At 48.9% G+C, this 420,000-nt stretch overlaps 4 protein-coding genes, 1 long non-coding RNA gene, 2 other non-coding genes and 1 pseudogene across 32 annotated transcripts in view; 3 read left to right on the top strand and 5 right to left on the bottom strand.

The window, feature by feature from the left end:
- Positions 1-45,987: 45,987 nt before the first annotated feature.
- Positions 45,988-46,068, bottom strand: Trnas-aga12 (transfer RNA serine (anticodon AGA) 12). The gene has a single exon. It is a non-coding gene; the product is annotated as a tRNA-Ser (tRNA).
- Positions 46,069-169,155: 123,087 nt separating this feature from the next.
- Positions 169,156-194,943, bottom strand: Tmem130 (transmembrane protein 130). The gene is made up of 8 exons (NM_001170399.1): positions 194,740-194,943; positions 188,881-189,186; positions 185,247-185,406; positions 183,905-184,071; positions 182,305-182,389; positions 179,254-179,456; positions 170,982-171,094; positions 169,156-170,675 (listed from the first exon to the last, which is right to left on the bottom strand). The coding sequence occupies exons 1-8, from the start codon at positions 194,828-194,830 to the stop codon at positions 170,526-170,528; spliced, it is 1,275 nt and encodes a 424-aa protein (NP_001163870.1). The 5' UTR covers positions 194,831-194,943; the 3' UTR covers positions 169,156-170,525.
- A 9,339-nt stretch (positions 194,944-204,282) lies between these two features.
- Positions 204,283-293,969, top strand: Trrap (transformation/transcription domain-associated protein). 21 transcript variants are annotated; one of them, XM_063271127.1, is made up of 74 exons: positions 204,283-204,422; positions 207,363-207,523; positions 207,877-207,926; positions 213,027-213,137; positions 213,799-213,903; positions 215,793-215,876; positions 217,692-217,748; positions 217,910-218,035; positions 219,583-219,660; positions 219,999-220,087; positions 221,191-221,287; positions 222,910-223,048; positions 223,930-224,008; positions 225,212-225,446; positions 226,305-226,671; positions 226,756-226,853; positions 227,283-227,477; positions 228,088-228,279; positions 228,815-228,980; positions 229,526-229,782; positions 231,280-231,480; positions 232,320-232,471; positions 234,983-235,182; positions 236,718-236,935; positions 237,014-237,211; positions 238,037-238,297; positions 238,588-238,749; positions 239,856-239,952; positions 240,651-240,772; positions 241,025-241,195; positions 242,216-242,284; positions 245,072-245,125; positions 245,252-245,272; positions 246,757-246,876; positions 247,777-247,896; positions 248,824-248,988; positions 249,068-249,249; positions 249,746-249,944; positions 250,296-250,424; positions 250,707-250,973; positions 252,000-252,206; positions 252,318-252,476; positions 252,568-252,696; positions 253,986-254,096; positions 255,451-255,597; positions 257,032-257,245; positions 257,793-257,918; positions 259,515-259,661; positions 260,194-260,396; positions 260,954-261,075; positions 261,623-261,836; positions 263,426-263,605; positions 265,822-265,968; positions 267,107-267,226; positions 267,558-267,845; positions 267,950-268,087; positions 268,867-268,979; positions 270,163-270,298; positions 271,313-271,504; positions 273,668-273,863; positions 274,637-274,902; positions 275,247-275,347; positions 276,955-277,156; positions 277,930-278,094; positions 279,190-279,280; positions 280,314-280,513; positions 281,259-281,520; positions 284,168-284,393; positions 285,193-285,410; positions 287,648-287,832; positions 288,263-288,340; positions 291,056-291,259; positions 291,346-291,540; positions 292,870-293,969. In XM_063271127.1, exons 2-74 carry the CDS (start codon positions 207,424-207,426, stop codon positions 293,152-293,154), a joined length of 11,700 nt encoding a protein of 3,899 aa, XP_063127197.1. In that variant the 5' UTR covers positions 204,283-204,422; positions 207,363-207,423; the 3' UTR covers positions 293,155-293,969. The 21 variants fall into 21 exon arrangements, with proteins under 21 accessions (XP_063127197.1, XP_038945090.1, XP_038945087.1 ...); XM_039089162.2 differs by having other exon boundaries at positions 273,668-273,896; XM_039089159.2 differs by having other exon boundaries at positions 273,668-273,896; positions 279,187-279,280.
- Positions 207,597-207,799, top strand: LOC134481436 (small nucleolar RNA ZL1). The gene has a single exon (XR_010056873.1). It is a non-coding gene; the product is annotated as a small nucleolar RNA ZL1 (small nucleolar RNA).
- LOC120096103 (small nucleolar RNA SNORA70) lies at positions 209,706-209,835 on the top strand (annotated as a pseudogene).
- LOC134481264 (uncharacterized) lies at positions 234,653-298,574 on the bottom strand. Its single transcript, XR_010056710.1, has 2 exons — positions 297,404-298,574; positions 234,653-234,786 (listed from the first exon to the last, which is right to left on the bottom strand). It is a non-coding gene; the product is annotated as an uncharacterized LOC134481264 (long non-coding RNA).
- Positions 298,575-305,453: 6,879 nt separating this feature from the next.
- On the bottom strand, positions 305,454-397,010 carry Smurf1 (SMAD specific E3 ubiquitin protein ligase 1). 6 transcript variants are annotated; one of them, XM_006248882.3, is made up of 19 exons: positions 396,608-397,010; positions 331,404-331,442; positions 330,070-330,178; positions 328,067-328,200; positions 327,848-327,913; positions 326,639-326,714; positions 324,773-325,014; positions 322,859-322,943; positions 322,443-322,520; positions 321,496-321,642; positions 319,959-320,157; positions 318,172-318,275; positions 314,988-315,102; positions 313,455-313,633; positions 312,482-312,619; positions 311,389-311,509; positions 310,464-310,665; positions 309,621-309,705; positions 305,454-308,445 (listed from the first exon to the last, which is right to left on the bottom strand). In XM_006248882.3, exons 1-19 carry the CDS (start codon positions 396,660-396,662, stop codon positions 308,346-308,348), a joined length of 2,274 nt encoding a protein of 757 aa, XP_006248944.1. In that variant the 5' UTR covers positions 396,663-397,010; the 3' UTR covers positions 305,454-308,345. The 6 variants fall into 6 exon arrangements, 5 of the variants coding, with proteins under 5 accessions (XP_006248944.1, XP_017453951.1, XP_008767224.1 ...); XM_017598462.3 differs by having other exon boundaries at positions 309,621-309,696; positions 396,608-396,979; XM_008769002.3 differs by lacking the exon at positions 322,443-322,520 and having other exon boundaries at positions 396,608-396,976.
- A 20,238-nt stretch (positions 397,011-417,248) lies between these two features.
- Kpna7 (karyopherin subunit alpha 7) overlaps positions 417,249-420,000 on the bottom strand; it is a 38,355-nt gene continuing 35,603 nt past the window's right edge. Inside the window, exons 10-11 of the mRNA XM_063271923.1 lie at positions 419,123-419,203; positions 417,249-417,746 (exon numbers count right to left, since the gene is read on the bottom strand). Coding sequence (XP_063127993.1) covers positions 419,159-419,203 — 45 coding nt within the window. The 3' untranslated portion in view covers positions 417,249-417,746; positions 419,123-419,158. The remainder of the gene's footprint in view (positions 417,747-419,122; positions 419,204-420,000) is intronic.

Here is a 420,000-nt window from a genome sequence, read left to right as displayed (position 1 = left end):
CACACCTTTAATCCCAGTATTTGGGAGGCAGAGGCAGGAAGGTCTCTCTGAGTTTGAAGCCAACCAGAAAAGACAGCGGGACCCCATCTGAGAAAAAAATTAAGAAGTTAAAAAACATGAAGAGACACACGTGTAATCTCAGCTACCTGGCCACCCAGTCTAGCCTAAGAGAGCTCTGAGCGAATGTGAGGCCTTTGTTTCAAAAAGGAAGACTGGGCGGTTCAGGGAACCTTGCTGAAGAAGAGGGTGGAGGAATGTAAGAGCTGTGGGATCAGGAGAGGTTCGTGGAATGCTGTCTTCTGGACCAGACATGGGTTTGGCCGTAGTGAACTTACAGCAGCTGTCCTTCCTGTTTTAGGATTACTATGGCTCTTAGAAGATACCATGGCCAAGGCAACTTACAGGACTAAAGCATTTCACTGTGTGCTTGCTTACAGTTTCAGAGGATCGACCCATGAACCCATGATCATCACGGGAGGAAGCATGGTGGCAAGCATGTAGGCATGACGTTGGAGCAGTAGCTGAGAGCTTACATCTGATCCGAGAGAGAGAGAGAGAGAGAGAGAGAGAGAGAGAGAGAGAGAGAGAGATCTCAAAGCCCACTCCCATCGACACACATCCTAATCCTTCCTAAATACAACTGGGGACCAAGTATTCAAAGGTGAGCTTATGGGGTCCGTTCTCATTCAAACCACCAGTTACCTACACAAGACCTGCACAGGATCAATCCAGGAAGGTAAGTCAACACTCCAACAGGCAGCAACAGTTGGATCCAGAATCGACATGAAGGGGCCTGGGGAATGTGTTGAGGGTAACCAGTGGGTGGGGTTGGGGGTGGGGTGGGTATGACCAAGACACACTGTCTACTTATATGAAGTGAGAGAGTAAATAAAAGATGTTCTATTAAAAACAAAAACAAACAAACAAACAAATAAAAAAAAACAAGTTGGGCTGCTCTTGAGGAATACCACCCAGAGTTGACCTCTGACCGACACATACACTTTCACACTCACGCATATAATCAGCTGTAGAATCCAGTGAGTCCCTCGGGTCTTGAGCTTCCCATCTGAAGATGGACTCAGTCAGTTTGCCAACTGAAAATACTTACTTTTGCTTGCCGCTGAAGAGCGTCTGTCTCCACAGGGAGCTTGCTCCTCCCTTAATTGGGGTGGAGTAGGACCCCTTGAATTGTCTTATTGGTTAAGGGTCACTATGGAAACCAGATGATCAATGACTCATTATTCAGAAAGTGATAAAACAGCAGCTAAAACCGAGGTAGACTGGCACCAGGTGAGAAGAGGCTGCTGCTGGTTCTTTCAGATCCAGGAAGCCAGTGCCAGCTCTCGCTGTATGGGAGGTCTTGACGAGAACAGATGGCAACCGCCTTTCTGAGCCCAGGTATTATTCATTTTATCAGTGTGTGTGTGTCTGTGTCTGTGTGTGTGTTTGTGGTTGTGTGGTTGTGTGGTTGTGTGGTTGTGTGGTTGTGTGGTTGTGTGGTTGTGTGTGTGGTTGTGTGTGTGGTTGTGTGTGTGGTTGTGTGTGTGGTTGTATGTGTGGTTGTGTGGCTGTGTGTGTGGTTGTGTGTGTGGTTGTATGTGTGGTTGTGTGGTTGTGTGTGTATGTGGTGTGTGTGTGGTTGTGTGTGGTTGTATGGTTGTGTGTGTGGTTGTGTGTGGTTGTGTGGTTGTGTGTGTGTATGTGGTTGTGTGTGTATGTGGTTGTGTGTGTAGTTGTGTGTGTGGTTGTGTGGTATGTGGTTGTGTGGTTGTGTGTGTATGTGTGTGTGTGTGGTTGTATGTGGTTGTGTGGTTGTGTGGTGTGTGGTTGTGTGGTGTGTGGTTGTGTGTGTGTGTGTGTGTGTGTGTGTGTGTACGCGTGCACACTCGTGGGCATGTATGCTCCATGGCACTCATGTGGAAAGCAGAGGAAAACTTATGGGAGTTGGTTGGTTCCCTCCTCCTAACTGTGTGGGTCCCTGGGATGTAACTCAAGCTGTCAGTCTCGGCTGACACCTTCCCTTGCTGAGCACTCTCATGGGCCGTGTTTGATGGTATTACTGGGAGCTGGTAGACTATAGGAAGTAGAGCCAAGTTCCAGCAGATAGATTCATCATTCTCTCTCTCTCTCTCTCTCTCTCTCTCTCTCTCTCTCTCTCTCTCAATAGATGCTTTGCTCCCACACACTATCTTTGATGTGATATCCTTCCCATGCCCGATGCTCACTGGGGCTGGACTGGCAGGAGGGAAGCCTAGCCAGATGGGTATGGATGGGTGCAGGCAGGATCTTGGTCCACAGCGAGTGCAAGGGCAAAGAACTCACATCGAGAAACAGCTTCAGAGAATGGTTCAATTTAGTGGGAAGAACAAAGATTATTTAAACCTTTGGGGTATAAGTAGGGGCTATTGGAGTGAGTGTACACCACTGACTGCAGCCAGGGTGCTGGGGATGTCTCATGAGGAGGCCTTATATGGGGAAAGGAAGCCTAACCTGGCTACCTGCCTACCTGCCCCATGACCTTCCTCCCTTCCTCCTCTAGTGAGGCAAAGATGGGGGGGCCACAGGACTAAGTGTGCTTGGAAATGCAGGCCTGCAGCGTGGGGTTTGGGAGAGCAATCTCAGGATAAGATTTCTGGGCTTTGGACACACTTCGACCCCACTCTTGTTCCAGGCCTGCTCTTCCTGGTCCCATGGTTCTCAGGCCCGACCTCTACCCCTTTTGTTTTATAAAGGAGAAGGATCATAGTCATCAGCCTCTAGGTTGGGAATGGTTTGGTACTGAATCAGAACCTGGATTGGTAGTGGCTTTGGCAATGTTGCTTTACTTGTTTCTTTAGAAACTGGATGGAACAGGAGCCCGGAGGAGGAAAGTCCCAATGTCCTGTATGGGGCCAAGGAAGGGAAGAAACCAAGCCACCAGAGGGTTTGGGTACCAAGGTACCTGGGACATAGTGAGCTCAGAGATCTCAGCAGAGATCTGTAAGCACCTGTGTGCTCTGTTCATCAAGTCCATATTCATTAACACAGAAACAACCCACCCCGTGTCCAATCCCCACTTCCTGTCCAATGTAAGTCCCTTCCTGTTCAGCAGTTAGTAAGTCCAGAGCTCTCCCATTTTGTAGAGCTACTCCCGAGAGGGAGACGATCTGTTGCGGGAGGGACTCAAGATTGTCCATGGTAGAAGACGTGACCTGGTGACACTTGTCCTGGAAGACGCCAGTGTTTGCATGAGGGCTGTTCCAGCAGCTCCTGTGGTGGCCAGCTAGAAAGTGAGAGCCAGACTGATGAGGGATGAAGATTTCCCTTTTTTTTTTTTTTGGTTCCCTCCCAGCTGTAAGGCAAGTTCTTCAGGGTCATAGCGATAAGCCTGGGGTACAATCATTATGGGAGTACAGAAACCTTGAAAAGAGGGTTTAACTCAGGAACTGGTAATGCTATCACACCAGAGAAGGGGAGGAAGGCTAACTTGTATCGGATTGATGACCTTGATGTTGTGGGAACATGAAGGATGGAACCTCGATGAGGGCCCTACACGGCAAAGGGGAAGGATAGATTAAAAGGAGGAATGTCTGAGCCCTCAGAAACCAAGAACTGAAGGAAGCCTTCCTCCTTTGTAGTGATTTTCCTTAGGTATTCTTGTCACAGTTGGTGTAAAGCAGGCTGCCCCAGCCAGAGAAGTGGCCACAGAACTAGAAGTCGGAGGAGGGGATGAAACAGGGCCACACTGTAAAGAGACCAAGCTCAGAGCTTACTCAAAGTGAGGTTAAAAAAAAAAAAGGTGGAGTTAAACTGGGAAGTGTGGGGATGGGACAGGGTGGAATATATTTGTGGGGTGTGTGTGTGTGTGTGTGTGTGTGTGTGTGTGTGTGTGTGTTATCTGTATGCACATGCACGCAGGCCCATTGCCTGTGCACACTGAGGCCAGAGGAGGCATCCGGTGTTCTATCATTCTCTACCTTAGTCTCTTGAGGCAGAGTCTCTCACTGAACCCAGAGTTATCAGTTATTCCCCTTGCTCTACTCCCTGTAGCGTTGAGGTTACGGAGCACACACACACCTAGATTTTTAGATGGGTGTTGGGATTCTAAGTCAGGTGTTGTGCTTGTACTGGAAATACCCATTGAGCCATCTCTCCAGCCTGGTCATTTGATTAATGCTTTAAGAAACCCCCCTCCGGGGTTGGGGATTTAGCTCAGTGGTAGAGCGCTTGCCTAGGAAGCGCAAGGCCCTGGGTTCGGTCCCCAGCTCCGAAAAAAAGAAGCAAAAAAAAAAAAAAAAAAAAGAAACCCCCCTCCGCATCCCCCTGGTAGTTGGAAAATGGACTGAAGTGGATACTAGAAACAGGAAGAGTGGCGAGGAACAGCAGCATTTGTCAAGCTCAAGGTCATGGTGAGCAGAGCGGGCAGGACAGTGGAGGAGTTTAGCATCCATTTGGAAACAGAGTTCTCAAGATTTGCTGCTATTTGGTGCTTGGGAGAGATAATCAAATAGGAAGTTTTAAAACACTTAAATCCTGAATACAATAAACTCAGAGAGAGAGAGAGAGAGAGAGAGAGAGAGAGAGAGAGAGAGAGAAAGGGGTGAGAGCTCAATTGGCAAAGTGCTCACGATACAAGCAGAAGGCCCTGAGTTTAATCTCTCACACTCATGTGGAAAAATGCGAAAGCTGGGTATAATAGATTACACTTGTAATCCCAGCGTGGGATTCTAGGGGCTTCCTGGCCAGCAAGCCTAGCCTAGTTAGTGAATTCCAGGTCAATGAGAGACCCCATTTCAAAAACAAAACAAGGGGGCTGGAGAGATGGCTCAGCGGTTAAGAGCACTGACTGCTCTTTCAGAGGTCCTGAGTTCAAATCCCAGCAACCACATGGTGCCTCACAACCATCTGTAATGAGACCTGATGCCCTCTTCTGGTGTGTCTGAAGACAGCTACAGTGTACTTACATATAATAAATATTTAAAAACAAAACAAAACAAAACAAGGCCTGGTCCTCAAGGTTGTCCTCTGGCCTTCACACGCACATCCCCCACAAACGTATGTAAACATCGCACATACACATGGGGGGAAGCCCTCAGAGACCCATCATAAAAACAAGGGAGAAAAGGGTCACCAGAGACAATCCTCCCTAATCAGTGGTTCAGCCGAATTCTCCTCAGAATCTCTAAAGGCAAGCCAGGGGGATACCATATTCAAAGTGCTAAAACCGGTTGTCAATCAAGAATCTGACATCCACCAACCTAGTCCTTCAAAGCTGAAGGCGAATTAAGACAATCACAAGTACACAGAGACCTGACAAAATCTAGCACTGGCAGGCCCGTTCCGTGATGGACAGGGGACGGGAGTCCTGCAGGACGGGACTCAGCCCTGCGGTAGAAAATACACAGCACCCAGATGTGGGCCAGACCTGTAATTGGGACATTGAGAAGCCGAGGCAGGAGAATTTAAGTTTAAGGGCAACCTGGTATGCTGAGAACCAGAAGGAGAAAAAGAAAGAGAAGGAGGAGGAGAGGGAGTGAGGAGGAAGAAGAGGAGGCCGAGGAGGTGGGGGAGGAGGAAAAGAAAACAGAAACAAAATACACTTGGGTAAGTGTGGCTGTGTGGGAAACTGAAAGGCAGTATAAATACAATTCGTGTGTGTGTGTGTGTGTGTGTGTGTGTGTGTGTGTGTGTGTGTGTGTTCTATGTGATTTAAAAGACAATTACACAAAACAATAACCATAAATTTGCATCCACAGCCATGGTATACAAAGTTGTCGTTTGCGTAACAGTAACAGACCAATGGGAAAAGCGAGGAGTTACTGTGAAAGCCAAATTTGGGGTACTATTATAATTAAATTAATGCTAATCTGAACTAGACTGCTATAAATTAAGATGCTAATTACAGGGCGGAGGAAACCGCTTCAGAGAGTGGCTCAAAGAATGGCTTCAAAGAAAAGGGCCTGGAAGCTGGGAGCGGCCATGCACACCTTTCATTCCAGCCCCTGGGAAGCAAAGGCAAGTGGATCTTAGAGTTCGAGGCCAACCTGGTATGAAACAGCCAGAGCTACATAGTGAAACCCTTAAAACATAATGGGGGGGGGAGGAAGAAAGGGAGCGGGGGACCGGGGAGATGGCTAAGCAGTTAAAAGTACTGGCTGCTCTTTTGGTGATGGTTCCCAGGCCCAGTGTTGGGTAGTGGTGTCAGCAGTGAAGCTGGGGGTGGCAGTGGTGATAGAGGCTCTGAGCAGACACTCTGCACGGGCACATGTTTCTCCCCACAGCATCCTTAACACAGTATCATAAAGAGGTTAAGATGTAACCAGTGAGTATGGAGGAGGAGGAAAGGCCGTTCTTCCAATCATGTTGTCAGCCATAGCTTAAGCTGAAGTTGAAGTCAAGACCCAGGCCTAGCATCCTCCGTAGATACACAGATCCCACCAGGTCAGGTGGCACAGAACGACTTTAAGGCTAGCCCAATCCCATATGCCTACCTAAAATGCCAGCTGGGGAGACGGCTCAGCAGTTAAGAACTCTTGCTGCTCTTGCAGACGACTTAGATTTGGTTCCTAGCACCCACATGGTAGCTTACAACCATCCATAGCTCCAGTTCTGGGGGGGGTTCCCAATGCAAAGCCTTCTTCTGACTTTCAGGGACCTCAGGTATGCACATGACCCACACACATACACACACACACACACACACACACACACACACACACACACACACATACACACACAAACACACACACATGCACACACACATACATACACACAAACATACATACACACATACACACATGCACACACATACACACACATACACACACATGCACACACATACATACACACAAACATACATGCACACACATACACACATGCACACACATACACACACATACACACATGCACACACACACACACACATACACACATGCACACACATACATACACACACAAACACACGCACACACACATGCACACACACATACATACACACACATACACACATGCACACACACATACATACACACACAAACACACATGCACACACACATACATACACACACAAGCACACACATACACACATGCACACACGCATACATACACACATGCACACACATACATACACACATACACACACATGCACACACACATACATACACACATACATACACACACATACACACACACACATACACACACACATACACACACACGGATACATAGTCAAAACATTCATATGCATAAAGTAAAATAAATAAATACATCTGAAAAAAATAAAATGCCAATCTCTCTCTCTCTCTCTCTCTCTCTCTCTCTCTCTCTCTCTCTCTCTCTCTCTCTCTCTCTCATGGCAGGAGTTGACTTCAGCTGCAGTTCCTCCAATGAGGTTCGCCTTGTGTTTTGCTTTAAGATAAACTACATAAAACCAAACTGACCAACTGAACAAAGAAACCCAAAGCCAGGCAAAACCCCTTCTGTGCTCCGGCACCTCCCGACTTCTAAAAGCAAATGTGAAAAACCGGAATCCAGTCTGTCCTCACACATGCGATCATGCTCTAACCGGTTCTAATGGCTTTACCCAGATTCACGCAGGAGCCAGTTAATTCCGTATGGATTTCCAGGCCCTGTTTGTGTGCAGCGATCCCAGGACTCACATCACAGACTAGCGAGAGAGAGATGGTTTAAACCAAAGATCGTGGAGGTTATCATCTCAGAAAGACTTTATCTGAGCAGCGACTGGGACATTTTCCATAGTGTGTGTGTGCGTGTGTGTGTGCGCGTGTGTGTGTGTTCACATACATTTGAGTAGAGTGCAGAGTGACATCTGGTGTCTTCTTCAATCATACTCCACCTTATTTTCCGAGACAGAGTCTCTCATTGAACCGGGAGCTTGATTATTTGATTAGACTGACTCCCCAGCAAGCCCCAGGAAATCCTCCTGTCTCCACCTCGCCAGTTCTGTGATTAAAAGCATGTATCACAGTGCCCCACTTTTTTGAGTATGCCAGGGGATTCGAACTTAGGTCCTCATCTTTGTGCAGCAAGTGCTTCGCTTACTAAACCATTTTCCCAATGCTCACAATGACCTTTCTTTCTTTCTTTCTTTCTTTCTTTCTTTCTTTCTTTCTTTCCTTCCTTCCTTCCTTCCTTCCTTCTTTCTTTCTTTCTTTCTTTCTTTAAACAGAGGGTTTTTCTCTGTAGCCCAGGCTGGTTTTTTTTTTTTTATTACTTTTTTTTATTAACTTAAGTATTTCTTATTTACATTTCAAGTGTTATTCCCTTTCCCGGTTTCCGGACCAACATCCCCCTAACCCCTCCCCCTCCCCTTCTTTATGGGTGTTCCCCTCCCCATCCTCCCCCCATTACCACCCTCCCCCCAACAATCACCTTCACTGGGGATTCAGTCTTGGCAGGACCCAGGGCTTCCCCTTCCACTGGTGCTCTTACTAGGATATTCATTGCTACATATGCAGTTGGAGCCCAGGGTCAGTCCATTTATAGTCTTTAGGTAATGGCTTAGTCTCCAGGCTGGTTTTGAACTCATCAAATAGCCCAAGCTGATCTTCAACCTGACATCTTCCATCCTCTGTCTCCAGAGGGCTGGGTGACAGCTTTGAGCATCCACACTTCGAGCATAGAGACTTCTTTATTGCTCCCTGGGTCCGTGTGATCCAACCAAGATGAGCCCTTGAACTAAGCTGCCAGGGCTCAAAGCAGCCCCTCGACTCTGCGGGGTGTGGTAGAGGATTTGACAGTCAGCAGAGAGCTCAATGCCTAGGGAAGCTTATCAAGGCCAGGGCTGCGCACACTTCTATCACTTAGGCCTTGACGGGCTGCTGGTTTTCCCTTTGTTTTCTCAAAGAAACACAAAGCAAATTTACCCGCTCTGCAGAGCACTCCTGTTCGCTGCTGTTGTCAGTGCAAATATTCTCAAGCACTTTTAAAAACCCGTTCAAGCAGAAGTAATCAGAGAGGCTTGCAGCTTGGGGGTACACTGACATTTCCCTGTCACCCGTTGTCACACACAAGTGACTAGCCCTGAGGGAACAACAAAGTCAACCCCTGAACTTCTGTGCTTAAGGGGATGTCATAGATATGAAGGGGCCATATCTTGGCTCAAAACTCAGGTCTTGCAAAAGTGTGTGTGTGTGTGTGTGTGTGTGTGTGTGTGTGTGTGTGTGTGTGTGTGTTTATGACACCTAGGATACTGAATTAGAACTCAGTTTAAGGGGGTTGGGGATTTAGCTCAGTGGTAGAGCGCTTGCCTAGCAAGCCCGAGGCCCTGGGTTCGGTCCCCAGCTCCTAAAAAAAAGAAAAGAAAAGAAAAAAAAAAAGAACTCAGTTTAAATCCCCAGCATCTACATTAAAAAATCCAACATGGCTTCCCATGTGTGATGCTATCACTGGAGAGACAGAGACAGGAGGATCCCTGGTTCTTGCTGGCCAGTGGGTTTCAGGTTTAGTGAGAGACCCTGCTTCAAAAACTACAGTGGAGAGACGCTGGGCAGATAGCTCAGTGGTGAAGAGCACTTATTGCTCTTGCAAAGGACCCCCAGTTCAGTTCCCAGCACTCACAGCAGTTTGTAACTCCTGCTCCAGGGGATCTGACGAATTCTTCTAGCCTTCAAGAGCATCCACACACCAGTGGCATCCCTCTACCCACAAATAAAAATAAAGTAAATCTTCAAGAAATAGTAATTACGTGATGAGTGACTGAAGAAGACACTTGGCATCAACACACACACACATAACACACAATACACATTACACACATATACATACACATATACACACAATACACATATACACACATATACATACACATGCATACATATACACACACATAGACATACATATACAAACACACATATACACACATACACACACTTACACAGATACATACACACATATATATACACACAGACATACATATTATATAAACACACATATATACACATACATATATAACACACATATACATATATACAAACACACATATACACACATATACATACACATACACACACATACACAGATACATACATATATATACACATATACACATATATAAACACATATACACATATACGAACACACATATATACACATATACAGATACAGATATATACATATACAGATACATATATACACACGTAGACATACACACATACATATATAAACACACATATACACATATACAAACACAAAAACATACATATACATATATGCACACTGTGATTGTTTGTATATGCTTGGCCCGGGGAGTGGCACTATTTGGAGATGTGGCCTTGTTGAAACAGGTGTGTCACTGTAGCTGTGGGCTTTAATACTCTACTCCTAGCTGCCTGGAAGTCAATCTTCTCTTAGCGGCCTTCAGATGAAGATGTAGAACTCTCAGCTCCTCCTGCACCATGCCTGCCTGGATGCTGCCATGCTTCCCGCCTTGATGATAATGGACTGAACCTCTGAACGTGTAAGCCAGCTCCAGTGAAATGTTCTTTATGAGTTGCCTTGGTCACGGTGTCTCTTCACAGCAGTAAAACCCTAACTAAGACACACACACACACACACACACACACACACACACACACACACACACTTGCACAGCAAGCATTTATTTTATCCACCAAGTCGTCTGCCCGACTTATTTTTTCAGTCAGGGTCTCTCATTGAACCTGGACCTCACTAATCGAGCCAGACTGGTTCACTGCTTCTGTCTTCACTTCCCTGTGCTGGGACCACAGGCATCTTTGCGCCTTCCGGAGGAGCCTCACGACTCTCAGGCAGCAGCGCTTTGCTAAATGAGTTATCTCTCAGCCCCTCTTGGCTGAATTTTGTCACTGGATCAGAAACCTCGTCCTGCACGAAGTCCATGCTTCTGCACAGCCCAGTGGGTGAACGGATGTGCCCAAGTCATATCACAATGCTCCTCCAGCCCGGGTCCCCCTCCTGAGACCCCTCCTCACAGCCTTCTCTCCTGTTCTATTTCAGGGGCACTCAGTGTGACCAACACAGAATAAATAAATACAGAAGTCACAAGAGGAATCAAACAAACAAAAAAAATTACATGAGCTTCTGCCGAGAGCACGGAAGTGGCTCCCAGGAGAGCTTCCAGAAAACACCCCATGGGGCACAGTCAGACTCACTTTGAAGGCTGGAACCCAGAGACCATCTGTTTAAAGAATGGGAAACTGAGGCCCAGACCCCAAAAAAACAAAAGCCAAGACCCAACCACATTTGTCTAGGCACTGTATTCTGCAGGCCTACCTCATTCTCTTGCTAATAAGACACACGATATCTGCCGCACCCCTTGAGATATAATTTAAAAATAAATGCACCATTTGACCTATTTACACAACAAGGTGTGTATGGGGATCAGTTAACCTGGAAACCTGTGGTGCTGGAGACTGTCTCATTGGGGAAGTTCAGGGTCAAGGTCCCCTTAGCACTAGGGACACTGGGATGACTGCCAGCCCCTGAGAGACACAGGACTCTGAATCCCTGCCTTGCCTCTGCTGAGACTTGCTCTACACACACTGTCCCTGGGCCTGATGCACTCAGAGCCCTGACCTAGATTGTGGTTAAGCCTGAGTCCATCTGCAGGGAAGCGTGCTCTGCCATCTGCACAACTACACAGTTGGCCACAGCGGCACAAGGGTGAGCCCCCAAGGTCTGAGGTGATGGTTGCACTACACAGCTGGAGTCTGTTTCAGTTGTGTGTATGTGCACCTGTGTGGGCACCTGTGCATGTGTGCATGTGAGTGTGTGCACGCAAGTGCCTGTGTGTGCCTGTGCATACGTATATGCATGTGCGTGTGAGTGTGTGTGTGTGAGTGCCTGTGTATGCCTGTGCGTGTGTGTATGTGTGTGTGCCTGTGCCTGTGTGTACATGTGCGTGTGTGTTTGCATGTATGTGAGTGTGTGCTCTCAAGTGTCTATGCATGTGCATGTGCATGTGTGTGCATATGCATGTGTGTGTGCATACATGTGCATGTGTATGTGTGTGCGCATGTGAGTACCTGTGTATGCCTGTGCGTGTGTGTATGTATGTGCCTGTGCCTATGTGTACATGTGCATGCACGCATGTGTGTGTGTATACATGTGCGTGTGTGTTTGCATGTATGTGAGTGTGTGCTCTCAAGTGTCTATGCATGTGCATGTGCATGTGTGTGCATATGCATGTGTGTGTGCATACATGTGCATGTGTATGTGTGTGTGCATGTGAGTACCTGTGTATGCCTGTGCGTGTGTGTATGTATGTGCCTGTGCCTATGTGTACATGTGCATGCACGCATGTGTGTGTGTGTGTGTGTGTGTGTGTGTGTGTGTGTGTTCTAGAGACAGGGTCTCTCACCAACCTGGAGTTTGCCAATTTGACCAGGCTGGTTAGCTAATGAATCCCAGAGATCCACCTGTCTCTGTCTCACTAATACTGGGATCTCAAGCATGTGCCACCATGTGCTCTTCTTTTTTTTGGTTCTTTTTTTTTTTTTTCAGAGCTGGGGACCGAACCCAGGGCCTTGTGCTTCCTAGGCAAGCGCTCTACCACTGAGCTAAATCCCCAACCCCATCCATGTGCTCTTCTTAAGGGGGTTTAGAGGCTTGGACTCAGGCTCTCAGGCTTGTCCAGCAAGCAGTTTACTGACTGAGTCATCGCACTGGCTCCAACCTGAAGCTCTCAATAACCGTTTGCTCTGGAACTCTGGGGTTCTCACAGCTCCAGAAGGATGCTGTAGAGGGCTGGAATTCCTTTAGCCACACAACATCCCCACCAAAACAAACAGTCTTTTATCACCATTACAAAGATGCGGTGGCTGAGGCTCAAGAAACTGGACTGGGGAGGCAGCAAGATGGCTCTATGGGTAAATGGGCTTGCCCCCAAGTCATCAACCCAAATTCCATCCCTGGCATCCACATATGGAAGGACAGAGCTGACTGTAGCAACCAGTTGTTCTCTGACCTCCACATGCACACTGTAGCATACACCCACATGATTATATATATATATATATATATATATATATATATGTATATATATACATATATATTATGACAGAAAGGATGTGTCAAAGTATGCATACACAGTGAGAAAGAGGAAGCTTATCCTGGAGTCTAGCCTTGAATTCCTATCATAAGAACACCTGTCCTGGAGACCTGGAAGAATAGAGCTGAAATGAGGCACCTGTTCACCCAGCCCTGCCCCTAGCAGTTATTACTGCAAGCCTCTGAGTGACCCCTGGGAGGCCAGGAACAGCCTCCGGTCATCTGCAAGTGCCCAGAGCAAAGTTCTGTTCCCAAAGCCCTGGCTATCTTCCTTCTTCTCCTCTTCTCTCTCTCTCTTGCAAATATTTACTGTTGCTTGGAGAACTGTTGCCATAGTTACAGCATCCTCAGAAGCTGAGGGTCCAAGTTGGACTTTCAACTTCAAAATTCAAGAGCAGAGTAAGTGGGTTGCTTCTTAAGACTAAATCCACACGTAATGGATCCCATTGCTACAACTCTGCCGTGGGCTGGGAAGTTGGAAAAAAGAGAAGTAGGGTTCTAGAAAGCCCTATCCTACACCCCCAGGAGCTGTAGAGAGAAGAGGGGTCACATAAGCCTCCCTTGAGAAAGGGACTCTTCTGGGAGGTCCCAGCCTCTAATGACAGTGAGTTGAGCTGGGACTCAATAGTGGATTGGTCAGCCACTCCGGTAGTGAGAAAGGATTGGTGGCTGGTAAATGAATTCACCTCATCTTAGTTCTTTTTCTATTGCTGTGATAAAACAACAACAACAACCACACACACAGACACACAGACACACAGACATACATATACACACACAGATACACACACATACACAAACATACACACACATACACATACACACACATACACACACCCATATACATACACACATAGATACACACACATACACATAGACACATACACACACAGAGATACGCACACGCATATACACACACACATGCACACACATAGATAGATACACACACATACACACACATACACACAGAGATACATACACACACATAGAGATACACACACATATACACACAGACACATACACAAAGATACACACACACATGCACACACATAGATACACACATATACACACAGACACATACACACACAAAGATACACATACACACACATGCACACACATAGATACACACACATACACACAGAGATACACACAAACACATACACACACAGATACACACACACATACACACACACATACACACAGAGATACACACACACACACATAAACATCTAGACACAGAGATACACACACACACACACACACACACACACACACGGCCTGGTTTGTTTAGGTTCACACACTGTTCAAGGGTACAGTCCATCATGGCGGAGAAGACAAGACAGCAGGAACTGGAAGCAGAGGTGAATGCACGCTGCTGCTCAGCTTTCCCCCTCCACTTACATAGTCCAGGAACTTAATTAATATAATCGTTGGGCTATTGGGAGCCTAAAGATAGCCTAAGATAAATTGTAATCAGACTGTAGGCCTGCAACATTACAACCTTTCCACACACTTCTTCCCATGAATCCTGGTTCACAACCTATAGCACAGGATATCCTTGAACTCCCCACTGTTCCCTGGCAGGCAGGGACCTTGGATTGTATAAGTGTGGACAAACGAAGCTAAGCACTGGCGTGCACACATGTATTGCTGTCTGCTCTTGGTTATGGATGTGACATGGCCGGTTCCTTCAACTTTCTGATGTGATGACTTCCACAGTAACAGACTGTGCCCCTAAACCATGAGCCACAACAAACCCCTTCTCTCATAAGTTGCCTCTGTCCAGGTATTTTATCACAGCAAGGAGAAAAGAAAGCAAGAAAATATAGAATCCTTTTTTTTTCTATAAATATGAGTCAGTGCAGGTTCTCTGAGGAAAACATACACCAACGTAAGCTTTTACAGGATCCAATGTGCAAGCACATTCCTTGCAGAACACAGAAAGGCAAATAAAGAAGGAACTGCCTGCAGCCAAGCCCTGACCCTGCTGTGGCTGGTGCAACCTTATTCGGAAACAAGTTCTTTGCAGACGTAAACTGTGGAGGCTCTCAAGATGAGGTCATCACCAGTGTAGGGTAACCCCTGAGAAAAAGGAAGGGGTGTTCAAGGCACATAGAGGAGAGAGGAGAAGGCGGAGTGTGTGTGAAGATGAACCTAGAATCAGCAACCGCTGGAGCAGGAGAGGCAGGAAGGCTCCTCCTACGCAGAACTCAGGGGAAACAAAGCAGGCAGCAACTTGGTTTCAGCTTCCCATCCTCCTGGCTGTCATAGAATGAATGGCGTCTAAGCGTGCATTACAACAGTCCAGAGAGTTCACGGTGGGCAAGAGAAGTGATCTAACGAAGACAGAGGAGGCGAACTTGTTCACCAGAAGACTCTAGCATCTCACAGGGCAGCACAGGCTGCCTCAGTGTTCCCCAGTATGTTTGTCCTTGGGTTAGCAGCAGGTTTTCAGAAGTGTACCCTTTGGGGAGCTAGGAAGGTGGCCCCCATAACACACTTGCCTTGCAAGATTTAGGACCTGCGTTTGATTCCCAGAACCCATATCAAAAGCCGCTTGTGGTAATCCACGCATGGACTACCAGTTGCTGGCTGGTGAGGGCAGGTGGATTCCTGGGTCTCAGTGGCCAGTTAGCCGTGCCCAACCAGAGAACTCCAGATCTCAAAAACAAGCTGGAAAGCAATGAATGAGAACACACACCTCACATACATAAACACTGAAATGTGACTTTGAGCCAGCTATGATGACACCCACTAGCTCTCTGAAAGCAGAGGATTGCCCACAAGTTTGGGGTTAGCCTGGGCTATATGTGAGTTCCCAACTAGCCAGTGCTACCTAGCAAGACCCTGCCTCAATTCACCTGCTCCCCTACCAAAATACAAAGTGAACGAATGAATGAAGTATAACCTTCATGTAGAAATAGTGATGGGTGTCAGAGGGGGCAGCTCCAGTTGTTGGGTGGGTGCCAGCCCCATGAGAGGAGAACAAGCAGAAATGTTTTCATGGTCACTCTGGTGTACACATGAATGCTGACCCTGGAAAAGGAGATCAAACTACTTTGCAAAAAAATTAGAGATAACTTTGTGGCCAAGGAAATTAAAATTTCATGTCACAGTTCTTTATTGAAAGCAGTCACCACGGCAGGAACCTGGAGGCAGGAGCTTATGTAGAGGCCGTGGAGGGATGCTGCTTACTGACTTGCTCCTCGAGGCTTGCTCAGCCTCCTTCTTTATAGAACCCAGTACCACAAGCCCAGGGATGGCACCACGTACCATGGGCTAGGCCCTCCCCCATTGATCACTAATTAAGAAAATGCCCTATAGACTTGCCTACAGTCCAATCTTATGAAAGCATTTTCTCAGTTGAGGCACGCTTCTCGGATGACTCCAGCTTGGGTCAAGTTGACATAAAGACTAGCCAGTAGAGCCTATTACCACAATTGTTGGTCTTGCCTGTGGTACCCTTAGTAATGGTCCTGAGAATTCCCAGGCATCTTATGCAGTCTCTAAATACACCATTCAGATTTCTCTATGTCACTGAGTATATGCTATATGCCCAAGTGTGAGAGGTTACTAACAGACTGCCAACCTGGTGTCTTAGCTCTCCATTGCTGTGAGCAGACACCATGACCAAGGCAACTCTTATAAGGACAACATTTAATTGGGGCTGGCTTACAGGTTCAGAGGTTCAGTCCATCATCATCAAGGTGGGAGCATGGCAGCATCCAGGAAGACGTGGCTCTGGAAAAGGAGGTGATTGTTCTACATCTTGTTCCAAAGGGAACCAGAAGACTGACTTCCAGGCATCTAGGAGAAGGGTCTCAATGCCCACCCCCACAGTGACACACTTTCTCTAACGAGGCCACATCTACTCCCATAAGGCCACACCTCTTAATAGGGCCAAGCACATTTAAGCCACCATACCTGGTGTCATGGAGCATTCTGTTGCGACACGATTCTTGAGTTGATCAATTCATTAAGAAGAAAATGTTTCTTTTGGCTTACAGTTTCTCAAGTTTTGGTCTATGGTAGGTTTAGATGCTGTATTATTACATGACTATAAGCACTCTGGAGGTAGAGGCAGGAGGATGCGTCGTTTAAAGTCATCCTCAGTCCTAGGGAGTGTTTGAAGTCAGCTTGTAAGATAGGGTAACCTTGTCTTTTTTTTTTTTTTTTAAAGATGCTAAATACTCCTGTCACTGTGACAAAGCACCAGAGGAAGAGAGTGTTTGGATAGAAGGGTGTGTCTTCAATTTTTTTTCAAATCCTATTTTTAATGACTGTTCTTAAATGCTTTAACCTCCTTTATAGCCCACACCCACTAGACGTAGTAGAAAAGAAAGGATACGGGGGAAGTGGACCTGTTTAGAAAGGTTCTTTGGAGCAAACTACGTTGTCTGGAAATCGGCAGTTCAGTTCACAGGTTAGCAGCAGCAACTTGATCCACTCACAAACACTTCACAGATACACCAGCAGTCCAATTTGGTTGAGCTGGGATAGCAACAGGGGTGACATGACATAGCAGACACAGCAGGAGGGCCAGGAGGAACGCCAAGAGTTCTCGTCTGTGCCTCTCTCGGGGAAGCAAAGATCAGTGAAGATGTGAGACCAACAAGCACTGCACAGCTAGTTCTACAAACAAGTCAAGCTCAGCCCCTGTCACTGCCCATCAAGTCCTTTTTATACCCTCTCCAAACATCACACGTTCTCTATGGGTCTTGCCTGAGCATGCATCTTGCTTCAACACATGCGTCTGTCTCAGCTGACATCACTCTGCCAGTCAGCCTGAGTCCACAGAAGCAATAAGGAACTGCAACACACCACCAGAAGTTTTTTTTTGGAGACTTTTTTCTCTATGGAGTCCCAACAAATGGAGCTCAACTATACAGTGTAAGGCAGACCAATACATGCATGTTGTTAGCAAAGAATTTTTCGTTACATGCCCTTTCACGTGCTTGCTTTAGTAGAACATCCTTTCTCTTGTGTCCGCTTCAGCACAGCATTCCTTCACAAGTCGGCCTTAGTCTTTCATTTTAATTAAACATTTCTTCACAGTGTGTTTGCCCCAGCGAAACATCATCCAACATAACTAACTTTCCAAAGAACCCTTAAGGTTCCACTTCAGAAGGGCTTCTTTGCCTCATGGGTCAAGGGCTCAGTCCATCCAGGTGTGGAAGATGGGGAAGCCAGAGTGGAGCCGGCTGTAACAGTAGGACTGGGAGGCAGCTGGTCAGCAAGAGCAAGAGGAATGCTGGTGCTCAGCTCTCCTGACTCAGTCTAATATCCCAGCCCATGGATACTTGTTGCCCACATTTAAGATAGATCTTCCCGTCTTAGACCACTCTGGAAATATCCTCACAGGTGCACTGGGGGGTGTGTCCACAGGTGATTCTAAATTCCATTAACTTGACAAAGATTAACTATCATACATTCTTGGGGTGGTTTGTTTTGGTTTTGTTTTGAGACAGGTTCTATGGTAGCCCAGGCTGGCCTCCAACTCACCGTCTCAGTTAAGCTTCTAATGCCAAGATAAAAACGACATGACCAAAAGCAACCTGGAGAGGCAAGGGTTTATTCAGCTTATGCTTCCACATCACAGCCTATCATGAAGGGAGTTAAGGCAGGAACTTAAGCAGGAGTCACAGAGGAATGCATTACTCTTCATGACTTGCTCAGTGGTCTTCCTTATACACCTAGGACCACCTGCCTAGGGCTAACACCACCCACAGTGGGCTGGGCACTCCCAGATCAATCACTAAGCAAGAAAATGCCTTACAGACTTCCTTCCCTACAGGCCACTTTTATGGAGGCATTTTCTCAATTGAGGTTCCCCTTTCCAGAAAACTGGAGCTTCTGTTAAACTGAACAGAATCTCATCAGAACACTCATTACCTAGTCTAGGGTAGCCTTGAACTTCTGACCACTCTGTCTCCACCTCTCAAGGGCTGGAATTCCAGGCCTATGCCCCCAGACCCAGTTTATACAGTGGTTGGGATTGAATTTAAAGCCTCATGCGTGCTATATCCCCGCCCCCATGACAGATGTTTTGGGGCCTGCGGTGAAGAGCACGTGTTAGGGAAAGTCTGTTCACCTTGCGGCTGTCAGCAGGGAGTCATTGAAGCCAAGTGCTGAACACAAGGCATCTTGGAGCTGCAGCTTCCGATCCCACACGCCAGTGTCAGGATTCTAGTCTCATAGAAACTGCTGGAAACCCCACAGTGGCAATTACATCATCGGATTTGGGTGCTAATACGAGAGTCCTGGCTGCTGTGGGAACAGACTGTGGGGGGCCTGGGAAAAAAATCAGGGGACCAAGAAGCCTATTTTAGTAATTCAAGAGGCACATGGTGGGGGCAGAGCTAGGGCGATGGTGATGGAGGTGGTGAGAAGGGATTGAAGCTAGATTTCTTCTGAAAACAGATCTGACAGGGGTTCCCGGCAGATTGGCTGTGGGTGCAGGTGGGGGAGAGGCCAGAGATGACTCACAGCCTGGGCTGCTGACAGTGCTCACTAACATAGAATGCTGGGGTACAGGGCAGGGGTGGGGCTTAGGCATTGGTGCCGGAGGTGTGTGTAGATCCTATGCCAGTATGTCTGAGGTTAGAGAAAGCCTCCAGCGGTGGGAACAGGAATATAGCAGATCAGGAATAGGTTGAAGTTAAGTTGGAAGAGAACAGGGAAGATGGCCCAGGCAGTCCTGGACTAGAGATCAAGGTGGGAGCAAGTCCTATACAGCAAAGGCCAGCAGCAGGAAAGCAAGGCCTAAAGGCCTGGGGTATGTCTTTCCATAATCCCCCAGTGAGGGGCTGGGGCGTGGCTCAGTGGTAGAGCCCCTGCCTAGAATCCCCTAGTGAGGGGCTGGGGGCGTGGCTCAGTGGTAGAGCCCCTGCCTAGAATCCCCCAGTGAGGGGCTGGGGCGTGGCTCAGTGGTAGAGCCCCTGCCTAGAATCCCCTAGTGAGGGGCTGGGGTGTGGCTCAGTGGTAGAGCCCCTGCCTAGAATCCCCCAGTGAGGGGCTGGGGGCGTGGCTCAGTGGTAGAGCCCCTGCCTAGAATCCCCTAGTGAGGGGCTGGGGTGTGGCTTAGTGGTAGAGCATCTGCCTAGAATTCCCCAGTGAGGGGCTGGGGGCGTGGCTCAGTGGTAGAGCCCCTGCCTAGAATCCAGCATGGGGGGGGGGGGCTAAGAGTGTGGTTCAGAGGTAAAACAATTACCCAGAATTAATTGGGCCTGGCTACCATTTCTAACACTGCAGGAGTGCGGGTGGAGGTGGGGTGGGAGTGAGGTGGGGGGCTGAAGTAAATAGAGACCCAGTAAACAAACCTCAGAAAGCATTTCAAGAGAGGGAAATTTGGTCTTTCCCACCAGTGCAATTGGATGATATAGTGAATAGAACAGGATCCATTCCTACCTTCTACCCCTCCCAACTCCCCTATTCACAACTACTGGAACCTCAAAGTGAGAACTGCTCAGAAATGGGCAATTTTCAGATCTCATTAGATGAGATGAGGGCTATGCCAGGTTAGGGTGAGTCTTAAAGCACGGCAGGTATGATTGTAGCCCTCCTTATCCACCTGACTGGACTGAGAAGCACCTGAGGGATTGGTGGTGCCCATCTTTGGGTGTGTCAGGGAACATGATCCTCCCAGCAAGAGCGTCAGACCAGCTGTCCCTACTGTTTGCAGGAGTCCATCACTCATGGGCCTGGTGACTGCTAACATTCCCTCCGGGAAGGAAGGGATGGGAGGGTCCTTGAACCCTCACCCAAGCTTCCAGCTGTTTCTCCCAGTCATGTGTATGCAATCCTGTCCAAATTGCATGGGAGTCCTGAAGTTAAAGAGAATATTGGCTGGGGGTGGAGGGTGATTAGAAGAGAGCTCTGGGGAAGCCGTTGTCCATGCTGGGGGGAAGACTTTGCAGGGTGTCTGCTTCAGGTTCACCCACACTCCTATCAATAACCTTTTACCTATTCCAGCAAATAAGCCCAACAAACTCATTGGGTCCCCTGGGTAAACTTTGGTGGAATTGTACTCTGGTTTATCAGCGGGACATTAGGAGGAGGGAGGAGACATTGCTTGTATTTCTCCAGAGAATGAATTCTAGAAACAATGTATTCATGATGTGTTTCCTGCGATGACTGGAGCCTGAGGTCTCTGGCCTCATGGATGGATTAATCCCTCGATGGCTTCATGGTATGGTGGTGCTATTTGGAAGTGGTAAAGTTGAAAGGTGGAGCCTAACTGACCGATGTCTGTCACTGGGCTGTTCTTGGAGGCTGTCTGTCCTTGGGAGCTATTCAATACACTCCCTTCTCTTGCCCCCTGAGATGGAGGCTAGTCCACCACGTCTTCCCCCCCATGCAGGGCTGGGTCCTCTGAAACAAGGAACGGAAAGGGATCTTTCTTCCTCTTTATCCAGGTGAGTTTGTTTCTGGTGCATTTTGGTCATATGATACAAAAGTATCAGACACAGGACTGGAGCCATTGTTCAGCAGTTAAAAGACTCAGTGCTCTTCAGAGGACCGAACCAAATCCTAGCGTTCAGGTTGGGCTGCTAACCGCCCCAGCTCCAGGAACTCTAACAGCGCCATCTAACCTCTGCCAGCCCTGGCACACACATGGGTACATAAACACACAATGAATCTTCTTTAATGTAGCTAATGTGTAAATAAATTATAAATTCTTGCTAGCCACATAGAAGACATACAATCCAGGTAGCTTATTTACAAGCTGTAAACCTAGATCGGGTAGACTTAGAGCTTTTTTTGTTTTGTTTTGTTTGTTTGTTTGTTTGTTTGTTTGTTTGTTTTTGGTTCTTTTTTTGGAGCTGGGGACTGAACCCAGGGCCTTGCGCTTCCTAGGCAAGCGCTCTACCACTGAGCTAAATCCCCAACCCCAGCTTGGAGCTGTTTTAACTTACATCCCAGGCATATATCCCTTGTTACTTGCTGTTTCTCCTGGCCATGTGCTCATGTTGATCTCTTCTCAGGCAGCCTCCTCCTCTCTCTCTCTCTCTCTATTTCCTTTCTTCTTCTTCTTCTTCTTCCTCCTCCTCTTCTTCCTCCTCCTCTTCCTCCTCCTCTTCTTCCTCCTCCTCCTCCTCTTTCTTCTTCCTCTCTCTCTCTCTCTCTCTCTCTCTCTCTCTCTCTCTCTCTCTCTCTCTGTCTGACTCCCCTCACCCCCAGGTAACTGAAAACCTATCTACCTCCATCTACCGGCCAAACACAGACTTTAACCTTTTATTGACCGATTAATTTGGGGAACACGGTTACATAGCCTCATTTGGTGTATGTGAAGATCTCCTCTCTGGAGAGGGGCAACCAGATCTTGGGGTACAGAATTAGCAGCATTGGACCAACTTCCTACACTAATACAGCTACTTAAACAACAATGTTCACACCCCTTAATTTATAGTTCAAAGATGAGGCCCCAGGAGGCCAGCGAGATCGCTCAGAAGAGAAGGCACTGCCCGACTAGGTTCTGTTGCTGTGATATACAATGCGGTCAAATGAAACTGGGAGGAGGAAAGAGGTTACTTGGCTCACAGCTGATAGCCCATCATGAAGGGAAGCCAGGACAGGAATCAGAAGGACTGAGAAGCCATGTGACACAAATAATGGAGTGTGGGGTTGGGGATTTAGCTCAGTGGTAGAGCGCTTGCCTAGGAAGCGCAAGGACCTCGGTTCGGTCCCCAGCTCCGAAAAAAAGAACCAAAACAAATAATGGAGTGGTACTTTCATGAGACAAGGGATGTCTGGGACCACCAGAAGCAATAAAAGGCCAGGAAGGATTTTTCTCTTGAGGCTTCAGAGGGACTGTGGCCCCAGAAACATGGTAAGTTCCCACTTTCCATGTTGCTGTACACGAGACCACCCAGTTTTGTTTTGTTTGGTGTGTGTGTGTGTGTGTGTGTGTGTGTGTGTGTGTGTGTGTGTGTGTGTTACTGGACTGAAGCGGAGACAATGGAAGAACCCCGCTCACTGGCTTGCTTTTCTCTCACTCATGTTCAGCTATCCATCTTTCTTACACAGCCCAGGGCCACCTGCCCCAGGATGACACTGCCCTCAGTGAGCTGGATTTTCCTATATCAATTATTAACTAAGACAATGTCCACAGTCACGCCCACAGGTCAATTCTGAGGGATGTGATTTCTCAATTGAGATTCTCTCTTCCCCAGTGTATCAAACTGACAGCCAAGCTATCATAGGGACCTACTGCTGAGCCTAAAGACCTGAGTTCAATTCCTAAGAACCCACATGACCAAAGGAGAGAACTGATGCTTGCAAGCTGCCCTCTGACCTCCACCCGTGTGTACCATGGCATGCATGTTCGTTCACACATATACACATGTAAACGCAAAGTCAATAACTACAGTGTGGTAAAGAATGTTGAAACATGAGTCCCTAAAGAAGGATTTGATTTGTGGAACTCACCAGAAAATCAGAGCTGTGACCCTTAGCTGAAAGTGTGAGGGGATGGAACAGCCATTGCAAGGTGCATGCGATGTCTCGTAGCCCACCTCTCTGCTTGAGACTGATGTGATCAGTGTGCTTCTGGGCATGGCTGACTTTGGAAACCAAGGGCCATGGTATACTACACAGCCCTAAAACTGACCGCTAGAATAAGATGTTAGGGGGTTGGGGATTTAGCTCAGTGGTAGAGCGCTTGCCTAGCAAGCGCAAGGCCCTGGGTTCGGTCCCCAGCTCCGAAAAAAAGAAAAAAGAAAAAAAAAAAAAGAATAAGATGTTAGAAAACAAAATGGTTTTTCAGGATGAGCAACAATTCATTTTTAGCATAAGAATGCCCCCCAAATGTGATATGAGACATACGTGTACTGGAAAACATCACTCGCTGAGCTGAATTTGTTTTTAACCAGGCACTCTCCTGTTCTGTTTGCTACATCTGGACCCCCTTCCCACCCTTCAGCAACTTGCTTCTCCACCAAGAACTGATGACTGGAATAAAGCAGATAAAGAAGAGCTCTTTGTCTGCTGGGAGTAAATTCCTCAGAGTACCCATGTGGCGAGCCCCCTGTGGATACTGAGCGTGCTCTCTGGCCCTGGCATCACGTGCTCCAGGAAGCACGAGACTCTGGTAAAGCAAGGCAAGGCGCGCAGTACCTCATCAGCTCCATAGATGAGGGGCGGTCTGCCTGGAGAGAAACGTCCGGTTCTCTTGGGGATGCAGACATTGTTCAGTGGTTAAGAACACTCACTAGGGGGCTGGGGATTTAGCGCAAGGCCCTGGGTTCGGTCCCCAGCTCCGAAAAAAAGAACAAAAAAAAAAAAAAAAAAAAAAACACTCACTAGATCAGGAGGTCCAGGCTTGGTTCCCAGCACCCACAGAGCAGCTCACAAACATCTGGAACTCCAGTTCCAGGGGGAGCCAGCGCCCTCTTCTGGCCTCTATGGGCACTGCATGCACAGTGCACAGCTATGGGTGCAGGCAAAATACCCAAACGCATAAAATAAAATGAAATGCGTTGCTTTGAAAAAGCAAGTCGCCTCTTCATATCTGATCCTTTCTCTTTCAGCCCTTGCAGTTGCTCTCAGGCCTTCTGTGTATGCAAAACACTCTGCTCGCACGAAGAATCAGGAACAATTTTAGAGAGAAAATGCTGTTGCCGTGGGGTGGAGGAGAATGGAGTTATTTTAGAGTTCATTAGGCAAGTTAATCCAGGTTTCCAGCCAGGACCTGATGCTTCAGAGAGCCACTGTCTAGCCACTCTGCCCCATGCTGTCCCAGGCTGGAAGTAGGGTACAGGGAGGAAAGGGATGGGGATATAGTTCAGTAGGCAAAGTGTTTGCTACACAAACATAAAGACCTGAGTTTGAGCCCCCAGAACCCACGGGAAACGGTTGAGTGCAAGGCCAGCAAGATGACCCCGTTGGTAAAGGCATGTGCCACCAAGCTTAACAACCAGGGATCGGTTCCTGAGGCCCACATAGTTGAAGGAGAGAGCCAACCAAATTATCCTGGACTTCCACATGCTTGCCATGCATGTGCACACGTCCATGCTGCATGCAAGCAAACATGAACACACACACACACACACACACACACACACACACACGCAAACACTAACATGAAATAAATATCTTTAAAAAACAAACGCTGAGCAGACTAACACACATTCACACTCAGCACGAAGAAGGCAGACACAGGAAGAACCCCGGGCTTGCTTGTTGGCCAGTCTAGCCTAACTGGTGAGGTCCAGGTCCAGTGGGAGAGCCTGTCTCAAAAAGTAGAATGAAAGGTGATCAAAGATGCAGACAGTGACCTGATTTTCACGCACATGCATATGCACGCGTAAACAAACACGCACTAAAAGAAATTGGGCAGAGGCGGCTCCCCCCAAGTGCATCTGAAATACCGGGCATCCCAGAGAATTCTGGACATTGTCATTCACACTGGGAGGAGGTGACGTTTGTGAGCACCACTTACCAGCAACTTTAGATCCATAACTCGTATAAAGAGAAACCGGGGGGTTGTCATTGGATGCACGTGTCTGCTCTGATCTCTGGTTTTGAGAGCCAGTGGGTCAGGGCTAGGTGACATCTTATAGGCTGATAGTCTAGGCAGGCAGAGGCAGGTGACAGAGCAAGGGTTAGCACATTTCCCTCCTGAACAACTGCCTGGGACTCCAGGCTCCTACGCAACTCAGGGCAACTCAGTGAGCCATCTAAGGGAGTGATAGCGTCTCAATAAACAGAGTATTGAGAAATACACACTTTCCCTTGTTTCAGTGTCAAAGGATCATGCTCCCTGGATCATCTGATGCCAGAGCCAGTGATGAACCAGCTCACCTCCGTTTTGGGGCCTAAAAGCCACCTTATATAGTAAAGGCAAACTAGGTTCATTCTGTTTGTGGTTAAATCTGTTTGGCAAGGATTGGACTATGCCCCACCTGTAACCTTAACTACACAATGGTTCTGTACTGCCCGTTCCAGAAGATGGCAACCATGTGTTTGTTTAAAAGGTTGTTATGACCGCCTTATGACCACCTTGAAGCCATGCCTTTATTTCTGGAGGCCATTAGGACCAGCTTGTTCTGCTTCTGTAACCCCGCCTTTTTGCCTGCCCCATTTGGAGCTCCCCATTTGGAAGCTCCCTACCCCTGAGCTATAAAAGCCCTTATTGTACTGGTTTGAACATGCTTGGACCATGGGAGGTGACACTATTAGGAAGTGTGACCTTGTTGGGGTAGGTGTGGCCTTGTCGGAGGAGGTGTGTCACTGGGTGAGGGGGCTTTGAGGTCTCCTAGTGCTCAAGTCCTACCCATGCAGAAGGGAGCTTCCTCCGGCTGCCTTCAGATCAAGATGTAGAACTCTCAGCTCTTTCTCCAGCCCTGTCTCTATCTTCAGGCTGCCGTGCTTCCTGACATGATTACGGACTCAACCTCTGAATCTGTAAGCCAGCCCCAGTCCAATGCTTTCCTTTGTGAGTTGCCTTGGTCTTGGTGTCTCTTCACAGCAGTAAACTCAAACTAAGATACTTATCTTCCCCATGTCCAAGGCTGACCTTTTAACCCTGCCGGTTGGGGAGTGGGGAGTAGCTCATGCACTCGAATAAAAAAGCTTGCTTTACTTAATCGGCCATGATGATTTGGGTTGGTGGTCCTTGCATCTTTGGGATCAACAGCAGAAAGCAGGCTCCTGCACCCACCTGGGGCTCACCACGTCGGCACTCTTGGGATTCACTCCTAGCAGACAGAGATGGCTCAGGTATCAGTGCTGTGGAGTTGGCAGAGGGGACCAACCATTCCTTTGTGCTTGCCCTGTTTCCTCTCATCTATGAGTGTAGTTTCCCTGGACAGAGGTGGAAAGGCCCATGGTTCACAGAATGATACCCGGGACTCACATCGTATGTAAATGCAAAGTGTTTTATTCTTCAGAAGTCCAGCACGCTGGGGTCTCCCATTACCAATATAGAGAGGCAGGCCTGATTTAAAGCACCTTAGGGGAATCTCGGGGTAAGTGGGCTTTGTCTTACTCTATCTCTAGGAGTTCCAGAACCATTACCCAGATGTGGTGGTTGGAAACTGTTGCTGAGGAATCCTGGAGTTTGTTTTTTTATTTGTTTGTTTTTTTTTTTTTTTTTTTTTTTTTTTGGTTGGTTGGTTGGGCTTTTTTGTTTGTTCGTTTTGTTTTGTTTTGTTTTGTTTTGTTTTGTAACTGACTTGGCTGGGCTTGCCTGGACTTGCCCAATTTTTAGGCCTAGTCTCCTAAACTGCCAGTTTGAAGCCTGTCATGGAGTCAGCCTAGACTTCTCAAAGGGCCATGGTACAGGCCTCCCAAGGAAGACAGCAAGGAGCCAACAAAGAGGGAAGGATGAACTAGGGAGGCATGGATTGGTAAACAGGATCCCCTTGGAGACGGAGCTTCAAGACTGACTCACCAGGACACCAGTAACCCAAACCAATTAATTTTCTCTCCCATGTCACCATGGATGAAGTGACTAAGAATGTTAGGTTGCCGACTACCTGAGTTGCACAGGCTAAGCAGACTCCATGGTACCAAGAAAGGCAAGAGATATAAGGCTTGGGAGGGAGCTGTGAGTGAGGTTAGGCTCTTCCTGTGTAACAGTAACACCACCAGCAGGTTACTGTTACTACAACCTACCATTACCCGGGAAGAGAATCTCACCGAGGCATTGTCTAGTCAGGATGACCTGGTGGTGTGTCCATTGGGGGTTGTCTTCATTATACTTTGTAAGAGTAACGACAGCTAGGTGAGCAGGAAGCAAGCATGCATTCATTGGTTACTTTTCTGTTGCTGGGAGAAAATACCATGAACCCATAAGGGTCCATGATTCACCAAAGAATGACACCCTGGACTCAAATCGTATGTAAACGCAAAGTGCTTTATTCTGCAGAAGTCCAGCGTGCTGGGGTCTCCCATTACTAATATAGAGAGACACCCAAGTGAGCTCGCAGACTCAATTTAAAGCACATTAGGGGAATTCCTGGGTAGGTAGCCTTATCTTGCTCTATCTCTTACGGACATTCCGGAACCATTACCAGGGTGTGAGGGTTGGAAACTGTTGCTGGCCCATTGTCCTTGCTTCAGGCCAGTTGGTGGGACAGTTTCTGCCTGGAGTCTAGGTTTTTAGGCCCGGTCTCCTGAACTGCCCATTTAAAGCTTGTCATGGAGTCTGCCTGTCTCATCAAACTGTGATAATTTATGGACGAAAGAGTTTATTTGGACTTATGGTTCCAGAGGGGGAGTCCATGGTGGCAGAGTGAAGGCATGGTGGCCAGAACAGGAAGCTGAGGGCTCACATCTCGAACCACAAGCAGGACGCAGAATAATCAAATTAAGAATAATATGAGGCTTTTTAAGTTATACGCCCACCTCCTTCCAAATGTCACCACCAACTGGGGACAAAAGACTGAAATATCTGAGCTCAAGGGAACCTTTCTCATTCAGAGCACTGCACCCACCATAATGGACAATAACCTGAAACTGGGGTTAAAACAAGCTTTCTCCCAGACCTTGCTTTTTGTCAGGGCATTTTATCACAGGAACAGAAATGACATTAGTTCTCAGCCTACGATTTCTGGGTAGCCTGGGGCATCACAGTCTGAAGGACACTTCACTTGGTCCCTTTCTGTTCTGACCCCGCATCTGTTACTTTTGCCTCTCTGTGGCCACACTACCCATGAGATATACAGGGCGAAAGACTTACTTCAGCTCATTGTTTCAGATAGTTTTAGTCCGCCATGGTGGAGGAAGGGAGCTTGGCTGATGGCTGCAAGAGTGTAGCGGCAGAGGGTTGGGGATTTAGCTCAGTGGTAGAGTGCTTGCCTAGCGAGCGCAAGGCCCTGGGTTCGGTTCCCAGCTCCGAAAAAAAGAAAAAGAAAAAAAAAAAAAAAGAGTGTAGCGGCAGGAGCTCATTCACATCATGGTGGCCAGGGAGCAGAAAGGGAGCTAGCAACCTTCAAGTTCTCACCCCTAGTGACTCATTTCCTCCAGTCAGGTCCCACCTCCTGAAGGGTCCGCATCCTTCCAGAATAGTGCCAACTGCAAGGGAACAAATATTCGAAACACCAGCCTTCAAATACTTCAAATCCCAACAGATTGAGATTCAAATCCTAACAGGTCCTAAAGGCCCTCCTCATGCGGGTGCTTGCTGAGGGGAGGGGACTGCGATGGTTAGGGTTGATTGTCAGCTCAACAGGATATAAAATCATTAGGAGACAAGCCTCTGGGCACGCCACAGAGGGACTGCCTAGACTAAGTTAATCAAGCTCCCTCCCCCTCCCTCTCCCTCCCCTCCTTCCCCTCCCTCCCCTTCCCCCTCCCTGCTTCCGTACTGACCAAGCCACCTCCCACTCCTGCGGCCACGCCTTCTCCGTGAGCCAAAACAAACCCTTCATTCTCCAAGCTACTTGTCTGATTTTGTTTTTGTTTTTGTTTGTTTGTTTGTTTGTTTGTTTGGTGGTTTATCACAGCATCAGGGAAATACAGAGGTAGAGGAACTCACACCCCGTGGGTCGCTTGAGGCCTCACAACAAAGAGGACAAAGTTCCGATCTTCTGCAGGTAGTCTCTGCAAACACAAGAAAGGTTGGGGCCTCGAGGGACAAGTCACCAGGAAATGTAAGGGTCCCTGGACCTGTGCGCCCTCCCTGATCTACTTCCAGATGAGTTCTCATCAACCCCTCTCCTGCTCCAGGCCCATGCTCTCTGTAGATGACTTGGCAAAGAACGATCTGGGTAGCCCCCCTGGTCAGAGGCCGGGAAAGGGTTAACAGGAGCAGCACAGGAATCAGAGTCAGAGAGAGACACATTTTCAAAGACTTGATAAATAAATTAGCGCTCATGTTTAATTCAAAGCCACCCTGCTGCCTTCAGAGAACACCAAGAAGAGGTGATCTTTCAATTAAAACAGCTCCAAGGGGCTTCTGCCCCCTCCCCTGGGGCTTTCCGGACTCTCCCCAAGACCCCCACCCCCTCCATTCACCCCCTCCACTACCCCCAACCCCACCCCCACCCCCAGACCTGCGTGAACCTCCTGTGTTCCTGGAAGACAGGCTGCTTGTGGGAGGTGGTGTTTAGGTTCAGTCCCTGAGTGACCCTCTTCCTCAGTCTCACCAAGGATCTTCTAGGAGCCTGGGGAGGTGGCTCAGTAGTTAAGAACACGTGCTGCTTTCCCAAGAGGACCCAGGCTTGGTTCCTAGCACCTGTATCAGGTAGTGATGCATGCCACACGCACGTGCATCACACACACACACACACACACACACACACACACACACACACCAGTTGTTTCTAGTTTTTCCTTTTTTTAGTATTTGCCATTGGTAACAGTCCCACACTTTATTTCTTGAGTATATCTCTCCCCATAGTAGAAAGGTCTCACATGTGTGACTAGAACCCAGACTCCTCTGGTCCCTGCTGTATCTCAAGCTCCCGAAACAAAGCAGGGGTACAATAAATACTTGTGGGGCTAGGGAGTAGCCTCAGTTGAATCCCAAAGCTCATTAAAGTAAAATGAATAAGCTTTTCAAAAAAAAATTAAAAAATGGGCATAGTGGTCATGAGGGAGGGGACACAGGAATGGGCACACACACACACACACACACACACACACACACAACACAGGCTGGGCAGACAGGAGGATCCCTGGGGTTCACCGGTCAACAAATCCAACTATCTGGTGAGTGCTGGGCCAGTGATAGACCTTGTCCCAAAGGTAGATGGCATCTGAGGAATAACAGCTGAGATGGCCCTTGACCTCCTATGTGCACATGCACCCAGTACACACACACGTGAACATGCACACATCCTCATGTGTACACACACAAATACTTGTGGGTTGAGGTCGGAAGACAATGTATTAGTCGGCTTGCTCTTGCTATAACAAAATACCCAAGGCTGGCTGGGCATTTTGTAAAGAAAAGCTGTTTGCCTTGTTCAAGGTTCTGGAGGTTTGAGAGTATGGCCGTGTTTCTGCTCTGCTCTAGCAATATCTGTCTCTCGTGACAGCAACATGGTGGAAAACTTAACGGAAAGGATGCAGAGGAGACGTTCAGGGGTCAGAAGGTGAGAACTCATCCCTAAGAGACTAACCAGAGTCCTGTGAGAACCACGTGAACCCCTGCAGAGGCTGCTGCTGTCCGCAGAAACCCCCTAGAGCTGGGCCATAGGTGAAGACTGGACTCTTGGCTTCAACGCAGAAAAGAGTTTCACGGTGAGCCAGTACAAAGCAGAGAGAAAGGGAAATCTTAATATAGAATTAATCACTGGGTTAATAGGAAGAAGGACACTCAGAGAAAGAAAGCAACACGAATGTGTACCAGAGACACATGATTTCCTGCGACTCACTGGCTGGCCAGTCTAATCAGGTAAGGTCTAGACCAGTGAGAAATCCTGTCTCAAAGAGCAAGGTAGGTGGCTTTATAGGAATAGCACCAGAAGTTGGCCTCTGGCCTCTGGCATGCACTCAAACACACATGCACATGCGTGGTCCTTCACATACATGAGCATTCACACATGCACACATCAAAAGGTTAATCAAGGGACAGCTGGTTCAGTGGCTATGAGTATTAGCTGCTCTTCCAGAGGACCCAAGTTCCGTTCCCAGCAACTCACTGCGTGGCTCACAACCACCCCCTACTCCAGCTCCAGGGAGTCTGACACCCTCTCTCTGGCCTCCATGTGTCATACGTACTCACATAAATAAAAGTGACTTTTTTTTTTTTTGGTTCTTTTTTTCGGAGCTGGGGACCGAACCCAGGGCCTTGCGCTTCCTAGGTAAGCGCTCTACCACTGAGCTAAATCCCCAGCCCCATAAAAGTGACTTTTAAAGATGATTAAGACACTGGGAAGATGGCCTCATGGCTAAGCGTGCTGGCTCTGCAAGCAGAAGAACCTACGGTCAAATCTTCAGCATCCGTCTGAAAAAGCCAGGCACAGCTTCCGGTGCTTGTATCCCCAGCCTACGTTGGACAGAGACAGGTGCACCTCAGGAGTTCACTAGGACAGCCAGCCTAGCCAAATGGGGGGACTTCCGGTTCAGTGAGAGACCCTGTCTCAAAGCAGTAAGGTGGAGAATAATAGAAGGCACCCTAATGTCTTCCTCGGGCCTCCGTATGAGTATAAACACCTACATAACTATATGCATATGATATGTTTATAAAAAGTTAAAGAGAGAGGGGATATGTTTGGTGGTTGTGCAGTGAAGTGGGGGAGGAAGGGGGTGCCTCCGGGGCCCATGCTGAGACAACCCCCTATGTAGCCAAGGTTTGAACTTGCCATCCTCCTGCCTCAACTTCCCCAGTAATCTGAATACAAGCAAACACCATCACTCTTAACCCAAGTCCGTCTTTCTGAAGGGAGACGGTGCCGTGTGATTCGTTACCATGTACGTTAGCAGCCCTGTTTTTGCACTCAGGTGGCAAAAAAAAAAAAAAAATCAAACCCAGTAATTTAAAAAGGGAGGGAGGGAGGGAGGAAAGAGGGAGGGAGGGAGGAAGGAAGGAAAGAGGGAGGGAGGGATGGAAGGAGGAAGGAAAAAGAAAGAAAAAGAAAAGAAAAAAGAAAGAGGAGAAAGGAAGGAAGGGGAAGGAGGAAGGAAAGAGAGAAAGAAAGAAAGAAAGAAAGAAAGAAAGAAAGAAAGAAAGAAAGAAAGAAAGAGAGGAGAGAGGGAGGGAGGGAGGGAGAGAGAGAGAGAGAGAGAGAGAGAGAGAGAGGGAGAGGGAGAGGGAGAGGGAGAGGGAGAGAGACAGGAAGGGTGGTGCTCCTTGTGGGCTGAGATCAAAATAAGTTCTGAATCAATATTTTCAGTTTGAAACCTGTTCCTCTGTGTTTGCCAAAAACAGATCCTAGTTCCCAGGGGAGATCTCCTCAACGAGTGGGTCCCAGTGCCAACATTTAGCAGACTTGAAGTGACTTAATCCCCTGAGCAATCATGACATTTTTAATCCCGATTTTCTCTTTTACAAAAGGGAGGATCCTTAAGGTTGAGCAATCCAGTCATCTTGCCAGCGAGCACTGGTGTCAGGAATACACCCCCAGCCTTAGACGCATGCTCTTTCTGCTGTCATCCACTGACTAGGACATTAGTCATCATTCCTGTGGGCTAATCCTAACTGTCAGCCTGACAGCACTTAGAATCACCTAGGAGACACACCTCTGTGCTATCTGTGGGCGAGTTTCCAGAGAGGTCTAACTGGAGAGGGAACACCTACCTGAAGGTGAGCGGCCCCAGCTCCCATGGGCTGGGATGCTGGGCTGAGTAAAAAGGAGAAAGTGTACTGAGTACCAGTACTGAGTTCTCTCTCTCTCTCTCTCTCTCTCTCTCTCTCTCTCTCTCTCTCTCTCTCTCTCTCTCCTTCCTGACTGTGGACGCCATGACTGCAGGCTCCTGCTGCCCTGCCCTCCCCACCATGATGGACTGTACCTTCAGGGCATGAGCCAAATGAAACCTTTCCTTCCTTAAGTCGATCTCAATTTTTTTAATGTTTTAAATATATATTTTCATTATTTGTCTCTTGTTTCCCTGTGTGTGGAGGTTTCAGTAGGCTTGGCCCAGGGAATGGCACTTTTAGGAGGTGTGGCCTTGTTGGAGTAGGTGTGGCCTCAATGGAGAAAGTGTGTCACTGTGGAGGTGGGCTTTGAGGTCTCCAAGTGTTCAAACTCCACCCAGGGAGGAAGAGTCAGTCTCTTCCTGCCTGCCCTTGGATCAAAATGTAGAACTCCTCAGCTCTCTCTTCTCCAGTACCATGTCTGCCTACACATTGCCCGTTTCCCCGCCATGATGAAAATGGACTGAACCTCTGAAGGTGTAAGCCAGCCCCAGTTATATGTTGTTCTTTATAAGAGTTGACTGGTCATGGTGGTGTCTCTTTACAGCAACGGAAACCCTAACTAAGGCATTTGGGGGAGGGAGGGGGAGGGGGAGGGAGAGAGGGAGAAGAATGGGGAGGGGAAAATGGAGAAGTAGGGGGAGAGAAGGGGAGAAGGAGGAGGAAGGGGAGGAGGAGAGGGAGGGGGAGGAGGGAGGGAGAGGAGAGGAGGGAGAGGAAGGGGAGGGGGAGAGGGGAAGCAGGAGGAGGAGAGGGAGAGTGAGGGGGAGAGGGAGGGGAAGAGGGAAGGGGAGGGGAGGGAGATACTGCAGAAGTCTAAAGGGGGAGTCAGATCTGGAGCCGGAGTTGCCGGTGATTGTGATCCACCTGAGGTAGGTGCTGGGAACCGAACTCAGGTCCTCTGGAAGAGCAGCAAGCGCTCCTCACAACCAAACCATTTCCCACCTAAGTTGCCTTTGCCAGATTTTCATCCCAACAAGAAATATGAGCAGCGTAACCACATCATCATCGGTGGTACAATCAATAGGCATTTGATGTGCACTGTGCAGTTACAGGTCTCACTCTGATCCCAATTAAAGTGTCAGGAGATAAATAGTCTCTTTATCACCATTTTAAAGGTGAATGCTACGGAACCGGCAAGATGGCTCGGGAGAAAAGGTTCTCGCCACCAAGTCTGACAGCCTAAGTTCGATCCCTGGAACATACGAAGGAAGAAAGAGGATTTCCTCTCACAAATTGTCCTCTGACTTACACAGGCACGAACGCGCGCGCACGCGCGCACACACACACACACACACACACACACATCATGGCACAGTTACATGCATGCACATACACAAACAAATAAACAGATGCGATAAAGTATTTTTAATGACAAACACTGCAGTTTGCCGAGGGTCTATTTAATATCGCTGGTGTTATTTTCGCACCCACTGGGTTTAATTGGGGTTGCCTGTGAGCGTCTGGGTGGGGGTTCTTCACAGAAGCACACACATTGCCCCAGTAGCTACCGCACGGAAGGAACTAACTCCCCTTCTGTCCTAGCTCAGTCTCTCTGTTCTGTGATTAACATTAACCAAAGGCAACTCGGGAGGAGAGAGTGAATCGGTAACTCAGTGGATCTTGGAAGGTAGTTTCAGTGCTAACCAGGAAAACCAGCCAACAGTAATTGCTATATTAAACAGGTTACTTACATCATAACATAGTCATCCTGGGGCGAGTAGCTCATGATGTCATTTAAAAATCCAGATTGCTTCTACTTCCTGCTCTGCCGTCCTTGGCATTATGGTGTTAAGTTCCTGCCCACAATATGGCTTCTATGATTCTGGTATCGGGCCAATGTTCCAGGCAGAGTACAGAGAAAAATGTGAGCGGTAGAATCTGTCTGTAAGTATCTTCTCAGTCCTTTGTGCTTATCTCCAATGGTCAAAACTGGTCACTTGGCCACACCCATCTAAAAAAGATGTCAATAAATGATTTAGCTTTCCACACTCTTTGGAAAGGAACACAAAGGCTTGGGAGACAACTCGGGAAGGTTTTTCTCGTGCAAGCAAGCAAGAGGATCTGAGTTTGAATCCCCAGCACCCACAGAATAAGCCAGGTATGGTGCCATTTACCTCATCCCAGTACTAGGGAGGCAGAGGCAGCTAGCTGGGTCACTCACCTGCAGCATGCTGGCCGGCCAACAGGGTGAGCGATGAGCTCTGAGTTCACCAGGAACTTTGTCTCAAAAGATAAAGTGGAAAACAATTACAGAATAGATCTGATATTGACTTGTGGCATGCACATGCAAACACACACACAACACAATACACATCCACATGCACACACACTACACACACATAAACACAGTACACACACATATACAATGCAACACACACATATATGCACATACATGGGCACACGCACACACACACTCACACATAGACACACATACAGGCACATACACACACATTCACACATATACACAACACACACATGTGTGCATGCACTTGCAACACACATACATGCACATACACATACACACATTCGTGCATGCACTTGCAACATACACGCACATGTACACACACATACACAATGCACATACAGACACGCACATACACATTTACACACATACCCATACACACACAATATGCACATACACACACATGCACACACATATACACATGCACATATACATACACATACACACATGCACATATACATACACATACACACATGCACATATACATACACGCACATACACACACATTTACACACATACCCATACACATACAACATGCACATACACACACATTTCCACACACACACACACACACACACACACTCATGCACCAGGCAACTGGGGCTGGGAATGGCTCCATACATCTAATTCTCTCCCAGAGATAGACGGATTTGACAGCGTCAATTCAAAAGTGACCTTGCACGAGATATTTATTTGAATTTCGGTTTATTCATCTGAAAAATGAGGACAATGACAGCATTCATCCTCCCCAGGTTGCAGCGCCTGGCACACGGCGTGTATTTAATAAACGGCAAATAGTGTTATCGTTATTATAATGGGGAAACAATATTTACATAAAAGGCAGGAGCCATTAATGCATTTCTGAAAAATTACCGAAGGATCCCAAATCACATAGAAATATATTTCCCCCAGCCTAAAATAAATAAAGAAGTAAATCCCCACAGAGGTGGCTTAGGATAAGTTGAAGAGGCTGAGGAGAGGGGCAGAATGTGATAATGTGGCTTTCTTCTGAGCTTGTCAGGGAGCACCGTGGAGAATGAACGGTATAGGGGTGGGGTTGAGCCCTGAGTCCCAGAGGCCACAGTCAGCAGCCTATCTGGCCCAGGCTTCACAGAACGGTGATCTCTCAGACCCGCCCTGGTGTCTCTTCTCCGCTGTGGGGCTGGGACCCTGCAACATCCACATTCACGTGCTGGGACCGTTTTTCTGTTATTGAGACAGAATCTTGTCATGTAGCCTAGGTGGCTTTAGCCACTTGAGTGCTGGGATGACAGACCTGTGTGTGTGTGTGTGTGTGTGTGTGTGTGTGTGTGTGTGTGTGTGTGTGTGTGAGAGAGAGAGAGAGAGAGAGAGAGAGAGAGAGAGAGAGAGAGAGAGCGCTCCAGGAATGTCAGAGGAAAGCGTTGGGGGTCTTTCCTTGGGGGCTCTCCTGCTTTTTATTTTTTGGTGTGTGTGATGGTGTTTGTGAGTGTGGTTGTGTGGTTTTGTGAGTGTAAGTAGGTACACTGGTACCACAACCTATATGAAGGCTGTCAGAGGATTGAGTCCTAATCAGGGTTCTCCAGAGTCTCCCAGCTCTGGAATTAAAATGAGCACCACTACGGTGAACTTTTTATGTGGAATCTGGGGATCAAACTCAGGTCCTCGTGATTGTGTGGCAAGCACTTTACCAATTAAACTATCTCCTGGGGCCCTGAAAACCTGGCTTCTGCCACTGATTTAGCAGGAGGAGTGTGGAAATAAAACTGGAGCCTATTGACAACTGGTGCCCCTGTGTCCTGGTCTGCCCTTATATGCTGAGCCTCCATTGCCTCCTCCTGATGCCAGCCATGCTTCTCCCACCATGACGGACTGTGTGCTCTGAAACCATGGACCAAAATAAACCTCCACCCTCATGAGTCGCTTCTGTCAGTTATCTGAGCACGTCCATGAGACAAACTAATAGTATACTGTGATGGATGATGCTGGTTGTCAAGGTGACAGGGTCTAGAATCACCTAGGAGACACACCTCTGGGCATGCCTATGAGCGAGATTCTAGATTAGGTTCATGGAGGTATAAATGTGGTTGACACCGTCCCTGGGGTCCTGAACTCAATAAAAAAGAGAAAGTGAGGGGCTGGGGATTTAGCTCAGTGGTATAGCGCTTACCTAGGAAGCGCAAGGCCCTGGGTTCGGTCCCCAGCTCCGAAAAAAAGAACCAAAAAAAAAAAAAAAAAAAAAAAAGAGAAAGTGAGCTGAGTACCAGCATGCACCACTCCACTTCCTGTCTGCAGGTGTCATATGACCTGCCTCACATTCTGGCTGCTATGCCTTCCCTTCCATCATGCACCATGGACCCAAACCAACTCTTCCTCTATTAAATTGATTTTGTCAGGTACTTTTGCCACAGTGTTATGGTTTGTATATGCGTGGCCCAGGGAGTGGCACTTTTAGAAGGTGTGGCACTGTTGGAATAGGTGTGACCTTGTTGGAGTAGGTGTGTCACTGTGGGTGTGGGCTTTAAGACCCTTATCCTAGCTGCCTGGAAGCCAGTGTTCTCCTAGCAGCCTTCGGACGAAGATGTAGACCTCTCAGCTCCTCCTGCCCCATGCCTGCCTGGATGCTGCCATGCTCCCACCTTGATGATAATGGACTGAACCTCTGAGCCTGTAAGCCAGCCCCAATTAAATGTTGTCCTTATAAGAGTTGCCTTGGTCATGGTGTCTGTTCACAGCAGTAAAACCCTAAGTAAGACGCATGACCACGAGAAGTGATGAATCTGTCACGTGTTGACTTCCACCCCTTAGATCCACCAACCATCTCAAGTTCTTAGCCTGGGGTTGGTTTTTTCGGAGGTCCTGGCCAGAGAGATGTGAGAAGTGCCTCTGGATTCTGAGCTTCTCTCTGCTGTCCTGTTCAGGACCTTCAGGGTCTGGCTGTGGTTCGTGCATGGGGGATATGGGTTGTGTGGCTCTTCCTGGGGAGACATAAACAAACATCTACTCATCCCGGATATGAAACCGATGACAGATCAAAATTGCAATGCCACCGAAGTCCAATTTGGTGAACCAATGAATTTATTGGGTGACTTATAGAAATATGGGTGCACTCCCCCCACCCCAGATCCCTGCAGATCCAAAGCTGCAGGATCTCCACCCCACAGGGCAACAGTAGGATATCCCAGAGTAATCCTGGTGAGGATTCAGCACTGATAGTGCGGCAGAAGCCAGAAGTCTCAAAACACAGCAATGACCCAGTGCAATGAACGTCTGCAGGTAAAGATGTGTGTACCAAAGGGTAGACTGTGGGGTGGACTACAGCTTCCACAGCAAGATGGTGTTGTTGTGTTTGTGTGTTTCTTTGTGGTGTTTTGTTTTTTATTTTTCTATCTTATTTTCTTTTGCAGGGGAAGGTTGCAGGAGTGGCAGGAGGATATGAAGAAACAGGGAGACGAGTGAATTGGGGTGCTTGCGGTGAAATTCACAAAAGAATCCCCCTCCCATAGGCTCATATATTTGAATGCTTAGTCATCCTGGGTGTGGCACTGCTTCCTTAGGCTGGCCTGGTGGGGGTAGGGTAGGTGTGGCCTTGCTAGAGGAAAAGTCTCACAGTGGGGGACGGGAGGGCTTTGAGGTTTCAGAAGCCCAAGTCAAGCAAGCCTTCCCTCCTCTATCCCTCCATCCCTCTCTCCATCTCCCTCTCCCTCCCTCCCTCTCTCCCTTTCTTCCCCTCCCCTCCCTTCCCCCTCCCCTCTTCTCTTCCTGCTGCCTGCAGATCCAGAAGAAGAACTGCTCCAGCCCCATGTTCTGCCCACATGCCTCCAAGAACCCCACCATGACAATAATGGACTAAACCTGTGAACGGTAAGCCAGCCCCAGTTAAATGTTTTCTTTTATAAGAGTTGCTATGGTTGTGGTTGTTAAAGGCATGCAGGGTTTATTGCTCTGGTTGATACCATTGATGTCCTTGTGGCCTCCACAGGTCTCAGAACTATGCAAACTAGCCTTGGCCTGCTTTTGAGACTCCGCTGAAACCAAGTGATATGTCCAAGCCCCTTGTAAAGCAAAGTATGGACGAAGAGAGTTTACTCGTTGAAGTATGAGATTTTACTCATTGAATTACTTCTATACTCTCCAGTTCTTTTTCCTTCCCCAAGCACAAGACAACCTTCCACTTAGGCCTTCCCATCTTCTACACTCTTGTGCCAACTCTCTTCAGAACCCAACGCAGGGCCTGCCTGCTGTCAGATGAGTAAATGATTGACGGGCTGTTCACCAGAATCCCAGGGACAAGATAGATTGGCCGGCCCGAGTTATGTAAGAAAGATGGCTGAGAAAGCCAGAGGGAGCAAGCAAGTAAGAAGCATTGATCCATGGCTCTACATCAGTTTCTGCCTCTCTCAGTTATGGTCTGCCGCCTGCCAGTCTGGGTACCATGCACTATCTGTGGAGATATGTGGGGCTCTGACTTGACCAGAATGAAGGGGTGATCAATCTTCCATGGTGCTACTGCTCTAGAATTCATGCAGTATGGGAGGCAGGCACCAGCCAGGAAGGGGAGTCAGCTCTAGGTGAGGTGTCAGGTCTCTCTTGCAGCCACTGCCGCTCCAGAGTCGGTGCTGCATGGTGGCTAGGAGCCAAGGTCAGGGCCACTGAGCAGGAAGTGACCACAGTAGGCTCGAGCAGCTTCCAGTGAGGAAAGCTTTGGGAGAGAACTTCTCTTCCCCAAAGTGTTACAACTCTATATGACAGACGCTCTCAGACAATCTTTGATGAAATAACTCTTATGCTTTATTCCTTGTGGACAGGGTCTTACAGACATTTTGGGGGTGGGTTGAGGTCTAAAAGCAGTTGCTTTCTATTGTCTGAGATTTCTATTGGTCTGAGATGTTAGGGATGTCTCATCTGCATGTAGAGGGGTTTCGATTGCCGGACCCTACATGACTGATTTGTCACAATCCCCTCCACGGGGTGTCGCGGTACATGTTCTAGGACAGGAACATGGTTGGGAGTAAATGAAACACCTACCATCCTCAGGTCTGAGGAACTTGGGGTTCTCTTATATATTTGGTTGTGAGCCTAGCCTTTAATGGCTGAGCCATCTCTCCAGCCTGGGGTTCACAATCTACTCAACTTTACCAAGTTTTCTGGCATGGTCCCCTGCCCCATAATGGCCTGTAAGCTAAAATAAACTCTTTTGTCCTCAAGTCAGTTTTGGTCATGGCGTTTGTCATAGCAACGGAAACCAAACGAGAAGAGTGTCTCAGCGCCCAAGAAAAGAGGCAGATAGAAGGAAGACTCTCACCTGTCTGAGGACTCCAGGTTTCATGAGCTGTCTCCTACGCTGGGGTGGGCTTCAGTGAGGGAGCCGCCTCTGAGTCCTCCCTGCTCCTCTAAGTCCCCCTTCACTCATCGTCTTACTCAGCGTTCTGTTGCTGCTTACATGGACCAGTGCAGCTTTTGTCACAGATGGCTGTAAGTTGCCCGGCATGGTTGCTGGGAACAGAACTCGGGTCCTCTGCAAGAGAATACAGATGTTTTGACTGCTGAACCATCTCCAGCCCGAGGAGATATAATTTTTATGAGTCATCCGTCACCCACACTGAGATGAGCTTTCTGCAATGCAGCTGCCTTTGAATCATCCAGGCTCGTTGTAAGTAAACCCAAAGAAGTCACTGATCAAGTTGGACTTTAGTAGAATCTCTGTTTTGGTCTGTCGTCGACTCTCTATCCGGGGTGAGTAGATATTTGTTCCCATCTCCCACAGAGAAGTGACAGGACAGGAGGACATGTCACTCTCAAAACAGAAGAGAAATGATAGCAGCTAATGAATGTGCTTCCTTTTCAAACAAAGGGGTAGAAAGTCGGTTCCCAAGGAGCCCTAAGTGTATTTAATAATTAAGCTAACGCTCCAGAAGGCAGATGCGTGCTCACTGGATTCTTAGAGAACAAACCATGTCTTTGTCAGGTTAATCCTGGGAAGGGATTTTCCCAAACTGAAAACTGATGAGATCTGAGGTAGCCAGGTTTTAAGTGCAAGCGTATAATACCAGCATGATTATACGTGCACACCCATAATTTGCACGCAGAGCTGAGAGCGGGCTTTCAGAAACAAAGGCGAAACATAAACAGAGCCGAGGGGGGATGGCACAGTAAGTAAGAGCTGTTGCTCTGCAAACACGACCACCTGAGTTTGAATCCCCAGTGTCCAGGTAAAAAGTTAGACATGGTAATGTGCACATGTTACCTATGCAAGTGGAGCCTTGAGCGGTGGAGACAGGCTGATTCCAGGAAGTTACAGGCTGGCCAGCCTAGCTATGAAAGCAACTCCCCATTCAGTGAGAGGCAGTGTCTGAAAGATATAAAGTGGGGAACCACAGAGAAAAACATCCAAAGTCCTGCTCTGGCCTCTGCACAAATGTATACACCTGCATATTCATATGCATGAGCCATACACATACATCAGGCATCAATATAATATTTTAATATTTTTTTTATTTTTTAAAAAATGTAACCTAGGGGTTGGGGATTTAGCTCAGTGGTAGAGCACTTGCCTAGGAAGCGCAAGGCCCTGTGTTCGGTCCCCAGCTCCGAAAAAAAAAATGTAACCTAAACATGTGAAAGTCACATTGTTGAAGATGATCCTGGGCTACAAACAGGGATCTGGGAACTACTCTTTGGTTTCACCCTGTATTATTATTCTTTTTAAAACCATCATGTGTGTGCACGTGTGCATGTGTGTATGCAAGTATACATGTGTGTACTGTGTGCATATGCATGTGTTTGTGTAAGTGTGTGCATGTGTGTCTTCACATGTGTATTGTCATGTGTATATGTGTATGTATGTATGTGCATATATGTGTGTATGCAAGCATGTGCATGTGTGTATTGTGTGCATATGCATGTGTATGTGTAAGTGTGTGCATGTGTGTCTTCGCATGTGTATTGTCATGTGTATATGTGTATGTATGTGCATATCTGTGTGTATGCAAGCATGTGCATGTGTGTATTGTGTGCATGTGTATGTGTAAGTGTGTGCATGTGTGTATGTGCATGTGTCATGTGTATATGTGTATGTATGTATGTGCATATCTGTATGTGTTTGCAAGCATGTACATGTGTGTATTGTGTGCATATACATGTGTATGTGTAAGTGTGTGCATGTGTGTATGTGTATGTGTCATGTGTATATGTGCATGTCTATGTGCACATATCTCTGTGTGTGTGCGCAAGCTCATGTGAGCTTGCAAGTGCACACATGCTGCAGCGTGCGTGTGGCAGTCGGAGGACAACATTTGGTGCATGACCTCATCTTCATCCTGTCTGAGACAGGGTCTCTTAAATTCCATATACCATGCTAGCTGTCCTGAGGGCTCCCGGGATTTTCCTTCTCCACTCTCATCTGGCTTTAGGAGTGCTGAGATTATACACACACTATAAGCCCAGCTTTACGTGGGTTCTAGGAATTCAAACTCAGGTCTTCGGGCTTGCAAGGCAAGCGCTCTAACCACTGAGCCACCTCCCTGTACTCTTGTCCTGTCCTCTTTAAAGCCATGCAGGCAGCAGCCACCTCTCGACTCTTCCCACATCCCACTGCAGATGCCAGTGAGTCTTCCAGGCTGCTGCCAGAGAGCATTTCCAAACCTTTTAATTTTTTTATTTTTTATGACTTCAAGTCATGTAGTTGGTTAATCACAGAGCTTAAAATGTGAGCTGACAAGATCTCACTTTAGCCTTCCTAAGCTGGCAATTTTGCAGGGTGCCCACGGAATGGCATTCATTACACTAATTGTAAACCCTTAGCCACCTCATGCTACCTGCCAACAGGAGCTCTGTAGCAGAGAGGGGTTGGCAGGGAGCCTGTCCCCACCCCGTTGTCAGAGTCTTTCTCCATAAACGAGGGGTTTGGTCCACCATGTTCTCTTGGTAAGCCCCCCAAATCCAAAAACATTAATTTACTTCCAAAGATATGGCTTCTGTGGCCAACTCAGATTCAGTTGGAGGGAACGAAACCAGGATCCAAAAAGAGGAAAAGACAGGGCAAATATTTTGGATTCTCTGTGTGTGTTCTCTGGACTTGGGAAAGGAGTTCTTTGTTACCCATTTGCTACAGCGGCACCAAGAAGTGTGTGTGTGTGTGTGAGTGTGTGTGTGTGTGTGTGTGTGTGTGTGTGTGTGTGGTGTGAGAAAGAGAGACACACAGAGAGAAAAGTTAGTGTGTATGTTTGTGTTACTGCGTTACTGCATTGTGTAGCGATACTTGATACCCTCCAGGTTGATAAGAGTCAGAATGCTCCGAGACTGGAGAGATAGCTCAGCAGGCAAGAGTAGCTTCTGCCCTCACAGAGGATCCCAGCCTCAACATGGCAACTCCTAGGCATTCCAGCAGACCTGACACCCTCTTCTGGACTCCAAAGGCTTCTGCACACATGTGGCATGTATAAAAATTCATGCAGGCACATACCTATGCACACCAATGAAGATAAATGCATCTTTTTTAGGACTCAGGAAATGCTAAAGGAAGGTTTGTAGAGACTCAGCAGCAAATGAGCAACTCACGGCTCTCGGGGATTTGACCAGATGCACAAAGCTGTCTCTGGGCTTAGGTCAGCAGGAAAGTGAGGGGCCAGCATGCCTGCAAGAGCATCTTCGACTTGTACAGCTGCCTGCAAGCCCATGGTCTCCAGGGGTTGCACCTTTCACGAGTCTGTACTGGGGTGGGCTTTTGTGATACAGCTCTCTTTAAGCATCCCTGCTCCTATGAGTAATCCTTCCATACTTCTGTAAGACATTCCAAAAAACTCATTGGGTCACCAAGTTGGACTTTGAGCTCATCATTACTTTGGTCTGCCATTGGTACCCTTTCTGGGGTGACTAGGTGTTTGTGGTAATGGCTCCGTTAAAGAAGTATCACACAACACAATGTGTGTGTGTGGAGGGGGGTACATGTGATTGAGTCGGGATAGAGAGCAAGGAATGGTCCATACAGAGTTTCATCTTGTAGGGATTTAAACTAGCCATGAAAACAAACCTCTGGGCATGTCTGTGAGGGAGTTTCTAGATTGGGTTAACCAAGGTGAGAAGATCCACCCTAAAATGAGTGGCATTTTTCTCTTGGGTTGGGATCTCACACTGAATAAAAGGCAGAAGTCAAGCCCCTGCATCCATCTCTGCTTCCTGGCTGAGGATGCAAGGTGAGCAGCTGCCTTACACTCCTGCCACCATGTGTTTCCCGCCATGATGGTCTGTGTAACCTCAAACTGTAAGCCAACGCAAACCCTTCCTTCCCCAAGTGGCTTCTGCCAGATGGTTTGCCATAGCAACCAGGCGAGTAGCCAACAGAAGTTGAGTTTGGTTTGTCAGAAGGAGACCTCATCTACGTATCTGGTCCCAGGAGCCAACTATAGTGGACGAACATAAAAACAAGCTGCTCTTATGGCTCTTAGTACCTGTAACCCTCTTGCACATGGATGCCAGATCTGTTCCAGCACAGGAGTTCACTTCTTCAAAACCTGTTACTTGTCCCAACTCACTACAAAGTACTGCTCCAGACAGCTTCCAAAAAGTCAATAAAAACAACCACCTCTGAAAGCAGCCAGTGGCTGTTAAACTCCATCCTGTCTACTGACCCAGAATGTTCTTTCAGCAAATGGGAGCAGGGGGAACTGTGTACAGACATCACACTCTAATGAAACACACATTCTCAAGAGCTTTATCATAACTACCCCATGCTGCAGTGACCTCAAATGCCTATCATGAGGTCAGTGGGTGATGTACAACGTGGTTAGGTCATGTGGACAGCTGCTCAGCAATAAAATGTAAGTAGAGCTGGACACATGGCTCAGTGGTAGAGCCCCTGCCTAGAATCCCCTAGTGAGGGTTGGGGTGTGACTCAGTGGTAGAGCCCCTGCCTAGAATCCCCCAGTGAGGCACTTGGGTGTGGCTCAGTGGTAGAGCCCCTGCCTAGAATCCCCCAGTGAGGGGTTGGGGATTTAGCTCAGCGGTAGAGCGCTTGCCTAGAGAGCGCAAGGCCCTGGGTTCGGTCCCCAGCTCCGGGGGGGGGGGGGGGATAGAAAAGAGAATCCCCCAGTGAGGCACTTGGGTGTGGCTCAGTGGTAGAGCCCCTGCCTAGAATCCCCCAGTGAGGGGTTGGGGATTTAGCTCAGCGGTAGAGCGCTTGCCTAGAGAGCGCAAGGCCCTGGGTTTGGTCCCCAGCTCCGGGGGTGGGGGGGGAAGAAAAGAGAATCCCCCAGTGAGGCGCTTGGGTGTGGCTCAGTGGTAGAGCCCCTGCCTAGGCCTCGAACTCAGAGATCTGCCTGACTCTGCCTCCTTAGTGCTGGGATTAAAGGTGTAAGCTACCACTTTGTGGCAGTGGTTCTCATTTTTTAAAGATGAAAATAAAACTTTTTTTTCTTTTCTTGTTTTTTCTTTTTTTCGGAGCTGGGGACCGAACCCAGGGCCTTGCGCTTTCTAGGCAAGCGCTCTACCACTGAGCTAAATCCCCAACCCCGAAAATAAAACTTTTTAAATCATTTTTCTGTGTGTTCCTTCCTGTGTGTGGGTATGTACACATAAGTGCAGGTGCCTGTGGAGGCCAAAAGAGGGCGCCAGATCTCCCGGAGCTGGCGTTATGGAGAGTTGTGAGTTCCTTACTGGCTAAACCATCTCTTAATCTCTAGTTTGTTTGTTGTTTTATTTATTTTGGCTTGTTTGTTTGTTTGCTTGAGATAGGGTCTCCTTGTGAAGCGATGATCAAACTAATAATCTTCCTGGTTCACCTCCCAAAGGCTGAGGTTAAAGTGTGTACCATCACGGTCAGATCGAAATCAATCTCCTAGTCTTCAAAAATGTACACCCAAGCACATGTGTGTAAACGGTATATGATACACACATGTGCACATGTGTATGTAGGCCAGAGGACAAACAGCCTAGGGTATCTTCAGCAAGGCCGCTACTTCCTCTTAGAAGGCTCTCTCATTGGCTGAAGATGACCAGTTAGGCTAGGCTGGCAGGCCTGTGAGTTTGCCTGTTTCTGCCTCCCCAGGATCAAGTATGCTGTCTTTTTTATATCTCTGAGGATCTGACTCAGGCCTTGATGTTTGCAGGGCAATATACGTTATCAAGTGGGTCTTCTCTCTTGCCCCCAGGTGTCTATTTTGGTGACATTTCTTTTTAATTTTTTTATTATATTGATTTACTTCTGTCTGCTTATGTGTTTGTATGTGCCACTCTGTGTTTGTGTGGGAAGGGGGCAGGGTGTCAGTGGTCAACTTCGTGGGGTCAATTCCCCCTTCTACCATGTAAGTTCTGGGGGTCAAACTCAGGTTGTCCAGCTTGGTACCTGGCCTCTTTCCATGCTGTTGGGGACCACTATTGGGGTCCCCATGTTGTCTATTGGGGACCACTCCCAGTTGTAGCTGTGTGAGTTTGAGTGTCTTCAGAACATAGCCTTCCAAGCCTTGCTGTTCTGTTCTCCCTCCCCATGTCTCCCTCCCGGACTCTCAGGAGCAGAACGAGCATTGTCAAGGTACTTTTGAACGTCTGAAGTCCCTTTCTTTAGATCTCATCAGACAGCCATTCTCTGGTCCCTAGAAAATCCAAGACAAAAGCCAGCAGGGGCGGAGCTCGTTCCGTGGGAACGCAGCAGCTAGAAAAACACGAGGTGCATCTGTTGGTTTGTTTTTCCACATCTGGTCACCAGGCCAAGGAAACATAATTAATTTTTTGGTTCCGAAGAGGCCATCCCACCAGTGATACACATCTTTAATTAGCCTGACTCAACAATCGTGCTTGGGTACTTTCTTCCAGGGAGCTGGATTGCTGACACATTAAAGATGGAGCCAAGCTCGGGGGCAAGAAGATAGATCGTTGTAAAGGCTGCCGGGGAAGATAAGGGCTAGATTTTCATTCTAGGAGTGGTTCCTTCCATTGCGAATCAAAACGAGAAATGCTAATGAGTAAACCGGAAGGGGTGGGGGAAGGGAGCCGCTGTCTTTAATAAGTCTCCCAAGGCCTACTTTGCAAAGGGCTGGAAGGCCAAAGTGAATGAAGTGTGAGGGGCATTTGCCACTTTAAGATACTGAGAAGAGTCTGACTCGGTTTCCCTGCTTGTTCCTCGTGTCTCCTCTTTCTGTTTGCCGGCTTTCTCCTTATGCTGGTTTCCCTTGTGGTCACAAGATGGCTGCCAGGAGACCTAATACCAAGAGCATCCTTCTTCTCATTGGGGTAGACAGGAGAAATAAAACCTGATGGTTCGGTTGTTTTGTTTGTTGTTGTTGTTGTTGTTTTTCTTAAAGGCACCTGGAGCCAAATTAGCTCCAGTTACAAAGAAACAGAGAACAATAGACCCTCCTATGCCCTCCCAGCTAGTTAACGCCCAAACCAAGCTCTGTGAAGCTGTGCACAAACACCTTAAACTGGTAGTTTAGAGTAATAAACGACTAACAGCAAAGCTGGCTTGTGAGGTCACATGTCTGAAAAGCCTTAGAATAATCAGGATGTAAAATGGAAAAATGAAACCGCACATGGCCTTTGTTTAGAAGAAGACAAACAAAAGCAACAGAGGGGGTAGATAATGAAGGAGATGGCAATTAAGATTGTCTCCTCCCATTACTCCACAACAAAGGGGACGGAGGGTGGGAGGGGGAAAACGGGGGTCATTCGTTAGGGTTTAAAGACTGTCCTCTGTACTCAATCAGTGGCTGCCATTCTAGCCTGAAAACCACATTTGCAAAGTCATAAAACATGGGCTCCTCTAGTGCCCTTATTATGAAGTGGAGATCTTTGCTTACCCCGGGCCCTTATCATGAAGTGGAGGTCTTTGCTTCTCACAGTGAATGAACAGTGAGCAGAATAGCTTCCCACTAAGGGTCATGTTCTTTTACCTGGGTTGGACCAACCTGAAGAAGTTCTGATTGGTCTAGGCGAGTGGCCCATCTTGGTACCAGATGGCTGAAACTTCAGGTGCCACGTGGGGAGAAAGGTAAAGATGAGAGTGATGTGGTGGTTTGAACATGGTTGGCCCAGGGAGTGGCATTATTTGGAGGAGCGGCCATGTTGGAGGAGGTGTGTCACTGTGGATGTTGGTTTTAAGACCCTCACCCTAGCTGCCTGGATGCCAATATTCCACTAGCAGCCTTCAGATGAGGATATAGAACTCTCGGCTCCTCCTGCACCATGCCTGCCTGGATGCTGCCATGTTCCCGCCTTGATGACGATGGACTGAACCTCTGAACCTATAAGCCAGCCCCACTAAACGTTGTCCTTCTAAGAGCTGCCTTGGTCATGGTGTCTGTTCACAGCACTAAGACCCTAAGACAGGTGCTAAGATCAAAATGCTGTTGTGATCATTCAGGGGGAGTTTAACAGAGATCTATGGATAGTATGGGCCAGATAATGAAAACATGAGCCTGGGCTAAGGCCTGATGCCCTGCAGAGACAAGAGAAAGGACAAGGAGCCACCACTGCTGTGACTCTACCCTTAGAAAATGAGGAGCCAGCATGTGGTAGTAGCACATGCCTTAAATCCCTGGACTTGGGAAGCAGAGGGAGACAGATCTCTGAGTTCAAGGCCAGCCTGGTCTACAGAGTGAGTTTCAGGACAGCCAGGGCTACACTGGGGAAAAGAAAGGAAGGAGAGAGAGACAGAGACAGAGACAGAGCAGAGACAGAGCAGAGAGAGAGAGAGAGAGAGAGACAGAGAGAGTTGATTATCTTCGATCCCCTATGATGCAATTACCTCTCAGTGATTGGATCCACCAACTGGGAGCTAAGCCTTCACATCTGAGCCTTTCGAGAGACACCTCCTAGTCAAACCGCTGTGGCTAGTCATTCCACGTTTAGCGAATGGAGTAAGAGTAAAACTGCATTATCTCTTAATGCGGTTTTAACTTTCAGTTCTCTGATGACAACGAATGATGTCTACTATCTGCTCATCTGCCATCATCATGGGCACCTGAAGGGTCTAGCCAAATTTATTCACCCTTGGTGCTGGTGGTGGTAGTGGTGTGTGTGTGTGTATGTGCGAGCACGTGTGTGTGCATGAGCGTGCATAGGGCAGTGATCAACTTGGGCCACCTTCCTTCAGTCACTGTCCACCGTGTGTATCAAGGTAAGGCCTTTCATTGGCCCGCCACACACCCATTAGGCTAAACTGAGAGCGAGCCGCTGAGTTCCTGTTGTCTCTATTCCTGAGTGCCGGGATTACAAGTGTGAGCTACCACACCTGACTTTTTATGTGTTCTGGGGATCAAACAGCAAGCACTTTGCCATCTGAGCCATCTCCTGTTTTCTTTTCGTAATTATTATTTTTATATTTGCTTATTTGAGATGGTGTGTGCTGCAGTCAGTACTCTCCTTCTGCCGTGTGGGCCCTCGGGACCGAACTCAGGTCGCCAGGGTTGGCCGTAGATGCCGCTCTCCGATGAACCGTCTCTCCTGCCCTTCCTAGAGTTTTTGAAGCCCACTTTCTATATTAAGAACCAATTAAAAATAAGTAGATAAGAGCCTGACAGTCACTCAGCTTCCCTTGCTGCTACACTGAAGTCACGTGGTCTAAATTTGGCCAATCGGATAGAGTCAACTAGACTTAAATTGGAAGCTAGTAACTCAAACCAGTAGAACCAGGAGAGGCCATTTGGCTGTGGAGGGCAGGTGCAGCAGCTGCTGTAACACCCATTAGCCACTTATCTGTGCCAAGTGTTGCTGTGAAGGCTTCGGACATGGGGGCAGGGTCGTTACAGCAGCTATGAAGGTGAAGGAGCGTTCTCCGTAAGCAATGTGTTGCCCTGCTAATCTCAATGAAATCTGAGGACCCAGTCCCAATCCTCGGGGTCAAGGCATTACCACTGAGCCTACGCAGCATAGCTTAGATAGCAACATAGATCCACACATGAATTTATCAAATTGCTCGTGTTCTGGGGATGTCCATGGCTTTGACTTTCTCAGTGACAAAGTGTACCTTCTTATGAATGAGAACCGACGGACTGGCAAGAGGGTTAAGCAGGGGGAGGATGCCTGTCACCAAACCTGAAGACCTAAGTTCAATCCCTGGAACCCACAGAGGGGAAGGAAGAGAACTGTCTCCCACGGGTTGGCTTCTGACCAACAACTGAGCGACTAGGGCACCATGTATCCTCCTTCCCCCACATAAGTAAATAGAAAACACACTTCTAAAGGAGAGAGCCCGTAAACTAGCCGTCTTCCGGGCATCACCTCCATCACAAACCCAGCTCCCTTTCAACATCCGCCCCAAAGGGCTGGACAATACGGGACGCTGTGGAAAATGAAATCTTATATAGTAATTGCCTTTCATACCTCATTTCCCAGCTTGGATCTCCGTCCTAATTTGCATTTGGGTTGGGAAAATCAATACCGGATGATAAGTATTTGTTTTCAAAGATCTGATAGCATGCAAATTTGCTCTCCCATTTCCCAACTGCTCTCTCTGTCCCTAACCTTTTCGACCTCAACAAAGTAAAAATAAACAAACGAAAACTAAAATATAGCCATGGATTTCTCAAAGTCATGTCCTTCAGGATCTGCTAGGAGTATTTCTGAAATTATAGATGCTGTGTTTGCCATTTTGCCTTGAACATGTTTTAGAGAGAAGGGAAGTTCAGGTGTGTTGAGGGACTCTCCTTGAGAAGGGAAGGCCAAACCAAGCACAGTGGTGCACGCCTGTGATCCCAGCACTCAGGAGGTAGAGACAGGAGAGTCTTGAGATTGAAGCCGGTTTGAGTTACACAGCAAGAACCGAGCCACATTTGAGCACACACCTGAATGGCCCATAGCCACCCCCAATTAACTCTCAGCCCAGAGCTACATGTCCTGCATCTTCAATAACTCTAGAGATGACAGATGGCCTCAAGGGAAGCTATACAACACAACCTTTTATTTAGAATATATGAGTGTGGCCATAGATGCAGTTCCAGGGGGGGGCTATGTTAGTTAATTTTTTGAGTATGTATGTGTGTGTTTGTACATGCACATGTGCTCCTATGTTTACATGTGCATGGGTGCTTGTGTGGGTGTGGGTGTGGGCAGGTGTGCATATATGGAAACAAGAGGTCCATGTTTAATGTCTTTCACAATTACTCTTTCATGTGCTAGAATGGCAGGCAGCCTACCATGTCCACCCTGTACTTACATGGGTGTGTTGACTGAGGATCTGAACTCAGTTCCTCATTCTTACACATCAAGAACTTTCCCTACTGACCCATTTCCCCACCCCAGTGATAGTTAATCTTGCCTATTGACCTGAAATAGATTGAGACTCACCTAGGAGATCCATAAAGCACATTTCTGGGTCTGTCCATATTACTTTCAAAGGCACTTAAATTTGAGGAGCTAAAGTGGAAGTTTCTGGTTGTGTCATGTGATGTAGACCCATGCGGCATTTTGCTAAGGCAAGTTGGGAGGACACATGATATTTGGGGAGGGTATAAATAGGACTCAACAGACAGCGATATCCTGCTGACGTAGTTAGCTTTGCAATGCTTCGTTGGTCTCACATTTTCACTGAGAGAGGCTTGTCAGAGAACTTCTCCTGGTGTCCCGGCTGGTTCTGGTCATTCTCGCTGACTCATGCTGATTTAATGGAGGCCTTGCAGTTTCTGCTGGATCCTACCAATGATGATGATCATGACACTACTGAACTGGACTGCTGGTTTCCTAACAAAGATTGGAACTGCCCCAAAGAACTACCTCTAAACAGGGCCATATCCCCTTGTCCCATTTACCATCTCTCCTCCCCTACCTTTGGATGGTGGGCTTAAAGGAAGGTCAAAGCATTAGAGAAGCCTTATTAAAAGTAAGTTTTGAAAAATCTAAGCCTATTGGGGCTTTCATCTAACCAGTGGCTTCCTTCATTGGTCATTCAAACTTTGGACAGACTATTGGGAGACTGTGAAACTGTTAGAGAGATAGGCACTGGTTGGAGGAAGTCAGTCACTGGACACAAGTCTAGACCCTTCCTGGTATTTCACCCAGCTTCCTGTCAGCCAAGCCATGAGCAGCTCTCTCAGTTTCCCTTCAACCAAGAGGTAAGACCTCCTCTGTGACACCCACCACGGTGATGTCCCACCTCACCATGGCCCATCTCGAAGGCTATGGACTGAGATTTCTACAAAAATGTTAAGTCAAAATGAATCTCTCCCAAGTTGTTCATGCCACACATTCTGTCAGAGTGATGAGAAAAACTGATCCTGAGTTAGTCTCTAGGATCCAAAGATGGTTACTGTACTCTTCTCTTTACTTCAGCGTCTTCTGTAGTGCCAATGAATGGTAGGGTGAAGTGGGAACTTCTGGTTTCTTTGGAAAGTCAGTTCTGTCAACTGTTGTTTTGCTGGGATGCACAGGTGAAAGGATGTCTTGCTAAAGCAGACATATGAAAGGACGCTTGATGTTCAGAATGCATATAAATATGACCCCACAGACAGTGGGAGCGCTAGCATTGGCTTGCTTTGCTCTGCCTTGCTAGTCTTCACTAATGACATGCATGCATTGGGTTCACCTTACACTGTGTTGATGTGCTTCATTTGTGGGGACTTCATAGACAGAAACTTGCTGCTTCTGCGGCCTTGGGCTGGTTTGGGAGCCTTGCAGTTTCTTCTGGATTGAGCCACCCTTGCTGGTTCATGTGTGGTGACTGCCACGTATACTGGACTGCAGCTGCTGATTCGTATTTGGTGTTTGCTACTGGACAGAACTGCTGGTATCCCGACAACGAAAACTGCACTCATCCCCAAAGAACTATTTCTAAACGGGTCTACTCCCCTGTGTCCTAATAACTTTTTTTTTTTCGGAGCTGGGAACCGAACCCAGGGCCTTGCGCTTGCTAGGCAAGCCCTCTACCACTGAGCTAAATCCACAACCCCAACTTTCCTTTTCTAATACCTCTGGCAGGTGGTAGGCTAGAGGGGAGGTTGAATGCTTACTAAAGTGAATTGAGAAAAATGTATGCCTATAGTGGGTTGTCTCAATTATGTCTTCATAAAATTGCTTTCTTTCTGTATATAGGTGAGAGTATATCTATGTGTTCTATATATTTGTGCGTGCATGTGTATGTGTGCGTGTACATGTGTGTACACGTGTGTGTACGTGTGTGTGTGTGTGTGTGTGTTTACACAGAAGCCAAAGAAGGATGTTTGGTATCTTTCTCTGTCCTGCTCTACCCTATTCCCTTGAGACAGAGTCTCTCACTGAACCTGGGGCTAGGCTGGTTACCAGTAAGCCCCAGTCATCTTCTTGTCTCTGCCCCACCTCCGTGGCGCTGGGATTACAGAAACACATGACCATGTGCAGGTTTTATTTTTACTGTTTTGCACTTTAGGAATATCTTGGGGAGGGGGTCGCTGAAGAGATGGCTCAGCAACTTAGAGCACTTGTCGTTCTTGCAGAGAACCTAGGTTTTATTCACAGCACCACATGGGAGCTTGCAACCGTCCATAACTCTGGTCCCAGAGCTCTGATGTCCTCTTCTGGCCTCCATCGGCCACTATGGGTGCACACAGTACACATACGTACAAGCAGACAAAACCCTCATGCATATACAATAAATAAATCTAAGATAATAGCTTTGGTTTATTCTTTAACAATCCCATGCAAGTATACAGTGTATCTTGGCCATATCCTCCTTTAACTCCCCCTCCCTCTCCTCTCAGCCACCCATCCCCTCCCCTCCCACCTTCAGGTCTTCTCCCACTAGGTCTGATTTGCTTGCCTGCCAGAAGTATGGCTGAAACAGTTGGCTTCCTTTTGTGCAGGTGTCCGCAGCAGGGCCGTTAGGTCGGGAGAGCAATAGCCAGGGTGTGTCAGGAGACAGCACTCCTCCCCAATCTCTGGGTCGTGTTTCTTTCACCTCTCTTCTAGATATTTCTTGAGCCTAGGGGTGTTGCTATGGCTGTCCCATTGAAGCTGAGCACTCAGCTGTCGATATTCTCAGCACTGTGGCCTGTTAAGAGTCTCTCCATTAACTGCTGCGTGCCCCGAGGACAGATGTCTCTCCCAAGGTTGAGGGCAGCACTAATCTATGGGCATAAACATAAGTATTCAGAAGCAATTAGACAACATAACCATCTAGAAAAACAAGCAGAAGAGGGCATTCTGCTCCCAGAACCTATGACTTCCCTAGCCATGGGCATTTTGACCCAGATTACAGTACCAGGACAATGGCCTTTCTTTCTTCCTTCCTTCCTTCCTTCCTTTCTTTCTTTCTTTCTTTCTTTATTTATTTATTTATTTATTTTACATGGGTTCAAGGGATTTGTACTCAGATCTTTGTGCTTTTACAGTAAGCACCCTCCTACCGAGCCATCTCCCAAGCCAAATAGTATTTTTTTAAATAAAGAAGTGGCCAGACCAAGCATGATGGTATATCCCTTTAATCCCAGAACTCTGGAGGCCTTAGGCAGGTGGATCTCTGTAGGTTGAAGGCCAGTCTGGACCATGTAGTGAGTTCCAGGCCTGTCATGGCTACAGAGTGAGACTCTGGCTCAAGACTGAAGAAAGAAAAAAGGTGGGCAGACCTGATGATGTTCATAGTTAATCTCAGCATTTGGGAGGCTGAGACAGGGAGATCGAGAAATCAAGAGAGCACAGGCACATCATGTAACTCGGCCTCAAACATGCAATACCAGTAAGGCCGGTGACAGGCCGGCCTCTGCCGCATCTTTCTCGTTTCTGAAAGGGAATAGATCTGGAGGCGTGTGATGGGATCTCCACACTCAATGGTTTCTTAATTTTTAATTAATTTTCGTTAGAAAAATGTTAATGTAGTGAAATGAATAAAATATCAACTTTGCCATGTTAACTGCTTTGAGGGCAAAATTCATTGGCATTAAAAGCATTCATGACATTGTACAAATGGCAGCTCCATCTGTTTCCAAAAAAATCTATTTCCCTACAAAGAATCTGTTGACAAGGGGCTGGAGACGAGGTTGGTAGAAGGTTCACCTAGCAACCCAGTGAAGCCTTGGATTCCATCCCCAGCACCACAGACAGTGGGTGTGGTGGAAACATCTGACTCGGGGACTAGGAGGTAGAGGCAGGAGGACCAGGAGTTTAAGGTCATACTTGGTGACATAAGAAGTTTCGGACTAGCCTGGGCTACGTGAAGTCCTGTCTCAAAACAAACATACACGCGCCCCTTCCGCTAGGCAAGAACTCACTTCCTAGCTCTTCTGTAAGCTTTTGGTAGCCGGCAATCTGCCTTACTTTGCCAAGATTCTGTTTGCTGTGGATATTCGGTATAAGCAAAATCATACCTTCTATGGCCCGTACGCCTGCCTGCTCACCTGTGGCATGTCTTCAAGGCTGACACCCAGGGCAGCATCAACCAGTCGCTTGTTCCTTTTTACGGGTGAATAATATCTCATCATATGTGCGGAAGTGAAGCAATTCCTTCCCTTTCCCCACAGAAGCCTCCAGTCTTTGAATCCACTGGAAGAAGCCAGTAACAGTCAGATCGCAAACAAAATGTCGCGTGAATTCATTTCAGGACGGCGACTGTTCCATAACCCAGTAAAAATTCAGACACACATGTTCTTATAAGGCACCAGGAGAGAGAGGCTGTGAGTAGTTTAAGAGGGAACGGATTGAACTTCAAGAATAAACAATGAAATGAGGAGTGGGAGAAGGGAAGTTCTCAGGGTTTCTATTGCTGTGAAAAGATGCCGTGACCATGGTAACTCTTATTAAACACACACACACACACACACACACACATACACACACACACACACACCCCACTGGAGAGATGGCTCAGTGGTTAAGAGCACTGATTGTTCTTCCAGAGGTCTGGTGTTCAATTCCCAGCACCCACATGGTGGCTCACAACCATCTGTAATGAGATCTGATGCCCTCTTCTGGTGTGTCTGAGGACAGTGATACTGTAAAACAAATAAATCTTTAACAAACAACAACAACAAAAACGTTCAATCAGATTCGCAGGCAGCGGGAGAATTGCTTGAGCTTCTGAGACCTCAAAGGCCACCTCCAGTATTACATTTCCTTCAGCAAAACCACACATTCTCCAACAAGCCACAACTCCTAATAGTGCCACTCTCTAAGACCAAGTATTCAAACACATGAGTCTATGGGGGCCACACTTATTCAAACCACCACAGGGAGCACTGTGGAAGAGATGAAAAGAGAACTGTGAGTTCAAAGCCAGCCTGGGCTACATTAGACCCTATCTCAAAAAGACAAAAGCGTGTGTGTGTGTGTGTGTGTGTGTCTTTGTCATTGTATTAGAGTTCTCTAGAAGAGCAGTTCTCTCTCTCTCTCTCTCTCAACACACACACAGAAGCACACACATATACACAAAAATACACACATACATACAGAAGCATACACATACACACAGAAACACACACACATATACACACAAAAACACACACACTCAGAATTTATTAGAGTGACTTACAGCCTGTGGCCCAACTAGCCCAACAACGGCTATCTACCAATAGAAGGTCTAAGAATCCAGTAGTTGTTCAGTCCGCAAGCCTCAGCTGGTCTTCAGTCTAGGCTGGAATCCTGAAGAAACAGACTTGTTAGTGTGAACAAGAATCAGCAGGCAGAGAGAGAGCAAGCTTCCTTCTTCTACGTCCTTTATCTAGGCTGCCATCAGAAGGTGTGGTCCAGATTAAAGGTGGGTCTTCCCACCTCTAAAGATCTGGATAAAGACTTTTAAGTTATTTTCATTAAGAAAAAATCCCCTCACAGGTGTACTCACGCGCGTGGGTTTTAGTCAATCCCAGATGTAGTGAGGTTGAAAACCAATCATAACCATCACAGTGGGAAAATACCAGCTTGGATTGTGCCAGCTAAGAGTTAGAGGCACAGTTCAACCAGAGTGTCTGCCCAGAATTCCCCAGGCATGGGCTTTGGGGGTGTGGCTCAGTGGCACCCGCCTAGCTTGCAAAGGACCCTGGATTTGATCGTCAGCACAGCCAAAACATAAACACACACATATGTAGGGTTAGTTGGGGACCCGTGTCTGCTCCACTACAGGGCTCGGGCGGCTTGGGGAGGCAGGGTTAAGTTTGGCTGAGCTTACCGCATGCCTCCTCAGGGCAGGTGTCAGGCTGTGGGAAGCCTCAGGACACCGCTCCTGGGGTGGGAAAGCACAGTCTGAGCACGGGACACAGCCAGAGCTGACTAGGGGATCCCCAGGCCTGCAAGGAGGCCAGGGCCTTCTGATTCTCAGGCTCTTGGGCATCCAAGTGCCACTGGGATAACTTGGAAGAGCTGAGAATGGAGTGGGGGCCCTCAGGGCTGGATCCAGCCGGAAACACAGGGAGGCTTTCTTCCGGAGATTAGACAGTGGCTGCTCTGTAGGAGAAGGCCTTCTCTGTAGCTCCTCACGGCGGATCCCAATGAAAAGAGGCAGTCCATGGTTTTAGGACATTTATTGTCGGCAGAAAGTAGATGAGTAAAACCGTACCCCACTTCTCAGGTGAACCTGAGATTGAATACCTTTTGCAGGGAGGAGTGTCTGGGAACAAGAGTTTCATTGGCTAAGCCTCCAGGCCTTTAGGTACCTTGCTATAAAGGAGATCTGTCTTGAGCACAAGTCCTCTACCTGTGGAGTGGCTTGGGGCATTGCCCTTACGTAACAGACAGCCAGAAATCTATGGAGGGCTGAGGCTAGTGACAGGGGCCCGGTTTCCTGGGAGTCAGGCAAAACTCCCACCATCCTTTTAGGGTCTCTGGGATTCAAGCCTCCTCAACAGGGAACCAGGGTGCCTTTCAGTGTCCCGCACACATAAACACAGATACATCATGCATGTGTTGTCATGAGACGAAGTTCTCCAGATGTGGGATGTGGCATTTCGTTTTTGCTTCATCTGTAATGTAAGATTATTCTTCCTTGGTTAGGAATGTTCAATCAGAATCCTAATTGCCATGTGGTCTTCTTTGGCAAATGTAGACTTTAGTAATTTAGGAACTTCGAAGAAAGTTCTTATTCTGCACCTGCTGGTCAGCACACCAGAACACAGAATACCATGTCTTAGATGGGCTCTCTCTCTGTCTCTCTCTGTCTCCCTGTCTCTTTCTCTCTCTCTCGCTCCCTCCAACCCTCCACGCCCCCCTCCCTCCATCCCTCTCTCTCTTCCTGAGCCCAGACTTGTGAATACCCTGCTCTGTTTTTATCCATTCATTCAATGATTGACATGCAGTCTGGTCCAGCCTTTTCTGCTCCTGGCCTTCTCAAGTTTAATGGCTGTGTCTGTCCTTTCTCAAAGAAAGTGTCCAGTTTCCCCATTTAGGACTTAAAAATCTGTTGGAGACTTCTCAGGAGGTCTATCTAAGGGAGAGGCTCAGGAGGAAGGAGAGTGTGTTGGAGGATGGTGATGGAGGATGGAGGGAGGATGGTGATGGAGGATGGATAGAGCATGGTGATGGAGGATGAAAGGAGGATGGTGATGGAGGATGGAGGGAGGATAGTGAGGGAGGATGGTGAGGAAGGATGGTGAGGGAGATTGGTGTTGGAGGATGTTGAGGGAGGATGGTGAGGGAGGATGGTGAGGGAGGATGGTGATGGAGGATGGTGAAGGAGGATGGTGATGAGGATGGTGAGGGAGGATGGTGATGGAGGATGGAGGGAGGATGGTGAGGGAGGATGGTGAGGGAGGATGGTGAGGGAGGATGGTGATGGAGGATGGTGAAGGAGGATGGTGAGGGAGGATGGTGAGGGAGGATGGTGAGGGAGGATGGTGATGGAGGATGGTGAGGGAGGATGGTGATGGAGGATGGAGGGAGGATGGTGAGGGAGGATGGTGATGGAGGATGGTGAGGGAGGATGGTGAGGGAGATTGGTGTTGGAGGATGGTGAAGGAGGATGGTGATGGAGGATGGTGAGGGGAGGATGGTGAGGGAGGATGGAGGGAGGATGGTGAGGGAGGACGGTGATGAGGATGGTGATGGAGGATGGTGAGGGAGGATGATGTTGGAGGATGGTGAGGGAGGATGGTGAGGGAGGATGGTGATGGAGGATGGTGAGGGAGGATGGTGATGGAGGATGATGTTGGAGGATGGTGATGAGGATGAGAAGAGGCGTCTTCACCTGGCAGTCCTTCCACGCTGGCACAAGGACTTCACTGATCTCACTCTCCTTCATGGTAAAGAGCCTCAGTTTGCTCATGTGTTGCTTCCAGGTTCGGTGCCCTCAGGTGTCCTGAGAAGCATAGGCAAAGAGCTGAGTCCAGCTGGGTGCCAGCCATTGGTGCAAGACCATCTCCATGCCTCTGCCTGGCACCATCTACATCTCTCTATCTGGCTTTTGTTTTGAGACAAAAATCTCTCTCTGTGGCCCTAGCTGGCTGGAAACTCACTGTATAGACCAAACTGGTCTCAAACTCAGAGAGATCCCTCTGCCTCTGCCTCTGCTTCTGCCTCTGCCTCCTGCCTCCTGCCTCCTGCCTCCTGCCTCCTGCCCCTGCCCCTATCCCCTGCCCCTGCCCCTGCCCCATCCCCTGCCCCTATCCCCTGCCCCTATCCCCTGCCCCTGCCCCTATCCCCTGCCCCTGCCCCTGCCCCTATCCCCTGCCCCTGCCCCTGCCCCTGCCTCTGCCTCTGCCTCTGCTGCCCTGGGGTGGGCTTGCGCCACCCCTACCCAACTTGTTTCAGTTTTTTTTTAAATAACATTTATTAGTCAGGTGCACACCTTTAATCCCACCAATCCAGAGGCAAAGGCAGGTGGATCTCTGCTTGCCCAAACCTGGTCTACAGAGCAAGTTCCAGGCCAGCCAGGGCTACACAGTGAGCTCTTGCCTAAAAGAGAGAGGGGGGGGTGGGGAGAGGGAGGGGGAGGGGAGAGGGAGAGAGAAAGAGTGAGAAAGAAGGATTACATGTATTGTGGTTCGTGTCCATGCACACGTGCAAGCATGGGTGTCGTGGTGTACAAAAGTCAGCAAACAGGCTTAACACCAATTACCCCTAACCACTGAGCCAGCTTGCTGGCCTTTTATCCAGCTCTTCCTTGACAGCTGGGGCATGCAGGGGGCGATGTCCTTTGGCAGGACTGGAGTGAAAGGAAGAAAGTAACCCCAAGCTGGGTATGTAGCTCTCTTGGTAAAGTGCTTGCTTCCCATACACGAAGCCCTGGACTCAAGGACTCTCCATTGAGGAATCACCCCATCAGAGTGGCCTGTCTGTGGGACATTGATACAGGAGGGCTCAGCCCACTGTGGCAGTGCCACCCCTGGGTAGGTTAGAAAGGTAGCCGAATGAGTCACGGAAAGCAAGCTGGTGTGCAGGCTTCCTCCACTGTTGCTGCCTCAGTTTCTGCCGCTCATGGTCTGCAAGCTGTGAGATGAAATACCACCATTACCACCCATCCCCCCCCCACCTCCCCACCTCCCCACCCTGGTTTCGGTGGATGTTTAATCACAGCAACAGAAAAACTAGGACAGCTACATAGTGAGTGAGTTTGCCACCCGCCTGAGATACATTGTCTCAAAATGAAAGAAAGAAAGAAAAAACACCCAAGAAAACAAACCAAACCCTAAAATGCTTGACCAACAGTCTAGTAATGCCTAGTTTGCTCACATGCTCACAGACGCAGGGCTTGCTCATGCTTGGATGAAGTGATTGAGCGCTCTCAGGTTTCCTGGCTGCCCCATAGGAGGGAAACCCCCATTGTCCACACTAGAGGCTGGTTTGCGTAGGCATAAATTTTTTTTGCAACCTACTTTCAGTAAGAGTTCAACCTCTCCTCTAGCCCACCACCCAGCAGCGGTAGTGGAAAAGAAGTTATTAGGATATGGGGAAAGTGGAACTGTTCAGCCATAGTTCTTTGTGGGCCGGGCTTGATCTTCTCAGGCAACAGTTCAGTCCCGTAAGCAAACACCAAATGCAACTCAGCAGCTGCAGATCAGTCCTTTCAGCAGGCGAACACCAGGCAACTGTAGTTCACTCTTGACAAAAACACCAGGCTGGCCAACTGGCCTGAGGTGAGGCCACAGAAATGGCAGGTTTCTCTCCATCGATAACAACCTGTAAATACACAGAGCAGAATCTTAACGTCAGCCTCCATCATCCTGCACAGCTACTCTACTCAGCCTCTCCTCCTCCTCTCTTCCTCTCTCTTCATTCCAGTCTCCTCCTCTTCCTTTTTTTCCCCGCCCATCCTTCCTTCTCATCCAATGACAGGCCTCCTTCTATCTTGTACCTGCCTCACCTGTGACATCATCCCACACATCCTTTCCCCTGTGTGCCCCAGCAAAACAACATTTGACCTAACTTTCCAAAGAACTAGGAGTTTCCACTTCAGGCTTGTCACCAACCTATCTTATTGGACACCCTTCCTGTCTCATTTCCCTCTCACCGCTATTGGCATTCTCTGAGGCACTGCAGTAAACAACACACCCTCACAGAAGGGCTGATTCTAGCCAGAGGCTGAATGAAGACATTGGGTTACTCCTTGCTGTGACCCAATACCTGACAAGGAGCAACTTAAGGGAAGAGGGGTTTGTTCTGGTTCACAGTCTGCGGGGATACAAACCACCGTGGCTGCAGGAGCCAGAAGCTGATTGCTAACCCATGGGCTGATCAGGAAGCCGGGAGCTGATAGAAAACGGGGCCCAAGTTTTTAAAACTCAAAGCCTAGGGTTGGAAAGACAGCTCACTCACTTGTGGAGAGTCAGATGACTTTTGCAGAGGGCTAGAACTCTGTTCCCAGCACCCGCACTGGGTGGCTCACCTGTAACTTCAGCTCCCGGGGTCCATATTTCCCTTGCACCCATTGCGCATACCCATGCAGAGATACGGACGCATACATACGGTTAAAAATAAGCCTCTTCTTTAAAAGGTCACTCCTGACACTCAAGACACAATCCTAACACTGGGGAAGCAGAGGCAGGGGAACCTCTGTGAATTTGAGGCCAGCCTGGTCTACAAATTAAGTTCCAGGACCATCAGAGCCATTACACAGAGAAACCCTGTCTTGGAAACCCCTTCCCCACAAAGTCACTCCCAGTGACCTCTTTTGCTTCCATGTTTCATCCGCTAAAGATTCCACAACCTCCCATAACAGCGCCACCAGCTGGCGACTAAATGTTTAAACACATCAGCCAGAGGGGGACGCTCCACACTGAGCCCCCCCGCACCAGACCCCATCGCCGTATTAACGACGGTTCTTAAATGGGGTCAGTCCTCCACTTCCTCCCGGAAGCCCATCCTGGTTCCAGCCACAGCGTGGATCTCCTGCTTGCCTGCTCTAGCTGCGTGTTCTGCCTCCATCGTGCCTGCCTTATTTTTATCCTACATTTTCATCGGTTGCGTGATAAAAATGTTAATTCCTCTAGCTGTCCCCCAGGAGGCCCGCAACACGCACCCTCTGAATCTGTGATGAAGCCATCAGCCTTTGATGGAGGCGTGAGATGAAGTGCGGCGGGCTGTGATTCCTAAGGAGAGGGGTCCCGGCATGCAATATTTAAGCAGCCCCTTCATGAAAGGGGAGCGTTCGGGCTCTTAACATCAGTTTCAAGGAAGTCAGGCTTGATTCTCAGCCTCAGACTGATGTTTGGGCACACTTCGTGCTTTAAATACTCATTCCTGCCGCCTTGATATTTTAATTTCTTCCCTTTTAAGTTTGACAAGCCCAAAGCGCTTTCAGGGGTTCTTGTCCCAAACAAGGCAAAGATGTTGAGGTGGGGACCTTACAGTCCAGGGGGGAATTGTAGCGACCCTAGTTATTTTTCAAAAGTACAAAGATGAAATGGGGATTGGTTAGACAAGCCTGGAATCCCAGAACTGAAGAGGCTGAGGCAGGGGGATTACAAGATCGAGGCTAGCCTGGTCTACCTGGTGGGAGGTTATCTCAAAAAACAAAAACTCTTTAGATTCAGTGCAAGATTACTCACCTCTCTCTATGTCTTTTCTCTCTTTATTTCTGTGTCTCTCCCCTCTCTTTTTAAGCCTGTGTGTGTGTGTGTGTGTGTGTGTGTGTGTGTGTGTGTGTGTGTGTGTGTGTGTACACAGTCATCCCACAAGCCACAGCTCAAGTGTGGAGGTTAGAGTCAAATCCCTCCTTCCACCGCTTGAGTAGGACTGGATTTAGGTTTTCCGGTTCACATGCTCTACAAGAATTTTCACCTGCTGAGCCATCCTGACACCTCCCTTACCTTCTTCTTTCTCTCCCCTAACCCCCTTTTCCTAATCCCCCCCTTTTCCTGTTTCTGGTGTTACTTGTTTTGAGACAAGGCCTCATGTGCTCCAGGCCTTAAACTCACAGTGTAGCCAAGGATGACTTTGAACTCCATTCCTGTTGCCCCCACTTGCTGAGGTGCTAGAATGACAGGCATGTCCCGTGCTCTGATGATGTTTGCAAGCCTCTCACATTCCAGGCAAGCATTCCACTGTTAAGCCATGCTCTGAGCCCCTCGCTCCACACTGAGGTATTCTAGGAGAACACTTCCACTGAGCTCTTTCCCCTCAGGACTCCCTGGGCTGAGGAGATTGCTCTAAGCAGGCCCCCAGTCCCCTTTACTGTTTAGATCCGTTGCTCATTGGCTGCAGAACTGATGATCCACGAGTTCAGCTTGAGCTGCATAAACGGTTTGCAAGACAGGAAGCCCCATCTCGGAGCTCAGAATCAACAGAAGTTGACTTCCTTTCAAAACAAAAGTCATGCATATGACCCGCCACTTACCGACCACACACTTGAGAATCAACCACGATGGAGGAATTTTTAGCAATCCGCTGCCGCCAGAGCCTCCCACGTTTTCTGGAAGTGGCTTCGCACGCCTGAAGCGTCAGCCGAGGAATGTAAGCGGCTCTTTGTTTGGCTAACTGCTATCACAGTTACAGAATCATAAACCTTCATAGGTGGGGGCTTCTCCTTCGAATGTATTTTTGAAGCATCATGCCAGACAATATTTTAAGTGAAAAAAAAAAGACTAATTTTCATACAGCTCCGTGATTATACGTCTTGATGGCTCAGAGCATCCTTTAGCTAGTTCATAATAAATTGAAACAGAACTCTCTCACTTACATTAAGTATTGGAAATTAAAGGAAAAGGCTAATTCCCTTCTAATGGAATATTCCAGATGCCGCTTGAAAACTGCTGAAAATGATTTTCGGTGAGAACTAATGTTTAATGATGAGTGTTTTCCGTGGCACAAAGTGAAATATTTGTGGACTGGAGATATGACTCGGTTGGGAGAAGTCTGGCCTGACACGCATGTGTAGGCCTAGGTTTCCTCCGAAGCGTGAAACCCAGTGTGTATGTCTGTAATCTCAGAACTCAGGGAATGGAGGCAGAGTTCAAGGTCGTGCTGGGCCACATAGTGAATATGAGGGCCTGGCCCATGAGACCCTGTTTTAAGAAAGCAAGCAAACGGGCCAGAAGGAAAGGGAAGTGGGGAGGGGGAAGGGAGGGAGGAAGGGAGCCGGAATAACAACAACAACAACAACAAAATACTTGTATCTGGGTGTGTTCAGAGGCTCAAGCTGGCCCTTTGACACCCGAAGGAGAGCCCTCTCATAATTCCACAGCCATCTCACTTCTAGCACCGTGGAGTCGTTCCGAGGTGAGATCTGTATTTCCTGTGGAAGTGGGAAATTAGTCAGAACATGCACGAAGAAACTCTCTGTGCAGGCCCCTCTCCTTCAGAATGGAAAACATACTTAAGGATCTCAAGGAAATACTCTGATGGATGCTGTAATTACCGAGGCATGATCTCTGTCGCGTAGCAAAGAGAATTCATTAAAGATACGAACAGCTGTTTCTCAGCGTTTCAAAATTCAGAGCTGCCTTCTGTGTTCTGAGGGGATCGGAATCACAGAAGACTCGGCCCACTACACCTCGTTCCGCATTATGGAGACATTTGGATACTTATAAAGGAACATATAGTCTAGGCAAAATGATCCCGTTCTAACAAGTTTCTTATTGTTCTATCATATAGAAACAACAAAAAAAAAATCTCCATTAAAAGGAAAGCTCTGAGAAGCTCTTGAAGGATGGTGTTTCCCAATTTCTTCAGTACTGAGTAAACAACCAAATTCCAGCCCCTCACTGGGGGATTCTAGGCAGGGGCTCTACCACTGAGTCACACCCTAGCCCCTCACTGGGGGATTCTAGGCAGGGGCTCTACCATTGAGCCACACCCCAGCCCCTCACTGGAGGATTCTAGGGAGGGGCTGATTTGGATCCAGGTTCTCCTAAAATGTCCAGTAGCCTGGAAGGTGCCGTTTCCAGGCAGACCGTTCCTTGCGATCTTGCCCCACCCCCAGCTTCCTGAGCACCACCAGGCCCAGTCTATTCACAGCAGGCACTCTTACTCCTCCACCACAAAGAATTTCAATACTTAACATCCCCTCGGCTTTAATTGGCACCCAGAGTTTTTCCTTAGTCTAAATCCTTGCAAAGGACGATAGCGCTGATCTATTGTAAACATTGTCGTTTAGGAAAAAATGAAGCTGTCATATCACTCTTCCAAATACAGTCAATAAAATCCACACACGAGAGCAATGCAGTATCCGTCATTCCTTACTTAAAGGGTACACACCAGCTCTTTTTTTAATAGTCAAAAAAATTTTTTAATTTTCTTTTCTTCCCTTGAACTCATATTTCCATCCCATTTCCCCTACAGAATGGCCTCCTAATGCAATATATTTTTATGCTTGCTAATATTTTATTAATCACCCCCTCATAATTCTCTCAACAATAAAAAGTATATAAGTTAAAATTACATTTTTTAATTACCTGTGAGTATAAAGCTCTAGAATTAAACTTTTTTCCTGGCTTGAGCTAACAGCACATTTATGGGTGTCCCATTTATCAAAGCCTACTCATTATACATTTTTGTAAATAGTTATTGAGCATAAAAGCAAAATTTGTCTTACAGTTGCATCTCCGTGAGACGAATGGGGTTGTCTTTTCTTCCCTGTATGCTTTTGTGAGCGTTGCTAAGGACCATGGCTGCTGCACTGAGACAGAATTCAGAGTCACACGTCTTCCCATCTCTATGTTATGTGTGCATGGGTGTACACCTGTGCGTGGGTGCCCAAGCATGTGTGTACAGAGATCAGAGGTTAACACTGGGTGTCTTCCTCAGTCCCTCCCCATCTTATTGTTTGGGGCAGGGTCTTCTCACTCAACCTGGAGTTCACAAATCCAGTTAGGCTAGCTGTCCAGTGAGCACCAGGCACTCATCTGTCTGCCTCCCAGTGCTGAGATTTCTAAGCACAGCATGCTGCATGGTACTGTGGGTCAAGCTCAGGCCCTCGTGCTCGCCCAGAAAGCTCTTTTCTGACCAAGCCATCTCCCCAGCCCCTTTTTATGTTTAGATAAAAGAAAAAAAGAAACAGTGGTTCATAGTTGGCCACGGTGGCACAAACCTATAAATCCCATCATTCAGGAGGCTGAGGCAAGAGGATTAAATGTTTGAGGCTAGCCTGGGCTACACGTACAGATCCACAACGCAACAGAAACAAACACAAACTGGTTCAGGAATTGAATAGGCAGAGATGAAAGACGTGGCAGTAACAGTCCAATGCAGCAGTCTGATGCATTCAAATTCACTTTCTGACCCACGGACCTAGTTTTCTTGTAGCTGTGATAAAATGCTCTGACAACAGGAACCTAGGAAAGGCTGAGTTCAAGGGTAAGACACGACACAGGAGAAGTCAAGGCAGCAGAAGCTCCAAGGTCACAGCACGTTCGTAGGCTGGAAGCATACAGTGCGCACTAGCACTCCATTCCCTTTCTTCCTTCTATACAGTACAGGATTCCCAGCCTAGGGAATGGTGCCACCCACAGTGGTGTGTCTTCTCCCGTCAAGTAACACAAGTGTGCCAGAGTTCAACCTAACCTACACCTTCCCTCACCAGTATGCCTGAAAGCTTGTCTCCTTGGCTGTCTTTTTCCTGTCTGAGGATGGGAACCCAAGGCTCTATACGTGCTAGTCAAGGCTCTACCAACTGAACTCTACCCTCAACATTACCATTTTGTTTTTTAATGAAACAATGTCTGTGTGCTCCTTGATGAATGCTGCCCTACTTAGCTCAGGGGGAGACTTTGAGGGCAGACATTGCTTTTCCTGACCAGAACTTATGTGCAGCTCTGGGGTGGGGTAGGAGGAAGGTCCCATTATTATTTTGACAGATCTAAGAATTGTTCTGATGACAAATAGATCCCTGCTAGAGCAGACACGCAATCTTAAAGCAGGAACAGACGGGCGAGGTTAGTGGAAGCCAGGATATGCTGGGCTGCAAGCGAATACCTCAATTCCTGCTTTTCTTACAAATGCCAGCTCTTGGCTCTGTTTCCTTGTCTGTGCCTTAATAATCGCAACCTGCATCCCAAAGAGGCCTTCATTCTTTCCTAAATGAGCAACTCAAAAACCCAGCTTCCAAATGCATGCAGCGGGAGACCCATAGGAATCGGAGACCCAGGGCAAGCATCGGAATATCATCAAGAGAAAGACAGAAAGACAGACAGACAGGCAGAAAGAGGCAGAGAAATAGAGTCCGATTCCCATCGAGGAGCAACTGATTGATTCAGCCTCAACAAATTCACCAACCAGGTGCAAGGGGGTGGGGTCTGTCCCTGAAATGTCTACCACCCCTGTGGTGTGAACCGCCCTGATCCCTGAGAAGGAATCAGGAATGCAAAGGTGCAAGCTCTGAGTATCCGGGCAAGTCAGTCGGGGTAGCATTTCAACCCTCCCCACTGGACACAATGTCTTCTCAAGTGTAACATATTCTTTTCTTTTTTTTTTCTTTTTTCTTTTTTTCGGAGCTGGGGACTGAACTCAGGGCCTTGCGTTTGTTAGGCAAGCGCTCTACCACTGAGCTAAATCCCCAACCCCAAGTGTGCACATTTTCTGATGTGTGTGTATGTGTGCACACGTGCATGTGTGTGTGTCTGCGCATGTGTGTGTCTGTCTCTGTATGTGTGTTTGTGTGTGTGTGTGCATATGAATGCGCTCACCCGCACATCGTGGCAACAGTTGATACCACGTGTCTTCCCCCACCATTCCCCACCTTACTTTTGGAGATAAGGTCTCTCATTGAGCCTTATTGTTCTATTGGCTAGGTTGCCTGGCCGGCTCCCGGGAGCCTCTTGTCCCTATCCCCCAGCACATGGCTTATAGGGACACACTAGCACGCCCAGCTCTTGCACAGCTGCTGGGATTTGAACTCAGTTCCTCATGCTCACACAAGCGTTTACCTCCTGAGACATCTCCCCAGCCCCCGCTTCTGACTCCAGGCTCTACATGATGTCTTTCCTCCAGGCCAGTCCTCCACTTTCGCCAAACTCACCTGTCCCTTCTATCCTAGGTGACGCTAACTCCTTCACCCATTACATCGTCAGTCTCTCGAGATAAATCCTACTTCAAGTATCGGCAGAAACTCTCGCGAGATAAATCCTACTTCAAGTATCGGCCGAAAGCCCCGCTTTCCAACTAACAGGCTGTGCGTTTGCAGGTTTCTGTGAGTCAATCTGCAACCTCACTTGAATGACTTAGGGAATCAAGAAAATGGGGGGGGCCCCACAGGGGTATCTGGGGAAATGCATGGTACACTTGGAGGTAAATAGCCTATTCGCCAAAATCATGATGCTGAAAACATCCCAATAGGTCCTCACTCACTCCGTTCAGGGGTTAACAACCCCAGGGTGTCCAGCTAGCCTGCTGGTGAAGCAGTGGATGGGACCCAGTCAGCTCTTTAGAAGCTGCCCCTGAAACTGCTCCGAGTCCCTCCCCACGCCCCACGCCCCACCCCCAACTCTCTGGGCTCCCAGGGAGCCAGAGCCTGGTGATACCGTGACTCATTAGCTTTTATTTTTAATTTCATGCCGCAGAAGATGTGCAGTAGTGAGACTGCAAATGTCTCTCTATAAAAGGAGAGTGGATGGGGGTGGGGAGAAGAGGAAGACAAGATAGGCAGATAAGAGATCAAAGGGGGCTGGGCATGTAGTTCAATCGACAGAGCGCTCACCTAAGCACGAAGGCTTGGTTTGCCCCCTGGCACCACGGTGTCAGATGTGGTGGTGACATCTGGGATCTCAGCTCTTGGGAAGTTGAGATAGGAGGGTGAAGAGTTCAAGGTCATTGTCAACCACATACCAAGTTTAAGGCCACCCCGGGATATATGGAACCCTACTGGGAGAGGGAGATGAGGAGAAAGAGGAGGGGGAGAGGAAGAATACCCCCACGACAAGGACTGCACAAGCTAGGCATTTTGTAAAGAATATACAACGTTCATGAGGCTGAGGAGATGAATCATCAGGTAAAAGCACTTGCTCTGCAAGCATAAGGATCTGAGTTCAAATCCCCGGGGCTCATATAAAAGCCAGACATGGGTTAGCATGTTAGCCTGCAACTATAACACCAGGAGCCTTATGGGAAGCCAGAGCCAGAGACAGGAGACTCCCTAGTAGCACACTCAATGGTAAAACAACAAAGAGATCCTTCCTCAAACAGAGTAAAAGATGAGGGTTATGGCCGAGGTTACCCATTAATCCAAACAGTTCACCTGTAACATACGTACTACACACAGGGGAGTCTGACCCGGACTAGGGGGCACCTAGTGTCCTTGTTTTTATACGATTACAACTTTAAGGTTTTGTTTTATGATACAGTCTCATGTAGCTCAGGCTGGCCTAGAACTCACTACACAGCCAAAGATGACCTTGAACTCCTGATCTTTCTCTCTCTCTCTCCTTCACCATAGTCAGAACTGGGTATGTATCATCAGGAAACAATAAGGACTGAGGAGATGCCTCGGGCAATAAAGCGTTTGCTGTGCAAGCGTGAGACCATACGTCTGACCCCCAGACCCATGTACTCTGCAGAGAACCGGCTAGGGTAGTGGTGACATTTCTAGCGTCTGACGGGGTGTCATGTAGTTTACCACTGGACCAGGAAGTCAGAGAGATTTGCTCAGGGTCCTTGTGTGTTGGCCACAACTCAGTCCTCCCTGCTCCCTTCCCTACCCAGCAAGACTCTAACCAACAGTCTCCCTCCATCTGGTGTAAGCCTCCCTATCTCCCGGAGCCTCCTCTATGTATTCTCTTCTGCCATTTCACTAAGGGAGATTGAGCCTCTCTTGAAAGGGCCTGACAAAACAGCTCACAAAAGTGTTTTTTATTTTAATAATAATCGGCAGCAGATGCCTCCCCAGCGAGACTCCGTGCTCGAGCTGTGATAAACACAGAAACTGGAAAGTCACTTTATTAAACCATAAATGTTCGTCACAAATCACAGCTAAATTAGCCCGTGGCAGAAGCTGTGCAGATACAGAACCCGGGTGCTTTAACTCCAGGGTGGAGGGAGAAGGTAATGACGGACTTTGAATGTCTTCACATCGGGCTTTAAAAGCCTCCCACGTCATCCCATCCTGGGTGGTTGGAGGTGCTTAGCATAAACGTGGCCATAAATGTTTGGAACACGTTGAGGATGCTAAGAATGGAGGGAAGGAAACGTTGCCTTTTTTTTTTTTCTACCAGCCCTAGAGGGAGACTATGTCCACTTAGCAGAATAACATCAGATTCTCTCCTAGGGTCTCTGAACTGTCTAGTCATAGGTTCCTGGCCCGATTATGGTAATAGGTATGAGCTTTATCTTGTAGAACAGGCCTCAAACCCAGTCAGAAAATGGTTGGTTACTACATGTCATTTGTGCCACGGTTGCACTAACAGGCACGGTTTTGCTAGGCCTGTTTGCTGGTCATTACTGAAGCACATAAAGATTCATATCTGGGTGAAGCCGATGGTTACTTATCTCCTCAGCTAGTATCTTCCTGCACTATGAAAGTTAGCCAGTACTTCCAGGTCAGCACCATAGTACTTCCAGGTCAGTACCAAAGTACTTCCAGGTCAGCACCACAGTACTTCCAGGTCAGCACCAAAGTACTTCCGGGTCAGCACCACAGTACTTCCAGGTCAGCACCAGCTTGATTTCTCCATGTCCCATGATTCAAGTGTGCGGTATCTTGAGCAACATAATCTTACCACATCAAATTCTGGAGAGTAACCAAGAACATTGGCAATAGACTATAAATGTTTGTGGATCTTTGTGACCTCACTGGCCAACAGCTCTAGGAGAGTTAAGCCATTTCTGAGACTTAGCTGTTTGTTTTTCTGTTTGTTTGTTAGCCTCTGGTGTCTAGTAGCCATATTGCTGTTTCTGGGGAACCCCGCTTTAACTCTTTTTAAGCGTATGTATAGATATATTTTAAGAATCTTCCACGGGGGCTGGGGATTTAGCTCAGTGGTAGAGCACTTACCTAGGAAGCGCAAGGCCCTGGGTTCGGTCCCCAGCTCCGAAAAAAAGAACCAAAAAAAAAAAAAAAAAAAAAGAATCTTCCACGGGGTTAGGGATTTAGCTCAGTGGTAGAGCGCTTGACTAGCAAGCGCAAGGCCCTGGGTTCGGGCCCCAGCTCCGAAAAAAAGAAAATTAAAAAAAAAAAAAAAAAAAGAAGCTTCCGCACTAGTCCACTTCCATCCGACTTTTTAGTTCTTTGCTATTCCATGATTCCCTTTCAACCCTTTATGCCAGGGTACCCTATCTCCCCAACCTCGGACAGCCTCTCCCCTGGGCCTTGCATGTGATTCAAAGCTAACATCCACAAATGAGAGAATACATGCCATATGTGTCTTTCTGGGCCTGGGTTATATCTCTCAGGATGATTGTTCCCAGTTCCACTCGTTTACCTGTGAAATTTATAATTGTGTTTTTCTTAATGGCTGAGTGACTGTCTCGTTGCTTGAATATAGAACATATTTATTCTCATTCCATAGCAAAAGCTATGGTGTAGAACCTGTTCCCTTTCTTCTCTCTTTCCCCTGTTAACAACAATATGGGGTGTTGGAGAGAAGGTTTTGTGGTAACATGACACAATGTTCCTCAGAGTATTTTCTTTTCAGTTCAGGGAGAGCTGAGGGAAGATATTTTGTATCCATAGTGATCAGTTTCCAAGCTGGTGCCAGTGAACTCCCCCCACCCACCCCACCCAGGATCCATCCTGTGGTAGCCTCTCCACAATGAACAGAACTGTGTGGACAACAGAACAAGGCAGAAGTGACAGCAAATGCTAGTCACGGAAGGCATGATGGCATCCACATTGGATCATTCATCTGAAGCCGGCTGCCATACTGTGACGGTGCTCCACTTGATACAAAGAGGTCTCCACAGTGAGACATTGAGGCCTCTCCTTCTTGTGAGCATCTATTGCTAAGCCTGCTGAGAAGCCAACTTGAAGCAAAATTTCCAGTTCTGGTCAAGCCTTTGTATGACACCAGCCTCAACTGACACCTTTGTGAGATGGCTCACATCTGCCTATAAGACCAGCTCCAGAGCATCCAATACCCTCTTCTGGTTTCTGTGGGTACCCGTACACACGTGCACATGCACACAGAGAAGCACACATGTGCATAAATAAAATGAATGTATCATTTAACGTTGTTAGCCTAAAACCTAATGGTACGGTTGCTTTGGTTTCAAATTCCGTATTTTGCTTGTTCCCACAACTTAAGAAGCGAGAGGATTAAAAAGAAATTTTTAAAAATGTAGAAAAAAAATGTGATCATTGTTTCTGATCATTGTTTAGATGCAGGTTGAAACAAAAACCGAGGGTATGGGTCAGGGAGCGTCCACTGTAATCTGTTATTCCACTCCATGCAAATGCGTTGGTTCATGGACCTAAAACTCCCAGGGAGAGCCCAGCACAGAGGCAGCATCAAGGCAGCACTCTGGCTAATCCTGAACCAGCTTGGTTCTCTCCTGCGTGGAGGCTAACACGGCCAGAAACAAGGTGGGTGTGTAGTGAAAAGAAGCTGTAGGAGGTCTTCTCCGTGCCATGACTCATGTCCACGCAGCGCCTGCTTTCTCCCTCCTGCTGGTATTTATCTCCCTTCTCCTTATGCCCCTACAAGTACATTCCCTGGCCATATTTTCTCATCAACACCAAGATGCCTCCAGTACTCTTGCACCCTAAGAGTACTAATCATGGGGGGGAAATCACGAGGCCCAAATAAAAAAAGAAAGAAAAGAAAAGAAAAACCTACTTTGGTTTCTCATCACCTTCTGCCTTTTTTATTAAAATACTTGTCCATCATGATTATGAATCCTGAACTCTAATGAGTTGTCAGTGTTACTGTTGTTTATTACTTCAATGTGAGGGATTTTTTTTATTATTATTATTTGTTTGGGCTGAGGCTCAGGAGTGCATTTTACTGCCTTCCTCATGACTGGCGTTAAAATATTTGATTTAAGCTGTCAGAATGCAAATAACTCCAGACGCGTTCATACATAGAGGCTCCAGGGAGGGTTTTACAGTTGGAAGGGGGTGGGGGTGGGGCGAATAGACATAGTGCTGCTGACATAGGAAAACGGTCTCTGTATTTAAAAAATAAAAGTAAATATTTTGAAGCTGTAAAAATGGGAGAAAAGGGAGCCAGATAAAAGTCTAACGACAGAACTGTTTCTCCGTGTATACGTGTGTGCATGTGCACATGCACGTCACATATGTGTAGGTAGCACTGAAGAGGGCGTTGGATCCCTGGAACTGGAATAAGAGGCTGTTGTAAACTGCCCAGTGTGGGTGCTGAGAACAAAACTCCGCTCCTTTGCAAGAGTATCAAGCACTCTTAATCACTGAGCCATTTCTCTAGCCTCCTGCCCCTCTTTGAGAAAGAGTCTCAGCCTATCCAAAAGAGTGTGCTAGCCTGCACTTCCTTTCCTTGGCCAGACAAGGTTACTTCTGGATCCCTCCCCAGGAGGCAGGGTGTACCTACAAGTGCCGGTTTGGTTTAGGCATATGGAGGGCCCTGCTGCCAGGAGACAGGTATGATTTTTCATAAGAGCCAAGTCGCAAAGTGGCCCTGCTGAACTTTCCAACGGTGTCCTTTGTAATGACAAAGGACAGTGAAAGCTAATGACTGCTATTCAAGACTAACCAGCCCCAGTCAGCTAGAGTCAGCCATTACTCTCTGTTAATGGGGTAAGAGGCTCCAGGGAGCTGTCAGGCTCATGGTTAGGAATGTGTATGTTTGCCAGTCCTGAGAAGCTAGTGTGTCATTGCTAAGATTACGGCCGCCCAGTTGGGGACTTTACCAGCTCTTCTAGATGAGCCAAAATTGACCCCACATTAGAGAAAATCATCCCCCACTGCTGATTGGCCGTCCACTGCTAGAACAAAATCCCTGAGAGAATTAGCTTGAAAGAAGAAAGTTTTATTTTGACTCACAGTTTGAAGGGTTTAAGTCCTTGGTCACTGGGCTCCGTTGCTTCTGTTACTGTCATGGAGAGAAGCATTGCGGTGGTACAAAACTGCTCACGTCATGGTTGACAGGAAGCCGGGAGAAGGGAGACAGAAAGGAAGGATCAAGGGAAGATCTAGACTCTCAAGAGTCTACTCCTTTCAACTGGGTCTCAGCTCCTAGATGTCCGTCACCACCTAACAGTCCTTTCAGCTGTGACCCATCAAGGGATGACTCCATCAATGAAGTCAGATGATGCCAGAGCCTTCGAGACCCAACCAATGCCCCACCCCTGAGCACTAATGTGCCGGGGACCAAGACTTTAATACATGACTCTTTGGGCGGGGGGGACACACCCACTAAACCAAAGTCTAAAATCAGAACAAGGTATTTTCAGAGACCTGAAGCAATATCATTAGCATAACCAATCAGTAGTTGTGTGTGTGTGTGTCTGTGTGTCTGTCTGTCTGTACATGCTCTTGTACAAATATGCATGTGTGCATGTTTGTGCTCATGCACACGTTTGTGTGTGCATGTGGAGGCCAGAAGTCAATGTAAGGCTCTTCCTTAGTCACTCTTCACCCAATTTTTCTTTTTGAGATGATACATTAGTTACTTTTCTATTGCTGTGATCCAACATGGCAACCAAGGCAACTTTTAGAAGGAAGAGTTTGTTTGGGGACTTACGGTTCAAAAAGGATGAATGTTCATCACCACCGTGGTGGGTAGAATGACAGCAGGCAGGCATGGTGCTGGAGCAGCTGCCGAGAGCTCAGATCCCAACCCACAAATAGGAAACAGAGAGCACACTGGAAATGGCATTGGGCTTTGGAAACCTCAGAGCCCCCCACCCTGCCCCCAGCGGAAACCTCCTCCAACAAGGCCACACCTCCTAATCCTTCCCAAACAGTTCCACCAACTAGGCCACACCTCCTAATCCTTCCCAAACAGTTCCACCAACTAGGCCACACCTCCTAATCCTTCCCAAACAGTTCCACCAACTAGGCCACACCTCCTAATCCTTCCCAAACAGTTCCACCAACTAGGCCACACCTCCTAATCCTTCCCAAACAGTTCCACTAACTAGGCCACACCTCCTAATCCTTCCCAAACAGTTCCACCAACTAGGCCACACCTCCTAATCCTTCCCAAACAGTTCCACCAACTAGGCCACACCTCCTAATCCTTCCCAAACAGTTCCACCAACTGGAGGTCCAGTACTCAAACATGTATGCCTATGGGGGCCAGTCTTATTCAAACCAACACAGAATAGGACTTCCAGCTGATCCTGGAGCTCACTGGTGACCTGATGGAGCTCACTGGTTTAGATGACCCAGGAATCCACCTACCCACACTTGGGTTATAGACACTTGATGACACACTCAACATTTTATTATTATGTGGGTGCTAGAGATGTGAACTGAGGTCCTCATGCTCACCCAGAGAATACTTTTCTGACTAAGCCATCTCCCCAGCTTCTATTAATGAATATTCCTAATCTCTTACTGGGTCTCATTGATGACAGGTCTGTCCTCATTGTCATTATGACTCCAACTTTCTCTCTCTCTCTCTCTCTCTCTCTCTCTCTCTCTCTTTACTTTTTACTTAATGTTCTCTGTTTTGATCAGCTTTGTTAGGGTATTTCATGAACATGAAAGTTTGCTAATTTTAAGTGTATTATTGCCCTGCCACCTCTAAGCATAAACACACCCCGGGGTTCGGAAAATATGAATGAATGAGATTAGAGAGGTGGGTCATCAATTAAGAGCATTTGCTGCTCTTGCGAAGGACCTGAGTTTGGCTCCCCAGCACCCATGTTGAGCTCCTAAGAGCCTGTCACTCCAGATTTGACGCCCTCTTCTGGCCTTGTCCGGTACCTGCACTCATATGCACAAAACGCACATAATTTTAAAACAAAAGGAAAGTACTTTTTAAAAAAGAAAATATTAATTCAGGCAAACAGGAGGGAAGGAACAAATCAGTAGATGGAGGAAGGCAAGTTTCATTTTAAAAACATAAAACTTAGGATACTGACTATACCCAGAGATGCCAATGAAACACAGATCTGTGTATCAACCAGTCAATCAAAATGATCCTCACTGCTGTAAGAGACCCCTGACCTTCGTTCATCAAAGATCGTTCCAGAGGGGTTGGGGATTTAGCTCAGTGGTAGAGTGCTTGCCTAGGAAGCACAAGGCCCTGGGTTCGGTCCCCAGCTCCGAAAAAAAGAACCAAAAAAAAAAAAAAAAAAAAAAAAAAAAAAAAGATCGTTCCAGAGAGCAAATAGTTGGCACAAACAGATGCATTTTCTATGGTCTACCACATTTTTTAAAAAAAAATTTATTAGTCGGTATAAGAGAGGATTTGAGCATTAACACATAACTCTATCGGCTAAGTGACTTGATGCAGTAATGATTTCTCTGAAGCTCACAGATCCAGTTCGTGCAGGAAGAGCCTAGGGGAGGTACTGTCACACATTCATACACATGGGCAGCCAGTAGGTCAGAGTGCCTGAAGATCATCAATCATCAAGACAGGGGAGGAGCAGGAGACTGCTAGTGGCTTCTAAGTTCTACCACTGAGCCCCACCTCAGCCCCTCACTGGGGGATTCTAGGCAGAGGCTCTACCACTGAGCCACACCCCAGCCCCTCACTGGGGGATTCTAGGCAGGGGCTCTACCACTGAGCCACACCCCAGCCCCTCACTGGGGGATTCTAGGCAGGGGCTCTACCACTGAGCCACACCCCCAGCCCCTCACTGGGGGATTCTAGGCAGGGCCTCTACCACTAAGCCATGTCCCAGTCCCTCACTGGGGGATTATGGAAAGACATACCCCAGGCCTTTTGGCAGGATCACATACTAGGCAGGAGCTCTACCACTGAGCCACACCCTAGCCCCTCACTGGGGATTTCTAGGCAAGGGCTCCACCACTGAGCCACACCCCAGCCCCTCACGGGGATTCTGGGCAAATGCTCTACCAGTGAGCCATGTCTCCAGCACCGTTTTTATATTTAATTATTTATCTATTTATTTATTTAATAAATATATATGTGCATTCTATCTGCATGTACACCTGCATGCCAGAAGAGGGCATCAGTTCCCAGTATAGGTGGTTGTAAGCCACTGGATTACTGGAAATTTAACCCAGGACCTTGGAAGAGCAGATTTAAGTCTTAACGGCTGAGCCATCTCTCTTTCTCCTTGTTTTCTGACTTTTTATTTTGAGACCTGGTCTCACTAAGCTGCCTGGCTAGCCTTGAATTCACTTTGTGCCCCAAACAAGACTAAAACTTATGATCCTACATCAGCCTCTGAGTCTCTGTGATGAGAATCATGGAGCTGCCAGTCCTGACCTCTGCTGGAATATTTACAGAGAGAATGCTTCACTTCCCTCCCCCACCTCCTCAGTTCCTTCACCTAAAAGTGATACAAGCCACTACTTTATGTCACACTCTGAGAGTCTGACCACAAAGGCATAAGGGCAGGGATGCAGCTTTCGTGAATTAGGAAGGAGGGTACAACAAGATATTGGTGACCAGTTGTTAAGTTCCAGTCACTTTCCTAGAGAAAAACAAAAACAAAAACTAAAAGCCAGAATACATAACTGACCCATGCACCTCATTCTAAATATCTCCTGCAGCGGTGGCTCAGGGCTGGAGCTCCTCTCTGAACCTTTCTGCTCCTCTGTCTTTCCTTCAGCAAGGCACTACTTATTATTTTATTCCTGCTTTTTCCTTAGTGGCCTCTCTGTGGCTGCGTGAGTTACGCTGTGATTTTACACGAATGCCTCTGTGAATTGGGAAGCAGGGACTTCCTTAGTTAACTAGTTTTAAGTTTGCACGCCCACCTTTCAATGGGAATCGGAGGGCTCAATTACCTGGTGATAACATCTTTGTTCTGGAATAACGGTGTTGGTTTTGACATCCGTGGGTTTGATTGAACAAACCTCATAATGAATTCGGAGGTTGATGGCTTGAGCCTAATTGGACACGAATTGATAATGCCATATACCGTGTTGTAATTAAGTTGCGGTAAAATTATCCCATCAAATACTGTATACGCGCACGCACTCGCTCACAAAGCCATCAGCGGCCTTTGTTTTGTGTATGGTCAATTACATTTTCAAAATGGAATTCTCAGAAGACTCCAACGGATGAATCAAGATGGAAACAAAACAAAACAAAACAAAAACAAAATAACAATTCAGGCCTTTACCCTCCTCAGCACTGACACAGAACCACTCAGAAAATGGTTGTTTCCCAACAACGAGGAAAATTAATTTTCCAAGGAGGTAGTTGGGGGGTGCGTTTCGTCTTCCACGTTTATTTCAGTGATCATAGGGTTCATAGGAGCCCTGGGCTGGCTTTGGCGCAATGAGAAGAAGTCGTTCATACATCACCATGAGACATCCAGGCCACGCGGGAAGGAGCAGACAGGATGTCCTAAAACCCACGCTTTAATGATGCCACACAGCGGTAAGCGTGCTTGGCAATGGAGTGTGAGGTAGCGCTCATCATCTCTGATTACTTTTTTTTTTTTTTTTTTCGGAGCTGGGGACCGAACCCAGGGCCTTGCGCTTCCTAGGCAAGCGCTCTACCACTGAGCTAAATCCCCAACCCCCTCTGATTACTTTTTGCTATGTGGTGAATTACTGAACCACGAAGGCGTCTTTGGGTCTCAGATTTCATCTGGGGTCTGTAACACTCCTAATTCTAAGGAAATAAGCTCTAATAATGCCATCCCTTCTACTCAGGAGACTGAGACAGGATGATGCCAAAGTTAAGACTAGCCTGGGCTAATGAGTGAATTCGAAATCAGTATGGACAAATTAAGGAGTCTCTGTTTTAAAATTAAAAGTAAAAAGAGGGCTGGGGTTATAGCTCAGCAGTAGAGCCCCTGCCTAGAATCCCCAGGGAGAGGCTGGGGGCGTGGCTCAGTGGTAGAGCCCCTGCCTAGAATCCCCCTGAGAGGGACTGGGGTGTGGCTCAGTGGTAGAGCCCCTGCCTAGAATCCCCCTGTGAGGGGCTGGGGTGTGGCTCAGTGGTAGAGCCCCTGCTTAGAATCCCCCTGTGAGGGGCTGGGGTGTGGCTCAGTGGTAGAGCCCCTGCCTAGAATCCCCAGGGAGGGGCTGGGGTGTGGTTCAGTAGTAGAGCCCCTGCCTAGAATCCCCAGGGAGGGGCTGGGGCGTGGCTCAGTGGTAGAGCCCCTGCCTAAAATCCCCCAGTGAGGGGCTGGCTGGGGCGTGGCTCAGTGGTAGAGCCCCTGCCTAGTATGTGAAAGGCCCTAATATCAGTCCCAGGGGCTTCAGTAAACAAATAAGCCAATAAATAAATTATAGAAGAAGAATTAAGAAGAATATGGGAAATGGAGAGACTCCCCCTCACCCACAGGGGTTTGCGCTGCCTTTTTATCAGCTTTTTGCTGTGCTTGAGTGGAAGTTGTCCAACTCTGAAAAAGCAGAGGAGAGCAATGCCCTAATAATGAGCTGTCTGGAGTGTTCCCTCTCATTTGAGTTATGAGCACTGATTAGTTCCAGGGGGACTCTTCCACCTGAGCTGGCCCCCATGCGCTCCCTACTGCCCCCTGGTGGTGAAGAGGCATGTCGTCAGTTAACTGAACTCCATCTAAGACATCCGCTCACAGTGGCATAGATAGGCCAGCACTCCTGAGACCGAAGCCAGGGTCCAGTCTGGGCTTCCTAGCTTCTTTCGGACAAAATAGAAGTAAAAATAAAGAATTAAAATAGACCAACAAGATGGCTTAGCAGCTAAAGGCACTTGCAGCCCAACCAGACAGATTCGATTGCCAATCCCACGTGGTGGAAGAAAAGAGCTGACTTCTATGAGTTGTCCTCTGATCTCTACCCCTGCGACATGGCACATGTGGGCCCTCCCCACATACACCCACATACCCGCAGAACAAATGAATAAAAATGTATCAGAACAATTTTTAAAGGGCTTGGAAGAATAGCATCAAAAAAAAGTAAAATATATGTACATGTCTACCTAGATGCAGTTGCATAGATTGGAGATGCAGATCCGTGTCAGACTCTTGCCTACAATTACAAGGTCCTGGGTTCCAATCCCAGCACTAAAATATAAAAATCAAGGGGTTGGGGATTTAGCTCAGTGGTAGAGCGCTTGCCTAGCAAGCGCAAGGCCCTGGGTTTGGTCCCCAGCTCCGAAAAAAAAGAAAAGAAAAAAAAAAAAAAAGCGAGGGTGGGAAGATGGCTCAGGGGTAAGAGTATTTCCTGCTCTTTTAATGGGCCTAAGTTCCTAGCACCCCGTTGTCAGGTGGCTCCCAACCATTTGTAACTCGGGTCTAGGGGATCTCTCCTGACCTCTGACGGTATAGACACACAGAAAGACAAAGACGGACACACAGAGAGAGGAAGAGACGCAGAAGAGAGACAGAGACACAGAGAGAGGCACACACAGAGAAGTAAAAATAAACCTTTTAAAGCAAATCTAATAAGACCCCCTCCAGTGGTGAGGCCAGGGGCTCCCCAGTCCTCCTGCCGTTTCTGTTAGTCACTTGAATGACTCACAAGCTCCAGAGATTGCGCAACACCAGTGTATGTCAGCTCGATGTAGAGTCACCCATCACTTCTGTGGTTAACACAGGCAGAAATAGTATCACCGTGTCATGGGGCCAGGGCTCCTGTGGGGTGGGCCTAAGTGCTCTGGCCAGGCAGTCCCCGGACACTGGAAACAGCAAGGTCAAGATTCTTACCCCTAAGAGTATCTGTGCCTTCCCGGAGAGTGGTTCTTTTTTTTTTTTTTTTTTTAAATTTAGAGAATACTTTATTAGTTTTTGTAATCAAACCCACGTTGATAAGACCTTACATATTTAATACAGTGTGTTACCCCTGTACAAATGGAAAAAACTTAAGTTCAACATTTCTAGACCAATATGGCTGTTAATTTCTGTACAGTGCCAACTCAACACAGTAAACGGGGATACTTTTTTCCAAAGTTGACAGCACAGCTAAAGTTTCAAAAAATTCAAATTATATATCTGTATATATATATTTATATTTATATGGTGGCTGGAGAGACAGCCGTGGGTGCTGGGAACCGAACTCTTATATTTTTGGTTGTGAGCCTAGCCTTTAACGGCTGAGCCATCTCTCCAGCCCCGGAGAGTGGTTCTTAATTAGTTAACTGTCTTTCCTTTGGCTTTTGTGGTGGTTTGCTTGTGGGGTTTGTTTTTGTTTTTAATTATGTGTGCTCGCACATGACTGTCTGTGTAGGGTGTGTGCATGGGAGTGCAGGGGCTCCTGGAGGCCAGAAGAGGGCGTTAGAGTTCTTGGAGCTGAACTTATAAGAGGTCGTGAGCTGCTTAATGTGGGTACTGGAAGCTGAACGGGATCCTCTGCGAGAGTAGTAACAAATGCTCTTAATCGCCCAGTCCTTGTTCTGGCTCCCTTGCTGTCTTGTTTTGAGACTATGTCTCGTGTAACCCAGTTGGCCTTGAACTCATGCTATGTAGTATGTAGTCGAGAATGATTCCATCCTGATTCCATCTGGTTGGCATGAACTATCATGCCTGGCTTTCTTTTTTTTTTTCCTTTTTTGTAGCTTTTACTTTACACTGGCAACACACACACACACACACACACACACACACACACACACACATCTAGAAGTGGGTGAGGAGACAGAAAGTCAAAAGGAAACATCACCCACTACTATCTTAGCTGGAAATCAATCCCAGGATCCTCCCTGCATTATCCCGTCTCTCCCCGTTGATTCAGCATGCATCCATTCGTTAGGGCTGCTGGAGCAGAAACAGTACAAGCTTAGGAGTAGGTAGGACTGAAACAACAGAGATCCATCATCTCCCGGCCCTGAGGAACTGAAGTTCAAGAGCGATATGTCAGCCAGGCTGTTGCCTTCAGGGGCCTTGAAGGACGGATCCTACACCAAGCCTTGGTCCCAGATGTACCTGTGATCAAGTAACTTCAAGATTCCTAGCATTCTCTCTGTGGACATCAGCCTTTTAAAATTTGTTGTGTGCTCTTCCAGAGGTCCTGAGTTCAAATCCCAGCAAACACATGGTGGCTCAAAAATTTGTTGGGGAGGAGAGAGAGAGAGAGAGAGAGAGAGAGAGAGAGAGAGAGAGAGACAGAGACAGAGACAGAGACAGATTCTCATACATCCGTGGGTGCCTTCAGAGGCTAGAGGAGGACATGTGATCCCTTGGAATTGGAGTTACAGGTGGGCTGTGTGAAATGGGTGCTGGGAACTGAACCCAGGTCCTCTGCAAAAGCAGCAATAAGTCTTCATAGCTCTGCCATGTTTCCCAGCCCAGACAGCATGCCTATTACATCCAAATGCCTACCTTAATTTTACTGCCTCTGTTGTTGAAAAGCCAACCAATTCACCTTTTCTTTGTGTGTACATATGCGCTTGTGTCTGTGTGCTTCTGAAGGCCAGAGGTCAACCTTGGGCCGTGTTCCTCAGAACATGGTCCACCTTGCTTCTTTCAGACAGGGTCTCTCATTGGCCTGGGTCATGTCAGGTGGGCTGAGGCCAACCGACACAGTGCCAGGGAGCCTCTTGCCTCTGTCTCTGCATGCTGAGATCCCAAGTGTGCAGTCTGGCTTTTTATATAGGTCCTCCTACTTAGGGCCTCCTGCCTGCACGGCAAGCATTTTTACTGTCCAAACTATCTCTCCAGCCTGTGTTGTCTGTTTTTTGTTTGTTTGTTTGTTTGTTTGTTTGTTTTACTCTTTCTGGAGACACAGTCTCACGATGTAGCCCAGGTTCAGCTCAGAACCCCACTCCCCTTGCCTCAGCCATTCACATATTGGGATGACTGGCGTGCGTCATTGTGCTTAGTCCGATGTCCCCTTTTAATGAGGACCTCAATCAGATTGGACTGGCACTGCCTGAATGACTTCATTATAAATATCTAAAGGCTCTCCAGATGAGGTCACACAGCAAGGTGCTGGGATATGAATTATAATGAGGACGGATCCCCACTCACAGCCATGTCTAGGCATGGAAACATCCTTCCCTAGTGGAAACTCTAATCCTTCCATGGAACTGTGTCAGCTCAGGGCCACTGTGTCCCTTTGAGGGAATCCTGAGGCTGGGATGGTGGCTCAGTCTGTAAAGTGTTTCCTATGCAAACATGAAGACCTGAGTTCAAGACCTGGAAACTATTTTAAAACAAGATACAGGTGTAGGGATATACATGCTTGGAAACCCAGTTCTGGGGAGGTGGACACAAGCAGATCCCCGGGACTCACAGGTCACACACACATACACACACATATGCATACATATACACACACATATACACACATACATATATACACATACATGCACATATATATACACATATGCACATACATATACACATACACACATACATGCACATACACATATACACATACACACATACATGCAAATACATATATACACACACATACATGCACATACATATATACACACACATACATGCACATAAATATATACACACACATACACATATACACACATACATACACATACACACACATACACACACACATTCTGATCTGGCTATGGCATGCCCCCTCTGAGACTCCCACAAGGGCTTTATCTAGGCCATTGTCATAGATAGTGCTTCTCCAGGCTACATTTTAATACCTTCTAAGGAGCCCAATTCCTTGCCTCTCCCCAGCTCAAAGTCTCGTGTAACCCGAGGTTTCATCGGCCACTATCTGGGAGGAGGAGGGAATCTCTTTAATCTCTGAGCTCTGGATCTAGGGGTTGGTTATTGGGGGTTTGTGGGTGGGGCAAGGACAAAAGTCCAGGTGGCAAGCATCCAATCTGGGCTGGGACAAATCTGGACACACAGCCATAGGTGTTCCAGTGCAACCAGCAAAATCAAGTCCTCTCGGCTGGTGGGGTAGTTGTATGTGTTCTATGAGCCTGTAAGTGTTCAATTGTGTGTATGTATGTGTCTCTGAGCGTGTGTGTCAAGTGTGTGTGCTTGCATGTGTATGAGTGCATATATGCATGTGTGTTGTGCATGTGTGTGTGGATGTACTCACACTCATGTAGATCACGGAATGGTACCAGCATCTTCAGTTATCTTCCACTTCACTTTTCCGAGACGGAGGGCTCTCTCACTAAAGCTGGGGCTCGTACCAGCGGCTAACCAGCAAACCTCAGGGCTCTCCTTGGCCCTGGCCCCTCCTCCAGTGCTGTGGTTCAGATGGATGCTGCCACATGGGTTCGAGTATCAAACCTAGGTCTTCGTGACTCTTTAAGAAAAGCTACGGGGGTTGGGGATTTAGCTCAGTGGTAGAGCGCTTGCCTAGCAAGCGCAAGGCCCTGGGTTCGGTCCCCAGCTCCGGAAAAAAAAAGAAAAGAAAAAAAAAAACTTAAAGTGACAAGATGCTAATTTTGGGGCTGGGGATTTAGCTCAGTGGTAGAGCGCTTACCTAGGAAGCGCAAGGCCCTGGGTTCGATCCCCAGCTCCGAAAAAAAGAACCAAAAAAAAAAAAAAAAGAAAAGAAAAGCTACCTACTGAGCCATCTCTCCAGCCCCACTGCTGTCTTTAGGCAGGACCTTTCCCCGAAGTGACTTAGAGTGTCCAGCTGACACAGCCCCAGAGGTAGCCTCCCCTCCCTCCCTTCCCACCATGCAGAGTGGGTAACCCATAGCTCGCCCTCACTTGCACAGGGAACAGCTTGGAAGGGCTAGGAACTACGCATCTGTTCCCAGCAGAAAGCTAAAGAGCATTTAATTGTGTTCCCCTAACGCCCCGTGTTCATTTATCTCCTGACAAATTGTGGACTCATATCTAAATTAAGTTAGAGAAAACCAGACTGTTGATTTTTCAATCAAAGGCAAACACGTACTCTGCTCTGGGAGCTGGGCTGCTGTGGTACAAACCAAGGCTCCTTTGAGGCTGTGGGTCGGTGTACGTGTAACAGTAGGGATTGGTTCGAGTAGCAGGTTGTGTCTGGCAGAGATAGAGCGGTGTGAGGATCACTGATGAAGTCAGTCTGTCGGGCTTGGCCCTGTTTTGTTTTGCTTTTAAAAAGCAGCTGCCAGTACCGGTCAAAGGCAGATGTGGTCCCAAGGGGCCCCAGACTAACAGCTGGTCTTCACTTAACAAGAGAAAGGAGGATGCACAGTAAACAGTGACATGCCCAAAAGGATCTTTCAAATGTAATTAGGGGTTGGAGAGATGTCTCATTGGTAAAGTGCCTGCCAAGCAGGATTGGGGACCTGAGTTTGGATCCCAGTAAAATCGGGTGTGTTGGCAAGTGTCTATAACCCCGCACTGGGAGACAAGAGACAAGCAGATGCCTGGGGTTTACTGGCCAGGCAGGCTGCTTAGGCTGATCACCGAGCGGGGGTTTCAATGAGAAACCCCTGTCTCAAAAGGGCGGTTAGGAACAAATGCTGCTCTTGCAAAAGACCTGAGTTTGGTTCCCAGAACCTGCGTCAGGGGGCTCCAGTTCCAGGAGATCCAATACCGTCTTCTGACCTCCGCAGTCATACGCACACACATACATATAATTTAAAATAAAGATAAAATCTTTAAAGACGTAAGATGAGGAGTGAACGATAGAGGAATATATCCAACGTCAACCTCTGGCCCCAGACACACATAGCCATGGGCATACATTCACAAGCACACGCATGCACACACAAAACTACAAGTATCGCATAGCTGTGAGGCAGAGAGGGTTTGCACTTGACCTGGCTGTGTCCCCATTCTCTCCTTCCTTTTGCACAAAAGTCCCCACACGGAGTACATTGTGACCAGCACATTACAAAGGAGGGAACAGAGCCTCTCAGCGAACACAAGTAGCTTGTCCTAATGTCAAGAAAAGAAGTTGCAGTCCACACACTATTTTGCCAGTCCCACCCTGGTCCTGAAGTGCTCACAGTTTCTGGTATGACTGTGTTCTTTCTCTACAGATCTGGAGTAGAGGTGGGGGTGGATTTGCCCTGCAGTCTCAGTTCCCTGGGCTATGGGAATTACAGAGACTGAGAAGCCCTGAACAGGTCAATGAGGACACTCTTTGATAATTCTGACTCATTCTCCACTGGGACTCTTGATAGCAACCATACAAATTCTCCAACAAAGAGGTTATGTGGCTCGGTGACAGAACACTAACGAGAATCCATCGGCACTTACCTAGAATCCCCCAGTGAGGGGCTGGGGGCGTGGCTCAGTGGTGGAGTCCCTGCCTAGAATCCCCAGTGAAGGGCTGGGGGTGTGGCTCAGTGGTAGAGCCCCTGCCTAGAATCCCCCAGTGAGGGACTGGGGTGTGGCTCAGTGGTGGAGCCCCTGCCTAGAATCCCCCAGTGAGGGGCTGGGTGTGGCTCAGTGGTAGAGCCCCTGCCTATAATTTGAGAGTACCTGAGTTCCATCCCTAGTACTGGGAAGAATCTATCCCCAAATACATCACATTCTAAAGTAACAGGAATTGGGACTTGAACATACAAGTTCTAGAAGTCCTCTTGACAGGAAGATTTTCCGTGCTACTCTTCTACCCTTGTCTTAAAATGGCACGGGGTACCACCTGGAACACCCTGGTTCCTCCTTCCAGACCCTTCCCAACCCTACCTATGAGGTTGCAAGTCACCCTGAAGGGAGCAGGGACCCCATGTTCCCATGTTTTCCACACTATCACTTGTGGTACACAGGACAGCATCAGGCATACAAAGGGCACTTAGCAGTTGCTGGAGGAAGAACTTTGAGCCTGCTCTAAACAGGCTCCACACTGAGGGGGGCTATCATCTTCTGGGGAGAGAAAGCAACCTCCCAGGTTGCAAAGTGTCCAGGCAAGGACATGGGGAAGGCAACAGGTAGCGGCTTCCTCTGCCCTCTGTAGAGCTGCAAAGAACAAGGACAGAGCTGAGAGACAGACATAGCCCAAGGAACAATCAAGGTCAAAGGCCGAAGGGTGGAAGCCATTGGGATACAGCAATTCTAAAGACTGTGGCAGGGGGGCTGGGGATTTAGCTCAGTGGTAGAGCGCTTACCTAGGAAGCGCAAGGCCCTGGGTTCGGTCCCCAGCTCCAAAAAAAGAACCAAAAAAAAAAAAAAAAAAAAAAAAGACTGTGGCTGCTGTCCGGACCTGCCTGTCCCATTTAAGTCTTCGGAAGGCCTCTGTTGGCCTCTGACGGGGTAGGGGAGCCCTCTGGAAAAGAGCCTCTCATTAGGAGGTCTGTGGCAGAGTTGAGAACCTTCTTCCTTTCCCACAGAAAGCTCGCCGCCCCACACCACCACCACCACCACCACCACCACCACCACCACCACTACCCCCATCCCTGTGCTTTGAGGACAAGAAGAGATGCCCCGGCATTCCAGCAAACTCTAATGCTGTACGCGCAAAACAGCCCATCAGCAAATAGGTGCTGTGGTTCCTTTCCCACCCCATCCCCCACCCCAAATAGATGAGGCATCCTCCATCCATGGGGAGACGGAGTTTCTCACACATACCCCCCACCTGCATCCAGGGACACCCGCCCCCAGCCCTCCCCGGTGCTCACGGAGGCCTTTACTCCCAGGGTACACAGCTTCCTCAGCCTGCTTTTTAATTAATCTTCTCTCGCCCGTGCTGTGCAGCTTCCACAGAGCCCTAGACCCTTTCAGTGGTGGATGTCACTGCTCCCCAGGAGCACCCCAGTAGGAGCCCTGTGCCTGCACGCCTTAATTAGGCAAGTTAATTACTTACCAACTTGAAGGGCTGATCAGGCCTCTGCAGGAAGCACACCTCCCAGGGCTGTTCTGGATTCTCTCAGACCCCGGATATTCCTGTCTCCCACAGGGCACGCAGCTGAGGAAGGGTATCTGAACACCCCATAAATCCCACACTCAATGTCTAGTCAAGAAATCCCGTTGAACACGTGAGAGCACACGCCTGTGATCCCAGCATCCAGGAGGCTGAGACAAAGGAGCGTGGGTTCAAGGTCAGTCTGGGCTGTGTGGCGGAGCCTTGACTTCAACATAATAACTTTAAATAGACAAAGAAAGTCAGGCATAGTGTAGCAAAAGTTTTTGAGGTGAGAATGTAGCTCAGTGGTAGAGCCCCTGCCTAGAATCCCCCAGTGAGGGGCTGGGGGCGTGGCTCAGTGGTAGAGCCCCTGCCTAGAATCCTCCAGTGAGGGGCTGGGGGCGTGGCTCAGTGGTACAGCCCCTGCCTAGAATCCCCCAGTGAGGGGCTGGGGCCGTGGCTCAGTGGTAGAGCCCCTGCCTAGAATCCCCCAGGGAGGGGCTGGGGGCGTGGCTCAGTGGTAGAGCCCCTGCCTAGAATCCCCCAGGGAGGGGCTGGGGGCGTGGCTCAGTGGTAGAGCCCCTGCCTAGAATCCCCCAGTGAGGGGCTGGGGGCGTGGCTCAGTGGGAGAGCCCCTGCCTAGAATCCCCCAGTGAGGGGCTGGGGGCGTGGCTCAGTGGTAGAGCCCCTGCCTAGAATCCCCCAGTGAGGGGCTGGGGCGTGGCTCAGTGGTAGAGCCCCGCCTAGAATCCCCCAGTGATACCCTGGAAGTCGGGTAGAGTACTTCCCCAACATGTGCATGATCTTGGGTTCAGTTCCCAGCATGGCAAATGAAAAAGTCTTTAATCCAAGCGGGGACTTCAGACACAAAATGGGAAGTTGGTGTGTTCTGGAACTATATCCTCATCAAACACCTCATTTGCCTGCTAGAACAGCTCTTATTCTCTCTGTGCTCACTGTGTAAGGCCCGATGGTGGAGGCAGTGGTCACGGAGCTCACCCACAAAGTACAGGTACTGCTCTGTCTTGGCCGGGATCCTAGACTATTCCTGTTATTTCTGCTTCCACAGCAGGTTTGGTTCCAGCTCAGGACAGAACCTGAGGGCATCCTAGAATCAGGACCAGCGTGCTCACCGTCCATTAGGCTTAGGAACGTCTAATTCTCTTTCATACCAGCTTACCAGAGTTCTCTTGGAGACATGGTACCCACTTCAGGTATGAATACACTGACATAGAAGGAAGCATGAAGCTACAGAGATGGCTTGGTGATTAAAAGGACTTGCTGCGGGGTTGGGGATTTAGCTCAGCGGTAGAGCGCTTGCCTAGCGAGCACAAAGCCCTGGGTTCAGTCCCCAGCTCCGGGGGTGCGGGGGGGGGAGGACTTGCTGCTCTTCCAGAGAACCAGAGTTTGGTACCCAACATTCACACTGGGCAGCTCACAACTGCTTGAAACTCCAGCTCCAAGGGATCTGAAACCTCTGTAGGCACCTGGAACTAACACGCACAGACCCACACGCACAGACGCACACGCACATGCACACGTGCACACACACGCGCGCAAAAAATTTTTTTTTCCAAGACACGGATTTTGTGTGTATCCCTGGCTGCTGTAGACAAGGCTAGCCCAGAACTCAGAGATCTACCTACATCTGCCTCCTGAGTGCTCAGATTAAAGGTGTGCACCACCACCACATGACTTCTTTTTTTCTTTTTTTTTTTTTAAAGGAAAATGTATCGGTTATTCTCCTGCCTCAGCTTTGGGATGCTAGAAATACATTTTGCTAGAAATCATTTTCAGATGTCTATCTGAACGTCGAAGTAGAAAAATCCAGAAGGCGATTGTGCATGTGAATCTGCGGTTTAAGGAGGGTCCTAGCCTAGAGACAGAAATCCTGGGGTTATTGATAAAGTGATAATTTGAAAGCTAGTAGACCAGAGAATTAGCACAGAGGTCCAAGGTCTGAGCTGTGAGACCCAACCACAGGAGACTGTCAGGGAGATGGCAGAAGATCTTGATGGACCAACCAGTGGGGTAGGAGGCTAAGCAGATATGGGATCCACCCAGCCAAAGTAAGAAAGATCTTGCGAAAAGACAGGAGTAAGGAATTGTGTGCCTAGCTGTGCTGTGCTGGCTGAGGGCTGGAAGTGACTCTGTAGGCCGGGTGCGTAGCTAGTGTGGGATCAGTCAGGGAAGCCTCCCAGAGAGGCAAGCTGGGCTGCGGGGGATAGGAGTGTGGAGTTTTGTCAGAGCATAGCAACAAAGCTAACAGTGGCTGGAGTAAAATGGGGGTTGAGGGAAAAGATTTTTTTTGTTTTGTTTTGCTTTATTTTTGAGACTTGGTTTCACTATGGAGTCCAGGCTAGTCTCCAACTCACGATCCTCCCGCCTCAGCCTTCTGAGTGCTGGGATTACAGGATTGTACCATCACACCCCGTTAGAGAGATTTTTTTTTTAAGATGAGAGAACAGTGACATCATTTCTCGAACCGGGACAGAGTAGAAGGCATGGGTGTGTTGCTGATGCGAAATCGTGCTTCTTAAGTCTCACATCCCAGGGGGCTTTTACCAAATCCAGAAGGTCTCGGGCAGCCCACCAGCTCCCGAGGCCACCCCCAGACAGATGTCACTGCTCTCCTAATAGTGACAGTGTGAGGTGGATGCCAGGCCTGGAACTGGCTCCTGCCCCCTCCCTCCCCCTCCCTAGCTGAATAATTTAGGTTCTATTCTAAGTTAAAACCAAATAAAGCAATTTAGAATGACTAATTCCTAGTGGAATTTATGTTCCCCAAATGCCTTGCTGGTAACAATGCTAGAAGCCATTTGTCCCTTTTATTTTAGCTGTGTGACTTGTGCAAGGAGCTCCTCGCTCCGGGTGGCCTTGTTTCTAGCCCCAGAAACAAGACAGCCAGGAGTCTCTCAACGTTTTTGCCCCACCTCTTTTTTTTTTTTTTTTTTTTAGACAGCATCAGCCTGGCCTTGAATTATTATGAGCCCAGGGATGACTTTGAACTCCTGACCCTCCTGTATGAGTCTCCTTTCTGTTGCCATGATAAAACATTCTTACCAGAAGCAACTTAGCTTGTATTTCCAGGTCACAGTCTGCTGTGGACTTGGTTTAACGCCTGTATCCTGTTAATTGGGTTCCCAAAATTGCAGGAGAATCCCACCCCTGCCCCTGGTTGGTTTCAGTTGGTAAATCAAGTTGCCAGCAGCCAATGGCTGGGCAGAGAGACAGAGGCGAAACTTTATTATCCGAGGGCAAGGGAACGGAGAGAGAAAAGGAGGATTTAGAACCACTATGCCTGGAAAACAGAAAGATCAGGCCTGAGAAGTAAGATACAGTCTTCAGAGCTGCAGAAGACAGAGTATCAGTCATGTAAAAGCCAGAAAAGAGCAGCCCCCGGGGTCCTTCCCTGACTGGGTCTAGGGTAGCAAGGATGAAATATATAGATTTTAGTAAGTAATAACTCAGGAGTATCAGAGGCGAGGTGTTAACAACATGGAGGTTTGGGAGTCCAACCATTGAGCTCATTAAGGCAAACTAAATAAAAGGTTGTGCATGTGCGTGTACATGTGTGTGTGTGTTTGTGTGAGTGTGTGTCTGTGTGTGTGTGTGTTTGTGCCTGTGCGTGTTTGTGTGTGTGTGTGCATGTACGTGCCTCTGTGTGTGTGTTTGTGCCTGTGCGTGTGTGTCTGAGTGTGTGTGTGTGTGTCTGTGCTTGTATGTGTTTGTGTGAGTGCGTGGGTGTCTGAGTGTGTGTGTGCACTCACGTGTCTGTGTCTTTCATTCTGGAATCCAGAACGTTGGGGTGGGTAGGGAGGACTCTCACAGCCCATGGGCCAATCAACTAGCCATCACAACAATCCCCTACAGACATGCCCACAGGCCAATCTAATCTGAGCAGTCCCCCAATTATGATTCCTTGGTGAGGTGACTCCAAGTGTCAAATTGACGGTTTGAACTAAGTAGGAAGCCTCTGGAACTGGGATTTCAGGGATATACCATCACACCAGGCTTGCTGCTTTGTCTTCGATGACTACCTCAGCCTCAGCCTCAGCCTCAGCCTCAGCCTCAGCCTCAGCCTCAGCCTCAGCCTCAGCCTCAGCCTCAAGTGGTGCACACAGTAATGTCGCTCCCTGCAGGACTGACTGTGGGCAAGGTCGCCTCAGCACTTAACAGTTGAGGAGATGGAGAAAAACTCTGAGTCAAAACAGCAACCTCTCACTAGAGGCAGTGGTTCACACACAGGTCCACCCGGGGCTTCAGGCATGAAGCAGCAAGGTGCCCCCGCTGCGGGCGACTGACACAGCAAATGCATGAAATCATTGCTCCTGGGAGAAAACATGTGAGGAGAGTAGAAGAATGGGGTGAGGAGATTCGTCATTCCTCTGTATACCCATCTCCTCCAGCTTATAGAACCCAGCCACAGGTCGGTGCCCCCTCTCTCCCTAACCCCAGACCTGCCACTCCAGACTGGGGCCATCCGTGCTCAGACTGGCCTTCTATCCACAGACCTTCCCGTAGACTGGACACTCCCAACGTGATCTTGTCTAGGAGCAAAGCTGTCTTGTGAGCCCAAAGGTCCTGAGGTCAACACGCTGTATGTGCTCAAAGAAGCAAGGAGCTGTTTAATCCCAGCGCTTGGCAGGCAGAGTTCTGGGCTAGCCTGGTCTCCACAGAAAGTTCCAGGACATCCTGGGTTACATGGAAAGACCCGAACTCAAAAAAGAGCTAGAACAAAACAAACCTTACAAACAAACAAACAAACAAACAAAAAACAAAACAAAACAAAACAAAACCAAAAAAACCCAAGAAGACCAGAAGCAGGTAATTGGATTGAGGGAGTGGAAGGCAGAGCTCAGGTCAAGCATGTCACCCTCTGCCCAGTATCTAGCTAGAAGGTGGAGGATGGTGAAGGAGCTGGAGGAGAGTGTGTGTGTGTGAGAGATGACCGCGGTGCAGGTTTTCCTGGGTCATGCTGCGGTTCTGATACCATGTTCTGCTGCAGTGCTGACTCTCTGAGATTGTCTTAGTTAAGTTCCAATTCCGGCAATAAAACACCGTGACCAAAAGTAACTTGGGGAGGAGATGCTTACAGGTTGCAGTCCACCGAGGAGGGAAGTCAAAGAAGGAACTCAAGGCGGAAGCCTGGGGTCAGGAACTAAGCAGGCCATGGAGGAGCATGCTAGTTCCCTGTGGCTTATTCAGCTACCTTTTTATATAATCCAGGACCACCTGCCCAGGGGTGACACCTCCCAGAGTGGGCTGGGCCCTTCCTTCCACATCAGCATTAAACAAGGAAAATCTTCCACAGTCTTGCCTACAGGCAATGTGATATAGACATTGTCTCAGTTGGGGTTCCTCTCATACAGGGTTGCCAAAAAAAAATTTTAAATAAGAAGAGGAGAAAGAGAAGGAGGGAGGAGGAGTAGAAGAGGAGGAAGAGGAAGGAGAAAGGAGAGGAAGTAGAGGAGGAAGAAGATGAGGAAGAGGAGGAGGTAGAGAAGGAGGATGAGGAAGGAGAAGGTAGAGGGGAAATAGGAAGGAGAAGGTAGGGGCTGGGGATTTAGCTCAGTGGTAGAGCGCTTACCTAGGAAGCACAAGGCCCTGGGTTCCGTCCCCAGCTCCGAAAAAAGGAACAAAAAAAAAAAAGGAAGGAGAAGGTAGAGGAGGAGGAAGAGGAAGGAGTAGGATGAGGAGGGGGGAGGAGGAGGAAAAGGAAGGAGGAGGTAGAGTCAGGGAGGGAGGAGGAGGAGGTTGGCTGGATAAGGATGACTGTGTTGCCTTCCTGCTGGATCCCCCCCTTGAGGCTGTTAGGAGTTTTGTGTCAAGACAAATGCAAGCTGGTTGATGTCTGTCTGTCTTGCCCACCTCCCCCATACTTACAGCTTGGGGCCTCGTTGTCCTGCCCTGCAATACAGGATTCTAGCTGAGAGGCTGGGTAGAACGCTCTGGGTCAGAAGAAGCAACCAAAGAGTCTGTAGCAAAAAATGGGAGAAAAACGGAAGCTGGTGGGAGAAGACTGAAACTAGAGTGGGAGGAACCGGAAACTGAAGCAGAAGAAACCGGAAGGTCAAGCAGGAGAAGTGGGGGAAATAGCTATGAGGAAAGTACTCAAGGGAAGTGGTTCTTTCCGGTGCCTGTGGGGTGCGTGTTTCCTTACAAATGAGGCTGAAGAAGGGGCTCTTTCCTGAGGGAATGGCATGAGGCTGAAATGATGGGTTATAGCCCTGCTAATGTCAGGAGTGGGCTCGGTGGTCAGCTGGACCCGCCTCCATATTGTGGGGCAAGCAAGAACTTAACACATGGATCCTGGATGCTTCCAGCAGACCTCTATACTGGTCTGATCATTCCTCCATGGGAGAAGCAGAGTCCCAAGGTCACACATATGTTAAGCACCTACTAACGTATACCAGAAATACCACACAGGCCGCCTCATTCGTTTGTACCATAGGTTTGCAAAGTGGCATCCCATTTCCAGTTTACACATGAAGTCCATTCAGAGAAGATCATGGCTCGCACAAGGTCACACAGCATATGAATCAGTTGGAATTCAAAAGGGGATTCATGTGGATTCTAGTGCGTTCTACCAGCTCGCATAGTTCCTGACTTCCGTGCATCGGCAGTCTTAAAACTTGCCTCCATGAAGAAGACACTTTGAACAGCTAATTCTCCCAGTCCCCAGAGATCAAAGGGGCCTCAGTCACTCTTCTCACCGTTGGATTTCCCAGAATGGATCCGAAATACTAAATTTATTGCGTTGTAAGCGTCTCTTGCAGTATCCCAATAAAGGGCTTTGATTTATAGCTCAACACATTATTTTAAATACATTGGCAAATGATAAAAATCAGTCCCGAAAATGCACCTCAGGAGAAGCTGTATTACCAGAAGAAAAGAACCAGCGAGATTAGATATCGCATTAAAAGATAGAGTGATGGATTAAGCCCCAAAGCGCAAATTTAGTGTGACTTACCAGGAAAAAAAGTTGGGGGGCAGTAAATCCAGAGTGACAATGTGTGTACCGTGTACCGGTATTTGTCACTTTTATTACAGTTTGTTCAGAAGTTGTAGATGGGTCATTATTTTAAAAAGGAGAAAGAAGACACATACAATACTCAATAAAACTTAGAAATGAAAGTCCTTTGTGTGAGGATTCAGGCTGAAACTCTAAATCCGAGTTGCTGTGTCAGATCACAGGACATTACGTAATGGAAGATCCTTCCCCTTATGTCCATAAAACACTCCGAGGCCAGAAAATGGAAGACCCTGCCTAGGAAGGCAGGTGTCCCATCCATCAATCCAGTGGCTTCTACAGACAAAGGCAGGTGGAGCCAAGCCGTCTGATTCTCTCCCTCCAGAGGTGAGAAATCCCTTATCTTGCTCAAACATCCTGGAGTAAATTGGATTGTAGTTACCAATTGTCCTTTGTGTAACGAGGTACCTTGTGTACTTTGTTTGCCCTGTGCCTTGCAACGCTTTCTTACCTGGGGTGCAGACAAATCCCAGCACTGTTGACGGTATCCATGGCCCCATGACTTGGTCTGGCAGATGAGCTGCTGTGAGCACAAACTGGAAGGATATCTGTAGCTACAGAAGAGTGGAGAAACCGGGTGTCACCCATGCTACAGACTCCAACCCAGAAAAGCTGAGCCCAGAAATGTCCCAGCTGGACCACGAGCTCACGGTATCCATCATCCATTCATCCATCCATCCACCCACCCACCCATCAACCTATCCATCCACCTACCCACCCAACCATCCATCCATCCATCCACCTACCCACCCACCCAACCATCCATCCATCCACCTACCCACCCACCCAACCATCCATCCATCCACCTACCCACCCACCCAACCATCTATTCACCTACCCACCCAACCATCCATCCATCCATCCACCTACCCACCCACCCAACCATCCATCCACCCATCTATTCACCTACCCACCCAACCATCCATCCATCCATCCACCTACCCACCCACCCAACCATCCATCCACCCATCTATTCACCTACCCACCCAACCATCCATCCACCTACCCACCCATCCACCTACCCACCCACCCACACAACCATCCATACACCCAACCATACACCCACCCCACCCACCTACCCAACCATCCATCCACCTACCCACCCAACCATCCATCCATCCACCTACCCACCCAACCATCCATCCATCCATCCACCTACCCACCCACCCAACCATCCATCCACCCATCTATTCACCTACCCACCCAACCATCCACCCATCCATCCACCTACCCACCCAACCATCCATCCATCCACCCATCTATTCACCCACCCACCCAACCATCCATCCACCCACCCACCCATCCACCTACCCACCCACCCACACAACCATCCATCCACCCAACCATACACCCACCCCACCCACCTACCCAACCATCCATCCACCTACCCACCCAACCATCCATCCATCCATCCACCCACCCACCCATCTATTCATCCATCCACCCACCCAACCATCCATCCACCCAACCATCCACCCACCCCACCCATCCACCCAACCATCCATCCACCTACCCACCTACCCATCCATCCACCCATCATCATCATGCCCATGAACATGAGATAAATGAATGCTGCTGTGAGTCACTCTGGCCTCTGAATATCTTGTTATACAGAGTGACTGCAAGAAAACTTGACCTGGGATCATAAGACAAAGCATAGGTGTTCCATGGAGTTTAGATCAGAAATCTGGATGGAGAGAAAGATGGGCAGATGGATTCATGTATGAACTCATGGGTGGATGCATGGGTGGGTGGATGGATACATGTATATATGAGCAGATGGATGGATGATAGATGTATGAGTGGATGGATGATGGATGGATGGATGGATACATGAGTGGATGGATGGATGGATAGATGGAAGGAAGATGGATGAATGGGTGGGTGGATTGATGGATAAACGGATGGATAGATGATTGATGGATGGGTGGATGATGGATGGATGGATGGATGGATAGATGGATGGATGAGTGTATGAATGGATGGATGAAGGGATAGATAGATGATACCATGAGGTCCAAAGGAAAATACATGTCCCCATATTCTAGCAGTTAGACAAAAAACCAGCATTCCTTAAGAACTCATGAAGCCAGTTCCCTCTATCAAAGGAGCCATTTCTCTTATTCCTGGCAGAAGAAACACATGGCTATCTGTGGTACCTATCAGCATACCAAAGCCTCCAGCCTCCTCCCTCAGTGTCACCAATCCCTACTACACATTTCAGGGTCCACGCTGGCATCCTGGCTCTTCTCAGCTCTTCTTGCTTCTCCCCTACCCTAAACCTCCTCCAACTCAGGAGCTTGCTTTCCTCCCTGGCCCAGCCCAGCTACTCATTCTCATAACCCTGCTATTTCAGCTCTTGGTCTTCTCTTCCGCCCACACTTGGTCTGTCTTCACCTCTTGCTCTCCCCCCACCCAGCTCTGTTCCGGATCCCCCGTGGCCAGTTCCAGTGTGGTCATGTTCGGTCTACTGCTTTCTCTTTCTGCTCCAGACTCTTCCAGATGCCTCTCTCTCATATCTACAATAAAAACCTTCCCCTTAACCATACCATGGGATGATCATGTCATCAGTTTACACAGATAAATGAGAAGGTGGACAGGTGGACGGACAGACGGATGGACACATGAGTGGATGGATAGGTGGAGAGATAAAGAATACATGAGTAGGTGGATGGACAGATAGATACGTACATGGATGAATTAATGGAAACATGGCTGTGGAGATGCATGGATGAACTCACCCTTTGACCCCGTCTCCTCAAGAGGGGATCGTATTGCACACAGTGAGTTATCTGACAGAGGATGGTTTCCTAGAGTAGGGTCTCCTGAGCATGGGGTGCATGTGCTGCTGACCTAACCTCTCCTTACTTCTGTCTCTGGTCTCATCACTAGCTGGGATCGCCCTCTAGAGAGCTGTCTATTCGAGACTTGGTTTTCAGTCTGTGACACCATGGGGAGGTGGTAGAACATTTAAGAAATGGAACCTAATGATAGGAAGTTGAGGTTTTGTTTTGTTTTGTTTTATTTTGTTTTGTTTTGTTTTGTTTTCCCCAGACAAGGTTTCTCTGTGTAGCCCTGGCTGTCCTGGAACTCACTCTATAGACCAGGCCGACCTTGAACTCAGAAATCTACCTGCCTCTGCCTCCCAAGTGTGGAAGATAAGTTACTAAGGGCAAGCCTTGTAAGGAGCTTCTGGCGTCTCGGGGTCTTCCTCTTCCCACAGGTCTTGAGGAGGAGTGGAGCTGTGCTGTCACTGTGGTACGATGCACAACCACAGGCACAAAGCAAGAGAGCCAAGCAACCACTGACGCAAACCTCTGAACGGAACCGTGAGCCAAAGTAAACCCTTTTCCATACAAATTGATTGCCTCGTGATATTTTGTCACAGTCATGGAAATCCAGGTTTCACCCTTTCCTTTCACAAATTTCCCATCAGTGGAGTGAGGGTCTCTGTTGACCAACTTACCAGTCTCTGCCCTACTACCCTACCCCTAGTAATAGGCTCTTCCCTATATTGCTGATGTACGGATAGGATGACATAACCTTATGGAGGAAAATTTGATCTCATCTATTGACGCTAAGTGCATTTCCCCATAGTCCAGCAGCCCAAAGTCTGAGACTCCATCCTGAAGGCTCAGTCCCTGGTCAGACGCACACAGGACAAGCAGGAATCCCTAGGAAAAGGGTTGGGGATTTGGCTCAGTGGTAGAGCGCTTGCCTAGCAAACGCAAGGCCCTGGGATCGGTCCCCAGCTCCAAAAAAAAGAGTCCCTAGGAAGGGGGTCGAATGGATGATGCTGAGCCCACACCATGGACCCTGGTGGGCACCCAAAATCCCAGCACTCTGGAGGCTGAGACAAGCTTTAAGCTGGAATGGTGTATGTATGAGCTCTGGGATAGCAAGCACATAACAAAATAAGAGAAAAAAAGAAAGACAAATGGAGGGAGGGGAGAGGAGAAGAGGGAGGGGTGAGGAAGGGAAGGAGAGAGGAGAGCAGAGATTTAATACATACCTGCTGGATTTTTACAAACAAATAGTAGAAGACAAACACAGAAATTAATGAAGTCAGCTGGGTGTGGTGGTCCCCAGCACTTGGGAGGCAGAGGCAGTCAGTTCTCAGTGAGTTTGAGGCCAGCCTGGGCTACACAGTGAGTTGCAGGACAGCCACAGCTATGTAGAGAGACCCTGTCTCCAAAAAGAAACAAACAAACAAAATAGTAAGGTAAAATAATGAAATCAGAACTAGTAGGGATTGGGAAGGTATCAGGTACACAGTGTGTGCATCTGTGTGTGTGTGTCTGTATGTCTGTCTGTGTGTCTGCATATCTGTGTGTGACTGTCTTTGTGTTTGCCTATCTGTCTGTGTGTCTCCATGTGTCCCTGTCTATCTGCCTCAGTGCTTGTCTGTGTGTGCATGTCTGTCTGTCTGTCTGTCTCTCTCTCTCTCTCTCTCTGTGATTGTGTGTGTGTGTGTGTGTGTGTGTGTGTGTGTGTGTTTGTCTGTGTCTGTATGGCTATCGGTGTGGCTGTCTTGATGCTTGTCTGTCTGTGTGTCTGTGTATATGTCTCTGTGTGTGTGCGTGTGTGTCTGTCTTAGTGTGTATCTCTGGGTGTGTATCTGAGTGTGTGTGTCTTTGTGTATAGGTACATATGTGCTTGCAAGTGCGGGTACACATATATGCACTTGTGTGTGGAGGCCAGACCTCTATCCCAGGCGTCATTCCTCAGGGACCACCCAGGGACCACCCATTTGTGTTTTGAGAAGCTGTCCCTCTCTGGCCTGACCCAGGGGCTCTCCCATCTCTGCTCTCCAGGACTGTGATTACAAGCACACGCTAACCACTTCTGGTTTTCTTTTATTTTCAGTTCTGGAGTTCATGCTCAGGTCCTGGGACCAGCACAGCAAAGTCTTTGCCAACTGAGTTATCTCCACGTTCCAGAATCGGGTGCTTCTTCTGCTTTACCTTTTCACTTTCCTGTCAGAAAAATGAATTCCATGGGTCTGGAGCCAACCCCAAGGCTTAGCAGTTACCCACACATCCTTCTCTTACAGAGGATCTGAGTTTGGTTCTCAGTACTTATACAAGACAGCTCACAACCATCTGTAACTCTAATTCCAGGAGATCCAATTCTCTTTTCTGGCCTCATAAATTCTCACAGAGACAGACATATATGCAAATAATAAAAAGTAAAAATAAATTTCCTTTTTTAAAATTAACGCTATAGAGTTACAGTGCAAGTGCCTAAAAATTACTAGGAGAATGAATAAACAAACCTAAATACATATGAGTTGATACCATAATCACCCAGAAGGCAATTTTAAGCAATTATTTAAAGTTTGAAAAAATACATTTCTCTCAAGTTTCATGACTCGGCATACCTATAAGACACTCAATGAATGTTTCTTTGCATGAATGAGTGAATTACCCAAGATCAGCGCCAGGAAGCTGAGGGTTTATTCCAGGTTTACTTCTGTTACTGCGGTAAAACACATGGACCAAAAGCTACCTGGGAGAAGAGAAGGTTTCCTTGGCCTACGATTCCAGGTTCATTCAGGTACTGGTGAATGCAGTAATCATGACCCTTGGGAAGCAGGGGCAAGAGGCTTTCTGAGTTCAAAGCCAGTTTGGTCTACATAGCAAATTCCAGACCAGCTAGGACTATGTTGTGAGATTTTTTTTTCACAATTTTTTTAAATTACAGGTTTCAGTTCTTCATTGAGGACGCAGGCACGTCACATCTGCAGTCACGAGCAGGGAGAAACCAATGCATCCAAGCTGTCAGCTCATTTGCTAGCTTTCATCTTGCTTCCTCCTGTCTTATGTAGTACAGGACTACCTTTCTAGGGAGTGATGCCGCCCACAGTGGGCTGGGTCCTCCTGCAACAGTTAGCAATCCGGACAATCCCCAACAGACATTCCACGGGCCAATCTGACCTTGGCTCTCCTGACAGATGAACTCTAAGCTGCACCAAGCTGACAGTTAATGTAGATCAGGACAGGGGCCCAGTGTCCCCTCGACTCAGGGGACTCTACTCCGGTAACAATTTATAAGTCCTGGGAATGTTTTTGTTATTGCTGCTGTGGTCAGTTTTGGTTAGTCGCCTGGTTGACTGGTTCACTCCAAGAATAGTGACTTCAAAGTCTTAATCCTCCTGCCTCAACCTCCTCCATGCTGATACTACAGGTGAACACCACCATGACTGGTCCAATGTAAGTTCTGCTTCATATCAAAACTGAGCTAGCTGTTGGTTCTGCAGCCCAAACTCACAACCCTCCCCCAAAATACACCTCACTAACGTTCCTGCTCTTCCCTTACCTCCATGGGACCCATTCCTTAGAACACTTTCTGATCCATTTGTTGCCACCATTTGTTGGTCTGCTTGTTGTCAGAACCATTTATCCTAGACAGCAGAAATGTTATTCCAGGGGACTCAATGGTAGAGCCTGGCATATGTAACACCTGGCTTCGATTCCTAGTATAAAAAGAAAGCTTAATTATTAATAAATATGAAACATTAATGCACGTTTAGGTCTTCGTTATTATTATACACTGTGGCTTTAAGTGCCCAACTCTCATGAATACCAACTGGACTGATGTTATTTCCAGTGGGTCACCTACGGGGCATCTTCCACCCCAGATTTCCCCAGCTAGCTGAAGCATGGCCCCAGGGGACAGATCTGACACTGCACCTTCCAATCTCGGAGGAAGGACAAACCACTTAGGGGAGAAAAGAAGAAAGACAATGAAGCCGAGGAGGAAAAAATATCCATCCGCACAAGGACACAACAAATTTAGTTCTTAAAGTGCCAGCGGCTTAACACTTTCTCATCAAGGTGATCGTTAAAGTTACAGCCCCCCTGAGCCACTCAATAATGTTCCCCAACTGTTCAACCCTTCATGGGCTTTTGCTTCTATACCGTTACTGGGGAAACATCAATCTGTGCGCTGAACCAGGAAATGTCCTCTCTGCTTTGAAATGGCCCTCACGGGCTCATAAACACTTGCCCCCAGCAGGTGGCGCTGTTTGAGGAAACGTTTAAGATGTGTGGTCTATCCAGTAGTAGTAGACCACAGGGAGTGAACCTCGTAGGTTGTATCCACTACCAGTACTAGTTTGAGTTCTTTGCTTGCTGTGTAGATGAACTTGGCCACAAGCGACCACGATCACCGATCCAGCTGCCCCGGAAGCCATGACTGTGATAGACTGGGTAACCTCCAAAATGTGAGCCAAAGTGAACCCTTCATCCCTTAAGTGGTTTCTGTCGGGTACTAGTTAGTATGTTTTTAATGCCGCAACAAAATACTTGACAATTGCAACTTAAGGAAGGACAGGTTTATTTGACATCGGTTTACAGATAATATAGCCATACCAGGAAGGAGGAAGGAATGAATGCTGGTGCTCTGTCCATTTTCTCCTTTCTACTCAGTCCTAGACCCCAGCTCATGGAAGGGAATCACTCACAGTTAGGGTGGCTCTTCTCGGCTCAGGTAACCTAATCAACAGTCCCTCACAGACAAGCACAGAGACCTGTTTCCATGGTGACTCTAAATCCCATAAATTGACAAATAATATTAACCACCACGGACAGATTGCCAAGCAACAAGGAAAACAGTTTGGGCCAGTGAGATGGCTCAGCAGGTAAAGGTGCTTGTTGCACAAGTCTAGGGTCCTGAGTTCAATTCTTTTCTTTTTTCTTTTCTTTTCTTTTTTTCGGAGCTGGGGACCGAACCCAGGGCCTTGTGCTTGCTAGGCAAGTGCTCTACCACTGAGCTAAATCCCCAACCCCCTGAGTTCAATTCTTAATATGAACATAAAAGTAGAAGGAACCTGTCCTTTGACCACCACACACACACGGTGTCACACTTACATATACCACACACAAGCACACACACAAACACACACACACACAGAACATACATATATATATATATATACACACACATATACACATATATATATGGAGCTAAAGAAGATTCATGCCATTCAAGACAAGGAACCCCTTTCCAGTCCAAGAAGCCCACTCAGGATTACTTTTGCAGAGAGCTTGGGGTCTAGGGCAGACTTAGAAAGAGAAAGTGCCACGGATTCCCCAACCTCACCAGGACTAGGGAACGTTGAACGATGCCCCTCTTCTCTATGAATCAAATGGTAAGCAATTTTATTTCCAAAGGGATGATAAAATAGGAGGCAGCTGTGCGGGGAGGGGAGCAGGACCGACACTCAGCTCTTCTATTCCAGGTACCTAGGTTGGGAGCGCCAGCAGATGAAATAACACATTTGTGTATGAAAAGAAGAGACTCAGAACAAAGGGCAGCGAACAGCGTATCCCACTCTCTCTATGGCCTTGGTGATACTTGACATTTCTGGGAAATGAATTTAGCACAAAAAACAAAAAAACAAAAAACAAAAAAAAACCCAACAATTCAATGCCTCGTGCCAAACAACCCATCTGAGAGGGGTAACCACGTGAAGATGAGGCACTTCCGGAATAGTCATCCTTTGCCACTGTTCCCCGGCGTGGAGAGGGAGGACAAGTTGCCAAGGGGTGAGGAGTAGGATGGGGCTTGCCTGTTGAGCAAAGGTAGGTCGGAGGGACAGTTGTCTGTTTGGTTTATTATGATTCTCAGTCCACAAGCTTGCAGAGCTGGCCCAGTCCTGCCTATAATGTCATAAGGATTAGGCCGAGGATTAAGAAGCAGTAACTCTAGTGTCCAAATGACACTCCACCATCTTCTCCTATTCAGCAGGTCCAGAATTGACTTGTCCTTTCATCAATGCTTTCAACTGTCCGAAACCAGTCACCCAAGCCATTCCCCATCTGAGAAGCACCTTTCTATTATAGGGACCCTTGCCCTCAACCCACTCTCACCTGCCATCTCCTTGGTACTGCCTTGGTAAAGTGAGGCAAAAGCTAAAGTTAGTTGTCAAACTGACAGGATCTAGAATGTTCCAGCAGACAGTCCTGTGCGCATGCCTGTGGGGGGCAGCACTCTACGCATGTGTCGGGGTTGGTCGGGGGTTGGGGGGGAAGGAGAACAGATGGGTCTTTGCGCATGCCTATGGAGGCAGATGGGTCTCTGCGCATGCCTGTGGGGGGGAGATGGGTCTCTGCGCATGTCTGTGGGCGAGATGGATCTCTGAGGGGGCGCAGATAGACCTCTGCGCACGCCTTTGGAGGCTAATGGGTCTCTGCACATTCCTGTGGGGGTCAGATGGGCATCTGTGTGTGCTCGAAGGGATTATTTTGCCATTCTATTGTATTAATTCTAGAGGGAAGACCCATCTCATCTGTGGACAGGGCCATTTTCAGAACAGAGATCCTGGGCTGTATAAGACGGAAAAAAGGGAGCCGAGCAGCCGCAGCCTGTGTTCATCCCTCTCTCCTACCTGTTTGTAGGTCCCACATGTCCAGCAGCTTCAAGTTCCTGCTTGCTACTTGGACTTCTCCACTGTGACGAATTGTCCCCTCAAACTGTGAGCCAAAGTCAACCCTTCCTCCCTTAGAGTTGCTTTGGCCACAGGGATGGGAGTAGGAACCAGTGAAGATCAGATCTCAGCCCATCCTCTCTCTGACTCATCACATGACCTTAAGCAAATTCATTTTCCTGAGTCTTGACCAGAAAAAGCAACTTGGGGGGGGGGTGTTTATTTTGGCCCACAAGTCCAGGTTATGGTCCATCGCTGTGAGAAAGTCAAGGAGGCAGGAGCTTGACGCAGTTGTTCCCATCCACAGTCAAGAGTAGAGAGAGATGAATCGAAGCCCAGCACTCAGCTAGCCTTTACTCATACGAATCCTAGGGCAAAACCAGGGAATGGTGCCAGCCACTTTCAAGTTGGATCTTTCCACATCCATTGAGACAAGATCGCCCCCTACAAAGGGGAAGCTGAGCTAGGCAACTGCTCACTGAGACTTCCTTCCCAGGGTTTTCTTTGGAGGATGGAGAACTCTGGGTCCTAAAACGCATCATGTTTAAAGACATGGCTGGACCCAGTGAATCCCTGTACACCTGTAATCCCACCACGGGGAGGGCAGAGGGAGAAGACTCTGTAGTTAAAGGCTAGCCTAGGTTACACAGTAAACTTACAGCCTCAGCTACATAGTAAGACCCTGTCTCAAAAAAAAAAAGTTATTTATTTACAAATCAGGAGAGAAAAGAGAAAAAAGAGAAGGAAATAAAAACTGAAAGGTGAGGAAAAGAAATAAAAAGGAAAGAGGAGCAGGGAGGTGGCTCAGTGGGTAAGAATGTCTCTGGTATCCATGTTAAAAAGCCAAGTATAGCTGCATACACAGCGGTAACTCCAGTCCGTGCTGATGCTACATTGTGTCAAGTTGCCATCAATCTCTCAAGAATTCCTTAGGAGTAGAACTATCCCATCTCTCCTAGAGGTCTTCCGTGACCCCACTGACTTCCAATCTCCAGACCAGTGAGAGATTACATTTCTGTCGTTTATGCCCCCCGACTTGTGATAGTTTGTGACAGTAACCCCAGGAAATGCATTAGGAGACTATTTCCATCTTGCCCTCAGCACCCATAGTTCCCTGGGTCCTTCATTAGCATTGACAGTGAACAATAGCGGTTGGCACATATGACTGGTGGCCAGTCATCATAGCAGGACCTTTGAAGATGTTTAATTAAACTCGCATCTGTTGCCTTTCTGCATGTTTTTTTCCCCACATGCCACAGCCAACGGTCACTTTTTTGAGGCCACTAACTGTTTGGCTTCAGCCTTAGAAACACAGCTGTCCAGTGGACATGGCGGCACATGTCTGCTATCACAGCACACGGGAGGCTAAGCACTCGGCCGGTGAGAGAGCTCAAAGGAGAAAGTAGCTTGCTGACGCAGAGCTTGATGACCTGAGTTTGATTCCCAGGACCACATAAGCCAGGCATGGTGTTGTGTGTGCACCCGCAATCCTAGTACTCGGACATAGAAGGATGAGGAAGACTTCGGTCTCATAGTAAGCCTGGATACTGGAGACTCTGCCTTGGAGGGGAGGGAGAGGGAGAGAGGAAGAGGGGGGCGGGAGCGCTCTCTGGCCATTGCCCAACACTCTGAGAGTAACCCGGCTTCCTGTCTCATCTGACTGTATCCAGTGGAGATCGTAAGTGCATGCGACCAACCCGGAAAGGGCTAAAATATTCTAAAAAGAGAAGGGGTTGGGGATTTAGCTCAGCGGTAGAGCGCTTGCCTAGGAAGCGCAAGGCCCTGGGTTTGGTCCCCAGCTCCGAAAAAAAGAACCAAAAAAAAAAAAAAAAAAAGAGAAACATGTGCCCATCAAGGGATCGGGATTTCCCAGGGAAATATTATACTGGGAGAAGAACAAGGGTCAAAGCCCAGTGCCAGTCAGGGGAGGAATTTGTCTCCTAGGAAGACGATTCACATGGATTCTGACAACACAGAGGTGGGTCATTGATGGCCCGGACGGACCACACAGTGAACAGAACTGCGTAATTATGGCACCTCTTACCGTGAATTTAAACCTAAACTTTATTCAGGGCCGCAAAGATGTACTTGGGGGACAGACACTGGACCCCCTTACTGTTCCTCCTCCCAATATGTGCACATTGAATAAACTCCTTCCCTCTGCTTGTCACAAGGGCTTATCTCTTGGCTTAGCCTCTTGAGAGCGGTGGCTCAGTCCAGCTTGCTAAGGCTTCTGGAGCCCACGTGTTGACCCTAAAGGCTCTTGTAAAACCCACATTCCAAGGAGCCAAGGGGAGAGCAGGGCGAGATCCAGGCCCTGGATAGAGCAAGCAAGACCAGTCTCCCATCCATCTGTGGGGACTCAGCTTTTTAGTTTGTCAATGAAAAAAACTCCACAGTTCTCACCTCAAAGGGGCTAACGGTTTACTCTGGACCCAAATGAGTGACCACAAGAACACATACTCAGGTTGCCCCAAAGTTCACGTTCCAACATGGTAGCATTTTATATTAACAGCCCAAAGGAGGTCATAGGTCGGGCTACTTTCTTTTTGTTGTTTTGATTTGAGAACAGGGTCTCACTCTGTATCCCGGCTGTCCCGGAATTCACCCTGTAGACCAGGCTGGACTCGAACTCACAAAGATCTGCCTGCCTCTGCATTCCTAGTGCTGGGATTAAAGGCAAGCATCTCTACGACTGGCTTATCAAAGCACTTCCTTTTTTTTTTTTTTTTTTTTTTTTTGGTTCTTTTTTTCGGAGCTGGGGACCGAACCCAGGGCCTTGCGCTTCCTAGGCAAGCGCTCCACCACTGAGCTAAATCCCCAACCCCTTCAAAGCACTTTCAAATACACTGGTAGGCACACAAGGTTAGGTGGGTTACAGCCAGGTATGTAAACTCCTGAGCCCCAAATCAGTCTTCAGGGGTTTGCGTGTTTGGTTTTGCCGTGCTGGGGACAGAACACAGGGCCTTGGACATGTGAGGCAAGGTGTCTACCATTGTTCTGGACTCTAGCCCTTTGCGTAACTTCTCCTTTTTTTTTTTTTTTCCGGAGCTGGGGACCGAACCCAGGGCCTTGCGCTTGCCTGGCAAGCGCTCTACCACTGAGCTAAATCCCCAACCTGTAACTTCTCCTTTTTAACTAAGAATTATCTTGGAGGTAAGAGCTTACATCACTTTGATGAAAATCGATAGAGAGTAAATTAAACATAAAGCTGAATTCATCCCTGTTGTGTTCTTCGCTGCCTTTGGCTAACTTGATGACAGAGCAACTATTTTAATCTTCTAGGCTTAGAGTTTTTGTGGCTGGACCCGTTGAGAGGAGGGGGTAATTATGCAGCCCATTCATCAAAAAAGATTAAGGAAACAGGAAGGTGGGAATTGGTTTACAAGCAGTCTAGGAATTACAGCAAGGCGACACCCGAGGTATCTAGAGAGTTTCTCAAATTACATCGTTCCTCCTCCTAGTTTCCTCAAATCAATAGATACCACTAAAGCTGGTTAGGAGGTGGCCAGGGGTCAAGAGTCCACTTGTCCTCTGTCCTGAGATGGAAGCCTCCTTATCTTCATAAGGGACTGGCCAGTTTGGGGGGGGAGGGGGAGCACTTGTTTTTCTGCAACTGTGTTACCATGGATACAGCATCTGGTCCTCAGCATCTCAATGAAAGAGCCCAGCTTCCCAGGATTTTTTTTTTGCATATCGTAATTTAGAATGTGTTTGGTTTTCATTTGCAGCCCAGCCTGCCAGCCCCATCTTCCCCCCAGATTCTGCAAAGTTCAACCCGTAACCAACATGAATAAATCGTCTTCTCAGCTCCAGCCGCACCTTGGGAAGATGTATTTCAGGGTGTTGGGAGGATTAAAGGATTCCCGGGTTGGGGGTCCTCAAGATTCACCCTTAGAGTCGAGCAGACCTGGTGTGACAGATGGTGACCTTCCGAACCAAATGGTCACCATCCTCATCAAGTCCTTCCTTGCACGAATCCATCTTGTCTGTGGACTTTTAACTTCCCCTCAGAGAAGATGGAGGTGGGGAGGGTTGTTGGGACCTCACTTAGTTTCCAGGTGCACACAGCCATTTGTATCCAATTCTGTTCCTACTTGCCTTAGGGTTTTGTGGTCTCAGGCAGGGCAAGCGTATAAACCCGGGAAGGCTGAGTAAAGGGAGGTCTCTGAAGCCATAGGGCAAGCATTATGGATGCTGGGTGAAGACGTTCCAGTGTGGCTGCTTTGGAGTCACCATACTCCTGTCAGCAACCCTCTGTGGAGCAGTGGACCGTGCCAGGAAACTTGGTAAGGTTGAGTGGATTCAGAGACCCCCCAGCACCCAGGCACCTACATGAGACGGTAGGTGTCTCCCTGTTCCCTACTGGATCCTGGCGTGACCATACTCCTCATGTTGGTCACATAGCCCAGAACAGTCCTCCATGCTAATGGGGTACCTAGAGGCCCTGAGGGCTTAACCAATAAGTTTCCCTTCCCAGACATTCCTTCCTGCGAAAAGTATTTAATCTCTAGTCCACCCTGAGGAGGTAGTATGCACCCATTTTCCTCTATAAACAACCAATAAACAGTTTGGAACCAAGGACTGTCTCTCTCATCAAGAACCACCCAGGGGAGGATGGAGCCATGCCTATAAGCCTCCTGCAGAAGGCCCCTCAGCACCCCAGTCGATTGCAGTTACGCTAAGAACAATCACTGATGAGCTAAGCCAGAGATCCCCATCCTCCCCAGTCCCAGGCTCCTCAGCCGATGGACCCAACCCCCACCACCCAGTGGCATCTGGATGTCCAGGAATTTGGGAGTCCCCTGACCCCAGGCTCCTCATCAGAGGCCCCTGGACCCCTGACCCTCCACAAGGCAACTGGATTCCCAGGAGTCAGGGAATCCCAGCTTCAGCCTCTCACATCTTAAGCTGCGGTTTCCCACCCCCTGAGGTATGTACTGGTCCTTCCCTGGGATCCAGCAGGCATAGGGTAAATACAGTCTAGCATCTCTGTATTTAGTCTGCCCAGTGGTATTCCCACAGCCCAGCGGCTGAGGGAAGCAGGGACCCTCCACCCACGCTCTCAAGGGCAACTCTGGCGGGATAAACCTTGTTGTTTAAGTTTCCCCAGGGACAGAGTCCTTAAAATACCAGGGTTATCTTGGAGACTTCTAGAAAATGCCCACTTATGGTCCTCCATATATAGGCTAAGACTGAGGTGGGTTTTATAGACATCCCCCATAGTGCACACCTTGCTGGTTGGTGAGCCTGCTCAGAGGCCAGAGCCTGTGTGCAGTTCCAGGGTGAAGTCCTCAGAGGCAGATGACAATTGGCTGCTGCTTCCACAGTTACACCTTGTGATGGCCAGAGATGAACGCCTCTGCCAGTCACGTGTTTGTTCTTGGACCAGGTTTAGTTAAACAGATCAGTTTGCATAAACCAAAGTCAGGGAGAGATTTGATGAGGCCCTGGAGGGAAGGAGAGGCTTACTTGAGGGGGGACGGTGGGGGAAGGGAGCGGCTTCCCTTTAAAGCTGAGAAAGGAGCTTTATTAAGGGTGAGAATGAGAGGGTTAGGGAGAGAGACAGAGAGAGACATGTCATGAAAGACATGATGAGGAGGAAGGCAGGTCAGAGGAGCCTCTTTAGACAGCAGCCTGCAGAACATTCTCCCCACCACTTCTTCTGAGGAGTCCTGGACCAAACTGTAGAACAAAGAAAGAACTGACCTTTTACAATCCTTCAGGGATAGCAGGAAGTTTCACATCATGTGATCCAGTGCAACATAGTTTATACAACCAAAAGCACAGAGAAACCAGGTGCTGGTTAGGACCGTAAATGTTGGGAGGTCTCCCGTAGCCATTGAATAGTTGGCCACTTAACTCTGGCCCAGAAAGAGCTTCAGGCAGGCATGGACTGATCTTCTTAGGCTACTGGTTTGAGCTTAAAGATGCAGGCTGATGATCTAACCACTACAAAGGACATCGGTTTCCATGCTGCTGCGTGAACCTCGGCCTCCAGCAACTGAGCAGAGAGAAAGCCTGCCATTCACAGCAAAGCCAGGACTTAGATCCAGATGGGCCTGACCCATCGGTGAGCGAGTTCCAGAATCTTCTTGACCCTCAACCACCTTAACTCTCAGGTCAGCGGGATAACTATGGAAAGCCAAATAGACAGAGTCAGCTTTGAGGACAAGTGGCTGGATCCTCAGGTTTGGAGGGAGCTCGAGAGAGGGAGCATGACCAGAACGGCAGGTCGAGATGCCCGGACAGACAGTTGATATACAAATGTCTAAACAGAGAAGACCTTGGAGCTGGAAGTGCAGCTTCCCTGGTAGAGCGCTCGCCTAGCTCATGTTTGGCCTTGGTTTCCATCCCTAAGATTGCATAATTGGGTGCATGCATCCCATCACTCCGGAAAGGGAGGAAGGAAGATGGGATGTTATGGCAATCCCTGTCCATGAGAGAATGTCCGAGATCGACCCAGAGTACGGGAAACCCAGTCTCAAAAGAAAAAAGTCCCATACCAAGAGTGGTGGTACATGCTTGCACTCTTAGCACTTAATACTTGAGAGGCTGAGGAAGGAGGGTTGAAGGAAAGAGGGTTGGAAGGAAGGAAGGAGGGAAGGAAGGAAGGAAGGAAGGGAAGAAGGGAGGGAGGGAGGGAGGAAGGGAGGGAGGAAGGAAAGAAGGGAGGGAGGAAGGGAGAGAAGAAGGAAAGAAGGGGGAGGAAGAAAGAAGGAAGGAAGGAGGGAAGGAAGGAAGGAAGGGAAGAAGGGAGGGAGGAAAGAAGGAAAGTAGGAAGGGAGGAAAGAAAGGAGGGAGGAAGGAAGGAAGGAAGGAAAGAAGGAAAGAAGAGAGGGAGAAAGGAAAAAAGGGAGGGAGGGAGGAAGGAAGGAAGGGAAGAAGGGAGGGAGGAAGGGAGGGAGGAAGGAAAGAAAGGAGGGAGGAAGGAAGGGAGGGAGGAAAGAAAGGAGGGAGGAAGGAAGGAAGGAAAGAAGGAAAGAAGAGAGGGAGAAAGGAAAGAAGGGAGGGAGGAAGGAAGGAAAGAAGGGAGGGAGAAAGGAAAGAAGGAAGGAAGGAAGAAGGGAAGGAAGGAAGGAAGGGAAGAAGGGAGGAAGGGAGGGAGGAAGGGAGGGAGGAAGGAAAGAAGGGAGGGAGGAAGGAAGGGAGGGAGGAAAGAAGGGAGAGAAGAAGGAAAGAAGGGGGAGGAAGAAAGAAGGAAGGGAGGGAGAAAGGAAAGAAGGAAGGGAGAGAGGTAGGAAGGGAGGGAGGAAGGGAGGGAGAAAGGAAAGAAGGGAGTAAAGAAGAAAGGGAGGAAGGATGGGAGGGAGGGGAGAAAGGAAGAGGTAAGCAAGACAGGCCAGCCAACTTATTTTTAACAGATGTTTCAAGGCCCCTTGCCTTTGCAGAATCCAAAGTCCCCAGCTATAAATAATGTCGGTGCCTTTTACAGCTGGGCCTTAGTGTTTTCTTGATCAGGGCATTTGGAATTTTTTTTTAAAAATAGCAGAATTCTGAAGCTAATTAGGCCATTATTCTTCAAAGATTTAATTTGCTTTGATGGGCTAATCTATAATCATATTTCCAAACAGCTTCTATTTAATTACTGCACAAAATGAATGAGGTTCTGGGGCAATTTGTGTCTGATAAACTCACTGCTGTAGTCTGAAGGTTTGTGTCTGCCCCCAGAGTCACACACAGGCTGAACTCCACCCCAAGGCGGTGGGATGGAGAAGAAAGATCTATGCCAGAGCACTCAGGAGGTTAAGGCAGGGAGAGCCAGAGTTCAAGGCCAACCTGGACTATAGGTGAAGCTGGGAGGGGATGGGGAGGGAATCTGGTTTAGTGGATAAGGTGCTTGCTGTGCAAGCTTAGGCCCCTGACTTTGGATCATTAGCAACCCTGTTAAAAAAAAAACAGGAGTCCTAATACATGCCTGGAACCCCAAAACTGGGGAAACAGACAGGGGGATCCTATGAGCTCACTAATAGAATAGAATAGCAACTCCAAGTGAGAGTATCTCAGAAAATAAGGGAGGAAGCACCAGAGGATAGTTGACATTGGCCTTGGACACACACACACACACACACACACACACACACACACACACACACACACACGGAGAGAGATAAGGAAAAAGAAGAAAGGATAGGGGAAGGGAAGGAGAGGAGAGGAGAAGAAGAGAAGGTTAGGGAAGAGAAAGAACCTGTTTTTGGGAAGTTACTAGGTTGTGAGGGCAGAGCCTCATGAACAGGATTACAAAAGAGGCCTTCAGCACCTCAGCCAGCGTAGGTGGATATAATGCTGTCTGACAGATACAGCTTCACACAGCCAGCAGCCCTGGAGGGCCCCTCCCCCAACAGGGATCTCCCCTTGGGTAAAGCCAGGGTCTCGATTAGGATTTCTATTTCTATGATAAAACACCACTACCAGAAGCAACTGGGAAAGGAGTCTATTTCAGCTTTCAATGCTCAGGACTCTCCACCACTGAGGGAAGTCGGGACAGGAACTCAAGGCAGGAACCTGGAGGTAGGAGCTAAAGCAGAGGCCACAGCTGGCTTGCTCTACATGGTTCGCTCAGCCTGTTTCCTTACACCATCCAGGACCACCTACGTAGGAGTGGCATCACGCCACGTGAACTGTGCCAGCCCACACCAATCATTAATCATGAAAATGCACTACGGACATGCTGACAGGCAAATCTTATGGGAGCATTTTCTTCCCGGTGACTCCCGTCTGTGTCAAACTGACATGAAGCTACCCATCACGGCTGGATCCTTCACTGTGTTTCAGAAACGAATTTTCAGAGAGAGCCAGAGAGATGCTCATGGGTTTATTAAGGTGAAGGATGAGTCTGAACTTTAATGGGGTCCTTTTTTAAAGACTTATTTTTCATTTTCAACCGCGTGTATGTGTGAGGGTGGTGTATGTGCACGTGAATGTGGAGACCTGGATAGGTCATCAGATATCCTGGAGCTGGAGTTACCGGTGGTTGTAAGCCACCAGAAATGAATGCTAGAAATCAAACTCGGGTGATCTTAACCACCGAACCATATCTTCACACCACCCATGCATACACACACACACACACACACACACACACACACACACACACACACACACACCAAACTCTAAATGCAAGTGCAAACATGAGAGAAAGGAGCTCTCGGGAAAATGAGACTACCCCAGGCAAAGCACGGGCGCAGGCATCTCAGAGAAGTAGCTGCCTGTAGCTGTCGACATAGCTGATCCTGAGCCCCTCTGAGTTAAGGACCAGAGAGGATGTCATTTACAACAAGGCCTAAAGATTAAGCAGAGCCTCACGTGTAAGTAAAAAAATGTTTAAATGAAGTAAAAATATTAAGACATAACTCAGTTTATTAATTTCTGCTCGGGAACCTCTCTTTCGGAATGAAATGAAAAGGCGGTTTGACAAGCTATCTTGTTTAGACGCAGGCACGAGAAAAGTGTGTTAACATTAGACTCTAATGCTAGCATGGTGTGTTTTTCAAAGATCCTTTCCTGTGGTGCCTTTAGGAAGACACGTGTTATCTCTGTAGACTACTTAGACTTCATTGGTCAAGTTTCCTCATTGTTGGTCTCTCTCTCTCTCTTTTTTTTTTTCTTTTCTTTTATTTGGAGCTGGGGACCAAACCCAGGGCCTTGCGCTTGCTAGGCAAGCGCTCTACCACTGAGCTAAATCCCCAACCCCTGTTGGTCTCTTAATATCTGAAGGTCTGTCTGCCTGTCTGTCTGTCATCTACCGATGGTGAGGGCTAGTGATCAGAGAACAACTTTTGGGAGTCCCCTGTGTGGGTCCTGGGAATCAAACCCAGGCTATTGGGCTTAATGGCAATATCTTTACCCACTGAGCCATCTCACCAGCCTGTCCTTATTTTCTGAGACAAGGTGTCTCACTGAAGCTCAGCATTTGCCAGAAAGTTCCAGGGATCCACGTACTTCCGCCCGCCGAGTGCCGAGAGGTCACTGATATGCAGTCATTCAGTGTTTTCGTTTTGACAGATGTAGCCCCACTTGACCTAGAAGTTACCATGAAGACCAGGCTGGCCTCCAACTTACAGAAATCCACCTGATGCCTTTCTGTCTCTTGAGTACTAAAATAAGAGAGGCACGGCCAAAAGACAGTAAATGTTTTTGCATGTTTTGTTTCGTTAAGACAGAGTCTCACTGTGTAGCCCTGGGATTTGCTACGTGGACCAGACGAGCCTCCAACTCACAGAGATCCGCCTGATGACTCCCATGCCTGGCTTTTATGTGGATGCTAAAGATTGAGTTCAACTCCTCAAGCTTATGTGGCAAGCAGTCCACTCACTAAGCTACTCCCCAGCCTCTGTTAGTTTGCTTTTTAAAGACAAGGTCTCGCTCTACAGCCCAGTCTGCTCACAAACTGTGATCTCCTTGCCCTGTGCTGTGCTAGGACGTCAGGCAGGTGACACCGCAGGCTAGATACTAGGTCTGATGCCGTGAACCAAGCAACAAATAAAACTCACTAGACAAGCAACATCAGCACATAGGAGCCTTGGGCTGGATTTTTTTTTCCTCCTCTCTCTGACGAGGCAGAAGTTATGACCTGAAGTATGAGCTCTGCTCAAGCAGTTGGGAGCACTTATTAATCAGAAGGGTGGGTCAGGAGGAGACGTGCTCCCGGATGGCAGGAAAGCCTAGAGGATGGAGCGGGGTGCCCAGTAGTCCCAGGACTGGGACTGTCCCAGTTTTACCGTTGAAAAAGACCTCGGCTGAGAGGCTGGAGTATAGCTCTGTGGGTAAGGGCATGTGTTGTGCAAACATGAGGACCTGAGTTTGGTTCCCCAGCACCGTGTATAAAAGATGAAATTAGTCTCAGGAAGCAGAGGCAGGGGGATCTCACTCAGTAAGCTTGAGGCCAGCCTGGTCTACATAGCAAATTCTAGGCCAGCCAAAACTACATATTGAATAACCCTATCAAGGAAAGAAAGAAAGAAAGAAAGAAAGAAAGAAAGAAAGAAAGAAAGAAAGAAAGAAAGAAAGAAAGAAAGAAGGGAGGGAGGGAGGGAGGGAGGGAGGGAGGGAGGGAGGGAGGGAGGGAAAGAAAGGAGAAAGGAAAGAGAGAGGGAGGGAGGAAGGAAGAAGGAGGAAGGGAGGAGGGAGGGAGGGAGGGAGGAAGAAAGAAAAAGAAAGGAGGAAGGAAAGAGAGAGGGAGGGAGGAAGGAAGAAGGAGGGAGGGAGGGAGAGAGAGAGAGAGAGAGAGAGAGAGAGAGAGAGAGAGAGAGAGAGAGAGAGAGAGAGAGAAACGTTTTTAAGTCCCAGGGTGGGGCTGGGAAACCACCCGTAGTGCCGGGCAAGAGAAAAAGAAGATTCTCCAAGATGGGTTTTTTTTTTTAAATGGAACTCCCCAAGCCCTCATTTACAGCTGTAGCAGAAAATGTAGGGGAAGTGTGCGGAGGCACTGAAGTGCATCAGGAAGGTAGGGTGAGGTCTTGCCACCTTTGGTGGGAGGGGATGGAGGCTCTGGTGGACTAGATCTGAGAAGCAGAGTGTGCGTGGGAGGGAGCCACGCAGGAGCACGCAGAGCTGGATGGCTTCTCAAGGACTTCTGGGATTGCAGTGAGAAGAGGTACGTGGGAGCAGAGAGACCAGGCAGGAGGCTGCCGCCCACACACACAGGGACCCTTCCTGAGGCTGGAGGAAGCGGAAGCTTGAGCTTCTGCCAGGGTGGAGGGGTGGCAGCAGACACACTCTGAGACCGGACAGGTTTTAGCAATAAGCAGCACAAGTATCTGCCTTTCCTGCTCCCGCTTCCCACTTCAGTGGCTGATGGAACTAGGTCCCCCTTCCTCTCGTGACTGTATGGAAACACTGGGTACTGCTCCTCTGCCCTGCCCCTGTGTCTCAGCAAAAGCTCTAGAAGAATCAGTCCCTCAAACAGACACACAGTGACCAACCCATTCCCGAAGCCACGGTCATACTTCCTGGTCATTTCCAGCCTAGCTCGTGTGGTAACCTGTACACTGAGTGGATGCTGGTGTGTCTTTCCAATAAACCCCCACCCCCGGGAAGGTGTCTCATGCTCAAGTAAGGGAAGGTTAGAACCCTGGTGCCAGCCATAGCGCGAACTTGTCTCCTGAGTAGAGTTCACAGCCCTGAGAACTTGTGGAGCATCTTGTGAGAGAAGCTGGAGCTGAGGCAGTGATGAACAGGACAACACCTTGACCAGGACTGCTTAGCAACGCCTACCTCTTGCCTTTTATTTAAACCTAAACCTTGTGTCAGGACCCATTTGGAGAGGGAGTCGCTGAGTCTCTTTATTTGCTCACCTTCTCAATGTGGCTACATTAAATAACTTTTATTCATATGTATGTATGTATGTATGTATGTATATGTATGTATGAATATATATGTATGAATATATGTGTATGTATTATATGTATTCTGCATATGTATGCATATGTATGTATGCATGTTTATGTATGTGTATGTATGTATGCATATGTATGTATGCATATATATGTATTACGTGTACATATTTTTTCAATGTCACTTATTTGTTTAATTGGTTTATTGAGGACAGGTGGCTGATCTGAGCGTCTTAGGGCTACCAGGGCCGAGGCTTTGGCCCTAAGAACTCTGGAACACTGTAGGGAAAGAGACAGCTAACAGTGAATCAAGGGGTGAGGAGGGGTGCAGAAATACATCAGCCTTTATTTCTTTGGTGCAGCTTTAGAATGGGGGAAGCGTGCTTATGAGCCTGTGTTTTAGTCACGTGTGGGCTGCACCTTTAACTGTATTGTTATATTAAATTAAGAGGAGTGTTGGAGCTGGGGAGACGGCTCAGCCGGTAAACTGCCCGCCCCAGACAAGCACTGGGATCTGAATCACAGGCAAGGTGACATGGGCTCCTAATTCCAACTCTGGAGAGCTAAAAACTGGTGGTCAGTGGCCAGCAGGTCTGGCCAAAGCAGTGAGCTCCAGGCTCAGTATAAACACTGCCTCAGAACATCAGGTGGGGTCAATAAAGAAAAGTACCCCATGTTCACCTCTGGCATGCACACATGCACACACACAGCAGACATGGAGAGATTTAGAAAGCTCAATACACTGGACATGGATTGCTAATGGAAAGAAGATACAGATATTTGGGACTACTGAGGACATGGGTTCCTTTGGTTGGTTGGTTGATTTTGTCTTTGTTTTTAGACAACTTCTTGCATGGTAGCATAGTCTGTCACGCACCCTTCTGCCTCTGCCTTCCAAGGGCTGGGATTATAGGTGTGCACCACCAAACCTGGTAGGAAGTAGGTTTTGTGGAGATGCTGACTCGGGCTAAGAATGTTGGATGCTAGTCAGGAACAATGACCAAAGTTCCTAAAACTTCCTTCACGTGCCTGGGGCAGGGTTGAAAAACTTCCTGAGGAGCCAGGTGTGGTAGTGCACAGTCATAGCCCCACACTCAGGAGACTGAGGCAGGATGGTGTGTAGGAGGCCATCTGGGGCTTCCATGTAAGTTCAAGACCAGCCTGGAGGCACACGAAACGGTTCTGTTGGTTAAAAGGTGCTTCAGTCCCTGGAGACCACATCATGAAAGAAAGAACTGATTCCCACAAGTCATCGCCCTGGATACACACACACACCACACACACACACACACACATACACCACACCACACACCATACACACACACACACCACACACACACACACACACACCATACACACCATACACACCACACACACAACACACACACAACACATAACATACACACACACATTCACACACCACACACCACACACACACCACACACACACCATATACACACACCATACACACCACACACCACACACACACCACACACACACACACATACACACACACCACACACCACACACACACCACACACACACCACACACACACATACACACACACCACACACCACACACAGACACACACACACACACACCACATACCACATACACATACTCACACACCGCACACACACCACACACACACCACACACACACCACACACACACACACACATACACCACACACACCACACACAGACACACACACACTGATAACATAGCAAAGGCCAGACTATTCTGAGCTACATAGCAAGATACCATGGGGTGGGGGGAGTGGATAGGAAATGCAGTACAATTCAGAGGCAGTAGAGAATTTTGCCTGGTATGTGGAAAGATCTGGGTTCAAAACTGAACAAACAGACGAACAACCAAGAACCCCACCTCCTTAGGTAGAGCCTTCGTGTACTCAGATCGTTACGATGCGAAACAGAGTAGAAAAAAGATCATTTGCTTGTTTACACGCGCGTGTGCCTGTGCACATGCCGTACAGGTGGAGGCCAGGGATTAGAATCCAGTGCCTTGGTCCGGTGCTCGCTCCCTTGTTTTCTGCAAGGCAGAGTCTCTCACTGAACCGAAAGCGACCTATTGCACTGGGTGGGCTGGCCAGCCAGGACATCATGCTGCCTCCACACCCCAGGACTGAGATCCACACAGGTATGCCTGTCTTTTACTTGAGTGCCGGAAGTCCAAAATCTGAGACTGCTCATGGAGTTGCTGGCTCTTTACACCCCAGTCATCTGGTCGACCTGAGCCAAAAAAAAAAAAAAAAAAAAAAAAAAAAAAAAAGATTATTTTGCATACAGCTAGATGTCTGGAATCTTAGGAGAGCGCCTAGCCTGTCTGGGGTTGGTCCCTATTCATTCTGTGGTGGTACTGAATCTGCTGTATAAAGCACTCATAGAAATGAGATGCACCTAGGCAGACATTGACCCTCAGGTCCTAATCCAAGCCACTGACCTCTGCCAAGAGACCAAGACTCTGCAGGGACCTTGGCTTTGCCTTAACAAAGCTATTCACTCCTCGATGCCTGCCATCCACCCATAGGATGGCAAGCGGACCTGGCAAAATACTGACCAAGAATACAGATGGCCTCTCGGCAGAGCTACAGGAAAATAGGACCAGTTTAGATACCAGTCATGTAAGAGTTCTGGCAAGCATCTGCATGTTCTGAAGAGAAACGTGTGTCTTCCCCCTTGGCCATCAGACTGTTGAAACAATGGTCCCCAGAGAATTAGATTTCTTCCAGGATCCCCATGCTGGGGGAAGGAAAAGGAGGGAGCCCAGTGCCAGCCAGGGGGGAGGGGGAGGGAGTTGTCTCTCAGGAAGAGATTTCATACAATTTTAACCACTTTGCAGGAGACACTGGGGCTGACACAATGGTGAGCCAGTGATGGGCTAGACCATACTTCAACAGGCCAGCGTAGCTGTGCATATGTCTTTGTGTGTGTACATGTGCATGTGCTTGTGTGTGTGTGTGCATGTGTGCATGTGTGTATGTATGTATGTGCATGTATATGGTACTTGGTATGGAGGGTGTGTGTGTGTGTGTGTGTGTGTGTGGTGTGTGTGTGTGTATGCGTGCATGTGTGTATGTATGTATGTGCATATATATGGTACTTAGTATGGAGGGTGTATGTGTGTGTGTGTGGTGTGTGTGTATGATGTGTGTGGTATGTATTGTGCTGTGTGTGTACATGTGCATGTGTACACACACGTGCACATATATATGTGAGTGTGTGCATGTGTGCATGTGTGAACACAAGCGTGTGCAGTATGTGTATACAAAGGTCAAAGGACAACTTGGTTCTCTCCTACCATGTTAATCATTAGGCTGGCAGCAAGCTATCTATGAAGCCAGGTCAGGGGAGAGGGAGGTGGTGCTACTAAGGAGACAACCTCGATGAGACAACTCATTTAATTGAGGGAACAAAGGCTACATAAACCTCTAGGGGTGAGTAGGGGTTTGCTGGGGGTGTGCGTGGGTCAAGGGTACATTCCATAAAGAGGAATCCCAGGTGCTGCCGGACATGACCTTATAAGGGGAGAGGACGTTTACCCTGGCTACCAACTACATGACCTCCTTGAGGGGGTTGCAAAGGTAGGGATGCAGGGCTACATGCATCAGAACACACAGGCCCCAGGGCAGCGAGAGTGGGAGGAGGGGCGGTCCTACACCTGCCTACCTCAGGACCAGATTTCTAGGGTTTAGACACACCTCAACCCCATTCTTGCTCTGGGCCAGCACCCCCCACTCCAAGCTGAACTATTAATCCTCATGCGCTCACTTCCCAAAGGCTGGGTTTGCAGGCACGTACCTAACATCTGGTTTATGTAATGCTGGGAACCAAAGCCAGTGCTAGGCAGGCACTCCATTGAGTAAGTTACATCCCAGCCCCCTCCTTCCTAACCTCCCGCCCTGGGCTTCATGAAGATCTTCAGAGGCTGCGCCAAAAACCACAGATAACAGGAATTCAACAATGTATCACCCCCTAGTCTAGAGACTAGAAGTCTGAGACCGACGGGTCAGGAAGGTCAGTGCCTTCCCATAGCTGGTCTCCTTCACCCCTCAGTGACTGTTTGTCCTCTGGGGCTTTGCCTAATGGACTGGTTAGTTTTTGTCACCTTGACACTAGCTCAGGTCATCTGGGCAGAGGGAACCTCAATTGACCAAGAAAAAGACGCCCCATCAGATTGGCCTGCAGGCAGGTCTATGGGACAGTCTTGATTAATGGTTGATATGGGAGGGCCCAGTCCACTGTGGGTGGTGCCATTCCCTGGGCACTTGTTCCTGGAAGATAAGGGAAAGGAAGCCAAGCGTGAGCCAGGAGAGCAAGCCAGGAACCTGCTTCAGTTCTTCCCTCCAGGTTCCTACCTCCAGTTCTCACCTTGGCTTCCTTCAGCGATGGACTGTGATCAGAACATGTAAGCCAAACAAACCCTTTCCTCCCCAGTTGCATTTGGTCACGGTGTTTATCACAGCAGCAGAAAGCAAGCTAACACACCTGATCATTCCTCTTCATACGCATGGGTCCTTTCCCCTTCTTATAAAGGCACCGATCCTGTCGATAGGTACACATTCTAAGGTAACTGACCTAACAAAGGCAAATACAGTTTAAAGAGATACCTGTGTCCCTCAGGTTGGCTATCAGACTACTAAAAGACTGCCCTCCCAAAACTAAAATTCTCCCCAAGAATCTCATGCTGAGAAGACCCTAAATAAAGCCTGGGCTAGCCAGAGGGGTAAACTTTCTCCCAGAAAGAAAGTTAGACCAACTTGTTAGACCACCTTACAGAAGAGGCAAGGATGTGTCAGTGCAGGCCAAACCACACCTTGGCCATTGAGATTTGCAAAACAAAGGCCTTCTTCTTGAACCTTGGCCTCAGTTCAGGACTCAGAACCCTGGAGAGTTGGGGGTCATGATCTCTGTGTCCCTCTTCCCAATGTGGCCCACAGAGTAAATCTCCCTTTTCTGCTTTTCACTTTTAATTTGGCTGCTTTAATTGGCTGATGGAGGATCGTGACTGAACCTGGCTTGTTCGGGCACAGGCTTTAACCCCCAAGTCCAGTAACAACTAATGACTTCGTTTTAGCCTTAAAGACTCCATCTCTAAAAAACAGTCACATTGTAGGGGTACTGGAGACATCGTTGCAAGAATGATGCTCCCAGGAAAACTGAGTTTCCATTTAGGGGTCCTTAATATCACCAACAAATGAATTTACATACACAGACAGAAGAAAGCTGGAAAACAAATCAGCTATTTAAAGGAAAAAAGAGTACAGATTAGGTTTAAAAAAAAAAAGAAAGAAAACAAAACAAAACAAAACAAAACAGCAGCCTCCAGGAGAAAGTTAGGTGTGGAATAGAAATAGAGACAGCTTCTTAAGAAATGAGAAAACACACACCCAAGATTGGAAGCAGGCTAGCGAGCTGAAGAGAGAGCCCAAAAGCACTGGACCACTGGGGTATCTGGTCTTTCCTAACTCCTGTTCCCAAGTGTTATCTCAAAAGGTTTTGTTTGGAGCATGCTCTGTTCCCTAGATGATGCTGAGACAAGGAAGGGCTTCCAGTCTCTCCCTCCCCCTCCCCCTCTCCTCCCCCTCCCCCTCCCCTCCCTAAAGCTCAGTTTCTACTCTGTGATCACAGAGGCTGGTGAGACCACCAAGAGGCCCTGAGGGTGACTGACAAGCAGCAGGAAGTAGGCATCCTTGCGTTGGACAGCTGGGACAAAGAAAAGCCAGAGTCTGGGAAACCACTCTGGAGTTCCTGCCTCCTTCCCTGGTCAGCCATGCTCCGCTCTGAGAAGCCAGCCTGGCCTTCTGCTGGTGGCTCATCCCATTATACGTGCAAGCCTAGCCTTCCGGCCCAGCTTCACTGAACTGATGGTTCTCTCACCGTGGGCTCACTGGACCTTGAAGCAGGAATCCCAGGGCTGCTGTACCCACAGTCAGAGCTGACTGTTCCCAGGAATGACACTGGATCCTGCTATCCTCATAACCTCCCTAGGGGTAGCTGCCAAGCCTCTCCACACTGCCCCATAAAGACGTCATCGTTGAGGGACGGGACCAGGATGCCAAAGGCATCTGTTCAACCTCAATTCTTTGATGTGCATGCATGTGTGTGCCTGCAGGCCTGTGACTGTGCCACAGGCCAGAGGTCAGCCTTTGGATCTCTCACTAGCCTGGAGCTCACCAAGGAGGCCAGACTGGCTGGCCAGCAGGTCCAAGGACCCACTGCTGCCTTCCCGGAACTGCAGACTTCCACACTTAGCTTGCTTTTTCAAAGACGTGTGTGTGTGTGTGTGTGTGTGTGTGTGTGTGTGTGTGTGTGTGTGTGTGTATGTGAGAGAGAGAGAGAGAGAGAGAGAGAGAGAGAGAGAATGAATGTACAAATATGGAAGTCAGAGGAAACATTCAGCAGTGTCTCCTTCCCTCATCTAAGCTCCAGAGACGGAATTCAACTCATCAGACTTGGCAGCAAACACCCTTTCCTTCTGAGCCATCTTGCCTGCCCAGTGCACACTAGCTTTTCTTACAGAGGTCCTGGGGGTTGAACTCCGTTCCTCAACCTTGTGGGGCAAGCACTTTATTAACTGAGCCATCTCCACAGCCCCAGATAGGCCTTTTCTACACCCCAAGTCTTTCTGACTTGTATAGAGGGTCTATCTCGGACTTGGCCGGGATATGACTAGTAACACAGAGACTTTTTAATATTTCAAAGCTTAGCCCTTTTGCTGGGAAGTCTCCCGTCTACTCTAACCCAACCAATCCTGGCACTGTGTGCTACCACACGGCCAGCTCTACCTCTCTGCTCTGCTCTAGCCTGCCCATTCACCTTCATGTCTGCTGGTTGAATCTCCCACCTCAGGTTCTTCTCCTAGTGTCTCTTCCTCTGCCCAGAATATGAGCCCATCACCTCCCACCCACCACCTCCCCACCCAGCTCTTTATCACAGCCAATCAGATACTAGATTCTAGATCACCTTAGGCAGATGAGGGAGAAGGAATATTTACAAACATTTGACCGCTGACAGGCCATAGAAATAACAGTGCCAAGATCCTGCCAGTATTTAGTTCTTGCCCTACACAGTTAACAACTGGATACACAGAGACACGCCTTCACACCGTATCCCAACAGATTTGAATCTGTCAGTGAGATTTCCCAGTAGGAAACCCCTCCACACTCTGATCTACACCAAAGGTAGGGTTCTCTGTGTCCCTGTTTTCATAGTGAAAATTTTCTTACGTTTTAAAAATATTTCTAGTTTTTTTTTTATTTTATGCATGTAACTGTTTTGCCTGCATGTATGTAAACCGTCCATAACTGCAGCTCCTGGGAAGCCGTTGCCCCGACTGACCTCCGCAGGGCGCTGTGCACATGAGGTGCACATACATACACTTAGGCACACACACATACACATCCAGTTAAGTAAGCGTGAGAGGACTTGGAGCATATAATGCTGAGAGAAATCAGTAGGATGAGAGAGGTAGGATGTGGGATTCCCTCTTGTCCCCAGCCTCCTGTGCTGGGATTACAAGAGCGCATGACACTGCCCGGCCGGCCACTCTTCCTAAGGCTAAGCCTCATGTGACTGACTTTAATGAACACACGTGCACACAGGCTTGGCTCACATCAAGTTTCTCTTAGCCTGGCCAAATTTAGTTTGACCTGAATAATATCCTGAACCTCCTCCCTCCTTTTTAAATGCTAGGGTTACAGGCGTGAGTCAAGATGCCGGGTTTTTGTGAAGGCTGTGGATTGCACTTGGCGCATGCTAGGAGAAGTAGAGACAGAACATCTGGTGTAGCGTGTGGAAGCATCACCTGTCAATAAAGAGCTGACAGCCAATAATCTGAAGGCAGGATTAGAAGGCGGGACATCCAGCAGAGCGAGTGGAACTCTGGGAAGCAGTCAGGCCGTCTGATCTCTGAGGAAGTGAGACACATGAAAGTGGGGAGAAGAACCAGCCGTGTATGTGGCTGAACTCAGGTTAGAATAAACGGATCGATAAGTCGGGAAACCAGCCTAGCTCGTGGCCTGGGCACTTATTCCTAATTAAATAGGCCTCTGAGTCGTTATCTGGGGACTGGGGCACAGGTGGAAAAGCCCACAGTTAAGGAGCGTGCTACCAACTGAGTACCAGTTGAGCCAGTCTCAACCCTCTGATGCGAGCAGTCCAGGGCGCTGTGCATCCTCACTTGATTGTGGACCAGAGTCCCCAAAACCTTTTCTGATTTGCTAAAGTGAGACTCAACCTGTTAAAACGCTAACTTGCTTTTCCCTCCACAGGCCCTGGAACCCCTGATTCTTTGCGTCTCTATGACTCTCACCACTCTGGGGACTTTATAGTGTTAGAGTAGCGTTGAGAACTCACCCAGAGAACGCCGATGGCTCTCAGCCTCTGGGTGCAGGCATGACAGGTCTCCTCCCTTAAGAGTTAATCAGATGAGGGGCTGGAGAGATGGTTTCGCAGTTAAAAGCACTTTCTGCTCTAGCCCAGGAATCTGGTTTGGTTTCCACGCCCACATGGGAGTCCACAACCGTCTGTAGCTTCAGTTGCAGGGGATCTGGCGCCCTCTTCTGGCCTACTTGGACACCAGATACACATATGGTGCACAGACACCATGAAGGCAAGACTCATATAAAGATTTTAAAGTGAATCCAGTTAACTGGATTAACCAGCCAATCACTGGTCACAGGACTACCTCTCAGGAAGGGTAGGAGGAATAATTAGCCTTTTACTGACATAATGTACTTTTCCTGGGAAGAATCCCCACCCTGAAGCGGAGTGCCTTACAGAACACAGCCATGCAGCTTCCTACGTCTGCCTGCTTCTCTACTCGCTCAGAAACACATACTTTCCCCTTTCCTCCCTCTTTGTATCTCTCCCTTTTCCTAACCCTTTGGACTTCGCTCTTTCATGAAGCTCTCCTCTCCACCACGTGTGCTCTTGTAGTCCCAGCACTGGTGGTGAAGACAAGTGGTTCCTTGGGACTTGCTGGCCAGCCAGCCTAGCTTACTGGACAAGTTCCAGGCCAGTGAGAGACTTTCCGCACCAAAAAAAGAAAACAATTGTGGTGTCCAGCACTGCAGGAACACTGGCCTTCACACGCACACCACATACCACGCGCACACACACATGCACACCTCACTCGCACACACATGCTCGCACACGCACATGTATACATCACACATGCACATGCACACACACACCACACACACCACACCCCACTCATACACAGGTTCAACCACATGTGCACACACACATATGCACACACACCCACACACACTTGCATGCACACACTCGCACACACAATGCACACGTCACACACACGTGCGCACATGCACACACCCACATATACTTGCATGCACACACTCATGTGCACACACACACGCACACACAGAGAAAGCCATGTCTGTGCTATATTCCCCACGGCAACTCGGCCTTTTAGTTTGAGTACACAGTACATTAGGTTAGTTGGCAGGAAAGACCTCTCAGTTCTTATGATCTGGGCCTGGCATCCCCAAAAGCCATCCCCAAAGCCGTGTCGTTAGTTATTTATCTTCCTCCTCCCCTTCGTGCACCCCTCCCCCGTTCCTGCCATTGCACTACACTAATGAGTCCCAAGGAGATGTTGCTGTGCCAGGAGCTGTCCTTCCCATTGGCAGACTAGAAGCCCTTAGAGCCTCTGGCACACTTGGCTCTGCTAAGTATGGCCCTGACTTGGAGTTTCCATGGTGATAGCACCTGTAGTCCCAGCCCTGGCTTGTTGCCAGAGCAGATAACAATCAGTCCCCATCCAGCCGCACCTGCAACAGGAGGGGACTCTATTCTTCTTCTCTCCCCCTGTCAGCCAGGAGTCCCTCAGGAGGCCACCCCACATGCCTAGACAACCTGCTGTGACCTTCTAGGCCTGCCTTCCACCTGCTGTGTGACCCTGAGCCAATCCCAACCACACTGAGCCTTCGTAACCCAGGCATGGTACCAAGTTGGTCATGAAGGATTCAAACGCCTGTACCTGGGATACAGCTGGTCTTGTGTTGTCATGGTGATGAAGAAGCTGCAGTGTGTGATGATGGTGCACCCCTCCTCCACTTTCCACCTGTTCTACCCAGCTGGACCATAACACAGGCATGTAGGGCTAGGGAACCGATTGATTGTGTGCCTTGCAAACATAGGACCTAAGTTCATGCCCAGATGCCATGTTAAGGGAGTTGGCCATGGGGGCATGTTCCTGTGATCTCAACCCAGGGGAGGGGGGGGACAGGCATATCCCTGCTACTCACTGATGGGACTGCCTAGCCTACTTAGTGAGTTCTAGGCCTGTGAGAGATACTGCCTCAAAACAAACATGGCCACGGAGACAGAGGGCTCAGTAGCTTACCTGATGGTCTGAGTTTGATCCCTGAAACTCAAGGTGGCCAAAACAACTCCTGGGGTTGGGGATTTAGCTCAGTGGTAGAGCGCTTGCCTAGAAAGCACAAGGCCCTGGGTTCAGTCCTCAGCTCCAGAAAAAAAAGAAAAAAAACCCAAAAACTCCCAAAAGTTGTCCACAACCTCCACACCTGTATCATGACAATGGTGTACACACACACACACACACACACACACACACACACACCACCCATACACATACAAACATCACACGTACATATATAGATACCACATACACATGCTCACACATGTACCATACACATGCACACATCACAAACACATATACCACACACATACACACACCATACACACATACACACCATATATATATACACACACCACAAACACATACACACACATACACCACACACATATACACACACATACACACCATATACATAACACCTACCACACATACACATGCACACATATACATGTACACATATACACCCACACACATACACCACACACATACATACACATACACCACATACACACACATGCATAAACACACATACCATATACATGCAAACACCACACACACACATACACACAAACCATACACACATACACACCACACATACCACGTACAAATGATCACACACATATACACCACACAACACACATACACACACATGTGCATGTGCATGTGTGCATACATACACACAGTTCCATGAACCTAAAAATGAATCTTGTCTATTCCTCTGGCCACATCTGGTCCCCAGAGCTCTCTACCCAGACCTAGTGTCCCCTACTCTGACCACTCTGTCTCCAGTTGAGCAGAGTGAGGTCTGTGGGCTTCACATTGCCTGTCAGCCTCTAGCATGATAAGACACAAAAGCACTGAGTCCCTTGGCTTGTTTATGTGACCTCAGCCCCATGTCTGCCTAGGACTCTGGACTGAGAATTTAATCTCATATGACAGGTGCCTGGGGCTGTTTTGCCTGGTGATTTAGTGAGAAAAAGTGGGTGCTCTGTCAGACCCAGAGCAGGCCCACACAATACCAGGTTCTGGGCATAGCTACATGTGGGTAGACCCAGGCACATGAAGGAAGGGACAGCCACTTAGGGTCCTAACTGTCATCACTTCTGAGCTGCTTTTTCTTTAGATTTGTATGTATCAATATGCAATAAACTTAACAAGAGTTATCGTTTACAGTGAAGGAGATTCCTGGAGATGGTACTGAGGGTCTTGTGCTTACTAAGCCCTGTACTGCTGAGCCACACCCCAGCCCCTCACTGGGGGATTCTAGGCAGGGGCTCTACCACTGAGCTACATCCTCCCCTATATCCCCCACACACACACACACCAAATGTTGCTGTTGGTTCCACTTTTTACTGCACAGCTTAGCCATGATAGATACACTCACACTTTGATGAACCCATCGCCTCTGTCCATCTCCTAAATGTTCCCATCCTCCCTAACCGAAACTCTGCCCATTCAACATTAACTCTCCATTTCTCTCCTCAGCCTGGCTCCCAGCACTCTGCCCTGTGTTCTAAGCCCTCCTCATAGGTGGAATATTCTAGCATTCATCTTTTATTTTTCTCTTGAGAGAGAGCCCTGGCTATCCTGGGGCTTACTGTATAAATATTCCCATCTGACCTGGAATTCACAAAGATATCTCTCTGCCTCTGCCTCTGCCTCTGCCTCTGCCTCTGCCCCTCTGCCCCTCTGCCCCTCTGCCCCTGCCCCTGCCCCTCTACCCCTCTGCCCCTGCCCCTGCCCCTGCTTCTGCCCCTGCCTCTGCCTCTGCCTCTGCTTCTCTGCCTCTGCCTCAAATGCCAAGAGGAAAGACATGTATCACCATGCCTGGCCTTCCACCCCGTTAGAGACCAGAAATCCTTTGCCACTAAGTTTGCTGACAGCTATTTCTTCTGCATGTAGCTTTTTTTAAAGATTTTTTTTTCAATTAAAACAATTTCCTCTTTATTTTTATGTATATGGGTATTTTGTCTGTACCACGTGTATTCCATATTCTCAGAAGCCAGGAGGGGGCATCAGATCCCCTAGACCAGTGGTTCTCAACCTTTCTAATGCTGCCACCCTCTAATACAGGTCTTCGTGTTGTGGCGACCCCACCATAAAATTATGTTGTTGCTACTTCAAGACTGTAATTTTTCTGTGGTTGTGAATCATAATGTACATTATGCAAGTCCTGTGAAAAGGTCACTCGACCCCCACATATTAAGAACCACCGCCTTAGAACTTACAGACGGCTATGAGCTGCCCTGTCGATGCTGGGAATGGAACCTGGGCCCTCTGCAAGAGCAGCGACTGCTCTTAACCACTGATCCACCTCTGCCGTCCCCAGCGTGGAGCCTCTTAGCAGCAGCAGGAGGTTAAATCAGTTCTAAGTCACGGGCTACAGAGCCAATTTGCCCTAGGGTTCTGTGACAATATGGGGACTTGCCCAGAGTGGCACAGTAGGGCCACACAGGACTGGGAAGGTAGAGAGTGAAGAACCTTCCTTTCCATAATCCTTTCCCCCCCGCCCCCCGCTCAGCAGGGGGATGGGTGGGAAGAGTCACTCATAGGGCCCATGCCGAGCAAAGACCACATCACCCGGGTCACCTTGGGTGGGAAAGTCAGCTGCCAAGGCAGGCTCACTGGCCACAGCATTGTTTCCTACCCAGGTCATAACCCTTTCCTGGTCGGGGTGATGGCTTACTGGGTAGAGCACTCGCTGTGCGAGCATAAGAACCCGGGTGGAGATCCCTATAACCCACATACAGCCAGATGTGGGAGAGCACATCTCAGTGCTCCTGTGTGCTGGGAGGCAGACACGGGGGAGTCCCTGAAAACTCACAGGCCAGCTAGCCTGGCATATGCAGAACATCAGCAAACAGTGGAAGGAAGACTGTGTTCCCCCCCCCAAAAAAAAAAGAAAAAAGAAGCAGAAGGCAAAGAGTGACATCTGAACTGTCCTCTGACCTCCACACATGTGCCATGGTACACGCACCACACACACTCTCACATACATACCACACCAAACACACATATACCACAACAGACAACACACACATGTAGCACACATACAACACAACACACACAACACCACACACACATACGCATACCACAATAGACACACACACATGCACTACACACACACACCACACCACACACACATATGCATACCACAACAGACACATACACACATGCACCATACACACGCAACACACCATACACACATATGCATACCACAACAAACACACACATGTAGCACACATACAACACAACACACACAACAACACACACATATGCATCCCACAACAGACACACACATGTAGCACACATACAACACAATACAACACACACAACACACACACATATGTATCTGACAACAGATACACACACACATGTACCACACACACACAATACACCACACACACATATGCATACCACAACAGACACACATACACATGTAGCACACACAACATACCACACCACACACGCATACCACAACAGACACACACACACAACACAACACACACACATATGCATACCACAACATACATACACATGTAGCACACATACAACACACAACAACACACACATATGCATCCCACAACAGACACATACACATGCACCACACACACAACACAACAGACACACAGAGAGAGACGAGAGACAGAGAGAGAGAGAGAGAGAGAGAGAGAGAGAGAGAGAGAGAGGAGGGAGATATTAAAAGGCAGATTCATCTTTTCCAAACCACCAGGTACTGCCATGCCAGCCAGGTTCTCAGAGGAGGGACATGTCACCCAGATGACTTGTTGAGCTACAATCTAAGTGCCAGGCCCCATACAGTAAGCATTCCTCCCACAGTCCTTTGGGATAGGAATCTTGCTATCAGCAACCGCAGTCCACCCAAAAGGAAACTAGCTTGTCTGGAGAGGACATGCTCTGCCAAAGGCTACTGCTGCAGTCACAAGTGTGTTGCTTTTCCCCCAAAGGCTAGTGTGCTACAGACAGAGTCATCAAGTTGGCATCATTGGGAGATAGTGGAAATTTCTAGAAGGAGGGGTGCTGGCTGGGCAGCCTCAGATCATTGAAGATTTTGAAGCCCAGCATGTTGTATGCACATCATTCAAGTATTCAGAAGACTGGAGCATGGGAAGTTCAAGTTTGGGGCCAGCTTGGGCTACGTGGTGAGCTTTGAATTATTTTGGACTACATAGCATGACTATGCCTAAAAAGGAGGGAGGGAGGGAAGGAGGGAAGGAGGGAGGGAGGGAGGGAAGGAAGGAAAGAAAGAAGGAAAGAAGGAAAGAAGGAAGGAAAGGCCATTAAGACTGGCCCCCACGTCTTTCTTTTTGTTTCACACTCTGGCCCCTGTGCAGTGAATAGCGTGGCTCCCACGGGCTCCCTCAGTGATAATCTGCTTCACTATAGGTTCAAAAGCAACAAAATCTATTGGCCATGAACCATCTCTACAATTGTGGCCAAGATAAACCATTCCTCATCATAAGCTGACTATCTCGGCTTCTTTGTTACAGCAACACGGGGCTGGCTAGCACAGCCACGTGGCTCCTTGTACTCAGTTACTGCAGAACAGCATGGCCAGACACTCTGCCACCAAGCATAAAGCCACATGGTCAACTGCCCCATGGGAAGCTGTGATGTGGGCGAAAGATGCGATCTGAAGAAAACCCAGTATGTCTCAGTAATCTAAAGAAGTTAAGATTCAGGGGGATTTTCTCTCTCGTGTGTCTGATTGAAGAGCAGAGACTCGCATAGGGGGGAAAAAGTCCTTGTAAACTCCCCAAATTTTGTCCTAAACCCAGGGCTATAAATTGTCCATTAACAGCAGCACCAATCAGCCAGACATGGGCACCGAGAGAGCCAAAAGACTTTATTACTTTCTCCTAGTTTGGCCACCTTTGAAGCCTGAACTGCTTGCTCCTGTCTCCATACTATAAGATTTATTACTGGTTCATAAAGTGCCATTGTGCAGAGAGTCCCAAGCCACTGCTTTGAGAGAATTACTTTTCTGAGAGACTGGCCCTTCTTCTACATGAAGTACACTGTAAGGGTTTTTAATTACTTTTGTGTAGCTGTGACCAACATGTCTCAGAATAACTAAGGAGGAGGAGGGATTTACGTTGGCTCACGGTTTCAAAGGGTTTCATCCATCACGGCTGCTAGAGGATGGTGGGACAATCCAACCTATGTCATGATAGACAGGAAGTAGAGAAGAGGAAATACAGGAGCCCAGAGAGATGACTCTGTGGTAGGAAGGCACACACTGCTTCTGCAGAGGACCTGAGTTCAGTTCCCAGCCCCCATGTCAGGCAGCTCACAAATGTTCCAGGGGACCTGATGTTCTGTTCTGACCTCTATAGATACTAAATTCACACACACACACACACACACACACACACACACACACACACACACACCACACGCATGAATGCATACACACACACTCAATCCATACATGCATATACACATACACATATATGCACGCAGTTTTAAAATATAAAGATATGGGCAAGTGCAAGAGTGTCTGACCACCAGGGCTAGCAGAATAGCTATCTACCGGAGGCAAGAGGGTGGTTAGTCCAACACAGTTCAGTCACTGGTGTTGGCTTGGTTCATGCTTCAGGAGCCTGACCTCAAGTAGTTTATTTTAGGCATATTTAAGAATAGTGCAGTTTGGGGTTGGGGATTTAGCTCAGTGGTAGAGCACTTGCCTAGCAAGCGCAAGGCCCTGTGTTCGGTCCCCAGCTCCAAAAAAAAAAGAAAAAAAAAAAAAAGAATAGCGCAGTTTGGTGAAAACTTTCCTGGTGATAATTAACTCAATCTCCCAAAGTAAGCTAAATCAAGATTTTACATGACTACGTTGAAACTCTTTGTAAAGTACACGTGACACTCTCTCATGGATGGGTTCTATAGACTGACTGAGAAAGCTGAGAATAGCTCTGGAGGAGGTGGCCTTAGCTACTCAGACAGCTCAGAGGTCGCCAGGCTATGAATCCCTCCCTGCTCTCAGGGCAGGTAACAGGTAACATCCCTTCCTTTGTATGTGACATTCCCGGTTCCCCTGGTGTTTATCTGTGAGTGCAGAGACCTTTCCGCCACTATGGGCAAAAAGACAATCTGGTCCTATTCATCCCCTCAATCTTTTCCCAATATCATTCTCCCAAGGAGTTTCTAGATTTTTAAATTTTTTATTGCCCAAATAGATTAAAACACACAGGAATGAGCCTAGTGTGGTGATGCATATATGTAATTCCAGTATTCGGTGAGGCAGGAGCACTGTGGATGCAAGGCCAGCCTGTGTAGCTACTGCGTTAACTTCCCCTGCGCCCAGAGAAGACCAAGATGACTTCCTTAGTCTAGCCTGGTGAACTAGGGAGTTATTTAGGGGACTCCCGTGAGGATGGGTGACTCAAAGGTAGCTGAGTCACCGAAAGCCCACCAGCATGGGTGACAGCCCATGAGAGTAGATTCTCTTCCTTCTTTTTTCCTCCTCTTCTTTCCTCTTTCTCTTGATGTTTTTCTTCTTCTTCCTCTTCCTCTTCCTCTTGCCTCTCATCCTCCTCCTGCCCTTCCTCATCATATTAGCCAGGGCTCTATAAAGGAACAGAATTGGTAGGATGGATGGACAGATAGACAGACAGACAGAGAAATGATAGATGGGTAGATGGATAGATACTGGACGGTAGATGGATAGATTAGATAGATAGATAGATAGACAGACAGACAGACAGACAGACAGACAGACAGACAGATTTATTAGAGTGGTTTACAGTGTGTGGTCTGAGTAGTCCAACAGTGGCTGCCTTCTGATGGACAGGTCCAGGATCTGGTAATTGTTCAGGCCATGAGACTGGATGTCCAATCTGATGCTGGAGTCCTGGGGAAGTCTTCAGAGTTGCTGGACTTCAATCTGCGTTGGGATCCAGAAGAAGTCAATTCTTACACCCGAGAAGCAAAGCATCAGCAGCAGGATGGGTGGACTTGCCAGCAAGAGTGAGAACAAGTAGGCAAAAGGCAAAAGCTTCCTTCTTCCATGTCCTTTATGTGGGGATGCCACCAGAAAGGGTGGCCCAGATTTAGGACGGGTCTTCCTACCTCAAATGATCTAATCAAGAAAATCCTTCACAGGTGTGCCTAGAAGCTTAGGTTTGAGTTGATTCCAGTCCCGTTATTAGCCATCACACTCCATGTCATCTTCCTCTTTTCCCCGCCCCTTATCCTTATATTCCTCTTTCTCTTCTCCTCCTTTTCTTCTCTAGCAACGGTGCAGGAGGACTCACAAGCAACAATTGCTTGTGAGGAAATCCTTGACAAACCAGGTTGGATTTATGACCTATTAGTTACGAGCCAGGACTAGTGGTGCACACCTATAATCCCAGAACCTGAGAGAATGGGATGGAGGATTACAAATGCATCCTGGGAACTTCAATAAGATTTAATTTCAAGTAAACAAACAAACAAGCAAAAAGACTGAAACTATTCAAAGTGCCAGGGATTGAACCTAGCGTGATAGGCAGAGGCTCTATAGCAGAGGCTGAGCCACACCCCAGCCCCTCACTGGGGGATTCTAGGCAGGGGCTCTACCACTGAGCCACACCCCAGCCCCTCACTGGGGGATTCTAGGCCCGGGCTCTACCACTGAGCCACGCCCCCGGCCCCCTCACTGGGGGATTCTAGGCAGGGGCTCTACCACTGAGCCACACCCCAGCCCCTCACTGGGGGATTCTAGGCCCGGGCTCTACCACTGAGCCACGCCCCCAGCCCCTCACTGGGGGATTCTAGGCAGGGGCTCTACCACTGAGCCACGCCCCCAGCCCCTCACTGGGGGATTCTAGGCAAGGGCTGTACCACTGAGCCACACCCCAGCCCCTCACTGGGGGATTCTAGGCAGTGGCTCTACCACTGAGCCATGCCCCCAGCCCCTCACTGGGGGATTCTAGGCAGGGGCTCTACCACTGAGCCACACCCCAATCCTCTTGTATCCTCTTGCATCAACCCATGTACCTTGGATGAGAGACCTGTATCACCAGTCCCTGCTGCAGAGTGCCTTTTACTTAAATCAAAAAGTAGAGTCCCACTCCTGGCGAGCATCCCCTCCTTCCTCTACCCCAAGACTAGCTCTCGACTGTGGGCTTGGCTGGCAGGGACTGAAGGCTTATCAAGAGTGGACAGAGCGGGGTTGGGGATTTAGCTCAGTGGTAGAGCGCTTGCCTAGGAAGCGCAAGGCCCTGGGTTCGGTCCCCAGCTCCGGGGAAAAAAAAGAACCAAAAAAAAAAAAAAAAAAAAAAAAAAGAGTGGACAGAGCCTCTACCGAGCTGATGCTCCTCGGCCAAGAGAAGGAGGCTCACATCGAAAGTTAGCAGGTTCCTTAATTAGAGCCAGACTGCTCCCAGCTATACACCCCCACCCCCACCCCAACCTGGGTGGCCTCCCGCTAGAAGGGGAGACGACATTGTTGTGTTTATGCTTATGAGGCGGATCTGCTGGAAGAGAGCATTCTAAATGAGATTACATCTTATACATGTTTAATGTACTGTTCCCGCCATTTAAAATGCAGCTCTATTAAAAGTAGCAGGGAGGGGGAACTGACTCACGGAGCTGGGTGTGGGGAGAATAGATCAGCAGTGAAATGAATAATATATTAACAGAAGAACGCTGCTGCTTTTCATATTAATCGTATAAATCACGGGATTCTTGAGCTGTCAGCAGAAGTTAAGGAGGAGGAGAAAACCGACTTCTGATTTCACAGCTGGGGAAGGAGCGAGGCCGGTGAAGCGTGCTAGCCAGATGCATGGTGATCACACTGGTTACAAGATGGGTTTCCTGGGCGTGATAATGAGGTTGCCAAGGGCCTGGGACTTCCCCCCAGGGCAGTGCTTTTTCTGTAGGAGAGCAACAGCTACGCCTCTCTGCCTGTATCCCTTACTAACGCTAACTGCTACTGGGAGCATAAGAAAGATGAATGGGACGCGGTCCCTGCTGCAGGCCAAGGGGACAGACGCTCACACAGATGGCTCCCGCAATGTGCAACCAGGCAGAACAGAGGCCTTCCCAAGAAACACAGGTGGGCATCCCCAAATGTCAAGTGTCCTCTATCCCTGCAGATGAAATCAGGTTTGTTTGGTTTTTTTTTTTTTTTTTCATATTGTGTTTCATGATTTTCGATGTGTGGAACAAGGTGAGGTTGAGTTTTTGTAACCCCAGCACTTGGGTGAAGAGGCTGGCGGACCTGGATTTCAAAGCCTCCCTCAGTTACACAGTGAATTTGGGACCACCCAACGCTACATGAGAACCTGTCTCAAAAAGAAGTCCCCCCCCCAATATGGGACTGGAGAGAATTGTGAGCGGTTAAGAGCACTGGCTGGGGGTTGGGGATTTAGCTCAGTGGTAGAGCGCTTGCCTAGCAAGCACAAGGCCCTGGGTTCGGTCCCCAGCTCCAAAAAAAAGAAAAAGAAAAAAAAAAAGAGCACTGGCTGGTTAACAGGGCCAGGGTTCGATTCTCGGCACCCACTTGGCAGCTCACAACTGTCTGTAAATCCAGTTCCAGGGAGTCTGGAACCTTCACACACACACACACACACACACACACACACACACACACACACACACACACACGAACCAGTATGAAAGATCTAGAGAGTCATCCCCATGGTTAAGAGCAGGTACTGCTCATCCAGAAGACCCAAGTTACCCAAGTTTGGTCCCCAGCCTCCATACTGGATGGCTCGTAACTGCCAATCACTCTAGCTCCAAGGGCTGGCCATTCAGCCCCAGGCGTCTCCCTGTGTCTGCCTCCTCGTAGCAGGAATTGCCAAGCAGGCACCACCACACACAGACTCTCTACATGGTTTCTAGGAGTCGAACTCGGGTTTTGCACCTATACCGCAGCCATTTTACCCACTGAGCCATCTCTCCAGCGCAAGGTCTGCCTGATGGGTATCTACCCGAGACAAGTCTCAAGGACCCACTTCTCAGGTACAGTATGCAGCCGCGCACACACCCGCCCATGTGGAATTATCAGTGACACTTTTTAAATTGCATTGGTATGTGCACATGTGTGCGTGTGTGCATGTGTGTGCATGCATGTGTTTATGTGTGTGCACTGGTGCGCACACGCTGTGTCAGAGCCCAGCTCATAGAAGCTGGCTCTCCCTTCACCACGTGGGTCCCGGGTATAGAATCTGACTTGACAGCGGGCACCTCTACCCACTATGCCATCTCACCAGCCCATTAGTCACATTTATAAATGCATATTCGAGCTCTAATCACATCCACCTCTTTATTATCCCATCTCATTAGCTTACTGCCATTCAAGGACATAGGCACACTCTCAAGAGGACTCAGAGGAAGTGGATGAGCCTCAGAGCAGGCAAGGTCACATGGCTAATAAACACCCAGGCTGCCCCTAAGATACAAACTGGCCTGGAACTATATGAAGGACTGTAATCTTTCCTCTGTGTTTACGTACAATCCCCTCCTTCACGGCCAGGGCAATAAGGAGGGGATTGTAAGTAGGGCCATTAAACCCAACTCCCAGAAACCAGTTCCCTTTGCGCTTGGGAGGTTGATCCTTGAAAGCTACTGCTGAACGTGGAGGAAAGCAAGTGCATTGAGAAGGTCCAGGACCTACCAGGGTATGGGCGAGGTGGGCAAAGGTGAATGGACCCTAGTGATGGGTGGAGCTGCCTACCAAGGTCTGGAGCAGACAGACCTATAGACAAGAAACTACCTTTCACCTTTGAGATATTTTTGCCTCCTTTCCACCAGATGCCTGAGGGTTTGAAGGAAGACAGAAGGCCCTGACAATGACCACACAACCATTCTGACATCTGCTAGATGTTCCTGTCTCGTGGGACAAATTGTGCCCATAAAGCCTTGCTTTGTGGAGGCTGCCGAGATGGCTCAGCAGTTAAAAGCACCTGATTCTCTTGCAGAGGATCCACGTGTTGAGTTGCACTATTCTTGGAGAGATGTGAAAAAGTTCTCCTCACCCAGATAAGAACTGATGTCAAACCAAAGTAAGAATGCCACCAAAGTCCAGCTTAGTGAACCAGTATGTTTTACTGCAGTTGATTATAGAAATATGGGTGAGGGGTTATTTACAGGAGTAGAAATGACTCAAAGCCAGCTGTATCACTAAAGCTAACCCCAGCATGGATCAGGGAAATCTAGAGCTCGCTGCCCAGCCTGATTAGTATTCAGACAACCCAGTTGGCCCCAGCCTCTTCTAAAGAACATGTCCGAGAGTGGTTCAGCGGTTCTTACTGCTTAGAAATACTGGAAGAGGGAGGGTCTTAGTGAATCTGGTCAGTTTCAGGAACTTCCTGAAGCTACTGAGTTGTTTACTTCCTGAGCTTAGCAAGCTACCCGCAAAATGGTAGACCTCCCCCTTTAACATACTGTATCTTAAAGCAGCTTTCCATCCAAGATGGACGGTTTCAACCTGGGAAGAAACTGCTACATAACACCACATTTGGTTCCCAGCACTCACATGTTAGGTGCCTCACAGGCATCCTGTAACTCCAGCTTTGGGGAGGCTCTAATGCTTTCTGCTGGTCTCCCCCAGGAAGCTGTATAAATTCACACATGCTCACACATACAAAATGTAAAAACTAAATAAATTTTTTAAAAAAAATCCTCTTAGAAGCTGAGGAGATCGCTCAACAATTAAAAGTGCCTTGCCATGAAAACATGAAGCCCAGAATACGCATCTCCAGAAACTGAAGTAAAAACCAGGTAAGTATGGTGATATGCCTGCAATTCTAGTCTCAAGAGTCAAGAGACAGAATCCCCAGAGCAATGCACCCAGCAAGACGACCTGTATTGGAGTACTAGGTTTGATGGAGAGACCCTGCCTCATTGAATAAAAGTGAAAGAGAAGTAGAGTATAATTCACAACATTAGCCACACACACACACACACACACACACACACACACTCATGCACACATAACACATGCACACAAACACATACACACATTCATGCACACACACACACTCATGCACACATAACAATGCACACACACTCATGCACACATAACAATGCACACACACACATACACTCATGCACACATAACACATGCACACACACATACACTCATGCACACATAACACATGCACACACTCATACACTCACACATGCAAACGTACTCATGCATGCACACACATGCACACACTTGAGCTCAGCCAGATGCAAAACCGTGCATTCACATACACATGAAAAATGGAAAAAAAGGGGAAAAAAGAGTTGCTTTGGGGACTCAGAATGTAACTAAATTCTCTAGCATTTGGCTAGCTGACATGAAGAAGCCCTGAGTTTTGTTCCCAGCTCTGTGTTAAAACTGAGTGTGGTGGTGCCTGTCTATAAACCCACCACTCGGGAGAGGAAGCCAGCAGAAGTGTCAGGAGTTCAAAGTCATCCTTAGTTACCCAGTCCAAGGCCAGCCAGGGTCACATGAGACCCTGTTTCAAAACCAAAAATGCAAGGGCTGGCACGATGGCTCAGCAGGTAAAGGTGGTTGTCACAAAGCCCCAGCAACCTGAGTTCAACCTCTGGCACCCACATAGCAGAAGAAGAAAGCCGAGCCCCAAAAGTTGCCATCTGATCCCCTCACACATGTGGTAACATGTGCGAGTGTTTATGCATGCAGGCTTTTTGACAGTGAAAGCATTGTTATACGTTAGTGCAAATTCAGGGCCAGCACCACCAGCTGTCCATAGCAATGGCCGTCCAGAGCAGGTGGCCTTAGCTTCCCCTTCCATAGAGGACCTACACAGAGTTCAGCCTGTGGGGAACACCAAGCACATCACATGTGGGTTACTGTGACTGTTGTGGCCAAGTTGGATCTCTCTCTTGGCGGAGACCATGTTCCAGCCTGGAACTCTGCCTGGCAGGCCGTCCCCTACAAAGACACAAAGGCTTGAGAGAAAAACCATCTCCATGACAACCATGATACCCCCCAAGATGGGCTATGAGGGTCACTGACTTCCCATTTCCAGGCCACAAGCTGGTAACTGAAACCCACAGGAGGTAAAAACTAGGGTGAAGACAAGAGTGGCTTCTGGCAGCAGGCAGATCACAAGCTCCCTAGGTCCCTGGGCTGCAGCCTGAGCCGGAGCGAGCTGGGAGAAAGTAGGGCAAAGCACCCGCCTGCACAGCGCACCCTGCCTCCCTCCCACACCACTACTTCCTAAAGCACTCGAAAGGGACCGGATGTCCCTGAAAACATGAGTGGGGACCCGGGCCTCATGTGGGAGCAGTTCAAAGCCTTGGCGTGACCACCTATGTCCATCAAGCTAAGGGAGCCAGAAGTAGGCACGGGGATTCCAGAAAGCTGTGGGGTGTGCGTCTGAGCCAGAAAGAAAATCCCTGACTTTCTGTGGCTTAGGAAAAAGCCTTCTGCATGGCTAGAGATAGAATCCAGGGCCCATTATGCTAGCAGGAGTCATGCCCTTATTCCTTCACTGGGGGATTCTAGGCAAGAGCTCTACCACTGAGCCACGCTCCAGCCCCTCACTGGGGGATTCTAGGCAGGGGCTCTACCACTGAGCCACACCCCCAGCCCCTCACTGGGGGATCTAGGCAGGGGCTGTACCACTGAGCCACGCCCCCCAGTCCCTCACTGGGGGATTCTAGGCAAGAGCTCTACCACTGAGCCACGCCCCAGTCCCTCACTGGGGGATCTAGGCAGGGGCTGTACCACTGAGCCATGCCCCCCAGTCCCTCACTGGGGGATTCTAGGCAGGGGCTGTACCACTGAGCCACGCCCCCCAGTCCCTCACTGGGGGATTCTAGGCAGGGACTCTACTGCTGAGCTGAACCCAGCCCCTTTTCTGTGGCTTGCATTATGCATGCTTGAATGATTGTGTCTCCTGGCCACACTGACCACCAGCACCCTGTTACGGTATGAAGCAGATCTAAAATGAATGATTCAGTCTCGTGTGGTGGGTTGAATAAAAATGTCCCTCATAGTCATTTGAACACTTGGTCCCAGCTTGATGGTACTGTTTGGGGAGGTTTGGGAAGTGTAGCTTTGCTGGAGGGAGTGTGTCACCAGAGGTGGGCTTGGGGAATGAAAAACCTCACCCTACCTGCAGTTCGCTCTCTCTGCTTTGTGCCTAAGGCTCGAGGTGTCCACTCTCAGCTCTTACCTCAGCCACCATGCCTGTCTGCTGCCTCCATTCTGTGGACATGGACTCTGTCTGGGACCATAAGCCAAAATAAACCCTTTCTCCCGTAAGTTGTTTTGGTCATGGTCTTTATCACAGCAACAGAAAGCAAACTTATACAGAAGTTGGCACCAGGATCATGAGGTATTGCTGTAAAGACCTGGCCGTGTTTGGGGTAGAATTATAGATGCCTTTGGGACTTTGGGGTGAATGTAAACACAGTAACCCTTTCCTTAACCATCACTGAGGTTATAACCTAGCAGCTGTGGAACACTTGCCTCACTCGCCATGTCTAGTTAACCCTTCAATCCCAAGAGCACTCCCTGGCCAACACATGAATACTGAGCTGTCTCAGTCCACTTTCTGTTGCTTCAGTGGGATATTACAGACTGAGTGATTTATAAAGATCATTAGGGTTTGCATAGGAAGTGCCCTCCTCAAAAGCTTTGGTGTCGAAGCTTGGTCCCCCGCTGGTGGATCCAATCTTTGAGACGCGACTGGATCCTGAGAGTTCTGATTTCACCACTAGCTTAACCCCTGATCGATTCCTAATCTAATGGCATTATTAGGAAGTAGAAATAAGAAGGAGGTAGGTCGGGGTTGGGGGTTTAGCTCAGTGGTAGAGCGCTTGCCTAGGAAGCGCAAGGCCCTGGGTTCGGTCCCCAGCTCCGAAAAAAAACGAACCAAAAAAAAAAAAAAAAAAAAAAAGAAGGAGGTAGGTCAGGTGATGGAGACGCGCATGCCTTTAATCCCAGCACTCTGACAGCAGAGAGATCTCTGAGTTCGAGGGTAGCCTGGTCTGCAGGACAGCCAGGGCTACACAAAAAAAAAAAAAAAAAAAAAAAAAAAAAAAAAAAAACTCTGTTTCTTTAAAAAAAAAAAAAAGGTGGTTGAGGTGGGGGGAATGGGGTTTAACCAGAGGAAGTAGGTCACCTAGGGGTTGGGGATTTAGCTCAGTGGTAGAGCTCTTACCTAGCAAGCCTGAAGGCCCTGGGTTTGGTCCCCAGCTCCAAAAAAAAAAAAAAAAGAAAAAAGAAAAAAAAAAAAAGGTTACCCAGTGTCCTGGAACTCACCAACTAGGCTAGGCTGGCTAGCCAGCTCCAGAAATCCACTATCTTTGCTCCCCAAGTGCAGATGTTACAAACACACAACCATGCTCAACTCAGGTTTGAGAATCCAACTCAGGTCCTCTATGCTTACAAAGCAAGGGCTTTGCTGACCCCAGGTCCCTAGTTAAAGATCCCATCTGGTTTCCTTTCTAGAATTTCACAGTGAGTGACATTTCATCTGCATTGGTGGCGCACACCTGCAACCCTAGCACTCAGGAGCCTGAGGAGAATAAGCGCAGGGCAAGTTTGGGGTGCTTAGTAAAACCCTATATCCAGGGAGAAAGATGGACGGATGGATGGATGGGTGGGTGGGTAGGTAGATGAATGGGTGGATGGATGGGTGGATGGATGGATGGATGGATGGATGGATGAATGGGTGGGTGGGTGGATGAATGGATGGATGGATGGATGGATGGATGGATAGATGGATGGATGGATGGATGGATGGATGGATGGATGGATGGATGAATGGATGGGTGGGTAGATGAATGGGTGGATGGATGGATAGATGGGTGGGTGGGTAGATGAATGGGTGGATGGATGGGTGGATGGATGATGGATGGATGGATGAATGGGTGGATGGATGGGTGGATGGATGATGGATGGATGGATGGATGAATGGGTGGGTAGATGAATGGGTGAATGGATGGATAGATGGATGGATGGGTGGATGGATGGACGGATGGACTTACTGAGATAAACATAAAGATAGAAATTAAATAGTTATGGGTATAGATATAAATGCAGGGTGCGAGTGTGTTGTCTGTGTTGTACATTTGTGTTGTGGTATTTGCATGTGTGTGGCATGTATTTGTGTGTTGTGTATTTGTATGTATGTGGGTGCATGTACTGTGTATTTGTGTGAGTGTGTACTTGTGTTATATGTGCACGTGTTGTGTATCTGCATGTGTGCGTTGTGTGTGTGATGCTGACAATCAGAAGAACTGGAGGATGAACGTGGCATCTCTAATGAGAAGTCTGGCTCCCCGCACTCACTCACCCTGCCCGTCTCATCACAGCCACACGCTCTGAAAGCTCATCCTGGGTGGCAGGCACTGTGGGAGACTGGAAGCCCCATGAATCTGTGTAATCTGGAAATTATTTGCAGCTATCTTTGGGTCTTCTTTTTTTTTCCAACTGTCCCATTTTCTTCCATCCCAATTTACACCAAATGTGCCCCATGAGTCTTCACAGGACAGTAAACAGATACAACAGCGTCCAACAGCCTAGCCAGTGTCAAAACTCCAGGGACAGACAAACTACTGAAGGCATCAAGAGGGATTGCCAACAGGGCATTGTCCAAGCCAAGCCACATCCCAGCTGGGTGCAGGATAGAGAGCTTGCAGTCTGGATTCTGACTGTACTGTGCTCTGTCTTGCTGGCCTGAGCCATTAGCTCCATGAACACACAGCTACAAGCCCTTCTCCAAGCCTGCCTGGGATCCAGGGGTGCTCAAGTGTTAACACCCCACATGGTGTCATCCTCGCAGAACAGCAGTCACCATGAGGGGCCTTGTGTGTTTGCATGACCGCCCAGGACTTCTGCAAATATATTACAGGGCAACGCCTACCTTATGGAGAATAATAGTCATTTTTGCAGGGTATTGGTTACCTCTGCAAAGCTATGACAAAAAATACCGCATGAAAATACCTTAAGGAAAAAAAAACATTTGTTTTCACTCACAGTGCCTATTTTAGTCAGCGTTCTCTAAAGACACAGAACTGAGAGGATAAGAGACAGACAGACAGGGGTTGGGGATTTGGCTCAGTGGTAGAGCGCTTGCCTAGCAACTGCAAGGCCCTGGGTTCGGTCCCCAGCTCCGAAAAAAAGAAAAAAAAGAGAGAGACAGACAGATAGACACACAGAGAGACAGACAGACAGAGACAGAGACAAAGATATTAGAAAGGCTTATAGGCTGTATGTAGTCTGGGTGGTCCTACAATGGCTGTCTCCCAGTAGAAAGACCAAGAATCCAATAGATGCCTAGTCCACAGGGCTGGATGTCTCAGCAGTCCTCATCTGTTGCTGGAGTCCCAGTGAACTCCTAGAGAGCTGCTGGTCTTCCGTCTATGCTGGAATCCTGAAGGAGTAGGCTCTAACAGCAGCGAAGGATCGCCTCCGCGGCAGGCTCGACGAATTTGCCAGTGAGAGTGAGGGCAAGCAGGCAATAACTTCTACTATGTCCTTTCACGTGGAGCTGCCACTAGAAGGAGTGGCCCAGATTTAGTGTGGGTCTTCCTGCTTCAAATAATCGGATAACAAAAGCCCTCAAGCAGGTGACCGGCAACTTCAGTTTTAATTGACTCCAGACATGATCAAGTTGGCAGCCAAGATGAGTCATCCCCATGTCAGAGGGACTCCGTCCATCATAGCAGCGAAGGCATCAAGAGCATCACATGGTTCATGCCATGTTGGACCAGGAAGCAAAGGCAAGATGGGTGGCATCTGATAGTTTTCTTCTTTTCCTCCTTATTGTCTCTGGTCTCCAGTACTATAGAACGATGATACCCTTCATTTCATTTCAAATGAAACCCTACAGTTTCATTTCGGCAGCTGTGATAAAAAAAAAAAAAGAAAAGAAAAGAAAAGAAAAGAAAACAACAACTGAGGAAAGAAGGGGTTTATATCAGCTCACAGTTTCCATCACTGCAAAAAGGTCACGGAGGCAGGCGCTTGAGACGCCAGGTCACATCACATCCAAAGTCAAGAGCAGAAAGAAAATGGATGCGTCCACGCTTAGCTCTCTGCTCTTTCCCTAAGCTCACACAGTCCAGTGCCCAAACTGGGGAAGTACACGGTCTACTTTAAGACTGGGTCCTCCCACATCAATTAACATAATCAAGGCACGCCCCTCCACCCACCTCTGACCCAGAGACCAACCAATCACGGAGCCTCTCTTCCCATGTGATAGGGGAGAATGGACTTCTGAAAGCTCTCCTCTGATATTCAACAGTACACACACACACACACACACACACACACACACACACACACACACACACACACACACACACGTGTACATGTGTACCACTCAATCAATGAATAAATACAGTTTTTCAACTTAAAAGAATATGGGACTGGAGAGATGGCTTAGCGTTAAAGAGCACTTTGCAGGGGTTGGGGATTTAGCTCAGTGATAGAGCGCTTGCCTAGTAAACGCAAGGCCCTGGGTTCGGTCCTCAGCTCCGAAGAGCACTTTGCAGAGAACCCAGGTTTGGTTCCTAGCACCTACATCCCGCAACTCACAACCACCTGCAACGCCAATTCCGGGGCAAGACACCTTCTTCTGGCTTCTGTGGGCACTGACGCACATGTGGTAGACACGCACACACATACATGGGGGCCGGCACACATTCATACACATAAAATTAAACTTTACAAAAAAAAAAAAGGTTGGAAGCATGCCTCTCTTTAAAACAAAATGAAAGAAAAGAATGCGGAAGGTCAGACGACTGGGAATGAGAAACAGAACATTCTAGGCCTCATCTGGGAGGACCTTTTCTCCAAGGTGGACTCAAAGTGGGGAGGGGAGAGGGAGAATTCCAGCTTGATCTCATACCAAAGGAGACACCAGCAACCTCCGCCTGCTGCTGTCGGGCCCATTAAAGATCTAATTTCTATTCACCTATAACTTTATTAGGCTCAACCAAGCTATTCATCAAAGAAGTCTGTCTGGAAAAGGGTGTATCGTGGCTTTTATTAAAATGTCCTCTCCAGGGCAACTGCGTTAGGTTTTATGGTCCTGCACACAGATCCGTCTTGACAATGGGAGACCTCTCTGCATTTCTCCAGCGAAAGACGTTACAGGTAAGATGTCTGGGATCTAGAGATCTGGGATGCTGTATCACCAAGTATGACCTTTAGTGTCTGTCTTCTTGTTGTTTTTGATGTTTTAGGTTTATTTTCTTTTTTAAATTATGTGGGAGGTATGTGTACACGGAAGTGCAGGTGTCTGAGAAGGCTGGTAGAAGACATCAGACTCCCCTGGAGCTGAAGTTAAAGGTGATTGTGAGCCTGGCATGGGTTTTGAACTTGGGTCCTCAGCAAGAGCAATACATACTCTTAATCACCAAGACATCTCCCAGCTTTAGAGTCTTGACCATGTTTTTATCTCAACTCTAGGAGGTTAAAAAAAAGTCCTGTGGAACAGCTAGCTCACTTTCTGAGACTGCCCTAGTTTTCTTCATTCTGTTGCTGTAATAAAATACCCTGATTTAAAAAAAAAAAAAAAGGGCTGGAGAGATGGCTCAGCGGTTAAGAGCACCCGACTGCTCTTCCAGAGGTCATGAGTTCAATTCCCAGCAACCACATGGTGGCTCACAACCATCTGTAAAGAGATCTGATGCTCTCTTCTGGTGTATCTGAAGACAGCTACAGTGTACTTATATATAATAAATAAAATAAATCTTTAAATAAAAAAAAGCAACTTAGGGAAGCGGGGCTTTATTCCATGTTATTCCAAGTTACAGCATTGTTACAGGAAAGTCATAGAGGCAGGAGTTTGAGACGGCTGGTCATATCACTTCCACAGTCGGGGGAAAATGAATGTATCCATGCTTCCTGTTTGCTTGCTGCTGCTATTCACCATTATATAGTTCAGGTCCCAGCCTAGGGAATGGTGCCACCCACAGTGGACTGGATCTTCTGATAGCAATTAACAGTTGAGACAATCCCCAACAAGCCAACCTGATCTAGATAACCCCTCAGTTTAGGCCATTCTCTCAGATCATTCTAAACTGTGGCAAGTGACTTTTTTTTTAAATATGTGCATGTGTGCACACATGCATGCACGCCTTCAAGGATAGGAAGCCAGACTCCCTAGAGCTGGAGTTGTAGGCAGTTGTGAACCAATTCACACACACTGAACTAGGCATTGGTCACAGATCCTCTACAGAAGCAGTACAACGTCTTAAGAGCTGAGCCATCTCTCCAGCCTTGCAAGTTGACATTTAATACCAACCATCCCAACGAGGTTCTTACCTCAGTTCTAAGAGTTTAGCTATAGGTTCTCATTCCATAAAACTTCCAACTGACTCTCAGAAGTTACCACCTTCCCAAATGTGTGGTTTCTTTGCCTTCAGCCATGGACACAGAGCCTGGAGATTCAGGATAACCAGACTGCTGGAAGATTAGGACAGGTGGACCTAGGGGGCACAGGACTTGGCACGTTGTGAAAAACATTGAGGGAAACAGATGGGTGACAGTTACTCGCCATTTCAGAGACACACAGAAAGGCCTGTCAGTCTCTGCTTGCCACAGATAGTAATCCTCTCACTCTCCCTCTCCCTCTCCCTCTCCCTCTCCCTCTCCCTCTCCCTCTCCCTCTCCCTCTCCCTCTCCCTCTCCCTCTCCCTCTCCCTCTCCCCTAAGCTCATTCCAGTCCACACAGGGAGGGAAGCCCCGCCTATGGAGTTCAAGTGGTGCATCCCACGCCAGCTGTCTGGGGCTTCACAATTGTCTGCCTGTCCCAGGGTTCATTTCCAGAGACTCGGTTATTGTTAATGATAATTATAGTACTGCTAAAGAGACGATAATGTACTCGCAAACATCTGGAGACGGAGCCACCTTCTGCCTTGGGGTCTGGTGTACAGAGTAAGTGAATCAGATCTCATAATTAGTAACACTGGATGCCAGACATGGTGGTGCAGGCTTGTAAGCCTAGTGCCTGAGAGGCAGAGGCAAGAGTTTAAGGCCACCTTCAGCTACGCAGTGAGTTCGAGACCAGCCTGGGCTATGTAAGACCTTGCCTTAGCAAAACAAAAACTAGATTGAAGAGTTGGTTCAGCCATTTAAGTTTGTTCCACACACACAGAGGACCCGAGTTTGGTTCTCTGCATCCACATCAGACAGCTCACAAGCATCTTTCAGTCCAGCTCCAGGAACATCCAATCCCTCTGGTCTCCACGGGAGCATGCACGTAGCTGCACATAACCACACGTAAGCACACATACATATAATCAAAAATAAAAATAAAGGGGTTGGGGATTTAGCTCAGTGGTAGAGCGCTTGCCTAGCAAGCGCAAGGCCCTGGGTTCAGTCCCCAGCTCCGAAAAAAATAAAAATAAAAAATAAAAATAAGTAAATCTTGGCTAGAGCAATGGCTCAGTAGTTAAAATCCCAGGATTCTCTTCCAGAGGACCTAGGTCGGTTCCCAGAGTTCACATGGAGACTCGCTCACAACTGTCTGTAACTCCAGTTCCAGGGGTTTGGTCATGCCTGTAGGCACCGGACATGTGCATGATGCACTGACATACATGAAGGCAAAACATCATACACAACTTTAAAAATAAGTCCTAAGATGTGTGCATGTGCATGCGTGTGTGCGTGTGTGTGCTGTCAATATGCTTATGTGTGTGTTCACGCATGTGGAGACCCCAGGTTGTTGGCCAGAGTCATCTTCTATCACATGCTTATCTTACTCATTGAGGCAAGGTCTCTTAATCAAACCCAGAGCTCATCAATATGGCTAGCCTCTAGTCTCTCTAACCGACTTGCTCGAGGGATCTTCTGTCTTCACCTTCTGAGCCTGGAACTATGTATAGCAGGCCATCCAACCCACCTGACCATTACATGGTTCCTCGGGATCTGAACTCAGGTCCACATGCTTGTGGGACATCTACCCAGCCCCTCCACCTTATATTTTTGAGATTCTCTCTGAACCTCGAGCTCACTGATTTGTGCAGACCTGACACCTGACTTTTCTGACCTTCCCTGATAGAACCTTCTGTTCCTGGTGGAGTGGTTCTCGTCCTGAACCTGCTGGATCACTCTTCATGAAGGTTAGTTCTCCCAAAATGGAGCTCTGGGGATCCCTCTCGATTAGGTGATGGGTGAGGGGTGTGTGTGTGTGTGTGTGTGTGTGTGTGTGTGTGTGTGTTATAATATATATGTATATTATATATTATATATATGCTAATAGCTTCCCCTTCTCCCGTTGGCATTCTCAGTACAAGGCTCCAGGGTTGGTTTTTTTTTTTGTTTTTCATTAAAAAGGCCACATAGAATGAGCTCAGCTTTTACTCTGGAGCCAAACTGCCAGCTCACCTTTAAAGAAGCCCACACCTCGGTGGAGGACCCTCAGATCTCTCTGTCCCCAGGCTGAGGATGAGTCGGCTGTGAGTCAGGCATAAGCCTGAGCTGGCATTGTTGTCCTGAGCTGCACCCTGTCTTCCTGAGCTGCGTGTGAAGGAATAAGCTGAGGACGTCCTTCATTTGTTGAACAAGCATGTTCTGAAAGCCTGCTGGATGCCCCGCACCAGGCTGAGGCCTCTTGTGAATGCCATCTGTGATGGTTAGCATTACTGTCAACTTAACACAACCAAGAATCACCTGGGAAAAGAGTCTCGGTGAGGGGGCTATCGAGTTCAGATTTTCAGATTGGCCTGTTGACATAACTCTGGGGATCGTCTTAATTGAGTTAATTGGTTTGGGAAGACTCAGCCCACCATGGACAGAACCACTCCCTGGGTTGTGGAGGGGGTGTTCTGAACTGTATGAGAGAGGAGAAATTGTGCTGAACACGTGCAAACCATCATGTCTCTCTGTTCTTGACTGTGGATGTCATTCGATGTCATGTGGCCAGCTGTCTGATGTCCCTTCCCTGGCTTTCCCATAGTGATGGATGTAATCTGAAATCCTAAGCCATACTAAACCTGACACCCCTTCTCCCCCCAAGTTGCTTTTGGTTAGAATATTTTATCATAACGACAGAAATGAAACTAGGGAAACATGACGTAATTCCCCTGCCAATGCTGGGAGGGTGATTCCCCACGTGTTCAGCCTATAGATATGGAATCTGAGACTCCATAGACTTTGGTCCTTTGTCAGTTTCCCCTGGCTGGTACATAAGAAGAAGGCTTTGATGGTGGACCGAACCCAGGGCCTTGTGCTTGCTAGGCAAGCGCTCTACCACTGAGCTAAATCCCCAACCCTACGAGACTATTTCAAAATAAAACAAGCAAGGGCTGGTAAGATGGTTCAGCTACTAGAATTACTCACCACCAAGACGGACGACCAGAGTGCAGTCCCTAGAGCCATGGTGGAAGCAGAGAAGCAGAGCAGCAATTCCCATAATCTTCGGAGATTGGGGAACCCATGAATTCACTGAAAGCTTACTTACGGTAGTAGCATGAATGAGAGGTCACTTACAGGAGTGGCCCCCAAAAGACCACTGAAAAAAAAATCCAGACTCAAGAGAGATGATGACTCCCAAAAGCTTCAAGATGGAGTGCCCCATTCAATTCACTTTCTCAGAGGGGGAAGGGAGGTGATGGTGGCGCACGCCTTTAATCCTAGCACTCGGGAGGCAGAGGCAGGCGGATCTCTGAGTTCTAGGTCAGCCTGGTCTACAGAGTAAATTCTAGGACAGCCAGGGCTACACAGAGAAACCCCGTCTCAGGGGGAAAAAAAATCAAAAACAAAACAAAACAAAAACAAACAAAAGGGCTGGGGATTTAGCTCAGTGGTAGAGCGCTTGCCTAGCGAGCGCAAGGCCCTGGGTTCGGTCCCCAGCTCCGAAAAAAAGAAAAAAAGAAAAAGAAAAAAAAAAACAAAACAAAACACCCCAGCTTACTTTCTACCTCCTGTACACTCCAGCATCTCTCAGGACGTCCTAGCCTCAGAGGGGGTTGCTCCAAAAGGAGGGAATGGCTGAGATTAGAGTGGGGATCTAAAGACCTTCCCTCCCCCACTTCCCATGAGGGGACTCAACAGGCCTGACCTTGTGAGAGTTCATTGCAGGTAAGCACAGTTGGTCTGATTTCTAGATGGGCAAACGTCTCATGACATCCTGAGCCCAGGATAAGTTCATTTTGAGGTCTTAGTCCCATCGGTACAGACCCCGTTTCCCTGACAGGCTATTTAAAACAACAACAACAAAAAAAAACCGTTTTACATATGTTTATTTGTTTGTTGGCAGTGGTGGTGGGAGAGGGGGTTGCATGGCACAGCGGCCAGGCAGTAATCTACAGGACAACTTGAGAAGTCCCTGTAGGTTCAGAAGACTGACTGGGCCCTCCAGCTTGGCAGTAGACGCCTCTATCCACAGCCATCTTCCTGGCTCGTGAATTTCAGCAGGGACAGTTTTTCCACAAGTCGTCCTCCTAGCAGAATTCCAAATTCTAATAGACCTGAATTAACTGATCTTCCAGAAACAGGCACCTTGCTGGGCCCTAGAACTACAACTGTCAGTCACTCCCTGGAGGCCATTCTCTTGCTAAGAATCATGTACAAGTGGAGGGACGGTTCAAGGGACACGTGTATGTTGTGACCCACCCCCACCCTGCAGCCAGGGGCTCTGGCCTAGCCAGGCACTGTCTATTCTAGGACATCATCCACTGGAGCTGGAGTACATCCTACCTGTTCTGGATTGGGTTCCACCTCCCTTGGAGCCCGGCCCTGGCTTCCACAGCCTGTGTGCTCAGGGGGCTGTCATGTTGATGAAAATACCAGGGAGCCATCTGCAGGGTTCCTCCTCTCTCGGGCTTCTCTGGAGCCCGAAATAAATGAGGAAGAGATGTTCCTGGCAGGGTCTGCTCAGGAGTTTCACGGCAGGAATAAAAATTGACTGCAGTAGCAGAAAAAAAATCCTGGAAGGGAGAGGGATTTCTAGGCTAACACACCTCTAGGAAAGAACGTAGGCGTGAGGCTGGGGAGGAGGTGAGCCCGCCACCCCACCCCCCCCCCCGTCTGCATGTGCCTGCTGCACGCATGCGTATGGGAGCATGCGCGCCAACACAGGTGTGTGCACCTGCCTGCCCCAGACAGGTAGAGCATGAGTTTGGGAACCCAGCCGACACCCCCATCCTACGTTTTCTTGTACTGTTCACAGCCCCATCTATCACCTTCAGGCCCACCTAACATCTGGAGTCACCTTGTGTTCGACCAAACTGGGCTCGGCACCCGTCCAGGGCCTGGGAGAGAAGCCAGGTTCTCCCTGGCTCCCTGGGGATTCTTTGGAAGCTGACATGGTTCCAGGCCCACCTGGCAGCGTGTTCCGGTTTCCCCTGTCTTCTCCATCTGCTCTGTGATGTGGCATGACCCCAAGCCAGCCGGTGGCTCCCCAGCCAGATGCCGCATCCACAGAGTAACAGACCCAAATCAGCGGATTGGTGGCCTTTCCCAGGCTCCGTCACAGCCTTGGCTCTAGTCAAACTGAACGGAGGAAACCTTGACTCTACGTGTCCCTCAGACAACCCTGTCTCTGGGTGCTGCTTCCTGACCCCTTCTGCTCCCATCAGAATCTGGCCTCAAGGCTCCTTTACCCAGCTGAACTCTTAGTGACCCGAGTGACGCCAGCTCTCAGGAGTCGGAGGCAAAAACGACCGGAAGTTCCAGGTCATCCCTTGCTACAGGAACACTGTCTCAAAACAGCAAAATGCATAGCCTATCAAGGATTTGATAGTCTCTTCTCGCCTCTTGCCTCACCTCAGATGGGGTCTCCCAGGTCCAGCTCTGGGTACCCACTCATATCCCAGAGGGCAGTAGATCTCTGGACCATTCGAGAAACAAAATAAGTATATCGTGTTTTTTTTTTTAAATTAAGTTTGTCTGGTGGTGGTGGCACATGCCTTTAATCCTAGCACTTGGGAGGCAGAGGCAGGTAGATCTCTGTGAGTTTGAGGCCATCCTGGTTTACAGAGTGAGCTCCAGGTCAACCAAAATTATACTCGGAGAAACCCTGTTTCAAAAAAAAAAAAAAAAAAAAACAGTGGTGGTGGAACAGGCCACGAAATCAATTTGATGGGTCTCACCTAACATCTAACATCTTTGTGTATTTGTGCCCATGTGTGTAGATTCGTTTTATGAGGGAAGGTACCCAAGTGCATGGAGACCAGAGATCGACCTCAAGTGTCATTCCTGAAAGTCACCTGTCTTGTTAGGGGTTGGGGGTGGGGGCAGTATCTCTCTCCAGCTGGGAGTTGGTTGAGTTAGCTCAGCTGGCTGGCCAGCAAGCCCCTGGGGACGTCCACCTGTCTCTGCCCAGGGCTGGGACCACAAGCAAGTGCCACCACACCTGGTTTTACACAGATGTCAGGGATGGAATGCAGGTTCTTGTGTTTGCACAGCAAGCATCTACCTCTAGGACGTCTCCCTAGCTCCACAACAAAAACTATTTTAAGGAGTGTGTGCGTGTGTGTGTGTGTGTGTGTGGTGTGTGTGTGTGTGTGTGTGTGTGTGTGTGTGTATCACAAGTGTGCAGTTGCCTACAGTGGCCAGAAGAGGGCGTGAGATTCCCAGGAGATGTAGTCACAGGCAGTTGGGTGCTGGGAACATATCTCGGGGGCCCTTTCTAAGAGCAGCAAATGCTCTTAACTGTGGAGCCCTCTCTCCAGCCCCAACATTTTTAAGAAGAAAGACTAAAACGCACTAGAATGTGTTGTCTGTGATTATACAATTGATAGGTTATAAAACCTTCTCTGGGTGCCTGTGTGCTTACACACACACACACACACACACACACACACACACGAATCTGAATGTCAATGAACTTCTCATTCCAAGGTCATGACCCAAGGAGCTGGAAGGTCACTCCTCATAGTTGTTTAGACCGTAGGCTTTGCCGCCAGATTACAGGATTCTGGTTCTGCCATTGGCTGGCTGTGTGACCGTGAGCAACGTCCTGAACGTCTCTGCGCCTCAACTCCCCGCTTCATCTTTAAAGCTAGTGACCACGTCTTAGGGTTGGCATGCGGACTAAGGGAGTCAACGTATAATGCACTCCCAGCAACCCCTCAACTCTATCCCCACTGCTCCACTTAGGTTTCCAAGAGATGGACCTCTTACCACCCGTCCCAGACTGAACTCAGTCCTCAGATCTCAAGGGCTATGATCAGAAGTGTGTGCCACCACATTCAACCACAAAACTCAACTTTAAAACAATAGAATCTGTACTTCTTTTTTGTATGTGTAGGGATGTTTAGCCTGCCTGTATGTATGTGCACAACAAATGTACCCTTAGAGGCCAGAAGAGGACATCAGATCCCTTGAGTCTGGAGTTACAGGCGGTTATGAGCCTTCGTGTTGGTGCTGGGAGTTAAACTCAGGTCCTCTGCAAGAGTAGCTTTTGAGATCTCTCTCCAGCCCCCGAACCTCCATTTTAAATTTTACTTTAGTTTGCCATAGCTGCTACCTCCTTACCCCCTCTGTCCCTATCCTCCCTCCCCCTCCTCTTCCTCCTCCTCTGCCTCCTCTTCTTCTTCTTCCTCCTCCTGTCTGTTTTAATGCTTAAGACAATAGTCTCACATGTTGCCCTGGCTAACCTGTGCCTCCGAAGTGCTGGGGTTGGAGTCGTGAGTCAACCACCCCTGGCTCCATTTCATTCATTAAAATCATGTTTTAAAATGAGTGTCTGGTTCCTTCGTTGGAAGAATTAATTATGTTTGAAACAACTTGGGTTAGGCTGTGTGCTTTCTCAACTGTGTATCCTATGGAGTCTAAATACAGATCAGGCTGCAATATACTGTAAGGAGAGAGCGCACCAGATGGCAGAGGCCTAGCACTGAGGAAGTGAAAGCAAAATATCCCATTAATAAGTTTTACATTGAGGGTTAGCAAGAAGGCTCAGCAGTCAAAGGGGCTTGCTGCCAAACCTGGGGACCTGAGTTCAATCCCCAAGTCCTACCAGATAGAGAAGGAGAACCCACTTTCTCAAATTGTCCTCTAACCTCACACAGGCACCAGGGTACACACATACACACACATACACACACACACATACACACACACACACACATACACACACACATACACATACACACACATGCACACACACATACACACTACATTAATTAATTAGTTAATGTAGTAAAGTAAAAGATCAAATCACAGCAAGGCTTGATGATATAATTCTGTAATGCCAGCACTCAGTCGATGGGTAAACAGCGAACTTGAGAGGTCTGAAGATTTCAGAGCTGTTTGAACTTCTTCCCGAGTAATGGGGAAGTCACAGAAGATAGCTGAACAGAGCAACGGCAGGGTCAGCTATCAATACTTGGAAGGACCTCTCGGGCAGCTTCAGAAATAATGGTTTTGATTCACAGGGGATCTGCAGCCCTCACAAGGCAAGCACCCTGCTCAGAGGCCTGGTCTGTGGAGGAGAGAATTAGTACACATGCTGATTACAGGTGAGATGACCCCAGGACAGGGAGGCAGAGAAATGGCAGAAGTCAGAGAAGAAAGACCTAAGTTCTGGGGTGTGGCTCAGTGGCAGAGCCCCTGCCTAGAATCCCCCAGTGAGGGGCTGGGGTGTGGCTCAGTGGCTGAGCCCCTGCCTAGAATCCCCCAGTGAGGGGCTGGGGACAGGGGTTGGGGTTAGAGAAGCAATGACTATGCCCATGACTGGGGGTGTCTCTGAAGCAGTGATTCTCACATACATGGTAAATAACAGAGGTTTAGCTTATTCTCAATGTCTCAACAGGAGGAGACACACAGTCACACACACACACACACACACACACACACACACACACGGATATGCACACTTCTTTTCAGGAGGTTGGGGTAGGCAGGCCAGTGTACGTGAGTCTCTGTGGTCAGTATTAGCATTCTATTCCCCAGGGTACTGGAGATGGAACCCAGGTCTTCACACATGTCGTCACGTTCTTTACCACTGACCTACAAAGCTGACCTTGGTCCTTTTTCTTTATTTTGAGATGCTCAACTCTGTAGCCTAGGCTGGACCTGACCTCATTCCGTGGTCAACAACAGTCTTCAATTTGTGGTCTTCTTGTCTCAGCCTCGCAAATAGCTAGGATTACAGGCTGTTCTTGTCTGTCCGTCCGTCTGTCTGTCTGTCTGTCTGTCTGTCCGCCTGTCTTCTGTCTACTTATCTATCTACTGTAGGGAGTGGGGTGCACATGTGGAGGTCTGAAACCAACTTTCAAGAGTCAGTTCTCTCCTTCTACTATGGGGGTCCCAGGGATTGAACTTGGGTCATCAGGCCTGACAGCAAGCTCCGATACCCACTGAGCCATCTCACTGGCCCTTTTTACCAATGGTTGGCCTCAAAAGCATTTATTTGCAGACAGACGGGATCAGAGAATGACTGTCCTAGCTTTGCAAAGCATGCCTTGTTCCCTAGGCCACCGCCCACCTGGCTCCATGGCCCTCTCTCCTCCCTGCCTCCTCCCTGCTCCCCCCAACCTCCGCCTCCTCCCAGTCCGCCCTCTTCCTCCCATCCTCCTGTTTTGTCTTTAATGAGCCGGGTTCTTTGATAATAGCAGTGGGCCTTTTATGAACTAAACAAACTCAAGCTGAGGCTCCCCCCCCCCTTTCACAAAAGACCTCATTGAATAAGCAATGGGCTTTTCTGCAACTATTTTTAAAGATGGAGCTGCAGGCGAGGCAGTGTGGAAAGTCACAGAGAGTCAGTCCGCTCCTGAAGGTCACCCAGAACTCAGGGACAAGAGCCAGTGTTGGTGGCTACCATGTGACTTCCATGTCCTGAGCCTATTACAGTTGTTCCCACAATCCCTCGGTCACTTGGAACAGCCATGGCGGTAGCATCCCTCCCCCTTCTACAGTGTCCCCAGCCTGGTCTCTTGGGCCCCAAAATTTTGTGATTCATAAACATTGGTTTCCTTGTGTCCCCTGCCCCCCTTTCCCAACATTGTACTTAACTTCATAGATCACCAAATTGGGGCCACCATTTGCACAAAGATTTCTGGTTCATCCCGACATCTCATTCTTAGCTACTTCATTTTATTTAATGTGTACACGTGCCTGTGCGGGAGTATGTGCATGTGACTGCAGTGCTCACAGAAGCCAGAAGAGGGCACTGCAGCCCCTGGAGCTGGAATAGAAAAGGACCTGGATGTGGGTCCTCTACTAGAACAAGTGCTTTTAGTAGGAGAGCCATCTCTTTATTCCCCAATTCTCAACTGCGTCTTAGGTCTCATCTTTAGGGAAACTGAGGCCCAGAGGGGTCCACATGGCTATTTAGCCACGATACCGGCAGTCAAACCTAGGGTTCTCTGATTCATTGTGCCTCTAGCTTTCAACATTGCTCCCTAGTCCACTATAAGTAACTTGGAAGGTTCTAGAACTTTTGAAGACCTGTCTGGGCCAAGCTGGTAGCTGAGTTTTCACTCAGAACTGGGTAGAGCACTCTTACTTCTTGTATACCAGTTACCTCCATTCTCTGATCTGTAGATTGGGTCGATACTAACAAGAATGATATTAACATTTCCTGGGTCCTCAGCTCATAACTCAGAGTCACTAAAGGGAGTCTTTGCAGGCTATCTAAGGTCAAAGGACTCGCACCGGTGTGGGACCAGGCAGTCTGCTGGTCTTAGTTACATGGTTGTTAAGAGCATGCTTTTTAGTATAACATTTATTTATGTGTGTATGTGCTGGGGTACACATGGGTTACAGCACCCATGTAGATGTCTGAGGACAGCTCGTAGGAGTGGCTTCTCTCCTTCCACCACGAGGGGTTTGAACTCCAGACACCAGACTTGGTGACAAGCACCTTTACCTGCTGAGCCATCTCACTGGCTCCTGAACCTGGATTAAAAAGACAAAAAGCGGGGTTGGGGATTTAGCTCAGTGGTAGAGCGCTTGCCTAGCGAGCGCAAGGCCCTGGGTTCGGTCCCCAGCTCCGAAAAAAAGAAAAAAAAAAGACAAAAAAAAAGACAAAAAGCTTATGGGCTAGCGTATGTGTCAGTGCGACTATGCTGGGCGTGCTGACCTGCAAACAGATTAGTGCCAATGACTTCCTCTGTCCCTCTCTGCCTTAGTCGTAAGGTAATTTTTATTTTACTTTGGTTTTGTTTACTCCATGTGGGCTGGAGAGACGGCTCGCGGGTTAAGAGCACTGACTGCTCTTCCGGAGGTCCTGAGTTCAAATCCCAGCAACCATATGGTGGCTCACAACCATCTGTAATGGGGTCTGATGCCCTCTTCTGGTGTGTCTGAAGACTGTGACAGTGTGCTCAAGTATATAAAATAAATAAATAAATAAATCTTAATTTACTGTGTGTGTGTGTGTGTGTGTGTGTGTGTGTGTGTAATGCATGTATGCATGCCATGGTACAATTGTGACAGCCTGCGGGAGTCAGCTCTCTCCTATACCAATGTGAGTCCAGAACTCAGGTTGTCTGACAGCAAGCACCTTTATCTTGTTACGCTATCCAGCCTGATCCACCCTATCCTTACTTAGCTCTCACCGAACCTGCAGCTGAAGCTTGAAGTCATAGCTAGGCAGGTTGGAAAGAGAGACTCCGCCCCCTAGAGTTTTACAAGGGTCCGGGGATCAGAACGCTGGTTCTCAGCAGAGCCATCTTCCCAGCCCTTGGATCTGCGATTTCCAGATCCAGAAGGCGTAGAGCCTCTATTCCTCCTTTGGAGCCTTGTTGCCCCCTGGTGGTCACCGAAGACCCTGCACCTCAGTCACTCTTGATGCTGCAGCTTCCTCCCACTCCTACGTCCCGAGCAGGGGGGCCTTTATGTTGCCCTGAGGAACTTCAGAAGAGAAGCCCACCATAAGGGTGTTGAGGAATCCAGAGTTGAATCTCGGCTCTGCCATCCCCAGCTCTGTTGCTTCGCTGAAATATATAGGTGGGCTAAATAAATAAGTAAAAACCACTGACTAATTCACGTCTTTTAACGCAGTTCCTGTGCCTCACGCTGAGAGAGGGGCGACTGCGTTGAGCGCCCTCTCTGTCTTTGGATCAGATAATCCCTCTTTCCTGGCATGAGTCTAGAATGTGAAAGGATTCCCCTGGGTACACATGGGATGGCAGAAGGTGTCTGGGTGGCTTTTAGGGTACACCCTGGAGGTTACAGAGCCACTGTCTCTGGGTGGCTAAGACCCCCCTGTGCTTTTGTCATTATTCTGGGAGGAAGGAAAAAGATGTTCTAGAGAGACACTGTGTCCTCCCCCATTCAGTTATTAAAGTCTGGAAACAATGGACTCCCAAGACCTGGAACTTTCCGCCAGGAATCTCACGCTAGGAGGACAGCTGAGGCTGGTGCCAGGCAGAGCTGGTCTCTCAGGAAGAGACTTCACAGTCAGGCCACCTTGCAGGAGAAATTTAAATTGAGACGGTGACAGAGCAAGCACGGGCGTGACCACAGTTTAGCCATTAAACTTAAACTCCGTCAGTGCCCCAGAGGTTAGATTTGGTGGAGGCCACCGTACTTCTTTGTCCCTCTTCTTAGTATGACCACTTTGAATAAATCAATCTTACCCCACGCCCACTCCCACTGCCACCCCACTCCCTCACCTCCCCTCTTTTAAAAGACAGTCTGCTATGTAGATCAGGCTAGCCTGGAATGCTATGTCTCTCAGGTGCTGGGATTAAAGGTGCTTGCCACCAAGCCCTGCCGTTTGTCACTGTTTGCTTGTTTGTTTTGTGCAACTTTAATTGTCCTATTGAGACACTGGCCAAGCCTAGCTCGTTAAGGTTTGCCAGGGCCCAGACCCTGACCCCAACAATTCTGGTAACAAGAAAGCCCTTTGTTCAACAACTTGGGGACCCCTATGTCCCCAGTTCCTGGGCATGGACAAGGCTATCAGACACCCCAAGCCACCTGCTGGTCTCTCGAAACTTGATTTCATCCTGGATCTCTCAGAGAAACAGCTAAAAACAAATCCTGATTATCCTACAGAAGAATAATCACCAGAGCCCTAAGACCCATGGGAAAGAAAGGGGCAGTCACCATGGGGCCAGCCTCTCACTGTGGGGCTGGCCTGCTGTTCAGAGGTTAGGCCCACACTTGGTGGAGGGTTAGTTACACGTACTTATTTATTTATAGTCAGGGAAGCACATATACAGGTCAGAGTTCAACTCTCGGGAGTTGGTTTAAAGAACCAGCCTTTAGACTTAAAAGCCATCTTACAGGAATGTCAAACTAGGATCCCTGTTCGTGATTAAAGCTCTGTTTCTGGAGGATTGGGCTATGCCCCACCTGTAACCTTGACTACGGAGGCTTCTGTTCCACCTATTCCAGGGATGCCGATCCTGTCTCTGTTTCAAAAAGTTGTTTGTAACCATCTGGAAACCCTCCCTTTATTTCAAAAGGTCCTTTGCCCACCTATGGCTACCTTGTTACAACTATCTGTTGTGGTTACTTTGTTTTGATCGCTCCTTATGTTCTGCTTAGGTGGCCCCGCCTATTCTCGCTCATTTGAAACCTCCTACCCCGACTTCTTGAACTCAGCCTTAGGAAGAGGCAGCCCAAGAACACCGATTTTTAAAAGCTTGCTTCAAATAACTTGGCCTGACGATTTGGTTGGGTGGTCTTTCTCCTCCGTCTTTGGAATTGACAGGTTCTCTCCCTCTGCTATGGGAGGCCTGGGGATTGAACCCAGCTCAGTAGTCATCTCCACAACCTTGCTTCCATGTTTTTGGATGTTGGTTTCTAATAGAAAGACGTAAGTGAAAAGAATAACAGAGACAGGGTGCTTTGCCCCCAGCCACCCAGATGTTACCAAGGACCATGAGCTCCAAGGAAGGGCTGAAAAGGCCAGATGTGGTGGCATGTGCCTGTAATTCCCGCACTCTTTTTTTTTTTTTTTTTTTTTTGGTTCTTTTTTTCGGAGCTGGGGACCGAACCCAGGGCCTTGCGCTTCCTAGGTAAGCGCTCTACCACTGAGCTAAATCCCCAGCCCCGCCCGCACTCTTAAGAAGCAGACTTCATAGCTAGTCTGGTCTACACAGCAAATTCTGGGCCAGCCAGGGCTACTTACTTGTGTTTGTTTAGACATACACAAACACATACATGCGCGCGCGCGCGCGCGCGCACACACACACACACACACACACACACACACACACACACGCACACGCACACAGGCACTTGCAAAACAAGAAGGGAGGAGTGGCTAGTGGCTTCGTTTCAGTTGGGCCCACAGGACAGTTTACTTACCTCAGCACACATCTTGCCTTCATTTTTGTTTTAGCAGCAGAGTCTGGGACCCTTGGGCCCCACAATCTATGCCCTATGCCCCCATAACTGCAGTGAAGAAGAACCTCCGTGAGGTTTTTTTCTAAGTCCTTCCTAAGCCTTTGCCTTCTTGTCTGGGCCTCACAGACAACTAAATGTTTTCTCTCCTTTTATTTTATGCGTATAAGCGAGTGCTTGTGCGGATGTCTGTACGCTGCGTGTGTGCATTGCCTACAGAGGCCAGATCCCTTGGAAGTGAGGTTACAAATGACTGTGAGCTACCATGTGTGTGTGTGTGTGGGGGGGGGTGGATCTCAAATTCATTGTTTACCTTTGAGAAGGCTAGGCTGATTCCATGACAGGCTTCAGATTAGCAGTTAAGGAGACTAGGCCTAAAAACCCAGGCTTCAGGCACCTCGCCAGAAACTGCCCCGGCCTGAAACAAGGACAATGGCTAGGCAGTTTCCAGCCAGCCCCCCACACCCCAGTAACTGAATGAACTGAGAGATAGAGTAAGACAAAGCCCACCTACCCCGGGATTCCCCTAAGGTGCTTTAAAATGGGCCTGGGAGCTCACTTCAGCGTCTCTCTATATTGGTAATGGGAGACCCCAGCATGCTGGACTTCTACAGAATAAAACACATACTCAAATCGTATGAGTTTACATACGATTTGAGTCCAGGGTGTCATTCTTTGGCGAATCATGGACCCTCACACCTTCAAGTATTTACTAAGTTGAGGGACATATGTGGGGTACCACATCCTGAACCCCATCATTGGCTGTTGTACCCCCTTGGGGAATAGAAGTGATCCACTGTAGGACAGCAGGCTATGAAAGGTACCTTGATTCCTGGTCAAGACAGGTCGAATCCCCGGGAAATCTTTAGGGATGGCAGGCACACTCCCAGTCTCCCAGGAGATCCAGGCCTCATGGAGCTGCAGTTCCCCCACAGACCGCTGTGGAGAGGTTTGAGTCAGACCAGTCACGTAGGGCAACGCCCCAACCCCTCCTCCACAGGTGAGAACATAACCACAGGTCACATAGACTCAATACAGATCAATCATAGAAGCAGGACCACGCCTCCAAATATGTAGATGAGGTCTTCTCAAGCTCTCAAGCTAAACCATAGGAAGTACCTGCTGTCAGATCCTGACCCATCCTGAAACTGTATTTAAGAATCTTGTTCAGGGGCTGGAGAGATGGCTTAGTGGTTAAGAGCACTGACTGCTCTTCTAAAGGTCCTGAGTTCAAATCCCAGCAGCCACATGGTGGCTCACAACCATCTGTAATGAGATCTGATGCCCTCTTTTGGTGTGTCTGAAGACAGTGACAGTGTACTTACATATAATAAATAAATAAATCTTTTTTTTTTTTTTTGGTTCTTTTTTTCGGAGCTGGGGACCGAACCCAGGGCCTTGCGCTTCCTAGGCAAGCGCTCTACCACTGAGCTAAATCCCCAACCCCTAAATAAATCTTTTTAAAAAATCGTGTTCAGGTTCAAAGGTGTGCAGGAATTACTCCATCGTCTGAGAGTTTCTGTCATAGGAGCTGTAACACGGCTGCTTGGGGAAGAGATCTGCTCTCCTGAAATCGTCGACCAGAAGCAACCCTGCACCCCTTGCCCTCTAGTCAATCTCCTACCCTGCACCCCTTGCCCTCTAGTCAATCTCCAGCTAGCTCAGTCCGCCTGAGCAACTGAAGCAGCAGCAGCAGCAGCAGCGGTAAAAAGGAGTCCTCCCTCCCTGCCTGAGTTCTCTCCCCCTCACCCAAACCTGAGCACCTAGCCAGGCCAGAGAGCTCCATGGGGAGCCCCCGGTGCGCAGCCCCACAGTACACAGGGTGAAAATCTGTGAACTGGTCTGCTTCATTAATAAAATCCTTATGGAACCCAGGGCCTCATTCACTAGCTCTCCCGCTGGGCCACGCCCCCCAGCCCCTCACTGGGGGATTCTAGGCAGGAGCTTTACCACTGAGCCACACTCCCCAGCCCCTCACTGGGGGATTCTAGGCAGGGACTCTACCACTGAGCCACACCTCAGCTCCTCACTGGGGGATTCTAGGCAGGGACTCTACCACTGAGCCACACCTCAGCTCCTCACTGGGGGATTCTAGGCAGGGGCTCTACCACTGAACCACACCCACAGCCCCTCATTGGGGGATCTAGGCAGGGGCTCTACCTGACACACCCCCAGCCCCTCACTGGGGGATTCTAGGCAGGAGCTCTACCACTGAGCCACACCCCCAAGTACCTCACTGGGGGATTCTAGGCAGGGGCTCTACCACTGAGCCACACCCCCAGCCCCTCACTGGGGGATTCTAGGCAGGGGCTCTACCACTGAGCCACACCCCCAGCCCCTCACTGGGGGATACTAGGCAGGGGCTCTACCACTGAGCCACATCCCCCAGTCCCTCACTTGGGGATTCTAGGCAGGTGCTCTCCCATGACCGGCATCCCCAACCTCTTTTTACTTTTTATCTCGATGCATTATCATGGGAACTGATGAACTAAAACCTTGTACTTGAGACAGGGACTCACTAAGTTGCCCAGGCTGGCCTTGAACTTACTCTATAGCACACACAGATGTAGACCTTCTGCCTCAGTTTCCCGAAGAAAGCAAGAATGACAGATCCATGTCACCAGGCCCAGGACTCTGTAGCATTCTGCCTAAACCACATATGGTTACTGTGGTGGTTTGAAGGAGAGAATGGCCCTCACCTATAGGATCACATATTTAAATGCTTGGTTTCCAGATGGTGAACTGTTTGGAAGGATCAGAAGGGTTAGGGGGTGTGGTTTTGATATATACACACACACACACACACACACACACACATATATATATATATATGTATATATATATATATAAAATTCATATAGAGGATATGTCCAGGTGGTCCAACCGTGACTGCCTCCCACTAGAGAAGCAGACAAATCTATCCTGGATTCATTCAGTCCACAGGGCTAGATGTCTCAACAGTGTCCATCTGGGGCTGAAGGCCTGAACCAATGGTTCTCAACTTTCCTAAGGCTGTGACCCTTTAATACAGTCCCTCGTATTGTGGTGATCCCAACCGTAAAACTATTTTGTTGCCACCCCATAACTGTAATTTTGCTACTGTATGAATCATAATGTAAATACCTGATATGCAGGATAGCTGATATGGGACCTCTGGGAAAGGGACATTTGAGCACCCAAAGGGGTCACAACCCATAGGTTGAGAACCACTGGCCTGGAAGAGCTCCCTGTCTTCGGTCCACACTGGAATCCAGATGAAGCTGGTTTTGATCCCAGTGAAGGAGGGATCCTCCTGCTTCAAACAACCTGGTCAAGAAAATCCTTCCCATGAGAGCCCAGCAGCTTGGGGCATAGTTGATTACAGGATTAGTCAAGTTGACAACCAGGATGAGCCACCACACGGTCAGGAGAACAGTTGTTTGCCGGCTTGTTCTCAAGTTCAAGATCCCCAGTTTTCCTTAGCCCAGGTCTCCCTTGGTGTTGTGGGAGTAACTCCCACAGTGGGCTGGGTCTTCCCATATTGATTGACAGTTATGACAGCCCCATGCAGTTATGCCCAGAGGCCAATCTGATCCAGCCGATCCCCTCCCTCCAAATGAGACGCCCTCAGATAACCGCTGGGCTGTGTCCAGTTGACAGCTGATCTTTTACCAGAGGCCACCTGGCTTTGCCCACGGTTGCACCCTCAGTATAGACACCAGGAGCATTTCCGGAGTGGATACGAGGTAGGCTCTAACACCAAATGATGTGTTTTATATAGTGCTGCACCTTAGGAATTAGGTGTCCCTCAAGACTCATATTTGTGGGGGGATTTTTCACTTTTGATTTTTTTCCATTTTCATGTGTGTTCATATATGTATATTTTTGCATGCGTGTGGCCATCCTCCCCAACACGACTTGTCTCACTAGCCATCTTGCCCCGGGGATCCCCAGACTCTGACTTCTGAGTCCGGAATTACGGGCAGGTGCCACAGACACCCAGCCTTTCTGTGAGTTCTGGGGAGCCTAACCCCACCTTCACCGGTGCCAGGCAAGTGCTGTAACCGCTGAGCCATCTCCCCAGCCCTCATTTGCTTTCTGAGATAAAGTTGCACCTATCCCAGGCTGGCATCAAACTCACTAAGTCACTAAGACTGACCTTCCAGGCTTGCTCCTCCTTCTTCTGCGTCCGGAGTGGTCCGGAGTGCAGGGCTGGCTTATGGGGTGCTACGGATCATGTATGCTGGGCAAGCATGGTCAATTGTGCCACTTCAAACTCAGATGGAATAGCAACAGAATTACCCCAGACACACGGGTTCAAAACCAACCTTAGCTGGAAGGAGGCCATTAGGAAGTGAGGTCATCGAAGAGGAAGCCAGTGGGCGGGCCTTAGGTTATTGGAGCAAGGAGGCCTTCCGTCTTTCTCTTTTCCTTTCTGGGCATGAGAAAGCCATTCGCCATGCATTTCCTATCATGGGTCTTTGGCATCCCACCAGAGACCCAAAGCAAGACTTCACACCCCATCTTGGGCTCGGGTCTCCAAAACTGGGTCATAGAAACCCTTACTCAATGTTGGATCCTGGGAATTTAGATTAGTGCTAAAAGTTTGGGGAGTTGATGGAGATTTGGAGGGAATGAACTGATCTGTAGTTGGGGGGAACAGTATGGCTGCAGATAACCCAGGCTGTGACCCCAAAACCAAATAAATACTCAAAAGGTAGAAGGAAGTCCACTCCTGCGGTTCTGGCCGTCTGTGACTTCTTGTAAAGGCTTGTAGCGCCCCTGGTGTCCATTACTGGAATTGCACTGGAATTTCGTAGCGGGATCACAGGGTGAGATGTTTGACTATGTAGGCACCAGTTAGAGGATAGGTTTGGGATAGGAATCTAGTTCTGGGCACAGAAGACAACAGGGGTCAAAGAGCAAGCCAAACATAGATAGGCTCACATGGGCTCTGGGTATAGTCTGGGCTGGACACAAATACTGGGGGTCATTTCTATGAAAGTGCGTGTGTTTATATCAACTTGACACAAGCTAGAATCATCTGAGAAGAAGGAGCCACATTGAATAAAAATCCCTCCATAAGCACAGGCTAAAGACATGCCTATAGGGTATTTTCTTATCTAGTGATTGATAATGGAGGGCCCAGCCCATTGTGGGTGGTGCCATGGCTGGGCTGGTGGCCCTGTGTTTTATAGAAAGCAGGCTGAGCAAGCTATGAGGAGCAAGCCAGCAAGCAGCAGCCTCCACGGCTTCTGCGTCAGCTCCCACCTCCATGCTTTTGATGATGAACTGTGATGTGGAACTGTGAGTGAAATAAACCCTTTCCTCCCCAAGTTCATGTTGGCCATGGTGTTTCACCACAGCACTAAGCAAACCCTCACTAAGGCAGAAAGTAAACCACACCGTCCACCGGGCTTTCTGCCAAGGGCATCTTCCAGAACAGAAAATGCAGACTAAAGATAGAGACTCAGGGTCCCATAAGAAGGGCGAGAAAGAAGGCAGAATATCTTTGACTTCTTGTGGGCATCTGGGGTAGACAGCGAGGCAGAAGACCCACCATGGCCAGGCTGCCCCACAGAGGGAAGAGTAAGCTGCCCCTCCCCATCTGGGAACTGGGGTCCTATACCCTGCTGCTGTGCATAAGTGTCTGTGTTCATGTGTGTTTGTGGAGGCCAGAAGATGTCGCAGGTCCTGATCTATCCCTCTCTGCCTTATTCTTTTGAGACAGGGTCTCTCATTGAACCTGACGTTGGACTGGCTGCCACCAGCCACCCTCCTGTTTCCACCCCAAGGCACTTGGGTTACAAGCACGTGTACAGCCATGCCTGGCCTTTTGTGAAGGTGAGACCCTAAACGGTTCTGTGCTAGAAGGGGCTGAGTGCTGTAGAAGCTGATTGCCATATTGCCTGACTCGCCTGTGTGAATATGGGCATGCATTCGGTGTAGCGTTCTCCTAAGTCTTTAGGCAGGTACAGCAGCTGTGGAAGTGCACTGGGGGAAAGGGGGTCTGGTCCCTCTTTCCTCTTAGACTTGGCCAAAGCCAGGCAAAGAAAAAGAAAAAAAAAAAAACAAACAGGTAAGACATATGACCAAGTGGACACTGCCACCTGCTGGAATCACTGGAAACTGTAGGCAGACAGCGTTTAGGGTCAAGTGTTTGCTGTCCTTATGTTTTGAGAGTCCCGCTGTCCTTTCTGTCCAGCAGTAGAAAACAGGGTACAGTCCTCCACCACACCTTAGGGTCCCCAGGTGCCTCTTTAATAACTCAGAGAGCTTCTGTTTTTTAAAAGTATAAAAAATAGTATGGAAAAGGAAAGCAACTGTTAAAATCTAGTATTTATCTAGTATTTCTTTATACAGACGTGCAAGTTTGACTGTGTGAGACTTTGTGCAATGTGTACACACGCGTGTGGAAACTAAATGTCACTCTCAGGTGTCATTCCTTGCTCACTCTCAACCTCGTGAGGGTTTTGTTTGTTTGTTTGTTTTTTGTTTTTGTTTTGTTGTTTTCTGGTGGTGGTTTGTTTGCTTGTTTTTTGAGGCAGGGTACCCTGGCTGTCCTGAAACTCTCTGTAGACCAGGCTGGCCTGGAACTCAGAGCTCTGCCTGCCTCTGCCCCACCCCCACCCTCAATACTAGGATTAAAGGCATGTGTCACCACCATCCAGCTCACCTTGTGTTTTTTGAGACACTATTTCTCACTGGCCTGGAGATTGTTGGTTCAGCTAGTATAGCTGGCCAATGAGTGAGTTCCAAGGATCCTCTATTTCTGCCTCCCAGCACTGGGGTTACAAACACAGGCCACCATGCCTGGCTTTGTTGTTGTTTTTTTTTTAAACAAAACAACAACAACAACAAAAGCCATGAGCTCTGGGAAACACTTTCCCGGCTCAGTTCTCACCTTGAGGCCCTGTAATAGTTAATCTTGACTGTCAATTTGATAGAACTTAGATGCATCTAGGGGACAGAGAGATTTAACAAGGGAGGGAAGACCCTCTCTGTATGTGGGCCAATTCCATGGAGCCGTGAACTAAATTTTAAAAAAAATTTAAAAAAAAACTGAGCCTCACCTTCCTGCTGCACGCCCTCCCTTCTCTGACAGACTGTCTGCCTCAGTACGCCATACCTGGGCCATCCCACCTCTAACGGATTCCACGCTGTGCCCTGTGACCGTCATTGCAGATTGCCCAAGGGACAGCCTGCTGCTTCGAAGCACTTACAAAGCTTCCTCGACACACGGGGGAAAAGATACTCTGCCACACACGACTGTGCTTGGTGAAGCTTTTATTCAGGAACAATGGAGGTTTGTCATGGGAATGAACAGTACAAGAGACAATACTATTTCAGCAGGATGTCCAAGGGCCAACAGTTACCATGACGAGAGATCTACCTTCACAGACGTGATCATCCTTTTCCGGCAGGTGCAGGCTGCCCTGACATGCTGGATACCCGAGTAAGCCTGGAAGCTTACATCATACCTATGTACCATGTTTCCTTCCTTCCTTTCCTTTCCTTCCTTCCTTCTTTCCTTCCTTCCTTCTTTCCTTCCTTCCTCCTTCCTTTTTTTGACACAGGAACCCCCTAGGTGGCTCTGGATGTCCTGGAACTCTGATCTGATATCTACATGCCTTTGCCTCCCCGATGCTGGGATTAAAGGTTTGCACCACCACACCAGGCTTCTCCTTATTGTCTTTCAAGGCATCCTCTGCCTCCTGCTTTTTTTTTTTTTTTTTCTTCTGCTACCTTGGGAGTAACTGAGTGGGTAAGATGTCACAACACAACACACCACAGAGAGAGAGGAGAGAGAGAGAGAGAGAGAGAGAGCGCAAGCACAGACATCAAGACTCAGTAGTACAAGGCTGCTCTCCCAAGTCCTCACTAGCTTGACCCTTCTATTTGCCCCAATCACTTTTTCCTTGGTGGACATTGACCTTCCGGGTTTCAATGAAAGAGAATCCACTTAAAAAGCATTCTGTATTCACAGAGTGTTCGTTCTGCCCCCATACCCTCTGGTAATAGAACTCTAGAGACAAAGGGCAGAGGGAGTGTGAGGCTGGGCTTGGGCTCCACCTTTGAGGTCTAGTTCAAGTCCATCCCAGCAAACGAGCCTTACAGACACACAGCAAACCATCTGGGGTGCTCTGTCTCATCCATGTCTGTCCTTCCTCGCTTGTGAGGGTGGCCATCTGAGCTTGTGTTCTCTTTCGCTATCTATCCTTAACCATCTGTGACTTCCTTCCTCGTTCCTCCTGGTTCGGGCAGAGCTGCATTGCCAGGGGTCTCATGAATACCCAGTCAGCAACAGACGTGCTGACACGAGAGCAGTGGGCAAGGGGCAGCCAGACCCACTTGGGAGAATCTTAACACAACACACCAAAGACCAGAATCCTGCTTGGTGGGGGTGGGGAGAGGGTGACTGGGAAAAGCTCACAGCACTGACTACACTGTACGGATGAGTGGATGACAGCCGGGAGGTGACACAAAGGGCAGATGACGACAGCTGGACTGTACAGATCGGTGACCAGTCTGGGCAAACGGTCACACCTGTGTAAACCCCTCCTGCTCGGTAGCATAGGCTACCCTGCCCGAGGCTCCCAACGGGTGATCGGCGAATACCGAGAGCTACAGGGCGGGAGTTCACACATTGTAAGTTTTCACAGGTTTGTAGAGGGGGGGAAGCAGCCCGTGGTTCTCTCGGACGATTTCCAGGTACTCGGACGGGGTGTCCAGAAAGAGGGATCCACAGCATACCTGGCAGCAACACTTGAGCCCAGTGGCCTCCGGGCTCTTGTCAGACATAGGGGAGAAGTCAAAATCAGCTACCTATGGTGAATAAAACCCTGAGGGGTGGCTACCACCCCCCTGGGAGCCTCCCCCACCAGCCTGTCCGCAGGCTCGAGAGTTCAGCAGAAAGGAGATGGGTCGGACGGGTTACCAGCTAACTGAGCAATCCTACGGTCTATCACGTCTTCTCTGCGTATCATTCCCAACCATAGGATTCAGCAGGACCCCCTCTGGGCATCCTGCTCTACCTATCTTACCCTTTCCTAGATAAGGCTCGGTGGTCTAGCCTCCATCCTACAGAGTACCTACCTCCACTACATCCTTCTGGTTAGCAGCGTTCCGCACAGTCATGTACATGACGAAAACCAGCAACACGGTGATCAGCGTGGCACACGGGAAAGCAAAGACGAAAGGCTGGAAGCCTGGGAGGGAGAGAGGGAGGTTATAGGACTGGGTAGCTGGTGTTCAAAAACTGGTTCATGAGTAAAGGCAGGCACTGCCAAGCTTAAAGACCTGGGTTTGATCCCAGGAGTGAACGCTCTCCTAAAAAGAGATAACGGCCTCCACATGTGTGTCATGGCATACACATACAAGCACACACAATAGCCGGGAGGTGGCAGCCATGCACTTTTCTTTTCTTTTTTTTTTTTTTTTTTTTTTGGAGCTGGGGACCAAACCCAGGGCCTTGTGCTTGCTAGGCAAGCGCTCTACCGCTGAGCTAAATCCCCAACCAGCCATGCACTTTTAATCCTAGCACTCGGGAGGCAGAGGCAGGCAGATCTCTGTGAGTTCAGGGCCAGCCTGGTCTATAGAACCAGTTCCAGGACAGCCAGAGCTACACACAGAGAAACCCTCTCTTGAAAAGATAAACAAAAGAAAGAAAAGGCACACCCAATAAATAAACAATAAGTGGTTTTTTTTTAACTACTAATGTTGAGTGTGTGTGCACGCTCACATGTGCGTGTGTTGGTGAGTGTGTGAATGTATTATGTGTGCAGGTGCACAAATGTGTGTGTGCAGGTGTGTGAGCGCAGGTATGTGTGCATATGAAAATCGGAGCAGGGGCTGGGGATTTAGCTCAGTGGTAGAGCGCTTGCCTAGGAAGCGCAAGGCCCTGGGTTCGGTCCCCAGCTCCGAAAAAAAGATCAAAAAAAAAAAAGAAAGAAAGAAAGAAAGAAAGAAAGAAAGAAAGAAAGAAAGAAAGAAAGAAAGAAAGAAAGAAAGAAAGAAAATCGGAGCAACTTCTAGTGTTGTTCCTTGGGTTCCTTTGACTTTCTGTTTGAAAAGGGATCAAGGCTGTCACCAAGCCAGTCAGGCTGGTCAGCTCCAAGGATCTGCCTGCTTCTGCCTCCTAGTCCTAGCTTTTTACGTGGATTCTGGGAACCAAACTCTGATCCTCATGCTTGCCAGGCAAGCACTTTACTGACTGAGCTCTCTCCTCAGCCCAAAATCCTGGCTCTAAGGAAGCAAGCAGGACAGAGAACGCAGCTAATCCCCACTGGAGACATTTTTCTCTTCTGTACACACTAAACAGGTCCACAGGAAAATCCAGGACTCAATGAGAAAGAGAGGAGCTGAAGCTCTGTGCTCAACCACTTGCTGCCTGAGGACCAGAGTCCAGATCCCCAGACGAGCATGGTGACCTACCTGTAGTTCCAGCCATGGAAGGTGGAGAGAGGATCACCAGATCGAATCGATACAGAGACCACCATTATTGACTAGCTCCGGGTTTGATTGAGGGAGCCTGCCTCATCGAATAAGATGGAAGGGTGATTGAGAATGGTTTCTAGGTTTTATTTGTTTCATAAATATTTAAGTGTGTGTGTGTGTATGTGTCTGTGTGTGTCTCTGTATGTGTGTATGTGTATGTGTGTGTCTCTGTGTGTGTCTGTGTGTGTCTGTGTGTGTCTCTGTGTGTGTCTGTGTGTGTCTCTGTATGTGTGTATGTGTATGTGTGTATGTATGTGTATGTGTGTGTCTCTGTGTGTGTCTGTGTGTGTCTCTGTATGTGTGTATGTGTATGTGTGTATGTATGTGTATGTGTGTGTCTCTGTGTGTGTCTGTGTGTGTCTCTGTATGTGTGTATGTGTATGTGTGTATGTATGTGTATGTGTGTGTCTCTGTGTGTGTCTGTGTGTGTCTCTGTATGTGTGTATGTGTATGTGTGTATGTATGTGTATGTGTGTGTCTCTGTGTGTGTCTCTGTATGTGTGTATGTGTATGTGTATGTATGTGTATGTGTGTGTCTCTGTGTGTGTCTGTGTGTGTCTCTGTATGTGTGTATGTGTATGTGTGTATGTATGTGTATGTGTGTGTCTCTGTGTGTGTCTGTGTGTGTCTCTGTATGTGTGTATGTGTATGTGTGTATGTATGTGTATGTGTGTGTCTCTGTGTGTGTCTGTGTGTGTCTCTGTATGTGTGTATGTGTATGTGTGTATGTATGTGTATGTGTGTGTCTCTGTGTGTGTCTGTGTGTGTCTCTGTATGTGTGTATGTGTATGTGTGTATGTATGTGTATGTGTGTGTCTCTGTGTGTGTCTCTGTATGTGTGTATGTGTATGTGTATGTATGTGTATGTGTGTGTCTCTGTGTGTGTCTGTGTGTGTCTCTGTATGTGTGTATGTGTATGTGTATGTATGTGTATGTGTGTGTCTCTGTGTGTGTCTGTGTGTGTCTCTGTATGTGTGTATGTGTATGTGTGTATGTATGTGTATGTGTGTGTCTCTGTGTGTGTCTGTGTGTGTCTCTGTATGTGTGTATGTGTATGTGTGTATGTATGTGTATGTGTGTGTCTCTGTGTGTGTCTGTGTGTGTCTCTGTATGTGTGTATGTGTATGTGTGTATGTATGTGTATGTGTGTGTCTCTGTGTGTGTCTGTGTGTGTCTCTGTATGTGTGTATGTGTATGTGTGTATGTATGTGTATGTGTGTGTCTCTGTGTGTGTCTCTGTATGTGTGTATGTGTATGTGTATGTATGTGTATGTGTGTGTCTCTGTGTGTGTCTGTGTGTGTCTCTGTATGTGTGTATGTGTATGTTTGTATGTATGTGTATGTGTGTGTCTCTGTGTGTGTCTGTGTGTGTCTCTGTATGTGTGTATGTGTATGTGTGTATGTATGTGTATGTGTGTGTCTCTGTGTGTGTCTGTGTGTGTCTCTGTATGTGTGTATGTGTATGTGTGTATGTATGTGTATGTGTGTGTCTCTGTGTGTGTCTGTGTGTGTCTCTGTATGTGTGTATGTGTATGTGTGTATGTATGTGTATGTGTGTGTCTCTGTGTGTGTCTGTGTGTGTCTCTGTATGTGTGTATGTGTATGTGTGTATGTATGTGTATGTGTGTGTCTCTGTGTGTGTCTGTGTGTGTCTCTGTATGTGTATATGCGTGTATGTATGTGTATGTGTGTCTCTGTGTGTATGTGTATGTGTGTATGTGTGTATGTATGTGTATGTGTGTCTCTGTGTGTGTATGTGTGTATGTATGTGTATGTGTGTCTCTGTGTGTGTATGTGTGTGTCTGTATGTATGTGTGTTTGTGTCTCTGCGTGTGTGTCTGTTTATGTGTCTCTGTGTGTGTATGTGTGTGTCTGTATGTATGTGTGTTTGTGTCTGTGTGTGTCTCTATGTGTGTATGTGTGTATGTAAGTCTATGTGTCTGTGTGTGTCTCTGTGTGTATGTGTGTGCGTGTGTGTATGTGTCTGTGTGTGTTTATGTGTGCGTGTGTGTCTGTGTGTGTTTATGTGTCTCTGTGTGTGTGTCTGTGTGTGTATGTGTTTGTGTCTCTGTGTGTACGTGTGTGTCTTTATGTGTCTCTGTGTATGTGTCTGTGTGTGTCTCTGTATGTGTATGTGTGTATGTATGTGTATGTGTGTGTCTGTGTGTGTGTCTATATGTATGTGTGTTTGTGTCTCTGTGTGTGCGCGTGTGTATATGTGTCTGTGTGTGTCTGTGTGTGTCTCTATGTGTGTATGTGTGTAAGTCTATGTGTGTGTGTCTCTGTGTGTATGTGTATGTGTGTATGTATGTATATGTGTGTCTCTCTGTGTGTGTGTATGTGTCTGTATGTATGTGTGTTTGTGTCTGTGCGCGTGTGTCTGTTTATGTGTCTCTGTGTGTGTGTGTATGTGTTTGTGTCTGTGTGTGCGCATGTATGTGTCTGTGTGTGTGTCTGTGTGTGTCTGTATGTGGGTATGTGCGTATGTAAGTCTATGTGTCTGTGTGTTTGTCTCTGTGTGTATGTGTGTGTGTGTGTATGTGTCTGTGTGTGTTTATGTGTGCGTGTGTGTATGTCTCTGTATGTGTCTGTGTGTGTTTGTGTCTCTGTGTGTGTCTGTGTGTGTATGTGTTTGTGTCTGTGTGTATGTGTTTGTGTCTCTGTGTGCGTGTGTGCGTGTGTGTGTGTATGGTAGCACAATGCCCATAGATGTCAAAAGAGCGCACTGGATCCCCTGGAGCTGAAATTACAAAGGTTATGAGAGTCCCAGTGTAGGTGCTGGGAACCCAGCTCAGGTCCTCAGATCCAAGAACAGAGTGTACTTCTAACTCATGAGCCATCACTCCAGCGGGAGGGTGATTCTTGTTATTTTTTTATGTGTGCGAGTCTTTTGCCTGTATGTACACATGTCTGGTGCCTGTGGTGGTCAGACAGGGAGCATTAGATTTCCCTGGAATTGGAGTTGCAGATGTTTGTGAGCCACCATGTGGGTGGCTGGGAACTGGACCTGGGTCCTCTACAAAAGCAACACGTGCTCTTAAGTGATGAGCCATCTCTCTGCCCTCTCATAGGATGATCCTTAATATAAAACTCAGGGATCTACCTGGGCCTTTAACACACACACACATGCACGCACGCACGCAGCACGCACACACACACACACACACACACACACACACACACACAAAGGAAGATAAATAAAATGAAGTATGAGAACGGTTAAAAATATATTCACGGGGGCTGGAGAGATGGCTCAGTGGTTTAGAGTACTGACTGCTCTTCCAGAGGTCCTGAGCTCAATTCCCAGCAACCACATGGTGGTTCACAGCCATCTGTAATGGGATCGGATGCCCTCTTTTGGTGTGTCTGAGGACAGTGATGGTGTACTCACATACAAAAAATAAACAAATCTAAATACAATCTATTTTGTAGTTGTTAGAGCGCAAAGAAACCTGGGACAAGCCTTGTTCAGTACCTGTGGCTCCTCCCAGTTCTCCCAGCACCCTCAGTACTTGTGGCTCCTCCCAGCACTCCCAGCCCCGCCTTCTACCCTAAACCTTTCCTTCGCAAGGGCTTCTTCCGCTTCTCTTCCTCCAGCCTGATCCCAGTCTCTTGGTCTCTTGACCCAGGCCTCCTCTCTCGGTAACCCGCTCCTTTCTTGTTCTCCCTCCCCTCTCTCCTTCATGATCTGGATTAGTCTGCTGGCCATGTTCAGCCTGGAGTCCTGCTTCTGCCTGCTTTCTCTCTTATATATCTATAGTAAAAATCTTTCCAGTGCTTTAAAGTGGTCATGTTCTCCTCTCCTTATTTTATTTTTCCTTTCATTCGACAGTACCCTCTTGGGGCAGTTAAATTCCCTACCCCCGGCTGCGTGGGCCAGAGTCAATGAGTAGTTGATAAGAGTGAATTGTGAGTCTCCACAGTCTACACCATGAACACAGGAAGAATCCCTGTGACAGTTAGTTCCTATGTCACCTGGATTGGACTGTAAAATGCACAAAGAACATCTCTCGGGGTGTTTTCATGGATGATCAGCCCCTGAGCACTCTGCCTAATCAATGAGTTAATCTCTTGATAGACAGAACTGAAGGGGTTTCTTGGGAAATGGTGTGAGGGAGGAGGGAGGGGCTTTGGAAATGTGATGGAGATCGCCTGGGAAAACAGTCTCAGTTGAAGGATAATCTAGATCAGGCTAGCCCATGGGATGACTGTCTTGATTCTTTATTTTTTTTTTTTTAAGATTTATTCATTTAGCTTATGTATATGAGTACACTGTAGCTGTCTTCAGATACACCAGAAGAGGGCATCAGATTCCATGACAGTTGGTTGTGGGCCACCATGAGGTTGCTGGGAATTGAACTCTTGGAAGAGCAGTCAGTGCTCTTAACCACTGAGCCATCTCTCCTGCTCCCTATCTCTCCTGCCCCCTATGTCTTGATTCTTAAATGACAATGTGCTGACTGTGGATAGCACCGTTTCCTAGTTTGGGGTGTTAAGCTGTATAAGAGAGAAGCGTTCTCTGCTCTTGAGTATGGCTATGGTATTGACCAGCTGCTTGAGCTCCTGCCTTGACTTCCCTCAATGGTGGACCATATCCTAGATGTGCAAGCCAAAGAAATCCCTTCCTGCCCAAGTGCTTTAAATCAGGATTTCATCACAGCAACAGAGATGGAAGTAGAATGTGATGTCACCAAGGACATGAGGGCTGGGTTTTCTTCTGACGCCTTCCTGTATCTCCTTTGCCTACTTCCGGTCAGCCATTCTGTAAGCTGCCCTTTTCTCTGGTTCCCATCAGCTGTGAAGAAGCTCACCCACTCCCACCCATGTTTTTGCCCATGTTCATGATGCTGAGCAAATGTGGGATAAGCTCTCAGAATCCTTCCTCTCAAAACAATGCCAGTTGTCTGGTTAGGAATTTGGTTGACAATGACGTAGAAATAATTAACACAGCCCTCTTCTAAGCTGTGCTGTGTCTCTGCCTCAGCTTCCCACCACATGGCGGCTCTGGCGTCACCCACAAAACCTCTTCTCAGGGAAGGCATGGGGGAATGGAGAGAAGTCAGTGGTCATGGGTTCAAATCCTGGCTCTGGCCATGCGGTGTGAGGCTCATGAAAAAAAAGCGAGGAGGAATGTGAATGTGCCTGCTCTGCGGGTGATCGCTCTTCCTCTACTAGCATGAGGCTGCTTCCGGAGAAAAGGTGGTGTGCATTGAGTGTTGTGTGCAGATGAACCTCCCTGTGCACCCATGCTGTGGAGATCAGAGGTTAACATCAGGAGTCTTCCCAAATTACTCTGTATGGCCCCCACCTTGTTTTTTTTTTTTTTTTTTTTTTTTTTTTTGTGTATTTGTTTGTATTTCCTTTTTAATTGTATTTATTTATTATTTACTTTCTTACTTATTTGCTGATTTTGTGTGTGTATGTGTGTGTGTGTGTGTGTGTGTGTGTGTGTGTGTGTGATCAGAGGACAATTTTATAGAGTTAGTTCTCTCCTTCCCACCCTGTCCCTCTTGGGGATAGAACTCAGATTGTCAAGCTTAATGGCAAGCACCTTTTCCCACTGAGCCATCTTGTCGGCCCATTTTGGGGGGTTGTTCATTTAAGACAGGGTCCCGCTTGGTAGTCCTGGCTGGTCTGGAACTTCAGCATAAGCTAGGCTTGCTTTGAGTTCATAAAGCTGCTTGCCTTGCCTTCGCAACAGTGTGACTGTAGGGTTGAACCACCACACCTAGCTTCTACCTCATTATCTTTAGACGGGGTTTCTTACTGAACTCAGGGCTCACCGATTTGATTAGACCGGCATGCTGGGGAGCCCTAGGAATCCTCCAGTCTCCACACCCCCTCCCCAGGTACCGGGGTGACAGACATAGGCTGCTCCCTCCTCTTCCCCCCTTTTAAATGGTTTTTATGTGTACAGTTGTTTTCCCTGTCTCGTCTGTGCCATATGTACATACAGTGCCTGCAGAATCCAAAAGAAATCATCAAAACTCCTGGAACTGGAGTCCCAGGTAGCCGTGAGCTGCCATGTGGGTGCCAGGAATTGAATCATGGGGTAGAGTGTTAAGAATTACATTGGCAGAGTTTGGTGGTGGTACTGGGTGGGTAGAGTATTGTAAATAGTATTTAGTGGAGGAAGTCAGTAGAGTGTAGAGGGTGGTATTGATAGTACTTGGTGGTAGCACTGATATCGGTCAAGTGTTGGTGGTGGGCTAGGCATTGGTGGCACACACTTATAATCCCAGCTCTCAGGAGGCAGAGGCAGGCAGATCTCTGTGAGTTCAAGGCCAGCCTGGTCTATAGAGTTCCAGGATGGCCAGGGCTCCACAGTGAGACCTTGTCTCAAGCCAAAAAGTGTTGTTGGTGGCATTAATGGGATTTGGTAGTGGTATAAAAGTCTGTAGCGTGTTAGGACGTTGGTCCAGTTTGCTAGTGGTACCTAGGTTAGTAGCGTGTTAAGGATGGTCAAGCTGGTGTTTGATGCTGGGGCTGAGGTTGACGGAGTGCCAGAGACAGTACTGGTGGAGTTGGTGGTGAGGCAGAAGTGGCAGAGTCCCATTGATGGTTTTGGTGACATTTGATGTTGGTACTAAGGTGGGCAGAGTGTTCGGGATAATCATGGCGGAGTTTCAAGTTGGTGCTGGTGGAATCTGGTGGTGACAATGTCGGCAGAGTGTGGATGGTGGTGGCGGCTGTAGCACTGGGTCACTGAAATGTGAATTGTTCCTCTACCCAGGAGAACTACTTACACACTTGGTGCTGATGGGGTTGGCCTTGATGACCTCGGTAGGATCAGCCACCAAGTGGTCACCAGAGGTGGTGGCGGGGTTTTGATACCCGTATGGCACTGCACAGAAGGCAAGGTGTCACTTACTGGAGGGCCACACCTGAATCCTGTGGTACTGGTGAGCCTTGCTGATAGCATTCTCAGCACGGAAGATGAAACAGTAGTCCCCAGGGTCCTGGAAGACGTGGGTCAGGTTAAAAGATGTCCGGGTCACCAACACAGGGTGGCACTCTCTGTCCTCCAGTGCGAGACACTGCGGCTTGAGGCCCCAGCACACATGCAGAGGTGGGCTAAAGAAGAACAGATATGCATCTTCAGAAAGGGCTGGGTAAGGAGCAGGAGCCCTGACTAAGGACAGGGAAGCTAAGTAGGGCAGAAGTTTCGGAGTCCTCTCTATACAGCCTGCCCTGTTCTGTGCGATGGTTCAGAGTCCAACGACCACTTTAGTAGGATGTAGAATTGCCATTGAAACAAACCTCAGAGCATGTCTGTGCCAGGGTTTCTAGGCTGGGTTAATTAAGGTGGGAAGACCCACCCTGAATGTAGGGAGCACCGTTCAGTGTGTTCCAGCCCTAGACTAAGTAAAAAGCAAAAGCAAGCTGACCACTGGCATTCATCACCCTCTGCTTCCTGACTGTGGACGCCATGTGATCAGCCATCTAAAACTCCTTCTCTAGCCCTCCCTCTAGTAAATATTAATCTCCATTGGGGGTTTCTGCTACTCAGTTCCCTGATAAAACACATACAACTTTTATATTTATAATAAACCTTATGCACTAGAGCCTGGCAGATGTCTACCCCCGAAGCTATTAGAATCTACTTCCCTATCCACAATCCTGAGTTGTAACTCACCAAGGTCCATCTGGGCAGCTCTTAACTCCAATTGGCCGGCCCTCATGGCTGTGTTTTCATGACTCACCTACCCCGTGGCTGCTTCTCCACCCTCCACCTTCTCTTCTTTCGTGGTCCTGCCTCAGACCCCAAGCCTGGGAACTGAAAGCCACCTGTCTCTCTGCTGCCCCTTGGCAATTTTATTCAACTAATAGTTTTCAATTAAGGAACAAAACCACATAGCATTACTTGAAGTGTGTATGGATTCCCTCATCCCTGGGGGCAACCAAGCCTTGAGGGAGAGTATTTAGCATTATGATACATAACAAAAGACCAAACCTCAACAATTACCTTTTTTTTTTTTGTCTAAATAAAAAAAGGCTCTTTTATAATAATAAACAACATACAATAGGAACAATTGTGAACAGTGATAAAAATTACTAAGAGATGTATTTAAAAAGTCCAGTCTGGGGCTGGAGAGATGGCTCAGCAGTTAAGAGCACCCGACTACTCTTCCAGAGGTCCTGAGTTCAATTCCTAGCAACCACATGGTGGCTCACAACCATCTGTAAAGAGATCCGATGCCCTCTTCTGGTGTGTCTGAAGACAGCTACAGTGTACTTATATATAATCAATGAATAAATCTTTAAAAAAAAAAGTCCAGTCTGTTTGTATTCGGCAGTATTTTATTTTCTATCCTATCTTGGTGAGTTCAAGATTCTGCATTTAAATCTATTTCTTTTTCTTTTTTTTAAGATTTTTCACCCTATCAAAGTTTGCTTAGCTTTTCAGAGTCCACCTCACTGCCACCTCCTCCATGAAGCCTTCCCCACCTTCTCATTCAGGAAGTGCTCATCCTTCCCCCTCCCCCCCACCCCATGCCATCTGAGCACTGTTCTGTCTCTGGCACTGTCTAGTGTTGTGTACAGCCCTCTGCACACCAGCCTGGGGTCTCCTTAGGGTCCCAGGCCAACTTTTCTTGCATCTGGAATGGCTGATGTTGAGGTGTATTACTTAATTTTTTTCATGGCTGTAACAAGTTGCCTGAGGCAGCAACTTAAGGCAGGAAGGGGTTTCTCTGGGCTAACAATTCATGGTGGGGAGGTGTTGATCTTTTGCTATGTACTGTAATGCCTCCCCTAAGGGCCTGGTTGTCCCCAGTGATAAGAGAATCCCCATAGACTTCTAGTAATGCACCAGTTCAGGGTACATGATTGTAAGGCAAAAACTGTGGTCTCTAGTAAAACGTTTAAAGAGATCCCCTTTTATCCTCGTATGCCTATGCACAATTGGTCTCGTGTGGACTGGAGCTATGGCTCAGTGGCTAAGAGCACTTGATGCTCTTGTAGAAGACCCCGGTTCCATCGCCAGCACCCACACAGCAGCTCACAACTGTCTGGAACTCCAGTTCAAGGGGACTGGACATCCTCTTCTGATCTCCCAGGGCATCAGGCACACATATGGTGCACAGACATACATGCAAGCAAAATACTCATACATGTAAAATAAATCTAAAACCGTTTTTACAAATAAAATATTATGAGAGGATAATACATATAATTTGGTGGGCATATGATAAAAATCAGGGTGCATTATGGGAAGGGATGTATTGTGCTGGGAAAAAACAAATATATGATCTAACCTATCAATTAAAGTAGAGAACTGACTGGACTATGCTTGTTAATAAGCAGCCCCTCCTGCTTTTAAACTCCATAAAGAGAGATGCCAGTCTGAAACCTGGGGCCCTTGAACACTCTTACTCCATTGTTGCCTGCTGCATAGCTTGTCAGTGTCTCGGTCTGATCCAGAGGTATTCAACCTTCCTAATGCTGCAACCCTTTAATACTATACCTCATATTATTGCGACTCACAGGTTGAGAACCCAGTGTTCTAATCCGTGCAGTTGCTTAGTTCTGAATAGCTCTTAGTTCTTTTAGAAATCTATGCCAGCCCTTATTTTTAATTATTTGGCTAAGAGACCAAGAACCTGGGAACACGTAGTACAGAGCCTGTTCTCTCCTAGTTCACAGCTGTGGGACAGAATAGCACTACCCTTCCTCTAGGCTCTTTAAGAGACAGAGTAGGCTGGGGTTGGGGACTTAGCTCAGCGGTAGAGCGCTTGCCTAGCGAGCGCAAGGCCCTGGGTTCGGTCCCCAGCTCCAAAAAAAAAAGAAAAAAGAAGAAAAAAAAGAAGAAAAAAGAAAAAAGAGAGAGAAAAAAAGAGAGAGACAGAGTAGGCTCTGTGGCATCATTGGTAGTATAGGGAGGCCACAAAACACCCATACAACACTCTGAGGGTTCACTCACCTCCCGAGGAAGTTCATGGTCATTGTCAGCTTTTGGAATGTCTGCATGAGGGTGGGTCCCAAAATCTGGATGCCTTGAAGTGTCTCTGTAAGGAAGGAGGAACCCATTAAATCCAGTGGCTGAGGATTGACACAAGATGCACAGCCCCTTAGGCTGCATAGCCACCTCCATGTCCTTGCCTCTGTTCCTGGTGCTGGCTCAGAGGGAGGCAACTGGAGAAGCAAACAAGAGCCAACTCTCTCACCCACTGTCACTACACCACTGACTTTGCTACATGAAAAGTACCAGCCATTACCAAAGGCAAGGAAATGCTCACAAGGCCTGGAGAGACACCTTGTCTGGTAACCTAGTTAGTTATCTCTGTCAACTTGACTCAGCCTAGAATCACCTGAAAGGGGAGTCTCAACTGAGGGATTGCCAGGATTCAGATTGGCCTGTGACCATGTCAGTGATAGATTATCTTGATTCCTAATTGATGTGGGAGGACTCAGTCCACTGTGGGCGCCACCATTCTCTAGGCAGGCAGTCCTGAGCTGTATAGGAAGCTAGCCAAGCATGAGTTGGTGAGTGAGCTGACACTCAGCAGTCTTCCATAGTTTCTGCTGTACTTCCCAGGTTGCAGGTAATGATTTGTGGACTAGCAAGCAGTCCTGCCTTCAGGTTCCTGCCTTGAGTTCTTGCCTTGACTTCTCTCAGTGATAGATTATGACCTGGAGCCTAGGACAGAGAAAACTTTTCCTCCTCTGAGTTGCTTTTGGTCAAAGTGTTTTTATCCCAGCCACAGAGATCAAAATAGAACAGTTGGTGAAGACTAGACCTGAATTCCACCCTCGGCATCTCGAAATCCCAGAGCTGGAAAAGTGAAGATGTTCAGATCCCCGAGAGTCACTGGCTAGCCAGACAAAGTGAGCTCCGGGCCAATAAGAAACACTTGCTTCAAAAGAATGTTGTTAAGCCAGGACAGGTGGTTCCTTCCTTTTATCCTAGCACTTGGAGACAGAGGCAGGGGGATCTCTGTGAGTTCCAGGCCAGTCACGGCTACACTGTCAAGAACAATTATTAATTTTTAAAAGGTGAACTGGCATCTGAAAACTCAAGGTTTTCTTCCTGACCTCCACATGCAAATGCACACATGTGCATACCCCACCTGTACACATGTGTTAAGTGTGGGCTCAGATGCACATGCACAGCATGCACACACACACACACACACACACACACACACACACACACACACACACACAAAGAAATCTCTGAAAGCCATCCAAAGTCGGGTAGCTAGACAGAGGCTTCCCACTCTCCATAGCCAGCTTTGACCTAAACTGTATTGACTGCGGAACAAGGAGCATCAAGGGCCAGCTCTGTTGTACAACAAGTGTCTGGTCAAGCTCAGGCTCTGGGGGACAGGTTAGCCTGAGCTCAAATGCCAGAGTGTGGCTGCCTGTGGCCTTTGGCAGACTCTCTGAAGTAGACATGAGGCTGGAGATGGCTCTGAGGATATCCCTTCAAGAGCAGTCCGGTGCTAGCCTGGAGTCACCTGGATCTGGAAGGAGCGTTGTCTGGGACTCCTTGGGTGGAGCCAAATGGGCAGGAGACCTACCCCGAAGCCTTAAGGATGTTGAGAAGTCACCAGTCTTCTGTATGATGCCCTTCGTGGTGTCTAGCTTTGTCTGCTCCCATTCTGCCACCACCCTGACTTTCACCGTGAAGGTTCCAGGGCTCGAATAGTTGTAATACACCACAGAGTTGTCCGTTATCAACATGGTCCTATGAAGTGACAAGGAGAAGGGACAGAAACGTCACTGTTTCCCCTTTTGGTAATTCGGAAGTGAATCCAACAAGGCCTCATGGAAACGACGCCTGTCATGACTTGGGAAGCTGAGGCAGGAGGATCTTAAGTTCAAGACCAGCCTGGGCTATACAGACAAGCTCCGTCTCAAAAATCAAAACAAACAAACAAGATTTATAGCTCTTAAATTTGAAGTTGGCGGTTCTAGTTTTCTGGTTCTGTTTGTTTGATTTTGCCTTTTGAGGGAGAGTCGTATGAGCCTGGACTAGCCTTGGGCTCGCGCCATAGTCCAGAATGACCATGTTCTGAGCCTCCCGCCCATACCTCTGGAATGACAGGCCTGTGCCACCTACCAGGCTTTCGGTCTTTCTTAGGGTTGGAAAAACACTCAGTGGTTAAAACCATATACTACTCCTATAGAGGACCTTGGTTGGTTCCCAAAACCCACGTTGGGCAGCTCACAGCCACCTATACCTACAACCCTAGCTGATCTGTCACCTTCCTCTGGCCTCTATGGGCACCTGGCACTCATATGCACATAGCAATACACAGATATAATTCACACGATTCACACGATTTAAAAGAATAAAAATAAACCTTGGGGGGAAAAAACCCCAAGGCCGGGAGGTGGTGGCACATGCCTTCAATCCCAGGACTCAGGAGGCCGAGGCAGGCAGGTCTCTGAGTTTGAGGCCAGCCTGGTCTACAGAACAAGTTCCAAGACAGCCAGGGCTACAAAGAGTAACCCTGTGTTGAAAAAAAAAAAAACAAAAACAAAAAACCGAGAAGAGGGAGAACAATTAAAACTACAAATTTGAGGTTAATAAGATGGCTTAGTGAATAAAGGTACTTGGTACCAAGTCCAGTGACCTGAGTCTGATTGATTCCCCAGGGTTCAAGTGAAATTGTCCTCTGCCCTTCACACACTGACAAAGACAGAAGTTTTTTTTTTTTTTTTCTTTTTGTAAAGAGTAAATAGCTGGTCCTGGTGCCCCACCCCTCTAATCCCCCAGAGGCGCGGGATCTATTTAATGAGTTCTTAGGGCAGCTCAGGTTACCTACTGAGACCGTGCAGGGGGTGGAAGGAGAGGAGAAGCGGGGCAGGAAGGAAGAGAGAGAGGGAGGAAGGGAGGGAGAGAAAATAAACGCATACCCGTCTCCGAAGTCCCATCGGTAGAAGAAAGAAGCTGACTTGAAGAAGTCGCTCGGGTCATGGAGGAGAAAGGACAGTCTAAGGCTTCTCTTGGTGATGTAGGAGTTCGGCCAAGACAGGGAGGTGTTCTGGGTAACGACTAGGTTTCCCACCAGGGACTCTGAGAAAGACCAAGGGAGAGTGAGTGCTCATAGGAAGGAGCCTGAGTGTCACCTTGGACTGGAGCACAGCAGCCACTCCCTGGCTCAGCCTCCTCCAGCGGTCAGAACCGTGTGCCGTGGGGGACCCCACGAATCCTCCACCACCGAGATGTCCCAGGCACCCCCTGCTGGTGGGGACTCACAGCAGGCGTTGAGTGCTTTACCTGCACTCCTGCTCCCACCTCCCTTTCTCAGGGAGACCCACCAGGAAGAAGCACGCAGTCCGCAGTCCGGTGCAAGACAGGATGCCCACACTTGTAATTCTAGTACCTGGGAGGCTGGGGCAGGAGGATCAAGAGTTCAAGGTCATCCTTGGCTACGCAATGAGTTAAGAGGTCAGCCTGGGGCAACAAGGGGCCTCATCTCAAAACAAACAAATACATTCGCCTCAGAATTGAACGCATACAAGACGATTTTTGCTGTTGTCATTGGACTCTAAGCAATACAGCCTAACAGTTACTTAAAACGCTGTAGCAGACACCAAAGGGGTATAAGGAGATAATTTTAAGGATGTAGGAGGGGCTGGGATGGGGCTCAGTTGTGAAGCAGCTGCCTAATACTCAGGCTCTGAGGTCCATCACCCCAACACCAAAAAAAAAAAAAAAAAAAAGGGTGGGGGTGGGGGAGAAGAGCTGGAGAGATGCTCAATGGTTAAGCACTTGGTACTCTGCAACTGTAGCTCTGAGGTACCTGGCGCCCTCTTCTGGACTCCATGGCAACTGCATCCATTGCCACTAGCAGAGCGTAGGGATGAGTTACGTAATTCTGTGCTTGCTTCGCTTTCGATAATAATTTTTTTTGCAAGCACGAGCATTTTCGATCAGGGCATTAATAAACCCACTGTAAAGGGTCGTGGTTAATAATTACGAGAACTAGAGCTATTGAGATGGCTCTTACCATCTCAATAGGCAAAGGCACCTACCATCAAGGCTGCCGATACGAGTTCAATCCCCAGGTCCTACATAGCAGAAAGAGAAAATCAACTCCTGCAAGTTGTCCTCTGACCTCCACATGAACACCAGGGCACGGGTACCCATGTGTATATACACCCTCAGTAAATAAATAGTAAGTAAATGTAGTAAAAGGGATTTAAATAGTCCCATAAATCAGCTGTGTGTCATAGGATACGCCTATAATCCTGGCACTGAGGAGACAGAGGCAGGTGGATCTCCTTGAGTTCAGAGCCACCCTGGGCTCTACAGAAAGAACTCCTCCCACACCGGAAAAAAAGACACACAGATTGCTGGGCTCAGTGGTGCACACCTTTGATCCCAGCACTGGGGAAGCAGAGGCAGGTTTATCTCTGTGAGTTCTAGACCAGCCTGGTCTACAAAGTGGAAAAAATTTCAGGACAGCCAGGGATGCACAGAGAAACCCTGTCTTGGAAACCAAAAACCAAAGAGACAGATTACTTCAGTGTCTTTAGTCAGTCCCCTAAGAGTTGTGTTTTCACTTTTTGATATTGTTGTCTTGTGCATAAATAATTGCCTAAATGAAGGCTTACTTCCCCAACACAAACTCACTCCCACGGCGAACCCCAGGGGGCTCTAGATCTGAACCCAGGTCCCCTGCAAGAACTGTAAGTGCCCTTAACCCCCGAGCAATCTCTCCAGGCCTCGGTCCTTCATTTGTTTTATTTTTATTGTTCCACACAGATGAGTGTATTGCCCATGTGTGTGCCTGCTGCCTCAGGAGGTCAGAAAAGGGTGTCAGATCACCTTGGGCTAGAGTTACAGGCAGTTGTAAGCTGCCGTGTAGGTGCTGGAAATCAAATCAGGGTTGTCTTCCAGAGCAACCAGTGCTCTTAGCCACTGAGCCAACTCTCCAGCCCTTCTTCTTTTTAAATGAAACGTTTGAATTACATTTATCTATTTATTTAGAGTGTGTGTGTGTGTGTGAGCGTGTGTGTGTGAGTGTGTGTCTGTGAGTGTGTGTCTGTGTGTGTGTCTGTGTGAGTATGTGTGAGTGTATGTGTGAGTGTATGTTTGTATGTGAGTGTGTGAGTACGTGTGATGTATGTATGAGTGTCTGTGTGTTTGAGTGTGTGTGTGTGACAGTGTATATGTGAGTGTGTGAACGTGTGTGTGAATGTGTGTGACAATGTGCATGTGAGTGTGTGTGAGTGTCTGTGTGTGTATGTGTGTGTGAGAGTGTGTGAGAATGTGTGTCTGTGTGTATGTGAATGTGTGTGTGAATGTGTGTGTGAGTGTGTGAGTGTGAGTGTATGAGTGTGTGAATGTGTGAGTGTGTGAATGTGTGTGACAGTGCATGTGAGTGTCTGTGTGTGTGAGAGTGTGTATGAAAGTGTATGTGTGAGTCTGTGTGTTTAAGAGTGTGAGTGTGAGTGTGTGAGTGTGAGTGAGAGTGTGTGTGTCTGTGTGTATGTGAGTGTGTGTCTGTGTATGTGAGTGTGAGTGTGTGTGAGAGTGTGTGTGAGTGTGTGTGTGTGTGGTGTGTGTGTGTTGAAGTCAGAGGATTAACTTGCAGGAGTGGATTCTCTCCACGTGGGTGCTGGGGATCAAACTCAGTTTTTCAGGCTTCACAGTGAGCACCTTTACCTGCTGAGCCATCTTGTCAACCCTATTTTCTGATTCTTTTTAACATCATGAACAACCAACAAAGAATCTATGCCTGCAGTTTGCATCTATTTGATTACCGTCAGCAATCAAGGCTGGATATTTTTCTCTGCACAAGGAGCTTAGTAACGGGAAATGGCTCAGTTGGTGAAGTGCTTGCCTTGAAAATATGAAAACCGGGGTTGGGGATTTAGCTCAGGGGTTGGGGATTTAGCTCAGTGGTAGAGCGCTTGCCTAGGAAGCGCAAGGCCCTGGGTTTGGTCCCCAGCTCCGGAAAAAAAAGAACCAAAAAAAAAAAAAAAAAATGAGCAGGCTTCCCTTTGGGGCTGGGGATTTAGCTCAGTGGTAGAGCACTTACCTAGGAAGCGCAAGGCCCTGGGTTCGGTCCCCAGCTCCGAAAAAAAAAGAACCAAAAAAAAAAAAATATGAAAACCTGAATTTGATCCCAAGAACCCAGATTTTAAGAGAAGAAAAAAACAAACAAAAACCTAGATTATAGTGGTGGATTTGTAATCTCAGTGCTGGGGCTCGCCGGCCAGCCAGTTTAGTCTCATTAGTGAGCTCCAGGCCAAACGAGCGGTCTTGTCAAAAAGAGAAAAGTGGATGCTGCCTGAAGAACCCCAGAGACTGTCTTTTGGTGTAGAAACACATGGGTCAGTATGTGCATATGTGCACATGTGCACGCACAAGAACATATACACTGGTACACACAAGCACAAGATTTGAAGGCGGGCCTGCTGTTATAGCTCAGCAGGAAGCATTTGTTCCCTCACAGTGTTTGAGGCCCTCCCTGGGTTGCACACATGAAAGCGCTTGAAAGCAAACAGGTGAACAAGAAAGGCCCTCAGAGATGCTCACCTTTAATGGGGAGAACCAGAGCACTCCTGGCTAACGGCTTGCACATCCAGCAGTCTACAGCAGTGACCCAGACAGAGACTGGGAAGTCCCCAGGCACGCTGCCCACCACGCGGATGGTTGAGGTTAGATTCTTCTCAGTCTTGGCAGTGAGTGTCAGAGGCGTGTGGATCCAGTGGAAACGGTAGAGGTGGGCATCTGCAGGCAGGGGCAGGCTGCCATTGTCCTTGACCACCAGGCTGGCTGAGATGGTCACTTCGGTGCCCATGGTAGCAGGACCATCAGTAGTAAGACTAAGGTTATAGAGACCTAGGAGACACATGCGGGCCAGGGTTCAGGAAGATGATAGGAATCCTTCCGCTATTTTTCCAATCATCAATTAAGCATTCTGTCTCTCAGTCGCCACAGCCACAAGTGTTTAACAAGGATGTGGGGTTACTGGTCAGTCTTCAGCAGGCACATAGAGTTTGCTTGGGCTGGGGGCGGGGCTGTAGTGGGGACTAGGGACATAGCTTAATAGGTAGAGTGCTTGCCTAGAGTGAATGAAGCTCTGGGATTTATCCCTTTCATTCTACAAACCAGGGTGGCAGACAGCCATAATCCTAGTACTCAAAAGGTGGAAATGGGAAGCCCAGTAGTTCAAGGCCATCCTCAGCTACATAGTGAATTTTAGGCTAGCCTGTACTATACAACCCTAGCCCCTAACCCTAAGTCTGTTTGTTTTTGTTTTGTTTTGTTTAATAAAATAACAAAAGAAAGAAAGAAAAGAGAAAAGAAAGAAAAAACAATATAATAAAAGCCAACGGTCCCAAGCTTCAGTCACAGGCCTCTGGCTTTCTCTTTTCTGGGCACACCCCGTCACTGACATCACCATTCTATTCCATTTCAAGGGGTTCCATGTGCAGTCATGCGGATTTCTGCTCTAGCCTGGCCCTGACTGTATGTCCCAGCTTCCAGCAGGCGACCTAATAGGGGCGGGCCTAGATTCACATCTGGGCAACTTCCACTTGGAAGCCAGCCACTTTAACTTCTTGTAGGAGGAGCACAGTAGCAAAGCGCTTTAATTCCAAGACTGACCAAGGCCAATGGATTTCTGTGAGTTTGTGGCCAGCTTGGTTTACAGAATGAGTTCTAGGCTAGCCGGGGCTACATAGTGAGATGCCATCTTTTAAAAAAAAAAGAAAAGAAAAGAAACAGTTTCCACTCTTTCTTTTTTTTCTTTTTTTTTTTCGGAGCTGGGGACCGAACCCAGGGCCTTGCGCTTGCTAGGGAAGCGCTCTACCACTGAGCTAAATCCCCAACCCCAACAGTTTCCACTCTTGAGGATGCTTTGGCTCTCTGACCTCAGAGCTTCCATATATGGTGGCTCGGTGGAGAAAGCCTGACGCCAAGCCTGACGACCTGAGTCTGATTCCTGGGTGTGCAAACATTCTACTATAAACAAATCTAGCAGTAAAAAGGATGCCCCTTCACCTCCTGGTGCACGGTAAGTCTTTCAGGAACTTCTCCTGTGCCCTGGCCCCTCAGTGCTCTCCTGACAGGCTGGGGACACCATTGTCACTGACCACCAGCACATGGAATGAAGATTTCTCCTTCTTTTCCGTTGTACTTTTAATTTCCAGAGGACAAAGGTCATGCATATGCCTCTCTCTCATGCACAGCCAAGTGCCTAATACGTAATAAGGAGTTGGGGACACGGCTCTGCGGTTAAGAGTGCTTGCTGCCCAGGCATGAGAACCCGAGTTCAATTCCTCAGACCCACTTAAAAAGCCAGGCACAGCCTGACAGTGGTAGCACAGACCTTTATTCCCAGCACTCAGGAGGCACGGGCAAAGGCAGGAAGATCTCTTGAATTCAAGGCCAGCCTGGTCTACAGAGTGAGTTCCAGGACATCAGGATAACCTGGGCTACATAGAGAAGCCCTGTCTCAAAAACACAAACAAACAAAACAAAACAAAACAAAGAAGCCAGGCATGGTGATGTCCACCTGTCCCTATACTTGGGCAGCAGGCTAGGAAGATCTCTGGAGCTGGCTGATCTGTCAGTCTAATGGGATCAGCAGGCTCCACTCTCTACTGAATTGTTTAAATTGAGTTAAAACCAAGAAACGGGTCTCAGTGTCACATTAGCAAAAACCCCAAGTGTTTAATCCCAACTATATGTTGTTATCGGTCAATAGGAGGCAGTGCCCGAGGTGGAGAGAATCTGAGGAAGACATCCCAGGTCAGCCTCTCACCTGCACGCATGCGCATGCACAAGCTGTATAATAGGTGTTCGGCGGTTCCTCTGAGCCACGTGACTCCTGGAGAGGAAGACGTAGCCTAAAGTCCAGGCCGCTTGGCACTGTCCTAGAAGACGGTTCACCTGGGGATTACTGACTGAACCCCTTCTGTGTGCCTCACCCCCACAGGTGCTGGGGTTACTCGTAACTGAAGGGCATGCTCCCTCTCTGAGCGTGTTCACAGGACACTGGCTGGAGTCTTCGGCAAAACCAAGAGAGGAGTCTGTCTGTAAATGTGCCATTTACCTCACAACAGAATTATCAATCCCCACTGAGGACCTGGGCTTCTGCACATTCTGTTCCCTGGCCCCACGTCTCTGTTATGAATTCCTTTCCTTCAAATGTATTTGTTGAGTTATAAAGCTGTTTGAGTCAAGATGCTAAAGGCATGGGCTACTACTGCCGTCCAAAATGCCACGGGGTTGAGGGTTTAATATTGTCAAAATGGTGAGATTTGGTTTACTTTTAATTTTGAGACAGATTTCTCGCTCTATGCAGTCCCAACTGTCCTGGAACGACCAATGGAGACGGAGCTGGTCTTGAACTCACAGAAATACAGTTATGTCAGTTGCCATGGCTCCTGCTGCCACCCACGTCTTCCTTCCCCGATAGGATCGACTGTACTTTTGAATTGCGAGCTGAAATAAACCCTTCCTTCCTTAGTCTGCTTTTGTCAGGTATTTTACACGTATCTGTTTTTCGTGTGTGTGTGTGTGTGTGTGTGTGTGTGTGTGTGTGTGTGTGTGCGCGCGCGCGCGCGCGCATATGTGTGCACGTAGCAGGGCTCAGGTTTTTCCCTCTAATATATGGGTTCCAGGAATCAAATTCAAATTCAGGTCTTCGGCTTATTCCCCCCCACCCCCCGGGGTGTTTTGTCAGACCACGCAGTACCCAGGCGAATCTGCAATACAAAAGGCACGGGCTACTATTGTTATTCTCCGGGCTATTATCCCTCCCTCCTGTAGGTAGGCAGCATCTTCCTTTTCTCCAGGACTCTCCGTCTCCCCCCACTTCCACCTCCCTTCTTCCCTCCCACTCGAGTTGAGGAGGAACGAGGACCAGAGTGAGGCTCTAAGGTGGCAGGGGCGCTAAGCCGCCTCTTAATTGCCATCCTGCATCTGCAGTGAGATCGGGCTGACGCAGATCTGTTGCCATGGAAACGGAGCTGCTGGCTGGAGAGGGAGGACCCGCTGACGACGTTGTTGCAAATGGTTGCCCAGCTCCCAAGAACTCCCACCAGCCGTGCCTGGAGGAGACCACAACGGTCTTAAAAAACAGAAGCTGGGCTAGAGAGATGATGGTTCGGTGTTTAAAAGCCCTTGCTTTGAGCACCTAGGTTCGGTTCCTGGTGACTACTATGGACAGCTCATACCTGTCTGCGACTCCAGATCCTGGAGATCCAATGTCCCCTTACAGCTTTCACAGGCATGCATGCACATGTGAACACTACGTTCACAGACAGATGTGCATCCACACAAGTTGGAATAAATTTAAAAATTAAAAAGAAATTAAGAGCAGAAGCTGCACCAGGCACGAAGTGGAATGTCTTTCACGCACTTGAAAGACAGATGCAGGGGGGCTGGGGATTTAGCTCAGTGGTAGAGCGCTTACCTAGGAAGCGCAAGGCCCTGGGTTCGGTCCCCAGCTCCGAAAAAAAGAACCAAAAAAAAAAAAAAAAAAAAGAAAGACAGATGCAGATCTCTGGGAGTTCGAGGCTAGCCTGGACTACACGAACTGACTCCATGCCAGGTGGGGCTATTTAATGAGACCTAGGCCCAGTACTTCCTCAAGTGTGGTGGTACACACCTATAATCCCACAACGATGGAGGTGAAGCTGAGGATTAGAAATTCAAGGTCATTCTTGGCCATATGAGTTTGAGAACAGCCTCTGAGGTTACATGAGACCCTGTCTTTAAATAAGGGGGAGGAGATCTGGACCCTTTTCAAGGTGACACTACCCTCCTTCCTTGGCCTTGGTTTTCCTACGTGGTTTCCGGGCTCCATTGTTTTCCCATGATACACATGGAGCTCTGGAACATTCTAGAAAATGATTGCTGTGGCCTTTTCACACAGCGTATGTGGGCGGCACAAAACCTTTGCCAAACAAATGGTCTAAATAACTCAAAAATCTGCCTGCCTCTGGGATTAAAGAGGTGCTGTGAGGAGGATAAGGAGTTCTAGGCCAGCCTGGGCTACATAAGACCCCATCTGGAAAAAAAAAGGGGGGGTTGAATTGGTGACGTATGCTTATAATCTCAGCACTGGGGTAGCTAAAGCAGGAGGGTACATGTTAGAGGGTGTAATTCATGAAGACCCTGTCGCAAAATAAATATAGTGTGATATGGTGGCAATGCCTTAATCCCAGCAATGGGGAGCCTGAGGTAGCCAGATCTCTGGATTCAAGGCCAGGATGGTCTACAGAATGGGTTCCAGATCAGCCAGGGCCACACAGAAAAATCCTGCCTTAAAATAATAAATAAATAAATAAATAAATAAATAAATAAATAAATAAATAAATAAATAAATGGTTGTGTATTTCTTGTAATCTAAATCACGTACCTTCTAGACCCAGGGTGTCCATTTCTGGATGAATTTTATGTTGGATTTCCAGGAGCAGGGGTGGAGGTGGGGGTGGGGGTGGGGTGGGGATGGGGGTGGGGGTGGGGCTATTGCAGGTGATTTTTAAAAAAATGCAAAATTCCCACAAAATCCTCTAATTCATGCTTAAAAAGCAGTGTTTTTTTTTTTTTTGTTTGTTTTTTTGTTTAATTTTCTTCGTGGCTCTGCTGTTCTCACAAATCTACACCAGGTCCCCTATTCCCCCACCACTCTTTTAATGGGCGCGTGTGCTGTGAGGAATGACTTTTTTTTTTTTTTTTTCAGCTGCTCACAACCCACTGGTCTCGAATCTGAGTCGTTTGTTATTCCTAAAATGGGGTAGGAAGGTTGCTGTTGGTCTTTTCATCACGGAGAGATGGGTCCCTGGTGAGCCTTGGAAAAAAAACCTGTCGGCTCAAGATCCCATTAAAAAAATCATTCCCGGGCTGGGGATTTAGCTCAGTGGTTAGAGCACTTACCTAGGAAGCGCAAGGCCCTGGGTTCGGTCCCCAGCTCCGAAAAAAAGAACCAAAAAAAAAAAAAAAATCATTCCCAGGGAGGAAATGGCAGACTGGCCTCCTGGGCTGTGGATTAGCACCCGTGCCACCCCTTAGCCAACGCAATCACGGTGGAAATCTCTAGAAAAAAGGTGACATCTTATAACGAAAGCGCTACCCCATGCAGGCAAGGGGGCGGTTCCCCCTCGGAATGGCTGAGGTGCGATGGCCTCTCTCAGCCCACCGGGAACTCCCTGCATGCATCCATACTCCCTATTCCTCCCCTATTGAGTACCAGTCTCAAGCATCGGGATGAATATATTTCCCAGGGCAGAGTGATGGAGGCAGGCATCGAAGGGAAGCAGGGAGACACCCCCCAAGTGCCTGGGTGACTTCTGGGCAGAGGAGCAGAACGCACCGAGTCATCTCGGTGGCTTAGGTTCTGGATAGTACTGGATAGCTCCAGGCAGGCTCTTGCTTACTTACCTGCTGCCACCCTCGCCGGGCCCAAGGGCAGGACACAGGCGAAGCAGAAGACGAGGACGAGGTCCGACCAGACGTTGGTGGCCTTGGCCATGGCGCAGCGTGGAAAGCGAGGGGCGCCGGGCGGATGCTCAGGGAGCTGGGCTGGAGCTCCGCAGTGGCGGCTCCGTCTGGTTGTGCGTAGAGACGCAGCAGCGCTCGCCTGTCCCCGCCTGCAGCCACCTCCGCCCACACAGCCCTCCTCGAGAGTCCCTCCCCTCTAGGGATCACAGAGACCATCCTTGCTTCACCAGGTGCGCATGCTCCCTCCCTCCCTCCCAGCATCGTGCTTCTTGTCGGTCCCACAGCCATCTTTCCAGCCTGAGACAAGGTCTCTTTACTGAACCGTTAGCTCGCCAAGTTAGTCAGGCCAACGATCAGGAAGCCCCTGGAATCTGCCTACCTCCATTCCCTGCCAGACCCGGGGCCTCAGATGCTCACCTGACTTTTACATAGGTGCTGGTGATTCGAACTCAGGTCCTCATGCTTGCGCAGCAAATCACCAAGCCTTCTCCCTAGCCCTGGATCTCTTTCGCTGTCCCAAATTTTCACAACTTAGTATACATTTTGTACTGACGGAACATCTCCATTCAAACCAGTCACGGGTCCTTGGGGATATATGCTCAGACTTGGCCGTTGTTGACTAATTTTGTTTCTTGCCCTTTGACAGATCTCCTGCTGCGTATCTAAGGCTGGCCCGGAACTCATTTTGTAACTGTTGTGTAATTTTCTTCTTAGGAGGTCGACCAGGCACGTCCCTCCCCCTAAGGTCCAGCCAAAGTTTTCCCTTTCATAGATAGAGTCCCCTCCCCCCACACCCGCCCCAGACCCTCTGTTAAGATTCTTCAGTCTATACACTGCATTACTCCCCAGGGCCACACAGCCCACAGACAATTAGGGCAGAGTTGGCATACAGTAGCCAAGAGGTTCAGGAGGGAGAAGCTGAGAGAGCAAAGGAGTGTTCAGTGACCTTTCTATTCCTTTTTTTATGAGGGAACCTCAATGGCAAATAGGTCTTGAAGGTCACCGGCAGGTAGCTGCAGCTTCCTCTGGTAAAGGTAGCCACTGTTAAGCTCAGAGGACCCAGGGACAGACTAGAGGTTACCGCTAACAGAACCTCATTTGTTTTAGCAGTGACCTGTCCGGGCTGATTTAATTTTTCTGCATACTAGGCAGTCTGTGCCTATTTATCAGTCTACCTATCTCTGCACACGCTTGTATGTATATGTGTGTGGTTGAATGCATGCTAGAGTGTATGCGTGGAGGTCAGAAGATGACTTGCAGGAGGAGTGCCCCTCCTTCTACCACTCGGGTCCAGGGGATCAAACTCAGGTCCTTAGGCTGGGTCGCAAGCCTGACAACCCATCTTGTTGACCCCACCACCACCACCACTAATTTTTAGATTATATTAAATGCAGGTTTACTGGGAAGCTGCTCTAGGGCAGGGAGTTCACTGACCCCAAGAAAGAAGGCCAGGGAGGTCACCATGGGAAGGGAAAGAGACAGAGAGAATGGAGGAGGGGAGAGAGAAAGAAAGAGAGCATGCATGCCCTGAGAGAAAAGGAAAGCGGAAGAGGGGGGAGAAGGGAGAGGGAGGGAGGGAGAGAAAGAGAGAGAGAGAGAGAGCTCATTATAACTTTTTTTTAAGATTTTATTTTATTTATATGAGTACACTGTAGCTGTCTTCAGACACACCAGCAGAGGGCATCAGATCCCATTACAGATGGTCGTGAGCCACCATGTGGCTGCTCACCTGAGTGCATATATCCAGAGAGGCCGGAAGAGGATATTGAGCCCTTTGGAAGAGGAGTTACAGACAGTTGTTTCTCTAGCGCCTGTTATCGATCTTTTGAGATGAGGGCCACCCAAATGGTAGGTGCGGCTAATGCTAAAACAATGCTTACTCTCCCCAAGAAGTCTCGACAAACACTTGGTCATATCCTACTTTGTATGGCTCTCCTTTAGGAAGCACATACTCCCACAACGATACAATGTCATCTGATGCCCTCTTCTGGTGTGCCTGCAAACAGCTATAGTGTACTCATATATAAAATAAACCTTAACTTTAACCAAATCTCCAACTCAGGGCAGCAAGACAGAAGAGTGGATCAAGGTCCCCTTGGCCGGACCTGATGACCAAATTCCATCTCTGGAACCCACATGGTAGAAGGAAAGAGCTGACTTCTACAGCTTGTGGGGTCTTGCTGTGACATCTTACCGGTCTGAATAATTTGTTTGTTTTTTAACTAACTGGTTGTTGGGACACACCCTTTAATCCCAGCACTCCACTCCGGAGACAGGCAGGCAGGGTCTACAGGGTGAGTCCTGGGATAATTAAGGCCACACAGTGAGATTCTGTCTCAAAAACAAAAACGAGGGGTTGGGGTTTTAGCTCAGTGGTAGAGCGCTTGCCTAGCAAGCGCAAGGCCCTGGGTTCAATCCTCAGCACCGGGGAAAAAACCAACCAAACAAACAAACAAACAAAACCCCCGAAATCTCCAACTCTAACTTCATCATAAACTGGCTGGTACTGACATTCTTCTTCACGTAGAACCCCCAAACTCCTGTTCAACCTGAGGCTAGGTCCCTAAAAATCTAGGGACACTCTGGACACTCCTGGAGGTGACATTTTGGAGCTGTGTCTTTTTCTCCTCACAAATGGCACAACCAGACATTGTCCTTTGATGGGAATGCTACAGAAGGAGGCGAGGCCCAGCAGGCATATGGCCTCTCAATCCTGTACTAAGTTGGTGGGGGCAAACAGAATTTAGGATGCTTTGTTTGTTTAACTTATCACAGCCCTGGACCTGAATGTCCATGCTGCCCAGGCAGCTAGACCTGTCTGATCCTAGGACATCAAGTCACTCTGTTGAAACTCACCAGAAACCTTGAGAGGACAAGTTTCTAGTGCGTCTGCAAACAGCTACAGTGTTCTCATATACATAAAATAAAAATTTTTTTTTTCGGAGCTGAGGACCGAACCCAGGGCCTTGCGGTTGCTAGGCAAGCGCTCTACCACTGAGCTAAATCCCCAACCCACATAAAATAAATCTTAACTTTAACCAAATCTCCAACTCGGGGCAGCAAGAACATTAATTTATTATTTATTATTGATGTGTTATTAATATGTATTTATATACTTTGATTAAGTTCATCAGAGAAAAAAACTCTCATGATTCAGCTTCAATCTGTAAACCAGGTTGTGGATCGGGGATCCAAACAGAGAGGGGAGGATGGTGCCTTGGTGATTTTCAGAATGTCAGGCTCAGACAGGGTGTGGTGGTATGTCTGTTATTCTAGCACGGAAAATGCTGAAGCAGGAGGATTGAGAACTGAAGGCTAGCCTGGGTCATATACTGGAAACCTCTGAATCAGAAAGTGGGGACTGTAGTGCTAGAGAGATGCCATCCGTGAACCACTACATCATGCAACCCAAGCCTAAACTCAGTTGACTTTCATATAAATCTTATACTCATAGCCTGAAATAGTTTAAAACAACAGTTGCATTGATTTTGTACATTTTGATACCACTAGCCATGCAAAGTCAGGAACAGAATGTTTTGCTTGTAGTATCATGTTAGTATTTAAAAACGTTGAGGGGGGGTTGGGGATTTAGCTCAGTGGTAGAACGCTTGCCTAGCAAGCGCAAGGCCCTGGGTTCGGTCCCCAGCTCCGAAAAAAAGAAAAAAGAAAAAAAAAAAAAAAAACTAGGTAAGATTGATGAAGCTAAAAAAAAAAAAAAAAAAAAAAAAAAAGCATGCTGAAAGGGAAGGGACCGGATATAGATCTCTCCTGAGAGACAGATCCAGAGCATGTCCAACACAGAGGTCAACGCCAGCAGCAAATCACCGAACTGAGAACAGACCCCCTTGGGGGGAATTACAGGAAGGATTGAAAGAGTCCCCCCCCCCCCCCCGGAGCTGGGGACCGAACCCAGGGCCTTGCGCTTGCTAGGCAAGTGCTCTACCACTGAGCTAAATCCCCAACCCCGGATTGAAAGAGTTGAAGGAGCTCCCAACCCCATAAGAACAACAATGCCAACCAACCAGAGCTTCCAGGGAGTAAACCACAACCGAAAGACTATACATGGACTGACCCTGGGCTCCAACTGCATATGTAGCAGAGAATAGCCTTGTTGGGGCACCGGTGGAAGGGGAAGCCCTTGGTCCTGCCAAGGTTGGACCCCCCCCCCCCCAGGGCAGAGGAATATGGTAGACAGTAAGGGGGATGTATAGGAGGAATACCTTACGGAGGGGAGAGGGAGGGGGAGGGGGGTGGGGCTTATGGACAGGAAATGGGGAAAGGGAATAACATTTGAAATTTAAGTAGGTTGGGGAATTTAGCTCAATGGTAGAGCGCTTGCCTAGCAAGCGCAAGGCCCTGGGTTCAGTCCCCAGCTCCGGGAAAAAAAAAGAAAAAAGAAAAAAAAAAAAAAGAAATGTAAGTAAAGAAACATATCTAATAAAAAAAAACAAAACAAAAAAAAAAAACACACACACACACACACACACACAAACCACTGGCTGTTCTCTCAGAGGACCTGGGTTTAATTTTCAGCACCCACATGGTTGTTACAGGGAAGAATCCACACGCACGCATGCACGCATGCAAGCAGAACAACAATACGAATCAAGTAAAATAAATAAATTAATTAAAAACGTTGAGATGTTAGAGCATTGAGAACTCGGGATCTTCTGAAAGGTGCTCAGCCCAATGCAAGTGCTAGCCCAGCCTTCTACTCAACTGTGCCCCAGGCGTCACTGTGACTTCCTTTTGGTTCTCTCCATTTTCCTTTTTGTAAAAACTGGATAGTGTCTTAGTCAGGGTTCTCTAGAGTCACAGAACTCGTGGGTAGTCCCTAGATAGTCAGGGAATTTGTTGATGACTTACATTCTGTAGTCCACCTCCCCAACAATGGTCAGCAGCAGCAGCAGCTATGAATGGCTCCTTCTTCCAATGTCCTCACGTAGGTCACCCACCTTTTCTGCCTTCCATGAGCACTTATGTGACGTCTGTTGGGTGTGCATGTGTGTGTGCGTGCGTGCGTGCGTGTGTGTGTGTGTGTGCGCGCGCGCGCGCGCGCGCATCAGTGCAGGTGCCTAAAGAGGCCAGAAGAGAGTGCCGTCTCATCTAGAGCCGGAGTTATAAACCACTCAACACGAATCCTGGGAACTGAGTTCAGGAGCTCGGCAAGAGCAGCCAGATGGTCTTAAGCACTGGGCCATCCACACAGTGCAGTGCAGTTGGTCACCTTGAGTTAGGGGGATGCAAAGCTGACCAGTGAGACGCCGTTGCAGGCTGCACTGCATTCACTTCTGTTTGTTCGTTTTTTTTTTTTTTTCCGGAGCTGGGGACCCAACCCAGGGCCTTGCGCTTGCTAGGCAAGCGCTCTACCACTGAGCTAAATCCCCAACCCCACTGCACTCACTTCTGATCCTCCTTCCCTTTCACGTTGCATCAGCCTCGTTGCCGTGCTCTGCAGTTTTTTATTTTCACACGTGTGGATGTTTTACCCTCCTGCACTTCTATATACCACGTGTGTGCCTGGTGCCCACATAAGACAGAATCGGGGATCCCCTGGAACTGGAGTGACAGACGATTGAGTGTAAGCTGCCGTGTGGGTGCTGGGAATCGAACCTGGGTCCTCAGCTACGATTCCATTCAAGTCCCATTGGCAAACCAATGAGTTTATGGGGTTTATTTACAGAACAAGGGTGGGGGGTTTATTTGCCAGTATGTCTGACTCCCCAAATACTGCATCCCTGCAATGTCCCACACACATTGGGGATGGTGATCTCACGGAAGCTGAGTCACAGCATCCTTTCTTTTTCTATATATTCTAGAATCTATATCCCAAGGTAACTTGCAGCTGGGGGTATGCAGCTTCCCCGGCCTTTTTTGTTTTTTTGTTTTTTTAACTAGGAACTTCAATAGTTCCATTAACATTACCTCAAATTCCCCATCCCTTGTCTTCTCCTCTGAGAGGGTGGAGGCCCCTATGTCTTATCCCCCACCTCCGTTCTGGTTCTGGCATATCCAGTCTCTGCAGGGCTAACTGTATCTTCTCCCATGGAGGCCAGACAAGGCAGCCAGACTGCATGGTGGGGGAGAGCCGGGAGGAGTGGGCAGTGATCGGGATGCAAAGTGAATAAATAAATAAATTAATAAAAAGAATAAACACCGGGTAAAGTTTAAAAAAATAAAAGAATTAAAAATAACAAAAAAAAAAAAATTTACCGGGTTGGGGATTTAGCTCAGTGGTAGAGCGCTTGCCTAGGAAGCGCAAGGCCCTGGGTTCGGTCCCCAGCTCCAAAAAAAAAGAAGCAAAAAAAAAAAAAATTTACCACAAACTTGGGTGTTACAGCATTATGCCTTTCTGAGTGCAAAGGCTACGTACTGGGCCTCTGTCAGTTTCTACTCCAGGGTAGCTTTGGGGGTAAAGATGTTCTGCCCAGTAGGAAGTAACTAACTGCCTTGCAGCACATTGCCTACCTATGGAGACTGCAGGCAAGCCCAAATTGAGGATGAAATCCAGGGCTCTCTCCGTGCTCCGAGGACCACGGCAATCAGTGATACATCAGTTGAGTAAGGCTTGGTGTTCTTGAGGGGAGAATTTTCAGAACAGGCAGATGAGTTTCAAAAGAACTGAGACAGAGATGGTATTGGTGGTTGTCAAGCACAACAAGACCTTAGTAGCAGAAAGGTGGTCTGGCAGGTTTGGCAGGCCGGCAAGTAGGGCCAGAGGTCACTTTGGATGTGCTGCAAAGGTTTCATAGGATTTCTCACCCCCAGCCCCAAGACAGGATTTCCCTGTGTAACAGAATCCTGTCCTGTCCTGGACTCTCTTTGAACCTTGACTGTTCAGGATTCTCTTTGTAGACCAGGCTGGCCTCGAACTCACGGAGATCCTCCTGCCTTTGCCTCCGCCTAAGTGCTGTGATTAAAGGCATGCACCACCATGTGTGGTGTTTGCACAGGATTTAAAGCAAGAGACACGGGTGGGGGGGGCTGGAGAGATGGCTCAGCGGTTAAGAGCATTGACTGCCCTTCCAGAGGTCCTGAGTTCAATTCCCAGCAACCACATGGTGGCTCACAACCATCTGTCATGGAATCTTCTGGTGTGTGAAGATAGCTACAGTGTACTCATATTCATAAAATAAATAATTTAAAAAAAAAAGAGAGACACGGGTTGGGGATTTAGCTCAGTGGTAGAGCACAAGGCCCTGGCTTCGGTCCTCAGCTCTGGGAAAATAAAAACAAAAAACAAACAAACAAACAAACAAAAGCAGAGTTACTTGGTCTAATTTACCCAATAGGGATGAGGTTGACCCAGTCCCTAACCTGGTATTCAGGAGACTAACAAGTAAACCCTTAACAGTGTGAAAACCTTGATAGAACTACCCCAAATGGGAGGAGGAGGATGTCTCACCGCCCACCCAGTGATAGAGCTAAAACCAATCATAAGTGTGATGATGTCCAGTTAAGCTGAAATTTATCAAAAGATAGATCTGTTTCTTTTTTTTCCTTTCTTCCTTCATTTCTTTCTTTTTTCTTTCTTTCTGACAAGATAGATCGTTTGCCTCAAATTCACAGAGATCCTCCCAAGAGCTGGAATTAAGAGTGTGTACCACCATGTTGGACATGTTTTCCTTCAGCAAGATTTGTTTATTTATTATTATTATGTGTGTGAATGATGCCTGCATGTGTGAGCATGCCTGGGTACCCCTGTGCAAGTCAGAGGACTTTGTGGAGTCAGGAGTCAGTTCTCTCCTTCCTTCACATGGGTTTCTTAGTTTCTTTTTTTTTGTTTTTTTAGTATATATATATATATATATATATATATATATATATATATATATATATTATTGCTGTCTTCAGACACACCAGAAGAGGGCATCAGATCCCATTACAGATGGTTGTGAGCCACCATGTGGTTGCTGGGACTTGAACTCAGGACCTCTGGAAGAGCAGTCAGTGCTCTTAACCCCTGAGCCATCTCTCCAGCCCGGTTTTAGTTTCTACTCCAGGGCAGTAATGGGATAAACATGTTATGTTATTCCCAGAGTGCAGTCACTGCATGCAACAGTTCACCTGCCAAGTATTAAGCTTATAGGCAAGAACACATTCAGAATGAAACCCAGGGCTTCCAGTATGCTAGACATTCTACCCTCTGAACTACAACCAGAGAGTAATCTATTGAGCAATCTCTCCTGTCTACCTTGCTTTTTTTCTATCTTCCAAACGATACAAATCAACACCGAGGGTACTGGTTTGATCCCCGTTTTAGGTCCTTCTCAAACTTCGGACCTTCTACTTTTGGAGGTTGTGATGGCCCAGCAAAACTTTATTTGTAAACATACCATTTCTTGCAGGACCGAGGGAAAAATGCCTTTAGAAACAATTTCCCACATTCCCTGCGTTTCAGCTCCAGCTAGTTCTTTTGTGGCAACCATAAACAAATACAGGAGCGTGTTTTCCACCGGCCGTCTTTCCTCCGAGGTTATTTTGCAGGCCCAGCCAGATCTGTTTATTGCCAAGTGCGAAAATGTATCAATTTAGGATCAGAACACTAAGACCCTGGTGGTTCAAGGTTTCAGAGTTAGGAACAGGAAGTTGCAGGATAAATAGGAGCGGCGAGGTAGTGGGATTTAGGCCATCATTTATGGTGTTCATCAAAATCCGGTAACTATGGTTACCGAGCTCGCCTCATTGTTAGTGGTTGTCACAGTACCCACTCCCTAGTGGAGAATTGATAGAGTTCTTGCCCATTGCAAAGAAAGACCTTTTCGTCCAGTATAAGCTGCCTTATCTGGGTATCAGAGGATACATTTTCCCCTACTCCCCGCCATGTTTCTTCATCGCTCTTGCTTGACTTGAGGTCTGTCTCCTTCCAATTTTGTCTTGGATGGAAGGCATCAGCTACAAGCAGGACAAATATGGTTGTCTCAGGGTGACCTAGCTGCATAACACCCGAGCTTGCCTTTAAGCCAACTGGGTGTCAGTCTATCTGCCACTTTCCCAAAGGCTTTCCTTGCCTCTTCCTGCTTGCACGAACTACTCAGACTCTCATAGATCAGCAGTAGAGTGCTGGCCTGGTGGATGTGAGGCCCTAAGTTCAACACCCAGCATTGCAGGAAGAGGAAAAACAAAATCTCAGGAAAGGAAGTCCAGCCCTGAAGGACACACACACACACACACACACACACACACACACACACACACACACGCAGGCACACGCACACAGTCCAACTGTGGACCAACTGGAGAGGTATTTCGGGTGTCAATCACCCTTCAGTCTGGGTCCGGCGAGGAAGAAGGACACGGAGGTGGGGGTGAGGGTGATGACGAATCTTGAAGCTGCAGCAGCCCACAGCCCCATCGGCCTAGGTGCTCAGCAGATAGGTCACTCAGGCGATGATTTAAAAGGACAGCACGCCCACCCAGGCAGCAGATCGCCCCTCCCTGCCCCGCTGCCCGCCCAGGCCGCACCCACTTGGGGGCGGTGCGCCCGAGCTTAGTTCTCGGTGGGCGGACGCCGCGGCTTTAAGCCGGGGCGGGACTGAGCGTGGAGCGGCAGCAGCAGCGTCGGCGGCGAGAGTTCGTCGGGGACTCGGGCCCGGATGCTGGAGGCTAGTCCGCAGGTCCCGGTAAGCGCGGGGAGGGCGGACGAACGGCCCCGGGAGATGCACGCGCGTGCGTGTCTCAGGCGTGGGAGAGAGTCGGTGCAGCACGACGGGTCCACGGAGAAGTGGAGAAGGTTGTCCTTGCTTGGCCGAGCTCCTTCCGGCCCCATAGGAGCCCTCCAAGGCTCAATCTGCCACACTGGAGCATTTAGTCCTCCGCGGCGCCGGGCTGCGCTGGAGCGGATGGAGGGACGCGCAGCGCTAGCGGCCGCGAAGATTGGCCCTCGGCGTTCGCCGTAGCTCAGAGGCCTGCTGGGGGGCGGTCGCTGAGAGTCCCGGGAAGGACCGGCGACAAAAGGAGGGAACCCGAAGGCCGTTTGCGACGGGAAGGGATTGAGTGAGGAGTCGCGGGGGCTGCGGCGCCCCACCAAAGCCATCCTGGCATCTGCGGGCCTCCACGCAGGCTACTGGCTCTCCGGGCCAGACGCTGGGAGTGAAGGTAGCGGCGGCTACAGCGCCCCCTGGCGACCTGGAGGCGCGGTGTCTAGCCGCCGGGCGTCGTGGGCGGGGCGGACCCGATGGAGGACGGCGGGCTGTGGGGCGGTTTGCTTTTTCCTTACCTGGGTGGGGACTCCTTGGGCTCGAGGGCATCCAGGCCTGAGCCCATATTCTCCGGAAAAGCTCAGAACCTGCTTCCAGAATCCACAGGCGGAATAGGGTAGCCCCCTGCTTTCAGGGTCTTAGCCCAGGGAGAAGCTAGGCCAGGCCCCTGGGAGGATTGGGTGGGAACTTGGAAGTGGTACTTTTATTGAGTGGCATATAAAAGGAGGATTAAGTTTGCACAGCTCAGCGTGTAGAATGTCTTCCTAGCACACCTAAGACCCTGGGTTCGATTCCCCAGAACTTCCTAAATCTGGAGTGATGGTACACAGGCCTGTCAGAGGTGGGGGCTGGAGGCTCAAGATTCAACGCCATCCTAACCTCAGCCTATTCCTCCTACCCCAGCTACCCACAACACCACCTCCACAGGAAAAAAGTTAGATAAAAACTTTGGCCAGGATTAGGGCTTCTGTTCTGTTTTTTAAGAAGGCCGTGACCCTGAGTCTAGTTAGTGGCCGTGACTATGAGGGACCTCCAGTGTTTGAAGGAGGAACTCTGATATGAAAAGCAAGAGTTTGCCAAGTCACGGTAGCAAGGCTGATAGGATCCTTGGCTTTTTTCTTTCCCTACAAACAAGGTCTGTGGTACTATAGTGCTGGCTGTTCTGGAACTCAGAGATCCACAGACTGCTGGGGTTAAAGGCATGCTCGCACACTCAGCTTTTTATATTTTTTAGCATTCGGTTAGCTTGTGTATGTGTGTTGGGCATGCATGTGGAGTTAAGAGGACAACTTGTGGGACCCAGTCCTCTCCTTTCACCCTGTGGTTACGAATCAAGTCAGGTCTTTCCGGGTTTGGCCCCAAGTACTTTACACTGTGAGCTGGGAGTCAACATTACTGTTTCAAAGTTGCTGTGTGTTTTTAAACTATGCTTTGGGGCCAATGAGGTGGTTCTTTGGGTGAAGGTCCTTGCTGCCAAGCCTAATGACCAGAGTTCAATTCCTGGGAGCCACATGGTGGATAGAAGGAGCAGACGTTCCACAGGTTGTCCCCTGACTTCCTCCTGTGCAGTTGGCACACTCCTCCTTCCACCCCAATTAAGTGAATGTAGCACTAGAAAGCACTCTTCGTGTTTTGTGCCTTAACCGTAGATAACGTCCACAGTCTTGGAGGTGATGGTTAGGAAACAGCTTATTATTCATACAGTGTTGGGGATAAAATCCAGAACAAGGCTCTACCACGAAGCGGTGTGTATGTTTTCTTTTGAGACAAGGTCTCACATAGCCCTGGGTAGCCCAGAACCCACTCTGTAGAACAGCCTGGCCTCTTGTCTCCTGTGTGCCAGGATTAAAACCATTTGCCACCACGCTTAGCTGCTTTTATATTTTTTAAACTGGTTGGGGTGGGATGGGGGGAGTGTTGAAGAATAGCTTTTTTTTTTTTATAGATTTATTTATTTATTGTATATAAGTACACTGTAGCTGTCTTCAGACACACCAGAAGAGGGCATCAGATCTCTTTACAGATGGTTGCGAGCCACCATGTGGTTGCTGGGATTTGAACTCAGGACCTGAGGAATAGTAGTCAGTGCTCTTAACCACTGAGCCATCTGTCCAGCCCCGAAGAGTAGCTTTTCACGATGAGTGCAAATTATGCCAGATTTGTACTTAAAGCACTCCTGGTTGGTTTTTTGAACCCAGCTGTTCTCCTTCATTTATACGTTTGTGACAAACATATTTGCTGTCCAGCTCCCCTCACCTCCTCCACAACACTTTGGAGATAGTGTCTCGTGTATCCCAGGCTCCTTTCTGTATTCTCAAGTGCTGGGAATGCAACCTCTGCATAAGCAGGGCTGGGAATCAAACTGAAGGCTTAATAAACATGCCAGGCAAACCCTCCACTGAGCTACAACCCCAGCTCTCCCTCCACTCTGTGTAGCTTGTCGTACAAAATGCCTGCCATCTCCTGGTTTGTTGAAAGAAGGGTCTGTAGCGGGAAATAAAAAATTCATGTTGAAACAACAGATTTGGGGAAGCTTTATGTGGAAACACTATGTCCAAAAAAAAAAAAAAAAACAAACCACAGAGAACTGTTATGATCTGGATTACTACAAAATCGTTTAGGGCATGGGTGCTGTGATGGCTCAGCAGGTCGCGGTTCCCATCACCAACCCTAATGACCTGAGTTCGATTCTCTGGACCTCTGTGTGATTCCTCTGACTTATATACATCTATTGAGGTGCAGGGATCTGCCCCCAACACAATAAAAATATGAGTGTAATTTTAGAAAGCACTGGGGTAAAATCTCCCACAGGTTACAAGCTAATGTCCTTGAAAGCTGCTAATGGGATGTCTCTTTTCACAGGCTGGATAAACTCATGGACCTGGCAGTTCAGGCTTGAGAAGGAAACAAACTCAGAAGAAAGATGGCGTTTGTTGCAACCCAGGGGGCCACCGTGGTCGACCAAACCACTCTGATGAAGAAATACCTTCAGTTTGTGGCAGCTCTCACGGATGTGAATACACGTGAGTTTTTGTACACCGGGACGAATAGCAGACCTTAGTGTCTCTCCTTGGTCTCCCTGTCTGTCTACTTTGTGGAGAAGCACAATGATGAACAATACTGCTGGAGCCCCATAGAGGCACAAGTGTGAGTGCGATTGCCTGTGTGTATGTGTGTGTCCTTGTCTGTGCATGCACACAAGAGTCTGGGAGGATGGGTGTGTGTGACTGGTGGTAGGGACCTAGCCATGTGCCATCTTCTGGGCTGTGACAGTCAAACTGATAAGATCTGATTGCTTCTCTTTAGTCGTTAGATCCAGTGATTTTAAAGCCTCCTTAGGGCAGTTTCAATGAGCTGACTGTTTTGCTATTTACAGCTGATGAAACAAAGTTGAAAATGATGCAGGAAGTCAGCGAGAACTTCGAGGTATGACTCTTCCCCTCCTCTTCTGTTTTGTTTAAATTGCACTTCTTTTAGGTCTGTGTATGTGCCGGCACATGCCACCTGCGCTGTGTGCTTGTCACACAGCAACTGAGGGAGTCTGTTCTTTCCTTCCGTCATGTGGGCCCGGGGCTTGAGCTCTGGACACCTCAGCAGCCCTGCAGTTTTCTCTGTTGTCCATGCTTTCTCCTGTTCTTGCTGTCAGTGTTTCTAAAGATGTATGTATTTATTTATTTATTTATTTATTTATTTATTTATTTATTTATTTATTTTTCTCTTTTTCGGAGCTGGGGACCGAACCCAGGGCCTTGCACTCGCTAGGCAAGCGCTCTACCGCTGAGCTAAATCCCCAACCCCTAAAGATGTATTTATTATTATTGTCGCTGTTTCAGATGTGTGTGGGGTGCTGGGGTGGGTGTGTGTACACACTACCGTAGTGTTTACATGGAAGTTGGGCCCGCCTTGTGGAGGGGCCTCTCCTACCTTTACATGGCTTCTGTCGGTTGAACTCAGGTTGTCAGGCTGATTTGGTGGCAACTTGACCTGCTGAGTCATCCTGTCAGCCCTTTTGTGTAAGTTCTATGTTTCGTGGTCGTGTGTTGGTGCATTTGGAGAGGGGAGCACAGAAGTGCTGTGGTGCACGTGTGAGGGATTGGATTTCTGCTTCCTCCTTCACCTTCACGGAGGCTCTGGGTATCTTCCGACTCAAGCGGCGAGCACTTCCATCTCTCTAGCTCAGTCAGCCCTTTTTTTGTTTCTGACTCGGAGATCATTGATAATAAAGGCTGCCCTCTCCTGGCATGCTTCTGTAATTCCCAGAGTGGGAAAGCTGCAGCAGGGGGATTGGCAGTAATTATTCAGTGCCAGCCTGGGCTACTTACTGTGTGAAAGCATTTGGAAAGAAGTTTGTGTTTTATCTAAACGCTTAGTTCTCTTGTGTGCACATGTGTTTGGGCATCTGCATGCCATGAGGTTCACGAAAAGCTCAGAACAATTCGACTTCCACAGTGTGGGTTCTTCCTCAGGCCTGGCCATAAGCAATCTTTCCCCTCTGAGCCATGTACCAGGCCCTGAAGCCTCAGTGCAGCTAATTGTATTTCAGAAAGAGTTTGAAACTTTGTACAGGATTCCGCCCATCTTCCTGGTGAGGAAGCTCGGGGATGGGCTTTGTTTTGGCTGCTGTAGCATTTTTGTTTTTGAAGGGGGCTGTCTTACCTTTGAATGCATTCCAGGTTATGTTGCGATTTTGTTCAGGTGTTAGTTCATCTGACAGGATGGGTTGCCCATCATTCTCGAATTCTCACACATCAAGTCTTTTGCTTTGTTTTACTTTCTGAACAACCCTGCATTTAGTGACGGACACATTCTGAGAGTTGTGTCCTTTGGCAGTTTTAGCCGTTGCTATTCGCACAGACATAGATAGCGGAGCCTGTGTGCAAGTGTATGCACACATGCATGCCGTGGCTCGAGTAGAGGCCAGAGGACAAGAAGGAGTCAGCTCTCTCTTACCGTGCGGGGTCCCTGGAACGTGCTGCTCATTGGCTAGTACCTTTACCTGATGAGTTGTATCACCAGCCTGCCTCTAAATACAGTCAAATTGTAGTAAACACAAAATGGTTGAGGCTATTGCCAGTGTCCAGCAAACTGTTGGATAGTAAGTGACATTTAAGTATGTTTACACCCAAATAACAATGACATGTCTGGTGACATGTGCCTGTTTACCTTAGAAGGGCAGCATCATCAGTCTTTAAAAATTGAAAAAGTCTGGAGCCAGCTTAGCAGCCAATTCCTTTCCTGGTGGGAATGTGGAGTTCGAAGCTGAAAACAGCTGCCTCCTTGGCTGTAGGCAGCGTGTTGCTCAGATGGGTTGCCCCGAGGGGCTTTGAAGGCAGGTTTTCTTGCCGATGAGCCTGCCTTCAGTTTCAGTGCTGTCCGGAACCAAGGTTCCAGAAGACTTGCAGTGTGCCTATGGGAAGCCCCGGGGCTCAGTGGCCAAAGTTGAAGCTGGCCGGGTCATCATCTGCCCCAAGCTGCAGAATGAGGAACTTGTGCATGAGGCCTGATGTAGAGGCAAGCTTGAGTGCTCCGACCAACAGAAGACCCATGCTCAAAGAAGTGGGGCTTCACGGTGTTCAATGGGGAAGAACTTGAAGGATAGGGTAGCCGAGGAGTGGCTCTACCCATGGCTGCTGGCTCAGGTCGGTTCACTCTTGTCCACAGTGGTTGCTTGGCGAATGGCAGGCCCTGCATTTCTGAGGGCTTTCACTGCCCTGAGTGCCACACCCCATCAAACCTTGTGTAGCACTGAGTCTCACATCAGTATGTCTTTAAAAAGAAAGAGTTAAAGAGCAAGGTGGAGTTGATTCAGAAACCACAGTGCAGTTGTTTGCTCTTGGGTTTTAAGCACTGCACACAGTGGCACTGTCAGCAATCCTTTTATCTGAGAGGCACAATGGACTTGTTGATATCTCACAAAGGTAGAGGGCATTGTCCCTGATGCTGTGATGGCTGTGACACTTTCAGGCTCCTTGAGGATGAGTGGGGTCCATCATTATGTGTGCACCTACTTTTATAATGGCTACTTTGTAGTCTTGGGACTCTGTAGCCCTGGCTGTTAACTCAGCATACAGAGGGGGCTGCCCCGAAACGGTGAGATCTGCTTGCCTCTGCCTCTCCAGTACTGGGATAGGAGTTTACTACTATTCCTGCCTAATAATTTGGTGTTTTAAAAAGCTTAATTTAGGGGTTGGGGATTTAGCTCAGCGGTACAGCGCTTACCTAGGAAGCACAAGGCCCTGGGTTCGGTCCCCAGCTCCGAAAAAAAGAACCAAAAAAAAAAAAAGCTTAATTTATTTTATGTGTATGATTGTTTCTTTTAAGTGAAGACCTAAGTGGTTTTGTGGATTTTTGTTTTGTTTTGTTTTTGTTTTTCCCTTTTTCAGACTGTATCTGGCTTTGTAGTAAAGAATGGCCTTGGGCTGGAGAGATGGCTCAGTGGTTAAGAGCACTGACTGCTCTTCCAGAGGTCCTGAGTTCAAATCCCAGCAACCACATGGTGGCTCACAACCATCTGTAATGAGATCCAATGCCCTCTTCTGGTGTGTCTGAAGACAGCTACAGTGCACTTATATATAATAAATTAAAAAAAAAAAAAAAAAAAAGAATGGCCTCTAACTCTTGGACCTTCCACCTTATTCTGCTAGGTCACACACATGTTCCACTGTAGTCTGTGCCAACTGTTTTGGAGGTCAGCCTTGAATGTTCAGTTTTTTCTAGAGCATCGGTGTTCTTTTTCTTTGCTTAAATTTATTTACGCATTTTTCGTTTAGATTACATTTATGTGTGTCCTTGGAGTAGGCAGGTGGAGGTGAGAGGATGATTTGCTGGCATGTTCTCTGCTACCTAGCATGTGGTCACAGGGATTGAACTTGGTTTAGCAACACTACACCACCTTGCCAATCCTAAATGCATTTTAAAATGCTGTATGTATAGAATGATGTGCCAGCTGGTACTCTGCTCCTTATGGGGAAAACAGTCAGAATCCTCTAGCTCATTTATTGTTGCTATTATTGTCATTATTAATTTTTCTTTTTTCGAGACAGGATTGCTCTGTATATCCCTGACTGTCCTGGAACTCACTGTACAGACTAGGCAGGCCTGAAACTCATAGTAATCCATTTGCCTGTGCTGCCCAGGCGCTGGGATTAAAGACTTAGTTCTTTCAGAGGTTTAATTGACAGTTACCCCACCCTGCAACAGTGAACCTTCAGAACTGCTGCTTCTACTCATCAGCCGTCTCTGTCTGGATTGTGTATCCTCCCCACCCTCGGATGCCATCTTCTGTTCAGCTTGTATGAGAGGGAACAGGAAGGAGTGTGGCTCCCTTCAGTTAGTGTAGTGACCGTGTGTGCTGTCCATGTGTGTGGGTCCCTTCAGTTAGTGCAGTGACCGTGTGTGCTGTCCACCTTTTCCTGAGGAATAGGACAGGTTCACGTTCTGTTTAATGGTTTTTTTATATAAATAGTTAAATAGTGTTCCACTGTATTTGTATACCACATTTTCTCAAACCAATCAGTCTTTTTAATGTGTTTCTTTATTTTATGTCTGTGAGTACACTGTTTCTGTCTTCAGACACCAGAAAAGGGCATCGGATCTCATTACAGATGGTTGTGAGCCACCATGCTGGGATTTGAACTCAGGGCCTCTGGAAGAGCAGTCAGTGCTCTTAACTGCTGAGCCATCTCTCCTGCCCCAAACCAATCATTATTTGATGGACGCTTCTGTTGCTTCTATTTCTTGGCTCTTGTGAATGTGCTGTGGTGAACATGGGAGGAATTCAAACAACTGTGTATGTGTGGTGCTGGGAATCGAACCCAGAACTTCAGGCCTGCTAGGCAAATGCTCAACTATCAAGTTGTGCATCTAGCTAGGCATGTCCAGTTTGAGCATGTGTGCGTATGTGTGTGCCACACGTGTATGGGTATCTGGATTCCAGAGGAGGATGTTGAATCCCCTTGAACTGGAGTTATAGGCAGTTGGGAGCTACCTGCCGTGGTGCTGGGAACCAAACCCTGGTCCCAGAGGAAGAGAAAGGCAAACAAGCTTAATTCTGTCACTCCTGCCATACCTGAGTTTAACAGTAAATTTTAGTACTTAATTTTCTTTATTAGATTTCAAATCTTAATTTACCAGACTTTTTTTTTTTTTTTTTTTTCCGGCGCTGGGGACCGAACCCAGGGCAAATCTTAATTTACTAAAAATGATGTTATCCTGGAGGCCTCTTTAAGAATTGAGAACCCTTTCAGCTCTGGAAACGCAGGGACGTATGTCTTGATGGTTAAGTGTTGACAGCCCTTACAGAGGGCCTGGGTTTGGGTCCAGCTCACAGTGGCTTGCAGCTCCAGTTCCCAAGGATTCCCATGTCCTCTTGTGGCCTCCTTGGAAACTTGGATGCATGTGGTGCACATAAAAACTCATGCAGAAAAGACCCTTATGTTTTGTTTTCTTTTGAGATTATCTTGTGAGTTCTAGATGGAAATATGCAGACAACTTACTGTGCCTTCCCTTTTGTTAATTGCCCACCAGAATGTCACATCATCTCCTCAGTATTCTACATTCCTGGAACATATCATCCCTCGATTTCTCACATTTCTCCAAGATGGAGAAGTCCAGTTTCTTCAGGAGAAGCCAGCCCAGGTAATCTGTTAACAGGAAAGGTGAGGGGAAAAAAAAAAAAACAAACAAAAAACACCCCACACCAGTGATCAGAAGCAAATGTGAATCAAAACAACATAAAACCAAAGAATGAAAGATTCACCAGAGAAGGAAGGAAGTCTCATCAGTGGGCATGCGTGCAGGACCATTGACTCCATGGCTTTGTTCTCTTCTCTGGGTTGAGGTCCCTTGCATCCACCAACTAGGCATGTGTGTATATGCAGAAAAGAGGGCTGGTGGGGTGGCTCAGCAGACGAAATGCTGGCCACCCTGCCTGAGGACCTGAGTCTGATGAGACTCACATGACAGAAGGGAAGAAGTGACTCCTTCACGGTGTCCTCTCACGAGCTCTGTGATGCACACCGTGCCCACCGATGTCAATAAAAACGTTAAGTAGGCTGAAGAGATGACTCAGCTATTAAGTGGTACGTACTACTCTTCAGAGGGCCAGAGCTCTGCTCCCAACACCCAGGCCACAACTGCCCGGAGTGAGCACCGCCAGATATGGTGTCTCCGAAATCCTGGAGGACCCGTGCATACCCGAATAGTCCTTTTAAAGGATTGAACTTCCCATGCAGTCGTTGGTTAACAGTGAGTCAGAACTTCAGTGTTTTACTCTTACACTTGTGTGCTTCTCTGGCAGCAACTGCGGAAGCTGGTACTTGAAATCCTCCACAGGATTCCAACCAATGAGCACCTTCGTCCTCATACGAAAAACGTTCTGTCTGTGATGTTTCGGTTTTTAGAGGTAATCTTTGACAGCTCTCTCAATAGCTGTGTTTAAAGCATTTCATGATTTTTTTTCTTACAATAAAATCTAGTAGTAGTCTATGCTTCACCAAAGATCTGCTTAAATGAGTGAAATTCTTCTTAATGTCTCTTTTCTCTCATTTTTGTTTGGTTCAGAAAGAAAGACTACTTAATTGAAGATTTTTGTTTCATTCCCCCCCCCCCCCCCCCCGCCTTCTCTCTTTAAAGACGGTCTAACAATGTAGCCCAGGTTGTCCTGGAACTTTCTATGTAGATCAGACAGACTTTGAAGTTACAGAGATCCACCAGCCTCTGCTTCCTTAGTACTGAGACTTAAAGTTTAAAGTTTATACCAAGACACCTGGCTCTGATTTTTCTTTTGAGACGAGGTCTCACTATGTAACACTCACTCACCTGTCTGGAACTTGCTAAATAGACCAGGTTGGCCTACCTCTGCATCCCGAATGGTGAGATTAAAGGCATGTGCTGCCATGCCCTGGAAGGCCTTAAAAGTTTTAGGTGAATGCATTTGTTAATCTTTTTGCTCTCTCCTGTCTTGACATGGCCATTGTCCCACTGAGCCTTGGGACCTTGGGAAGATACATTTGTTAGGGATAGACTTGGGTTCTTATTTCGGCTCTGTCAGTGCTGGCTGACCACATTGACCGGTCCGTCCTCACTGGCTTACACAGCAGCCATCCAGTCCACGGTGGGTGCTCAGTAGCTGGGAGTTCGTTCTTGGTCTTTTGGCAGCAAGGGTTGACAATTCCTTACCTCACAAACATGGAAATCAGTGTTTGGAATTTTTATTTTGAGTTTTGGAATATCTGCGTATACATAACAGGATATGTTAGGGCTACAACCTCAGCCTAAACATGGGGTTCGTTAGTATATCCTTGGCGCCCTCTGTAGATAGCTTGAAGGTGATTTTATGCTGTGTTTTTACTGTGTCTGTTCTGACTTAAGAGCCATTACATGAGGTCAGGCATAGACTTTCCTATTGTGGCATTGTGGTATCTTGTCAGCTACTCAAGGCTTAGGATTTTAGAACAGTTCGGGTCTGGGCTTTTTGGATCAGGAATGGGCAACTTGTATTTCCAAGCAGTGAGCCAGTTTTTGTTGTTTGTTTCAAGTACGATGTCATTTAGCCATTAAAGTGTCAGTCAAGGTTGTGTTGGCATACCTTACCTCTCCAATATCAACACTTGGGAGAGGGAGGGAGGCAGGAAAAGCTCCGTGAGTTTGAGGCCAGCCATAATGAGACCCTGTTAAAAACAAAACAGCATTAAACATTCAGGACTGGAGATGTAGCTCAGCTGATAGAGTGCCTAGCAGGCTTGAAAACCTGGGGGTCCCATCCTTAGAACCATATACACCAGGCTGGGTGAGCAGGCCTGTTAACCCAGTTCAGGGTCACCCCAGGCCAGGCCTCGGCCACATGAGACCCTATGTCAAGAGGGGGAAAGTGGCACTATTCATGGTGTGACTTGCCCTCTGGGTCATTTGCTAGTTCACCCGTCTCAGAGTTACTCTTAACGTGGTGGTGGGGTGCTGCTGTCACATGGTCCGCAGACACCTTGGCTATTTCTGTCCAGGACAGCTGCATCTTGGAACTGTGATTTTCAGCAAACCTCGTATAAGCTGGTTGATTCAGCTGGGTGGCAGAGAAACACACAGAAAATGCTAGACTGGTTCTGTTTTCTGGAGGTCTCACTGTGTACTCTGGGTTGGCCTGAAACTCACTGTAGATCAAGTCAGTCTCAAACTTGAAGAGAGCTGCTTGCCTCTGCCTCTCAAGTGTGCCGTCATGCCTGTCAACAGTTTGTCTTTAATCCCGAGATAAAATGCCTTGAGAAATATAACGATATTTTTGTTTGTTTTTTAAAGACGGAAAATGAAGAAAATGTTCTTATTTGTCTAAGAATAATTATTGAGCTGCACAAACAGTTTAGGCCACCAATCACGCAAGAGGTGAGTTGTTGACCACATACGTTTATTTAGAGAGAGAGCGAGAGAGTGAGCATGCGCGTGCCTGTATGCATGACGTGGCACATGCATGGTAGAGGAAGATGACTTGGGCTGGTTGGTTCACTGTCATTTGGTTCCAGGAATTAAATCGGACTGCCTGGCTGGTGGCAAGCACCTTTACCTTCGGGGCCATCTAGCTGGCCCTTACTTACCCTTAGTTGACTAAACAACTGCTGGATAGAAAGTAGAGCTTGAGCAGAGAGATTTTGTCCCCTGCTTTGCCATGCTCCTGTCTTGTGCAGAGTCACACGGGGGCATGGTGAAGAACATAGCATGCTCTGAGCGTATTCCTGCCCCGGCACTCTCCGTCGAAGTGCTGTCTTTACTGTTCCTTTTTGGTTGAGTGCGAAAAGATCTCCCTGAGTTTTCTCAGTAGCTGGAGTGTGGTGACTGACCAGGGTCTTGGGTCAGTTCAGACTCTCCTGGGATAGACTCAGAGCTCTGGCTGTTTCCTTAGGGTAAAGGCTAAAGGGGATTCTGTAGGGAGAGTCGGGTTTGGACCTCAGCTCTGTAGCCTGGTAGCAGAGCCAAGCTGGGAGAGCTGTGACTGCATGTGCAGGCTTCCACGGACAGCCCATCCCTCAGAGCTGGAGGTCCAGGTGGCCTTGTAAGCCACCCATTTTGGGTACTAAAACTGAACACTGGTCCTCTGATAGAGCAGGAACTGCTCTCACCTGGAGCCCCCTCCCCAGCCTTGAAATACTATTTTTTTTTTCCTTTTTTTTTTCTGGAGCTGGGGACCGAACCCAGGGCCTTGCGCTTGCTAGGCAAGCGCTCTACTACTGAGCTAAATCCCCAACCCCTGAAATACTATTTTCAGTGACTATTTTGTGACATTTAACATTATTCAATTTTTATCCCCCCATTTATTTATTAATTTATGTTTGTTTTTTTGTTTGTTAGTTTGTTTTTTGAGACAGGGTTTCTCTGTGTAGTCCTTGGCTGTCCTGGAGCGTGTACTGGATACCGGGCTGGCCTCTGCCTCCTGTGAACCACTATGCCTCGGTCTAGATTTTTTCCTTAATGGCCATTGGTGATTATTTTCTTTATGTGGTTCAAGTTATTTAATTAACTGGGTTTGCACCAACAGTTGCTGAGTCAAAGTATAGTTTCAGGCTTCACATGGGTGTTGCCAGGCTGCTTTCTGGAAAGGCTCGTTGGTTTGTTTCCCTTGGGAGGATAAGGATCTCTCCTCGTGGGCCATATCCAGCATTCTGTGTTTGTTAGTTTTATTTTTAAGGATCTGTGTGTGTGGGCCTTGTCTGCATGTGTATTATGTTGTACGACTGTCATCTGAGGTCAGATAAGGATGCTGGGTCTTCCAGAACTGGAGCTGTGAACTACCTGATGTGTGGGTGCTGGGGACCCGTCTGGTTCCTCTCCAAGCACAGCCAATGCGCTCACCTGCTGAGCCATCTCCACCTCAGTTCTCTTTTCTGGCGAGCATATAATGGCCCTTCCTTAACCTTCATCCTTTGGCAGCTTCTGTTCCAGTGTCTGTCTGTCTGTCTTTCTTTTCCCCCATTTTTTAGATCCATTGCTCACCTTGCCTGATGGTTCCTTACTTTATAATAATATTTGAAAAAGTGTTTGGGGGCGGGGAGGGGAGGGGCATGAGTGTCCTGAGCACGAGTGGAGCTCAGAGGACAGCGCTAACTGGCCTGAGTAGGGGTCGGTGAGGTTACCATCTTCTTTACCAGCTGAGTCACCACTGTGTGTTCTTACAATGAAGTGTTTTTGTTTTTGGTTATTTTTTAGATCCATCACTTTTTGGATTTCGTAAAACAGATTTACAAGGAGCTTCCAAAAGTAGTGGTATGTTTTTGTTACGCGTGAATTTACTGCTTACATTCGTTTGTTTATCACCTGTCCTGAAGGGAACTTGAGGCAGCAGAGATGCCTGGGGTGGTTTAGGACGAGGAGTACTGAGCACCGTGAGACGTACTGTTTGTCATTCCTGTGTTCTCTCTGTGTAGAACCGCTACTTCGAGAACCCCCAGGGGATCCCTGAGAACACGGTGCCTCCCCCTGAAATGGTTGGTATGATCACCACAGTTGCTGTGAAAGTCAATCCTGAGAGGGAGGACAGCGAGACACGGACGGTGGGTGACGGCTCTCAAGTTTTCCGTTCCTCTCTCCCTAAATCTGTGGCCCCTCGTAATGCTGGAGGGGAGAATGAGGTGACTTAGACCATTTGGGTTTCTCTTGTCTCTCTCCTTTACCTGGAGGCATAAGCCTTGTCCTGCCCCAGGCACAAATGGTCCTGGCCATGAGGAAACCTGGGGCCTCCTGCTGGCAAAAGCAGCAGGCCAGGCATGGGGGCAGAGAGGCTCTGATCTGCCAGAGCTATCGGGAAAATTGAAGTTCCCTGGCCCAGAGCACACCCAGATGGTGCTCCAGCCCCACTCTGGTTTCCAGACTCTGTAAAAGTTCATAAAGTTTCTCCCTGATCTCGTTTGTCCTGTTTTTAATCTGAAAATCTGTGACTTAGACTTCTAAAGGTAATTCAAGTGTTGCCTGTCACGTAGGGGACATGTGGTGACCTTTCTCCATAAATCACTCCTAGGACTGAAGTAAGCAAAGAGTGTGTATCTGGGGTTAGAGGCATGTGTCTGCTGAAGGATGCTTGCCCACATGCAGGAAGGCCTAGGGAGCTGTCCTAAGCTTGCCTCTAATCCCAGCACTAGGGAGGTGTGAGATCAGTTTAAGGCTAGCCTTAGCTACGTAGCAAGTTGGATGCCAGCTTGGGCCACATGGGACCCTGTTTCCAGCCTAAAAAACAGCATTTTAGCAGTCGTGCTTGTTTGAGACAGGGCTTCAGCCTGTGCTGGGGAGAACCCATCTGGGTTTTAGGCACAGCGGGCGTCCTTTGCGTTCTTCTGTGAACATGGCTCTTGCGTCTGCTCTCTGGTCGTTTGCCCCTGCCCTTTTCCTGTCCTGACAGTCTGTAGTGAGCTCAGTCAGCTCTCCTGGACTTACTGTAAGCACTTTTCCTGCATATAAATATTATTAAACCCCTGAGCTAAATTGGGTCCTGTTTAGTCAGATAGTGGCTTAAAACGCTGGGTGGGTTGCCAGGCTGGCTGGGACACACCTTTATTCCTAGCATTTCTGAGGACATGCAGGTGGATTTCTGAGTTTTAGGCCAGCCTGGGTCTTCAAACAAAACAAAACAAAACACCTTAAATGTCTTGGTACATGACTGAGGCAGGAGGATTGCTGTGAGATACAAATTTACCTTGGCTAAATAGTGAATTCAAGGCCAGCCTAGGTTACACAGTATGACTTTGTATAACCAGACAATTGGGCCTGGTGGTGCATGCCCATAATCCCAGCATTTGGGATGCAGAGGCAGGAGGACCACTCTTAAGCTTGAGGTCAGCCAAGGTTGTATAGGGAGACCTTGTTACCAGACCAGGCTGCCTACCCTCACAGAAACACCCACACCCTAGATTTCTTAGGTGATGCTGATATTTGGGTTTGCCCAAGGTTCTGCCTTCTTTGGGGTAGCACTTCTGTGTTAGTTTGGCCCTCCACAGATGCTCGCAAGGAGTGTCAGTGTCTGCTCACTCTGGTGCTTAATGGGATTGGCTGGGAACTTGTAGGTGCCGCACAGCTGATGGCTGCCTCTCCTCTCTGTGTCTCACAGCACTCCATCATCCCTCGAGGGTCGCTCTCACTGAAAGTCCTGGCCGAGCTCCCCATCATTGTTGTGCTAATGTACCAGGTATGTGTGCACCACTTGGTAATGTACCAGGTATGTGTGCACCATGCAGTAATTTTTGTTTCTTTTTTTTTTTTCTTTTCTTTTTTTTTTTTCCTTCGGAGCTGGGGACCGAACCCAGGGCCTTGCGGTTGCTAGGCAAGCGCTCTACCACTGAGCTAAATCCCCAGCCCCGTAATTTTTGTTTCTTGATGTGAGTGTTCACGACTGGTTTCCGTCAGCAAGTACGATGTCCACAAACCCCACGCGCTCTTCATTCTGCTGTCTGTGGGACGCCCAACTGTCCTGTGGTAGATGAATGTGAAACACTAAACTCTGCTGTTCTCCCCACCCCCTCCCAGCTGTACAAACTGAACATCCACAACGTTGTTGCCGAGTTCGTGCCCTTGATCATGAACACGATCGCAATTCAGGTATCCGCGCAGGCCAGGTAAGCATCCCTCGGACGGAAACCGAGCTGATGGCACGGCACTTTTTCCAAATAGTAACTGATTGCTGCTCCCATTCTTGAGATGTGAGAATTGTAGAATTGCACAGCATATGCGTTTTGACTTAAGAACTCCTGGTAATGGTGGCTGTGATCATTCTAGCTCCTTCTTACATTTACCATTCTGTGTGCCTGTGGCTGTGCACGCGCATGCCACAGCGTGGGCTGTGGACTCTCCTGCCAGCATGTGGGTCCCAGGGACTGAACTCAGGTGCTCAGTCTTGGTGGCAGGCACCTTTACCTGCTGAGCTGTGCGTGCCTTGGGCCTCTTAACTCCTCAGGTGAAAGGATGCTGTAGAAGTTGCTTTCTCCCATCTTGAAGCCCCCCAGGGTCACTAGGCATTACTTGTCCTGGCTATTTTTTGTTTTGTTATGTTTTGTTTTGTTTTTGAGGAAACTGGCTGTGCACTTCACCTCCAGGGCTGGGGAGTAACAGGGCAACTAGATCCACCCTTGTCTTAAACTGAATAGCTTTAAGGATACCGTCTCTTGACATGCAGCCCCTCTGGCTGTGAGGTTCTTGAGCATCTGAGGAGTGGCCCTCTGCAGCCATTAACAGAGCTTGTATCAAAGCACTCAGGTGCTCTGAGGAACGCAGGTTGTGCAGCAGGGGTGCTAGGGAGGGAATTCACACTAGGAATGCTGGGGTGGGGTTTGAGCTAGCTTTTTAGAATTTCTATGCTATATGATCCTATCTCATCTTTAAAAATTATGTGTATATGGGCATGTCTATGTGTGGGTACGTGCACTTGGTACAGTGGCCTCAGAGGCCAGGAGAGGCGCCGGATTTCCTAGGACCTGGAGTTTCAGGAGATTGTGAGCTGTCAGCATAGATGCTAGGAAGTGAACAGCACTGTAAAAGCAAGTGCTCTTACCACGTGTTCTCAGCTCCCCTCTGACGTGCTCATAAGCAGATGCATGTATGTTGCGTGTGCTTCTGTTGTGTGTGGAGATGAGGCAACTTCAAGGCTTAGTAGTTGCTGTAGGTATTTAATCCCCAGCCATGAAAAGGACTAATATTGGACGCATATTCCATTCCTGCCCAGGCAACATAAGCTCTACAACAAGGAGTTGTATGCTGACTTCATTGCAGCTCAGATCAAAACACTGTCGTTTTTAGCCTACATCATCAGGATTTACCAGGTAAGCTCATTGGCTTGTTCGCTGTTTCACTTTCACGTATTTGTGTGTGCGTGTGTGCGTGCATGTGTGTGAGTATGTGGTGCATGTGTGTTAGAAGTGAAGGCACGGGGTTGGGGAGTTAGCTCAGTGGTAGAGCGCTTGCCTAGCAAGCGCAAGGCCCTGGGTTCGGTCCCCAGCTCCGAAAAATAGAAAAAAAAAAAAAAAAAAAAGAAGAAGTGAAGGCTCATGTGTGCAGGGAATCTTCCTCCTTTGCTCTTTGCCTTCTCTTTCTGAGGCAGGTCTCTTAAGTCAAACCCAGAGCTCATTGATCGGTTAGTCTTCTGCAGACTCTCTTTATGAGATGAAGTCTCACTGTGTGGTCCAGGCTGACCTTTGGCCCATGAGCTTCCAGAGTGCTGGCTCGTGGGCATTTGCCATCATGAGTGGAGTTTTTGGGCCTTGGTGTTTGAGTCAGGAAGAGGTTGTTTAGAGCTGCTCAGAAGTCACCATGCTCAGCTCACGTTAGTGGGGCGACTAAGTAGAGGGAGGGAGGGAGGGAGGGAGGGAGGGAGGGAGGGAGGGAGGGAGGGTGGATGGATGGATGGATGGATGGATGGGTTTGTTTGTTTGTTTGTTTGTTTGTTTGTTTTTGAGACAAGCTGTTACTGTGTAGCCATGGCTGGCCTGGAACTTGCTAGGTAGACCAGGATGCTTCCTGCCTCTGCCTCCTGAGTGATGGATTTAAAGGTGTAAGCTATTATGCCTGGCATTTACTTATTTTAAAAAGGTGTGTAGAGGTGTGTGTGTGTGTGTGTGTGTGTGTGTGTGTGTGTGTGTGTGTGTGTATACCTGCGCACTTGTGCATGTGAACGAACACTTGCCTATGGAAGCCAGAAAAGGGCATTGGATCTTATGGATCTGGAGTTACAGGTGGTTGTGAACCACCTGTCATGGGCACTGGAAGGTGAAGGACAGGGTGGGGGTCCCCTCTGGAAGAGCAACAAGTACCCTTAACCACCAAGCTGTCTCTTTAAAGGTATGTGAGCCCTGTCACTGTCTCAGATATACCAGAAGAAGGCATGAGCTCTCATTACAGATGGTTGTGAGCCACCATGTGGGTGCTGGGAATTGAACTCAGGACCTCTGGAAGGGCAGTCGGTATTCTTAACCACTGAGCCATCTCTCCAGCCCCAACCAAGCTGTCTTTCTAGCACTGAATATTTTTTTTACTTTCTTTCTTTTTTTTTTTTTTCTTTCGGAGCTGGGGACCGAACCCAGGGCCTTGCGTTTGCTAGGCAAGCGCTCTACCACTGAGCTAAATCCCCAACCCCTGAATATTTTTTTTAAACAGGCGCTTTAAGCATTTATTTTCTTTCTTCCAAGGAGGTAATGCAAATTCAGTGTTGAAATTTGTAAAGCAATAGAACAATAAGAGTGTCGTGCCCACACTTAGTCTACGTGGGAGGCCATCTGTCCCTGTGGGCACACTTCCCTTTCAGAATGACTGCTGCATGACTGCACACGCACGTACACACTAAAACCTTTCTGGCGGTGCTCACTTAGGCTCGGTGCTGCATAAAGAGCTTGGGTGTCTCTGCAGCCTCTCAGACACAGTGTGACTGTGGTCTTCCTTGCTGTGACAGGAGCTGGTGACAAAGTATTCTCAGCAGATGGTGAAAGGCATGCTACAGCTGCTTTCCAACTGTCCAGCGGAGACCGCACACCTCCGGAAGGAGCTTCTCATCGCTGCCAAGCACATCCTCACCACGGAGCTAAGAAACCGTAAGGCCGCCTTTTCTCCCAAGGCCTGTGTAGCCTGGGCCATCTTTGGAGCAAGGCTTGCTGACTTCCTAGAATTTCTACAGGGTCTTAGCATGTCTGGTCCTTCATTATTGCAGCCTTGGGTCTTCAATTTTTAATTTTCATTTGTTTGCTCGCTCGTGTATGGATGTGTGTGTTTTACTTGTGTCTTTGTACAACTGTGCACCACACATGTGCCTTTTGTCTGCAGAGACCAGAAGAGGGTGTCAGATCCCCGAGACTGGAGTTTGAGACACTTCAGAGCTGTCATGTGGGTGTTGGGAATCGAACTAAGTCTTTACTGAGCCAACTCTCTAGCCCACTTATGTTTTCAAGACAGGTTTTCTCTGTGTAGCCCTGGTTGTTCTGGAGCCATCTGTAGACCAGGCTGGCTCAAACTCTGAGATCTGCCTTCTGAGTGCTAAGATACTAAAGGTGTGGGCCATCATACCCCGCCAGCCCTCTTTGAAGACATATTTTTATTAATTGTCTGTGCGTGTGCTGGGGTGAGGGTTTGCACACGAGTTCAGGTGCCCGCAGGAGGCCAGAGGCCTGAGATGTACTTGACTTTAGAACTAAGCTGGCTGTATGTCAGGTTTGTTCCAGAATCTAACTGTCCCGTGGGCTTGTCATCCATATCCAAGAGGTCAGTTCTCTTCTGCCTTTGGTACGATTGTGCCATCTCTCTAGTCAGTCTTGGTCAGTTCTCTAACACTGAACATTACCCGGACTGTCTTCGTGGGCAGGCGGCTTGTGTGGCCCAGTAGAAGCAGCATCTCACCTCACAGGGTCTTTGCTGTCTTTTCTCTGCCCTGAGCACTGGGGAAGGCTTGTGAGGTCTTTAATGTTCTTCTGTTTCCTAGAGTTCATCCCCTGCATGGACAAGCTGTTTGATGAATCTATCCTGATAGGCTCTGGGTACACGGCTCGGGAGACGCTCAGGTACAGCCTTGCTAGACGGACACAGGCCTGCTTGGTGCGATTGCTAGGGACTGGATCACCTGTACTAGGACTCTAATTAAGTGCAGGTCTGCTGGGCTCTCCTCACTTCCTGGATTTAGAATGGCCAGTAAGTTTGAAAGTCCTTAGGTTGCTTTAATAAAAAAAGAACAAATTTTTAACATTTTTGGAATTTTTTGGTTAAGTGTGCTCATGCACTCCTGAAAAGGTATAGAGGTCAATGATCAGCCTGCACAATTTAATAACCCAGACAGTATTGTTTATGCATAGAGTGGTCATAACATATAGAACATTAATTAACCTATTAGCTAACATGTGAGGTAGTCTCACTAGGTAGCTGTGGGTGACCTGGAACTCACAGATCCACCTGCCTCTGCCTCCTATGTGTTGCACTGCCATGCATGGTACATTGTAAATTTTGAGTAGCAAACACCATTTAGCGTGTGAACAAGCTGATGATCATTTGTGCTCTGGCTGGTGTTTCGGCTGGTGTTTGCTAGGTATTTTCCTGGTTAGTTTATTACTGTTGACTTGACATAATCTACAGCAAGGGTTCTTAACCCTGAAGGGGTCATGACCCACAGGTTGAGAACTTCTGCCTTAAAAGAAAATACTCTTGCCAAGAAGCTACTGTCAGTAGCTGATCTAGAAAGTCACCTGACAAGAAGGAAACTCAATGAAGAATTGTCGGATTGGCCTCTGGTCACATCTATAGGGTATATTCTTCATTGCTAATTAACAGGAGAGCCCAGCCCACTGTGGGTGGCACCATCCCTAGGTGGGCAGTCTTGGGCTGTGAGTGTGAGTCTGTAGGCAGGGTTCTCCCACTGTTACTGCTTCAAGCTCTCACTTGAATTCCTTCCCCAAGTTCCTGCAGTGATAGATTATGACCCCAGAGTGTAAGCCAAGTAGACCCTCCTTCAAGTTGCTTTTGGTCAGGGTTTTACCATGGCAGCAATAAAGCCAACTAGGGCAGGAACCTCAGTGGCATGCATGAAGGTCAGCTTTTCAGTGTGGACAACAGTAAGGAGTGAAGCATGCTAGGAAAGGCTGGGCCTTTCAGTTGAGCAGCTGGGAGAGGAACACGGGTGGGGTGGGGACTAAGGCCATCCTGGGTCTTACCTCTGTTAGCACTGCAGTTGCAGCAGTGGCTATGGGGAACACTGGTCGCATCTCCTCCGGCAGGCCACTCGCCTACAGCACCCTTGCCGACCTCGTGCATCACGTCCGTCAGCACCTGCCCCTCAGCGACCTTTCCCTTGCCGTCCAACTCTTTGCCAAGAACATCGATGATGAGTCCCTGCCCAGTAGCATCCAAACCATGTCCTGCAAGCTCCTGCTGAACCTGGTGGACTGCATCCGCTCCAAGAGTGAGCAGGAGAGCGGCAATGGCAGAGACGTCTTGATGCGGATGCTGGAGGTACTGACTGCCATGATTTATCCTAAAGCATTGTCAAATGGAGGCGAATGAGGAGGAGGCCAGATCAGTGTGGCTTTGGGAATTAGACCGAGTTGTTCAAAGCCTGTGCTTGGAAGTTGCTTGTCCCTCTATGTTTCTCTTTAGTCTGCCTGGCGGGGCTGCCCTGAGCGTCAGAGCAGCTTCGTAGGCTCTGTGTATTTGCCGGTGCTGACTAGAAGAGCTCCCTGCTGGGCAGCAGTAGTCAAGGCTTCTCTGGGAGACCCCAGTCAGTGTGGTGGGGAGTTCCGTGGCACTGGAGAGCCACTCTGAATCAAAGCTGCATCCTGCTCACCGAGCTCAGAAACCAGCAGCAGTTGACTGTGTATGCATGAGTGTGGGGCCACAAGGGCCATCCACCTTATGGTTTTGTTTTTACTTATGTTTATGTATATGTTGTGCATGTATGTTCATGTGTGCCAGGGGATTTAGCTCTCCCTAGAGCTGTTTGCAGGGAGCTGTGAGCCATTCCATGTGGGTACTGGGAATGGATTGTGGGTCGTCACCTGGAAGAGATAAGAACTCTTACTAGCTGAGCCATCTCTTCACATATTTTGTATTTTAAAGACATGATCTTTCTGGCCCTGTGGACTCTGGTGACCGGCCGGCCAGCCCCAGGGATCCCTGTCGGGTCTCCTTCCCCAGAACTAGGATGACAAACACACACATCCGTCCCTGGCTTTTCTGTATGGGTTCTGTGAACTGCACGCAGATCCTCTTGCTTGCACTTTACAGACCCAGCCTTTAGGCTTCAGGTGGTTTCAGATATTTGACTGTTAACTTTTGTCTCCTTTTTTGACTCCTAATTTCTTTTGCCATCAGGTTTTTGTCCTCAAGTTCCACACCATTGCCCGGTACCAGCTCTCCGCCATTTTTAAGAAATGCAAGCCTCAATCTGAGCTGGGAGCTGCAGAAGCTGCACTGCCTGGGGTGCCCACAGCCCCTGCTGCCCCTGGCCCAGCCCCTTCCCCAGCCCCTGTGCCTGCCCCCCCACCCCCTCCACCTCCAGCCCCAGCCCCAGCCACCCCAGTAACCCCCGCCCCCGTGCCCCCATTTGAGAAGCAAGGAGAAAAGGACAAGGAGGATAAGCAGACGTTTCAGGTCACAGATTGTCGGAGTCTGGTGAAAACCCTGGTCTGCGGGGTCAAGACCATCACGTGGGGCATAACGTCGTGTAAAGCTCCTGGTGGTAATTCTACTCTTACACTCTTCAGACTGACAGCACCTTTAGCTCTTGTATTTGCCAGGTTTTAATGTATTCTCTCTCTTCTAGAAGCTCAGTTTATTCCTAACAAGCAGCTGCAACCCAAAGAAACTCAGATTTATATCAAGCTTGTGAAGTACGCCATGCAGGCCTTGGACATTTATCAGGTATGACATGGCCGCCACAGTGGAGTCTGAAGACCTGTCCAACAGCGCTGGTGCATGCGCAGGGTTGAGTCTGTGTGCACGGCTTGGCTTCGTGCGAGCTAGTGCCTGCTCCCTTTCCTGATACTGTGGTCAGAGACTCCGACAGAAGCAGTGTAGCCAGCAAGTACTAAGTGGAGGGTGTCGTGTATGTACCTTTGCCTCTGAGCTGCTCTCCGGCCTCTAGGGTTACTTACTGGTTTTTTTCCCCCTTGTGTGAACACCTAGTGTTTTTCTTTTTCAAAATTGAGGCAAGAGCAGAGAAATTAAAGAAGGATAACCTTTGTTGAAGTCATTGACTTCGTTGAAGTATTTGACTTGTGATTTTGTAAAGAAATCCATGTTCAATAGAAGGTGTTCATTTCTAACCACCATGGGGGTTCCCCCTCCTAGGTCCAGATCGCAGGAAACGGACAAACATACATTCGAGTGGCCAACTGCCAGACGGTGAGGATGAAGGAAGAGAAGGAGGTGCTGGAGCACTTCGCGGGGGTCTTCACCATGATGAACCCACTAACGTTCAAGGAGATCTTCCAGACTACAGTCCCTTACATGGTAGAAAGGATCTCAAAAAACTACGCTCTTCAGGTATAAAACCTTCACATTTAAAGCGCATGTGCGTGTGGTCACAGGCCAGTTTGTAGGAGTTCTCTCTTCCACATAGTTCAATCCAAAGCTTAGGGATTGAACTCTGGTCTTTGGGCTTGGTCGTAGGTGCCTTTACGTGTCTTGTGTAGGGGAATTTTGGGCAGTGTTTGAGAAGACTTTCAACCCTTCTGGTGCCTTGGGTTAGTTCAAGAGTAGAGCTGATGAGTGTTAAATGCAGGCTGTCAGTTGGTGGTGGTGAGCAGGGATGGCAGGTCAAATGCCTGTGCTCGCGTAGGAGGCACACACGCGCGCGCGCACACGCACACGCAACGCTCACACACACACGCATACACACAGAGCTGGTTTGATGCAGGGGGTGATTGTTTTCTCAGCATGTCTGTGACCAGTGAGTTTTGTTTGAGAAACTCATTCCTTGGCCTTTCATAGCTGCCTTGAGGAAGGGGAATGTTTCTGTCATGGGTATTTCTTTCAAAGCATTTCTCCCCTACTCCCATGCCCCACTTCTGGAAGCTGAGGACCAGGAAGCCTCCTGTTTTCTCTGCCCTGGAGCAGAATCTCCAACCCATTCTGCCATTTCTTGTTTTGACAGATTGTTGCCAACTCCTTCTTGGCAAATCCTACTACTTCTGCCCTGTTCGCTACAATCCTGGTGGAGTACCTTCTGGAGCGACTGCCAGAAATGGGCTCCAATGTGGAGCTATCCAACTTGTACCTCAAACTGTTCAAGTTGGTCTTCGGCTCAGTGTCCCTGTTTGCAGCTGAGAATGAGCAGATGCTGAAGGTAGCATGCGGCCTGCGCTGAGGGCCCCGGGGCTCAGGGGCTTCCGTTGCTGCTCATGCTTCCTTTTTTTTTGACAAATTACAGTGGCTCTGTTTTACGTGTGTATAATACTTTACGTTTGCTATGCCACAAATAAGGGCCACATGCAACACTAGTTCAGATGTTACTCTACCAGGTGACAGTAGAAAACTCAGAATTAAGGCCTAGTATGCTAGCAGGTAAGCCTACCTTTTGGGAGGTGGGAGCTGTAGATCAAGGGAGCCTCAGCTGCTTAGAAAATTTGAGGCCAGCCTGGGCTACATGAGCCCCTATTTCAAATACCAAAAAAATTCAGGTAACTGCGTAGTAAGTGGGGACACATTAAGAGCACGTCTCGTAGATGTGTGGCAGAGACCCCTTTACACCCTTTTGTTTGCTGTGATGAAGTAACTGCTTCGTGCTGCTCGGTTGCAGGGGTGTGTGTGTGAGCCCAGACTAGAGGCCGTGGCAGCTCTTCCTGGGTGCTCAGTGGTCTGTCTGCCTTCCCTCTTCCCAGCCTCACCTGCACAAGATCGTGAACAGCTCCATGGAACTGGCGCAGACCGCCAAGGAGCCTTACAACTACTTCCTCCTGCTCCGGGCTCTCTTCCGCTCCATAGGAGGCGGCAGCCATGACCTCCTGTATCAGGAGTTTCTGCCTCTCCTTCCAAATCTCCTCCAAGGTAAGAGCAGTGTTCCATGCATCTGTCTGTCTGTCTGACTGCTGGACCTGTCCTTTCTGCCTGGCAGGAATCATGGGAGGTGGGTAGGTGCTGGGGACACCTCCCCCTTCCCCCCGTTAGAAAATAATATTCTGTTATCAAACAATGCAGAGCTTCTCCTGTAACAGTCCTGTTTGTGTTTATAGCATTGTCACCTCCATACACATGGTGTGCATTTCCCACAGGGCCTTGGGTGGCCCTTGCCGGGGACTCAGTCTCGTGTCTAGTCCTCATCCTTGTCTTACTTAAATGTGCTTAGGCAGATTTCCTCTCTGCTCTTTTCTCTTTGCCTTGCTTTGTGTAACTGGAACTGAGACACATCACAGAAAGTACCCTTAAACAAGCATAGGGTAACTATAGGAACTACCTACCCCAGCCTGTGTTGTCACTGGAAAGGATGGTGAATGCAGTGAGTAGGTTGAGCAGTGGGGAACAGTGGCCTGTGGCTTGTACAGGTGATGTTGCTTGCCTTAGGGAGGTGACGTGCCCTCCACCCCCATTTCCAGGACTGAACATGTTGCAGAGCGGCCTGCATAAGCAGCACATGAAGGACCTCTTTGTAGAGCTGTGTCTCACGGTACCAGTGCGGCTGAGCTCTCTCCTGCCCTATCTGCCCATGTTGATGGATCCCTTGGTGTCTGCCCTCAATGGGTCTCAGACATTGGTCAGCCAAGGCCTGAGGACCTTGGAGTTGTGTGTGGACAACCTGCAACCAGATTTCCTCTATGACCACATTCAGCCTGTGCGTGCAGAGCTCATGCAGGTAAGTGCACTGTCACCTCCTCACCAGCAGAGGGCACCAGCTCCACATGACTCTAGTTTGTCGTAAGGAGTCACTGAGCTCAGTCTGGCAGACTCAGTCATGCTTGCTTACTGAGCCTGGGATGTGTTACACACATTTCGAGCTAGTGGGTGGTGAGCGGCTGTGTGGCAGTGTTGCCTCTCAGTTTAGGAGAACTTTCCCAAGCATCAGAGTCCCTAAGCCAGTGTGAAGGCAGATGGCATGGAGCTGCATAGACTCGCAGGAAGAGCTTTCCTGTACCCACAGAGGCTTTGCGGTACTATAGTGAAGAATCACCTCTGCGGGGAAGCAGATGGCTACCTTGCCTGCGCCAACTTACCCCAGGAGGGAAAGATCAGATAATCAAAGGTTGTTTTGAAGTCTTCGGTTTTTATTACTAGAAGTCAGACGTGAGGTATCTTCGATTGCGCTGTGCTTTGTCTGTGCTGTGATCTCGATGGGATTGGGGATCACTGGGGGCTGGGCACTTGTTCTCCTCACTAGCATAGGGTCACAGCAGCCCTTTATGGTAGAGGCTCCAGGCTGGATTGGAGGGAAAGCACCTTGGCCCAGAAGGCAGGACTAACAGACCTTCTCTGTCTATCCTGGGCTTAGTCCTCCTTAGTTCCGGAGTACTGAGCCCGTGTGCTAGCATTGTTTTATTGGTGTGATGAAACTCTAAGGAGGGCTTCTAAAGATGGCACCGATGTGTGTGGAGGGCACTGTAGGGATGTCACAAGGTCTCAGGTAAGCATTTTGTCAGAGACCTGAGGCCTCTCTGTCCCTGGGGAAGGTTTACTGAGCAAGTCGCAGGAGGGATGTGGTCAGATCTGTGTTCAAGGACATTGCTTGGCCTTTGTGGCTCTTTTCTGTCTTTCTTTAACCTGGCTGTTAGGGACCCCTACCGTACCCTTACCTTCCATAAACGGAGACTTAAAATACATGAAATTATGTATGTGTCATGTTTCTAAGTTGAAGAAAAAAATGCAGGAATGCTTAGTAAGGCACCTCAGTCCACTTCACTCCTGAAAATTACAGCTATTCACTCCGAGTGTTGAAGCCTTTTACTTACTGATTTTTAAAGATTGACGTAACTCTTTGAGTATGAATGCTTGCACTTATGTATTTACGTCACATCTGTGCGGTGCGGAGGAGGCCAGAGGGGGACTGGAGTTAGAGTACTGAGCCACCGTGTGAGCTTTGAGAAAGAGCAGCCAATGCTCTTCCGCGGAGCCATCTCTCCAGCCCCAACCCTTTACTTTTTATTCTGTGCTACCTTTTATATAAAAGAGCTCCAAAATGTGTTTGTTTGCTTAGTAAAGACAGAACTTCGCTGGGGGAGGACAACCCAGGGGGAACCATGTTTGAGGAGCAGAAGCAGGAGGAAGAGTCCTCTCTAACAAATGGGAATCGTGGTCATGAGCTGTGTGAAGCGGCCGCCTCGCTTGCCTTCGGTGAAAGATGGCTGTCCCCTCTTAGGCTCTGTGGCGCACACTGCGCAACCCTGCAGATAGCATCTCCCACGTGGCCTACCGTGTGCTGGGGAAGTTCGGCGGCAGCAACCGGAAGATGTTGAAGGAGTCGCAGAGGCTGCACTATGTTGTGACTGAAGTTCAAGGCCCCAGCATTACTGTGGAGTTCTCTGACTGCAAAGCGTCTCTCCAGCTTCCAATGGAAAAGGTAAGGTGGGGAGCTACCAGGGAGGTGTTACTTTGCTCTAAGAGATTGATTTCAATATAAAATACACAGGTGAGCCAACTTTGAGGGAAGAACAGGACTACGGGGCAATCTGCTTGGTTGGGAAGGTGGCTTGCGTGATGCGTGTGGCCACTGGAAGGGTGTTATCCAGGAGCTTAAGACTCTTGAGAGCAGAGTCCTTCCTGAAGACCAGCTCACCTGAACTCATGCTCCGTTGTGATCTTGCTGGGCCTTATTCCCAGGACCATTGAGAACTCAAGTGATCTAGAGTTTTCTCTCATCCCTGGTGTCCAGGATCTAGCTTTCTCCCATTTTTTATTCTAACTCTCCTGTTCTCTCCCTGGCTCTTTGGCAACCAGTTAGTATTGTACCTCAACGTTTCTCTGTCCCTCTTTTTCTGGGTGCATATGTGTGCATGCAGATGTGTGGTGGATGACCTTCTCATGAGAGAAAAGTGAAAGCATCAGAAAGCCACCGTTCAGGTTTCGGGTTAAGGGAAGACTGTGTGTGCACCTAGCTCACGAGCCAGACTTGATGGATGTGTGATGCCTGCCACCTGGACCCTCTGGAGCTATAGACCCATCATTAAAAATGAAACCTTCCAGCTAGAGTTGCTGTGCACTCTTATTCTTACCTGGAGCCACACAACCCCTTCTTTCTTCACTGACTCTGTTTTCAGAACCTTGCTTGTCTGTTAGACTGAAGCCCTGCTTAGTTTCCTCAGGAAGCACTAAGTCGTGTGTGTGTCTGTGTGTATGTATATGCGTGTGTGTGTGTGCGCGCGCGCTCGAGCACTGTACATACTGTGTTTTTTGTCCTAGGCCATTGAGACCGCCCTGGATTGCTTGAAAAGTGCCAACACAGAGCCCTACTACCGGAGGCAGGCTTGGGAGGTGATCAGGTGCTTCCTGGTGGCCATGATGAGCCTGGAGGACAACAAGCACGCGCTCTACCAGCTGCTGGCACACCCTAAGTACATGCTTGGACTTTTCTCTGGGATTTGTGCAGCTCGCTGCAAAAAGTAGGAGCATAAGTGACTGCCCAGGAGTCTGTTAGGCGTGTGTCCTCTCAGATGGCCAGGGTAGTGTGTAACTTACGCAGAGATATACCATAAAGCCTCCTGAGCACTAGTTCTCAACCTCTGGGTCACTACTCTTGGGGGGCAACTGACTCTTCTACAGGGGTCGCTTAAGACCATTGGAAAACACAGATATTTACATTACGATTCATAACGTTATCAAAATCACAGTTATGAAGTAGCAGTAAAAACACTTTTAGGGTTGGGGGTCACCATAACACAAAGAACTGTATTAAAGAGTCGCAGCACGGGAAGGTTGGGAACCACTGTTGTAGAGAACATGGCCATGCATAGTAAGAATTGGGCTTGGATCCACTGCATAGTGTGTCTTGCCATCAAGAGTCTAGGATCGTGCTAGGACATTTGGCACAGCTTTTTAAATTGTCTTTTTGTGTTTAGAGAGAGGGTCTCCTGTAGCCCAGGCTGGCCCCAAACTCAGTATGTAGCTGAGGATTACTTGAATTCAGGGTCTTCCTGCCTCCAGCCCACAGATGCTAGGTGACAGTTTGTGCTGACAGAGCCATGTCTCAGCCTGTCACGACCCATGCCATTCCCACTTCATCTCATTGATTGAACTCTTACAATTTGGCTTTAGTTTGGAGACGTGTATCCCTGAAAGACCTGGAACTTGTTACATACACAAGGCTCACCTCAAATCCACAGATCCCACTTGTCTCTGCCTCCACAGTGCTGAGATTAAGTTGTGTTTGCCACTATTCACACACACACACACACACACACACACACACACACACACACACACACACGAATTTAAACTGTATTTTTAAAAAAGCTCAATATTTTTCCCTGCTTGTGTATGCATGTAACTGGCTGTCTTGTTTAGGGAGGCCAGAGGACTTTGGGGTCTAGGCTGGCAATCATCAAACCTGGGTAATCCTGCTGCATCACCCCTCCCACCTAGTGCTGCTGTTATAGGCACATGTGGGTCCATACCTAGCTTTGTGTGTGGGTTCTAGAGATTGGATATAACGTCCTCCTGTCTTTTATAACAGACGTTCTTAGCCACCGAGCCATCCTTCCAGCCACACATCCTTCTTTTAGTCCAGAATGTAAAGTTTGTTCCCTATACTCTTGGGAGACATTTTGCCCTGAGGTCTCTTTGCTGTCATCTTTAATGTGTGTCTGCAACCAGCCATTTCACAGGGTTTCTACTTCTTTTTTTTTTTCTTTTTTCTTTTTTTTTTGGAGCTGGGGACCAAACCCAGGGCCTTGCGCTTGCTAGGCAAGCGCTCTACCACTGAGCTAAATCCCCAACCCCAGGGTTTCTACTTCTGATGAGCCTTTCAGAAGCTTCCGCCTCCCTTTGATTCCCGTCCTGATCCTCACAAAGGGCCTCCCCGAGTTAAGCGTGGGCAGGCTCATCACAGAGCACACAGAGATGGGCCTGAGTGTGAGGCTCAGTCCTCAGAGGAGAGGGGCCTTGTGCACCTGGGAAGCGTGTGGCCATCCATTGCGTGCACTGGCAGTGCCTTCCTCAGGTGCGACAGTGGTGACTGGGGAGTGACTGTGCCCAAGGCATGCACCTTGATAACAGCAGGAAAAACAACCTTTATTTCTCTCTTTTAAAAAGTATTTTTATTTTTTGTATATGCGTGTTTGCCTGTTTGCATGTCTGTGCATCATGAACACGCCTGGTACCCTCAGAGGCCAGAAGAGGCATCGATTCCCCAGGACTAGAGTTTGGGGGGTGAAAGCTGAGAAGTGGATGATGGGAATTGAACTCGGGTCTCTGGCTGAAAAGTGGCTCAGTGGTTGCGAACACTTGCTGCTCTTGATGCAGACCTGGGTTCAGCTTTGAATCCACATGCAGTCTTTATGACTGCAGTTCTAGGGGATCCACTGCCCTCTTCTAAACCAGGCATGCACACACCGCACATAGATTCATGTAAGGAAAACAATGCCTTTAAAAAGAGCAGCCAGCGCTTTTGACCACTCAGGCACCACAGCATCGTTGACACATAACTCAGAAAACAATGGCAGAGCACTGACTGCCACCATTTCCTAGTTTACCCCACAACCTGCGTGTGTGTCAGGCAGGATATAACTCGCTGTCTCTTTTTTTTTTTTTTTTTTTTAATATTTATTTTATTTATTATATATGAGTACACTGTAGCTGTCTTCAGATACACCAGATCTCTTTACAGATGGTTGTGAGCCACCATGTGGTTGCTGGGAATTGAACTCATGACCTCTGGAAGAGCAGTCGGGTGCTCTTAACCGCTGAGCTATCTCTCCAGCCCCTCGCTGTCTCTTGAAACACTGGCTGTAAATATTGAGAAAGTGAAGTCCATCTCTGGTACTGAATGCTGCTGAAGTTGGGGCAGAGGTGAATTTTGGTCACTGCATGAGAGCTTGTGACCTGTGACAGTGTGACTCTGTCTCTAGCTTTACAGAAAAGACCATTCCCAGTGTCATCATATCGCACCGCTACAAAGCTCAGGACACTCCAGCACGGAAGACGTTTGAACAGGCTCTGACTGGGGCATTCATGTCTGCAGTCATCAAAGACCTGCGACCCAGTGCCCTGCCCTTTGTGGCCAGCTTGATCCGCCACTACACCATGGTAGCGGTGGCCCAGCAGTGTGGTGAGTTTGGGGCTTGTGGGAGCAAAGCCGACCGGAGCAGCTGTTGCTTTAATGGCCTTCATCAGTAAAGTGGCGGAAGGCACTGCCGAGCTCCGTCCTGTGGGTCCCGTGTGCATACATACCCACACCCACACATCACAACAGAAGTCTGAAGTTCCCATTGAAGCATGATAGTTCCTGATCTTCCCCTCTCTGATATCGTTTCCAAGGCCAGCCTGCTGCCCATGCCACCAACTCCACGACAGCCAGCTCTTGACACCTCCATTGCAGTTCTCATGCCTGCGTCTGGCTGTTACCCCTGGCTGTTCCCCAGACCCTTTTTGTGCTCCCCACCCCTGCAAACCTGCTTTTATCAAACACAGTAGAAATGTCTGTAACCCTGACGGCTACTGCTAAGTTTGGAAAGCATACCCTCAGAATTCATGTCTCTTCCCAGAAGCCACAGTAGTTAGTGCGAGCAGCGTCTCCCCTGCCCGTTGACCTCAGAGCCCGAGCCCTGTGGTCAGCAGGGTGCTGGTGAACTCTGGTGAGACAGCTGAACGCCAGTTGTTCCCTAGTGTGTGTTTGTGGTCATTTCAAAGTTGATCTTGGTAACCTCTGTGTGGTCCCCAGCTGGGGACCCAAGAGATGCTGCCTTCAAGTGGCTCTGTCCAGCAGTGGTGTGGCCATGTGTGTTCTGGGTGTAACTGTCAGAGTGGTTGCATTAAGAGCCATCGTTCTTAGGCCGTAGCTGATGGGGCATTTTAAGAGATACTTAGTTCTCACAACTAAGACTGCCATGGGCATTTATATATGAGTGCAGACATGTTAGGGCCACAGTGAGCTTGCAGAGTTCAGAGGTTAACTCCTGGGTCAGTTCTGTCTTCTTATTGAGCCCTGGATTGAATTCAAGTCATAAAGCTTGGTGCTTTTAGCTGCACAGCCATCTACCTTGTCTCTTAGAAGAACCTAACACCTGATTTTAGACGAGTATAGCTTTGAACTTCTCACTTTCCTTCTACCTGGATAGGACTGGGCATCATCAACGTCTGGGCTCTAAATGTGCTATCCATGCTACTAACTTAGCTGTGTGCCCAGCCTTAGTTTTGAGTTTTAACGGAAGTAATTGGAAAATGATGCAATGTATTTTTGGAAATAATCAGAAAAAATGGCCTTAATGTGAGTTAGACTACTTGGTTTTGGAGTAGCTGCAGTTCGATGGAGGTTAGTTTGAAGTACTGTTCTGGGGCTGGGGAGACAGCTCAGCTAGCTGAGGGTGCTTACAGAGAAGCCTGGAAATCTCAGTTCGAGTCTTAGGATCCACACAGGGCAAGAAAGACCAACTCTGGCAGTTTGTCTTCTGACCTCTTCATATGTGGAGAGGCGTGTGGACTGTGTCATATGCATGTCCACATGCAGTCTGCACATGTACAGAATAACAAGATGTAACTAGAATATTAGGAATGGCTTCAGAGTCTTAACCCCAGGGGAAGTGAAGCTAATGCCATGCGTGTTCCCATGGATGACCTCAGCTTTGTCATGTGCCTGCTTCCCAGGTCCATTCTTGCTACCTTGCTACCAGGTGGGCAGCCAGCCCAGCACGGCCATGTTCCACAGTGAAGAAAATGGGTCCAAAGGGATGGACCCCTTGGTCCTCATTGATGCAATAGCTATCTGTATGGCTTATGAAGAAAAGGAACTGTGCAAAATTGGGGAGGTAGCCCTGGCTGTGATATTCGATGTGGCAAGCATCATCCTGGGCTCAAAAGAGAGGGTAAGGACGTCTGTACAGTTTGCAGGTACTTGTTCTAGCCAGGTAGCACCGGCTTACTCTTGGCTCGTTTCCCTCCAGGCGTGCCAGCTGCCCCTCTTCTCCTACATTGTGGAGCGCCTGTGTGCCTGCTGCTATGAGCAGGCCTGGTATGCCAAACTGGGCGGTGTGGTCTCCATTAAGTTCCTCATGGAGCGGCTTCCACTCACGTGGGTTCTCCAGAACCAGCAGACATTCCTCAAAGCTCTGCTCTTTGTTATGATGGACCTGACTGGAGAGGTAGGTCATGGGTGGCTTGGACACTCAGTAGTGACACTGCAAAGAGCTGATCCGCTGCAGAGCGCTTGGCCTCATATACTCTGCCAGCAAAGGAGCTTTGGTCCTGGATTCCCGATAGCATCTTTAGTACAGGGGCAGCTCCTAACGCCTGCATGTTATGTTATCTCTAGGTTCAGAGTGGAAATGCTGGTTTCAGGGTATTGCAGAGGTCCCCACAGGCGGGATGTTGCTTGTCTACTTCCTAGTTTTTGTTGATATGCTTTGTTGGATGGGGACTTGCCACATCCTGAGTGTGGAAGGCAGAGGGCAACTCGTGGGAGTTTGTTCTCTACCATGTGGGGATCAAATTGGGGTGCTCGGCTGGGCTGCAAGCTCTTGTACCTTCTGAGCCATATTGCTATCCCAAGGTATACCGTTATTTATGAACGCATGTGCAAATCAAGAGAAATTTTTTACCATCTGACTCATCTTGATAGAATCTGGTGGGCTTGCCAGGATGTGTGGTTAAGGCCAAGGTCACGTCCAGATGACCTTTATGAAGGACAAGCAGGAAGTACATACAAGGAGGTAGTTTTGACCCTAAAGTGCGGAATGGATGCTATATAGTGGTCTTTCTCCTTGAAGCTGGCACAGTGGCCATGAGCTCCCTCCCTGAATCTGGAGGTGTGGGTGGCATCATCATGCATTCCTTTTTTTTTTTTTTTTTTTTTTTTTCCGGAGCTGGGGACCGAACCCAGGGCCTTGCGCTTGCTAGGCAAGCGCTCTACCACTGAGCTAAATCCCCAACCCATCATGCATTCCTTCTAAGGCTTCCTCTACCTCCAGGTTTCCAATGGGGCAGTCGCCATGGCGAAGACCACGCTGGAGCAACTCCTGATGAGATGTGCAACGCCTTTGAAGGATGAGGAGAGAGCAGAAGAGATTGTGGTGGCTCAGGAGAAGTCTTTCCACCATGTGACCCACGATTTGGTTCGTGAAGTGACCTCTCCAAACTCGACTGTGAGAAAGCAGGCCATGCATTCGCTTCAGGTCCTGGCCCAGGTCACCGGAAAAAGTGTGACAGTAATTATGGAACCACATAAAGAGGTAGGGTTCTGACACAGCCAGGCGCTGTGTGCTTGTGTCCACAGCTGTCAATGAGAATAGAAAGAAGGCTGCTTTCCTGGGTGCGTGACTTGTATTGTGTTGTGTGGTCACTCTGCAGTGTGACCAAGTGTGTCTGACCAGTGTCTAGTGCAGTTCTAACGTGTCATCTGTTCCCCGATAATGAAGTTTAGGTCTCTGTAATGACTTCACGTCACGGTTTTCAGTTTGGCTACTGTGGAATGTGAAGATGAGGGAGCATCTGACAAGGGTCCCCCTCCTGCCTTTTCCAGGTCCTTCAGGACATGGTCCCCCCAAAGAAGCACCTGCTGCGCCACCAGCCTGCCAACGCCCAGATCGGCCTGATGGAGGGCAACACGTTCTGCACCACGCTGCAGCCGCGGCTCTTCACGATGGATCTCAATGTGGTGGAGCACAAGGTTTTCTACACAGAGGTGCGCTGTGAGGGGTGGGTGCTGGGGACTGCTCGCCTGTGCCCGAGGTCAAAGCAGGCTTGGGTAGCTGCAGCATAACCAGTTGTAGCCGGCATGATGCTCCTGGGAGACGTGGTACCCAGAGTGATGAGCACAGTGTCCCCTCGCTCTGGGTCAGCATCTGCAGGTTACCTTCCGACCGCTTTTAAATGGATTTTATTTACTAACTGTCACATGGCAACTCTCAACTGTCTATGACTTCACCTTCGGGGGATACAGCTCTATTCTATCTCCTCGGACATGAGGCATACATGTATATACATACACATAGACACTCCTACACATAGACAAGTTAAAAATAAGTAAGTCTTCAAAAGAAATGGTAAAGCTGAAGCCTGTTCAGGTTTTCCCAGGTGTGAGTAGGGAGAAAGAGGAAGAAGTAGTAACAAAAGAACACAGAGTTTTAGGTACTAGACACACCTGTGCCTGCATGCCACTGCATGGATCTGTAGCTGGTGAGTGTCCCAGCAGCCACCAGCATTCCCTTTATCCTTTCCTGTACTGATGTGATGGTGACAGTAACTCTGGCAAAGAAACACTCAAGGGGAAGCTTTCTGCTCACAGTTGCAGGTTAGAGCCTCTCACTGCAGGGAAGGCAGGTGGAACGTTAGTTACCAAGTCAAGCAATCCCCACAGACACACCTCAGGCCAACCCGATCTACATTATGCCCCACTGAGATTTTCCAAGCTAATTAAAAGTCATCACAAGGACTAAAATGAAAACTAGTGGTTACAAGGACCATATGGGCTGTGGCCTGTCTGTCTGTTCATCTGTGGGGAAGCTGTAGACAGAGGAGCACACTGTAGTGTAGGATCGACAGGAAACTCAGTGTCACAGTCCGGTGTGATGTCGGGTTTCTTTCACCCCAGTGGCTTGAACTGAGTTTCACTACAGGATGGGGACGCTGGAGTCAGTTGATTGGACTCAATTCTTTAGGCTTTGAGCTGAGTTTCTGGATTAGTTTTGTTGCAGTGTTTGTGACAGAGTGAAGCTGTGTATCACTTAATCTTTCTGTTCCCCCAGGATAAGTGGGATAAACTAAAAGCTGCTTTTTCTCCTCTGCCAGCTACTGAATTTGTGTGAGGCTGAGGATTCAGCTCTGACCAAGCTGCCCTGTTACAAAAGTCTCCCATCGCTCGTGCCCTTACGGATCGCAGCATTAAGTAAGTGCGTGCCAGTGCGTGGAGCATAGAATGGTCATGTGGAGGGAGTGGTGGGCTTTTACCATAGACTAAAATGTCTAGTTCTGCGTGGTCTTTAAAGGTAGAGCCAGGGGCTGTGCCGAATGTCAGATTGTGCCAGCATTGTTAGGGTTTAGGTAGTTTATCTTTAGTGGGGTTTTACTCCGCAGTGAACACTGGCTCTGGGACTCTTTTTTTTTTTTTTTTTTTTTTTTTTTTTGGTTCTTTTTTTCGGAGCTGGGGACCGAACCCAGGGCCTTGCGCTTGCTAGGCAAGCGCTCTACCACTGAGCTAAATCCCCAGCCCCTGGCTCTGTGACTCTTGAATCAGATGTTCTGGTTTGAGACCTGAGCTGCTCACCACCACACAGAGCCATTTCTATCCGACTCAGTCTACTTTTTGCTTTTTGAAACATAGTTTCTCTACGTAACCCTTGCTGTCCTGGAACTCACTCTGAGCCAGGCTGGCCTTGAACTCAAAAGAGATCTGAGTGCCTTGGCCTCTGAGTGCTGAGGCTAAAGATGTGTGCCACCAAGCCCAGCTCTTTTGTCTTCCTTGAGGCAGCTAACAGGAGGGAGGGAGGGTTAGTGGTTTGCGATTGGTAGGATCCTTTAGAGAGGAATATTATTGGGATTTTTTTGGGTGAATAATGAAAATTGTATGTATTTTTCTCTCCAAAGATGCTCTCGCTGCCTGCAATTACCTGCCCCAGTCCAGGGAGAAAATCATCGCTGCTCTCTTCAAAGCCCTCAACTCCACCAACAGTGAGCTGCAGGAGGCCGGGGAGGCCTGCATGAGGAAGGTGAGCCTCGTGTCCCACACCCGGGCTCCTTGGGCCTGTGTGGTCGTCACTCATGGAGCGTAGCCACTCTGCCCTTGTCTACTGAGTCTTGAAACACAGCCGGGCTGCGCTCCAGCCCCATCAGCACTTTCTGGGAACCCGAAGCTGATGCTCCCTTTTCCCAAGGGCAAACTGACACGCGAGTGATTGTGAGTTTCACTCTGTTACACTGTCTGCCCCCTGCTTCTCTGTGTGACTTACCTTTTTTACTAGTTTTTGGAAGGTGCCACCATCGAAGTAGATCAGATTCATACGCACATGCGGCCTTTGCTGATGATGCTGGGAGACTACCGGAGCTTAACGCTGAATGTCGTGAATCGGCTAACCTCTGTTACTCGCCTCTTTCCAAATTCCTTCAATGATAAGTTTTGTGATCAGATGATGGTAAGCTAAGTGGGTTTAAACCTACCCACAATGCACTGGACAAATGAAACGGCTTATAGAAGTAACCAGCATGCATACTGTTCAGTTCCAATGTGGGTGGGTATGTTGGTACACTCCCCTCTTGGGAGACAGAGACAGGTGGAGTGCTGTGAACTTGGGGCCAGGCTGGTCTACATAGAGTTCAGGCCAGCCAGGGCTACCCAGTGACCTGACTCAAAAAAATAAACAGAAAATTCAAAAGGTGTAAAAGTACTGAGTTTCCTCCCCACAAGGCAGCCTGTGTGTCCATCCAGGCGTTACTTGTTTACCACAGGACATGGGACTGGTTTTTCAAAGGAATGTACAGCACATTGCAGCTACTGTCATTTTCTTGCTCAGAGGCGTCTGCATGCATTGGGCTCATGGCACCGAATTAGATGCCCACATGGAGCCATCTCCCAGCCTCTGACTAGCAGGAATCAGTGTGTGTCTTGTCAGCCCACTCCCCTGGGTCCAGCCATGGTAGCTGCCAGTGCCCTTAGCCCTCTCTTTCCTAGAGCATACTGCCCCTTCTCCTTCTAGTCCTTTATTGCACCCCAGTCTCTGCCAGAGCGTCTCACCCCATCCATCCACCACTTCTCATAAATACTCTTATGCATCGCATGCTCCTTGTGCTTCACTCTGACTCCCCTCTGGGCCAGGCTTCTGACCCTGACAGAGTCTCTGTTCACCTCTGGGCTTCCACTGCAGTTTGCTCAGTGCCCAGAGTACAGTGGTGGGAACAGAAGGAAAATGCTGGGCCTGGTACTGTGGTGCCTCACACCTCAAGTGTTTATTAAGAATAAACCTTGATGTCTGCGGGTGAAGCAGGATCCACACCTTCCACTCGTTTCTTGCTGGATGATTAGACTGTTTTACTGTAATGGGGACTCTGGTTACAAATACAAAGGAAATGAAAAGACTGCAGATTTCTGCTGCAGGGCAGTGTCTCATGGAGTCACGTCTGAGGATATGTTGATTTTTTTTTTTTTTCTCCAACAGCAACATCTGCGCAAGTGGATGGAAGTGGTGGTCATCACCCACAAAGGGGGCCAGAGGAGTGACGGAAATGTGAGTGGCTGGCGTGTGTGGGGGAGGTGCCCACGCTGCGTGGTCGGTGTTGGCAGTTAACTGATGCACGCCAGAAGCCGTGGTTCACGTGCAGTGTGCTTCATTATTGCTCCTACAGCTGAACAGTCCTCTGTGGTTCTTCACAAGCTCCCTCTGCCCACTGTGATGTGACTTCTCTGTTGATAGCATTTCAGAAGTCTGCAGTATTTCCATTGTCCTAGTCTTGTAAAGCACCGTGTCGTCTGTGTTCCTCACATGGCGGCGCCTCTGTCCCACGGCTCTCCTTCCCATTGCTTGTCTTCACTCTGGTTGGTCAGTGCATTCTGCGTCTAACTGATTACAATTGTCCAGGGAAACCAAGGAAGTTTTAGCACTTGCGAAAGCATCCCTTAAATACTAGCATGCCTATTGTCTAGGAAGTCACTAGCACCTCAGCTGTTCTCTAAAATTTAAATGACTAGGGCCAGAGCTATGGCTCAGCGGTTAGAGCACTGACTGCTCTTCCAGAGGTCCTGAGTTCAAATCCCAGCAACCACATGGTGGCTCACAACCATCTGTAATGGGATCTGATGCCCTCCTCTGGTGTGTCTGAAGAGAGTGACATTGTACTCACATACATAAAATAAAAAAATCTTTTTAAAAAATTAAATGACTAGCACACACAGCAAATTTACAGATTTTAGGTGAAACTAATATAACTAAGTTTCCTTACATATCTGATATCTGTCTTCAAAGCCTCTTATCTCTTTGAAAAATACAGGCTTTTTGCTGTTACAACTTTAAAATTGTATGTGCTGATTTTTATAGTATTTTCTGTAAGTTTGATAACCTGGTGGGATGTTTCATAGTGGTATCCCAACTCAGGAGTCCCACCTGGCCTGGCTCTTGTCCCCTCACCACCTTGTTGGATGTTTTACCTCCCCATAACTTGGAATTTTTTGTTTGTTTACTGTGTCATTTGTTTTGGACATCCTGTATTCAAGATGCTTTGTTTCTGTGTCTTGTTCCTGCTGCTTCTAAAGGGCCCGCTAAGCAGGTGTCAGCCAGGGTTTAAACCTCTTCACCATAAGGACCATTGGAAGGTTTCTTACTTGTATATTAAAAATCACATACGGTCATGAGGAGAGCAGCTCAGAGAGAGCGCTGATGGAGCCTGAGCCCCGGGGGTGGGGCAGGGCAGCATGGCACGGCCAGCCTTCTGCCTTGTGCTCCCATCCCATCTCTTAGATGCCCACACAAACATTAAGAACGTTATTAGACCATTAAAACACACAGTCAGTTCTAGAATAAACTTTTAAATGAACTCTCAAAAGTCAGAGGACCCCTGAGAAGGCCTAGCTGGTTAAAGGCTCTCCTCACTGAGCCTAACAACCTGAATCCGGTCCTGGGATCTAAATAGTGGAAGGAGGACTAAGGCCTTGAAAGTTGTCTTCTGACCTCCCCGATGTTCCTTGGCATGGGCCTGTGTCCAGTAAATGAAGGCACTAAGAACAGAAGCCAGAAGTCTAAATGTGTAAGTGAATGGCTTCTACTACATTAGAACAACAGTGTGAGCTTTTGTAAAACGTGAACTGGAGGTGTGGTTTGAGAAGGCAGGGGTACAGACTCCTCGAGCGTGGGACAGTCTCCTTGTGCAGTGAGCACCCCACGTGGACAGCTGGCAGAGCAGGCAGAGTCTGAAGCTCAGGCCACGGGCATTAAGGCTTTCGTAGCAGAGGGGCGGCCATGGCTTCATCGTTTTCACCCAGGGCCAGGCCATGGTTCAGCCCTTAAGCTCTCCAGTAAGCCCCATGTGTGAATACACAGTAAATAGTTGGCTGAAAGGTCCTTCGTAATTCAATTTCTCTGGGAACTGAGCTTGGGGCAAGTCCCATGTCTCTTTTTGGCACTGAACTTACACGGAAACACGTGTGACACCTATACACGTGTGCATGATGCTAATTTTACAGAGTACTTGACTCTACAGCATAACCCACCTCTGGGAGCATTCTAGTATTCTGTAGTGTTGCTGTGATAAAATACTCTGACCAGAAGCAGGTTGTGGTTCAGTTTCTAGGTCACAGACCATCGCTGAGGGAAGTCAGGGAGGACTTGAAGTCATGGAAGAATGCTGCCTGCCGCCCCACTCCCAGACTCATGCTCAGCCAGCTACACAGCCTAGAGTTGGTACCGCCCACAGTGGGCTAGGCTGGGCTCTCCCATCAAAGCCCTCCAGAGAGAGGTATGCCCACAGGATAGACAGATGCGGCAGTCCCCAGTTGAGACACTAGGATCTCAGGTTGACAGTTCAGTGCTAGCTAGGGTAGGGGTTGTTGAACTAATGGCCAAGTGCTCCTTACCGGTTGGGGCTCACATGCCTGGTGAATGAGGCTGCACTATCTGGTTCTCTCCTGACCAGCTCGGAAAGAAGTTTGTCATTACTTTTAAAAACTGTTTCAGCACTTGACATAAAATCTCGAATTACTCACTCGGAGAAGTTGTCTTTTTAAAGTGTGTTCGCATACAACAAAGCCTTACTGTTTCTCTCTGTGCACAAGAATTCCGAAACTGTGATTTTAACATCTGACTCAGGGAAGAGCCTCAGTCTACTAGACCCCGTGCGAGGGCTGTTGACGTGCGAGGGTGGAAGGCGTGCTCTCTGCTGCAGAGTGTCTACCTACCGTGTGCTTTCTGATTACTGTGCCTGTACTGTCTCGTTAACCCAATAACCCTGCCTGTGTTTGAGTATGTGGGAAGTTTCTGTCAATGACATCAATAGAAAAAGATGATTTTCCTCCCCATCCTCAGGAGAGCCTTTCAGAGTGCGGGAGGTGCTCCCTGTCTCCATTCTGTCAGTTTGAGGTGAGAGCAACCTTATCTAAGTCAGCTATGACTTGCAATGTGAAGAACACCTTTGCCTTTGCCTTACCTTTTTCCCTTTCCGTCCGGGTGCCCATTTTTCATGCTGTGACTTTTGTTTTGGTTCAGCCTGCCGTGGAAGGGGTAGAGGTGAGAGCCGCAGTGCAGCTGCAGGCGGGGGTTGCTGTCGCATCTGGTTTTGCCGTGACTTGTTAGCTGTGTTGTGATCCTGTAGTGGACGGAGTGCCTTGTGCCCGAGTGCGGTGACCTGTACTGTCTTGTGTGTGGCAGAGCTGTCGTAGTATTGTTGCTGTGAACTGTCTGGACCACGCATGTTCTCTCTTAGGGCGGTTAAGCCAGATCCTAAGTTCTTGTGTTTTCTGTGTGTCAGAATTACAGTCTCTCAGTGCTAGCTAAGGCTGGGCTGACTCCCCTGTCCTAGCAGTCATGACTAGCCCAAGCCTCCAAGGCCTCCTGAGAAGAAAGTCTGACAGGGTAGCCATGCCTGCTACACGCTCGGAGTCACTGTCTGTCATGCTGACCTGACACTTCCCTCACACCAGACAGAGCCTGTCTGCCAGATGGACACACACAGATACAGACGGACACAAACACACACACAAGCTCTCAGGAATACCCCCACACACTGATAGGGATATAGCACTGTCTTTGGACAGCCTAGCCGAGGTCTCACTCTGTAAAATGGGGATGATAACACCTTCCAGCAAAGAAAGCAAACAACTTTTCAGTATTTCTGCTTTGGAAAAACTTGTATAATGTAAATTGCCATTTTTTAAAATGTAAGTTCAGAGAGAATATGCTGTCTTGAAAACTTAACTGTGAAGTGGGCTGAGGTGATATTGAGCAGGAATCCGGCTCCTGCTGGCCAGGATCTGTCATCCCCATTTTACCCCCAAGAGCCACAGACACAGTTGACAGACGGTGCAGGGTGACACCTCTGGGCTCGCTCTTCTTCACAGCCAGTGAGAGGCTCCTTAACAGTAGGAGGAGGATTGACCAGAGAGTGGTGTGTACACGCGACCCTCGGAGCAGCCCAGAGCCGAGTGGCTGCACACAGCTGCGTGCACAGCTCAGGAGCCCCACCTCCTCAACAGGACCCAGCACAGCCATTGCCAGTTTTGTCTACAGCCTATCGAGGAACTCTTACCACCATTCCCAGTCACTACTCACACAGCTATTTGAGCTTGAGGAACTTCTTGACTGGGTTTTGAGGACAGAAAGATTCTGTGCTCTCAGAACTTGGAGTCTTAAAAGCTCACATGATGTAGTGTGAGAGCACTGTCATCTCAGGTGTGACTGATGGTCCCTGCCTCCATGAGGAGGGTAGCCTAGGTAACTGACATGACACAGGGTCAGTGTTCTGAAAACAAAGACATAGAAAACACACCAGGCACACTGAGCCCTGTTCCCCAGAGACAGGAACTGAAGGACTAGGACAGTGAGTTCCACAGGACTGTGGTGTAAGTCCGGTAAGTTGTGGCTTTTCCTTGTCAACTCTGCTTCGGTGGCCAGCCTTGTGAATGTAGCTAGACAGTAGCAGGGTCTGTAGTGATTGCTTGCCCCCATTCACGAAACTAACTGAGCTGTTTATGGCTTCTGGTTTTCTTTATTAGGAAATGAAGATTTGCTCGGCAATTATAAACCTTTTCCACCTGATCCCAGCTGCTCCTCAAACGCTGGTCAAACCTTTGTTGGAGGTCGTAATGAAGACAGAGCGCGCCATGCTGATTGAGGTAGGGCCAGACTGAGGTAGGGCTCCACTCCTGTCCATCCCTCTCATACCTGTGGTCCTTTTCTGTACTGTTCTGTGATGAACACGGGCATATGACGACCCAGGGACGCCTGGTAGGCTCACCAGTCATTTCAGACATGAAGAAAATGGCAGCCACCTCTCCCAGGACCCATCAGTAGCTAATAGTCCTGTGGACAGGGGTGGGGTCCCATGAGCTAAACTCTATCCGGGACTGACTGTTGGTGGCCAGTCTTGTACAGGTTCTGTACAGGCAGCCTCAGCCGGCCACCACGAGATCCCCACTGCGCTGACTCTGCCACATCCATCTCTCCACTTCCAGTTTCTATGGCCCTTTCTCTGCTCCTTGTTGCACTCTTCTCTCGGACTTCGGGTGGCGGGTGGAGAAAAGGTCCTGTTTCGGACTGAGGACTCTCATTTCAGCACCTCGAGCAGCCTAACTCCATCCGCATCACTGTTACTGATTATAAGGAGAGGCTTCTCTGAGGAAGGCTGCAAGCACTGTCTGACTGCCATTGTGCTCAGCGTGGGGTTTCTTTCTGAAAATTGAAGCCAACTACTGCAAAGCATGTTCTTTTCTCCTTGCCCGCGTGTGTCGCGTGGGCACACACATGCTGCAGTGCACATGCGGAGGTCAGAGAACGTGCAGAGCTTGTTGGCATCTCAGGCTGATCTTAAACGTAGCCGTCCCCTGCACATAACCCCAAGCGCTGGGTCAGTCTTCTAAATGCTTTCAGGGAGAAAGGCCGACAGAGTGAGGATATCCGTATTATTAGATTTGCTTGTGGTACATTTGGAGGGGTCGGCATTCGTACACGGTGACAGTTGTGAAAGGCCTTTGAGAAGGATGGTGTGGTTTGCATTTCTGCCCCTTTTTTTGTAGGCGGGCAGTCCATTCAGAGAGCCCCTTATCAAGTTCCTGACGCGGCATCCCTCGCAGACAGTGGAGCTGTTCATGATGGAAGCGACGCTGAATGACCCCCAGTGGAGCCGAATGTTCATGGTAGGAGGCTGTGCTGTGCCACTGTGGCTGGTGCCTGCCGAGGGCTGTCAGCCAGCGTGCTCGGCCTGTAGCACACCCACACTCCTGCCTCTCAGGTGTGCAGGTGCAGACCTCCAGCTCGGGAGGGAGGTGGGGGGTTCGGTGGCTTTACCAGGTGATGCAGCTAGGATTCTTCACAAGCCAACAGTAGGATTACCATTGGAAACATCCTTGTCTTGACCTGTGCTTGTTTATGTGTGCGGTGTACACACGCCACAGTGCACATACAGAAGTCAAAAGGCAGTGCTCAAGAACCAGGTGTTTCCATCCTCTGCATGGGTCCCAGGAGTCAGGCTCACTGGCAGCGTCTCTACCCACTGAGCTGACTTACTGGTCTTGGTTTATGCATCTTACGAATATGGGAGTTTGGTCTGCACACTAGAGGAGGCCTTGGATCTTTGAGACTACAGTTATAGGTGGGGGTCAGCCACCCTTTAGGTTCTGGGATTTGAACTCTGAACCTCTGGAAGAGCATCAGTGCTTTTATCTGCTGTGCCATCTCTTCAGCCCAGCGTCTTTATTTATTTATTTATTTTCGGAGCTGGGGACCGAACCCAGGGCCTTGCGCTTCCTAGGCAAGCACTCTACCACTGAGCTAAATCCCCAACCCCACGTCTTTATTTTTTAACTTTTTTGAGGGGGAGCTCTCTGTAGGCCTGGCTGGCCTGGGACAGGCCGTTCTCTGCCTCCTGAGTTTTGGGATTCTAGTTGAGCCTACCATTCCCAGCAGCAACAGTTCATCCAGAAAGGCGCTTGCTGTTGTGTTTTTTATTTTTATTGCTTTTGTTTGCTTTCTTGAAGAGATGGCCAGGAACTTTAGAAGTGTGTCATCCCACCTGGCAAGTTTTGACCTGATCTAAGCAGCTTTCTTCATTCTTTTGCTTTCAGAGTTTCTTAAAACACAAAGATGCCAGACCTCTGAGGGATGTGTTGGCAGCAAACCCCAACAGGTTCATCACTCTGCTGCTGCCTGGCGGTGCACAGACAGCAGTTCGCCCCGGCTCACCCAGTACCAGTAACATGCGCCTGGACCTCCAGTTCCAGGCCATCAAGGTAGCACATCTTCAGTGAACCCAAAGCCCCTCTGGTCAGGCTGAGCTGAGATCCCTGATGCTTGCCTCCTTTCTCACAGATCATAAGCATCATAGTTAAAAACGATGATGCGTGGCTGGCTAATCAGCACTCTCTAGTGAGCCAGTTGAGGCGAGTGTGGGTAAGCGAGACCTTTCAAGAAAGACACCGCAAAGAGAACATGGCCGCCACCAACTGGAAGGAGCCCAAGCTTCTGGCCTTCTGTCTGCTGAACTATTGCAAGTGGGTGCATGTGCTTCCTCTTTCCAAAACCTAGGTTGTGGGCTTGTCCCTGAGGTGCCCGATCTTTGGGTCCTTGTGTATTTGTACAAAGGGTGGATGGTAGCTCACATCATTAAAATGTGAATTAGGGGTCTCAGGAAGTGATTCAGTGCTTTGCACCCATGAGTACCTGAGTTAGGATCCCCAGAAACCCACAGAAATAGCAGCCTGCCTGTGTTTCCAGACTTTGAAGGCAAAAATGGGGTTCCCCAGGGCAAGCTGGCTAACAAGACTGTCCCTTATCAGTGAGTTCTGGGTTCGATTGTCTCCGTTAATAAAGTGGAAATGCAGTCTGAGGCGATTCCAGTTTTGGGCCTCTCACACACATGCAAAGTCACGCTGCGTATGTGTATGACACACATTGAGAAATGGGAAAGAAAGGGGAAAGGCACAAATCTGGATGCTGTGCAGTGACAGAATTGGCCTTAAGCTCACCTTCCTTGTCCCGGCTCTTCAGGAGGAACTATGGCGACATAGAGCTGCTCTTCCAGCTACTCCGAGCCTTCACTGGTCGCTTCCTGTGCAACATGACCTTCTTGAAGGAGTATATGGAAGAAGAGATCCCCAAAAACTACAGCATTGCTCAGAAGCGGGCACTCTTCTTCCGCTTCGTAGAGTTCAACGACCCCAACTTTGGAGATGAACTGAAAGCAAAGGTGGGTCCCACTGGTACCAGGAGGCGACAGCAGGTACTGGGTCTGTACAGGGAACTGGGCCGTTACTCCTGATGAGCCCCATCTCTCCAGATGCCTATGTAATGGGCCCAACTGTCAGAATGGGGGAGAGAGCCAAGCCGAAGTTGGCACCCTCTTCCTGAAGTTCGTAGCTGCCGTTGGCAGTTGCCATTTGGGTGGAAGTCAAGATGAGCAGTTGCTCTCTTAGTCAAGTCTTACCTGGGTGGTGCAGGCCTTGTGCTTCTGCCTGACCCCCAGCCCCCCAGACTGACTGACTGACTGACTTAGTTACTTTTGCACAGCTCTGTTCTGCTTCGTGTGCTCTTTCCCCAGGTTCTGCAGCACATCCTGAATCCTGCTTTCTTGTACAGCTTTGAGAAGGGGGAAGGAGAGCAGCTCTTAGGACCTCCTAATCCAGAGGGAGACAACCCGGAGAGCATCACCAGTGTGTTTATAACCAAGGTGCTGTCCCCAGGAGCACTTCAGATGGGTGGATGTGTATGCCTGTGGCAGGGGTTTGTGGGAGTAGGATTTTCCATGGGGCTCCCCCACCCTGTGTGTGTCTGTCAGAGGACAACTCGAGGGAGTCCTTCTACCATGCAGTTCATGGCAGTCGAACCCAGGGTGTTGAGCCTTGGCAGCAAGTGTCTTTAGCCACTGAGTCGTCTCTGCAGCCTCCAAAGAGTGTTTGTCAGGGTTATTTTTAAGAATCCTGATAAAGATCCTGCGTCTCTCCTTCCTTAGGTCCTGGACCCTGAGAAACAAGCTGACATGCTAGACTCCCTGCGCATCTACCTCCTGCAGTACGCCACGCTGCTGGTGGAGCATGCCCCCCACCACATCCACGACAACAACAAGAACCGCAACAGCAAGCTGCGCCGTCTCATGACCTTTGCGTGGCCCTGTCTGCTCTCCAAGGCCTGCGTGGACCCGGCCTGCAAGTACAGCGGGCACCTGCTGCTGGCGCACATCATCGCCAAGTTCGCCATCCACAAGAAAATCGTCCTGCAGGTGCCTCCTGGGGCTCGGTCCTCCATGGGTATTCCTTGCTCTCTGGACAGCCCCACCCACCTCTTTCCGTCCTTCCTCAAAGCCTTAAAACAGTGGGAGGACCCATGCCTGCCTTAGAGATCTGTAAGAAATAATCGCCATTATGTCCTCCCGATGAATAGTCATAGAGAAATGATCGAGGATGACAAGGGTTCAGCAGGACAGTCAGGGAGCTCATGAGCTAGGTTCTGACTCCAGCCCAAGCTGTCCTGGAACTTGGAGCGATCCCCCTGCTTCAGCCCCTAAAGTGGAAGCCAGTATTGGGCAGGGATAGAGTTTTGGTTTGAGAGAAGAGCTGTGGGTTTGAAGGTGGTAGGATGGACTGCTGAGCATCACCCGTGTGCTTACAGCCGGGCAGCACCCTTGCTGGTGTGTTTATTACACTGAGAGAAAGGCCTCATTTGTGATCTTTATACTGAAGCCTGAGGGGGTGTTAAAGATCCCCCTGTGGGGATTATCCTCCTGAGGTGCTGCTCTGCCACACGCTCCATTACAGCCTGGGTCTCGGTCCCCACTGTGAGTTGTTCATTTTCCTCTGTTGTTTCTGTGTGTGCTGGGGAGAGGAGAAGGGAGATGTCTGGCTGGGCGCTCACACCCACAGCACAGGTGCTAGAGGGAGTTGATTCCTTTATCTTTATGTGGGCTCTAGGGGTTAAACCCGGCTTGGCAAGCTTGTGTGGGCTTCTAATTCTGACCCTGTGAAACAGCTTTGAAGATATATATGATTTGGTTTGCATGGTGTATGTATGTATAGCGTGTGTCTGTGTATGTATGTACATAACATGCATACACATAGATGCTATGTGTGCACTGTACACGGGGAACAGAAGAGGGCATCAGATTCCCCTGAGACTTGCATTTCTTTTTTTTTGGGGGGGGTTCTTTTTTTCGGAGCTGGGGACTGAACCCAGGGCCTTGCGCTTCCTAGGTAAGCGCTCTACCACTGAGCTAAATCCCCAGCCCCGAGACTTGCATTTCTTTTTCTAGGTTTTCCACAGTCTTCTCAAGGCTCACGCAATGGAAGCCCGAGCGATTGTGAGACAAGCAATGGCCATTTTGACCCCAGCGGTACCAGCCCGCATGGAGGATGGACACCAGATGCTGACCCACTGGACTAGGAAGATCATCGTGGAGGAGGGGCATACAGTCCCACAGCTGGTGCACATTCTTCACCTCATAGTGCAGCACTTTAAGGTGTGTAAAGCGACAGCAGATGTGTGTCTGTGCAGCCTCGGGTGCTGGCTTCAAGCCCTGCTCCTCCTACGTTCAGTCAGAGCTGATGTGATGCTGGTCCTGTGTCTGCAGGTGTACTACCCGGTGCGGCACCACTTGGTACAGCACATGGTCAGTGCCATGCAGAGGCTGGGCTTCACACCCAGTGTCACCATTGAGCAGAGGAGGCTGGCTGTGGACCTCTCCGAGGTTGTCATCAAGTGGGAACTGCAGAGGATCAAGGACCAGCAGGTAGGACTGTCAGCCTTAGCTGCCCTCTCTCATGGGGTTCCTTACTCCTGGGAACCACTCAGTAAAACCGGGTGTGTCTGTGTTTTTCAAGCCGGATTCTGACATGGACCCAAATTCTGGTGGAGAGGGCGTCAACTCGGTGTCCATTAAGAGGGGCCTGTCTGTAGACTCTGCGCAGGAGGTGAAACGCTTCAGGGCGGCCACCGGAGCCATCAGCGCAGTAAGGACTTGTGTTTCCTTATGTGTCCTGCTCTCTCCTGGGACTCTGCATGTAGTCCATGAACTCTGAGTGCTCTTTAGAGTTAGCTGGGAACTGAGACCAGCTCCAGGGCCCGGCACCCACTGGAAGTCTTTGCACTTCCTGTCATTCCTCTTCACTGGCTCAGTACCATCAGGGGCTGCTAGTTATTTACAGAAAATATCAAAAGAGGAAGCTGGGGGGTAGCACAGGAGCCTAGCCTGCCAGCAAGGGGCTGAGAATGTGGCCCAGTAATGTGGTGCCTACATAGACTCTAGCAGTGAGAGGTTAGGGTCAGCTCAGCTGTAGAGCGTCTGCCTAGAATCCCGCAGCAAAGGGGCTGGAGGTGTGGCCGACAGAGGACCTGCCCAGCATGCGTAAGGCCCTGGGCCCCGTTCATAGCAAAAGAAAGAAAGAAGGGAAACAAGCAAAAAGGACTAAGAAGGTTGAGAATGTGTGTCCACTCTCTTGGTTTCTGGTCGAGGAGCGGCCTCCTCGAGGGTCTTGGGCACTGTCTCTTCACTTTTGGTTAGAATGGTGGGCCTGGGAGTCTTGAGCTCTGTTCTTGGCTGACATCGGGGCTTGTGGGCACCAGTTTGGCTGATAACCACTTCAAGATTCTTGTCCAACTCTTGCTGACCTGCCTGTTTAGATGTCCCCACCAGTGCCCAGGACTCCAAGTGGAAACCTTGACCCATCTCTGCTTTTTCTTTTTCCTTCTCCCCAGCATCCATCACCTACACCACAGATTAGTTTCTGCAGCTCCCTCCCCTCCCTACGGCTGCTTCCGTGTCTGTCACTGCTGATAATGCCTCTCATAGAGCAGAATACCAAAAGCCTTTCCTTCCCACCTTAAGTCAGAGGAAGCAAGGTGAAGGTCGTCAGACCTCTGCTTTTATACCTACCTTATAAGTGTTTTGATCACTTGAAGTTAGCCCTGAAGTCAGACTGCCTTGCTGTCCTGGCCAGAGCCTGCTGGTAGCTCACAACTCCTTCCCCTTCCCCCACCCAGGCCTCCATGAAGTGCAGAAGCTCCTTGTCATGTTCCCTCCTTGTCACATACGGTGTCACTCCTACTGCCAGTTTGTGCATTACGTCATGTGCCCTCCAGCTCTGTCAGGGATCACAAGGCAGGGGTCCCTGACCTGGGAGTTCTTCATGCCCATAGCCTGGAGGTGACAGCCCTTATCAGCTGTCAGGTCAGGATGAGTCCCCATCGGAGATGCTTGTTGTGCCTTCCCTTCCCACTTTAAGGGACCATCCTTTCCTAGGTGTTTGGGAGGAGCCAGTCACTGCCAGGAGCTGACTCTCTTCTTGCCAAACCCATTGACAAGCAGCATACAGACACCGTGGTGAACTTCCTCATTCGAGTGGCTTGCCAGGTATGAGAATGCCTAACAAAACTGTCTAGTGAGCCTGCAGCATGGTGTCGTGACCGGGCCTGAGAACAAGTCTACCATATGCCAGATGGTGCTGATATTGTGCCTGGCTTATGTTTCTGGAACTTGTTGTGTAGCTCTGGCTGGCCTCTAGTTTCAAGTCCTGCTTGAAGCTCCTGAGTGCTGGGATTAAGGTGTGTGCCACCACACTTGGCTGCCTGGTCCCCCACCCCCATCCCCACCCCCACCCCCGAGTTGAGGACTGAACCCAGGACCTTGTGCTTGCTAGGCAAGCGCTCTACCACTGAGCTAAATCCCAACCCCGGACCTGTGTCTTTTTATTCATAGGCATTTCTGCCCCCTAGTTTATCCTCTCATTGTTAATGAAATAATGACATCTGTTTAATATGTCATACAGAAGTCACAGGACAACTTGTGGGAGTCTCTTACCATCACATGGGAGCTCAGGTTGTTAGACTCAGCAACACATCCCCTCACTGGCGGCCCAGTCTTCATGATGTGCACATTGTGGTGTAGAGAAGGCCTCTGGGCCTCTAGTCCGCTCCTTGTTTTCTGTGTGCCAGGTTGGAGATGCTGTAGCTCATTGTAGGCATTGAGTTGAGCAGGCTGCAGGGATCCGTGCAGCCGGCCTTTACTTGTGTGCTTACTGTAATGGCGCTTACTGTAATGGCGCGTATAGCCTGAGCGCATTAATCATTGTTATATATATGATCTCACAGAGTTGCTGGGCATCCATCTCTGAAACCTGGCATTTTTGTTTTCCAAAACCCAAGATAAATTGAAAAAAGTTTCTGGAGGGAGGTACTGTAGAGATGGCTCAACAGTTAGGAGCACTGTCTACACCGTGGGACCTGGGTTCGATTCCCAGCTCCTGAATTGTAGCTCACACCATCTGTAGCTCTGTTTAGAGAATTTAACCGCCTCTTCTAGCCTTTGCAGGCACCAGGCCGCATACATGGCATAGATTGACATACATGCCCAGACATATTAAATAAAAGTAAATCTCAAAAAATTCATTTTCCTTTTTAATTCGGGGTGGATTCTTCAGTCCTTAAAGCTGTCAAACAAAACATTGTTTTGTGCATTACTGAAGATTGCTAAGGCTTTTCAAAGAATCCTTTGAGCTGCTTAATCAGAAGATCCCGTGTTTCCTTGTGGTGCATGGCGGTCTCGTGTAGGGGTCTTTGTGCAGGTATCCCTCCCCAGGAAGCAGGCCCTGTTCTCAGCTACCACATACACCTACCTGCTGCAGGGGAGTGTATAGGTGAAGAGACCTGGCGTTGGGAGGATGCCTGAGAGGCAGAATGGTGGGGTGACTGCCTGACTGGTGTTGCAGGTGAATGACAACACCAACACAGCAGGGTCCCCTGGAGAGGTGCTTTCTCGACGCTGTGTGAATCTCCTCAAGACCGCTCTACGGCCAGATATGTGGTGCAAGTCGGAGCTCAAACTGCAGTGGTTTGACAAGCTGCTGATGACTGTGGTAGGTGTGTGGGGCTGTTTGTTGATGATGTCACCTGGCTCTGGGGTGGACAAGAAGTGTGCGTCTCCTCTGGGCCTGATTCTCAAAGCCGAGCTTCGCACCCCTGTGCCCACCCTGTGGCCCCTTCCATTCCCTCTTCTGGCTGACCTTGACTTTGACCTTTGAGTTCTCAGCCTGGAGAGCTTAGACTAGGTCACCTGTGTCTGTCTTCGCTCGAATGCATTTCTTTCTTCCATTGACCTAGCTGGCTTGGTATAGCGGTTGTGATGGACTGGTGTAATCACTCTTCACAATGAGTTAGGGTTTGTAAAGCAGTGTTTTAGTGGTCCAGGGCAAGTAGGTGATGTGTGCTTGGTGCCATTCCTGGTTGTTTCTGTGCGGTGTTTACCTGAAAACCTTTGTCCTTGGGTTTCTGGTGGCAGCAAAAGCCTGGTCTCTTGTCATTGCCATCCCAGGTTTCCCCCTGTCTAGTTGTTGATGGAGTGTGAGAGCTTATACTCGGCCTTCAAAAGAATGGTGTAGATATCTGCTGTTTAAGACCTCAAAGAGGGGCTGGAGAGATGGCTCAGCGGTTAAGAGCACCCGACTGCTCTTCCAGAGGTCATGAGTTCAATTCCCAGCAACCACATGGTGGCTCACAACCATCTGTAAAGAGATCTGATGCCCTCTTCTGGTGTATCTGAAGACAGCTACAGTGTACTTATATATAATAAATAAATAAATCTTTAAAAAAAAAAAAAGACCTCAAAGAATCCATTCTCGGAGGCTTAAAAGGCTGCGGGGTAGGAGTGAGGGGTGGCAGAGCTGGAGGGGAGGGGGGCTTATGCTGTAAACCAAAAGTCTGGTTTGTTTTTTTGGTTTTTTGGTTTTTTTGCTGGTTGTCCCTTTTCCTCATTGCCCTTTTGAAAACGTGACTAGCTTTCCTACCAGGTGGCTAGCTGTTTAGCTCACCATGTATGTACACAATTGCTACCATGCGTAACCGCTGGGACCTGACCTCATGCCAGCTATACATAATGTGTGTAAACCACAGGAACTGACATTTCTAGAAGCTGTGTCTATGCTTCGTACAGTTTTTATTTTAATGATGACATCATTTGGTATATTGATTAAATGATGCAGATTGAAAAACATCTTTTTGGTATGGATTTTTGTATTTTAAGTAGACCAGGAGAGGCATTCTACATTATAATACCTTTCCTTTTTTTTTGTCCAAATTTTAGTGATTTAAGTGGTATTTAGTGTCGGACATAAAAGTCTTAATGACCTTTTTACGGGGTTAGCTCAGTCTTATAAAGGTTGTACATGGTTGTGGTGGCCATGCGATCAGACAGCTGTACTGTATTCTGAATACTTGATGGCATCTGATTTTGAAACTCTTTGGACTGCGTCTCTACTTAGCTCACCTGAGAGTGGCCTGTTTTCCCTGTCCAGGAGCAGCCTAACCAGGTGAACTATGGGAATATCTGCACGGGATTGGAAGTACTGAACTTCTTGCTAACTGTGCTGCAGTCTCCGGCCATCCTCAGTAGCTTCAAGCCCCTACAGCGGGGCATTGCAGCCTGCATGACCTGTGGCAACACCAAAGTGCTGCGAGCTGTGCACAGCCTCCTCTCCCGACTGATGAGCATTTTCCCTACAGAGCCGAGTGAGTGGCCTCCCCTACCCCTCCTTTGCCAGAGACAGGTGGGCCCAGGGACTGACTGCTCCCTGAGGTCATTCAGCCTGTAGTCCGGAGTTGTTTTCCCCACAACATTATTCCTTGGCTTTGTTTTTGAGACAGGGTCTCCATATGTAACTCAGGCTGATCCTAAACTCTCAGACATCTGCCTGCCTGGGATTAAAGACATTCACCACCATAACCAGTCTCTCTTTTAAAACGTTATTTGACTTGAAAACTTAATGGTACTGCATTGTTTTGTGTCTGTTTTGAAATTCATTTCTTCATTTGCCGGACGACTTGTCCTTTCAGGTATTTAGAGGAAGTTAGGTTGCAGTACCATAACAAACAACGTGAAATGGTTCATGTTCTGATTAAGTATACTTAGAGCTCTCAAGATGAGAGTTGCCCTTAGTGGAGTCAAACAGTCAATCAAGGGGTGGTGTGCACCTGTCATGTGACTGAAGGAAATGCTCTGTGCTACGTGTCTAGCTTCACGCGCTAACCCTAGTTGCCTGCCCTGCTTGTGTTTCAGGCACTTCGAGCGTGGCCTCCAAGTATGAAGAGCTGGAGTGCCTCTATGCAGCTGTGGGGAAGGTCATCTACGAAGGCCTCACTAACTACGAGAAGGCCACCAGCGCCAACCCCTCCCAGCTCTTCGGTGAGCACATGTGTGGTTTCCCAGAAGTGGCTCGCTTGGGCTGTGGTTCCTTCTCACTGGACAGCCTGCCAGGGTCTTCAGGTTGATGGGCTCTTTTCTCAGAGTTTAGTGTTCTGTCCATCACTTGTCCAGAAAGAATTCCGAGTCTTTTGTTCAGCCCCAGTGCAGACTTAGTTTGAAGAGAGTTGCCTTGCACTGGTTGGGGAATTGCTGTCCTTGGGTCATGGCCACTCAAAGGTCACTAGACGATCAGGCAGCTGGATAACTGCCCCAGATACCCTGAAGTTCAAGTTAGAAGACACTCCGTGCCCCTTGCCACACTAGTCACATTTAGGCTCAGAATTGGGTTGGTTCCATATTTTTTTTTCCCTTCCATATTACGTTCTTGTGTTAAACTTGGGAAATCATTTTAAACTGAATGACAGTTACTTATAAGCCTCTCGTAATGAACACTAATAGGTTGGTGTATATCGTTTTCTGTTTTTACTTAAGTGGGCTTTTGTTGTTTTGCTTTGTTTTTTCCAAGACAGGGTTTCTCTGTGTAGCCTTGGCTGTCCTGGAGCTTGCTCTGTAGGCCAGGCTGGCCTCTGCCTCCTGAGTGCTGGGATGAAAAGCATGCACCACCACTACCTGGCTAAATGTTTGATAGGTTGTGTGTGTGCATGTGAGCACAGGGTGCCCACGGAGGCCAGAGGCATCGAGACTCCCCCAGAGTCGGACAGTGGTGCAGCAGTGGTTCTGGGAACCAAGCCAGGTCTTCTACCTGAAGACTATTGAACTCTCAGTGCCTATATATTGTTTTCTATACATAAGAACATATGTAAATCACCCTGGTTATGAAAAATGCTGCAGTCTGAACTTGTATTCTGAATAATTTTAGTTACTAGTTTCACAAAAACTCCTTGCTTTCTAAAACTGTCTGTTTGCTCACTGCAATTCAGGACCCGGGTGTGTTTGGTTTAATTGGTCTGTCACCCTGTTCACGTCTGGCTGCTCTAGACCAGCCGATTGACTTTTGTGATGTCAAGGGGGCCATCTTGGTTGTTTGGCTCCCATCACAGGATAAAGGAACATCTCTGTGTGTTCGTTCTCCAAGGTGCCCAGACAAGAGCTGACCTCTCTGGGCCCCGTGTTCTTCCTCTGTAGGTAACAGCAGACTAGGGTAGCACACAGTGAGGGGTTCCATGGGAGCTGGCTGTGCCAGGGCCCTCCTGTCTGGTGGACTCTGCTCTGTCACTGTTAGAGAGCACAGCAGGGTGCATCTCATTTTCATCGAGGATCAGTTACCTGGGTTAGAATCGGGCTGGCTGTGGAGCCATGGCTGCTGTGCACACACAGGCTTTTTAGCAAGGGCAGCAGCCTGCGTTGTCCACACCTGAGATGCTGGCACATACACATGGCCACTCCCTCTGATGGGCCTGTCATGTGACCCAGGAAGAGAGTTCATGTTCTGTCAGGCTCGAGATGGTGGAGACATCCCTAGTGAAAGACAGCTCTTGGCCGACACTTAGACGTTGTGTCATCCCACACTGACTGTGTCTGCAGCACACACACGGTTGCTATTTCTTTGCAAACGACTGCTCTCCCTGCCTGCAGGGACACTTATGATCCTCAAGTCGGCCTGCTGCAACAACCCGAGCTACATCGACAGGCTCATCTCCGTCTTCATGCGCTCCCTACAGAAGATGGTCCGAGAGCATCTGAACCCACAGGCAGCATCCGGGAGCACCGAAGCAACCGCAGGTGACAGCCCGGGGCGGGCGTTCTTTCTGCATCCACAGATGACTTTGTGGGTCATCTCGTTATTGTGCGCTCTGTGTTTGGACATTGCTGTGAACATGGGTTAATTGAAGTTCTGTTGATTTGCTTTTGTGACAGAGGTTGAAAGTCAAAACACGGCTCAGGCCAAAAAATTCAGTTTAAAAAATTGTAAGAGTGAGAAGCAGAACAGAGCCAAGGCTCCTACTGACAGGAGGGTTAGGGGGCAGCAGGGCGCTATGTTTCCCATGGCTGTTGAGGGTTTCCCCGGGACCCAAGTGCCTCGTAGCTTCAGGTAGGCTGTGGAGAGACCGGGTGTCCTCTAGGACATCAGCTCTTGTCATCCCCCTTTCTTGTGGCTGAGGCTGCTAGAGGGCACTTTGCAAGGTGCAGCCATGAAGAAGTGGGATTGGGTCAAATCCCAGCATGCCAGTTCCTGGAGAAAGGCGTTAGCATGAAAGCATCTGTGGACTGAGTGCATCTGTGGACTGAGTGCATACGTGTGTTTGCTCTGCAGCTGGAGCAAGCGAGCTGGTGATGCTGAGCCTGGACCTCGTGAAGACTCGTCTGGCGGTGATGAGCATGGAGATGCGGAAGAACTTCATCCAGACCATCCTGACGTCCCTCATAGAGAAGTCCCCAGATGCCAAGATCCTCCGAGCTGTGGTGAAGATTGTGGAGGAATGGGTTAAGAATAATTCCCCGATGGCAGCCAATCAGGTGAGTGCAAGAAGGTGCCGCACTCGGCCATGTTGGCCCTCTCTGAACCCAGGAACATAGTTCCTCACTCTTCCTTCTGAGACCCGTGGAACACGAGATTGTTGTGTCATGGCCAGGTAGCTTTGCTTGGCGAGATGTTTACTGGGCCCCTGGGGCGAGCCCAGCAGTGACCTAACCTGCTAGACTTCACAGTGGCTTTTCTTTTGTTACGATGTCACATGAATCTTGTAGGTTTATTCTTTAATGGCGATGGCTGTGAGCTGTAAAGTAAGGGACTGTCCTGGCGGAGGGTGCCTGGGAGCTTCTGACTGGTTTCCAGTGAGTCAGCCACGTGAAGGTCGGCATGCCTTGACTTTGAGCACCCAACAATAGTTACAGTCATCTTTGATATTTTATTTCTCTTTAAAAATGAGCTGGCCTAATTGCAGTAAATAATAATGTTACTGGTAAAGTAACAGGAGCGTGGAGAGTTGGGCAGGTGGCTGTGAAATTCTTCTGGATTTGTTCTTTTCAAGTAGAAATAATTGCTACTTTCTCTGGGGAAACCAATTTTGTAGACGCCTACACTCCGGGAGAAGTCAATCTTGCTCGTGAAAATGATGACTTACATAGAGAAACGCTTTCCGGAAGACCTTGAACTAAATGCCCAGTTTTTGGACCTTGTTAACTATGTGTACAGGTAATTGAGCACTGGTCACGTTACGGCCTGTGGTCATGGGTGTCCCTACTCAGCAGTGCATATGGCTCTTCCGTCTACATCGAGTACTCACTTTGGTACTAAGGTAGCATACCTTGGTGACAGTTCTCTAAGATTTATTGTATGTGTACGGGTGTTTTTTTTCTACGTGTGTGTGTGTGTGTGTGTGTGTGTGTGTGTGTGTGTGTGTGTGTGTGTATGTGTGTATGTGTGTATGCATGCAGTATCTATGGAGGCCAGAGGAGAGCATCAGATCTACTGGAACTGGAGCTGGAGAGAGTTGTGAGTCGCCATGTGGGTTCTAGGAATCAAACCCAAGTCCTCTGGAAGTGTAGCTGCTGATCCTAACCATTGGTCCATCTCTCCAGCACCCTTGATAGCATTTCTGAGCCCTTGCAGAAATGCTGCGTGAGCCTTCATGGTGGAAGCATGCCCACCTTGGTGTGACAGCAGACTTGATGGGGAGGGGCTGGTGTACATCGTCTTGAGTGCTGTCTCGGGTGATCACCTGTCTCTTCTCTCATTCCAGGGATGAGGCACTCTCAGGCAGTGAGCTGACTGCAAAGCTTGAGCCCGCCTTTCTCTCTGGGCTGCGCTGCGCCCAGCCATTGATCAGGGCCAAGTTTTTTGAGGTTTTTGACAACTCTATGAAACGCCGTGTCTATGAGCGTCTGTTGTACGTCACTTGTTCCCAGAATTGGGAGGCCATGGGGAGCCATTTCTGGATCAAGCAGTGCATTGAGGTAGGGCAGGTGAACTCAACCTCTGTGTCTGGGAGAGCCTGGGGCTTTCTAAGGGGGCACAGAAGGCAGCAGATAATCTGTGAATTGACCATTTTTCTATTGCTGTGATGAAACCATGACCATGGAAACTTAGGAAAGAAAGCATTTGGTTGGGTTTATGGTTCCAGAGGGTTTCAGTCCAGAATGGCGCAGCTAAAGCGTGGCAGTAGGAACAGCTGAGGGTTCACATATCTCAAACCACAGGACTTAGAGCACACTGGGAATGGCAAAAGTCCTTGGAAACCTGAAAGCCCATTCCCAGTGACATGCCTCCTCCAGCAAGGCCACTCCTTTTAATCCTTCCCAAACAGTTCCACTAGTGGGATCGGTGCAGCATTCTCACATGTGAGTGAGCCGATGGGGGCTCTCATCAAACCACTGTGTTCTACCACTCAAGGAGGTGCAGAAATACCCCTCATGTATCTGTTCCTGTCCCACTACAGGGGCAACAGACAAGCCTTTACTTTTAGAGCCCCTTTTAGAAAGCTGCAAGAAACGCTTCACTGGGCAAAGATTCCTTTTTCTCCACATAGAAGCGTCTGTAAATTCTGTCTACCTAGAGAGTTGAATTGACACCGAGTGTCATCTCAGTGGTTGTGAAAGAGCTGGGCCGGTACCTGGCCAGCACTGTCGCCTTGGGTTTCTTAGTGGGAGGATTTGGGTGCTGGAGAAGGCAGCAGACAGGTGCATGTGACCAGTCCTCTTCAGCTTATAGAGGGTTTGGTATTTCCATGAGAGGACTGTGGAGGAGGAGTGATAGAGGATGGTAGGACAGACACAACTCAAGGGCCACTGTTACTTGTGTGCTCAGACAAAGGACAGTCCTGGTTTGTCAGGGTCCTAGTGCTTAGGAGAGTCAGATCTGCTTACCTGGAATGAATGAAACTAGGTCTCGCCTTGGACACAACTGCGGCATTCTCTCCTGGACCTCGGTGACAGCTAAGGCTGTCATGGTTCCTTTGGGAAAGATTGATTTCCCTTAGTGTGTGGGAGCAACATAAGCAAGGGCCCTATAGACATTGCACAGGGGCTGCTACAGACAGAAGTGTCTTAGGAGGGTTGAGAACACAAGGGATTTCACAGTCAAGGGCTGATGTCACATCAGAAGGTTTTATGTGGACTGAGAAGTCTTTGAGGGGTTCAGGGAGTGAGAGGAGTCACGGCGCTAGCTATGAACAGAAAGATGATTTTAGAGTAGGTCTACAGATAACCCAGGAGGCTCCCTGGGCTGGGTTTGGGGCTGTGCTGCAGGTGATGAGAGGAAAGGAGAGTCAAGGGAGGGGAAGCATAGGTCTCTCCTGGACAGTGCATCTAGGGCGGAGAGAAGCATGATGGCAACCTGGAAGAGCTTGGGCCAAGAGCAATCGGAAAGCAAGTTCAGGCCTGCAGCTAACCCGGGGTAGGAGTTGGGGGCACTGTGACCTGAGATGTGGACCTGGGTTGTCTGTGTGTGAGCTGCTCCTCTGATACTCAGGTGCTCCTGGGTGTTCACACCCTCCCCGTACCAGGTGTTGCTGTTAAACTGTTCTTTTCCCCATGATCCTCTCTAGCTCCTCCTGGCGGTGTGCGAGAAGAGCACAGCCATTGGAACCAGCTGCCAGGGAGCCATGCTTCCCTCCATTACCAATGTCATCAACCTGGCCGACAGCCATGACCGGGCTGCCTTTGCCATGGTCACTCATGTCAAGCAGGAGCCTCGGGAACGAGAGAACAGTGAGTCTAAAGAAGAGGTGAGGCTCTGGCTGCGCAGACGAAGTTGCCGTTAGTTTTGAGTTGGCAAGAGTAGTGCAGGACCTGTCTCTGCCCCAGGCTAAGTGTGGCCCCTTAGTTTGGCTTTCTTGCTGTTAAAACCAAAAAGCATCTTCTTTGGCATGCCCATTTGGCATTGTTCTGAGCCAATTCTGCTTAAAGCCGGCATCTGTTTTGAGGTTTTTCCCTCTGCTGTGATGCTGTACTTCGAGCAGAAGTGATAACCGTCACACAGGAACCCAGGGCTGAGCCCTCCACAGCCTTCTGGGAGCCTTGTGTATGGTCACATTGCTGGATGGTAATGTGGAGCCGAAAGTGCCTCTGGAAAGAAGCTGCTGCCCTCCTTAGTCGTCAGCTCTCCCACGCTCCACTCTCCTCGTGGGAGCGTTTGCTGGTGCTCCTTACGCTACTGGCTTTGTGGGTGTGGGCGTAGAAAAAAGTCACCTAGCAACAGGGAGAACACTTCCTTCCTGTAAAAGGGGGAGCTGGGGGCTGGTGTTATAGCTTAGTTGGTTGAGCACTTGCCTAGCATATGTGAAGCCCCTGGACAGTTCAGTTAAGGAAGAAGTTGTTAATCACGTCCATCTGTCATGTCTTGCTATAATAATCTGAGTGACATCGGTAGCCATGCTTGGTGACTCCTCCAGGACTACTGTTGGCTTTCAGGGATAGTTTCCTGCTTCATTGTTGACTATGACTTTCTAGAAACTTGAGACTAGAAAACACTGACCCGGCGTGTCCCGTACAGTGACTCGGCAGCATTGACGTACTGGAGCTTCTCAGAACAAGTGACACACTTGTGACTCCACCGAAGTTCACTCTGATCATCCAAACACAGAGAACAGTGGTCATCCTTCCACCATTGTTTAGAAGGAGATGCAGTGGGTACAGGGAGGGTCAGGATGGCAGATGTGAGCCTGAGTACCATGGTGTACAGACTAAAGTGCCAAGATGAAACACATTACACATTCTAGCTAAACTTAAGGGGGAGAAGGAAGCTCTGGAAAAAGTAATGCTTGTTCATCCGAAGCCAGTTGCTCACTTCTGTCCTCCTTACAGTCAGATCTAGCCTAGAGACTTACTGCTGAATAACCCTACTTTCTTGCTCTTTCTGAACTCTGGCTGGCTGATTCAACTCAGCTGTTCTGGATCAAACTCCTCTCCAAGCTAACTGACTCAATCTGGCTTCTGTCAGCTTCTGAACTGCTCTGCTTGGCCTCATACTAACTCTGGCAATCTGTTCTAATCCTCTGGCTACTTCTCGTTTTCTGGTTCATTCTGTCTTCACCTGTGTCTAGCTTTGTTCTCTCTGCAACCTGTCTCTCTGTAACTGCCTCAGCCTCAGTTAAACTGCCTCCCTCCGCGCCCCTCTGCACCCTCTGTCTAAAGTAGCTTCCCTCTCTGCTCTTGTGAGAGTTGGGCGTATCCTAGTCTGTCAGGTCTTTCTCTGATTTGTCACTTTGCCACTCAAGTAGATAACACTTGTCAAACACGGGGCTTCCTTCTACAGACTGTAACTCTACCTTCATTGTTTGGGATTAAAGGTCTCTACTGAGGCCATGTCTGTTCCAGCCAGGGGGATTAAAGGGATGTGCTAATAAGGCTGAGTCGCACATAACAAGAATTATGGATTGGGTGAGCTGGCTCTCGGTTATGTTTTTTAATAGAAAGGTATTTTAATACAGCAATATCCTTCATCTAAAATGCTTAGAAACACATATATTACACATTTTGGGTGTTTCTGAGTTTTGGAAATTCAGTTTGTTTGTTTTTTTCTGTAATTTTGAATCTGAGGCCCCAAATTTTTAAGGCCGAATGCTCTAAAACCCCCAAATGTAAGCTTCATGTGGGTGCCTAAGAAGTTTAGCCTTTGAAGCCTTTTTACATTTGGTGGCTTTGTGGTTAAGTAGGGTACTCAGCCCATGCTCTGGGAAAAGCTTCTAGAAACCAACTTGTGCACTTGTCAGAAACAGAGAGGTGGAGACCTGGGCCTCGAAGAGGACCCTCCATGTTCAGACCCCAGCGTCAGCCCAGGCTCAGCAGCAGAGAGCTCACACACAGCCTCGCAGGTGCCTGTTCCCCACAGATGCTCACGTGCACTCATAATTAACATCTTTTTAGAGTAGCCACTGGGCCGTGGGGCTGTGTTTGCTGGGTTCTAAGGAACTTGCCCTCTGCATTTCTTTGTTTCGTTCAGGACGTGGAGATTGATATTGAGCTGGCCCCTGGTGACCAGACCAGCACACCCAAAACCAAAGAGCTTTCTGAGAAGGACATTGGAAACCAGCTACACATGCTTACCAACAGACATGACAAATTTCTCGATACTCTCCGGGAAGTGAAGGTCTGTGGACAAGCTTGGAAGTGAATATCTTCTGTACACATCTGTTTTTTTTTTTTTTTTCTCTTACCAGTGTGAAACCATACAGTTTTTGGTTATAGTTCTGGGAGAGGCTGGAGTCAACATGTAATGTGATCAAGAAAGCAGATACAGGGCTCTATAGGGGAAACAGAGAAGTTGGTTTCTCCAGAACGTAATGTCCTGGAAATGGTAAAAGGCACTCAGTCGTGGCAGTAACAAACAGTAACTCTGGGATATTGGTCGAGGCCCTCAAATCAGGAGGGGCAGTAAAGTGTGAAGGCAGGCTGGCTGTCAGGAGAGCCCCCCACATGCCTGCTGTTGGCGGTCTCCTCGGTTCCTCACATAGGAGCTGTGGCTTCCGTAGACCCTGATGAGTGTGGATGGTGGCATTACTGCACTTTGACACTGATCGGTTAAGGCTTTGGGCAGTCTTAGGGTTTACTGCTGTGAAGAGACCCTGTGACCAAGGCAACTCTTAAAAAGGCAAACATCTAATTGGGGCTGGCTTTACAGGTTCAGAGGTTTAGTTCATTATCATAGCAGGAAGTATGGCAGTATGCAGGCAGACATGTTCTGGAAAAGGAGCTGAGAGTTCTATGTCTTGATCAGAGAGCAACCAGGAGGAGACTATTTTTCACATTGGGCAGAGAGATTTTAAATGAAACCGCAAAGCCTTCCTCCACAGTGAAAACTACCTCCAACAAGGACACACCCACCCAACAAGACCACACCTCCTGACAGTGCCACTTCCTGTGTTCCAGGCATTCAAACACATGAATTAGTCTGTGGAGGCCGAACCTATTCAAACGTCCACATTCACCCAGTCACTTTTGAGGAGTGACAGGGCTTGGGAGGCAGGAGAACCAATTACTTATCAGTAGTTTCTGTATTACATCTTCTTGGGCACCAAGCTGAATTTCTGTTAAGTTAGTCTCTGAACGTCTGTGGGTGGCTGTTGCTGTCATGGGTGAGTGTAGAGTGCTGAGGGAGCCGGACTCAGCGGCCTCATGTACCTTCGTGCATGAAGCCATTGCGGCTAGAGTGATGACTGTGGAGCTGACTCAGCAGCAGCCTTGGTGTCCATGTCATGCTGTCTAAGCTCCACCTCTTCTGCCCACAGACCGGGGCACTGCTCAGTGCCTTCGTTCAGCTCTGCCACATTTCCACAACGTTGGCTGAGAAGACCTGGGTCCAGCTTTTCCCAAGGCTGTGGAAAATCCTCTCTGACAGACAGCAGCATGTGAGTCAAATCTTAAAAGCCTGTTTTAGGAGAATGCAGTTTTAGCTTTTGATAACAACCCAGAATGAACACAGTTCTAAGTTACAGAGCATGATAACACTGCCCATTCTCACCCAAGGACCAATCATCTTAGTGCTACCAGATGATGAGGGAGAGAGAGGCCAGTCTTCTTATTTGTGTCTGAGGCAGGGCCTCCTCAGGTTGTCCGCAAGCTCATCTCCTAGCTCAGGCTGCCTTGACCTCTGGGATGGCAGTTGTGAAGTAGCAGTCCTAGGTTCAGGCTTGTTAGGTTTTGAGTGAAGACCTGAAGCAGCTAAGTCTTTGGTTCTAGGCTCTGGCGGGGGAGATCAGCCCTTTCCTGTGCAGCGGCAGTCATCAGGTGCAGCGAGACTGTCAGCCGAGCGCTTTGAACTGCTTCGTGGAAGCCATGTCCCAGTGCGTCCCCCCGATCCCCATGCGACCCTGTGTGCTGAAGTACCTGGGAAAGACTCACAACCTTTGGTTCCGTTCCACGTTGATGCTGGAGCACCAGGCTTTCGAGAAGGGGCTGAGCCTGCCAATCAAACCGAAGCAGACAGCCGAGTTTTATGAGCAGGAAAGCATAACACCGCCTCAGCAGGTGACCGCCGCCCTCAGTGACTTTGAATAATCTTCCCAGAGGGCTAAGTCTGCCCTGTTATTAGGCAGTTGACCCAAGCGCTCAGCGACAGTGATCTCTTTCAGGAGATACTGGATTCCCTCGCGGAACTTTACTCTCTGCTACAAGAAGAGGACATGTGGGCTGGCCTATGGCAGAAGCGATGCAAGTTCTCAGAGACGGCCACCGCCATTGCTTATGAGCAGCACGGCTTCTTTGAGCAGGTGATGGCCGGTGGCTCAGGGTGATGGCTGGCAGCTGTCACTTCTGGGTCTTCCTCATTGTACCCTGCTTAAAGTCCAGTGAGTTCACACTTGGGGAGATTGCTGTTTCGTTGAGCGGTGATGTCACGTGTTAAAGTACTTGGCATGAAACCCAGAACTCGAGTAGGCCCAGTAAGCCTCCTGTACCCTAGCCACACCGTGTTACCTGCTCACGAAGACCCTTTGAAGTCTTGCCTTACATGCTTTAACACTCTTTAAGTTTTGTGTGTAGAGGTGTGCATGTGTGTGAGCATGTGTGACTTGCACACATGGAGGTCGGGGCAGCTGTATGTAGTGTCTCTCTCCTTCTACCTTTACCCGGGCTTAGGGCTCAAACTCAGGCTCTGAAGCCTTTCCCTGCTGAGACATCTTTACCTCAGTCTTCTGCCATCAGAAACTGACGTGGATGCCCTTACCTGCCGGCCTGGCTTTTGGAAACAGTGCGTAGATGCTTGGATGTCAGTCCTCAGCCTCGTGCTTCCTGTGGGGCACATGCACTGAGTGAAGGGTGAATCTTGGTCCCAGAACGGGGCCATTTTCATGTCCTGTGGCTTTCTCACCTTTGCCAGGGCTTCGCTCTCCTCTGTTCTCTCTGTAAAAGGTGAGTTGTAGGCGTCAGGTAGTCTTGGACGAGAAGGATATAGTGGTTCCTAGGCTCGTGTCTAGCTTGCCCCCGACAGGTAAGAAAATGAAAGGGAGACGCTTTCTCAGTAGTCTGACAGCATGGTTAACCTTTTTAGGCCCAAGAATCCTACGAAAAGGCAATGGACAAAGCTAAAAAAGAGCATGAGCGGAGCAATGCCTCCCCCGCCATCTTCCCTGAGTACCAGCTGTGGGAGGACCACTGGATTAGGTGAGCTGAAGTCCCACCAGGGCTTGCTGGGACTTTTCAATGATTTCCTTAAATATTCAAATATTATTTTTTATTTGCGTGTGTGGCTTGGTGGCAAGCATCTTCACCGTAGAGACCTCTTAGGAGCCCATCAAACACCAGGGTTTTGTTTGTTTGGTTTTTGTTTATTTGGTTTGGTTTTTCAAGACAGGGTTTCTTTGTATAGCCTTGGCTATCCTAGAAATGGCTCTGTAGACCCAGTTGGCCACAAAGTCACAGAGGTCCGTCTGCCTCTGCCTTCTGACTGCCAGCATCGCCTGGCCAAATACCAGTTTTTAAAATCAAGCATTCTAACAACACAGTTCTGAGAGATATGGATCTGACTTGGTATGAGTGTGCTGAGGGCGGGCTTTGTTTTCCGTTATTACCTTGTTTCTCTTAAGTCAGAAAACTGTATGTGCAGTAAAGCACCACAGTCATCACATACAGGCGTCTGTCTGTCTGGATCCAAATTGAGATGTTTCTGGCATCATTCACGGGTAGCTCGTGGCTTAGGGGTGTGAGTGTCCTGACAGTGGGCACAGGCTAGTAAAGTATGTAGTTAAGCGTGGCGAATGCTGGCAGAAACATATTGGGTTCATGTGTGTTTGATTCTAAACTAGTGTGTGCTTGCTGTGTATTGAGAACCTTTTAGCCACCATCAGATGCAGTTGTGTGACTCCTAGCCTCTGGTGTAGACGTCCTGGATGTGCTGGGTGTGGTGGCACAGACCGTTAACTCCAGCATACTGGAGACAGAAGCAGGCACATCGTGAGTTTGAGACCAGTGTGGTCTGCATAGTGAGACCCAGTCGGGGTTTAATTTATTATGCATGAATTAAAGAAGCATGGGGACATGTCTGAACTCCTCCTGGGTGTTTCCCAAAGAGTTGGTTACTACAAAATCTGGGAAACACATTAACTGTCTGCTGTAATTAAATGTGCTGTGGAGGAAGTAAATCACTCCTGCCTCCCCTCCTCAGGACCTAGAGCTCTGCTGTGCTGATCACAGGGCAGGCAGGCAGGGCTCCTGGAGGAGGGGGTACTGTTGTCCCACAGCAGTCTGTCCTCCAGCACTTTCTTCTGTGTTGATGCTGTCTTTGTCTTTCTCAGTCTGTCAGTGAGTTGTCCTGATTGAGCTTTTGCTCATAACCCTGGTCTTCTAGGTGCTCCAAGGAGCTGAACCAGTGGGAAGCCTTGACTGAGTTTGGCCAGTCTAAAGGTCACATAAATCCTTACCTGGTCCTGGAGTGTGCGTGGAGGGTGTCCAACTGGACCGCCATGAAGGAGGCGCTGGTGCAGGTAAGACCCGTGATCTTGTCACTGAGATCTTTTCTATATTTGAGTAAGTTTGGTAGTAGGGGAGCATTCAGAGAGAGAGAGAGAGAGAACGTGTACACACCACGTGCATGTGCTGCATAGTGAGCGGTTTCATTTATAGCGTGTGTTATGTGTGCAGTAGTGCCTGCAGAGGCCAGAAGATGGCGTTAGGTCCCCTAGAGCTGGTTGCGGGTATGTACAGGTAAACTGTCTGTTGTCTGTGTTAAAACAAAACTCGGGTTCTCTGCAGTAGCAACAAGTATTCCTGACCTTCTAAGCCACTGGTCTCAACCTTTAAGTTGTGACCCTTTTGGGAGTCAAACAACCCTTTCACCAAAGGGTCGCCTAGGACCATTGGAAAGTACAGATATTTGCATTGTGATTCATAACAGTAGCCAAAATACAGTTATGAAGTGGCAAGGAACATAGTTTTATGGTTGGAAGTCAGCACGCCATGAGGAACTGTATTAAAGGGTCTTAGCGTCAGGAAGGTTGAGAACCACTGTCCTTAGCTGTATCCTCTGTCATTCAGTTTTACTGGGAAATAAGTATTAGGTATAGAGGACTTAACCTCTGACAACAAAAGTAATCCATGAAGAGGTCTGGAAGGATCATCAGGACTAACACCAAACCCTGGACCCCGAGCAGCCCTGGCCACTGTGTTTGCTGTTATCTGAAAAGCCACTGGTGGGACAGGCTCTTGGCGTGTGCGTTAGGTGTGAGTGTGGTGTGCAGTGTGAGGAGTTTAAAATGACTTGATCCTGAGGGCTCTCTGTGAATGGTGCCATGACGGGTCCAATCTCTCTTCTCTCTGGGAGCTTTTGTGGTGCACTCTGCAACCCAGAGGAGACTCTCAAAAGAGCCGTGTAAACTCCTCGCTTCTCTACTGAAAGTCAGTTCTTCTGTGGGGCTGGGCTCCTGCGTCCTGCTTTGTGTAAATCAGCCCGAGTGGGGAGAGTGCTGTCAGCACTCTGCCTGTCCCCTCTCCCCCTGCAGGTGGAGGTCAGCTGTCCCAAGGAGATGGCCTGGAGGGTTAACATGTACCGGGGCTACCTGGCCATTTGCCATCCCGAGGAGCAGCAGCTCAGCTTCATTGAGCGCCTGGTGGAGATGGCCAGCAGCCTGGCCATCCGCGAGTGGCGGCGGCTGCCCCATGTGGTGTCTCACGTGCATACACCTCTTCTGCAGGTAGGTACTGTCCCTCCCCTCCCCTCCCCTCCCCTCCCCTCCCCTCTGGGAGCTCAGCCTGGAGTCTTAGAGCTGCAGAGCAGCTGCAGTCCATGCCTCAAGTGGTAAGGGAACCTCTCTGCCCTGATCTCATCCCTTCCCATGGGAGCTCATCCCTAGAAAGAAGATGTAATGTTCCTAAGTCAGAGCAGAGGAGAGAAACTGGGTTACTTTGCATTTTGTATTTCAGGGTCTGAAACAGTCTCACAAGTAGTTTTGATTCAATGTGAGATAGGTCCTGTCCATCCTTGAAAGACTCAAGTGGCCTGTATCCTGGTGTCACCTTTGGGCATCAGTAGCAGTGTTCCTGGCGATTCCAATGAGTGCCGTTGACACTAAACCAAATGTTGTTTGCTGTGCTGTGTATGTTACTGTGTTTTGTGCAGCACAGTGTGGGCCGCAGTGTGAACACCTGTAGGGTTCATTTGGGCTCGCTTTCTACAGGTATAACAGTCAATGACAACATCTGTGGCAGGCTTCTTGATGGGAAGAGCTGTGTGGGACATGAATGTGCGTGTTGAGGAGGTCGTTTTTGTTGAGCTACTAGTCTTTAATCTGGGTTCTCCCTGCTGCTGATCCAGTCCTGAGGATCCCGTAAGACCCTGCAGTTGCTTTATAGACGCTAAATCCCAGTGAGTTCTGGGAGCAGGGATTCAGGGTACAGCAGTGCTGCTTCTCAGAAACGTGAACTTGGGGAGCACTGGCTTTACCGACCAGTATCTTGTTGTCATTTCGGTGCTTTTCTATGTGCCTGTTAGCTCCGATATTTTTGAAGGTGCCTTAAAATGACCTGTATATGTCATTTCTTTTACACATACGTGAGTGTCTGAAATATTCTCAATATTAGGTGACTGAAATATTCCCAATTTTTTTATTATGAGCAGACTTTTCCTCTGTAGTAGGAGAGGGTCTCTGCTGTTGTGACTTCATTTTATTTGATTCCCTACATGTAGACAGACAGACAGGTGCGCGCATACATACACACACACACGCACACACACACACACACACACACGAACCCAGGTCCTTCATAGCAGCCCACACTTGTGACTACTGAAAAATTATCTTTGCCTTTGGTTAACGGTTGCATTTATGAGTTAATTTGATAAAAGCACCAGCCATGAATGACAGTTGTAAAATCGTAGGAATTATTGTGTTAGGTATTCACGGAGTTTAGAACGCAGCATGTCTGTCACAGTGTCCTGATGTCTGAGTGCCTTGGGATGTGAATGCAGAGCAGTCGGCCTCACTGCCGTGCTCATGGATTATAGCACAATTATTTGTTGGTAGTCTGGGTATGGACAAGTCGGACAGCGTTTAAAAAGATGATTACTAGGGCTGGAGAGATGGCCCATCCATTAAGAGTACTGACTGCTATTCCAAAGGGCCCTGGTTCACAGGATGGCTCAGAACCATCTGTAATGGCAGTTGTAGGGGACCCAACACAAATGACAGTTGCCTCCGCACGACTAAGAAATCTTTTTGTTTTTTTTCAAGACAGGGTTTTTCTGTATAACCTGACTATCCTGGAACTCCACTCTAGACCAGGACGCTTTCCTAGAACTTAGGCATCTGAATGCTGGGATAAACAGCGTGTGCCCCAGGCCTGGCTGTTTTGTTTTCTGAGACAGGGCCTCACTGTGGAGCCTTGGCTGGCCTAGAATTCATGTTGGCCTCAAACTCACACATAGGGATCCCCTTGCCTCTTCCTTGTAAAGGCTCAAAGGTGACACCACCACATCCAGTGTCTTTCTTTTACACGTGTGTGGACGTCAGAGGGCTTCTGTTACCGTGTCTCGGGTCAGTTCGAGCCCTTAGTCTTGGAGTCAGCTCCTTTACTGCAGATCTGTCTCACCTCCCCCACCTATAAAACCAGTGAAACCCAGCAATACTCCCTTGAGTACTTTCTGGAAGCCGTTCATTGGTCTGGGCTGTTTTATTTTTTATTTGTGTATGCGTCTTAGCCCAGAGGTCAGAGGACAGCTTGGCAGAATCAGTTCTCTCCTTCCACCGTTTGGGTTCTGGGGACTGGACTCAAACCTGGGCTGTTAGGCCTGGTGGCGAGTACTCTCGGAGTTCCCAGCCCCGCCCCCAGCCTTAGCTTCTTTCCTGGTCTGCCCCTAGGCTGCCCAGCAGATCATCGAGCTTCAGGAAGCTGCGCAGATAAATGCGGGCCTGCAGCCGACCAACCTGGGCAGGAACAACAGCCTCCACGACATGAAGACGGTGGTGAAGACCTGGAGGAACCGGCTGCCCATCGTGTCTGACGACTTGTCGCACTGGAGCAGCGTCTTTATGTGGCGGCAGCACCATTACCAGGGTAAACCGACCTGGTCCGGCATGCACTCATCATGTAATTTCCCAGGCGCCCGCCCTGCTGGTCTCGTGTCGTCATTTTGTTTTTTGTTTTTTCCCAGATTTTGAGGTAATGGTGGTAATGGCGAGGGCAGAGTTGAAACCTGGGAAGGTTTTGTGCTCTGCATCCCAGCCACTTGGTAAATTTTCTAGTTAGCCAGGAATTCCTGCTGCACCTCGGCGGTGCAGGCCGGGGCCATTGAGCCATGGCGCTTTGTCTCAAAGCCTCTGCAGAGGAAGCCCCTGTTACCAGGCGGCTTTGTGTCCATTCCTGGTTTCCTGTCCTAAACCCACCAAACATCCCTTGAGGAACACCTTTGTGACCCAGCGACCGACACTCTTTATTCTACTTCCCCTTCTTGCCTTTTGTTTTTTTTTTTTTTCCCCGTTCTGGAGCCAGGATCTCATGTATCCCAAGCTGGCCTCATTCACCATGACTGAGGGAGGGCTAAGGATAACCCTGAACTTCTGATCCTTCTCACAGCCTCCTGAGTGCTGTTGTGCCCCATCTTTATTGTGTTAGGGAACAAACCAAGGGTTTTGTGCATGTTAGACAAGTCCTCTACCAAGTAACCCACATGTCTGGCTCCAGTTCGAGATGCAGGCTACAGGGAGAGTGGAAGGGTATCTGGTTCTCATGAGACATGTTGTGTGTGGGCGTCATTCTTTCTTTAAGCCTGATAGTGGCGCTTACGAAAACATGTGACGTGCCTGACAGCTGACCCCTTTGCTCTTTAGCTATTGTAACTGCATATGAAAATAGCTCTCACCACGACCCGAGCTCCAATAATGCCATGCTGGGTGTCCATGCCTCCGCCTCTGCTATCATCCAGTATGGGAAGATCGCCCGGAAACAGGGTCTGGTTAATGTGGCGCTGGATATACTGAGCCGCATTCACACCATCCCTACTGTGCCCATCGTGGATTGCTTCCAGAAGATTCGGCAGCAAGTGAAGTGCTACCTCCAGCTGGCGGGAGTGATGGGCAAGAATGAGTGCATGCAGGTAGGTCCTGGTCCTGGAGACGCGCTGCTACGGGCCAGGCAGACACGGAGGACGGTAAGAGTGATGTAAACAGTTTGTCCCAAGGAAGAAAGGAAGGCAACTGTTCAGTGCTGGAACTGCGTCTGTGGTCACTGCTCCACCATGTCCTTAGCTCATGTATTTAAGGAGAAAAAGCCAGTATAAAAGAGGAGGTGAGGTCGATCCTGGCCATGCCTGTGCCCAGAGGACCATGTGAAAGAGACAGAGTCTGACCGGATGTGCTGCTTCAGAGAGAGGGGCTTTGAAGAAGAGATGGCTTGAGTAGCACTTTCAAGAGTCGTTGTCCTCTCTCCGTATCTGAACAGGGCCTGGAGGTTATTGAGTCCACAAACCTAAAATACTTCACAAAGGAGATGACAGCTGAGTTCTACGCCCTGAAGGGGATGTTCCTGGCTCAGATCAACAAGTACGTGCGAATGCTGCGCTGAATGGTGCAGGCTCTACAGCTGTTCTTTAGGATTTGCAGCCAGTGTCCTGTTCAAGCCAGAAACTACATGCTTTCATGGGCATCGGTGAGGCATTTGGTATGGGCCCCTCCACAGAGAGGAGCTAACAGCAGAGCCGTGTGTAGCCCGACACAGCTTCTTAGGGGAGAGTGGCATGACCACAGGCCTGTCCCCCAGCCTCTGTCTGAGGAGTACAGTGCTTACTTTGCTGCGTTCTGTGGTTTGGCTGGCCTTGTTGTGTTGACCAGTCAAAGCTGAAACTCCTGTCTCAGTTATCCCACTGGGTCCCTAGATAGCTACAAGTACCATACCCCTGCCTGAGAGTAGTTCTTGTTTTAGGGCCATAAGTCTGTCATCCACGACTGTGGGCCAGATCCATCCAGGATCCAGTTTCAAACATGAAGTTGTATTGAACCCACCCATGCCTTGCTATGTGACTTCACTTGTTCAAGGCTTCCCCGTGCTTCTGGACTTGGCTGCTAGTTTTGTTTGGGGATTGAGGCTTTATATTCATAAAGGACACAGGCCTAGGCTTTCTTGATTCTTCTTAGACATTGATAGTGTGGTAAGAAAATGGTTTCTGGGGGCTGGGGATTTGGCTCAGTGGTAGAGCGCTTGCCTAGGAAGCGCAAGGTCCTGGGTTCGGTCCCCAGCCCCGGGGAAAAAAAAAAAAAAAAAAAAAAGAAAATCATATCTGGTATCACTGTCATGGAACACTTGGACCAAGTGGCAGTTGCAGAGAAAACATTAGGGCGAAGTTGCTCTAGGTTCCAGAGGTTTGCTCCTTGGTCTAAAACAGTGGTTTGCAACCTGTGGATCTTGACCCCTTGGTGGTGGTGGTGGTGGTGGTGGTGGTGGTGGTGGGGGTGGTGGTGGTGGTGGTGGTTGGGTGTCAAACAACCCTTTCACAGGGTTTGGGTATCAGATATTTATATTATAGTTCATAAGAGAAGCACAATTACAGTTTTAAAGTAGCAAGAAAACAGTTTATCATAGCATGAAGAACTGAATTGAAGGTTGTAGCATTAGGAAGGTTGCAAACTGCTGGTCTAAAAAGACCTAAACAAACAGGTACTTGTTCCAGAGTGTGTGTAGCAGCACTCGTCACTAGGGAGAGTGTGGAAATAGCATCCGTGCACATACAGTAGAATCATAGAGCTGCAGATCACGTGCTTCCGTATGGAGACCTCAGAAACGCTGTACTGGCTGCAGCCTGATGGGGAAGAGTGTGGATGTATAGCTTGATTTACAAGAAGTATATCAGATACATCAGTCCCCAAGGACAGAAAGCAGATTGGTGGCTAGGGGCGTGACATTGCCAGGAATTGGAGAGACTGCACAGGGAAAGCCACATGTCAGTTCAGTGAGCGTGGTAACTATAACCCGGTGTTCTTTTTTTTTTTTTTTTGGCTGGCTGGCTGGTTATAAGTTTTGAAGTAGGGCTTGACAGCATGGCTCAGGCTGACCTGTAGCTTGCTTTGTGTTCTAAAGGCTAGCTTTGACCTTGACGTCTTCCTGCCTGCCTCAGCCTCCCTTGTCCAAGTATGTGTGTTTTGGTTCCACACAGATCTGAGGAGGCCAACAAAGCATTCTCGGCAGCTGTGCAGATGCATGACGTGCTGGTGAAGGCCTGGGCCATGTGGGGGGACTACCTGGAGAGCATCTTCGTGAAGGAGCGGCAGCTGCACCTGGGCGTGTCCGCCATCACCTGCTACCTGCACGCGTGCCGCCATCAGAACGAGAGCAAGTCAAGGAAGTACTTGGCCAAGGTGAGACTGGGAGACTCCTCTTTGTCGTGGAGTAGCTGCTGCTTTTTGGACTCGGGTTGAGATCCAGCCCCAGATCTGAGGTCTGCTTCCTTGACTCTGCTCATTCCCAATCCCTACAGAGTGACCTTTTTTCACAGTTGGAGCTGAGGAAACAGGCCTGAACATCCCTAGGTCTCAGCCTTTCCTTTGTGTCCCATGCTCTCTGGGGTCACACCCTGGATAAACCCTTGTAGGAGAGAAAGCTGAAATTCAGCCCACCTCCATGCTGCCTGCAAAGCCTCAGCAGAGCTAGACTCCGTGTCTGCAGCAGAAGTACTCGGACACTCCCTGGGGCGCTCTCAGAGCCTTGGTTGAAGCGAGCCTTAGAGAAGTGCAGCAGCGCACACAGTCTAAGTCAGAGCCCGCCCTACCTGCCGTGGCAGCACCACGAGCATCCACCCCACCCAACCTTGAGCAGTGAAGGATGCCGGCAGCAGCATGCAGCCTGCCTGGCGTGGGCTGCTGACCATCAGATTCTCTCAGAAGGCCGTTTGGGTGAACAAGCAGGTTTTCTGCCTGTTGTCTCGATATATGTGCTGGTCTCCAGGTTGGATCAGTTAGTAATTGCCCTTTATGTTAAAAGAAACTAGACTGGAATGTATTTTCTCTTCAGCTGTGATGGTCACTCCTCGTTCTGATTCTCCCTCATGGTTGGTGATACCAGTTTACTTAAGGTTGGGCCTCCTTTGAAACCCTCAGAATTTCCTATAACTAATCCTTGTCCTCTGCCCTAGGTGCTGTGGCTTCTGAGTTTCGACGATGACAAAAATACGCTGGCAGATGCTGTGGACAAGTACTGCATTGGCGTACCCCCCATCCAGTGGCTGGCGTGGATCCCACAGCTGCTCACCTGCCTGGTGGGCTCCGAGGGCAAGCTGCTGCTGAACCTTATCAGCCAGGTAGGGCTGTGTGCGATATTGGACAGTGTGTGCAGGACTGTATGGAACCGTGTGTGTGTGTGTGTGTGTGTGTGTGTGTGTGTGTGTGTGTGTGTGTGTGTGAGAGAGAGAGAGAGAGAGAGAGAGAGAGAGAGAGAGAGAGAGATCTGAGGGACGCTGGCTTCTCTTCTCTTTTTTTTTTTTTTTAATTTCGGAGCTGGGGACCGAGCCCAGGGCCTTGCGCTTACTAGGCAAACGCTCTACCACTGAGCTAAATCCCCAACCCTGTCCAGGACGCTGGCTTCTAAGTAGTAGTGATGTGAATTAGACAGACTGGGGGGCACATCGCAACTCCTCCTGAAGGAGCGGCCACTAGCCGCGCCCAGCAGGCCAGGCAGTCCCTCTCCAGAGGTTCTGTCCTCATGGGGCTGTTCTGTAATTCCTGGAGAAGGCTTTCTTTTTACTTGAGAGCCCATGAGCAACACTTGAGCCCTGAGTTTGACCTAGAGCTTGGCTGCCAGGTTACTGTCTCGGTCTGTCCTGTATTGTCATCTAAGCAGTGGCTGCACACACAAGCAGGTGCCCTGTGGCACATCTGGAAAGGTCTGAGTGACAGCGTCCTCTTGGTCACAAGCTAGTATGGTAGAGCTGGCACCTGCCACCTTGTCTGCGTGTTTGACTCCTGCACTTACAGAAAGCAGAAGCCGCTTTTAGTGGGCTTGTCCTTTAGTCCTTTAGTGGGCTTGTCCTTTAGTTGGAGTTACTTCATAACTGAAGTGGCCCATGCACAAGTCCGCGACTAATGGGTACACAGGGAGTCTCGTTGGTAAGACCCAGGGTCAGTGTTTCTTGCTTTCCTAAGGTTTACTGAAGGAAGTGGAGTGTGGTGTCTGCCATGCATGGTCTGGTGCCTGGGCCCTGTTGGGGTTTTAAACCGGCTGTGGGATCTGTTGCTCAACAGCTTTTTATAACATCAGTTGCTTGGTGTTGTCCTCTGACCCAAACGCACAACAAAACCCCTTCACTGCTTGCATACAGTTGCTCTCCTACAAATTATTCACCACGCAGAAATGTACCGTAGAACAGTGCAGTTGATCCCTTGTTGTCTCCAAGCAGGTTGGACGAGTGTATCCCCAAGCCGTCTACTTTCCCATCCGGACTCTGTACCTGACCCTGAAAATTGAGCAGAGGGAACGCTACAAGAGTGGTATGTCGTGGCTGGGGTGGCTGGCAGGGCTTCAGAGGGCTGTGGGGTACCCCAGGTCACCCCTGAGACAGGCACTTTCCTGCCTACAGCTCCCTCCTACATGTAGTCAGTCTCCTTTTCGGTCAGGGCCAGAGGACCAAGCCTAATGGCTGACTAGAGTTTGTGGCAGGGGATAAAGTCAGTGAGGTCCCTGCTGTGGTGAAATTAGAGAGCTTTCTCGTCCTCGACAGCCAAGATGTCAGTGTGTAGATGTGCTGAGGACCAGTCTGGTCTCTAGATGTTCCTAAGAGCGAAGAACAGGACTGTGAATCTGCCTTGACCAGCCTTAGCGAGCAAAGAGCTACGATATGGTGCGGGTACTTGGAAGCCTGGTGCTTCATAGCCAGTCGGTTTCCTCACGTGACACCAGAGCCTCTGCCAGGGAGAAGGATGCAGCGGGGGACGGGGCACAGAGCATGTCCGCTCTCCGGCTTGGTCATTTGAAAATTAAGGTTATTTCCTTAAGTTCCCAACTAAATCCTGTGAGCTCAAGCCAGAAAGCTGGCCATGCAGTGTTCTGTAGCAAATTTCTCAGAGGGTGACTAGTTTTCAAAAATGTCATTTTGCAAGTGGGGGTTGGCCTTCCTGGAGGAAGTGTTTAGATTAGTTTTTTAGGTGCTTTTAGATTCTTTGAACTTTTGTAGCGAGGAGCGTGTAGGGGAGTGATTTCCAAATATTTGATATCAGACAGCAGATGGCAGCGGGGCTCGGGGAGCCATGGCACTTGGCTGCTTGGACTCCCTCGGAGTAGGCAGTCTGTTGGCGCACACACTAGCTTTCCCTGGACCTCCCGTTTTCGGGGCAGAACTTCCTCTGCCTCTGCTCTCCACTCCTCAGTCAAGCGGGCAGCTGCTCCTAGAACCAGGACATCTTCACCCTGTCCGTCCCACCACGGCAGGAGCCGGCTTCCTTGTGGCCGGTGGGTCCTGTAGTGCGCTGCGCGTGGCATCGGTGGGTCTTGCGCTGACATTGGCGTTGTGTGTGTTGCTCTCAGATTCTGGACAGCAGCAGCCCAGCTCAGTGGGTAACCAGTCCCATTCTGCATCAGATCCAGGGCCCATAAGAGCAACGGCGCCCATGTGGCGCTGCAGCCGAATCATGCACATGCAGAGGGAGCTCCACCCCACCCTCCTGTCCTCCCTGGAGGGCATCGTCGACCAGATGGTCTGGTTCAGAGAGAACTGGCACGAAGAGGTAGGTGGCCCGATTCCGCAGCCTCTGCCTCCCTGCAGAGGGAGCGGACGGTACCAGAAGTGTCTGCAGACGCTGGCTGTGCTCACACTGGGGTTCTGGTCAGCACAGCTCTTTACAGGGAGGATAGCCGTGCACCAGGTAAACGGTTGTTTTCCAGACACCAGTACAGCTTCAAGTCACTGAAATGTGAGAGCAGAGGTTGCTGTAGCTCAGTAGGTAGGATGCTCGCCAGGAATACACAAAGCCCTGGGTTTCATCCCAGCACCCCATAAGCCAGAGTCGTCCATTCCTACAATCCTGGAGCTCGGGAGCTAAGGCAGGAGGATCAGGAGTTCCAGGCCAGCCTGTGATCCGTGTGATAATGGGAAGAAGGAAATGGAGTTAAGCCTCCTTGCTACCATACACACCTCCATGGCCTCAGTTACTTTTTAACTGGGTGGCTACTGTGAGGGATGGGATGTGGCTGTGGCATATGTGGGTATGTGCGTTATGACTTTCAGCCTTACCTCCACTCTGCTGCCTCCTTAAGAGTGGTCACTTCAGCTGGGGATAAAATACAACACACTTTCCTGCCCGGTAGTGTGTCTTGCCGGGCTCTGGGCCACTTCCTTGTAGCTATGAGAGTTGTAACACCGGGTGCGGGTACGGAGGTTGGTAAGGGCAGAAATGACCTGTGGTGAGTGGACCTAACACGGCATGGGCTGCCTCTTGCTCTCTGACTGATGGTCTTCGTCTCCTCTGCCAGGTGCTCAGGCAGCTCCAGCAGGGCCTGGCAAAGTGTTACTCTGTTGCCTTTGAAAAGAGTGGTGCTGTGTCAGACGCCAAGATTACCCCTCACACTCTCAACTTTGTCAAGAAGCTGGTGAGCACTTTCGGGGTAGGCCTGGAGAATGTGTCCAACGTCTCAACCATGTTCTCCAGCGCAGCCTCTGAGTCTCTGGCCCGACGGGCACAAGCCACAGCCCAGGATCCTGTCTTCCAGAAGCTAAAAGGCCAGTTCACCACAGGTGAGTCTTGCATTGGGCACATGCTAGTTAGACTTTGCTAAAACATAACCTCAAGCCAGATGTGTGGTGTACACTTTGGATCCCAGCACTCAGGAGGCTGAGGCCCTGTCTCAGTACTCAAACATAAGGAGGCCACGGCCGTCAGCAGTGTGACTTCATAAATTATTACTCACTGAAGGGCTAGAGTTTGGCCTTCAGAGATAGGGGCTAGAAAAGGAAAGGTTTTCAGCCCAAATCCTTGACTTTCCTCGCTTGGTTTTGGGGGAAATAAGTGGAGAGTTTTACAGGTTAAGTAAGGTGCAGGCCTCAAAGCAACAAGTGGGGTACAAACTTGCAGAAGACAGGATGATGGGGGACTGTTTCCATCACTACAGCAGCTTACCCCAAACAGAGTGACTTGTAAGCCTAGGACATGATTTGCCTCAGTGTCTCAAAATTTAAGGAAATATTTTTGCTTACAGTTTCTGTAATTGTCTAAAGACAGCCTGTATTCATGGAGATATACTGAAACCACATGAGGCATGTGGTGCCTCTCTCTCTCTCTCTCTCTCTCTCTCTCTCTCTCTCCCTCTCTCCCTCTCTCCCTCTCTCCCCCTCCCTCCCCCCTCTCTCAAGCTGGTAAGTACTCAACCAGTAAGCCACCCCAGACCCAAAAACTGCAGTGATTTTAAAGCCTTGCTGCTCTTAGAGGATGCAGTTAAAACTTTTCTGTGTGTGCTCCTGTAGTAGCTACCTGTTAATTGTGCAAGATGATTTGCGCTATCAGCCTCAGTCTACCATGGCTCCACCTGGCATGCAGGTGTGACCCTGTCACCTCGAAGGTGGTCTTGGAACACTTGGGCTGCTGTCTGTGAACTGCACTGTACTTGAGGGAGAGAGAGCCGGCCTTAGCTCTTCAGTGGCATCCACGGATGCGCACTCGAGCCTGTAACCCCTGCACTCAGTGCGGTCCGTTCTCACACACAGACATCACAGAGATAGAAATAATAAGAAAAGGGAAAGAACTGGGGCTCTGCCCTCTTTTTCACCAGGGAGCTCTTAGTTCCTGTTAGCTAACACTCTCGCCTCTGACGTCTGTAGTGCTAGCACACTGTGGAAGAGGGGAGCTCGTGAGATCAGCGGTTTTACCCTACAGTTTGCTTAGACACTGAGGACCGTCTGCTTTATCTGAAGCCTCAGTGTATCTGAAATGTTAGATTCTTCACCACATGTAGTCTGAAGGAGATTGACGCAGACTGAAGCAGTTGTGTGGGTCTGTGTTCTGCCTCAAGGCTGGGGTGTGTGAGCGCCCCTTGGGTAGACAAAATGCAGGGGTGCTGGGCTACATTCCAGCCTCGCCACCACTGGGGTGTCAGGCTTGCGGAATGCTGGCACCCACTCAGGAGGCGGAAGGCAGCCTAAGATAGGGGCCCCAGCCCAGGTGAGAAACAGCGCAGGCAGGAGCTGAGGCTGGGGCTCCCAAACTACCGAGCACCCAGAGGCTGGTGTGGGGAGTTAGGAGCAGGGGCCCAGCGGCTGGCAATGAGCCTGGGGCAAGAAGAGTCCAGCTCAGCATAGGGGTGAGTGTCTGGAGCTTGGAGGGGCTTCTTATTGAGAGAGATAGTCTTTGCCTGTCCAAACTGGTTATTCATAGTGGAAATGGATGGATACAACTGCCTCAGGGTGGACCAGAGATTAAATATCTTTCGTAGAAGGGAATGTCCAGGAAGGGAAGCTCACTGGCTAAACCCTCGGGGCGACCCATCTAGATGTCTCATTAGCATGGAGACCTGGACCGCCGTGTGATTAGTTGCCATGGTCTTCTTAGTGGGCTGTGGTGGTCACGTGCTCCAGGACAGGGAAGGGACCAGTCTCAACTATGAGATTTTCCAGGGTTTCCTAATCTGCTTGACGTTACCAGTTTTCTGTGTGGTGACATGGTTCCACTTGACCCACACTGGGCCAGCTCAGTGTAAAAGTTACAAAACCAAAAATTCAAAAGAAGTTAAAATCACAAGGTTTCTTCCGCTCACAGCCAGAGTTAAATGAGCACAGTGTGAGCTGTTCCCACAAGGCTGCTTCTGAGGAACCTGTGTGTAAGTTATAAACATGTCTCCCCTGGCTGGCAGGCCTAAAGGGAAGGGAGCGCTGAGGGCTTTCATGCTGCAAGGCACGTGGATAGTCATTGCTAATTCACAAGCCAGAAAGCACGCAGGTCCTCTTCAGGAGGTAGAGCATAGGAGATTGAGTGTTGTTCATCCTGACTGAGCAGTGGAAGGGAGTTCCTGTGCACACTTCAGCTGGGATGAGCCTCCCAGAGCCCTCCTGAGGAACGGACCCAGAGGTGTGTGAGCAAGGCAGACAGACACTCTACCACTGAGCTACGTGCCCAGCCCTTGTGAGGAGCTCAATGACAGGGCATGAAGTGCAGTTCACTGATGGAGTGGGTGCTTATCTCAGTCGTAATGTAAAAAGTTGAATAGTTGACCACCCAGAACAGACTGCATACATTACCGTGAGGTTCCTGCAGGGGCTGTTACATCGGACACTGGAAGGCAGTGGGTGCTGTTCCCCTGCTGGATGCTCGACGGGCGCTGTGACAACCCCGTTGTTTACATTGTTGTACTCAGCCCCTGCACTGGTTAGTCATCTCTGTTTTATTCTGCAGATTTCGACTTCAGTGTCCCAGGATCCATGAAGCTTCATAATCTGATCTCTAAATTGAAAAAGTGGATCAAAATCCTCGAGGCTAAAACCAAGCAGCTTCCCAAATTCTTCCTCATAGAAGAAAAATGTCGGTTCTTGAGCAATTTCTCGGCTCAGACAGCTGAAGTAGAGATCCCTGGGGAGTTTTTGATGCCCAAGCCAACGCATTACTACATTAAGATTGCTCGGTGAGTGCACAGGCCCACAGGGCCCAGCAGTGCAGAGAGGGCTGGGCTGGCCTTGGCGCTGCCTCTGCTGCTCCCTTGATGTGAGGCATAAGCTCTGTTGGCTTCATCCAGGACCTGACCTGACTGTGGATTCATGTCCTGAGAGAAGGCCAGGTTTATTTGCAGAGACCTGTTGGGAATCACGTGACAGACTGAACTGTGCCAGCTCTTCATTAAACTCTTAATGAGAACTAGACTCAGGTCGGTGATAGGTGACAGTGACATCTGTAGGTCCTGGACTCAGGATGATGGTTCTGGGTTTAGAGCCACTCTGGGTTCCACAGTACTAGGCCAGGCAACAGATAAGGACCTGATAATCCAGTTCAGTACTGGGATCCATGGTGGGAAGAGAAAGCCCACACCCACTCTGACTACCGCAGTGTACTATGCGTGCAGGTGAAGATAGGAGTGTAATTGGGAAAAGGCCAGAGTGAGCAAATGAAAGTGGAGGCAGAGTTGGCTGCCGTAGAGTTCCCTGGTGTGGAACCCACTAATGTGAGCAGCGCATGGGAGAGGCTGCCTCCAGCAACCAGCGTGCACCTCCTTTCTTATCTCTGAATCGGCTTGCCTTTCCCTGTGCCCAGACTGTGCCCTTTCCTCCGAGTCCTCCTTCCTCCCTGTCTTTCTTCCGTCCTTCCTCAGTACATCCTAGATAACCGTGGCTGCCGAGCCACCCTGTCTGCTGGTCTGCAACAGTCCTTAAGGTGGTTTTCCCCAGGGAAAGGTCTGCTTCATACCTTCCTCCCTGCTGCTCTTGTAGCTTTATGCCCCGAGTGGAGATCGTGCAGAAGCACAACACAGCAGCCCGCAGGCTCTACATCCGGGGGCACAATGGCAAGATCTACCCGTACCTGGTCATGAATGACGCCTGCCTCACGGAGTCGCGCAGGGAGGAGCGAGTGCTGCAGCTGCTGCGTCTGCTGAACCCTTGCCTGGAGAAGAGGAAGGAGACCACCAAGAGGCACTTGTTCTTCACAGGTACGAAAGCCACACCTCAGGGACAGGCAGGTCAGCTCAGGTCACCCTGTGATGGGAAGCTTTAAGGAACAGCAGCCAGCGTGCCCTGCCCCCGCTGGTCTCTCGTGGGGTAAGAGCTCTCGCTCTAACCCGAGGGCTGCAAGCAGTGTTACCAGGTAGTTTACAGTCTCTCTCCCCGTTGCTGGCATTTCAGTGTGCGGTCTCTGAAGTTGGGGGCCTCCCTCACTGCCTGTGCTCCAATCCTGTATGAACATTCTTCTGACAGCAAAGCTGTAACCAATCCCTCCTGACCCTCCCCCCTCCTTTTTGAGACAATGTCTCTGCCTGGAACTCACTAAGTAGACAAGGCTGGCCTCAAACTCAGAGTTTGGGCTGCCTCTGCCTCCCGAGTGCTGTGATCAAAAGGGAGCCACCCTGCCCAGCACAGTGTAGCTCACTTTGATGAGCGGCACCTGACCTTCAGGTTTTAAAATCTCGAGATCAGTAGATTCAGGGGCTGGAGAAGGTGGCTCGGCAAATAAGACCGCGGGCTGCTCTTGCGAGAGTTGGGTTTCCAGCACCCACGTTACAGCCTGTCACTCCAGTTTCAGAGGACATGACTCCCTCTTGTGGCCTCTGTGGGCAACTGCACACACACATGGATGCAGTGTATACATGAATTAAAAAGAAAAATAAGTGACCAGACAGATTTAAAAGTGCTGGCTGCGGGGGCTGGAGAGATGGCTCAGTGGTTAAGAGCACTGACTGCTCTTCCAGAGGCCCTGAGTTCAAATCCCAGCAACCACATGGTGGCTCACAACCATCTGTAATGAGATCTGGTGCCCTCTTCTGGTGTGTCTGAGGACAGTGTACTCACATACATAAAATAATAAATAAATAAATCTTTAAAAGAGTGCTGGCTGGGTTGGGGATTTAGCTCAGTGGTAGAGCGCTTGCTTAGCAAGCCCAAGGCCCTGGGTTCGGTCCCTAGCTCCGAAGAAAAGAAAAGGGGAGAAAAAAAAAAAAAGAGTGCTGGCTGCTCTCCCGGAGGACTGGGTTTATTTCCCAGCATCCACATGGCAGCTCACAGCCATCTGTAGCTCTCGTCTGGCCTTTGTGAGCTTCAAGCATTCTCATGGTACACATACTTACAGTTAGGCAAAACACACATGTAAAAAAGTAAATCTTTTTAAACATTAAACAGTAAGTAAAAGATAAAAATGAAGCTTTGGGTTTTTGGAAAGTATTCTTTTGTTTGTTACATATTTTTTGGATTTTCGAGATAGCCTTGGCCGTCCTGAACTCATTATATAGGCCAGGCTATCCCCAAACTCAAGAGATCCACTTCCCTCTGTGTCCCTCGTGCTGGGATTAAAGACATACCACCATTCCCAGCTAAAATAAGATCCTTTGAAAGAAATCTGAAGAGCGTGTCACGCATGTGTCAGAAGGCTGTGTGCACATGTATGTCCCGTGGTCTCTGCTACTTCCCATCATCATGGGAACTTCTCTCAATGGAAGCTAGGGCAGCAGGCTAGCAGCTGCGGGTTACTCTGCTAGAAGACATGAGCATGTGAGGTATCCCACTGCACCACCCCATGCCGAGGGCTCAGCAGACAGAACAGGGGCATCAGGAAATCAGAATCTCTTTACTCCTTAAAGTGGCATCATCTTAATTATTAAGCTTGTTTAATCAATGAACAATAACTGACGGTCGGCAGGCATCACAAGCGGTTGTGGCGTAGAGGTGGCAAGTGGCTTCCTACCTACGGGGTGGCTCCCAACTAGAGCTCAGGAGTGTAGCCATGACAATGCCATCCCAAAATACACACTGCCCAAGAAGCCACACCTCATGCTGCAGTGGTCACGGGAACAGAGCGTTGGACTTGTGTTGCGAGTGGATCTCAGATCCCCGAGACCTGTCACTTCCCTGACCATGCCGAGCTGGAGCCAGCCCTCTAGCTGCTGGCGGACAAATGTAACAGGCGCCTCAGAGCAGAGCAGGGTCCAGCTGGGAACGGTCTCTAGACAGTGGCTGTGGGTAGAGTGCGCGCTACCCACAGGGTGTTTGGAGCACCAGAGGGGAGTAGCACTGCAGGTGGCACTTTGCCATCTCAGTAAATGGCGAGTGACCTGGGCTCCTCTCCTTTATCTGGTGCAGTCACCGGTGCTCGGGGCTGGTGGTGGGAAGGGGCAGGTGCTAACCCGCTCACTCTTTCAGCCCTGCTCACTCTCCTCCGCTGTCCCCTCTTCCTCAGTTCCTCGGGTTGTGGCTGTGTCCCCTCAGATGCGCCTCGTGGAAGACAACCCCTCTTCACTTTCCCTCGTGGAGATCTACAAGCAGCGCTGCGCCAAGAAAGGCATTGAGCACGACAACCCCATCTCCCGCTACTATGACAGGCTGGCCACAGTACAGGCACGGGGGACCCAGGCCAGCCACCAGGTACCAGGCAGGAGGCCAGCTACCGCCCGGGGCCTCCGTCCATGCTGTGCTTGCGGTGGGATGTTCCGCGAGGGACTCCACTTCTCATGAGATGGGCAAGGTCAGATGGCTGGTGACCATCTGCTGCAGGGGGTTTGTGGTGAGGTTCCTGACCTCGGAGAGTTCGTTGTCCCTGCCCCGCACTTACAGAGAGGCTCAGAAATTAGACTTTAAGCAGCAGTGGACGGCATGCTTGCTTGGCAGCCAGTGATTGGGTAATGCACATGTACCTTTAGACCCTGTGGGGGTTCCCAAAATACAAAAGATGACAGACTAAAACCTTTGGGACCCAGCCGTTTGGGTTGCCTGGGGCAGGAGCACTGAGTGGGCCACAGGAGTCCCAGACAGCCTGTGCTCCCAGGGTGACAGAGGGCCCTCTCCTTATTTGCAGATTCCTGCCCTTGGCTGGGAAGATTTTGTCCAGGGTTGTGTGGAGCGGCAAGAGGCAGCTGTTTTGGCCCCTCCCCAGGTGCCACGGGGTCCTTCTGTGCTTTACCAGGAGAGGCCACGGGGTGGAAGCCATGACCTGCCCTGTATTGCCCGGGGCTCATTGTAGTTTCTCTGGGCCCTGCAACCTTAGGCTTTATTCAGGAAGCTAGAGCCCACAGGGCTTCCCTTTCACCCCCTCAGCAGGGAGAGCGTGAGGTGGTCCTGACTGCAGGGTCTGGGGCAGCCCCCTGCTTCTTGAGGCAGAGGGAGTGAATCTGTCTACACATAGGCTTCTGGAGAATTGGTGTTTGATAGCACAGGTCACGGCTTGGTCATGCTGTGCCCCTTGGGCAGACGTGAGGTGTTCCTGGGAGAGACCACCATCCTGTCTGACAGAGGAAGCCATTAGCTAAAGCTGTGTGCTTCACAGTAGCCGAGGCTTGGTGTGGTCCGGTTTCTAAGCACAGCCTGAGGAGGAAACACTGGCCGCAGGAGCAGCCCTGCTCCTCAGCCTCCTCTCTGCACCTGGTGGTTTGCTTTGTGTTGACTGCTCCGTTTCCATGGTTTTAATAACACTTTTATTGAGATAAAACTCACATGCTGTGGAAGTCATCCTGGAAGGCATTGAGTGTCTGTGTGTGGCCGTCCGTGGCCGTCACCCACCACTCCCATCTCTCCAGTCCCGGCCACAGGCCGGCCACAGGTCTTTCTGCTCTGCGTTTGCCTGTCTTGGCGTGTGTTGAATTCTCACTGACATGGCTTTAGTCCAGTCTGTTAGCCTGTGTCAGCTCCTGTCACCGTCTCGCTCTGATGGGCCCTGCGTGATTGGCTCACACCTTGGCCACTGGTACCCACCCTCCTCTGAGCACACGCACCTTCCTTCGAGTATGTGTGTGTCTTTGCGCCTGGATGCAGAATTCCCAGGTTGATGGTGACTCTGTCTAAGTTTAGAGAACAGTATTCCCGGGTGCCTGCAGTGCGTGCCTAATTCCTCTGCGCTCTTCCCAGTGCTCGGTGCCGGCCCCTTTTTTAGCCATAGCCACTCAGGAAGGCATGGCATGTTGCTAGTACTGGTTGGATGTGCCACTGTGGTTGTGATGACGATGATTAGAGTTTCCTCTGTGTTACCAGCTATTTATCCGTTTTCCTTGCAAGATACCCGCTCAAGGTCTCTGCCTGTTTTTAAATTGGACAGTTTGTCTTTTTTAAAATACCCATTTTGTGTATACAGGCATGTTGCCTGAGTGTGTGTGTGTCATCTGTGTTGCCTGAGTGTATGTGTGTCATCTGTGTTGCCTGAGTGTATGTGTGTCATCTGTGTTGCCTGAGTGTATGTGTGTCATCTGCATGTCTGATGCCTAAGAAGGTCAGAAGAGGGTGGATCCCCTGGGACTGGAGTTACATGAGGTTGCAAGCAGCCATGTGGGTGCTGGAAACCCAGGCCAGATCCTCTGCGAGAGTACTGCGCTATTGAATCATCTCTCCAGACCCTGATCTTTTTATAGTAATTTCTAGCATTCTTATATGATATAATGACCTTCCTGGGCTCACTTTGTGAAGTCTATTCTGTCACATGTAGCCATTGAAATCGGTTCTGTTTGGTTATCAATAGATGGTCTGATAGATAGACATGCGTGCGTGCACGTGTGCGTGCCTTTGGGCAGTAATGGGGATTGAGCGGAGAGCCTCACAGGGTGAGCAGACCCTTTTCCACTAAACCGCACCCAGCTCTTGGTTTGACAGATTTTCTTAGGTGTTTGGACGGACATGCCGTATGTCTGTTTCGCTGGTGTCTCGTCTGTCCCAGGGGGAGAGAAGCCGGCAGCCTGATCAGTGGTTCGTAGCTAGGCCCTCACTCCTACTGTGGCAGAGCTTTGGGGGTCACATACAGCCAAGCACACTTGACCGTCCAGGTTCCAGGAATGCGCCAGAGCTGTCAAAGCTGCTGCCTCCCACCCCATCTCCTGCACCCACCGCTTCTGTCTTCTGCCAGACTCCGGAGGGCTCCAGCTGCTGGTGTGGTCTCTGGTCCTGCAGTGTTAAATACCGACCATCAGTCGTTTTAGTAATCGCTGTCCTCACCAAGTGACCGTCACTGAGACAGGGACAGACATCAGTGGGATTTCTGTGGCATGCTGACAGATGGGTCAGGTCAGGGTGACTCTAGGGATGAACGTTAGCAGTCCCAGCCATCGAGGATGTTTGAAGAAGAGTGAAATGAAGACATGTGACAGAAAGACACATGAAGGGGCTCACTGCTCCTCGCAGGACTGGGCCTGCTGTGCCTAGATAAGAGATTGTCTGATCATGTTAGAGCAGATAATGTCCAGAGACCTGGAAAACTGGTTTTGGCTTTTCCCAGCTGGGCCAAAGCTGTCCCTGAGATTGGTGTCTTTCGAGACAAAACTGAGTTCATGCAAATGTCTTTTCTTGATTTTGACTAGCTTTTGGGTTTATGACACTTCCCTCTATACCTGATTTAAAGAGGATGTGGGTGTCCGGCTGTCCTTTGGCCCTTTTGTTAGCTGGCTGTTGTGTTCAGAGCAGCAAGGGTGAGGGTAGTCTTGTGTGTTGACGTGAGAGGTTTGTTCTGCACAGCCCTGGCTTCCATTCAGTTGCACAGGCAGGGGGTACAGCAAGCTCTGAGGGGATCGTGGTCTGCAGTGTTGACTGAGACGCTAAGTAAACCAGAAGTACGAGAGCTTTCGTTCTCCTGGGAAACATGGGCAAAGAGTCACACCATGGTGTGTTCCAGGTCCTCCGAGACATTCTCAAAGAGGTCCAAAGCAACATGGTGCCCCGCAGCATGCTGAAGGAGTGGGCCCTGCACACGTTTCCCAACGCTACAGACTACTGGACCTTCCGGAAGATGTTCACCATCCAGTTGGCCCTCATCGGCTTTGCAGAGTTTGTCCTGCACCTAAACAGACTCAACCCTGAGATGCTGCAGATCGCTCAGGTAACGCGCTGCTAACTACCAGATCTCGCTTTAACTACTGTGTCCTGCCAGGGTGGGCCTCAAAAATGTCTCCCTCTGAAATGTAGGACACGGGCAAGCTGAATGTCGCTTACTTCCGATTTGACATAAATGATGCAACTGGGGACTTAGATGCCAACCGTCCAGTCCCTTTCCGCCTCACGCCCAACATATCTGAGTTCCTGACCACCATTGGCGTCTCGGGCCCACTGACGGCCTCCATGATTGCTGTCTCGCGGTGCTTCGCCCAGCCCAACTTCAAGGTGGGTCTCACCCCTCCCACCTGCGGCCCGGCTCACTGCGACCTCAGCGGCCCTGAGGCCTGTGAACGAGGAGGGGGTGTCACAATGAAGTATTTGGAGAAGGTTTGCCATATTCATTGGCTAAATATATGCAGGACAAGAGGGAGAGCACTTCACCAAAAGGAATCTGGGGTCCTTGGTCAGTGCACTGCTCATTGGCTCCCTAGAGCAGATTCTGGCTCCCATCTTGTGTTCTTGGTGTTCAAGGCATTTTCTGACTTGTTGCCTGCCTTCCACATGCTGGGGTGAGGCCCAGGCAGACACAGTTACCCAGAGATATGCAAGGCCTTGACGGTGCCAATGGTGGCTGCTACAGATGAGGTGTTCAAGGCTCTTGGGTTTGTTTTGTTTGTTTGTTTGTTTTTTAAAAATGGTTGCTCAGTGGTTAATAGTAGTAGTTGCTTTTGCAGAGGATCCTGTTTCAATTCCATTTGTAACTCTAGTTCTAGGAAATCTGACGCCCTCTTCTAACTTATGTCTGGGCAGTGGGCACACAGGCGTTACACGGAAATGTTGACCAGAAGCATTCATATGCATAAAATAAAATTAATCTAAAATATTTAAAAATCGGTAAATAAGTGACGGGTGCGGGTATTCAGGATAAAGTGTAAGTGTGGAGTGTGGACTCGGAGCATCAAGAGGAGGAAGAGTTGGTTCCCGAGGGTGTGACGTAGGTGGGGTGGGGTTTTGTTTTGATTGACAACCTTGAGTTTTATATAAGCTTCGGTTGACTGCTCTCGAGTGCCCTGTTGGTCCTAGGATAAGACAGTAAATGGGGCATTTTTCCCTAATTCAGAGGGCAGTTTGTCTCATTGTGCATATATCTAAAACCAGTCCAATCCAGACCAGAACAGCCTAGTGTCCCTAATTTCCAGATAATGTCCAGGGCATGTTTGGCACCAAGTGGGAGTTACTAGGGTTGTTAGGGAGCTGTATGTCAGTGATACAGTGGCCGTGTTCGGAGAGGGCTGTGTAGCCCAAGCCAAGCTGGGGCTGAACTTATCTGTCCTCACTCACCTGTCTAACCAAGATGTCCTCAGTACCTCTGCTCTGAGCAGTGAGAGGGCACATCGAATCCTGGCTTTTCTGGTGTCCTCGCTGTGGCCAGAACACTGGCTACGTTTCAGTGGGTTCTCAGATTGTGCTGACATCATACCAGAGAACAGTGCTTTGCTCAGTCCCGAGGCGGCAGCCTGGCCCAGCTGCTCACGTTAGACGGATGGGTCTAACCATCAGGCTGCCCGAGTCACCCCTGGTGGGACTCAGCTCTTCTCCCTCTGCTTTGCACAGGTGGATGGCATTCTGAAAACTGTGCTCCGAGATGAGATCATTGCTTGGCACAAAAAGACCCAGGAGGACACTTCCTCTGCCCTGTCGGCCGCCGGGCAGCCTGAGAACATGGACAGCCAGCAGCTGGTCTCCTTGGTTCAGAAAGCTGTCACTGCCGTCATGACCCGCCTGCACAACTTGGCCCAGTTCGACGGTGGGGAGAGCAAGGTGAACACCCTGGTGGCTGCTGCCAACAGCCTGGACAACCTGTGTCGCATGGACCCTGCCTGGCATCCGTGGCTGTGACCTCCGCAGCTGTCACCCCACCCAGAATGTGAAATGTGCCTCTCAGCCTCTGAGCCCCTGGCTGTTGAGACCTCTCTGCCTTGTTACCCATGTTATTTAGTGACCTCCTTCCCAGTGGCTGTGTGGAAGAGCATGGGATAGTCTGGAGGGACCCTGCACCACGGACGGCCAGGCCAGTGGAGATGGCGGCTTCCGGGGTGCTTTGTAACTCGAGGAGTCCCAGGCTGGGGCTCTTTGTGGTACTCCTGTCTCAGTGTGAAGGGCAGATTGAGAATGTCCCCTCCATCCCTTGACTTCAGACGCTGCACCTCAGAGCAGCTGTGCGCTGTGCACAGACCTTCTGCAGGGCCTGGGAAACCCTGTGTTAGCTAGGAATCAGGACAGCCGCACAGGCTTGCTTCTCTGAGCAGAGTTTTCACACTCTCACTGGTTGGGAAATCTCGATAAGTCTGACGGTGTGGATGTGGCTCAGTGAGCCCGAGTTGCCCGCAGGGGAGAGCTGCCCTGGCCTCACCAGATTCTGATTCAGCTGTGCAGAAACGGAGTTGTGGGGGCCAGCAGGCCAACCTTTCACTTTTTACTGCTGGCTTGTTGGATATCTTTTAGAAATTTACTATCATTGTACCAGAAAAAAGAAAAAAAAAGATAAGAAAATCATTTTGTTTTTCCTTCCTAATTTAAAAAAAAAGCAGTGAAAGTTTGTCCCCTTTAGTCTGTTCTGTTGACATTTTTATAAATCTGAGCATTGAGAACGTTCTAGCTAAATTTGTACAGTGTGATTTTTTTTTTTTTAGAATAAATATTTTATAAAAGTATTTGCTGTCCCCTGATTTTGTGTCAGCATCTGTTTCCGTGTGGCACTCTAACAATTCAGCATCTGCTGGCCCACGGGACAGAGTAGGGCGTGGCTTCCAGACATGGTGCGTGGTGCCTATGAGGATGCAGCGGCCCATGGTCACCCGTGGGTGAGGTCTTGGCTCCCAGGGTCAGAAGCAAACCAGCCTGTTTAAAGCCTCAGTGGCAGAAACAGCCCTGACTTGGCAGTGTCCGTGTCCGTGTCCATCCTTCTTACTGACTTACCACATACATGGGCCCTGGTGGAGGCTCGACTGGCTCTGTCTGTGTCTCAGCCCTGGGAAAGCAGTGTGAATCCGTGACAGTTGTGGCTGTGACATCAGCAGTCTGACACAGCAGCCTGACTCAGGCTCCACCTAAGCCTAAAGGGCTGTGTCTTCAGCAGGTGTCAACTTTCTACAGGGCTCACCACAGCTATTCACCACACATGGCATGGGTCACCACAACCCCCTCTGGCTCTGGACTCTTAACCTGCTTTCCCTGTGTCCCCAGCTTGCATAGACCATCTCCTGAGGCTAAGCTTACTCTAGCGGGAGATGCCAAGTCTCAGGAACGTAGCCTCCTGGCTCCTTCCTGAGAGGAAGCTAACTGTACACTCCAGCATCTGGCTCGAAAGTGACCTGCCTACAAACTCCTCCATGGCTGGATGGCCCCAGTAGCCTTACTGGAAATTCGCGTATCCCCAGTCCTTGAGCTCTGTGGAATTGTACTTCAACCAGCTGAATGCTATCCCATTAAACTGAACCCTGGATTACAGACTGAGGCTGAGGGGCCGGATGGTATCCATCTGACTTGGTTCCTGATGGTTCTTCATGGTTATCCATGCTCCTCGGTTTCCCGAGAATTGCTCCCTTTGTGAGAACGTGTCTTAGATGCTGGGAGGGCGTGAGTTGGTGGCTGATGGTAACATGGAGGTCATTGTGCTGCCCAAGGTTGAGCAGTAAAGCAGCCTGCGACTGTCAGCTTGGCCGGCCAGTCTAGAGTCAGTACTACTGGTGGGGACAAGGCTCAGCCAACCTTACAGCCGTGGGCAGGACAAGAAGGGGTCTCTTCCAGAGAGAACCCAGCAACTGTGTTCCAGACTGGAAAAGATGAGGGCCCACGACAGGAGATCCGGGATGCGGTGGTGACATGAGCCGAGTCGTTCTCAGCCCAGTGTGGTAGGGATGTCTAGAGGGGTGTGTGCGCGTGTGCGTGTGTGTGTGTGTGTGCGCGCGTGCGTGCGTGTGCGCGTGCGTGTGTGTGCTTTTTAAAGATGGAGTCCTTTATAGCCCAGGCTAGTCTCAATGTTGCTCTGTTGACGACGATAATCCTGACTTCTGATCATCCACTTCCACCTCCCTAGTGGCGAGAGCAAATGCATCACGATGCCCTGTTTATAATGCTCTAGAAATCAGGCGTGGAGCACTGCACGCCGGGAAAGCTCCGACTCTAATTCTGCATAAGCCCTCTGCTGATTAGTTTGTTAAGACCGGGTTTTTCTCTAACTTGGGCTAGCCTGGAACTTACTGTGTGGCCACCCAGGCTGACCTTTAAACTTGAAGCAATCCTCCTGCCTCAGCCTTCACATTCTGAGAGTAAGTATTTAATTTTGACATGTTTTATATCTTGGGGCCATAGCGAGTTAACACACGAGTCTGGTGTGAGGTACGTGTGCAGCTTAAATCTTTTGCAGGTGTGTGTTAATTTCCCAACACTATTTGCTGATGACTATTCTGTTTAAAAGGGTCCTGTGATTGGGGGGGGGGGTGCGCGTGCGTGCGCGTGTGTGTGTGTGTGTGTGTGTGTGTGTGTGTAAACTAGATCTATTGAGTTTCCTACTCAAATGCTCTATTTTCTCACATTTGAACCACTAGTCATGCAGTGTGTAATTTTTTTTTTTTTTTTTTTTGGTTCTTTTTTTCGGAGCTGGGGACCGAACCCAGGGCCTTGCGCTTCCTAGGCAAGCGCTCTACCACTGAGCTAAGTCCCCAAGCCCCGCAGTGTGTAATTTTAATGCTCTTGTGTCTTTCAGTTTCTCTGCTATACTTTCTAGGGCTTTTCTATTTCTGACTGGGAGACTTGCTAGAACTTCAGCATGTGGGGCCGTGCCACACGTCTGGAGGCCAAGAGGACAACTTTCAGGAAGTGATTCTTTCCTTCCGCCATGTGGAAGTGACACTCAAGCTGTCTGATTTAGTGGGAAGTTCAGACTCACCTCACCAGCCCATACCTTTAGCCTCATAAGAATTTAGACTTTCTTTGTGGCCTAACATCCAGTTGACCCCAAGTGGTATTTCAAGTACCCTTGGAAAAAAGTGTACCGTGGGCTACGGTTGTGCCTGGGTGGTAGAGCTCTCACTTGGCATGTATGAAACCCTGAGTTCAGTTTCCAGTGCTTCAAAATAGACATAACACATATACATACATACACTGTGCTGCTCTGTGTTAGGCCTGATTGACCTGTGCAGTGTGCCGGTCTTCTTTGGTCTCACCTTTCTCCTTGCTGGGTCTGCTGAAAACAGGTGTGAAGTTTCCAGCTGTGGGGCAAACCATTTCTCTCTCCTGTCCCACAGGTTTGCTTCTACAGGTTAAGAGCTGACGGCATTTGTTGCCAGTGTGTAATAGTATCTCTTGGTTAACCTGTTGTTACATAGGGTCCTTTGGTTCTTGTTATTCTTGGCACAGCCCACCCGGCCCACTCACACTTGTTAACCATGTAAATAGAGTCCTTTTGTTTTTGCTCTGCCTGTCCTAAGGTCTAATGTGATTCTTTTGTAGACAGAAGAACAAACTTCTGGGTTTGTTTCTAATGCACGCCATTAGTCTGTGTCTTTTGACTGAGGGGATTAACCCATTTACATTTACAGTAATTATGGGCAGAAAGTCTCACGCTTGTGGTTTGTCATTTTGTTGTCTCACTGGTTCTCCACGTCTCTTTCATTGCTGCCTTCCTTGTGGGGTTGGTTCAGTATAGGTTGATGTCTTTATGCAGGTGAAGGCTGGTACAAGTTAGGTCAAGGCCATGACTGGACAGTAAAAAATAAGGCAGGGGACAAAACTTTCATAAGGCAGGAGAGAAGGGGAAGGAGAGGGAGAATCAAGATGGAGACAGAGAAGGATGACCCAGATCCGGGTGGTCTTGAATTGCCAAGGTATATTTCTTTCTTTCTTTTTTTTTTTTTTCTTTTTTCTTTTTTTCGGAGCTGGGGACCGAACCCAGGGCCTTGCGCTTGCTAGGCAAGCGCTCTACCACTGAGCTAAATCCCCAACCCTCTTTCTTTTTTTTTTAAAGATTTATTTTATTTATTATATATAAGTACACTGTAGCTGTCTTCAGACACACCAGAAGAGGGCATCGGATCCCATTACAGATGGTTGTGAGCCACCATGTGGTTGCTGGGAATTGAATGACCTCTGGAAGAGCCAGCCCCCAAGGTATATTTCTTAAGGGATGGATTTCTGTAGGCAAATTTATCTTATCTAGGTGGGCGGTTTATATCCTTAGCAATTGGTTGAGAGTTTATTGTGTGGATGTATTGTGGATTGAGAATTTAACATATAAGTCGGATTGTTGGGCTGCAGTTCATTGCAGTCTTGATTTTACCAGGTAGCTGGAACCAGAGAGTTGGTGGCTAGCAGAGAGCCACTGGGAGAGATAATAATCTGAGATGAATTATGGTTAATTCCAAGCAGCCCCATGGGTGCCGGAACTAACTCAGTAGACCAGTGGCAAGGTGCCACGCTGGAACGGCTCTTGGACCACCTGGGTCAGAGAGTACTTGGAGACAGCATGGGGCTGCTGAGCTAAAGATCCCCTGCAGTGCCACGTGGCCCTACGAGTGCTAGCACAGGATAAAAGGTTACCATGTTTTTAAATATTTACCGCAACAGTTCGGTGATTGTATTTTAGAGTAACACATTTTTAATCCCTTCCCATGTCTATTGATACAAGTTTTGTGAACATTTCTATAGTCTTGTTGTCTCTGAAGGCCCTAAAATTAAAACAGTCTGATTCGAATCTCTGCTAAGCTTAATCCCATACGAGAACTTATCGGAAGTAGTCGTTACTGAAGGATAACGTCACGTCTTCGTTCTAGGGATGGCCTTGTTCTCCTGTTTCTTTGTATGTCTCTTGATTCTCTGCTGGAAAACGGGACCTAGAAAAGCAGCCGCTCCTCCCTTTGTCTGCATTCACGTGTCTTCCCTGGCCGGCATGTACTTTTTGATATACACCGTTTTATTTACTTGCCTATGCTCTTGTATGCAGAAGCCGAGGAGGGGCGTCTGATGTCCTGCTCTGTCATTCTTTTACTGCCTTGAGACAAGGTCTCCTGCGACTTGGAACTAAGCTGAAAGCCAGCAAGATCCAATGGTCCTTCTGTCTCCACCTCCCAGCACCACGGGTTACAAGTACCTGACAGGTGGGTCATCACCCCAAGCCTTTCCACAGGGTCTGAGCTTCTCTCTTCAGTCAGTAATCCCTCCTCACCCCCACTCAGTGTCCACAGTTCTCGCCCATGGTTGTTATCAAACCATGCTAACTTGTTTACCACAGCTGAGCTGTGCTCTGTGGACTGGCCGGAATCAAGATAGACGTGTGACGAGCTTCCTTTCCTTCCCTTCTTTCACATCGGGGAAACTGGGACTGGCCAGGGAGGACTGTGTACAATGAGATGGTTCCTCACTGTTTTCCTTTTCCTTGTACATTTATTGGGGGCGGGAGGAATGCTCTTGCTGTGGCCTGTGTGATTAGACGGTAACTTGTGGGAGTCAACATTATCTCTGCCAAGTGGGTCCCAAGATCTATCTCTACCCATGAGTCTTAGCGGCAGGTGCCTTTACCTGCTGAGCCATCCGGTCAGCCCTGCTACTGTGTGCTTAGACTCCCCTCGGTTGTGTGTCTGTTGTTGTTACACATAGGGGAGGCGTTGGTCATCGTGTTCCTGCCTGGGCCATTTGAGTCTAAAATGTTGCCGTCCACCATCTGTCATTCTCCACACATTTATTTTATATATGTGTGTTTGGGGAGCAGGAATGTACTTGTGGGTTCATGGGCACATGTCGGCCAGAAGGCAGTATTGGGTATCCCCCTCAGGTGTAATCTTCAGGAACGCCACCCACCTTTAACACAGGCATCCTCATTGCCTTGGGACTCAACAAGTAGGCCAGGCTGCCTGGCCGGTGCATCCCAGAGATCTGCCTGCCCCAGTCTCCTCGGTGTTGAGATCAGACGTATGCCGTACATGGTCTGCATTTCTATGTAGGCCATAGGGATTGAACTTAGGTCCTCAGGGCACTCAGGAAGCAGCTACTTTACTGACTAAGCCATCTCCTCAGCTGTCCTCCCTGGCCAGTCCCAGTTTCCCCGATGTGAAAGAAGGGAAGGAAAGGAAGCTCGTCACACGTCTATCTTGATTCCGGCCAGTCCACAGAGCACAGCTCAGCTGTGGTAAACAAGTTAGCATGGTTTGATAACAACCATGGACGAGAACTGTGGACACTGAGTGGGGGTGAGGAGGGATTACTGACTGAAGAGAGAAGCTCAGACCCTGTGGAAAGGCTTGGGGTGATGACCCACCTGTCAGGTACTCGTAACCCGTGGTGCTGGGAGGTGGAGACAGTGTGCATGCATGTATGTTCACCATATATGTGTCTGATGCCTACAGAGGTCAGAAGGGGTAGTTGGCTCCCCTGGAACTGGAGTTAAATGGGTTGTGAACCACCATGAGGGAACCGAACCCTGCTCTTTTGCAAGAGCAGCAACTGTTCTTAAACCCTGAGCCATCTCTCCAGCCCCAAAGTGTAAATTTTTACATGACAAACTGCATTTTACTTACGTAAGTTTATTTGCCATAAAAGTAGACTGAATCCAGCCCTGGGCTCACACTGATAAACTGCAGAGACCCTGACAGAGTCCTGCTGAAAGCTGAGGCACCAGGGACCAGCAGCCATGACCTCCCATCCTTCTAGGCAAGAGAAAAGGAAAAATCACCTCATAAAATTCCCTTTTAAGTAAAGTGTATTTGTAAAGTGAGCCCCAAAGAATTGTAACTTGCTGGGTTTCCATTTGAGCCTTTGGGTAAGGACTTAGCTGCCAACATTAAACTAAATGAGGAAAACAATCAAAACCACTAAGAAGAGAAACAGGAAATTGCTGTTTCTGGGCCAAGAGAAAGAACTCATTAAGTAGCAAACCAAGAGCATGGTTCTCACCACTGCCGGGAGTCGGAGAGAATGGAAAGCCGTTCCCATTTTTAAAACTTACCATATGGTCTGAGCTGCAATGCTGTCGCTAACACCAGTAAAACCCAGGGAGGGCAAAAGCCATGTAACTGTTCAGTGTAAGAAATGATTAGGGAGCTTATGGGGCGGGTCAGTGGTTAGAGCTGCACAAGACGGCCAACCTGGTTTGATTCCCAGAATCCCAGTGGAAGGAGAGAACTGACTGCAAAATATTACCCTCTGACCTCCACGTGACGTGCATGCTGCGGTATGCCCGCTACTCCACATACGTACGCAATGATGGTTTTAAAGGACGTTCTAAGTGGGTGGAGAAAAGGCTCGGAGGCTTAGGGCTTGCAGTGTGGCAGGGAACCTGGGTTTGGTTCCCAGCACCCACATCATGACTCATGACTGTTTGTAAGTCTAGTTCCAGGGGATCCGATAGCTTCTCAGCGCACAAACATACTCGCAAGCAAAACAGTCATTCCCATGGAGGAAATAAATGTGTGTTCAAAGATAACAGTTACTAGGGCTGAAGATGGAGTGGAAATCTTGCCTAATATGCATGAAGCCCGGGGTCCCATCTCCTGCTCCTCCAACCCCGCAAAAATAAACGTGGTGGCATATGCTTGTCATCCCAGTACGCAGGCAGAGAGAGGCAGGAGGACCGGAAGTTTAAGGCCAGCCCTGACCAAACGGCAAATTTGAGGCCAGTCTCAGCTGGCTAAGAACTATCCCCCACAAAAATCAAAATATGGACTATTTTGCTTATATAAGTGTATGTATTGTGTGTGTGTGTGTGTGTGTGTGTGTGTGTGTGTGTGTGTGTGTGTGTGTGGATGGATGGATGGATGGATCAATGGATGATGGATGGATGGATGGATGGATGGATGTTTATGCCATGCACATTCAGTACCTGCTTAGGCCAGCAGGGGGCCCTGGAACCAAAATCTAAGCAGTTTTGAGCCGCTTCCTGTGAGTGCCAGAAATTGGACACAGGTCCTCTGCAAGAGCAGCGAGTGTTCGTGACCGCTGAGCCCTCTCTCCAGCCTCCAGCTGAGTATTAACGCTGCCTGTCAAGAGAGTGGCGTGGTAATAAGCTACCGTGGGAGGCTCGCTCTGTTCCGATGTTCGGTTAGCAAGGTCTGAACTTGGACCAGGGCACTGTCTGGACAACATGGTAGGAACAGTAGGCACAGTTCCTCTAGTGCAGAGGGAACAGAGCCTGTCTGGGATTCTGGACCTTACAAAGCAGATATGTAGACAGCAGGTAGAACTCAAATCCTGGGTACAGACATTTCCGTGGCCAGTACAGGGTGTTCTGGACCAGCAAAGAGCCTTGGAGGAGGGTCCTCCAGGAGCAGTAGCCTCAGGTTATAGAATATGAGGCAGGGCTGGGACTGTGAGGCCGGCCCTGAGGCCTCTACAACATGGTGTGTCAGGAGGCTCCCCGCAGGCCTCTGTAATGTCAAGAACATGTGTTGAATGTCCTTGGAGTTTTAGCTGCAGTCCATGCACTTTGTCCTCAACTGTGTATACATGTGTCTTGGGGACACGAGCTGCCCTTGAGAATGGCTGTGAAGCTGTTTATCTGGTTCATGTGCCCGGATGACCTTTGGCCTCTCTCCAGATGACCTACTTTTCTCACGGGACATTGGCTCCCAGTTGAAGCAGAAACCCCTTTCTCGTGTGTGTATATGTGCATGCTTGTGCGTGTGGAGGCCAAAGACCGACGTCAGGGGTAGGGGTCCTCTTCAACTGCCTACCACATCCTTGTGCCAGGGTCTTTGGCCAAATCTGACCGGCGAGTCTCAGGGAACTCCTCCCCCACATCATTGCAGATCCACAGCCCTGCGCCTGGCTTGTCACATGGGTTCTAGGGATCAGATTCGGGTCTCGATGCTTGTGCAGCAAGTACATTACCAACTTGGCGTGTGTGTGTGTGTGTGTGTGTGTGTGTGTGTGTCCACCATGCCTGCCTGCCACATGTGTGCGAGTACCCACAGATGCCCTGGAGATGGACTTAGAGGTGATTCTAGCACCCAGCTCGTTTTGTGCTGAAAACTGAACTCGAACCCTGAGCTGTCTCTCCAGACTGTTTGGGAAGTTTTAAAAACACAATTGAAGGATACTGACCACTCCACCCTTCTTTCCTCTTTACTTTGCTGACATGGGGTCTATGCATAGCCCAGGATGGCCTGGCCTTCCTGTTCAGCCCAGGTTCAACTCCACATGGTTGGCTGCTGGAGCCTGCGCAGTACGCTCCAGGCTTGTCTCCTCCCTCTACTTGAGTCTGAGGACTGAGTGCAAACCTCAAGTGCTGGAATCATAGACCAGAGGCACCATGCGCAGACTGGTTTCAGCCTAAGTGTTTAGCTCAACCATACAGATCTCTCCAGAGCTCCCTTCCCCTGACCTGAGGCTTCTCTCTTTCCTCACCTAGCTGCTGCATCCTGGGCAAGTTCCCATAGCCAGCCATGTCTTCTCCCCCTTGTCCGCCCAAAGCCTTGCTTCAGCTGATCCCAGTGTGGCTCAGCTCTCATGACAGGGCCGCTGACACCGCTGACACAGGACTCCACATGGTTGGCTGCTGGAGCCTGCGCAGTACGCTCCAGGCTTGTCTCCTCCCTCTGCTTCTGAAAGTAGCTGCTTCCTTGAGACCAGAGCCTTTGGGATGTCATCTCAAGTCGTTAGACCTTCCAAAGGGACTGAGCTCCTGGGTGGCCCCGGATGTGTCTGAAGGCATCGCCCAGGGCAGCTCGTGTCTGCCCTCTCACCCACCATCCCTTCTTATTGGACTTTTCAGACAGGGTTTTGCTGTATAGCCCAAGGGAGCTTTGTCTTTTTGTTTTGAGTGAGTGTCTGTGAGACACTCACATAGCTCATATAGCTCAGGGTAGGTAGCCTAGTACTCATGTATACAGTCCAGGCTGGCCTCTGCCTCCTGAGATTAAAGGTGTGCACTACCTGGTGTTGTGTTCATGGGCAGAGGCCAGAGAACTGTGTGTGAGTCCTCCCTCTCTCTCCTTCACTGAGGACTCCTGGGACTTGGTCCTCAGATGTGCTCATGTGCTTTTCCTACTCAGCCTGTCTCCCTCCCTGTTCAGAGCCGGAGTTTTTTTTGTTTTTTTTTTTTTTTTGGTTCTTTTTTTTTCGGAGCTGGGGACCGAACCCAGGGCCTTGTGCTCCCTAGGTAAGCGCTCTACCACTGAGCTAAATCCCCAGCCCCTCAGAGCCGGAGTTTTAACAGCCTCCTACTATCGGATTTCTTAAGAGGCCCACACTTACTGCATATTTACTAGACACTGTAGTAAATGCCTCAGGGCCATTTCTAAAAATTACTACTATAGTGTGTGCATGTGCACAGGTACAGAGGTCAGAGGACAGTTTTCAGGAATCTGTTTTCTCATTTCTTCTGGGGGATCTGGGGATTGAACTCAGGTCATCAGGCTGTGCTGCAAAGAACTTTTTACCCATTGCCATCTCATTGACCCAACACTTGGTTTTCTTTTCTTTTGAGATAGTGTCATGTAACCCAGGCTAGTCCAAAATTCCATAGGAAGCTAAGGATAATCTTGAATTCCTGACCCTCCACTTCCCTCAGGCTAGGATGACCCACGTGCCACTGTTTCTGTAAGAGCTAATTCGTGTCATTTTTTTCTCTCCACAGCGGACCCTTCCACAGCAGTCTGAAGGAACTGGGCCTGGGCCTGCTGGAGCCCCCCAGTGCTGTCACCACCTGACACTTGGTCCCCTGACCAGAGTGATGCACAGCAGCAAGCTGGCCAGGCAGGCAAGGACATCAACACTACTGAGCCAGGACAGCCGCTGTGGGTGGAGGTGGCAGAGTGGGGTCAGGTCCCCCAACCTGTGCCTTCCTGTAGCAGCAGAAGAGCCCAGTGAGTAGAATAGTGGTAGAGTGGGAAGGGAGCCTGTTAGAGGCCATTGTGGCACCGCAGGCTACATCGTAGGCTTTCCTGCTGACACCAAGTGGGACTACAGGAGTCTAGAGCCACTCCAGGAGGGCTGAGGAAGGCAGCTATGGGACCCATGGTGGCTGGGAGCCGGCCCAGTAAAATTCTGCATGTGATGAACTATTCTGAGTGGAAGACGTCCTTCCTCAAGACACCCACCTGTCCCTGCATTAGGCCCTGGGGCAGCAAGAAAGCCTGGGTGTGAGGCCTGCAGCCAGGTTTGCCCTAAGTTTAGGGATGAGAATCAACCGTAGTCACCTGGTTTCTCAGGCACAGTGACCAGACCGTTTGCTCTGGCTGGGGACAGCGCCCTCAGACTCCCTGGCAGTGCAGGTAGGGAGGACAGGTGTGTAGAGATGACAAGCCTGCTTCAGTCTCTGGGAGGCTGAGGTAGCAAGAGCCCGAGGCTGTGGTTTCTGTGTCCCTCCCCACTCAATTTCTGTACCAAAGCTCCCAGCAGTGGTCCCAGGAGGTGACTGAGTGTGAGACAGATCCTTCAACAAAGACCTCAGGGCTCCTCCCACTGCTGCTGTGAGGACCCCAGGAGGCCCTGCAGCTGTGATGGGGGGTGGCGGGGCTGCCACCAGATACAGACTCTGTTGGGACCTGACCTTGAATTTCTCAGATGGGACCACAGTGAGGGAGGTCTGCTGGGCTCAAGCCAGTCCGTTCTCACAGAGATTGAAGAGACCAAGACCCAGCCTTCTGGAGAGGAGCTTAGGGTTCTGAGCCAGCTAGGACCCACACAGCATTTCCTGAGTGAGGACCCCGTGAGGAGTGTGGCATCAGATCATACGTGAGCAAGGGGGACTTCTGACTTGGGACAAGTTTCCCACAATGTACTGTTAAGTGTTATGAGAAGCCTGGGTGGTAGGAAAGGTCCACACAGTTAACACGCTGAGCCCACAGCTGTACTGTGTCAGATTCCAGCAGGTGTGGGCACTTGTGCTGTGGGCAGCCTCATTACCAAAGTAACCAGAGGCAGAGGGACGCATGAAAGGACTCAGCGGCTGGTGTGTGAGCCCCAGAGAAGGCTCAGTGCTGCCACCGAGAGTCCGAGGCGTGGGGACAGGCTGACTATACTTACTGTGTCTGCTTGGCACTGCTCTTTTCATTTGTTTTTTTCCAAAGTTCTAGCTTTTCTTCATTTCCTTGGTGGCTGAACTTTATTGCTTGTAAAAATAGATACACCAGAATCTTGTTTCCACATGAAAGTAACAGACACGAAAAGAAAAAAAAAGAAAGAAAAAGAAAAGAAAAAAAGGAAAAAGTAAAGTTGTGAGTTTATTGCATATGTAACAAAATGAACCTGACCTCCCGGGTCCAGCCTGCTGTACAGTCAACGTTTTGTGTTTCCAGCTGGTTCCACGACTGCATTAAATAGAACTAGCATTTCTTTAAATACTTTCCATTCTGACATAGAACATTAGTGTACAACTGTCACAGGTTAATGGGCAATAAAAACTGGGGGAGCAACTAGGGGTAGCAGCAGCACTTCAAACAGGACCTTACAAAATAAATAAGAATACATTATAAACACAGTTTAAAAATCCACACTGTTTCAGAAGGCTGCCACGTGGCCCCCAGGCTGCGGTAGGATGAGGCGTGTTCTCTGCAGATCGGTCCAGCGTTCGCCCGACCTGAACCTGACCTTGTGGCCAAGCCAGGCCAGGGGTTAGCGTCTCATCTTGTGGCAGAGTCTCCTCACAGACAGCAGGAGACGGCGACCTGCTGCCACACCATTGCGGCAGCCTGGTGTCCTCTCTGAAGCACTGCCGAGCAGAGTGGTGTTTGCTGCGTCCCTGAGTGTGGCTGCCGGCCGCTGGTGAGGGGAGCCTGGAGAGCAGGACTCCTGAAGCATCTGGGTGATGGTGGCCACTAGGACGACCGAGGTCTGACATGAAAGGGCTTCACCCAGACCCAAGCAGGGCAACCAGGAGCTGTGCCGTGGGCCGGCCACGCAGTGTCTTTGAGGAGCGTCAGAAGGGCCTAACCATGGTAGACAGACAAGGAAGTGCAGCGCTACCAACAGACGACAGTGCTATGCATGAACAGACCTGGGGGAGGTTGTGACACTCAGAACCGGCAATGAGGGGAACCCACGAGCAATGCAGGCACAGTGACTGTTAGAAGCCTTAGTAGGTGGCATGTGTGCCAGCCAGTCGGCCCCTAAAGGCCCAGCCTCTGGATCTTCCTCTGAGGGCATCTGACACGGGACTCCTAAGGCTTGTCCCCCATCACTCCCGAGGCACAAACAGTATGACCTGACACTCCTGCACACATCCCCGAAGCACAGAACCCTGGTGTCCTTCATCACTGCAGTCTGGACGGTGCCAGGGCAACAGGCAAGGTTTCTGGTCTCCAGAAAGTGTGTCACTGTGTGGGGTCTGGTTGCTTCCTATGGACTGGCTGAGACTTAGGACACAGGCTTCCTTGCGCCTTTTGAATCCACGAGTCATGAGGGAGCTGGGTTTTAGAACACCCTCAGAAGCTTGAAGGTAGATGAATTACAGAAGCCCTACTGGGGCAAGGCAGAATTGAGAGACTAATAAGGCCCCAGTCTGGCCTGGGAGGTGGGGTGGGTTCGGTCCTTGTGCAGTGAGGTCTACCTAGCATCCTCACCCTGGCAACCCAGAGTGCAGCTGACTCATGCTCTGTAGTGCCAGTGGCCAAGCTGGACAAATCTCTTCGGTTAGGGGGTGTATGTGCCCTATGAATCCACTCCCCCTATCACCTCAGCACTGCTTCAGACCACACTGGACAGAAGCAGCAGACACTTCCCTACCCTCAGCCTGAGGGGAAGCAACAGAAAAACCACAAAAGCCAGTGTCCCAACAGGACCTTCCTGATCATCTGCCATACAACTTGAACTCGTGGCTGAACCTGAGCCCTGGTACCAATGAAATGTCTTGCTAATGAATTACCCTGTTCTCACCCCCACCACAAACAAAAACAACAAAACTACAAATGGAAACCTGGCTGCTGCCCTGCCTTCCACCAGAGCTCAGCTGTCTCAGTCCAGCTGCTCGGCTGTAAGAGTCAACGTCTGTGAAGCCGTGTGCGACCGGAAGTGCTGTTAGACGTGTTAGGCTGGCTTTGGCCTTGCTCGGAGACTGAGCAAGCAAACTGAGTAGAACTGTTAGCATCACCGCTGCCATGGGGAAGAGGGCCACGTAGGGAGGTAAAGCCCCCACCCTGTTGCCACGCGCCCCACCACACCCTGCTCTGTGCACAGCACCAACCCTGGGGAGCTACATCAGGGGACCCCAGGTCAGCGGCCTCTCCTGCTGTTCCACCCAATGGCTGCGGTGACAAAATTGTTCTGTTAGTTTAGCTCTTAGCAATCCCCATATGTGAGTCCATTTCAAGACAGCTAGGAGCCTCTGGATCCCCAGGCACAGAAACTGAGCTGGACCCAGGGGTCAGAGGCTGGTTTTGGTTATTCTTTGCTTAGCTCCATGACGTGATAATTTCAAACTGGGTAGGGAACACAGCAAATTGTACTTTTAAAGATTTTTTTCCCCTGCAAAACCTTATTTTTAGCCAGGACACTGTGAAAAGTACCCAGGCTTCCAGTGAAGGCTGTTGCAATTCCTTTACCTCTCAAAGGGGAAAACACATCGCCTCGAGTCTCCTACCATAGTGGAGTTCCAGCAAGCATTCACTGCCTTTACCTCCTGCTTGGAGATCCACCGGCTATCTGGACAGGCTGCAAGCCTGTGAGGCCTCTGGAATTTGAGATCAGTAAGCTATTGGCAGCTGCTGAACTTGAAAGGGGGCTTTGCGGCTACAGTTAGAGGGGGAGCTGGTACAGAGGCCACGCAAACCCTCGGGGCCCAGCTTGGCCCTGACCATGGTTGATGCTCCCGGAGACACCACAGCCTTACCACCATGCCAAGGAGGCTGAGGGCGAAACCTGGCTGCGTTTTATTGGATGGGTGATGGAGGAGTGGGCGAACTATAATAAAGGAGGAATAAATGGGTGGGAGCCACCTATGAAAGTCCCCTGGCCTGCCTTCTCCAAAGGAGGAGGGAGACGAGCCTTTTCCCTCGGTTTCTGGAATCTCAGGCCTCCGCCCGCCATGCGGGAGGCGCGCAGACGCCATATGCTTTGGGTCTGGTGGTTGTGAGCAAGACTCTGTGGCCACGGGCTGCTCTTCACTCCACGGCAAAGCCACAGGTCTCCTCTACCGCTGTCAGCAGCTTCTCATAGAGCTTCTCATAGGACTCATAGGGTGGGATGTCAATCCGATTAAAGCTGAAAAGGAGCAAAGGGGCCAGAGTTACTGCTGGGAGCCTCTGGGCCTTCAGACTCTCTGACGGTGAGTCATGAGTGGGATGTGCTGTCTACCTCCCCTGGGAAGATGCATGCCCACTTCAGCTTTCAACCCAGGCTCCTGTTGGCTGTGTCTGTTTCTTCTGGTCAGCCCACAGCAAAGTGTCAAGAGCTACACGATCAACGTGTAAGCCTGCCCATTTTCTGCTCGCTGTTCTGTGTCTGGGTGTGATTTCTCCACACTGGAAAGAACCCTGGCCTGCCTGTCATCTGCACTGGTGACCGTCAGGTCTCCCGCTGAGGGTCAGTCAATCCCCACTACAGCACGCTCAGTCTGGAAGGTGAGAGAATGCCAAATCCTAGAAAGATGGGTGTGTCCCAACCTTCCCACTCAAGATGTCCAGGGGAAACTCCTTTCAAGTATGTGTGCAAAAACACACACCACATCCATTGTCTTGCTGTAATTTAAAAGCCAATAAGCAGAAAGGCAGTGGCACAAAGTGGTCAGGACTGGTATTAGAGACTGAGTGAAGGCTGCGTTGTTTGTTTTCTTCATTCTCTCCCCCCCCCCCTCCCTCCTAGATCAGAGATGCTAAGTTACTGAAGGACGGAGCCTTGTGAAGGGCCGAGTGCCGGGCTTCCATCCCACACACCTATTCTGTAGGAACGCGCGCCATACCATGCTGAGGCAGCCTTGAGGTCTTATATACGGTCCTGGGGTGAACAACGGTTGGGATATATTTAAACCACTCATCTTCATTAAGTCACAGCCAGCATTTAGGCCTCTGTCCTACCGTGTAGCGCCCCAACCACCTTGGGAACTAGGACCCGGGAGGGGAGGTAACAGCCCTGAGACAGGAAATGTGGAGCTTCTCATCGGACAGACAACAGCGCCCTCTTCCGCTGGCAGTGCACGCATGCATGACACACAACCAAGGGACACCCAGGAGCCTTCAGGGTACAGCTCCAAGTGTGGCACCACAGCTTTAACTGCTGTACATCACAACAAAACTGGGTTCCCAGATCAGTGAGCCCGGGGGCCCTGCTGACTCAAGTCCTGTTTAGCCCCGGGTGCGATCTGAGGTTACGAGGAGGACAGCTCGAAGGCCGCGCGTCCCCGCTGCCCCCGCACCCCCGCAGCCCGAGGCAGAGCTTACCAGGTGTGGGCCTTGGGCAGGTTGTCGGTGTTGGCGTCAATCAGGTGGATGGTGAAGAGCCGGGGCCCTGCCGCGCCTGTAGAGCCTTACAAGACAACATTCCAGTCACTGCGCCTCAGGGGCAAACCTTGGGCGGAGGCCCTGGGCAGGAGGCATTCTTAGAGCCCCCACATATGGCCTGCCCGGGAACCTCTTTGTGGGGCAGCTGAGGCAGAGACTACTTTGTCCCACACTTTTATGCTGATAGGTGCATGACATAATCCTGTCCACAGGGCAAAGGGTGGCAGTGCGGGGGCAGGAGGAGGGCTACCGGAGGGGCAGTATGGCTGCCTCCTTGGCCATGATGTATGAGGGGCCGCACGCCTTGCTCCCCCCACCCTCTCCCCCGCCCCAGTGTTGGGAGAAGCAGCAAGCCCAGGTTTAGCACATCACTAGCAGCCTGTCCTGAGAGCTCAGGGCGCTGGGCGAGGAACCCGCCGCTCCTGCAGTCTCTTCAGGCCTGTGTCACTATTAAAGGTGGACTCAGTCTTTTGAGGCCAAGTGCAGTTGAAGTTCTGGAGTATTTAAGCTCCAGCATCTTCCACCTGACTCTACCTCCCTATAGGCTGGGGACACCCACCTTGGGCTGTGTATACCAGAAGCTACCAGTAGCCCCTGCTGCTCCTGGATCTTAAAAGAGAACACGGGATCCATAGGCTCACGGGGCTCCAGTGTGACCCCAGCCCTGCCAGGCACCCCACTGCTAAGCATCTGTCGTGAGGACACTGGCCACCATCATTCTCTAATGGGGGGCCCACTTGCTGTTCAACACCTCAGGAGTGGCCCTGACTCCACGTCAGTCACCTTGCAGAGCCTTGAAGCCTTGGAGAGGAACTCGTGTGGATCCTGTCACAAACTGCAGGAGCCTGGCTCTCCTCTCCTCATCGAAGGTCTCCACCGCCTGCCAGAACCACCTGACGATGTTGCTGTCTGCCACACAGTGCTTCAGCCGAGTGTTGGACTTCCAGTCATTCAGGTCTATCTTATCCAGGCCGCCTATTATCAGCTGGGGAAGGGTACCAGGCTAGGGGTTACTCTAAAACGCCCCAGACACAGCCCTCACCCCTCCTCCAAGACTCCTGACACTCAAGAAGCACTGACAGAACAACTCCCAAGACCAAGCAGCCACCTCTGGGCTGTAATCTGTCCCACAGCTACCAGTAGGCTGACACCCCAAAGCTGGAGTGTGAGTTTGCTGTGCACTAGGGAAGGGCGACCGGGAACAGCTAACAGAACTCAACAGACCATGTGGAACGAGGGGACACAGAGCACGCTGTCCACTTGTTTAAAAGCTTGCTCAAGACTCACTGCCTCACACAGAGAGGCTCTACTCCAAAGCCCTCAGTCTCACAGTGGGCAGATGGCTATGAGAACAATCTGGAAGGCTTAGGCCACTTGGCACCAGGCAGAGCTGGCAAGGGATGAATGAGTCACTGTCTCAGGCCATGACGGTATGTTCTTAGTCTATGAATAGCCAGTGTCGAGGGGAGAAAACTGGCTGAGGGAGGCCTGGTCTGAGGAAAGGGCTAGAGAACCCACACACCCAAGGCACAGACACCTCGGACTATGCCTGTACATTTTGTCAGTAATTGCTGGCAAGGAGACAGACTCTTCTCAGAATGTGACAAGGCTATCCAGGTGGCTTCAGTCTCCCTTCCCACCAAGCTCACTGCACAGAGGGTCACCAATAGCCTCACTGTCCGAGGTCCCTAGGATGCCTGGCACTTACCTCTAGTTCCTTCTGGTCAAAGGGCTTCAGTAAGTGTTGGGGAATGAGTTCGTTAAACCCTTTCTGAAGCGCTAGGAACTGGGCTTCGATTCCTCTCATAAACCTCCAGTTCACATACAACCTGAAAGGTAAAGCCATGTGTTGCAGGTAATTGGGAAGGGCCCTTGAAAGCACTGTGTCCCCACAGTGGCTGTGCCAGTGTCAGTGCTGTGACAGCACATATGAAGTTAGTGTAGGACCTGCTGGCGGGACACGAGCCCGCACCCACTCTCCCTAGTAGTTTGTACTTTGCAGGCCTGGTCTTCGTCTTAATCGTTATTACTGTAATTTAATTCCTATTATTTTACGTCTATGCATGCTTTCCCTGCATGTCCGCATCATGTGTGTCCTGGTGCCTGTGGAGGCCATAGGAGGCTATTGCATTTGTTCAGACTAGAGTTAGACAGTTGGAGCCACTGTGTGGGCGCTGGTCCTCTGGGGGAGCAGCGAGAGCTCTCAGCCACCAAGCCATCACTCCAGCCCTTTCTAGTCTTGTTTGGAGATAAGGTTCCATGCATCCCAGGCTGGTCTTGAACTTGTTGTCACAGAGGCCTGTACCATCCCACTTGGCTTTATCCGTCTCTTTTTTTCTCCTCTCCCCCATCCAGAGGAAGGGTCTGGGAAGCCCAGGCTGGAATTAGCTCACTATGTAACCCCGAATGGCCTGGAACTCCTCCTGGGTTGGCCTCCCAAGTGCTGGGCTCACAGTGTGCACCACGCACCATGCTACTCAGCCTTTATAGAAAGCCAAAAGCAAACCAGTTCTGCCATTCTGGATTTCCACTACAAAGCTGGAGGCCTTAATGAGACCTCCTGGAGCTGCCAAGGTTTCAACGGGTCTAGGGCACGTGTGGCCATGTGACCCAGCCACAGTTCCCACACACACGACTGTCCCTCAGGTTGGCATTGGGATGCTGTAGTGGGCTCCCTGGACAGGCTGTCAGCCACCTCTGCATTCAGAGCCCAGCTGTCACATGGAGTCTCTACATCAGGGGCCCCCGACAGCGCCTTCTGCTCGCTCCACAGCACCGCTGAAGCCAGCCCTGCATCTTACCGCACATACTCCTTCTTGTTCTCCTCAGTGACAGGCACATTTCTGCCATTGGGTTTCAGTTCATGCTGAAGGATCCGCCCAAAAGCATTGTGCTCCACGCAGAAGGTGTGATCCAGCACTGGCGTGATGTCATTCTCTCTGCAGGCACAGGGGAAGGCTGGTTAGGCCTATGCCAGGGAGCCCTGGCGGCTGGACCGCTGACAGGCACAGTCTAAGTTCTGCCCCTCACTTTATGGTTACCACTCTGGGGGGGGGGGGCATCACTCAGCTATCCTATGACGGACACCACGGGACGGGAACCTAATTGCTCTAGGAGCTGAGGCCTGTGAAGAGGGAGCTCAGTCAAAAGGACACAGCCAGGACAATAAGGCTTCTCCCCTCTGAAGGCACTGGAAATGTCAGGCTGACTCTCTATCTGCCCTACTTCTTGATAACTGTTTCCCCACAGGGAAGCCTCCACTTCCTACAGCCCTGTACCATGGAGCAGGCGAGGCCAAGGAGGAACACCCCACCCCAGCCAGACTCCATATAGCAGCCTCCCCAACTAGTCAGGGGCTGGGTCTTCTACAGGAACACATCAGAGCCATACTTTACCCCGTTCCTGCTGCCCTGGCAAGCATTTGGTTAACTCTACAACGAGGTAACTAAACATGAATTTTTGTCTTGAAACTTTCTCTTAACTTCTACAGGTCACCTGAGAAATTTTAGGGGTGCATGATCTCCATCCACCCCACCCCCACGAAACCAGGCAAGTTACTGGCATTTGTAATCAAACCTAATAACAAGCCAAACCAGCTTATGAAAAGAATACAATCAATTAAATGATGACATGTTTTGTTAATTTGTAATTGCAACCCAATGTTGGATGTTGTTATAGTTAATTCTGTTACTCTCTTTAGTTTCACACCTGTTCCCCCAAAAGAATGCACACCCAACAGCATCCTGAGCTGTGGGAAAGGATGGTGACACTTACAGAATCCACACCAAGCTCTTGTGAAGTTCTGGGTCCACTGACTCCAGATCCGACAGCTGGATGGGTTTTCCCAGGAGCTGCTTGTAGAAAGGAACTGTGAAGCCCCCGTTTATGTAGTGTCCATGGAACACAGCCAGACCCATGATGCGACCCACAAAGTGGAAGTAAGACAGATGGTCCTATAGGGGGCGCCAGAGAACGGCAGGCGGACATTAGGAAGATGACGAGTAGGCGAGGATACCCACTTCCCACAGGCTTCCTGTGACTCTACACCCAACAGGACATATACTCAGCTGCCCATCCCTCACCTACCCACGGCCAGACAGGAAGGCTGCCACTGAGTTCCAGCTTCACTCACTCCTAACACAAGTGGGACTGGTACTTCACAATCCTTCTGCCTCAGCCTTCAGAGTACTGGGATGACAACTGCACCAGCACACACGCCCTGGCCTAACACTGAGAACTTAGTTAGCGTGCAGGGGCCTGGTACAAAGTAAACATGCGGAGCCCTCGACAGTTAGGAAGGCTGTGCTTCTTCCTCCTCAGCTGGAGGGGCTCTGGAGTTTAAGCACTCATAGCTCGTGTGTTTCTGAAAACGTGTCAGGATTTAGTTTCCAGGCTGGGTAAAGGTTTATTCACTGTGTGGATGTGCATGTGTGGTGAATGTGAAGATCACCTTCATCCCCCAGTTGCTGCCCAGTGCTGCCAGGATCTTTCACTGAACCTGGATCTCACAGATTAGGCTGGCCAGCCAGTGCGCTCCAGGAGTCACCCAGGTCCACTTCCCCAGCGCATGTACAACCATGTCTGGCGTCTGTGTTTTTGTTGTTTGTTTGGTGTTTGAAAACAGGGTCTTTCTACATAGCCCCAACTATTCTTGATCTCACTACAGCTGGCCTCCAACTCAGAGTTAGCTCTTAGGCCTGCTTCTGCTTCCTGAGAGCTGGAATTAAAATATGTAACCCCGTGCCCAGTCACATATGGCTTTCTATGTGGATTCTGCAGTGAATTCGCAGTCTCACGTCAGTCTTTACGCTTGTGTGGCTGAACCACTTTCCCAACCACAGTTCATTTGTATTTTAATTCTCTAGTAGAGATAGTCCCTCATTTCAACTCTGTGGCCTTGTGACCTCCAGGGTGTAGGAGGTCCCTTAGATGTGTCCCTGTGCCTACCGCATGTGGAATGCTCACAGCTGTGGCCCAAGAGAGCTAATTATGAAACTTTTCCAATTTTGATCAGCGAATTGACTTGGTAACCTAGCTCTTAAGATGACATCCAAAAGACCACCATCTCCCACTATACCAGAGTCCCCTCAAAGGGTAAAGGACTCAGGCACAGAGCAGCTCAGACCCACAGTCCTCCCCTGCAGGTTCCAGATCTAAACCTGACTAGAGTCTGGTCCAGTCAGTCAGTACTCCCCGCCTTTGCCCTGAGCTCTCCCCAGCATTTTCTCTAAGTCACCCATAACTAGGGGACCCAGGTTTGCCTTAGAACTACAGCTGGATTTCTCAACTCCTCATGGTAATACTCACAGGGTTGATAGAAGAATCTGGGTTGATTTGCAGTGTGTAAATATTGTCCGTGGAATACTGGAAGAGTCCATAATACGGATTCAACATTTCATGGCACAACAAATACAGCCACTCCCTGGAACAATAATAACACGCTCACATGTGCTAACGGCATCATTTTCTGACTGCTTTAAAGATGTGTGTGAATGAATGCCATGTGCATGCAGTACCCAAGCAGGCCAGAAGAGGGCATCAGATGCCTGGAGCGGAAGTTATAAGAGGTTGTGAAGTGCCTTGTGGATGCTGGGGAATCAAGGTCAGGTCCTTTGAAAGAGCAGGAAGTGCTCTCAACTGCCAACCACCATTCCAGTTCCAGCTTGCTTATTGATTGATTAATTGATTGATTGATTTTTCAAAATAGGCATTCTCTGTGTAGTCCTGAGTGTGTATTGGAATTCCCTCTGTAGACCAGGCTGGTCTTGAACTCAGAGGTCTGCCTCCCTCTGTCCCCCAAGAGCTGGGATTAAAAGTGTGAGCCACCACTGCCAGTTGGGAGTTTCTAAGCATTCTATAATAAGAGTTTGGTAGGTGAACATTTCAAGCTCTAGGGAGACATAGAGAATTTATGAACAACTATGCCCTTCTAATTTCCTGTTGAATTCTGACTTTAGACCCTAAGCACAGAACACTTTCCTTTTCTACATTTTCTGTGTGACTGTGTGAGACTGTGTATGTGACTGTGTGTGTATGTGTGTGTGTGTGTGTGTGTGTGTGTGTGCGCGCATGAAGAGCAGAGGTTGCCTCACTGTCTTCCTCAATCGCTCTGCTGATTTTTGGAGGCGGGCTGGCCAGCGAGCCCCAAGGATCCTCCTGCCTCACCTCCCAGCTCTAAGGCTTGAACTTGGGTCCTCATGCTTTCAGAGCAAGCACTTTCCAGACAGAGCCAATGCCTCAGGCCACTCACACTGTGCAATATAAAGAAAACTTAGATGAATGCAAAAACATCACAGAGGTTTTAGAAGTCTGGCAGGTATGCACTGGGTAACTAAGTTTCTAAATTCCTTTAATGTTTAAATCACTTTATCTTAAAAAAGAAAAAACAAACCTAAAATCAGCCAAACACAATAACCACTTCCACTGGAAACCAAACTGGGGTTGGGGGCCCTGCTGCGGGGTGGGCTCAGTCTTGAAGACACTGGGCCACAGCGCCTTCAAAAGACTGAGCTCCAGAGCACAGCTTAGATTTCAGTGTGGATCCCGACTCTTCAAACAGAAAGGAGGCAGGTTTGAGGAGGGCAGCACAGACCAAAACCATCTGTACAGGAAAGGGATGGAAACACACAAAAGATACAGATATGTCAGACCAAACCGGCTCGAGGCTCCCCATCTGTACTTCTGTCGAGCACCCTTTAAGGACCAGGGACCTCCTTGGTGGGTCTAACAGAAGTGTGCTCCCTGCTGCCTGTGTGATTCTCTGCTCGCTTCCTTTGTCAGGTAAGAGTGTAAGAGAATGGGGGCTGGGAGCGCACACATGCACCTGCACCCACACGGAGGTCACTGTGGGTCCCCAGATCTGGTGACTACTGAGTAAATGCAGTCCCTACACAACACACAGGTGGGAGGCTCTACAGTGAGAAGACTTAATTATGCTTTAGATGTATCTAAGTCTTCATTTTATACTTGGATCACAATGGAATTCAATAAATTAGTATGTTACACAGTAACTTAGACTACTATCCTGCTGTAAGCACTGGGAGACGAGGTGAGGAAACCGTGCGAGAAGCGGAGAAGGAAGGAGATGGGAATAAGGGAGAAGACTCAGACAGGAGGAGGGCTATAGGCTCAGAGACTCCTGTGCACAGAGCTATATCCAAAGGTGAGAGAGAGCTTGGCATCAGAGCCATTCTAGAACTGGGAATCTGGCCATGAACTAAACCAAGTTCCTCATCACGGATAGCTGCTGTCAGGGGCACAGAAAGAAGAAAACTTATACCAAACAGCTGTCCTACAAGGGAGAAACCAGGAAAGAGGAGGCTGGGATGACAGTGTTTAGGGTCTGCTCCCAAAGGAGAGGAAGCTGACGCTGACCCCAGGCTGGACCACCATACAGACCAGGTCTCTAAGGACTGCTGCAAAAGGCCATCCTGAGGCATCTTCAAGTTCATGGGGGCAAGAAAGACAAAGTGAGGCATGGTGGTTCATACCTTTAATTCCAGTACTCAAGAGGCTGAGGCAGGAGGATTACTCATTCCAGACCAGTCTATGCTATGTAATGAATTCTGGCACAGGGAAATGAGAAAGAAGAATAGGCAGGAAATAGGAAAAAATAGAACACAGAGACAGATTAAATTCTAAAGCATTAAATGTTACTCTGTAATTCACAAGTAGAGGGGCTGGAGAGATGGCTCAGTGGTGAGAGCACTTGTTACTCTTGCAGGCTACCTGGGTTTGATTCCTGCGCCCCCTTGCAGCTCGCAACCACCCGTGACTGCAGTCTCAGGGGAATCCAATGCCTTCTTCTGGCCCCTGTGGGCACTGCATGCCACAGTGCATAGACACACATCAGTCAAAACACCCACATATAAAGAGAAGTAAATTTTTAAAGAGTTCCAGAGGAGCTTGAGTGGCAGACATGAGAACTGAAGAGAGCCCAATATAAGAGCAGAGGATTAGTTCTCCCCTCCTCCTGCTCAGAGACCCTGTCTGTGACCAGGTCCCTAAGTCAGGAGGTAGCAGCCTGAACTTGGGCGCCTGGGTGATACCAGAAGCCTCTTAGAACAAACGCCAACTGTGAAGAAGCCTCGTCTCTAAAGTGATAAGAATTGGGCAGGAAAGAGGCTTCTTCTCGCTGTTCTTAGATTGACTTGACCGGTTCCAACCAGAATGGCAGCACCTTGTAAGGTCCCCTGGATACCACAGCACCTGCACAGCTACCCCACACTGCTGCCTGGTTAAGTTCAGGAGCTGCCCTGGGAGTTTTCTGTTCAGACACATGAGGGAGAAAAGGAGTGTGAAAGTTTAAACCTGGCAAGTAAAGAAGTGGCATCCTACACTTTCTTACTGGGGCGTCAGCAGGAGAAGCCTCGTTGCCTGGTGGAGATGCTGGCAGAGCAAAGTCACGCTCCACTGTGACACTTGGGAAGTGGCAGCAAATAGCTCCCCTGATGTGCGGCTACAGCAGCCTGCCACTCAGTTAGCAACTCACCGAGCCACCCCACCATAGTCCAAGCCTTCCTCCCCTCGGAACTTCACCATCAGGCGCTTCTTCAGGTCTTTTGGTCGCATCTTCATGATCTGGCGATATGACTCCTATGTATCAAAACCACAAAGAAAACGATGTTTGAAAATGCAGAGGATGGAACCCAGATATTGCAACTTACTAGTCAAGTGCTGCAAGTAAGCCACGCCCAGCCCCTCACTGGGAGATTCTAGGCAGGGGCTCTACCACTGAGTCACACCCCCAGCCCCTCACTGGGGGATTCTAGGCAGGGGCTCTACCACTGAGCCACGCCCCCAGCCCCTCACTGGGGGATTCTAGGCAGGGGCTCTACCACTGAGCCACACCCCAGCCCCTCACTGGGGGATTCTAGGCAGGGGCTCTACCACTGAGTCACACCCCTAGCCCCTCACTGGGGGATTCTAGGCAGGGGCTCTACCACTGAGCCACACCCCAGTCCCTCTCAGGGGGATTCTAGGCAGGGGCTCTACCACTGAGCCACACCCCAGCCCCTCACTGGGGGACTCACTTTCCTTCCTCTTCCCAAAGACAAGACCAGGTCCAAATAGCCATGCATTGTCTCTGAGAAGGAAGTGCCCCAGCAGAAACTCTGGGAGAAATGAAGTGAATGAGTGTGAGGAGGACCCGCAGTCTGAGGAAAGATCTACACAGTTCAGGGCCAGCTGTGGTCTCAGTCCTGAGTCACCAACTTCTGCACAGAAAACCACTAGGCACTGAAAACTGTTGTCAGAGACAGAAACACAATTCCGCTCAGCTTGAGCCTAGGTCCCAACAAACCCTGCATCTCACTACACAGTAAAATTGATTGTCAGGGGAGAAGAATCTTTGCTAGCTATACTAATCACCGAAGACTCACACGTACGCTGCAAAGAGGAGCGCACGTCATCCCTGCTAAGAAAACGGTGAGTACTGTGGAGAGTGGACAAAGGGAAGCTTTCCACAGCCTGAGGGAGTGCAGAGTGGTCCAGCCACACGGAAGTCAGTCTGGAGATTTCTCAACACACTCCATGTACACCCATCACACGCTATGTGCACACTTCAGGGCACCTGGTGGACGCTATGAAAAGTCACCCAGGCTCATTCAGTAGCTGGGTTCTGGGACCACCCTCGGTGTCTAACACAGTGGAGTGGGGTAACGACCGTGATGTGCGCAGACACTGGAGCAGCTCTACCTTTTGAAGGAAAAGTGAAGCAACTGGAGATAATCACAGTGAGGGAGCTAAGCCTGTCTTAGAAGACGAATGCTGTCTGTTTCTCATAATCAAAATCCCTAAGATCTATAGATATATAAAATCACACGTATATCTGGAAGTTGAGGAAAACTTGAGGACTGCAGGGAGAGAAAGCATTGGGTGAGGGCTGGGAGAGAGGCACGGTCAGCACAATGAAATGTCCTTGGGTAATACTATTTGTATAATAAATGTCCACAATAAAAAAAAAAAAAAAGGATTTTGGGGGGCAGGGTCTCACTGTGTAGCCCTGGCTGTCCTAGAACTCACTATATAGACCAGGACGGCCTCAAACTCAGAGATCCACCTGCCCCTGCCTCCCAAGTACTGGGATGAAAGGCATTTGTTACCACATCCAGCTATAATAAAAACTAAACAACAGAAACAGCGGCAAAACGGATCCTTCAAATGCCAAGCAGACGTCAGAGTCCACCAAGACGGCAAACACGCTCATTTAACACAAACCTCCCTGCGTGCACAACGCTCCCAGGTGGCTATAAGGTTTAGCAAAACACAATTCTTTACCTCAAATATTTCTTCTCTGGAAACTTCTATGCGACAATGACCAGCTTGGGGCTGCTGAAGAGAGAGCTCATGTCTGAGAACTTTAAGCTTCTGGACTAAATCTCTCTCATATCTCTGGGCAGGAAGCTCCTCGTCCTCCACGGAGCCCTCACTGGGCAACTGCAGCGGCTGGCTGGGCTCCTTGAGTTGGCACTGGTGACTGCAAAGAGGAGAAGCGGCTGTCACTGGGCAGGCCAGAGCTGCAGGCGGCAAGCTCTCCTAATGACAGGGACGCTCGGATGAATGACAGCCTGACATAGGTCTGGGGTTGGATGAAGAAGAGGTCATTTATCTGTGTGACAGGCCTTCCTGTAGTCAACCTGACCACTACTGGAATGAACGAAAGTCCTTCACTGGGATTAGAGCTACTTCCTCAGGATTCAAGAGGATACTGAGTATACACTGAAGACAGACTAGCCAGCCATTGCTGGACTAGCTGGACCACAGCCTGTAAGTCATTCTAATATGTATGTGTGTATACATTCATACACACTCTATGACTTTTGTTCCTCTACAGAACCCTAATACAATCTTGCTATATTACTGAAAATTACAACAAAAATTGTCACCGTGTCATACGGTGTCATCAGTCATCATCAGACATCACACATGTCATCAGTACCAACAGATACACGATTGGAAGGAGCTATGAAGAGCAGACTCCCTGTGACATCCAGTGGGACCCACTCCTCCTTTTGATCAAGATTCCAAGCCCTGCTCACTAGGAACAGAGACCAGTGACAGGATGTGGGCCACTAGGGACAGTTTGGCATTTGCTTCATTCAAGTCTTGCCACTTATGCAAACCACATAGCTATGTGGGATGCTGTCTGTGGGCTATGGGTGGCACAGAAGATCACCCACTTCCAAGGAGAAATGCTCTGCACAGAAAAACCCCAGCAAGCAGCAGCAGCAGCAGGCGTGCTGTGCACAGAATGTGCTGTGCAGATTTTGCTGGAGAACCCCTTCCTGCTGTCTTCTTAGCCCTTCACTTAGGCTGCCTGAACGAAAAGGACCAGCACTGTACAGCCTTAGCAATGTACGTCCACACTAATCTCCAGGTTTAAAGGATGCCCCGTCCACCACAGATCTACCTTATTTCTTGTGCCCACCATTGAGCAAATACCAGAATAGTACACTAAGAATAGCATTGGTGTGGGGCTGAGGGATGGCTCAGGGAGTCAAGTGCTTGCTGTGAGAGCATATGGACCCACATTCAGATCCCCAGCTCCAAAGTGAGACCCAGCTAGTGCTGGGGACAGAGCCAGTCAGAGAAGTCAAGTGAGTTCCAGGCCATGCTGCTCAAGACTTAGGGTAGAGAATGATGGTGGCAGATCTGGACAATGACATATGGCCTCTGCACACATCCACATCATTGTTGAGTGCTTGCACCCCCCCCCCCCGCACGCACGCACACACGCACGCACATGTGCACGCACCAATATTGGTGTGAGGAAGCATCCAATTATAAAGAGGCCAGCAAGGATGTTAGGTCTTACTTCATGATGTGGTGAAGCCGTGGGTCTGTAAACTGGGTTGTCCTATTATTGTGATCTACAAAATAGATTCTTCCCGACACTGTGCTTCTGACTTCCCAGCCTGGAGGCAGTGGCCCAAGTTCATCGCAGTTCACACTGTTAAGGTCTCTAGCAAAACGGAACGTACAGAGAGCTTTATCCCACTGAGAACCAAGGAGCAAGACCAACCTCAGTGCCAGCTGCCACAGAGGGTTCCTAGCAGGCGCCCCGAGTCCCCTCACACTGCAAGTTGTACTGACTCCAGGAAGTCCAAGCCTCGGGCCTACAAAGGCAGCCACACATGGCAGATAAAAAGCACACCTCTCCAGAGTCTACGTCTACCATAAGGAATGGGGGCTACCCAGGAACACCTTTCTTATACAATAGAGGGACAGACTAGCGGGAAGCACGTGACTTCCATCAGCAAGTTCTTGGGAATCACAAGTCAAACAAACCAGATACTTGCTGTAGCAAAGATTCCTCTACTGAAAAGCCCGAGGCCCACATTTTCAAGCATTGCAGGGACAGAGCACACAGTGGCATGATGGCCACAAAGCACCCCGTATTCAGCAAGTGTTTTCACTCTTGTCCTCTTCATAACTGTGATGCAGTCAGCAGGGACCAGCATGCCTGCTTAGGATGCCTTAGGGATTAACACAGACACCTGCCATTTCTACTATGCATATAAAGAGGCACCTCATTCATTTGCAGGTAATATCCCATGCAAATGACAGACCCTGAACTGTAAATTAAACACTGAAGACTGGAAGCTGCTTGGGGTGGGGGAGATGATGAATAAAAAGGTAGAGGCCTTTTAGGTAGTAATGCTACTGTAAGAGGAGAACAGAGAAAAGAAAAACAGCGAAGAAAGAAAGAGAGAAAGAAGGAAACTTAACTCTGGCACAGGGTGGGGCGGGGGTCTCTCTGACCTGGGCTCGGATGTATGGCCTTGTAGAAGGAATTCGTATAGAAAAGCTTCATCTCCCCCCGGAATGGTCCCCAAGGGACTGAGGCAAGAGGGGCAGTAAAGCAGAAGAGAGAAAGGGTAACAGAGTCTTTATCTTTCCTGTTTAACTTTTTACCATGGAAAATTTTATGCATTTACAAAAAAGTCGAGAGAGACCACAGTAGATGGCCATGAGACCAATTTCAACAGCTACTGAGGCCCATCATGTTTCTGGTTTCCCCCTCCAAAACAGGCACACACGCACACGCGCGCGCACACACATGCACGCACACATGCACACATGCACACACGCCCAGCAAGTCCCAGCCTCCATCTCCCCTCAGAGGGCACTGTTAGCTTCCATGAGAGGAACTGGCTCTTCGGGCTGGGGAGACCTACCTGGGGATCCTGGGGTCGTGCCATGTGCTGACTCCAGTCTGCGTGTGCAAAAAGTAAACTTGTCCCTGCACTGTTGTCCTTTGCTCTGCAGGAGAAAGGGACTTTGAGTGAGTAAATTTTGTTCTCCGGTCTAATCCTTTCAGACTGATAAGCTCTTATTTTAGTTTGCTTGTTTATTTACGTTGGTGTTTTGACACAAGTCTTGTGATGTGCCCCAAACTGGCCTTGAACTCAAGATTCTCCTGCCTCAGCATCCTCAGGGGTGTGACTCTGGTGTGCACCCTGCCCCTGCGTCTTTCAACACTCTTTATGATCACAGACGAAAGAATTACAAGGCTGTGGCTGGCTTCCTCAACTCTACACTGTCCCCATGTTTGTACAGAACCCATTTCTCCTAGGCCTTCCCTCACCCGGCCACCCTGGAGTAGACGGCGCCACCTCTTCTGCCACAGATACAAACTGGGACCAGTATCTCCTGTCGTGCCTGCTGTGTGAAGGGTCCCTTCTTGGTTCTTGTCTCCACTGAAGCCACATGGCTCTGCTCACTCCATCCCCCGGGACGTCCCCTTCTAGTCCTAAATCTCAGAGCACCGTTGAGCCTCTTCCCTTTCGTCACACTGCCTTGTCTCTCTGTGTAGCTACCACTCCCAGGAGACCTCTCCAGAGAAAAGATGCCGCCCAGAGTTCACCACAACTTTCCCATCCATATGCTGCCGGGTCATCCAGTGCCACAGCCCTGGAAGGCACAGCCACGTTGTGGTTTGCCCTTAAGTTATCTGTATTTTGATGCTAATTCCACTGCCCCAAGGACAGCAGCCTAGTCAGATACTCAGGAATCAGGTGACTTCCCCAGAACCTTCTCCCCATTGAATTTAAGTACAGGTGAGGGGCGGGTACAGGATAGAAGGAGGCCTGTCATTGGAGGAGAAGGAAGGATGGGCGGGAGAGAAGTTTGAAGGAAGAGGAGGAGACTAGAGAGAAAGGAGAGAGATGGAGAGAGGGGAGAAGCCATGGCAGGTGATGTTAAGATTCTGCTCTGTGTATTTACAGGTTGTTATCAATGTTCCTAAGGGATGGATGGTACTGGGCTTTGTATGTTTAAGTGGGCAATTATATCTTATCAGTTGGGTCTAAAATTATTGTGTTGTGTGTTCTTTAATGTGTAGATTTAAGTAATGTAATAAAATGTGTGGTGGCAAGAGACACTGGGCCGATGAGGAGTGGGGATGTGTTTCCGCCAAGATATCTAGCAGATATCTTGGGGCACCACGGTGCGTACCAAGCAGGGTAAAAGACTTACTTTTTTATTTTTATATTTTTACAACAACACAGCTAGGCCATTAGCAGCTGTGCACAGGACATAGGGGCACAGGGCAAATCCCTTGCTGTCCTGACTGGTTTTCTGTTACTTGATAGAAGCTAGAGTTATTTAGGAAAACAGAGGTCTTAACTGAGAAAATGCCTCCATCGGATTGGCCTGTAGACAAGTCTGTGGGACACTTTATTGATCAGTTATTAATTTGGGATGGCCCAGCCCACTGGACAGGTGGTCCCAGGTGGTCCCAGAAAGCAGGGCGGGCTTGGACTTTCTGTCCTTAGTCCCAGCCCTCAGGGGACAGAGACAGATGGATCTCTGAGCTCAAGGCCAGGCTGGTTTATAGAGTGAGTTCCAACCAGTCAGGGCTTTAGACTTGCCTCAGAAACGCAGGCAGGCAGGCTGGGCAAACATGAGTTACACTCCTCCATGGCCCCTGCTTCCGCTCCTGCCTCCAGGTTCCTGCCTCGACGAACTCCTACCTTGACTCCCCTCAGTGACCCACTATAACTTACAAGTCTAAGAAACCTTATTCTCCTCAAACTACTTTTGTCATGGTGTTTATTGTCATAGCCACAGGGAGCAAACTTCACACTCACCGTAGCCTTCAGGCAGCTCCGGTGACTGGTGGCCATGTGGTCGATTCTGCGGTGTCTGTAGGGATCCTCGAACCTCAGGATTTCGGAGTCGCTGTACCAGGAGTCTCTGATCTTGGCTTGGAGACTCCACAAACCTGCAGTTCCCACCTCCTGCCGCTGCACCGGTGCCATCTGTATACGGGGCAGGTTCCTCCATGAGGCAGCTGAGCGGCCTTCCAGGGCCTGAGTCTTCATATACCGTTCTGGAAGGGGTAGGGTAGGGCAGAGCAGGCGTGGAAACATTATGGAGTGTCACAAGACTCACATACTCAAAGGCCACAGGAAATTGTTCTACATCCCTTCGGTTGTGGTTTGCCCTGGAGTTATCTGTATTTTGATGCTAATTCCACTGCCCCTAGGACAGCTGCCTAGTAGTCATGTACTCAGAACTCAGGTGACTTCACCAGAACCTTCTCCCCATTGAATTTGTAAAGTACAGGCGAGGGGCAGGTACAGGATAGAAGGAGGCCTGTCATTGGAGGAGAAGGAAGGATGGGTGGGAGAGAAGTTTGAAGGAAGAGGAGGAGACTCGGACTAGAGGAAAGACAGGAGACGGAAAGAGGGGAGAAGCCATGGCAGGTGATGTTAAGATTCTGCTCTGTGTATTTACAGGTTGTTATTAATGTTCCTAAGGGATGGATGGTACCGGGCTTTGTATGTTTAAGTGGGCAATTATATCTTACCAATTGGATCTAAGATTATTGTGTTATGTGTTCTTTTATGTGAGGGTTTGAGTGTAGGAAAGTGTGCAGCTGGGATGTGTTTCCACCCAGATATCTAGCAGATATTTTGGGCACCGAGGTGCAGGACCTAGTGAGGTAAAAGACAATGTTACTTTTTATTTTTATATTTTACAACAACACCCTTTAACAAGTGACAGTGATCCCAACGCAAAGGTTCACAATATTGAGAGGGTCCAACAAGAGAGAAAGACCCCAGAGAGGAACGGGTCAGAGCCAACCATGACTTGGCCCTCTAGCAGGACCATGGGGTGGGGTTGGCAGGGGGCGGGAAGATGGGGTGTGTGTGCAGCTATCTATGGGGGAGGTGGAGCAGAAGGTGTTCCTGACACTCTATTTTCTGATATTTCACTCCAAGATGAAACTCTTGGTTCCATAAAATACTGACTCTTTGGTGTGTTTTAAACATTCCCCACTTCAAAAACAATCTGCAGCTTCAAAAACAATCTGCCTTACTGAGTCACTTCCCCTTCCGATCAGATACCTTTTAAACCTCATATTGAAAAATTTCAGTGAAGGACCAGAGCAATGGGCCTCCCTCATCCCGGAAGCAGCAGCCAGTCACAGCGGGGGTCCCCAGGCTGACTTCCAGCCTCCCCACCAAGGGGCAGTGTCAGTCAAACCCTGCTTTACTTACTATTCCACCTGTGCATACTTGAGCGTGGGCCCCTTGGTTGCTTCTTGGGCTTCTCAGGTTTTTTTTTTTTTTTTTTTTTTTTTGTTTTTTTGTTTTTTTGTTTTTTTTTTTTTTCGGAGCTGGGGACCGAACCCAGGGCCTTGCGCTTCCTAGGTAAGCGCTCTACCACTGAGCTAAATCCCCAGCCCCAGTTTTTTAGAACTCAGGATTCTCCTGCCTGTCTCCTTAGTGTTGACATTACAGGCATACACCCTCGTGCCCAGCTAAACCGGCACCTCTAATTGGTAGACGCTTCCCTCTGTTGGTTCCTGAGTCCCTGGGGTACAGTCCTTCATAAACTTGGATGGCAGCTTGGAGCCCAGATTTATCCCATACAGTTTGATGCTTCTGCCCTACAGGGAAAGAGGACATGGCTGGCACCACGGCAGGCAGGCAGGCAGGCATACGTACCCTTCGTTCTCCAGCAGTCCCCTGCAGTCCACCACCGACCCTCCACCACCTATTCTGTCTCGGGTCTGTAAACTGACTGCAACACAAGAGAAAAGCCTGCGTTAACACCCAGGGCTGCTCGAGACCCCTGCAGCACAGTGAGCCGCTGACACACGGCAACACGTGTCCAGCGTCATAAACAGGAAGTGAGTTTACACCTCCCCCACGGTCTCAGTGGAAAGCACCTCAGGCCAACAGCCGCACACACCACATAACCATTTGAACACTCCTTGAAAGCAGAGAGCAGAAGAGGTACCGAGTCTCTCAGGCCCCATCCCCATATAACACTAAAGAACACAATATTTCACCTCATTAATATTCCATCTTCAGAAGGTTTGGTTTATGCTTAGTGAGGGTGCAAAGGAACACCTTCAATCTAAAAACCATTTATGCTCCAGTCTCACTGATGCAGACAAGAAAGACGTTTTACTCCTAGGTTTCTGGTTGTTTGGTTTCTGGCCCTACATATCCCTCCACAAAGGAAAGAAGAACTCCAAGTGGACGCAGTGCAGGAACCGTTATCCTTGGGCTGCTGCTGGGCAGATGCCCTGCTCACTGTCTCAGGACCAGAGGCATCTGGAGTGGGGAATGACTCAGCCTGACTGCCGCTGCACTGAGTCCGTGCCGTACACACAGAGCCAGCCAGCATGTGCTTTCCCCTAACACCAGGCCAACAACAGGGTGGGCAAGGGGACAGTGACTCAGAGGTCACTCCATCGGATGCCTGCAGGCAATTCGGCAAGCACACTTTAACATTTCTCTCCACAGAATGGAGTCCCCTGACTAAGTCACATTACACGGAATGTGTCACACACTTTGCTTTTGCCACAGAACAGGGCTTCCCAGAAAAGCCATTCACTCCAGCTCCTGCCCATGTGGTCTCAGCTCTTTGTCACCCCTGACAAGACAAGGGCCGATTGTCCGTCCTGTGCTGAGCAGCTTAACACTTATAGACCACAACCTCCCATCTCAACTGGAGTCACAGTAACTCAGTTTCAATGACAAGATGAAGGGAACCACAGGAAAGAATGAAAACCACACGAGAGGAAAGGCTTAGTACTGGAGAGATGGCCCGATGTGGTCTGCCCGGGAAGCCTATCCCCTGTCGGCACTGGGAGCAGGACGGTGGGTTCCATCTAAGTCCCTTTATGCAGATGAGAAAATTCTTACCCACTATTTGGCCACGAACTGCATCAGTATCTGAGGGATTTAGTTTGCATAGATCCAAACGCTGGTCTGCAAACAAACAATTCAAAACTTAACCCAAAGAATGTCAACTAAGGAGGGAAGGCAGAATTCTGTATTCGGCATTCAAATAAAAGTAAGGAAAGGGTGCCTCCTGTGCTTGCTGTGGATGCACTGAGAAGCAGAAGAGCATTTGTTTCTTACAGCCGGTATCTTTCAATCTGCTGATGGCATTGGAGAGCAGCCGCACGCAGCCCAGGAAGCCAGCCCCCTGCTTCTTGTGGATCTTCTTGTGGTTCCACACACTGATGGTTATCGAGTCGGTTTTCCCAACGTACCTGTGAGAGCACGCAAACTCGTTCAGGTGCAATTCTGAACCATGACACCCTCAGCTAACTGCATCTGGTTACTCAGAACCCTGGCAGTGGGGGGGGAAGGGCTGGCTGTATCTTTCTAGGCATGGGAAAAGGACTCCAACCAAATACTCAAGCAGTGAGTGCAGGCAGCCATGTTGTAATAAGCATTTTTAAATTTGTTTTTTTCCTTTATTCATTTATTTACTAGACCAGAGATCAAACCAAGAGTCTCACAGGGGCCAAAGCAAGTCCTCTACCACTGAGCCACACCCTTGACCCCTCACTGGCAAGAGTTCTACCTAAAGTGAAGAACAATCGGCAGGTGTTCTATACCTAAGCCATATGACCAATGCCCAATCCCATCCCACACCCCTTAAAAAGACAAAAACACACAAGAAAACCCCAAAACAAACAAAAACCCTTTTTTATTCTGAGATGGAGTTTAAGTTGCCCAGGCTGGTGCTATGAAGCAATTTTCTTGAAATTGAAATATTCTATACCAGAAGGAGACTTATTGAGACTCGGGAAATTCTAAAGGAATCTCTTTTTTTTTTTTTTTTTTTTTTTGGTTCTTTTTTTCGGAGCTGGGGACCGAACCCAGGGCCTTGCGCTTCCTAGGCAAGCGCTCTACCACTGAGCTAAATCCCCAACCCCTAAAGGAATCTCATTAAAACACAGGAAGTAAGCAACTCACAAGTCTCAGGAAGTCCTGAAACTTACCAGATTCACAAGGTCCCTCCCTTCCACCCCTCCCAGAGATAAAAGGTAGGGACTGCTGAGGAGAGAAGACTTTCTAAGCTGCTGAGCTGCCTGCAAGTCCTATAGAGAACAATAGAGTCCAGCTTCCAGAGGACATTGCTGGTGCTGGGGTAGGCTTTCAGAACTGCAGCTGCTCCTCTAAGTCACCCCTCACCTGTCCTGTAAGTAACCCTGTGTGCCCATCAAATCAACAAGTGGACTACAGTGGGATCATTACCTCGGTCTGTATCTGTTTATATCTCCTCTATTACATAAGAGCCAGATTGAATTGGCTCTGTAAACGAGGCAGGCCTTTGACTTGCAATATTCCTGCCTCAGCCTCCCAAAGTGCCAGCACTCCAGGCCTATACCACCAGGCCCAGCATGTGATAAGGTCTTGTTTTTTTTGTTTTTTTTTTTTTCTTTTTTTCAGAGCTGGGGACCAAACTCAGGGCCTTGCACTTGCTAGGCAAGCGCTCTACCACTGAGCTATGTCCCCAACCCCCGTGATAAGGTCTTGTAAAGAGGTTGACTATGCTCACACTTTGGAAGGCAGTGACCAAGACTTAACAGCGTACACTGAGGCTGCTTACAATTTCACTGTCCATCCAAAATGTACAAAGGTTCATGGACCAAAATAATAACCCTACTCAATCCTAGGGCATGTTCGCCGCAGAGAGAACTATCAGGACAAACGGTAACCACATTCCAAGCCATGTGACGAAAATTACAAAAACGCAAGTGCTACTAAAATGACTCTCACGCCTGTCCACACAGTGCAGTTCACGTTAATAGTCATCGTGCAGGGACATGCATCCAACATAGAAGCATGGCCCTAAATTTGGAATGAATATACAAAAATGCATGATGGGTTGTTTTTGGTTGTAAACATGGTTTCACTAAAAAAAAAAAAAGGGCCAAATCATGAAAACCCATGAGAACTAACGCCAAGATAGCAGAGGATATTGACTGGGAACTTGGCAACATGTATTCGCTTTGGCAAGTCTTTGGTTATTAGTAAAGTCAGCCATCTTTTTTCTTCCTCTAAGTGTCTCCTCCAAGGCTGACAGCCACTTTTTCACAGCCACAGGGCCTCACAGGGGTCTGACTCACAGGTCATAGTGCTGGTTCCACTTTGGGTCCAGGGTGTTTTTCACAGTGTCGGTTGAGTGGCACTGCCCAGAGCCGTCCACAACAATCTTGGCAAAGGGGTCGGGGAGTCCTGGGGAGAGAGCAGACATACCGGATACAGTGACAGTCTACTTAGTAGCATAGTGGCATCCTACAGCAGAAGAGTGGCAAGATCCCCCCTTGGGATAAGGCTTACACATGCCACGCCTCACCGTCTCTCCATTAGCAAAGAGAGTTCTGAGCCGCATACCACGCCTTCCTACTTGGATAAGCAGAAAAACATGGAGAAGGGCTCCGCCATCTCTGGTGGGCTTTACATTTTAAAAGCTGCTTTTGTTTATGGGTATGTGTCTGTGTCTGTGTGTATGCACACGTGTGTAGGTACTGCCAAGGCTTCTAAGTGTCAGGTTTCTTGGAGCCAGACCTGCAAACAGTAGCAAACACTGAACACATACACCAAGAGATCTGTCTGTTCAGCCAGCCCATCTCCGATCATCACTAAGGGGACTGAAAGTAGAAACAAGGTCTATCAAGTAAATTCCTCAATAGTCACAGTCCCTGGAAATGTCACTGCTCTTCTGCCTGTGCTATCTGTGGCATCACGGTACCAGTCCCCAAGTCACATGTGAATGTGACAGGTTTGATGCCAGACAAGCAGCAAGGTGGGAGGCTTTGGAGAGAGACCAGGCTGCGAGCCACCGCTTTGGAGTTTCCCAGCTACTTGGCTAAAGCCGTTGGGCCTAAGTCTCTTTATTCTGCAAGCCTCCTGGGATGGGGCAGTGGCAGTTTTCAGGAATGTCGGCACTGACCTCATGGCGGGTGAGGCACTCGAAGGGGCCCGGGCACAGCCCTCAGCACTTTACAGTTCCTCCCACTACAGACGTTTCAAAGTGGATTTATTTTGCAAAACTGGATTGGCAATTTTGGCCAAGCCACTTACATCATAAATGCCTCATTTGTGTTTGAGCTGAGAGCAGCGACGGGATCAGGAAGCAGGGGGTGTGGGCATGGCTGCAATGGGGACGAGACTTACGCTGTGGGCAGCTGGGGGTGATGGTCGAGCGCTGGACTCCTAGACTCTTAGAAGACCACACCAGCTGTTTTGTTTTGTTTTGAATTAAATGTCAGAGGCCAACAGGATCTAAATCCAATCTCTGGTAGCAATATGGTGGAAGGGGAGAGCTCCCTGGAAGTTGTCCTCTGACCTCCACACCCATGCATGCTATGGGATACGCATGCACGCACTCACACACGCACACGTTAATTTCCAGATGTACATAAACTGTATTATACAAAGTGAAGCTGGGTGTACTTACTGAAGAAGTCTTTCTTTGCAAGGTTCTTGGCACACAATACTGAAAACAAGCAAACACGGGAGTGAGCATTGATACAGCGAACAGCCCCTACTTAGTGTTTGTAACAGGAGGGGAAAACATCACAGAAGCTAACGTGCCAGCAATCTCTCAAACTGTGTCACATAAGACAAATGTCCCTAGCAACTGTCTTAAAAGTATCTTCCCTCAAATTGGGGAATCAACAAACTCAAACACTGTAATTTAAGCTTAAAACATTAAATGCACGAACACAGAGATGGAATTACTGGTATGCTTTAAAACTACATAAACACCAATTTTTAAAAAGAGCTGCTGCATTTACCTTTACAAAGCTGCTAGCAACAAAGAGAGCTATGCTCTGTGGGTATTCTGATAAATAACACTGGGGGTGGGGTGGGGATTGATTCTCCAAGTATAAACCTTGGTACACGGGGGACGAGAAATCAGGAAAGACAGTGGGAAAGGCAGAGCTTTTAGCAGAGTGTGGGGAAAAGTTAAAAAGCTGCATATTCAGAAGGCTGTACAGGAACCGGGCAGTGCGGTGCACACATTTAATCCCAGCGCTCTGGAGGCAGAGGCAGGTGGATCTCTGAGTTTAAGGCCAGCCTGGTCTACAGAGTGAGCTCCAGGACAGCCAGGGCTACACAGAGAAACTCTGTCTTGAAAAACAAAACAAAACAAAATAAAACAAAACAAAACAACAACAACAACAACAAGGCACTCAGAAGGGGAGGAGGTGGCTGTAAAGGACTGGCAAGAAAGCTAAGCAGGTAAAGGGGCTTCCCACCAAGCCTGATAACCTGAGTTCAATCCCCAGGACCCACAGATAGAGAGAACGGACTCCTGAAAATGGTTGTGTAAGCTCCCTGCACTGTCTGCCACATAAACAATAACTTTAAAGAAGGTAAAAATAAACAGTACGGGCAGACAGCAAGAATGTAACTGATACAGTATCCCCACCACTGCCGCTACCGTCACCACTGCCACTGCCACCAGCACCAATCATGGGATGAGTGAGGGACTCACGCCTGTACTCACAGCCATCATGAAATGAGGCAGGACCATGAGTTCAAGGACAGCCTGGGCTAGTGAATGAGTCCCATGCCAGCCTGAGCGCCATGGCCAGGCCCTGCCTCAGATAGGCAGGCAGGCAGGCAGGCAGGCAGGCAGGCAGGCAGGCAGACAGACAGACGGGTGGATGACAGGTGAAGAGATGATATATCTTGTCACTCATCTGCCTGCTCGTGGTAGGAGGGAGCACAGGGGAGACAGTGCGCGTCCTGTTGGGCTGTCTCAGCCGTTCTGCTGGTTTTCACGAATGCAGTGTTCTATGCTCACGCTACATTGAGCACGTTCCCACGTTGCTAAGAAAAATCCGTAGGGACAGCACAACAACGGTACACCTCCCCACTTAAACAGCGCATGACTGAAGTTCCTTGTGCATTCGTGGGGCTAGCATCACCACCATCAATTTTCACGTTTCTATGGCCCTCAAAGAAACGTGTTCCCATTAGCAGTCCTCCATCCCCTCAAACTCTCTACCCAGAGGCAACCCCAGTCTGTCCCGTGGCTCTGATATCGTGCCCGGTTCCAAACATTTCTGATGACTGGAAGCACAGGCTGTGTGGTGGCTGAAGGCTGAGACTGCGTTAACTGTGCAAGCATGAAAGGCCTGGGTTTGATCCCAGCACTACATAGCCCAGGAGCTGATGTACACACCCATAATTTGAGAGGCGGAGGCAGGGGGTCAGGAGTTGAAGGACATCCTCAGCTATACAGTAAGCTCACGGCCAGCTTGGGCACATGAGATCTTGTCAATAAACCTGCTCCGGTGGTTTCCCCCTGCAAACACTGAACCCAGCACACCCTGACCTCTATCTCCACATCACTCGCCAAGGCTGAGCCCCAGCTTTCCGAGGCACTGGAATCCAAATACTTCTTAATGGAGTAATTCTGATCTCATCTGTTAAAAATAAGAGTCACCATTCATATTTACAAAGCTACTGATGTTTTCATCTAGGCTCACTCCTGTGGGACTTGGTTACATCATTAAATGGAGATGGTCTCGGCGATGTTGTGTGAAGAAAGCCTGGCTCGGTTTGTTTACAGGTCACTGAGGGTCACTGCAGTCTAAAGAGACACGATCTCTTCTGCTAAAATAATGTTTGCCAATTTGCAATCTCCGTCCACTCTTGATCTGCCTGCTTCCACAGGAGATACAAGCTAACGGAATCTCATTCTTCCTACAGTGCAAAATACCGCTGCACAGACAGCAGCCACCTTTACCACAGGGCAACCATGTTGCTCCAGCCTGCCTGGAACTCTCTATGGAGACGAGACTGGCCTCCAACTCAGAGATTCTCCTGCTCCGTCACCTACCCCAGGCTGGGATCGAATGGTTTCACCACCACACTTGGCTCTACCCCTTGTTTTTAAACAAACCCACTTCCGTCCTGATTACACGTGTAGAGGACATTTCCTCAGACCAGTCGGTAGAGTGCTTGCCTAGCATGTGCCCATCCCCGGGTTTGAGCCTTGGCACTTCATAAGCCCTCTACGGTAGTCCAGGCCCACAAAGGCAGCACCAGGAAGTAAAGGCAGAGGGATCAGGTGTAATGATGAGATAGAGGCCAGCCTGGGCTACAAGAGAACTGGCATTTTTTTAAAGGTAAAAAAGTAAAGACAGGCTGGAGAGGTGGCTCAGTGGTTAAGAGCACTGACTGCTCTTCCAGAGGTCCTGAGTTCAAATTCCAGCAACCACATGGTGGCTCACAACCATCTGTAATGGGATCTTATGCCCACTTCTGGTGTGTCTGAAGACAGTTACAGTGTACTCACACAAATAAAATAAACATAAAAAAATTTAATCTTAAAAAACAGTGACGACAATGACTAGCAAGGGAATGGACAGAGAGCCCAGCTTCCTTTCCAGGGCCACACAGTATGCCCACGCCCCCTGCTGCCGCTCAGTGGTTTTGGTTTTCATGGAGGCTAGGTCTCAGGTGGCCAAGCAGCCTTGAACCCAGTATATAGCTGGGGACAACTCTGGACTCCAGGACCTCCTGCTTCCACCTCCCCAGTGCTACCATTCCTATTCCCAGTTCCCACAATGCCTTACTCTCCTACACACAGATGTGCACCACCAGGCCGGCCTTCCCACCAACTCAGAAGTGGCCTTTGACCTTGGCCAAGTCCTGTTCCTGCATCCCATGGTTCTCTAAGACATTCCACTGCTCTCCCAAGCAGTGGCCACAGTACGAGTAATCACACCACATTTCCTGAGCGGTAAAATCGAGAGAGGTGTTTTGCTCACACCTTGTGACACCATCAACATTGCAAGTTGAGAGCTTTATTCTCCGGCCTGAGAAAGGCTGAGACTGTCGGTGATCCACTGGCTTCCTATTATCTGTTGCTAGAAACCTGTGCTGTAACTTAAAATTTTGTTTTATTTGGGGGATTGAGTCTCATTACATAGCTCATACTAAACTCAAACTCAAGGCAACAATCCTCCTGCCTCAGCCTCCCAAGCGCAGGAATTATAGCCACTCTGGTGTTTGTCTGTCTACTGCATTCTTTTTACTCCTCATTCTTCCTCTTAAATATCTGAGTTTACTATCTTTCTTTTCTGTGTCTCCTCTGTCTTTCTTTGCTCTGTGTGTCCAAGTTCATATGTACTGTATGTGTGCACACGTCTGTGGGTACACATGCACACGTGCAAGACACATGCAGAGGCCAGAGATTGGTGTCTTCAATCCCTTATTAATTTTTAAATATCTATTAATCAGTGTGTGTGTGTTTACACTGGGGTGTGGAGTCCGTTCTCCTTCCACCCTTCCATGAGATCTGGAAATCAAACTCATGTCACCTGGACCTGCGAGGCAAGGGCCATTCGCAACGAGCTGTCTCACTGGACCCCTGGGTTTCTCTTCTTGTTGTCTGGTTTTTGACAGGATTTCTCACTCAATCTACAGCTTAGTACTTTGGCAAGACCAGGTAGCAACAGCCCAAAGATCTGCCAACGTTTCCATGTCCCCGGCCTGGGATTACATGTGTGTACCGCCGCACCACACTCTTTTGTACATCAGCAAACAGTCTCCACGCAGCCCTGGCTGGCCCGGAATACGTAGTCAGCCTCCTCACGCACTTGCCATCCTCTCGCCTCAGCCCCGAGTGCTGGGATTACACGGGATTACAGGCGTGTCCATGAGGCCTGGCCTTGGGCCCACCCTCTGAATGGTCATTTTCATGTTTCAGCGATCCATGTGTATGATGTCACACTGCACACTGGCACCCCGTCCCTCATGTCACAAGTCTTCCCCACCAGTCCTTATTCTCTACTCCTGGGCACCCCAGAACTGATCACTCCAGAGTTGAGTCTGGCTGCTCACGTCAGTGGCCAGGCACTCCCCCATGAAGCCTCACTGAGGACAGGATTCCCACAGTCTCCCTCAGTAGCACTTTCCCCAACCCCAATGGTACAGTCTAGACGCTCTGCCACACTCTGACCTTAGGCCTTTGTCATTCTTCCACCTTAGAACGTTCTTTACTTAGACGGCAGAACTCTGAGAGCGTCAACCTAACACCCTGGCCATGCTGTGTGAAAACCCACATTGACACAGCAGTCTTGACTGACCTGGTCACCAGTCACCTACTGTCTCCTAATCACATTTTGAGAAACACATGACCGAGGGGCATGTGGCACAGGCATGGTGTGGAGGCAGGAGGAACAAGAGTCACAGGCCTCCCTGGTCTGACATTTTGCCTCTAAAAGGAAGAAAGAAAGAAAAAAAAAAAAAGAACTACACGGCTTGAACCTCATATGTAGGTGGCCTTGCCACCCCAGGGAGGTGGGCTTCTCTGAAGTAGGAGGCTTCTGTCCTTAGAATGGTCTAGCTGGGCACCAGCTACAGCACACACTCACAGACAGGGGCCTGTGAAAAAGAAGCAAAAGAAAAAAAAAGAAAAAAGAAAAGAAAACAGTGCTGAAAACCACCATTGCAAAGCTTACAACCTGTTACTGAGGTTGTTAGAGAACACGGATGTGCCTTAGCTGTGAGAAGAGAGTGTGGGGTGCAGGCGCCATCAGCGTCATCCCAGTCCCACACTAGTCAGTCACTCATGCCTGTAATCCCAAACATGCAAGAGGTGGAGGCAGGAGGATTCTGAGTTCCAGGCCTGCGAGGCTATATGGTGAGCCCCTGGGTCACAAGTCTAAAAATAAATTGTCTTTCAGTGTCAGGGGCCATAAGAACAGAAGTGCTGCCCAACGCAGGATGGGGCTCTTGTGTTTAAGGCCACTGTCCTGAAGCCACTGACCTATAAACTCTCATACAGACTCAGGAAATCCCCAAACGTGTGGGTTTAAGTGGCAAAAATGAGAGCTGGAGAGATGGCTCAGTGACAAAGCGCACATAATGGTCCTCTGACCTGAGTTTGGTTGTTAGCACGACGACTACATAGCGTACTGTAAAGCTGGCCAGCTCCAGGAATCCAACACCGCCAGGAGCCTCCACGAACGTGTGCACTCCTCTGTGCGCGCACAATTAAATACAAATGGTTTCGTTTGGTTGGTTTTTGGTTTTGGTTTTTTGAAACAGGGTCTCTGGGCAGCTCTGGCTGTCCAGGAACTCTCTGTAGACCAGGCTAGCCTCAAACTCAAGAGATCTATCTGCCTGCCTCTGCCTCCTGAGTGCTGGGATTAAAGTTGTGTTACACCACCACCCGGCAATACTCTCAACAACAACAACAACAACAGCAGCAACAACAACAACCACCGCCACCCCCCACACACAAAAAACATGTTTTTTTAAAAGAGGAAAAGTGAGTTAACAAACAAATATATACACACTCGTGTGGCAGCCTACATCTGAACAGCCTAAACAGGGATCATCAAACTGCAGCACAGGGCAGAGCTGACCTACTGCTTGAGCAGCCTACCAAACAAAGCGCTTCCCCCCGGCCCTCAGCAACTTCCCACGCGAGCACGAACAATCAATCCAGTAAGTGGAAAACACTCGTGTTCTTCTTGCGTCCTGTCACAGAGGACAGGGACACCTGTGAACCAGGGCCATGGGGTGCAGAGCTGTGCTTAGTGGCCCCAGTCCCGCAAAGTGAGGCGAGGCTGCTGTAGCAAGACTGTGGGCTCTGTGTGGGGGCCCAAGGTGTCTGCCCTCGCCTGTCCCCAAACTCCACCCACTGATGCCACCTGTGAACACCTACGTCACTTAATCACTCTGCTACTTTTGGGCTTAGGAGATGACTCAGTAAAAGATGCCTGCCAGCAAACCTGACAACCTGAATTCAAACCCCGGGCCCTACAGGATGGAAGACGACTAACTTCCGTAAGCTGTTCTCTGACGCACGCACGCACGCAGGCACGCACGCACGCACGCACGCACGCACACTAAAATGTACTTCAAGTTTTGTTGTTTAAGTACACTGTAGCTGTCTTCAGACACCAGAAGAGGGCATCAGATCCCATTACAGATGGTTGTGAGCCACCATGTGGTTGCTGGGAATTGAACTCAGGACCTCTGGAAGAGCAGTCAGTGCTCTAACCACTGAGCCATCTCTCCAGCCCTGGTTTATTTATTTATTTATTTTTGTAAATAAAGCACTCCTACTCACTCCCATAGGATGTGGCAGTGCAAGCCCAGGGCGGGTTCCTTTTCTAACTTCATGGGTTAAATAAAGAGTCTGACTCAGGGGCTGCCTGTTGGTTTCTCCCCTTGTACCAGGAAGCCAATCTCATAGGACCCAGAAACTCACTCCACTTCACCACCAGGTACCACTGCTCTCCTCTGGCTGAAACCTGCTACTATGTAACCACTAGACATTCACCTGCACAGGAAAGAAAGCTGGAACTTCTTTCTTCACTGTTCTGTCACCATGGCCTGGAGTGATACTTGCTACACAGAGGGACTTAGAGGAGGTCGCTTGACAGACCAGGCCAGGCAATACCTAGCATAGCTCCTGGTAACTGCCTTCCCAGCCACCAAACAGACGGGCAAGAGGGCAGAGAATGTCTTCTGAGCACAGTGCAGGGCCTAGCACAAACCAGTGATCAATAAATGTTGAGCCTCCACAATAATGCGTCTGGATCCCACGACCACTTCCCAGAGTTCAAAGCATGGTGGCCCTGCAAGCTGCCATCCAACAAAGTTCCTTCTCAGAGTAAGCTGCCATTTCTTAAGGTACCATTAGTGACAAGAGTCTGCCAGTAGCAGCACAATGTTCTATAGGTTCAAACCATTACAAGGAGAGGACAGAAAGTACACAACAAAAAGGATGCAATAAAATTCCAAGGACGTATAGAATTAAGAATGTCTCAAGAGCCGTTTTACACCTTAAGGGATGTTCTCTAAGGATGTATTTGTTAGAATGCTGAATTCTAAGAAACTCATAATTGAGCTACGTGGTTTCTAAACTTTACTTTTTGCAAGGCCTTGAGCATAGCAGACAAGCCTTCTACCACTGAACCATACCCTAGACCCTCACTGGGGGATTCTTTTTTTTTTTTTTCTTCTTTTTTTTCGGAGCTGGGGACCAAACCCAGGGCCTCAAGCAAGCACTCTACCACTGAGCTAAATCCCCAACCCCTCACTGAGGGATTCTAGGCAGAGGCTCTACCACTGAGCCACGCCCCCAGCCCCTCACTGGGGGATTCTAGGTAGGGGCTCTACCACTGAGCCACACCCCCAGCCCCTCACTGGGGGATTCTAGGCAGGGGCTCTACCACTGAGCCACGCCCCAGCCCCTCACTGGGGGATTCTAGGCAGGGGCTCTACCACTGAGCCACGCCCCCAGCCCCTCACTGGGGGATTCTAGGCAGGGGCTCTACCACTGAGCCACGCCCCCAGCCTCTTCCTAGGGATCCTAGGAAGGCACATTGTTGCTGAGCTGTGCACCAACCCCTCAATGTTGCTTTTTTTTTTTTTTTTTGGTTCTTTTTTTCGGAGCTGGGGACTGAACCCAGGGCCTTGCGCTTCCTAGGCAAGCGCTCTACCACTGAGCTAAATCCCCAACCCCTCAATGTTGCTTTTTAATCCTCTGGATCAGTCCCCTGAAACAGGGTAGCTCCTTTCTGGGAAGAGAAGTTGGCCTCACAGGACACAATTTGCAGGGCTCCTGTTTCTCTTTCATTTCTTCTCAACTATTGCTTGCTGTACTTTAGCTTTGGAGGAAAAGATATCAGTCTCACTTAGAGCCTGTCTCAATAGAACAATTCCCATCCTTGGTGTTTGAGTGGGAATGTGAGAATGGCCCCACAGGCTCATATGGCTGAGTACTTGCTCTATAGCTGGTTGGAGTGTTTGGAAAGATTAGGAGGTGTGCCACGGGGATGCACTTTGGGGTTTCCACAGTTAGCGCTCCTCCCTCTGCCTACCACATGTCTGTGGGCCTGTGAAGCTCCCAGTTCCTTCTCCAGCACCACACACACCTCCCTGCTACCATGCTCCCACCAAGATGGACTCCAACCCCAGACCATGAGCCCTAAACACTTGCTTTTTGTGAGTTGCCTTGGACATGGTTATTTTATCATAGCAATAAAAAAAAAATTACTAAAACACTATTCCAGGTCCTGTCTCTCTCCCGTTGATTTTCAACAAGGTGGTTCTCAATTGTGGTCAACAAAACCAGAACATTTATAGGTAAAAACACACCTCCTTGCCTTAGCTTAAAGAAAGATTTGGTTTACATTAACTGAATAGTATAACCCAGAAGTATTCAGAGGTCAGTGGCTATTGGATACTGGCTCCACAAACGTGTTTACTTCTCTTGTCCAATGTCAGTAATTCAAATGTCACATGTAGGTCCACACTCACGATTCCCAAGGACATGTCTCCAATCATTAATGGTCTCCCTTCTCCTAAGAAGCTCAGGGTCTTTCTACAACCAAGAGCTTATGAACGGTTTATAAAGTGGATGCTTCCAACACCGCTCTAGGAAACAGACTGTTACTCCAACAACCATCTGACCCATCCGTGCCCTCGCCAGAAGCACGCAATGAACTCTGTCAATGGAATGCGCTGGGCTGTTGGCACATCCTGTTATGTGAGAATTTAAAAATACGATCTACTTCCCTTCGGTGAAGCCAGTCGCAGTAGGTAACGTGAGCGAGCTGCTCCCAGGGTAAGCAGGCACTGCCCGTGTAACATGTCCATCCTAGTTACTACTCTATAGGCATTCAAATGATCACAGAAAACTGAGGCTTAACCAAGCAAACCCCAGGCTGGGGATGCATCTGCTGGAATGCTTGCCCAGCCCGAAGGCCCCTGGTGGTCCATCCTGGCATCACATAAGCCAGGTGTGGTGGTACGAGCCTGAAATGACAGCACTTGAGAGGGGCAGGCCAAAGGAGGGGCAGGCCGAAGGGTCAGAAGTTCAAGGTCAGGTGTATGCAGAGAGTTGGAAGCTAGCCTAGGCTATGAGACCTTGGTGGGGGAGAGAGAAGAAGAGGGACGAGTGGGCCCTCCTAAACAGCTTAATATTAAAGCCAGTCAGAAAGAGCTGTGTGTGCTGCGCAGAAATGTATTTTTCCATTTAACCAGCGCATTACTGGCTGTGGACCACACACCAAGGTTTGATGGGAGCTCTGAGGACAGTGGCCCCGAAAAAAACAAAGGCTACTTGTCTTCGCCAGACCCCAAGGGCTTGACCTGAACTTAAGATCACTCTGGGGTGTTTTGTTTTTTACTTTTTACAACTGCTTAAAACTGACTTCTCAGGACTGGGCTGGCCTCGTAAGGTTGTACAGTATAAAACAGACTCTTCCAGAAGAGCAAAGAGCTTTAAACCCCAGCTGTCCCTCAAGAGGCAAAATGGGTCTCATCAGGACCCTAGAAGAGAAACCAATGAATTAGTCCCATCCCCTGGAAGGGGCCTGTGTTATGGGAGGTGGGGGGAGTCTCTCTTGAATCCAAACCTCCTGACCTCACTCTTGGTTTGGTTTGGTTTTATTGAAACAATGTCTCACTATTTAGCCCAGGCTAGCCCCTAGCCTCCAGAGCGCCAGGACAACAGGCTGAGCCACCACACCTGGCTTCTGACGACTGCTCATTCGCCTAAGCTGTGGCTTTCTTTTGACGCAGCTGCTGAGAATAAAGGGGAAGCTGTGATTTCACAAATAAAAGCTGAGTAAATTAGTCTCTAATTCCATCACCACTAGACAGAAAAACAAACGGGGGTGGGGGTGGGGGACAGTAGTAAATAGTAGCAAGAAACATCGCTGTCAGAATTCTCTCTTGGCTGCTGTCCCATCTCACCAGCCCAAGTATTACATTAATAAATTCGCAAGTAGAAGGCTGAGGACTGCATCTGGAGAGGGCCAGGCTCGAGGAGGTGATAAGCCATGGAAACCCACACACGCCTCAGAAACCTCAAAGTCCGCCATCCTCTAGATCAAGTTCCTCTACCCTGCCTTTCCTGCATAGTACTCAGGGCTATCTCGCACACTGTCTAATTGTTTAGCTAGCCATCATTCACAGCATGGCAGAAGTCAGGTAGATACAGCAGAGCAGACAGAGAACAGCAGCTCCGAGATCGAGACCACACTCAAGAAGACCCAGCAGAGCGGTTGACTGGTCAATACTCATCATCTGGGGCCACGGCTCCTGAGCACCTGCACTCCATCCCCAAGACCCACAAGGTGACAGAAGAAACCCCACTCCTGCCTGCTGTTCTCTAACATCCATAAGCACACTGTGGCATGAGCATCCCCACCCCCCACCGCCCGCCCCCCATAAGTGAATGCATGAAAAAAAGTCTTTAGTCAATCTGCTGCATGAGTGAAAGCCACACCAGGTCACTGAAGTCCACTGCTGCATGAAACAGTGAGTTCTCAGACCGAGGCCATGTGTCGCATTAAAATGTTCACATCACTGCTGCCAAAGGCAGAGTGACAAGATCCTTCAACTCCTTTGGGCTGATCATGGGCCATCAATTCCCCCCATGGTATGTGATCACTGGAGGTATGCTCACAGTAGTAGAGGGTCATAGCTCAGCAAATGAGAGACAAGGCCTGGGAGCCTCTGAGATACATCTCGGTGCACAAAGCATAAAAAAAGGAGCCAGGCAGAGCAGAAAACGTTTGTAAGCCCAGCTACTGCGGAAACTGAGTTGGGAGGTCCACTTAGGCACAGGAGATAGGGCCAGCAACACAACAAGACAATCTCTCAAAAACAGAGATCAATGAGCTGAAAAGAGGGCTCGGCAGTTAGAACACCCACAGCTCCTCCAGAGAGTACCTGGGTTCAACAATTCCCTATACCCTCTCCTGCCCTCTGTAGGTCATGTGTGGAGGCCAAATACTCATACATGTAAAACAATAACATTTTAAAAATTTGTTTTAAAGGGAGATTACCCTATACTGGTAGAATCATGCTAAAGGGCTGAGATGTTAACAGCTCATAGCCTAGAATATTCTACACAATGAAACAAGATACCAAGACAGAACCATACTGACCATGAGACAGTCAACTGCTATGACTAAATGAGGCCGTAAAGCAGTGACCGGGAAAGAAGACATCCTGGGGTACATAGGTACCCCACATCGATGAGACTGGCTCCACCCTCAGGGCACTGCCTGCCTTCAAAGCAAGGCCACCAGTGGAAGGAGCAGAACAGAGTGCCTTCCTAGTGGGAGGAGTCAGCACAACTATAGCCAGGGGCCACAGCCAGGGCCAGGCTGTTGCGTCCCATTGCTAGTGTGTCCCATTGCTAGTGCATCGTGTGACAGCAGTTGACAATGGTGCTCCGGGGTCTGCCTCCTCCAGAGCCTAAGAGAGAAAGATATCCAACAAATTCCAGCTGAGGTAAATCTACAAACATCCAGCTAGTTCCTGTAGACACTGCCCAGGCTTGCAAACGAAAGGTGGAGAGGCTGTCCCCATAGAGGGGCCAAGGAATGAAGAACAGCACTCTCCTAAACTAGGGGGACCTGAGGAGCCCAGCCAACAGTGACAGAGAGCCTGCCCGGGTTCATGGGAACTGGGGAAGCTCCCAGACGTGTGGAAGGAGCTTGGTTATCTTCCTAGTAACTTGGAAACACTAAAATCATCCTTTAAAAGTCAATTTGTTGAGTAAAACAAACAAACAAACAAGAAAGGATAAAAACCAAACAGGTTGTATGATGTGCGCCTGCTCTGGAGGACAAACCGCTCCTCTGAGATGACAAACACACACTGGAGGACACGGTGGCAGTGCGATCCATAGCACCGTGTAAATCTGGCAATGGAGTTCAGCATGACTCTGGATGAAGGAGGATTACAAGTTCAAGATCATCCTTGGTGATGTGATTTTATGTCTAGCCTGGGCTATGAGAAACACTGCATCAAGAAAAGGGGGATGGGGGAGAGAGTGTGCTGGAGAGATGGCTCAGTGGTTAAAGGCATCTGCCACTAACCCCGATGACCTGAGACCTCTACAAGCACACAACAGCAAGTTCCTGAGTATGGGGACAGACACAGCAAAGTTTTGGTGGCTGTGGTGGCACACTCCTTTAATCCCAGTGCTCAGTCAGGAGGCAGAGGCTGCTGGCTCTTTGCACACTGTAGACCAGCCTGGTCTACATAGTGAGTTCTAGGCCAGCTAGGGCTACAGAGTGAGACCTTGTCTCAAAAACCCACATCTGGACACAAGGGCACATACCTGTGATCCCAGGAGAAGTAAAAGATTGGCAGGTCAAGGTGAGCCTTGGCCATGCAGCAGATTCAAGGACCAAATGAACTCCATGGAGTTGTTTGTAAAAGGTTAAGAGTAATATTAAGTAACATGGCACAGTTTCCTTTGTTTCAGGCTATAACTTTCAAATTTCCTTCACAATGACTATATGAAAAACATGCATGAGGAAAATCTTATTTTTCAAACATCGGTGACTTTGTAGAAGAGGGGAGGGCCAGGAGCTGGTGCCCGCTTCTTGGCCAGTGCACGGTACGGTGCCAGCTCACCCTCTGTAGCCTCTGCTCGCTTCTTAACATGCCATTTAAGAGCCTTGCCATCAGCCAGCCAGCTCAAAAGGCTGCCATGGCACCGCTCCAAGTCGCTGCATAAATACATCAGAAGGGCACAAGGCAACTGAAGGAGATGAGGTTCAATTCAGCAAAAAAGACAGCGCACAAGACTGTCCTCAATACAGACTCTTTCAAAAACTGATTCACAGAACGGTTTGCAGAGGCCCTGAGGATGTCCATTTGCTCGGTCTGTTAACTGCTCCTTTTTTTCTTCATTTAAATAGGCTGGCAATGTGTTACACACAGCCCTGGTTCAACCCCAGCACCAAGAGAGCACAGTGAGGTTGTGGCCATGCTGGCATCCCAAGTTCCCACTTCCTACTGAGTTGGGGCTCAGATGAGAGGAGGAGGTTGACAGGCTGCCCGCAGGCTGCTGTCCGGTCCATCCCTGCCGGTGGTCCATGCCTGCCGCCTCCTCACTGTGTAATAAAGGCAGCAGGATGGAGATTCCTCCACACATTCCCAGAGCTCTACTCATGGGCAGCATTCCTAGCATGCCGAATGGGTACGTGGGCAGGAGAGGTCCCAGGAGGGGTGGTGGGGGACACAGGACAGAGTCCAGGGTGACTGAAGGACAGTGCATCAAGCAAACCTCTCTGGATCACACCCTGCCTCCTCCTGCCTCTCATGTACTTGCCTGAGGCAGGAGAGCCCAGCTGTAGAACTCGGAACTGCCAAACGCTCCCACGGCAGTCACGGCATACAAGAAAAACACTGACTCCATCAGCTACCAGCAACCCGCACAGCGCAAGAGTTTTTAAAGTTTTAGATCAGCTCTTGGATTAAAAAAAGAAAGGCACTGTGGGACTGAGAGCTGTAGAAACAATCAGAAAATCCTACCTCAAACTGCAGTGGTAAATTTCATCTGTGAGAAACCAGCAAGGGAGCTGGCAGGTGGCTCAACGGTCAGTGTCTGTCACTTAACAGTCTGGACCAGAGCTCAGATCTCCAGGACTGACAGCCATGTGTGGTGGTCATGGCAGGCAGCCTGTAACTCCTACCTCTGATGGTGAGGCACAGGGATCCGTAGATCAAACTGGCTACGTTAGAGGAGCTCTGGCCGTGATTCACAGACTCGGTGAATAAGGCAGGAGAGAGAGAGGTTAATTCCAGACATCAGCGTTGGGCCTCCCCATGCCTGTGCACACATATGGATGGACACACTCAGACACTCAAGCAGACATATGCAAAAACACACCTACACACATGAGGGGGGAGGGAACAAAACCAAGCAAGGCTGCGGGGGAAGGGCAGGAAGAGGGGTGATATAAGCTTACAATACCAGCACCTCGGAGGACGAGACAGGAGAACCGAGAGTTTAAAGCCAGCCTGGGCTAAATAATAAGACACTGTCTCAAATAACCAAACTAAAGCAAACAAAAAGACTGTAAACAAATGATAAAGCCGACAAACAATCCACATAAGAAAGAGACAGACAGACAGACAGACAGACAGACAGACAGACAGACAGACTGACGGACTGACGGACTGACTGACTACAGACCAGGTCCTGGTGTAAAGGGCTAGGCTAGGCAAGTGTGGCAGCATGCTCCTTTATCTCAGAACCCAGGAGACCTTTATAGGACTGTGTTCGAGGCCAGCCTGGTCTACACAGTGAGTTTCAGGACAGCCTGGGCTACAGCTATCCTACATAAAAACCAAAAGCAAGATAGGGGCTGGCAGGCAGCTCAGTGCGAAGATAAGCACCACAAAGCCTGGTGTTGTGCCGGGAGCTCAGTACCTGCATGCTGTCCTCCAACACCACAGCCGGGACGTGGCACGTGCGCACACTTGTCCAGAAACCGCGAAGAATAAAAGCCAAAGAAGAACTCAAACAACACAACTTCGAGGGGGCAGGCTGGGGGCAGGCTGGGAAAGGACAGTGGGAGCCAAGGGAAGTGGGAAGGCTCCTCTGGGGTGAGGGTAACTCTAACTGTGGTGGTGGTTTTAGGATATACTAAAGCCACTGGCTAGTATACTAAAAAGTGACATATTGTGGCATTTAGTATTTATAGCTCAATTAAAATGCTACTAACCCAGAATAGCCAGTACCTTGAGTACTGAGGTTAAGTCAACATGCTGTGCTGTGCATTTATTTCCTTCCGTGGGACTTTGTAAGGCCATTGTGAAAGACACTGTTACAACAGCAAAGGTTTACTCTGGGACTTTTTAGTTTCTCAGGCCAAGTCTTGCTTGGTCCCTAGCATGTCTCCAGGGACTAGGATCAGACTAGGACAGTGAGGGAAAGCAGACAGATGGACACACAGAAAAGCTGGGATCGGGTGGACTAGGCCCTCTGGCGGAGAAGGCTCAGTACCCTGGAAGTCCAGCTTGTATAGCTGGACGGACAAGAGACGGGCTTGTGGTGAATAGCTGGACAAGGAGGAGGTGTATTTCAGCTACATAAGGAGGCTGGTTCTGAATGTACAGCTCAACAGGAACAGGTTTGGCTGATCTCAGTGGGAGCCTCTCTGCAGGGGAGTAGCCTTCATGCAGGAAACACCCAGGAGCAGAAGGCTGTGGTAGACATTTTCTGATCACTCTCTCAACAGCCACACATGGACCAGAGGGAAGACTGCCATTTTCCCACAGTCTGAGGCTAGGGTCCTTGACATGTTCATGCCTGTGTCAATAGCACCCACTTATTCCGGTCTTCACATACTCGGGGGCTTTCTCTGATCCCCAGAGTCTCAGGGACCCAGCTTGGCAACAAACTCTTTTTTTTTTTTTTTTTTTTGATTCTTTTTTTTCCAGAGCTGGGGACCGAACCCAGGGCCTTGCGCTTCCTAGGTAAGCACTCTACCACTGAGCTAAATCCCCAGCCCCGGCAACAAACTCTTATGTACCTAAGAGGATCTTGAACTTGCGTTCTCCTGCCTCCACTCTTGAGTGTTGGGATTACAGGCAAGACCCACCTTGCTAGACTCTACTCGGAAACAGTCATTTCTGTTGAATGTCTATTATCAAGATTTAAAGTAACTGGCCAGGGCATTTAAGCACCGGAAGAGGATAGCAAGCCTCCACTGATTGCTTTTGCCAATTATTAAACAGAATGTTGATCAAGTAACACTTCAGACTGACAGACAAACAGCCTGCCCACTAAGGAAACCAATTCCAGTCCTGGACAATGCTTCACAGCATCTCTGCTACCTTCACTGAAGTCTTCAACACTAGCAAAAGCCTCCACAGTTCCCAAGATTCCCTGCTGCCCACAAACTGGTTCCCTTAGATCAGGGACAAGACCCTCAGTGGCACTCCTGACCTCTGGAGCCAACTGTGATTTTTTTTCCCCGATAAAGGCACACATCTGCACATGCATACACAGGAGCACACGTTCAAGGGTCAGAAAAGAATCGTGAGTGTGAGTCCCAGGGCCATCCACCTACTGTCTGAAACAGTGTCCACCAGGCTGGGGCTTTGCCCCCTCGGCCAGCCTCCCACCTCCTAGCACGGGGTTGCAAGTGCTGCCATATCTGGCTTTTTACATCCATCCTGGGGATTCAAACTTGGGATCTTCATGAGCGCCTTCCAAACTCGGCCACTCCCCAAGCCAGGGACCCTGACTTTCTCAGTTTCAGGATCACACAATTGAGGGGAGGAATGGGGAGCAGAAACCATTCATGTGCCCAACATGTGAGAGGGCAAAAATCAAACGTGGCAAGTCCGTTGTAGGATATCGCTCAGCTGCAGAAAGGGCTCTGCCATGTGTGTGGTGGACTGCTAGAATCCTGACGCTCGGAAGACTCAGCAGAAGGATCAGTCCAGGCTCAAGATCCCATCTCCAAAAATAAAAACAAATAAACCAAAACCAAACAACAGCACGGGAGGGAGACCGCATGACGAATGAATACAAAATCGCAGGTTCACCTTCGGCAGACTGCACAGACTCTGAAACGCCAGGAGCAGTCAATGCACATGCATAATTCACTCGTAGGAAATATCCCGAACAGGACAAGCAAAAACTACGGACACGTGGAGCAGACTAGTGTCTGCCAGTAGTTCCTCATGAAGAACAGGAAAGGGCTCTGCAGATATTTAAAAACCTGAATTAGGGGCTGACGCGATGGTTGAGGTTAAGAGCACATACTGCTCTTGCAGAGGACCTGGGTTCAGGTTCCAGCTCCCACAATGGGCAGCTCACTACTGCCTAGAACTCCAACTCCAGAGGTCCTACCTCCCTGGGCACATGGCCACATGGCCACATATACATTAACAACTAAAAAGTAAAAATCAGGGGCTGGGGATTTAGCTCAGTGGTAGAGCGCTTACCTAGGAAGCGCAAGGCCCTGGGTTCGGTCCCCAGCTCCGAAAAAAAGAACCAAAAAAAAAAAAAAAAAAAAAAAAAGTAAAAAGCAAAAGACTCCTGTAAAACTACTGAAGTGTATGGTCCGACTATATTTTGGTAAAACTTCAGACAGGGGGCTGGGGCCACAGCATGAACAAAATCCTGGGTCCCCTCCCCGGCAGACCATAAACCAGGCAAGGTAGTGCTTGATTTTATCCCAGCATCCAGGAAGTGGGAGCAAAAGAACCAGGAATTCAAGAATCAGGATTCCAGACCAACCTGGACCTGTCTTAATAAAAAGCCGGGGTTGGGGATTTAGCTCAGTGGTAGAGCGCTTGCCTAGGAAGCATAAGGCCCCGAGTTCAGTCCTCAGCTCCGAAAAAGAGGAAAAAAAAAAAAAAAAAAAAAAAAGAATAAAAAGCCAACACGACAGTGACATGGGAATTACGGTCATAGTGTTTGCTTCCTATGAGGCAAGCCCTTCAGTCTTGGGGCACTGTGCTGATGGGCAGTGCAGATGGCTTTGGCTAGCTGCACAGAACCCCTCACCAGGTCCTCTCAATCCACCACTGTGACAGCTTTCTGTTGGCCTGTCCTCCTTGGCCTCAACTGCGTAGCCCCAGGCAACTCTCCGGTGGGGATCGCCACAACAGCCGCTGGCACCCCTTTGCTCTGATTCATTCAACATGAAATCATGATTTGTTGGATAAGTGAATAAAGCACTCCATTATACAACATCCCAGCTAGGAATAACGCCACCCACAAAACAATGCAAATTTGAAAAATAACAATACTGTAAATCGAGTCTAATCACTCTGTACTCAGCACACACTTCCCACGTGATTACCTTCCCCACAGCTTGCCCTAAGCCGGGGTCATGCACCACTCGTACTGATGTGTGTCAGTGTCTATGCATACTGTGTGAGCACTGCCATGGACATGTGTGCAAACACACTGCTGTGTGCACATATATCCAGGTCCTCCCTCCTCCTCTCTGTCCAGACCTTGTCCCTGGAGTTACCTCAAGCCTCCTGTCCCCTCAGTTGTCCTGTATGGCTCTATAACGTTCCTATGTCTTTATTAGTTCCAAGCAAATTATTTTTTTAAACTCCCTTGATGCAGAATCTGTAGCAGGCAGGGGTCAATCTAAGGTAATGAACAACTTCCCCCTGACAAGTGGGAAGAACTTTCAAAGTGAGTTACAGGCAGAAGACGGGAGTTCAGAGGAGCCTGGTCTGGGCTGTGGCTGAGCCTAGCATACATAAAGCCCACCCAGTATGAACTGCGGGTGACAGTGCCCATCTGCAGTCCCAGCCCTCAGGAGTAGGGAAAGGACAATCAGGAATTCAAGTCTTGATGAGTATGAGATCTGTCTCAAGGCAAAACAAAAAGAGCTGGGTCTGTGTCAGTTTGGGGGTTTGTTTTTGTAGAAGTGAGACTGGCTATTTGCACGGGTGGGTGGATTTGGGACAGGCTTAAAAGGATGTGGTACAACGAAAATCAGACACGGTGGGCGGATCCTGGGACCTGCCTGCCCATTTCTTGCACACTGTAAGGTAGGTGCTGGTTATAGTCTTGAAAGTCTAACTGAGGAGATGTCGCTGTGACCCCAGGGAGAGCTCTTACCCAGCACATGGAATGCCTCAAGCTCAATCCCCAGTAACCCCTCCCAGTAATAAAGTAACAGGACCAAAGATGGCTCAGTGAGAAGAACATGCCACCACTGTTAGCATTCTGCCTAAGCTCCGCCCCACAGTTACCTGGCAACAGCCAGGTGCGCCTGACTCTATAAAGGGGCTGCTTGCCCCCTCCTCGTTCTCTTGTTCTCTCTTGCTCTCTGCTCCTCTCTTGCTCTTGCCTTCCTGCCCCCACTCTCTCCTCATTCCCCTCCCCACTCTCTATGTGCTCATGGCTGGCACACCCCGCCCCTCTCTGCCTCTCTCTGCCCCCACTATCCTCTTAACTCCCCTCCCCATGCCTTGAATAAACGCTATTCTATATTATACCATTGTGTGGCTGGCCCTCAGGGGGAAGGGATGGCTCAGCATGGGCCCACAGAGACAGAGGCATCCCCTCCCCCCATACTTCACCACACCTCCTTAAAACATACCCCCCTCTCTTTATCATTTTATAAACACATCAACCATGGCTGATGCCAACTCTGATCCTCAGAACCCACAAGGCAGGTGAGACCCAACATCCTGAAAGCTGTCCTCTGACCTTCACAAGTACATGCCCCCCCCCAATATAAACATCACAAGTGCACGCCCCCCACCATAATATAAATATAAACTAAAGGTATAGGTGAATAATGTTTTAAAAAACAGATAAGCTACAATTGGGTTTTTGGAGTTTGGTTTTTGGTTTGTTTTTGTTTTTTCTGAAGCCTTTAAAAGTTCTCCAGTCAGGACCAGTCCACAGGAAGTGAAGGGACATACACTTGCTAGCTCCAGCAGGCGAAGCTCAGAGCTTCTCTCTGTTACCAAAGGCGAGCTCTTCTGCAAACCCAGCTATGTAAATTTTTTCTCTTATGGCTGCATGCACACAGCCTTTAGCTGACTTCTACTGACTGAAAACCAAGTAACCACTAGTAAAGTAGGTTGATCCTGGCTGAACAACTCCAAATCCAGCCCTCCCCTTCCCTCCCCTTCCCTCCCCTTCCCTCCCCTTCCCTGTAGCAGAGGGAGGCTGAGGCAGCTTGTTGGAGGGAGAACCCTTGTCTTTCCTGCCACATAAACTGACAACTTCAGACAATCAGCTCCCAGCCCACCACAGGGACAGACAGAAGGGAGAGACCAAGAAAGGGGAACACACATGACCTGGGGGTGGGGTAGGGAGGATGACAACAGACAGATGGACACCAAAACAAACACCCTGCTTTCCATTTTACGAGTAATCTCCCACATCTGAGGTCTCGTTCCCAAGGTTTCCGAGTCAGCTAGTCTGAAACCATTAAATAGAGAGCCGGGAGTGCTGGTTCAGTGCTGTAATCCCAGAACTCAAGAGGCCGAGCCAAGAGGACAGCAGTAGAATCCAGGCCAGCCTGGGTTACAGAGTTAGACTTTCCCTAAAACAAAAAACTAAGTAAGGGTGTATGTGTCTGCTTATGTATGCATTTATCAATGGACCAACAGATGGACAGACAGACAGACAATAGAAAATTCCTTGTTTTGAGAGAGACCAAGCTCACGTAACTTTTTGCAACCACATGAAACTCCAGCTCCAGCTGCCCAGTGCTCTCTTTTGGACCCAGCAGGTACCTGCTCTTACGTGCACATACTTACACATGGATACACAATGTAAACATGCAAAAAGGAACCTTAAAGAAAAAGCAGACAATATCCACTGGCTTGAATGGCTTGGTATTAGGACCTCACTCCAAGTTCAGAACTACCTTTTTGAAGCCTCACACACCCAAAGAGTTGGGGCTACACAGAAGATGGGATGACCCCAATTCACTCCACACAAGCCCCAGCAATACGCAGGACCACTCCAGGAGAGGACCTCTCTGGAATGAGCCAGAGCTGACTGTGACACAGGCTGAATCGCACAGGGAAAGCCCAGCAGCCTCCCGTGTCAGCTGTCCAGCAGACTAAGGACATACATACCAAGGAGCCAGGCAAGCCAGCGAGGACTGGTGGTCTTGGCAATTTTAAGTGCGGGACAGATTCCTTTCCCAGAGATCCGCAGTCAAAGCCACCATTGTCTTTCTTGGCTCCCCAGCTAGGACCCCAGACTAAATTATGGAGTTTTTGTCTTTGCCTCCCAGGACGGATCACTGAACTTAATTGCTGGCCATATGTCACAAATTCTACTGTCCACCCCTGCCCTAAGTGTGTGTGTGTGTGTGTGTGTGTGTGTGTGTGTGTGTGTAAACCCCAAAGTCAACTACGGAAGCCCAGGGCCGGACAGACTCTTTCTCCACTACAGCAGGTCACTAGGCAGGTGAAAGTTTGGAAGCACTAACTCACAAGTCCAAAACCCACACTTCTGCTCTGTATCAGCTATGTGCCCGGAGGAGTTACTCAGGTTCTCCAGACCTCAACCTTCCCACTGCAGCACGAGGAAGCTACTAGCGCTACACTCAGAACCGTTGGGAGGTCGGATGAGGTGTCACTCAGCTGGCCTCCCTACCACAAACAAGCTGTCTTTCCCAGTTGACCTGGTGTCAAGTGTTGCTTTTTTTTCTTTTAAACAGATTCCTGCTTTGTTGGTGTTTTGAACAATCCGCAAACGTGACGATAAAGTGCTGGTAGTGTTTCCAAGCATGGATCCAAGACTGAGCTATCTCTCCAGCCCCCTGACATATATTTCCTCTTTTAGAAAAATGATGGCTATGAGTTGCTCTTAAGAGCAGTAAGGCAGGCAGTAAGCACTCTTGACCACTGGTCCTCCTCCAGCCCTTGGACATATTCCACTAGGGAAGAAAAGGACACATCAGCCAAGCTTGAACTGAGACAAGAAGCCAAGGCTTCAGATGTGGATGACCATACATCACCCTGCTACAGTTAAAGGCTGAGGGCCGTGGAGGTGGCTTGGTGGATGCTTGCCTAGCAGACACAAGGTTCTGTCTGGACCTGGGTTACACATCACAAACCAGAACCAGAAGCAGCGTACATTAAACTAAGCTGTCTGTCAGGCAGCTGGCCGGTAATAGAGGCTGAAGAGAACCAAGCTCGGCGTTCCTCCAGGAACTCGGACTTGGTGCTCACCACTTCACCGTCCTCGGAGGCCCTGTGGACGGCTCTTAAGGACTACAAATGATGAAAGCCAACCCCCTTGCCCATCTCTCTCTGCTTCTGTCAGAACTGTTTCTATTCCCATCAGGTAATGTGTAAGACGCTGGTGACATTCCCTTCCCTGACCTCACATCGCCCATGCGACACAGACGGGAACAAGCAGGACACAGTCAGGAGGCTGCAGACAGAGCATCCACAGTCAGCCTGCAGGGGATGACGGAGAGAAATCAGCCGCACGCTCAGAACACACTGCTCCCTGCCCACTCCTCCAGGAGGTATAAGCAGCTTTGGTGTTCCTGAAACACATTTAGGAAATGTTCCCCCAGAACGAATTATGAATCAATCTAATTAAAAGCTGCCTTAAGCCAGCTCCCACGTCAGAGCCCCTCACCCACTGATGCCACCTTTAGGTACAGAAATCAAGTGAGAACATGAAAGCGGTTACCACCACAGTGATGTGTGCAGCCCTACCTGGGAGGACAGCGCCAGTGTCCACAAAATGCACTAAGCCACTACCTCCACAAGGACAGCAAATCACTCTGAGTGCTGGAGTTTTCTAAAAATGGCACCCAAATCCTAAGCAAATCTGCCATTTCATGCCTACAATTTTCACACAGAAGTTACTGTGCGCCAAGTTAAGTACAGTTCACGCGTATTCTCTGCTCATGTGGGACAGTTCACTTAAGAAACCTGGCCGGAAAAACTGCCCCCACTCTAAAATACATATACTGAATACTTTTCTGTTTCGTTTTTAAAGATTAACTTTTACTATTTCTAGTATTTCTAGTGTCTGTGCGTGTCTGTGTGTGAGTGTGGACACAAGGATTCCAGTGATGGTGGAGTCAAAAGAGGGAGGGCATGGAATCCCTTGCAGCTGGATCTCGGGAGGTGGTAAGCCATCTGACGTGGGTACTGGGAACTGAGAGGTCCTCTGGAAGAGCAGCAAGTGCCCCAGCAGCTGAGGCTTCCTTCCCTGATGCACACGGCAGGAAAAAGCTGCTTAGCCCAGGTGGGATAAGCTAAGGAGCTAAGTCCCAATTATGGACTGATTAAAAATAAATTTGCGGGGTTGGGGATTTAGCTCAGTGGTAGAGCGCTTGCCTAGGAAGCGCAAGGCCCTGGGTTCGGTCCCCAGCTCCGAAAAAAAAAAGAACCAAAAAAAAAAAAAAAAAAAGAGAAACAAGCTTGTACTTTAATGGCCTTTTCAACTAAGTGAATGAGAGTATTTGAATCAATGTGGGAAGTCAAAATCGGGTTAGGGCAATATGTCAATTATAAAAATAAATTTGCTACAACGCAAAATGCAACAGTTCTGGGAGCTGGAGATGCAGCTCACCTGGTAGAGGCCACCTGCCCTGCAGGCGCAGAGCACCAGCGTCTATCCCCCACGCCATCACGGAATGCTGGGTATGAGGCACACCTAGAATCCCAGCACTCAGGGAGTAGAGGCAGAAGGGTTAGAAAATAAAGGTCATTTTCATTACTTGGCCTGGACTATATCAGTTCTCATTTCAAACACACAGAACCCCACAACTGATCATGAACAGCTCAACTGAAATTTATGCACAAAATCAACACATCTATAAGCAACTTAAAGATGGCAGTCACATGAATTCTTCATTTGTTTGTTGTTTCATTTGTATGTTTGTTTGTTTCTGGAACAGGGTTTTTCTGTGTAGCCCTGGCTGTCCTGGAACTCACTTTGCAGACCAGGCTAGCCATGATCTCAGAGATCTGCCTGCCTCTGCCTCCCTAGTGTTGGGATTAAAGGCGTGTACCACCCCCACCCGGCACAGGAGTTGTTCTTAAACTGACTGCTGCCTGACAGTAGGTTTTAAATATTTCAGGGCTGCAAACTCAAGAGTGTTAGAAATTCACTGAGAGCACAACTAAAGCCTCATAAACGGCGCCTTTAAGTCAGGAGTCAACGGGAACAACAGCCTCTTTGCTGCAGAAGGAAAGGCTCCTGTTACGTGGGAATGGTGTTGAACCCTAAACCCAACTCTAAAGGATCAGCTTAATTCCAGAGAATTCCAACAGCTTCCACTCCCTAGTGAGCGTTTAAAGACACTGGTGTGTTTAAGAAGTCAGTTGGACACAAGGCCAAAGGGTCTAAGGAGTGCAAAGTAAGGGCTCACTACATCTTCTGAAATGACCCCATGACGCCCATGTGTGCAGGCTTGATTGGCAGGTGACCGTGATATCATGAATCATTTTCATTCAACTGTGAGCTTTCCCGTGTCTTATGTAGTAGTGAGAGTTCGGTGAAAGTCTCAGGCCTGGACTGGGGGTGAGGTAGCTCCTATCAGGGCTCTCTCACACATACCAAGTCCTAGGTTTGATTCTGAGCACTGAACATGAAAGGAAATGAATGAGTGAATGAGTGAATGAATGTCTTAGGCAAGGAAGAAACAAGCCCTTTCTAACTTGGCTTCAACATGAATCCTATCCTCAGGGCTGGGCCTCAAAGCGGAGCTGAGGGCTCACCAAGCACTGGGCTTCACTTACAGTCAACCATCACTCCAAACACCACACCCATGTATTACTCAGGTGCTGCCAGGGTTTCCACTGTGCAGGGCTGGGCACTTAGCTCAGAAGGTAGAGTGCTAAGTCTGATCCCCAGCACCACGCAAAGCGAGCGTGGTGGTGAGCTTGTATTCCCAGCACTCAGGATGTGGAGACAGGAGACACCAGACATCCATGGCTAAACAGCAAGTTGAAGTTAGACTGGGCTGCATGAGTCCTCATCTCAAGAAACATACTAGGCCCAGATCCACAACAGTGCTGGGGAGACCCCAAGGGTCCATTCTTCAGCACAGCATTAACCTACTGACCAGTGCTTTTAGCTACTAAGGCAGGAAGGAGGTCCCTGGTGAAGTTTTGGTCCCTCTGGATCAACCCTCAAAATGACAGTACCTGGAGTCAATGTTCAGATAGCAGCCTGCCTGGGATTAGGGTTCTGCATGACAGTGGATGGCTTTCAAATACAAATGGCAGGCCTGAACCATGGCAGGAGCACTGACCCAGGTGCCAGCCAGGTGAGCACTAAGAAGCTAACAGTCGGCAGAGGCAGGGCAGAGGCTGTAAAGGCAGTTCACAGCGGGAAGGCAACAGAGGCTGGTTATAATGCAAGTCCGCAGCTGGGCTGGGTCAGCAAGCAGCAGCACTCCTACAGGATCCATTCAAAGGACACTGAGTCTCACTACATAAAACTCAAAAGGGTAGTACTGGAGAGGTGGCTCAGTGGCTTAAGAATACCAGCTGCCTTTCCAAAGGGCCCAGGTTCAATTCTCAGCAACTACATGGTGACTCACGACCTTCTGTAACTCCAGTTCCAGGGCATCCAATACACTCTTCTGACCTCCACGGGCACCGCAAGCACATGGTGCATGGACATGCATGCAGGTAAGATATCTCTTATGAATAACCAAGGCGATCTTCGCTCAGTGAGGAAGAGAAAGGCGGACCGTGTAAATGATAACCATGGAAAGGCTAAACCAGCTACGTTCCTACCCACCAAGTTGACTTCAGGGGAAAGACAATCAGGAGGGATAAGGACGAACACTGCATAGTGACAAGGGGACCGGTTCACCAAAGAATTTCCAAGTCTGTCCACGTTGGTGCCTAAAGTCTCAAAGTACACAAAGCAAAACATGACGGAAGCTCAAGAGAAACAGGAAAACGGCAGCTAGAGATGCCAACTTTGTAATCGACAGAACTGAAACCCTGCAGCTTATGTCAGGGCAACGCTTCCTCTGCCTTCTGTGTCACCATAGTAATGCTGGAGACACAGATGTACTGAGCACATCTGCTCTGTACAGGGTTCCAGGGCTTGAACTCAGGCACACACAGCACACTTTTACCTGCTGAGCCATCTTACTGCCCACTCCCCTTTTAAGAGAAAAAAAATTAAATGCCTTTATTGGAAAAGAAAAACCATAATTCAGGAGACTAAAAAAAAAAGAGCAGAGCACAGTGTTCTCCATTCCTGGGCCTGGCCTTCATCAGGTAATCAAAGGGGAGCTGGGGAGGAGGCTTTAGAATCCCCAGCACCCAGGGAAAAGTCCAGCACACCTAGTGCCAGGAACACAAAGGAGGATCCCAGGGAATCCCTGGCCAGTCACTGTTACTAACCCACTGAAACCCAGGTTCTATGAGAGACTGTCACAAAACAGAAGTGGGAGAGTAAGAGAGCAAGGCCTCCAACATAAGCCCCATGTAGCCTACCCACCCAGGATGAGCAAAAAGAAATATGACCTTGGCTAAGACACTGCTGACCTACAGAGGACGGAAAGCAGCAATATCTTCAAGGCAGTCCCTGGAGCCCTGGACTGGCAGCTCTTCCCAACGTCCCACGAGCATCTGAAGGCACGCGTACACTGCAGCCCTCGAATTCTCTCCGATGCACACCAGCGTTCAAGAGTCAAGAGGACCTCAGGAAAGATTTCAGCCCAATTCTAAACTAGCCACCTGCAAGTCTTCATCAAACCCCCTGGAGAGACTTTTATCTGAAGCACAAAACACCCAGCTCCTAGTTGTAAGCAGAGGTCACAGGCACCCACAGCAGCTTCCCTGGGGATCAGTGACAGGGTGGGTAAGTTGCCTAGCCCTGCTAGAACAGCCATAGTTAACTAAAGTCGAAGCCTGGAAGGCAACAGTGGAAGTGCTCTATTAATAGTCAAGCTGAGGCTGGAAATAGAAGACTGGAAAGGAGGAGTTCACAGCTCCAGTGAGGAGGAAACTGAGACATCTATGCCCTGGGAAGCAAAAGAACACACAGAGCCAGAGAGGCGAGGTCATCCTTCCAGCATTGTCCAGAGACGTCCAGATGTAAACAGACCCTGCACACTGTGCACACTGGCATGATCTTGAGGCTCTTGAATGGGTCAGCCCGGGTTTGTGTCTGTACATATGTGTGTATGTACACATGTGATCAGAGACTTATGTGCTGGTGTCTCCATGAATCCATTCTCCACCTTACTGTTTTGAGATGGATCTCCCACTGAACCTAGAGCCTGCCCTCTGGGCTGGGCTGGTTGGCTAGTGAGTCCTCCAATCTGCTCATCTCCACTCACCCCAGCACACGGGCAGAGGCATGCTGCTGTGCGCAGCTGTCCATGTGGAAGACTGTATTATCACACTCCAAACCAGACAAAATACATACACACCTTAAACATGTGCAGCCCATCTTGGAAGCATAACTCTGACATCTCAAACCCACGCGAATAGAAAAATAAAAACACTCAATTCAGATTTTCTTTTTCTTATTGTCACATAAGTGTGTACAAGCTCAGAGACCTTGACTGAGCTTGATACTGTAATGAATACTTTATTTTTTTAAAAAAGGTGACAAGGCTGGAGAGATAGCTCAGTGACTGAGCACACTCTGTACTCTTGCAGAGGACAAATTTGATTACCAGCACCCCAACCAGGTGGCTCACAACTGTCTGTAACTCAGGTTCCAGATCTAACTGTGCTTCTGGCCTCTGCAAGAACATGCGAGTGTGCATACACACAGACACACAAAGCGCGTGCGCGCGCGCACACACACACACACACACACACACACACACACACACACACACACACAGAGCACATGTTTAAAAGAAAACCCAAGTGGCTCTTTCAATAATGTCAAGATGGAATTCAGCTGGCATGGTGGTACATCCCTTTGATCCCAGCACTTGGGAGACAGGCAAAGGCAGAGGCAGGAGACGTCAGCCTGCCTGGTCTATATAGCAAATTCCAGACCAGCCAAAGCTACAAAATCTAAAACAAAAACAAAAACAAACAAAACAAAACAAACAAACAAGAACAAAAAACAAAAGAAAGCCTTGCCAAGAAAGTATTTGATTTCTACTATTTTTTCTCTTTGAGTATCTCACAATTAATATGATCTTAAAATTGCATGTCATTAACTTTATTGTTAGTGTATACCTCTCTCTCTCTCTCTGTCACACACACACACACACACACACACACACACACGTGTACATGTGTACCACTCAATCAATGAATAAATACAGTTTTTCAACTTAAAAGAATATGGGACTGGAGAGATGGCTTAGCGTTAAAGAGCACTTTGCAGGGGTTGGGGATTTAGCTCAGTGATAGAGCGCTTGCCTAGCAAGTGCAAGGCCCTGGGTTCAGTCCCCAGCTCTGAAGAAAAAAGAAAGAAAGAAAGAAAAAAGACACAGAAAAGTGCTTACAACAAGTGCCGTTGGCCTGGCTGGATGTGTTTGCCATGAATTACTGCAGTAAACACATGGACCTCGTGTTAGGACATGACGAAGCAGAAATCTTCACAGGTAGAGATCATGTCAGGCACCAACTCCAACCCATGACTCAGGGTACCTTAGATATATGTATAGAAACCACATTCTTTCCATAACCAGACCCTGCAGACAAACGGATGCCAAGACGTGACAGACGACATTTCCCAAAGCTGTGCATAGACCTTCCATTTAAGGCAAGGACGCTCTCATCTGTGCTGTTCTGTACACTCGAGGACACCGCCTAACTTGATGGTAACTGCTCTCTCTCACTGCCTCTCACACAACACTGAATGATACGCACGCTCACAGATGAAATCTCTCCATTAATGGGGAGGATGATTGGACGTGGGATTCGGTTTTTTTTCCCCCTTTGAGACAGGGTTTTAGTATGTAGCCCAGGCTATCCTTGAACTGGCAAGGTTCCGCCAGCCTCAGCCTCTCAAGTGCTGGGATTACAGGCATGAGCCATCACGAGACTTCTTGTTACAGGAATTTCTAGAGCAGGCAGGACAGCTCAGGTGGCAACGGCTACCAAGACTGAAGACCTGAGTTCAATCCCTAGGCCCCACATGGCTAGAGGAGAAAACACACTTTGCTAGCTGTCCTGTGACCTCCACATGTAGGCCAGGGCAGAAGCACATGCCCCGGCACACATACATGTACATATATATGTATGCACATGCATATGCATATATAATTTTTTAAATTAATACAATTTTTTCTAAAAATAAGAAATACACATCTTGAACCCCAGATCTCAGGAAGCAGAGGCAGGCAGATCTCTGTGTTTGAGGTCACCCTGGACAACACAGAAGGACCCTGTGTTAAAAAAAAGGGGGGGAAGGGAAATTCCCTATGGGATATTTCTACGACATTTTCATCTTGAGGAAAATATTCTGAAAGGATGAATCAGTTTGAGTCACATAGAGACTGCTCGTTTTTTGTCTTTGCCCAAATAAGGGAAGTAACCGAGCATCTGATCCTAGAGCAACCCTCCAGTTGCAGTCTTCCTGTCCACTTAGCAGCACCTCTGTGCCCTGTCTTGACTGGACAACAGGGCTTGGGTCACTGCCCCACACCATTTTCTTACACAACTATGTCGTTTACTACCCACCATGCACGCTCACTAAAGCACATGGCCAGTCTTCGAGAAGGCGGTTACGGCTGCGGGGAACTCCAAGCTATTCTACCCTCAACTCAGAGCTCTGTTGAGAGGCATTCAACTGTAGCTGACCCTGTTTGACGGCATGCCATGGGGCATCAACAAGAGCAGGAAGCAATGCTCTACAGGGGACTCTAGTGACAGCAGCAATGGCTGCCGCCCAGGCTGCTTGCTCAGACCCACGGCTGCGCTTCCTGGACACCCAAGCCTGTCACTGTCTTTTCCTGCCCTTAGTTTTGGTGTCTAACTTTCAACTATTCTAGAGGCCACCGAGAGCCTTCCAATACTGTGTCTTCAGTGTAAGTTAGCCAAAGCATGATCTAGGGAGTGAGTTCTAGAACAGTCGGGATACATAAAGAAACCCTGTCTCCAGTGCAGAGGAGGGGGATGGGGGGAAAACATACATGTACTGGTGTATAAGTGTGCACACATGTACATAGACACACACATATATGAAGCTATGGCCCAGGGACACCTGCCTTGACAAGCAAAGGCCACATCCCTTCCTCAGGGGCAGCTCTGCGGCTGGTTTCCATGTGACAGGCTTGGGGGCCATAATTTCTATGCAAAACTGCAGAGAATGCACAAGCTACAGACAGCCCAGTTTCCCTCCAAGGAAAGAGCAAATGCATACTATACCCATATATGGATAAAAGCCATGAACTAATTAATATGCATACTGCATTAAGCCATGACTACACTACTAAAGCCTGTATATTCCTCTGTTATATGCCATGCACTGTTGGACATACTTTTATCTGAACCATCTAATTCTAGCAGTTAACCTGAAACAGGTAAGTAACTACAATCATCCCTACACTAACAAGAGGAGACTGAAGGACAGAGGCACCAAAACGGCAGTGCTAAGGAGCCTACCTTTGCTTGCTTGCTTGTTTTTCCAGTGCTGAAGATGTAATCTCTATACTAAGCAGGGGCTCTACCACTGAGCCACGCCCCCAGCCCCTCACTGGGGGATTCTAGGCAGGGGCTCTACCACTGAGCCACACCCCAGCCCCTCACTGGGGGATTCTAGGCAGGGGCTCTACCACTGAGCCACGCCCCAGCCCCTCATTGGGGGATTCTAGGCAGGGGCTCTACCACTGAGCCACGCCCCAGCCCTCACTGGGGGATTCTAGGCAGGGGCTCTACCACTGAGCCACACCCCAGCCCCTCACTGGGGGATTCTAGGCAGGGGCTCTACCACTGAGCCACGCCCCCAGTCCCTCACTGGGGGGATTCTAGGCAGGTGCCCCTCCTACCAAGAATCTGAAATCAAATAATGGAGATTTATGCCATATTCATAACCTCCACACATGTAGCTCTTCATGTCTGTCTTATAAACACAGATATCTGAGCTCTAATCACCAATTTTGAGCTTTCACTGCATTTCAGATGGGACCTAAATGGCAAACGGGCATTCACCACGCAGTTGGGTTCCCACAGACACCATCCTACTTCCACTGTGGCTTCCTTCTCTCATAGGAACATGAAGACTCAGTCCAAATGACCGCCTTTCCCTCAGCATACAAATGCCAACTGCTTCCTGCTCTGAGCCTTCCCCATGTGGAAGCCTCCCCGCCCCACTCCATATCCTTGTGATCTCTACCTCCAGGATTGTCAACTGCTACACCTTTACCAGCGTTAACATTCTAGAAAGCAGAGACTTCTGATCAAGGTCGCCCCTTTGTAAAGGATTGATAAAGCAGCTGTCAATTCACTACTGAGGTTAGCAGCATCCGGGTGTGTGAGCTTCTGTATGGAGATGTGATCCCCAAGAAACCAAGTGGGAACTCAAAGATTTCAGAGTTCCACCCATCATTAAACTGCCCCAAGTCCTCTGTAAATCTGATTTTTAAAAACCTACCATTAAGACACACACTGTGATTTGTGGAACTTTGACATTTATCTCAATGGGTCCTTTTATGGTCTGAATGTGCAGTGTGTGAAATTTGGGGAAAGTATTTGAAGTATTTGGTAAACACTGGGAACACAAGGTCACAAGAACCACAGGAAAATGGCCTAAACTCTGGCTGCCACTCCAGTGGCAACGGGATAAACAGGCTCCAGGCAGACAGGTGGCCCACTCTCACTCTAAGAATTCTCAGAACTTGTGCTGGGAATGCAGCTCCGTGGGCAGACTGCCTGCCCAGCACCCACAAAGCCCTGGGTTCATCTCCAGCACCATGTAAACCAGGAGGGGTGGCCACACATGTGATTCCAGCATTCAGGAGGTAGAGACAGAGAACCAGATCCAAGGACATCCTCAGCTACACAGAGTTAGAAGCCAGCCTAGGCAACACAATGCCCTGTATTTGGAGAGGTGGGGAGGCCTTGCCTGGTGCAGTGGTCCACAACTACAATCCTAACACAGAGGAAGCTCAAGGCTAAACCGGCTGAACCATGAAGGATGGGAGGTGGGGGTGGGGGCCAAAAACTATAAATGGCTTCCTGATCCTTCTGTCTTCCTTCCCTCCTAGCCAGCCTTGCTCAGATGACTCCAAGGTTGTCAACGTTAAGAAGCCCTTTCTAGTTGTCACCTATCACAGCACTGATCTCAAGGTTCCTGCACTGAAGACAAACCATGAACTTTGCCAAGTGTCTCAGTTAGGATTTTCGCTGCGATGACAAACACCACAGCCAAAAGCAACATGGGCAGGCAAGGGTTAACTTACATTTAAAACTCTCTGTTCACAGTTCATCACTGAGAGAAGCTGGAGCAGGAACCCAGAGGGAGGGAGGCAGGAGCTGACACAGAAGCCGAAGGACTGCTTGCTCCCCATGGCTAGCTCCCCATGGCTAGCTGGGCGGCTTGCTCAGCCTGCCTTTTTTTTTTTTTGGTTCTTTTTTTTGGTTCTTTTTTTCCGGAGCTGGGGACTGAACCCAGGGCCTTATGCTTCCTAGGCAAGCGCTCTACCACTGAGCTAAATCCCCAACCCCAACCTGCTTTCTTATAGACCCCAGGACCCCCCCCAACCCCCATCTATCATGGGACTGGATCCTCACAGCAGTCGTTAACCAAGAAAATGTAGCACAGGCTTGCCCACAGGCCAATCTGATGGAGTCATTTTCTTAACTGAGTTCCCTCTTCCCAGATCACTCTAGTTGTTCAAAGTTGACAAAACACTAGCCAGCCCACAAATAAATGTGGCAAATAAAAGAAACCCTAACAGTGCTTTAATTATCAACCCACAGGAGAAATAACAGTAGGATCTGTGACAAGTATTTATCATAGTATATCCCTGTGTCACCAGAAAGAACAAAAGTGACTAGTGACCCACACTGCTACAGAACAAGAGAGAAAATAGACATGGCAGCCTTATAAACACACACTCTCTCTCTCTCTCTCCCTCTCTCTCTCTCTCTCTCTCTCTCTCTCTCACACACACACACACACACACACACACACACACACACACACACACAATGGGCAGTATACTGTTTGAGGAAAACTAAAGTCTGGCGGTGGAAGACTGGGATCTGAACTTGAAATTGCTCCTGGCTGGGTTGTCTGGCTCATGACCCAGACGCATGAGCTATTCATGGAAACCCCCGGTCTCATATCCTCTATAAATGGAGACAGCTTCCCTTGAACACAGAGTAGGTGAGTGTCCATCCCCGGCAGTTCCCAGCAGCAGTGAGCTCAGGAAGCAAGGAAACTGGGCTTCCCCCAGGCTTGCTGAAACCAACCTAAGCGGCCATTGGTGACTAAAGAGGCAACCTTTTCTGCCTTCTTTTCAACCACAAAGAGCTGTCAAAAACTGTTTCCGCTCATTTCACCAGCAAACTTAATTGCATGGACACACAACTGTCCCAGAAAATGTGTGACAAGCCTACCAAAAGGATGAAAGACAGTGTTTAAGTGTGTGTAAGAATCCTTAAAACTCATTGCCCACAGATATTTCCAAACTCACAGGTTTGAGAAAAACCTACAAACAACCCCAAGAAAGCAAGGCAGGCCAGACGCATGTAAGAAGGCCATGCCCCGCCACACTTATGGGACACAGGCAATGACCAATGACAGTGTGGAGCCCAAGCAGGGGGCCCACAAGCAGGCCTTCCCTGCTAAGCCTTTGCACTCAAGGCCTGCCAGGCTCACTCAAGAGAAAGATTTGTTCCTTCTGCCTTACCTCCCACGCCCTGGCACTGATGTATGTAAGCCAGGGCCTCACACATGCCAAGCAAGAACCCTCCACCGAGTTACACCCCGTAACCCGCAGAGCTGTTCCACTGTTAAGCAGTAAGCCCTGAACACTGGAAACGATCTCTGTGAGCACACAGTAAGGACCCTTTGGTTCCGGAGGCCCCGCCTCTCTCTGCATGCCTGCCTCACATGGTGACCTTGAGAAAGTTTAGCTTTAAACGTCTAAAATAGACAGTGCAGTAGATTTCGTCAAACTAACCAGGGCACCTCTTAGAAAAGGGTCATAGGATAATGTCACCAGGACAACAGGCTGGACATGGAGCAGTTTTAGGTGCAAACAGAAACTGCGGCTACCCTAAAAGATGTCCACCAGAAAGAAAAGAAAAAAATTTCCTTTTTCCAAGAAATGATTTCCCCTGGGCCACAGTTGCCACAGCATGACGTACATCACTCATCTCCTGGTAAGCACATGACTGAGCATCATGTCCTGACAAAGGCCAGCTAACGCATGGACCTGACCACAGTCATTCTTCCAACGAGCTAAAGCAGGAACCAGCTCGCTCCCTGCTCTCTGCAGAAGGACCTGGGGCTCAGCAGTGCACCCAGCACACACGGGACTCTACAAGGCCACCTTTCTATCCAGTCGCTAGAGACCCAGCTGTCGGACTAACAATGTATACACTTTATTCCAGCGGCCCCTGTCACCTAGAGACATAAGCTTATCCTGACGTGATACGAGACAGTAAATTCACACCACAGAAAAGCATTCTGGGCACCCAGAAATAGCACGTGAAAGATGAGGCACTGGTCGATCTGCGGTTACCTGCTCCTTTGCTCTCTTCTCCAAACCCACCCTGCTATACTCTACTCTGGCCTGGAGCTGGCTGGCTGGCTCCTGCAAAGGAAGTCTCAGTTAAAGCACGATGGTTAATCTTGACTGTCACTGACTAAGAAGTGCCTAGGAGGGCTGTCGAGGTGTCTTGAACACAGGCCTGAACGAATCCCCACAGGGTATGAGGCGGGAGAGTGGGGTGGGGACGATGCCCACAGGTATGCTATGGCGTGCATACACCCACCCAGACATTAAACTTTTTTAAAATAAATAGTGCCCAAAAGATTGGTAAAATACACACGTGTGCAAGGGCTTTACCACATCATATGGGAACCAATGGCCAAGCCACTGATGGATTCAAAATTAGACTCTGGCTGTGGGAAGGTGGTGCTATGGAAGGAGACCCCTGGCTTGAGGGTGTGGGCCCTGGAGATGTGACCTTAGGGGCTAGGTCTTATCCAGGCCTCTTCCTGATGTTGTTCACCTCTACTTCCTGCCTATTCCTTCCCACCTTGATGAACAGAACCTTCAAGAACTGTAAACTAAAAGAGTCCTCCATCCCCTAAGCTGCTTCTCAGGTATCTGGGAGAGCAATGAAGTCTGGCTGGCATGCAAGAGGAGAGAAAGCTCCTTCCTGTTTCCCTGTTTCTGTCAGTCTCACCACAGCAGCAGCAGATGGTGTCTCCAGCCTCCACCTTCTCTCCTCACTCTTACCCACCCTTCCACACTCCTCCAAGACACCCTGCAGGCTGAGCTCCAGGCTGTCCTCCAACTGCCCTGGATGGCTGGAATCACCACAGGCACGAAGTAGCATGTGATAAAATCTCACGTTCCTTCTCCATCTTTAAAAACACGATGAAGAAGGCAGAAGAGTGTTCCCAACATGACAAGAAATATATATTTCAACTTAAAACTCAGTGCTAGGCTTCAAGGAAACAAGAAATATTTCCATCAAAGTTGGAAGCAGGCAAGGACAGCCCCAGAGCCACCGGCACCCCTCCACTGCTGACAACTGTCACAGGGTCCTAAGGACTCGCAACAGGACAAGACGGAGTATCAAAGTAAAACATAAGTTCGTCTAACATCACAGTTTAAACACAGTGCTTGCTTCAAGACCAGCAGCAGCACTGTCCTGAGGGATTCTGTAAGAAAGGTGGGCACACACAGTCTCAGTTCACAGGCGAGTGGTAGAAGATCTCATGTAAAGGAACACGTAATAAGATCATAAGATCCGCTGCTATAAGTGTGTTCGGTAACATCAACAGGAATTAAGCTTCCGATATGAAGAATTGAGCATTCGGGGGAAATCTAAACTGTGTCAAGAAAGATTTAACATTAGCACATTCCTTTCAAATTACCCCAGAAACCTAATGCAGCAAAGTAGCAGCCCCACTCTGGGAGAGATAATATCAACAAACAGCACGGAAGAAAATAACTCTGACCAGCCCCGCTCCCTTAGGATGCTCAACTTTACACAACAGATGCAGAACAAGCCTCCGTGGAGGTGCCACTTCTCACCTGCCAGACGGGCAAAATCAAGGTCAACAAAAGACAGTGAAGAAGTAGACTGGGATAAACATATGACCACACTTGCCACACAGGAATGCAACCCTCTAGGGCAGTTCTCAGAGCATGTATGTGTGCCTTTGGTCATGAGCCTTAACCTTTAATGGCTCCGGCCCGTGTGTGCAGTCTTGTGTTGGGTGTGCAGTCCACAGACACCATGTACAGAAATGCTATCTGCATGGCTACCCGGCGTGTCTCTGAAGAATGAGTGCTCCAACAGCATGGGATGGGGTGAGAAAACGCTGGCCCATCTAGAGCATTGCATGTGATCATAAAAATAAGAAAAGAAGAGGAAGAGAAGATGAACAAGACCTACAGGGAAACACTGAGTGACAGAAGCTGGATGATGCACTCCACATAGGGTACCACTGTTAGGGCAAAGACAGGAGGCAAACAAGTAGGTCTCTGTAAGTTCAAGGTCAGCCTAGTCCATACAGCAAGTTCTAGGCCAACCAAATCTAGAAAGTGAGACACGGTCTCAATAAAATAAAATAAAGGAAAATACAGAGGTTAAGTCAAAAGCCTAGGACTATAGTTTTAGCCTGTAACCTCTTTGTTTAAAAATATGATTTCACAATGGTGATGAGCACACAAAGTAAGGACATAGATTTGCAACCATAACAATAAAAATGGGAGCATGTTTCCCACAAACTACACCAACCACCCTGGCATTAAGTCAAACTAGTTATAAATTAAAATTTTAATTGTGGTCCATAAAATACACACTAAGAAAACAGTTTAAAGTTCACAATAAGATAAATAAAAAATGAATCAAAATGCTATAGTAGAAAAAATCTATTTACTATAATCAAAGCAGCAATGGAGGATGGAACGATGAGAAAATGTTAGACACAAAACCAAAGGCAGACTGAGACTGGCCATTGCACACACACCTATAACAGAGACAAACTAAGACTGGCCATTGCACACGCACCTATAACAGAGACAGACTGAGGCTGGCCACCCTGCACACACCTGTGACAGAGACAGACTGAGGCTGGCTACCTGCACACACCTGTGACAGAGACAGACTGAGGCTGGCCACCCTGCACATGCCTGTGACAGAGACAGACTGAGGCTGGCCACCCTGCACACACCTGTGACAGAGACAGACTGAGGCTGGCCACCCCGCACACACCTGTGACAGAGACAAACTGAGGCTGGTCACCCTGCACATGCCTGTGACAGAGACAGACTGAGACTGGTCACCCTGCACACACCTGTGACAGAGACAGACTGAGGCTGGCTACCCTGCACACACCTGTGACAGAGACAGACTGAGGCTGGCCACCTGCACGCACCTGTGACAGAGACAGATTGAGGCTGGTCACCCTGCACATGCCTGTGACAGAGACAGATTGAGGCTGGCCACCCTGCACACACCTGTGACAGAGACAGACCGAGGCTGGCCACCTGCACACATCTGTGACAGAGACAGACTGAGGCTGGCCACCCTGCACACACCTGTGACAGAGACAGACCGAGGCTGGCCACCCCACACACACCTGTGACAGAGACAGACCGAGGCTGGCCAACCCGCACACACCTGTGACAGAGACAGATTGAGGCTGGCCACCCCGCACACACCTGTGACAGAGACAGGTTGAGGCTGGCCACCCCGCACACACCTGTGACAGAGACAGATTGAGGCTGGCCACCCCGCACACACCTGTGACAGAGACAGACTGAGGCTGGCCAACCCGCACACACCTGTGACAGAGACAGATTGAGGCTGGCCACCCCGCACACACCTGTGACAGAGACAGGTTGAGGCTGGCCACCCTGCACATGCCTGTGACAGAGACAGACTGAGGCTGGCCACCCTGCACACACCTATGACAGAGAAAGACTGAGGCTGGCCACCCTGCACACACCTGTGACAGAGACAGACCGAGGCTGGCCACCCCGCACACACCTGTGACAGAGACAGATTGAGGCTGGTCACCCTGCACATGCCTGTGACAGAGACAGATTGAGGCTGGCCACCCTGCACACACCTGTGACAGAGACAGACTGAGGCTGGCCACCCCGCACACACCTGTGACAGAGACAGACTGAGGCTGGCCACCTGCACGCACCTGTGACAGAGACAGATTGAGGCTGGTCACCCTGCACATGCCTGTGACAGAGACAGATTGAGGCTGGCCACCCTGCACACACCTGTGACAGAGACAGACCGAGGCTGGCCACCTGCACACATCTGTGACAGAGACAGACTGAGGCTGGCCACCCTGCACACACCTGTGACAGAGACAGACCGAGGCTGGCCACCCCACACACACCTGTGACAGAGACAGACCGAGGCTGGCCAACCCGCACACACCTGTGACAGAGACAGATTGAGGCTGGCCACCCCGCACACACCTGTGACAGAGACAGGTTGAGGCTGGCCACCCCGCACACACCTGTGACAGAGACAGATTGAGGCTGGCCACCCCGCACACACCTGTGACAGAGACAGACTGAGGCTGGCCAACCCGCACACACCTGTGACAGAGACAGATTGAGGCTGGCCACCCCGCACACACCTGTGACAGAGACAGACCGAGGCTGGCCACCCCGCACACACCTGTGACAGAGACAGACTGAGGCTGGCCAACCCGCACACACCTGTGACAGAGACAGATTGAGGCTGGCCACCCCGCACACACCTGTGACAGAGACAGGTTGAGGCTGGCCACCCCGCACACACCTGTGACAGAGACAGACTGAGGCTGGCCAACCCGCACACACCTGTGACAGAGACAGACCGAGGCTGGCCAACCCGCACACACCTGTGACAGAGACAGATTGAGGCTGGCCACCCCGCACACACCTGTGACAGAGACAAACTGAGGCTGGCCACCCCGCACACACCTGTGACAGAGACAGATTGAGGCTGGCCACCCCGCACACACCTGTGACAGAGACAGATTGAGGCTGGCCACCCCGCACACACCTGTGACAGAGACAGGTTGAGGCTGGCCACTGCACATGCACCTATGACAGCTGTCTGCACAGCAGAGACAGGAGGATTATGAGTTTAGAGACCAGCCTAAGCTACATGGTGAGCTCTTGTACAAGAATTTCTTTTTTAAATTGATGTGTGTATGTGAGCCTCCATGAGTTTATGTGCACCATGTGCACACAGAGACCCTTAAGAGTCAGAGGGGGCATCTCATCCCCTGGTATGAGGTATGGGTAGTTGTGAGTCCTCTAATGTGGGTGCTGGAAACAAATCCAGTCCCTACAAAAACAGCAAGTGTTCTTAAGTACTAAAATCTCTCCAGCAAAACTCTCCAAAAATAAGGCACGCACAAGAACACAATAAGTTAAACTCTTTGATTAAAGGTAGAGCTTGCCAGGACAGATTACAACACATGATTCACAATATGCTGCTGGGTTACCAGAGATCCCTCTTCAATCCCGAATACAAACAGGCTGAAGGTGAAATGCTAGAAACAGTTCATCTCCACAAAATGTGACCTCCAACAAATGGGACAACTGTATTAATGCCAGCTCAAAAACACTCGAAGCCCAAAAATTGTCACAGGGACGACCATTCTTTTGTAGTGATGAGTAGGTCCATTTTCAAGAAGATAGAACAATGACAAACATGTATGTACACTAAGTACAAAGTCTCAAACACTTGCAGGACAGACTGGCAGAGCCATGGGCGAACACATGGCCCTCCAATGGCTGCTGAAGATGTCAACTCGTTGGAGTAATAGACAGAAAACCCATATGGGTCAGCAAGGAAACAGAAGACTTACACAAGATCATAGAGCCGACAGCTCTAACAGCTCCAGAATACCCAGCAATAACAGAGGACACATCCTCATTAAGAATGGACAGGACAGGGGTTGGGGATTTAGCTCAGTGGTAGAGCGCTCGCCTAGCAACCGCAAGGCCCTGGGTTCAGTCCCCAGCTCCAAAAAAAAAAAGGGTGGACAGGACATTCTCCAAGGTGTGACTAGTTAGGCCACAGACAATTTCAATCAAGTTTAAGACACTGAAGTCATTAAGCACCTCCTCGGCCTGCAGAAGGGGATGCAGAGCTGTGCACTCGTGAAGTCATTAGCTTTCTCCTCATCCTGCAGGAGACCGGGATGTCTGCACGAGGCAAATAAGCAGAGCATTTAACTCCAGGGAACAGACCAGGAGAGGGGCTGGGAGGCGGTGCTCTGTGCAGATGCGTGCACCGAAGCTAGATCCCTAGAAAGCCGGCCACTGTAGCACACCGCCCTAGCCCAAGCGTCCTACTGGGGATGGGAGAGTGCCCAGGACATCTATCTCCAGACAGCCAACCGGCCAGGCCACAGACACGGTAGTGATGGGACCCTGTCTCAAACAGGGTAGAAGGCAAAGTCTGACACCTACGACTATCCTCTGAACTCTACATGAGTGCCACGGCACGCAGGGACAGCGACGAGGCAAATTAGAAATTCCCCAGAGAAAGAACTGAAGACGAATTATCGCAGTGCTTAAGACACAGCAGTGCAGGCCCAGCTGTCAGTGCCGTGTCTGCCTGCGTCCTTGGGAGCACAGATGCAGACGCTCCTGCACAACACTAGCCAGCTGAACACAGCCCTGTGTGGAGAGCCCTAGTACCACCTCCCAGGGATGCACTCCAGGAAGAAGAATGTCATTCCATATACAGAAGGCAGGGGTATAACACATTGTATTAGAATGGGTGTGTGTGCGCGCGTGCGTGCGTATAGATGTGTGCGAGCGTGTAAAACTGTGGTATAACCAGAAGTAAAACAGAAAGGGCATCTGCAGAGCCCATAGCTGACATCACATGCACTGGGGAGGGTCTGGATTACCTCCTTCTAGGAATAAGACTAGATTGTCTGCTCTTGTCAAACAACAGGCATTCAGATCAGAAAGAAATCTTCACACAAGAATGATGCCACACACAGGGAACCCTAAGGGACCCATACATAGAAACACACATGCAAACAGAACACCCATACACAAAACCGAGCCAACCGAGGAGTGAACTCCGTGAAACTAAATCCAAATGTACCCTACACACTAGCAGTGGCAAACCATAATGAAACCAAGGACAAGGACATCTACAGTAGCACACAAAAGAGAAGAACACAGATGAACAAACTCAACCAGAGAAGACTCACAACACACTCTATAAACTGCCACCCACTGCTGGGAGAAATCAAAGATGGCGGGACAGAAGGATAGCCCATGTTCATTAACAGTCGGAGTTAGTAACAGAGAAACGGCAACACACTCTGAGTCAGCCTGGAGACCAAACAACCTCTCCCTAAGCCCCAGTTTCCTCTTAAACACAGGAACTGTACCCTCCTGCTAAAATCCATATGGAATCACAGGGATTCCAATCAGCTGCAGCTAACTTGGAAAAAACACAACACAACAAGAAAACCACTAAGAAGAAAGGGACTTTCACCCCCTAGGTCAAAACTTACCGAGAAGCTACCATAACAGGCAAACAGATCAACCAGGGTGAAGTATTACAGCCCAACAGAAGACAGTGAGTCCAAAATAAAAACTCATGAACACCCACATACATGGAGTACTTATGGGCTAGACTGCCACCAAATCCTGTGTGCGCCTGTAAGTATGTGTGTGTGTGTGTGTGTGCGTGCCTGTGTGTGTGTGTGCCTGTGAGTGTGTATGTGTATGTACGTGTGTGTGTGTGTGTGTGTGTGTGTGTTTCATGCTGGACCAGTACTCGCCCCTACTTTTTGAACATGTTGTATTTATGTGGGGATGTGGACAGTGCCACAGCATGCACATGGACTTAGAGGACTTAGAGAGTCAGTGCTCTCCTGACACCACAGGAGTTCCGGAACTCAGTCATCAGGCTTGGACAGCAAATGCCTTTACTCTCCAAGCCATCTCACCAGCTCTCCCTCCCAACAGAGTCCCCAGGGATGTCCACAAAGGCAGCTCTCCCAGCCCCATCTTCACTCTCAGCTCCCGAGGGAGATGCGCAGCGAGCGGCATGGAAGCCGGTGAGTCTGAAGAAGCGCTGCTTCCGTGGCCTCTAAAGGAATCTAAATTTAGGTTCAAGACTTGCACCACCCTTGCCAGCCATGCTGCTCAGAGCCCACACACGGCAGTGTGTCAAGAAGAGACACCCAACTTCCAAACACAAAGCAGTGCACGGAGGCTAAGGAAGGAAGCCTGAGCTTCCCAGCCTAACACCCTGGCTCTGCCCTTACCACATCCTAACCAGTGATCCAAGGGGCCAAAGACACATAAATCTTTTGGCAAATGGGACAATAAGGTAAAGGGAACAGTCTTTACAGGGCTTTTCCTGACAGCGGGGACTGCTCTGTAGCAGTGTCAGTGAGGGGGGGATGGGTCACTTATGGGACAAACTTGAAAATGATAATGTCAAGATGAATGTTTTGGTTTTTTTTTTTTGGGGGGGGGGGTTGTTTTGTCTTGTTTTTTGAGACAGGCTCTCACTAAGTAGCCCTGACTGGCCTGGAACTCCAAATGTAGAACAGGCTAGCCTCAAACTCACAGAGATCCCCCTGCCTCTGCCTCCTGAGTGCTGTGACCAAAGGTGCACCAGTACTGCCATGCCTGGCTAGGATTAATGCACTCTTAAAAAAAGAACACGAATACTAAGTTAAAACCTGATTGGGGATATACCGTTACCAACTTAAAACAAGAACAGTCCATATTCTTCTAAAATTATCAACCTATCCTGCTCCAAAGGAGCTTCTCTCTTGCAAGCTGTGCAGAAAGGAAAGAAAGAAGTTTCTGGTTGTTAAGCCTCCTCACCCCACCCCTAGACCGCTGGGAAACATTCCTGGACTGGGCTCCCACTCTGTGAACAAAGCTGAACCCCTGTAAACAGCAGCCCAGGAAATGCCTGGGGTCTCTGGCCACTAGGAGAAAGCTTCCTGGTGCCCCTGCCCAATAGGTCTCCTCACAGCCCGTGGCAGCAGGCTGGTGTCCACTCACACTTCACCAACACGGCTGAGAGATCAAACTTCAGCACCACAGCCAAGAGGAGTCTAGACTCCTGGGCACCAACACTCAGACAAAGCCAAGGGCCCGTGGGAATGAGTGTTGCTGGCAGACAGGTTCCCACCTGGGGCTACTGTACAGCTGCCCTCACTGTACCGCCTAGGACATTATCCATGCCGTTAGCAACGACTGCCCGGGGAAAGACAGGGACCAGAGTGGCCAGCTTTTAGTTTTCATTTGATTGGGGTTTTTTGGGTTGGTTTTTGTTGTTGTTTGGTTTGCTTTGTTTTCTTTTTTGGCCAGGGTCTTGCTATGTGGCCAGGCTGGTACTGAGCTCACAACTCTGCCTTAGCCTTCCAAGTGCAAAAACTGCAGGTGTGCGCCGTCAGGCATGGCTTACATCTTCAGAATTCTGGAAACATGACTAACCTTACCCGTTCACACACAGGCAAACTCAGTCCTAGAATCAAAATTTCACGTCCCTTCTCTCAGGGCTCTTGGAACCGATCCCTCCAGGACAGATCAAAGGATTCCCAAGCTGACTATAACTGACTATAAGGGTCTAGTTTGGATACCCAAGTTCCATACCCAGCACCACAGAAAACCCAGCCCAAGCATGGTGGTGCAGGCTTCTAATCCTAGCATCTACCAGCAGAGGGAAAGAAGAGGCAAGGTTCGAGGTCCATCTGGGCTATGTGTATCAGACACAATCTCTCCTCCAGTTCCAGTTTGTACAGTTAAGAAGCCAGGGCACCATGCAGCATTTAGCGTGAGTCCACCTTCACAAAAACACCTCAGGCAAGCAAGCCCGGGCAAGGCCAGTCCCTGCTGGGAGCTAAGCATCCACTGCTGAGTGCGTGTGTGTGTGTGTGTGTGTGTGTGTGTGTGTGTGTGTGTGTGTGTGTGTGTGTGTGTGTGTGTGTTTCCTCAGGGAGCCTTGCCACTCCGATGGGTAGGGAGGGATTGTCTGAGCTGAGAGATGAACCTCCCAATGTGCCCAAAGGCAGGGGTGTGAGTTAGAATGGGCCTCAGACTCCACTGCCCTGCGTGTCTCCAAAATGGGGACGGGAAACCAAGCTGCCTCCGAGGTTGGTAAAGGAGGAAACGGGATGAGGGCGAGCAGCGCACTTCCTGCTCAGGGAAACAACAGGAACCTAATGGTGGACAGAGCTCTGCTGTCTACACTGCCAAGTCAGTGTGCTCTCCTGCGTCTGCCTTGCTGCCTTAGAGATGGGATCTGCCCGGCCGGCCTCCGATTCTCCATGTAGCCAAGGATACCTCTCATTTTCTGGTCCCTCCCTGCGCCCCCTGAGCACAGCCATGCATCGGCACACGTGGTTTACATGCCAGGGATTAAAAACCCCAACAGAGGGGGTTGGGGATTTAGCTCAGTGGTAGAGCGCTTGCCTAACAAGCACAAGGCCCTGGGTTCAGTCCTCAGCTCCCAAAAAAAAAAAAAAAAAAAAAAAAAAAAAAAAAACCCAACAGACACGTTCACCTTAGAACACACTGAATCAGGGGCTGGAGAGATAGCGGGCTCATTGGTGAAGAGCATTTGCTGCTATTCTAGAAGAACCTATTTTAGTTTCCAGTACCCACACCAAGCGGTTCACTCGTGCCTGCCGCTCCGGCTCCCCGGATCCAACGCCCTCTTCTGGCCTCTGGCACCGTATGCTAATGCACATCCCCACATGGAGTCACAGATACATATAATTTTTAAGACAAAACACTTAACTCTAACCTTGTTTCCATAAAAGGGGGCCATGAGAAAAGCTCCCCCAAAGAATTATGTCCTGATCCTGAAGCATAAAGCTAGCCCTTGATGGTATCCCGTTCTAGAATATGTGTGTGTGTGTGTGTGTGTGTGTGTGTGTGTGTGTGAGAGAGAGAGAGAGAGAGAGAGAGAGAGAGAGAGAGAGAGAGAACCAAGCACTGGATGTGAAAGCAGCATGGCTGTAGCTTGAGTGGGCCGGTGCAGATCGGAGGGAAGGGAAACGGAGAGAAGCTTCTGGAGGTTCTGCCTCCCCACACTAAGCACTCAAGCCTGCACACTCTAGCCTTCTCTAGCCTTCCCTGTAGTATCTGAGTGCAAGTGGATCAGGCCCTGAGCCAAAAAGGGAGGGAGGAAGATCACCACACAAATACCAGCTTACCACCCACTGAATGAGCGCCGTCCAGATCCAATTAGAACTTATGAGATGGGTTTAAGGAAGCAGACACAGTGAGCCAGCAGGATTGTCGAGGAAGGCCAACTGCACTTCCAAAGCCTTGGCCTCGGAGGACACTCATCAAGCCCCAGGCTAGGCTGGCAGCCAACAAGCCTCAGGGACCCTCCTGTGGTTCCAAAGCATTCGAGATGATGCTGTCTGCATAGGTGCTAGGGCCTGGACCTGGTTCCTCAGGCTTACATACAAGTACTCCTCCCCATCTCTGCCATCCCAGCCCAGTGGCTGCAGTTTTTCTAGTTACCTTTCAATCTTCTCTAACTACAAGGCCCAAACCCAATCAGGAAATTAACTTTGTACAAAATATGGAACTGGCAACAGTGTTTCCCTTCTCTACCTCAGCCTTTCCTCTTTCACCTGCCTGACCGCCTAGCACTAGTTATTAAACAAGTGTCTTTCAAAAGACTTAATTTCAGGACAGGAGAGATGGTTCAGTGGTGCACACTGCTCCCCTGGAGGATCCAACCTTGACTCCCAGCACCTGCTTGGGGCACCTGCTTGGGGCACCTGCTTGGGGCACCTGCTTGGGGCACCTGCTTGGGGCACCTGCTTGGGGCACCTGCTTGGGGCAGCTGCTTGGGGCACCTGCTTGGGGCAGCTCAACTTCCGGTACCTCCAACTTCAGGGGGAACCTACACCTGACCTCTACATGACCCAGCACATTATACGCATGTACCCACATACACATACATTGTTAAAAGCAATAAAATAAGTTTTTAAACATATTTTATCAGGTTGGGGATTTAGCTCAGTGGCAGAGCACTTGCCTAGCAAGCGCAAGGCCCTGGGTTCGGTACCCAGCTCCAAAAAGAAAAAAAATATTTTATCTTATGTATTTATCTATGTGGGTATGCACATGTGAGTACAGTGCCTGTGGAGACCAAGAGAGGGTGCTGAATCCCCCAGCACTGGTATTAGCTAGACTGTGTATTAGATATGGGTTTGTAAAACACCTGGGAGACTGTCAGCCTGCACTTGAGGAAGCAGAGTAATGAACGTGACAAGTCCTACTTTGTGGAAGGGGGAACTTATTCTCTCATTAGACAACAATCTGTCACTAGGCTCCTGTCCAAGTGACAGCAGCAGCAGAGTGAGGGCTCTGTGTGTCCTTCCTACCACTCCCCACAGCTAGACGGCAGCCAGGCCGAGGTTAGGACCCAGGTCCTTCACCTCTGGGCCTGGGGCCTACCTCTCAGCCATCCCATTTGCTAAAGGATTGCGCCCCTTCTTTCCAATCCCCTCCCTGCTCCAATCCTCAGCTGCCACCCCTTCCCACTTTGACCCTTCACCTCTGCTGACCCCGAGGCGGATACCTTTGTGCACAGTCCCTCTGCCCATCCAGGCCTTCCCACTGCCCTGAGAGTCACCTCTCCAGCAGCTCAGACCCCCAACCTTTCCCTTCCAACCTAACACTTTTTAAGGCCTCTCAGCTTTGTCAGCATCTCCCACCTCTGTCCTGTGACTGAACTGGGAGCACACAGGAGCTCTGTCAATTCCCTTCATCCTGTGAGTCTGGCTTGCAAGGAGCCAGCCCATAGATGTGGCTTCCATGTTCATTTTCCCTTAGATATAACCTGACAACTCCATATTCTAATATAAAAATCATGTCCAAGAATGAAGATTTGAACTCCAGTAAAATAATACTTATTTTTCCTTTATATTTTTTAACAAGTAGGTGGGGGTTTTGGTTTGGGGGTTTGTTTGTTTTACAAAACACCCATTGGAGCATATTGATTTGCGGGGAAGGACTTTAGTGTTTGTTTAAAATTGTTATTCTTCAATTAGATGTTCTTTGTCTTTTAACAAACTATCAGATCATCTGAACTGGGTTCATTCAAAGTATCATGCATTTCACAGCTGCCAAAAATGAACAGGCTGTATCAGTCGGGAGGGGCTGAGATGACAGAAACAAATTAATATAACAAGGGCTGGCTCCCGCTCACACTGCCGTTCCGGTGCCCAGTACCAGTCGGCTAGGGGAGGACAGGAAGGAACATCTCAGCTCCAGATGATCATGGGAACCCAGGCTGAGAGAGAATCCATCATGATACAGAGCCTCAGGATACTCCACCACAGAGTGGGATCACGTAACCTCTCGGTCCCAAAGGGGGATAAGCCACCTCCCACAAGCTAGTCCCACTAAACAGCAAAGCAATCAAGAAATGGGAAAGAAGACATGGGTCTTACTGAGCCACTCAGGCACACTCCTTTGTCAACGTTACCTGAAAAGGCAAAGGCTAGGGTGACCAGTACCCTCATCTGCAAGCTCCTGGGGACTGAAGTCAGCCAGGGCTTGTGTGGGTCGAGCCAGCACTCTAGAACAAACTGCATGCCAGTCCTTGGTAGCCCCCTCCATCACTGGCAGGCACTGTCTATTTACAGACGCTAACTAAAATAAATTCCAGGCTATGAGGCATTCACTTCTGATTAATGAGTCCTTCTTTTCTAAGTAAAGCTCAGCCTATGCTGGTGTTTGAACTACTGAACTCTTGACTCACCCTGCTGGGGCTGAACCCATGGGGCAGCACCAGCAAAAGCCTGTTTCCTGCAAAGCCTGCTGGGAAGCTTCGGTCTAAGCCACACTGATCCACAGGTGATGAGAAGATTCTGGCTGGTTAACTCTCCCCCGCAGAGAGTAGTTTCCCTTTTATTTCAAATTAGGTGTCATTTTCTCTTCCTCTCCTAAAGAAAAGTCTATTTTTGATCCTATTATGGTGAGCCCTATACAAAATTCGGCAAGTAAACCCTGTTGGGTTCTTTATTTGAGAAGACAGCACATCTATTCAGGATGCATTAAAACATAAAACACACATTGGTTTGAGTTTGGTTGTTGTTGTTTGCTAGTTGGATTTAGTTTGGTTTTGGACAGGGTCTTACATTGCCCAGGCTGGCCTCAAGTTGCCCAGGCTGGCCCTGATCCCTCCTTCTTCACATGTAGGTGCTAGGGCCACCTACAGACATTAAGTCACCACATCAGCTGGAATCACCTTTAAAAAACTATAACCAACATCTTCAAATCATACTCCAGTACAAGCTGAGCATGGTATCACATTCCTGTCAACCCCAAACATAGGACCCTGAGGCTACCATCAAGACTTCCAGGGGTTGGGGATTTAGCTCAGTGGTAGAGCGCTTACCTAGGAAGCGCAAGGCCCTGGGTTCGGTCCCCAGCTCCGGAAAAAAAAGAAAAGAGAAAAAAAAAAAAAAAAAAAAAAAAAGACTTCCAGGCCAGCCTGACCTACATAGTAAGATTCTGTCTCCAAAACAAGTTTTTAAGAATTCAAAACTTGGGGCTGGGGATTTAGCTCAGTGGTAGAGCGCTTACCTAGGAAGCGCAAGGCCCTGGGTTCGGTCCCCAGCTCCGGAAAAAAAAAAGAACCAAAAAAAAAAAAAAAAAAAGAATTCAAAACTTTACATGCCAAATGTGCTCAAGACAAAGTGGCCCAACAAGGTACCTGCCCCTCCTGTGGTTGTCTTTAAGGTAGAACCTGGCAGTTTGGAACCAACGGAGTAAGCCACAAATAATGCAGGAAGTCAGTAGGTCAGGCCCTGGAACAACTTCTGTGACTCATTGGATACTAACACTAAGAAATGGATCTCTTTTTTTTAAGATGGTGGGACCCGCCTTCAATCCCAGCATTCGGGCAGGCAGGTGGATCTCTGTAAATTCCAGGCCAACCAGACCTACATGATGAGAGAGACACTGACTTTAAAAGCTAGCTGTGTATGGGTACCATCCATGGCACTCAACAGTCAGGCTCTTAATAGAAACGATGCCGCCGGGCAGCATTAAAGGAGTGCCCTCCTTTAATCCCAACGGAGGCAGAGGCAGGCAGATCTGAGTTGGAGGCCAGCCTGGTCAGAGTTCCAGGACAGCCTACATTAACCATGTAATGGGTCCTACAGCAACTCTACCACACCACGCGGCTGCTGGGCGGCCTGGGACTCAGCCCCTGCAGCACACGACCCATGGTTAACTCACAGTGGAAACCCAGCTGTGCAGGATACACCGCTCTCAAACACCAACACTGTTCTCCAGAGCTGCAAGTGTTTGGAGGTAGCTAAGGTGTTTTCCAGGGCGGGCTTTCTGCCAAGAACCCTGAATCATTAAAAAGGTGATGGGCAGCACCGCCCCCTCCCCCGCCCCCGCCTTCAGCTTCCAAACAGGTCTGTCAACAATCCCTACAAGGTTTCTGAAAACATGGCTCAGACACATATTTTTTCCTAAAGAAAGCCAGTGAATACCCTTATGAGGAAGGGGGAGAGGGAGGAGATGGCGGGGGGGGGGGGCTTATGGACGGGAAACCAGGAAAGGGAATAACATTCAAATTGTAAATAAAAAATATCCAATAAAAAAGAAAAGCAAATGATGCCCCATGCCTCTCTGGAGGGTCATCCAACCCTTCACTTAAACCTAAGATAATTCATCGTGTTAATTTCCAACACTGCAACCCACAGGACCAAACCCAATGTCTAGTACCAGAGAGAGAGAGAGAGAGAGAGAGAGAGAGAGCGAGAGAGACAGACAGACAGACAGACAGACAGACAGACAGAAGAGACGAGAGAAGGGGGGGAGGGAGAGAGAGACAGAGACAGAGAGACAGAGAGAGAGAGAGAGACAGAGAGAGAGAGACAGAGAGACAGAGAGTCAGAGACAGAGGCAGAGAGAGACAGATAAGAAAGAAACCGCACTCTCCCCGTGCTGTGTCTAAGCTGAGGGCAGGTGGCATTACTCCATGACATGCAAACAGTCTTCAGGACTTTCAGTCAGAGGACCCACACGCCACCTACCACCAACCCGGACTTTGGCTCGTCTGATGTCTTCCAATGGATGGTGGATTGTCATTGCTGGAGTTTCTTTTTTAGTGGCACACAGGCAGGGGTGTGACTCTCAAAGTCACACTGGATTCCCTGAGATCAGGTAGTAGGAACAGCACCCGACCCCTGTGGAGAACTAACTGGGTCCCAGCAGGATGTAGGGATGTCTCCTTCATCCCAAACTTTCAGCTACTTCTAAGTATCCTTCACACACATCTCTTGCTTCTGGTTCTGGTTCTGTTTTTGTTTTGTTTTGTTTTTTTTAATGTAGCCATGGCTGCTGGACATGATGGTGCAAGCCTTTGATCCCAGGCGGAAGCAAGTAGATCTTTGTGAGTTCCAAGCCAGAGTTACATAGCAAGGCCCTGTCTCAAGATACAGATTGAGAGATAGATCCAGATACATAGACAGACAGACAGACAGACATGACCAGGCAGTAAGGATGGACATAGACTGTCTAAAGCAGTGATTCTCAACCTTCCTAATGCTGCAAACTTTTTATACAATTCCTCATGTGGTGGTGACCCCCAACCATAAAATTATTTTTGTTGCTACTTCATACTGTAATCTTGCTAGTGCTATGAATCATGATATAAGTCTGTGTTTTCCAATGGCCTTTTGGTGACTTCTGTGAAAAGGTCATCCAATACCCAAAGGGGTCATGACCCACAGATTATGAGCGACTGGTCTAAAGGCTTAAGATGGCTCTCCCAGGCCATGCTCACCTGAGTTCAATCCCAGGCCAGCATGAAAAGAGAGAACTGACTCCTGCAAGTGGCCCTGTGACATCCACACAGATGCTGTGGCATAGTACACATCAATAAATAAATGCTCACACACACCAAGAACAAGCCAGGCGCCCCGGTTTTCAGAACCTGAGAGGCTGGGTAGCAGGGCTGCCCCAAGTTCAAGGTTAGACCTACAGAACGAGACCCTGTCAAAAGGAAGACATTCACTCTCGGTTTTGTTCTGTTGCTATTTTGAGACCCTCTTACTATGTGGCTCTGGCTGTCCTGGAACTCAGTATGTAGACCACACTGGCCTCGAACTCGCAGAGATCCATCTGCCTCTGCAGGATTAAAAGAGTGTGTACCACCATGCCCAGAGATTCTAGCATCTGTGTGTGCCTGTACCACAGCCTCTATGTGGAGAACTGAGGGCAGCTTGCAAAAGTCCGTTCTCTCCTTCCATGTGGGCCTGAGTGAACTCAGGTTATCAGGCAGGGTTAAAATCATTTACCAAAAAACAAAAACATACATACATACATACATACATACATACATACATATTTGTTGTTGTTGTTTTTCTTTTTTTTTCCTTTTTTTTTTTTCCCGGAGCTGGGGACCGAACCCAGAGCCTTGCGCTTGCTAGGCAAGTGCTCTACCACTGAGCTAAATCCCCAACCCGAAAAACCTATATTTTGTATAAAAATCTAAATTACCCTTTCCAATCATGCTAAATTCAGCTTAGAACAATGATCATGTAGTGATCTGTTGTTCTTCCTCAGAAATGCCCAGTTCTAAGAAACAACGTTAAAAGGCATTCTTAGTGTCTGGACCTAAATTCTGGGTAGTCCCAAGTAAAGAATCACACATTTGTTCTCAGACAGGGTGTCCTGTGTTGTCCACGATGGCCTTGACTCCAGACCCTCCTGCCTCAGCCTCCTGAAAGCTGGGATTACAGCTATGTACCAACACACCTGGCTTAATCCAGAAACAAGTTATAGTCATGACACAAAGCTCACCGAGGTAGACTCACACAGACCATTCCTAACCTAGCAAAGATTCTTGGCGCTTCTACAAGCAAACGTCTTTGGCTCCATTCATAGCACTACAAAGAAGCCTACTGCTTCTCCAGACCAGCACTAAATGGAGCCTTCGCTGTCCTTACACCCAGCACACAAACCTGGTATCCCAGAGACACTACTTCAAGAGCGCTCAAACCCAAGGCCCAGCAGTCACAAAGCTGACTGTTAAGTCTTTGTTGGCTCTCAGGCTAACAATTCTCAACTCCCAGCATCCTCCTTTCTCTGTTTAGGGGTCACAAGAAGGGTTTTTGTTTGTTTTAAGACAGGATCATGTAGCCCAAGCTTATTTCAAACTCCTTAAGTAAATTTCTGATCCTCCTGCCTCCACCTTCCAAGTGCTGGGATTACAGGCAAGCCCCACCTTTACGTGGTGCGGGGGATGGAGTTTGGACATGCAGGCAAGCACTCTACCAACTGAGTCACATGTTTGCCCCCAACTGCCACCTTAGAGCCCAAGAAGAAGAAATGGAGAGGAGTCAGGCCCTCCCAGGCCACTGCGGCTGCTTCAGGATGGTTTCATTAACAGACCAAGAGTCTCCCTGTTGAACCAATTAAAGCTAGGTTTTCTGCTACGTAAATCTGAAAATACCCTGTTTTTGAAAAATAACTGGAAAAAAATCGTACCTTAAATGGAAACCAGAACAAAAGCAAACCTTGGCCAAAGAATGGAGGCAAGGTGAGTGTCAATGACAGCCCCTAACCCTTCGGGAGAATTTAATTGAAAAACAATCAGACTGGGCCGGGGCAGTCACCAACATCAACAGGGGTGTTATGGATTCAGAGTGAGGCAGTATCCTGCTGGAAATGTGCCTACCTCTCACAGCAATCAGGAAGGACCTAGGAAAGAGGGAGCAAAGTAGATCTCTGCTGGAAGAGACCCCCTGTGCTACAGAGGCAGGCTGGGAGCTGAGAGTAAAGAAGGGCACAGAGTAAACTGAGAGACCCTGGCTCAATGTACTAGATGGTTCTTTGGGCTATGCATACACATGCATGCACATGCACGCATGCACACACACACACACACACACACACACACACACACACACACGTGCACACAGGCACAGAATTGTCCTCCCTTATGATAAGTGATGTCACAGAGTACCAGGCAGCAAAGGGGGCGAGTATGCATAAGCACACTGTGTGCGCAAATCTCACAAACATGACGGTGACCTGAAGAAGACAGGGACAAGAAGTCACAACGAGAGCCCATCAATATGGAATTCAAGGCCAGGCTGCTCCCCCAGACAGTGACAATCTAGGGGGCTGAGGAGACAGAAGCTGAAAAGCACAGGCTGGGGCCACTGCAGCAGGGAGTTCCCCACTGTGTCCTTCCACTGCCTGTACTTGTTTAGTGTATTCGACCACAACGTGGACCACAGATTCCATTACAATAGTAATTCTCTATTATGTCTGTGCTTGAACACAAAGATTTACAGTGTCGGGTCTCCACATTACACAACCACGCCGTTTCTCAACCGACACCTAGATTTCTCCATCACCGCTCACAATGTGAACTGAATTTTCAATGTGAGGTCTGCAAAGGAGCAGGCCATTCAGCAGCCGTTTTCACCCACTACAACCAAAAGCATGTACAAAGTCACGACGGATGGAAATGTGTGCAAACACCTCAGGGGGCTCTTGAGAAAGCAAAGACCCTTGCCGGAGAGCCACCGATCTAGATGCAAGCTTGTTACACAACACAGCACAGGGCCGGGGAGCAGGCTCAGGGGATGAGGCAGCTTGCCCACAAGCATGAGAACCGGAGTTTGGATTCCCAGAACCCAGCTACGAAGGTGGGCAGGGGTAGTTGAGGCCTGTAATCCAGGTGCTTGGGCAGCCGAGATATGGGATCCTGGGGTTATGAAGATGAGCTCTGGGTCTGTGAAGGACTCTGTCAGGAAGACCTCCACATGTACTCATATGTATATGCACATACAGACACATAAGCACTAAAGCAACTGCGCTAAATAAATAAAATACCTCTACCCACACACAAACACTCCAGAGCCGCTCTCATCTTTAGTTCGACGCACAGACACCGAGAGCCCAACCCAGGAGACGTGTGCACCCAGGCCTACTTGGCACAATCAAGTGTCAAATGAAAGTCTTCAGTCTGGCTTCCTGGGTGTGGGACGTACCGTCCTGTGCAGCTGCCCTGGGTGTGATTCAGCTTGTTTCTGGCCCTCGCTAAGTCACCAGCTTATGGAGTTCCACCTCACAGTGACACAGACCACTGGCCAGCCTCAGCAGACCTGCTGTAGGAGGAGACAGACAGCAAGGGCAAAGGCTGAAGCAGGAGAACAGGTGGAGTCAATGGCCAGTCTCCACCCAGCTCTACTTCAAAGCTTCGAGAACAAGAACGTCTACAACCTCCTTCCCCACACGCCCTCCCTTTCCTGAGCTTTGTTTTGTTTTAAAATGTCTTACTATGCGGCCCATCTGGTCTGAAACTGGTGGTTCTGATGCCTGTAGGTCTGTATGCTGGGACTACAAGCAGCCACTGCCCACGGCCATACCCAGCTGTAACCACTCTGACCATCTCTGACACAGCGAAGGTAGTTACATGGTAGCTGATGGTGTTAGTGACTGGAGAGCATCTGTATTAGACAGGGAAAAAAAGGAAGCTGTGCAAGCAAGAGAGGATCAGACTTTTACCATGGTGGGGGGCAAGGAGAGGATAGAGCACAGATAAACACCAACACGAGAGGCAGAGGCCCAGGAATAAATCAGGTATGAGGGACAAGCTGGAGGTTTTAGCTGAGCAACTGGGAAAATTTAATGAAATAAAGAATGCAGGAGGCTTGATTCCCTTGGTGAGCGAAAAAGAATCAAAAAGACCCTCTGAGGGCTAGGGATATAGCTTAATAGTGGAGTGCTTGCCCAGACTCCCCCAGTGAGGGGCTGGGGTGTGGCTCAGTGGTAGAGCCCCTGCCTAGAATCCCCCAGTGAGGGGCTGGGGGCGTGGCTCAGTGGGAGAGCACTTGGCTAGCATGCACAAGGCTCTAGGTGGGATTACAAGCACAAAATAAATAAACAGACAAATAAATCAATACCTTCCAGCCACGTTAGGCTTAAAACATCTAATAAGAATCACACATGATAGCACACACCTGTAATCCAAGCACTCAGGTAGTTGAATAAAGAGGGTTTTAAGTTCAAGGCCAGTCTAGACTAAATAGTAAAACTCTATACAAAACCAAAGAAATAAACAAATAACAAGCATGTACATTAAATTTCCAACCTTGTAGGACTGTGGGGAGAAAAAGGGGCTTCTATTAAGACTGCTTCGGTTTAGAAGTATTGGGCTGGCAACATACTCAGCCAATAAAGGTGCTGGCCTCCAAACCTGACCATATGAGTTCAATCCCCAGAACACACATGGCGGGATAAAGAACTGACACCCCAAGTGTCCTTCAACTTCCCTGCAATAAATTTCTAAATCAAAGTTATCTTCTCTAAGACCTAAGAGATTAAATACAGCCCTTTCCTATACGTGACCACTACGTACTCTGAAGGGAGGGAGCCATGCACAGCAGTTACGTGTACCTCCTTGTATTCCCCGTCCTCTCACTAGGGACGAGAAACCATCCTTTTTCTCTCTGGTACAATGTGCTTCCAGGGAAGAAAATAAAACACATGCTATTCTTTCACTCAGAAATAAAAGCACACACAGGAAAGGCTCTGTGTAAGCTGGGCCTGGTGTTCCGCTCCACTGTGGTGCTGTCTGCAGCTCCCCGGGAACTAGGAGACACCGTCAAGTGGTGGGCCAGAGTGTCACCACCAAGTGCCGTCTTGCACTCAGAAGTGAAAACATGGTCACAGGAGATACCATTTTCTCTGCGTCTATGGACTTAGATATTAAAATATCCCCAGGCACCTCAGAAATTCAAATAATCAAAACCGTCCGGCCAGCAAGCTGATGCAGCGGGTAAAAACACCTGCTGTCAGGCTTCAGCTCTCAGTTCAATCCCTGGGACCCTCATGTACAAGAAGAGAACTGACTCCCAAAGGTGTTCTCTGACCTCCACATGTTGTGTCCGACCGACCCCACAACCTCACTGCCCACACACTAAATAAACGTAAAACAAACAAGCTTTTCAGGCTCCTCGCAGACATACACTGACACAGATTTAAAAATACTAACACTTCCCGCCTAGCACCTCAGACGGGAATGCAGAGTATTTCACAGAAATAAGTCAGAGATGCCCCTGAATAAGTAAGAGGTACAAACGACCGGAGAGTTCGGAATTAAGATCCATCCCAGGTTCCCAGACCGCTCATGAGCTACGTGAGCGAGGTGGTGCTGAGTCTGAGCAAACACTGAGGGAGGGTGCCGCGGTGTCAGAATAAACACTCAAAAGAGAAGTTTATCCCAAGCAAAAGGCAGGCGCTCCAAGTTTCCTGTCCCGTACAGTTTCCAGGATAATGCTTGGCAAGGAAACATCACAAAATATAGGCATACGCTGGGATGCTACTGTAGTCTTTTTTTTTTTTTTTTGCTACTGTAGTCTTTACAATACATTTGGGCCAGGGATGGTGGCTCAAACCTTTAATCCCAGCACTCGGGAAGCAGAACGTGGAGGGATCTCTTGAGTCTGAGGCCAGCCTGGCCTATAGAGTTCCAGAACAGCCAGGGCTACACAAAGACTTTCTTCTTTGAAGTGAGGGTGCTGTGTGGAGAGGAGGAGGGAGGCTGGAGGGAGATGAGAAGGAGGGGACAATAAGAGGATAGGAGATGGTGTAAGAGCAGCAAAGCAAAGCACTGTTTCCTGGCTTTGCAATCTGCCATCTTCTCTTTCCTGTAGTCTGTCCATCCATGTCCCCGAGTGCCCCATTCCTGCCCCTTCCCTCACTGACTCTGAACAAACCTAACACAGCCACACAGGTGACAAGGGCCTTCCCAACTGCACTCTCACCTCAGTTTTTTACCTGAGAGAAGCTGTCCACCCAGCTACTTTACTAACAGTCTGCATTACTTATAATTGATTTTTAGCTGATCTTTTAGATTTTTTTTTTTTTTTTGGTTCTTTTTTTCAGAGCTGGGGACCGAACCCAGGGCCTTGCGCTTCCTAGGCAAGCGCTCTACCACTGAGCTAAATCCCCAACCCCTAGATTTTTTAAAAACATAAATTTATCATGCTTGTAAAATCCTAGCAGTGGGAGATGGGACTCCCCATCAAGAGTTCTAGGTCATCCTTGGCTACAGGAAACCCTGTCTCCAAACATAACATAGACTCAATTTACAAGAGCTGCCTCCTTTCTCACTTTCTGACATCCTTCTCCAGATAACACAGTCAGGAGCAAATCCTCCAGTCAGCTAGGTGTTCCTGATCATATGTCCAAGGTTCACCACTAAAAATGATGCTGGGGGCTGGGGGCTGGGGGCTGGGCAAGCATAAGAACACAGAACCGACATAAAAAGCTAGGCATGGCCCCAGAAGCACCTGTAACCCCAGGACTGTGGAGGGTGGAGGCAGAAGGACCAATGACACTGGCAAGCCACCAGCCAAGCTCCTGGCTCAGTGGGGAGACCCTGTCTCAAGAAAGCAAAGTGGACAGTGATAGAACAGGACACTATGTCCTCTGGCCATACATCCCTCTCCCGCCCCCCACCCAACACGCACACACACAGAGCTCCTCATTTGGGCTCATCAACACTATTGTGCCAGCAAACTTTCTAAATACACAGAAAGCAAATAAAGTGTTTGTGTGTGAATATTGTGACTACTGTCCATGTTACCAATCAGCTCCACAGACTGTCTTCTGTCTCCAAGTCTCAGCACTACCTTTATTGTCTATTTCAGTGTTTCTCAACCTGCGGGAGTGGGGAGGCACGGGGTGGGGGGAGCAGAGGGCGACCCTTTCACAGGGGTCCCATATCAGCTATCCTGAATATCAGATATTTACATTATGATTCATAACAGAAACAGAATTACAGTCATAAAGTGGGAACAGAAATAATGAATGTTATGGCTGGGGTCAGCACCACGTGAGGAACTGCATTAAGGGTCGCAGCCTTCATTCGTTCTCACTGAGAGTCATGGTCTACCTGGCTATGTAGGCGTGAGGAATACCAGCTGGACAGAGGTGCACTTAGTGGCAGCAGAGCACTGGCCTAGAGTGGCCAAGGCCCAGGCTCCAATCTCCAGCAGCACAGAAGGAAATGAAGGAGGCAGGAACACAGCTCAGCAGAGAGAGGGTCAGCATGAAGCCCTGGTCTGATGCCCAGGCCTGAACAGATCAGGATGGCAGCTCATGCCTGTAGCTGTCACCGAGGCGTTCAGGAAGTAAGGCAGAAGCGGGCAGAACCCAGCGCTGAGACTTTAAAGCTACTCAGCTACATAACGGGTTTGGGGCCATCAGAGAGCTCCTCCCAGGAGGGACACAAACACCCCCACCCCTGACAACCAAGTGCAGCTTGGGGAATCAATGAGTTTACTGGACTCACGTATGGGTGTGGAGTTAGTTACAGGAGCAGAGCTGAGCCCAAAGGAGCCACACCATCCCGTTTTACCCCAGCATAGACAGGCACCAACAAAGCCCTGTCTACAGCTACCCCTCTACAAACTACACACCCTAGCCCCTCCTTGGACCACGAAATCACATGCAACAAGGACAAAGTTATAAGCGACAAGCCACGAGGTGCAGGAGGAACGGCTGGGATCAGTGAAGTGCCAGCAACCTTGCGCCAGCCCTGTGGGGAGGGAGATCTCTGCTCTCTCTGATGAGGAGAAAGAGGAAAGGTCTGTCCTACCAGACAGGAAGGGAGGGAGGAAAGAAGGAGGTGACATAACAGCCACCTACAGCCCTGTGTTTACATTACCCTACCTACGCTATAAATAAATCACAACCGTTCCCTGAAATATTAACCCACTCTGGTCAGACTCTGAGGGGTACGGAAAAGGAGGCGTCTCCCACAAGCCATGACATGATGATAATTATACACATCCCCCTCCTCGACTGAAGTGGTTCCGGGAAAACTGATTCACACCTGATTCCTAAGTCACTGACTACAGCACCAGAAAGTCCTCCGGAGACAGGGTCCACAGACGGAGCCTCCAGGCACTAGCTCTAACCAAAGGGGCCAGCCCTGGGCTCTGCTCCCTAGGGCAGCCTCCAATATTGATTTGAGAGCTTAAAACTTTTTCAGCCAGCAGCCAGGGTTCCTGCCTAGTGACACTTGATGCAGCAACATTCCTCCACCAATTACGATTCCTTTCAGCTGCAATAGAGGTGCCTGTAGCTGGAATTACAGATGGGGGAGGGGGGTTGCACCATTTCCTCCCATCACATAAGCCTTGTTTTAAAACAGTGGGCAGTTTCCTCCCGCTCCCGTTAACCCAGAAATACACAAATTTTTCATTTCATTCAAATATATAACTGGCTTACGGCTGGTCCACCACCCAGAGAAAGAAGTCCCAAGAGCTCTGCTTGGATTTGAGGCACTTCCTTCAGGCTCTCTATAACCCAACTGTCAGTAGGAACCTCTATCAGGGAGGGAGCAAGAAGGAGGGCAAAGCACTGCAAGCTGAGCAAGCTGCGGCTTCCCCCACAGAAAACGCACCCCCAAACCACCGGCTGGCCAGGGTTTAAATGGGTTAGTGATGAAAACGGTTCTGCTTTTAATTCTACATTTGTTTAAAAGAATTTAACTTTAGCTGGGCAATGGTGTCACACACCTTTGATCCCAGCAGAAGGAAGGACCTGAGTTTGAGGCTAGTCTGGTCTACAGAGTGAGTTCCAGAACAGACACTACACAGGGCTACCCCATCTCAAACAAAACAAAGATCTAACTTTCAACGCTGTTTTAGAATTACAAAAAACACCCGACCCATTTATGAATCCTGAGCCAGGAAACCAAGGGCACTGTAAAAGTAGATTTGTTTTGTTGGGGTGGGAACTGGGCCATAATTTGGCTATTTTAACTTTTAACCAGTGCTACAAGTGTATTACATGAGTCAGCCTTGTTAGCTGAGTTAACCAGTAATCTGTGCTGAGGCTGAAGCAGTTCAGTGGTGGTGATGGTGGTCTTTCCAGTTCTCAATGCTCCACTCTGTTCACAGCAGCCTTACTTATAACAGCCAGAAGCTGGAAAGGACCCTGATGCCCTTCAACAGAGGAATGGATACAGAAAATGTGGTCCATTTACACAATGGAGTACTACTCAGCTATTAAAAAAAAAATGACTTCATGAAATACTTAGACAAATGGATGGAACTAGAAAATATCATCCTGAGTGAGGTAACCCAATCACAGAAAAACACACATGGAATGCACTCACTGGTAACTGAATGTTAGCCCAAAACTCAGATTACCCAAGATACAATCCACAGACCACATGAAGCTCAAGAAGAAGGACAAACCAAAGTGTGGATGCTTCAGTCCTTCTTAGAAGGGAGAACAAAAATATTCATAGGAGGAAATACAGAAACAAAATTTGGAGCAGAGACTGAAGGAAAGGCCATTCAGAGCCTGCCTCACCTGTGGATCCAGCCCATATATATATACAGCCACCAAACCCAGACAATATTGCTGATGCCAAGAAGTGCATGCTGACAGGATCCTGATATAGCTGTTTCTTGAGAGGCTCTGCCAGAGCGTGACAAATACAGAGGTGAATGCTCGCAGCCAACCATGGAACTGAGAACAGGGTCCCCGTTGAAGGAATTAGAGAAAAGGTTGAAGGAGCTGAAGAGGTTTGCAACCCCATAAGAACAACAATGCCAACCAACCAGAGCTCCCAGGGACTAAACCACCATCAACGAGTACACATGGACAGAACCGTGGCTCCAGCTGCATATGTAGCAGAGAATGGCCTTGTTGGGCACCAATGGGAGAAGAAGCCCTTAGTCCTGCCAAGGCTCAACCTCCCAATGTAGGGTAATGTTAGGGCAGGGAGGTGGAAAGGGGTGGGTGGGTGGGAGGAACACCCTCATAGAAAAAGGGGAGGGGCATGGGATAGAGGGTTTATAGACGGGAACCCAGAAAAGAGGATAACATTTGAAGTGTAAATAAAAAATATCCAATTAAAAAAAAAAATACTGGGGGCTGGGGATTTAGCTCAGTGGTAGAGCGCTTACCTGGGAAGCGCAAGGCCCTGGGTTCAGTCCCCAGTTCCGGAAAAAAAAGAACAAAAAAAAAAAAAAAAAAAAAATATACTGGGGGTTGGGGATTTAGCTCAGCGGACCCTGGGTTCGGTCCCCAGCTCCGAAAAAAAAGAAAAGAAAAAAAAAAAAATACTGAACAAGTAACAACTCCAGAACCCCACTGAGTTTAAATGTGAAAATTCACACGAGAGAGGTAAAATCCCAGAGATCTGTCTGTCTGTCTCTCACACACACAGGTATGTGAGCACACACATGTGAATTTAGGAATTCTACTTAAGGAAGGGCTCTGCTCGCCCAGTGCTGGGTTCCAGAAGCGGGAGGTGAGCAGGGAGCTGGCCGAGCTGGCCCGCAGGCCTAGTGAGATCAGCAGGCCCCAGGTTCGGTGAAGACCCAGTCTTACAGAGTAGAGACTGAAGAAGACACCGCACTCTGCTCCTGCCCTCCACACACATGGAAATGCGTGCACACACACCACATGGACCCACCCAGCAAGGGGGGAATCTAGTTTGGGGTAAATTCACAACTACTTAACAATACAGCCAGGAGTAAAGCACACGAAACGCCTCCTTTCCTGCATGCACAACTTCCTGGGTTTGAGGAGGCCCTCAGGAAAGTGTACATGCAAGTGAGGAGATGGTGGCTATAGGCTGTCACATGGCCTCTCAAGCTACCATAAGACAGTGGTCAGATCACAGCTCTGCTGGGCTCGGTTCTCTGCTGGAGCAAACTGACAGTCAGCGCTCTACCAGGTTCCTTAGTCTTTCTTAAGAGCCACTTTGAATCTTTCGAAGAACTACTTTGAATCAGTCAGGCCCATTGTGCCTGGCCTGTGACTGGCTAAATCCAAACTGCTGGCAACTTCAGCGACAACCATCTCACCCTAGTTCACACTCAGTGCAAGCAGGACCTCGCTGCACTCCTACACCAACTTGTCAGCCACTTCTCTTTCCTCCCTCCACTTGCAATTAGAATTGCTCTTCATGGGACACGGTCCTAGCTCCACAAGGCAAGAAAGAAAACACAAGAAGTGAACTAGAGGTATAAAAGCAGGACTGGAGAGATGGCTACAACCAGTGGCTCCAGGCACTTGCTACTCTTAGCTGAGGCTTCAGGGTGGATTCCCAGAACCCACATAGTGGCTCGGAACTGTCCACTCTAGGCCCAGACCTAGTCTGACCTTTAAGGGCTCCAGGTACGAATACAGTGCACACACATATATGCAGGCAAAATATTCACACACAAAACAACTAAATCTAAAAAGAAAAAAAAAGGATGTTTTAAAAGATGAAAACAGACCCTCCACCCCACCCCCCCAAAAAAAGCTGAGGCATTGGAACCTCAACCAAATGCTCAATGGCACAGACAAGTCCCAGTTTTCTGAAGAGCAGCATGGACCTCAGAGCCTGGGGTTCATCTGTGGACCACAACTCCTGATGAATTTGATATCCACATTTCCAAAAAGGCTGCACTCTCCAGTGAACTCTTGAGAGGTCTACAAGGTAATGCTCTCTAACAAGACTACTAGATTTTGCACAAGATGTTGCCTCTAAACCTCAGGAAACAGTTCCTATGAGATACCACAAAGACAGTCATTAGAATCATACGATTCAAATGCAGAAATTGAAACATTATTTTCTACTGCACAGAGCAGCTTTCCAAAGCACTTTGGCATATTACTCAACAACTAAAAAGGGGTCCAGGGAGTTGGTCCATGGGAAGAAAAATCCTACCATCACACCAGCTGCTCTCAGACCATGAGTTAGTAACACCTATCCCTAGTCCTTCCCCATCAAAGTCACCTAAAACTCTGATACTTTCCAAGTCTTCAATACCAAAATTAACCCCTGAAGCCTCCCTTTTATCGGCTGACCAGGATCGGTTTATAGATACCTGCCACAAACTCCACAATTAAGATTTCTAAGCCACTGATCTCATTTCTACTAAAACTCCCCATGTCAGTCACTATACCAGGAAGACAGAAACCAACCTGGACTGTAACTAAAACCAGAGCCCAGTGTCAAAGAGCAGACTTTCACAAGGATGGGTGTCAAAGAACCTAACTTCCTAACTACCACAGAAACACTCGAAGGCATCCACTGAGCAGGTCTCCTCCAGAGCAAGTCTCCAGGGACAAAGATGTCCAATATGACCAGAGTCTGGGTTCTAGGTCAAAAGTTGTTATCTACTCTGACATCTTCAGAGAAAAAGTGTCAATCTTTTCTTAAACAGAGCAAACTTTCCAAGAATTCCCACCATGATCAAAAGCCTTACCCCCAGGCTCGGCCAGAAAGGGCAAACAGAGAGCCTTGGGCTAACCACACTGCTTTGGAACCGAAAAATCCAGGGAATCCCTGCAAGGCCTCAGACTTTAAAGATGTGTTTCCTCTTCTGAGCTGGAAAGCCCCAAGGCAGGCCCTCTGCCCGCCAACCCTGCCATGCAGCCTTAGGGATGGACTCAAACTGGTAAGGTCTGCAGGTAGAGAGAGGGAGTAAGGAAGGAGAAGCTGAAGGCAGTGGACTGGACTCTGGACCAGCGAAGAGGGGCAGCTATGACAGAGAGCTCGCCTCTCACCTGCATGCAAACTAAACGACCCTGATGATGTCAGACCCACCGCCAAGCTTGGCGCTCACCTTTGAAGGTGCATTACAGAGCGCCTAGGAAACCTCCACATTCCTCTGAAGACTCAGGGGAGCAAGGAGTCTGCACTAGAGCAGCCACCACAGCTCAGCTTGTGTGGGAGGGGATTCAAGGATGTGGCAAGGAGGTGAAGGCGTTGCAGAGGAGGTAGGAACCAGACTCAGACTCTGCAGAACTGAGTGGCCTGGCCTCAGGGAGAACGGAAGTGGACTAGACTGGAGAGGCCTGGACCACTGATGAAGTGGGGGAAGTGAGAACAAGACAGGCGTTTGGTCCCAGACAGGATTGAGGAATTTGCGACTGAAGGGTGGAGGCTGGAAGACAGAAGCGAGTGGGAGGGACTGAAAGATAAGTGAAGGCGGGATCAGGCAGGGACGAGGGCGGGGCTGGGAAGGGGAGGACAGTAGAGGGGGCGGAGCCAAGGGAGGAGAGGGAAGCTAGAGAGATGGGAGATGAGGAGGGGGTGAGGAGGTAGGAGAGCAAAGAGAAGCAAAGCAGACGAGTAGGGGGTAGGGTGCTTCGAAGGTACCAGGAGGGAGAAGTGAGAAGGCAGACAACAGGTCATGGGAGAGGGTGGGAAGAAAGAAAGGAGGGGAAGTGATGAGAAGCCAGCCGCAAGGGAAGCAGGAAGGGGACAGGTGGGAGGGTAGTGAGGGATGGCACTAGAGGGGGACGGCAGGTAGGAGGATGGGTGTGAGAGAAGAGATGGATGATGGATATGTGAGGTGGGGGTGGGAGAGAGCAAAAGGAGGTGCAGCGAGGGGGCGGGATCTACATGAAATTGAAAGTAGGTGTGTGCTTGAAGGAGCGAGGTACAATGCCAGGAGAAGAGCAGGAAGGGAGGAGCACTAGGAGACCGGGGGAGCGCCCCGAGGGGCGGTACCTATATGCAGCTGAGGGTAGGTGTGGGGCAGAAAGGAGAGCCAGGAGATGATCCTGTAGAGGAGGAGCTAGGGGGCGGGATGTGATCCAGAGGGTAAGGTTAGGGGCAGAGGAAGGTAGCTAGGGGGCGTGGCCCATATGCAATTGATGATAGATGTGGGCAGAGGGAGTGGGGAGGGGATAGGAGAGAACCTGACGAGGGAGGAGCCAGAGGCGGGGTAAGAGAATCAGCCAGAGGGGTGGAATCCATGATAGAGGGATGAACAGCAAGCCAGGCTTAATGCAGAAAAAGCCAACTGCCTGGGCCTGCAGAGCAAGCAGGGGGCGGGGAATGATGCAGAGGGAGGAGCCATAGGGCGGGGCAACAAAGCGACAAAGTAATCAAAGGGTGGAGCCTGCGAGGGGGAGGGAGCGGGAGTCTGCAGAAGAGTCCAGGGCTGAGCCTAATTAAGGAAGGGGGCGAGTCTGCAGATCAGCGAGGCGTGGCTTGATGCAGAAGGAGGGCGGGGCTGCCGCAGCGGGGCGTGTCCTGATGTGACGGGGCGGGGCCTGATGCAGAGGGAGGGGACCGGGCGGCAGGGGCGGCGCCTGCAGAGCACCCGGGGGGCGGGGCCGGGAGCGCGAGCGAGGGGCGCACGCCGTAGGGGGTGCAGCGGTCCCGGGACAACGGCCGGTGCCGAAGGGGCGGGGCGGGAGTCCGCAGGGTCCCCGGGACCGCCTTGGGGCGCGAGGGCCGCGGCCCTGTCGTGCCTACCTGTCAGACGGATCTTGATGCTGGAGCCGTTCCTACGGGTCCCGGGGTTCGACATCTCCCGCCAGCGGCCGGCCGGCCTCGGATCCAGTGCCGCCGCCCCCCAGCCCGGCCCGGCCCGGCCCCGCCGCCGCCTCAAGGTTACGGCCACGGGCTGGGCGCCGGGGTCCGAGCCGGGACGCCGAGTGCGCGGCGCAGGCGTCGGGACGGAGACCACGGGCTGGAACCGTAGAACTGAGCGCTCAGCCGCGCTGCCGCCCGGAGCCGCTCCTGGCTGGCCCAGCCCGGAGCCGCCGCGCTCGCAGCCGGACGCCCGCCGCCCTCGCTGCTTCCGCCGCCGCCTCCCGAGCTGCGCGCGCCCGCCGCCGTGCCGGCCCGGCCCTGCGCGGCCTCGCGCTTGCGTGCGTGCGCGCGCCCGAGCACGGCGCTACGCCGGCCGCGCTTGTCCTGGGCGCGCGCAAAGGGGTCTAGGGAGCTGCAAGGTTCCTGCAGCCGGCGGGGAGCCTTGAAACTGACACCACCGCCACCACCACCCCTCACACATAGACATGTACACACAAGCGGCGCCGTCCGAGCTGGTTCTTAGTCACAAACTCAGAACCGACTGATTCACTTATGCGACGATTTTCGGAATCGATTGTTTCTTCAGTGTCGGACTTTTCGAGGCTCCTGATGGAAGTCGGGGTGTTGCATGAAGCCCCAAGAACGGTGCGCGCACGCGCGCATGGGCACGCGTTATCGTTCTTGAAGAAAAAGCGTTTAGATCCTGCAAGTTCCAAGGGAAGACTTCCCGCAATGATGGAGTGTCGGGTGTGCCCTGTGCAACTGGTGTATTCGATTGACAAAGTGGCTAGACTCACAGGAAGTGCGGCATATGGACCAGCTAAACAAGATGAAGGATGTAAATGGAGAGGTGGTGGTTTTGTGGTTAGGGACCTGCATACAATTGAACTAACCCAGAAAAGTAAGCAGTCGGGTTTGCGATTCCCTGCCTTCCGATGAACCCACCCCCAAGCCCCCAGAATGTTAGGCAGGTAAAAAGTAAAAGCCTTGCTTTCCCCAGCAAGCAAACCAATCTCTATGGTAACACATTCTAGAGAGGAAATAAAAAGGCCGCGTATATTTACAAAACTCACATCTGACACGAACCTAATTTATTTCATAGGCAGATTCTTGTAGTGGCTTTATGTGGCTTCCTTAGAACGAGCTACCCACAACATTTGACCACTCTCTTTGGAGACAGGGGCTCGTCTGTAGCTAAGGCTGACCTGAAAACTGTGATGTCCCTACTCAGCTTCCTGAGTTCAGGTATTACATAGGCTTGTACCTGTCCCTGTCCTAGGCAGTTTGGTTTTTATGAACCTGTGCAGCCCAGACCTTTGAATAATGGTGGGAAACTAAGAATAGGATCGTGTATGGGCAACGATTAATCCAGACTCTAACTCTGTTTCCATTTCTATGCAGTTGTCACTGAGAGCAAGACCCTAGGGGGGAATAAATCTATTTAAGAGTGTTTGATTGGTGTAGGGAGAGTAGCTTCATTGGTAAGGTGTTCGTCGTGCAAGCACAAGAAGCTACGTTTTGTGAGGCTTTTTAGATAGTCCTGTGATCTATGAGTGTTTTGTGCGCGTGTTTGTATGCGTGCTGGATCTGGAACAGGCGGTGGTGAGCCACCACGTGGGTGCTGGGAACTGAACTTAGGTCCTCTGGAAGAGCAACATGTGCTTGTTATGCTTGTTACAGTTCAGCATCTCCCCAGCCCCGAGGACCAGGTATACTGGTGAGTTTGAGTGATCCCAGCCCCTGGAAGGCAAAGACAGAAGGACCCCTGAGGTTTACGGGCCAGAGAGCCTCTATGAATTGGGGAGTCCCGTGCCAATGAGAGACTGCCTCAAGAAAAAAAAAGGGGATGGAGGATAAACAGTTAAGCAAAACTAAGGTTAATCTTGCTCTTTGTTTTGTGTATGTCTCTCTCATGCACACACACACACACACACACACACACACACACACACACACACACCTACCTCAATTTCTTTTTCCTTCTAACTCTCCCTCCCAACAGGCTTCCCTCTTTCCCTGTCCTTGGCTCTCGCCCCCATGCACCTCTGTCCTTCCCTCCTTGCCTCTCTTCATTCTCTCTTGCTCATTCCTCTACCCCGCAACCTTTACCCACCCCACCCCGCCCCACCCCGCCCCACCCGGAACCCCTACCCCTGAGTCCTTTCCTCCTGCCTCAGTCTCTCCCCTCCCCCACACCTCTCTCCCTGCCTCAGCTCCCTGCTTTCCCTTCCTCCTGGGTCCACTCCCCAGCAGACCCAGGACTCTTGGATTGCTCTCTTTGTTTTCGTACCTGCCTAGAAGTCTGGACCTTCCTTTGCCTGATTATCCCAACCCATGAGTCACAAGTGTGCCTCTTGGAGGCGACTGAAAGTCATTTCCTCTGCCCATTAACTGGGAGTCCACACTGTCGCCTGCTAGTTGGAGGGCTCCAACAGTGTTCCGCCATAACCTGCTTCAAAGAGAAGACCGTCCCCTCCGTGCTTTGTTTGTTGTGTGTCTGTGTGCAGCTGCTTCCTGAGCACATGTGTACACACATCTGGAAGACACAGTGAGACACTATTGGGTGTCTTTCCCAATCACTCCCTCCCTCAATTCTGAGACATTTCCTCACTGAAGCTGAAACTCTGATTCACCTAACTGGCTAGCCTGCAAGCCCCAAGCATCCTTATCTCCCCCTCCCAACCCTGCGATTACAGATGTGGGATGCCACACCCAGTGTTGACTACAGGTGCCTGGAATCCAGCTCAGGTCCTCAGACGTGTGAGGCAAACACTTTATTGACCCTCCGCAACCCAGTTGTCTTTAGGACAAGATCCTGTATAGCCCAGACTGGCCTAAAACACAGTATGTAGTAAGGGCGACCTTAAACTATTAATCCTCCTGCCTCCGTCTCTCGAGTGTGTGAAATACAAGAATACACATGACATCTGGTTTTGTGTACCTACTGGGAACCGAACCCTTGAGTTCCAGCATGCCAGGCAAGCTCCCTATCCACTGAGCCACATCCTCAGCCCCTTCTCCACCTTTGGACTACCAAACTTAAATAGGACTTTCAGCTCCAGACCAACGTCTTCTATGACTCCAAATTCACTTTTTTTTCTTAGGCATTTTCTTTCTTTCTTAGGCATTTCTTTTTTCTTTTTTCTTTTTCTTTTTTCGGAGCTGGGAACCGAACCCAGGGCCTTGTGCTTGCTAGGCAAGCGCTCTACCACTGAGCTAAATCCCCAACCCCTAGGCATTTCTTTCTTAAGCAAAGTAGCTCTAAAAATCTATCTTCTAAACCCCCACACACAGCCCTATCACATTATCCGCTGTTCATCTGGTTTACTGAGGTAACAGTTCGAGGCCAGCCTAGGCTACACGAGTCCCCATTGGATAAAACGAACAAGCAAGGATTGGGAGCTGGCTGACTTGGTAAAGTGCTTGCCACAGATCACACAAGGACTGAGCGCCAGATGCAGCAGCACCTGAGAAACAGACAGGAGGATCCCCGGGGTTTGCTCACCGGCCAGTCTAACTCCATCGGGGAAGTCCAGTTCAATGAAAGACCCTGCCCCAAAAAACAGGTAGGACTCTGCAAGATGGCTCACTGGGTAAAAGATCCTGACCATCGGAGTTTGATCCCTGGGACCCACACTGTAGAAAGATAACCGACTCCCACAAGCTGGCCTATGAGCTCCAGTACCGTGGGGTTAATAACCTCAACCCTTCGTTCATTTATCCTGTTATTTCTAAGAGACCTCTGGGACCTCTTCCTAAACGACCCCTTAAACTAAACATTATCAACACGTGAGCTTTCACTGAATGTTGGGTGTTTGTTTAAAGATAGCCTCAAGTAGCACAGGCTGGCCCTGAATTTGCTATGTAGCCAAGGATGACCTCAAACTTTGATCCTCCTGCCTTCAGGATGTCAGGAAGCCACCGCCAAGCCCTGCCAACCCATGTTCCTACTACAGTCTGAAACTAATCTTATCCCTATGATGCAAAAGTAGAAACAAATACAGACAAACGTGACCGATTCCCCAGTCCCCAGAAGGACTGAGACCCGTGCCTCCTTACCTAAAGGCATGCATATAAACAAATTAAGTGAATTTGGGGTTTAATAGCATCTATGTGCAAGGGCAGGATGTGAGCTAATTACCGCCGCTCTTTCCGCCTAGGGAACGCGATATTTTTTAAAGGTAGATACGTCTAATCCAGTTTCATCCTCTTGCCCTGATGCGAATCATCACAAGATAGCGTGAGAACCAACTCTGGCCCTCTCTCCATCCCTCTAACCCTAAATCAGCCTTCTACCCTGGGATCTCCCTAAGGCAGGGGTTGCCTAAGACCATCGGAAAACACAGACATTTACATGACGATTCCTAACAGTAGCAAAATTACAGCCGTGAAGTAGCAGTGAAAATAATGTTTTGGTTGGGGGTTTCCACAGCATGAGGAACTGAATTAAAGGGTCGCAGTGTTAGGAAGGTGGATCACTACTCTAAGTGAATGGGTCTTAGTCTCTGACGTGGTTCTAAGTTTCAGTTTGGGGGCCCATGAGATGGTTAAGCAGGTAAAAGTGCTTGCCCCCAACTTCACTAGGACGACCTCAATTCAATCCTTAAGACCCACCATAGTGGAAGGAGAGAAGCACCTCCTTAAAGTTGCCCTCTGACCTCCACACACAGGCCTTGGCACTTGTATACCCACACATATATATGCCCAGAAAGATAAATACAATCACGATGTTTTCAAAACATCAATTTTTCTTCCCAAAAACATTTTAGAAAATACGGTTGTATCGTTTTTACACACAACTATTAGTAACATTGCTTCGCTTTTCTTCTTCACTGTTTTTTTTTTAACTAACTTGAGTATTTCTTTTTTTTTCTTTTTTTTTTTTTTTTTTTTTTGGTTCTTTTTTTTGGAGCTGGGGACCGAACCCAGGGCCTTGCGCTTCCTAGGCAAGCACTCTACCACTGAGCTAAATCCCCAACCCCAACTTGAGTATTTCTTATTTACATTTCGAGTGTTATTCCCTTTCCCAGTTTCCGGGCCAACATCCCCCTAACCCCTCTCCCTCCCCTTCTTTATGGGTGTTCCCCTCCCCATCCTCCCCCCATTGCTGCCCTCCCCCCAACAATCACGTTCACTGGGGGTTCAGTCTTAGCAGGACCCAGGGCTTCCCCTTACACTGGTGATCTTATTAGGATATTCATTGCTACCTATGAGGTCAGAGTCCAGGGTCAGTCCATGTATAGTCTTTAGGTAGTGGCTTAGTCCCTGGAAGCTCTAGTTGCTTGGCATTGTTGTTCATATGGGGTCACGAGCCCCTTCAGGCTTTCCAGTTCTTTCTCTGATTCCTTCAACGGGGGTCCTGTTCTCAGTTCAGTGGTTTGCTGCTGGCATTCGCCTCTGTATTTGCTGTATTCTGGCTGTGTCTCTCAGGAGAGATCTACATCCGGCTCCTGTCTGCCTGCACTTCTTTGCTTCATCCATCTTGTCTAATTGGGTGGCTGTATATGTATGGGCCACATGTGGGGCAGGCTCTGAATGGGTGTTCCTTCTGTCTCTGTTTTAATCTTTGCCTCTCTATTCCCTGCCAAGGGTATTCTTGTTCCCCTTTTAAAGGAGTGAAGCATTCACATTTTGGTCATCCATCTTGAGTTTCATGTGTTCTAGGCATCTAGGGTAATTCAAGCATTTGGGCGAATAGCCACTTATCAATGAGTGCATACCATGTGTGTTTTTCTGTGATTGGGTTACCTCACTGAGGATGATATTTTCCAGTTCCAACCATTTGCCTACGAATTTCATAAAGTCATTGTTTTTGATAGCTGAGTAATATTCCATTGTGTAGATGTACCACATTTTCTGTATCCATTCCTGTGTTGAAGGGCATCTGGGTTCTTTCCAGCTTCTGGCTATTATAAATAAGGCTGCTATGAACATAGTGGAGCACGTGTCTTTTTTATATGTTGGGGCATCTTTTGGGTATATGCCCAAGAGAGGTATAGCTGGATCCTCAGGCAGTTCAATGTCCAATTTTCTGAGGAACCTCCAGACTGATTTCCAGAATGGTTGTACCAGTCTGCAATCCCACCAACAATGGAGGAGTGTTCCTCTTTCTCCACATCCTCTCCAGCATTTGCTGTCACCTGAGTTTTTGATCTTAGCCATTCTCACTGGTGTGAGGTGAAATCTCAGGGTTGTTTTGATTTGCATTTCCCTTATGACTAAAGATGTTGAACATTTTTTTTTTTTGGTTCTTTTTTTTTTTTTTCGGAGCTGGGGACCGAACCCAGGGCCTTGCGCTTCCTAGGTAAGCGCTCTACCACTGAGCTAAATCCCCAGCCCAATGTTGAACATTTCTTTAGGTGTTTCTCAGCCATTTGGCATTCCTCAGCTGTGAATTTTTGTTTAGCTCTGAGCCCCATTTTTAATAGGGTTATTTGTCTCCCTGCGGTCTAACTTCTTGAGTTCTTTGTATATTTTGGATATAAGGCCTCTATCTTGTAGGATTGGTAAAGATCTTTTCCCAATCTGTTGGTTGCCATTTTGTCCTAACCACAGTGTCCTTTGCCTTACAGAAGCTTTGCAGTTTTATGAGATCCCATTTGTCGATTCTTGATCTTAGAGCATAAGCCATTGGTGTTTTGTTCAGGAAATTTTTTCCAGTGCCCATGTATTCGAGATGCTGCCCTAGTTTTTCTTCTATTAGTTTGAGTGTATCTAGTTTGATGTGGAGGTCCTTGATCCACTTGGACTTAAGCTTTGTACAGATGGATCGATCTGCATTCTTCTACATGTTGACCTCCAGTTGAACCAGCACCATTTGCTGAAAATGCTATCTTTTTTCCATTTGATGGTTTTGGCTCCTTTGTCAAAAATCAAGTGCCCATAGGTGTGTGGGTTCATTTCTGGGTCTTCAATTCTGTTCCATTGGTCTATCTGTCTGTCTCTGTACTAATACCATGCAGTTTTTATCACTATTGCTCTGTAATACTGCTTGAGTTCAGGGATAGTGATTCCCCTGAAGTCCTTTTATTGTTGAGGATAGTTTTAGCTATCCTGGGTTTTTTGTTATTCCAGATGAATTTGCAAATTGTTCTGTCTAACTCTTTGAAGAATTGGATTGGTATTTTGATGGGGATTGCATTGAATCTGTAGATCGCTTTTGGTAAAATGGCCATTTTTACTAAATTAATCCTGAGCATGGGAGATCTTTCCATCTTCTGAGGTCTTCTTCAATTTCTTTCTTCAGAGTCTTGAAGTTCTTTTTTTTTTTTCTTTTTTCTATTTTTCAGAGCTGGGGACCGAACCCAGGGCCTTGCGTTTGCTAGGCAAGCTCTCTACCACTGAGCTAAATCCCCAACCCCAAGTCTTGAAGTTCTTATTGTACAGATCTTTTACTTGCTTGGTTAAAGTCACACTGAGGTACTTTATATTATTTGGGTCTATTATGAAGGGTGTCGTTTCCCTAATTTCTTTCTCGGCTTGTTTCTCTTTTGTGTAGAGGAAGGCTACTGATTTATTTGAGTTAATTTTATACCCAGCCACTTTGCTGAAGTTGTCTATCAGCTTTAGTAGTTCTCTGGTGGAACTTTTGGGATCACTTAAATATACTATCATGTCATCTGCAAATAGTGATATTTCGACTTCTTCTTTTCCAATCTGTATCCCCTTGATCTCCTTTTGTTGTCTGATTGCTCTGGCTAGAACTTCAAGAACTATATTGAATAAGTAGGGAGAGAGTGGGCAGCCTTGTCTAGTCCCTGATTTTAGTGGGATTGCTTCAAGTTTCTCTCCATTTAGTTTAATGTTAGCAACTGGTTTGCTGTATATGGCTTTTACTATGTTTAGGTATGGGCCTTGAATTCCTATTCTTTCCAGGACTTTTATCATGAAGGGGTGTTGAATTTTGTCAAATGCTTTCTCAGCATCTAATGAAATGATCATGTGGTTTTGTTCTTTCAGTTTGTTTATATAATGGATCACGTTGATGGTTTTCCGTATATTAAACCATCCCTGCATGCCTGGGATGAAGCCTACTTGGTCATGGTGGATGATTGTTTTGATATGCTCTTGGATTCGGTTTGCCAGAATTTTATTGAGTATTTTTGCGTCGATATTCATAAGGGAAATTGGTCTGAAGTTCTCTTTCTTTGTTGGTCTTTGTGTGGTTTAGGTATAAGAGTAATTGTGGCTTCATAGAAGGAATTCGGTAGTGATCCATCTGTTTCAATTTTGTGGAATGAATAGTTTGGATAATATTGGTATGAGGTCTTCTATGAAGGTCTGATAGAATTCTGCACTAAACTGTTTTTTTTTTAATGACTTATTTATTTATTTCATGTAGGCAAGTACACACTGTTGCTCTCTTCAGACACACCAGAAGAGGGCATCAGATCCCATTACAGATGGCTATGAGCCACCATGTGGTTGCTGGGAATTGAACTCAGAACCTCTGGAAAAGCAGACAGTGCTCTTAACCTCTGAGCCATCTCTCCAGCCTGTACTGGCTAGTTTTATATCAACTTGACACAACAACCTAGGTTGTGTCAGAAGATTGGCCTGTGGGATGTTGTTTGATTGATGTGGGAGGGCCCAGCTCACTAGGCCCCACCCCTAGCTATCCTGGTGGCTATAAAGAGGCAGGCTGAGCCTGTCATGAGGAACAAGCCAATAAGCATCATTCCTCCATGGCCTCCATGTTTCAGGATATTTGACCACATTGTGAACCCTGAGATTGTGAGCTGGAAAAAAACCTGTTTCTTGTTGTGGTGCACCTCAGCCCTGGCACACACCTTAAATCCAAGAGCTTTCTATAAACAAGAGCTAAATAAAGTCAACAGCAGATCAAGAAGCAGAGCAAGCAACCGGCTGACAGGGAGTGAACATAAGGAAACATCTCTCCAAGAGGGCTGGAGAGATGGCCCAGAAGTTAAGAACACTGGCTGTGAGCTGGAGAGAAGGTATGAAGATTTAAAAGCTCGAGCCTCTCCCACTTTGCTCTCTGTTCTGTGCATGTGGTTCAAGATCAGAGCTTTCACCTTGCTATTTTCGCCTGTCTTTGTTAGGGTTTTACTGCTCTGAAGAGACACTGACCAAGGCAACTCTTATAAAGGACAACAATTAATTGGGTCTGGCTTACAGGTTCAGAGGTTCAGTCCATTATCATCGCGGCAGGAAGCATGGTGCTGGAGAAGGAGCCAAGAGTTCTGTCTGCGTCTTGATCCAATGGCATCCAGGAGGAGAGTCTCCCTTCTGCACTGGGTGGAGCTTGAGACTTAGGAACCTTCTAAGCCCACTTACCTAGTGACACACCTCCTCCAACAAGGCCACACCTCCTCCAACAAGGCCACACCTCCTCCAACAAGGCCACACCTCCTCCAACAAGGCCACACCTCCTCCAACAAGGCCACACCTATCCAAACAACCACAGCCACTGTGACTGCCACTTCCCCACCGTGATAGACTCGCATCCCTCTAAAACTGTAAGCCCAAAAAAACCAAACTGTCCTCTATGAGTTGCCTTGGTCATGACGTTTATCTAAACACCAGACGAGTCACTGATAACAATGGTCTTGACTGATCCTCCTGCCTCAGCCCCCTGGGTGCTCTGATCCGTTGCTCAGCGTCACACCAAGCCAACTTTGGTTTTCCAGCAAAGTTCTGGATGCTGAGAGTGAGGACTCAGCTCCTAGCATGTGAATCAATAGATCACTGGTGGGTTTACAACACATGGACCAAAACCTAAAGGGCAGCTGGAGAGCTGCGGACATCGGTTGGTGGGGTGGCATCAAGCTTCGTCTGCTGGGGATAGGACCCAGGTCTTCAAACATACAAGGCGAGCCCTTTGGAGGACCCAAGGCTGGATGGCCAGCAAGAAGCTGAATCACTAAGCTCCAGGTTTAGACAGTGATAGCGGAAGACACTGACATTGACTTCTGAGCTCCACACGCACATGCACCGGACACTGCACCCACACACATGCAAGTGCACACATGCATATATTACGCACAGATGCACAGAGAAACTGTAAGCCAGGCATGCAGACTCACATCCGGAATGCCAGCACTTGGAAGTCGGAAGCAGAAGAGTAGAACTCAAAGCCACCCTCAATTTTATAGTGATGTTGAGGCTAACCTGGGCTACTTGGGACTTTGCAGTGCTATCAAGTAAACGCAGTATCATGCACACTAGATTAGTGCTTTACCAATGAGCTGCCAGGTACTAAGTTGCATGGCTTAGGCTGGCCTTGAACTCACTAGATAGCCCAGGCTAGACTAGAGCTCTAGTTTACCCTGTCTCAGCGACTCTGCAGTGCTGGGAAGACAGGCGTGTGTCACCACTTCCAGATGGAGTGCTACCTTGCGTGCGCTGCTGTCGTTCCTGTTTGGATGACGGAGTCTAGGGGAATCATCTGTGATCTCAGGGACAGCAAGCAGAACACACCCCTGAGCCATGGGTACCACGTGCCTCTCAGAGTGCACCCTCTATATATGTTTGTCACTGCTGTGATAAAAATACATGAAAAAGGGGTTGGGGATTTAGCTCAGTGGTAGAGCGCTTGTCTAGGAAGCGCAAGGCCCTGGGTTCGGTCCCCAGCTCCAAAAAAAAGAACCAAAAAAAAAAAAAAAAACCTGAAAAAAAAAAAGGTACAGAAGGAAGGACCGGTTTATTCTGGCTCAGTTTGAAGGCACGGTCTGCTGAGGTGGAGACACATGGTGGGAGAGCATGAGGCACCTGGTCACATTGCAGCCACAGTCAGGAGGCTGCGGAGAGGGATGAAGTTAGCTGCTTCCGCTCAACTCGGAGCCCAGCCAGAGGGGCGCTGCCGGCTACTACGTCTAGAGCAGACCTTCCTAGCTCTTAAGCCAATCTAGAAACTCTCTTAGGTAACTCTAGATTCTACCAGGTTCTCAGTGTTAACCACCACATCCCCCTACACGATATGGAGATTACTCCGTGCTCTTTACGGGTCCACTGGTGCTTTAAGTTCTATGTGTGTTTTTAAATTTTTTATTTATGTGTCTGAATGAATGTATCCCCGTGTGTACAGAGCTTGTGGAGGAGGCCTGGAGCTGGAGTTACAGGTAGTTGTGAACCGGCTAACACTGGTCCTGGGAAGGGAACACTGGACCTCTGAAAGAACATTGAGCTCTCTGAACTGCTGAGCCATCCCTCCAGCCCCAGCTCTCTGTGTGTTTTTTCAGGAGAGAAATTCTGGTACTTGCTAGCTTTTTCCAAGAGAGTTTGCATTATGTCTCCAGGTTTAAGGCAAAAAATAAAAATTAAAATTAAAAAAAAAATAGGGAAAGGCAGGTTTGAGTGACTGAGATTCCAGAATGAAAGGAGGAATGGGGAGGGGGGTTGGAAATCAATCAAGATTGTTTAGCAAGCAAAGGCCCTGGGTTTGGTCCCAGCACCAGTGGGTAGGGAAGAATACACAACAAGAGAATCAAAGGAAGGTCTGGATGTTTACAGGACTTGCTGAGCTCAGCAACCCACTGATGTGGGTATACTGCACACACAGGCCTGCCTGTTTGGCCTCCCCAGTACTGGGGTTACCTACATGCAATGTTATGCCCTGCTTTTACACAGGTGTTAGGAATTCGAACTCAGGTTCTCTTGTTTGTGCAGCAGGCATCTTACCATTGGGTCATCTCTCCAGCCCTTCCTTTCTTATTTTTTTTTTTTTAAGTCTTATTTATGCTATATATGTGAGCACACTGTCGCTGTCCTCAGACACACCAGAAGAGGGCATCAGATCTCATTACAGATGTTTGTGAGCCACCATGTGGTTGCTGGGACTTGAACTCAGGACCTCTGGAAGAGCAGTCAGTGCTCTTAACCACTGAGCCGTCTCTCTAGTTCCCCCACCCCCCTTTTCTATGTTTTGATTCACCAATTTAAAATTCTGTCATCTCCTCACTGTGAAAGATGAAGCATCAGGCAACAAAGACATCCCTCTTCCTCCCTCCACTTTTACAGCTTTTTACTCCTTGCTCCCTCTGCTTCCGGCTTGCCATTTACTGTTCCTTCCTGACAGACCGAGACTGGTTCTTGCCCTCTGCTCCTCTCCCCTGGGGCCACAGCCTCGTCATCTGTCAGCTGAGCTCTGGCAACACCAGGAACAGCTCATGTAGTCATCACCAATGTCGTCATCGTCACCTCCTTGGTGTGTCTCTTGGTTCTCCGGGTTCGTCATTTTAGAATCAAGATCAATATGGTCCTGTCTTGGGTTGCTTCACATCTGGAGCCCTGAGTTCCCCGGCGTCCTTCTTGCTTCTTCTTCTACTTCTCCTGACTCCTTCCTCTTCTTTCTCTTCTCCTTATTTTTTGAGACAGGGTCTGTCACTCTGCAGCTCAGGCTAGGCTAGAACTCACTATGTAGCTCAGGCTGGCCCCAAATTCTCAGGAATCCTCCTGTGTTAGGTCCTGTCTTGTGCCCTGTGTATTCAGATGCTGAGTTCTGTGCCCCAAGATCAGGTTGCATTGTGGACTTGGGCGTTGCATGGACCAATGTGCTGTAAAGAACGGTTCCCAATAATCTTCGATTGGTCAATAAAAGGCTGGAACCTGTAACTGGGCAGAGAGGATAGGAAAGTGGGACTGGAGTGAGGGAGCTGAGAGAGACCAGGAGGGAAAGAGGAGGGGGAGGTCACCATTAGGCAGTAGGGACCATGAGCATGTGGTCAAGGGAAGCTCACACTGAAGACAGATGGCTACCACAGAAACAGCCCAGGCAGGACAAATTGGCACGCGACTGGGCGTTTGTCTGGTATTAACAGACTAGCTCAGAATCTGCCCAGCATCGTTCCACCTCCTTCTTAAAATCTGGCATTTCTGTGTCATTACTCGGGAGCTAAATGGGTTATAGTAGGACCGAGATCACCTGAAGATATTTAGCAGCTAGAGGAGGTATAGTAACCCCACCTCCAAAATAATTCTACAATAGTCCTGCCTTGGTTTCCTGAGCTGAGATTCCTGGCACACATCACTATATCCTACTTATGAAATACGTTTTTGTCTGGTTAGGGTTTTTAAAAATAATTTATTTTATTTTATGTGCACTGGGGTTTTACCTGTGTATATGTCTGTGTGAGGGCTTCAAATCTTGGAGTTACGGTTATGGGCCGCTATGTGGGTGCTGGGAATTGAACCTGGGTCCTCTGGGAGAGCAGCCAGTTATCTTAACTGCTGAGCCACCTCTCCATCTCTCCAGCCTCTTGGTTAGGCTTTGTAAAAAGTAAAATTGGGGCTGGGGATTTAGCTCAGTGGTAGAGCGCTTACCTAGGAAGCACAAGGCCCTGGGTTCGGTCCCCAGCTCCGAAAAAAAAGAACCAAAAAAAAAAAAAAAAAAAAGTAAAATCTATTGACCAACTGAGGCAGGGTCTCACGTGACCTGATCAGTCAGCCCCAGGAGTGTACCTGATTCCATGACACCAGCTGAGATCACCACCATACACCAACACATCAGATTTTTTTTGTTTCCCAAACATTATTTTTCTTGCTTGTTTTGGGGGTCCAACCACAGATAAACATTTCTCCCCATTCCTAGCCTTTCAGCGTCTTATCTTGAAGCCTCGAGGACACTATTGATTACTATTGATCCTTGAATCTGGCTCGATATAGGATGGCTCGGTTTTTTTCTTTTTACATTTTACATGTGGTATGTGTATGCATGTTTGCGTGTATGTGGGCACACATGTTGGTGCATGTGTGGGTCCAATGTGGATGCCTAGCATCATTCTTAATAACTTTTCTACTTTATTCATTGAGGCAGTGTCTCTCAATCAAACCCAGAGCTTGTCGATAGAGCTAGTCTCACTGGGATCTCCTGTCGCATCCATCCACCCAGTCTTGGAATTCTAGGCGGGCCACCGCACTAACCAGGCATTTACGCAGGTTCCAAAGGATCTGAACTTGGTTCGTGCTTGCCTGGTAAGTACTTTAGTCACTCATTCATCTCCTCGATCCCCAGTTTTGGATTTTTTTTTGAGCCAGGGCCCATACCCTAGGCAGCCTGGAACAACTTGTGTAGCTGAGGATGACCTTGAACTCCTGACCCTCACAATTCCATCACCCCCTTGGATTGATGGCTAGATTATAGCCATGCACCACCGAACTAAGTTCACAAAGTACTGGGGATCAATCCCAAGCTTCATCCTCAGCACCGGTCATCACAAGATGCCGGAAAAGTAGGTCGTGTCTACGGTTGGTGTGTGTCTGCCAAGGGTTCCCTACGGAAGCTTACTACCTACACACTGTAAAGTATTCATAGAGTGGAAAGTTACAGCAAACAGTTAGAGGTGGGACTTTGGAGAAAGTGACTAAGGTACGATTAGATCACCTGGGTGGAGCACTCCTGGTTGAATCCTGGTGGCTCTATAAGGAAGTTGGGACTAACACTTACGCTGTCTCTTGCCATATGATGCCCTCTTGTCCCCTTGGGATTTTACCAGCAAGAAGGCCTTCCCCAGGTGTGGGTCCATGAACCTTCAGACTCATAGGCTAAATAAGTCCTTTTTCTTTACAAAGTTATTCAGCTTTGAGGATTTTATTACAGTAACAGGACTAAGGGTGAACCTGTTCTCTTTTTTGAGACAGTACCTTAAACTCACTTTGTCCCCAAGACTGTGGCTGAACTTGTCTTGATCCTCCTGCCTCCGCCTCCTGAGGACCGGGATTCTACCAACCGCCCAGCTTGCTGTTCAGATTTGGACGCCTTGATTTATTTTGTTCTTAAGTTTTATTACTTTTAGTTGGTTTGAGATGGCTCTTAGGATGTAGTCGCCTGGTTTCCAAATGGGATAGCTGCCTGCCTCAGTCTCCCTAGGTTCTTGGAACAGGCCATGCCTAGCTTAAGAGTAAATACTTTTGAGTCTAACCTTTGAGCCTCTTACTCTTCAGATGACAGTCAGAAAACTAAATGGAAGGACAGAAAGAGCTGACCAGTAAGGTGAGCACAGGAACCCCAGGATTTCGCTGGGTTTGGACAGCTGGAGAAAAGAGCCCAGGCAGAAACGCAGGGCTTCAGGTCAAGCTGCTTCCCTTAGAGCGCCTGGAATGTCACGTACCGCCACACGGAGTCAGCTGTTATCCATGGCGCACCATGAGAACGGCATTTCTATGTGCTATGACACACTCAGGGGCAGATGCGAGGTCAGAGTTGTCCCAGTTCACTTTCCACACTGGAAGGCAACTGCCAAGCTCCTCTCCCTTCCTGTCTTTGTTAGCCTGCCAGTCACCCCAGCACACGGGCGCCGAGCCAGAGGGTGACTAACACGGGTACCCAGACCACGTACGAAAGGTGAACAACACCCTTTTAAAGGACCCTGCTAAACCAGTTTGCATCTGTAACTCTTGACCACAAATGCTTCTTTGTCTCATAATCTAAGCATAGAATGAGTGGAAGAAGGAAAAGAGGGGTGAACCCTGTGCTAGACCCTTTGGGCAGAGGGAACAGTCTTAGCAAGGTCTCTAACATTTTGTTTTCAGGTCAGTTCTCACATAGCCTAGGCTGGCCTCAAATTACATAGCCGAGGATGACTCGGACGCTCTGGTCCCCTGCCTGTACTGTTTGAGTGCTGGGATTGTATAGCACCTCAACTTCTGGTTTATAGAGTGCAGCCAACGGAACTCAGGCCCTCCTGCATGCTCAGAAAGGTACTCTACTGAGCCACATCCCCAGGCCAAACCTGAATTCTGAACCTCCTGTCTCCATACTTTGAGTGCTGGGCTTAAAGGTGTTTAGAACCATGCCAGGTTTTTACAGATGGGTTTCTTTTTTTTTTTTTCTTTTCTTTTCTTTTTTTTTTTTTTTTTTGGAGCTGGGGACCGAACCCAGGGCCTAGCGCTTGCTAGGCAAGAGCTCTACCACTGAGCTAAATCCCTAAACCCATGGGTTTTATTTTTGACACAGGTCTCATTACATAGCCCTAGCTGGCCTAGAATTCAAGGAGATTTGACTGTGCCTACTTCCCCAAGTCCTGGGATTAAAGGTGTGATTGGCTAGCAGTGTTTTGTTTTGGGGGAGAGGTGTTTCAAGACAGGGTTTCTCTGTGTGTCCCTGGCTCTCCTGAAACTTGCTTTGCACACCAGGCCGGCCCCGAACTCAGAGATCTGCCTGCCTCTGCCTCCCCAGTACTATCAGTGTATTTTTGCAAACTGTCTGCACTCTCTCAACCTCAGTCTATTAATAGGAGTGAAGAAAGGTGACTGTGTTTGCACACTTACTTGTTTTTCAAGACAGGGTCTCTCTGTGTGCCTCTGGCTGTCCAGTATGTAGACCAGGCTGGCCCCAAACTCACAGAAATCTACCTACCTCTGCCTTCTGAGTGCTGGGATTAAAGGTGTGCCACCACTGTCTTGCTTTGTTTTTATTGTATCTCAAGACAGGGTTTTCACTGTACAGCCCAGTCTGGCCTGGAATTCATGCTTGTTCTCTCTCTGCTTCCAAGTCCTGAGGTACCAACCATACCCAGCCTGAAAACCCATGTATTGAATGTGTGGCCCATGGACTCCCTAATAATACGTACTGTAATGACTGGACTTGGTGATCTCCACTGTTTGGACACTGAAAATTTTCTCCCTGAAAATAAACCACTTGACCTGGAAACTGTGCATGGCCCAGAGAATGGGAGATCGGAAAGAAAGAAATCTTCATTCGCCAAATTTACAAGTTTCGTCTTGCCAGGTGGTGGTGGCACACGGCTTTAATCCCAGCACTTGGGAGACAGAGGCAGGTGGGTCTCTAAGTTGGAAGCCAGCCTGGTCTATGGAGTGAATTCCAGGACAGCCAGGGTTACACAGAGAAACCCTGTCTTGAAAAACAAAAGATCAACACTTCCCCATGTTTGTTAAGCATACTCCGCCCTTGAACTATTAACCAGGCCAACATTTCTAAAATTTCCAGCTTGCATAGTTGGGACAGCTGCTTGAACGGCTCAGGATCCTGCAGTCACCCAATGGCAACTATCTTCCCACAGCTCCAATGGGCACGAAGGTCTTTTTGTTTTCTTTTTTTTTTTCTTTTCTTTTTTTTCGGAGCTGGGGACCGAACCCAGGGCCTTGTGCTCACTAAGCAAGCGCTCTACTGCTGAGCTAAATCCCCAACCCCGGTCTTTTTGTTTTCTTTCAAGACTTATTTTATTCATATGTAAGTACACTGTCACCATCTTCAGACACACCAGAAGAGGGCATCGGATCCCATTACAGATGGTTGTGAGCCACCATGTGGTTGCTGGGAATTGAACTCAGGACCTCTGGAAGAGCAGCCAGTGCTCTAACCACTGAACCATCTCTCCAGCCGTGAAGACTTTTTATTCACGGTTTTTTCTTAAACAGTACTTTGGACAGAATCAGCCCTATACTGGGGGACTCTATGCAGGTGTTCTGCTGTTAGATCCTGACCCCAGTCCCTGACTGGGAGATTCTAGTCAAGAGCTCTACTGCTTAGCCACACCCCAGCACCCCGAGGACCTTTCAAATATGAGCAGAGAAAGCACAGTCAACAGATCTTTCGTGGAACGCTTGTGCCTGAGCACATCAAAATCAAAGAGAACACAGGCCTCCCCTTCAAAGGAGGAAGCTGATTCCACGGCTGTGGAGATAGGATCTTGGATTAATGAGAGAGGAGAACGCATATAAACAAATCCCTCAGATGAAGCGGCTGCAGAAAAGAAAGGCCTTCTGGGAAAAAGGAGAATGGAAAGTGGAGAAACAGCCCAGTGCAGAGAACACAGTAGCATAGAAACTCTGTGTGTGTGTGTGTGTGTGTGTGTGTGTGTGTGTGTGAGCATGTGTGTATGAGTGTATGAATGTGTGAGTGTGAGTGTGTATGAGCGTGTATGTGTGTGAGCGTGTGTGTGAGTGTATGAGTGTGTGTGAGCATGTGTGAGTGTGTGTGAGTGTATGAGTGTGTGTGAGTGTATAAGTGTGTATGAGTGTGTGTGAGCATGTGTGAGCATGTGTGTGAGTGTATGTATGTGAGTGTGTGAGAGTGAGTGTATGAGTGTGTGTGAGTGTATGAGTGTGTGTGAGTGTATAAGTGTGTATGAGTGTGTGAGCATGTGTGAGCATGTGTGTGAGTGTATGTATGTGAGTGTGTGAGAGTGAGTGTATGAGTGTGTGTGAGTGTATGAGTGTGTGTGAGCATGTGTGAGTGTGTGTGAGCATGTGTGAGTGTGTGTGAGTGTATAAGTGTATGAGTGTGTGAGCATGTGTGAGCATGTGTGTGAGTGTATGTATGTGAGTGTGTGAGTGAGTGTATGAGTGTGTGTAAGTGTATGAGTGTGTGTGAGCATGTGTGTGTGTGAATGTATGAGTGTGTGTGAGTGTATGAATGTGTGAGCATGTGTGTATGTGTGTACATGAGTATGTGTGTGTGACTTGACATACCTAGAGTCATAGGAAAGAAGGGATCCTCAATTGAGAAAATACCTCTAAACTATGGGCCTATAGGACATTTTCCTAGTGATAGATGGAAAAGGGGCCAGCCCACTGTAAGTGGTTAGCATCTAAATAGGTATGTGGTCCTGTGTACTAAAAGGCAGGTAGGGGCTGGAGAGATGGCTCAGGGGTTAAGAGCACTGACTGCTCTTCCAGAGGTCCTGAGTTCAATTCCCAGCAACCACATGGTGGCTCATAACCATCTGTAATGAGATCTGATGCCCTCTTCTGGTGTGTCTGAAAACAGCTACAGTGTACTTATAAATAAGTGTAAAAAAAAAAAAAAAAAAAAAAGCTAAAAGGCAGGTAGTTCGGTTCCCAGCTCCGAAAAAAAGAAAAAAAGGCAGGCAGGCTGAGCAAGCCATGAGGAGCAAGCCAGTAGGCAGCACCCCTTCATGGACTCTGCATCAGCTCCTGCCTCCAAATCCCTGCCCTGCTTGAGTTCCTGCCCTGACTCCTTCAATGATGAACAGTGCTGTGGAAGCACAAGCCAAATAAACCATCTTCCCAAATTGCTGTGGTCATGGTGTCTTATCACAGCAATAGTACCCTAACTTAGACTGTGTGTGTGTGTGTGTGTGTGTGTGTGTGTGTGTGTGTGTGTGTATTGTGTGGAGGTCAGAGGACAACTCTAGGCAGCTTTCTCCCATCACGTGGGTCCTAAGGACGGAACTCAGGGCCTCAGGTTTCTGGGAACTACCTTCAACTACAGAACTATCTTGCTGCCCTCCCCCAGACTTCCGCCCTTGCTTGTTGAAAATTTTTCTCTGTGTAGCCCTGGCCATCCTGAAATCACTCTGTAGACCAGGCTGCCTCAAACTCAGAGGGTTCACCTGCCTCTGCCTCCTGAGGGCTAGCTTGAAAGGTGTGTGCCACCACTGCCCAGCTCCCTTTTTAAAATTATCCTAGGCTTCAGAACTGGTGCTTGGCTGTATAGATGTCAGTTTTCGACACAAGCGCCACCAACTCACTTAAAAACACTGCAGAGAAGGGGTTGGGTAGATGGCTTAAGTGGATAAGAGTGCCTGCTTTGAAACCACGGAGATATAAGTTCAAATCCCCAACACCCACCTGAAAAAGGCCATTATGCTGTTGATGCCTGAAACCCCGGCATTGTGGTGCATAGACAGGCAGTCCCAAGAGTCCACTGGCCAGCTGGCCTAGCTGAGATGGCGAGTTCTGACTCACTGGGAACTCAGGCAGCAAGGATAACATCTGATATCCTGCCCTGAGCTCCTCATGGACATACACAAGGTTGATCACAGCTGGACATTCATGCGTGTGTACCGAACAGACACATACACAGCATACAGATCCTGTATAAGACACACACACACACACACACACACACACACACACACACACACACACACACACACAATACAGTTAAAGGACTGGGAACTTGGCTCAGTAAATAGACCACTTGCTATCACAGTAAGAAGCCTTGAGTTCAGAACCCCAAATCCCACACAGCTGGACATAGCAACATATATCTATAATCCCTGAGCCTCTCCTTAAAAATGGGAGGCAGAGGGGGCTGGAGAGATGGCTCAGAGGTTAAGAGCATTGACTGCTCTTCCAGAGGTCCTGAGTTCAAATCCCAGCAACCACATGGTGGCTCACAACCATCTGTAATGAGATCTGATGCCCTCTTCTGGCCTGCAGGCATACATGCAGGCAGAAAGCTGTATGTTGTATACATAATAAGTAAATATTAAAAAAAAAAAAGGGAGGCAGAGCCTAGAGAGATGGCTCAGTGGTTAAGGGGGCTGACTGCTCTCACAGAGGGTCCCGGTTCAGTTTCCATCGCCCACATGGCGACTAAACAATCATTGGTAGCTCCAGTTCCAGTGGATCTGACACCCCCTTCTGACCTCTCCAGGTACTGCATGCACAGGCTACATTTACACGCATGGCTGCATTTATGCAGGTGCAGACAGTCATATCCATAACAATAAGTAACTTTAAAAAACTTTTAAAGCTAAAACCACAAACATTTATTGTTAAGAGTGTATGAACTAGATCTGGATATGGTGGTGCACCCCAGAATCTTAGCACTGAGGAAGACAGAGGTAGGAAGATCAGTTCAAGACCAGCTTTGCCTATATAGGGAGTTTAAGGCAGTCGGGAACACATGAGACCCTGTTTCAGAAAATGAAAACACCAACCACTAAAACTCAATGTAATGACAGAAAATAATGCATGCTTTTCAATAACCATATATTAATAATCCCAGTTCCCCAATCAAAAGGAGCAGACTAACAACATAGATTAACACAGGCAACAAAAACAAAAACAAAAACCCTAGACCATTCCATTCCTCAGCTGGTAAAAAATGCTTGCCACGTATATTTGGCCACTGCTGCCCAGGGCCATGGGCCATGATCCTGCTGCAGCTGGGGGATGTATTAATGTTAGTGGCCTGTGTCACCAATGAAGGTCATGCCACTGTGTCTGGTCTGTGCTGCCCCTGAAGTCATGTTGATGTCATTGGTCTGTGCTGCTGCTGAGAGCTATGATGCTGTCCGTGGTTCTTGTCCAAGATCTGCACTGCCACCAGAGACCGTGTGGATTTCTGTGGTCCATGCTATCACCAGAAGCCATGCGGAAGTCCGTGAGTGGCAAGTGCTCTGGCTGACTGTAAAGGGCAAAGAAGCTAGTTTTGCTGTGGCATCAATGACTGCAGACTCTCCGTGGAGAAAGGAACATAGAAGGCTTCCATGACAACTCCTACCCCCAACTCCCACCCACCCCCCCACTGACCCAGCCAAAGTAACAGCCTAGACAGAAAGCCACTGAAGAAACCTCTTAACAACTGTCATGAGGATGCTGAAGGCTAGCTCTCCACAACTGGTGGCTTCCAGCCAGGGTGCATGTTGGGAAAGACACAATTTTCTTTAAGGGGCTAGTCTCATGACCATGTTCCCATGGCTACATGGGCAATGCAATTTGAACTTTCTTCTCCCTTTTTTGGGGGGGAGAGAAGATCACAAGAGTGGGGGGCAAACCCGGAAGGACTGAAAATCTAACTATAAAAGTCCAGGTGCCGAATTCTACAAGACCTTCAGAGAAAGAATACCAATGCTTATACAATTATTCAATAAAAGAGAAAAATGAAGACATTCCCAATTTTTTTTTATGATGCCGGCATTAATGGTGATACTAAAAACCAGACAGCTGCACTGACAACAGAAAAATTATAGGCAGTCTCCCTGATGAACAGAGTTGTAAAAATTCTCAAGAAGACTCCGGGTTCAAAGACACTCGGTGGTTTAGAGCGAGCAGTGCTCCTGCAGACGCCACCCCTCTCCAGTTCCTAGCACCCACCCTTGGCAGCTCACAGCCAAGCGTAACTCCAGTTCCAGGCGAGTCAACGCCCTCTTCTGGGCCCTTTGGTAACTGCACTCACATGGCTTGTATTCAGACAGACATAAAAACAGATTAACAACAATGGAGGCTAGGACAAAGGAAATCTTTCCCTCTGCTGTGGGAAAGGAGGGAGTCCCTCACTCCGGAAATGATCATGGCGATCATCTCTAAATGTATATCCACCCTACAGCCCGGCTCTACCACACGGCGGGGATGGGGGTGGGGGGGTTCTCCGAATCAAAACAGCACAGAGATCCCCGCGCTTTAGTATTGATCCCCCTTCACAACAGCTAAGTCACAGAACCAGACTGGGTCTCCAGTGACTGAGGGACGGCAGAGAGAATTGTGCTTTCCACACACGATGGGAGTTTTGCAGCCAAAAAAAGCAGAACAAAGTCGTGTTCCTCGCCAGGAAAACGGACATAACTGGAAATGATCACATTAGGCCAAAGAAGCCAGTCTCAGAAAGACAAAGGGTTGTGTTTGTCGAATCAATGCTTCCTGGATGTTTAGACATATGTGAAATCGTATACGTTATACAACCAGGAGCACAGAGGTGTGGCTGCCTATGCAGAGCGAAGGGTCTAAGCAGGGGACAGTAGAGAGAGAGGACACGAGGGAGGAAAGAAGATCTACTCAACATACAATACGGTGTGTGAAATGTCTCAGTTCTCCACATCTTCACACTCTCAGCCCAGGCTTGGGCAAAATGTCATCATCTTCCTCCTTCAAGGAAGAACAGAGAAGGTTATAGCCCCAGGTCACCGGTGTGTTATCAGAGCACCATTGACTCGAATAGCCCAGCTGGACTAGAATTTGTTCCAGTGATTTCTAGAACGTATCTCAAGTAACCTTGAGGCCCCACAGAGGCATACATCATCCAAATACTTCTTAGGATGGGTTTTGGCGGCAGGAGTTGGGGAGAAGCTGTGTGGAGCAATTACGGGCAGCTGTGAACCCCCAAGTGAGGACGATGCGAGCGGAACTCAGGTATTCTGAAAGAGCGGCATGCGCTCATGACTTGAGCCACCTCTCCAGCCCTCACCTTGTTTGAGACTGGATCTCTCACTGGCCCGGCGGCTCACTCATTATAGACTAAGTGGGTTGGCCGTTGTGGCCAGCTTTTATCTGGGTGCTCGAGACTGAACCCAAGTCCTCATGCTTGTACTGCATGACTGAAGTATTTCTACAGGTGTAACAATCTGGGTGTAGCATGTGTACCTGAAATGTCAGCATTTGCAAGGGCTTAAGGTGGGCTCTAAATGGGGTCAGGAACACCACAGGGAGACCCAGAGAACAACTAACCTGGGTCCAGAGGGGCCCCCAGAGACTGAACTGCCAACCGGGGAATGGACGGGACCGACTCAGGTCTTCAGCATATATGTTATAGTCGTGTAGCCTAGCTGTCATGTGAGACCCCTAACAGCAGGAGCAGAGGCTGTCTCGACTCTGTTGCCTGCCTTCAGATCCTTTTCCCCCTACTGGTCTGCCTTGCTCATCCTCTATAGGAGAAGATGTGCCTA

This window comes from Rattus norvegicus, chromosome 12 (genome assembly GCF_036323735.1).
Source record: "Rattus norvegicus strain BN/NHsdMcwi chromosome 12, GRCr8, whole genome shotgun sequence".
Taxonomy (NCBI): Eukaryota; Metazoa; Chordata; class Mammalia; order Rodentia; family Muridae; genus Rattus; species Rattus norvegicus.
The sequence above is the reverse complement of the archived record's forward strand: the minus strand, read 5'-3'. Positions and strand labels throughout refer to the sequence as shown.

Bases quoted from the DNA above. Each gene is read 5' to 3' on its own strand.
- Trrap (XM_063271119.1), top strand. From the start codon at position 207,424: ATGGCGTTTGTTGCAACCCAGGGGGCCACCGTGGTCGACCAAACCACT. The intron at 235,183-236,717 runs GTGAGTTTGGGG...CCTGCTTCCCAG, and splicing joins AGCGGTGGCCCAGCAGTGTG to GTCCATTCTTGCTACCTTGC. The intron at 284,394-285,192 runs GTGAGTGCACAG...CTGCTCTTGTAG, and splicing joins TACTACATTAAGATTGCTCG to CTTTATGCCCCGAGTGGAGA.
- Smurf1 (XM_006248882.3), bottom strand. From the start codon at position 396,662: ATGTCGAACCCCGGGACCCGTAGGAACGGCTCCAGCATCAAGATCCGT. The intron at 326,715-327,847 runs GTAAGAATTTTC...CTTGTGTTGCAG, and splicing joins AGTTCGTGGCCAAATAGTGG to TCAGTTTACAGACCCGAGAC. The intron at 313,634-314,987 runs GTGAGTATTACC...CGCCCCCTATAG, and splicing joins CAGATTCTTCTATCAACCCT to GACCATCTGTCTTACTTCCA.
- Tmem130 (NM_001170399.1), bottom strand. From the start codon at position 194,830: ATGGCCAAGGCCACCAACGTCTGGTCGGACCTCGTCCTCGTCTTCTGC. The intron at 184,072-185,246 runs GTATGCGTTTAT...GTCACTTCATAG, and splicing joins CGATGGGACTTCGGAGACGG to GACCATGTTGATAACGGACA. The intron at 170,676-170,981 runs GTAGGTACTCTG...ATGTCTGACAAG, and splicing joins ACCAGAAGGATGTAGTGGAG to AGCCCGGAGGCCACTGGGCT.